A 568,546-nucleotide genomic window follows, 5' to 3' on the forward strand; every position below is an offset into this window, starting at 1 on the left:
TTCTCCGCTGTTGGTCTCCAAAGCGAGGGCAGGCCTTGGCTACACCTTCAGGGGCCACTGGCTCATCGTCTATCGGGGGTCTCAATCCCTGCCCATGCCCAGCTCACCCTCCTCTAAACCCCTTCAGGCTGTACTGAGTAAAGGGAACTTAAGGCGGGGGTGGGGTGGGGGTGAGGTGGGGAGTTCTCCCCACTTCTTCCAGTTTTAATCCCTTTTTTCCTAGTTATCCTGAACACACATTTTTCCATGGCTCCGATGAGAGAGACTTTGGCGCCACCTGCGGGTCCGTTTCTGAATCCCGCTTCACCGTTTTTAACCAAACATGGGAACTTTCTGTAGGTGCATTTATTTATTTATTTATTTATTTATTTATTTATTTATTTATTTATTTATTTATTTATTTATTTATTTATTTATTTATTTATTTATTTATGCATGCCGTCGAGTCAGTTTTTGACTCCTGGTGACTGCCTGGATAAGTTTCTGCAGTTTTCTGGGCATGTTTTTTTTTCTTTTTTTCCCCAGGAGTGGGCTGCCATTGCCTGCTTCCTAGGGCTGAGAGAGGGACTGCCCCTATATCTATATCTATATCTATATCTATATCTATATCTATACACACACACACACAGTGACTAATATAGGATTAAAACCCACAATAAACATCAAATGAACAGCAGAAAGTAATTTAAATATAAATTGGTCTTGGGGCCCATAGTCCATCTCCCACAAACACAAAAACTACATTAAATGGACTCCCCTAACATCCTGGGCTCACGCCTGGGGGAACATCCAGGTCTTTTAACCCTCTGCGGAAAGCAAGCGGGAACAGGATCATAGGAATTCTGGGGTGGGAGGGGAGGGTATGCTGTCCAGAGGGAGGGTGCTTTATATTGTCTCAGTGATGGTTAGAATAGATGATAGATCACTAACAGAGAAGTGACATGCAAGAGATGGGGACCCCTGACCCTCAGCCCAGCACCACCATGCCTTCTGTCTTGACCGCCCTGCATCTTCGTTAAAGGGGGAAGATGCCAGGCAGCCAAAATGACTAGAACGTATTTGCACATCTCTTAGCAAGGTGAGCAAGGAGATAAAGCTCGGCGGAGCAGCACTGAAATTTAGGTTTCAGGGTTAGATGGGCCAGTTAAGTGGGCAGGATGAGACCTGTGGGATGGAAGTACCCCACACCTGCTAGGGCCATCCCCCCCTTCTGCAGTGGGGAAAAACGCAGGACGGCTGATGGGTGAAACTACCAGGACCAGGTTGGCAGGGATAGTAACCCATCGTATCTGCAAGGTGCCCCACTGGAATGCGCTGCTTTGTAGAGACTGAGTTCTGACTTAACAGCTGAGTCACGTTGTTTGAAGATCAAGCTGGTAGTCTATAATTTAGATGTATAATCCAATTTTATGGTACACCCAGTTCAACTCTTGGAGCTGTTCAGTCCTTTTGTTAGCCTAAACCATTAGAGTCGTGGTTGTTGGGGAAATGGGGTCAAAAAAAGGAGGGGTAAGCTTTTTGTCCCATTTTATGACACAGAGGTGGAAGAAAAGAAGGCTGTAGCCAACAGAAATTGTCACAGGTGAGTGAGGGGCCTCAAGATTCCTGTTCCTGCCTCCCCGATTTAATTGTTGCAGTCTTCATCCCGTGTTTCATGGCCATGCTGTCTTAGTCCAATGCATCTGGAGGGCACCCAGGTTGGAAAAAAATGGACATACTGGGAGCTATTTAAAAATCATATCACTTCAAGTCTCCCTGACCTTATTTCTTTCTCTGCAGAGCGCATCCCTTGGGCCTCCTCTTTTGGCTTCGTGACAGAATCTGGACCGAGGTTTTGGGGATAGAGAGCTGACGCAGCGCTATTCATACATATGCCAAAAATGCACCCAAGTGAGTTCTCAGAAAATATGGGTCTTATGTTCTATAGCATATGAGCTGTGGTTGACCTGAGCAGAGGATCAGAAGTTCTTACTTTCACATGACATGTATCCAGGATGGGGGCTTGAGGATGGACCACAGCCAACCACTTGCAAGAGCTGGTTTGCATGCAGAAATCCAGACTTTCTCTGCCTGCGGGGCTGAAAATGACAAGCACAAGTGACCTCATCACGCCATTTGTGTTCCAGTATCTGCCACAACACCATCAGTCATGCATTTTTCATCATTTCAATGGGGTGGGAGATAGATTCTGGAATGAAAAAATAAACCCACTTTTAGTTGAGGGGAGGTGACATGCTCACATCACCATGCTATACCTGGGTTGCATCCTTACCTATAATGCTAAAATATACAGGGAGGTTTTAGGCCATTTTTAATGTTTGTTTGTATTTTAATTATTTATGGATTTTAGCCACTGTTGGAGGGATTGGGGTGTTTTTTTCTTTTTTTGTTATTGTGAGCTGCCCAGAGTCACCCGTTGGGGGAGATGGGCGGCGTACAAGTTTAATAATAAATAAAATAAAATAAAATAATGATTGTGACTTGTAGGAATTATTCTGTGAAACTTGGCACAGCTTTGCTTCTGTTAGAAACTTTGTCTTGAATCAGTTCCCTGGAAGCGTCTCTGAAAGGGAGGGGAACAGATTCCCCAGGCTCTGTAACTCACTCCTTCCATCTCCGGACACCCAGACTGGGCAGAACATGTAAAGGCCGCTTATGAAAAAACAGAAAATATAAACAACTAAAAAGGCTAAGAAGAGGACGGGGTGTCCGATGAATGACTACGCACTGTGTTTTGTTCATGTCTCTGTGTGGGGAAGTAGCAACAATCTGTGCAGCTGGATGGAGTCAACAGCTATTCTCACTTGGAGGAGTGAGTTTCAGTTCAGCTTTCCATTTCTCACTGGCTGGCCAGTCTTATGTGGGGAGTTTCTGACGATATGGAACAAGAATAAATACCTCTTTTTCTGCATCAAAGTGCCAGACAGATGGCTGACCCAAGAAGGTGAAGGAGTACTCTAAAGAGGTGGAAGGAAAGACATTGAGAACAGACTAGAGAAAAAGGTAAAAACTAAAAACTTGACACTCCAGAGGCAGGGAAATTTCATGATATAAAATGCTTGACTGAATATTAAGAGAATTGTTAGACAGAGGATACAGAAGCAGAGGAAAAGAAGGGGGACAGAAAGGAGGGAAGCTAAAGAGAAATACTTCACGTGCATGTTTTAATCCAAGGAAAACTTTGCTGACCCAGAGTTCTGGTTGAATGCGTTGAAGGTAAGAAAGATGGGTTGCTTATGTGCACCATTATGAATTTTGGGATTATCCAAACAAGCCCAGATGTGCCCTGGAATATCTCCTAAATCCTGCTTTTCTATCACTTTCTTTCTTTAGTGGAAAACAGGTCTAGACCACCTGCAATCCTCCTGTATTTTCATTTCTTTTGTCTTAGAAGGAGGGGAAGGAAGAGGAGGAGGGAAGAAAGGAAATCCATTAAAACAGAAAAGTTACAATAATTGCATTTTGGGTCCTTCCACATCAACAGCTCCTAGCACTACCAGCCCCAAAGCCCCGTGCAGTTCGTTCATCGTCCCCACTTTGCTATGCACTTACGTATTTGCTATTATTTGAAGTAAGGAAGAAAAAGGCAGTATAAAAGCAGAGAAGGTTTCTCTACAAGTGGAAGGTAGCACTCTTTGGGTCTAATGTAAAATTCAGCAAACTGGGCAGCTAAAAAACGGATTGTCTTTTCATTCGGCAATATTAGGACTTCCTCATAGGGAAAGACAGATTACAACAGTCCTCATTCCAAGTTTTCCTGCTCAACCTGGGAACCAACCTTCCCCTTTCCTAGAAAGCAACAGCCTCAGGAGGGTTATATCTGTTTTTGTCCCCCCACCCCTGGTGCTCTGTGAGAGGTCTTCAGTCCTGCAATCTGAGATGCAAAATGAGGGCATGTACCTCTGGACATGTGCTGATTGCATGTTCTCCTGCAAATATGCAGCAACGTTCGTGACAACAGACATTGCTCTCACTTGCAACATTGCTTTTCACAGGCACTGTTTAGACCCGTGTTTCTCAGCCTTAGTGACTTTAAGCTGTGTGGACTTCACAGCTGGCTGGCTGGGGAATTCTGGGAGTTGAAGTCCACGCATCTTAAAGCTGCCAAGCTTGAGAAAAGCTGCTTTATATAGAATTACTTCTGCCCTACACAAGAGCGTTCATTCATGTTAGCAAGATTCAAAGCTGTATCTTCGATGATGCCGACGGAGGGGAGCTCTCATAACATCCCTTATGCGGAACTTTCCAGCATCTATTCTGACTCCGCAGTTGAATCAGTGAGCCGTGTTTTATTTCATTGCCCCCTTGACTGCACTTGGCCTGCATTGCTCCTAAGCCCACCGGTTACCCATTGTGCGGGCTGGCCTGAAACCAAAGGGATTTGCTCTTTCGCTTACTAATTTCTCCACCGAAATGTCCAGGAATTCAGTGAAGCTTTGTTCAGTTGCTGTTGCTATCAGAAAGCTCTGCATTTGATTTTTATCCTGGTTGTTTTATATCCTCTCCTCACCCTTATACGATAAACCTGTTAGGATATGACCACTCATCTTCCTGTATAACCTGCTTCCTCCTGCACATTTTTCTTGTTTTGATTTCTAGCCATAAATTCATCGTTCACCTTTGCTAACTCCAGTTTCGCAAGGGGAGTTCTAATGCAAGGGAGGAATGAACCTTTGCAGAGATTTCAGTACTTTTATTTACGCATTTTACCATTAACCCTCCGTCACATAACTTCCTGTCACACCGCCTTTTAGATCTTTTTGGAAACTACCAGACAAATGCACCCAGGCACATGTTGTGAAAAATGTGGTGTTAAGGGAAGGACTAACCGTTTACGTATGTTATTTTCTTTTTTTGGAGAGAGGGAGTTGCGGGGGATTTGTTACTTCACATAAAGCGGTGGCTCACGATGGTGCAGTGGTTGGATAATGTTCTTTCTGCTCTCCTCTTGGTCAGTTGATGGGAAATAGGGGAACGTTATTGGCTCATGGTTGTCTTCCTGAATAGATTCAGAAACATGCAGGTATGACAGGGCTCAACAGAGAGAGGCAATTAGGAAAAGAATTACCAGTTGATTCCAAACTGCTCACCTGCGATTGGGAGGTGGAAACATTGGTTATGTGTTGTTAGAATGCAAACTTACCAGGTTCATCTCCGAGTCAGGAATAAACACGCAGGCGGTTGCTGAAGGAGAGAGAAGACTTTATTTCGGAGAGCCACATGCACAAGAGGATCAGCTGTCCAGGTGGCAGCTCGGGGCTTCCCAGGAATCCCTTTTATAGGGCAGATCCTTAAAAGGTGTAAAGGGAAACCCGCCCTCTAGGACAGTGTTGTCCAAACTTGGCCACTTTAAGATGAGTGGACTTCAATTCCCAGAATTTCCCAGCCAGCATGGCTGGCTGGGGAATTCTGGGAGTTGAAGTCCACTCATCTTAAAGTGGCCAAGTTTGGACAACACTAGTCTAAGTGGAATGTAGATCCCTTCGGGGAAGAAATCTTCTTATGATTCGATTACGGCTTCGAGGAATGTTGCTCCTTCCTGCTAGGTCTTTAGTTATTTAATTTTGGGTTGGGATGGAGGACTCTGGATTCTTCCTGCTCCCTCTTAATCTTTTTAGGTGAGCCCCTTCTTACTCTAATTTAGCCACATGCTTCGATTGCTGTTTAAGATAAGTGATGAAAGAATGAGACAAATGGGAAGCTTTGACTTCCTGCTAACATGGGGAGGGGCGGATTTGAATTCCTTCTCACAGTGTGAAAATGGCCATCTCTAGAGTGAAGAGAGTGAAGCCATCTGAGCAGAGAGTGAAGAGATCATAGCATTCGGTGTCCCACAGAGCCCTCTTTCACTCAAGATGAAGAATGGGATGTTGCCCTTACTAAGGTGCGAATCAGGATCGATGTTTAAGGAGGGAGGGAGGAAAGTGGCTGAAGCAAAACAAGAGACCAGGAGAAGCAACAGTGGTCATTCAAGCCTCTGCTTGTTCTTTAGTAGCTGCTGCTTCTCTCCCAGGATTTCTGTTCCTCGACTAACTGTATGAGGCACACATTCAACAAGTGGAGTTTTTCCAAAAATTTGGAGAAAATTCCATTAGCTGAATCCCAGTGAACTTCTTTTCATTGTGAAACTGAAGCGCAGGAGAGGCTCAGGAGGGAGGGAAGGGAGGAAGGGGGAAAGGAAGGAGAAATGGCCTTCTTAATGAGACTTATCTCTCCCTTATCCCTTCCCTTCTCTCCCTAGATGGTGGCTTTGATTACTGGTCTGGCCCGACTCTTCCAGCCAGCTATGATGCTCCCTGGAGAAAGACCTGATGGTCTGGGCCTAGCACCATGGTATTGTAATTGCTCTTGGGCCTACACTTGGTGGCCCTCCTCCTTGCCTATGAACCCTGGTCCTCTGCAAAGGCAGACCTAGCCTGTAACTGGACGAAGACAACAGTGGAGGAACATCTTCAGTCTTTTTGCAAAGCTCTCTGTTTCAACCAGCACTTCTCCTGTTTCTTTGGTGTGGGGGCTTGGTTTTTTGCTTGGCCTATTCCCAGTGGGGCTTATGGGGCTCGTAACAGTTGGATCCAAGCACCAGAAAAAAGCAGCAAAAGCAGCAGAGGAAAAGCAAACAAATCCTCACGGTGTCAGCCATGGCATGGTGGCTGGTTTCAGCATGGCTGCAGGATCACATCCATCTCCCAAAGAAGCCACCTTAGAAAGAATCGTAGCTCCATCAGATGCCAAGACATCTTCTCCTCCTACTTGGCCCTTAGTAGCCTTTGCTTTTTTGGTGATGCTTTTCCTGGTAACGGAGTTGGGCTTCCTCGGGATTGTAATTGCTCTGTAGATGCCACTGGTGCCTGAAACTACCTTTCTGTGCCTTTTAGGAGGACGAGCCTGCCCCCCAACCCTTGAGTGTGTCATGCTGGGCCAGGTGGATAAGCAGGTGGCCTTGTGGGGATTGATCTTCACGGCCATTGTCAATGCGATTGTTTGCCTGTCCTACCTTCTCTTAAGACTTAAGAAGGTTTCCCAGTGCCACCAGGGATAGGTGTAAACAGTGATAAGAAATCTTCCAGCTAGTTGCCCCAAAGAACTTGCCTTTTCAAGTTCTGCATTTTCAAGTACAGTATTCCTTATCCTTTCCTTGCCACTTTCCATCTTCCTTCATGAGCTCATTTTTTAAAAAAATTAATTGAGATTTTAAAAATATATATATATAAATGGCTAGATTTTTACTGGAAGTGTTAAATTTCATAACAGGTGCCAGTCATGGAACATATTCTGGATAAATAAACCTAATAAGGAAGAAAGGAAAGCATGTGAAGATTCTGAAATCTGTGTGTTTTTAAAAGGTGGAGAACCAGTATGGTTTAGTGGCTAAGATGTTGGACTGACACCAAGGAACCAGGTTCTAATTCCTCCTTGGTCACAATAGCTCACTGTGTGACCTTGGGCCAGTTTCCCTCTCTTTCTGTCTCTCTTTCAGCCCAACCTACCTCTCAGAGTTATTGTGGGGATATACTGGAAGAGGAATGCAGTGTACACCACCTTGAACTCCTATATTAAAAGCTAAACTTAGCAAACAAATAAAATAAATCTGAGACTTTCCAGATGAGTTGGATGATAATGTTAAAAAACAACAACACACCACTTTCCCCATCACTCTTCTTCCTAATACCTGATCCCTCCCTGTCATTTTTTTTTTTTTACTTCCCATTCTTCTTGTTCTTTATCACCTCTGTCACACCCCCATCTAGCTTGCTTTTTGTTTCTTTCCCTCCTCTTCTCCTTTTGGCCGAATCAAAAGTTCTTAATTCAGAATTCAGAATTTCAATTCAGCACTCGGCAGCAAAATAGAAATTCAGGCAGCATAAAAACCGACAGTGGAGAAGTTTAGTGATGGAGAAGATGAGGCAGTGACAAGAGCATTCCGGAAGTTTGGAGAAGATTATTCAGTAGTGATAAAATGGTAACAAGTATATACAGTGGTACCTCGGGTTACGAATGCCTCTACTAACGAACATTTCGGGTTATGACCAGGAAAAACATTTCGGCAGGAAAAATTTACCTCGGGATACGAACTCGCCTCAACTTACGAACCGGATCCGCGGCCATTTTCCCTGCTGCCACGCGGTTGCGGCTTCCTGTGGGCGAGGTCGCGGTAGCAAGGAGACATTCGGTGAGGCTTGTGGTGTGTTTTGCGGTGTTTTGCGAAGGTTTTTGGTGTGCGTGTTAGCATGGCTCCAAAGAAAATGCAGAGCAGGCTTGGCGGGAGTAAGACTCTGAAGAGAAAATTGCCTCGGGTTGCGACCAAATTCGGGCGGAGGGCGGCACGGATTAACCGGATTTACATTGAACCTATGGGGAAATTTGCCTCGGGTTGCGACCAAATTCGGAGGGCGGAACGGATTAACCGTATTTACATTGAACCTTATGGGAAACTTTACCTCGACTTGAGACCAACTTGAGTTGCAACCAGCGTCACAGAACGGATTAAGTTCGTATCCCGAGGTACCACTGTATGTATGTATGTATGTATGTATGTATGTGTGTGTGTGTGTGTGTGTGTGTATATATATATATATATATATATATATAATGTGGTTTTACTGCTACTGCCACCAGTGTTAAGAGTCGTCCATTGCTCCTACCTCTATTTTGCCATCTTCCCTACTTCCTTCTATACTCCTTGCTTTTCTTTGGTTTTTGAATGGTTCTAATGGTTTTTAAAAATATATATTTTTGAACTAAATTTTCCAGTATGACTCACTTGCTTTTTGCAACTCACTCTGTTAGCCACCCCAAACAGCCTTTTTGATGGAGGGGCTGGGTATGAATCAAGTAAATAAACAAATAAATAAATTTTAAGAGAAAGTGATAAGTTACTGAAATTGATTGTACTTGTTATGAAGAAGGGGGAAGTCATTCCTTTATATATTTCTTTTCTTTTCTTTTTCTTTATTCTTATTTTTTCTTTCTTTTCTATTTTTCTATTTTTTTCCTTTTCTGCACTTTCTATCTTTTCTTTTTACTCTTTTATTCTTTTTAGTTAGTTTTTTTTTTTTTATCCGCACTCAATCATTACCGATTCTACGGACGAGTCCCTGCAGTTTTCAAGGCAAGGTGTTTCGGGAGTGGTTTGCCATGGCCTTCTTCCTAGAGCAGAGCCCAGCTGGCGAGAGCAGGAGGTGGGGTTTCCGTTGCTTCGCGCCTTTTTCGGGCGTGCGCGGCTTCCGCGCTACCGGCAACTGCTCCCGTCTCCTTTTTGCAAGGCGCATTTTTCCTCCCACCGGAGTGAGAGTCCCCATTTATCTACTCACGTAAGTTTTCGAGCTGCTGGGTTGACAGGAGCTGGGGGAGGAAGCAGGAGCTCACTCTGCTGCGTGGAGCTGGGCTCGAACCGCTGAAGTGTCGACCATTTCTGGCCGGCAACTTTCAGCGTCATTAAGCCGCTGCGCCACCGCATCCCCTTTGTATTAGTTTTTATCTTAGTGTGATGGTTAATAAAATTATTATATAAAAAAACCTCAATCCACTTCTGTGTCAAAGTTTTCAAACTACCTATTGAAAAATAGGAATCTCATATCCTGAAGGTTTCTTGTATTTGCAGTTTTCCAGCAGCAGCATTTGACAGCTTTCTCATCTTCTGGGCTCCACAAAACCCAAGCCTATTGCTTTCCAGGGCAACTGTGATGATCCCAAACAATCTCTCTCTCTCTCTTTTTTTTGGAATTCCCAATTAAGACATGTATGAAACAGTCATATGTCCAGATGCTTATATTTTCTTTTTGGAAGTCTCCCATCATTCCCTATCACATCATTAATTATTTTTCTTTCCAGGAACAAAAACAACTGTTCAGGAGGAAAAGTTGGAATAACTACATTTGATTGTTAGCACTACGAGGTCATCCAGAAATACCTTTTAAAATTTTCCCATGGCTTATTACTTGTGTAGGCAAAACCAGCTGTCCATATTACATCACCTGTATCTTATTTGCTCCCTGAGGTCAGCGTTCATTTTATCTGATGGCTTTGAAGTAACGATAATAATGCAATTTTTTTAGAAAAAACTTACGGCGCACCACAAACATCCTTTTTAGTTGTTCTCTTCTAAACACTCTTTAGCTCTTTTCTTGGTAGAGATTGTTGGAAAAGAATGTTAATCAATGGATACCATGATTCGTATTGCTTCAGGATCCTGTGTTAAACGAGTGTCGTCTTCAACTCTAGAAGTTGAAATTGCAACATGAACCCAACTGAGACCATATCTAGAGAAATCAGTTGTATTGCTATTGAATAGATGGAGCGTATTAGAGTGCAGGCCTAACACCAAGGTTCTTGGCCTAGAATAAAAAAGATTGTGGCACGCAACACTAAAACAAGTAACAATCTGGCAACATCCCCTTTTACAATTAGGTCAACACAATTTTGATGGATGACAGGTTGCCTCTAAAATGGTTGGTGAAAGCCTTTCAATAACCTGTATGTTTCTACCTGCCTGATAAGATTGGGCCAAATGGGCATGCTTTGGGTCTCGACTATCAACCAGTGTGATCTTGTGTGACCCAGAAAGCATATCTTCTCAGTGGCAGCCCCTGCCTCTGAAATGACATCCCCCACAGATTTGTACTGCTCCCACCTCCATGACTTTCTGTAAACTGTAAAAAACTTGGTTGTTCTCCCAGGCCTTGGGATAGGATGGTGGTTCAGCCCTATGTTTTGTTTTAGGTATGGAGTTGATCTTCTGGTTGCCTGCTTTCTTCTTTGATATATGTTGTTTCCTTTTAATTGTAAGCCACCCAGAGTCATAGAGGCCTTGAAATTCTATAACGTAAATCTATTATCTATCTATCTATCTATCTATCTATCTATCTATCTATCTATCTATCTATCTATCTATCTATCATCTATCTATCTATCATCTATCTATCATTATCATTATCATTATCACTATCATTATCATTATATCAGTTTATATAGCTGCCCATCTCACCACAGGCAATTCTAGGTGGCATACAACAAAGCTAAAAACAGTAAAATACATTAAAATATATATAAAACAAAATAGATCATCTATCTATCTTTAGGAGTAAATATATTTTTAAAAGCATTCAATGCTGCATTGCTTCCTGTAGTTCTAATGCACTATATAGCCACATTTTTGAATTGCTAGCTAGCTGCAGGTTCTCCTCAGGAGATTTGATTTTTCTGGGTTGGAAAAAAAATCACTGAAATATAAGAATGAGAAGGAGGTCCAGCACAAGCAAACGTGCAAGACTCTGTTATTATAACTAATCTCAGTAAAAGTAGTTTTAGCCTTCCTGTGGTGTTGATTTCCTGGTCTGGTCTACCTAGCAGGGCTGAGAGTTGCATTCCATTTTCTTCTGTTTTGATTATCCGTAACCTTTGTGGCTTTTCAAAAGGCTCATCCTTTCCATTTTCTGCATTCTTTTTGTTTCCTTGGAAATGAGAGACACACATGACTTCTTTTCCAGCAATGTTATTAGGCAAGTAGCATCTGCCAGCTTGCAAAAACAAGACAAAACGATGTTAAGCAGAAGTGCGCACGTATCACGGCCTAAACCTTGCAATGCTGGAATAAAAATTCCATCAGTAGACTACAAAGAAGAGAACAGAAAACAGTAATCAGGCCAGGAGTGGTGACTAAATACTGAATCCATTCCTTACAAGCTATTCTCAAAACACCTTCTACATTTCTTCCATGAATGCATGTTAAACATGGAACAGCTTTTGTCCCCTTTGCCCATTTTTCATTTATTTATGCAAAAGAAGTCTCAGGAGCTGACCTCTAACAGAATACAGTAAACTCTCCAAGTCAACCACGTAACAAACCACGAAAGGTTAGGCCATTTGCCACGATGGTAGAGCGCTCAGTAATCAATCACACTAGTGCCAGTGTTGACATTGTTTAACATCGGCAATCTTTTGCGTCTTTTCTGATGATAATCATATAGAAAGAGAGCGAGATTGAGAGAGAGGGTGAAGAAAATACATATATGAGAATATAGAATCATGAAAGGGTGATGTAGCTTAACTGGAACCCAGAAGACTTGAGTTCGTGCCCATCATCTGCTTTGGAAGGTTGCTAAGTGGGCCAGCCATACTTTCTCAGCCCAGACTACCTCATATCACACTGTGGGCCAGGGAGGGAGACAGGCTCAAATCAAATAATAGGTGTCAAAAAAGCCCTTCACGTAACGCATTGAACAACATTCAAACACCTCAGTGATTCTTAGTGCTGTATGGTGAATTGGAGGACCCAACACCTGAAGTAGGTCCAGAGTTTGTGTGGTTGGGAAATGGAGGAGGGAATACCGCACTACATAAATAAACTTGAGTTCCTCAAGGAAGACAGGATATAACTCTAGCAAATAACAAACCGATGCATAAATAAACAAACAACTGGGAAAGAGTTCCAGCATGTAATCCATGTATTTCTGTAATGCATGAATATCTTGCACTCTTAACAAGAGTTTGAATTTGATTGATCTTCATTATGATACACCTTGGCGTTGCAGGAAATGAGGACATGCAGAGAGACATCTCTGAGAAGAAAATGAGCCTCCATATGATTCAGAGTTGTGTAATGATAGCAGAATTGGCAAGAATGAATCCACCTCTTGAGTGATACAAGTAAAAGGATTACCACTGGAAATAATTATTGCCTGAATGGCAAAGGCAAAGGTTGAATGTAGAAACAATTAAAGCCGTAGTCCTGTAAAACCTTAATCTGTGCTTCCACGCAGATTAACCCTGGAATAACAACGGCTGTTTGGATGTTTTGTCTAATTATTTTCTACATTTAACATGCCTTGTGTTTAACGCCCTTCTAAAACAAATGACTTTTGGGCTAGCATATTATAATCCTGATTTTCAAACCTGTTAGGATTTCATTCTTCAATAAAAAGTAATTATTAAGAATAGCAGAAGTTCTATGGCATTTCATATCTGAGCGTGAACACTGTGGTGATTTGCATTTCTGAAGACAACACGGGAAATAACACCTCAGTTTTATCCCTAAGATCCAAAATGCAAGTTATTTGTAAAAGGAGGTGAGATGGGGGCCTCATGAAAAGTGATGTTGAAAAATGTGATCGAGGATTATCAGCCCAATAGGACGGAAACACTGCACTCAGTCACGGTGGATAGAGAAATCTGCCCTTCTTGGATTTGGATGCAATGAAAGTAGGCTAAAGATAAATGTAGTTTTATAAATCTTATTATATAACTGTGCACATAGGGATCTTACTGCTCTTAGAAATCCTTGGCCAAGAGAAAGCGACGGTCTCTTTGTACCATCATCTTTGACTTGAGCCGTGCTGCAGTTTTGTCTCTCGCGCCAGAGGATGATTTCTTCAGCCAGATTAGCTGTTCTGCATCTTAATCGTTGCAAGCTTTTTTCAGAGAAGACCAAGAGAAGAAAAATCCATTTTCTCTACATTTTGTCAGTAACAGATCAACTGTCTCCAAGGGAGGAAACCCACACTCACACATTTCATTGTCGAGAAAGAAAAGGCATGCAGTGCGTATAATTTTCAGTTAGCACAGCAAGATGTAATTAATATTGCATGTTCGTCCATTAGCATTCTTGTTTCCAGTTGTGTGCATCCAGTGTGACTATTCCTGTTTGACACTGGGATGAAAGCTGTTAGGATTTTGCTCGAACTGATTTGTTACCAGCACTGGCAAGGCAGCCCACAGCACATAAATAGAGAGCAAATCCCATCCCATTTTAGCACTGAAGATGTTACCTAGCCCGGTAATGAAACGTTTGCAAGAAAGGAACCAAGCTCAGAGAACCCCAAGGACTCCACAGTTCAACCTTGACCTACACATATTCACCTCTATTGATAACAGTATACTGCTACATAACCCTAGCAGTTGGGCTATCTTATCCTGGATTTATGGTAAAGTCTACTGTACAAATCCTGTCTTTGTGCTAATACGTCATGTTCCAATAGAAGAAAACATCAGTAGCTCAGGGCTGAGCTGTGGAGTTGTTGGTGATCTCTGAGCTTGGTTGTTTGCTTGCAAACACTCCATTCCCCAACTAGGTAACATCATCACTGTGAGTGGCTATGGGGTTTGCTGCCTGTTTATATATAGTAGCTTGCCCTGCCAATTTTGGTGGGGGTGCGGTTTCCTCCTTGGTGGTTCCTTGATTAGAGTACTGTTTTCTGCCTGATTGTCTGATTGTGTTGATCCCTGGTTATCTGAGTGTTGGCTGCTGGAAGGAATGTGTTCTAGTCTTTTTGTTTCCTTCCTAGGTTTTTTATTGTGTCTTTTGAATATTGTGTAAATGTGGTTTAATTTTATTAAACTACATTTAATAAAATGTGCTTTAGTTTTATTAATTTTGTGTGTCTACTGATGGCTGATTTGTCTGAATGCCAAGCTTCCAGGAACTCCCTAGCATTTTTGGATTTGGCTTGGCCTAAGATGCTAATAGTTTCCCAGTTGAAACTGTGGTTGAGTTTGTCCATGTGTTGTGAGATTAAGGAGTTTTCATTGTGTCTTCTGACTCCTAGTTGGTGTTCATGGATGTGCACTGCTAGCCTTCTGCCTGTCTGTCCTACATAGTGGTGGCTGCAGTCCTTGCATTGTATGTTGTAGATGACCTGTCTTTTTTCTTCTTGGGCTACTGGGCCTTTTGCATATAAACAGGCAGCAAACCCCACACTCACTCACACTGATGATATTACCTAGCTGGGTAATGAAATGTGTGCAAGCAAACAACCAAGCTCAGAGAGCACCAAGGACTCCACAATATGTAATGTAATGTATCAGGAGTGTGCAACCTGTGGCCTGCTGGATCATGCCACAGGACTTCATCAACACATGTCAAATTTCAGTGGTGCAGCTTGTCTCAGCTCCTCCCTCTGCTTTCCTGAAAATGAAGGGTGAGAATGCTAATGGCAAACAGTTCCCATCCTGCTCTTAAAACCCCAAAAGATTTGGCCCCCAAAAATCTTTTCAGTGATGTGACCCATATTACTGGAAGGTCTCTCATGATTCTTCAGAAGGTTGAGATCAAAACTCCTCAAACATTGTCCATTGCTAATACAGACGAAGGGCATTAGGGTTAATTAGAGGCTATGCAAAATGTTTCAAATTCAGAGTTCAAACTGCCCTATTTCAGGTGCTAATGGTCCTTTGCCATCTTTCCTTTTCATCTTCACCAGGAGTCACTTTCGATGCCAGAAGCAGTTTAACATAGAACAAGTTTTCTTCTCTATAATGAACACCTTTTCATTTTCTTCCATGGCAAAGAAGGGGGCGCTGATGAATGTCATACATTGAAAGCTCTTGGAAAGACTTGGAGCTGGATGAGTGGGGGCTGTCATGTAGAAATAAGATTAAAGTGGTTGGTAAATGAATATGTTGTAAAATATAAGTCTGTTGATTGCAGTTTTCTGTAATTGGGAACCTTTCCTGAAGGTTTGGCTGGTGATTGAATCCAGACACTTCGCCACAGTTCCTCTTTCAGCTTCTTTCATTACTCAAGCATAACTTGCATATTTTCCCATTTATGAATTTAATGACACTGATGAAAACAAACACAGCATGCATGACAATCCCACTTACATTTTCATCATTATATTAAGCAAGACACAATTAGAATAGAAATGCCTTTAAAGTAAATATAGAAATATGAATGACAATAGCAAGAAACATTCGAATATTGACAAAGTCTTGTGCAGAGGAATGACTCATGTCAAAAAACTACACAGTCACTGGGTTTTGCCAGTTATGATACACAAGACAGGCTACAATAGCATCCCTCACCATCCTACTTTCTATTAAATTCTGCCATGGTTGTGGTTAGGACTGAGTAGGAATATAGATATCCCTTTATGGAGAAAATCTGTTCTTGTTGTTGCTATGAGTTAAAAATGATTTGATGGCACATAATCAATCAATCAATCGTAACCCTTTACCAACCATGAGGTTTCCATTCTTGAAAACTCTCACATTTGGATAATTCATAGTTGATAAACTTAAGGTCTTATGGGTCAAATAGAGTTAGGGGGACTAAGTTATGACTGAAGTCCCTTAATGACTTTTAAACTCTATAATACAGTAGAATACAGGTAGTCCTCGCTTAGCAACCGCAGTTGGGACTGGCAACTCCATCACTAAGCAATGGAGTCATTAAGCAAAATATCGTGTGACTGCAACAGACTGTAACATCACTTCCCATTCAGTTATTAAGCAAGTCACTGTGGGTCATTAAGTGAGATATCACATGACCCCGACTTGCAATTTTACTGCCAACTTCTCCATTGACACTGCTTGTTAGAAGCCAGCTGTGAAGCATGCAAATGGCAATCACATGACCATGTGATGCTGCAATGCCTGCTGGTTGCAAAGTGCCTGAATGTCGATCATGTGACTGCAGGGACACTGCGAAAGTCATGAATGCAAAGATTGGTTGTAAAATTACTTTTTCAGCACCACTGTAACTTTGAATGGTTGCTAAACAGAGTAGTTGTTAAGCGAGATCTACCTCTAATAGCATCAGAGTAAAACAATAAAGCAATATTGTAGCAAAGAATAGGAAAGAAAACTTGTAAAGGAAATTTCAGTGTATATTTTGTGTGTTTTTAGACAATGATTCCCTATGCTGCTGTAATGACAGATATACTGATGGGGATGAAAGTGATGAAGAAGATGATAAATATGATATGGAAGGAGCTTGACTAGTACAATTTCCTTTTCCAGAATGGAAGGGTCATGATATACACAGTAGTGACTTAGGAACGGCACTCAAAATAATCATTCATGTAGATTGGTTAACTGTAATCATAGGTACCTCATTAGACATCAGTATCAGAAAATAACCAGTATTCCAAGTCAATCATTGCCATGAGAAGGCAATTTAGTAGCAAAACTAATAGAATACAGTACATCTGCCACATGTTCAAGGTCAGATCTCTAATTCCAAACCTGGATGCTCTTGAGAATGATACATACTACAAAACTGAATGGAGAAACATGAATTTCTAGAAGATCCATAGGGACCTCTGCCTAAGTGCAACCTTGGAAGGGGCAATACAATTGGATTTAGGTAAATTGTGATCCTGTACAGTTATAAACAATAAGAGGGAAGGGGAGGGAGAGCTTAGAACCAGTGGTACCTGATGTCTTCATTACATTTGAGAGTAAATACGAATGTTTCCAAGTACAGTAACTGATTCTTCTTTCTCAAATATCCAAATGGAACCTGTAATGTTTCCTTGTGAATTCTTATTGCTTAAGAAACTAAGGTGTTAATGACTTCACAGAGATTATAATCTGAAGAAGTATACTAATATGTTCTCTGTAATATAGATGGAGCACTGATAAAGGGAAAGAAAGAGGATTGACTGGGTAACCCTTAATAGCCCTTTATCAGCTGAGTTGGCACTCTCTGCAGTTGTACTGGGCTGTGAGAATAACCTTGGGAGACAGGAGGAAGAGTGGCAGGCTAGGCAATGGGGGGCGTGGGAAGCACCTCAGAAAGCTATCCTACAGCATCCCTCACATTCCTACTTTCTATTAAATTCTGCCATGGTTGTAGTTAGGACTGAGTAGGAGTACAGATATCCCTTCATGGAGAAAATCTGTCATTGCTAGGAGTTGAAAACAATTTGATGATACATAATCAATCAATCAATCAATCAATCAATCGTAACCCTTCACCAACCATGAGGTTTCCATTCTTGAAAACTCTCATAACTGGATAATTCATGGCTGATAAATTTAAGGTCTTATGGGTCAAATTGTGTTAGGGGAACTAAATCCTGACTGAAATCCCTTAATGAGTTTTAAACCCTATAATACAGTAGATACATCCCTGGAAAGTAAGGGCGAGAGGAGAGAGCTGTGCTTTTAGACTTGCAAGATTCTGTTACTGTAACCTTACAATAAAGGTAGTGTTAGTACTCATGGTATTGGTTTCTTGTCTGGACTACCTCAAAGGGCTGACAGCAGTCTTCCTCTATTAGCACTCTGAATGGCTGGCCATGCGGAAGATTCAGCCTACTCATTGCTAAAATCAGTTCCTGAATTCCCCATAGCCATTGAGAACACAACGTTTGCTCTAGCCGTCGCCCCCTCCCATCACTCTCTCTCTCTCTCTGAGAGGGGTGGGGGTGATAGGAAGGGACAGCAGTACCTCTTAAGGGCCAGATTTGGCCTCCACTGCGTGATTCCTAACCTGGACTAAACTTTCATAACATTATAACAGCCAAGCTTATTTTACAAGCTATGGGTGGCTGCCAGTCTTCCATAGGAGGAAGTAACTAATTAATATTTTCCTCAATTTCTTGTCCTGATAAAGCATTAGTCATCTCTCTCTCTCTCCCCTGCACCCATCCTTCCTTAATTACTTCCGTTTTGTGCAATTCATTTCCACTGAAAGCAACATACCCATTCTTCTATTTATATAGTATATATATAGTTTGTTTGTTAATCTTTTCTTCTTCTTCTTCTTTTTGATTTCTTGTGTGTTTATGTTGTGCGCTGCCCAGAGTCACACTGCCTGAGCTGGGTGGCCTTATAAATTTTGAAATGATCATGATAATAACGATAATATACTGAACCACTGCGGATTGGCTATGCCTGCAGTGACCATAGGTTCTTGGAAAAAATAATGGACAAAGGGGGAAAATCTGAAAGAGATTCATAAGGATAAAAAAACCTAATTGTTTACGTTTATAACTCTGCTTTACAAAGGAAAATTTCAACAGCAAGTCCAAGGAAATAAATAATTAAATTAAATCAATCTAAAGGACAGCTTTCTGAAATAAAGGACTCTCCATTACGATAAAGGACGATAAAGATCACTGTAGCTATGCCATGAATGGGTGGCATAAAGATTTGATCATTCATTTCAGGAAGCAGCATCCTGAGTTTCTCTTCCTCTTCTGAATCCTCAGCTGGTCCCTTCTTCTTTTATTTTTAGTCATTTAATCAGTGACTGAATTCCTTTGATTTCCTGAAATACAGACTTGCTTCATTAAGTGAATGGCCATAATGATATCAGCCTGGGATGTTAGTGATTATGGGCCTCTAAATACTTCTTCTGAAGAATCAGACATTAGTAAAAAAAATCTATAGCTTAGATCAGTGTTGTCCAAACTTGGTCACTTTAAGATGAGTGGACTTCTGAAGTGTTTGAAGTCCACTCATCTTAAAGTGGCCAAGTTTGGACAACACTGGCTTAGATGTAGTTTTCAGATACGATGCTAACTGCTGTTAGTTTTAAATATGGCTGAACAGCATGAATCTTGCCTGCTTTAGGGTCTTTTATATATTGCTTTTGCCAGTTCCAGCTTATTCCAGCCAGTTCTACATTTTCCTCGTCACCCTTGCCGTCTTCAACTGTAGTATCATTTTTTAATTCTCTTTCACTTTGTCACTTTCTTCTGTTCATTCTGCCTCTCCACTGCCTTCCAGCTCATCATCTTTTCCCCCTTTATTACCTTAGCTTTTTCTTCAGTTTTATTTCAAGTGATTGTTGAAAAACTCCTGGGAGAATAATTGCACCTGGAGTTGAAGGTAATACTATTCTTGAAAGTCAAGGCTCTTTCCAATTTTTTCATCTCTTTAAAATCTATCTCCTTTTGTTCTACAACAATTTCAGTTTTCTTAACCACCACTGTGACTGGCTGGCTTTTCCTTGCTACCAAGATACAGCATTCTCCACTGATTCACCAAAAAACTGGTATGAAATTTGCTGCCCCATTGCCATTGTCTACACCAGTGTTTCTTAAAGTGTGGTCTGAGGACTTCTGGGGGTTCCCCAAGACCATCTCAGAGGTCCACAAAATCCAATTTATTTGCTAGATATTGACGATATTTGCAAAAATTTAAAACAATGTCACTCTCCTCATTATTATTTTTTATTTGTTAAAAAATAGGGTTTTTTCATGAAAAATATTTTATTTATGTCAATAACTAATGGGTTTAACATTGTTAGGCTTACATGATTCAATAAATAAATATTCTTTGAATGCGTCAACTTTAATTTTTAGTACAGTAACTATCGATAAATATAACCCATACAAACAAAAGCTCTTTTGGGCTCCTCCATAATTTTTAAAAGCGGGAACGGGTTCTGAGAGCAAAAAGTTTAAAAAACCCTACTCTATACTATCTTTGTTGCCCCTTATTCAAGTCCCTGCAGTCACAGAATGAGTGACAAAGTTTAATAGCTGTTACATACTGTGGCAGGGATTTATATATTTATTATTTCAATTTATATAGCCACCCATCTCAAATACATGACTCTGGGCAGCTGACAGCATACACACACACACACACACGCAAGAAACATATAAAAACTATATAAAAAACTATACAACAACACAATCAGTAGCCAAGGTATAGCAACAACTGCCAACAACAATCAGTGTAGCGACTGTACAGGCTGTACTGCACACTCAGATCCCCGAGACCAATGGCAAAACCAAGTCTTTAAGGGGGCTGACGTTGCAAAGGATGGGTGCCATGATAGAAAAGGCTCTTTTTCTGGGCCACGCCAGATGGCATTCCTTAACAGATGGGGCCTTGAGCATTATAGATGCACCTTTAGCATCATCCAGCCACAGTTGAGGCAAGGTGAAGAAGGCCCTTGTTATAGTTATTTTGAGACAATGATGGAAGAAACTATAGACCTGCTATGTCCCCATGCCTTCATCTCATCCCCAGTCCATGAGTGAAACAGGCTTAAGTGGTCCTTAGCTGTACTGAGGTTAAGGTAGTATTTTCTTCTTTATTCTGACATTGTCCAAGGGCAGCTTCAAGAAATATAACATATTTTAGGCTTGGAAGGAAATCAGGTTCACAGGCATATTTTTGAGGGGGAGGCAGGGGTTCACAAAAGCGAAGATTACCTGGTCAAGGCAGTGCAGTGACTAGGAACAAAGCCAGTAGAGGTAAGGTAAGAATTGGCAATCGGGAGAGCTAACTTCTTGCTGATATAGTTTTCTTCTGACTCAAGGCTGGGTGGAGAGCACTAATTTAGCAAGGAGGAAGGGCCCTCAAGCGGCTTTTCCCCAGCTACAACTCTTGCTTCTGAATATAGTCACCAATAGTGATTGACTGATTACATGCCATTAACTTGTTGCCAACTCTTAGTGTCCACATAGATAATTTTTCTCCATGATGATCTATCCCTAACCTGGTCTTTCAATCTTCCAACAATGCACTCATCCTCACGGTAACCGAGTCCATCCACCTTGCTGCTGATTTTCTTCTTATCTTTCCTACCATATTGCCCAGCATTAGAGCCTTCTCCAGAGAGCCAGGTCTTCACATAACGTGTCTGAAATAGGATAACTGGAGCCTGGTCATTTGTACCTCAAGTCAGAATTCTAGGTTTATTTGTTCTGTGATCCATTGATTTGTTTCCTTGGCTGTCCGCGGTATTCTCAAGAGTCTTCTCTAAGACCAAAGTTCAAAAGCAAACATGGATATAAGGATTCCTGATGCTCTTTCCTTTAATAAATGGTAAAAATTAATATTCTATTATATTGACTTCAAAGATTCTTTCTTCTTCACACCACCAATACTCCAGCAACAAGTACTTTAAAAGGACTTCTGATTTCTATCCCTTCTATCATTACATATTGGCTAGGGATAATACTTCCTATGCACTAGTACTGTTATTTCTGAAAGAATACCTTTTATTTTTGTATTTAACTCATGAGGGAGCCGAAAATAAAATTCTTCCATTCCTATTAAATTCTACCATTTCTTCAATGCTATCTACCTAGGACCCATCTAACAATTTCTTTAACAGTTGTACCAACTGTGTATCAAATGCCACAAAATACTTTTCTGGTTTTGGATACAAAGATCTAATTTTTTTCTTGGAAAAAAAAACAGATTCCATGTTAATTTTTTTATATTCAATTGTTTAAAGTTAGCGATGAAGCTGCTTTTTCTCCTGAAATATTGTAGAGTAACAGATCTCTGCTAGTTCTCCTTTAATCAAACTTGGGTTGACTTTCATGAAATCCTCACCTCTCTTGTTCCACCTTTCAGTAATTCTTTCATAAAACTGACAGAAAAGTGAGAGGATTTTCCCCAGGCAAATCTTAAAAGACACAATTTTGAATGTGAACTTTAAATTGCAACAATTTATTTTCATGTTGAACTTCCTTATCTCTGATATTTATGAGCTTTCATTTCTCTTTGCTGCTCTTTTTCTTTCATCCTCAGTTCCTCAGGCAGTTCTGTTTTCTTAAAATCTTTGAATATTCAGTGCTTGGTGAGTTTCATTTCTTTTGGTAGTTTCTTCTTTTAAGAGTTACTTTGTAGTAAGTAACAGTCTCATGTGTTCCACAGGGGTTTCCTCATATTGTAAATGTTGTTCCTTAAGTTCCTTTATTGAAGCTTTGCTCATTGTTGAGAATCTGGCCATGTCCCCAGTTCACCAAACCACAGCTGAAATAAGATTTGTTTTTTCTGTGTTCCATATTATTGCTTTCATCTCATCCACAGCCCAGCAGTGACATGGGCATAGATCATCCTTAGTTGTTCCAGTGTTAAAATAATATTTTTCATCTTATCCTGCCACTGTCCAAGGGCAGCCTCAAGTTGTGTCAGATCTTTGTCACCCATGCCTTTGAAGGGAATTCATGTGACTTGAAACAGGCAGGAAAAACTGTATGTTGGCCATGGAGACCAAACATTTCAGGCCAATAAATTTCTGCTAGTTTAGGAATGATCAAAGAGTACCATACTTAGAAAGGTCCTTTGGAAGTTATTACTGTTTATGTTGATTTTTTCCCCTTATTTCCCTGTGTAACTATCTTCTCTATATGTGTTTTTGGCCCCTTCTAAAACAAGTCTAAGACCCCCTTTAGATTTTCTTAATGCCTCTGATTCCTGTCCTCTTTTTCTTTATGCTTTTCAGTCAGAGACTCAGTCAAACTCTTCCTTCTGGATCCGTGCTATGGCCGGTAAGTTTCTGGTCTCTCTTACATGTTCTTTTCCTAATAGTGTAATATCAGAGGTGTAGAGAATTATTATATTGTAACTCTCATTTAATCAGATAAACATCTGACTCAATCTTTGGTTGGTATAAGTTAATCAACAAACTCCTCCATTTTGCTTAATTATAGAGTAATTGTTTTGAGGGCTACTGGCATTTCCCTTTTTTCTTGTTTTATATATATTGGTTTTGTTGCCTTTTCCACCCTCTGCCTCCTCTCCTAATGCACCTCTCAACCCTACTGCTGAAACGAAGCGTTCCCCATTTGCCTTTAAGTCAGCAGAAAGCTATACGAGCAGTGGAGTTGGCTCTGCTCTTATCCTGCTTCTCTCTATTGCTTGGGTTCTTGCCCAATAATTGCCAATTGCCCAGCTTCCCTCTAAAATAATGGGCCACAAAACCAAACCGACCTGATACATCTTGAGGCCATCAGAATTTGCCAGTATAGCTAAGGTCACCTTAAGCCTATCTCACTCAAGGGCTGGGAATGAGGTGAAAGGAATGGCATGGGGACACAGCAGAAAAAAGATATGGCCAGGTTGCTGTGATGGAGCACAAGTAGGAAAATCTGATCTCTTTCTCCAAGATCTCTTAGCTCTCTGGCTGTGTTCCTTGTAAAGAATTGGTCAACTAAGTCTTTACTTGCATTCTACCAAAGCAACAGTTCCATATTTAAGAATTTATGTAATTTGTAAAGGAGATTTTTCAAAACTTCTCTTTGCCACCCCAGGTTTTTCTAAAAATAATCTATTTACCTCTAATTGAAATGCTCTACAGCAGCCTTTTCCAACCTGGTCCTGGTTGAGCTGGGGGTGAGAATTATGGCAACTGTGGTCCAACATATCTGGAAGGCACCAAGGGGTAGAAAATGCACCCAAAGCAAATAGATGATGGAAAAGCATTACACGCATGCTGCTTTGCATGTCTGAGTAAGTAGTTCTGCAACTACAGTGATATTGCCTTCCTTTAAAAAAAAATGCTTTGAATGTACAGGCACAGTATCTAGACTGAAAAAGAAGACAGTCCCATGCAAAAATATACAGCCTGATAAAACAACATAAACAGCAAAAGAGATGAGAAAATAAACTCAGGCACTAAAACTTACTGGAACATTGTTTTGATCATGATCAGTTGGAATGGAGTACTAGCTGATCCTTCAGCTGAGCCAGCATTGGGCCTTGTCCTACCTCCCTTGCTGCCTTTGGGGTTTAATGGCTACTGAGAATTGACCACAGAGAGAAGAACGACGTCTATCAGCAGCTGGTCTTTCAGCCTAAGTGAAAGAGGGAGTTTTCTCGTACCACCTCTCCCACTTGCCCCACCAGTTGAATTATACAGCCAGTTTGACTTAATTTGAGTTTCGCAGATCAGCTGTGGCTTTAATTAATCAGGAGTCAAGCTACCTGCTTTACCTGCTTGAACCTGGGTAATTAAAAGAATTAGTATGAGTCATCTTTGGAGAAAAACATACATTACTGACACATGTGAAGCTACATCCCAAATGTTAGGATATTGGTAAAACAATGGAGGAGCAGTTAACGATAGTGGTGGTTACGGTTGCCAGCTTGGTTCATGGAAGTACGAGAGACTGGAAGGAAAGTCTGCACTTCTTAATGGTTTCATGGGTGGATGGGACAGGATGTGTGTTTGTGTGAGTTTCCTGGCAATAAGTTGGAAACTGGTTTTTATAGTTATAACTGGACTGCAAACAGGCTGGATATTGGGAAAAAAACTCTGATTAGCTGGCAAACTTCATAAAATCTATAATTTGAATCGTATCATTTTTTACTATAAAGTTTCTTTAGTTTAAAATGTGTTAATATCAGATATTTGTAGCGATTGTGACTTCTCTCATTGATTCTTGGCACTCATTTTAAGGTAGAGTAGCAGAGGCTAACTGTTCAGGTGACCAGCTGTTTTGACCATAGCAGATACATTCAAGCATCAGAATGCTTTGAGCGTGATTTTATGTCTACGTTTGTGAACTGCAGCTTGTAGAGAACTGCCAGCCAATCAGGGTTTTTCTTTTTCTGATCAAAAGTTGCTCAACCATCAATCAGTGTTCATATATCATCATTTTAAGCTGTCCAATACCAAGTGCCCTCTTCTACCCACTGAGATCCCACCAGGTTCAAGCCTAAACACACATTACTTCTCTCTTTCCCACACTCTGCATATTTCTCTACATGTATTTTTAAACATTTATCCATTGTTTTGCAAAAACTTCCAGGAGCACTTTGAAGTCAATTGTTAAACACGTAAACAAATGCATTGAAAAATTTCCCATTCAAAAGCGAAGCAAACACATTAGTTTCCAAACAACCGCAACATGTAATGCTCGCATACCAGGCATTCTGCATGCGAGCATACTGTATTTTCCCAATTGTGTGTCCATTGCTAGAGAAAGAAGCCAGGAATGAGAGGCAAGATAAGGGAAGAGCCCCAAGCAATGGAAACAGACTGCTTTTTGAAGCATGAGGCAGGATTATGTTGGGCCATTTCTAAAAAAGTCATTTTAGATCCCTTCACCTATACAACTCTATGATTCATGTACCTATACACATATACACATATATATGTACACATATACACAATAGGACCTATCAACAGGAAGCACCCAAGAGGTGGAATCCTAACAATTAAAGGCAGAAAAGCCTTGAGAAATCTCAGAAGTGCACTATTGGAATACACTGGATTGTTGCTGCAATTGTCTTTTAATGTGTGCACATTTATATTAGATCAGTTGAAGTGAAGTATGCAAAAACATGGCGGAATACCACATATACATAAACAAATATACATGCAACCCTAGATAGTCATCAGAATGCTTTGTAAATATGAGTAGGAAAGATGCATGTGCTGAAATAATGGCAGATCCAGAGTTAAACAACAGATTTCCATGAATTCAATAGAACTTAAGTTAACAACTCCCATTCATTTTAGCTAGGACTAAATATTGATCCAGCTTAGTATAATCACAGATATTTAATTATAAGTTCCATTGTGCAAATAAACTTTCTTTTTATTATTCATGCTACAGTATTTGCAGACCTGGAGCCAATTTTTTAAATACTGTGTATTAAATCACCCTCTGGGGGAGATGGGAGGCATACAAATTTAATAAACAAACAAACAAACAAATAAGCAAACCCAGGGAATTCTTTCTTGCCAAGAAGTGACTTAATACACAGGGATCCTTTTAAGTGGGCTTAAATGATGATTTCATTAAAATTTACAGTAAACTCCACTGAACATCGATTGTACAGGTAGTCCTCACTTAACGACCACTTGTTTAGTGACCAAGGTTACAACAGTACTGAATAAGTAGGACCAGTCCTTGAAGTTACAGCCGTCACAGTGCCCCTCTGGTTATGCGATTGAAATTTGGGTGCTTGGCAACTGGCCCACATTTACAATGGTCGCAGCATCCTGGAATCATGTGATCACCATTTCTGGCTTTCCCTGCTGGCTTCCGACAAATAAAGTCAACAGGGAAGCTGGCAGGAGGTTGCAAGTCACGGTAACATAACATCTCGCTTAATGACTGTGGGTGATTTGCTCTACAACGGCAACCGGGATTGCTGGAACTGTTGTCATAGTCGTTGTGGTCACATGATTTTCCGCTTTAAGATTGTGTCACTTAGCGACGGAGTTGCCGGTCCCAATTACTATTGTTAAGCAAGGACTACCTGTATTTTTTCCAGCTCAGTTTGTTTAGGATCAGTCATATTACAGGTACTGAAAATTTTTTCATCTGAGATTCTGTACAACCTTGGATCAAACATGGGGAACCTGAAGGTCTTTTTTTTTTTTTTACTACTTTTTAAGTAAGCTGCAGATTCCCCATACTTTGCATTAGCTGCATCACATCTCCTCCATTGATTTGACAGAACACTTACAAGATTGAAGCTTTCTTTCATGAGGTAAGAGTTGAGTTATAAATGCGCCAGAATGTGAAGAACAATCAACAGGTGTGTGTTTTTTCTAATATGAGGCATCCTATCTCATAATGGCAGGAATGACAAAAAATAATTGATCATGATCATTTCCTGTCCATTTTGAAACAGTCTAAAGTATGCCAGGCAAGAAAAGGAGGGTGGCATTTCCAATTGGAATGATGGAGCCAGCTTTCTTGATTTCTTTAAACCTGCCCAGCAGGTTTAGTTAGTTTTTTTTTTTTCCAACTGGGAAGTACTCAATAACTTATTAATTCTGAGAACATCTGTCTGGAGGTGTATGGGAGGTGTGCTGCTTTAGTACTGGGAGTTTTCTTGGAAAAAGGTTTCATATGGTTGCATTAAGTACCTCCTTGGACTGATCCGAAAGTGATAGAGTAGAGAGCGATTGCACTGGGAGGATCAGTAATTCAAAAGGAAGAGAGAGGAGAAGAAGTAAGGTGGACAAGAAGGACACTCTAAGAAAATAAGGTACTCCGAACATATCTAACAGTGTGGGAAGGGTACCCTGAGAAGGGTAAAATAGGAGTGGGGAAGACCCACACACACCAAGTGAGGAGGAGCTAGAGAAGTTGGGATAGGGAATTCTGGAGAGCAGGACTTGTCTTTGGAGGGTACACACAATGCAGTTAGAGAGTGGTGCATATTTTTTCAACAACAGTTTTCTCCAACCTATCACCCTCAGATATAGCAAACTACAGTGCCCATATTGTAGTACTGTAGCAAGCCCAGTTGCTGTGCTGGTTGAAGTCATGCGTGCTTTAGTTCAACACTTCTGAGGGACAGCAAGTTGCAGAAGATGGCTTTTTCCACAAGGAAAGTTTAAATGAAACTGGGATTCATGTAGAAAGAGTGGGAAGGGAACCATTAAGGGGAGATTAGAGCAAGGTTTGTAAAATATTAGATTGGGAAGATAAATTGGATAATACCAGAATCCAAAATCATGTGGCTGAAATTGATGGGTAGGAGAGTCGGGTCATGTTTATTTACTTCATACATCTTGAGGCTAAATTATGGGATTTACCACTAGGAGGTGATGATGGCATGCTATTGGCTGAGTTAGCTTTGTTAGCAGATAAGATAAGTCTGTGAAAGTTAGATAGATCAATCAGTTGCTATTTGTGAAGATCTAATAGATCTGTTAGTGGCTAATAGATTTATCAAAGGCTATGTGAGACCATGACATACGATGGCAGTAAATAGTTTTTGCTGGAAGAAAGGGTCACTGCCTCCCAATTCCATTTACGGACTTCCCAGAAGCATCCGGTTGTTAACTACTGTGTAAAACAGATTCTTGAGTAGATGGATTTTAAATCTGATCCTGTAGGATTGTTCTTATGTTGTTTGCAACATGCTCCCCATCCTCAGATTTTTATTATACTAATACAATCTTTCCCAACTTGGCCCCCTCCAGATGTGTTGGGACTAAAATTCCCAGATTCACAATTGTTGGCCATGTGTCATTAAGGGAGTTATACTCCCAAAGCATCTGGATGGTGCCAGTTGGGGGGGAAGTTTGTGTTACCAATTGCTGATAGTTTTAAGTAAACATAGTGCAGAAGCTAAGCTGGATACAAACAGCTCTGCCCTCTCCCACCAATGTGAACATACCCCTTCCTGTCTGTCCCATTGGAAAAGCAGAGAGGAAGTAAAACGATGCTAAAGATGTTTGCAGGCATATCTGTCGTCTAATATTCATTTATTGCAAATCTGTTCCATGATTGGGCCACACTCTGACTGCAGAAATGTCTACTGGGGATATTTTAACATTGAAACTAATGTGGTATTCTGGACTGAAAAATAAACCTGTCTTTTGCTCAGAAAATTCTGTGATGGAGATAGAAGGATAATTGAAATAGACATGCCATATATTTCATTATACTGGTGTAGGCTTTCACGGCTGGTGTCAATCAAACAGCGATAAGCTTTCAGGCTGAAAGGCTGTGATCTAGTTTTCTGGGGTCCTGATGTTTCCCCAGCAGCTGCGGCTGGCATCTTCAGAGGCAGGGTAAACCGCCTAAGATGCCAGCCACAACTGCTGGCGCAAAGCAGGCCCCAGAAAACTAGACCATGGCCATTCAGCCTGAAAGCTTCATATATTTCATTTTTCTCAACTTTTAAAATACTACATAGCATTATAATATGTTTTATTCATAGTGGCTTTTAATTATGCTGACTTGGAGTTCTGGGACTTGTAAGCTCAAAACATCTGGAAAGCACAACCAAGGGGAAGACTACTTCAGATTCATTCTGATCTTAATACATGAATTGAAATTGAAATTGTCTCAGGACCTGGGAAGCTTCAAGAATACCCTTACTATTTGCCTGCTCAATAAGATCTGGAAAAGAAGTCTCCCTCCAGCTCCTTTCTTTAAGGAGTGTTTTTAGCAGGGATCATGGAAGCTGCCCATGGAAGCTTCTGAAACAACACTCCCAAACATCAGACATCCGCACTCCTGCTAGGTTTTCAAAAAGTCATGAAGTTTGGGAGTTTTTTTAGAAGGCCTTTGGAGTTAAGATCACAGTTTATTCTCTCCTGCCATGAGCATTTCTGGTTCTTATTGCATGCTGTTCATTGTATTTTGATATAATTGTTATTATGTTGTTTTATTTTTAATCTTGTTATTGGATCAGGGAATATTAGTTATTCAGAACTGTGCATGTTTGGAGTGTCATATAAGCCCTAAAGCAAGGAGTGAGTAATAGCTCATAGAGTTTTCTACTGTAAAGTACAGACACTCATTTTTATATTTAATTCTTATATTTAATTTGTAATCTTGTAGCACACCCTTGCTTCATCTCCTCAAAACAACTTTATGAAATAGGCATATAAACATAACCATGTTCCTGTTGATCTATGGGTCAGAGGAAATGCAGAGTTAATAATATCTTTATTTGGCCTGATATGCACGCTTTTGAGTTCTCCAGAGCTCTTCCCTAGGCAAAATGAAAAAAAACCAAACAAACAGAGAAGTAACAGTAACAATAACAACAACCATAACATCTAGAGATTAGGCCAGCTGTTTCAGTTGGGCAGTCTGCAGTTCAAAGTCAGAGCTTTTCCTCATAGCTTTGCTGAAGTGTTTTCTGCCCCTCCTTGAATCAGCAGAAAGCAATACCCCTTTGCCAATCCTTACCCTGCTTCTATAGTCTCCCTTCCTAATGACTGCAATGATCTGACTTCTGGCTGGGGAATTCTGGGAACTGAAGTCCACACATCTTAAGTTGCCAAGGTTGAAAAACGCTGCTCTAAGGTAATGGGCGGCAAAGTCTAGCACATTTACCTACCCTGAATTTGTTTTATGATGCTGTTGGAATAAAGAGGAAAGTACACTGGAACAGCTAAGGACAATGTAAGACTGTAGACAAGGTGAAGGAGAGCCGGTTGCTCCTTCCCTCCCTCCTATCCCTCCCCCCCCGCCAGTTAGGCTTTTGTAAGGTACTCAAAGGCTGGCTCTCCTGCTGATTAATTGCTTGATTGGTTTTATTTCTGCTTTTTTGTCATAAATTGGGAATGATTCTTCTTGTTCTTGGATTTTGCTTGTGTGGATTACTAGTTGTACAGGTTTTTGCTGCTTGGTTTTACCTTCTTGTATGCTGCCCAGAGTCACTGCCATGACTGTGACCAGCCACATAAAAGGTTTTAAATAAATAAATAGGGATATGGGAGAAAAAATATTTTACCACGTGCCATGGTTGGGTATAAGTGAGGACCTGTCTCTCAGTCTCAAAACAGACACTGTAGGATGACAGCAGCAGCTAATGGTAGGTGTGTCTACACGTGTGTAGCATTTGGATCTGAAGATGCTCACAGTTGTCTCCATCTCCTTAAATAATTGGTTAGTTTCTTGGGCTTGCACAGTACAGTAGCTGGGCAATCCTAGGAAAATTTTTGTTTGAGTTAGGGAGGGACTCATAGCATACTGCTCCTTGCTCTGAGCTGTGCACTCTGGCAGCACCAATAAACTTTGAAGATTAGCCAACATCTGAAAGAGGGGTTTCCCCAGTCTTAAGCTAACTTTTTAATTATTATATCTCATTGGTTTTCTGTTTGCATTTCCTCTAATTTGAAAGGGATTATTAATGTGTACATCAAATATACCTAAAACATTTGTTTAAAAATCCATTGAATTGTGTCCAATTCTTGGAGGCTGCCTGGACAAGTCCCTGCAGTTTTCTTGGCAAGGTTTTTCAGAAGTGGTTTGCCCTTGCCTCCTTCCTAGGGCTGAGAGAAAGTGACTGGCTCAAGGTCACCCAGCTGGCTTTGTGACTAGGCAGGACTGGAACTCATGGTCTCCCGGTTTCTAGCCTGGTGCCTTAACACTACACTAAACTGCTAAAGCATAGATTTGCTTTAATTAAAATTCCATTCTCAGACAAATGCATTCTAAGATATAACAGACATACTTCAACAAACTGTTTACTCTTTCAAAGACCATTTTTAAGGCTCAAGCATAAAACATCAAATATATAAGAAAATAATGGGGAGAAAAGCTAAACTGAGGGGGAGAAAAAAGAGGTAATAGGAAACAGGGATAGGGCATAAAGGAAGAATCCAAGGACAGGAAGTTCAGCATTAAGAAAAATTACAACTGTTTATGCCTTTTGTTCAATCATAACATGCTCTGTTTGGTTTGGCTTTGGCATGCTGGATGAATCCTGATATTGTGGCTTGTACATCACAGCTTAATAAGCCATACCACCTAGCTAGTGGTGGCTTATTTGACAAAAAGTTAAGTTATACACAACTTAATGCAGTGTATAAATCTCATCACAGAGGAAGAAAAATGGAGAAAAACAGCATTAAAAAAGGGATCAGGCCTAAGCAGGATAGTCTTTTTTTAAAGCTGTTTTAATTTCTAATCACTTATCTTCCATATGTTTCCTTCTTCACTTTCTGCTGGTGCAGATGGCTACTGTGATTGGTGGCATTTCCCGGCTCTTTCAGCCGACAATTGGAATACTCGCAGCGGAGAAGATATGCCGGGGCACAAACCCATTTTACTTCCTTATTGGCCTTCGCATGGTGACTCTCTTTTTTGCTTATGGGCCTTGGGACAGCCTCAAGAATGACCTGATTTGCCGTTGGCCCTCCGACCTTGGGGACGCAAAGACGTTCTGTTCAGGCCTCTGCTATAACCAGCGCTTCCCTGTCCCCATTTCGGGCTTCTGGGTTTTCCACTTCATTGCCATCATATTCACCATAGCCCTCCTGAAGTTTGTTTATGTTACAAAGAAAAGCCCCACAGCCAAGGACCCCGAAGCTGCCACAGAATCCAAGCCCGCCACGGGGGCCAAAGTGGCCGAGGACGAGCCTCACTTTGGGGGCTGGAGATACGGCATCTACATGTTCTGCCTCGCCTTCGTTCTGGCAATAGACGTAGCCTTCATCTGGACACTTCTGGGCCTTCAGTTACCCATCATAAGCCTAGGGGTCACAACTTGCTACCCTAACAACCCAGCCTGTCCCTCCTCAGCCCAATGCGTCGTTACGGGCCTCAGAGACAAGCAGGCCATCCTCTGGGTGTTGGCCTTCTGCTCAGCAGCCAACGTCGCCGTCTCTATCGGCTACTTGTCCACACACTGCTGTCAGGCCTGTGGTTTTTGCACAGGCTCCGAGAAGGCAAGGCCAGGCTCTCAAGGCTATGGGGGCAGTGAGGCGGGGGAATATGGCTGCTGTTACCATGGCCCTGGGTGCCACGGCAACTGTGGCGGATGGACAGAGGTGCCCGGCGACCGTGGGAAAGCCCAGGCAGGGGCGGCAAGGTGTGGGTGCCAGCCAGAGGGAGTCAGCTGCTGCTGTCGCCAAGGCAACGATGGAAGCGGGGGTGTGGCCTGTGGTTGCCAGAACAACCGGCTTTGTCCCTGTTTCATCCAGGGAAGCAAAACCAGGCTGTCCTCCCTGACAAGCAGGGAGGATTCGGAGGGGACGCTCTTAAGAGGAGACACAGAAATACAGGGGGAAAGGAAAAAGTGGGGAGCGGCAGAGAAGTGGATCCAAATGAGGGAGTCCCTCAGGACTGAAGCCCAGAGGGGCCAAGGCAGCTCAAGAGGAGGCACGGCAGTAAAAAACACGGCCAAATATCACTCCTGGAAAAACCGGAGGGTGTAGCATGTAGAATCTGGGAGGGGCAGGAAGGTAGATTTTTAGATTTGCTGCCTGGAAAGTAGAGTCAGAATGTGCATATTTCCCTGATGGATTAAGAAGAGCATCATCTAGGCCAGTGTTTTGCAAACTTGGCAACTTAAGATGTGTGGGCTTCAACTCCCAGAATTCCCCAGCCAGTGATCTAGGCCCCATGGGATTGCAAGCTCAGGCTTTTGCAGGATGTAAATATTTTCATACATGCTTATAACAACATAGTTTTAAAAGAGGTGATAAAACTATTAATTTTTATAAATGTATATGAAAATATTTATCCAAATCCTGCAATATATATATTAGTAAAATAGGTCAGGTGCAAAGTGAGGCATTGAAATTATGCCACTCTGATGTGCTCTATGTTGTCTTCCTGCACACTTAAGTCACAGAAAGGGGAGGGGGAAAGTTAGAAGCAACTGTTAATTGAAGCCATCTTATATAATTTCATTAGCTAATCATTGTGATGAGGCTAAGCCATTAATTATTTTCTTGGAAAAAAACTTATTGATTTATTTATTTGCAGTGTAACATAAACTAGTTTTTCAGCGTAGGTATAAACAAGACAGAGAGAGAGAAATAAAATTAAATTACAATAGAAAGAAAGTTAAAATAACAAAATCAATTAAAAAAAACAAGTTAAATATGAGGCAAAATAACTATAAGCATATATTTTTTAAAAGGCCAATTAAAAATCTCAGTCTTTAAGAATATTAGACTAGACAGTGGATTTAGTTTCTCAATGCTTTAGTACAGATGTGAAGATATAAAAATCCATACTGTACCTCCATACTTCTAACTGCTTCCAGGTGTAAATATGATCTTATATTGATGTGCTTCTGATGCAATCGTACTTTTCCCAGTTTCTTGTAAAGGGATTGGCGCCAAATGATTTATACTAAAGGACATTCCTGAATTCCTCCAATTGATCATGGGCACATTGGCAAAGCTGAAGTAGTCTAATGAAGATCTGACCCAGAAGAAAAATGGGCAGAACATTGTCTCACAAACCCAAGTTATAACCCTACCAAGGTATTATATCTCACTTATAGTCAAATCTTCTTCCTTACACCAGCCACTGAGGCACACAGAACCAGCTTTGCGCACTTGCAATGTCCCATGCTCCAAATGCAGCCCTAGTCAGTGGTTTGGGTAGGGAACATATTCATATACCTTTCAGAGAGATGTCAACACTTTTGGAAACTTGTACAGGCAAGTGACTCACACTAAATGACACATAGCACACAAAAGAACCTTTGTTAATCTCCTGGCTTTATTAGTTATGATATGCGTACACCTTGCACTCTCACATAGTCACCAACCTCACCAGAGTAAAAGGTTAAGAAATCAGAGAGGAGTAAATAAATTAGATTGCAATCCCAATGGATATGTAGACATGGAGCGTCTTTCAACCTGCTCCTTGTCCAACCCTCCTTTTTTATAGCAGTCCTTTTTAGTCTCCACTTCAGTTGGGTTCTCATTAGTTGTTGTCACTGATGGGCTAGATAGGTTTTACTACCTGATGTGCAATTGTCACCAAGTGGCCAGCTTCTGATCTGGTCTAGTTTCAAGATGGGTCACTTGGTGGTCTCTGCATGTCCAAGGCCACATTCCTTGGACTGAAGACTGTATGTGCCCTGGTGGGCTGTGCTTGTTGGGACTTGGGTGAAAGAGTGTGTGTTTTCATTAACCTGGGATTTTACCTCTTCTTCTTTTTCTTTTTGTTATTGAATACATTAGGAAAACAATGGGTAAAGCATGTTCCTGTTGAACTGAATGAAACTAATGACTGTCATGGAAAACGTTTGGGTGGTCCTTAAGAAATTGTGTTCGGGAAAGTGTGTGAATTAATTGGTTGCAAGCTTGAAAAGTGGGGGGAGTCCTGTGCTCTGTTAAGATGTGTGGTTCATAAGTGGCTAGGTGATTGCTGTCTCTCCAAAGAGCTTCAGTTGTGAGTGCTCAGAAAGAGAAGAGATTTATTGCTGGCATCTGGCTTCGTGCTTCAGTCTTTTCCTGTTGCTTCTCCTGTTTGCCTCAGTTTCATCCAAGCTCAGTGTTTCTCAACCTTGGCAGCTTGAAGATGTGTGGACTTCAACTCCAGGATTCCCCAGCTAGCATGTTGGCTGGGGAATTCTGGGAGATGAAGTCCACACATCTTCAAGTTGCCAGGGTTGAGAAACACTGCCCAAGCTCAAGCACCCCCACCACACCCCTTCTGACTCTGCAAGATTTGCTCTTAAAACGCCTACATGACTGCCAGTCAGAACAAATGGGGGAGGAGGATGCATGACAGAAGGGGGATATGATGCTTCTACAGAAAACCTATGGGAGCTGAACCACCCACCCCCTTCAGGATTTTTGCAGTGCTTTATAACACCATGCTTTATAACTTCCTGAGATTTGCAACTTGCTTTGCAAAGTCTCATACTCCTCAAAGTCATTCCTTTGAGTCTGCACCAAGATTTCACTAAGTGCCTCTACGTGTAAAGAGTGCAAACCGCATGAGACTGAGATTGACTTATCCTTGCATTTTTGAGGCTGAAAAATTTATTCCTGTTGAATTACCATCATTTAGAAACTACAACTTTGTTCCCAGTGGCTACAGTTCTTTTCAGGCCACATTTGGGGGGCTGGGGGGGGCAGGAAAGGAAGACTACCGGAGCTGCTGCTTCTTTTCTGGTTGTACACCTAGGTCAGTGTTGTCCAAACTTGGCCCCTTTAAGATGAGTGGACTTCACTCATGGCTGGCTGGGGAATTCTGGGAGTTGAAGTCCACTCATCTTAAAGTGGCCAAGTTTGGACAACACTGACCTAGGGGAAACTGATTTTAAATTACAAGAATTAAAAATGGATTTGATGTTGAGGAAATCTGTGTATTAACAACAAACTATTGGTCCATTATATTTTAAAACATGCCTTTCTTTTACCTGACAAGTTTGTAAACTGGGAGCCACAATTAAATGTAGTCCATATGGGCTTATTTTGGATGTTCCCTTTGATAATTACCACAAAATAGCTTCTTCTTTTTTTTGCTATGACCGCTTCCAGCACAGCGCTTCCAGAAGACCTGCAAGCTTTGCCCTCAATTCTTTGGGGCTGGGATTCTACTGAGGTGGGCCTTTTGAAGTCTGCTGTTATAATCTATACTAAGTCTAGACTGCCTCCATGTCTACCTCAGTATGGTATTCCACAAGAGGCTCTAGCGCCAGTCCCAAAGCTCATCACAGCCTATCTTGCACAGGGGTTCTTCGCCCATATACTTGTAGTACTCCAATTTTTCCAGTGAAAAGCCTAAACTCAGTCTGTATATAGGTTTGTTCAAGATTTAAGGGTCATTAATAACTGTGTGATTCCATGACCTCCAGTAGTCTCTAATCCAGTGACTACTATTTCTACCATCCTCCATAGTGCTATGTGTTTTATAGGTATTCCTAGCTTAACAACCACAAATGGGACCAGAATTTAGATCGCTAAGTGATGCAGTCTTTAAGCAAATCATTACATGACTGGACCCAATTTTATGAACTTTTTTGTGGCAGTTGTTAAGTGAATCATGCAGTTTCCCCATTGATTTTGCTTGCTGAAAGCGGTTGGGAAGGTTGCAAATGGTGATCGTGTGACCCCGGGGTGCTGTAACCATCATAAGTGTGAGCTGGTTGCCAGGTGCCCGGATCACAATCATGTGACTGCGGGGGCACTGCAATGGTTGTAACTTTGGGCACTGGTTGTAAGTCACTTTTTTTAGCGCTGTCATAACTTTGGTCACTAAACAAACAGTTGTTAAGCAAGAACTACTTGTACAGTGATTGATTTCTGTACTGTTTTTTTTTTCCTATTCCTGTTGACCCTATGTCTCAGTATTTGTTTGCTTTTACTTGGAAAGGTCAGCAATACATGTGGACATGGCTGCCCCTAGGTTATACTGAATCCCCAACTTTGTTTTTGCAAATTTTGAAGGCAGATCTGGCTACCATACATCTTCCAGCACAATCTACCCTGATCCAGTAAGCCTCAGTATTTACAGGCTGCAGTTTCTTACCTGAGTTACATTATACACCCAGGCACAAGAGAACTTTCCCCCGCCAGAGTGGATGCTATTCTTCAATTGCCACTGCCTTTTACCAAGTACCAGGTGAGAGCCTTACTTGGAACTCTAGGTTTCTTTAAGCCTCGGATACCAGTGTTTGGCAAGCCAGCTAAACTTTTTGTGGCTCTGACTACTAAAGACATGCCTAACAAAACTGAGCCCACTAAGGCCCTGCACCAGCCTTTGACCCAAGTTAAGCACGCGCTTACCCAAGCACCAGCTTTGGGCTTCCCTAATTAGGAGTAACCTTTTGTTCTCTATGTTTATGAGCAGCAGGGAGTGGCTTCAGGAGTCCTTACCCAACCCTTTGGGGGAAAAACAGTGACTGGTAGCCCACTGTTCTGTACAGCTGGACCCTGTTGCTCATGGTGCTGTAGGATGCCCGAGAGCTTTGGCTGCTGCTGTCCTTCTTATTCAAATATTTCAAGACTTGGTTATGGGTTTTCCATTGACTGCTTTTGTTCCTCATGAGGTTGCTGCCATTCTCCTCAAATGTCAAACTCAAGCCTTTACACAACAGCATTTAGTAGAGCTCCTAGCTGCTCCAAACTTGATTTTGAAGTGATGTACTTCTTTGAATCCTGCAACTCTGCTTCCTGAGACTACAGATCAAGGAAGGTTCTTACATGACTATTTGCAGAACATAAACCTGGTAGGGAAACCCACTCAGATTTTACTAACGTGCCCCTACAAAATCCTGACTTTGAACTCTTTTTGGATGGGTCTTCCTTTGTGGGTGACGGAGTCCATTTAACAGAGGCTGCAATTGTTTTCTTTTTCTTTTTAATCTGCTGGGCTTCCCACCTTCATCGGGAGCCCAAGCAGCTGAACATATTGCCTTAACTTAAGCTTATCATATTGCCAGAGACACAACTGTTAATATCTATTCTAATTCTAAGTATGCTTTTGCCATGCCACAGGAGCCTTATGGAAGCAATGGGGGTTCACTGCTGCCAATGGCTCCTGTATTGCTCATGCTTCCTTGGAATTGGCTCTGCTGGGTGCAGTCCAACTTCTTTCCCTCTTAGCGGTTGGGTACTGCTTTGCACATCAACATGATGATTCCATGATGACCAAGGGGAACTCTTATGCTGATGCTGTTGCCACATGGCGGCCACTCCAGTCCCCTCCCTCTCTGTTGCAGCTCTCTTCTTCAATCACCCTTAAATTATGGTGATTTTGTTGAAGGGTGGGTGGGAAGAGTGGAAAACTAAATTTGAAGCAATCTTCTCTGACTAAATGTGGAGAGTACCTGATGACCAACCCATAGCTCCATGGAAATTGCTTATCCGTGTCATTGTGATACAGCTGCAGAAGTAGCCAGGCAATTGAAAATCTTATTAGGAAAGCTATGCCTTGAGACTCATTTAAAATGGCCCCAGGTATTACCTATTGCTTTGTTTCATTTATGTGTTAGACCAGAAAGGATTGTGGGCTATCACCATTTGAATTGTTGTTTGAAAGACTACCAGATATCACTAAGGGTCTTGACCTGGGTACCCTAGGGGGGGATTGTCATCCTTACATTTATGCTTTCTTCACAGGATCCTTAGACAGTTTTGGAGGAATAGTGCCCTCCTCACAGTCCATCCCTCTTGAAGAAAATTTGCATCCTTTTGAACCAGGTGATTGGGTGTGGATCCAGCACTTTACCAGAACTTCTCTCCAACCCAGATGGAAGGGTCCATTCCAGGTTCTTCTAACTACTACACACAGCTGTCAAGGTAGCTGAACAACTTGCCTGGATTCATCGTATCTACATCAAATCTGCAGTAATTGACTTCAGCCCAGCTGTAGATAACGCAGGTCAGATCCCACCTATATGTCTAAGATGCGACCCAGATCAGGACCAATGGAACATCACCTGCTTGTTTGAGTGATACCTGGAGAATTCATTCACTTGCATTGGACATAGTTTTTCTGAAGTCTCATTCTGTAATTTTATCCACCAGATGCCCAGAAAACTCCTCTGCATGGCCCTGTAGGTGGGTCACTTGGCCCACCTTTCCCAGAAGAGATCGAGTGATCTTAAACAGGGCCGTTGGGCAGCATTCTGTGGCTGCAATAAGAGCGGAGAAATATGTTATGTGTTATTACCAGTTACTGGTCTCATGAATGACTGTTGTGCTTATCTTGTAACATATTACTTTTACACTAATTATAGGTCTCACATTTCATAACCCCTTGAAACTTGAAACTCTTGAAATATATGTATACTCTACTGTTCTCTACAGAACAGAATGCATATACTATATGTACGTATATGTCAGGAACTACTGATGTCTGTAAGGGGCTCCCTCGTAGTCACTGAATTGTGCATGAAATTTCAGCGAAGAACTTTTCCAATACTTTCTGGACTGAATAGGCCTGCTAGATATTCCTGGGCAGAAACCAATGTTAACAACTTCCCATTTCAGTTCAGACATACAGTACTTGAACAGTTCTGCTAGGTCTTTACAATTGTTTGGAACTGTTTGACCCTGCCACTAGGTTAGCTCCTGATTTCTGACACACCTGATCTCTTTCGGTATCTGTGCATCTGGCAACCAACAGCTGATGCATCTGAAGAAGCGCTGAAAGCTCCAGATTCCAAAAACTTCTGCCTAAGCAACAATAGCATTCTTTTTTAATTTTGCTCTAAAAACAATTATTACAGCTATCCATGTAGAAATCCTCAGCTCCCCAAGGAAACAAGAAGGCTTTTGGCCAGAGGAAGGAATTCCACAATCAGTTTGTAATTGCCCCATTTATCCTCCTAGAAGTTAATCACAGGTTAGGACCAGAAGGTGAATTTGTCATAATTCAAGTGTTAGGCCACAGAAGTGTCTTGCAGATTGGTACTTTTCATTCTTCTTTTTCTCACATAGTTGTTCTTAGTAAACGATAATTTTAAAAAAATCTTGTACTTGATAAGAAGTTATTGCTAAATATTTGGGATTTATACTGGGCAGAATGTCAATGCTGGAAAGAGTCTGTTTCCACTTCGCTGGCCACCCATGGAAACTCCACGCTCTGGATCTCATATTTGGGAAGACAGGATGAGGGAAGATCGAAGGTGTAGCAGCAATGCGAAAGACCGTTATTTCGAGGAGTTTAGGTGACATAGTTTGATTTCTCCAGCACATATTAAGAAAACTCACTTTGAATCATAATAATGTTTAGCTGGCTTGTTTTTCACTTTTACTTAGAAGTGCAGGGGTTGGGGGATAAAATCCTCAGGATCGGTCACTCTCAAAGCCACTGACTCCAAAACAGAGTCATGGGGTTGCAGTGCCAGACTTTGATAAAAAGCCCTGGCTTTGCCCCTGGAATTTGGAGCTTCGACACAGACCCTGGTCCCAGGTGCTGTGTGAATTGGCTGCCTTGGGGTATCTTCCACTGGAAGGCCACTGGGGCTTCTGACAGCTGAAGGGAGATTGGATATCATCTTGCTTGGTACGTTATACTTTTATACTATGCTTATGTATTTCTGTTTAATTCTATCTGCTAATTCTTATATTCCTGTTTAAATCTGTTTGCTGGAGTTGACAATAAAGCTTAAAATCTCCTTACTTACGGGCATGTTCATTGTCTCCGGATCTAAAAGGACTAAAACAACCAATTGCCTGGGCACCTGATCACTGCCTTGACAACTGCCAATACAGAAGGGGGCAAGGAAAATCTACTGTAATTTGGTGTGGCCAAAACCTGGCTCATCTAAAGCAACCAAATCACTTTGAAGATACAACATAACTGTATTAGCATGCAAACAATAACACAGTATATACTGGGCTCCCAGCAAAGCATTGGCACTTTGCTGAGCAAAAGTAGAACCAGAACTTATATACTCTAGGCCAGTGTTGTCCAAACTTGGCCACTTTAAGATGAGTGGACTTCAACTCCCAGAATTCCCCAGCCAGCCATGCGATGCTGGCTGGGGAATTCTGGGAGTTGAAGTCCACTCATCTTAAAGTGGCCAAGTTTGGACAACACTGCTCTAGGCCTATTACATTGCAAAGACAAGATGAAGGGAAAAGGCAGACACAGTGTAAATTACAGCATGATATTGGAATGTTTTTGATAAACTCATCTTGATGTCCTTCTCATTATTGATCCCTTCTCACTAGATCAGCATGCTAGCCATACTATCTCTGAGATACAGTCAGTGAATATACACAATTTGGTTTACTGAGCCACAGGCTCCTGACTGGTTCTTTGCCCTGTCACCACTCAGGGTCACTTTAGCCTGCTGTAAATGTTTTCTTATAAGGGCCCTTTAAGCAGTTCGGGAGGGGGGGGGCATCTCATAGGGTTGGTAGTGAATGCAGTTTATATGTGTATGGGGGGTACCTTTTACCACTACAAATTGTTCCCTCTTACGAACATAGCAAATGCTCCTATACACAGTTTGCATCCAGTTATAAGTTCCTTATTCTGCAAGTTCTCGATTATTAGAGACATAATTTATTTTTATTTATCAAATTTATATAGCCACCCATCTCACAAAGAGTGACTCAACAATTTCTAAATTGTTTCTCCAATAATCTCCATAGGTGAATCAGCTGACAAAAGGCTGTTATGTTGAGTGCATGAGGATGTAGGGCCATATACAACCCCTGAAAACTTTGCAGAGTGATCTGCCCAGCCTTTCCAAGATGAACATCAAGTTGTTATTGTTTTTAATTTGACATAAAGGAATAATTATTTATGTGAAGGTTCTTTGCTTTCCAAGGACTGGACACACCACAGCATAGCAGATCTGTACACAATGCTTTATGGGAGCACACCCCTTCCCCAACCTCAGGCTACTGCTCTCAACCCTTCTAGGCTTTGCAAGATAACATTGCCAAGGAAATATGTCTTTAATACTCAGTCCTTTAATACTTAGCCCAAACAAAAGTCTCAGAGTCCGTGAAGTGGCATACAACCTTTGCCTTCTCCAAAAGTTCTTACATTAGCTGGAATGAGGTGCTGCCTCAATGTGGTTACTCCTTTTCTAGTTACCGTGGAGCTCCAGGCAGGAATCCCACCAGGTGATGCTGCTCACCGTAACTCACGATCCTGGCAGTTGACTGAGAGTCCTCTTGTCTGCCTGTAATAGCTGCCAATCTCCAGATGTCACCTCCACTTCCCCGCCTGCTTGTCATTTTCTTATCTCAGTTTCTCCCATGCACACCCCACTCTATCTTAGCATTTGGTTTTGTAAGCTAAGGGCTTGGCTGGAGTGAGGCTTCCTCTGTCCTTGAAAATGCCAGGGTGTGGCCCAGCAATTGCCTGCAGCTGGAACGCCAGTGTGGATGCTTGTGAGTAAAGTTGCGAGTGAGTGAATGAATGCACGAGGGAAGTGGGGTGAGAAGCCTTTCTGCCTGGCTGCAGCTGCTTTTCCCAAGTGCAGACAACAATCCCCTCTTCATTCCCTCACAATTTATTTAACTGGTATTAAATACACAGAGAGTAACCATTTAAACTGCTTTAATTTAAACGTAAATAAAATGTAAATGTAAATGAAATAAAAGTTACAGTTTTTCTTTTTTTAATATCTTGGAGTTGTCAGCTTTTTGGAATTTAGTCCCCCACCTCCCACTCTAGTTTAAATGCTCTCCACCTGTTCTTGAATCAGCAGAAAACTGATCAATGGGAATGATTGCCCCATTGCCAGCCCTTATTGCACTTCTATTGCCTTTCTTCTCAGTCACTGCAGTCCCCACTAAAGTTAAGGGTTACAGATTTTATCCATCTTAAAGCTGCCAATGTGTGTTATGGAAATAATACAACTTTGTCATTGCTGCAGCTAAGGTGACTAAAATAAAGACCAACTAATCTTGATGCATGAGAGGAAACTTAATAAAGAGGGGGAAAGGTGAAAAAGCACCACTTCCCTTCCATTCTCTCACCCCCCTGATTTCCCAGGTTGAGGGTATCTGGAGATCTGTTCTCGAGTAGTACAAATTGGCTGGTCAACTTGGAGAAGACTGTCCTGTAGATATCCTGGCCCATACCACAGCACTTTATAAGTAAAACCAGCATCTTGAACTGTACCCAGAAATGTACTGCAAGCCAGGGCAGCCCTCATATCATATCATATATCATATCATATCATATCATATCCTGCTCCTACCAGCCAGGATGTGACTGTTGGATTCTGCACTAATTTCAGTGTCTTGATAGTCTTTTAAGCAGCCCCAGGTGGAGCACATCACATTACCCCACACATTCTTCAGCTTTTCCCTAAGAATTAAGAGATGTCTAGAGCCAGCATCAGTTTTCCACAGCTGGCACCCATCTACTCTCAGTCTTACTAAAACAATTAAAATGGAAAAGATCTACCTGAAGAATGTTTCTGTCTGCATAGAAATTCTGGCAAAGCTCCCTTGACACCCCCAACACTCCCCTATACATGTACATACAGAATGCCCATGCATACACATCATGCTAAGCAATGATTTAGCTGTAGTTTATTAATCCTGATTTGTGGGGCTTGCCCATGTTAATTCATAAGCCCATGGTTTCCAAGACATGACTGCTGGAGTCATATAGCACACTAAGCCAAAATCATACAAACAACATTTTGGTTCAACTTGGAGGTGGTAGGCGGAAGGGGAGACTTATGATTTTCTTTTTAGTTTCAGTTGACCTTTTTGTAGTTTGCTAAAGGTCAAATGTAGGGTTAGGGTTAACGTAGACGTAATTGAGACAAAGAAGCAGGATGGGGAGGGAACAAAAATACTATTTGACGTAATTCATCCAATTTAAGTGAAAACGGTTATTATAATTGTTCCTATCTGACCTTGATGTAAAGCTATGCTGAGCTGGACCTGGTTAGTACTTGGATGAGTCTCAGGAAGTCTCAGGGTTATAAGCTGGACTATAGAAATCCACTGGAAGAAGGCTGTGGTGAACCACTTCCATACTATTGCCCATAAAAGAAAATCCTGGTGTTCATGAAGTCACCAGGAGAGTCTCCTTATTTTGAAAGGTCTCTGCAGAGTCTTTCAGCACCTTCTGCTTAATGCATTGCACGAAGCAGAATCCAAACCTTTGAGAAATAGAGTTGAGCTGTTGCCTCCACATAAATTCCTGCCTTCTGTCACTTATGCTTGTTACAAAGTTGTGCAAATTAGTTTGCCAAGTATCTAAGAAGCCTCCCATGTGTGCGATTGCACAGAAGCCAGGAATTGCTTGGATGCTGACTCAGCAAGCGCATTTGGCCAGTCAATTATCCTCTGATGGTTCCAGCCCCAAATTATCTGTCTATGAGTCACCTGAAACATAGAGGGCACAGATCACTTGTGCAGCTGTGAGAAGTAGATTAAGCCAGTGGGCTTGATAGGAAATTAGCTTGCAAGGATTTATTATTTTTTTTTGCAGCAAAGGAAAAAAATGGGGTGGCCCACCCACTAAGATTGGCTTCTGGAACTGGGCTGTGCAGGTGGGTGTCAGAGACTTGGGGTCAACCAAGCAAGCAGATCCAAGCTGTGGAGAGAACTGCAGCTGTTGGGTGGTTGAAACATTGACCTGAATGACTTTATGTACCCCATGTTAAACCACTATGATTTATGTAAAAGTTTTGTCAATGTTATATAACATGTACATTTATGTACATTTAACTCAATCCATGCAAAATGTTATGAAGTGGTTATGAAAAAAATACAGATTTAAGTAACTTATGTAAAATTTAGCTAAAATGTAGAAATGTTATCCAGGCTCATTGGCCCAAGAATGGCCATTGTTTTGGGGCAAAGCGGTCCTAATTCCAATTTTGTCAATTGTAAAATGGAGGCTTTCCTGTATATCTAAAGTGATTTTAGATTTTAGTCATGGCTTCAACATATTTCTGCAATATCTGTCAGTGGAGGATGAAGTTGCTTTTGAAGCTTCATTTAAAATTCTTTTCAGTGCCAAATTGGGGGAAAACACAATGATGCCATTTTTATATTTAGAACAGAAATGATATTTTTACAATAATGAGTGACTACTGTTCCCAAGCACCCTTACTTCTGGATAGTGCTATGGTATTGCAGAGAGTGAAGGGGTATCTGCAAGGCATGGTCAGAAATATCAAGATGGTTGCTATAATGATGTGATCACATGTGATGCATATAAAAAACAGAAGGAGCTTCAAGCACACGCGTGTGGCCACCACCTTGATGTTTTTGACCAAGCCCTGTGGACACCCTTCCAGAATGAGTTACCAGCAATAACAGCCAGAAGCAAACAAACAAAAAAAATAGGTCAGATTCAGAAGAGACAAAGTGCAGAGCTGGGAGAGTAAGCAGTATCCCATTGCTTAGTTTCTCAAACAGAAATAAAGTGATATTCATTTATTTAAGTGAGCAATGAGGAGCAGACCATTTGTGTGGAGAATGCTTGTCCACCTCAACCCTCCAGCTGCCTTTGAGCACAAGTATTCTGAAATGGACTGATTTCATATTAAAATGTTAATTGTATTAAATCTACGGCTGCAAGCAATTTCTTCATAAACTGCATGTTAAGACCACGTCTTCAAGAGAATGATTCCTTAAGACTTGGTGTTAATGTGCAGTTTATGAAAAAATTGTTTGCAGCTGTAGATTACATGTGGATGATTACAATGATTGATTGATTGATTATGTGCCATCATGTCAGTTTCTGCTCTTAATGAGCATCTAGCTAGATGTTCTTCAAGAGGATCTGTGCCCAACTTGGTCTTTCAGGTCTTCCAATGGCGCACCCATCATCATTGTAATCAAGATCACCTCCCTTGCTCCTGGCTGTTATTCTATTCTATTCTATTCTATTCTATTCTATTCTATTCTATTCTATTCTATTCTATTCTATTCTATTCTATTCTATTCTATTCTATTCCTGAAGCCTGACATTGCTGAAATTAAAGACAAAGGCTACAATTTTATACACAATAATTCACTGCGTGTAGCTTCTGAACAGTTTCATATTGCACTGGGACTTATTTCTGAGTAGATATTGAATTGCACTGTAAAATAATGATATCAATATAACTGATGAAGATAAAACCTGCAGGCAAGAGTTAAAACTATAAAACTAAATCAAGCTTGAGGTCTTGTCAAGAGCTGCTGAAGGAAACCAATAAGAGGTTTGCCAGCAGAAAACATAAGACAAGAGTGAAACAGGTTTCCTGGGATGCTACAATGATATTTGCAGAATATTTTCCCCAAATACATGGGCAGCAGATGATAACATGGAAGGACCTGGGAAGATTGAATTGAAATATTTTCCTGTTCTTGGGCAGGAGAGAGAAGTGGGAGTGCATTAAATATCACAAAGTGACACTGAGTTCTCCAGAATTCCTTTTTGAGACGGATATTGACAGAAAAGAGTCAAGCAGAAGGACAGGTACTTGGCCTGACGGCCATTTTGTTGTTGTTGTTCAGTCATTAAGTCATGTCCGACTCTTCGTGACCCCATGAACCATATTGCGCCAGGCCTTCCTGTCCTTCACTGCCTCCCGGAGTTTGCTCAGTTTCATGCTCATTGCTTCAGTGATGCTATCTAACCATCTCATCCTCGGCCGTCCCCTTCTCCTTTTGCCTTCAATCTTTCCCAGCATCAGGGTCTTCTCCAAAGAGTCCTCTCTTCGCATTAGGTGACCAAAGTATCTGAGCTTGAGCTTCGTGATCAATCCTTCCAATGAGCAGTCAGGGTTGATTTCCTTTAAGATTGACTGGTTTGACCTCCTAGCAGTCCAGGGGACTCTCAAGAGTCTTCTCCAGCACCACAGTTCAAAGGCATCAATTCTTCGGCGCTCGGCCTTCTTTATGGTCCAGCTCTCACAGCCATACATTGCTACTGGAAAAACCATAGCTTTGATTATGCGGATCTTTGTCGGCAAGGTGATGTCTCTGCTTTTTGATATGCTGTCTAGGTACGGTAAGAAGTCTCTCCCTTCTCCCAGCAGAGGGCAGCAAAGGATTAACAAAATGAAGCCATGTCAAACATGAAGAGGCTGACATTTTAAGGCACCATAAAATGAAGCACACAATATTCATGCACAGACTTTTTGCATGAAATATGCTTTAGCCCCTGACAGCTCACTTGACTCCCAACAGACCCTTCCTCTCGGATTATTCACTTACATCTCCCAGATGGGCTGCTGTGTTATTCTTCTGCAGCAAAGCCAGAGCCTTGTGGCACATTAAACCATAATACGTTTATTCTCATATAAATTTGCAGGCATGCCTTCAGTTTGTCAGAAGTACAGAGCATTATCCTGTGCAGAATAGATATGCACGTTTCAGGCACAGATCGTGTTAACTGACTCTATCTAGGATAATTTTAATTGTGAGCCGCCCAGAGTCACCCTCTGGGGGAGATGGGTGGCATATAAATTTAATTAATTAATTAATTAATTAATTAAATAACCACAACTCCAGATAATTGCTAGATGGTGGGGAAGTGGTGGTGTTTTTCCATCTCCTTGCTGTCATCTAGTGGCCACCTGGCACTTTGCAGCTTAGACATTGAAATCTTCACCTTACCACTCCCTCCCCTCCCTCCCCATAGAGGCCCAAGCAATCCGCATTAGAGAAGTACGTTAAAGAACTGTAGCATGACATCAATATCTAAGTTTAGTACAACTCAATTTTATTCAAGAAATTAGTAATAATCTCTAGTAAGGTTCACAGACAATCAATCATACTATAGACAGACAATCAGTCATACTCCTCTTAGCACATGGTGGATTTCTTCAGAGGTCAGAGCTTTGATCATGTCAGTCCTTTGAGACAGACCAGGTCAAGAAACAGACATATAAAATATAAGAAATATTAGAGCTCTATTTTATTGATACAGGCTCTATAATCAGAATCTTGAAAGCCTGATAGAGTTTCTCTTTCCTTCCCTTTTATACGCAAGAGAATCAAGGTGGGCCGATCTTGAGTTTCTTTCTCACCCTCTCCTGTCTTTCGGGGCTAAGCTGATGTTTTTGTAACAGCTGCTGCGTGCTTTCTTCAAAGCTATTTATTTTAGTTATTTATATATTAAATTTATACAGCCGCCCATCTCACAAGAAGTGACTCTGGGCGGCGTATGACAAAGATATAAAACAATAACGCATCTCAAAAAAAGATTGTTGTTAAAAAGTTTAAAAAGCATACAGCACACAAGAGATTAGATTAGCAAGAGATTAGATTAGCAATTAGATTAGCAAGCAAACCTTAAGATCTCACTGGTCCCCTGAGACCCCTAGGCCCGATGACAAAGCCAGGTCCTGAGGGACTTCCAGAAAGTAAGTACGGGTGCAACTGAACTCACTGCTACATACAGTACTCCCCTAAGCAGACTCTAAGACAGTATTTCTCAACCTTGGCAACTTTAAGACGTGTGGACTTCAACTCCCAGAATTCCCTAGCCAGCCTGGTTAGGGAATTCTGGGAATTGAAGTCCACACGTCTTAAAGTTGCCAAGGTTGGGAAACACTTCTCTAGAATCTCCCCTGATGTTGGAGGGCTAAGTAGACCTTGAGCTTCATTCCACTGCTGTTTATGTCAGATGCCTTTTATAACTTTCAGCATATTCTCTCTCCTTCTCCGTTTCTCTGCACACCAGAACCGGAGACAGCCTCGCTTGTCCCCAACATGTGCTCCTTGCCCGTCTGCCTTGCCAACTGCCCCCACCCCACCCCGGCCGTTTTTATTTATATATTTTATGCTTACACAATGAACACAACCATCTTGCCTCCTTAAAAAAAAATGTTTTAAAAACTAGAAAAGAAACAACCCCAGGCAAACTAAAAATACAAACTAAGGAGGAAAAAGAAAGAAGAGGGGGAAACCGTTAAAAAGATATTAATTTTTTTTCCTCCTCTTCTTTCTTTTTCCTTCTTAGGTTGCATGGGTAGTTTGTTGCAGGTTGTCTCTTTTCTGGTTTTTAAAACATTTTTAAGAGGCGAGATTGTTTTGCTCTTGTGTGACAGTTGTGTCATGTGTCCTAAGGTGATTCATTCAAAAAAAATCACCTTATGTTTTACACTTATCATCAGTTGCTGGATTACTAATGAATTCCCTACTTTCGTATGAACAGTGCATAATATTATTGTAAAATATTGCAAAATCTCGGCCATAGTAACACATATTGCTGTATCCTTAGATTCGTAGAAAATATTGTCTTTTCCAAAACAGACCACACATTTATCTCTTAGCCAGGCTGAAGGAAGACCGAGGATAAGATAGGAGGGGGGGAGGAGGGGCCTTTGGGGGCATAATCTTGGCCCACTTAGTTGCCACCCTCCCCAAGTCCCCAAACATTGGGAACTGTCACCAGTGAGGCATTGCAAGTGAGCATAGCTGCACCCTTCTGTCAGACCACCAAAAAATGGGCGAGGCCCTTCAAATTTTCTGCCAGCCCCTTAGGAGATCTTAGCCAACCATTTGAGACCCTCAGGTTCAGCTGATTGATCAGTGTTGCAGGATAAAACCCACTTCTGCTTAAACCAGAAGGTTCAGTGCTGCATTTCTTGAAATACTGTGGCCCTTCTTCGTATGACAGCCGGTCTTTAAGATGATGGTGCTTAAAGATGGATTCTGAAAGGTCAGCTATACTGTCCCAGAGAAATGAAGTGCTCGTTGTTTCTGGAAGGCTGCCGTTTTGGGGATCAGATTGGTTATTTTTAAAATAGGAATTGACCAGCTTGTCCAATGTCGTTGATAATGTACGTCATTTGGGAAGATAAACAGCTGCATTAGTCTCTGATATGAGTAGGAATGGGAGAATTATCCGTTTTTTATCTTTTTTCAGTCTTGCAAATCTGTTGGTTTATTTTTTTTAATCCCAGTAAACGTTGCATGACATTTGATGCATATTTCTCTGAACGTACACATTTTTGTTCACATTTTTCTTCACAATTTTACAGTTTCTGCAAACAGTTCTTCTCATAGAATACTTTTTCTTGTATTATTTTAGGAACATAAAAGTTTCCTGAGTATCCATTTTCTTTATTAAAAAATGGGGAAACTGCAAATTTGGGAAAGCACAAATTTCATATAGTTGTTTGTGTTCAGTTTGTGTATTGGTTTGAAAATGTGAAAATAGATATTTCACATTCACTGTGAAAGAAGCAAATGTCAGCATTGGTCACAATAGAGATGCATACATCTATTCCAAGCTTTATCAGAAATTCTAGGTTCGGTATTTTATAGCTGTATTGGGGTTATTTTTCCATGACTGTAAACACATCATGGTGTATTTTGATTTATTTGCTTTCATTTATTTTTGCTAGTTTTTCCTTGTTAATTTTGAGTTAATGGGATTGTGCATTAATTTTGAACAACAAAAGATAATTAAAACAGGATAGCTGTGCAGAAGTGTAATAAATATCGGAAACAGACTCAGGGCTTGATGCAAAGACAGTAGAAACATATAATTAATAGCTCTGCTTTTGGAAAGAGATATTAAAAGAATGAATACTAACGGTGTCACTTTGTGTTGAACAGTAGCTACTTTGTGATACGCTGCTCCAAATTTCAGAAACAGATTCTAACAACTGTGGTTAGGACTATCAGCTACTTTACTGTGTTTTGGTTTCGCCATGACAGTCTGACGTTTTGAACATGTCCTCTGTGTATCTTGCACACAAAATGTATATTCATTTTCTTCTTGCAGGACAAATAGCTCAGCTTCTAATGTAGCTGTCTTACAAAGGCAGCTTTATACCACGTAAAACTGAGGAGGTGGTGTGAAACCTAACGACAAAACTGATAATTGACAACTGCTAAAAACTGACAACTGGAAATGTAATTAAAGAGGAAATTAACACTGTCTGTAAATAACTCTGACACTAAGCGTTTGTGAATCAGATATTCCAGGAAACAACGGTATTTTCAAACATCAGGCACTACTGTGTGAACCCACCCAATACCGTAGGCAGAAGCGTCAGCAGGATGGCAGGTGTAACCCTTGAGCAAAGCACCACCCCTTTAATGTGTGTTGCGTTGTGCATAACAAAGGGCCAGCACTTTGATCCTGTGGTTGCAGCCTCCATCTTGACTTTTTGACCCCCTGCCCAGGGACATACCTATAGATATAAGAACTGAATTTTCAGCATCAGAGATTTCAGCAAGGTATCAAACCTGGGTCCATTCTCAATCCAAAATCTCACAAGATCTCATGTAACAACACTGAAATATAGCATGATCTTGCAAGATTTCCCGGGTTATGATGGATACCTTTACCCTTATCTTGCCCATGGTGAACAAACTACTTGCTGAACTTCAAACATGTTTCAAACAGCCGTGGTAAGTACAGGTGGAAAGACACAATAGATGTAGGTTAATTTTAATCATATTGTATTATATAAGAGAGATAAGGTATTTCTTCACTAGGGATTTGCAGCATTGTATAGCCTCACCCAACCATCATTGAGGTGACATCAAGCATGTCTTCATTCTTGATATATCAGCACACTGAAAATTGGATGACATTATAAGACACTAGCAGTCCTTGGTGAGGAAGTTATCAATGTCTAACTTAAAAAAAACTGTATTAATTTACAGCCAGACACCAAAAAAAAGGGGGGGGGCATGAGAAGAAGCAGAAGGAGATGAGCGATCTCTTCTAACAGCTCTACATAAACATGGAATAAAATAGAATAAAAAAATAAAGATACAGATGTTGATATAGGTATCTATTTATTGCCCTTCACTAGCATAAGAATCAAATGCAGAGCTTTCAGATAGCAAAAGCAATTGAGCAAACCTTCACTAAGTTCCTGGACATTTCAGTGGAGAAATTAGCAAGTAAAAGAGCAAATCACTTTGGTTTTAGGCCAGCCCGTACAATGAGTAACCAGCGGGCTTAGGAGCAATGCAGGCCAAGTGCAGTCAAGGGGGCAATGAAATAAAATACGGCTCACTGATTCAACTGCAGAGTCAGAATAGATGCTGGAAAGTTCTGCATAAGGGATGTTATGAGAGCTCCCCTCCGTCAGCATCGTCGAAGACACAGCTTTGAACCTTCCTAACATGAATGAATGCTCCTTTGTATGGGGCAGAAGTAATTCTATATAAAGCAGCATTTCTCAAAGTTGGCAGTTTTAAGATGCGTGGACTTCAACTCCCAGAATTCCCCAGCCAGCATGCTTTCTGGGAGTTGAAGTCCACGCATCTTAAAGCTGCCAAGCTTGAGAAACACTGATATAGAGTTTCCTCCCCATGATGGCTCCAAAGCTCCAGCAGGTTTATTCCCCTCAGTTCTTCAATCCTGTTTTTTTCATATCTAGTTTTACAATATAATTCCTAGTCTTTTATTTGTCTGAAAATTCTCACTCTCCTCTGTGTAACTCATTGTACCTTTCCTTATTCTTCGCTGCTACCTGCCATCATAGTTGAAAGTTACCAAGTACCAACAGAAATGAGAAAATGTATTCCCTCATGACTGCATTTCTGTTTTTTAGTCTGTTATTATTAAAAAGTGCCTCAACCTTCTAAGTCAAGTTTTATTTGAAAGCTTTAGCATAAATCTCTTGGCTGGTATAGTCTATGAAGTGTAAATTGTAAAGGAAATTCACAATAATTAGACCATGGGATAAGTAGTGGCTCTTGATGCTGAAGGAGTTGCTGAGCTAAATATGGATCTAAAATAGCAGCTTCGTTGGACTGAGAGATGTTCTGTCAGACAGTGTCCTTGGGGAACTTATTCTCTTTTGCCTCAGCTCCATGGAACATATTATATAAGTACATTTTGACCATTTCTGAAAAAGCTCTTCTTCAGCTTCAGGCAAAATGGACCTTGAAAGAAAAGCATGTCTCTTAAGAAGATTTAATTTCTTTACAGATGCTGGTGGGTCACACTATTTCATGAGATGGTCTGGACACTTCTATGGTGAAATCAGGGGCAGCTACAGCAAACCGAGGTGACCTGATGATGCAAATCCTGGCCTTATGTAACTGTCTCAATGTTCAGGCTAAGCACATACGTTGCAGTATTTGCATCAATTGCCCCCCTCCCACTTGTAGCCCCCTGTGGATGCAATCTTGCAAGCTGGTCAGATCTTGTGAGATTTGGGCAATCTTGTAAGTTTCACAAGATTTTAATGTTCTTCCCCAAAGTCTTACAAGAACTCATGCGACCATCAAAATTTTGCAGTTTCAGGTTTTGGGGGCTATTAAAATTTTTAAGATTTTGTAATTATTTGTTATTTCATGTGGCAAGTTCTTGGATTCCATCTAAAGATGCCCTGATGTCCTGGTTGTGGTTACCCTCTATTCATGAAGGATAGGTGGACCAATCATTGTAAACAATTTGAGTACTGTTGGTTTATCAAGATGGACAAACCTAGGCATCAGTTTATGAAACCATGATTTGTAGTTTAGCATTACCTGTGAATCTGGCTACTATGGCTAGTTGAGTATAAACCATGATTACAATATATAACGGCTTAGCACAGCAACTGAACCCAGCCACTCTTCCTAGAGGTCATAGCTTGATAGTAAATAGAAATGGCCTTGACTCAGTGGTGAAGCACGTTTCTCATGCCCAATTTTCAGTCCCTCCCCCAATCTCTAGTGCAAGTACAGGGATTCCAATTCAACAGGAACTGGGGTTCCAGAATTCCACCTGTGGAGAGACAGTTTAGTTCAGTTTTATAGTTTAGGAAGTATGAAGTATGAGATTGTAGTGAACAATCATCACAGGTACAGGTAGTCCTCACTTAACAATGGTAATTGGGACCAGCAAATCTGTTACTAAGTGATGCAGTTGTAAAGCGTGATGTCATGTGACCACACAGACATATGACAGCAGTCGTGGCAGTCCCAATTGCCGTTGTTAAACAAATCCCATGCGGTCATTAAGCACGATGTGATGTTATTGCCATTTGCAACCTCCTGCCAATTTTTCCACTGACTTTTCTTAATGGAAGCTGGCAGTGAAGGTCACAAATTGTGATCATGTGACCACAGGATCCTGCAACGGCCACCACTACAAGGACCTGTCATTAGTCCCCCTTGTTCAGCACTGTCGTAACTTCGAACAGTTGCTGAATTAGCAGTTGTTCAATGAGGACTACCAGTACTTTGTTCCAAAGTTCAGGCAGTTGCTTAGATGACCCCTTTTGCTTCTTGGTTCTTGTTTTCTAGACTGTTCTGTAGCTCTCAGAAACTTAAGGAGCTTGAACTGTTTTAAGAGGGTAGCTGGAATGAAAACAGGAACATTCCTTCCAAATGTTGAATGGGAAAAGAGCTGAAGATTATTTGAGTTGTTGTTTGGCATGAGGGGTGTCCACAGATGGGATTAAAAAGGTCAAGAAGGCAGCTGCAGTCGCACAAGCATCGCACATTAAAAAGGGGCGGGGTTTTGATTGTGCAGTTGTGGCCACCATATTGACTTTTTTGAACCTTCCTCTCTGCAGATGTCCCTGTCTGACACATCTGGAAACACCAGTTGGGATTTTGATTTAGAAGCCAGCAGATCAAGGAATGCCGATATACACACATGTTATATTTTTGCATACAATGTTTGCATACGGGAAGCCCAACTCTTCCTGAATGCATTTTAACATACTCCATTCAGTATTTTACTAACTGTTCTTTTCCATTTAAGGTGGTTCATTACACTCTGCGCAGGATAAAGATAGAAGGTGTGATCCCTTATAAGCTGTGACAGCCCAAAGAGCCTGAACTTTTTCTATTTGAAATGTCCAATCATTCTGTCACTTATATTCCCAAGTCTCATTTGATAAATTTCCTCTGGGAAGATTTCACAGAAAACTAGGCTGCACCTTTGCTGCTGGCACTGCATGGAAAAACAAAAACATTTTAGCTTTTTCCTAGCAAGCAAGTAAGCCAAAAGATTTAAGCCCAAAGGAAATCAATATATAAATGTAATAAATTTCATCCACACCTCCACCCCACGAGAGAAAACTAACGTTAGGCTTGATTTCAGCCAGGTACTCACAGTTGCCTGGCTGGCATCTGCACTCAGATTTCAAATTCCAGGCATTATTTTCCCCAATAATTTTTAAAATACATTCCTAATTAGGCAGGGGTATTGGTAAGTTTTTATTCTTGTGTCTTCTATGCGCTGCTTATTTATTTTTGTTGTGATTGTGGTAAATGCTTTAAACCACTTTATAATCTCCCCATACCCTTTCAGTTATTGGAAGAATGAGACAATGATCAAATAAATACAATGTTTTTTTATCAAATGATCAATGATCAATTTGATCAATGATCAAATAAGTAAGTGTTTTGTTAGATATGGATAGATGGGTCGATGTTTTCTCAAAGGGAACTAATGGATAACATATACCCCTGACTCTATTCCAGTGTTGGAATGTGAGGGAGTTGGCATAAGGGCTGTATATGAGTATGGGTGGGGGGAAAGGCAGCTGAAGTTTTGGGAGATACACAGGAAGGAAAAGGGAATGAGAAAACTTGGATGAAGTATTCTGTCTATTGCTACCCAAGAATACAGGGAGTTGTAATCCCAGCCTCCCTGGACTGAAAAGACATAAGACTGCTGAAAAGTTCCAGATATTTTGTGGAACAAGCCAATGAAAATAGGCTTAAATGAAGCCTGGAGTCCTCACAGCAACATTTTATGAAGAAGTTTAAAGGCTTTTCTATATGACTTGCTAACGGTGCGTAGACAATGCCTCAGTGAAGGACACACCCAACTTATTTATATCAACCAAGGTCTAATTAGTTTAACATAAGCCTTGCCTAAATGGCAAGGAAGTCTTTCACTTTTTGTTCAAGCCATAGAAGGTTATTGGTGGTTTCACAACATACAAGAGTTGAGAACATTGCCAGGAACCCACTGGGTGACCCAAGAAATAAGCAAGTTTCTTCCTCCTCCTCCTCCTCCTCTTCTTCTTTGTCCAGGATATATAGTGGTACTGTAATGAAACTGTCCTTTTCAGAAGTGTCTTGTTTTACTATTCTGAATAGTATTAAGAAATGGTTCTTGGCATAATTTGCCTGAGAAAGGGAATCTTCTAAGATTTACTGTAAATTTTCACAACATCAACAATTTATGACATTAGTCCCTCTGGGACTTCCTTTAAATCAATGTTTTTATTTGTTTTTTTGACAATTTCCTCTTTTTAAAATTGCCTTTAATTTCTTCCTATTTCTTTTCTGAGGCATGTTAAAAACTCAGCAGAACTCAAATTCCTCCTTCAGATTATCACTGCTATATAGTCTTAATGTTCTGAAACCCAACACTGTTTTATATTCTGTACAATCCATATAGAAATATATGTTAGGAAATGGCCAATGCAACTATAACGCATGCTGCAAATGATAAAACTAGTTTCTGTAAAAATAGAAGTTTGCATTAATTGGAGTTCTTTTTCTTAAATTTATTTGGAAAGGATTGCTGCCATCTGATCATGACATCTTGTTCGACCCAGTATATTAGCTTTGACTGTTAGTGAATAACAAATAAAAGTAGGAAGTATTTGCAAGGGAAGAAAGACATTAACTAAAAGTAGAAGAACAGTTTGTTTTCAGGTGATGTACAAACAATTACCATCTCCACCCTCCCATATTGCATATCATAGTTCCTTTCTTCCCATAAACAAACCTTTTTAATCAATAAATCCCAATACCAGCAGTTCATTTTTATCCATTTTCAGCAAAAAGTCTTTAAAGGGTTTCAGTCTTTTATAAAAGTCATTGTAGTTCCCTCCTTGATCAAACAAGTCAGTCTAGCCGTTTCTGCAAACTAGTTCTCCTTTCTGTCAATTTGATAACAATTTTAGAGATCCCTGGGAATTGCAACTAAGGTTTTGGGAGTTACATGCAGCCCTGGGGACTGAGGTTATGAACATCTGACCTACAACAATGGTTAGGGTGTTGAGTTGGGGCTGTTGAGTCGGGACTGGGGAAATCCATGTTTATGACCACCATCAGCCATGGAAGCACACTGGGGGAATCTGGGCCAGACCTTCCATCTCTGCTCAACCTACCTCCTAGCACATTGTTGTGGAGGAAAATGGGAAAGAGTGCTAAATGAGCTTGAGAAGGAGAAGGAGAAGGAGAAGGAGAAGGAGAAGGAAGAGTTGTTTAGCCCTCTTCTTTTGATGCTCCAAAGCTGCCAGAGACAAAATCTCCAAAGTGGCAACCAGGTTAACCTGTTGCAGCAAAAACAAAAACAGACATGGTGGCACCTTAATGATTAATAAAAGGATAGTGGCATAAACTTTTCATGGACTGCATCCACTCCGTGAAAACCTATGGTGTAATGTGTGTGTTAGTCTTCAAGGTGCCGCTTCATTTTAAAACCGAAGATGATAAACCAGAGTCCGAGATTATTTTTTTTAATTAACACTGGCACTATGACTTGGGAATAGGCTTCTGGTTTGGAAAAAACCTGCTTCTCATTTGTTTCTTCAGCAGGCTTTCTTTGCATGATGCAACTTTACATATATTCTTGGTAAGCAAATAGCTCATTGTCTCTCTGGAGAGATCGTCATAGCATTTTTCAATGAGTAAATAGGTTGATTTGTTTATTAGCAGTCCTGGCAATTACCATGTGGTAATGATAAGATATTTCTTAAGAGAACATTTAAGAGGTAATAATTTTCTAAGCAGTATTTAGAATGGTGTTTCTCAACCTTGTCAACTTTAAGAAGTGTGGACTTCAACTCCCAGAATTCCCCAGCCAGCATGCTGGGAGTTGAAGTCCACACATCTTAAAGTTGACAAGGTTGAGTAACACTGATTTAGAAAGTAAAATCAAGCTCCATGAAGTTGAGAGATGGAGACGGAGATTATGTTGGACACGTCAATTTGATTTTCTTGGCAACACTTTGACACTGCCAATATTTTGACATTATTGTATTTCAGGATTTTTTTTTCTAGTCTAGCCTACACTCCTGATCATTCCTGGTATCTCCCATCCATATACCAATCAGCCCCAACCCTGTTTAGCATGCTTGAGATCAGCCAAGATCAGCTCATTGCTACTAGCTCTTGTAACAAGCCATAGTACATGGGCCTAATGATGAAATAATGTATCATGTGTCTGCAACTGTGGGTTATTTGGCTCCTGATTCCTGGATAGTTTGTTCACCATGACATCAACATTCTTGGGTGAGCAGTTCACCTCCCTGGAGCTTTTAAGAAGCTGTTCAGCATCAAAGACTTTTGTTTCTTCAAAGTTTCTGATTTGACAGAGGTGGTTGTTGACAAGGTACGGGAAAGAAATCAGTTGGTCTGCATTGTAAAAGCTGAGCCAGTTGTGATAATCCTTGAGGCAATATTAGGTTTTGGGTGTGGGAAAGCTAGAGAACAGTTTTAATACTTGGAGTTGCATCAGTTTCTCCATTTTGACTCCACCCAGCATTGGAGCTGGGAAACCTCAGCTTAGAAGCATGAGATGAGTATAAATAAAGGGTGCAGAACCTTTTTTAGGCTCAAGGAAAGGGATGTGTTCCAAAAGCAAAGTGAAACAGAAGAAAGAGGTTGGTATTATTAAAAAATAATGCAAATAAAAATCCTCCTTCAGCCACATGAACATTTACTATTCAGTGACAATTTTTGCCGAGATTCTGAACGTCGTCAGACAGGTTTCAGAGGCTACACAAAACACGCAAGTGATGCACCTCTGAGACAAACGATCCACATTGACAGAGACCAAGACCAAAATGTTTTCTACAGGCCAAAGTTAATTACAGGTAGTCCTTGTTTAGCGACCACAATTGGGACTGGCAACTCGGTTGTTAAAAAAAGTGGTTGCTAAGTGAAACTGCTACTGTATTTACAATCTTACTTTAGCTTTCCTTTGTTTTACAGACCTTTGAAGGTTGTATGCAAACGGTCACTGTTTGAGGCAGTCACTAAACGAGGACTACCTGTAGCACAAAAAGTGGAGGCTAAGAAATTAAGTAACCCTAATCCCTAGGAATACACAGTTTGGAGAATTAACTGATTTCAAAAAGCTCATAAAGAGTAGCAGGACTTGTTTTAAACAAGTTGCTCTTCTGCAGCTGGTACTTGAAAGTCTGATGCCTCCAATCTGGACATAACCTAGAGGGCTTTTCAGCACTTCCCCAGTGTAAGGTCAGGCCAACTACTGTTTCAGGAGGGCATGAGTGGATGTCATCCTCAGCCCGTTCCTAAGCAGCTGGGAAGAGCACCTCCATCTGAGTTTTCATGCTCTCTAGTCTAATAGCTCTTGACAGACCTGGCCTCTATGAATGTATCCAGTCTCCTTTCAAAAGCTATCCAAGTTAGTGGCCATCATCCACCTTGTCATGAATTTCACAAGCTATTTACTGTAGAGGACAGAGGGAATGGCCTTGAAGGACAGGAGGAAGAGCTGCTATTTATTTATTTGGTTTGTTTGTTTATTTAAAATATTTATATGGCTGCCCATCTTAAGCAATGGTCAGATAAAAGGGGCTTGAGCTCAGGCCAAGAAACCAATTTGAGAAAACATCTCAGACAAGTCCCTCCCTAGTTCACACAAGTGTGGATGTGTGGGGTGGGGAGTGCATTCAGACTTGCAAGATACTGTTGCTATAGACAATAAAAGTAGTCCTGACCTATATGGTATTACCAATAAAAGAGAATGTATGTAACTCAGGGTTGAACTGTGGAGTCCTTGGGTTGTCTGAGCTTGGTTGTTTTCTTGCAGACATTTCATTACCTGACTAGGTAACATCTTCAGTGCTGGAAGGGAGTGGGGTTTGCTCTCTGTTTATATACAGTAGCTTACCTATCAGTGTTGGTGGGGGAGTTGTTTTTTTCTAGCTAATTCTTAGATTTACTGATCTAAGTTTACAAGTTTACTGCTTGATCATTTGTCTGAGTTGGTAGTTCCTTGATTAGGGTATTGTTTACTGCTTTTTTGTGTTTATTCTAAATCTCTTTCCAATCAGCTTCAGGGAATATTCCTGGTCCTAGAGTTTTTGGAGATAGAAATTTTTTTTCTCTCTCTCTCCACTTTTCCCATGCCATGCATGACTTTGGACACCTCGATTACATCCTCCTTCGGTTGTTTTTTTCTGAGCTGAAGAGTCACAACCATTCTAGCCCTTTCTGGTAGGGAAAGTGTTTGATCCATCTGGCCATTTACCTTGCCCTCTTGCCTGGCTCCTCCAGCTCTTTTATGTCCTTTTTCAAATGTGTTGACCACAACTGTACATAGTATTTCAGATGCAGGTTTACCACTGATTTATAAGGGCTATGCCATTGAGCTATAGTATATAAGCTTTTGGGGGTTTTCCTTTTTTTAAATTAAAAGATGCAATGGAACTGGAGTTCTGATATCTGATTACCCTGCTCAATTCAAATCTGAATTTTCATTATCTTCTGGACACATATGTATTTTGCATGCTTGAAAAGAAAAGAAGAAAGAAAAAAAGAAATAATATTAAATAATCTGATTTCATATTATCAGCATCTAAAATATCACGATTCATATATGGCTTTGAAAATAAATTAAATAATGACATTTGAATTTGCCCATAGTTTCTATGACACCTGTATGCCAAAGTTTATCTAGCTCAAAAATATTTATATAAATCCTTATTTACTAAATCTGAAATTAATAGACTGGAGCTACACTTATGCCTCCTTGATTTCAGAAGGTGCATACTCTGGCAAAGTATGACTGATCAATTCTGATCTATTGTATTTCTTTAGGAAGATCTTTATTTCTTTCAAGTCCTTTTACAATTTGGATCACTGGGGTGAAGAAGACTGTTTTGTTCTTTGTACATGAATTGATCATTTAATTCTTTTTTGCAACTTTCTCTCAACATTTCTCATGGTGAACATTTCTTCAAATAAAGAAACAGTGTACTTATTCAGTTATAATATTATTAATACTTAACTGATCTAACCTTTTTTGCTCATTGCTTTATTCATGATTTTTTTTTCCTTTTCCTTTTCCAAGTTACCTTTTCTAGGTTCACAAACCGGTTTTGTTTGGTTTCTCTGCTCTTACACAAATAAATCTAATCCATATCTGATGCTAGAGAAAACACCCTGGAAGAGGTGTCCACAGGATACAGTGAAAAAGGGCAAGATGGTGGCCGGAGTGATGCAACTGAAGCTCTGCCCATATTGGACTTTTTTGACCACACCTTGCGGACACCCTTAGACCCAGGTAATCATTTAGAGTACCAATAGATTTCTCCTTCAGCATGCTGAATGCCCTAACTTAACCCACTCATAGTTTTGTTCGCTGATCCATCTAATCCATTGATAAACCACTTTTAATAACACAGTCCTCAAATATATTTGACCTCTTATACCTTTTCAGCAAGCTGGGACTTGTTTTAAATAAGTTGATTGCAAGAATTTATGGAGAGAGATTTTATTTTTCTTCACCAATTCAAAAGGACTCCAGAATTTCACATCTTTGTTTACTACCCCCCCCCATTTAAAATTAAGGAGTTAAATTTAGCCAGACATGCAGATTTGGATAACCCCAACATCAGCAGATATACAAAGCATCTGTAGAAAGAAACATTCATGGCCATCACAGAACTGTTCAGCGAGGTGGGGTTGGGGCCCCCGGAAACAGATGGCTGACTGTCAGAGAGGCAATGGGAAGTTGGCAAGATCCAGGTACAATTCTCCATTCAGCCACAGGACTCACTGATAACTTTTGACCAGTTACTCCCTTTCAGCTCAGGTTACTCCTAAGATGGTTGTTTTAGGAATAACATTAAAGGAGACCCCATGAATGCTTATCTCAGAAAAAAGGCAAGGTCTACATGAGGCATCAAGAAAGAAATGGTAAACCAGATTTCCCTAATCTGGTTCCTTTTAAGTAGAATGTAGTGGCTGTGGGAGATCAAGGCTATCAGGAAGGAGGGGCAGCTTTCCAGCAGGGGAAAAGAGCCAAAAGGCAACACAGTCTGGAAATGGAGCGTGGGAAGCAAAAGAGGTTCAGGGTAGCCACTCCCTAGAATCTCACAGGCATATCCACTAGTTGTTGTAGTATAGATTTAGTCTGGCAAGATTCTGTCTATAAGGTGTAAGCAAATAAAGGAACTGTACTTGACTGGACTGTTTTATCGTTGTTCCTGGGCTGGGCCTGACAGTGGTGCAGTGGAATGGTATGTGGGAAAGACCTTGGGTGACTGGGCCAAGAGATGCTGCCTAGGGAACAGTCAGATAAGAGACAGCATAGCCCGCAGCTCCATAACGGGTAGGGCAAGAGACTCAGGAGGGAACTTCCCTAGTTTCTCGGGCTGTAAAGGAGACAGCGGGAGAATTGTACTTTCAGACTTTCAAGATTCCGTTAATATAGCTTTACAGGAAAGTAGAATTAGCTTATCTGGTCATGTTTCCTGTCTGGTCTACCTGGTAAGGCTGACACGCAGGCAGTGGTGGGAGCGGCGCATTATGCTCACGTGATTCTGCTGCTTTCTGGTTGCTGGTTGGCTGCTGGGTGTTATTCAAGGTACTATTATTACCTTTAAAGCCCTGATAGGGCCTGGCTATCTGAGGGACCGCTTATTTCCAATTGCTTCTGCCTGTCCTGTGTGACCAAGCAGGGTGGGTACGCTCTGGGCCCTGTCCATCAAACAGCGTCACTTTGCAGGACCCAAGAGGTGTGCCTTCTCGGTTGCAGCAGCACCTCCCCTCTGAAATAATAACCCCCCAAGGATTTGTGCAGCTACCACCGTACAACATTCCAGAAATTACTAAAAACCTGGTTGTTTTCCCAAGCCTTGAGATAGGGTGGTTGTGGAGCCCTTTTCATCAAGCTTAGTTTTATTCTCCTGGTTGACTGTGTTCTTTTTTATACGTATTGTTTCTTTTCTTACATCTGTGAGCTGCCCAAAGTTGGCAAGGATTCAGCTGGCCTCAAAGTTGGAACCAAATAAATAAATGAGTGTTCTTAAATATGGGTTCCAGATTTGCAAATTTGAAGCCCAGTGATTTATGCAGGTTAGGTTCATCCTGCATTATTAGTTTGACATAGAGTGCCTCAGTGGCCCAAAGGAAACCAAAAACTGAGCTGCTGAATGTTATTCAAGGTACTATTATTACCTTTAAAGCCCTCATAGGGCCTGGCTATCTGAGGGACCACTTATTTCCAAGTGCTTCTGCCTGTCTTGTGTGACCAAGCACAAATTTCTGAAGGGTCCCTTTAGGTAATCCAAAACCTTTTGCATGTAAAAAGGAGAACTAAATATATGTTACCTTTTTACAGGCCATACTTAAATGAGATTAGTCTTGTGTAAGGAGAAACTGTTGATTGGCAGTCATGCCACAACCCTTGATAGACCAGTCTTCCATGAAGTGATCCAATCCTCTTTTAAAGTCATTCGAGTTGGTAGCCATCATCTGATTTTGTAATGAATTTCACCGGTTAATTATGTGTGAAGTATTGTGTATTATCTGTTCTAAATCTCAATTTAGATTTCCAATCAGCTCCATGCCATAATACCTGGCCCTAGAGAGTGTCAGATAAACTTCATCTTCCACGCCATGAATGATTTAGTACACCTTGATCGTGTCCCACCTTAATAATTACTTTTCTAAGCTAAAGAGTCTCAAAAGTTCTTACCATTTCTCAGAGGGAAGGACTGATGGATTTAGGTTGTCCTTTTCTGTATTTTCCTCAAATTCTATTATGTCCTTTTTCAAGTGTTGATCAGAACTGTACTTAGTATTAAATTTGCTTAAGGCCATATCATTGTTACACAAGCTTTTAGGGTTTTCCCCTTTATTAATAAGATACAGTTGAACTGGAGCAATGTTAATTTTATTTGTTTGTTTGCTACATATATGTGTACGCACAGCTCTCAGATGTTGACAACATCTGATTACACTGCGGTATTCAAATCTGTTTTTTCATTTTCTGCTGGGGAGACACACCCACACCCACAGACACACACAAACACACGCATATATAGCATACCAAAAGTCAGGTCCCATAGGCCAATCACAATATGTTTAATGAATTAAATTGTTTTAGAGAAATTGTTACTGTACTTAGGAATGTTCAAAAGTCATGCGTCAAATGAGCAAGGAAGAGTCTAGAAGAAAATGGCCAGACATTCAAATATTTAATGTAATTTATATAATAAATTATTTATGGGGCCTGACTTTTGGTACACTGTGTATATATGTACAGTGGTACCTCTAGTTACGAACTTAATCCGTTCCGTGACTCTGGTTGCAACTCAAGTTGGTCGCAACTCGAGGTAAATTTTCCCATAAGGTTCAATGTAAATACAGTTAATCCGTTCCGCCCTCCGAATTTGGTCACACCATGAGCAAATTTCCCCATAAGGTTCAATGTAAATACATACGGTTAAACAGTTCTGAAACATATGCATTTTATTTTTAAACCACAAAAACATGAAAATAGTCGAGATGGTCGACTTTGCCATCTTGTACTCCAAGGCCAGATCAGTCACACGAATACCATGATCGTGCTTTTCTATAATGTCCTTCTTAAGTTCGATCGTCACTTTTTTCTTCAAAGCCTTATTCTTGCCAAGCCTGCTCTGCATTTTCTTTGGAGCCATGCTGACAAGCACACCAAACACCTTCCAAACACCACAAAACACACCACAAGCCTCACTGAACGTCTCCTTGCTACCGCAATCTCGCCCACAGGAAACTGCGACCACGTGGCAGCAGGGAAAATGGCCGCAGATCCGGTTCGTAACTCGAGGCGGAGTTCGCAAGTCGAGGTAAATTTTTGGGGCTGGAGCTGGTCGTATCTTGAAAAATTTGTAACGAGGGGCATTCGTAACTCGAGGTACCACTGTATTCTCTCTCTTTCTCTCTCTTCCACATCTGAAAAAGAAAGAGGGTTAATGATCTTATTTAATTTAATTAGCATCTAACATTATCAAAGGGGCCACCCATACCTGGTGTTTATAAGAAATTTAAATATGAAGATTGCTGGTTGTATTGATTTTCTTTTTTTGTTTTTTAACTGATACTGATTTTTGTCCCTTGTTTCTATGACTTCTATATGCTACAGTTTCTCTTGCTCAGAAATGTGTACAGGAATCCTCAGTTTCTAAATCTGAAATTAACTGATTTTAATGGCTGGCTAATCAAATCCAACTGATGGTATTTATTTAGGAAAGTCTTTACTTTTTTCAAGTCCTTTTACAACTCTGATTACTGAGATGAAAAAGGGTGTTTTGTTCTCTATAGATCAGTTGATCATTTAAATATTTGTCTTTTTTTGCCCAACATTACTAATTTCAAATAAAGAAATACTATACATATTCAGTTATTAAATTATTGTTCTAACCCTTTTTGTGCATTGTTTTATTTGTGATGCTTTTTCTGTTTTCTTTTTGTAGTTACCTTTTCCAGGTTCAGATATCTTTGCATGGTTTCTCTGCTTTTACCCATATAAATCTTAGCATTGTCTGATGCTAATAGAAAACACCCCCGTAATCATTTAGAGTACAAATAGATTTTGCTTCTAGCATAACAACTATGGTATGTGCTGATGTCCCAGTTTAATCCACTCATAATTTGGTTTGCTACTCCATCAGATAAATCACTTTTAATAATACAGTCATCAAAGAAATTTACCTTTGATGGATAACCTTCAACAAGTTGTACTGAATAAGAAGGCTGTAGAATAATTTGAGGAGCAATATCGTTTTATTTTTCTTGACCTAAATTAACCACAACAATTGTTAAAAGTTCAGCATTTCTCATCCATTTAAAATTGTATAGATCAGTGTGGTCCAAACTTGGCCACTTTAAGATGAGTGGACTTCAACTCCCATGCTGGCTGGGGAATTCTGGGAGCTGAAGTCCACTCATCTTAAAGTGGCCAAGTTCGGACAACACTGGTATAGATCAATAATACATTAATGATTTGGCCATAGATCCTTAAGGAGTCCAAATGCCATTCAAGCACTAGACTTAGGTAACCCCAAAATATATTGAGGAAGAAATATACCCCCGCAAAGAACTGTCCAGTGGGGGTAAGGGTAAGTAGGAATCCAGAAAACAGGTGGCTGACTATTGGAGCAGAAATAGAGAAGCTTCTTCCAGGCAGATAAAACAGGGTGTTATGGTTCTGTGATACAGGGTAAACCAAGATATTGGTTAAGTTCTGAGCCTGGGCCTACAAAAATCCAGGTTCAATGTACTATGGAACAGAGCTACTTGTGAAACAGAACTACCATTTCACTTTGACTACTTAACATCAGTGTTTTTCATTAACCAGAAGACCAAGCAGAGGGAGTCTTGTAGCAAGCTGGGGGGACAGGACCAGTTCTCCTCCTCAGCTGCCTCTTCCTCCCCTCTCTCAAACAGACTCTTCAGTCCAATCTTCCCTAGCCAAGTCTAACATCCCCACTGACCTTATCTGGGGTACCCTTTACTGCAACACGTCTTATGGCCCAGCCTGTGCTTCTGCATCATGCTCAGTGACCTGGCCATAGCATGCTCAACCCCTACAAAGTATTGTTACAGACTGCAGAAAATGATTTTGAGGACAGTGTATGGCTCACAGGCTATGAGTTTGAGACTTCTGCCTTAAACCATAATTCCAGAGGCTTAAATTCTTGTCAACCATGTGCCACTGCAAGTTGCTGCTATCAGAATAAGCCTGTGAGTCCTTAATTGTTTGTCTTGACCTAGGAGAGGTCCTCTGACTGTGCCACTGTCACTCATGTGATGGGCATCAGATTCTACCCACAGCAAAGCCTGTAATGGGAAAAGGAGAAAATGCTCCTCTAACTTTGGTGCAGCTAAGGATAACTTAAGGCTGCTTTAGATACAGGCTGGGGAATCAGATAAAGGCAACATTATGAGGACACAACCATCAAAAGATGTTGCCAGGACATGTTTATGTCTTGGTTAGCTGTAGGTGAGGAAAGACCCAGAAAAAAAGAATGCACTTTCCTTCCAACTGGTTGAGAGCAAGCCAAGAGTAGCAAGGCCTTATAGACATATCACCACTCTCTTATACCTCCCCTGCAAATGTCCTCAAGACACTGGACACCTCTTGCCTCTTAAGCTTCTAGAGAAGTGCAGCAGTTATGAAATTTCTCTGCAGGAATGCCCAGAACCTTGAGATCTTTACAAACACACCACAGGGGGACTGCACCAGTTCAAATGCAGCTTGGCACCTCTGTGATACCCCTGACTTTGACTGAGTTTTGGCAGCTGAGCTGATTTATTTCTGGCTCAGCTGTGATGAACCCCATCCCCAAAGGATTGGAACCAACTCTTATTAAGCAGCGCAGAGGGATCCAGTAGACATAAAGAAGAAGAGATGCTGACTGCTGAGTAGCTGAGAGTTATACTGGATTTCCAAACTGAGCAAGTTAGGTTGATGCATTACTGTGAAGGCAGAGGAGTGGGTGGGGAGGCAGGAAAGAGCTGCATAAAACTTTTCCTCCAAACGTCCAAGTGGAAATGTGGCAAAACCTAGAGACAATATGTTCCCGCTTCCTGGTCTTCATATCTTAGTCTGATACAGGTCCTCAACTTATGACAATTTGTTAACGACCGTTTGAAGTTACGATGGCACTGACACAAGTGACTTACGACTGGTCCTCACACTTATGATTGTTCCAGTGTCCCCACAGTCACGTGATCAAAATTCAGGCACTTGGCAACCAGCATGTATTTACAACAGTTGCAGAGAGTCCAGGGGTCACGTGATCGCCATTTGTGACCTTCCCAGGGGGCTTCTGATAAGCAAAGTCAATGGGGGAAGCCAGATTCACTTAACAACCACGGCAAAAAAGGTGGTAAAATCGGGCTCAATTCACTTAACGACCACATCACTTAGTGATGGAAGTTCCAGTCCCAATTGTGGTCATAAGTCAAGGACTACCTATATGTGACATCTTCAGCATTAGAATAGAAACATGCTAGAAACATGTTGATATCCTTGAAAAAGCTTCCTGAACACATTTTAGGATACCATAACAGGTAAGTTCAAGAAAAGGGAGAGGATGAAGCAAAGGAAATTATAAAAGGAATACTATTGGCTGTGGAAGATGCATATGGTTAGTTAAAGAATATTGATTTCAATCAAGATAGATCAACTGCCTATTTTACTTCTGAATTTTGACAGATGTTTCTTTTATTTATTTATTTAGCATATTTATATAGCCGCCCATGTCACAAACACATGACACTGAGAGGCATATAATGCAACAGCAGTTAAAAACTCCATAACAATCTAAAAACAATAAAAATAAAATAAGCATGTAAAATAAACAAGAAAGGGGGTGAACAAGCATCACTTAATCTCATACAGCCACCTTGTAGGCTGTCCCTGGGATCCCCAAGGCTGGTGAAAAAAACATGTTTTAAGGGCCTTCCGGAAGGCTAACAGAAATGGGGCTAACCTCACCTCAAGGGGAATGATGTCCCAGAGGGTGGGGGCCACAGCAGAAAAGGCACGCTGCCTGGGTCTCACCAGATGGAGCTCCTTTGGGGACGGGACCCACAGCATCCCCCTCCTGTCTGACCTGGTGGGATGGGTGGATGTAATCAGGAAGAGGTAGTCCCTCAGGTAACCTGGCCCCATGCCATGTAGGGCTTTAAAGGTCAAAACCAGCACCTTGAATTGCACCCAGAAGCAAACTGGCAACCAGTGCAGCTCACGGTGTAACGTGTACCCTCCTAAGGCACACATACTTGTCTGTGCAGCCACATTCTGCACCAGCTTCCAAATACTCTTCAAGGGCAGCCCCATGTAAGCGCGTTACAGTAATCCATTTTGGAGGTGACCAGGGCATGAGTGACTTTGAGTAGAGGCTCATGGGCCAGGAAGGGGTGCCACTGGCACACAACACGAAGCTGTGCAAAGGCCCTCCTAGCCGCAACTGCCACCTGCACCTCGAGCAGGAGTTGTGAGTCTAGAAGGACCCCCAAATTGTGCACAGGGTCTGTCTGGGGCAGTGGCACCCCACCCAGTACCAAAGACGGTAAAGTCGGAGAACCAGAAGGCCCCAAAACCCAGAGCCACTCAGTCTTGCCAGGGTTCAGCTGAAGCCTGTTGTTCCCCATCCAAACCCCTACAGCCTCCAGGCTCCGGGACAAGATGTCAACCGCATCACTTAGTTCACCAGAGGTGGAGATATACAACTGAGTATCATCAGCATACTGATGATACCTCACCCCATGGCAACAGATGATCTCACCCAGCGGCTTCATATAGATGTTAAATAGGAGTGGAGAGAGTACAGACATAATAAGGGTTGAGGGCAGGACCTCTCACTCCCAATTTACACCAGCTGGCACCGGACCTGCAGAAAGGAAGTAAACCAGCACAATACTGTGTCACCCACTCCCAGCCCACAGCGCCAATCCAGAAGGATACCATGGATGATGATATCGAAGGCCACTGCAAGGTCATGAAGAGCCAGGACAGATGCACTACCCCTGTCCTGCTCCCACCAGAGATCATCTAAAAGCATGACCAATGGTGCCTCTATCTCATGTCCAGGCCTGAGGGAGAGAGATTTGTAACCCTAGAATTTATTACTGGATTGGTATTGCAAATGTATTATTCTCTTCTTGTGCTATTGTTTTACTATCAGCCAGGCATAAAAGATTCATTTGTTCTTTCACAGAGAGGAATTCCATATGAATATTATCTCTAGTCATTATCTGCATATATGTGAAACACAGGAAGTTACTAGAATTAAGCTAACCATTAATATAGGAATACCTTTGGGTGTGCACACTATTTTTTTAAAAGAGTTATCATGCTTAAATTGTTTAATAGTCAGGACAAGTTGTTATCATTAACATCAGTCTTCCCCAGTTGGGACTAAAACTCAGCGTTCCCCAAACCTTTCAGCTCGTCTATCAGCAAAATGCAGAGGGCTCTCTGAGCACTTTGATTCTTTTTAAAGATGACAAAATGGGTTTCCTTTTACTTTTCTTGAAAACAAAGGAATTTTGAAGACATCCAGTTTGTAAAACTTTTGTAGTTTTGCACAATTGCAGCGACAAGCCCAACAAGTTTGGGCCACCAAACCTATGCTCTTAAGCTGCATAACTGTGGTACTAGGAGTTGCCTCCACATATTCCCCCAAAGGATGTACCACACTATCTGAGCTCCAAACCACATTTTCAGGAGGAGATCTCTGCCTATATTTCATTGTTCTTAGATGATACTGTGCCAAACATTTGTTCTGCATTTTTCCCCCTCATTTTCATTCCATTCGAGACCATGGAAATTGCCTTTGGTCCTTTTTTTGCCCTTAAGCATACTTTAGTGAAATTCTGAAGGGTGGAAGGCAGTGTTTTGCACTTCCTTTGCTCACTACCGGGGAAAAGGGTGTGCTTGAATGTGTTGTTTCCCAATCCTCTTTCTTCTTTTATCTTTCCCACACCCCCTACAGCGGATTACTGCACACTCAGGCAGAAATGTTTTCTGGCACTGCTTGGTGACTCTGGCATTCAGGAAGATGGCTCTGAGCTGCTGCTAATGCAGTTTTTCCAGTACCACAACTGGTTTGGGTTGTTTTCAAAAGGTATGCAAGAGTTCCTTGATGTTTTCACCTTCCTGCCCCTTATGACCTTTCGGACTTTTCATTTGAGTTGGCAATACAGGAGAGATTGCGGTGATCACTTTAAGTCTACCTTTGTCTAGACCGGTGTTTCCCAACCTCCACAACTTTAAGAGGTGTGGACTTCAACTCCCAGAATCCCCCTGCTGGCTGCTGAGCTTGGAAAACACAGGTCTATTGGAAAAAAATAAAATGATATATAAAAGAGAGAAATACTGGTCTAGATGATAGGCCGATCCACAGTTCTTGCTTGCCCCAGCATGAAGCTGGACTGCCTGTAATTTGGAGAAGACAGGAATTGGTGACATCCTCCACAGCCTGATTGTAGGCTGCTGGAAAGACAACCTCCATCTGACTTTTCTTGCTCTGCATCACAAATACTTTTTTTTTACCCCCCCCCCCCCCCACTGGTGCAAACAGGGTAGTTCCATCAACCTGCTATACTTCATTCCTTCTTACAAAAAAAACCTCCAGTCCACTCCAGAGCTGGGTTCTGCTCAAACAGGTATACTCCCCAGTCCCTGCTCTTTGCCTTCAATGCCCCAAGCTGGATCTCGGGGAATTTCTTTTCAGTAGAGGAACAATCACACGCCATCCCTTCTTTTGTTTTTATTCCAAAAGGTTCAGCAGAGGAAGATCCAATTATGGTGGTTACTTCCTGTTTTTAACACAGTGAACTTGACAAGAGTTCTGCCAAGTTTCCCTTGAAGCCCAAATGAGAGAAAGAATGTAGAAGTGTTAATTTTTTCCCACTTGTCCTTGAAAGACATGCCTGCTGAAGGGAAAGCAATTGGTGCTTGCTTTCCCGGTGTGGTTGTGAAGGGAAAAGAAGCTAGGGAATCCACCAGTTGGGTGCCCTGTGGACCATAGTCTGGACAGAACACCAGGCCATCAACTGTGGCCGAGGCAGAGGAAGGAATTGAAAACTGGAAAAAGATTTCTTATCTCAGCTTTGCTTCCAGCCAGTTAATGCAGGGGAGATCAGCAGCTGAAAACTGAGGTGTGGAAAAGCCATACAATTTGCCCTGAGCCTCTTGAAACAGCAGCATTTGCTGCCTTTTCTGGAGCCAGATTAACTCCTGAAAAAGTTCTTCAGATTGCAAAGGAAGAATTAAATACAGTACCAATTATCAGCTGAACTAGTTTTATATTTAGTGAATTGTCATGAAATCCTATCTACTGTCTTCTATACTGAATGTAATATTCTCTCAAAAAAAAATGCCTTAACATTTCCTGTCCTAATATTAAAATCTCTTCTCCTCCTTCTCCTTCTCCTTCTCCTTCTCCTTCTCCTTCTCCTTCTCCTTCTCCTTCTCCTTCTCCTTCTCCTTCTCCTTCTCCTTCTCCTTCTCCTTCTCCTTCTTTAAAGTTAGATTGTTTGCAGTATGTAACCCATAGGAATTTCACCCAGGCATCATTCACAATATAGGGCCATAAAACCTCCGGGTAGTAGGTAGGTAGGTAGGTAGATAGAAGATATCAGAAGGGGAATAATAGCTTTAATTACAATAGAGATGGGCAACTTATGGTCCTAAGCCCTTTCTGAACCATTTAAAACCGTTTAAACTGATTATTCGAAAAAGATAATGCCAAATTGCCTGCCTGTCTGTCTGTCTGTCTGTCTGTCTGTCTGTCTGTCTGTCTATCTATCTATCTATCTATCTATCTATCTATCTATCTATCTATCTATCTATCTATCATCTCCCCATGGAACATAGCTCCACCGATTCTGCCACCTCGACTACCAAAAAAAAAAAAAAATGAAGGATTCTCATCCCTGAATTAAAGACTCTGAATAAAAATAAAACCTCTTGTCCAGCAGTATTGTTGAAGAAAATATTTGTTTACATTACAATGACATTATTCTTCAGAATCCCTGGGCCTCCTTCCGTTTTTGATATGTTTTAAAAAAGACCTGTGAAGAGTGTTAGCCGTCTATCAAAGAGAAGGGCTGTTCAGGAACACGGCAATTCTTGCCGTGAACGGCATAAAGGCCAAAAGGTATATGTGAAATAGAGAGAGCTGTTGGGTCAATCTCTTGCAATCTTTATATCTTCTTTGAAGCTGTCACAGATTTGGAGATAGAATGAAATTGCTTGGAATTTGATCAAACCAGCAGTACGGAGGAAGGAGCAGTTGATCCAGAACACTTGTGGCTGTTTTAAACTAACAACTCTAAGACATCTTGAAGACTAATTGCTTTCTAAATGAAGATGCCCGTGTGCTGTGGCCTTCCTTGGAGATCCTGTTGTTCCAGTGAGTTATGGTGGGTAGCAGGGATTAGACTTCCAAAAGATGATAAACAAATTGGATTGTTTATAAAGCTCTGTGGCGTCAATTATAAAAGGAGGGCATTCTGGGCATTCTCTTCAGCCCACTCAACTCATTTCTTAAGCATGGCATGTTCAAATTATGTTGATTTAAATGCCACATGAAAGGAGGGGTCTCCTCCAGAGGAATATTGTTCAAGAGAATGACCATTTTCACCCCAAAGATACTCTTTCATGGGTTATCTTTGGAAGTTCTTCTCTGAATCTTTCAGTGGTATTTATTTATTTATTCATTTTATTTATTTATTGGATTTCTCCCCCGCCCATCTCCCCCACAATAGGGGACTCTGGGCAGCTTACAAAGACATTAAAACTATAAATATATATATAATACATAATATGTATAAAATTAAAACAATACTAAAAAAGGAAAAATCCAAGGAGATGGAAAATGGGGGCGGGGATAGCCGGCCACTATGGGGCTAGCCATCTCCCTGCTTGAGATATTCCCTCCCCACCCCAGGCCAAGTGGCAGAGCCAGGTCTTCAAGGTCTTCGGAAAGCCAGGAGTGTGGGGGCTAATTGCACCTCCAGGGGCGGGATGTTCCAAAGAGCAGGGGCTACCGCAGAGAAGGCCTGCCTTCTGGACCCCGCCAGTCGAAGTTCTTTCACTGAGGGGGTCCGAAGCATGCCCCCTCTGTGTGATCAGGTGGGACGGGTTGAAGTCATAGGGGAGAGGTGGTCCCTTAGATAACCTGGTCCCATGCCATGTAGGGCTTTAAAGGTAATAACCAACACCTTGAATTGGACCCGGAAGCAAACTGGTACCCAATGCAGCTCACGGAGCAATGGTGTTACATGGGCCCTTCTCGGGGCTCCAAAAATAGCCCACACGGCCACATTCTGGACCAGCTGTAGCTTCCGGATACTCTTCAAGGGTAGCCCCATGTAGAGCGCATTGCAGTAGTCTATCTGGGAGATAACAAGGGCGTGAGTGACTGTTCGAAGGGCATCCCAATCCAGGAAAGGATCCACAGGTTATGTTCAAGAAAGTCAAATGGAGGCTGCGATGGTGTGATTGAAGCTCTGCCTGTTTTTTAATGTGTGTTTTTGACCATATTCTGTGGATACATCTGAAATCTTTGAGAATTGGACAGATTTCTACCAGGGGATGAGTTCTTTCTTTCTCAGGTTGTCCCAGTTATGGGATTTCCCTAAGGGAGTTGTACGTAATGCCTGTTTCTTATCTTCTAGATGCCATTCTCACACCTTCCTGTTTATCAGGGTTCTTAAGAGCAAACAATACTATCTGAACACACTTGTTTTATCAGCATTTCAGTTTATACAACTGTTTATAAAACTTCTCTTTAATCCGTTTTTTTAAAGAGTGTTCTTGTTTGGGCTTGTCATCCTTATCTGATAATGTGAGAATTAATGACCTCAAAGGACTCAAAGATCAAAGGTGTAGAAAAATGCTTAAAAAGGGGACATATAAATATTTGGGCTCTGCCAACCCTGTCATTTCCTTCTGGAAAAATGGAACCTAAATGTGAGATTTGGCCATGATGGGAAAGGGGAAGGAAGGAAGTTCATTTAATTTAATCTTTTCGCATCTCCCCTGCCCTAGGGGTTACAGCAGCTGTCCTTTCATTAAAAGTTTAAGCTTCTCCCAGGCACATGGGAATTGTGGGCACCACTTGAAAAATCAGAGCCCATTGATCTTGTCCTCCTTTCTTGAGACCTGGAAGGTTGCCAAGTGCTATTTTTAAGAAGGGATCCAATGGAGAGCCAAGAGATTAATCATCTTCGCATCTCTTCTGATGAAAAGCATTATCACATGGGGCGAAGAACGAGTGTCCGTGAAGAAGACACAACATGGCTGCAAGGGTAAGTCCATTTCTTATGAAGATGATGGAGTTCCTCAAAGTTTTAATAAACATGAAAATAGGTAGGTTAAGGTTCTTCCCGTTGCTCCTTTTATTCCAATCATAGATTCAGTTACTCCCATTATATACCATTTTGAGTTGTTTTTTTAAATGACTGTATTTTGAAATGTATTTGCATTTTTGTGCAAATTCTCATATATTTTGTTTGATTTTTGTCTGATATTCACCTTTTGTTGTAAACATTTCCCATAAATATAATACATTTGAATATTATTTTCAGGAGCATATGCATTTTTGGGAGGGCATATTTCTAATATAGGTCTTTTTTTTAGTTGCAAATTTGCATTATAAAATTGAGAGAAATGTGATTTTTGAAGAAAAGCCAAGTTTATGTATTGGTTAGAATATGTGAGATTAGATAACTTCACTTTCAAAATATGAAGCAAGTAAAATTTCCCCCCATGTATATTGAGGTTAGATACAAATAATATAAATCCTGGCTTTGGATATTTGACACTGTTTCTGAATGAAGGAATTTGACAAAATTCCTCAACGAAGGTGTGGCAGGAAGGAACAAATGAATAATTCTCATAATTCAAGGACATAAAAAGTGGTGTCTTGCAAGGACCCGGTGCTTTTTAACTTGTTCACAAAGGACCAGGACTTTGTGGTGAGCAATGAGACAACCCAATTTGCATAGAAACACGATCCACATTTTCCATAACATTTAGTAACTGAGGGGAGCAAAAGAAACAGGATTGAGAAGTGATACAAAAATGTCTCTCCAAACTGGGTGAATGAGTGTTAAAACCATGACTGTCATTTAGTACAAGTGCAAAGTCTTGCACATTGTGGTGGGAAATTGTAACATACAAAGTGAGAGTGAATGTGTTGGTATTTGACATCACAGAAGTGAAAAAAAAAGAAAGAAATAATTGGAAAAGGGATTGAAAATATAACTGACAATATAAAAGAGCCTTTATACCTTGAATGGGTGAGCAACGTTATTTGATGATGGGACCAACATGCCTTTTTCATTTTGTAGGAGCTGAGTTGGTAGGTTAAAAACCCAACATACTTGCATCAAGCCCACCAGAGGCTTGCACATCTTTGTTTAACCTTGTTTAAGCTAAAACAATATTATCATGAATCACGAGCCCCTCTCCCATGTACATTGCTGCAGCCGTATTTGAATATTGCATACAGTGCTGGTGTTACATCTCAAAAAAATGATGGGAGTAAAACTGGTGGACAAAAATGCCAAAAGGGCAACTAAAATAATCAATAGAACAATTCCCCTGTGGGGAAAGGTTGCAAAGTTTGAAACTGTTTGAGTTTAGGAAATACAGTAATACCTCGGTTCACAAATGCTTCTGTTCACGAACAATTCGGTTCACGAACAGCACCGTTCGCAAAATTTTGCTTCCGTTCGCGAACTCTGCATCGGGTGACAACAGGATCCGTGGCCATTTTCCCTGCTGTGACACGTGGTCGTGGCTTCCTGTAGGGAGGGGGACACTCCCTCCAAACAATAACCGCCTCCCCACCCGTCTTCCTGTCCTCCACGCCAGAAGTTGCGTCAAGCAAGGTTAGTGTTCTCTCTCTTCATACTGTCCTGTCCTGTACTTTGTTTCATATTTTTGCGGTTTAAAAAAAAATACATATGGTTCAGAACGGATTAACCGTAATTACATTGAAGCTTATGGGAAAATTTGATTCGGTTCGCGACCAATTCGGTTCACGACCAGAGTCGTGGAACAAATTAAGTTTGTGAACCAAGGTTCCACTGTATGGGATAGAAGGCAAGACGTAACGGAAATATATGAAATTACAAACGGTGTAGAGAAAAGATAGGAGAAAATTTTACTTCCCCTCTCACAATTAGGGATTGTTCAGTGAAGATTGCTGGGAGATTCAGGATGGACGGAACCAAAATCTAACGTTCTTGGGTAGCTCCAATTCCATTGTGAAGTCCTCCAAGAGTTCATCACTAACAGCTTTCTGCATCTGTCATTTTAATTTCCTATCAGTGAAGTGCCACTCCAGAGCAAGGCAGGAAATAAGCAAGATTTTCATATGCGTGTGTGTGTATTATGTATGTATGTATAATTTTATTAAGGATTTTTTAAAAGAAAACAAAAACTAATACAAACTCATACAAAGTGAGAAAAAGGAAAGGAAAGGAAAGAAATCAAAGAGAAAGTTGAAAGGGCAAGAAAGGGAAAAAAAGTAAAAGAAAGATAGAAAAGAAAGAAAAAACATACCAAGAAGTAGCTTCCGATTTTCTTTACAGCAGTTATAAGTACAATTATAAGTTTACCTCTTACTCTATAGTTATAACATGCCTCTCTTCTTCGTATAATCATCAAAACCATAATCATAAGTTCATTTTTTTCTGTTTCATGCAAAAGTCAATAAGGGGTTTCCAGTCAACAATAAATGTAGGTATTGTCTTTTCTTTGATCAAAGATCAAATTTAGCCATCTCAACAGTTTCCACTGTCTTCACCAACCATTCTTCCACTGTGGTTAATCTTTCCATCTTTGTGCATACAATAATCTTGCTGCAGTTGTCATGTACAAAAACAAAGTTCCACAATTTTTTTCCAACTGTTTGTCCATCGATTCCAAAAGAAAAACCTCTGGTTACAATTGTATATTAATCTTTAAAATCCTCTGAATCAGTGTATGTATTTGAATCCAAAACTGTCCATCTTTTTTACATGTCTACCAAGCATGATAAAATGACCCTTCTTGTTGTTCAAATTTCCAACATAAATTTGAAGTACCTTTATACATTCTGGATAATTTTTCTGGTGTCATATACCAATGGTACCTCATTTTATACAAATTCTTTTTAAGATTATAATATAGTGTAAATTTCAATCCTTCCAACCACATATTTTCCCATTGTTCCATCTGTATATTGCAACCAAAATTTTTAGCCCACTTTATCATACATTCTTTCACTTGTTCTTCTGTTTCAAATTTCAGTAAAAGCTTATCCATTTTAGCAATTACATGTTCATCATTTGAATGAAGCACAGAAGCAGCATCTGGTTCTTCACTTCCACCAGCAAACGGGTTTTGACTAGCGGTGTGAAGCTGCGAATAACGTGGGCTTGGGGAAGACTTAAAAGAGGGGAGACATGAGCACTTGATGCTGTAGGAGAGGCTGATTTTTCCTTATCTTTCTGATTGTCAGCAGCTGCTGGATTTTCATCCTCATCGGTATAAGAGGTGTGAGGCAGAGCTGTTGTGGTTTGGTCTGTGTAGGCAAGACCCACTTTTGCAAAATCTCCTTGAATGTGTTTCCCTCCGTGAAGGAGAGCAAATCAGCCTGGCATTCAGGGCAAGCCTCAATTTTGCTGTAACACCCTGAGATGTCCCGTGGGCGGCTGAGGAATGCATTGGTAGGAGACATTAAGTTACCTGGATGGGGCAGGGATCTGCATGTGGGGCGTGACTCAGGGTATTGCCAGCTAGTATCATGCATCAGCCTTGTTCTCCTCTGCTCTTGTCTAGCTGGCAGGTTGTTTAGCAACCTCTAAACTGGAATATACATTCCACGATTCAGGATCTATTGGCAGGTGGGACCAGACTTCAAAAGAGGACGAATGAAAAAAGAGGGGGAAACCCAAGTAGCCAGGAACACAGGTATGGAGGAGTCATCTTTGATACATGCCTATTGGACAGAATTAAGGGATTAATTTGGGTGTACCAGTCTGTATCCTTTCTGAGAAATAGAGCAACTTGTGGCTGATTGCGGATTTAGCAGGATGATAAGCGCTCTCCTATGCTTTCTGAGATGCAGTATATACACAAATTTAATAAATAATAACAGTCAAAGGTAACTCTATGCAGCTTTCCATATATACAGGTAATCCTCATTTAGCAGCCACAATTGGGACTGGCAAGTCAGTTGTTAGGCGAAGTGGTTGCTAAGTGAAACTGCGAATGTGCTCAGCTTTCCTTTGCTTTACAGATTTGTGAAGGTCGTAAATGCGAGGATTGGTCACAAAGTTATTTTTTCATCACTGTCATAACTGCAAATGGTTGCTAAATGAGGCAGACGCTAAACAAGGACTACCTGTATAGCCACATCACTGCAATATATTATATTTTTAATATTTTATTTTCATTTTATTTTCATCCCTTTGCTGAATAAATTAGTTTTTTTTAGAGCTCTTCTCTGAAATTAGGTTTCCATGGGCATCTCCTCCATGACTCAAGATTTTTTTTAAAATGTTTTGCTTAGTTGGGTCAAGCTCAGTGAATTCCTCCCCTTGCCCTTAGCAACATGTGTCATGTTTGTGATTATTTTGAGGGAACCTATTTATTTAGGTGATGGTCAGGTTCATTTTTTTTTCATTCCCCAAAGTATATATCATTGTCTTAGTTATTTTTATTGAAATGATCTGATTTTCCTTTTCTCTTCACTCTGGAGAGATCCTCTGTAATCCAGTCACATTATCAGGATCCTCTATACTTGGATGTCACCCATTGACCTCTAAACCGCCAATATGCATTGCACAGTGTAGGCAATGAGGATTAGTCATGCTGGCTTTGATTTCCCTCCTAAAAAGGATGTTCAGGTTTTAAACTTAACAAAGCAGTTTTATTCTCATATTCTTTTATAATGTTCTGGCTAATAACAGCCTGAGAACAGGGAGTAACAGAAATAGAAGTAAATGAATGGAATATTCTCTTAGGAGCAGATTAGTTTATTGCTGGGCTTGGGATGATGATGTCAAGTCAGAAGAAAAGAAAAAGAAACAACACTGAGGGGGGGAGTGAAAATGTTTCACTGAAGCAATAAAATGCTGTTGGATTCCTTGGGATGGTGTCGTAAATGGAGTAGATGAGATGGAGGTAGGGAAAAACGTGCATGTGGTGTAAAGACTTGGAAAGCGTTGGCTTCGTTCCTTTTCACGTTACAAGAGATTCTGGACCAGCATGGAGAGTAAATCAGAACAAGAGGATGGGGGAAGGGGCTTTTCCCTCTTACATCTAACCATGGTACAAAAATTCCCTGGCAACAACTTTATCCTGCTGGGTCTTGTTGATGTTGTTTCATATTGCCCCCTTGTTCAAGGACGCCCAGTGTTAAAGTAGTGTTTTCTCCTTCTGTTGACCGCATCCAACAGCTGTTTCAAGGTCTGTAAAATTTGACACGCTTTGCTACCCATGCTGGAGGTGGTACAATCCAGGGAGCTACTGGCCGGTGGGGAGTGGGAACATCTTGACGCTTATGGGCCACTTTGGGCTCCTACAAACATGTTCTCTTTCTGCTTTTCCTTCCTGCTGAGAGAGCTGGACACGGCTGTAGGGCTGCTAGTCTATTGAGCAGATATATGGAGCTGTGACAGCCCATTAAACCCATGTTCTCTGGCAAGCGCAGTAAAACAGAGGCATGTGGGTTCATGCTTTCTCCCCACAGTCTGCCGATCACCATGGAAGCACCACACCAGCCAGTAAACAGATTGCCATCAAGATTGGTGAATCTTTTCCAGCCAACTGGCGATGTTTCCAGAGGGAAGGATGGAGGGCTGGAGAAACCCACCAATAACTTTCCTTAACATGCTCTGTGCTCAATAAATCAAGGCTCCTCTAACTGGAGGCAAACTAGAACAAAAACGATAGAGGCTGGAAAAGATCAGTAATGGGGGTAGCAAATATTATCCTGGTAGAGTTTTTCCTTAACTCCAGGAGAGGTGGATAGCAGAAGCATCCACTGGGACTTGTCAACAAAGTCAAGATGGCAACCAGAACCACATGATTTTTTTATAGAGAAAAGGAGCAGGGCTTTGATTTCACAGGTGCAGCCACCATCTTGACTTTTTGGACTTTTTAAACCTCCTCTAAAGGTACTCCTGACATAGTAATTTAACTCAGAAGGTAAGGAAAAACAAATGGAAGAAACAGGATGAGAAATAGAATAATATGTGAAAAGGAAGGAATGGCCTGTAGTTCAAGAGCAAAGGAAGGGAGCAAAGGAAGGAAAGGCCAATGTAGATCACATGTTGTCAAAGCCATGCTGTGCTTGAGTCTGTGTGGGAATACAAATCTTCTGGGGTCATTTAGAATTATTTTTTAAGGACTGATAAAATATCTTGTCTAAGCCATAAAATGGACTGTTGCTTCTCTTGATGTCAAGGCAAGATCTGGGATTGCTCAAGGGAAGTCTGTGAATGAGTTCACAGCAACAGATTAGCAGTAGCTTTCCCCAAGACAGTAGCCTTCAGATGAGTTAGGACTACAGCACCCAGAATTCTCAGCCACCACAAATTATGGAATTATGGTCCCAATCCATGTGGAGGGTGCTGGGTTGGGGCAGGCTGTTCAAGAATAGGCTTCATCCTCTACCTTCTTCAGCTTTATGTGGCTCACCTTGCTTCATGGTGGATGAATACGCTGACCAGGTTTAAGGAGTTTACTTTGGGTGAGATGGTTCCTTGGACAGCAAAGCCCTGAGCAGGGGCCTAGCTAAGCCAAACCGTTGTGCTGATCTAAGTAACCTGCTAGGTCAGTTCCTAAATTAAGAATAACTTCTCTGTTTGTGTTTTTCCTGTCCCTCACAGATGTCCATTATCCTTTCGGGTCTTATCCACTTCTTCCGGCCACTGCTATCATCCCTCTCTGGTGTACTCGAGTGCAAGGGTGTAGCACCATGGTACTTCCTCACAGGCCTCCGCATTGTGGCCATCTTCTTCTCCAATGGGCCCTGGGATTCGATGAAGCAGGACATGGCCTGCAATTGGATAGCCCCAATGGAAGAGAAGTCACGGGACTTCTGCGCAACCCTGTGCCAGAACCAATATTTCCCAGTCTCAGTTTCAGCCACCTGGGGGGTGGTGTTCCTTGCTGTGCTCCTCCTGGTGGGACTCATGAGGCTCACCAGCCCCAGGAAAAAGAAAAAGAAAGAGGATGAGAATGAGAATGGCAACAACAACAGCAACAGCAGTGGGAATAATAATGGCAGAGGCGTAGCTATGGTTGCCACTGTACCACATGGATCCAGTGCAGACATATCCACTGTCTATATGGTTGGACGTCGTGGTCTTCCAAGACACTATGGTCCCCGTGGTCCCCGATCCTACTATGCCCGACATTTTAACCACAATGTTTGGCATAATCGGAGTGATCAGGATGGCATACCTATGGCCCACATGTCTGGAGGACATGGTACCAATGTTGGTTTGGGACCATATGAAGCAGAACAATATGGTATGCCCTGTCACCCTGGATACATTGACACCTCTGAAATGCCTGACCACTGCTATGATATGTCTCAACAGACAATTAATCCATACCCAACAGATATGCAACATACCAAGATGAGCACCTATTGCCCTGAAACAGATCAATATGGAATGTCTCCCATTCAAAGTCCTAAAGAACAAACCAATGTTGCATCCTGTTTTAATGAAACACAGTACAACAATGCTCCTACCAACTATGTATCTGTTCCCATGAGCAGCTCTTCATATAAAGGTAAAATACCTCCTCGTTGGTCAGAGGACAAAAATCATGAGGGTCTTCAACAGAGATATAGAGGCCCTAAAGAATACGGTGACTCTACTGATTATGCATACACTATGGGTAGAACATACACTGGGAAAGGCAAGATGATCCCCAGATACTATGAAGAAACCAAATATAGCATGGCAACCAAATGTAAAACAATCCCAGAAAGCCACGTGGACCAGATGACTGTCCCTCCTAGGCTGGATGACATGAACATGGCCATCAAACATAGGCCAGTTCCAGGAAGTAAAATGAGAACCAAGCAGCAATTAACTTTTGATGCCCCTGCTAGGAGTGATGTGGGCTTTGGCAGCAAGATATACCCCCAACCACGGATGGCTGATGATTCCAACTGCAGACCCACTGACAAAAATAAAGTCATGACTGGGCTTGGCATGGTCACTGGACCGACTCTATCTTGCCATGGTGATGGTGCATGTACATGCCCTGAGAATAATCCATGCCACGTGGGCTCCTCATCCCCACCCCAGACAGACCCAGGCCACTGTGCTGAGTCCAGCTATTACAGAGAATCTATACCTGGACCACAGGATGATGCCAAGGTGATCATCGCAAACATCTGTGGCATACCTCTCTTTGACATCTGGGTGGGGCTTCTCCTAACTAGCGAGACCTGCTTTCTGTGTGCTATAATTCTCCTCCAAATGCCCAGGCTCATTGGGCGTTCCTGGATCTGCTCCCCGGGAGCTGTCAGTTGCCCTGAAGCTGTTGAATGTGCCCTGAAAGGCAGAGCCGAAAAACGGATGGCATTATGGGGGTTGGCTTTCACCTCCATTCTTTTCATAATAGCATGTTCTGGCTACTTTCACCTACGTTTCTGCTGGAGTAGAAGGTGCTGTCGCATGTGTGGGGAGAGTGAGGGAGGACGGCAAGGAGCATGTGCTGAGGGCACTGAACCTGAAGAGCACGTGTTTAGAGGGGATGTAGAAAGTGGCAATGATGAGAATAAGGAAGAAGGGTTATAAGAAGATGGAGGTAAATGGAAGGAAGAAATGATGAGCCAACCCGGTCTGGGCATTCCCGTTTCATATTTCTGATCAGATTTGCCCAGGGGCTTTACCTAAACCTGGCAACAGCCAGTTCCGATGATAATTTATTGTGTTAGCTCTTCAAAGTAATTCATAATAGCATGTGCTTACATGTCCAAAACCATAGTAAAACAAGGGTTTTCAAACTTTGCAGGGCCCTATCCTCCTAAAATTTCAAACAGGGTTGACTTTTTCCATCACCCTGATACCACAAATTCAGGAGTCCACTCGAAACAATAATAATTTAACTGAAGTTAAACTGCAGCCCTTGACAAATGCTGTGATTGGGACTGATGGAAAAAAAAATCAGTATAAAGAATTCCTTTTGAGCTGGATGGCATTTCTTGATTAAAAAGGGGAAGAAAAAGTTCTATTTGCTTTACTCAGAAAACTCAGAATATAAGAGGAAATAACTTTCTATCTCTCTTGAGACTCGGTGGTGAGGATATAAGGGCTTAGATAGGGTTTCCCCCCCTTTTATTTAATTCCTCCCTCCTTTTTAATGTTGCTGATATAATGCATAGACTATTTAAAGGTCTGACTTGTTAAGGGACATTGTGATCCAAAACTCACTGACCAGACTTCTGCTTAGAACTGGGTTGATGAAACATAATTTTGTGCCAGTTTACCCAGGCAGAATAGGAAAAAATGTGATTTTTTGGCTTAGTTCTGATGTGTACCACAATTTACCAGTTGGTTCACACAACCCAGACTGAACCAGCTTTTTCCAAATGAGTCCTCACATCACCAGTTATCATAGCCAAGAGTCACCCCTGAGAGGACTTCTATTCTAACAATATCATAAGCCCACAGTTGAGAAAGCCTGCAGAATTTCCTCTTCACTGAAACTAGGGTTTCAGTGGGAAAGGATTCAAACTGTACTTGGTCCCCTTGAAATGTTAATCTTCTCGCTTGTAGAATATTTTTTTTTATTAGTTTCTTAGTGGGGAGGAGCATTTGAATCTGCCACTTCATCTTAGCGGTATAGATGGCTCGTAAGTTTCCAGGCTTTGCCTTATTTCTTATTATGGGATCAGACTCAAGAACAGCAAATACCTTAATAACCTTCCTTCCTTTTAGTATTTCTTTTCATATTGAGAGTTAGATGTCAGAAAAGAGGCTAGTATGTCACTTTGCTTGCTGACATCTCAGTTGTTTATTTGCAGGGACTTTTTTTAAAATGCTGTGACCCTCCCTGAGCACACTTAAAGGGGGTGAGTGTCAGCACTTGGCGTCTTTGAGCCCCCTCCTAATGATCCTACCTCCACCTTTCTTATCAGTTATGATCAAGTGGCTCAACCTAGTTTAAATTCCCCACAGTGCATTTGACTTTTGCTCTTGAGCCTTGTGGCAAATTTTAAAGATGGTTAGATCTAATTGGTCAACAGCCAGGTAAGAGGGGGATGATAGTAAGCCAGAGAATGAAGGGTGCGTATGTGTGCAACTGAGTCTCCTAAGCCCTGTTCCAGTCATCTCTCTGTTTTTTTAATCTTCCAGAAAAACTGCCCACATAATAAACCACAGATAAAACTTTGATTTAAGAAAAGAAAAATGGTAAATTTCAGGCCAGCACCTCTATACTAGATCTTAGATCATATCTACTCCTAAATCTGGAAGTCTAGACAGATCTTGCTTGCACATTTTTAGCTGTTCCTGGTAAAAATATATTAATTCTACTTGATATTATTTTAAAAAATGTTAAAAAGCTATCATTTGGTGCAACATATTTAAATAGTTTCAGGTTCTTCAACCAGTGGGGAGTGCCCATTTAGTTGAAAGAGATCCTTAAGGTACATCAGGGAAGTTCTCCTAGATAGTTATTAAAAAGCACCACATAAATGTTAATCAGAGATCATTGTTCATAAAGCAAGAAGTCTCCTTAGTCATTTTTTTTCCAGGAAATTATCACAACGCCCTTATTTTTCCCCTGATGATCTGGAACCAAAAGTGCAGATGTATCCAGTATAACTTGGATCAAGTTGAGGAGAAACCACATAAATGAAGGTGCACAGGATGGAAAAGATAGATTTATATGTCATCATCTAATTAACTAGAGTATCTGTTATCATTTAATTAACCTAGAACCATTTTTGAGCAGAAGAATCCTTAGCAACCTTTTTCTTCAGTGGTCAGACTCCAAATTCCATCACACTTTTCTTAGCAGCAGTGAGAAGGCCTTTGTCATTCTCTTCTTTTGAGATATTTTTTTGACGTCCCAGTCTTCTGACTCCAAACAAAGTGAGCCAAGTGAGGGAACATGGTACAACCAGTACGATAGTTATGATAATTAGAAGATGGATGAATAATCTTTTTACAAGAGGCCAAACTTACAGGGTTTTTTTTTAAGGCAAAGCTGGGTGATCTAGCACCCTGTCATATTCAACAATGGGTTTAACAGAGTTCCAAAAATGAAAAACCCTTCTGAAAAAATTCCCCAAGCTCAGGAGAAAGTAGTTTTACCCAGTATGCACCATCATCCCACCCACTGTGATCATCAGGTTTCCAAAAATATTAAGATCAATTCCCAGCAGCCACAAGGTTGCCCACTTCTGTCCTTGGATGATGAGGATTGCAGTGAGCAGTGCACCATCATCTGACTTCTCCAGCTGTTCTGTTGGTACTTGTGTTTGATCAGCCTCAGGTGATTCCTGGTGGTGTCACCTGAGGCTGACATTCCACTGATTCAACTGGAGCAGTTTCTTCAGAGCCAGAGGCTGAGTCCTGGGCCATAGCAAGCAGGTTTGAGATATGTATGCATGGAGCTAAACCTGCCTTTTCATTCCTATGGATTTGGGCAGGAATCTTGTGTGTGGGGGTCCTCAAAATGGCAGGAAATTGTGCCCCTGAGATCTGGGAAAAAATGGGTTCTGAGGCTCTATGAAGTCCAAAAGTCTCAGGTGGCCTATACCTGGTTTAGAGTTCATAATCCAGATCTAAGCCTTTCCCCTCTAAAGCCATACACTTGGACAATGTTCCCCAAATGTGTTGGCTTTCAACATCCATTATTCGTACCCTGCATGTTGGCTGGGATTTATGGGACCTGAAATCCAGCACATATGGAGAGCTTCAACTCAGAAAAGGCTGCCTGCCTGTGACACAAGACTCCAGGAAGCTTATTCTCTGCAAAATAATCAGCATGGAGAGAGATTAGATCAAATACTGTAAATCTGGTGTCCTAAATGTCTTCTTAATTTTCTTGGAGATGGAAGCCTGTTATTAAAAAATGTTTGCAACTCCATCAGTGCCTAATGACAGAGAAGAATTTTGCCCATGTACTGTGCAGGCAGGCCTTACAGATCTACCTCCAAAATATTGGCAAAGGAAATAAAGGAAGAGGTTTGACAAGTAATTATGCCCAGGCAGGTGTGTGCTTTAATGTAACGCCAGAAAGACAATGCCCTCCAGTGGTCTTCTGGCTTCACCGAGGCATTTCATCAAAGCTCATCATCTTCTGAGGATATTTCAAAGTACTTGACTGATTATACAAAATACTGCCACCGTCCGCCCAGCAAGCCTGAGTCTTAGAATTTATATCCTAAATGTTGGCTTCTCAAATTGCTTTGAAACATAAGGACAGACAGGGCTTAAATTTGAGATCTCCTGTATGGTGTGTTTCCCAACAATTTCCAGATGGGTGAACTTCTACTCCCAGAATTCTCAGCAGTGGCCACACTGACTGGGGAATTCTGGGAAGTGAAGTCCATACATCTGGAGAGTACTTAGTTTGGGAAATTCTAATTAAAGGCTTGAGGATTGGCTAACAAGAGTTCCACCTGGTGAATACATTTGTGACAGCTCCTGGGGATTTGGAAAGGTATGATTTTTTTTAAAAATCAGTATAAGCCTCCTTTCAGGCTTACATTATACTTGGTGAACATTTCCCATCTCAAAATGCCAAGAAACTATGCAACTATGGTCAGAGATGACTTGCAGGGGGGAGGGGGGTCTACAAAAAATGTTCTGTACATTTACGAATAGAAGAAACATTATGAAAAGGTAGTTTCAAGTCAGAGATGGGAACCCCACAGCCTCAGACAGGATTCAAGGGTTAGGGTTTAAGGGATGAAAAACTCAGCCTTCTGGGCTGAAGCCACCCCTCCCCCTCATATATCATTAATTTTCTCCATGCAAGTCAAATTCTTTCTGGAACCCTTTCCCTGAGTTTATTTATAATACCATCTTATACCCTCTTTTTATATGAGTAGGAGTCCCACAGTACTTGAAAGATCAAGAGGTCTTCTCACTGGGCAGATTTGGGTCTGCTGATGCTCAGCTGCTCTTGTTCTTAAAAGACCATCACTCCACTTCAAAGGTGGGCCTACAGTTTCCACTATTCCCTGTCAGAATTATCTTTGGCCTTACTGGTTAGGAATTCTGAGAAGACTGGAGATTAACAATCTATTCTGGGGTTTCTCAACCTCAGCAACTTTAAGATGGGGTGGACTTCAACTCCCAGAAGTTCATGCAACTTAAAGTTGATAAGGTTGAGAAACTCTGATCTATTCAAACTTCTCCAAACAGCTGTCCTTCTGAAAGATTGAACTATGAGCCTCATTATCCTCAAGCTAGCACGGTCGTTATAATTTAGCACATCAGGAGGCAAAGTTTGGAAAAAGCTAGGGTAAAAATGTCAACCTTGTCTCCAAGACAGCATCCAAGTGGACTATAGACATTTCTCAGTCATTCTAGATCGCTGTTTCTCATCCTTGGCAACTTTAAGATGTCTGGACTTCAATTCCCAGAATTCCCCATGCTGGTTGGGGAATTCTGGGAGTTAAAGTCCAGACATCTTAAAGTTGCCAAGGTTGAGAAACACTGTTCTAAATGGAAGGAATGTTTCATATGTGCTTAGCAATGGTGTTTGGTGCCTATGCTAAGAGATACAATGGAGAACTGTTGGCCCTGGAGAGACAGGACTGGACTTACCGCTAAAGCTGTCTCTAGTCGATACTGGAAGTACAGCAGATCGGGAATTATGAAATAATTTCTACCCCTGAATGAAGAACATAAAAAAGCAGAAAGGATGGAACACATTGCAGAGGGCTCTTCTGAGCCACACCCATAGATAGAAAATTTGAGGGGAAGAAGAAAAATTGATGGCAAGGTGGTACAGAACATTTAGTGGCAGATTTCTTCCTTCCAAGATCAAAGCCCAATCTGTCCTCTACTTCCTTGGATAAATTCAAATAAATAATACATCTGGAAATGGTGTTGTCCCCTTAACCTTCTTCAAGTTGCTGTATGCAGGCACATTTGTTGTCTCTATGAATTTCTTACATATCCACAACTAAAATAATATTCATTCTTAAATCCAGGAAATGAGGTAGATCTGCCCTCCAGATTGTCAGGATCTATAACTCAGAATGCCCATCTGGAGGCCATCAAGTTAGCAAAGAAAGTTCTAAACCAGTATTTCCCAATATGGCTGCCTTCCAGATGTATCAGCTTCAACTTCCATAATTCCAGTCAGTGGGGCCGTTATTAAGAATTCTGGGGGTTGAACTCTGTACAGCTGGAAGGTAACAAGGTTGGTCTAGATCAATGTTTCTCAACCTTGGCAACTGTAAGATGTGTGGACTTCAAATCCCAAAATTCCTCAGCCAGCATGCTGAGACAGATGGCTGCCAGCCTCCATTTGAACATGTCCAGGAAAGGGGAGCCAAGGTCATTGGTTTCTCCATCCAACTGTTCATCCCCTTAGGAAGTTTTTTTCCTCTTATATTCCATCAGAATCTGTCTTCCCGTAAAGCACTGGTTCTCAGCCTTGACAACTTTAAGATGTCTGGACTTCAACTCCCAGAGTTCCCCAGCCAGCATGCTGGCTGGGGAATTCTGGGAGTTGAAGTCCAGACATCTTAGAGTTACCAAGGTTGAGAAACACTGGCCTAGATCATTTGTGATAGGTCTCAGGTCTCTCTCACATGCCCCTCTTTGGTATGGCTAAAACAGTGATGGCAAACCTTTTGGGCTCGATGTATCAAAAATTCAGAAAATGTCTAACTTGATGCTGCTGGCCTGTCACCCTCCCCCCAACAAAAGAGAATCAATTCTTTACATATTCATTTATTTAAAAAAAATACAGTCCAATCATGTGTGGAGTCATGTATTATATAAAGAAATGTCAAATAATTACAACAATCAAATACGAGTAAAACAAACTCAGTTTCTTTGGTAACTCAAACAGGGACAATGGTTGTTGCCGGGTGTTGATGAACGCTGGCGTGTCACCCAAAACATTGTGGCATGTCACCTTTGACACATGTGGCAGGTTCACCATCACTACGCTAGAATAAAAATGAAGCCAAGCTGATCGTAATAGCTGGTTTTGACTTCATCAGGAACCATGCTGCAAATATTTAAATGGAACTTGAAACTTTTTATTGGATAGACTTTAATGCAGCTCTACACACACTTATAAAGATACATCTCTGCAATAAATGAATAAAAAATATTGAACTATTACAGAAAATATAGAGACGTTCCAAAAAGAAGCTGAATGGAAGAGAAACGTCTGAAACCGACACCTGAGCTCTTACTTAGCTCGAAGAGGAGCTTTGATTCTTTGAATCTTCACAGATTCATTTCAGTGAGCTCTGTAGAAGAGGAATTCAGACTCATGGGGAATTAGGTCCTAGACCTAATATGCAAAAGTGAATGGAAATGAAAGAAAGAAAGAAAAAAACCTGTCAGGCACAGATCTCTGTAGGGGGATGTCAAAAAAGTCTGTGTGATTTTTAGGTGTGCACATAAAAACGGGTGGGATTTCAATCATGCAGTCGCAGCCACCATCTTGCCTTTTTTTTGACACCCCCCACTGGCAGACACCCTGCTGTCATATGTTCCCCTCTAAGGAATCTTAGAATCGGCCACTATCAAACAGTATCTTCTGCAACATCCTAGCTGTCCCCTCAGAAAGTTCTCCCTTAGAGAAAACATTGATATGAAATTTTGTTCCAGTACACAGCACAGGTGAGGAAGCTGAGGATTACTCATACTGTAGCTGCCTGGCCATCAGGAGCTGTAATTCAGCAACCTCTGGAAGATCATGGGTTCCCCACCTCTGATCATGGAATAAGAGAATCATATTAACTTCAGAACTTCGGAATTATTCAGATCTTCTGGCCCCCTCAACTGCTTGAAAACCTTCAGTGAAGTAATCATTCTCTTGCTACAGTTTATTTTTTGTATTTATTAGTTGGTTGATTTGCTAAAATATTTATCTTCTGCCTTTGTGTGGCTGGCCTGCTGTTCATTAGAAGCATCTAACAGTGTTTTCTAACAAATGCGACCAAAAGAACCCAACCATTTGAAAGATATTGACTGGCTTCATCGATCATGCCGAGATACAATACTGGATTATGGTGTAGCATATTGTCTAAATGCAGCAAATATGGCTTGTCAACCACGGGTTATGGTTTAGCATGTTGTATGAACTGAGACAATAGTGGGTTATTCAATAAATAGATTAAATAAGCCATAGCTTAGTATAATGTGGGAATCTAGCATAGAGGCAAAGTGAGATGTCACTGGACTGACTTTAAACTTGACGTTAGAATCCAAACCTGGATTGAGACAGCTGGTTTTAAAAAGCAGCTAAGAGGATCAATTCAACAAACCAAACAGGTGTCAGGGGCAAAAAAGGTCAGAAATTAAGCCAGCCTTCCCAAATATTATGCCCTCCCAGTGTCTTGCACTATATTTACCATCATCCTCAGCAATATTTATTAACAATGGTGGGAAAGGCTGTCTCAGATTCTATTTTACAAAGGAGTCAACAAACACTCCATACTTGGTTGTTTTTTTAAAAATTAGTGTGACATAAATACTACATATAATTTGAAGACTAAAGATCTGTTAGAGCAACTTTAGTTCCACAGAGTTTTAGCAGGTAATAATATACTTGGCCCAGTTTGTCTTGCCTCAGAAGCTAAACAAGGTTGGGCTGTTTAGTCCTGAGATGGGAGACCTCCAGGCAGGATCAGGGTTATAAGCTAGCCTGGGAAGAAGGCAATGGCAAATCATTACTGTATTGACTGGTGTGGGTCTTCCGGGCTGTGTGGCCGTGTTCTGGAAGTTTTGTTTCCTAACGTTTCGCCACCATCTGTGACCGGCATCTTCAGAGGGCAGGAGCAGTTCTCCCTGGGCACAGAGAGAATTGCTCCTGTCTTTGCTCGTGCCCTCTGAAGATGCCAGTAACACCAGTAACACAGTAGTCCAGTAACACAGAGATACTGGACACACCAACAGCCGCTATACCAGGCTACACCGGGAAGCCATTGAGATTCACAAACACCAGCACAGTTTCAATAAAAAAGAGGAAAGTCTAAAAATCAACAAAACCTGGCTACCAATCCTGAAAAATACAGCCTGCAAAAGGTCAACGAACTCAGCTCAACCACCAGGACGCGTGAACAGTTCACACAATGAACATGCTAATCACCCTCAGCAGCCACCCGTTAACAACTCAATAGAAAAAACCCTGCCTAAGCCCCATGAAGATACACACGTATTCTGACACCAAAACAGCAGCCAATCATTAACCCAACCCCCCCCCCACCACCACACACCCACCCTTCAGGCACCCTCGCTGATCTCTATAAATACCCATAACAGGGTCACATCATCCTGGGCACAGAGAGAACTGCTCCTGTCTGTGCTCCTGCCCTCTGAAGATGCCGGTCACAGATGCTGGCGAAATGTTAGGAAACAAAATTTCCAGAACACGGCTACACAGCCCGGAAGACCCACACCAGCCATCGTATTCCGGCCGTGAAAGCCTTTGACAATACATTACTGTATTGCTCCCAGGAAAATCATAGGAACACGTCCATGAAGTCACCAGAGTCCACCTCGACTTGAGGGAGGCTTAACCTAATTCCATAAGACCTGGGCTATTTATTAGTCTGTAAGGTGCTCCAAACTTGCTTCCTCCACCCCACCCCATCACAACCTACCTCTCTGAAAACAAATGGGAATACTTTTCTACCATTTTCAGGAAACACATGCTTTGCCTTCTAACTTTCTGGGTCACATGAACACAAAGGTGAATGAAGCATGGAAAAGGAGTGTGATCTGTTACAGTGGACTTTGCAAATGAACCTGGGTGCTTAACTGATCCAGAAATACTGTACAGTATATGTTAGCTCATCGGTCTGTCTTGCCTTATTCAATTTTTGGGGGGGAGGGGGAGCTATTTCTATTTGAATAGAACAGCATTTGCAATCTGTCCCACTTGCCATAACTCAAGACTTGGCTAATGAGAAAAGAGCTTGCCTTTTTCAGACAGCAATTTCATACACACTTAACCGGAGTAAGTCTCATTCAGTGGGACTTATTCCCAAGAGAACAGCCATAGAATGGCATTGCAATTTCTGCCATTGATTTATCTATTTATTAATTAGCCCATTGTTAACGAGTTCCTGTGATGAAAGTATAACATTATTCGGGATCAAAGGCTATTCCCCTAGGAAAAACTAAGTAAAAGTTGTGTAACAGGATGAACTAGTTTAACCTGCCAATCCACTGGATCTACTTCCAACAGAAACAGACCTTTAATATATGAGCAAGGACAAGCAAAGTATAATGGTATTCCTACTTAATATATGTTCATATAATTCAGAATATAAACACTTATATTTGTAAATAAATGTATGTTTTGTCTACTAGATATTTTTTGCTTTGCCTTTATATTAATCTAAAGGCTTTTAGAAAGGAAGAAATACCCTCTCCCCTGGCTGTTTTAAAATTTATACTTTTGAAGTGACGCAAAAGAAAAAACACTGCAGAATAATTGGAAAGGTCTCTGAATTAAATAAAAACATTTAAACCTACATACCTCTTACTGCCAGCTATATCAGCTCTTTGGGAATGCCCATATAAAGACATTTCTTTATTCACATTCCCAGAGAGATGATACAATGAAAAATCTGAGTTAATGAAAAATCTAGTTAGGCTATTCCTATACATATACATAAAAGCCACTCACACAGCACTTCTGAGAACGAATCCCCCAAGCAAATTGCAGCATCATAAAAGCAAACAGAACTTTTGTTAATATACTTTCTTTCTAGCAATGGTGATCAAGATTTTCTCCTACAATACAGGCTGAAAGCCTGATCAATGCTCATTCTTCAGCCACAACCCCTCACCTCTTCACAGCATTCTCCAGCACCACCACCTGGAAATTGGTCAGCCATCCAACCTTACGTCACCCCTTTTGTCCTCTAAAAGAAGAGGAAAAAAGAAAAAGAAAAAAGAACTTGGGGAATGTGGGCTGCGGTAGTGGCAGCTAAGAAACCAGGAGTTTTACTTTCTCTTTGTATTTGGTCCACCATACCTATGCCTTATAACAAAGTGGGAGGAAGGGAGATGCTCAGGACTTTCAGAAGACTTTCCATCTTCCACCCATCCCTCACATATGAACAAGGGACATTCTAACCTAATGGTCAGGATATACAAGATATAGGATATATCTATCCCAGCGTTTCTCAACCTTGGGAATTTGAAGATGTGTGGACTTCAACTCCCAGAATTCCCCAGCCAGCATGCCAAGGTTGAGAAACACTGATCTATCCTATCAGATATGAGATATACCTAAAGGTATGTTTATAAGTCATAAAAACAGTCTGCAATAGGAGGAGCCTAAGAGATGGGTGTGCCTTCTGTTCACTGTTTAGGAGAAACTTCCTCCTAAGATATTGGAGGCTGGGGATTCCTGGGAAGATGCCGTATGGGGGTCTGGTACTTTGCCATTTGCATCCCCAGACCCCCCGGGAGTGGGGCCTGTCCCAGCCTCTCCACCAAGCAGTTGTTCTGTTTCCTCTTTTCCTCCTTTCCCATTGATGTCTTCCATGGCTATTGAAGACACCCTAGACTGACGCTTACCAAAGAAAGTGACGAGAGTCCCACGTCTGGCTTCCCCTTCCCCTACAGCCCCCGCCTCGTGTTCAACATCCTTATCCAAGCCTGAATCATCTGGTAATGCCGCTTGTCCAGCCCATTCTGGGGAATTGAAGTTGGTAGAGCCAGAGCGATGGCGATGCCTACAGTACAGAAAAGTAAGGAGGCCTGCAAGCAGCAGAAGAGAGAAGACAACAGCCAGAATGATGGCAGTGTGATTCTTCTTTGAAGTGCTTGGATCAGAAGAGCCGATTTCTGGTGCTTTGCTAACAGATGTCATCGATGGGGTGGAAAGGTGAGGTGGATGGTAGCTGCCAGTCACAGGTGTTGGATTAAATTGTAAAATATCTGGACCTGACATTGTTATCTCTGTTTCTTCCTGCCTTGGTCCTGTGCTCTTTGATGGTGTTGGCTCAGGGGAGCTCTTTCCAAAATCCTTTGTTGGAGGGGATGCCTTCTGACCAACATTTGTATCAAAATCTGGTGTGACAGTCTTTTCGGAGGAAACATTCTTCGGGCCAAGACTTGTACTGGATTCTTGTACCACCACCGCTTCTACCTGATGGCTTTTTCCCATGGTAAAGGTGACATTACCTACGGTGGGGACGGCACTTTTATTCTGGGTTGATGTGTCTCCTGGGGTAGTCGTGTTTATTGCAGTGGGAGAATGTATGATTTTCTGTTTTGAAACTGGAAGTGTTGTCATGAGAGATGCTGTTTGATGCACTGTAGGTCTTATGCTAGGAGTGCTAGATGTGGTGGCTTCAGGAGGTGATTTAACAGATACTGTGGAAACATTTGAAAAAACGGTAGGATTCGGAAATACCAAAGTTGGGGAGCTTTCATAAAAATGGCTTGACATTTCTGTGCTGGCGATCACAATTTCTGTGCTAACAGGCTGGATTGCAGTTTGTCCATCTACAAGAATATCTGTGTTAAAAAGTAGGAAGAAGACAAAGAGCATCTTGTAGCCAATTATTTCCTGGAACAAAGATCTTGATTTTTCCATAGCAGAAGAATTCCGGAGCCTGGGGCTCTCTTGGTGCAGAATAGGTGAAGGCTAATAAGAACCTGGGAATAAAATGTGAGAAGTCGTAAGAGAAATTTCCAGAAAATGGTACGCTTAAGACAGAGAAGCAAAACTATAAAATTACTTGGAAGCTTCAGTCTGAGAAGGAGAAATGGCCCAACCTGGCAAAGGATTCTACCCAGGGATTCTCCAAATGCATAGAGTATATGGAGATGCATACCCAAAAATGTGCCTGCACCACAAAGAATTCCATATGCCTCTTACCTATGGTTGTTTGGAAAGAGATGAGGAATTGGAAGCATGATCTCACGATCTCTTGACTTTTTTGATGCCCCTCCCCCCGACGTGCCTGGTGGTCCAAGGGTATACTTCTCCCTCCCTAGCTCAATGTCATTTGTGAATACTGAACAAGAGACACCTTATCAGTGATACACAACCCACATTCCACCCTAAGAAAATGCATTCCAAAATTTCACAGCTAAAAATAGGCTTGTGAGCAAGGAATTAAACAGCTGAAGTGTAATCTTAAAGGAGGAGACAGGAGATCGTTTCTTAAGATGGTGTTAAGCCATATTTTATCACTGCAGAATAGCTATGATTCATCTGCTGGTCTGTGTGAATTCTCAGTTCTGCAGATAAACTCTGAATGTGGCAATGGTGCAGAACTCAGCTTTAGAGAGCCAGTACAACTGGTCACCAGTGATTACCTCTGTAAAATGGAACAATAGGTGGTGTTTAGTCTCTTTTCATGTCGCTCTCAATCTGATAGCCAACCTGCAGCCACGTGGCCAAAGGTCCAGAGATGGACCATGCCCTTTCCTAAAAGAATATATTGCCTTTTGATCACTAGGTGGCAATAGCAGACATGTTTTATATTAGCCCTATGTAAAGTGAGGAAATAGTGAAGTTTTGCAAGAACCTCATTCGCCACCCATGGGGTGACATCAGCTGGAAGCCAGGGCTAACGCACATGGTTAACAGGAAAAAATAAGTTTCTTTCTAAAAGATAGAGGGTTTTTTTAAAATCTTTTGTTCCTTTGCCTCAAGAGTGGGCAGAAGATGACTTCCTCTGCATTTTTCCAATTGAAAATTCCCTTGAAGAAGAATGTAAGTTTTCAGAACTATATATTTTATTATCTCAAACTAATTTACAGAAGAAAATGAATGCAGTGACTACTTATGATCCTCAATGAATGAACAAAGAGAACAGAACAACTTCAAAACGTTCCTTTGGTTTGAAATCTTTTTTTCCTGCTCCTTGGTCTGGAAAAAACCAAGACCTGCTCATTCAAGGGTTGACAAACAACACTAGGAAGCAATCCATTGTGGCAAATTGGGTGTAGAGGTCTCAGTCTATTGTGTAATCATTCTTTTAGCCAGTCCTCATATGGAGGTGGTTGGTGTTGTGATAGAACCATGGAAGGGAAGTCTAGCAGAGATGGTGAAGGTAGCTGAATGCAAGTGGCGAAGAGTCTCATAAACGGTCAAGTGACTGCCACCAACCTTCAGAGAGACAGGAAGTCCTACAAAACTTTCTTGGCGCTGCTTAGCTTCCATGAGACACAACACAGCATAAAACACGTGAGCTTTGCAACCACAAAGTCCTGTGTGTTGGTGACCGTGTGTAGCAACATCTCCTTCACCCTTCCGGCAAAGTCTCATGTTGGAGGCAAGGTTGAAGGAGAGAGAGAGGGAGGGAGAGAGAATGATACCACCTTGTGCTTGTCAGCCTGCAGGTTTCTTGCAGCCCTCCTTGCTGTCTCACAGTGTGGGAAATGCCCTATCAGCACCACACCCAGCAGAACTGCATGAGAATGCAGGGGCATGGAGGCATTTCTCCATGCACCAGGAGAGGAGAGGTTTATTACAAGAAAGTAGAAACCTGGGCAGAAATGTGGATTTTTTTATAGTTAAGAATTGAGATATGGAATATTTATTTGAATGGGATATCTTGCTATTTGGGGTGGTTTTCTTTGGAATGGTTGGCATTTGGAATGGAAAAACGTTGTGGGGTTTTATATAGGTTAATTCATGTTATTATTTTAGGGCTCTGTTTGGACTTTTTGCTGACACCTGGACTTGAGAAGACATCACTTATTGGATTTGTCTATAGTTAAGAGATGAGTTATGGGATGAAGAGTTTTATATCTGTTAAGTGAGAGGAGGTGAAGAGATTATGAAATAGTTTACACTTGTGATGAAGGTGGGACGTTGCTTTCTTAGGTTTTTTTTCCTTTGCTTTTTTGCACTTTTTTCTTCTTTTTTCTATAGTTTGAATTATCTTTTATTGCAATTAAAACTTTTAATCAACACACACACACACACACACACATACATATGTAAGAAAGTAGAAACCTGGGCAGAAAAAGAAGTCCCAAACCATTCACAGGAAACAGAGTCCTTCAAGTGTGGTTAAAAATTATGGTAGCACAAGCTTTCAAGGGCTCATACACTTAATGAAGTTGTTTGGCAAGATTGCAAGGAAACAGAAACTAAAAAGCAGCTTTCTAGGGTTGCAACGGTTTATCTTTCTCAGGACAGTTTCTCTGTGCTTCCTCCCAGTACATTGCAAATACATCTGTCTTTATTTCTCTTTGCTTAGGACGTGGGGTTTTTAAAAAAGTGTATATACATTTATTAATTAAATATAACATATTTAATATATTATATAATAAAATAATAATACAAAATTAATTAATTAATTAATTAAATACATATAATTAATAAATTTAAATATTATTTTTAAACTTAATTTTAAATACTAAACATTATATTTAAATATATGCTCACCATCAACTGGGAATCCCCCCTTTCCCTCCCTGGATTTCAGCCTGGATGACTATGGAGGCATTTTTTGTCCTTACAGACAACGTCCCTCGCCATGACCTTTATCAAGGTCATTAAAACTCCCATCATCGCACCTAGCAGTACACAGCTTGCTTTGTTGTGTACTGAAACAGTTTTGCTAATAGAAGATCATTAAAGTTAAAAATCCAGTTGTATTTAGACAATACAGGGTAATTAAAAGCTAGAATAGAACAACAACCCTCTACTGGAGCATTTAGAGAGTTTTGAAAATAAAATATTGCGTTCTAGAGAAGGAAGGCCTTTGATGACTCCTCTATACCACTCTAAACCCTACATGCCCAGCAGCTGCCTCACGGTTAGTACTTTTTCTTATAACCCCACTACTATTTCTTCTACCTTTGGTAACTCCATCCCCAGAAACCAGGAGCCAAACAAACTCCTATAGGAATGGTCACGTGCAGATATGCGCTGAGCCAGATGGAGCTGCTGACATGCAGTCTCTTCCACCAGCAAGAGAAATCTGCCCCATTTTGCCCTGGAGAACTCATTGCTTGGCTTCCTCCACACATCACTTACTGCTTTTGATGTCAGGTTTGAGATTTAGCCTGACTTGCTCAGCAGAAGGGGAGTCCTACGCGCAGCAAAAGGCAAAGGTCTGGCACTTCTGCAACCTGGATTTGGTGACAGTGCAACTAAGAAAAATAAAGCTAGGCCACCACAGCATGGCGGGGTTCTCAATGAACAGGGAAGATGCCAGGTGGCAGAGTCAAAGAAACCTGGGTTGCAGAGTAATCTGGATTTGAAGGTTGAAAAACAAGAGGCCTGGGAGGAGATGTGGGCGAGGGGCATTAGGGCCGGGTTTCTCAACCACAGCAACTTTAAAATGGGTGGACTTCAACTCCCAGAATTCCCCAGCCAGCATGGGATACATTAGGAAATTGAAAATCAGAGAGCCAGAGAGCCTCATTAAAATAACTCAGCTGCCAGAGCTTTTAAAGGAGGCCAAGCCGGCAGTTGAGAAATTCTTTCTATTTGATTCTTGTTCTGTTTTTCACGTTCAACAGGCTGAACTAAGTTCTTCGCTCTCTATGTTGGCAGGGACAGTCTGGTGGTGCTACTCTGGCATTGCTGGCTGGAAATGATTCAAGTAAAAATCCAGCCTAGCTGGAAGACTCGAGGTGAGGAAATTGGTATGAACGCTATTGAGGGATGACGCCTTCCGCCGGGCAGCTCTGCTCTCCGCTGCACGATAGTACCGTGAACCTAATTGCGACACCTAATTCACCGCATATCGCTTGAGTTATAGGGCAGATGCAAGATTGCAATGGATGAAGAAGAGTGATATCTGTCAGACAGACTGGGAGAGAATGCTTACCAATCTAAAATATTGGCTTCATGGAGTCAAATCCCATCTCCATTTCCACCTCCCCGCCATTCACCAGCTGCTTTTGCCAAGGTACTCGTTTAACCTTCCCTCCTAATGCAACCCGAAGCTAGCTCCTGGAAGGGTGGGAGAGAAGATCAGATGGTGGAGCCTACGTGCCAGCTTCCTTTTTAAATTCTTCTCACCCTACTAACATCTTCCTTTCCCAATATGACATAGGGGAGCTTTGTCCCCAAGTCAGTGCTCTCCAGACTGTGTCAATCTGATGGGACTCAGTCTGACCGACTGGAGAAGGCCCTGTTTTGGAGAAGACCTGCACCCTAACTTGATTGAGACTTGCCTTCCAAGTCCTCCACTCTGCCAGATCAGAACCCTAATTGACCTTGCAGGGTGGTTATGAATCTAAAATTGAGGCATAGATATCATACTGTATTTGGTGATCGAGCAAGATGAAAATCATTTGGTCGAAGTACAACAAAACCTGCATATCTCTCTAGTCCAGTGTTTCTCAATGTTGGCAACTTTAAGATGTGTGGACTTCAACTCCCAGAATTCCCCAGCCGGCCTTGGGAATTCTGGGAGTTGAAGTCCACACATCTTAAAGTTGCCAAGGTTGAGAAACACTGCTCTAATCATTACCTTATTTCCCTGCTACAATTTCCCACTGATATCCCTCTATTTCGTAGTGGTTGAAAAAGTAAAACAGACACCCCTGCCCACTCACCCACCCACCGTCTCTGCTGTACCTTTTCCTAGGTTTCTTCAAACAAGGCCAGGATGGGTCCCGGGGTTTTCAAGGGAAGGCTCTTGTCTGCTAAACATCAGCTGCCTCCTTCTCCCCTGTTCTTGCTTGACTGGGCAGGAAGGAGTGAATGAAACCAAGCAGGTGGTGCTTCTGGAAAATGCAGAAAAAGAAGAAGCAACCGTTATATTCACAGAGGAAGTGGCTTTGAGTGGTGGCAATAATGTTCCACCCATTCCACCCATTTTGGTAGCATCGGGCCTGTCGGACCAATCTGAGGCTGAAGACTTGGATAAAGTGCTCTGTTGAAAACTAGCTGCCCCTCTTCCCCCTTGTTTTACGCTCTCAGGATTGATTGCCAGGGTAGACAAAGGATTAAGGAGAACCTCTGAGCAGATACAAAGCACATTTTCCATAGTCAGAGGCACAAGAAGCAGCTGGGCCTCCCTTCTTCTGACCCAGAACAGAAAGACAGGCAACTCCATAAAAGTGACCCGAAAGACAACTCATTTTTCATTTCGGCAGACTTCCTGTCCTTCAGAGCCACATGGCAGGCTGAAATTCAAAAGGTGAGTCATACACAAGTACACCCAGACAAATACACACACTCATATGAAGAAAATAGGGAAGACATTGAGCAGAGGGACCAGAAATGAGCAAATGAAATTGCAGATGGAACTACACATTTTAGCAACAGCACCCAGGTCCCAAACTTGGGTTTTCAGGTGAGAGGAAAGCAGTCAGGGGAGCGAGGGGTCAGCAGGGGGAAGAGTTTTCCATCTTACCACGCAACAATTGTGATTGCTTGCCAAATAGCAGCTCTGCATCTGTACTTTGGAGCACATCGAAAAAAATAAGGACTATGTCTCAAAACTGTAAAGCTGTTATCACCTCTTGCACGTCTTCCTCTTATCATGGTTCAAGGGTGTGCCCTCGCCCTGGGTTCCTCTCAGCAAGGCAAGCAGCTTAGAGACGCTCTCCAGATGTCCTGGTGACCACAACTTTTTAGTGGTGGCTCCCCAAATATCAACACTCTGTGCCTGCTGAGGCCTGGCCAAAGAGGTGGAACCTCAGCACATTTCAGACCCATATCTATTGATGTACCAGGTGTCCCTTATGTTCATATCTGTCCTGTGAATGACCCACATTTGTTAATGAGCACCTGGAAGAGAGGCTGCTTAGACAAGCTAGCTCTTCCTATTTATTCTCAGGAACTGCGAGATAACAAACATTCCCTCTTAGATCATTATTTCTCTCTTTTGTTTTACCCAATATCTACTAAACCAGTGTTTCTCAACCTTGGCAACTTTCAGATGGGTGGACTTCAACTCCCAGAATTCCCCAGCCAGCAAGGGAATTCTGGGAGTTGAGGTCCACCCATCTGAAAGTTGCCAAGGTTGAGAAACCCTGTGCTAGACACTTAATCCTCACTAATATGTAATCTTCCCTTGCTGATGCCTAAACCAAGAAACTCCAGGGGTGGATGTTCAAGAGAGGCTGAAGGACTATAAAACTTGTTCAATGAAAGTAACCCCTCGGTGAATCGTATTCCATGGCTGATTAAGGAAGAGACCCCTGGGGCTGTAAGTATTTCCACACTGTAAACTTGTATGAGTGGAAATTTGTGGAAATTTGTGGAAATTTTTCACTTTCCATCCTACAAATTCTGAATTAGGTGTCAACACACAAACTGGAAACAACATCCTATGTCTGGAAGGGGTTCCATCTGATAGTTGTCCCACACCATGAGGACTAAAAAACTTCATTGGATGAATCCAGGACAGTGCTTCCCATGCTCCTGTGCTCATTGATCTAGTTAGATTTTGTTCAGTCTTCTTAACATATTTTTATAATTTCAAAGAAAAAAGGAAAAGAAATAATGCTAATACATAGTTTAAAAGAATATAGAAAATATAGGAAAAGTGGGGGGGGGGGGAGCCAGTAAACAATAACATACAGGTGAACAGCCACCAACTTTAAATAACTAGCAGATCTAAAATATCATATGCTTAATATATTCTAATGTGCCATTAACGACTTAGCATACTATAAGATTTCATACCCAATTTCTATCAAGACATGTCTCTATGGACCTGAAAAAATATTTGCTTAGCACAATTGAAATCAATAAAGGGGAAAAAAAAGCTATAAATAATAAAGAATAGATTGAAAGAGTACTGTAAATAAGGTGTAAACTATATATCAGATTAAAATATAAACTCTAGAACCCAAATTTGGGATGTGGCACAATTCCATAAATAGAATTGTAGTTCAGAAATGATTTCCAAATAAGACTGAATTGTACATCAGATTTACTTTTCAGATATGAAGTTAATCTAGACATCAAAGCATACTCCCATAATTTAATTAACCATTGTTCCATACAGGGGATCAAAGATCTTTTCCAATAAAAAGCATATAATCTTTGCAGCTGTTATCATATATTATGCCAGTTCAGTATATTTTTTAAAAATGGGTGATTTAACGGAGTTTAATAAAAAATATCTCAGGTTGAAATGTAATTATGACTTTCAAAATCTCTTCCATTCTACGATGAATTCATTTCCAATACTGTTGAGTTTTGCAACATTGCCACCACATATGGAAGAAAGATCCAACCTGTTGATTGCATTTCCAGCACTTGCAGAAAAGGAGTGACTCATTTTAGCAATCACGACTGGAGTAATACACCATCAATAAAACGTCTTATACTAGTTCTCCCTAAGTATATTTGTAGTAAACTTCTTTTTCCAGTAAAATTCCCACAGTTCCATCTCTATAACTGTACTCTAATTTTGCATCCATTTATACAATGTTGTGGAAAATTCTGAAGTGCAGAGCACAACGCTGAGAAGCAAGAACCATGTTTATTGCAACGTTGAGTGCCTGCTGTACAAGAAAGAGGGGCCTGTCACAATGACAAAGCAACGAATTTTACAGAAGTTGAGGGCCACAAGGTGGGAATGCTAGGGATCTGATTGGCTGGCAACTTTTTGGGAACCTGGGCCAGTCCTTGTCCAAGACTTTTTCTATAGTTAGGCAAAGCAGCCCTTTCAGAGGTCAACAGAGCTGGGGAAATGTTAAGGAGTGTTAAGCAGCTGGAATGTTGAGGATGATCAACAGCATGATCCTGATTGGGGATGGAAGGTTGGGGCTTCTCTAGATTGCAGTTTCCTTGTAAGGGTTGCCCTTGGCTGTGCTGTGAGCTGGTGAGGCGGCTTCTATTCTTTGGTCTAGATCAGTGTTGTCCAAACTTGGCCACTTTGAGTGGACTTCAACTCCCAGAATTCCCCAGCCAGCCATGCTGGCTGGGGAATTCTGGGAGTTGAAGTCCACTCAAAGTGGCCAAGTTTGGACAACACTGGTCTAGATGGGATGGTGGGGGGGGCTTATCTGGGGCAGGGAGGGTCAATTTGGATCTGATAGGATTAGGCAAATAGCGGAGCAGGGGTTGACCCTGGTCATGTCCAAAAGACAAGGAGGAAAAGGGTGCAGCCTCCATTTTATTTGTGACATTTATTTTCTCTACCACCACGCTATTTGACTTGTTCAGGTTCTGAGTTGCATTTCACTAATACATTATAAACTGTGCTTAATAAACGTTCAGTATAACGAGTTATGAGATTTTCAAATTCAGCCAAATTTCCCCCATGTTCCCCATAATTCTCTTGTGGCTGTGTTGCTTTTTTGAGAGCATTGGAATCAACTGAATGTGGAAGAGCACCACGTAGCAAAAGACTTGAAAGATCTTGATTTTGTCCTGTTAAACTCTTGGAATCTAAACAGTTTACAGATTATTGTCGCTTCGCTGAGCAAAAAATTTAGAGCTTTCTTCATCATAACAGAAGACCTTCAGTAAGGAAGCAACATGGGAAAGGTCTGGGCTTATCTTTTCCTATAATTATTTCAAACATTCAATAAGTTGTTTTTGTTTGTTTCTAATTGTTTTAATTTAGTATTCTCTTTTGTAAACTGCCCAGAGTCTACTGGATTTGAGGGCTATATTAAACCTAACGACAACATTAATAATGCATAGCCTATTGAAAATTGTTTATTTCTGTGTATGTCAACCACATTTATTTATATAGCCCCTGTGAAGGTTCTGCCTCTTCCATAGAGGTGATAGGACCATAAGGAAATAACATCCATTCTGATATCCAGGTTGGGTAACTGGCATGAGAGGACAATCTGAAATTTGGGGCCACTAAGCCATCTCAATCTTTTAAATTTTGCAAGTTCTTGAATTTAATCCTTGGCCTTTTGTTAGCTCATATATCATTATTTCTCTATGCCAGTTGTTTAATACCTTATTGTCAATAGAAACTGAAATATTTGGAATTTTTTGTGGAACCTTTCTTCCCATTTATTGCTGCATTACATTTTTACCTTCTTTCAGTCCATTGAGAGATTTACTTTCTTGAAACTAGTAGCAATCAAACGCAGTTTCTCAACAAATAACTACAATCTGGGTCAACTCTGTTGGGCAATCATGTCAACCAATTTCTTGCAGGCAGTAACTGAAAATGGGTTGGAAAGTGGGGAACTAAATGTGGACCTTGATGTAAGATTTTACTGAGCATTGATCCTAGCCTGGAGATGTTAGATAAGTACAGAACCTTTCCCAGCATTAGAGCCTTCTCCAGAGAGCTAGGTCTTTGCATAATGTGTCTGAAGTAGGATAATTCTCAAGAGACTTCTCCAACTACAACTTTTGACCAAAGATTAAAAGTATCAATATTCTTTCTATCCTGCTTTTTTGAAATCTATCAGAGTAGTATCATCAGCACAACTCAGATTACTGATGTTTCTTCCTCCAATTTTAAAATCATGCTCATCTTCCAAACCAGCTTCCCTCAATATATATTCTGCATATAAGATGCAGAAGGGGCAGCCCTGGATTAACCATTAAGCAAAAGAAGCATGTCTTTAGGGAACAGGGGCACCACAGAGTTATTCCCCCTAGCTATCATGCCCTTTAATCTTTCACTGCCACCCTCGACTTTAGTTTTCAGCACTTACTGAGTCTTAAGTCTTATCAGTTGAGCAAAGGAAGAGCCAAGGGGCACAATTGTTGGGCTGTGCTTAGGGCATCAGTTGCCCTTAATCTGGCCCTGATAAGGGGAGAGTATATGCCCTTGTCTCACTCCTTTGCCAACCTGGAGCTAGTCTGTTTTGTCATGTTCTGTCTGTACTATGGCTTCCTGATACTTACTTTTCTTCTGGTATTCTTTGACTTTTTCAATTATCCATCATGCATCAGTAATAATCTTTCATATTCCTTGGCCTTTTGTAAAGCCAGCTTGAACATCTGGGATCTCCCTTTCCATGTAGAGCTCTAATCTGCATTGGATGATCTTAAGCATTATTTTGCTAGCATGTGAAATTAACGATATTGTACTCCTTTCTTCGGTATTGATCTAAGGATTGACTCTTCTGTTGCTTGCCATAGTTCAGTAGATATTGCATCAATTTTGTAGCCTTCTGACTTAGTAGGGACCAAAGTGCTGATCGAACTTCATATTCTAGTACTAGAGGTTCTTGTAAGTAGGGAATATCTTCGAACACATCTTGAATGTTGACATTTCTACTGTACAGATTTCAGTATATTCCTTCCAGCTTTGATATTTTTTGAATTAATTACTATCTGTGCATTGGCATCCTTGAACATACCAATTTGAGGCTGGAACTTCCGAGTTCAGAGATCTTTTGGAAATAATGCCAGTTATAAATAAAAATAATGCCAATTCAATGTGGATCATTAATTCTTGGCTATGAGGACAGGAGGAAGGAAGAAAGTTAGATCACTGCATTAAACCTCTACAACACAACACAAAGGTTTCTGAAGGTTTAATCTCTGATCACTGATCAATTCTGTGAAATTTTTTTCCTACCTAGCATACTTCCTAATGGTATATTTAGTTTTCCTGATATAAAGACTATAATGCTGCTGCTGCTGCTGCTGCTGCTGCTGCTGCTCTCTTCTAGGCTGGGAAACTGTGATCCTCAGCCATAGCAAAAGACAGTTTGGGATGAATGGTCTTCATATTTTTAGAACCTATTTCTTTGTCCCTGGATGGAATCTGACTTCAGCTGTATTAACCTTTAACAAATGCATTTTGAGACTCGCTGAGCTGCAGACCTCAGACAAAATCACTGGCGGGGTCAAAAAGATGGTGGTTGCCACCATACAAAGCCCCACCCCCTTTTTTACATGCATTGAATGTGGGGGTGGGGCTTCAACCACCCACATGGCTGCCATCTTGATTTTTCTGACCCCGCTCCCCACATCACCTGGCTTAATTTTTGAGTGTTCTTTCTTCTTCCCCATTCTGTTTTTCTTCCTCCTCCCCCCCTCCATTCCCTCCTTTTTGTATTATCTTGCTTAATGAAGAGTTCTGGAGAACTCTTGTGTGCTCTTTTGTGTTTGTTTCATTGGATGAGTCAACTATGGATTGTGATTCTAGCACAATTATCTTTCCCCCTTCTGCTCTACCCAGCCACTTCAGAAATAAGTATAAGCTTCTTGTACCTTGTATTTCGGTTTCCACATTCCTCTTGGTTCCTCTTGACAATTCCAAACAGATGAGCATTTAAAAGCTTCCTCCCCGCCCCCACCTTCAGTCCCTGCCTATTTTAAAACTGGAGTTGAACCTAGCACCTTCTGTAAGTAAAGTTGGTGTCCTTCCTAACCATGGAGTTCTTGAAGATGAAGCCAACAGCCTTGCAGCCTGCTACTAAATGATATGATTACTGCAACTGCTGTGACCTTTCTGTGTCAAGGTATTTCTTTTGATGACAATTCCAAATGGATGCCCCTTCCAGAGTTGCTGATGATGAAGAGGCACTCTCTTCACAGCTAGGATTCTCCTTGTGTTCTTGAATTTGCTCAGAGCTTGTGGGAAAATGATATCCTTCCAGCAGGGTGTGGTTAGAGGTGTGTGGTTGGATACACACTTTTAGCTGAAGTTATTTAAAACTGCAGGGCAACCTGCAACAAAAACTAACATTTAACATTTTTCAGAAATTGTTTTGCACCCACCCCTGTCCTGCTGCAAGAAAGGAGACCAGCCAGTACGGTCCCTGATGTTTTCCACTGGCTCTGCTCCCTAATAAATGTTGAGAATGAGTAGCAATATTGTCAGGCATGAAGATGACAGGCCGGGGAAATGCTTCAATTTGTCACATTGGGGTGCCGTGACAGGTTGGGGGCCATGAACGAAAGGAAAGAAGCCGGAGAAACAAAACTAGCAAAGGAGCTTGTAAGAAACAGGAAGGAAAGCAATCTGGGAGGGCTTGATAACAGCCGTTGTGTAATGGCTGTTGGAAGATACTCAACAGTTAAAGACATAGCAAGATCAGGATTCAGTAAAGAAGCTGCAAAGGTTATGTGAGTTAATCCCATCTTTTTCCTTCATGTGTTCTTGGTGGCTAGCTAGCTAAATATATTTTAAGGTAGGAAGCAAGCAGCTGGGGTAATAGGCTAATCCAGAGGTTGTTGTCCCATCACTATAGCTTGAGTTGGAAATGTTCATTCTATCCTGTTGTTTCACAGAAGATTCTTGTGACAATTTCCTTTCCAGGCATCTTTTGAGGAGCTTCTGTAGGGAGAAGCGGAGGAATCATTCTACCTGTATTTTCATGCAAAAGATAAACCTATCAGGATCTTCAGTCAGAGATGGTTGATGAGTCCTGGGTCAAGTCTAACTGGGGCTTACCTGCAGCAGCTCAAGTACTTATAACTGCTCACTCATAAAACATCTCCACTTCACTTTGGCTCCAAGTGCAATTCAAAGTACTAGTTGCCACTTCTACAACCCACAGGACCTGGTAACTTCAGAACAGCCTACTTCCAATCCTCATTCTCCTCATTCAGTTAGATAAGGAAGAATGGGCTCCCTTGGGTTCTCTTTATTTAAGGAATGCCATCAGCAGGTACCTTAGAGATGGGCCGCTTCAGCTGCTGCCTCTCTCCCTTGGAAAAACATCAAACACTGAAATCTTCATGGGTCCAACCATGCTGGGTTTTAGAAAGGCTCTTAAAACCCAGTGTCAGTGTTGGAGAAAACTCCTGAGAATACCATGGACAGCCAAGAAAACAAACAAATGGATCATTGAATAAATCAACTCAGAGTTCTCACTGGAGACACAAATGATCGGGCTGAAATTATCCTACTTCAGACACATTATGCAAAGACCTCTCTTTCTGGAGAAGGCTCTAATGCTGGGAAAGGTAGAAGGAAAGAGAAGAAAAGGATGACCAGCAGCAAGGCGGATGGACTCAGGGACAGTGGCAAAGGATTAAAAGACCTTGAAGAACAGGTTAGAGATAGATCGTCATGGAGAAAATCTATCTATGTGGTTACTAAGAATGGACACTGACTTGATGGCACATAATGTCAATCTTAAAACTTGCCTGTTCCAGCAGGACTTGGGATATTGTGAATTTGCTCCCTCTTGTAAAGTTGGGTCTTGTTTTTATGGAGGTTTGTTTCCCTGATGGGAAACAAAATGGGATTTTTTATTATTGTTACTGTTTCCTTTTTGATGTTACCATTCACACTGACCACCTGGAGGCAGGTGCTGCGTGACCAGTTTCATCCTATATGGCACCTGTCAGATGTAGGTAGCCAGATATTATTCGATGGGGTTCGGTGGGAAATTGAACTCATGGACCTTGGCCCTTTAAGTAACTTGTATACAGTGTGTTAGTTTTAGGAGCTATCTAAGTCCTGGTGCTCTAAAGTGCCAAAATTCATGAGTTCAATTCCCAATAGAGGTTGGAACCCCATAGAATAACATCTGGCTACCTGTGTCTGATGAGTCCCATATAGGATGAAACCAGTCACATAGTGCCTGCCTCTTGAAACCACCACATAGGATATAACTATGTAAAAAATAGGGGCTTGGGGGGTAGAAGACATGTAAAACCCTGTACATGGAGGCATGACATGTAACATCTGCATCTCTTGCTTCTTCTCAAGAGGTGAACCGAATATACCATTCTGATAGTTTCTCATGTTACATATACTTTTAACCTTATGTATGGAGATTGGGTACTGTATGTAAGTTGCTCAGAGCTGACGATGATCAGGGGCACTGAAGCCCATTAAATAAGCAAACAAAGTATTTACAGGTGAATTTAACCAGTGAGAGCAGATGTGGCAAGATAAGAAACTGATGGCCTGAGTTAATGAAACGAAGTCCTTGCCACATTAAATATAGCTGGGATGAAGGCCTAGTTCCCTTTCAGACGCTGCTGATATACAACTCCCAGTGGAGCTGGGACTGTTGGGAGTTCTGCATCAGGAACCACTGGAGGGCCACAAGTTGCCCACTTGAGTTTGTAGTGTTTCCCTGCATTTGGGCAGCTGTTTGGGCAACAGCAGGCCTAATTCAGATAATGGAGGAAAGCAAGTACTAAGATGCAAGAAGCTTTTTAAAGGTTATTGGCTCAGATCTCCAAGTTAGTTTCACATTTCATAGCAGTCTCAAGATCAGGCAGTCTTTCCTATATGGTTTCCCTCTGCCCCACAGAGCCAGTCATGACTCAGACCACAAAAGAACATGAAGCCAGACTTTGTAGAGGTAGTTCTATCAGTTTATCAATGTCTTTATTACAGGCAACTGTCTTTATTCTTTTCTGTTACTGCAAGATGTTCAGAACAATGAATCATACTAACATTATTCTAATAGGAAAACACGAACCTATAAAAATAAACATGGTTAAAGCCTTGGCAGTGCAACCAATGGAATGATGCATTTGGCATTAAAGCATGCAGTCCGTCAAAGGACATCCTGGGGATGTTGCCATCTTCCATAAGCAGAGTGAGGGGAGATCTTCACACAAGTCTCTTCCCGCGTGGTGATGGACAAATCACACAAATCAACCATGGAGGCCAAAAGTAGAAACAGTTAGCAGAGATGGCTAGAGCAACTAAGGGCATACATCAGTTTTCCCCCAAATGGTGCCAGCCATTGCATACAACTGTTCCCAGTATCATGCATTTGGTTCATTTTTTTTTACAGGTTTTTTAAAATTGCTTTTGCCTTTTTGGACAGACATTTCCCTAATATTCATGCCTTTAAGGATTGCAGTTCAGTCCTTTGAACTAGAAAGGTCAAAGGGCTGGAAATTGAGAACATTAAGTTTGGGGCATTGCTCCAAAAATACAGAATTAGATAAATTAACATTCATACCCTCTGCCTTAGGAACAGGCAGTTCCATAATCTTCCCATTCCACCTTAGACCAGGAAAATATAAAAGTCTTAACTGGGTACCACAAAGGCCTTGGGGTTGGTCCAGACCAGCCACTGTGGAGAACGTTCTACAACCAAGGTGCTACAGGAGAAAACGCTCATTTCTTGGTTATCACCAGCCTTATTTTGAACAGCGGAAAATTCAACACTGCTTCCAGAGTGTACCTTAATGTTGGGGCAAGTTGATTAGCAGCAGTTAGGCCTTCATGGCTGTGCTGAATCAAAAAACACAAGGGCACAAGTGCCTTCCTCTTATGCCTGCTAACCCCTGAGTGGTGGATGATAGAAATACTAGCGAAATGTATCTGGAGGATACATTTTGTGATTGTTGAAGGGGTAGAAAAATAATGGAAGAGAGATGAATGGTACATAGAAGTTTGGAAAGCATTTTTTTTAAAGGATATTTGATACAAACAGTATGTTTCTCTGTTGTTTTTGTCTTTATGATTACCATCTTTTTCCAAGTATCACGCCTCTAGCCCCAAAAATCCAGTTTTGATCTCCTTTCATCTTAACCTTTAAATACTTGCCCCAGTCACCAGGATGACAATGATCTAGAATTTTTTCATGACCTATTTTCCATTCTCCTCCCTTGCTCCTAACTAGAGGTGTCTCATGGAGCAAAAGCTTGGGTTTTCTCACTCATACACATACACATATCAAAGCATTGTTCTGGTATATTTTGAAGTAGAAAATGTAGTTGATCAGCCATCAGTAAGCTACTCCAAGATCTTTGAACCATGGATTCAGAGAGGAGAACACAGGGCCTTCTGCCTTGGACATCTTCAATTAAACCAAGTGCTGAGTACTGTAGGTAACATGGCTACTATGTCGGAAAAAATTATCTAGGTCTGGCAGAGTTACGCGAGGCTGGATCCCCCATGATGGCTCGCTGTGGCTCCAGAGAGGGCCAGTGCTGCTGGGATTGTGTGTCTCTCTCTGGAGGTCCTCAGTGGAATCATAGCTTCCCAGTCCTGCAGGGTCCAGAAACCAGTCATTTGAACGCTGGATCCAAAGTGGAACTGTATCTGATGGCCTTGAGAGGACGTCTGGCTGTCTATTACTGTGTGTGGGCTCAATCCACAGTGTCCCACCTTGCCTCCACACTGTCGGCAAAGCTCCTGTTTCTTGAGGCAGGGACCCACGGAAAACCTGTTCACAGAGGACAGCTGATACCACCATGAACACAGCTGCGATGATAGCGAGGCTTACCATGATCAGCAAGCAGTTACCACAGTCACTTAACAGGGAGGCGGTGGAAGGGGGTGGCATCTCAATACTTGTTGGGGGCAAGTGGACAAGAACCAAGCCAGATTAAAGCTGCATCTGGAACCAATATTACTTTTGTTAGAAAGAAGCTGGATTGAGAAGAAAATGGGAGAAGACAGGTCAGAGAAAAGAGCTAGCAATCTTTGATATGAAGTGAGTGGAGTTGGGCAAACTCAGCCCAACAACTCAAAACAGCTCATATTTGGCAGCCCAACAACTCTCTACGTCTACATGCATTGGCTTATACCAGTATTAACTTGGTACTCTCCAGATGTGTAGGATGACAGTTCTCCAAATACTCAGCCATTACAGTTATCATTGGCTAGAAATTGTAGCCCAAAGACATTTGAAAGGCACATGACTGGGAAAGGCTGGACTAGAACAAGCTCTGCCTTGCAAATCCCAACCATTTTTACAGTCCTTCTAAGCCCTGATTGTATCTTCTCACTGGGCAGTTTGCTCCAGTTTGTACTATTTCAATACTAGGGCCATGCATTGCTTTGGACTTATATACCAAATGTAGTGCATGTGTGCAGCTCTTTAAAGCAGCCACATCTTTTCCTGGAACTTCATGACAGGTGCAGAGGGCAGTTGTGAGATCCCAGGAAAAGACATTGCTGCTTTAAAGAGTTGCAAACAGGCTCTACATTCATGCCCACACATACTCCAAAGCACTTTTTGGAATCGACTCCAAGTTGCTGTGCAGCTGTATTGTATACCAGGCATATACAGGCCAAAATATCTGGACAACACTAGGTTGAAGGAGGGCTGTTGTATCTTTTTCTATGTTGCTTTAGGCAATTTGCTGTGGTAGTATTAAAAAACTGAAGAGTGATTAGGAAGGCCCATCCTCAAATAGCCTCAGACAAAGTGATTATCCTGAACGTATCAAGCAAGGCTAAATGGAGAGTTTTTCAGAGGAAAGGTGGGATGTAAACCTAATTAATCACCATAAAAGTCCAAAACAACAACATTGAAGTAGGGTCTAAGCTAGCAATGAGCTTCTGTTTTCTTCTCTGTAGGGTTATGCTGCTTGCTCCAACCTGGCACCCTTCAGATAATAGCTGGGAAGATTGAAGTTATAATCCCAGCCAAACCAGAGGAAGCCAGCTGAGAAATGTGACGTTTGCTTTCTGCTCAGAGGCACCGAAGAAGCTACGGAGAAGAGGGGTTAGAAGAAGGGGAGGAAAAAAAATCTAACCTCAGATGTTGTAGATCGCGCTGGATTCAATGTTCAAGCGTAATGGCCTAGGAAGAGCTTCGTACCGTTGACTTGCCTTTACAACCGTGGAGAAAAGGATGTGGGATACATGGCGAGTCACATCACTTCCTGGGCACACCCATTCAAAGCTGTGGGCTGAGAGAAAAGCACTTCCTCCTATCAGACTTATCTTTCAACTCAGGTGACTGCTCATCCTCTGCTCAACAGCGAGAACTACTGTGCTACTTCCCGTTTGAAGGAAAAAGACAGAGACAAACAAAACCCACCACAGGAGAAAAATATACAGCATAAATTTAATTCAGCTACTATGGAGCACAATTAAATTAGGGGGGGGGGGATTATTACAGCCAAGACAGTTCAAGTTTCCAGGTTGTTGGTTCTGTGGTTTTTTTTTTTCCCCTCTCTCATGCCGTTTTTCAAAGACAAGGAAGAAATATATGCACACACTCAGGATTTAAACTAGTATAGAAACTGCTGTGATCATAAATTAATGCAGGTAACTGACAAAAAGAGATGAAACACCAGCAAAATAAAGAAACCATCAATCGCCAACAAAACAAAAATAAAAAATTAATAACACAAGTGTCCAAAACACATGCACACATGAAACCCACTGGGAGAAAAGAGGTAGATTTTTGAAGGGGTGTGAAATTAATGGAGGAATACATTTCATAAAGAAAGGAGGTTGATCTGGCTGCAGGCAGGAAAGGGGGGGGCGGAGCTTACAAGCATTCCAAATCCAGCATGAAGGCCAAACTCAATTTTTCAGGAAACTCCACATATTTGTAAAGAAAAGAAGCACTTTCTGAAAATATAGCAGAAATGTGTCAGCAGAGCTCAGGACCTCCATCCACTTCTTTTGACAGGAGTGTCACACCAGGAGAGGGGAAACCTGGAGAACAAGTGCTTTGGAGGGCCAAAAGCACACACCAAGGAAGTATTTGGCATCTTACCCCAAAATTCTAATTTCCCCTCTGTGTGTGTGTGTGTGTGTGTGTCTGCGTGCACGCACGTGAAACCACTGCTCTTTCTTTCAAGCAACGTTTACTTCAACTCAACATGCCCTTCTGTGGCCTCTTTAGGATAACGGAAGATTGAGTGGGAGGGGGGTATGATTATGGGTGTGACCTACTAGAACCTTCCTCAAAATTGTCCCCCTCCCCGCCCCCCCGGAGAGGTTTAAGGAAGCAAAATGAATGCCTAAAGTTGTACAGGTTTCCCAGAAGCTCCTGGAAACCAAAGATGACTACTCTACACGCAGCCCTTGGTTGCAAGACATATGTGCACCTCTGTTGTAGATTCAAAAAATTGAGCCTTACCGTTCATTTCTCCCACCCATCCCCCTTTGGGAAATCTTTTAAGGAGAAGATGATTTGGGGAGAAACACATCCATCCTTAGTCTAAGGCTTCGGGGTGGGGGGGACTCTTTGAAACAGAAAGAACAGACACACCTCATTTCAAGAAAACAACTGGCCATCCCTTTTCGGAGGTAGCCAGGTAAGACCCCACGTGTAAAGGAAGGGGGAAATACCGGTGCAGAGCTAGGGAGAAGGAAAGGAACTCAGTGCCCACAACCCAGAGTTTTCCAGTGCAGTATAGGAATGGGGGAAAGGGAAAGACATCCATCAGTGAAAAAAATCCCTTCCCAAATTTCCCCACTTCCAAATAATAATAATAATAGTAATAATAATAATAATATAATGACACAGACATTTCTCCCCCCCCTTCCCAAATGCCTGTCCATGAGTCAAAATATTCAAGAGTGCAGGATGAAGAGCAGCGTCTCCCTCTTCTTCTCATATCTCCCAGCGACAACGCCATCCCCTTCTGTGTTTCGTCCCTCTTCTCTTTCCCCTCATGACCGTCCAAGGGGCATCTTCATCTCTCTTCCTTTTTAGACACCTTGGAAGAGTGCCATGCTGTGGAGCTGCCAAGTGGGAGGAAAATAAAAGAATTACTTCCTCCTCTTCCTCAGACAGAGCCACAAGCTTGCTGGTAAGAGATTGGACTTCCAGGCAGGCCAGCAAGCCACCAACGTCTGAGACTCACCGGATGAAGGTTTTGAAGGCAGCTGACTGGGGGTTGATACAGAGCGGAACCCGTTTCCCATGCTGCTGTTCCAAGATAAACCTGTGCACCAGTTCTGAAAAGCAAAGAGTTCATTTCAATTTGCTCGCTATCAGGGCCACAAAAATCCGCTCCAATTTTTGCAGCCCAAATCTAATACAGTAGTTCTGTTGTTACATAATATACGTCCCGCTTTTCTTCCCCTCTGTCTTTCTGCCTATTTTCATTCTGCCTCCCTCAGCTCAGGCAAGCCAAGGACATCAGAGCAATTTGGGATGACAAAAGCAGTGAATCACAAGAGAATCCCAGATCCAGACAACTTGCCGTCCAAGTGTCTTGCCCCATATATCACTTATAACTTCACCTGCAGATTCGGATAAATCCCTACTAGTGCAGAATCTTTATCATCTGAAGATCCCGTTCCTCCAAAATACATAAAAAGCCATTGTTGCTGCATGGGTGTGCAGGGGAGTTGGGAGATTCAGCAGCCATATGTGATGCATTTGTTAGGACGAAATGACACAAGAGGATGTGTCAGCCTTTGAGTTCTCCAGAACTCATAATTACAGAAGACATTACGAAAAACACAGAGCATGGGGAAGCAGCGCAACAATCCAAAAATCAGACCAAAGGTTTAAATCACAAAGTCTGTCTCTGGTGCAATTTGTGGAACCATTACACACCATAATTTCCATCACCTGCTTAGGGTGGGAAGGTGGGATCAATATGAGCTCCTAAATCAGCAGCTACATCAAGAAAGGAGCCTTCTGAAGACCCCAAGATCTGCGAGGAGATTTGGACCCGATCAACTACCTTTGACCTGCCAGACCGAGGTGAGGTTCTTTTCATAAGAGCCGTCAAATTTGGGGTTGGCCCGGGGCTCAAAGTCATTGGTGTAAATGCGGCCCAAGGAGGCAGAAAAGCAGCAAGTGCACATACAGGTGTGGTATCTCAGTCGCCCCTCGTCTAAGTAAGGATGAGAAAGAGCATCCTTGGCAGAGATCCTCTTGGCCTGCAGAAGAAAGGAGGATGGTCAGCATCGCCCAAGAAGTCCCACTGGGAGAACTCTACGGTATACAACGTCAACCAGTTAAGAAATCTCAGTTCGATGCTTGGGTTTGCAGAGAAAGGCCTCTTTTTCACTGCGCCTTGTCAGTGATGGCAGCCAAAAACATCCAGATGGCTCCATCCATGGCTTGCTAGCATTATGCATAAAGAAGAGCTCTTGACTGATTCTCTTCAGTCACGGTGTCTTTTGGACTTCCAGCTTGCAGAGAAAGAGAGAAACACTGCGAAGATCACCAGTTGCTGCTGTCTCATTCAGTTAAAGTTCCCTTACAGCTATGCCAGTGTTATTCATTCCAGCATTTGCTGTTGTCAGGCACACAGAATGTGGTCATAAATGCATGCATTGGTCAGAAAATGAATTTTTTATTACCATGGTATTTGCGAATGGTCGCTAACTGAGGTAGTCGCTAAACGAGGAGTGGATGTATATGTTTCTGTCCTCTGGCATATCTGGGGGTTTACCTCTATCTGTTCAATTTATTCCCCTAACAAGCATAACAGCAATATTGAAGAGAGAGAGAGAGACAATGCGACTGGCTTCAAGTTTTCCTTGGACTACATTACCAACTTACTGGATCAAAGACCAACATCCGGCAGAGCAAATGGACAGCTTCGTGGGTTGCTTCTCCAGAGAGCATGTAAAGGACAGACAATGATGGCTAGAAAAAAGATGCAAAGTGGTTAACAGGCTTCCCTTGCTCCCACGGCCCTTACCTTCGCAGTCTGGGTAATACTCACTGGCTTGTGACTGCCACGCAGGATGTGGGCACGGGCCCCCTCACAGGCTGAACGCAGGGCAGCAACGGGAGGAGTCCCCAGGAGATCCGTAATCAGGTCCAACTGCCACCCGTAGACCAAAGGAAGGGGAGAAGACGAAGAAATGGAGAGAGAGAACGAAAAGAAGAAAGTGTTTTTTTAAGTTAGCTCTTCAGTGCCAAACATTGGACATTTTGTTGAGCTACAAGCATAAATATTCTTTCATGCTATCTGCAGCCACACACAAGCAACTCTTTCTCCAAAGGCTGTTTCTCCCACTAGAGATACCTGCTGAATTGGGCTCTGGGCCTGAAAGAGGATACGTCTGCCAAGGAGTTCAGCGAAAATGCAGCCCACAGACCAAATGTCAATGGGACGTCCATAATGCCTGCTGCCCATCAGGATCTCAGGGGCCCGGTAATATTGAGTAACGACCTCTTGAGTCATGTGCTGGGACTCGTCAGGCTCCTCTACCCGGGCCAAACCGAAATCACAGATCTGAAGGAAAGATGCAAATGTTTTGTCAACCTGGGGAAGCCTCTAGGAGGATAACACTTCCAGAGAACAGACCCACAGTTTTCTCTACTATCTGCTGCTCTCTGAGAATCAACATTCCTTCAATGCATTGAATGTTATTTCCGGTACATTCTAAAATGGGAGCTGGATGGGTGGCTCTAGGCCAGTGTTTCTCAACCTTGGGAACTTTAAGATGTGTGGACTTCAACTCCCAGAATTCTCCAGCCAGCATGGCTGGATGGGGAATTCTGGAAGTTGAAGTCCACACATCTTAAAGTTCTCAAGGTTGAGAAGCACTGCTCTAGGCTATCATGAAGCCACAGTCTGTGACCTGGAAGGAATTAATTCTCAGTCCTAGTTACTGGGAGGTTGGATTGTGCACTGCTCAAGACAAGCCATTCAGATGTGCCACAAGGTTACTACTGTTTTGTTCTTCTCTCAATGGGTTTCATGTCTGAACTTTGGCACTGTTTTTTGATGTCAAGATCAATGGGCTCTGGGTAAGAGTGTCCTGCAGTTTTGCACTAAAATGCAAGAAAGATCTTCCCCCTAAACGTTTTGGAGAAAAGCCATGCTCTTCTGAAATGAATGGCAACCTCTTTAATGTTGCATTACCCAAATTGTATTTATTTGGGGAATTTATATGGCTGCCCAAATACAAACCCTGGGTGGTGAACAATTCCAAAAAGTATGTAATAAAACTTTAAAACCCAGTCCCAACAAAGTTTTAAAAAATTGTAACACAATAACCAAGGCACCATCACAACCTCATAACACACCTCCTCCAATATTGGGGTCATCTAACATCCTGGCCCAGTGGTTTATTCTGCAACATTAATGTTTTTCTCCTCTGTCATAGTGAGAACAATCCTATGATTCAGATATGCATTTATGACATTTATGGTAATAAACAAAGGAATTAACCAACATTAAGGTAAAAAACTTGTCAAAAAGCCCAATGCATACAAGAAATTTAAACCGATGGAGCCAAGCAAATGAGTCAAAGTGAGACACTGAGAGAGTAACTCTTCCCTCTAAGCCAAGCCTTGTTTAGGACAAAAACTGCAATCAACTATCTTCTGCAAAGCTTTGGAGTGGGGGACAGCTGCCCTTAAAAATAAGAGAGGTCAAGAGAAGAGAAGTGGGTAGAGCCAGAACAAAAACTTAAATTCCACCAACCCTTCAACCCTAATTGATCGATAGAAGCATCCATTGGGGGTGGGCTGGTTTACCGTTGTTACTTTTAGTTTTCACTCTGTTGTAACCCACCCAGAATCCTTTAATTAGGATTCTGCAAATAAATACATAAACAAATGTGATTTTATATAACTGAAATTCATTTACACTATATGAAATTAACTAAATATAATCTGTTTGAACACTTCCTGCCTGATTAAAAATTTTCTTCTTTTGTCACCTCAGAAATAGCATTTTGGTGGCTGTGGCTACAGAGGCTGCAAGGCTAAGAGGAAGAATGACTGCAGATATACTGTACATGTGTCTAAATCTGAAGGACAGTGGGCACGGTGTCATGACTGAAGGCTTTGAGCATGACACCATACCCAACTTCTTATAGATCTGACACATCTACACACACATCTACACACCAGACCTCCGTGTTCTTAGCGTGGTATGAATTAACAATGACTGGGGTGGGGGGGTGGGGGAAAACATTTAATCTTTGGCCATAATAGCTGAGAATGCTGGAAGTGGTGGTTTCACTGGAGGTGGCCTGTATTGACTACAAGGATGAATTACCTTGAGGACACAGTTGCTGTTGACCAGCAAATTCCCAGGCTTGATGTCCCGATGGAGGACACCAGCAGAGTGCAAATATTTTAGCCCTGGAGAAATGAGGAGAGAAAAAAAATGCATGAAGGGTGTTCCCAAACTTAATTGAAGTCAACAGATGCAATAAAAACGCAGTGTGTATTTGCCCCCCCCCTCCATTATCAAGATAGCTTTTGAAATTAAGTTTTTGTATAAATTCTGTACTGCTGCCAAGTGCTGAGCCTAGAGTTTGACTCCAAATACATTTTTCTTAACATTAGACAACCAACACCATTTAAAAAGGGATGCTCCTTATCTCTTCTAAGAGAATGCCCTGCTAAATCACATGTATGCATGACTCTTAAATGCTGGAAAGAAGCTCCTTGCTTCAGAACTGTTGTTACCAATTCTGTAACAACAGTGAACTCAAATGAGTGGTCTTCTCAGATTTATTTTATGGAATTGCAGCTCTGCAAGGAACGTCAGAAAAGAAAGCAAAGGGGAGGAAAACGATTAAAATGAATGACCTGCAACAGGACATGGCTGGGAAGGGGAGCAAAGGAGCAAAAGAAAGGGGCAGGAGAAAAGGACAAAAGAAATATGGTAAAGCATGAGAGGACAAAATGGAAGACATATGGAAGAAACTTTTCAAGATGGAATTGAGACAACGGGAATACAACTTGTCTGGTCATCTCACTGAACCCCCTTGCTGGATCCCCCCAAAATACAACTGGTTTAGTCATCTCATCCACCCCCCAGAGCACTCCCCCCATCATGGCTTTCCATCCCGATTTAAAGAACTGCAGCAAGAAAGATCTCACCACTCCTCCAAGCACTTCATTTGGCCAATCACTCTACTGTCAAAGCATTTCTCCTATCACTCAACTGGCATCTTCTTTTTCTTCATGGGACTGAAGCCCCTTAGATTCAGTCTGCCCTTTGGGACAATATGGAACAGTCTTGCTCTCTTTTGTTCTTCATAGGACTTATCTTCCATACTCCTGATCAGCCTCACTCCTTGCTTCTCAGCCCCTTCAATTATTTCTAGTCTTGATTAAATTGTGGCATCCAGAACTTTATCATCAATGGAACTACAAAATCTTGTAACTTGTAACTGATGATTCTACAACTACAAGCTATGAAAAGCATCAGCCAACTCTGTGTAGACATTGCCCTACTTGTTCACATTCTTCTTCTAAATGATTACAATCCTTTTCATGTATATGGCTGCCAAGCCAGATAACTCCTCTCTTCTACATTTATATTTAATCTAAATGAAGAACTTTGCCCAAACAAAGAGAGCTCCCAATAAGGGAAATCTATGGCATTTCTGTGTCATACTTACCCCTGAGGATCTGATACAAAAAGACCTTGATATGATCAGCACTGAGTGGTTGTGGAGAAACTATGACTTTGTGAAGGTCACTTTGCATCAATTCAGTGATAACATAACTGATGGTCATTGTCAAGGAGGGTGATGGGGAATGGAGCAGAGAGTAGACGTTATCTGAATATTCAGCTCTTCCCATTGTAAGCAAAAAAGAAAAGAAAATACTTTTCCACCATTTTGTAAAACCAGCAGGCTCCAATAGAATTAGGAGGCACAAATATCGAAGGGCACGGAAGAGGTAATATAAAAGAAAACAAGAAAGTTTAGATGGACTGTTACGCAGATCAGTCATCCCTAACCTGACACTCCGTACATGGGTTGGGATGCCAATTCCCATCACATTTGGAGAACACAAGACTAAGGAAAGGCTGGCATAAACAAATAGGACTAAAGAACAGGAAAACAATACAATTAAGGTAATTGAGACAAGAAACACATTTCAGAATGGGCTAACCGTAACCACTGAGAATTTTTAAAAATCAGAATGGAAACTCTTCTCTCAGTTGCAAAGAAAATAAAAGAAGACAAAAGAGCAGATAAAGTAAGCATAAGCAATCTTTTCTGGTACTGGACACCACTGCATCATCTCAGGATGAGGCACTTCCTGCCCACAAATGCCACTCAAATTTTATGAAATTTTGACAATCTCACCACAGATTCTAATGGGCGATTGTGAGAAGATTAGAATATTTTTAATAATTAAGAAACAACAACAGAGCATAGAAATCTGATGCCCTGGCTTCTATGAGCATTGTGTTGTGTTTTTATTACTAAAAGTCATAACTTTTAGTAATAAAAAGCAAGCAAAGGAAAGAGGAGATGAAATTGGAAGGAAAAATAAATGCAAGATATGATAGCCTTATCTAGGTGCTGTAACATTTACACATGAGGAGATGAAGCAGGAACAATCAGCCCATTCTTGAGCCACCCATTCTCATCACCCTTCATATATAGAAGGCCGCTGTCACCAGCAAGGACCCTAACATCTCAATCTTCAGCATGGCCTCCACAGGCCCCAAAATGTTTTCTTGATGTCCACCAGATTCCATGTCCACCTTACTTTATTGTGTTAGATTCATGGAATTACTGTACAAAGAAGTTAAATGGGAAGCTAGAAGGCCAGAACAAAGTCCTACCACCATTTCTATTTCTAAGAAAGCCTCTGGGTCCTACCCAAGCCCCAAGAAACTCTTATAAGATAAAAATGGAGGGAGACTGCAATCTAATGCTTTATGGGAAGTGTGTTCAGTTGCCCAGAAACAAGAGAGGAACTTGGACCGATAGAGAACTTCTTGGGGGTTTTGAAGGAATGATGGAAAGCAGCTTCACCAGTTTGCCTTTGGGTAAATAAGGGACCATCTATGCTCTTCACTGTAGCCAGCTGTGAGAGTCTTAAAATAGCAAATGGGCCTATTGGTGTCCAAAGGCTGTGGATTCCTGGCCTAGCAGACTGAGCACCTGGACTTCCCAGGATTCTCAATCTCATAGAGAACCTACCTGCAGCGGCCTTCAAAACTCAAAGGTTACGACAAAACTAGAGGATCGTTTAATCATTTTCTAGCAACCAGACTTTGCATACAAATTGGGGTGGGAGGGAGGGGATTTCACACAAACTCTGATTGTTTGAAAATGGCTGAACTAGGTTGAGTGGGAGAAACTTGGCAAGGGATGGTGGCAGGAGAACCCCAAAGGAACAAGGAAACAACTGCATGAGAAGATAAGGGGGGAAAACCCAAAACAGTACTATAAATGAAGGAAAGAAAAAATATGTGGCAAGTAAAAGAGAAAAATCAAAGCAAATATAACACAAATATAGCGCAAAAAATCAAACCAGAGTTAAGAGAAGCAAGAACAATAAATACGTATTTCACTTCCTCTCCTCACAGGTAGCAAGTATAGGAAAATAAAAGCAACGAAAAGTAAAGATAGCGCCAAATGAAGCGGGGAAAACCAGTAGGGAAAACAATCATGAGAAAATAACTCAGCTACAGGTGGGACAAAGGATACATTTCCTCAAAACAGTCAATCTGTGGAGGTTGGAGGATGTCCAGTGCTGAGAGGACCTAAGAAGAAGAAGAAAACCAAAGCCAACCATTTCTGAAATGTGCCATCACAGGCAGAAGAAATGAAATACAAAACCAGCGATGGAACCCAAATACCCTGATGTTTTGGCATGTCAGGCCTAATGCGCCGCTCTCCCCCTCCTAGTAATAAAAATATGATAACAGCAACTAAAAATGTTGCTGCTTGGAAACAAGACCGAAACTTAGCTGGTAGAAGCAGCCTGCTCACTTTGTCTAATAATAGGGCCGGCCCTGCCACCCACACCGGCCAATGACTGCAAGGTACGCCCTTTCTATCTTCACGAACAACCATCCAAAGCTCCCTTCTGTCCTACACGTCATAGACTGGTCCCCATCTCCCCCAATCCCCCCACTTTGTCCCAGAGGTAAACCGCCCTTCCGCCCGCCTCTTCAGGCCGGAGAGCAAGGCCCTCCACTGACCCTTGCCTAGCACTCCCTCCAGGCTTATCAGAGGCCACCTCCTCCTTCCGCTGCTTCTCACTGAACTACATCACTATAATTCTTTTTTTCTTGTTCCTTTTGGTCCCTAAAAAAGCCTATGGGAAACCCAACATTCTGGAGTCACTCTTGGGATGTGATTTTAACCAAGTAGTTTCACTGCCTTGAATAAAAAGTATCAAGCCATCCGGTTATTCCAGCAGGGAACCCTATTTTGGAGGAGAGTCACTGCATGTGTGATCAACCGTCCTTGTTGCTGCCTCTCCTCTATAATCTGCCTGGAGCCACCGTTTTATACGCCTACAATGCCCCAAGAGCTGGCTGCGTCAGGCACATTTCCACAATGCACATTCCTAAGTCTGGGGAAACTTAAATGACAGCTTCCACCAGGAGAACCCAATGTACTGGGGAAGGGCCGCCTCACCCCAGGAGCGGCTTTGCACCCTGTTCCACACTCACATTGTCGTGCTTGAAATAACAGAGCATTCTCAATTCTCTGAAGACCCGTTTGCAAGAGACCAAGTTCTGGAAAACGTTGGGCATCTTTTTGAGTGCAACTCGCGACCCATCCCGAGGATCTGTCACAGACCTGCCGAAAAACAAAAATGCCTTTCCGATTATGATTTACTTTTTGATGATTAGAAAGAGTAAGCCATGGAAAGAAAGGAATTATGGTGTAATTTTAGAGAGAGAGGGCAAAATATAAATGCATGTATAACCGCTGTTAAGATCAGAAGCTACTTCTTTATAATCTTTTTTTTTTATTATTTTCTTTCTTCTTCCGATTTCCTTTCTTACCTATTCACTATTTTTCTCTTTCTGTTCTACAATTTGCATTGATTTTATCTTGTTAAAACTCTCTTTAATAAAAATTATTTTTAAAAAACCCAATTACAATTTACTTCCTACCTTTTCCCGCCTCCCTCTACCATACCACAGCAGGAAATAACTCCTCACTCACCATACCACACCAAAAGCACCATAACCGATAGGACGATCCGGCTCCGGTTCCACCATCATCGCATTGCCAAGTGTTGTCTGCTGCTGCTGAGGGGAACCTATCTGTACCCCATTATTGCCATAATATTTCTGCCCCCCACCTAGCCCGGCAGCCAAAGGTGGCTGGATTAACCCAGTCAATGCCCCAAAAACATTGCTGCAAAGCTGAGCTTGAAGAGGATGGTTGGGGTCCTGAAAAGCCATCAGACAGATTAGGGCAGATGTACGTGATTTTGGACAGGAAATTTGGGAGAGAAGCTGAACGGCACTCTGGAATTCAAACAAATTGTGGTTTGCAAAAAGGAGTTCTGGACCAGGGGAATATTCAGTGGAAAATAACTGGCTTATTAGGGCAAATCTCACAAGCAAAATAAACGCACGCAAAATGGTGTGCTCTGGCAAAGGAGTGTTTTTATATCAGTAGCTTTTTTTTCCCCTTTAAGGTTCTATTATCTTAGAAAGAAAAGAGGTATCTTGGCTTATTTTAAATTTGAAATGCTATATTATTACAACAGGGGGTAAATTAGATTTTGGGGCAGTTTGATGTTTTAGAGACTGGATACACTCTGGCTGAAAGTGGGGTGACTGAGCAGCTGTGAAATTAGTTCTCTAATCCAGTCTCTGATGGGGGGGACATGAGGGAAGTTTTCTAAGGTGTGTTTTCACCAGCATGCACAGAAAAGTTTAGAATACTGTACTTGCATTAAATAAAAAAAGAGGGATAATGACTAAGAAAATAGACTTGAAGCCTCAACAATCTATAGACAGAGAGCAGAAACATTGTATAACATCATTCTCTTAATAAGTGGGCTTGCGGAACCACAAGACTCTTAAACAGGATTTCTGGGATTAAGTTAATTAACACAAAATTTTAACAGAGAACAGAGCACTGAAATTTTATCTCACCATATAACCAAGATATGGAGGAAGTACTGCTGAAAATCCTGGGCTGTACTGAAATATCAAGAGGTCTAAAAAAAATTGGGGAATCCTATCCACACATGTTGGAAATACAAGCTACAATTAGAGGCCGCAACGCAAGGGAGGCACTCTAGAATCAGAGACGTGGAAGTAAGTTTGGGAAAGCACTTCACCGTATTGGAGAATGAGGTCTATTGCCTTTCTAGTGAGGTGTGAAAATCCAGGGGTGCTCCCCACAAATTATTAGAAATTATGTGGTTCTGTGACCTGAAACCCCAAAAGCTGTGAAAATAGCCACTTCCAAAGGGGTGGAAAACTTCAAATGAGGATGTGGTGGTAACTCCAAGAGAGCTGTGATCAGAACCACACCACTTTAACTCGCGGGTGCACTTTGGGAAGTTTCTCAACAGTCAAAAGGGGGATTTTCCCCCCTTTTATCGACAGAGCCAAAAGGTGGGAGTGGGGGGAGAGAGAAAGCAGCTATCTTGGCAATCAGCCCTGCTAGGATTTAGGAAGGTGTGATCAAATCTGGAGGTATCAAAGAACAGCCCCCCCCCCCCCCACACGCACACCCACAGCAAGAGGGGCAACAGAGCAGAGGAAGGATGACTTGATAGCTGCAGAGGTGAAGTTCAGATGCAGAGTTTGCGGGGGGGGGGGGGATAAACAGGGTGGAAAGGGAGGCCAAAAGGTGCTTTTCGACAGCAAGCAAGGCAAGGCAAATCTTGGGGTGCTCTCAACTTTTATTCCCAGCGAGGGAAAGAGAACCAGTGCTCAGCCCAGCGGCAAGACAGACCCTACCGACGGGCAAGCCCCTCTCCGGCAGCGGGGGGGAAGGTGGGGGCGCCCATCGTGCGGAAGGGGGTCCTTCCCCCACCCGCCCCCCCGGGTGGGCTTCGCCGCGTCTCAGCGAGGCATGGGGGCGGGGGGCTGCTGCTGCGGCCGGAGACAAAAGGGACTCCCCGGGACGCAGACGCGCGAGGACCCCACTCCCCCGGCAGACGAGCAAACCCCGGCGAGCAGGAGGAGGAGGAGCGGCGGCGGCCGAGGCGGCGGCGGCGAAGGCTGGGCGGGTGGGTGCCTGGCGGCGTCTTTGTTAGAGGCGCCGCGGGTCCATCTTTACGGGCTGGAGGAAGGAAGGAAGGCAGGCAGGCAGGCAGGCAGGAAGGCAGGAACGAGGCAGGAAGGAAAAGGCGAGCTGCGTGCGAGGAGCGCGCGCGGGCCAGCAGTGCCGGCGGACCCCATCTGCTGGCCGCGGGGAGAGAGGCAGCCAGGCAGGCGGCGGGATGCGGGGCGCAGGCGGGAGCAAGCGCGGCCGCAGCGCGCAGGCATGGAAAAGGCTCCGCGGGGAACGGCCGCGCTGCTGGCAGCGCCCACGTGGCCGAAGCAGTTCGGCGCGTTTCTAGGAGGCTGGAAACCCTTTGCGGTGGGGACTTTTGGCTGAGGATGCGGACAGGCGAAATGCGGCTTTCTGGACCTGACGACTGCAAAGGATTGAACGAGGGGCCGAAGGGATTTTTGCAACGCCTAGGCGGGAGGAGGGCCAAGGAGTTGGTTGGCAACGGTTGAAAAGAAGGTCGCTTATTTTTTTCCTGGTTCTTGTTTCTTTAATTATACCTTTCTTCTGTCTTCGGCCGTTTAGCTTTCTGCCCGTTCTCTTAGTTTTCTTTACATATTTTTATATTAGCCTTTTAACCGTGTAAACACGCTTAATCAAAATTACATAAAACGAAGGGCAAAATAAAACACCCGCGGCCTGGCAGGCGACGGAGGGGCGAGAAAGAGAAGGGAGGGAAAATGGGCGGCTTGAAAGGGTGTCGGGAGAAAAAGGAGAGATGTTTTAAGGGAGGAAAAAAGAGCAGGAAGCAGCCCCCGTGTTTTGGTTTGGCGCCGGTTTCGTTCCCGGCAGGGCTCTTGTTTGACGGCTCCGGGCACCAAGGGGGAAAAAGGGGGATTCACACAGATCCGGTACAAAAAAGAGGGCAGCTGGATGTGAAATTGTATGGGGGAACCTCTGAAATGGGCCTCTGGATTGTCACCCTGCGGCTGAGGTGTGTGTAACTGAGCCGCCATCCTCTCAGCCTGACTTTCCCCCTCTCTCCAGCAGTATTTCTCAGGCTCAGCTGCAATAAGATGTGTGGACTTCAACTCCCAGAATTCCACAGCCAGCCAGGCTGGCTGGGGAATTCTGGGAGTTGAAGTCCACACACCTTAAGTTGACATGTTTGAGAAACACTGGTCTATTTAGCATTTTTCTTTGGTTTGTGCTCATTACCCTAGCACAGTATAAGTGAACAGAATAAAATTCCAAGTCATAATGCTAGGCTAGGATTTAGACCACGGTTTGCCGAACAAATCACAGTGCATTGTCGAAGGCTTTCACGGCCGGAATACGATGGCTGGTGTGGGTCTTGCGGGCTGTGTGGCCGTGTTCTGGAAGTTTTGTTTCCTAACGTTTCGCCAGCATCTGTGACAGGCATCTTCCGAGTGCAGGAGCACAGACAGGAGCAGTTCTCTCTGTGCCCAGGGTGATGTGACCCTGTTGTGGGTATTTATAGAGATCAGCGAGGGTGCCTGAAGGGGGGGGGGTTGGGTTAATGATTGGCTGCAGTTTTGGTGTCAGAGTATGTGTGTATCTTCCTGGGGGTTAGGCAGGGTCTAACCCCCAGGAAGATACACACATATTCTGACACCAAAACAGCAGCCAATCATTAACCCAACCCCCCCCCCGCCCACACACACACACCCTTCAGGCACCCTCGCTGATCTCTATAAATACCCACAACAGGGTCACATCACCCTGGGCACAGAGAGAACTGCTCCTGTCTGTGCTCCTGCCCTCTGAAGATGCCGGTCACAGATGCTGGCGAAACGTTCAGGAAACAAAACTTCCAGAACTCGGCCACACTGCCCGCAAGACCCACACCAGCCATCAAATCACAGTGCCTCACTGGTTCAGAATGTTAAGTAGTAATGGTTGGGTGTCACAATATGTTCACAAATATTGCTCTGAGTTCTTCAAAATTTATTTATTTATTTATTTATTTATTTATTTATTAAATTTGTCCCCCGCCCGTCTCCCCCCAATGGGGACTCTGGGCGGCTCACAACATGTTAAAACAATCAATAAATATATGATTAAAATTCCTTTAAAATCAAAGGAAGAAGACGTTTAGTCTTGTAAAGTCTTCCCTTGAGAAGAAAGCTCCAATTTCTTCCTGAAAATGTCCAGGCCCACTCTTTTCCTTATGTGCAATTTCTCCTTGCAATGTTTAAAATAGGATAGATTTATTTCTCAGCCTTCCTCCATACAGCTCAGAGTAGTAGCAGTGATCATTCTTCTTTGCACGCTTCCCTACTCTCACAAAAATTCTCTCTTTTCACCCACACCCAATGTTTGCATCACATTGTGAGGTGGAGGCTGGACAAAGGTGATCCAGAGAGGGAGACTTAAATTCAGAGCTGAAATATCACTTGTGCATAAATCCAGCCCAAATATACCATGGTGGTATTTTTCTTCTGCTGTGTCCCCACAATGTTGCCGTATCTCATCCTCAGCCCACTAGCGTGCCGGGCTTAAATAGTTTTCAACTGTTTTGGTTTTAAAGTCATTTTTTCTCCCTTAGAGAGCCAGATCGGTGTAGTGGTTAAGGCACACGTGTCCAGGCAGTCGCCAGGAGTCAACGCTGGCTTGAAGGCATCAGTCATATTTCTCCCTTAAACCATTTCAGGATGTGGAAAAGCTGATGCATTTCCCTGGTCTGTCGTTGCAATCTGATGATTTGCAGAGGGTGGGAAAAGCTATTCCCCCCCCCCCCTTAGTAGAAAGAGCTGGGGACAGCTGGAGGTTGCTTCTATGCCTAAGAGAAACTAGATATTTGAAAGCGCTCTGAACCTGATATCAGACCAAACTGGCTTGAGCTGCGTGGTTAGGTGAGAGAGGCCATGCTGCCAGGTCCCACTTTATCGTGCAACTCCCTCAGCCCAATGATCAGCTATTTGGAGAGGCTGTCAGGATTTAGGGGACTTTAACTCTCTCTTTACCTGCAATCCTCCCAGTCTGATACATTTGCTCTCCTGTTGGATGGCTCAGTTGGACAGGCAGTGTGGCCATCTGTCAAAACTCACCGCTTGCCCAAGCTGTTCCCGCCCTGTCCCCCTCTCATTGTTCTGATTTGTAAATGGTTGGCTGTGGCTGGTGGCATCCACAAAGCAGGAGGGGAGCAAAGGCAACGTAGAATGCTTTTGCCCGTTGATTGATTGATTGGTTGATTAAGTGCCATCAAGTCATTGTCAACGCCTAGTGACCACATAGATGGATTTTCTCCATGACTTTTGCACATACCAAAGACGATAACGCCATTCAATAGCAAGTCAAAACAGAGGCAATACAGTAGATCAAAAGTAGGAATTGGAGATACAGACAGCAAATACTGTATTATACCTGCATAGTTTTCTACCAATTCAAGGGCAGGAGGTAAACTCAGAAGTGGGGAAAAGCCCCCAAATCTCTCTAGGCTGAGTGGACTAGTCCAACCCCTGCCTTATTATACAGAGTGGTGTATATAAACTATAACTTTCCCATTGTCTGTGATCAGAAATGGTATAGTCTGTTCTATCATAGCAGGCATTTAACATTTCATTTTGCTAAAATGAGAAGTCTACCCTCAATTTTATTGAACTCATCAGGGTTTATTTTGTGGTGAATATTTAGATGAAATTCACCTCCTGCATTATCTTCCATCTTCATCAGTTCTGTTTATCCATCCCCCAAAAGGAGGAAATCCATCACTAAAGAACGACAACAGAGGATGCTGATTTGCATTAACTTTGCATATATTCATCTATATGCACCAATGCAAATGTAGAAGTATAAATCATACAGAAATGCAGTACAAGTTCACCATAGTTTATATTAGAAGCAGCATTTTGATGTGATACATATTGAGGACTCCAGTGTACCATTTGATCTAATTGTATGGAGTAGTTTTCAAATTTTTGAATCCTGAAGACATGAACAAGATGCATAATAGCTGTAAGGTCCACCATGTGCTGTCTTAACATCTGCAAATCCTGTCTTATATGAGCTAGGCAAAAGAAATTGACTTAGTCACTTGGGGGGTGGGTAGTCAGTAGCTTTTTGCATGGTGGAATATTGCTGCTGGCCTTAAAGAAGCAATAGTCTACCCACTTTTAAAGAACTTTCCCTGGCTTCAGAGCTTTATTACCTCTCAATGACCATGCCCCATCTTGAGCAAAGTGCTTGAGAAGATGGTTTCTGTACAACCATAGGTGTTCTTGGAAGACATTTAAAGTCCAGTTAGATGAAATTCACCTCCTGCATTATCTTCCGTCTTCATCAGTTCTGTTTATCAAGGAGGGCAACCCTGGCTTTGGGACAGAATTAGCCAGGCTTGCCCTTCTTGATAATCTCCTACAGGACCAGAACAGAGTGTGACTCCATTGATTCTGTTTGATCTTTCAACAGCCTTTGGTGCCATCAGTAACACTATTCTCCTGAATTATCTCCATGAGTTGGAGGTTGGGCACTTAAGGTTATGTTCAGGGAGTATGGTTGAGTAACCATGCCTCTTCACCCTGACAGCTAGATTATGTGAGCCACAAGGTATTATTTTTTGTTCCCAGAGCTGTTTAGCATCTTTATGAAGCTACTGGGGCAGTCAGTCATCAGATGTTTTGGATCTACAGTATCCAGCATCAACATACTGATGACCCTCAGCTTTACTTTTCACGATCAGCTAAATCCGGAAAAGTATGTTCTGAACTAATGTCCGGTGACAGTGGTGGTATTGTTGAGGGGCAATAAACAGATTCAGTCCTGATAAAACAAAGACCATGCAGATGGATAGTTCCCAGGTACTGTCATGAGCCATGATTCAGTCTGACTCTGACTCTGACAATGTTGCTCCAGCTGAGCCTGTGGAATGTCAGCCTCAGGAATCATTAAGCCATGATGCATCTGAGGCTGATCAGCCACAGCCATCTCCTGATCAGCTGAAGCAGTCAGATGACAAGGTGTGACCCTCAACCCCCAGATCCAGGCGCAGGCAGAGGCAAGCAGAACAGCATCAATCGAGGAGACTCCTTGCAAGGCCTGAATAATTGCAGCCAGCTGCCAGCAGAAAGATTTATGTTGCTTGCTTTGCCTTCATTCTCTGTTGGAAAACCACCGTTTGAAAACCTAGCTTGTGGGTATCCTGAATTCCTGACTTCTGGACTGGCTGACTACCCGATTTGGCTTTGTGACTTTGGCACTGTAACTAGACTACTCTTTTGCTTCTCCCAACCGTACTTTACTTTGATAAGTCTTTGTTTCGCAACTTATCTGCTTCTGCTCCTTGGCAACTGTGTCTGCTACCTTGAAACAGAGCAGTTTGTTTTCCAACCCATTAACTCCTAACTGACTGAGAGTAAAAATTTGTTTTGTCTTTAAAATACGTTGTAAGAGCTCAGTATGGAAGAACTGGTGGTGGCAAATGCTCAGTTAACTCAGCAGGTTGCTTTACTTACTGCTCAACTGCAAGCAATGCTGACTCAGCCAGCACAGGCCGCGGCAGACCCTTCCCACGTAAATGTCCTGTTGCTTGCTTAGAAAAGCTTTATCTGAATTCCCTGTCTTCTGGGCTCAGTGTAATTTATATACGAGCTTGTGACTTGAAGACTTCCCAACCGATTGATTGAAAGTGAGGTTCATCATAAGTTTACTGCAGGGACCAGCTGCTAAGTGGGCAGTGTCTGCACAGCAGAGCACTTTATTGGATAACTTCATTGACTTTAGCCAGCATTTACAAGCCATGTATTCTGGTCCAATGAAAGCAAGAGTTGATGAGTTGGCAAGAACTGAGCGCCCAGATACATCGCAAGGACTTATACAGCTATGTCTCCAAAGAGATGGGCGGTTGCAGCAGAGAAAAGCTAAAAATCGTGGATACAAGTCTATTGCCAAGTTTGAGGATTGGTTGAAGGACTTGCAAGAACAATGGTGTAAGGATCTTTATGCTCAGGACTGCACACGGGAAATTTAGAATTTGCCCCAGAACCAACCTAGTAATTGGTCATTTGATCAGGGCCAATTGCAGTTCCAGGGGCGTTACTGTGTTCCTGCTGGACCCTTGTAGGGGAGAGTTCTTCTTTGCCGTGATACTCCAGCTGCTGGCCATTTTGGACAATATAAAACTCTACAACTTGTGTCCAGAGACTTGGTGGCCACAGGTTCGTGATGATGTCAATTGTTACACGGCTTCCTGTTCTATTTGCCGTCGAGCCAAGATGTTCCTGAACCCAGTTTAAAAGTGGGAGATCAAGTTTGGATTTCTACTCGACATTTACCCATGCCACGTCCATGCAGGAAATTGGATCACAAGTTTATTGATCCCTTCCCCATCGAAGCCGTCCTTAACTCAGTTGCATACCAAGTCAAGCTACCCGCCTCGATCAAAGTGCATCCTGTATTTCATCATTCTCTTCTGGTTCCTGATGCTCCAGCAAGCTCTCTTCATCCTTCCATTCCACCTCCGCCTCCCATTTCAGTCAATGGTGAGCCTGAATATGAAGTTGCTCGCATCCTAGACTCTCGGTTGCACCATGGGGCCTCCAGTACCTTATCGAGTGAAAAGGCTATGGACCTGAGGAATGTTCATGGGAAGATGCATCACACGTTCATACCCTATGTTTAGTCCAATGTTTCCATCAGTGATATCTTCAGAAACCTTGTTTTGTTGTTGGGGCGGAGTGGGGCCCTGAGTGAGGAGATAGTATTGTCTGCTGTTATCTGCTTCTGCTCTTTAGCAACTGTGTCTGCTACTTTGAAACAGAACAGGTACAAAAATTGGGAGCAGGACATCTAACTGTTCAAAATGGGGTTGCACTCTTTTAGAAAGAGCAAACACTTGAGCTGGAGAAGGTCATAACGTCATCATTGCCATTGGAGGCCAAGCGACTCCAGTGGCCAAGAGCACCTATTATCAGCTTCAACTAGTACGTCAGCTGTGACTTTTCCTGGAAATATACTGTTCGTGCATTGGTGACCTCATATTCAGAGTACCATAATTCAGAATGATATGCCCGGATTGTTCAGTATATGTATATGCACGGACTGCTAGTTAACTTCCAAACAAGATTCAAAAGTTTGCATATGACATACACAAATTTGGGATCAAGAGCCTGTCAATTCCCACCTTCACCATTACAGATTTGGACGATTGCTACAATTGCTACAACATGGGAAGTCCTGCTTCATGTGTGAAGATTGGCAGAGTGCATTTTTTGCACTCCCATGGAGGCTTTCTCTGAGGTGGCACCTGCACTGTAGAATATTCTCTTTTCTAAAATGTGTAAGGTACCTGTCATTTTATCTTTCTTCCGGGCCTTCCCTATATAAATACTGAATTAAACTGTTTAGTTTTGTTTTTATTTCTTACTCTTCATTTTTTTAAATACATGAGAGTTTTCAAAATATTGATGTATAGTGTAGGAAGCATTAAATAAAAATATCAAATACTAAAGAGGGCCTGTGGTACACCAGCTCAGCCAGCTGTTCAGGTAAACTGTGGGTCTTCTTAGGAAAGCTGTGGGCCTTCTCAATTTACTATTGATGGACAACTTCAAAGCATTGCTTCCTTCAAACCAGTTATAAGCCCTTCAGTTGGGAGACACCTTCAAAGAAATACCCATCCTCAGCAAAGTTAGCCACAAGGACATTGTTATCCTAGAATTCCCCCAAAGCCAAATTGGGGCCCCCACAGCAGGTAGCCAGGAAAGGGAGAGAGGGTTACTTGGGTGACTTCCAGGAAAATGCCAATCCAAGAAATCTCTAAGAAACTAATGATATTTACCCAGCGGGCCTGTTCCCAAGATAAGGTGATCCATATGGTCCCTTGGAAACAGTATAAAACAGGTTCCCTTCAGTTGATTTTGCAGAAGACAGCCACAAATCTCCAAAGCCAGGACTGTGTTGGCCACAATGTAAGTAAGAAATGGGACAAGGGTTTTTTTCATTTAATATAACAAAAGGGAATCAGCCATCTGTTCTTACCATTCACTAGGATGGGAAAAAGTGTCTCCCATCCAATGTAATGTCTATTTTAAAAGAAGAAATGTCTTGGAGGGTGATTTCTAGTAAGACTTGTATTCTCAAGTCTATGAGGTTCTGGTTCTATGAAGGTTTGGATTATCTTTTTTAGAGTCACGAGAAGATTCGATGCCTTTGAGATGGCAGGCTTTTAAAAACAGGTTGGAGGAGGTGGGAAATATCTATTTTTTAACTCAGTAAGGGAGTGGACCTCTCCCAAATTGTTATCCTTGATCTCCCCCCCCCCCCAATTAATTTGGAGCCTTAGATGTTAGATTGCAAAGAGCCAAGGTTCCAAAACTTAAATGCTACAGGGAGAGATTGATTGGTTTTGGAAACAGACAGCAATGGTAGTGTAGTTCTTACTTTCTAACACAGATTGCAGAAGTCCAACTTGGTACTGAAATCCAGCCACCTGTCTCCAAAGCTATTACCAGTTGGTTAGTGTTGAAACTAAGGCATATGTTCGTGCATGTTGCACTTCTATTACTGATTTCATGTAACAGAACTGAACAACTCAAGGCATTGAGAAAAAAATTCTAGGAATAAATCTAGGTGAAAAGGTTATACCCTGTCCCTGATCTAGTGTCCAAGGCAGTGTTTCTCAACCTCGGCAACTTTAAGACCTGTGGACTTCAACTCCCAGAATTCCTCAGCCAGCAAAGCTGGCTGGGGAATTCTGGGAGTTGAAGTCCACAGGTCTTAAAGTTGCCGAAGTTGAGAAACACTGGTCTAAGGATTGCTTCAGTGGTAGAGGGGTACGCATTCATAGGGGAGAAACTCCCTGCATCTTGAAAGCTGTGCTGATGCAGGTGAATCTTAAACTGCTATGCTTTTTATATCATTGTAGCTCTAGAGTTCTTTCCAGTAACAGCCATCTGGAGAAAGACAGTCAGTCTGGGATTTGTAGAATGATAGCATTTGACTTTCAGGCCCTGCCATTAAAGCCCTGTTCCTCTGCGAAAATCAGGGTGTGAGGAATATGAAGGCTTTTGCATCCAATATTTAACTGTGAGCCACCCCATGGGGATATTGCAAGAAATGCAATGAGAAGATTGGAAGCATGCCTGCTGTTGTGGAGAAGAAGGGTAGTATCACCATAATAAAAATAATGTAATTAATTGATTTTATGCAAAATTGTCTTTCCAGGAAGCCTTGTTTCACCTTGTTCTTTTTACTGTGCTGTGGCATCACCCTTCATGCAGGTAAATTGAGGCAAAGGCTGTTCCACAGTAAGTGGGGCTATTAGGACTGCCCTAGACAACTCAACCCCTTCTGTTTTTCCCCCTCTGGATCTTATTTCAGAGATTGCTCAGCCGTACACTTCTTCCTATTCTGGGGAGTACGGGAAGGCAGGAGGACAGCGCTTCTCTCATTCTGGAAACCAACTAGAAGGACCCATAACTGCCATAAGGATCCGGGTTAGCAGTTGGTACATTGTGGGGTAAGTACCTGAATGAATGGGAGGGCTGTGGTTCAGAATCCTGTATTTTGGGGAAGAAAAACCTGCTTGGGTTTATGGAAATTAAAAGAACCTGTGTCAATGCAATTTTCTGAGGTATAGGAATGCCCGAAAGCAGATCAGATTTACATCAGTCCATAAAGTGTGTATGTAGGGATATCCCAAGGAAGGGGTCAAAAAGCTTAAGATGGCAGTAATGACCATGTGATCCAAGGGCCACCCCTTTTTATGTGTGCCGCCTATATGCCACATATAGAAAGAGACAGGGTTTCAATTACATGGTTGCGTACAGGGTTCCTCAACCTTGGCAACTTTAAGACGGGTGGACTTCAACTCCCAGAATTCTGGGAGTTGAAGTCCACCCGTCTTAAAGTTGCCAAGGTTGAGGAACCCTAGCGTACAGGATGTATACATGAACAAGTGTAATCATAAGGTCACTTGCTCCCTCCCATCTCGGTCAGTGTGGAAGAGGGAAGGGTCTTTGGGTGGTTTTTGTTTCCTTTCAGTTTGATTTTAATTACCTTTCGGGTTTTAGAAATTGCCTGAATCAATTTTGTGGACAAATGTGAAAAATTATGTTTGCCGGAATTCCCGTTTTTGTACATCCATGTTAATAGCCCTGGAATCAGTCTTGGAAACAGCAGAGCAGTGATTAAACCTTACTTATAAAAATATTGCTTGTCAATTATTTAATTGATTTTAATTATGTGCCATCAACTTCAGGTCTTCCAATGGTACCTCCATCTCCATTGTAATTGAGTTGATCTACCTTGCTGCTGGTCATCCTTTTCTTCTGTTTCCTTCCACAGTTACTGTACTTAAATCTCTCTTTTTTTGCTTGTTGATCATTGGCGAGTCCAGAAAGATAACAGGCTATGTAATATTGAAACCTTGATTCAAGAGCCTTGTGCTGAATCTGGAAGTGAATTACTGTGCTTGTTATCAAGTTCAACTTTGTTTGAAATGGGATACTCAGGCTTATTATTATTCCCTATGTTAGATTTGATCCTTCACATGGCAGGGTAGCCATAGGATTGCTCAACTGCAATTTGATGCACGGTGGAGTGACTGCCAGATGAAATGAGTAACGTGTGATTTATTGTTTTATTGACTGATTGATTAATCATATGTATATAGACGCCCATCTCACAAAAGAATGACTTTGGGCGGTGTACAATACTCAGTTAAAAACCCATAAATACAGTGGAACCTCGGGTTACGAATGGTTCTGTTCACAAACTTTTCGGGTTACGACCAGCTCTGGCCGCAGAAATTTGCTTCGGTTTGCAAACTCCGCCTTGGGTTACGAACAGGATATGCGGCCATTTTCCCTGCTGACACGCAGTTGCGGCTTCCTGTGGGTGAGATCGCGGTAGCAAGGAGATGTTCGGTGAGGCTTGTGGTATGTTTCTTAGCGTTCTGTGAAGGTTTTTGGTGTACTTGTTAGCATGGCTCCAAAGAAAGCCAGAGCAGGCTTGGGGGAAAATTTGCTTCGGGTCGCGACCAGAGTCACGGAACGAATTAAGTTCGTAAACCGAGGTTCCACTGTACATAAAAAGTCATCATTAAAACTATAAAAGGTATAAAAAACACACAATGGAGGAGAGGATAATATTAACCATAGTAAAGGAGCCACTGCAAAATCTCCCCAGTCCCCTGATCACCTAACAAAGTCTTGAGGGACTTGTGGAATGTTAAGAGGAATGAGACTAACCTCACTTCCAGGAGGAGAAAATTCCACAAGGCGGGTGCCACGGCAGAGAAGGCCCACCTCCTAGGGCCCACAGAATGGAATTCCCTGGCAGGCAGGACTCGCAGCATGCCTTCTCTGCCAGACCTGATGGGACAGCCAGCTGTAATTGGGGAGAGGCAGTCCCTCAAATAACCTGGCCCCATGCCATGAATGACTTTAAAGGTCAAAACCAGCACTTTGAATTGGATCCGGAAACAAACTGGCAACCAAAGCAGCTCGCAGACCAGAGGTGTAATGTTTGCCCTTCTAGGGGCACACATAACTACCCACACCAGTGCATTTTCCACCAGCTGAAGCTTCCTGATACTCTTCAAGGGCAGTCTCATGTAGGGTACATTACAGAAGTCCAAACAGGAGGTGACTAGGGCATGAGTGACCATGAGCAGAGCCTCCCTGATCCAGGAACGGCCACGACTGGTGCACAACCCAAAGCTGTGCAAAGGCCCTTCTAGCTAGAACTGCCATCTGCTCTTTGAGCAGGAGTCATGAGTCCAGGAGGACCCCCAGATTGCACACCGGGTCTGTCTGGAGCAGTGCCACCATATCCAGCACCAAAGATGGCATAATCCTAGAACCGGAAGGCCCCAAAACCCACAGCTACTCAGTCTTGCCAGGGCTCAGCTGAAGCCTGTTGTTCCCTATCCAGGCCCTCACAGCATCCAGGACTGGGATAAGACATTCACGGCATCACTTAATTCACCAAGAGCAGAGATGTATAATTGGGTATCATCAGCATACTGATGATACCTCACCCCATGGTGATGGATGAGCTCACCCATGCAGTAGGGGCACCCCACACAGGAGGGGCCGAGGGAGGGATCTCTTCTCCCTAACCACCACCAACTGGAATTGGCCCTGAAGAAAGGAGGTGAACCAACACAATACCATGCCACCCACCCCCAATCCTCTGAGTCAATCCAGAAGAATACCATGGTCAATGGTATTGAAAACCCCAGAGAGGTCAAGTAGGGCAACCCTCATCCTGCCCTCACCAGAGATCATCCAGTAGCGCAACCAGTGTTGTTTCAGTCCTATACCCAGGCCTGAATCCTGACTGAAAGGGGATTATACAAGCAAACACTCTCAGGGAAAGGCTTCTAACAGTCCATGGATAATTTCTACATTCATTGGAAATACAGTGGGGCAAAAAAGTATTTAGTCAGCCACCAATTGTGCAAGTTCTCCCACTTAAAAAGATGAGAGAGGCCTGTAATTTTCATCATAGGTATACCTCAACTATGAGAGACAAAATGGGAAAGAAAATCCAGAAAATCACATTGTCTGATTTTTAAAGAATTTATTTGCAAATCATGGTGGAAAATAAGTATTTGGTCAATATCAAAAGTTCATCTCAATACTTTGTTATATATCCTTTGTTGGCAATGACAGAGGTCAAACATTTTCTGTAAGTCTTCACAAGGTTTTCACTGTTGCTGGTATTTTGGCCCATTCCTCCATGCAGATCTCCTCTAGAGCAGTGATGTTTTGGGGCTGTCGCTGGGCAACACGGACTTTCAACTCCCTCCAAAGGTTTTCCATGGGGTTGAGATCTGGAGACTGGCTAGGCCACTCCAGGACCTTGAAATGCTTCTTACGAAGCCACTCCTTCGTTGCCCGGGCGGTTTGTTTGGGATCATTGTCATGCTGAAAGACCCAGCCACGTTTCATCTTCAATGCCCTTGCTGATGGAAGGAGGTTTTCACTCAAAATCTCACGATACATGGCCCCATTCATTCTTTCCTTTACACAGATCAGTCATCCTGGTCCCTTTGCAGAAAAGCAGCCCCAAAGCATAATGTTTCCACCCCCATGCTTCACAGTAGGTATGGTGTTCTTTGGATGCAACTCGGCATTCTCTCTCCTCCAAACACGACGAGTTGAGTTTTGACCAAAACGTTCTACTTTGGTTTCATCTGACCATATGACATTCTCCCAGTCCTCTTCTGGATCATCCAAATGCTCTCTAGCAAACTTCAGACAGGCCCGGACATGTACTGGCTTAAGCAGGGGGACACGTCTGGCACTGCAGGATTTGAGTCCCTGGCGGCGTAGTGTGTTACTGATGGTAGCCTTTGTTACTGTGGTCCCAGCTCTCTGCAGGTCATTCACTAGGTCCCCCCGTGTGGTTCTGGGATTTTTGCTCACCGTTCTTGTGATCATTTTGACCCCACGGGGTGAGATCTTGCGTGGAGCCCCAGATCGAGGGAGATTATCAGTGGTCTTATATGTCTTCCATTTTCTAATTATTGCTCCCACAGTTGATTTCTTCACACCAAGCTGCTTGCCTATTGCAGATTCAGTCTTCCCAGCCTGGTGCAGGTCTACAATTTTGTTTCTGGTGTCCTTCGACAGCTCTTTGGTCTTGGCCATAGTAGAGTTTGGAGTGTGACTGTTTGAGGTTGTGGACAGGTGTCTTTTATACTGATAACAAGGTCAAATAGGTGCCATTACTACAGGTAATGAGTGGAGGACAGAGGAGCCTCTTAAAGAAGTAGTTACAGGTCTGTGAGAGCCAGACAACTTGCTTGTTTGTAGGTGACCAAATACTTATTTTCCACCATGATTTGCAAATAAATTCTTTAAAAATCAGACAATGTGATTTTCTGGATTTTCTTTCCCATTTTGTCTCTCATAGTTGAGGTATACCTATGATGAAAATTACAGGCCTCTCTCATCTTTTTAAGTGGGAGAACTTGCACAATTGGTGGCTGACTAAATACTTTTTTGCCCCACTGTAAAGACTGTTCCTGATGTAGGTTTAGTCGTCATTAAGCCATTTCACACCTTAATCAGTGTAATTCAATCCAGACAAGAGCTTTATTGTGTAGTTGTCCACATTATTCACAGAATTTTAAGAGGAGTTCATACAAAGGTGTCCTCAATTTCTAACTTCCCTGTCTTTCCTCACTGCTCATTCCACCACTGTTCTTCTCAAAGAAAATCTATCAAAGAAAAAGTGCCTTTTTATTGGTAGTAATATGATTCCTCTAATCTGGAAATAATTTTGCACAGATCAAAGGTGGTCCAAGAAAACCAAGGTCCCATTTATTTATTCTAGCTTGCAGGTCCGTTACGGACGGGAGTGGAGTAACTACGTCGGTGGCACTTCAGGAGATCTGGAGGAAATCTTCCTGTTCCCAGGGGAGTCCATCATCCAAGCATCTGGGAAATACGACAGTTATCTCCGCAAACTCGTCTTCGTCACTGACCAGGGGCGTGTCTTTCCTTTCGGCAAAGATAAAGGCACTAGTTTCAATGGGGCGCCCCTCTTCCCAAACACCGTCCTGCGTTATGTCAGTGGCCGCTCCAGTTCTGCCATTAACGCCATTGGCTTCCATTGGGATAAGTACCCTGGCAGTTGCAAAAGTTGTGGCAAGTGAGGGGACAGAAGAACAAGAGAGGACTTGACCAACAGGATGGAGAGAGAACAGCATAGCAGAAAGGCAACCATCTTTTCCTTGCCCGCTGTCAATGAGGTTAGGGCAGTGTTGTCCAAACTTGGCCACTTTAAGATGAGTGGACTTCAACTCCCAGAATGCTGGGAGAATGGCTGGCTGGGGAATTCTGGGAGTTGAAGTCCACTCATCTTAAAGTGCCCAAGTTTGGACAACACTGGGTTAGGGTAATAAATTTGTTCAGCCCCCTCAACATCCAAGGATACTCTTTCACCAGCCTGCCCGGTCCTGTTCCCAGCTGTCTGTCTCTCTACAGATGCATATTATACCTCCAGACCAGAGCAACATTGTTCTTCCAACATGTTTCCCACCCCTCTTTTATCATGAAAGGGAAGGGAAAGAAAAGCAACTACCATCTGCTTCAACTTTGCCCCATCGCTTTGGAGCTATTCTTCCCTCAAAGGACCAGCCGGCAATCAGTGTTGACCAATAAAAGGCAAACTGGAAACAAAGCACAGTGTTTTTATTTACCAATTGTCCATCCTTGAAGACAGTACCATCACTCTGCTGAAATAGTGTAGGAATTTCTTATAATCTATTTTTCAATATTTTAGGGACACTGACCTGCATAGCATACTGAGCTCACACAATAGGAGAAATGGGGCAATGGTTAAATGCAACAGCCATGAGCTCCTAATCTTAGCTCAACCATGGCTTTCCTGTTTGATCTTAGGTAAACTGCTACGTGGCTCCCTTAGACTTCCTGATATAAATATAAGGATTAGAATAATGCTGGTCTTCTAAGGCTACTGGGAAGATGAATGAGTTTGTGCATTGTACCCAAGCCAGAGTTTATTTTAACCATAATTTGTTGAGTAAGCAACAATGGTTGTGCGGACATACTGTGCTAAGCCAAAACCAAGGATGTGATGCATTAGTGTGATGTATGAACCCAGCCACACACTAGGAAAAACGCAATGATGCCACATGGGATGGAGGGTTGGGGGGGGGCTCAAAAAAGTCAAGATAGTGTCCATGACTTCTGGTTGAAGCCCTGCTCTTTTTTACATGCATCACGTGCATGGCACATGTGAAAAGGATGGGGTTTGCGCTGTCTCAGCAGCCGAGCATTAGTCTCAGTCACAAGGCAAGCAAGTGGTGCTGTCCCTGTTGTGATGTGGGGCAAGTTAAGGATAGCAAGTAGTGGATTCCCCAGGCTGCGATTCCCATCCCACAGCATCACCAGCCAGCAGGACCAATCACTCTTCTTAAAGTCTGGTGGAGCAGGTTCAATGAATGGAGGCAAATGCCTAGGATGGAGGCTTTAGCCACCTTTAAAGTTATCTGAATGGCAGGTTCCCGGCCTGGTCCTGCTCCATGCCAATGACATTTCACATGCGCAGTTTCTGAACGTGTCAATCAGTCTCCTGAAACAGCCCTAGACCCATATCTAAAAATAGCCAGGCTGACAGGATGCAGACACAGAGGAAGGGTGCAAAGTTAAACGGGTGAGCTTGCCCTCCTCCTCCATCCTACATCTGTCCACTACCCTGACAATCTGTGGGCTGAGCTATTTTGGAGCATAGGTTTACTTCCAGAAGTATCTTAAATCCACATGCAGAAAAAAATCAAGTGACAGTTGATTAATATACCAGAGGGGGTGCAGGTTGCCTCAGGGGCACTCCTTGTCACTTCACCCACACCCTTCAGCTGCTCCTATGACCTGTCACTTGGCTAAAAGGAGAAACAGGGAACTCTTGACGATTTCATCATATTTTATATATATCCCAAACTGATCACCACTGCCTGGGAATGGCAGTGCTGGCAGTGGCCACAGCACCAGGAGGTAGCCCATAGCGTAGACAAAACGGTCGTGTAGGCATCATGGTTTAATTTCCCCCTCCATCTCCACCCCCACAAGAATGAACCTAATAGAAAGTAGGCCATGTAAAACCCCTTGTGGCAGGAGACCACAATCCATTCGTTTGAAATAGAAAGAGTAACACACAACTGGCAGAACCCAGGTTTCTTTCCCAGATTAAATTGGCCTGTGCAACCTAGGACTGGTGCTTTGTCCAGAAAGATCTAGTCCTTTTTTTCAAAACAGGTTTAATGCTCTTCAAAACACTGCTAAGCACCTGTTTGTTTGTTTTAAAAAGGCTGAACCTAGAGTTCATCCAAAAGAGCGCTGCACCCATTTATAGAAGAAGCCTATGTAAATGCCCAAGTGGTATTTTGCAAAGGGCAGGTCAGGTATTATGAAGGAAGTTGGCCTTACAGAAGCCAGGTGTCTGGGCTCTTCAGCAGCCCAGACCAAAGTGGCTATGGAGGGCAGTGGCCAGCCACTGGAGGGGAAAGGACATATCTGCAATGATCTCAGTAGGAACTTGGCAAATCCACCCCCTGAACTTGTCATCCCCAATATCATCAATGAGGAGTTGCACATTGTCAGCAGCAGGCAGAAAACACTACTGTAACATAGGAGCAATAAAAAAACAAATTTAGGCCCCCTCTGTAGTTACCTGAGGATGAGATAAAGGCAACTGCATGAGAATACGGCCTTTAAAAATGGTTAGCGAAGCATTTTTGTGTCACAGCAAGAAATAAGATGAGCTCAAAGTTTCATCTGGAAGCTCCTGCAGAGTTGCTCAGAATCTCTTGCTCGGTTGCATTACCAATTCCAAGCATTGTAGGATATACTATACTATATTCCAATATAGGAAGGCCGAGTGAGCTATTTAAAGTAGAGCCAGCAATATTTTCAGTTGCCAGGCACCATTGTGTCGTTTGCTGCAGTGGTGTAGGCCTCCCAAACTTTTGGTGTTCTTGCCTGAAACCACATGGGAATGTTGCAATGTCATGCAGTACGGGCCACCGCATGAGATTTTGGCCATTTTCAAAATCAATAGTTTCAGTGTTTACTATTTGTCTTTAATGGCTGGATCCAGGAGGAACACCTGGTGATGGTCGACCCATCAGTGCTATGTCACTTGCATGGCCATGTTGTTGACCCCTAACTGCAATGAATACTAGACTACAATGCAGATCTTTATCTCTAGATCAGTGTTTCTCAACCTTGGCAACTTGAAGATGTGTGGACTTCAACTCCCAGAATTCCCCAGCCAGCTATGCTGGCTGGGGAATTCTGGGAATTGAAGTCCACACATCTTCAAGCTGCCAAGGTTGAAAAACACTGCTTTAGATGGAGATGTTTTGTTGCACAAACCCAAACCAGAACGTATATATTCACCTGTCACATTCTTCCCTTCCCTTTGCAGCTGCTGTACCTTCAGTAGACTAGTTTGTGCCTATAGCATCACTCCTTTTCCTATCAAAGTTGACAACCTTGATTTTGTTTTTCTTGTCTGAGCACTTAAGTATTTCTATACCTCCTCATCCCCAAGGAGTCCTCCGTATCATTTTAGCTCTTTTATTCTCAGAGCAATCCTGTGAGCTAAGCTAGGTGGAAAGAGAGCAGACAACCCAACCATTGGGTGAGTTCCAGGGCTTGATGTGAGTTCTCTGCTTGAAACTGCAGCCCTGGCAAGTAGCTGCATGAGACATTTGAAAACAGCATGAGAAGCAGAAAATCCTTCTTCCCATATGTATGTCTCAGCTCAGCAAAAAGAGAAAACAATGAGAAATGCTTTGATTTTATTATATACCATCAATTCAGTGCTGATTGTTAGAGACCACATAAATTTTCTCCAGGATGCTCTTTCCCCAGATCCTTCAGATCTTCCAACAGGGTAGTCATCACCGCTAGAATTGAGACCATCCAACGTACTGCTGGCTGCTGCCTTCTTCTCGTTTCATTCAACTTTCCCAGCATGATGGACTTCTCCAGAGAATTAGGTCATATGTGCAGAATACAATATGATAATTTGAGCCTGATCATTTGTGCCTCGAGTGAGAACTCTGGGTTGATTTGTTCAATGATCCATTTGTTCGTTTTCTTAACTATTCATGGCACTCTCAAGAATCTTCTCCAACACCACATTTCAAAAGCATCAATACTCTTTCTATCTTGCTTCTTCAAAGTCCAATTTTTGCTTCCATAGAGAGTCACAGGGAAAAGAATTGCCTGCATGATTCTGATCTTTCTAAACAGAGCCTAGGACCTGAATAGCTTTTTCCAAAGCTTTCATTGCTACACTAACCAAGTGCTAGTCTGTGGTGTATTTTTGGCTACTGGTTCCTTCACCATTGGTCGCTGATCCTAAAAGGCAGAAGCTATCCTGAATTTCTAATGGGAAACGAAGTCTGGTACTGCTATTCACTATCCATTCCATTTGGGCTATTCACCCCATCCTAAAAAACTAACCCAAGAAAAGCCAACAACTTTGGCTCCTCCCAAATGTACTCCAAGGGCCATAAAAGTTAGCCCTGGAAAATTTAAAGCTGATATTTGACTACTTTCCAATCTGTTCTTTATTGCCTAATATTGACTGATGGCCAACGTTTGATAGGAGAAACTCCTACCAGGGCCGGGTCTGTTTGTTTTTATTGCTTTTAAAATAACAGAAAAAGAAAAAAGGGAACAAAGAACAAAAATACATATATTACCAAATAAAAATAACTTATGAAGTGCTTAAAAAGTGAAAAATACAAAAATATATATATAAAGTATAATATGTCATTACAACAATAAACAGTCACAATTCTATATCTAATTTTCTAATACAAACATTATGCAAATATATATATATATTTATTTCTAATACATTTATATTACTATCATGCTTCTTTTTTTAACCTACTGCATTTTGCATAAATGAGTCCCATGTTTCATTATACTTATCCCTGCAAAGTCTACTATTGGCAATTCACTCATAGGTGGCACATATAATCAAGTCTTTGATCCATTGAGTAAATGGGGCAGGGTTAAGGTAGACGTTGTTTGCTTCAGTAGGTTAACCGGAGAGAGAAAATATGTATAATGCCATCCTTGGTACCCAATTTCCTGCCTTCCTGCTTTTTTAAATTGTTTCTTTTGATATCAACATCAATCAACACGTGGGGAGCTGTCATGGTGGAAAACAAGCGGCCCCCTCCAGCCCTTCTCTCTCTTTGCAAGAATGCCTCTGGGCCCCGCATGGGCCTCATACACGATCTTGAAAAATAAACCTGAGAGAGCTGCAACCCAGAGCTTTGTCCTGCAGAAAAGTGGGAAGCCTCCTGAGAGAGTGAATCCGATGGGGCGTCACCTCAACGGTGTTGGGTAATGAGATTAAGAGACAAGGAATATAAATTATCAACCTTTATATCTATTTAAATATCCAAAAGGAAAACTTAAACATAAAATATGTCTTCAACAATACAAAAGCAACAACAAAGAATATAAATAATATAGTATAAATATACCAGACCGCAGGGAATAAGCAGTGAGCCTAAAAAGGTGAAATCAGGAAAGCAGCAGAACAAGTAAGAGGAAAGATACTTCTCTTATACAGAGTTTGCCACCTGATTCTAATAGTTCACAGCCAAAAACAATCTCTTATTAACTCTATAGTTAATACTGTTAAAGATGTAGATCTTGCAAATGGCCAACAAACAGTATGTCTACTGTGAGTGGAGGTTTTGTGAATGGCTCCCCCCTTCATGGCAACAGCCATTTTGTGAATGGGCAAGCGTTGCTGTGGCAGCCATTTTATGAGAGTGGCCATTTCATGGCACTGCTCCCTCTGATGCCCTTTGTCTTCTCCTCCACAAAGAACAGTCAACTTTGCTTTAACAGACCAACTGGCAGGAAGGCGTGTCTGTTATTAACAAATGGCTGTTAAATTGAACAGTGCTTACCCACACCTTCCAGGCAGAGGGTTTTTAGCCCTAACAATCAAAACTGGCCCATGAAACTGGCGCCTCTCAGATTTTTTAAAAATTGAAACAATCAACATATATTTTTTTTTAAATCAACCATTTCAAAAGTACTTTTGAATATTACTGTGTTGAATATTGAGAAATATAAGAACGGCCTATGGAATTGGAAAGATTATTGCTTGTATCTATGTACTTTTAAAAATTAAAATATAAAATATATGATTTTGATTTTTAATTAATTCAGTCCACAGACATTAATAAATGGAAGCAAAATTGCCATCCATCTATCCCTTTCTTCTTCTTCTTCTTCTTCTTTGACTCTTATATCATCTGTTTAGTCTTCAGTGGTAGATTTCTGTTACGCTGCAGATATTTATCAAGATTTTGCAAGTCTTAATGGTTGTGATCTTAATGCAGTGTTGTCTAAACTTGGCCACTGGGGATGAGTGGACTTCAACTCCCAGAATTCCCCATGCTGGCTAACTTCCAAACTGCTACTAAGAAAACTACACAGAGAAGTTTATAAAACCACCAGATGTCAAGCCCCTCTCAAAGGAGACTTTAGTTTTTACTTTATTCTCTTTAGTGTTCTCTTTATAAGCCCATCCCGTTCCAAAGCAACCTTTAGAACAGTGTCTTTCAAACTTGGCAACTTTAAGAGGCGTGGACTTCAACTCCCAGAATTCTCCAGCCAGCCATACTGGCTGGGGAATTCTGGGAGTTGAAGTCCACTCCTCTTAAAGTTGCCAAGGTTGAGAAACACTGCTCTATTCTCTTCAGTGTTCTCTTTATAAGCCCATCCCGTTCCAAAGCAACCTTTAGAACAGTGTCTTTCAAACTTGGCAACTTTAAGAGGCGTGGACTTCAACTCCCAGAATTCCCCAGCTAGCATGTTGGCTAGGGAATTCTGGGAGTTGAAGTCCACACGTCTTAAAGTGACCAAGTTTGAAAAACACTGATTTAGAAGATCTTTCAGAATATTATAGCAACAAGACGTCACAGGAATCTGGAAGTCTTCTCCACATGAGAGCTCCATAAAACAGTTAACACAGATGTCTGCAATGACTGCTCTCTCCAGCTCATGCTGTTGAAAAAAGTGTCCCTCTTTTTTGCTCTATTTATGTAAAAAGTCCCATACGAACCCTGACTTATCAGTGTAGATAGGCTGATGCCAGTGTTTTGCAACTTCAGCTTCAAAAGGGAAACCTCCAAGTTTGCAGCAGATGTGGCGTAAGAGGTGGAGTAACTTTCTCTTAGTCACGTTCAGAAGAACCACAGAGAGAAACATGACAAAGAGGAAGTGATCCAGGAGGACACGTGGCAGGTAATGTATAGAATTCTTTCACTGCAATGCACAGGAGCAAATTGGCGGTTGTGTATGTATATGTTTGTGTGTGTGTGTGAGAGGGAAGAGAGAGCATGTTGTCATGGCATTTAGCAAACTGTATATGGTTTGCCACGGCCTGCCTTCTATGAGTTATTGCTTGGTGCAGTGTTTTTCAACGTTGGGAACTTTAAGATGTGTGGACTTCAACTCCCAGAATTCCGCAGCCAGCATGGCTGGCTGGGGAATTCTGGGAGTTGAAGTCCACACATCTTAAAGTTCCCAAGATTGAGAAACACCGGCCTAGTGGTTAAGGTGCTAAATTAGGGACAGAGAAACCTGAGTTCTAAGCCTGCTTAGACATGGAAGCCAACTGAGTGACCTTGGGCCAGTCACTTCCACTCAGCTCCAGAAAGAAGGCAATGGCAAACCCCTTCTGAAAATGCTGCCTAGAAAATTGCATGGATTTGTCCATGCAGTCACCAAGTTGTTGTTGCTTTTTTTACTTTAAGGCAAAAAAAAAAAAAAAAAAAGCATAATAATGGAAACCAAGTTCCAATATTTCCACCCCAAACCATCTACAGCAGGAGTAATAGATGTTGTGGTTTTCTTAAGTAACTTCCGCATAGCAACATTTTCAACCCCCAATTTGTCTGCAGCATTTTGAGGTCATCCCTTTAATTTGTTTTCACTCCTACCAATGAACAGACAGAGAACACCATGAGCCCATCTGTGTTCCTTCCAACCAACATTCGGAAAGTGCAAACATGGTCATTTAATCCATGATCTGCATCTTTAGCTACTGCAGTTTCTGGAATGACAGAAATCCCTTCTCTCCCTTGTTCCCACAGAAAGCAGAAAAATGAGTTGTTACTCACTACATTGCCAGCTCCATTTTCAATACAAGCCATATACATTTCTTACCATTTTGCTATGTCTGTCTTTCTTTCTTTCCTTCCTTCCTTCCTCTCTCTTTCACTTTCTCCCTCTCTCTCTCCCCCTCTCCCTCTCTCTTTTTCTGCCTGCCTGCCCACCCTACCCCTGCATCCGTGCACACATCCACCCATCTACCTGTTGGTAAGGAGGAAAAACTGCCTGGCCATCAAGATGTTAATCTCTCAGCAGCTAAACTCCCAATGAGAGAGCATGATGCTCACTGCACATATATGCAGGAAAAATGAAGGGGGGGGGAGATTTTACAAGAATTGTTTAACCTGCTGGCAACTAAATAGAATGACTTGTGATAAGGGATGGTTATATAACCTGGGAAAAATAAAATCTGTTACAGGGCTGACTAGAAGGATTGAGAAGAGTTTGTCGATAAAGCTGCAAGCAGTGAATCCAGGTAGGAGATGTGAGCCAGGAGCTTCTGCTAATAGGAAAATGGACTCTGTTCACCACCCACTGAGCTCCAGGATCTCAGGCAGAAAAAACACAGTCAGCTTGCCTTTTATATGGAACAATATCATGGGGCTGACCTAACAGTAAGTGTTAAATACTAGTAAATCAGTCTTCTCCAATCTTATACTTTCTTAGATGCTTAGCCAGTATAGTCCAACATATCCTGAGGGCTCCAGGCTGGGGAGGGCAGCAGTAAACTTTCCAAAAGTATTGAAGACACAAATTGGTCACAACTTGTGGAGACTTCAATTCACACCACAGAATCCATTTCTGCAGGTCAGAAGTGAATTGAGCCTTTTTTTAATTAATCAGCAGCAGTGACCCCAAACTGCTTGGTGTTCATTGTATAACAGGAGAGCAAGTTTACAAGAAACTTGATAGGACCAGGTTGTTGGTTAATTAATAGAAGGGCACAGAGTATGTTGAGTCACTTCTTGTGAGTGGGCGGCCATATAAATGTGATTAAATAAATTAATTAGTTTTTTAAAAAAAGCTCCTGGGTTTTTCAAGGCTTCGATTGCCAATAAAAAGACTGCTCTTTCATTGCTATCAGGCACTATGAAGGCATTCCGTTCACATATACGCTTTGAAATCTCTGAATCTTCCTGAACCTGGACTGTTTTTCGCTGCTCTGTGTGTGTGTGTATGTGTAAAAGTGTAGCATTGGATTACTGTATTTTGCACATTTTCTTATTGCTTTAATAGGCATTATCTTTTAATTTTAACGCCTGCTTCACCATTGTCTAGATTAGTACTTTTCAAACTTGGCAACTATAAGATGTGTGGACTTCAACTTCCAGAATTCCCCAGTCAGTAATATATCAGCCACGATGAGTTCAAGGTTGATCTCAAACGTAGATTGTAGACTAAAGTAGTAATTAGCATTAGCTGTTACCAGTGTCTATGTATATACTTCCCATTAAAATCAAGTTATATCTAGCCTTCTAGTATTCAAGGACTATGAACACAGTTGTTCTTCTCAGCTCTAAAAACACACAGACCGCTGGTCCTTATTCTATCTCTTGTCATTGAATCTGGCCTGATGGGAAGTAAGAATAACTAAATGTTATAATCTTTATAGCAACAAAGCAGAAGAGAAATTTTGACTGATGCACTAGGCATACAGTAAATGCTGCCTTGATGTTGTTGTGTTACTATTATTATCTTGTTATAGCTGCCCACTCTAGTAGATTCTAATGCCACATAAATTATGTGACATCATCTACTATACACTCTTTCTTCAGAGATTGCAATGTGTCCTGTGGTGGTGGGGGGAATCAAGAGAGTATGAGAAAATGGCCCCCAATATGTTTGTCCCAGGCAGCAGAAAAGGAACTTAGAATATTGAAATAATGGCATTCTTGCCACATACAGGTCCCTCTTTCCCCATCCCTAAACCCACTGGGCCGATCAAGACTGAATTATCCCCATTACCCTTTGAAAGAAAAATTAATAAGGAAATAAAAGTTAGACTAGGCAATCACAGACTCTAAATATAGTGCAAGGCGGCTGGCCAAGGACAAATTACCCCAAATTAGGTCAATCTCTGACAAACTGCCCTGCCATTCAACATCTCACACGGTCCAGGACTCTGGAGATGAATTTCCTAGAACAGCGATCTTAGCTTGGGTTCCACAGGCTGTTTGAAAAACCCTGGTCTGTATTACCTTAAGCATCATGAAAAGTTACCGTCCGATTGTAATTCTTAACATGACAAAACGGCAGATAATTAGTATTTCTCCTGGACTTGCCTCACAGCAAATATCAGGTCTGCTGTACTCCGTTCTGGCCGAAAGCCACACTGAGCCTCTGGGAGAGTCCTTTCCGCGACAGGGAGTCAATTGTACAGATTTAATTTAGTTTTAATTGTATTTCAGTTTAAACCAGAAGGAGATTTTGAGCTGGTTCTGTCCCCCACCCTATTTTTTTGTCTTGGCCACCTCTACCTTTCAGGGGGTGAGCCCCTCCCCCTAAGCCCCTTCAAGGCCAATGTGTTCCTCAGCATGAAGAAAAGAAGTGCCACCATGCTATAGATGGGAATCTTTTGTTCGTGAGCTTCCTTAAATTGATCTTTGTTAGGCACCAAAGACCTTTCAGATTATTTATACAATATATGGTAGTCCTTCAGGGTCGAAGAACACGCTCTTGCACAGTTCATCTGTGGACACGGAGGTGGCTCTGCAGTCCCAGTCTGCAAGTGCAGAGTCTAGCACAATAGGGGCTGTGGAAGTCCACTGTTGTAGTAACTGTGGGTGTTATTCTGTGATCCGCTCAGAGTTTTCTATCAGTTTTTGGCAGCGCCTGTCTTCAAAGCCAGTGGAGGCTTCATAGCACAGGGCTCGCCAGCGGGTTCTGTTAGCAGCCGCAGCTTCTAGTTCCCTTGGCTGGATGTCACAGTGGCATAGGGTTTCTTTCATGGTGTCTTTGTAGCACTTGCGTGGTCGACCTCGAAGTCTATTCCCAGACTCCAGTACACTATAGAGCAACTGACAAGGCATATGATGGTCATTCATTATGATGATGTGTCCCACCCACCGCATCTGGGCTCTGATAATCAGGGACTCAATGGTGGTGGACTCCATGCGATCCAAGACCTCCAGGCTGGAGACACGGTCTTGCCAACAAATGCCAAGGAAGGAATGGAGAGTCTGCGTGCGAAATTTCTCCAGTTGTTTGATGCGCCTTCAGTACAGAGTCCAGGACTCACATCCATATAGGAGAGAAGGGATAACCACAGCTCTGTAGATTTTCAGCTTTATGAAGATACAGATGTGTTGATTGAGCACTCTAGTACCCAGCCGCCCCAGTGTCTGGCTGGCCTCGCTGATGCTGGAGTCAATTTCTTGTCCAAAGACCCATCACTCAAAATGATGCTTCCCAAGTATTTGCATTTATCAGCTGGGTGTTGTCAACAGTGATTTTTGGTTCTATGGGGTTGGACTGAAGTAAAGTACTTCAGTCTTGTTCAGGCTGATAGTCAGGCCAAAGAGCATAGCAGTATCTGAGAATTTGTGCAGCATCAACTGTAGATCACTGTCTTTGTGCGCCAGGAGCGCACAATCATCAGCGAAGAGGGTTTCTTGGATGACTGTATGGAGGCACTTCATCCGTGCGTTCAAGCAGCAAAGGTCAAAGAGAGAGCCGTCCAATTGGTACCTGTTGTACACTCCCTCCTTCAGACCCTGGACAGCACATGACAACATACAAGCAAAGAATAGATTGAACAGGACTGGGGCTAGCACACAATCCTGTTTTACCCCACTGGAAATGGTAAATGTAGCTGATGTATCATCGTTGTAAAGAACCTGTCCTGTCATTCTGTCATGGAGTAGCTGAATCAACTTCATGAATTTCCTTGGGCATCCATAATATCTCAGGATGATCCAGAGAGCCTCCCTGTTTACAGTGTCAAATGCCTTTGTTAGGTCAATGAAGACAGAGTAAAGAGACTTGTTCTGCTCAATGCACTTCTCCTGGACTTGCCCCATAGCAAATATCATGTCTGCTGTACTCCATTCTGGCCAAAACCAACACTGTGCCACTCAGCAGGAATGCCATCCTGTTGCTTTATTTGAATTAATCTGCGAGATTACTTTCTTGATCTCATCAGTAGAGGGAGGCAGGTCTAGGGCATCTAAGATTGGCAGCTGAGGAATCTGTTGTAAGACATCATGATCAACTGTGGATGGCCTACTGAGTAGGTTGGAAAAGTGTTCAGCCCAGCGGTTTTTCAGTCCTTCCTGGTCTTTGATCAGGCTTGATACATCAGATGACAGCAGGGAGGAGCATCCTGATTTAGAAGGACCATAAACTGACTTAAGAACTCTCTGGCAGCATGCATTTCTGCATAGCATTCCACCTGCTCAGCTTTTCTCTGCCACCACTCGTCCTGCATTTCTCGTAGTTCTGACTATACTTTGGACTGCAGGTGCTTAAACTTGTCTTTCTTTGAAACAGATGATGGATCATTCTGCCAGTCTACATAGGCCTTTTTCTTGGCCTGGAGGGCTGCTGAAATGGTCTCATGGTTTTCATCAAACCAGTCTTGATGCACCTGGGTTTTCAGTTCGAGTACAGTTGTTGCAGTCTGCATGATGACATCTTTAAACTGCATCCACTTTTCAGAACAGGTTCCTACAAGCGGTAAATTGCTGGAGAGTTTTTCATTAAGTACATCTTGGAAACGTTGGACTTGGCCTGTTCTTGCAATCTGATGATGTTGAATGACTTTCTGACAGTCTTTGGTTGCTTACAATGTAAAGGGCCCATGTGCAGGTTGAGGACCAACCAGACCAGCCTGTGATCCATCCAGCATTCAGCACTTTGCATGGCTTGGATGATGGTGATGTCTTTAAGGTTGTGCTGACGTACTATGACATAGTCAAGGAGGTGCCACTGTTTGGACCTGGGATGCATCCAGGTAGTTTTGCACTTATTTGCAAGTCTGAACATCATGTTACTGATGCACAGGTTGTGCTTGCCACATTTGCTCAGAAGCAGCAGACCATTGCTATTTAATTTTCCCACCCCATGTCTCCCAAGGACTTAGTCCCAGTTGTCGCTGTCTGTCCCCACCCTAGTGTTGAAGTCACCCAGAATGACGAGTTTGTCACTGGCAGGGGTTGTTCGAATAATCTGATCCAGGTCCTCATAGAAACCTTCCTTGTCTTTGTCTGAACTCATGAGAGTTGATGCATAGGCATTGACAATGGTGATATACTGGGACTTGCTGAGAGGAAAGCAGAACTTCATGCATTCATTTATTCCAGCAGATAGAGTAGAGATGTTCTTCGGCAGAGCAGTTTTGATTGCAAAACCTACTCTGTGAGTCCTGTTGTCAGTCTGTGGTTTCCCTTTCCAAAAGAACATATATCTACTCGCTGCTTCCTGTAACAAACCCTCGTCTGCCAGCCTGGTCTCACTGAGTGCAGCAATATCAATGCTATAATGGCGAAGTTCGGCTGCTGTGAGTGCTGTTTATCTTTCAGGCCTTGTCACCTTGTCTCTATCCAAAAAGGGGAGGACGTTCCAGGCTCTCAAAATGAGTTTTCTTTGATTCATTTTTCTTGATGCTCAACCACTAAGGAGATGATCTGCTAGCCGCGGTTAGCTAGCCAGATGTTGTGGAGCAGGCAATGTTTAGGGTACCTTTTCTAACCCCCTCTCTCATGCGAGGGTGGGCAGTGCTATCCTAGAAGGGCTGCCCAGTTGCCCTGGATGCCGCCGGACATCTCTGCTGCCCGGGTACTGAGATGAATGACCACTGGTCCAAGGACCGCCCACGTGCAGGTTTGTGACTTCAACTGCCAGTGGTCATCTCCACCGGTTGCTTCACACACACCCCATCGCTGCAGGGCTCAATGAATTAGGTTTGGACTGAGATGATTTGCAGATGACCTGTAGGTGAAAATGAATTGCACAACAGAAATCTGCGCATGATGAAGTTTTAAGTGGAACAGCCATTGCACAGGGGCAGTCCCACTCTCGGCATAAGAGGCCTTAATCCAGTGGCATGGAGAACCATTACGGCTGGTGACCTGTCCTGCTGCAGTAGATGACCAGGACACCTAAGTGTCTTGTCCTCTTAGTGCTCCACGATGCCTGCTGGGCTTGCCTTCTTGACCGTTGGACTGTTGATCAGTCTCCTCCACTCAATTGGCCAGGGCCGGACTTCATATGCTGAGATAGACAAGTCCCCTGTCTCACCGAGAGTTGATCTGAGAGAGGGTATGGGGTGTGCAGGGAGGAGTAGCACCTCTGGTAGAGGGGCCTGCATTGCCCTTTCTAGGGCTGCTTGTTCACCTTTGATCCCCACCTGGCACTCAGCTCTCACCTGTGCCTCGAAGTAGCTGTAACATGCGCAGCGCCCACACCCCGCTAAACCACCTTGGCAGACAGGTCAAACCAGGTGAAGGTTGTAGAAAGGGCTTCGGCTCTTGGTAAGATAGGGAATTTATACAATATATTTGAATGATTTCAACAGGTCCTTCCATTTCCTAATAGTTAAACATTGCCATTCTTTGTCCTTACTATAGGATCAGCCCAAATATTTACTGTAAAACAGATTATGCCTTCTTTTCCCATTTTAGAGGAAAAAGAAAAATAGTCTCAGATTATTTACAATGCGAGTTTCCTTGTCTTGTTTTATTTGTTGTCCTGTTTGAATGATAAACAATCAAGCAGAAAACAATACTCTAATCAAGGAACTACCAAGGAGACAGGCAAGACAACTACCAAGGGCAGACAAACAATCAAGCACAGAACAATACCCTAATCAAGGAACTACCAAGGAGAAAACCACACCCCCATCAACCCTGGCAGGGGAAGCTACTGTATATAAACAGGAAGCAAACCCCACACTCATCAGCACTGATGATGTTACCTAGTTGGGTAATGAAATGTCTGCAATCAAACGACCAGGCTCAGGGAGCACCAAGGACTCCATCTAGTGAGCTGGATAACACTTTGCTTCTTTTCTCTTGTTTTCATCTAGATCTGAGAAGGATTTTGAGAAATTAACATGCTGGGCATGAATAGCTATATTGGCTTAATGCTACTACCAGACCTGGGCTGCAAAAATTCAGAAAACCAATAGATGACAGCAAAAAAATCAGAGTTTTTAATATTTTTGGCTGCCATCTGGAGGCCATCTAGATTGTTGCAACCCAGATCTGGTAGGTCTATGCTGGATGCCAAAATTCTCTCTTGGTTAAAAAAAATAAAGACACATTAACATAGTTTGTTGTATTCTCCTCAAGAAAATAAATGAATGAAAATAAATATATAAATATAAAAACAATTTATATTCTCAGAGTTTTTTTTTTCTTTTCATATACATTGTAACGGCATTTGTGGATTCTTTTTTTTTTCATTCTTTTTTGTTCTTTGAAAACAATCAGTGTTTCAAGGGTCTTAAATTTATTATTTGCAAAACAATCAGGGTCTTACTTCCCCCCACCCTGCAGTTTTGCAAATAATAATTTCAAAAATGTGTTCAGCTACATTTAGGGCCTTGGAGAACATTTCCAAATTCATGATCAGCATGGCCAATGCCTGGAAATTATGGAATTGGGGTACCAGGTTAGAGAAGATTGGCTTCTCCTGAAGAGCTTATAGTGCATGGTCTTGCCATTCTCATCTCCTATATTCTTCTTGCACAACTCGTTCCTCCTTAATCTGTCCTGCTTCTTTTAATTTCTTTGCCTTTTGTTATTTTGCTCCTCCTTGTGGTTATTGGCATTCATTAAGAGTTGACACTTAACTTGATGGCACATAATCAAAGTCATGCTATATGGCCCCTGCTATAAAACCACTGGACTCCACATTAGATGATGGTGCAGAACCTGGAGAGAAACTAGCCATATCTCAGTTAAGGCTGCAAAAGAAGTTGGAGATGCATTGGATCTTTTCCACACAGAAACAATGGGTATCTTTCCCTTTAAAGAAGAATGTGGGAGTTTTTTCCAGCCCAGTTTTTATTTTTATTTCATGCCCATCTCCACAGACCTATTTTTCATTTCTGAGAGAATGTGTTTCTGTAGTTTTGGAGGTGTCCCTTAAGCAGAAGTGGGATTGAATTGCCATTTGTTTGGGGAGTGCTAAAGGTCTAGGTATCTTCAACTGGGTTGTCTAATGTAAGTATTCTGAAGAGGTGAGATGGCCCCACAGGTCAACCCTTAATAGAGAAAATACTACAATTGTAAGTTATTTAGGATAGAACTCATTGAGAGGCATGGAGATAACCATGAAGAAGGCATGCAACGGTGGATACGTAAACATCAGCTTAGCCCTGAAAAAGAGGATGAAGTGAGAAAGATGCTCAAGATTGCCCCACCTTGATTCTCTTTGGTATAAGGGGGCAGGGGGGAGGAGAAACTCTGTTAGGCTTTCAAGGCTCTGTTATTATACACTGCAACAATAGAGTTTCAGTAGCCCTAGTGAAGTCTGTTTCATGACCTAGTCCACCTTGAAGGACTGACATTGGGTAAACATCAGTGCTGGGCAAAGCTTTGGTTTCAATTCCCCCAGAGGCCGTTCAGAGTACGCCAGAGTATCAATGCAGCATCTGTTGATAAAAGCAGCTGTCTCTCTTTCTAGGACCGTGGGATAATCACATGACATGTACACAGCCCCAATAAGCCAGTTTTCTAGTCATCCCAAAGAGTCCAGATTTTTAAGCAACAATGTCTTAGAGCAGGGTTCCTCAACCTTGGCGACTTGAAGATGTGTGGACTTGAACTCCCAGAATTCTGGGAGTTGAAGTCCACACATCTTCAAGTCGCCAAGGTTGAGGAACCCTGTCTTAGAGCATTTGTTCCCAAGAACTAGTTTCTTGCTTTACTCTCTAGCAGCCTCACCAGCAATGTAGGTAAATTCCAGCAGGGGCCGCTGTGCCCCAGGAAGGAAACATGAAATTCATCATTTCTTCCCTCCTTCCTGTAACTATTCAGCTACTTCAGAATCCTGCCTATTGAGGTGAGTATGGCACAAGAGGAGGAAAATATGTTTCACAAACAGCAGGGAAAGAAGGAGGGATCTCTAGTGATCATAAAGGTTCCGTGTGAAAAGGAATCACACTGCAAAGGTAGTACAAGCCACGTAGATACGATGCCGTTGCCTATCATGATGTCACTGGCATCACGATGCCATTGTGTATTATGATGCCATTGCGCAAATGACTGAAGTCACAGGAGTTGCACAATAACACCACGAGGTTACTTCCCTCTGCCTTGCCCTTCATCAGATCCCTATCCAACATTAAAAAACGATTTATACATTACAGTGGTACCTCAATTCACGAACTTAATTCGTTCCACGATTCTGGTCGCAAGCTGAATTGGTCGCGAGCCGAATCAAATTTCCCCATAAGGTTCAATGTAAATAAGGTTAATCCGTTCTGACCCCTATGAATGTGGTTGCCAACTGAATCAAATTTTCCCATAAGGTTCAATGTAAATAAGGTTAATCCATTCTGAACCATATGTATTTTTTTTTTAACCACAAAAATATGAAACAAAGTACAGTACAGTACAGTACAGTATGAAGAGAGAGAACAGTAACCTTGCTTGAGGCGACACCAAAAAGCTTCACAGCAAGTGTCTGTCTGCAACCATGATCTCGCCTAAAGGAAGCCACAACCACGTGTCAGAGCAGGGAAGATGGCTGCGGGTCGTGGTCGTCACCCGATGTGGAGTTCGCGAACAGAAGCAAAATTTTGCGAACGCTGCTATTCGCGAACCGAATTGTTTGTGAACAGAAGCAATCGTGAACCAAGGTGTTACTGTACTGTCGTTTGTCCAATCTGAGCAAGCAATTTGACATTGTACCACTTTCAGGCTCAGAGACTCCTGGCATCTTAAACCTATAGCAAATGTACTTTAAAGAAGAAAAAAATACGAATGTGTCCTTTTACAGAAATATAGAAGTATTACAAGTTAAAATAAATCAGTTCATGATCATAATTATACGGCATGCACAAAAACCAATATAATGACATAGTCATTTTGTGAAGACACGTTCCCAAAGAGAGTTTGCTATTATCCATTTCTAAGGAAACAAGAATTGGATACATAAAAATTCCATTATCCAAATTGACTGGCTTGCTTTGGAGTGATGAAGTCTACTAGCCTCTTTTTATTTCTAATACATGACTCAGGACATCTGTACATCTGTTTCATTCATCCCTGCTCTTTTAATTAATTAGACTGGTTTTATTTCCTTGACCGTCATCACAATGTGGATAAACATCTAAAGATGCCTAGCTGCGTCACTCTTCGTCCTTCACTATTTTTTGGTGATGTACTGTATGTTGAATAGATGCTCTGCACTCCTTTCTAGAAAGTTAATGTCTTTGTGCTTTTGTGTACATTTTCTACCAGAAAATCCAGGTTTTCTCTGCTTTACTTTTACATTTTTTGGCTCTAGGATATCATATCTTAGGGCTACCCTGTGGCTACAGGGCACTCTTGATGGAAAGCCATACATGTGTTTCCACAATGTCCTGCTCTTTTTCACTAGCTTCTAGGTCCATTTTTGCTGTGAGTGGAACAACTACGCCAGGAACACAAATGGGGATCTGGAGAAAAACATTTTCCACATTCCTTCATTCCTGATATCATCAAGTCATGAGGAACCATTACCCCTACACCACCAGACTTCAGTTCCTCACCAACCAAGGGCACATATTTACCTTTGCAGCAGGCACAGGCTATACATTCCATAGCCCCACTTTTCCAAAGCTTAGTCTTCTAATATTTGAGTTCACATGCCACCTATTACATCCATGCACATTCATTTTCTTTGGCATCAGTAAATGCCCTACTGGTTCTGACAACTGAATAGAGAAGATGAGAAACTGAGAGAGAGAGATGTCATCTGCCAGGAAGAAGACAATCAAAGGCAAGAATTAGCTACTGTTCATGGAGAAGCCCAGCCCTGCCTTCTCTCACCTGGTGCATGGACCAGGATAACTGGGAGTTCTGGGAGGTGTAGCTCTACCACATCTATTCTGATGTCATGAGAATGTAGACCTGGAATCTCACTACACACCAGGAACTCATATTATTCCATTATGTTTTCTTATAGTCCAACATACATTTATTATTCATAGCAAATTCAGCCAGAAGTCTTCCAACTTACAGCTATATTGGAAATGCAAATAAAGGTCCCACCACTTGTAGCAGAGATGAGCTGATGAAATGATGGGTAGATTGCAAGAAAATACACAGAATAAAGAGGACAAAAAGGGTTGTTGTCACTTAGCTGACATAGACGGTTGTTGATCCAGTGGTGACAAGTCAATAATGGAGGATCCCCAGGAAGTCTGGAACCAGCAGAGCAGTCTCATAAGGTCAAGTTGTTTCAAGGCCTGGCCAATGGCTAGAGGATTTAGAGTCTAAGAGACTCTGATGTAGATTGGTCACAGTCATACTATACATGGGGTGATCAATGCTAGGTAGGATACAGCAACATTCATGGATGTGTGTAGATGGTTCATGTTCATGGGCAGATGGTGGCTGGAGCATCACAATGGAAGGCATGTCCTTACAAAAGGTTGGGACTTCTATCACAATGTTGTGCCCCCCTCCTTACAGATTTTAATTCCCTGCAGATGCCCAGGTCAAGACAAATGAAAAGGCCCAAGTGACATGCAGTAGGGACACCTCAAATGTATCTGGTTGAGTAAGGCTAGCCTTTCTAGCAATCTTGATATCCAAACATATTTCTTTTGCTGTTTAGGTATTTCCAGTGGATCTCCTCCTGTTGAGCCATCTCTGTCCCTTCCTCTATCCACACACATTTCAATCACCCACTCAGTCATCTATCCAGCTCCAACTTGTTCTTCCAGTTCATTTACTTTTTTATCCCTTCTGTTGTTAATCAGACCAAGCGCTGCCTGAATCCTGACTCTTTTTTTCAGCACTTACTTGCCTGTAAGATGATGGGAATTGCTGGCAATTTGTACCCCTCCAGTAAAAGCAGATTTAAAATAAGATAGTATCGGGGATTACTTTATTAAAAGTTGTTGAAAGTTCATCTTGCAGAAAGACAACATGATGTGAGCAGAGGACCAAACCAAAGGCCCCAGTCTTGGATGTCAATGTCTAGAGAATATCCGTGCCTTAATCTTTTGAGGGGGATTGACCATGCCAACTGTGGTGTAAGATCCAGAACTGGCTTTGGTAGGAGCTGGCTGATTCCAGACAGATTTCTACAAAAGCCATTAAAAGGCATTGTGCAGTATCTTTTTGTTCTTTGTAGGTGTTTGTTGTGGGAGAATAAAGTAGAAGAAAACAGAAAAGCTGGTTGTGCAGTGATTAAGGTACTGGGCTGAGGCCCATCCTTAGCCACCAGAGTTAGGTAGGTGGACATTGTGCTAGTAACTGTCAGCCCACTTTACCTCTGATCAACTTTCTACACAATGGACAAGCCAGCATTAATATGGAAATAAAGCAAGCAGAAACTTCATTAAAATGAGGAAATATTTAACTGAACCCCCCAAGTCAAATTCAGAGAGCCCCATGAGTAACAGAATAAGGGAATGGGGGGGGGCAGTTCTTTCTTCTATAGGGCCTTTAACCACCAGGATAGATCTGCAACTGTAAGATAGCTTGAAATGGAACTCTTGACAATTTAACCAAAATCCCCTCATTTTTTAAAAGTTCATTAGATTTTGGAGTGCTAGGATCAGCAACATTTGATAAAGGAGCCAGTAGGGCTACCTTGATAGATTGCAGCTTCATGTGGTTTCTTAACACCATCAGGTTCCAAGGAAATCCATGAGCCATACTTGCTTCCCTTTGAGATACCCTGCATAACCTCAGAAGCTCTGATGTGGATGCTTGACCATACTTCCACATTGCTTTTTAGATATGGGATCCATTTCCTTGCTTAGAACCATTGCTTAACTCCCCCCGCAACACCCCTCTATGTCCTGCTATGTTGTCTCATCATGTGGTAGTGGTGGGCATTCTGGGAAGGGAAGAGCGAAGAATGCTGGGAATGTACACCAAGAATATTTACTCCCAGCAGGGTTACACAGGTACCTAAATAAAGCAGACAAACATCTATATTGGGCAGTAGCAAGATAGGAAGATCAAGGAGGCGGATAATAACCGTAGGGAGAGTACAAAGACATCATTTGCATGGGAGAAGGCAGTGATAAATCTATATTTTACCAATAAAAACGGATCGACAATATAAAATGATTGACGATATTGTGCTAGATGATGGGCTCCTTGGGTCGGATGGCACTCAACATGTACAGAAGAAGAGCTGGGGATCCTTTGGAGTAGTCACGGTGTTTATGACACAGCTAGATTAAAGCATCTGGGATGTCTAGTTGCTGATGTTGCTGTGTAGGAAAAGAAAATCCAAAGTTGCAAGGACAAAGCTACAGTGAGAACGTGGAACATGAGAAGCGTGAGCGTGGGAAAACTCAACACAGTGAAAGGTTAAATGAGTCATCTATACTTGGACATGTTGGTTGTTAGTGAATTTAGATGGATTGGAGTTGGACACTTTCAGTCAGAAGGTCATACTATTTACTACTTAGAACATGAAAAATAAAGAAGGAACAGCATTACTTTCAGAGTCAGGAAGGATATAGCAAAGACAGTACTTTGCAGTACAATGCAGTTAATGACCAATACTATCAATTAAACTTTGCAGACAGTCCTTTAATATGACAACTATCCACATTTATGCTCCAACAACTGATGCAGAAGGAAGATGACAAATGTTATGGTGAAGTTCAATCTGGAATCACAGAACAGGCAAGCAAGATGTACAGTGTATGGTTGGAGCCAACCAAAATAATGCCTATATACATGGACATCTCCAGACACGGCACACAGAAATCAAATGACCTATATTATCAGTACAAGTTATAACAGCAAAGATGGGGTTGGGGCTGACTGAGGAACAGATCACGAATTGCTCATGTCAAGTTCCACAGGAAGCTAAAGTGGAAAAACAAAGCCAATCACTTTCTATGATATGACCTTGAGCATATGCCCACCATTTTCAAGGAGAACATCAGGAGTCACTTTGAAGTCCCAAAACTCACTCATAGGGAACCAAAGAAACTGTGGAATGAAGTCAAAGTTGTTGTTGTTGCAGATGAATGTGAAAACGGATCGCTAAAGACCAAGAAACAAGAAAGCAAACTGTAGAAATAGCCAAGAAGAGAAGAGAAATGGTAGAAATTGTGAAAAGGATAAGAGAAGCCAAACGAAGAAAGACAAAGAACTCAGGAAAGAACAAAGAATTTCAGAGGACTATTAGAAAACACAAGAAGCAGTAGTACAATGATATCAGTAAAGACATTGAAAAGAGAAAATAGACAAGAAAAAAACAAGGAAAATCTTCCAGAATATCTCTAAACTCAGAAGCAGGTTCCAGTCTCTCAGTGGTATGCTGAAGGATTCCAATGGACAGATAAAAACTGATTCAAAGAAGATCAAATAGAAATAGGAGGTGTATACTGAAATTCTGTACAGTAGGGACATCAACATCCAAGATACCTTAGAAAATATTTCCTATTTACAAGAGTTTCTAGAAGTACATGAAGTCAGCACTCCAGTCATTATCAAGTCAAAAGGCTATAGGAATTGATGGAATATTTACAGAAATATGGCAAGCAACAGAAGAGCAATCAGTGAAGGTTCTAAGTAAACTATGCTAGCAAATCTGGAGAACAACATGGTGGCCAATAGATTGGAAGACTCTGGTCTACATAACAATACCAAAGAAAGGAGACTTAATAGAGTGTAAATTATCACATAATATCCTTAATTTCCAATACTGGCAGGATAATGTTTAGGATCATCCAATGGAGACTAGGGATAAGGGAAATGCCAGATGCTTAAGTTGGTTTTAGAAAAGGCCAGTGAACAAGAGTTATTACTGCTGATGCATAGCGGATAATTGAGAAGGCCAAAGAATACCAAGAAGAAGTCAATGTGTGCTTCCTTGACTATAGAAAAACCTTTGGTTGTGTTGACCATAACAAGCTGTGAAAAATTCTTAGGAAAATGGGAATCTCAGAATATCTCATTGTCCTCACACAAAATGTACCCAGGACAGGAAGACCCAGTCTGGATGAAACATGGAGAAACAAATTGATCCTCGGTAGAGAAAGGAGCGAGACCAGGCTGTATACCCCATCTTATGTATTTAAGTCATATACTGCATATATATCAAGGAAGGCTGGTTGGGAGAAGATGAGTATGGGTTTGCAAATGGAAGAAGTGAAGGAAGAAGTAACAATAATCTGTGCTATGCTGATGACACTACTTTAATAGCTGAGAATGCAAATGCAGATGATCTGCAAGCTCTAGTAATGAAGGTCAAGAAAAAACATGAAAAGGGGGACTACAATTACATATAAAGAAGATCAAGCTAATGACAACAGGTACAGCTACCAGCCTTAGAACTGACAATGAAGACACTGAAGTAGTAGATAGTTTCTACCTTTTAGAATCAACTATCAACAGGAAAGGAACCTGCAGTCAAGAAATATACCACAGACTAGTACGTGGTAGGGGAGCAACAAAGGCCTTGGAAAAGATAGTCAGATGCTGGGGTGTATCTGTACTTACAAAGATCAGAATCATTGGGCAGTTGTTTTCCTTGTGCTATTTTATTGAAGAGAAATTTGGACTCTGAAGAAAAAGACTAGAACAAGTATTGCCACTTTTGAACTTCAGCACTGGAGAAGACTCTGGAGAATACCATGGATAGCAAGAAAACAAACAAATGGATCATGGAACAAATCAATCCATAGTTCTCTCTTGAGGCATAAATGACCAAGCTCAAATTACTGTATTTTGGACACATTAGGCAAAGATGCAGCCCTTTTGAGAAGTCCATAATGCTGGGAAAGGCAGAAAGAAAGAGAAGAAGATGGCCCTCAGTGAGGCGGACAGACTCAATTACAGCAGCGTTGGGTGCATCACTGAGAGCCCTGAAGGACCAAGATGAGGCCAGATCATCTTGGAGAAGGGCCATCTGTGTGGTTGCTAAGAGTCAATACTGACGTGATGTCACATAATCAATCAAGCTATAGTTAGCGTCAAAAGCTGAAAGAAGCCACCAAACACATGTGATCCTTTTCAGATACTGGGAATAGCCAGAGGTCTGCAAAAGCTCTCCAAAGAGAGCTGTCTTTTCTCAGCTTTGGGAACATCAGCAAAAAGGGTATAGAGCAGACTTCTCTAAGAATGTAATTCCAGTGCTTTGCTATAAAAGGCCTGCCCAGCTATATGCTCTTGATAGTGAGAGAAGCAAGGGAATGGTCTCAGAAGAAAACCTTAGAACATCAGTCAGGTTGTATGTGAAAAAGTGGCTTTAGGGGGGCTTCTTCATGTTTATTCTTTGGCTGAGCAACTGTTCTGACTTGCATCCTTGATTATGCATATTGCAATGGACTATCTGATCTATTTTAAGAAGCTGGCATTGAAGATGAAGTGAAGAAAAAGAAAAAACCTAGGGCCTTTCTTCCTTTGCAATTTTCAGCAGCACAGAACAACTAGTTAATCCCAGTTTCACACCATACTGTTAGTTGTTACTCCTATTTTATCACCAGACTGTGGTTTAAATGGTCTTATCTGATTGTTTTGCATTCCTTAAAACAAATAGGTTTTCCATCTTAGGCTGCCAGAACCATGGTGTGTAAGTTTCATTGTGCTTCCCGCCATCTCTTCCCAGCCTTGACAGATGTTGGGAGATTTTTGTGCCCAGGAGACATTGGCATAGGGGCAGTGCCAGTATCTTCGCTCAACCTTCATTTACCAAGAAATTCTAAAGATGGAAAGAGGCACTGATGCCACTGATTCCCATTCCTTGAACAGTGCAGGAATCCAATTTACAGTATCCCTGGGAGAGATGGTTGTCCAGCCATTGCTTGACATGATATCCGATAAGGGGAGCCCACCAACTCTTTGGGTCAATGATCCAGCTGTTGAGCTGCTCTTGGGAAGTGATTCCTAATATTCACCAAGACATTTCATTCTTCTGTGTCTACTTAGGAATGAGACAGAACTGGCCTTGGCTACCTTTGGTGTGACATTCATTTGAGTTGCTAGAATGCTATCATATTTGTCCTCCCACGTCTAGTTTTCTCTTCCTGAGTCTAAGCATACCCAATTTTCTCAGTCTTTTTTCATAGCAATATCCAAGTAGAAATCCTGGCTGATCTTTCTCCAATTATCTTCTCTGCAATGAACCCTGGAGATGTTCTGAACCTGTCTAATCCCAAGCAGATAATAAGTAAGTCCTTTCACTGAGCAGACTGGCTTGATTTTCTTTGGAATTCGGGGGGGGGGGTTAGCTTCCCATATTTCTCTGTATCTTCCTCCTTTCTCAGACCAGTCCTTTCCATATCTAGCAATTTGGGTTCACTGCTTTAATAAAGAAATTCTTCAAAATTTTCCTACTTGCAAAACTACAAAAGAGATGCCTTGTGTTTTCTGGATGTTTGCTTTTGTGAAAAAAAGTTCTTCATTTCTGGCCTTCATTTCTGGCAGTAAGATTTAAACCCTTTCTGTTTTTCTAAGGGCTGGGCTGGAGAAAGAAATTCTTGGTAGGAGGGCTAAGACTCAACAAGCAAAATGTGATTTGGAACAAGCATAGGTGCACACGTAGCACCTGTCGAGAACCTATTAAAGCAGCTGTATCTTTTCCTAGATTTGTGTTGCTGTGCAATAATAGGAAAAAAACATTCTTTGTTGAAGGTGCTTAACAAAACTGGTGCTGTTGTGCAATCAGCACGCTCTTGGTCCCATTTTGCCCAAATCTGGATCCCCATACAGCTGTACCAAGAGTCCCCATGTTGGGCAGACTAGGGTTGTCAGAAGATTTTGCTGACTGGGGGAAGCCAATTTTTATTGGGCAACCCTTGAAAGAAGCGGTCTGCCAAAGAAGTTTTAAATTATACCCCCTGTCAATATATAATAGATTGCAGAAGTGGATACTGCATTCAAAGTGGGATTTGAGCAATGCACAATAGAATGGAACTACTGTATTACTTCCCATCATTTAGAAACAATGATGCAGCCAAAAACTCCATTTTCCTTTCCTTTCCTTTCTTTTTTTTTTTGTACAACCACACTGCTGACTCATGATTCATGTGCAATTTGTGACCACCTAAAATTCTGAGACTGGTTAAAAAATAATGCAAAATAAGCCTCCAATGACTTTCTTTCAAAGGCAACCAAATTGAGATGAGCAATGCAGCTCTGAAACTCTTCTTTGCCTGCAGAAATGAAAGGTGAGCAACATCATTTAGGGGGTGAAAAGATATTCCTCCCCCACCCCCCCAATCAGGTTAGGGAAGTCTCTTTGGCTCCTACAGCATCCTGTCTACGGCAAAGAGATGGATGGGGAACATAGACAAGATGCTATAGGAGCTGAAGAGACTTCCCTATCTTGATAGGGGAAGAAACATATCTTTCCACCACCCAGATGATGTTGTTCATGCTTCATTTCTGCAGACAAGGAGGAACTGCAGAACTGCATTGCTCCTCCGGATCCGGCTGCCTTTGAAAGATCCTAGGAAGCTCATTCTGCACTGTTTTAAACTGGTTTTGGAACTTCAGCCAGTCACAGTTGCTCTTTCCTCTTTCCTCTCTCCCACCTTTCTTGGCACCACTTTATGGCAATCTCCCACTCTTTCTCTCCTTTTTTAAGATTTAACACTTCAGCATAATATTAGCTGAAACTGACAAAATGTTTAAATAGTTCCGAAGGAATTTCACATTGTGCTGGCAGGGAGATGACATTTCCTACAGGAGATTTAGGCCCTTCCACCTGCATGGATCCTGCCAATCTGAGACTGATGCACACACACACATACACACATATCCCCATTGTGTCATGGGCCTCCTCAGGGGCTTGAAAAACACAGCTCATTAACTTTCAGCTCCTGATCCACAGAAACCTTACAAAAACAGGATTGCAGCCTTTCTTGGAAGTGTGGGAGGATTAGTTTCCCACTGATGGAAACTCCTGTTGCCTACCATCTCCAGGCTGCTGAGGTCCCCACCACCAGTAAGAAGTAAGCCACCACTAGGCCTTATCATCATTACCCTGTTCTCCACAGTCCCACTGAGGAGTGGCCCTGACACTCTTTTTCATAATGGCCAGTCACAAGGGAAGAACTGGTTGCCCAGATTTTTTGGGTTCTTCTGATTGGCTAATTGGAAGGGAACACTGTTTTGCAAGCAGGGATACCCGGGGGGGGGGGGGGTCCAAAAGATCAAGATAGCAGCCACAGCCATGTGATTGAGGCTGCCACCTTGACTTCCTTGACCTGCTTCTGCAACTGGCATCATGGTAAGACAACCCAACCCATCCTTGCCCTGCGGCTGCAGGGGTGCAAGATCCCTAATATAGTTCCTTTCTAAAAACCCTGTTGCACTAAAGCAGTGTTGTCCAAACTTGGCCACTTTAAGATGAGTGGACTTCAACTCCCAGAATTCCCCAGCCAGCTAAAGGGACACGCGAAGGGGGTGGGGGGTTGGCAGCAGCAGCTGCTGTTGGGGAAAAGAGAGAAATGTGTGTGTGCGCGTGTGCATGGATTTTTCTAATTTTGCATTTTCTAACCAACGCACCAACGGAAAATCAGCTGGCCTTCCAAATTTGCATTTCTTCAAATTTTGCGGTACACTTTGTCTGATTTTTTTTCCCAGAAAGAAGTATTTTAAGGAAAGTCTGTTCAAAAAATGCTCTTTGTTCATGAACATAATTTTCCAAAAGGTGTCCTGTTACAAACCAGTGTGTGTTCCAGGAAAGAGGGGCCCTAACACAGAGCAGCATTGTAAGGACATCTTTAAAAACATGTAGAAATTAGATGGAGCAAATTTACAAATGAGAAAACAGAAAACAAAATGGACAGAGAAACTGGAATTGACAACTTCAGCCAATCACAGCTACCACATGCTCAGACACCGTCTCTTTTCTCCGCACTAGCTGCCCTGACCAGCAATGGTTCTGGCAGATAGCCACCTCACTCAACAGTCCTACAAGGTTTCTTCTAAGTTAGACACCCAATCCAGTCTCCGGATCTGTCCTGGTCTTAAGTGGAATAAGTTCATAGACAGCCAGAAATCCTCCTGCATCTGTCCAAATGAGTCCATCATCCAAGCCAGTAGGAAGCACTTCATCTCCATTGAGGAACTTGTATTTGTCACTGATCATGTAGACCAGTGTTTCTCAACTTTGGCAACCTGAGGATGTGTGGACTTCAACTCCCAGAATTCACCAGCCAGTAATTCTGGGAGCTGAAGTCCACACATCTTCAAGCTGCCAAGGCTTTTCCTTCAGCTCCAACCCAGATTTCAAATTGGATGCAATGTCACTCTATGAAGGGACATCCCTGCATTGTTTCAATGGATGCTATGTGCATTTTGCCATCTGATTCATCAATTTCCTATGGGTTGACTCCCCCAAGAAGGAAGCCATAGGAGACAAGCTGTCAAATAGCAATGGAGGAACCAACTCTCTGCATCCACTTTTCTGGAGTCCTTCATGAGATAGGTCAGTCTTCTCCAACCCTGCACTCTCCAAGAGCAGATGAAAGCCACAGTCAGGAGCACCTTTGCCCATCTTCAGTTCTATCCTGGTTGCAGCTTTATCTGGCATAAATGTGCTGACGTCACATTGCCCTAGTCGTCTCTCAATTGAACTATTGTAATTTGCTTATGTGGAGCCAATCTTGAAGACCACTTGAAAACAACAGCTAGTACAAGACAGCTGTATGCTAATGATACAGCCATGTCATAGTGCCGTTATCGGAGCCAAATTGTTTCTGAGTGCAGTTCACAATGCTGGTCACTACCTTTAAAATGCCATAGGGCTCAAGACCTGGGAATGTAAGAGATACTGGGCAACAGAGAACATCTGCTGAAGATCCCCTCTTATTGAAGATGCAGCATGAGAAGAGACTACACCAGACCTCCCTCCAGTGGAACAGCTTGCTTCCCCACAACCCCTGAAGCAAGGCTGGCTCACACGATCTTGATCTTCCAAAAGCTGGTTTAAACCTGGCTGTTCTAGAAGATCTTTTGTGAACAATGTGAAGCCATTAGCATGCCTCTTAATGTTGAATTTGTATTATTATGTTTACTGAGTGTCCTTAATATGGTCATATTTTAAAATGTTACATTTTTGAATTTTAACATCAATATGGAGATTGGATTGAGATGGCAGAAGACTGATGGATAAATAAATGTATGCTGGATTACAGTGTCCCATAATTCCAGTTCCTATAGCCAAGGACTGTGTGCATTGGGAATTATTCAGGTTGAATTTCAGCACATCTAGAGGCAACAACAGGTTTCAAAAGTCTAGGATAAGTAGTTTTTTTTCCACCTCAGTAACCAAGAAAAAACAAAATAAATTGTGTTGGTTATAACAAAAAAAATCCAGAAACTATACTGAAATATTACGTGTATTAAGTCCTCTGAGGATTTATAACATGACACCTGTTTAGGCAATTCCAGTGCACCTATTCCTTATCACCAGCTCTGTCTTCTGTTCTGTTCCTTCATTCATACTTTCTCTTATTTAGCCATCTGACCCTCACTTTGGCTCCCATCAGTTCTTCCAATATTGTATATTGGTTTTTAACCCTTCTCCTCTTCTCAGCCCATTAAACTGAGGAACTTCTAATCTGCTTCAGCCCTGCTCTATTTGCTCAGAAGATTAATCCTAACACGAATACCCCTGACAGTCATTATCAAGTAATAAAATGTGCAGTTGAATCAGATCTCTCTCTTTATTCATCACTGACTTTGAAAAAAAAGCACCATGGGGCAAATGAAGATCCAACCAGTATCCCTGATCTGGGACTTGCATACGTAGTGGATAAAATCTGGGGCATTGACTGCATGCCAAGAGCTGCTTGGTCAAAATGTCTATACAATCATTGTTAAAAGTATAAACCAGGGAAATATTCCTTCAATTTTTTTCTCAGCCACAAACTGACAACATGCCTTAGGTAAGCTGCCCCCTCCTAGGAACTGTCCTCATTTGCACCTAAGCGCATGGCACAAAAATGCTCTACCAAGATCTTTTTTCTGTTGTATCCCCAAGATGCGACCTTCATCTTGTCTCCACCACACAAGTCAGACAGGCTTACGGAAATGGTCTTTAGCTGTAATGGCATTATTTCTGTCCTGCTTTTTCTCTAGGAGCTCAAGACAACTTGTGGGATTTCTCTCCATTTACTCCTACCTGGTGAGTTTCCATGGCTAAAGGGTGATTTGAACTTGGGTCTCCCAAGGCCCAGTCAAACACTTTAACCATTGCGTGACCCAAGGGCAGCCTCAAGATATGTAACAGTAAGAGAAAAGCCCATCTTCTCCCTAACTTCAGCAAGGAGATAATACTGCGAATCTACATTGCAAGACTGAACTATCGATTATTTGAGTAATATAGTGAAAACAGCACCAATCTTAAGCACTGGAAAACAACATATTTTTGTTTAGAAAAAGCTCTGTTAGGATTTTTATGGCCTAAAGCACAGATTGGAGATGTTTTTAAAAGATCATCGGTTGAGATAGTTTTCTTTTTTTATATGCCTATCATGACAACATGACAAGGGTTTCCCAAATCCCAATTTCTTACAAAATAGCATGCAAAATACAGGCAGTCCCCGTTTAGCAACCATAAGTGGGACCGACAACTTGGTCATTAAGTGAAGCAGTCACTAAGTGAAACCATGACTATGCTTATGATCTTACTTCAACTTTTCTTTGCTTTACAGACCTGCGAAGATCATAAATGTGAGGATTGGTCACAGAGATACTTTTTCATCACTGTCATAACTGTGAAGAAACGCAGTTGCTAAACAAGGTCTACCTGCAGAATGCTTTTCCAGGCAAGACAGGAACCACAGGAAAAAAAATAGATGGGAGGGGAGTGCTTATGACCAAGCCACAAGACTGCATTTAGGTTTTCATGGAATGTGGGAATAGGTTAGATTTATCCAATTTAGACCCCATCCTGTGCTGAGATGGTTCTACGGTGCACATGTCCAGGTTTCTCCCAAGGATGAGTGGAATAAAGACACACAGAAATTAAAAAACCGCGGTGCCACAAAGCTGGGACAAACCCCTCACAAATGGGCATTAAAAAGTGACAATGATAGCAGTTTTGCCACATCAGCCTCCTGTCTACCCATCATGAATGTAGGCCTTGAAACAAATTTCCCAAAATATGTTCTATCCCTTTTGGAAGTTTAGGGATGATTGATGCTGGGTTTTTCTTTTTCTCTTTTTTCCTTTTTTTGCACAGTTTGAGCCTTTGGATGAAGTTATTTGGCTGCAAGAAACAAATTGCACTGCAGGGGAATCAATAATTCATACGAATCTATTTTTTAAAAAGGGGGAGGCAAAATCGGGTGGGATTTGAGAGTCCCCAGTAATCTAAAGGTTACTAATGATGAAATATTTTGGACGGGAAGAGTGCCGAGGCAGGATCCCTGGCATTTTAGGAGAATGATACAATTTGTCTGCCTTTGCCACCATTGCTTTTATGACGATAATGCTGTTTTGCTGTTCTATTGGCTTGGGCATGCTTTTAATCATGCTCCTGTGGACTGCCCTGATATCTCCAGGGATGAAGGATGAATTTAAAATATGTTAATCCCTGAATAAATACATACAAAAAGGAGACAAATATCTATAGCTCCTGGATTTAGTGGGAAACTCCCAGGCCTGGAGGAATGGGTAAACAGATCTTTAGGGCAGGATAGGTCAAGTGGGCAATATTGCAGCTCACCCACATTCCATCTATGGCTTCCAGAGCCTCCTAGAGAAGAATGGGTGGGACAGAAATATGGATCTATTCTTTGATTAGTGGGGGAGTATAAAATGAGTGCCCACCACATCTTGTAAAACCCCCTCAGGATGAAAAAGAAGCTCAACATTTCAGCTCTGTCCACTCCTGTGAGATCACATCACTGGCCACAAGTCTGCAGCCTCCAGTCGCATTTGAGAACAACAAGGCACGCGTGTACCAGCTGAAACAAGGTTGCAGACCCCAGCTTCAGGGCGTCCAAACTGAAAGCCTCATCTACTGACTGGAGAAGAGGAGCGAACTGTGATTTCACACACCCCTCTCTCAGAGGATTTGTATTGCTTTTAAACGTGTTTATACATTATTTGGAGGTAGGTATGAGCAGTAAGGTGGCCAGATTTCCACCAGATTTGCGAGTGGCTCTGTCTTGTTTATGGTGACAAACCAGAAAGTGACAGTTAAAAGCTTCTGTGCGATCTCCTGGAACTAGGGACATGGACGTTCAAATAGCAAATGCAATTGAATGGAAACAAATCTGAAGTAACTCACCCCAGGGAGACAAATCCTCAATTCACATATCCATCAATGTAGTCTCAGTTGGCAGTGACAACTGGTTAGGAAAAGGATCTTGCAGAAGTAGTGAAAATGTCCCACCAGGTTATAAGTGTAGGGAAGAAGATTCATCAGGAAAAAAGAGCAGGAACTGCCAAGAGCGTAAGGTCACTAGAGAACTCTAGGATGTAAATCTGATCATTACCCTTCAAAAAAGACACTGAACAACTAGAAAAGGTGCAGCTGATTGCCATCCCAGTGCATCATTCCCTCTTTTTTTAAAAAAAGTTTATTTCTGGGAGATTAGACAGATGGTTGGAGAGCTGTCCACCACACTATCTTCCCACTTGCCCCTAACAAGCATACCCTGGCAACATATTTTTTCTGCTGCGTCCTCATGACATTGCCTCTATCTTGTCCATGAGTGAAACAGACGTAAGTTGTCCTCAACCATATCTGTGCCAAAGCAGTCTTTTCCCCCTTTTTCTGACACTATCCAAGGGCAACCTCAAGAGTGTAAAATCTCTTAGGCTTTTTCACTCAACGCTTATTAAACATTACAATTAAAAAGGTATAAACTAATACAAACTAAAAGAAAAAAATAGAAAGTGCAGAAAAGAAGAACAATAGAAAAGAAAGAAAAATAAGAATATAGTAAAGAAAAGGAAAAGAAATATATAAAGGAATTATTTCCCCCTTCATCATAACAAGTATAAACAATTTTAGTAACTTATCACCTTCTCTTAAAATACAACCAATGACCTCTTCTTCCCATATCCCATCTCTTATCTATAAACAAATCCTTAAAGCCTTGTTGTTCAGTCCAGATCAGCAAAAGTCCATTAAGGCTCACCAGAGATAATAACATATCTATTTTAATCTTGATCAAATAAATCAACTTTATATTCATTGTATTGTCGAAGGCTTTCACGGCCGGCATACGATGGCTGATGTGGGTCTTCCGGGCTGTGTGGCCGTGTTCTGGAAGTTTTGTTTCCTAACGTTTCGCCAGCACCTGTGACCGGCATCTTCAGAAGTGGACGGCCAACTTCCATTTCTAGACACATTGGTCATACGCAAACCAGACCTCAAATTAGGACACAAAGTCTACAGAAAACCCACCCACACAGACCGGTACCTACACAAAAACTCCAACCACCACCCACGTCAGAAAAGAGGCATTATCAAAACCCTCATGGATCGTGCCAATTGGATCTGCGAAACCCAATTCCTAAACTCTGAACTTAACCACCTAAATTGGGTCCTACAAGTGAATGGCTACTCCAAGAATGAAATAAAAAGAGCCATCAAACCAAGAAAACAACATGCGACTGAAGAAGAAAAACAGCCACCCACCAACAAAGTATTTCTGCCCTATATCAAAGGGGTCACAGACCGCATGGGAAAACTGATGGAAAAGCACAATTTCCAAACAATCTTCAGACCCACCAGAAAAGTACAAGAAGTGCTAAAATCAGCAAAAGACAAAAGGGATCCCCTCACCGCCGCAGGAGTATACCGCATACCATGCAGTTGCGGGCAAGTATACATCGGGACCACAAAACGCAGCATCCATACCAGGATAAAAGAACACGAAAGGCACTGCAGACTACAGCAGCCAGAAAAATCTGCAGTAGCTGAACATGCTCTCAAGCACACTGGACACAAAATCCTTTTTGAAAACACAGAGATACTGGATAACACCAACAGCCACTATACCAGGCTATACCGGGAAGCCATTGAGATTCACAAACACCAGCACAGTTTCAATAAAAAAGAGGAGAGTCTAAAAATCAACAAAACCTGGCTACCAATCCTGAAAAATACAGCCTGCAAAAGGTCAACGAACTCAGCTCAACCACCAGGACGTGTGAACAGTTCACACAATGAACTTGCTAATCACCCCCAGCAGCCCCTTGTTAGCAGTTCAATAGAAGAAAAAACCCTGCCTAATCCCCAGGAAGATACACACAGATTCTGACACCAAAACAAGCAGCCACTCAGTAACCCAAGCCCCCCCAAGTCCCCCCGTTCCCTCCCCCAGATCTCTATAAATACCCACAAAAGGGCCACATCACCCTGGGCACAGAGAGAACTGCTCCTGTCTGTGCTCCTGCACTCTGAAGATGCCGGTCACAGGTGCTGGCGAAACGTTAGGAAACAAAACTTCCAGAACATGGCCACACAGCCCGGAAGACCCACACCAGCCGTTTATATTCATTCCTTTTTAACAGTCTTGATCTGTAATTCCTTCAAATAACATCCTAGAACTTGATTTCTTTTCGTTTATTCTTTGTCCCATCTCACAAAATTCTTCGAAGCTTTAATAATAGTAAACCCAATATAGGAAAGTTATCCAGGTCACTGTTTTGGTTTGTAATTTATATATCCTTTTTAATTATTAAGACATCAGCCAGTTTCATTTGCATATCTAGTGTAGCATCTTTTTGCATATCATTCTTGTAGCCTATCATTTTTAAATCCACTTTCAGATCAGTCTCAGTCTTGTCCAGTAGAACTTGTTCTTCTATAACATCTTTTAAACACAGTCTATCTATAATGGTTGACACTCTTAAAGTTAACTTCTGGGTCCATTGTTGACAAATATCCTTCAATACATTCAGTAAGTATTTTGCTCCATTCGGTATTAGTAAGTGAAATTTAAATATTCTTGTCCTTTAATTACAATCTTTAGTTCCTTCTGGTTTTCTCTAGCGTCCAACCTTCAAAGTCCCATCCTATCTTTTTTTTTTTAAGAATTCAAAACAAAAGCATTTTCCCACAGGAAGGATTCCTATAATTAATTCCAAACTCTTATTTCAAATCCATCTGGACCCTTAGTCCATTTGTAACTTTCCAAAATCAAAGTTCTAATAACCCTTTTGCTGTTTATTCAAACATTTTTTTAAGTTCTTAATCTTATATTTAAAACTTCTTTCACTAAGGATTGAAGGAAACTCACCCAGTGCTGTAAAATGTGTCATTATAAAGGTTCCTAATCCAAAAAGCAGTTAACAAGTAATTTCCAAAAGTGATTAGAAGAGGAAATATGCAAACCCACTGTCCCTAAAGGCACCAACCATGGTTTGAGTGAAAATAGCTATTCCCTCATCTCCCAGAGCTCTAAACCCATCAGAGACCACTGTCTTGTGGTCTCCTCACAAGGAGCAGCTGTCTGGAGCACTTGTGAGTAATCCAGAGAAGAATTACAAAGAGCCAGCCTACTTGCCAGCTCTTCATTCTGCTGCAGTCATCAGCTGCACTTTTAGCAGAGCTGTCTTCAGTTCACCATTTCTTCCCCGGAAATCCCACAAAGTGACCCCCATTGTCTCTTGTTTTAATCTGCCAAATGATTTTTTTCCCAATAAATCATAGATACACAAACTAAGTCTTAACATGATGAGTGAACTGAGTTTCTGACATCTAAAACCTGAGATTTACATACTGTAGAACATTAGCTGTTTTGTAAGTGAAAATTTATGAACAGCAAAATTTGGAGGCTCAGTGTGGCATTCACCCTCTCAAGATCGAGGACAGCAGCCTCCAAAACAGATGTGCTTTCAATCAGTCATGATTTAAAGGATACAACAAATTTCCCAGTGGGCCAGACAGGACTTATTATACACAAACAAGCAGCCATGATGCGGGGGACACAGAAAAGATTATCCAATGGAGATAGGCCCTCCAGGGAAAGAGAAAACTGTGCCAAACTACGGATTGTTATCCCTGAAGATGTTATGCAAACAATAAGAGATTCAAATAGAATGCAGATAAGAGGGGGAAACTATCCACAGGGGACTTGGATGGTGTAAATACCATCCTCAGATTGTTGGCAGATCTCGAAAAATAAGGTTCTGGGAGCCTGTATTTCAAAACTTTTATTTATAAGCACTGTTTGTTACAGATTTTTGGTACAGAAATTTGGGGTGGTATGCAATCAATGCATGCCAGAGCAGATTGTCTGGATTAATCAATGATGGACCCTGAAATAAGCAAGGATGGCTTTCTACGCAGCATGGTCTACTGTGAAATTCCAAGCCAGTTATGAAGCTGCAGACTGGGATTGAGAACTGAAATTAATTTAACCTGGATCATGTCCAAAGCTGGAAGACAATTTGGAAGAGCCATGTCTTGCACGTAATGTGGGCCAACAGAAGTAATGAAAGGGCAGATCAGTTCTAGGTCAATATCCTGTTAAATCCAGCTAATTAGGCGTAGAACCCTGGGCAGAGCTGATCTGAGATTCAGTTAATTCCAAGGAGAACTATGTGCCAGCTCCTGGGTGTAATTAATATTTCATAACTCTCTCACCACCTCCTAAAAATTGGAAAGTGGGAAGTTGAAGTGAGAAGAATGGAGACCTAACCTCAACACTTAGAGGCCTTATGGCAGCCTTTCTTGACTGGATGCTCTCCAGAAATGAGCAATAGTTTCTAATGCTCATTAACCCCTTGTGTCCTGCTTAGGATTGGAGCAGTATTTCTCATCTTGGCAACTTGAAGATGTGTGGACTTCAACTCCCAGAATTCCCCAGCCAGCATGCTGGCTGGGGACTTCTGGGAGTTGAAGTCCACACATCTTCAAGTTGCCAAGGTTGAGAAAACACTGGATTAGAGGGATGTTCTGGGTAGAAGTGTTAGAACAAACTGCTTCAAACTGATGCTCTTCTGATACACAGGAGCTGCAACTCCCAGCATTCTATCATGCTGGCTAAGAATTCTGGGAATTGCTGTTCTGGAATTACTTGGGGCTGATGGAAGATGTAATGCCCCAGTTTAGGTTGCATTTTGATCACCCTTTTGAGGGTAGTAAAATCTGCAAAAAAACCCTGGTCAAAATAGAGCCAGTTTTTCAGTTCCCGCAAGCCCTCCTCTATAAATCCCTCCACAGGCATCCGTCATCTTAAGGAAAGAAATAAGAAGGAAAAACTTCCCCAAAACATGTTAGGGAATAAAAGAAACCAAAGTCTAAGTGAGCTGCAGAATTAAAAACACAATCACGAAGATAAAGAAAAGCAGCAAGAAGAAGAAAAATCCCCTAAGGTTGTGTGTGCATGTAAGAACTGATATAATTTAAAAAGACAAAAACAACCTGGAAAACTCTTTGGATGCTCTGCTGTTACCGTAACCTAGATTTTGCTTTCAGCTTCTTAGCTGAAATAAAATATGCATGTTTTGAAACAAAATAAAATATGCATGTTTTGAAAGGAGAAAGGGAACTTTTGATTTGGAGAAACTGAAGATTGAGGGTTAGGCTCTTCCTTGCAATCATTCCATGACTGGCCCAGAAGCCAATGAAAAATGGGAGTCATCAAACTCCCACTGTTATCTAGTGTTAGTGACAGTTATTGCTACCCCATGGCATACAGCGATAGCTGGAAGGTAGGTCAGCATCAGAGATCATGAAACTTAGTTTGGTGACTCCCATTTTTCACTGGCTTCTGGTTGGGGAATTCTGGGAGTTGAAGTCCACCCATCTTAAAGGTACCAAGGTTGAGAAACACTGCTGTACAGCAAGCAGATGCAACTTTCTTGCTGCCAGAGGGGCCAACCTTGTCATTATAATGTCGATTATCTCTAAGGACCACGGGGAGGGGGGGGTATCTCAGAGTGGAAAAGCCAAAAGTTTCAGTCTTGTTTTAGTAGAGAGAGGGAATGAAGTCGGTGCCATAAACCAAACTGAGTACTTTGCCCATCCACAAAAGGAAAGCTTAGGCCCATTTTGGGAGGACCTCTAAGGGATGAAAAGCACTGTAGAGGCAGAGGCAGAGGCATCCAGAAGATCGAAGGTTTTCAGCAAAATGACAAAAGCGGCGTCATGCCATTGCCCCACAAGCTCTGCCCCTTTGCTAGCGCAAGTGATGTCAGGATGCATATACAAAAGTGATGTCATGATGCAGTGGGGCAATGCTTCACTCCACCACGTGGAGGCTCCTGGGCATAAGAAATCCATTTGCCCCTGTTTTCCCCATCTCCTGAAAAAGTCCACTCAGGAGGGCTCCCTGATTTGTTCCTCTATGTTGCACAGGCTGTGAATATAAACCATATCCTGATCGCCTTGAGACAACTCAACTTTGAACAACAACAAAAAAACTGTTTCGCCTGACACTGAATGTACCAGGTAGCCTGGCACCTTCTAAAATAGACAAGGTTGCTTCAACTCATGGCTCATTTTCCTGATTCCCTTCCACACCTGAGTCTAAGCAGGGCATTTTTTTCCCTCCCATTTCCTCAGAATTGCCTTCGTTTGAGACAGCTTAAAGTTCACCTTTAAAGCAGTGCTTTTCTTCTTCACTCAACACAATTTTTGCCATGGATGATCTGACACATTTGGCAATGTGGTTGCTGACATGGTCAGGGTTGAGATCTGCCCAACCAAGGGTGTCTGCAGTAGGGAGAGGTAAAAAAAGTCAAGATAGTGGTTGCCACTGCATGATCAAAGCTCTGCCAAGGCTTTAACCACATAGCTCTGCCCACCATTCATACTTTCTGAGCTCCCCCTACTGATGCCTCTGTGCTTTAATTTCTACTGTCTCCTTCTACACTTTGTAATGGCATGTGGGAATGACTTTGGGAGACAGGAGGAAGAGCCACAGACTAGACAATGGTCAGATAAGCGGCAGCTGAGCCCACAGAAGGAATGGGGATGTGGCAAACATCTCAGAAGGGACCCCCCCTCCCTAGTTTCTTGGACCGTAAAGGCAAGGGGGGAGAGATGACTTTCAGACTTGCAAGATTCTGTTAATGTAACCTTACAATAAAGTTAGAGCTAGGACTTCTGGGTGTGCTTCTTGTGTGGACTACCTCACAAGGCTGACACACCTGTAAGCATGTTGCTTTTGGACTGGAAACTGCCCTCCATAGCCATGTTGGCTTAAGCCACAGGACAGGCTGCACGCTGGCTTCCTTCTAGGGATCTACCCTTGTAATGCTTGTCCAGTCTTACAGAGATTCCTTATAAATGCAGATTTAGGAATCTTTTGAAAAAAAGCACTATGCCTATGTTTAAAACGAGACTAGAGCTCATGTAATGATATGTTCAGAGAGAGGTTCATATCCTGGCCATCGGGACAGCCCTCTCTTATCAGTTAATCCAACAGCCTTCTTGTCAGTTTACGCCTAGTAAAAGTCTCTGCCTTAACTAGCTAGAAGATAAATTGGATTCTAAAAGTGAAAGTTGCCGAGATTTCTGTAACTTTGTCCTATTCACTTCAATAAATCTTGTTAAAAGAAACCTAGGGAGAGTCTCACTTCGGCGGAGGTAGGCTGCCAAGAATTTGATGGTTCTCCTGAGAGAACAGTAGTCCTGTGCTGCATAGAAGGTTGTTTCAGTGAAGGAAAGAGAGCCACGTCCTGCTAGTTCTGTCACCTTGGTGCACATGACAGGTTTTCTGCTGCTAATTCTAACAAGGTGTTTTGTGCAGGCATATTTTTTTTTACTGTTTGTTTGTTTGTTTTATTTTTGAGGAGTTTTACCCAGATGCTGTAATGGTCACCCTCACTGAGCAACACTCCTGGAACCATAACATGAAGTTGCCACCTCCATGCTTGTTTGCAAAAGGCAGCACAGTTACTTATGTCACTGGGGTAGTAGTGCCACTTTGCCTACTCCATTCTGGCTTTGGGAGCATGAAGTGTCACCATGATCACTGCTGTTACTCCATGCAGACCAATCACAATTGTGTTTTGTCCACGGATGTCCACCAGATGCTCCCTGATGCTGTCAGTCATGAGATGAGAATGGGCTCTTGGTTTGCTTACTTTAGCACTGATATTTCCTTCCAGCACTAGTTGAGAACATAGCTTGTTCATGCTGATCGCTCCCTTCTGCTTCACCCCACACTGCTCCTCCACGTGACCTGTCAGAATGACTCTATTCAAACATGGGCTTCGCACACAAAAGTGCCAGACCCATATTCAGAAAAAGGCTGGCTGACAGGTCACAGGCTCAGAAGAGGGGCTGTGCTGAGAAGGAAGATCGGGAGAGCTCCCTCTTCCTTCACACTCTCCCTTAGCATCTGCCACCTGTTAGCTGGAGAAGTTGCCAAACCTGCAATTGCAAGAACTCATCTACAGTTGCCCAACCCAGTCCACATTAAAGTGACAACAGATTTCCGTAGGTGGATCTTTGAGCGCCTGCAGTTTCCGCATATAGACTTTTTGTATGAGCCTCTCTTCAGCCTCCTTCCTGTCTGGTGGGTCCACCAGTGGATAAGTGAGTAGGAAAAAACACTTCACCGTTGTACTCTTCTTCCTGTTTCTTGCGCTGCGATGGAAAACTGCCAAAATCCTTGTGGAAGGAAGGAAGGAAGGAAGGAAGGAAGGAAGGAAGGAAGGAAGGAAGGAAGGAAGGAAGGAAGGAAGGAAGGAAGGAAGGAAGGCAGGCAGGCAGGCAGGCAGGCGAAGAAAGGGGGGGAGGAGGGGGGAGGGGAGAAGGGAAGGAGGGAGTAAGTTCACTTTCACAAATTCACTAGTGAACCTGAAAAAAAAAGTCCAGTGTTTCACCAGTTCGTTGCTGAACCTGTGAATGAAAAGAAAGATCCACTATTTTACTGGACTACTGGTGGTGGGCAAAACGTCCAGTGATTCACAGGTCCTTTCTAACCAGCTACGGCTTGCCCTAATCACTGATTCACTGGTTGCATGTACATACAGCAACTGGCGAACTGGTGCTCCAGAGCACCACTTATTAGAGAAGGGCTCCATGCCAAACCATGAGACCTGCTTCACGCAGCACAGTAAGATTCAACCTTTACATAACATTCTTCTCTTCAGATGCAGAAAATGGCCATGGAAGGCAACGATTGGTGTCCAGAAGGGAGAGAGCATGCCAGCAGCTCTGTCCAGGAACTGAAAGAAGCACAGATTTTGCCTAGTTTGAATTAAAGTGCAGCAGAGAAATGGCACAGCCACTCTTGTACTGGCACAATTAAGAAAGGGGAGCACTTTTGAAGGGGACCAACAGAAGAGCCACTTGTGCAGGCTGCTTCTGCACCCCAGCTGGGAAAAAATGAGGGTCACGTTGGCTGTTCCAACACTCATAATACAATTGCTGCAGCCTTGCAGGAGAAACTTCAATAAGCAAGAACAGCGCCCTTTGCTGCCCTCACTTCCTATGGCAAAATAGGGATCAGCACCACAGTTAATGCTTCCATGTTCCTCTGCTGGCTCAAGGACTGGTGGATAGTCTTTTAATGTGGCTGTCGAGAAAAGCTGGCAAGTTGACAAATAAAGCCAATATTTTCTTCTGTAGGATAAGAAGAGATCAGACTCGGATTCTAACCTTGGAACATTCAGGGCAAGAAGGATAAATTGTGAGTTCCCCACCATCACGTGCATGTCCACTGTATACAGCAAAACAACACATTTCTTGGTTACAATCCCCTTGAAAACTATAAACATGCATTCTTTGGAGTCATATTTTTTTTTAATGAACAAAATTACCTAATGTTGCCACTTAAAATGCATTATGCAGCAATTCTGCCTTCATAACTGTTCTTTTTCTTTGTTTATGGAAAGAAAAACAGATGGAAGAAGTAGTGAAAAAACAGGCACGTGTTACACATGGAACACAGCAGCATCTGGATGTCCCGTTAACATCTATGAATGAGACGGACCAGTTGCCAAAGCGCCAAAGCTTATCAACCTCTGTCTCGGTAACCTGTTGGGACAAGAAAACAGATTGCAGCAAGGGGAACCTGAAGGGAATGCCAGTGGGCTGAAGAATGGAGAAGTGGAACTTCCACAGGTAAGGTCATCTGGCTTCAGTTCAGGATGTGAGGTGGGAGGAAGCACCATCTGGTGAGAAACTGGGTCCTGGATCAGTTCAAGCCCTATTTGAGTTTCCAACAGCAGCTATTTTGAATCTCCTGGACCCCATCCTAGGCCATTCTGGAGTGTAGGTCTTGGCTCTATGGTGGTTCCCCTTAGCTATTTAACTTTCACCGCCAATAAACAAGCCTCCTATAACCTGAAACCTTTCAAATAGCTGGCTACAACCCTCATCAGCCCCAGCTAGTGTCTATTAGCATTGTTGGGCAAAGCTGAAATAGCCCTTTTTGTTGCCCTCCAGATAGAGCAGCAATGCCATTTGATTTAGGTTGATTTACGGCGCTTATTTTCATAGAATCCCAGAGTTGGGAGGGACAATATAGGCTATTAAAGCTACTCTCGGCTCAGGGCAGGATCCCACATTAAAGCCTCCCCAGTAGATAGCCGTCCAGCCTCTATTTGACCATATCCAGGTAATTAGTTCCACCATCAGTTTTTCACCTAGAATCTGCTTTTCTATTATTTAAGCTCATTATTCTGTCTCCTACACAGAATAGGTCATGGTCACTTCTGTATAACATCCCTTCAAGTACGTGAAGAATGATATTATATTCCACACTCAGCTTTCTGATCTCAAAACTAATCATGCCCAGCTTCTTAAATTCTCTGATCATCCTGCTTGCTCTTCTTTAAAGCTGTTGCAGGTTGTCTGAACCCTTTTTAAAATCCTGGGGCCCAGAACTGGGCATAATAATTGAAATGGAGTCTAATTAATGAATAATATACCAGAATTCTTCCTTCCTGTGATTCAAATCCTAGTCATGGTAAATAAAAATTCCACTCTGTTCTGTATTTTTTCTATTTTTTATGTTGACTGATTTAGTAGATTTATATTTTTTAAACTTATAGATGTCATAGGAGGTTCTCTTTCATGGCTTCAGGTCATAGGGCTGCTCTGATGCTTATAATGAAGCCAAAAGTCACTTGGCTACTGCATATATAAAACTTCTAATCCTGCCTGCATACACCCCCTACCCAAAAAAGCTGTTAGTCTATTCCCCACATAGAACATTTTGTGTCTTATCAGAAATCTTTACGTTCAAGGAAATATTCAGAAATATGATGCCGCTTAACATCCTTTGGCTTTTCAAGCTTCCCCACCATTTCAAAAATACCACAAAGAATAAGGGTTTGATCAGGAGCATCTGTTCGGTTTCTTAAATGCCAGTCTGGATCTTTGGATTTTAAAAAAATGATAATGAATCAGATACTGTAACACTATTCCATTCTACTTTCTGCTTTTTGTTTTATAAACCTAATTTACAAAAATAAAGTTGTTCTCTCTTTTTTTGGCAAAGTGTGCTAATGGTGCTATTACCTGACTAATTTGCTGAAGTATTAGAGTCATACTGATGGAGCTGGCAGCCTAGGGAGATGTCTATGCCTGGAACCCCAGCAGTTAGATAGAGAGCATTAGGTTAGAGGGGCCATTATGCATTATCAGCATAAGACAATTTCATTTAATCATGAACTCACAAATACGCTGTAGAATGTTAAACAATCAAACAGGGCCTATAACTCAGCCTGTCCCTCAGCTATGCCATCGCATCATGACCATGGCCTTTGCAACTCTTGCATTTCCTTTTTTAAAAGTTGCCCTCCAGCTGCAAATAAATTGGGTATCTACTAAAACTCTTGGGTCTGTAACCTTCAACTGGGCAAAACGGTGGGTCATAGGACAACAGTTTTTGAACCAGGATACCTGAAATGGGCTAACTTATAGAATGTGTCCAAAATCTGGGACCCATTACTCCTGTGGGATTGAAATTTGGGAAATTTGTGGCTGCTTCAGTGCTGCTGCGCTGCCACAGTCAACTCAGGTCACGGGATCGTATGGGCATATCCCTGACCTCTTTCCCACCTCCCTCTGTCTCCTGCACTCAATTGGCTGGCAGCAAGGCCCAATGGGCGAGCATTGATTGGCTGCTTTGGAAACAAGGCAGAAATTTGACATCTCTTAATGGCGGTGGGCATTGAGGGAAGGACGAGGGAGTGACCCGGATGCCTGCTGGCAATGTAGGGCTGGCTGAGGGGTGCCAGAGGTCAATGGGTGAGCCCTCTTCCTCCCTTGAGGGAGAGGGCCCTTGGGGACATGCTGAAATGGGGAGCAGGGGTGCAGTTTTCTTCATGGTCTGCGGCTCCCTTTGTTCCACGCCCCCCCCCCCAGCAAAGTGGCAGGCAGTTCCGCAGGTCAACTGAGGAGGAGGAGACTTCACCGGGGCTCTCCTGAGGGTTGTGAAGAGAGAGCAAATGGCACAAGTCTATATTATATGTGGGAAGGAAGGAAGGAAGGAAGGAAGGAAGGAAGGAAGGAAGGAAGGAAGGAAGGAAGGAAGGAAGGAAGGAAGGAAGGAAGGAAGGAAGGAAGGAAGATTTCTGATGCTTCCTGCCAGCTTCCCACAAGCAAAGTCAACGGGGAAGCTGGCTGCAAGTCATCACTCACACTGCTTTTTTGCCCTTGGCCATTCTGTTTCTCTGTTTAGGTAAGGAAATATCTCTGAAACGATGACCCAGCAGGTCACAGGTTGTTCAGTTAGAAATAAACCTTGGTATTTTCAGATATATTTCTGTAGTTCCTTAGGGATAGCGTGCAATACTATTTAAAATGCACTTCAGAAAATATAATGAAAATCTATCATTGCAGCAATTGAAATAAACAATGTTGACTTTGGGGGTCAACCTAAAACTCTGCTGGTCTCTCACTTCTCTAAAGGAAATTGACTCAAGAAAGACTAATTATGATACCAGCTAGATAGATGAGGAAACCTTTTCAAGTTACACCAACAGTATCTCTGCAACTTTCCAAAGGTCATTCTCTGCCCAAGTCTTCTCCAACCTGATTATTATAACTCCCATCATCCCCACACATCTGGAGAATATCAGGCTGGGGAATCCTGCTCCGTGCTTCCAACATTCACTCAAGAAACAAGTCACCCCTTGCTTCATCCACCAAACCCTCCAAAGCACTTTTGGGCCATTCTGCAAATGGCCCTGATGTTGCCGTCCTGCTCACTCCTCTCTGTGAGCCAACCAGTCCTCCCTTCCACTGAATAGTGGGGGTGTCCAAAATTGGCAACTAGCCTGCCCCATCCTTGCTGTATATTTGGTTTTGCAGTGAGAAAAGAAAGCTTTTCTTACTCTCAGTTTAAGAAGCTCGATGAAATGGTGGCCAGGTGATGCTATGGCTCTTGACTTCAGCAGGGAATGGAAGGAACTGACAGCCAGGAGGAAGGACAAGGCAAGAGATACTCCCGCTTCATAGGTCCAGTATGAATACAACAAAACTAATTGTTCACTATTAAGAGGAAAACTGAGCAGGAAACCAGTTGGATCAGTTGCAGAAGAGGTCCCATAATAACCCCATGGGGTCATACCAATAGCACTGTGGGAAATGTAAGTTGTGACAGACTCTACAGATTTAGGAACTGGAATTACATGACCCTTTAGAAAGAGTTTGGTTGTGACCTCATGTTTTATAGAATTCAATCCCATTCTGCATAAATCATTTAATTTGCCAGATGTCACGAGTCTCTCTCTCTCTCTCCCCCCCCCCCCCCTTGGGCAAAGCTGGCTAACAAGGTTAAACCTCTAGAATGTGTCTAAAATTGAACATATTCCTTAAAATGAGGCTGCCCAAAATGAGGGGCCTTGGATGTTAAATTTTAATTACTTCCTCCCCCTTTGTAGTTTTGTTTCCATGACTTCATTTGATCTGGGGACTAATTCCAGAATTCATTTTGCATGTGACAGGTCTCAGATCAGAGAAATGTTAAGTAAATAGGAAAGTAGAAAGTCCCCTAGATCTTATGCAGAAGATGTTTTTTCAACAGCCCTGACTTACCAAACCCTGTCTGCCTCTACATTTATTTGTTTTTTCAATTATAACCCATCTTCCCTCCAGCAGCATAAGGTAGCATACCTAGCATTCCCTCCTCCATGTTTTTCCCAAAACAGCAACCATGTGAAGTAAGTTGGAATGAAAGAAAATAACTGGCCCCAAGCAATGCACTGAATTTTCGTAGCTGAATATGGACTTGAAACTGGATTTCCCTACTTCTAGTCCAACAATTTAACCACTACCCCACATTACCTCTTTTGGTATTTCTCTCTTGTCCCTGCCGACTTCAGCAGATCCATATCCCAATGATTTATAACAATTTAATCAATATACTGGATTTTTAAAATCTATTGGCACTGATGGCTTTTTAAAATTTGGATGTGGTCCTTTGGGAGCCAAACAGCACAGCCAAAATTTTTAAAATAATACAAAATAAATAAGCTTTTTTCCCCTGGCCACTTCCAAATAATTTTAATATGCATCCTGTCCTTCAAACACACTAAGCCCTTTTCCTCTGCCAACAGCTGAGGGAACTTACCTGTCAGACTTGCGCCTTGGAACAACTCGTTACATATTTCAGTCTGTGTGCCTGGAAGCTCTCATCCATTGAAGAGAGAAAGATTCCTGTGTGGACAACTCTGGTTTTGGCAGCTCCTGACATTATTCTTTTGCTTCAAAATAACTTTACCCAACTGTTTATGCAAGTGGAAACCACACTGGAAGGTAAAAACTGTTTTGAATTCCACTGGACTTAAGATGACCACTTGGACAGATTCATGGGGGGGGGTGCAGGTTGACTACATATGGAAGTGGTTTGCCACATCCTTCTTTGGGCAAGTTTTAACTTCCCAGTTTAGCCTGCAGCCCTGGGGTTTCCCGATGGACCTGTGTCCAAGTATTGATTGGGCCTGACCATGCTTAGCTTTTCAAGATCAGGAAGGTCATCTGGGTGCACAATATCAGGTGGGATAGAATGGAAAGCCAGCTGGGCGGATGAACAGATGGATATTCTGTATCACCAGAATTCCTAATGCAATTTTTATTTTTATTTACTTATTTATTTATATATCAAATTTGTCACCACCCATCTCGTTGAAACAAATTTATTGCTGAAAGATGTTCTCCAAGCAATTTGGGACCAGCCACTGGTCTTCCCCCCTCCCCTTTACCCTCCCCAACGTGATGAAACCAAGGGAAAGAGCAGTATAGCTTAGATCTCCCCTGCATACAAAAAAGGTGTTAATATCACACACATTCAAAAAGCCACCGCACAGCACACACATCAATCAAAACAATAGAGAGGCTCCATCAAAAAACAGTGCAGCCTTGCAGATTAATGGAACACTCCAAGACACAACCCTGGAAGTTGTCCCCTGTTCAGTTTTTTTGTGATTCCTGACTGATGAGAGGAAAACAATCTGTGTATTCCCTGATGTATTGTTCTCGTGTTTATTAAACATACACCCATGGCAATGAAAGTGAGTCCAAGGGATGCCCTGGAATTAAATGTTAGAACATGAGTTTGAATGGTAGTGCTGGCCCATAGGTAGGCAGGCAGAGAATAGCTTTCCTAAAGGGGGTGCCCCCTCCCCACATCTCCTGATGTGTTGGGTTAGAACCAGTAACATCCCCAGACATTGTAATCCTTGGAAATACTGGTTATAGAAGAACATCTAAAGAAGATTGGCTTCAGAAGGCTGATGTAGGGCAGATCACTGGGGGTTTAACTTGAATTTTCTAACCTGCAAAATGGGAGAAATAGCACCTTTCAGACCTCACACTGCACATTTGAAAAGCACTACACTATAATAAAACTGATAAAGAGTAATAAAACTCAACTGAGCCTTAGTTAAATCCAAGTACACATCTTTTATTGCTATACACAAAGAGAATTCCTCAAGTCCTCTACTGCGGGGAAGTTATTTCCGAGCATGGAAAAGTAATTACAGTCTTGGCAGGTAGGCTATGAAACCATCCTTGTACAAAGAAGTGCATTAACGTCGCAAATGCATTATTCGTTATCCACACAAAAAAGATGTTGCCGTTACCGTTTGCACTTCTCAAAGCAGGATATCTTGGTGTGGTGCACACACAGGGTGTGGATCATTACACCATCTTCCTCCCTTTCTCCAATATGTACATCATGCCTTGTACAACACAGACCACAAAAAGCACATTGCATCTGACATCTAATAGCTCACACAAACCTTCTAAAAAATATCATCAAAGGTATTGGCAACAATCAGGGGCACACAGATTAAAACCTTGCTATGCATAAAAGACTAATTAAAAGGAAGTATGCACGCAGGTGAGCAAGGGCGAGGGCAGAGGGAGGGGGGATTATGTAACATGGAGCAATCCCCACGCACCCTTCCCTCTCCTTCTTTCTCTCTCTCTGTCTTCACACACACACTGACAATAACTACAACTGGCTTTGAAAGCAGGCCTCACAAAAGCAAAACATCGTTATACAAAGGGCACACAATAGGGATATGTATAGAAAAGAAGGATTACCCCTAAACAATATTATGAACAGTCAGAAATAGCAGCCCATAAACTTCACCTACTCAGGTACCCTCACAAATACTGTATATATAGGATACAGAAAGAGATGTGTGTGGGAAAGGGAAAAAGAAGATGGATGGATGGATGGATGGATGGATGGATGGATGGATGGATGGATGGATGATAGAAGACAGACAGCACTAACAAGCTAAAAGATTTCACCACAGTTTCACTTTCCCTGAAAACTGCAGGGAAGACTCACAACAATGACTTATCATTAAAATGGGAGAATAAAAGACATCTCTGCAGCGGGGAGACAAAGAGTGGGAAAAGGTTAGAGATGGAAGTGCCTGCCGTTTTGGGCTGGCAAAGGGATACTTTCACAAAGCCTCCCTCGGCTCCCAGATGTGGCAATGGGGGAGCACTAAGGCCACCAGTGACACACACACACACACACACACACCAGCACACCTTGTTCATCGCTGCACTTAATTTTCAGATGTGGAATCCTGCCACAGACAGCCAACCTGAGCAAAAAGCCTCCCAGGCTGTGGGCTGGGAGGGTGAGGGGACAAGAGTCATCTTTCTCTAGAACTATTGCCCATTTCAGAGACTTGTTAGCCCCAATAGGACATCTCTATGGGGAAAGTGGCCTGTCCAGGACAGGGCTGCATTTGCGTTTGGAGTGGCTTGGCTGAGTCACACTCCAGGAAGTTGTAGGTAAGCCAGGGTGAAAATTAAATCTGAGAGTTTAACAGAGTCCAATTCAGAGCCGGTTGGAGAAACTAAATTTGAGTGAAGACTTCTCTCTCATTCTAGAGTCCTCAGCAAAAAATAATGAATTCCCCTTACAGCAGTGTTTCTCAGCCTTAGCAACTTTAAGATGTCTGGGCTTCAGCTCCCAGAATTCCCCAGCCAGCATGCTGGCTGGGGAATTCTGGGAGCTGAAGCCCAGACATCTTAAAGTTGTCAAGGTTGAGAACCAGTGCCTTAGAGGAAGATAGATTCTGATTGAATACAAGGGGAAAGAAACTTCCTAAGGGGATGAACAGTTGGATGGAGAAACCAATGACCTTGGCTCCCCTTTCCTGGAGATGTTCAGATGGAGGCTGGACAGCCATCTGTCTGGGACACTTAAATTTGGATTTGGACTGAGCAGGGAGTTAAACTCACTGGCCTAAATGGCTTTTTCCAACTCTAGGATTCGACTTGAAATGTTTCCTTTACATTTAATTAACGTTAAATATACTGTATAGGCATGTATCAAATCTTCTTTTCTTTCTATTTAAAAATTACAATGTGCTGAACACTTTCTGGAGGCTTCTGAGGTTTTTCAGTGGGGCTAAGCTGGCACTTCAGATGATACCCCAGTGTCCCATACTATACCATGGGGGAGAAAAATAGTTTTTAACGAAGGCAAAAAAAGGGCGCGGACTTCATGGACTCACAGCACTCCTCATTAGTCAAAATGGAATCAATTCTCTACCTATCCGTGTTTTAGATGAAGGATGGGGTTTCTTGATACAATGGGATCCCTGTGCCTACTGTAACAAAGCAAAAGCTTTTATTGGCAGGCTGGCAAGCATTACAAGAAAGTGTTTTAGGAATCCAGAGGTTTAGACCAAGCTGTCATTGATCGAAGAACAGATCAAGACGGTGAAGGAAATGAAAAGCAACAGGACAGAGAAGTAGAGAAAGAAAGACTAATTGGGCCAGCATGAAACCTGAAAACAAGGCTATGGCTTTAAAGATTCTCTAATCTCCCGAACGCCTAATAAAATTCCCCTACTGCCTGTCAAATGCCCTCCTTCCCCCGCCTCCCCATAATTAAGAAGATGGGGCACAGCTAGTGAGGTGAGACAAAAGTGACAAGTGTCACTCTGAAGCCCCAGAGGCTTCCAAAAAGAAGAAAGGGACCAAGCAAACGAGGGCATTAGGCAGTGGGTGTTTGTGGGGAGAAATGTGCAGGAACAAGCTTTTCTACTTTTCCAGAAGGGCCCTGACACCAGCCCAGAAGAGGTTGGTGGTGGCCTGGGTGGGTGACAGGTGGGGACAAAGAAAATATGTCAGCCTCCAAGAAGGAGGGAGGGTTAACAAGGAGATGTTTTAGGATCTCATTAGCACAGTGTGACTTGCTGTCTCACCACGGAACCCGCTATTTAATTAGGTCTCCGCTGGGACAGAGACAACCAGATGCGTCACTCATTACTTCTGGGTCTCTGCTTTATGACAAGGATCCTGGGTTTGGGAGGAGGACAATCAGGCCTTAATGGGGCACACCCCCAAAGGCAGAGGGACTCAGATTTCTTTTTAGAAAAGTAGGGGAGTGATCACTTAGGAGCAGATGGCACCAGGAGTTAGGGAATTGTTCGAAGGGAGTAAAAAATCCAGGGAACAGAGTACACACACGCCCATCTAAAAGAGTTGCCACCAACTCACCAGATTGCCTTTCATCAAGTTCCCACAGCTTGACTTCAGTCCTTTCCCTTCGTAAAATAAGTCTTTGGTATCCTCTGTCTTACAGAGTTGTCCTGAGAATGAGTCTTGGAGATAGTTCTTTCTACGAAAAGGAGAGAGAGAAAAAGACACCGAGGACTTAAGAAAGAAAGGAGGGCAGAAAACTTGGAGGGCGGAGTGGCGGGGGGGAGGGAAGAGCCAAACGTGTTTTGAAGGCAATTCTTCCTCAGGACATATTTAACCAATTTTTGTTCTAGTCACTCTGTGTTGTTGTAAAATAATTGGAAGTAGAGTAGGCTGCAATTGTGTGCAGAGTACTGTAGCACCCCTGAGGAAGAGTTGCAAAACACTAAGCTCAATACAGATATACTGTATAGATATAGATGATAGATGATAGATGATAAAGATTAGATATAGATATAGATATAGATATAGATATAGATATAGATATAGATATAGATATAGATATAGATATAGATATAGATATAGATATAGATATAGATATAGATACACACACACTTGGGAACTCTCTGTATATCCATCCCTTCCTACCTAGAGCAATTTTTCTATCAGACAACTAACCGTCCACCTGTTAGACAACTCATAGCAGCAACTGGATGTTTCCAGTAGATCCCACATCAAACCAGATTCTACCCACCCGCTACTACAACACACTTCATCTCAGCTGCATTCCAATTTTCAAAACAGAGTTTTCCCCTGGTGTTGGCTATCCTCCCATCTCCTGCAGCTAATATTGTCTCAGGGATGTCAGGCATGTCGCAGCAACAGCAAGTCTGCATTTTTTACCCTGCAAGAAGGAAAGGAGTTTGCTTTTTCTACTACCAACTGACACGTCCACCCTTCCGGTAATAACTCGTCTTGCCATAAAAGCAGGCCTGTCTCCTTATAAATCAATGCCTGAATCTGAACCTATCTGTTGGAAAGCCGGTGAAGCTCATTTCAGAGATGACAGCGGTCACAAATTATATTCTGGGGACCTGCTTTACCTGTGGTCTATAAATTGCATTTGATCTTCTGCCAATTTTCCCACTTTTTGGCTAAGCTGGACAGATGAAAACAGACATCCACATGGATGCAGAAACACACGTTCCTCAGGTCCTCTCCTGCTACTTACACATTCCACATCATAAGGGATGAAATGCAGTTCTGCAAACCCACTACAGAGGTTTCACATGGATAGGGTCTGATTAAAGAAAATTAAGGTAGCAGGGCTGCAGCAGACTCTGGAAGCCACAGCTAATCACAGGTGGCAGACAGTGGCTAGACAGCTCATGGGCCTGATTCGCAATCAGATCTTTCTCTTCCAGTTTCCTTCAGCAAGTCCATTAGCACAGGACTGTTAAGAGGAAACAGCAGAGGACCATTTGAAGTTCCACCACATGCAGCACAGATTCCTTGCTCAGCCACGTAACTTCCTGGATTGGCAGGTTAATGCCCCCAGAGGCTGTATCATATAGTCCCAGAGTCCCTAAGCAAAAGGTCCTTTCATAAGGGACTTTGGAGAAGCCCATCAGAGGAATGGTACCAGTGACCATCTAACTAGATTCCCCACTCCCCTCCCATTTCTTGTAAATACACTGCAAAGCCCTTTCTGGATGAGGTTTCTAGAAGTTGGCCAAAGAAACTCCATTCATTCCTCAGCATGGGGCTCTTCCAACCCAGTGATCAGTAAGCCCTTTGCCTACAATCAAGTCAAGATTCCCAGTGACCCCCAGACCTATTTACATGTCAGTGCAACATGAGTTATCTCCAACCTGGATCTTCACTGGAAATTCTCAGAGATCTACACAGCCTCAAAGGTTCTTCATGACATTTTCATCCTGTTCTTCTTCCCAGATCCTTAGGATACTCCTCCCTTTCCTCCTTATAATACCCTCACGAGATAGTTTACACTGAAAAATATGGAATTCACAGCCAAACACAGATTTGAACCCAAATCTTGTTGGCAAACCTAATCCTCTAACTACCCCAATTAGGCAGAGTGAGCAGGCCATTTTGAAAAACAGAGGGTAGAAGTGGATTGATAATAAGATCTCTGGTATGTTTGTAACTTAGCCTGCCTTGCCTTGTCTGAAGCAATCTAATATCCCGGCACCATTTTTGAGGTGACCAACCTGGTTGATTTCTATACACTGAATGTCTCTTCCTGTAGCCCCCATACAATGGCTGAAATTAAACATTGCACCCCAGCTGATTAGAGCAGGGAAACCCCAAGGTGTTTTGGAGGGGATAAGTTTGGGAAGACCCAGCTAATGGCAGCGTGAGGCTGACCTCAGCTGATCTTAGAAAAATCTAAGCAGGATCAGACCTGGTTAATACATGGAGGGAGATCACCAGAAAATCTCAGGTGGTATGCTAGATGGGAAGTTGAAAAAACATTCTGGAGAATGCAGTGGTAAATCCGTTCCAGGAAAATGAATGGATGTCAAGCTGAAGTGGAGGAAATCTTTACCTTATATTGGGGCAGTTTAAGTGTACAAAGGGAACAAGTGTGGCAAATCAGAATAGGAGGCTACAGGACAAGATGCTGGTGGAGATTTCACCCTTCAGACACTCGCCTTTGCTCAGTTCCCTCAACGCCTCCAGAAACAGGTGTCAGCACCCAGATCCTCGAACCAAAATATCACACTCGCACATAGGCACGTACACAAACACACATGAGCTTCTGTGCAAGATGCTTCCCACCAAAACCAACCCTGCTCCTCCTTCCCCACAATAAACAGCCCTGGAGGCGGGTGTGAAAATGCTTCCAGGAATAGCAGCCAAAGACAGAAATGTGCCATGGAAATTTCAAATATGGACAGTCTGTGCGTGGATGATCAGGGACTCAGAAAGAGGGAAGGCCAGAAGGGGTTTGCAAAGTTGGACATGAAATCAGACGTTTTGAGAGGTTCCCTATTGCTCCCTCCCCATCACCCTGCCATACTTCCAAATGCCAGGTATGTCGTGTAGAGCGGCTGGGACGGGAACAAAATGTCACTTGCCACTTAAGCCACAGCTGCATTTTAATCAGGCAACTAATAATAAGAAAGAGAGATCTCAAGATTATCATTCCTTCCCACTTCCGCCTGCCATCTGCAGCAGGACTTTGGGGTCTCAGGTGAGGAGCGGATAAGAAGTTGGGGTTCAGGACCATTGGCACAAAGAGACCCCATTCCCCCTCCCTTTGACTGCTCATCTGCTTAATTAAACTCACTGCGTTTCAGTCCCTCATCCCCCTCTTCCTTCAGAACTTGACAGATAGCGGAGAAAATTAATGGCTGGAGAGGGAATTAAATTGATCCTCCTTCTCACTGCGGCTGGGTGAAAAATCAACCCATGGATTCCAGAGCTGTCTGTCTGCGATGTTAAGACCACTGCAGCCACCGCCAGACAAGGCGGCTGGGAGTGAAATGATCCAGTGCCCCCTAGAGGGGAAGACCCCCAAAACCTAGTTTGACACCGCTTTTTCACCCATGACCAATGCCCCTTTTCGTCTGAGTGCCAGGGTGAATGTAGTTAATGCTAGCTTCTAACTGAACAAAAGTGGGGGGCAAGGTACAGACGAGCCAAGCAATGTTTTTCATTCACTTTTTTTGAAACTCAGCAACTATAATTTTTGAAATGTACCATAGTGAAGATACCAGCCTTACTGGGTGGATCAAAAGCATTTGTTCTTGGGGGCAGTGGGGGTCAACCAGATGTCTTTGGGAAGCTCGCAAGCAAGACATGCAATTAATAGCATGCGCATTGCACACACACACACACACACACACACACACACAGAAGATATAGTAAAAAGTAGCTATCACAACTATGAGCCATAGTTATGCTCTATAAATGTTTCGAACTCCTTTGTCCAAGTGGACAGCCGTAACTCAGCCTTGTAGAAGAAAGTGCCACCATTTGAGTATGTGTTGTGTGAAGTAACTCTTTTATCATTTTTGTAGGGCTTACTTTAAAAAAAATGCCCAACTATATAAAAATAGCAGGCTCCTTTCTCTGAGAGAAGGACTTTCAGCCAAGCAATTGTTTAACTCCTGTTGATTCAGTTTGCTGAAGGAACAGTTGATCTGGCTGCAGAAACAAATATGCATGTACGGACTTGTTCCAGAAGCAAGTTAAAGAATCTTTCTAGAGGATTTAATGATGCAAAGAGTTCTATCATTAAACTCGCACATATATATACAAAACAGTTGCTGGCTTCCACGCCCCAAAAAGACCTCAATTTCCAAGGTTTGTTTATTCAGCTCTTAGTGCCCTGAGATGATCTCCATGCCAGTCACTCTCAACAGCAGGTCCTATGATTGTCTTAGCTGGGGATTATGGGTGTCCCAGTCCAGCCATATGCTGCCCAAGGAGTTGACTGATTTACACAGATTAATTTATACAGATGCTTTCTTAAAAAAGCGATAAAAAGCTCCAGTTCATTAATGGCTCTGGTTAATTGTTTAAAGAGAGCACCCTTAGCCAAAACAAAATATTATGAGGGGCCCCAATATTTATCAATACATAAAACAGATCTGCATATCCTAGAACAGTGTTTCTCAACCTTGGTAACTTGAAGATGGGTGGACTTCAACTCCCAGAATTCCCCAGCCCAGCCAGCCATGGGACTCTATTGTCCTTTGCTCAACTATTGCAAACTTTTTGGGGTTTGGGGCCTGTAGCCCAACAGAAAAATGTCAGTTATCCCAGAACCCAGGCCTAAGAGCAAATTCAGATCTTGGGCTCTGATTAAGCCATACTTATCCACAAACTTGAGGGGGTGGATTCCAGTCCACCCTGCCAGGTCCAAGCCAGGTTTATATGTTTGACTAACACTTGAAATGTCATTCAATAGCGTATGCAGCATCACAAACATTTCCTGGTTTGGAGCAGGTCCAGGACAGTGTTGCCATAGTAACAGAAGGAGGGAGGGGGGCCGAGTGGAAAAAACTTCAATGCCCCACACTCGAGGGAAGTGATGTTACTGTGCAGCTTCAAATGTTTTTGTTTTGATTCTGGAAATGCTCCTTAACAGGGAATGGAAGAAATTGTGGCCAGGAGGGAGCAATTATGACCTTTTATGAGTGGGGAATCCTAGCTTGAGCACTGTGTACTGACTTGTAGACCATCATCTATCAGCCGTACCAAAGGCACGGAGTGGATACCAACTCTTGAAAATCTACATATTGGAGTAGAAAAAGGCTTCTTTGGGCTCCATGATGTTCTTCTGTCCATATTCAAACCTGGCACCTCTTTGAAAAATGCTGTGCTCTAAAATCCCAGTTAACTACAGACTGCCAAACATGTTGGAAGCAGGAAGGACTTGTACCCACAGAGTAGCATTTCTAGATAAACTTGAGCTCCAGCAGAAGTAAAAATAACCATTTCCTTTTGTAAGAAACCAAGCTATTTACTTTTGATCGATTTCTGCCCAAGTCCTCCTTCTTCTTTATCTTCCCTTAAAACTCTTCTCTGGCTATATCAATCTTTCTCTATCTATTTTAGCATCTCCACATTTTCAAACACATTTTCTCCCTTTTTTCCCCCCTATAGACCACTTTGGGAATATTCCCTCCCCCCCACCCCCCCACACCTATAGCACATTCCCTTCTCTTTTTCCTCCCATCTCAAAACCCCCTTGTTAACAATATCACATTATATAATCTGTATAATACAACTGTTATATTATGTAACTTCATAATCATAGAAATGCATATTCTATTCTATTCTATTCTATTCTATTCTATTCTATTCTATTCTATTCTATTCTATTCTACAATCTTGTTCTCACTTGCATTATTCCTCGCTACGCATTCAACCATGTTTTGAGTGTACCTTCTCACTTTTTCTGTTTTGCATTAAAGAAATGCACCCACCTTAAGCCCAAGGGATATGGCAGGAGTATTTAATAATTCATCATCCTTTATACTCTTGTCTTTCTCCTCCTCTAGAGAGAATGAGCAGAGCTTAAAATATTCACATCTCTCTATCCAATTAAAACTGCAGAGAAGAATTTTTTTATTATTATTTCCCCAAACCCGGCACACACGCGCACACGCACACACACACACCTATTTTATCTCGCCTCAATCTTAGTAGTTGATTTACCCATGCCAGCCTCTGCTCACTTCTCCCTCTCTCTCTCTCTCTCTCTTTTTTCCTGTATGGCTGAGTATATGCCCAAAGTCTAATAGTTCCGCCTTTTATCCTCTAATCTAATCTATGTATTCCATATCAGATCTCTGCACTGTTCCCCTCCCATTCTCAATAGAGACAATAGTCTCCACCTCTCCGACTGCAACCCCCCTTCCCTTGTGCGCTCTCTCTCTTTCTCTCTCACTCGCTCTCTCGAAGTCCGTGGGATCCCCAATCGATCCCCTCCGTTCATTCCGTGTATCACCTTCTCCTCACTGGAACCTGTTGACAGGAGCTGCACCCAGGTAAGATGGAGCGGGGGAGGGAGTCCCGTGGGGCCGAGTGGGAGACGGGGGGAGGGTGCAGCACTTTGAGGAGATGGGGGTTCATGAAGACAGTTGCGGAGTGCAACTTGGGGAGAGAGACAGAAATGTGGGGTCACAATCTGGCAGAGTTTCCAAAGAAGACAGAGACTTGGGAGAGTTGTTTGGAAGGTGATATAAGGGAGAGAAGGCTGGGACAAGTTGGGGGAGGCTGCTATGGGGCAGAAAAGGTAGCTTGGGGGGCCAGTGGCTGGAATGTGGGGGGATGAGGGGAGTGAAGATCGGAGATATCAAGGTAGAAAGCAACTCTAATGTGCTTCTTCAAAGAATAAGATGCATTTGTGGTGTATTCAGGAAAACAAGGGGAAATCAGTTGCCCAGAGGTGGGATATTCAGGGGAAAAGTTGGGGTGTGCAGAGAAAGCAGGTGTCAAGAATCAGAGAAAGCTGTCTAAATTGATTCCTATGAGCAGAATAGATGCTGAGAGCGATTCTGGGAAGGGATGAAACTGATTGAGAACTGATGGACGGAAGGAACATTGGTTTAAGAAAATACCTTTACGCAGACCTCTCTCTCCCTCCACCCTTTCCCAAAAAAGACAATTCAATTTAGCAAATTCATTCTGTTACCATTGTTTAACAATACAAACATTAATTCATGTAAAATAAGCCTCTGATGAATGCTAATTTCAAATTTATGCTGCTGTGTTAAAATATCATTAAGTGTCCAACAGAGAGAAATTCCTAATTCACTTATTATCTTACCATCACTAAAAATTGGGGGGGGGGGGGGGAATCAGTGCAGCAAAAGATGCTCTAATTGGAGTTTGGAATTTTGCTTGTTGACATTCCATTCCCATGTTGCATTGATCTAGTACCCCTTAATTTAATGCCTCATTTACACTCTTTTTCTTCTTGTTGTTTTTATTTAAATGCAATTTTGTATACTCAGAAATAAACCTTAGCTCACTGAATTCAGTAGAACTTGTTTCCTGGTAAGTGGCTAGGATACTGCAGTCTTGTAGCACGTCAAGCTGCTTCAAACAGTACAGTTTGGATGTTTAGAATAAAAAAGATCTGTCATCAATTTTGCTCATTGCACCAACATCCCAACTTTTAACCTGCTTGCCACAAAGGAACGGACACCATGATTTTAAAAAAGATGGACAGGCATTTACTTTAACAGTATTTTAACAACAATATCTGTTGAAATGTCTTCTGCTGGGAGAAAGAGATCAAGAGGAAATCTCCTTGTAAAATCATCCCATTTCATTTTCATTCAGCCTAAGAGGGAAAGTTTCTGCAAATTTGGAAACAGTCAGAAAATGGTCCCCAGCCCAAATCTTTGGGAAGTGAGGAAGTGACTCAGAGTGGATCATGAGAAACTGAGGTGTCTCAAGGGGAGAAATGGGACTGTGAACAAACCCTGGAGTTTGGCTCAGAGAAATATAACCAAAAAAGTGAAGGGGTTGCTTCTTCCCTACAAGAAGAGGCAAACGGGTGTAGTAATGTTATGTAAATCATAAAAAGGTAAGGGGAGATGGAATCACTAGGATAATCTCCTTTATTCAATTTTTTATGTAACATTTCCTACATGCATTGATGTATTAGCTTTTTCCTGTAAACAAAGGTCTACAGATTTTAGGTTTACATCTGTGATAGAGAAAGTGGAAAGTGTCTTATTTTCCTGAATTCACTGAGATTTAGTCATTATTCAGAAGAGAAAAAAGAAGATACTTTCTCAATGCAACTTGTTACATGTAATTAATTGATGGAATTTACTAATACAGAATGTCGTGGCGGCTTTGAACTTATACAGGAATAAGGCAATGTTGTGGAAATGACACACTTATTGTGAGAACCATAGATCTATTCTTTAGTAGTGAATTTAAGTGATGAGTTCTGAGAGGACTCAAGCTAAAATAAGTCACTAAGGACCAAATGGGATCGGTTAGCAGGCTTGGAGAAATCCTAAAATGCAGAAACGCAAAGCGAACAAACGCAACCGTGCTTAAAAGCATCACAATGAAGGCTGAACATATTCCATAGCTCTAGAACATTGAGCATCAGTTAGAAAAGGACATATTCGGATGTATATGCAGAATGGACTATCTTGGACAACTGCATGGGGTGACTGGAACCCTGAACAGAAGCACCTCTAACCAGGAAGAAGAGTTATTCTGCAAGTCTTTATTGAAGGCCCCACTTCTTGGTGCCTCAGTAGACCTTCCATACTCTGAGAATGTGTGCCACCCAAAAGGACTTGCTCTGAGTCAGGCTGGATATGACATCTCTTGCCTGCATTTCTTGCTGCGGGGCTGCCTAATGGCTGGCCAGAGGCAAGATTGGATGGGCATATAACCTACATACTTTCACATAAAGAGTTCTCCCAACTGAAGTACGAATCCTTTAGCAACAAAAGAAGCATAAAGTACAGGTAGGAAACCTGCGGCTTCTACAGTTCTTAGCCGCTTTAGCGGGCAGGCCGACTGAGAGGGGTGCTAGAAGTTAGAGGAGGCCCACAGTTCTCCTAAAACAAGAAGTGAATTCTCAGTCCCCTCATCATGTCTTACCAGCCATTTTATGCACATCTGTTTCTGAATGCAAGTGGTTATCATCAAGCATAATCAACATAAATAGCCTTTCCCATGCCTTAGCCCATAACATCAAGATCACTGTGACCAAGAGAGGTATATTTCTTATCTAGAAAATATCTATTTTTTTCTGCCAGAGTTCCTTCCTGAAATCTACCTAAGATACTCTATAAAGAAAATAATGAAATGTTCAGCTCAAAGCTGAAACATTGCTTATTTCTCTGTGCGACACAAACTGTAATAGATATTTTTACCTAATATAAATTATAGTTCACCATCACAAACAGAAATACTTGCTTACACAAAAGGATTATTATTATTATTATTATTTTGGTTTCATTTAAAAATAATGCCTAGCCAAATTTCTCAATTCTTCTGACAGCAAAGAAATGTTTGCCCTGTTCCTCCCCCCGCCCCCCACAGCTCCTGGTCATTACAGCTTAGACCAGTGTTTCTCAATCATGGCTGCTTTAAGCTGTGTGGACTTCAACTCCCAGAATTTCCAAGCAGCATGTTGGCTGGGGAATTCTGGGAGTTGAAGTCCACACAGCTAAAAGCAGGCAAAGTTGAGAAACACTGGCTTAGAGGGAGAATCTTCAAAAGTTTATACACAGTAGCCAAAACATCAGGCTACATCTTAAAGTTCTCCCATTTCTGGAGGAAAAGAAGTTGGATGCCACCTACTAAGATCATACCTAGACACATGTTTCCTTGAAAATCAAGCCCAATGGGTTTTATTCAAGTAAATTTGCCTAAGGCAGTTTTGCACACCAACCTACAACTGAACATAGAAATAATGGATCAAAATTAATGAGTGGATTTTTCTTCCTTTTCAGCACAGTTGACTGCTCGTCCAATGACCGTCCGCCGAGGAGATCGTGCTTCAGTCCCTATCCGAGAGCACATGGCCATTGATGTGTCCCCAGGACCAATACGACCCATTGCCCAAATCTCAGCTTATTTTCCACACCCTGGGCTGGAAGGGGTGCTGACAACACAAGATAGGATGAGGAGTGAAGGAACAACAACTGTGTCTCCAGGAACCGGAGAAGGAGAATCCACTGACGGATATGATTCTGATGAGAACAGTAAGTATAATTCCCTAGCCTGTGCATGTAGAGAAGTCGCAAACTTTGATCAAACTATCTCTTAATCCAAGAGAAGAGAGCTGGCCTACATCACACATTCCATTAAGACTCTCCGACGTTGACTGTCACCTCGCATATCAACTTCTTCTTGTCAGACATTTTAAGTCAGAGCCTATTTCATAAAGTATACAAATCCTGCATATAGATGCCTGACAACTGGTGGCTGGAATTGTACATTGTACTATGCCTTACAATGAGTTTGTTTGATTTTGACTTAGTGGAATGTGTGAATCCAGCCACTGTGGTTTGTCAGCCATGGTTTATGACTTAGCAAGATGTATGAACTAAGTCACTATGGTTTGTTCAATAATTCAAACAAGCCAAAGCTTAAAATGATGTGCTAATATAACTAGCAGGTCTGCCTCATATACATACATCTCCTCATTCATATGTGCATGAATGCACTTGAATATTTTTTTCCCCACACACCTAATATGCCCATTAAAGTTTTGTGAATGGCCATCTGGAGCCTCATCTTGCAACCTTTGTTCACCCTTCACTTTGATGTCAACTTATATCCACACTCACATCCATATTCCCTCAAACGTTGTCTTACCCAAACAATATGTTTGTCTTAAACAAATCTGTCTTACAAAACAGTTCTCAGAAATACAGACAACTGAATCTTCACTGCTTGATTAGGTGCCACCTACTCAGCATCAATTCCTATTATCACAGGAAGAAATGTTCATTCTCTCAACCTGTCTCCAACAGAAACTCATAACTCTTCTAGGGAAATTCTTGTAATCCCCTTCGATCCCCTCCACCCACCATATCCATTGTTTTCCCCTTCTTCTATGTCTCTCAATCTTACCTGGAATAATTTATGTAATCCATCATCCACTCACATGACACGCCCAAAGTATGTGAGATCCCCCGATCTTATAGAGGGGTAAATGCCCCAGTTCCACCTCATTCAAAACATTCATCCACATATATTGTTCACTTAAAAGTGGTGTTTGTGTGAGCCCTTGTCACATGTATAGCCAATGTGCTGAGGAGAGTCTTGTGAACAGGTTTGCCATCATCACACACAGGCTCTCACCGTCATGTTTTTCTGGATCTTACTCATCCTTTGTCATATATGCTACAGAATGTCCTTCCTTCTTTCCATCTCTGCATCTCCTATCTCCTCTCATTTGCACACTGATGTGGAAATAAAGTCCAGTGTATCTCCTGAGATTTTAGGCTGAGTGAATGCAGGCAAGAACTAGAGAACATAATCCTGTCACTGTACAATAAAATAATACATACACATTGTACATTTATAAATACAAAATAAATCTAAAAGGTCTGCAAAAAATGAGTTCATCATTTCTCTTCTCTAAAGCACAACTAGAATGGTGAAAGTTGCACTCCTGAGTGAACTTACTTGGAAGAAGTTCTTATGGGGAAAAAAAATAGGACGTTTTTCCAAGTCAGCCAGTTTAGGATTTAAGAGACTCGGGTAACTGGGTTCACACATGGAGGGACACATGAAAGCAACTTCTCTCAACCATCTGGGCTCTTTTTGGACACACAAATTTGAAACAGCCATGTGCACAAATTCACGCTTATCCCTCTCATAAGCAATTCTTGTGCCATACCAGGCCAGGTTCTTCAATATTTGCTTCAGTACTTGCAATCTACCCCTGCTTGCCCAACCTCTAGGTACCCATCACAGTAGAGCTGAATTTCGGCTACAGCTGACTAGGCCCTGGCCTAGAGTGCCAAAGCTTAGGGGGTGCCAATGCCCCCCCTTCCTCCAAAACATTCTAAAAATGCACGTCTTTGAATCAGCTGGCACTGCATCACAGCCTTTGTCAACACAGAGACCGCAAACCTACACACTGATAGACACCCAAGAACCCCAGTCACCCAAGCACAGACCAGTATAGCTGGGACTTCATGAGCCTTTCCAGATTTTGAAAGATGTTCCTTATAAATCCAGCTGTGGATTTTGGAGTTGGCTTGGTTAGTCAAAATGGCTGAGTGGAATCTCCAAAGCTTCATGGTATTAACATTTGCTGCTTGGGGGGCGAACATGGGGAAGGCTACTTGGACTGCCTGTGCCTTTTCCAGAGACCTACGGTTGGCAAGCAGATTCTAGCCTAGAATACAGCTAGCAAATCTGGGCTGCAAACATCTGCCTAACCACTAAGGGGCAGTAACAAGACATAGAAATCCTCAACTCTCTGCTGGCATCTAGTGATCATCTGAATCCATGCAGCCTGGGTCTGATAACTATAGCTTTCACCCGCATACTGTATAGTTCTTCTCATGGGCTGACTTGCCATGCAATAGGGTGAAGTGACCTGCTACAGCAAACATCCTAGCGGGAGAGGAATAGATAAAAGCAAGAATTGGTTCCTGCACAAGTGTGTTTTTAGGCCTAGGAGGAACACTGGAACACTGGACATTGAATAACCGAATCTTTTGGAACCATGCCCTGTTCTCATCTTTTGCGCTTCAGGTTTTGGTAAATGATCATGGTAAAGCCTGTGCAGATTTATTTGTCTCAGCATGTGCACAACACATACTGTTCATGTGCACAGAATCACATTACATGAACCACAATATCAGCAGTCCTCAAAAATGCAGTGGCACTGAGAATTCAGGACGTCACTTTTCCCTGATGGCCCTACATCAGAAGAGTTGAAGCGCACCTACTTTCTGGGACAAACCCCCACATACAAATGCTCACTCAGGCAACTCCTCTAATGAAAACAAACTCACAACCTCCCATCTCTACTGAAAACACAACCTGGCATAACAGAGACATTACATTTATATGCTGTCCAACAGGTGCAGGCATGCATGCACGCACGCATACGCACACACACCAACCCCCATAAGACAGGAGGGAGGGAGGGAGGGAGGGAAGGAAGGAAGGAAGGAAGGAAGGAAGGAAGGAAGGAAGGAAGGAAGGAAGGAAGGAAGGAAGGAAGGAAGAAGGGGAGGGAGGGAGGGAGGGAGGGAGGGAGGGAGGAAAGCAGAGAAATAGCTTTAATGAATGGTGGGCACAAAGGGGAGAGAAGCGAGGGAAGGCGACAGAAAGGAAGCCAAGTGGAGGCATAGGAGTGGATACTATAGATGAATGGATGGAGAGAGAAAGACAGTGGGATAAATCTCCACGCTACTGGACGGAGGGATGCATCAGGACAGAAATCCATCCAGAAACTCTTACAAATAAATGTATTCTGACACAAAGAGGTACAGACTGGTCGCACATGTGTAGGGAGGCTGACATGTAAGCCCTTTTCATGTGGGCTTTGAAATTGTGCAGACTTAGCTGAAGGCCTGGGGCGAGGCAGTGGGGAGAAAGAAAGAATGCATCATGGTTTTTGCTCCTGATCTTCATGCATCATTCATCAGCCGTTTGTGCATGCGGTCTTCCTCTCCGTGCGCTCTGTGATCCTGCTTTTCTGTTATCTAAAGGCAGCCTAGCCACTGACCACTACTGCACACTCAGCAAGTAGGGAATGGATGAGCCCCAGGAGTGAGGAAAGGAAGCCCACCCCCTTTCTTCTCTTCAGGTTGAGTCTTAACGAGGAAGGACTAACTAGAGTCACATCACTAACTAAGCCATGGTTTACTGAAGAAAGCGCCATTGGTAGGGTGCACACGACCTGCTGAACCATCCAGTGCCATAGACAAGACGCAGGGACTGTGCTTACACAATGCAGCAAGCCAGAAAAAATTATGACTTAGCACATTAGGTGAACGAGCCCTATTTGTGAAATGGGGCAACAATGATAGGCCAAAGGCTAAGCAGGTGGACGTTAACCTTCCTGCCAATGTTGATAAAATGCAGTCAATGACCCAGGCCAAGAAACCTTTTTACTGTGGCAGACTATTGATCCATACAATTTATAGATCAATCACAATGTCTTGGAACACATAAAGGATAGAATGCCCTGTTCTCGCTGCTGAGGAACTACAAATAGATCCCACATGGCTCAGGTTAACGCTTCTAGCATTAAAGGATGGGACTTCTAGTGACTGTTGGCTTGGATTGATTTATTTGTTCATAAATGTCACCCCAAATGCATAAATACTTTTATAAAGACCTGAGTTGACAGGAATCGGGGGCAGGGGGGGCTCTAATTCACAAAGGCCACCGAGCTCTCCAGTCCTAGAGAAAAACAGAAGCACGAGTAAACAGTCAGTCCCGGGGTATGAACAGAAAATCAAGATGGCAGACACAATGATGTGATCGTAGCTCTGGCTGTCTTTTAGGTGTGTCACACGTGCAACACACATAAAAAACAACAGAGCTTCAATCGCACTGTCACAGATGCCCTCTTGACTTTTTTTTGACATGCCTTGCAGACACCCCTGTGAGTCCTGAATAATGAACAACTGGGCAACTGTCCCAGAGAGAAAATGTAGTATCCTGGGAACTTTAATTTGCGGGGGGGGGGAGGAAGTAATAAAGAAAACAGCCCATTTTTAACACTTATGTTTGTGGTGTCCTTGTGCTCTCTGAGCTTGGTTGTTTGCAGACGTTTCATTACCCAACTAGGTAACATCTTCAGTGCTGGAAGGGAGTGAGCTTTGCTCCCTGTTTATATACAGTAGCTTGCCCTGCCCATTTTGGGTGGGGTGTGGTTTTTCTCCTTGGTCGTTCCTTGATTAGGATATTGTTTTCAGCTTGATTGTTTGCCTGATGTTAATCCCTGCTTCCCTCTTTTTGTCTCCCTCTTAGTTCTTTTATTGTATCTTATGAATGATGTATAAATATGATTTATTTCTATGTGTGTATTGATGGCTGATTCAGGAACTACCAAGGAGAAAACCACACTCCCACCAACACTGGCAGGGCAAGCTACTGTATATAAAAAGGGAGCAAACCCCATACTCCCTAGCACTGATGATGTTACTTAGTTGGGTAATGAAATGTCTGCAATCAAACAACCGAGCTCAGAGAGCACCAAGGACTCCACAGGTCAACCCTGAGCTACTGATATACTCTTCTATTGGGACTTATGTTTATAAATCAAACATGGAAACAAATAGGGGATAAAATCACCAACATGTGGAAAGGAGTTCAAAGCTCAGAATACACATCAGTAATCAGCCACTTGGTACCATCCAATATGCTAGGATGAAGATCCAATACATCTGACAGGGACCAGGCTGGGGAAGATCCTCTTAGTGCCATGGTTCTTTGCTTTGTCGCATGGAAAACAGATGCCCAACCATTTTGCATCTTTAAACACGTCTACTTTATTTGTACAATTAATTCAGGACATCACATTCAGTTTTCCTGGTGTCTAAATTAGATTATCAAAGGGAAAGGAGGGGGGGCTGCAGTCATTCAGGATCAAAGCGTACAATCCTATGCATAGCTCATAGGATTGGAAAGCTGATGGACAAAGAACATTTACATAGAAATGGACAGAATTTGGAGTAGAGGGTTATTCTGACAGACAGTGTTGGCCAGCCATCACCATCCTAGCACCTTCCAGTATTGATTGAACTCATAGCGAATCTCCATGCAATTGTACACAAGTGTGCAAATATAAAGATAGAAACCAGTTCAGAGATGGCTACGCTGGCCAAGCCTGATGGGAGTTCTAGTAAATCCATCTGGAGCAGGGTTGGTTGGGAAAGGTTAATCTGGACAGATGGATGGAGCTGAATTTGCAGATTGTGAGTGGGATTGGAAAGACAGCCTGAAGGAAAATACTGATAAAACTGATCCCTTTTTACAATGTATTTTCCTTAATTTTTCTAGCATCGCTTGGGACTCTTGAATTTGACATTCTCTATGATCCAGAAAGCTGCACCCTTGACTGCACCATCCTACGAGCCAAGGTAATCTTGTTCTTTTACTGGCCCTCAAAAACATCTTCTAAACCAGCTTTTCCTAATTGGTGGGATTTGGACAAGTCGTGTAATTTCTTGCCAACAGAGCCACAGCCTGTGCTCGTGGGGAATTATGAGGGTTGCTGCCCAACTAACTTGGAGGATAGTAGGCTGGGGAAGGCTGCTGAAAACAAGCACACTCTTTCGGTTTCTTAGCACTCTTGATGCCTTTGGATTCAACCTTTCTGCATCACATGTTGCGTTTTCACAATAAAGGGCCATGATTTAATAAAAGAGGCCACACCGGGATGGGAAATCTCATTATGGAACTAGCAATGTTCATTTTAGCCTCCCTCTCTTTTTTCCTGCCACATGCAGCCCAGTCTCCCCACCCCATCTACCGAGCCTGTAGAAGTCAAGCAAGCTCCCTCCAAGTGTCACACCAAACCTCCAGGATCTTCAGTCAGCTGCTTTTCTGCAACTCTGGCCCTCAACACACACACCAGCCATACACAAGCCCCCCTCCCTTTCTTCCTTCCCAGCTGGTGGGCTTGCAGCATCTTCAAGCACCTCGGCGACGCGCCAGGCAACCGGGTATCCGCAGGCATCTGGGGTTGCTGTGGCAACAGAAGAGGGCAGGGGGGAAGCATGGGAAACAATGCGGCAGTTCAGAACCACAGCAAAAACTAGCCCACAGCCCGCCACTTCAGGCTCCCTCTTGGAGAAGAGTAGATGAGCCTTATTCCCAACTTGCAGATTTCTGTTTCCTTGTCGTCACCCTCTGCATCTCTAGGGGTTATGCATAAACTATTTAGAGTGTATGTTTACCTGAGTGAGGTTTTAAAAATATTTTTATGACTGGTATATCGTTTTCCCGGTGGCCATTCTCCAATAAAGGCAATTTTGCTGGAATTTCAGCAAGGGTTCTGCACAGTATTAAAATGCACGGCACAGATAGTTCTGGGATTTGAAGCAGCGTCTATCGGCCACCAAAGGCATAAAGGTCGCGTCCCTATCCAGGAAGGTAAACCAGGGCTTCTCTAATGGGGTTTCGAGAAGCTACCAGTCCAACCATGATTTAGATACAAACTCCCCACATCTGCAGTGAAACTTAATCAGGCTATCAGTGCTCTGTTCCTTATGCCACAGATCTCACAGTGACTGTAATTCTGAAATAATCCACCAGATTAATTGCTGGATGGAGTTGCAATCGAGAAACGCCTGGAAAGTTCCACTGGTCAGAATGTGGAGTTCCAGCTCTTATCTAAGAAGATACTTTGCAGATGTCGAGGAGCGGATTTTGCAGGCTCTCAATTCAGCTCCAAACCCATTCCAGAGTGACAGCCTTAATCTTTCAGAGTCCAAAGCAGGACTATGCAATTTTTGTTTTTGCCTACCAAGCCAGAGCTGATGCAAGTAGGAGGTTGATCCTCAGGCCCAACTAGGTGCAGACACCAACTTCCTCTCCGTCTCTTTTTACCTAAGACCCCGTTTTTTCTTTTCTCATTCTCTTTTCCTTTCTCATATTCCCTTCCTCTCCCTCCTAAACTGCAGATTATCTCCTTAAAAAAATGAACAGCAAGGGCAATCAATCTCTCCAACCCAGCTGCCTGTGGAGAAAAGACAAAGATACCCTTTACCAGAAATCTGAACCAATCTCTTGCAGAAGAATTTTCATAAATAAATACTGTTTCCCCCCACTTAACCAGCAAGTATTTGCAAGGCTGACTTCACCACTTACAACATTCACTGCTGGATTGGAATTAGCACAGAATGTTGCACCCATAATACAGAATAGGCACACAAATGTCTACTTCTGAGTGGGAATTTTGTAATCCTTAGAAGGGCAGAGACATTTCTACAGGCCTTTGACGGTGTGGAGGTGCAAAAAGAACCACAAAGGATTAATATTGTATTCAGGCTACTGTGGAATTTAAGCCCCATCTTCTTTTTTCTCAGGGACTGAAGCCAATGGATTTTAATGGCTTGGCTGACCCTTATGTCAAACTGCACCTCCTTCCAGGCGCTTGTAAGGTAAGCACTGAGGGGGGTCTGCAGGGAGAGGGTTAAAAAGGTCAAGATGGTGGCCAGAAGCATGTGATTGAAGCCCTGCCCCGTTTATATCCAGCATGACATAAAAGGGGTCGCCATTTTGACTTTTTTGACACCCCCCCCCGCATGGACACTTTTGGTAAGCACAGTCTTAGCAAGAGAATTAAAAAGTCCCTGCCTTAGTGCACTTAGAGAGGAAATGGGAACTGAAGTGAAAGTATTCAGTGGTCAAGATCTCTGTAATCTAATCCATTTTTCTTTCCCGTCAATCCAATTCTCTGTTGCTAAGACCTCAGCACCGGTCTAGTTTAGAGCTCGGCAGAGGTATCTGCAGGAGGGTCAGAAAAGTCAAGATGGCAACCGTGCAACTGAAGCTCCACCCCTTTTTCACATGTGTCACAAAGATTTTAAAAGGGCAGAACTTCAACTGCGTGGTTGTGACCCTCCTGGACCCTTGTGATCTCCTCACATTCTCCCATCTAGGAACTGACCTGATCTCATCCTGCTTAGGTTTTCAAAATCAACTAAGGTGTACTAGATGTTGCTATCTAGCAGCATGCATGTACACATGAGTGGTACATTTGGCACAGAAGCAGGCTGGGATAAGCTTCATCTCGCATGTTAAACATTCTGAAAGAGAAGTAATGTATACTGTATACACTCACAGATCAGCCCATCTACGGATAAGCCGACCCTTGAATTTTTAACCAAAATATTGTGAAAAATGTGCCATCTGCAGATAAGCCGACGTTCAAAATGTCTGTACGTTTTAATTTTCACAATTGGCTTATCTGTGGGTAATCCACGGATTATCCGTTTTGCATGGCATTTTGGTTAAAATTTCAAGGATGGGTTTATCTGCAAGCATATGGGTACTTTTAAAAAGTATGACTGTATATTCTCGCAGATAAGCCCATCCACGGATAAGCCAAACCCAATTTTGGCACCTAAAATTCTCAGCTCATTTGCGAGTGTATACAGCAGTGTTTCTCAACCTTAGGAACTTTAAGATGTGTGGACTTCAATTCCCAGAATTCCCTAGCCAGCATGCTGGCTGGGGAATTCTGGGAGTTGGAGTCCAGACATCTTAAGGAAGACAGATTCTGATTGAATATAAGGGGGGAAAACTTCTTAAGGGGACAAACAGTTGGATGGAGAAACAATGACCTTGGCTCCCCTTTCCTGGAGATATTCAAATGAATGCTTAAGCTATTCACATTACTGCTCTCATTATACTGTATTTTTGAAAGAATTGAAACAGAAATTAATCTTTGGGTAGGCCTAAATTTAATCGCTACTAATAATAACAATAACAATACCACTAACAGAATATGAAAAATGTCTTCTTTCAAACCATCACAGGACTGGTACTAATGAGAGGGCTGGGGACGTCACCTTCATGTTCTCTGTGGCTTCCTACCAAGACTTTTCTCTTATGCAGAAGTTTAGGGCGTGCACAACTTTGCATAACTTATTAGATAATAAGAGGCTTCTAAACCAGCCGTAATTGGATGCTTGGAATAGAAACCCTTGATTGCCTAGGTTACATTATCTCAGGGCCAAAAAAGATGTGGCATGGGAATATGTGGCCAGATCTTCCAAATTAATATTTATGATTATTTACGTATGCTCAAAAAATAGCAGCGTAGGCCTGATTGTATTAGAGCAGCTGTGAGAAGCAGGTGCTGAAACTTTTCCCCCTGTGCTGTTTTCCCTGTCTAAATCCACCCACTCATCCTGAAGCAGTTATTAGCCGTGCTGGGGAAAACGGAGAGATGGTCTAGGCATTTGCGATCCTCTTCCCTCCATGAGTCTAACACCAGCTTCAGGATAGAAATCTTGGTGCGCGCTTTTCTGTCTCCGGCGGGCCAAAGGAAATCCACACCTTTCTAGGAAATCAAGGCCGAAATGAAATCCACACCCATACCACAGCCCTAATCAAAACTCTTGGGAGTAGCTGCCACAAACCTGGATGGGGCTGTCAGATTGGAGAAGAAATCTTAACCAGAGAAGGGTGCAAAGGTCCCCAGGACAGAAGGGGCAACGGGCAGTTGACTGGGGAAGGGGAAAGAGATATGGAAGGTATGAAGCCGAAACAGGATTCCTGGTAGCACGTGCAGAGGAGCAAGGGAGGAAAATAACAGATGCACCACTGTACCAAGACACCATAAGCACCTCTTTTATACAGGCATCCTGATGTTGCACGTGCGGATGAAAGGTGCAGAGCTTGCATTACAACTGTGCAAGGCTACTTTAGTCATTTGAATTAAAACAGCGGATCCTGGAGATGCTCTGATCCCCAGTAACAGGGTTCAGATCGTTCAGAGCCATGGCTGAACAAGGAACAGTAGGCTAGGTTTAGCTAATACACTGAGCCAGTGTTTCTCAACCTCAGCCACTTGAAGTTGTGTGGACTTCAACTCCCAGAATTCCCCAGCCAGCCATGCTGGCTGGGGAATTCTGGGAATTGAAGTCCACACATCTTCATGTGGCTGAGGTTGAGAAACACAGCACTAAGCCATAGACCATAACTTTCCAAAGTGCCAGTTTTGGTTTCACGTAACCAGAAAATGCCAAAATCAGACAAGCAATTTAGGGTTTAGTGTGTTGGGTGAATCAGACCAATTTTGGGCAGCGGACTAAGTCATCATTACACATAGAACTTGCTGCCACAAAATAGAGAGGGGACTAGCAAGGATCACTTTATGAATGGATTGGACAGATCCACAGAGAGGTTTAGCAACCCAACCTGATAACTAGATAAATCTGTCATTTGCAAAGAAATCATACATTTTGCACATCAGGTGCTGGGGCAGAGGCTTCCACAAGGGAGGGACAAGTGACAAAAGCAGTACCACACAACAGGGCAATGTAAATGCCACCCCTACCGTATGGGCTTCGTGACATTGCATGCATGTATGAAGAGGCAGAGCCTGTGTCACCACAGCACAAAAGCCTGCAGTCCTGCAGAAATCTCTGCACTGGGGCACCCATAGGCCCTGGAATGGGTGCCACTGCCTTCATAGCCTGCCCAAGCCCCTCTGACTGGCCATCGACCAGGGCCCAATGGTAAACACTTTGGCCCGATTCGGCCACCAAGACGCCGGTGAAATTATTCTGTTCGCTGTGCACAGAAGACCTCATACCCTTAAAGGGGCTGCAGATATAAACTACTGTAAATAAGCAAGAGTGTGCAGGGGCTAGGCTGATTTGGCCCTACCATTAGCAAGGCTGAGAAATGATCAGAGTTTAGCCCAGTGTTTTTCAAACGTGGCCACTTTAAGATGGGTGGACTTCAACTCCCAGAATTCCCTGGGGAAGCATGCTGGCTGGGGAATTCTGGGAGTTGAAATCCACCCATCTTACAGTGGCCACGTTTGAAAAACAGTGGTTTAGCAGGATGAAAGAGGAAAAGCAGCGCAAATCCATGACACTGTTTCCCAGTACTCAGCCCAGGGAACAGAATCGGCCGCAGGCTTTGCTGAAGCACTTCTCGATTATTCTGTTCTTCCATTCCAATTCCTTTCTCTCTTCAGGCAAACAAACTGAAAACACGCACCCAGCACAACACTCTCAATCCTGTGTGGAATGAGGCCCTTGTCTACAATGGGATAACTGCAGAGGACATGGCCCGGAAAACGCTGCGGTGAGATAACACCCAACCCTTGCTTAAAATCTCAGGCCGCAGCTGCATTCCTCTCCCGTGCTCTCCTTCCTCAACGCCATTCTCCATTCTTCCTTTCTGTTTCTGCCTCCCAGAATCTCTGTCTGTGATGAGGATAAATTGACCCACAACGAGTTCATTGGAGAGACTCGGGTGCCTTTGAGACGCCTGCGTCCTGGCCAGAAAAGACATTTCAACTTGTGCTTAGAACGGCAGCAACCGGTGAGAGCTAAGTCAAAGAAGGTTGTATAACCTGAGATGACTCTGTGATTATCTGCATTTGATTCATTAGTAAGGATTTTAAGTTTTAGCTACTTCTTTGCCAGTCACCTTGGCTGCCTGTCACCATCCCTGTTAAGAGTCCTGCCCTTCTCTAGAACTTGTGTGAGATTTCCCCTGCACCCTCCCCGCCAACCCAAATCTTCTGCTTTTATCTGCATTTCACAACTGGTTCTTCCTTTTCACCAGTTGGAGTGACTGAATATTCCTAGTGGAAGAATGCAGAGGCGAGAAGAGGCTCACAGACAACAGTCTAGTAGCATATTTATTCCGCAAATGAATAGCTGTGCCTGGTCCAAACTCAGAAAACTGTGGGTGAGAGAGAGGATAAATCAGGATTTTACTCTTTGGGGGGCAAATCTCCTCAACCCTTGCCAATGACTAAAGCAAAGTATGCGAGCCACCCCAAACGTGTACCGTTCCCTCTCATAGCCAGATGTATTGGCCTGCAAAACAACATCCCACCAAATCAGAGTAGGAAATCTGCATTATCGACTCAGTGCCACTCACCGAATTCAGCTTTCCCAGGGCAAATTAATATAGGTTAACTTTTCCACCACCACTGAGAGCCACGTACACAAAATACACATTGATTCTAATGGGCCTGCCATATTTCTTGACCAATTTGTCCCCTTTTCTCTCATTCCTCCCACGGGGCCTTTACACCCCTTGACTTCCTCCGAGTTTGCTGGGGCCCTCGTTTAAAAGTTCGCTAAATTCTCTCCTATCACAACAGCTGGCATCCCCTTCTTCCATGACTGCAGCCCTGCGTGGAATCTCCTGCTATCTGAGAGAGGTGAGAGTTTTTCTCCCATCCTACTCGGCACCAAAGAAAGCACCTGAAATTCCTCAGCAGAAGGTTAGATTGAGATGGACCACCTATTCCCTGCCAATGCTGTAGTCCCATCGGGGGAACTCATCCAATGAGTCACAGGGCTGGACCAGAACCCAAACAGAGCCACACCCTCTAGTTCTTCCCCAATCCCTCTCCCCATTGTGAACTCGCAACAAAACAGCTCATTCTTGCTAGAGATCTGAGCTTGTCACTTGCTCAAGAGTTCCCCCCATGCCCTCCAGTCACCCGAGTACTCACTGTGATGCCCCTGCCCCATTTTCCCCTCCCAAACCCCCTTCTCTAGCAGACCCTTCCCCAACATGAAATTAGGTTGAGGACTGGAGGTGGCTGTCCCTGACAAGGCAAGAGGCTAGTGAGATGTTAGGAAGAGACTGTCTTTGTAGCAGGAGTTGGCAAAAGAAACCCCACTGTTGAGATGAAAAGGACTCATCGCAGGTCCAGCTTTCCAAATCTGATGCCCTCCAGCTGTGGGGGACTACAGCTCCCAGCTAGCACAACTGTTGGCTATGCTGGTTGGAATATTTATTAGATGTGTATCCCACCTGTTTTCATTCAGGAATTCAAGGGGTGTACATAGCATGCCCTTGTCCAGTTCTCCCCCACAATAAATCTTTGGGGTAGCTTGGGATGAGGAGCGACTGGCCCAAAGTCACCCACCGAGCTTCCATGGCTGAGAAGGAGCTAGAACCTGGGCCTCCCTGCTCTTAGTCCAAGAACTTAACCACTATACCACCCTGGCATGTGGTTCAGAGCAGCTGGAGGGCACTTAGTTGGGGAAGGCTGCTCTGGGCTCAAGGAGTTCAAAAGCCCAAGGCTGAATGCAAGGCCTTCTAAACGTTTCACCTGGGTCTCAAAATGTCCAAGGCCTAACTAAGGCCTGGTTCGCATAACCAGCTAAGCCAGGGGTCAGCAATTTTTTCAAGCAGTAGACACCATCTTGTGACCTTGCACAGGCACCGAAATTATTTTTTAAAAATGAAAAGAACCACAATTTAAATTGATTTGTTGGTTGAACTGACATTTTACCATGCTACTCATCTTGGATGTCATGGTGTCTGTGTCTGTGAACCCCTGCGCTAATCCATACAATGGTTTACTTGGTTTGTGAACGCAACTGTTGTGCTTCATAAACCATGGATTGCGACCTAGCATTTTATGGAAATCTAGGCAATTGTGGCTTATTCAACAAGGCATGGTTAAAAAATGATGCGTGAACCCAGTTGCAAAAGTTTGTTTGGGAAGGCCGGTGGGTGGGCATTTGACACAAAAGCATTCAATAGCCTTTCCTTTCCCCTACTGCATAGTTGGAACCCCCAGCTGGCTGGGCCCTGGAAGAAAGGGGTCGCATCCTGCTCGCCCTCACATACATCTCCGAACGTCATGGATTACTGGTGTCTATTCTCCGCTGCGCCCACTTAGCTGCCATGGATGTGTGCGGCTACTCGGACCCTTATGTAAAAACGTGAGAAATGCGCACATACAAAGGGAAAGAGAGGGGTTAAGATCAACCACGCTTAAGGATGGTTGGGGGAGTGGGGAAAAGACCAGAGGTTTGGGGAGGGAAGAAAGAGATGTAACTTAGCCTCCCCCACGTCTGCTCGGATGTGAAAGCCCTAGAGAGGCTCTTTTCTTTAGCCTCCAGTCGATCAAGAGACCATGTGTAATGTTCCTATTTAGGAAAGCTTTTAGAGACTAGCTTTAATAACCCTGGAATTAATGTTCGGAAGATGTCCAATTTGCTGTAGTCATTTCACATTTTCTCTCAGTGCTTTGGATTTATGACATCTTGTTGAGTTTTTTATGGTGGCGCTTTAGCGCTTGCACACGTTGGTTGTTTTCTGGGAAGGAGGATAACTATCTTTACATACAGCTTAATCTCCTATTCTCCCTTTCCCTCTTTTCTCTTTTCCGGCAGCTACCTGAAGCCAGATGAAGAGAAGAAATCGAAGCATAAAACAACCGTGAAAAAGAAAACACTAAACCCGGAGTACAATGAGGTAAATGAAGGAGAGCAAGGGAAGGAACTGTGTGGTTGGGGAGTGAGAGGGGCGAGCATTCCTAACTTTTAATACTTTTCTGCACCATTACAGGACTTTTTCTATGAGATTGAACAGTCAGATCTTGGACACAAATCCTTGGAAATAACCGTTTGGGATTACGACATTGGGAAATCAAATGACTTCATTGGTGAGAAGATGGGAGAAGATCATCTAGTTTCAGGGAATGGTTGTGTAGTCTAGGAGGCACTGGGTGAATTTACATTATGGAACTTAATCTGGATTAAAAGCCAGGGGTCTAATTCCACAAGGACAGCCAGGAGTCTCTCGCACATTCAGAGAGTTCCCAGCAAATTATTCTTCCCAAGATATCAAAGGGGAAGCCATAACACTTATATTGATAGTAAGTAAATAGGAGGGTGGATTTTCTCATGTCACAGAAAAGATGTCTTACTGTGGAGTTCTTGGTGCCCCCTGAACTTGGTTGTTTGCTTGCAAACATTTCATTACCCAACTAGTAACATCACCAGATGATGTTACCTAGTTGGGTAAAACATATCATCTGATGATGTTACCTAGTTGGGTGATGAAACGTCTGCAAGCAAACAACCAAGCTCAGAGGGCACCAAGAACTCCACAGCTCAACCTTGAGCTACAGATATTCCTTTCCATTGGATGTCTTGCTGCCAACAGCAGGGGAGCCCACGGTTAACCCGAGACTGCATTTGCAAGCTCACAAAATGGAGCATTTAAAAAAAGAATACCCGGAATCTCCCAAGAGAACTTGAGGGTGAGATTACCAAACTTCACAGCCTCCTCCATTCTATAAAAACAGCTTTAATGTATTGCATGAGGTGGGGGACGGCGGTGTCCATGAGATCCTGCCTGATGGCGTTACTGCATGACAGGGAAGAAGGCAACTCCATAACCAGCCGCTTGGAAACTGCAAGAACCTCTTGTTTCATTGCAGGTGGGGTGACCCTGGGATTGGGGGCCAGTGGGGAGTGCCGGCAACACTGGCTCTCGTGCCTCCAGACCTCTGACTGCCGCCTGGAACATTGGCACACCCTCACCAACGAGCTCCCAGAATCCTCCACTTTTGGCCCTTGAGGCCCCCGTGACTCCCCGTAGAACTGCACCCTTCGACCTTGCCTGCCTGCCAAAAACCAACTGGAGGGGCCCAGCACCCAGAGGCCCCTCCTTTGCACGAGGACGTTTGCACGTTTCAAAACTACTTGTCGTGGGGGACCATTTATGCTATGCTCTAGGGAGGCACATAGATGGGAGGCGTTCCTCTTCCGGTACATTAAGGCCACGTGGTGGGGGACTGGGGGCAGATGCAGAAGGGTTGGAGGCCCAGGAAGAGGAGGAAGGATCCGACGGGCAACAATTGGAATTGCTATGTGTACCGAGCGAGCATCAAATCAGTGAAGTCAAAAATACTCCCTCTGTCCTCCCAGCCTTTCTCTTCTCCCTGCTCTTCTTTCTCCCCTTGTCAACTAAGAGTTGTTGTGAAACGCTTTTACTTTTATACAAGATCTTTGCTGGCTGCAGAACATATATTTTTTAACCTTTCAAAAGTAACAAACAAGTCAAAAGGATCAAGCAATTTCATTTCAAAGTCCCAAATACTATCTTTTTCTTATTTTCCACACGGGCGCCTTTCCTTGCTCCTTTTAACTTAGAAATGTCAGAAGCAATTAGTATTTCTGAACCATAAGAAAAAATCAGCTTCTGCATGGATTTTCCATATGGCTTAGTTCTTCTAATTAAACTGCTGGGTTCCGAAGCATGCTGGCTTAAGCTATGCATCCCTTTGATTTCTATGTAAAGCAATCCCCCCTGATCCCCTTGCAGAGAGTTTTCCCCATCCACCCTATTGTTTCTAAAACAAAGGGTCAGAGAAAATAATATTGTGCTCTTTATTTGCTTCATGTTTATTTGCTTAACATTCAGTGCTCTGTTTTTTCCTTCACATTGCAACATATTCAAATCTAAAAAGATTCTGGGGCAAACTGACAGTTGGGGAGGGGGGACCAAAAATGTCAAGCCTGAAAGGGTGGCATAGAGCTTCTAGATAGGACACAGATGAATGCAGAATAAAGAACAGCAATTTGGGGAGAAGTATAAATCTACTAACACAATCAAAAATCATACGATCTTTTCTTGCACTCCCATTACGGTGCTGCCTCAGGCTTAACTGGTGATTGATTAGATATTTCCCACTTTTATCTGTACCATGAATCTCCTTCCTATAAATCTACTTTTTGTTTTAGTCTTAGAGCAAATAATTTTCACTTGTCTCTTTTGAATTTCATTGTGTTAGTTTCAGGGTAGTTTTCCATTGAATTCTAATCCTATCATCCAGGAACATTAACTCTCCTTCCCAGTTCTATACCACCTGCCGGATGGATAAGGACTTTTATCTCTTTACCTTTGCCATTAATAAACATGGTTAGAACCAGCAGCATCAAACCTCATGTCTGTGCCGTACAGTACATCTTTTAACAGAGTTTCCTAGCCCTGAATGTACTAAACAGTATGTGTTCACCCACACTGAACAAGTTTGCCAATCCAAACAGGATTGGGGACCAATCACAGAATTCCCAAATGCCATTAAGCTGGTAACCTGGAAAGAAAATATAAGATTAGCCTGGATCGGTCATGAATAAACTTGACACGCTCGTTTCAATGTGCCACTGCATCATTATCCGGAGGCATGCAGCATCTTTTATACTCTGTTTTAGGGCGTTCTTGATATTCCCCAGGCAGACTGGTCTCGTTTTCCTTTTCTTTTCACCAATCCATCCATACACCTTAAAGGGCAACTCTTCCAGCCCCAAATGTGCGAGCTCACAGAATTAAGCTAGGAATGTTCTAATCTTCAGTATCAGTCTTGAATAGGAATCATGCTGTTTAAAGCAAAGTTTGCTGTAACTTTGCTTCAAAGAAACAAGGATTGGGCAGGTGTTTTTTTAACTGATTAAGTGGCAGGCTTACCATCTCCTTCTCCTTCCCCTAATACAATCTCTACGATTCACTTGTATTTCTGGACAATCTACCGTTCTTGGAGCCTCGTTGCGCTTTCTGTGTGAGTTTTCTCTTCCTAAAATGTTCAGCAACTTCCTAAATGTTATTTTCTGTGCAACTACCTGGTTTTCTAAATATCTGTCACTTTTCTCTCTCCAGAATTGCTTGTAATTGTGCCTTTACACGTTCCTACTTAAGAATGTAAACACGGCTGGACCTTTTGGCCATCATATGTTTACAGAACAGGTTCAGGCCAGCCCTAACCTGAGTTAGGGGAAGAGGTTTGTTGAAATTAGCAAGAGTGATGGGTCTGACACATGCACAGAGCAGATTCTGCCTTCTTCTTAGCCTAACCGAAGAGGTCTGTTGCAGGCAACCAAGCTAGTGATTAAAGGTGGAAATTAACATTAAAGGCAGAAATTACTGTTTAGCTTATTCTTATTTTATCACTATGTGAGAATGAGGATGGGGGAGAAGTAACCATTTGAATTTTCTTCCTGAGGTACCAAAATATCTTGGACCACCTCAGTTAAAAACACTCACTTCCTCTCTGAACAGTATAGCTATTCACCAAGAGACACGCAGTACCCGAGTGACAAATCTGTTTGCTTTGTAAGATGTGAATCAACGCTGAAAGAGAGGTAGTGTCTTCCATCTGTGTTTATACACAATTGTTTTTCAGCCAAGTAAAATGAGCTCTTTTGTTTCTCTTAAAGCTGATCTACCCGTACCTGAAAAATATTCTCTTCTTTCAACTGATAAAAGATCTTTTTTTTTCCTTACAGTTTTTACTACAGGACAGTTTCTTATGTATTCCCACCAGCACTAAAAAATATCTGTAGCAAAAATAATAAAGCACTGCAGTGAGTAGCAACATTTGGAGAAACCATCTTGCAAAATAAACTAAAATGCAGTTACAATACAGGGAATGTTTTTGGCTCGGGTAGAACCGTTGCAAGCATTTTGAAGATTAAACTGCACTTAACCTGGGCAAGGGGAAGGGATAGATGTCAAATGTTTACACATGCAGTGGAAAAACTCCTGGTTATTAATAAGGTTTGTTCTCTCTTCCAACCCTGACTAGGAGATTTCGAGCACTTTTTTTTTTAAAGAGTCCCCTGACTTCTAAGGAACTTTATTTTCTTTTGTTTGCAACAAAAGAGAGCTTTTGCTCTACCTCGTAAACAGATGTACTAGTTCAAGCAGACTTTTCTTTACCAATGTGTAAATGATGGCACATCATACAACAGGGTCAGGAAATGTCTGACCTCATCGGGAGACGTGTTTTTAAAAGCCCAGGGGTTTCAGGAGACAAAAGGAACATAACATGTAGAAATTGCAACTGGATGCTTTTAATACAAAAACAAAATCCCATTTATTGACTGTTTTGCATGTTTTTCCCCCTGAGTCTGTAAACAAAGAAATAATAATAAAATAAAATGATGGGGCACCATCCCCCTCGCACACAACCAAGAGACTTCTGTCCTTTCAAAACGACGCCACCGTCACTCCGGAATGTCGATTACCAGTTCATCATCACCATCCAGGGGGTCTTCGCCACTGCCCTCCCCGGTGTCACTGAACATCTGATGGGGCACTGTGCTGAGGATGGTGGGTGGTGGCAGCTTGGGAGTCCCTCGGGGCGAAGGGAAGGGTAAGCCCACCACGACGGATGAACAGTCCGAGTGGGAGGCTGGGGGCAGGGGAAGCTGCAGGTGGGAAGAAAAAGAAGAAACCTGAGAGGGATGTTGGGTCCCGTGACTTCTTTCTTTCTCCTCCTGCCCATTTTCTTCCATGGTCACACATGCAGGTCTGGCTTTTCACATCATCCTGACCCATAACCATGCTTTGGTTCATTGTACAAATCCAACCACAAGGGTCTGTCAACTGTGGTTTATGGCTTAAACATAGGGTTGAGCCATTAGCATCCCACAAGCCACATGGGGTCCACCACCATGCCCCAGAGCACCCCAAGAATGAGCAGAGCCAACAATTCTCCTACCATTTTTAGACGGCTACAGGTTTAAGAGGTAAATGAGTGCCTGAGGACCACGTGGCCCTGAAATCATCCCCAAGAAGCAGAACGGTTGTGCTCCCACCAATCTGAGTGAGCATGTCACCACTAGCGACGCCCCTATAGCTCCTGGCTGCACATTGAGCATCCTGCCTTATTGTACTCTATGAATCAACTAATACTGGTTTAATTAATATGCCATATTACACAAACTTATCATGGTATGTGAACATAGTCACAAAGATGTAAGGCACGGTGAAATTCCATAAATCAGCAAGGTTCTTTTCTCACAATGTAATGCTGAACTTATTATAAATCCCTCAAACCCACAACAGCTCCATTTTCATCTAGAACGTCTACGGCTGCAGCCAAAAGCATGAGAATCAAAAGCAAGTCTGGATGAGTGAATATCTGCCGTAGGCGTGCAATATTATTCACAAAATGTTTCATAGAAGCCTCAAGCCATGACAGCACAAGGGTTCAAAGTTAATTTGAAGTCTGCAGCACAGATGCATCACTTTTATCATAGCTTATTCATTCAACTAAATCAGTGCAACTTCCATAAGAACAGAAAGTATCTTAATATTTATTTATAAGCTGAAACATACCCTACCCTGCACATTCATTTTGCCCCACCCAAGTATGAATGTGTTTGTGAATTTAATCCAGCACTATATATTCCAAGTTCAACATGTCCCTAAAGCGGGACTGCATATTCTGAAATACAGACAGCCCTCATCTCCATCCACCCACCCACCCACCCACCTTCCTTGAGGTACCTTGAGCGTGTGGGGCCTTGCCGGCCGCCGGGCAGAGCGAGTAGCGTTGCTGTCAGGCTGGGGGGGAACAGGTTCGGGCCCCAGTGCCAAGTAGTCAGAGGGGAAGGGAACATAAGTGGGTGAATTCAGCTGGGTGGGAAAGGGATGGCGAGAGGGAAGAGATGGAATAAAAAATCAAAATATGAAAGATGAGCAGGTGATTCTTCCCAATTGGGAAGGGTTGAATTAAAACTGTGGTCTGAACACATCTGGAGGACATCAAGCTAGGGAAGGCTTCTTCACACCAGCCCTGCTAGTTCAGAGCAGTGAGTCAATCCAACCTGAACCCCTTCAGATGCTTAACATTCTCATTACATTCAGCCAACAGGGACGCTGGTGGGGGTGATGAGCACTGTAACATTTGGATGGGGCCAGGTGGGAAAAATCTGACGTAACCCAGTTTTCTCTTTCCCCCACAGACCAACTGGATCCTTCCAAGGAATCCACAGTCCTCCCAATCTTCCACAGTAGCCCTGAATCTGGAACCCTATTACTCTTCCATGGCACACAGCCTCTAAAAGGAACAGGCTGATCTATGAAGGAACGGTTTCTTTCAAAGCCATCTACCTTAGCAGCCATCATATATTTTAGCAGAAAATACCATAATACATGAATTACAGAAAAAGGACTATCTGATCTATCCTGAATCTATTGACACTTGTACTAGGCAAGGAAACCACCCCCCTCCTAGGAAAAAATGTAGTCCCTCAGAACCATGTATAATTTGATAAACCTCAAATCTGGCTCCTTAATTATTTTTCCCTCTACAGTACAATGCCTAAAATGGAAACCCTTCCCAGTGCTTTGACTGCTAGATCCCTTTGGCTGCCCCTTTTCAACCATTTATGGAAATAGTTCTGCAGTCATCTTTTCTTCTGAGACGTTAGGCATCCACAAATATATCTCGCAAGCCAGATTAATACCAGCATCTTGGTCAGACTCTAATTGTCTACATGCGCACATCCAATTTATACTACATGGGCCACCCATGGCTTCCAGAGCCCATGCCAAGTTGATGAAGAAGAAAATCTTTATCTCAGTCAATGACCAATACATAATAAAATTCAGTAATGTAAAACAGGCTACATGAATATGGGTAAGTGCAGATCATAAAATTAACTGGATGTATCGGTCAGTTAGCTGAGCATTTTACATATGACATAACAAAACTTAGCTACACTTAACCTAACAGAATTACATGGATCTGAAAGTAAAAAATGTAAATAGAACCAGTCAGAATGACCAGGAATTTTTTTGAGATGTGGGGTTATCAATTCTGAACACGTGCCAGCATAAAATAGGCAATATAAGACATATTTTATGGCTTCAAAAACCCCTTTGCCGCATGGGCAAACCTTCAATCCAAAAGGGATGTCCTTGTATTTCTCTTTTGACCACTTAGGGAGAATGCCCTTCTACATTTAAGGATTGTGATTTGGTTAAGGAAAGTGAAGGAGCTAATCAGAAATGGAAGAGATGCCAGGCCTAACTGAATATCAACCTCCTAAATCATTGCTTCAAAGCTGCTATAAGTAGTCCTCACTTAATGACCACAATAGGGACTGGAAATTGGTTGTTAAGCAGGATGGTTGTTAAGCAAGTCACACGACCAGACTACACCAAACATTGGTGTAAAAGAATTATTGCAGTGCTGCAACACATCTTGGGGCTTTTTGTGTTTGTCTTCCACATAAGGCTGTGTCATGAAAGACTATGCATAGATAATTTAAAGGATTTTACCTGCTCAATGGAATTATTATTTAGCATCCAAATTGCCTTTTCGGCAAAGACCACCTTCTTGGTCTTGTGTCATTCATTTCCAAAGCACCTGAGGCACAGTAATTGGCCAGAGCTCACACAGCCTTACTTAGCCAATCAGGAACTGGGAAAGTAAATGTCCACTAGAAGCGACATCAGTTTCTCTACTAATTTCAGGAAGGTGAAAGGAGAGGTCATTCATCACAGCAACCAGGGCACTGCTGAGTCTTTCTCCCACATGCTATCACCGCAATTGTGCTGGAGATGAGGGGACACAAAGGGCAATCCCAAAGTGCAGTCCACCCCTCAAACATCTGTTAGAAATTCATTTTATTTGGGGAAAACAGCATATGAGAAAAATCATCACTATGTCATTCCCCCCATTTAAGCTAGCTGTCTCCCTGCAGCCATCCAGATGATCTGGGACAGCAGAAACATGAAATGGTGCAAAATTTAAATCTTCCAAAGATTGGGGTGGGGGAACCATGTAGGCAGAAACAAGTTACAGTTCTTCATTTAGGTATCATTTTTTTAAAAAAGCAGTTTATATCCCAACATATTGGAATCATATGCTGTGTTCTTCTAGGCATCCAATTACCACTGACTAAGATAGATGGAGCCCTAATTTTTATGCCTATATTCAGTGCTAAGCACTTGGAAATAATGAGGTGAAATGGAAGCGACATGGAAATCAAGCTAAAGAGGAGAAGATGGGATGAAGCCAAAGCCTTGTGACATAAATATCAGCTGGGTTAGCAGGACAGGTGGAACTAGATCAGTTAAAGTCCCAGCACCCACAGTTGTAAAACATGCTAAGCTTGTATAGGTTTAATCTTGGTTTTGGGAAGTGAGCTTCTGGCTTAGAGTGTTATGTGTGAACCCAACCCATCTGGTGCTTTTCCAGTTCAATGATTTGTGCAAATCAAAACATACATTAATTAAATAACTAAGTGAAGCACACTGGGCAAACCCAGGCATTCAGTAAATCTGCTCTTGAGATTAGGGCCCCCATTTGGGGAATATTTTATGGAGCAGAACTACCAGCTGTGTAGTGTTGGGGTTTGGGGAGTTAGCAACGGTCAGCAGTCCCACTCAAATACCAACACAACCATGCTGAGCATTGGACAAAAGAAAAACCTTTATTCCAAATTTGGTCTAGGAAAACTGAGGAAAGTCATCAACAACGGCTGAGAATTCTCCTGGCCATCTGATTCCTGGCTGCGCTGTCTTATTCCCAAGGTAATCTGGTTAAACGTTTGCCTAAACTCACTGAAAATCAAGCTTTTCTGAATTAGTTCCTAGGGATAGATTACAGCTTGCATCATCCCAAACCAGCAGAGCCAAATGCTGTGTTGGTCTGAAGCAAGGAGAGATCTGACCCAACACCCCTGAAGGAAACCAGGCTGGGGAATGGTCAGTCTCTGCAAAGTCTTTTCCCAGCTTCAGGGTCTGCTTTGGATCTACTCTGCCCTGTGACCCAGAGGGAGACAGAATTACTCACAGAGGCTAAGTAGGGGGATGATGTCCCTGAAGCTGGAAGCCCAAAACCAGATGTTGGCTGGAGAGAAAGACCTGAGGACGATGGTGAGGAGGCACTGCCAAGCTGGGGGCTTTGTTTTCTGCGAGCAGAAAGAGATGTCATGGATGAAAAATTGTCAAAATGTGCTCCATGGAAACAGCATATCCTTGATACATGGGAACTACCCCTCGTGCTAAAATCATTCTGAGGTATTGTTACAATAAGGTACAACAGGCAAAGAAGGCCCCTTGACTTCCAGAATAGATCAACTCATGACTGTGTTAAGCCATACACCTAGTATGGGGAATCTGTAGCCCAGTGTTTCTCAACCTTGGCAGCTTGAAGAGGTGTGGACTTCAACTCCCAGAATTCCCCAGCCAGCCTTGCTAGCTGGGGAATTCTGGGAGTTGAAGTCCACACCTCTTCAAGCTGCCAAGGTTGAGAAACACTGCTCTAGTCTGTGGCCTAGTCTGGCCTCCCAAAACAGACCACAAGACCACCTCCCTCACCCACCACAAGAACATTGGCATAATGAAAAGTAGCACAGGAAAATCACTATGGAAGTGTGCTGAAAATGCCCCAGCATTCTACCCCTTTTGTCTGCTAAAGAGAACAGCCCTTTTAGCCTCGAGTAGTTAGCTGTCATCTTGGACATTGGCATTTTTTCTCCATCCTGAAGGCCGTCACATACTCACCTCTTGAGGGACTGAGGCTCCGTCCCTTTTGGCATCTCTCCATCACTGTTGTCTGATGAGGCTGTTGCCTCTGAATCTGAGTCAAGAAAAATAATATCAGTCAAAGTCATTCAGCCTCCTTCTGCCAGAGAGCCGTGGACTTCATATAAAGATGTCGTGTTAGTCTGCATTATTCCCTGGGGAGGTTGGTGAGGTGACCTGGTCCAGGTTGCTCTTCCCAACAATTTTCAAGGCTGAGAGGGAATCCAAACTCAAGTCTTCTGGGTTCAAGGTCAAAATACTGCACTGACTCCCTCTTCCAACACTGAGTATATCTTTGCACAGAAATCCACCACCCCTCAGCTTTGTTCTGCAAGCCATCCTGCGCATCAAACACTTCTATACACCCATGTTTACTGAACTGTACACCCTCCTAAGAAAACTGTGATGCTGCCTGAATACTTGGACACCAAGATCTGCATTTAGTTACACTTCTAGACTGCATCATTCTGAACAAAGTGTGCTTTGGAGCAAGTTGCTCATCCAATGTATTTACATCTCACTTTTGACCAGCAGCTTGCACTCTTAACTGAGGCTATCAGAGATACAGCAACAGACATCTGCAACAAAATGAAGACGTCTCCAAAACAACTTCAACATTCGATTTCTAACCATTCATCTTTACAAAAACAGCTTTCAAATAAAAAAATGTCATGGATCATTTATCCAATCTAGTCAAAATCACCAATGGGACTGAGCAGCAAGAAAAATGCAGATAAATTAGGATAACAGGGAAGTTGGACTGGGTAGCTAAAAGCTTCCCCGGCAACTGGATATTAAAACAAGAAGCCAATGTCAGCCAAATATAAAATGTAATAGAGAGACAAAAGTGCTTAAGAATAACACTTCCTTGAGGAATCAAATATTAACAATCAGCAGCTGGTTCCTCAAGGGGACCAAATGCAGAATACAGCAATCGGATTTTGATTTTTACAAGGACCAATATAAAAACATGGTACACGCAGAGGACCTGGGAAAGAGGGAGCATTCACACCAACTCAAAGTGGGGGAAAACAAGCAAAAAAGATTAACAGCACAATGGTTCATGTGTCTGTGCAGAAATAAATTCCATGGGATTTCCTCCTGCAGAAGAGGATATAGCGGCTTTCTTCAACCTACTCTCCTAGACTGGACTATAGATTTCCCTAGTTATCAGGGCTGGGAATTCTGGAAGTTATAGTCCATACATTAGGGAAGGGACCAGGTTAAGGAAAGCTGATATAGAGGATTAAACCTCTAATGTGGATAACTATTTGCATGCTTGTTTATATTTAATGACCATTCGTTCAGCAACCCTTTGAACATATAATGGCACTCAACAAGTGGTAGTTATGACTGGTCCTCATACTTACAGCCGTTGCAGCATCCCTGCGGTCGTGTGATTGTGATCCAGGCACTTGGCGCCCAGCTCACAATTACAATGTCACGGCGTCCTGCAGTCACATGACTGTGATTTGTGACCTTACCTGCCAGCTTCCCACAAGCAAAGTCAATGGGGAAGCCAGCAGGAGGTCGGAAGCCACAATCATGTGAGGTCACTTAATGACCCGCGTGGCCCTCGCTTAATGACAGTGACCGGGACTGCTGGAACTGCCATCGTTAAGCAGCATGGTCACGTGATTTATCGACTTATGATGTCACTTAATGACAGAATTTCCAATCCCAATTAGCGTTGTTAAGTGAGGACTACCAGTATACACATGCACAATTACTAAAAGCACAACTGATTGCTGAACCAACCATTCTAGTCCACCTTGAGACCATTTTTACACACCAAGCAGACATATAGCTATATTCAAGGATGTTTTCTGCATTATTTAACTGCTAACCAATCCCATCTTAAACCAGAATCAATAAATCCACCACTGGGGACTTGCAATGGTCTTGATTCCACAATATCTATTACCAAGTAAAAGGTACCAGTGACTTTTGATACCTTATGAGGAATATGGGCCACTTCTATTTTTAAAGTGAAACAATAAATGGTTATGAGGATGTCACATTCTATTAAGATTTATTTATTTACTTGACATGAAACCCTTGATCCTGCCCTGTCATTGTTTTATTCTCTTCCTGCCTGAATAGGTGATGTGGTGTCCACGTCAGTATTATTATTATTATTATTATTATTCCCATAAAAATAGATCCTGCCCTTTCTCCCAGTGCCATCAAACAGAGGTTGTGAGCCTCAGTTTACCTGATGAGTCTTCATCCACATTCTCATACTGGAGCAGGCGATCAAGCAGGAAACTAGAAAGCGGAAACAGAGAGGAAGCAGCAGTGATTCAGATCTGATGCTTAATTTTTAGAAAGAGACTGAGGCCACAAGCTGACTCCAAAGATTTGCCACTTTCCTGGGGCATCCTGAATTCCAGGGCAGGCAGGAATCGAGCTGCAATGACTCCTTGGCAAGAGAAAGGCCCTCTGCACATACTCTGAGGCACTTCGTATCTAGAACTCAGCCCTGATACTGAAGACAGACTGAAGGGCCAAGGACTGGATAATTCTGAAAATGCTGTATGAAGTAAAATCTTCCCAAGTCAGGCTCAATTCCTGGTGACTTTGTGGCACAGCCACGGAGTTTTCTTAGCAGCTATGAAAGTGGCTTGTCACTGCCTTTGTTCAGGATGTTTTTTGACTTCCTAGCCTATTCTATCAGCCCGGTATTCCCTGGCAGTCTTGGGTCAAATCTGGAACTAGGTGGCTCATAGGCTGAGATTCACAGACACAGCTCTTGATGAGAGAGGATATTGACAGATACCAAAGAAGCCATTCATATGGAGAAAACAAGCAACTGCAAACTGTAAGCTTCAAGCTGTACCCTCTATAGGGCAGATCCAAGGTTCAAATCCAACGTCTTTTACTCCCAACCCAGCCACTGCAACAGACTGAGGGCCATTCACTTCTCAACAGAGGAAGCACCTGATTCCTGTCCACTGTTACTGTAATGGACCAGCCTGGCCTCAGGCCCTTTGCTTCTGTCCCTTGCTATTAAGGCCTTACAGTCTCCATTGCAAATATGAACAGATCTGATCTTGCTTTGTTTCCAAAGAGATATATATCTCAAAGAGATTTTGTCCCTTCAACTGGGGTTTGTTTTTGTTTTGGTGCCTTCAAGCCTGTCTTGATTCTGGGTGACTACTTGGACCAGTCGCTGCAGTTTTATTGGCAGCATTTTTCAGAAGCGGTTGGCCACTGCCATCTTCTTCCCAGAGCTGAGAGAGAGGGACTGGCCCAAGGTCACCCCGCTGGCTTCGTGCCTAAAGCAGGACTAGAAATCATAGTCTGGTTACAGGCCTGGTGCCTGTAACCACTACACCAAATTAGCTCTCTTCTACCTCTGACTCAAATTATTCAACTGCCGGTTTTAAGGGCAAACATTCAAAAAGTGTTTGGATAAAATAAAATGACCAATTAGACTTTTGCCTGCCACCCAGCCATCAAAGACTCCAGATTCAACTGAAAAAAAGGTGTCAGTTTTGCCTTTTCACCTCCACATTCTGATATTATGATCCCTTGGCAATTTGCTTTGCCTCGTTTCACACACCCCTCCATCCTTCCTCATCAGATCAGCTCACCTTTTATCTCGTGAAACTTTCAAGAGTTTTCTTTGTGCTTTTCTCAGCTCTTCTTGGAAGCACTCTTGTTCCTGAGAATTGATTTAAAAAGACTAAGTGTAAGTAGGTAAATCGTTTATGGAATAAATCTCCAGACCATTTCAAGTATACTAGGAGTAACAACGATACATACGTATTTTAAAATGAGACATTGTTATTAAAATCTGAAACTAATACATTACAGGCGTTAACATTTAAATCTAAAACCTAAACAATACTATTAATTTGTCAATACTGTTGATTTTTATGTAATTTTTATGATAATTCTCAGCTTCCTATATGTATAATTTGTAATTGTTTTAATTATTGAAATTGTTCGCCGCCTAAAGTCACCTGGATTGAGATGGGCAGCTACACAAATGCCATAAATAAATAAATTAAAATCTTTTAACCCTGATAACATAATACTTTAAAATGGTTAAGAAAATAGAGTAGGGACACACCTTGTCAGACTCCTAGGAAATATAAGCACGACATAATTAGTCATGTCAGACAGAATCTACTATCCCGTCCTGCTTAGCCTTGCTGTCTTAACTGCAAAGATAGCAACTCACTGTGTCACAAAGTGGTTGATACCTTATAGGAGGAAATTCAATTTACTTTCAACACTCCAGTTCCTCATGTCATCAAGGAACGGGGATCAATAATGTTTAACATACAACCGGCATTCCAATATAGAACGTGACAGATCCTCTATTTCACCTGGCCCCACACAGAGTCACTAGGATCCAAAAAGGCTAAAATGGGTGCCAGCTATCACCCCAGACAGTTGCCACCCCAGTTCATTTTTCCTCCTTGGGGGCTGATCCTTCCCCTCCATACAAAGCATGCAAAAGGCAAAGCAAAATAGCAGCTTTTCTCAGCCATCAAGTAGCAGCAAATTGCTGGTTGTTTAAGTTTCAGTTCTTGGCCAGATGGAAGAGGGAACAATTTTGTATTTCTGCCTGAGTAGGCTCCCTTGTTCATCATCATCAATATAGTACAATTATTCATGCTAGTCTTTTACAGCGTTATTCTGCAAATTATTCCCCTATTTGTACAACTGCTGTTTTAAGAAAATAGCTCTTTAGAGTGATAATACTAACTGGCTGTATTAAATACATATGAAATTATCCCCATACTTTTTGGGGCTCGGGAGATATTCCCAGCAACCCTGCAAGGTAGATTATCATCCCATTTATGCTACTGAAAATTTGAGAGACGGGGCACATATTACACTAAGTTGTTTTGTGGTTTCTTCATTTCGCCTTAGCATGTCATGTGAATTTGTGGTTTGGAAACCAGGGTCTCGGACCCAGATGGGCACCCTGTGGGGCCAACCCCCTTTCTTGCAGTCTCCCCAAATTCTGCAACCTGTTAGCTCAGTGTTCCTCAACCTCAGCAACTTTAAGATGTAAATAAAACACAATTGCTGGGTTCACCTAACACATGATGCCAAACAAATAGTAATAGTTTACTAGGATGGTCTGGTTCCAGCAAAGCAGTCAGTCACAAATTGTAGACGAGCATGTTGTACACTGACCCATAAAAACTAAACTTGGTTGGGTGTGACTAATTGTTGAACGGGTGACCACTAAGGCTGTACGGAGACAGACAACTCCAAAACACATCCCAGAATAAGGAAGGGCAAATCATTTCTGAACTGCTCCCAAGAAAACATAGGTCAGTTAGGACCTGAGCTTCTGGAGCAGTGTTTCTCAGCCTTAGCATCTTTAAGATATGTGGACTTCCTCCCAGAATTCCCCAGCCAGCATGCTGGCTGGGGAATTCTGGGAGTTAAAGTCCACATATCTTAAAGTTGCCAAGGTTGAGAAACACTGTGCTGGAAGGTTGTTGCAAACTCAACCATATATTCACTGTTGAACATGTCCGTGCACAATTGCGTTCTTATATTCCACATGGGCAAAGTAATAATCCTTTCATAACATCCTCGTGGAAGGTGTTGTCTCTCTAATCACCCTCATCTCCTGTGTCATCACACCTAGCGTGCTAAACGTCCACAGGGGCTGCATATCCTCCCCAAAAGTCAGGATCTCTTCAGATGTTTGGGATGCATGGGGCCAATATCATTTTTTACCATTTATTCTGTCTTGCAAAACTCCCCTTATTATTCTCACCTGGATAGTTTAGCTTCCCCCACATGTCCACATCTTCCTAACATTTTATTTGCTCCTCCAGCCCCGTCCTTTCTGCCTGCCTCAGTTTCCCTCCTCCCCCGAAATTCCCTGCCACTTACATAGATCAGGAATTTGAGCCTCCGTTTCAAGGCTCTATAACGCCTCTTGTAGCCCCCACCGCCCGGATCCGGCTCTCCCGCTCCGTTCATGCCCAGCTGGGGAAGTAACGTGGGACAGGAACCGCGATACAAAGCTGGAGCGGGAAAACTACATCTCCCGGCATGCCTCGGAAAGTGGACGCGTGGAGAGCTCAGAACTACGCCTCTCAGCATGGATCGTGAGGGAAGGAAAAAACGGGTCGTGGTGAAACTTTTCTTCGTGTTCAGCGTTCCTGGCGTGATTTTCAATCCTACCCATGTTTGTTAAAATAGTAGGACTCGAGCTTAGCCTGGTAAAACCTCTTTCCCGTCTCGCTCTGAGTACGGGTAAATGGATCGCATGCACTATTCTGCCCTGTTTCTTCGCTTCCCCTGTTATTTTCAGTAATTTACTGTAATCTTTGGGTAAAGTTTAGGAATGTTATTCGCCAACCATGCATTCATATGAATGGAAATTTGGAGATATACATAATGAGAGTAATACAAAGCCGGCCTAGAAGAAAGCTACAAAACATTTCACCCACTAAGCTGACTTTTGCCTGCTGGCCGGGAAGAGCTATCCTCAAAAGTTGTACTAGGGTCCCAACCCAAAGACAGTTGATGTCCACTTTGTTTGCTATGGGACCATTTATTTATTTTACATTTTTGCAGCTTGACCAAATCAAAAAACTGGGCAGGTACAGTAAAATACAAATACAACGATAATACTGTAATAAATCACATTATTTTAAAAAAACCCAGTGCTAACAAATCAGCTTGTAACAATCAAGTAATAAACCACACCTGGCTGAAATAACAAATAAATGAAAGTTGAGCTGTAACCTCTTTCTTTTCTTTAACTTCCAACTTTTATTCCCACAAGCTGTTGCACCAAGGTGCGAGCTTTCGAAGGACACAGCAAGGAACCAGATAGCTCTGTTTAAGGTGAGCAGGAGGCTAAAACCTTTTTATCCTTACTTGCAGATGCTTCTCACTCCGATGGTAGTGATGATGATGATGTCTTCCTGGGGTCCTTCAGATAGGTTGGATAGGAACTCTCAATATTCCAACCCAATATTTTTCAACCTTGGCACCTTTAAGATGGGTGGACTTCAACTCCCAGAATTCCCCAGCCAGCCATGCTGGCTGGGGAATTCTGGGAGTTGAGGTCCACCCATCTCAAAGATGCCGAGGTTGAAGAACACTGTTCCAACCCAACATAAGGAATGACTGGGACTAATAAGAGTTGTCGTCTGACAGATCTAGAGGGCATCCGATTGGGGCAGACTGCTACGAGGCTGCACGTCCAAGAAAAAAAAAACAAACCTCCCTGAATCAACCTATAAGCGTCCGTAATGCCCTCTCCTTGCTAAAAAGCCGTCAGGAGGACGCTGCAGCGTTGTCCCGAGGAAAAAAACTACATTTCCCAAGAAGCCCGCAAGCCAGGCCCTCCGCCCTCATTGGCTCGTAGACTTTTATCTCCCATGAGGCCGTGGGGTAAAGAATGGGATTGCGCGTCCTGTTTTGTTACCGTTCGCCGGCCACGCCTCTTCACCGCGCAGTTTGGACTACAACTCCTATGAGACTTTGCAGAGGGAAGGGCTACGCTGGCTTGGAGGAGTCATTTGGCGGGAAAGGATGGCGGGAGCCGCTGGTGGGCGGCAACAAGAGATGCGGGACTTTGTCGCCAGTCTTTTCCGGGGAAGCCCTGATCTCAGGTGCGGCTCAGGCTGCGGGTCGCCCTTCAGGGCAAGGGGGGCGGAAGCGCTCTTAGCCGAGATTGATGGCTACTTTGCAGAATGTAATGCCTCCAGAGCCGCTTGCCCCAACGTGCTAGACGGCGATCCCATCATTCCCCGACCGTGCCTTGCAGGCTGAGAATTATGGGTGGAGTGGTGTCCCGTATGCCTGGAGGGCGCCGAGTTGCAGAAGTAGTGGTTGGTGCGGAGGGCGATTATTCAGGTCTTGACCCCGCAACCCTTTTACAACAAGTGATGAAGATGAGTATGACCCTGAGCATGAGGAAAAAGTAAAAACCCACCAGCGGGATGGTAGTAAAAGTCTTAGATTGGAAGATGTTGACTGAGAGTAGCCTACTGGGCGGAAATTGAGATCCCTGGATGACAACATATTTATTTATTTGTTTGTTTGTTTGTTTGTTTGTTTGACTTGTTCCTGGGTAATTTGCAAAGGGAAAACCAAAGAATTACATCTCTGAAAAATAAGCCTAAATAGGAGAGCAGATGTGGCAGACTATGATTTAAAAAATCCTGGGATTACTTTAGATGACAAATTTGGGTGGGACCTTGTGGCCTATAGATATCCTGAACTACATCTCCCCCCAACCCCAGCCAACCTAGCCAACATTCTGGGCAGCTGGAAAAAGCAACATCTGGAGGATCACAAATTCCCCATATTGTGTGGTTGCTTAGCAGATGCTGCCTGACTTTTATCATGGTCTCTTGCAGCATCCTCACTCATGCCATTGTTCGGAAGAAATATCTTGACCATGTTGGGCAGAAGAATCTATCTAAAGAGGAGAAGGAGCAACTCAAACAACTGATGGAGGAAGAGCTGGTCCAGATGAAGGTGCTGAGGATGGGAGAGGCAGTTTTTCTGTGGGGATACCAACTGGGGGATTTTAGGGGAGGAGAAAACAAACATGTCATGCCTTGGGAAACAATGAAATTGATCCACATGGTTATAACTTTTTTTTTTTAATGTAATGCATCACAGGTTGATGAACCCCCAGACAATGTAGAATTAAGGACTGAAGTCCAGGATTCTTTCAAATCTGGAGACCGCAAGAGACCCCGTTGTATCTCAGATACTTCGGATGAAGAGATCAAAAATGAACAGGAGCAGAAGAGGCAAAGGATTGGAAAGAAGTTAGGTAATGGTATTTCTGATGTAATAGTACTTAGCACATGTTATCTGCTATACCAATGTTTTTTGAGCTGGTACAGGCTAAATAAATAAAAATCCTATCCATCAAGATGATAAATAATAAAATAATCAGTGTAAACCATTTCCTAATACAAAATAATAAACGATTTGAACAATTCCTAACACTCCCACAACTTTAGTATAAATCTACAGTGAATAATGAGAGGCAAGATGTTTCTGGCTTCATAAAGGTCCTGTGAAAAATGTTGTAAGAAACTTTTCAGACTTCTAGAGATCAGACTCCATGTGTAATTGGTGGAGTGGATTTCAGAGAGTAGGAGCTAAATAGGGGAAAGCCCTAAACGATGAGGTGTTGATTCTGAAATAAGGAAATACTAATCAACCTTGATTGCCTTGTTTAGTTGGGCACACAAGAGTGTGAATTCTAAAGAAGGTTTTCAAATAATTGGGTGTCCCTGAATACAGAGAATACTAGAAGATCAGCACTGGCAGTTGAAACTGATAATGCCCCCAAAGACCCAACCAATGTACAGATTCACAAAGAAAGAAGTCTAAGATCGCTAGCCCTAAAAAGACCAGATCAGAAAAGGGGCGTCGCAAGAAATGCTGGAACTGTACTTTATTGTTGTAGGGCAGTATTTCTCAACCTCAGTGACTAAGATGTATGGACTTCAACTCCCAGAATTCCCCAGCCAGCATGAATCTTGAAAACCTGTCAGAGTTTGCCTCTGCCCCTCTTATACCATACAGAATCGAGGTGGGGTTATTTTGAGTGCCTTTCTCATGTTCCCTCCGTTCCCAGGGCTGAGATGTCATTTACTGTCTTTTATCTGCCAAGAATTCTTGCATACTTTCACCAACTTTATCTCTATTTTCTTTTACAACGTTAAAGCCAACAGACAATGTTCACCATAAAGGTTACTTTTGCAAGCAATTGCTCATGACATAAATCTATCACTACCCATTCAAGCTTGATTCAGAATTTCAGGAGAGTTTCACACAAAGTGTTTGTATGCATCCTTTAGAATACATGTTTAAAAGTACCAGGATATGAAAAAGCTCCTGCCTTGGCTTATAGAATCCACTTCACCAGGTAAGTGGAAACTTATGGTTTCATTAGCACAACATGTTGCCTTTGCTTAGTTTTAACCTTGTTTGGCTTTCTTACAGCATAACATTGTGTGTTAATCCAGCCCTTTGATTATGGGTCAGTGTACTATGTAAACCCAGACAGCAGGGTGAATCAGTGAGTGAGTTAAGCATGTACATCAGAAACCCTTCACCTCTGCCCATGAGAAGCTAGGAGGTTAAAGGGATCTGGTTTTTGTTTTGTTATTTATTTATGCAATGTATTCCTGCCTTAATCCAGAGGGACTGCAGGTGAACTAATCTTCATTTGGCAACGCTGATCTTCTGTGATGGAATGTATCTACGAGGAGGAGAGTGACGTGGGAGATCAAGGCTACCAGGAGGGAGGGGGTGCATTCCAGCGGGGGGGAGGAGGCAAAAGACAATGCAGTCCTCAAGGGGAGTATGGGAAGCGAAAGAGGTCCAGGATAGCCACTCCCTAGAATCAGTATAAATTTAGTTTGGCAAGATTCTGTCTATAAGGTGTAAGCAATAAAGGAACTATACTTGACTGGACTGTTTCACCATTCACCATTGGGCTGGGCCTGACATCTATGTCAGTGCTGTGAAGTTTTGATACAAGCCATCCTCGTTTGCATCCTGAATCAATATAGTACTATCTGCTTGCTGTTTATCATCTTTCTCATTCTGCTAGTGAGCTCCATCCTGACTTCAATTCAGCAAATCTTAGAATGCATTGAACCCGGGGATAGGCCACCTGTTGTGCTCCAAGTGTTTTGGACTAACAATCCTATAACCCTTGAACTTTGATTATGCTTTCTGGAATTTAAAGATCTGGAGGGGACTAGATATCTTACCTCTGCTGGCTGAGCATTGCATTCTGGGAGCTTTCTTCAATATATCCCAAAGCACTTGATTCGGAAAGGCTGGTGATTGGATGGTGCCAGATCAAAGCCATTGCATTTGTCTACCCTTTTCATAAATGATTGTCTCCTCCTTTCTGTTATTCTTGCTATTATTCTTGTATTGATTCCACTGAACTCTTTTTTTTAATCTCCTGCTTTTCCGTTCCCCTTTTGTTCTTAGAAGTTCTTTATATGTGCTTTTGAAATTTAAAAGTGAAATAAAAATAATTTGGAAAAAAAAAAGAAAGGGAAAAACAGACAGCCTAATGAAAACTAGGCTACAGTGGTTAGATAGTGAAGTAAGTGATGCCGTGGCCACCCTTTCGTGGTGCCTGGAGGCTGTAAGGGTCTGGATGGGGAACAACAGGCTTCGGCTGAACCCTGGTAAGACGGAGCGGCTGTGGGTTAATGGCTCCTCTGTATCCGGGATTTTGTCATCTTTGGTGCTGGATGGGGTGGCACTACCCCAGATAGACCCAGTGCATAATCTGGGGGTCCTCCTAGACTCACGGCTCCTGCTTGAAGAGCAGGTGGCAGCCGTGGCAAGGAAGGCCTTTGCACAACTTTGGGTTGTGCATCAGTTACAGCCTTTCCTGGATCGGGATGCCCTTCAAACAATCACTCACGCCCTTGTTATCTCCCAGATAGACTACTGCAACGCACTCTACATGGGGCTACCCTTGAAGAGTATCCGGAAGCTACAGCTGGTCCAGAATGCAGCTGCGCGGGCTATTGTTGGAGCCCCAAGGAGGGCCCATGTAACGCCTCTGCTCCGCGAGCTGCATTGGGTGCCAGTTTGCTTCCGGGTCCAATTCAAGGTGTTGGTTATCACCTTTAAAGCCCTACATGGCATGGGACCAGGTTATCTAAGGGACCACCTCTCCCCTATGACTTCAACCCATCCCACCCAATCACACAGAGGGGGCATGCTTCGGACCCCCTCAGTGAAAGAACTTTGACTGGCAGGGTCCAGAAGGCAGGCCTTCTCTGCAGTAGCCCCTCCCCCTGGAGGTGCGATTGGCTCCCTCGCTCCTGGCCTTTCGTAAGGCTTTGAAGACCTGGTTCTGCCACCTGGCCTAGGGTGGGGTGGGGTGGGAATACCTCAAGCATGGGGATGGCTAGCCCCATAGAGGCCTTCTGCCTCCAGCCTCAGATTTTTCATCCTCTTGGTCTTTCCTTCTTCTTTTTAGTAATGTTTTTAATTAAGGTTTTATGTATTTATATATTTTATGTTTTTAATGTTTGTTGTGAATCGCCCAGAGTTCCCCCATTGGGGGGAGATGGGTGGTTGAAAAATTTAGAAAGAAAGAAAGATAGATAGATAGATAGATAGATAGATAGATAGATAGATAGATAGATAGATAGGCAAATAAGTGACCAATCCTAATGATAGGCTGTTAGAAAGCAATGCTATGCAGGCCACATATTTTACTTGGATCTGGTCTTGCAGAGTTGGAGACCTTTGCCTGCCTACCAACAACTGGATTATTTGCCACAAGTAACCAGACAGATACATAGGGATGTGTAACCTTTTTCAGCCTTTGACTGGAATTCCAGAGACTGAACTCCAGAAGTAGGCAGAGCTAGGATAAAAAGGGGAGAGGGGAATTGAGGCAAAAAGTAAGTTATTCCCCAAGTCCTAAATATCCACATTAAAGTGGCAATTTTGGAGGATCTCCAGGTGCTGCATCCAAGGCTTTGGGATCTCTTGGAGACTCAGGACTTCTGATTGGGCTCTCCTACTTTAGAGTAACAGTTGCCTTTCCCCAATGTGATTGTGTTTCTCCCTTTTTGTTTTGTCTTCCAGAAGTCAGTTCTGATGAAAAGGATTCTGGGATTGATTCCAAGAAGCAGCCACTCCATGGTGGTCCAAAACTTCTAAGGAAGTTCTTGGATTCTTCTGACCAAGGAGACTCCGGAGCTGAAGATCACACTGCTGAGTCTGGAAGTGATGAGGAAAGTACAAAGAGCAAAGGAAAAGAACCACTTCAGGAGGCAAGAAGGGAGAGACAAAGAGGCAGCAAATCAGCCAAGAGGCAGTGGAACAGGGGCCTCCAGGAGAAGGCGGGGAGTGAGTCTGAGGAGGCCACTGACACGGGACAGAGTGACCTTGAAGAAGAGGTTGAAGAACACAGGAAGGTCACAAAAGGGAACAGTTTGCAGCAAAAAGACTTGAAACTTAGGGAAAAGGTGGACAAAGAACTGAAGGTCACTGATCCCAAAGGAAAAGAAAAAAACAGGAAAATGAATGAGCAAAGAGGAGGAAAAAACAAATCAGAAGGGGGAAATGATCTGTCTGAGATGGAGAAAATCTTGGAAAAGAAGAGAATAGAGTGGAGTGAGAGTGAAGAGGAGAAGTCACTCAGTGATAAAGCACAGGGCAGGGTAGGGCAAGGAACTCAGAAGGGCTCGAAGGGGAACGAGAGTGAGGATGCATCAGGGAGCGATTCTGATAAAAAATGTAGTCTGCAGAAGAAAATGGCAAACAGTCGATGCAGAAGGAAGAGTAGGAGTATTGAGGATTTGAGTAGCAGTTCGGAGGACTCTGCAGGTCAAAGTCCAATGAGGAAAGAGGGAGGAAGGAGGGCAAGTGGAGCAAGATGGAGCCGACAGGCCAGAAATTATTCCAAGCCCAAAAGGCAACCTAAAGAGAGAGGGAGGAAGAAGATGCAGAGGGAGGACTTGAGCAAGAAGAAGCTGGCGCAAAGGATTCAGGAGTCCAGGAGAAGCACCAGTGAAGAGTCAGAAAGTGAGGCAGATGAGCATAAGAGCTTGAAAGAGAAGAAGAAGAAGGGGGTGCAGGATTCCACTAGCAGTAATGGGGAATCACAAAGTGAGGAGACTGAGAAAAACCAAGGCCAGCCTAGAAAGGTGGCTCTAAGAAGTCACCCATCAGAAAGTGAGTCAGATGAAAGCAAGGATGGGGATCAAAGGAAAAACAGGATGCTGAAAAAGAGGGACAAGCGAACCTCTGGGAGCAACTCAAGCCAAGAGGAGGATAAGTTGAAGAACAGAGGGGCCCAAAAGTCACAGAGAAAGAGCGGTGGTGAAGAAGAATCAGTGCTTGATTCTGAGGATTCTGGAAGTGAGTTTGGGGGAAAGAAAAAAAGCCAAAGCCAGCAGAAGAGAAGAACAGAAAAGCTCAGAAGGAGAAGCACCAGCAAGGAGAAACACGGGGAAGAATCCAACGAGGAGGAGGGCTCCGGCTCAGAAGAGGGCGAGCCCACTTCTTCTAACCAGCACCACCTTGGAAGGGTAAGTGACATCATGGTGACTCCAAAAATAGGTGTTTTCTTACAGTGAACCATTTGCCTTCCATGCATACGCTCCAAGCATACTCACACACTCACATCAACATTTTTCCACAATTTGCTCAAACTTTTATATTTCAGGTTGCAGTCTGAATGCTAAAGCCACCTTCTCCCAGCTGGGTGCCCTGCAGATGTGCTGCGACTGCAGTTCCCAGAATTCCCTACCAGGAAACAGGCATTCAACAAACTTCCTTAGAATTCTGGAAGTTGACATCTGACACATCTGAAAGGGACCAGGTTCAGGAGGGCTGTGCTAATGTCCAGTTTGGTATGGGAATCTTCTCCCCCCCGCCCCCCCCAGGAACAAGGACCAGTTTGTGTAACTTCGTTAAGGGCATATCAAAATGTGTGTGAATTGCTTGAAGAGAAATGGCCTAGCTAGCATGACCTCTGGTGCAAACAGATTGCCCATTTTTTTTGGACCCTGAGGTGTGTTGCAGAGCAAAATCAAGCAGAACTGAGTGGGGGGAGCAGAGAATGAGTAAGTGGTGGGAAACCTCAGCAAATAATTCAGGCCTTCAAGGTCTCAGCAGCCAAGCCAACTTGACTCAGCAGTGTGGACTGTGATGTCTGAGCTGTGTGGATTTGTCACACAGTACAAATTGTGTCACCACAAACCTTGCAGTACAGGTTTAAAAAATAAAGGATGCTTTTTTGAAAATGTGATCTGTTCAAGATTGTTCATGGAAAGCACATTGTGGGAAGTTCTCCAGTTGTTAACCCATCTCCTCATCTGCTGTAGGGTAAGAAGCATCATTCTGGAAAGAACGAGGACCACCCTTCCATCCAGCGCCTGAAACGCTACATCCGGGAATGTGGCGTGTGGCGGAATTACAAAAAACTCCTGGCAGGTTGCCGTTCCCGCAGAGCTCAGATAGAAGTTCTCAGAGAAGAGCTGGGAAGTCTCGGCATGAAGGGTTAGTCAATGGCAGTTGATGTAACTCAACTGATCTTGGGCTAAGCTATGGGAATCTCTTTCTGGGGAGCTGCATAAGAAAGGATACTAGATTCACATATTGCTAAGCCATTGTTTCTTTTAATCTTGGCTTGTTGAACAAGCCACAGGTAGCTGAGTTGCCATGGCGCACTAAGCCGTAAACGTATAAATGCAAACCATACTGGCTGGCTTCCAAAATAGACTGAGTCATTATCAAAGAAATTATATTTGTGCCAAGGCAATCTTTGTTGAATCCAAGATGTAAATTCTTCAAACAACATGGAAGTGCGCCCAGCCAATTTTCAGTAGTTATGTTTAATCAATAAATTAACTGCTAATATTAGGGACAATTTTAGGAAAGCACTATGACCTCAGCTCCAGGAAAGCCACGTCTGCATCCGTAGCTCACTGATTTCACCAGGTATTTCCTGAATCCACAATCTTAAAACAGGGATATTTAGTTCTTAAATATTTGGAAGGGGAATCCAGAATTCCTCTGTACGTTTTTTTTATCTAAAATAAGAACACCAGCAGTTCTTGTTGAATGCTGAGTCCCTTTTCAGGTGCAATGGCTGGCCAGTATTTCAGATAGGAGTCTTTCTCCCTACCTGGAAATGCTGGGAATTGAACCCAGGACCCTCTGAATGCAGACCTTGTATTCCACTTCTGAGCTGTGCCTCCTTCTTCATAAAGGAGCCATTATGTAACCTCTATAAGGCAGGGTGTAGAGAATCAGGAGATTATCTTGAGGCTTGCAAGATTGATGCCAGCCCATCAGGGTAGACCAGATCAGGAAACAGACTCCACAGAAAGACTAGAATTATACTTTATTGAGATAGGCTGTAATAGCAGAATCTTGCAAGCCTGATTGGGCTTTACCTCCCCTCCCTCTTATAACTCAGTGAATCAGGAAGGAGCCTGCCTAATAGTATCTTGTTTCCCAGGACTTTAGGAACCTTTCAGGCCTCTTTACTTATATAATTTGTGTGTACGTGCCTTTGAGCCAGCGTTGACTCCTGGCAACTGCCTGCGGTTTTCTTGGCAAGATTTTCAGAAGTGGTTTGCCCTTGCCTGGTTCTTCCTAGGGCTGAGAGGGAGGGACTGGCCCAAGGTCACCCAGCTGGGTTAGTGCCTAAAGCAGGACTAGACATCACAGTCTCCTGGTGCCTTTAACCGCTACATCAAACTGGTTGTCCTTTGCTTATATAATAGCTCTTGCCTATTTCCCTCAAAGTCATCTCTCTGTCTATGCAAGGCTGGGGTTCCCCCATTTACTGGGAGAGGGGGTGTTTGTGACTGGGCCATCTTGTAATCTGCTTTTCTTACTGCTCCATGCCAGTGATCAACTGTCCCTGTTGAATTTTTGCCTGCTAAGCAGTCTCTAAAAGCCTTGGACTTCTGTTAGCAGCACTCCTGTTTCAGAGGACATCCAATTCTGGGTCCCAGAATGGCAGCCACTACAGAATATTGCTCCACACGTCTCCCTTTTTTGCCTGTATTTTCTTTCTCATTTCCTCAGGAGCTCCATCTCTAGCCAAGTGCAGAGCCCTAAAGCAGAAGCGGGAAGAAGCGGCCGAAGTGGCTTCGCTTGATATCAACAACATTATTGCTACAGAAGGTAAAATGGATGTGGAAGGGAGGAGCTGAAGGGTTGTGGCTGATAGAAAAGTCCAGGTGTGTCATTAGGATCCTGGAAACTTTCTGAAACAAATTTTGGGAGCCCAGAGAAATGGTGGATAGTACAATTCCACTCATGATCCAAATACATTGATTTGGTTCTCTTATTTTTATGTAAATATCAGGGTAGGTCTGTTCCTGTTTTTTAAATTTCTGAATGCCAGAGGTGTAAATCATCATAATTAAGCTAATGTTCTTGATATCCTGCTCTGTTTCTAAAAGGTCTCCTTTTTTAAAACATCTGTCAGAGGAAGTTGGAGAGGAGTTCAAAAGAATGAGAAGCTAAGGGTAGTCTTTTAGAGGGAAATATGTAGGGTGGAGAAAGGGGGGCAAGGTGGAGGGGGGCTGGAGGGTGTAAGTAAAATAGAAGAGCTGAAGCAGGTGTGTGCTAATGTAAGCAGTGGGAATGCAGAGTGTTTGGGATGGTCCAAAAATGTTCCTGCTCAAATAAAGAACAAGGTTGTGCCACTCCCATTTCTTGGACAAGGGCTGACTGGACCGACAGTTGAGTTTTTCTTTAACGCTGTGATACAACAGCATCTTCCATTACCTCAGAAAGCAGCAGACAAGCTTAAAGGACACATGACCTGCAGCTGTTTTCCTTCAGTGTCTTGTTACTATCCCTCAGGCTCTCCTCCCCCCCCCCCAGCAACAGCTTTGTTCTGTTACATGAGAGGGTGATTCTGCCTGGGTGCAAAGAGTGGGTAGACTTTGAAGGGAAGCTCTTCAAATTTGGAGAGTAAGCGAGCTTAGTCCAGAGATGCCCGCCAGTCTCCATGCAATGGAGGCACCATTCTAGCACATCTGGAAAACATTCCCCCTCTCTTCCCTCCCTGCAGGCCGTCCAAAGCGTCGTAATGTCTGGAGCCTTTACAGTAAGCCCCAGGAGTCACCTAGTTCACCAGAGGAGCTGCCCCTTCGCCATCGCCCTACAGACTGGTCCCAGCTTCGAGGAGTCATCAGTTCAGACGGGGAAAGCAGTTGACTCTGAGGTGGAGGGAGGCCAACATTCATTCACTTTATTGCCCTACTTTGGAGAGGAAATATGGGTTTAACTCATCGAACAGCCAGGAGGGGATCTCTTTTTATTTCCCCCTCTTCTCAAAATGCAAAGAAAACCATTTTCTGATAAGCTGTGCTTTTTTATTATTGTGTTTCCCATGGGCAAGGGAAGGGGAAAACACAAGTACTTCTGTTGAGAGCAAAAGTCTTCCTACTTTCTGAAGATGGACACAGAAGGGAATCCATTGCTTCTTTAAAATCCCCAAGTTTTGCCACTGTTGCCATTACATCATTTTTAAATTATCTACTCTATGACCCCTTTCCCCAAGCATAGACATTCTTCAGCAGGAGTATGAATATCTGTGTTTTGGGTTGGGACAAATTTTATTTTCATTCCATGTAAATATGGAGACCGATACTTCCTTTCCATATTTATGAGCCATTCCTCCCTCTTTGGGGTGGGGAGTTTTCTGAAGAAGATTGACTCTTGTTCTGGGCCAGATTTCGCTTGCCCTCGGTTATATGATATATGAATCACTATCTGTCTACATGTCACATTTTTGAGATTTTATGATTGAAAACAAAAAAAAAGTTTTATATTTGTTAAATAAAATACATTTTGGACTTTAACTCAGGAGAGCTTTCAGGTCAGGTCTAATCAATAGCTACTCCCCACCTATACCCTTCTGCATGTACGAACCTCAAGTTATTTTTTTACAAAAGTGCTTGCTGATTAATTCTGCAACATCTCCTGTATGACAAAGAATCTGGCTCTCTGGAATGTCTTGCTGTAGTTTATTTAAAAGATTAAGTTGCTAGGTTTCATGAAACAGGCTGTCTAACCTGGGAAATGGAACTTACATAGTCTTCTCAGTAGCAGCCATTTTCTTATTACATGATTCCACAATAGTCCATTTTCCTACTTGAAGATGGGTGGACTTCATCTCCCAGAATTCTCCAGCCAGCCAACTTCCCAAGGTTGAGAAATACTGCATTATAGTGTCTATAGACATGATGAGAGGGAACTGTGTGGAGGTCTCCTATCTATTGGGTAGTGTGGGATTAGCATGCTGGCTGGGGAATTCTGGGAGTTGAAGTCCACCCATCTTAATGTTGCCAAGTTTGAAAAACACTGGTCTACAGGAAGGTGGCTCCCACTGTGTTAGGTGTTTCCATGCATGTTACTCTACAGGGATCTGGTTGGAGCTATTCAGAGTCTTGCTAGTTCAAATTCCAGTAGGTCCAAGAGGAAGGATGTGGCAATTCCTGCCCAGTTTCAGTTAGGTCTGAAAGGTAGAGTGTATCCATGAAAAGCTCACACGGGGTGAGAAGTTGGACTTCCTTAAAACAAGAAGTGCCTGGTACAGTATGCTGAGCTGTTTTACACAAAATCGGTATCAGTCTGTTAAATCCAGACCTGATGATTCCGACATCACTTCCCTTAAGATCCCTTTCTATTCTTCATTCAAAGACTACTGGTGGTCCTGTGTGGTAAATGTATCTGGCTACCCAGAGTCACAGAAAGAGATAACTGAAGATACCGAGGATTAAATCTGGAACCTTCTGTATAAAAAGCTTATCTGTCTCTGAGCTGTGCCCATCTCTCCATACCTGTCCATACTGTTGTATCATATCCACCCACCATAATTTCATGAAGCCATGAAACTGGCAGCAATGCTGCAAGCAGCTGCTGCTTCACTTTGTTTTTATTTTTATGAAGATCTCTTTCACTGGACTAAGTCATAAGAAATCAGAACTTTTATATAGGCATACCTCTTTTCTAACCCTAACCCTAAGAGAGCCAGTTTAGTGTAGTGGTTAAGGCGTCAGGCTAGAAACTGGGAGACAGTGAGTTCCAGTCCTGCCTAGGCACAAACCCAGCTGGGTAACCTTGGGCCAGTCGCTTTCTCTCAGCCCTAGGAAGCAGGCAAGGGCAAACCACTTCTGAAAAACCTTGCCAAGAAAACTGCGGGGACTTGTCAGACGGTTTCCAAGAATAGGACGAGATTGAATGGATTTTTTTAAAAAACCTCTTTTCTATGTACGATGTATACAAAGCAGCAGAGACCTTAGATGTTTATTTATATACACATATATACCATTTGAAAGGAAGACCAGCTTGTGTGCTAAGCCCTGGAACAAATTCCTCCTTGGTGTCCCTTGAAGTTCTGCTTGTGGATCCAACTCAAAAGTTACTTTGCAAGGAAGATGTGCTCTGAACATCTGCACAATTCTTAGATTCACCAGTGCTACATTCAGTCTTAAAAGGATTTTTGTAATTAATTACCCATGCAGATATGAGCAGTTCTGGGAGATAAAAAAAGTAGCATCTCTTTCAAGTTGAGCTTGTCTTCTGGTGACTTCCTGGACATGTCTAGAACATGCTTGATGGTTTCTACCCAAATATTAACAAGATCTGATGCTATTTAGTTTCTAAGCCCTGGCAAAATGAAGTAGATACTGCTGTCCACTGAGAGATTAATTTGGAGAAATTTATTCTAATTTTGTCTAATTCTGATATGTATGCTGATGGATCACTTCTAGACATGGCTCTCAGTCCCAAATCCTTCTGTTAATGCCACCGCTTGAACAACTGAAAAATATTCATGGGAAAAATGAGAATCTTAGATTTATCCAAAACTGTGCTTTTGTATACAATTGTCCTTCACTAGACAAATTTAGAGGCACTAATAATTCTGATGCAGGAAGTGCTGGAACAGTCTACAAAAGAAAACTTAAAATAATCCATCTGAGTTTTCTTCCATAAAAAAAAAAAGGCATCACTGTATTTTCATAACATTGTCACTAAGTAAGATGCCAAAATATGAGTTATTTTTGATGACAGATATCCTAGCTGCTACGTTAAAAAATAAGATCTGTAAAGAAGATAACTTTGCTCCCTCAAGATGTACTGTCCGTTCAGTTTCTTTGCTGTAAATGTGGGAAATGGCCACTTTCTATCTACATAAATGAATATTTCTGAATTGCTTGGTTTGATGGCCTATATCAGTGTTTCTCATTCGCTGTTAAAGTGTGAATTTCCCAAATTCTGGGAGTTGAAGTCCACACATTACTGAAATTGAGAAACACTGGCCAATACCTTAGCTCTGTATTCTTCTGGAAATGTCTAAAGATTCTCCAATTAAGTTTTTCTACAAGAACAGAAAGGTTACAGAATTCACCCACCCACCTAATTTATACCGTAAAAGAGGAATTTGCCAGTAAATTACCTTTTCCCCAGATACCATACTAATCTACCAGCTGCATACATGGATATAAAAACTTCTTAGGTTACTGTTTTGTGAAAAGCCAAATTGTATTATCAGTTGCACTGAAAAGACAATACAATCAATCCAAGGTGGGAATGAACTATATTCTTCATTCTGGAGAGACAAGCACAGTTATGAAATCTGCTAAGCCATTCCTTTTGTAAGCATAAACCCCTTGCTGGTTATAGATTGACCATGCTTGTGTGATGTTTATGCAAAAACACATGTGGGCTTGGTGCATGCTGATAATCTGAGCCCCTTCCACCTGGACTGGCGTTTTACAGCAGAAGTTGTCTCTAGCAGAGTTCTTCTAAAACAGCTTTCCTTAAATGTAGTTCCCCCTCTGGTTATGCTGGAACTACAACTCCTGATCAAGGCCATGCTGGCTAAAAATGTTGGGAGTGAGAGTTTCAACACAACCAAAGAATATCTGATTCATCTTTCTCCATTTTTAATAAATCGTCCTATAATTATTATGGACGTACTATGGACCTGTTCCAATAACTCATTTAAAGCACTCTGAAATGCTACCCAGTTTGGATTACCCCACCTCCTGTTTGATGTCCTCTACTACACCAGTGTTTCTCAACTTTGGCAAGTTTAAGATGTGTGGACTTCAACTCCGAGAATTCCCCAGCCAGCATGCTGGCTGGGGAATTCTGGGAATTGAAGTCTACACATCCTAAACTTGCCAAAGTTAAGAAATGCTACAGCCTCACTTAATATTTGCTCAACTCTGGATACATATTCCAATTCCATATCTCTATTATCAGAAAAGCTTCACTAGGGAACCCTCTTTGATTATAAAATACTACCCCTCACCTAACAGAATCAAAACTACAGGACTGGTTGCTCACACCAAATTGTGGCTCCACTTCTTGTTCCCTGTGTAGCTTTAACTATTTTTAAAGTAGTACTTTTCCCCTGGCTGTAGTGATAGCTTTCAAGATGTTCTCTTGTTCTCCCTCTTTTTCAAGGTGTAATGCGTTGAGAAAGCTTCCCTTATACAGACTGCTGAATCCTAACGAGAGGTACAAAGATAAGAAGGCTTGATTGTCATAGAAAGATTTATATTTTAACCCCTTTCCGATTACTCATCTACCCTGTTTGCTACCAGCTTAACCGACCTGAGCTAATATTCAAAAATTCCTCCATCTTCCCCACAAGAGTTTAGATAGTCCTCAATTGAAGCAGCATCCTAAAATAGTGGTATGCATAACACCATGGCCAGGTTGCAACCTGCTTAGTGAATGTGACTATATTAATGTCTTCCTGGTAGGATTGATGTCTTTCACCTACTGTTAACAGTTCTCCCATCTTTAGTTTCTCGGCTTCTGCCTGTTTAGGGATGTGCATTCCTCAAAACACTGTATCTTTGGACAGATGATAGCTTTAATTCCCATCACCTCAGGGTTTAAGCTTAACTCTCCAGAAAGGAATGTGTATTGTGCTTATTCAAATAAAAAAAACCCAAGACAGGAATTCTGAAACTCTTGAAGCAGAAAGGGAAGGGAGAGGAAAAGATCTTTCTCCTTACTATGCAAAGATTAATTTATAAAGACCTTGGAGTCTCTGTATTAGATAGCAATCTTTACTGCCTATACTTTTGTGTTTAACCATCTTCTCATCTCAGACTATGAGCAAAATACAGGTTCCTAGCAATGTTTGACAGGATGGTACCAAGCAGCAAAGTCTATCACACTGAAAAGTTCAAGCAACTTAAGTCTTTTCCATGATCTACTGTACTCATATTGCAAGGTCTTATAAAAAGACTACCGTTAACAGAATTTCTTATCAAGGTCCACCACACTGGACAGTCTTGTTAAAGGTCCTAACATGGTGGAACTTTTTCATTTTAAGTCAAAATGGCCCACAGCCCATCTCAGTGGTAGTCTTTATCTTAAGTTCCACAAGGGGACCAGCCCACGGGTCTCCTTTTCATAAACATCTGGGACCAACCCAATGGGTGAAGGCACCATCTTGACAGTGTTCTTGCCAAACAGCTTGCGTTCATATTCAATGAGTTGTCTCCAGAAGCCTACGTTGGGCCTTACAACAGGTCGCCTGCTCTTCACCCACTCATGAGCATCCAAGAGGCTCAATCGATGATATTTCATTAGATAAGCAATACAGAGGGAAGCAGACCGACTGACACCTGCCACACAGTGGACTAGGGTTCTTCCATTCTTCTTCCCTGTCTGGTGTATCCTATCAGCCACGGAGTCAAAGTACAAGGACAGTGGAGCATGGGGGAGGTCCGGAACAGGCACCTTCACATAGTCAATGTCTGGCCAGTTGGCATTGGGGATTTCCATGGTGGCATTTACTACACAGGTCACCGCTCGGGAGTACACCATGTGTCTGTTGGATGCAGCATTGCCAGAGCAGAGATAGAGACAGGGAGAGATTTGAGCAATGCCTCCCAAGACTGACAATGTGTTCCCAGCAGCAGGAGACGGCTTGGCCACCGAAGGGGGTGGAGAACGGCGAAAGAACCCATGGTTCCGGAAATTCATGGTGGATGGTTCAGCATACATAACAGCTATGGGGGGAGGGAGGAGAGAGAGTGAGAGAAAAGAAGCAAAGTCTTAAGAACTGATGCACTTTTAACAGTTAAAGATTAGTATTTTGCCCCACAAATGAAAAACCTTAACTCTCTTCTTTATTTTAATAAATTGTTTTGTTTTGTTTTTTAAGAGTGGAGTATGGGACCTACAGAGTTTTGGTGTGTTTTTTTAAGAGGTAAGTATGGGACCTACAGAGATACGGAATGAAGTAGTTAGAAATAGATTTTGGAGCCAACAAAATTAATGGATGGATCAGCTGCAGTCTGCAAATGATACGGTGAAGCAGAATAAGACTGGTGGCAGAATAGAAGGAATGGAGGGAGGAGGAACAGGCATGAATAAGTACATGGAGGCCTGAAAGAGGGGTGGCAAACCAAAACATCAGCAAGTTCTACTTCTCCACAAAGCCAAATAGTTCTCAATATCCTACCTCAGTCATTCCCCTGGAGCTCTCTAGAAGCTGCTGTCATCCAGAGGGGACCCCTGCTTCTTAGGCTAGACGGGGGGGGGGGAGGGAAGGAGCTAGAAACTATGATGCTGCAGGAATAATGCGCAGGAGGGGGGGAGGGGGGGGAAGATGGAGACGATGGGAAAATGGAGGAATGGGGGAGGGAGAAGACAGCCTCTTAAAGGGGCAGTGGACTCTTCTACTAACCCTAGGATTTTCCCCAGCCTGGACTGCTAACGCGCATTCCTCAGTCACTTCTCTCACCCCACCCACTTTCACCACCACAGCTATGGGTTCAAAAATCAGGGTGGGGAAAGTTCCGATGCTAAATTTTGACTCATGCTCCCCCAAGATTGGTGCAAAGGGAGAAAGGCAGTTTTGGCACCAGAGGTTCTCCTTACCTTTTACCAGGAGAAGAAAAGCCCAGTTTGCATTCATTGTTCCCTGTAGGTTTGCTCTCCTGTCCCAATTGTTGACTACAAGATCTAAAGTAAAAAATCCTTCCTATCAGCACATCGTAGTCCTCAATGGAAGATTGGGATTTCTACTGCAATCTGGTGTGCTGGTAGCATATAAATGATGCCCCTGAATGTCCCAAGGTCTTTTAGGATATGAGTGTAGGTTTAAGAATGTGATGCTATTAGAGTTCTTTGTTTAGGAATAGGATTCAATGCAGCATCAATTTGGCTGAGCCACTCAGCAAAAGTGTAATTTGTTCCTCTTGTTTACCTTGAAACTTGTACCTTGTACCCTAACCCTGGATTTTGAAAAGATGGTTCCCCCTTTTCATCCTATGTATGCTTACATCTTGGGTAGAATAAAGGTGATCTAATAAATATGCTGCTTCTGAAATGTCCACTTCCAATTCCAAGTTGTCTTGCCTACCTAGCTTTGCCTCCTAATTTGATCTATTAAAAGTCCAGCCCGCAGGGGCTCTCTAGGAATCCTGATTCCAGCTGCCACCTACTTTATTCCTTCATCTTCCATTCCCTTCAAAAGCTCCCAGTTTCAAACTTTCTTCACCACAGATACATCTATGATGCTGAATCATCCAGTTTTCAAACTTTAAAATATGCAGCCATGCAGACCATTCTCATTTGTATATACATACTTGCTCCTGACTCCGTTATTATGCATGATTTGCCCTATATATATAGCTATCCCTGCATTTCTTTTTTCACCTGATGCTGGGCAAACGATAAATATTATAAGAAATAAATAAAACTGAAATAAACTTAAACTTTCCCAATGTCAATTGTCCATCTCTTTCAGCCCCATGCTCTATAAGTCAGTCTGAGAACACAACCTCACCTCCTCAACAGAGGCTTGCCAAATACATCTTTTTTTTACCACAACTTTTTGAGCAGTCATCCCAACTCCATTTTGACTTTTGCCCAGGCACAGCTCCGCTTTTCTTCCATTTCTCTCAAAGGGCACCAACCTTTATATCTGATTTCAGTTCTGAGCTCTCTTTAGCTGCCCTGAAATAATGCTTCATCTCCAATTCTCCTTCCTTTAGAACTCATCTACTCCAGATTTAATTGAGCTGCGCTACTGTCATGGTACTTAACAGCAACCAAGCAATTCTCTGGTCATATTTTGCACATATGGGGTCACAAGTCTTGTAACGGCATAATAATTACCGTAGTTGGGCCACAGCTTTAAAACAAGTTGATCTACCTCCCAGCCAGTCATGACATAGGATTCCATACACCCCTCTTCTCAGCCCCTCTCCCCATTTGGGGGCAACTCTCCCCCCAGATTACTTCATTGGGTTTTCTTCAGTCTTAAAGGCCATCCAACTCCCAAATATTCAATTCCTCAACCCTGGTATCCCCTTCCCCCCCAGGCCCCACCTTAGAAATAATTACTTTTGAATTTACAAAAGCAGCAATGCCAATTCCAGTTATTTCTTGATGCCCAGCTTTGGGGGAGAAACATGAAAAACATTACCAGTCAGTGCTGTTTTTCAACGGAGGCTTTGAGGATAGTTCCCAAAACTCTTCTCTGCCAAGAAATCTGCTTTATCCCTTGGGGAAGAAGGCTGAGGATTTCTCCGTTTCCAGTTCCAGACGGTTTGCCTTTTCTTCCTCGTCTCCTCCTTCCAAATAGCCCGCTCTTTATAAGTGTATATACAATTTAGATTAATAAATATAATAAATCTCTTTTCTTCTGACCTCCTCCAGCTCCTCTCCTTCCCGCAGGACTTCTCCAGTCTTTCTCTTTTCTGGGTGGGGAACTGGAGTTTCCTTCCCCGACTCCCCCCCACCCGAGCCTTGCCTATATACCACCCCTGCTACCCCCCTCCTCGGCTGGACCACTCGAGCGTTGGAGGTAACAAAAAGGTTGCCATGGCGACAGGATGCGGAGGAGGATGCTGTCGTCAGCGCCCGTGACACAAGCGAGAGCTCGCGGAGGAGGCGGCGCGGGCGGAGGCGGCGCAGGCGGGACTGAAAAAACCCACGGATTTTCCCCTCCCTCCTCAGCTTCCGGCACAGATATTCCGCCTCCCCCGGCTGCAAAAAAGGACCGTGAGCCGGAGACCCGACTGCTGCAAAACCCGGAAAAGAACCCAGCGTTTTAACCAGGGGCATCAGAAAATGTCCGAAAGGTTAGAGGAAGGGCAGGAAAATTCCCGCCTAACCCGCAGCAATGTATTCTCTGTTGAGGGAGAATATGTCCGAAATAGGGTAGCCTAGCCCGGATAGGGGCTTTCCCCACACCGCAGTTCTGCTGCAGCCCTCCTGCGCAAGCACCCGCTGGCCGGGTGGACACACCTACTGATCCATGCCTTTGCAGCGCCAACCACGTTTTAGGCCAGCACGTTGTGCGAATCCCCAGAAATTGGAAACTGAGGAGATCACGGCTCTGTACACCACGAGGAAGCAGGCTATCGTCTGAACGCAGTCTCTGTGGGCTCTGCTTGGGGCCCCTGGCCCCCCGAGGGAGTTTCTCTTTTGTTCCCCTGCCGTGGCGGGGGTCACCCGCCCAGCCCTTTGGCCTTGATCCCACTTTTCTCACTCTTTCTAGGAAGGTGCAAGGAACAGTTATGAGTCAACCTAAACATGCCGGATTGCAGCCCTGGAGCAGTGTTGTTCAACCCTGGCAGCTTTAAGATGTGTGGACTTTAACTCCCAGAATTCCTGGCTGGGGAATTCTGGGAGTTGAAGTCCACACACCTTAAAGTTGCCAAGGTTAAGCAACACTGCCTTGGAGGATGGTTAACCAATACAACACTATCCAAAACACCCTTCCCAACCCAACGCCTTCCAGCTCAGTTGAATTTCAGCTCCCATAATTCCCAACCAGTGTGCAATGGGAGTAGAAGGCTAACAGGTCTAGATGCAGGACAAGAAAAACAAACGGAAGCTGGGTAAAAGTGGACATTATTTCTAAATAATAATAACTAGTACTTGGATGGGAGATCACAGGGAAATCACAGGGTTGTAGGCTACAACGGGAAGTAAAATATTAATGATGATGATTATGGGAAAAAGCAATCACAAACCACTCCTATACTTCTATAATTGCAAGGATATGTCTATGTAATTATCCTGGAGAGCATTTTTTAATTAGCATTTATATCTGGATTATGGTTTAGGTGGAAGTTCTTTAATTTTATCTTCACCCCCACTGTGAGATAGGTTGGACTGTGCCCAAAGCCAGCTGATGAGCTCCCAGTTAGGTCATAACACCTTAACCATCACACTAGAAATAAGTTTATAAGTTACAATCTAGAGGAATCATATGGTAAGAATTGGCCATTTTTAAAAACACACTGAATTATATATACAGAGTTTAAGGCACCAAAGGCTGAGGAGGGGCATCCAGTAGTTCTAGCCCTAAAGTTTATCTTGTCACATGCCATAAATTCTTCTTTTTTTTTTTTTGGAAGAAAAAGCTGACAGTTCAATGGAACCTCCATGTTTAGAAGCAGCATATCAGATAGCATACTGTTCCATTTGTACCTTGCTCAAGGGCTTGGAGGAGGCAAATGTCCGGCAGTCTTTACAGGAAATGGGATGCTGAACCTCAGTTTGTGAACTAGTCCTGTGAAGATTCCTTGTTTAAGTTCTGCTAGGTTTCTGTCTCTAAGCTCTACCTTCTCTGAGCATCCTTTTAACTACTGTGTAAATTGCCTTAACCCAAAAAGCAGCTGCAGTTGAGCACATTCCTATTCTCAGCTCTATCAGTAGATAGAAATACTGTATGGTATAACTGCAATCAGAATGGCCTACCTGCCTTTTTCTTTTCCATTCAAAAATCCTAAAATTTGCCTGGTGAGTTTTCATGAGTACCAAGTCATATATACTCATAGGTTGGTAATTAAGATGCGTTTTTATCTTGCTTATTACGGTAAGCATGACTCAGCACATCACCTCTTTCCTCCCACCTTTTACATGGAGAAAATTTTACCGTATTATACAGATCATAGGTCCCCTCCCCTTAAAATACTAGAGAGCACTACTGTATTTGTTGGGATGAACTGTGCCTTTTTGCAAATAATATGTAAAATGCTGCCGTGAGAAGGGTTCAAAATGTTGCTGGGATACAACAGAGTAAATTGATTCCCTGCAGGGACAAAGACATTACCATAATTGTTTAATGCAATAAGTGATATGGAGTACCAGTATTTTAAAGAACTAAACTGCAGTTCGGGAAAAGGTATTAAAATGAAGACTCATGAGGGTAGGATAATCAAAAACTGAGAGGAGAAGGCTGACTTGCTGAGACAATGCTGGAAGAGAATATATCTGGATAACGTGAATTTTGGTTTAGTCAATAAAACACATTTGGACAGATTTACACAAGAGGCTCAACCACAACCAACAAGACACATAATGGTGTACTGCCATGTGTGAATACAGCCAGACAACCTTGTAATGTGATGTTTCAGGGTTGTATCCACAGGGATGAAGAACAGTGGGGAATCTCCCTTTTAAAAAAAACAAAAAAAAAATAACATGAAGTTAGCTTTTTAAAACTTATTTTTAACAACATCTTGCTTGATGAAAAGATCTAGGGGGCTCAAAATGTGTACCATTAAGGTCTTCCCATAATAAGCCTCTGGAGATTTTTCTTATGACCTAGAAAAACATGCACTTTTAAATGTTGTATAAGTGATGTAATTTCTGCAAAAAGCGTGGGTTTTCTCACTTCCTCATGAGAAACTGGACTTGTTGCTAAGAAGTGTAATTTTTTGATTTTGCACATCTGTTAGGATACAAACACAGTATACTGATTAGGTTCATACATCATGCTAAGCCATGTTTTATTTTAACATTGGTAAATCATGGTATGCTATGATGCAGAAACCAAAATGAGGGTGTATTCTTTTAACTATTGCATCTTTCTCCTCTGCAGTGAATCCCAGATGGGCGTGTCCTGCTAGAGAATGGGTTTTTTATCATATGGATATGAAGCCAATTAATTCATAAGATACACAGGGACTTATCCTCTCTAGTGACTCTTGGCCATGGCCTCCATAATATGAAATATGCAAAAGCTTCATTCGCTATGTTTTTTATCTCAGTATTGGAGTTCAGCCTACAACAGATCCATGAATAATACGAAGTTGAACATGGGCTGTTTTTTCAGTGGTACCCCATTGTCATAAGCCCCACTAATTTAGTCTCAGGCAATTAACAGAGGACTGCAACTTAAATTTGTACAGCTCCTTTGCATATGAGTGGGAACAGGAGCAGAATTTCCAGATTGAAGAAGAGACTTGAACCCTGAGCTTCTTTAAAAACTCAGCACTATTTTAGTGTTCATATCCCCAGGGTGTGACTAGATTTAATTGTCATTACAGCGAGAATTCTGATCTTCCAGTGGCTATTTCCTGCTGAGGTGGACAACAAAGCACATTCCATGTACAGAAACTAACTGGAATTTTAGTTGATCATGTCAGCATTCTCAGTAGTTGAGCACGTTCCATATTTTGAGAGCATGGTATGGGAAAGTCCTGAAAATATTCCGTTTTCCCGGTCACAGAATGGCTGTCCAAGCAGCTATTTTTATATTTAGACTTATAAAAACACCAATTTATAGAGTGCTACCAGAGGATGAGATGGTTAGAGAGCATCGCTGAAGCAATGAGCATGAAACTGAGCAAACTCAGGGAGGCAGTGAAGGACAGGAAGGCCTGGCGCAATATGGTTCATGGGGTCACGAAGAGTCGGACACGACTTAACGACTGAACAACACCACCATCTGCCAGGCCTTCTAAACAACTTCTGTACATACAAGATGGTCTCTACAGGCCATCTCACTTCTCTTTTCAGGGTGGCCCTGGAGGCCAGTCACCCATCATTTCACTTTTTAAGAGAGCATTCTTGGAAACTGTTCTTTTTAAGAGGCGTTTTTGAAATTAAAGCTCATGCTGCAGACCAGACTTTGCAGAATGCCAGCTTCCCATTTTAATTATTTTTCATCTGCATGTGTTTGTGTCAGGTGGGACATGGAAGCTGGTGGGTGGCAAAGAAGATGAAAAGATATTTAGAACAAGTGAAAGAATCTGTACTTCTTCACACAGTGCAAAACGTGAAGTTCATGAAAAGTTGGGGGTGGGGGAGAGATGCTAACTTGGATGACTTTAAAGAGGATGGGATAAATTCATGGAGGACTGGTTTGTCAAGGGCTATTTAGTCTTCTTGAAGACCTAATGTTACTTCCTGGCTAGAAGGGCAGCATGTCTCCAAAGATCAGGTCCAGGGCAACAAGATATTATATCTCCATGTCTTCCTCGTGAGCACCCTAGAGGCATTGGGTTGGCCACTGGAGAAAGAAAATGATGCATTAAGATGGGCCTTGCCCAGTCCAGCAAGACTACAGTATTCTTATTCTACAAGCAGATGTTTAATGGAACAAAGCTCTGTTTGATATGGGCTTGTGGTTTCAATAGACAGGGACCTTCTCTAGGCTGAGAAACCAGCCCTCAGGTTTGGTTACAGTTTGGCTGGAAGACCCCCCCAGGGAACACGACAGCTGAAGGCTGAAGTGGGAAATTGCAAAAACAGAACTATTTTGCAAAAAGGCAGTAGCAACCACTTATATCTTTATCAAGAGAACTATGTAGTCTTGTCCATGACATCACTAGGATCTGACCTCAACAAAGGTGGCTTTATTTTATCTTAATGGAGGGCAACTTCCCTGCTAAAGCATTTGCTTTTTAAATCTAATTGAAAGTGCTTGTGAAGGGAGTTAAAAACACATTGTCTTCTAATAATGATGCCAGAGTTTGGCACTAGATTGTTCAGTTATTTTCTAGAACATGGACTGTGATGGTCTGATAAGCTAACAGATCATGCAAATAGAAGAGAACATCAGTAGCTCAGGGTTGAACTGTGGAGTCCTTTGTGCTCTCTAAGCTTGGTTGTTTGCAGATGTTTCATTAGGTAACATCATCAGTGCTAGGGAGTGTATAAACGGAGCAAGCCCCACACTCACCAGCACTGATGATGTTACCTAGTTGGGTAATGAAACATCTACAAGCAAACAACCAAGCTCAGAAAGCACCAAGGACTCCACTGATCTGGCACAATTAAAAATTATGTGGAAATGAAGGTCCAGAAGATAGGGTGTAGGAGCCAGAAATAGACAAATGGCACTATGGATTGTAGAACCCCCATGTCAGGTATGTGTTGCTAACATTTCAAATAGAGCACCTGTCCTTTTCTCCTCATTTTTATCCACAACCATTAGAAGCTGATTAGGTCCATTTTCATAAATGGCTGCTAGCTCAGTGCACCTTGAATTCTGTTAAAGGGACAGGCTGCTTTTAAAATTTATTTATTTTTGCCTATTGGTTGCTTAATGTGATTACTAGTTTATTTTATTTATTTATTTATTTATCAATCAAATTTGTATAGCTGCTCATCTCACAGAAAAGCGACTCTGGGCAGCTTACAACAATCCAATAAAAACAATGCATACATGAACAATCAGTATATAAAAACAGAAATACCATAAAAAATATACAAACCCTAGGCGAGAAAGAATAAGGATAGCTGACTCAGCAAGGGAGCCATCTAAGCACGTCTCCGGTTCCCTGGGAGCCCCAGGCCTGCTGACATAACCAGGTCTTGAGGGACTTCGGAAGGTCAAAAGGGATGGAGCTAATCTAATATCAGGGGGAAGAATGTTCCACAAGACGGATGCCACAGCAGAGAAGGCCCGACGCCTGGGACTCAACAAATGTATGTCCCTAGCTGATGGTACCCTCAACACACCTTCTCTGCTAGATGTGATGGGGCAGGCTGATGTAATCAAGGAGATGAGGTCCCTCAGATAACTTAGTTGACTGAGTTAACCAGAATGTTAATGTTAAGTACAAAAAGTACTGAGAAACCATTGGGTTTCTGTGTTAATGTACTTTGGCTTATGAACCTTGTCCAATGCTCATTTCCCTAGGTGGCCACTGACCTCTCCCCTCAACCCCTTTTGAAAACACAAAGCACGTATGTCCCAAAACAAGTGTGAAACTACCATTTCATATGTGCCTCTAAACAGTTATTTGCTAGGCTGGATGACCAAACTTACCCATTTCCATTCATAGATTCCACCCATCTCCTGTTGCGCTCTAACAGAAGTACAGACACTGCAGCTTTTACAAATGGTGCGCTTTATTTATTGCTCCAAAATAAAAGCAAATGAGAGGGAGTGGGGAAAGTAACTGAAGGCCAAAAAAATAGAATTGTGAATGGTAAGGATGCAAAGGAGAACATTCCCCAGAAATTGCATTGTCATTTGCGGGGGAATGCGTCACTACTGTTCTCCCAGCATGATAAAAGAACTACGAAGAGAAGGCTAGGTTATCTACAAAAATTGGAGTAAATAATGCTTTTCACCTTCTTCCAAAATGCAAGACTGGCCACTGGGGAAGGGTTGATGTAACAAACCAGTTTCATCATTTGGGGAAGGAGAAGGGTTGGGAGATAACTGTTTTTATATCCAGCTCCATATTGGAAGTAGGTGAGCGGCTTTAGTTACAATATTCTCATCTCCTATAGACCCTATAGCAATGTTTCTCAACCTCAGCAGCTTTAAGAAGTGTGGACTTCAGCTCCCAGAGTTCCCCAGCCAGCATGCTAGCTGGGGAATTCTGGGAGCTGAAGTCCACATATCTTAAAGTTGCTGAGGCTGAGAAATACTGTCCTATAGTGTGGGATATAGATCCTGTAATTCCATCCTGATGCTCTCATGTCCTAAAAGAGGGTGTCTTGAAGAGATGAGGTCTTTTTAACAGCTTTAAAAGTTTATTTTCATACATTTTGGCACTAAGGATCTTTCTTGTTGTAATACTTAAAAAAAAAGAGCCACACAAAACTTCTGTTCAGTGTCCTGAAGAAACAAGGCAGCAAGTGGCTTTCTGTTGTGTTCATTCAAGAGAGGCTGTCAATAAACCCTTCTTTTTGTTTACACCCTAAAATATTTTTAATCCTTAAAGCAATTCTTTAATACTAAGTGGGCATGTCATTTTCTTGTTAGGATACAGTGAAATCCCCTTTAAAAGAAAATTTATCTTTTCCAGACATAATTATATTACTATTTTTTATCATTCAAAGGATACTGTAATGAATCAGAGGCTGCAAAGCCTCCTGTTATTTTATCATTTGTGTCAGTATATTAGACAAATGGGAAAAATATACACTTTTTTTCTTTAAAAGGGCTGCAAAGTAAAATTTAAAAGTAATAAATATTGTAAGCATATGTAAAATTAGTAACTTTCAATGATTATCTTTGAAAGCAACACAAAATTATTGGCCTACACTTTTATCTTTTAAAAGTTACATGGGTCCTAATCATAATGGACCAATGCTTTATTATTAAAGGGCCTTGCTCCATAACTAATCAGCCATATGAATTTCATTGGAAATAGCTTCAGCGGAATTCAGATCAAAAGTGTTTACAAATTATTCCCCAAATGTTTGGGGACTATTAAAATTAATTTTTAGCAGTCTCAACAACTAAGCAGATGTACTACCTATCCTAGGATGTCTTCTAGTTTTGTGTAGAGGTAGAGACAACCCTTAATATGTTTGTGTCTCAAATATAAAATTGAAGTGATTCCCCACAGCCATTCTGTACTGCTAAAAAATAAGGTAAATAAAGGGCCAGTGTGGTCTAATGGTAAAAGTGTTGGACGAGGATCATAGAGACCAGATTCAGTCAAGTCCATCTGCAGCCATGGAAGTTCACTGGGTGACTTTGGGCCAGTCCCTTTCTTCCCAGCCCAACGAACCTCATAAGAGTTGTTCTAGGGAAAAACTGGAGGAGGAAGTGCTAGAGAACCTGCTCCGGGAGGAAAGGCAGGGATAAACTGCCTAACAAATAAATAAATAATGAATTTATTGACCATGGGTTGTCTATGTCTACTAGCAAAAAGACCAAGCTTGCTTATAGAAGTTCTACCAAGCCTCTCTTTACAAGACCTGCATTATATTAGTTTTATTTTATTCTACTTTTTTTGCTTTCAGAGATATGGGAGAAGTATTAGATTAGAGGAGGAACAACTAAAGTATAAGTAGAAAGCCCTTCATAGGCAGCACCCCTGCGTGTGTTTATCTGGGAGTCAACCCACTCCCGGGGTTGTATGTATGTACATACATACATACATACATACCCATCACACTGCTCTGTTTTGGGGTAAGCCACGTTATGCAAAGCATAGAACAGGAGTAAGTAGTAAGCCAAAGAAATTAATGGTACGAAAAAGAAAATACAGCTAAATCTAGTAAAACTATTACAGTGTTTTGTCTTTGTAGGTTCTTTCAACAGCCCCAGGCTATGACACCTGGCAATCTATTCCTGGAGGCATTAGTGTTCTGTAATAAGGAGGAGAGAGTGTATCTGTTACATCCCCACAAATCTCCTGAAATTGCAGCCTGGTTTCTTTCTGATAGGGCAGTTTAGTTGCAGCACATAGACCTTGCAAAACTCAGAACGTGTATAATATGATCAGCTAAAGTCAATGGTTCTGTGATCCTGCTTATATTTCCATGGCGTATCTAATGTATTCCCAATTTCATGAAGGTAAATTCTCCAGAACAAAATGGGACTTGCTTCCATGTTAAGAATCAGGGATCAATATCTGGCTTTTAAGAATCAGGGATAGACATCTAACCTTTTCTAATGCCTCTCAGCTTCTTCTGTTGTCCTTATCTATTTGCCATTGATTTTTAGGATTAAATATATCTCCTCATGGTAAACCACATATACTGGGTTTTAGTGATGTTACTATTCAGCCTTGTTTACAGAGATACTTTATTTTTATTTTTAATGGCAGCACCATTTAGAACTCATACCCACTTCCTCAAAAACAGAGTGGGAGATAAAGTATGGAAGAAGGGATGAGGGGCACCCCTCTCCTCCTTTTTCAACCACTAAGGGAATGATAAGTAAACTAAAGGAAGAGGAAAGTGAGCTTAATAAATAAATAGAGAAATAAATAAAATTAACAGATAAAGCAGAAAATCTCTGTGAGTGTGTGTGTGTGTGTGTGTGAGGAACACATTTGGCACATTGAAGAGGGTATTTACAAGGGATAAGGGAGTGGTCCAAAGCTGAGAGTGGACAGTGAGGCAGCAACATGGAGAAGAAGAGATAAAGCTGAATTTGTGGGGTAGAAAGGATAAACTCCCCCTCTCCCCTCCATTTCCCCTTAGCCCCCTCCCAAAAACCACCTTCCACTATTCCCTCCAAATCAGGAATCATTCTCAGTCGCTGCTTCTCAGACCCAGTTGGGTTTGGGAGAAGAATGGCAGATCCTCTAACGTCTTCTAAATGGAAACTTCGTATTCTCTGGTGTCCTGTTAGCAGAAAGGGGGAAAAACACCTTATTCCAAGGACAGAATCTTGCCAGCACTTTTTCTTCACTAGTTGTCTTTGAACTACCCAAATATCAGAAGATCAGCTTCATGCAACATGACACAGTTGGTTGATTTATGGTTCTATGTGTTGTGTAAACCCACCGAAGAGAATAAATTCAGTAAACCATGGTTAAGTCAATAAAAACAGAATTCCTCTTAGCATGAATTCCTTTTTTTCTCAACTCTGTAGGGGGCCTTTAATCTCTGGGGATGGTACCTTCCCCAAGAGTAAGTAGGCAGGGACCTAAACTCATTATTGTCTTACCAGGAGAAGAAGCCATCCATTCTCCTAGATTGGATGGAGACCACTAGAGAGTCCTTCAACCCCCATCTCCATCTCAGTAGATCTAAATACTTGTGTCAACAATTGTTTCTGCTGGAAAAAAGGTAGTAGAATTAGCCAAAAGCAACAAACAGTACCTGGCAGAATAAAGAAAAAGCACTCTGGGAAGATTTTCAGCACCAGCTACCACACATGTGATTGTCAAAATCCTTCAAAAAAAGTGCTAATACTGAAGGGAACTTCTCAGCCTCATACTGCTTCCAAAAAGAGTGAGAAAAACCTCAGGCAGCAGTTCCACAAATGTTGTCCAGAGGAACATTGCCATTAAATATCCTGTGAACTGAATGTGCTGAGAAAAGAGTACAATACTCTTCACAACCTACAACATGAGATGGTTAGGGTATTAATTTAATCCTGACTATTAAAAATAAATTTGATTATATGCCTGATGATCTCAGATTTTGCCACATCAATGAGATACTAAGTCGTCTGGAGAAACTAAGTGTTTCATTCTGTTTCTGGAGCAAGGAATGGACCAAGACTTGTCCCTTGGACAATGGACAAACTCTAAAGCATAACCCTAAGAAAATTCATCCCTGTCCCCTTGATCTGTATTAGCCACGAATCAGAAAACTTCAGCTTCCTTGTTCTAATGAGACTGTGGAGGATGTTTTCTCCCAGTGTTCACAAACCTATTGCCAGATGGGAAAAGGGAAGCAGAAGAGTAATTAGCTCTTTTATACCCAGCTTTGTAGCTGCAGGCCCATCAGGGTCAAAATCCACTGGAAGAATATTTGTGGCAAGCTTTAATTAAAATGAAGGGAAAGGAAATAGAAGGCTTATACCTGCCTTCCTCTTTCTTACCCAAAAACAAAGGTTTCTTCTTGTCCTTGGTCTCCACTGAGTCCAGCCTATCCCAAACAAATAGCTCCTCTCAAGGTAATAGAGGCTAACATAGCCTGAGATTCTGGGTCCCCATGTCAACTATATAACCAAATAGCATGTCTGGCTATTGAGTTCGTGATGGTTCTTGTTCCAAAGTGTATTGAGCTCTGGAAATAAATTTGCATATACTTGCATCACAAGCTGGTCAACCTACTGTAGGTCTCTGAGGAGACCAAAGAGTAGGGATGTGGAGTGGGAGGAAAGGGTGGAAAGAAGAGAACAAGGAAAAACTCCTAGGCAGGGAGAGTCTGAGGGGGGCAGGATGATTCCTTTCCTTGGGAAGACAATAAGGAGAGAGGACCCTGCCTACTTGTTTCAGGAAAAGGCACCATCCTTGGTGTTGAATAGAACTCATGGGTCAGAATGCAATACAGGCAGCAAAAGCTACTGCTATTCTGTTTGCAAAATACATTGAGTAAATGTGATAGTCAGAGGCATGCTGCTTAAAAAGTGGTACTATCAAAGCTGGGTTTACATGATAGTCTGAACCACAAATTAACCAATCACATTTTAGCCTAGTATATCATGTGAACCCAGTGATGTAATTAGTTAATAGTCAAATGTGTCATGTAAATTCAGGCAAATGGGTTAATTTAATAAAGCATGGTTAAATTAACCATGGGTAAGCATGTCACAACAACATAGCATACCTAATGGAGTGGGGGATATACTTACCAGGAGCAAAGCAAGTATGGAGGAAAAATTTAACCCTCCCCACCCACCCCACTCCTGACACAGCTCTTTCCTTTGTAGCTGGTATTTGAATTGGGAAAAATCCCCAGCTAGCACTATATGCATTTTGAAAACTTGCACATTAAAATAAATATACGTCTAAATGGACAGCTGGCCTGTAGTGACTACAGCTGGCAGCACATGGAGGTATTTGATGAAGTACTCAGAATGGTGTTGAAATAGGCAAAATTGTGCACCCTCCCCCAAACCAGTAGAAATATGGCCAAGAGAAACCCGTGTTGGAAGAAACAGCAGAACATCTATAATGAACTCATCTGGGAGAAAACCAGATATCCAGGCTGCAAAATGCCAGATGACCACTTGATGGCAGTATGGGTGGGAGGGGTTCTATCTCTTCACAGAGATCTAGTGGCTGTCGATAAAATCGCAGTAGGATTGCAACACGCTGAAAAGAGCAGTGAGAGAGGGGGAAAGCTGAACTGGAATAAGTCAACCCTCTTCAATTGGAGCCTTTAAAAAAAAATATTGTAGGACAATGGATTGACTGGGGGTCTGCAGCTCACCCCAGCCTCATAGAGAGGGTTGTTGAAATCAGATTCCACAGTGATGGGGCTGTAGCTGTGGGAACTGGAAAAGGAGAAGCCAAAGAGAGTTTTTCCTTGGAATCTGCAGGAAGGTAAAAGAAGAGAATGGATCAAAATAATCAGCCTACAGGTTTGGAAAATCAGACACATTTCCTCTCATACATTCTAATGACATAACTCCTATGTAGGTTATAGAAGTAATCCAGTGAGGGTGATTACTTCTTTGCATTTTGATGGTTCAGATTTGGTCACCAGCATCTTCAGATGCAAAGACCTTCTCTGAAGATGAAAAGTAGGAGTCAATCAGTGTTGACTCTACAGAATTAAATCAACCAGTTGATTTGCTATCAAGCAACTTCTTATGCTGGCTGGGGAATTCTGGGAGTTGAGGTCCACTCATCTTAAAGTCACCAAGGTTGAGAAACATTGGTGTAGAGTTTTTCAGGTTAAACTTGTAACTTCCAAGCAGAGCTAAATCCCTATCCCCTCTATTTGCCTTAACAACAACCTCTGTCCTCAAAAGACAACTTAACTGGAACCAATACAACCAATAGAGTCTAACCACACTTAGATACACATTGAGCAAAGCAAACATAACTCACTGAGTTAGATATCACTCACTTAGTGTAGTAGATATAGATGCCTCCAATCAGTAGGATGACAAGAATGATGGGGAGGAAGATTGCCAGGGCAATGTTGCCACCTTCCATCTGGTGGGAAGGATCTGTGGTTTGGGTGACTACAAGAGAAAAAAGAAGTGGAATGTATGAGCTCTCAAATACTCCACCCTGAAGTTTTATTTTATTTTATTTTTCAGTATTTATAGTCCACTCCAATCCCAACTGAACAACAAGAAAACCAAAAGCATAATTAATAAGTAAATGAGAACATTGTCAAAGCCCCTAAATAGTCACAAAAAGCAAAGATAACTGCGAAATAAAATCCAAGATAGGTGTCTGCAGTTAGCTGGGACCGAAAGCTCATTAAAATAAAATAGTTTTAACTTGTTTCCAGAACTGTAGCAAAGTGGAAGCTGCATGTATTTCCTGGGGTAGAGTATTCCATAAGGTGGGAGCTTTTACAGAGAGAACCAGATGTCTCATCCATGGTCCTTGGTCCTCGTGAGGGGAGGGTCTGTAGGCCCTCTCTGGATGACCCGACAAGATGGGCGGGTTGAGTTCCGGCAAGGCATTGCCTGAAGTATCCTAGTGCTGCGCCATTTAAAGCTTTAAATGCAATGACCAGCATTTTGAATTGGACCTGGAAGTCTGTTGGGAACCAATGTAGCAACTTTACTATAGGTATAATTCTATGTTGGTGGGGTTGTCTTGCCAAAAATCTTGCTGCTGCATTTTGTACCAGCTGCAGCTTCTGGGTTGTCTCCAAAGGCAGCCCCACTTAGAGCACGGGAGGGAGAGAGGGAAGGAAGGAGGAAAAGGGAGGGAGGAAGGAAGGAAAGGGAGGGAAGGAGGAAAAGGGAGGGAGGGAGGAGGGAGGAGGGAGGAGGGAGGGAGAGAGGGAAGGAAGAAAGGAAAAGGGAGGGAGGGAGGAAGGAAGGAAGGAAGGAAACGGGAGGGAAGGAAGAAGGAAAGGAGGAAGGGAGGGAGGGAGGAAGGAAAAGGGAGGGAGGGAGGGAGGAACAAAACAAAGGAGGGAGGGAGGGAAGGAAGGAAGGAGGAAAAGGGAGGCAGGAAGGAAGGAAAAGGGAGGGAGGGAGGGAGGGAGGGAGGGAGGGAGGAGAGAGATAATGTTTGCCATCCTCCCAGAATCCCTTCCCAAGCTTTTTCCCATCTGACCTTCCAGTTTCCGGTCATCCAATAACTCCTCGTAGGCCACTGGTGGGGAGAAAGAGACCAAGGGACTATTGTAAAACATGACAGGCAAACAGAGCAGAGGGTCACAGAATGGTGAGTGAAAGCCGCATATGATGAGGGAAGGGACACCATACCTTTGCAGAGCGGTGGTTGGCTGGTCCATTGGGATGGGTGCCCTGGTATGCAGGTGATTGTCACTTCCCCTATAAGCTCAAAGCCCTCATAGCAGAAGAAGCGCAGAGATTCTCCTGCTTGGTAGTGATGCTTGTAAAGAGTTTGGTACCCATTCTCTGGAACACCAGGGTTCAGACAAGGCTCATATTTCACTGAAAAAAGAAAATGGGGTAACAAAAAGTTTGTGGGCACATTTGGCTCTGAGACCACAAGTTGCCTACCACTGATAGAAGAGACAGTGTAAGTAAAAGTATCTGGAAGATAATGAGCTCCATTCACTTAGAAAAGATGCCAAGACAATCAGCAGAGGATTCTTATTGTTCTTTTGAATCGCTCAGTAGGTAAAGTACTGCCCTGACCTCATATCCAAGACTAAGGCCAATATAACAAAATCCCTTTTACTGTGAATTAGGATGTTCAGCCATCCTTAAGAACATCCATCTTAATATCCAGAACCTCAAGAACCTTTTTAACTTGGTCTGATTGTGGTAGGATTATAGAAAGGTTAATTAGGCATAAATGACATCAGTGTATTGATATTTGTTTAAGTAGGTGTGCAATACAGGAGCTTAAAAGTGCATTTATGGGGCTCAGCGTCTTTGCAAGCTTGTTCTACTGTATCAGTGACGTATTTCCTGCTGCTGATGTACTTAGAGAAATGGGCATAGTTTCTCTTCCTATTTAAACACATAAAATATACTGGACTCAAGTGAGTGAGCCATGCTCTATATTAATTAGAGAGGATCACACAAAGAAAAGCGGCAAATCCAATAGTCAATCAGACCAGCTGAGCTCTCGTCAAAGTGTACGCTCCGGTTCTTTGCTGCTTTAAAGACCCCCACAGTTCTAGCTCCCTCCCTTCCACTTGCCTTTTCCTTCACCCACTTTTACTTACACACACACTTGGGTACTCGGTCACTCCATTTAGGGGTGCCTGTATCCCGGTTGTAGCAGGTCAGTGTGCTGCTCCCTTCTACTACGTAGCCTTCATGACAGAAGTACTGGACATGGGAGCCGATGGAGAAATGTCGGTCTGAGACACTCCGTTTGCCGTTGCTAATCTCTCCAGGATCAGCACAATTTATAACTTGGGGAGAGGGAAGATGAAGTAAAGTTTGAGAAGAGTCCTCTGTGTATTTCCCTCTGGTTCCCAATACAGGAATCATATCTGACTATGTGGGTATTCTAGAGTATGATTCTACTCCCAGAATGTTTCAACTTTCCTTCTAAAGTGACACAAAGACTCTAGGACTGCAAATTATAGACCAAAAGCTGTTCTATTAGAAAGTCTAAAACAGCGCACCAAAGCTTTCAATGGTCCATGCAGATGTTCCCAACCCAGGACACATTATCCTAGTTTTTATGTCTAAAATGTTCTTCCTTCAACAGAATTTTGTCTACCCCACATAGCTGGCCCCACATAGCTGATGTGCTTTGCCAGATTTGGGAAAGGCATCTTTAATGCTAGTGGGGGTAAAAACATAACCTTGAAAAATGTAAAAGTACGTTCCCAGTCAGTTACAGCAAGATACAGTCATTGTGAATATTCTCTTCCCACAGCTCCCACCTCTGGGCTGTGTGTCTCTTCTCACACCCACTAAACTCCTCCTCCTCCCCCAACTGCCTTCCATTGTCTCTCACATTTCCTTCTTCACACCTACACAAATCTTAGTGCTTGCCTGGAATATCCATACCACCTATTTTAGCATCAGAAAAACTTACTCTTCTGGCAAGTAGGTGGGCTGTTGCTCCATGACAGATCCCACTGGCAGGTGAGGATGTCGGAGCCCACAATGTCATAGCCTGGCTCGCATTGGTAAGTTACGACTGTCCCACGGATGATAGCGGTATGAGAAGCTGTGCGCCAGCCAAACTCCACCTCCGGCAGCTCAGGACAAGTGTCATTTTGTGGAACTTCTGTAACGAGAAGAGAAGAGGAGGAGGAGGAGGAGAAGTAAGGACTGCCTTCCCTCAGGCACTGTCCTATCCCTCGTCACCAAATTTCACTTTGTTTTTCCACTTGTCTCCATCGGTCAGGAGTTCGTCTCTCCAAGCAGCTCATAGAATCATGCAGTTGGAAAGGACTCACTGTCCCACTCAGAAATCCAAATTAAAGGATCCCCAACTAACATCCATCTCTGTTTAAAGTCTTAAATTGAAGGGGACTCCACAATTCCCCCATTCTTGATTCCCCTATCAACTTGCTTTTCAATTAGTGTTAAGATATTTTCCCTAGCATTCAACCAGAATTTTGCCTTCCTTGCACAAAAAAAGACACACAGGAACCTATTAGGGTCTGAAATCCAAAGCATAAATCTATTTATCGCTGAAAGTTGGGGTTCTCTCATTTACAGTCACCACTCGGTTCTGTCTCTCTAATTCCATATTTTGAGCTTTCCTATCCAATCATGGTTGGAGCATATATTTTGTGGCATAGAAGCACTATAGGTACTGCGCTGACCACAGCACCATGTTATCAACTTCTACACTCAGTTTAATGCCATTTAACTCCATTGATTTAAAGATTCCAGAATAACAAACGGAAGGCTCAAATCTGGGAATCCACAGTTCTATAGAAGGAAAAAAGTGCCCCCTGGTTGACTTACGATAGGCAGCAAGGGTAAGCCCCAAGATGGAGCCCTTCCAATTTCTTGTTCCCGTGAGCATTAGTTGGGGATCCTTTAATTTGGATTTCTGAGCAGGGCAGTTGGTCTTTTCCAGCTGCATGATTGCAAAAATATTGCTATAACACTGGTGAAGAACATACAATGTATTTAAACTTTGTATTGTCCTCCAGAATGGCATTTAAGCAAAACTATTGTCCCTTTTCTTCTTCAATCTTCAATCAAGCTGCTAAAATTACAACTAGATGTAATTTTGATTTTATTAACCTGGACTCCAGCTCTCTCCTTTCCCTTCCTGCATTTCTCATCTGAAACAAATATGTCATACAACAGTCCTATCCACTCTCAGCTTCTAGAAGCCTTCTGCTTTGGGGGTTTAGCCTCTTAAACCATCTTCACAGGATGAGCCAGTAGGCATCAATTTACATCAAGTTCTTTTTCTCTCTCCCAGTTTACCATGAAGCATACCAGAGCCTTTTCTCATACCCTTATACCGCACCAGGAACCCCTGGGCGAGACCGAAAAGGGGGTCTCCGGGATCTGACTGGAACTGCAGGGTGACCGCTGGGCCTGAAGAGTAAATGCTGAAGCGAGGATGGGGACCCAGGTACTGGCCGAGGATCCGAGCAGTTAAATCCCCTCCATCAAAAACAGTCAGCACATCAGACTTGCGGATGTTGAGGCTAGCAGGAGAGTTGAGGAGAAGGAAAAGGAAAAGGAAAGAGAAAGGATTCTTGAAAGAGGAAAAGGAAAGCAAAGGTGTCAACAGCCGATTTCTACTGTGCAGAGATTTCTTGCATCCAGACTGAAGGGCAAGTGAGTGCAGAGACACACAAATGGATGGGAAGACAAGCATGGTTTTTCTTCAGACAGTACATAAAATTGGATCCCTTAAGGGAAAGAAAGCTTTAATATAGAAATTAAGCTCTTTCAAGTTAACTCTGAATTAGTGCTTTGGATCTAGAGCAGTGTTTCTCAACCTTAGCAACTTTAAGATGAGTGGACTTCAATTCGTAGAATTCTGGGAGTTGAAGTCCACACATCTTAAACACTGATCTAGAGGGATCCCCGGAGGGGGGGGACAGATGTAAATAATATCAAAAGGGAATGTGTGACTGGCTGGTCAAAGCTCCCCTCCCCTCCCTGCCTCTTTACATGCATGTGATACACTTTAAAAAGGAGTTTCAATTGCCTGGTTACATCCTCCATTTTCTCTCTCACACACACACATGCTCACCATCATGGATGCCCCCTATTTCGACCTCACATGAATATGCAACCACCTTTTCAGGCTTCAAGATTCCCTGCTTGAAAAGCTGCCTTAACTTTAATAAGTGCATTCCTTAAAGCAGCAGCAGCAGCATCTTTTTTTTTCAGGCTCATACAGAAGAATCATTCTGCATGAATCATTTTCAGGGCATAGATAGCGTTAATAAAATAAAGTTCAATGCAACTTGTAAGAGCGTTTTCATTATCCATATCTTTGGAAGTGCATTTTCATAAGATATAATCTTACTTTATTGGGAACATGATGGGGAATCATGCCCAGAGCATCTGAGAGGAAGTGGATCATCTGGATCCTTTCCAGTCAGGATTCAGGCCCAATCATTGGACAGAAACAGCACTGGTCACACTGGTGAATGATCTCCGCCTGGATGGCGGAGTGCCCCTCCTATGTCCTATTAGACTTCTCAGTGATATTAGGTACCATCAGCCATGGTATCCTTCTCAACCACCTGGAAGGGTTGGGGGTTAGGGCGCTGTTTTGTTGTGGTTTTCCTCCAACCTGAGTAGATGAATTATCTACTCAGGTTGGAGGAAAACCACAGCAAAACAGCACCCTAGCCCCCAACCCTTAGTTAGTAGTTATGTGGGAAGAGCCATTAAGCCTGTAGTTGTTCCATTGCAGAGTACCACGGGATTTTGTCATCTCTCCAATGTTATTCTACATCTATATAAAAACACTGGGAAAAGTCATCTGTCAGTTTGGGGTAAGGTGTCATTGGTATACTGATAATACTCTCTGGTCCATTGTCACCACAGGCTGGGCCAGTGATACTGCAGAAATCTGAATCAGCGTTTGCAGGCCACACTGGACTGGATGGGGAGAAACAAGCTCAGACTAAACCCTAGCAAGACAGAGGTGCTCTTCACGTGTAAACATGTTGGCTTGGAAACATCGGTTCCAGTGGTTGCTCTAGATAGGACTGCACTCCCTCCTGAAGAAGGGACCCTCCTGGATTCATAGCTCTGCTTGAACATCCTCAGCTGGTGTACCTTGTCCAAGTAGTTATGCCCTACTTGGACAAGGAAACCTTGGCCGAAAAAACCTCCTGCCTCATGACTGGGTTACTATAATGGAGGAATGCTTTTGGAGACAACTCAGAAGCTGCACCTGGTACAGAATGCACCAATGCACTAGACTCCTAGTGTGGGAAACCCATCACAGCAGAGTTACACTGATGCTATGGTTGCTGCAATTTCAGGCCCAATTCAAAGTGTGGGTAATTACCTATAAAGTAATATATGACTTGGTGCTGATTTCCATCAGAGACTCCTCACTAAACATGACTTTGTTTGTCCAGTTGTCAAGAGCCAGCTTGTGGAAGGCTCCATTCTCATGTCAATTAAAAGGGTGAGAATCAAAAGGCAGGCCTTTTCTATAGCTGCCCCTGCGTTGTAGAACACATTGCACCCACACACATGGCCCATACCCTTCTGAGATTTCAGAAGGAACTTAAGAGCATTCTTTTACAGCAAGACTTTGGCCTGAAACAAAGATTACAAATGGCCATATAGGTTTTTTTTTAATTCTTATGTTCTTGTACTAATTTACCTCAATTGCCTGGCATACTACCTAGATTCTGAAGACTGTTGAAAAATAACAAATAAATAAATTATATCTAGTGCCTAGCCACATGTAAATGTCTAAACTGTTCAGGATTTTAAAAAAAATATCACTACACTGATGTTGTTGTGATTTGTGGAGAACTTTCAAGCTATTTGGTGTACATCTCTTAATGGCTCTCCAGAATGATTCTATTATTATGTGGCTGCAGACATATGAATTCAGATTGTTGCTTTGGACAAACTTTCTCAGGTCTCTAGATTTTTAAAACCATTGAGGGGGAAAACCTGTACTTATATAATCCCCCCTCCATGTTCCATTGACTTCAAGCCATGTCCACTATTTTCATTGTAGCCTTATCTTTGAAAGCTCTATGCAACAGAAATGAATTAGATCTAGCAGCATAAATATTACATTAAACATGTCCCTCTCTTTCTTGCACTGATGATTTAAAATGTTTCACCATCTAGACATTTCCTTCCACAAATATAAAGAACTTGCTGTATCATCTGGTTGATGACCTCTAGGTAGCAATCCTATTTGTCACAGCAGATTACCTGCAAAGTGCATCCAGATCTCTCCATAACTGAGTGGATGATATGAATGATTTCAACAATCAATTTAATGATGGATGATGGTTTCAGGGACCATGAGGACACAGTGCTTTGGTTGAGTTAGGAGGCCTTCCTCAACAAAATGGGATGGTATTGATGGTGGCAGTAGCAGAAGTACCTACATCTCAATGACTAGCAGCACCCTCTTCTCCTCCTGCACCCGGATGCCCCACACACAGTCTTGACCTTTTCCATAAGACTGGGGCCAGTCAGGAGAAAGTACAACACCTGTTGACTCAGAGAGCTCCCCACCACACAATGCTGGAGAGAAAAGATGGATAATCAGGAGAAGACTATATGTTGAATAAAGCAGTGCAGCTACTCAACCAGCTTAAGCCAGTTTTAAACCAATTTCTTTTGGATTATGAAAAAAGCAATAGGGAAAAAAACTGAACAGCCCCTATACCTCCTGACCCTCCCCCAGACACACAGCATGCCCTGCCCTAGGATTCAAGAGAGGTAAAATGTGCTTCCCAGCAAAGATAGTGACAGCCATCTTTCATCATCTCTGCATTGCAACACTTTCTGCTTCTCCTCTTTCCTCACTCTTGACTCTGTGCCTTTATCAAAATGACCTAATAATCAAATATGAGAAATTGGATTCTAGGTCATGACACCAACCAGCTGTGAAAAGGTTTACTGCAAGAGTAGGGAAGAGAACATTGGACTTACCATGAAAGTTTCTTTTCTACGGGGATAGAGAATATCTTGAAAACTGGATGGTTCCTTCAACTTGCTCCAAGAAGCAGAACTAAAAGACTTTAATAATCCATACAGCAATAAAGCTCCCCCACCCTTCCACTTAAGGGAGTGAATAGGATCTCCAAAGAAAATTCCAGAGATAACATAGACAAAATAAGAAAGACCAGGGAGGGACGGGTATCCTCACAGTAGAAAAGGGACTCTTGTAGTATTCAATGTTTCATTTTCATTCACTGGAAGAAAATATCCTGAAAACTGGAACATAACAAATAAGTCCCTAGGGGGGGTTGGGGATGTAATTCTGCAAGAACTTGTGGGATTCTTTTGACAACAAAGGAAGAAAGAAATCCATGTAGCAGGTCTACATAGATCATCAAAAGATGTCACAACATGAAGACCTGAAAACTAAATCTAGTCACCTGGTCCACAGAACAGAAATATATACCATTTTGAACATAAGGGACTATCTCTACCCTTATCCCCAGACTTTCCTATGAAAAATGAGAATCAACTAAGCTAATTTAAGAGATAAAATACTACAACATTTATATGTATTTCCTGCTAAATACCATATCAGTCACTGGGATTCTTCCAAGTTCATAACTAGTTCAGTTAAGACTGGGTAGAACATCAAATATGCTGATCAGGAAAAGGAATGCCAAACAATATATAATGCATTTCCCTGGCAACTCAGGCTAACTCTTCTGAGTTCCTGATATGGAAAACAGTATTTAAAAGTTTTGAGAATGAAGACAGTGGAGGGGAAATGATGTTTTCTGAACATGAGGTTCAGAAGGTTGTATCACTCTCTCCTCCCAATCAAATCTGATGTAGTGACTGGATATTGGGAGGACCTCCCTTTCCTTCCACTACACTGAGGAAGGCTCATGTAGACTCTGGCAACTGGAACTGGATCCTCCATTTTCTCACCCTCATAATAGCAGAAGTCAAGGTGCTAGGGTGAAGCATAGTGGCACCACATGGAATGGGCATCACATGGAAGGGCCTTGGACAATGGATATCAAAACCCAGCTATGGTTCCTGCTGTGTCCAAATCCACTGAAGTGCCCTCAAGGATGGGTGATGAGGAGAATCAGTTGCCTACTCGTGCCAGGTTCTGCCTAATCCATTGCCCTAGCTCTTCAATTTCCTGAAGGAGAGGATGTGGACCTACCTGGGGCTCCAGATGCACATGGCTCACAGCTGGTAACTCTACTGCCATGGTTGGAGCTGATAGTTCTGGGAGGGAGGAAGGAAGATCTTCCCACCTGGAGAGTCACACCTTCTAACCCTACCAGTGTCCATATGCTCCCCAGCCATTAAGGAAAAGAGCAGAAATACAGTAAAGGACCTGAACTGGAGTTAGCAGGAAGGTACCTTGGAAAGACAAACAGTGTTCTTTCTCACTCTAGGAATTTTTAGAAATCTTTTAGTCCCACCTACTGGAGCAAGTGGAAGGTGCAACCCAGTTTTTAAACTATCTGAGAAAACCTGTAGTTCTTGTGGATGCTAAAAATCTCCACGGCACATTTGGCCATTCTTGCTGGCACTGCTGGGGTTCAGCGTTATCTGAAGCATCACAGACTCCCTACCTCTGCTGTATTGGGTAGAATTACAGTCCTTTCCTCACCAAACCAAAAGTTGTTTGTTTGTAAGCAATTCTAATTCCTTTCAAAAGATCACAAATGAGTGCATAGGATGGAAATTGAAGATTCTGGCCATACTGCCTTAGACATAAAGTATTTTATATTTTTGAATTAAAGTAATAGTGGCCCCACAACGTGTAGGGGAAGGATGTTACTATGTTGTGAGAACACCAAAAAGGAGTCAACTGACCTAGTCAACTAACCCCTAGGGGGTTAAATTTAGTCCTAAACAGAGCCAGGCACTCACAGAGTTAAACTAACTCCACCAGTCAATTGTGTTGTGAGAACACTTAAGTCCAGTCAACTGACCTGTTTTGCATCTCTAGTCCTCCAAGAAAAAGAACTACAGAGCGACAGTAACTCCCTTATCTCCCTCTGCCAAGGCCTGAAATCATGGAATACACTTTCCAAACACTGTAGTGACTAAGCCACACCTCCTTCTGATCAATGAGGAAGAGGATAGTGAGATCATTTAGCCTTGTCAGTACTTTCCTGATACATGGGCTCATGGGATATCAGGCCCTGCCTGAAGAAAGTAAGTGGGGATCTAGTAACTCTGAAACCAGTGATCTTCAATCTGTTAATGTGACTGTCTGCTTCCAGAACAATTCTGCCCTATCCAAATAGCTTTCTGGATCATGAGGTTCCAAATTCTCTGTTCTTGTTTGTACAGTAAAGTGGCATTTTTAGAACCTGCAACTGTCCCATTTTAATTTCCAGACTTTGTAGAGATCATGGCAAATCCACACTCTGCCACAACTCTAATCTCTTTCCAATCATGTTGGCATTCCCCTGTCCCAGTTTGCTCAGCTGTGCAAATGTGTGCCTGAATTCGTAAAACATAGCATCTTAATTTGCTCATGCCTGTTGTGCCTCATCAGTGAGCACTATTACACTTTCATGCAGCAGGGCAGAAATACAAAAGAACAATCAAGAAGAAAGTAGTTTTGCATCAGGCTCCACAAGAAAATTGAACTGATAATTTGAAATGAAGAATGCTTACCTTTGCAGGTGGGCTCGCTTTCATTCCAGCGGGGGTCTCTTGAATCAATGCATTCAATGGCAGAAGGACCCTGCTCAAGCATGTATCCTGCACTGCAAGCAAACTCTACAATGGTCCCTGTACGATACAGAGGGTCTGATGTGCTGAAATTTCCATGTGCCAGGAACGGTTCATAACATCGATCTTCATCAAAAGCTGCCACCAGGGGGAGCAGGAAAATCAGAAAAGCTACCCCAGATGAAGGTTATAGCTTCTGACCTCTCCCATTGCAGTATAGTACTACAGCAATACCTCCTTGAAGATGGGATCATCTTGGTATATAGATTCAACCACAACATTACTGTATCTTGGTTCCGTTTGCCAAATCATAAGGAGGCAATAACAGTCAAGTCAAGTCAAACTGGACCTACTTCCTTGTCCAATAGCTTCGTATCTATTCAGCAACCTTCTGTGCCTGATCACTTCTTTCCTGCCAATATCCCCAGCTTTCTCAATAGTTTTTGGATCATCTTCCTTACAGCTTCCCTTTAGGTACCCAAACACAGCTATGTCTCCCCTCAGTCTTCTTTTCTGCACACTGATCTTCCCAATTCCTCCAGCCTATCCTCATAGGACATGTTCTCAACTCCTGGATCAATTTTACTTAAAACTCATTTCTCCCTCAACCTACAGCCAGCCCCTCTCTCTGATGAACTCTTTCTTGCCTCAGTTCCCTGCCTCCTACCCTCTGCTAAAGTTCCTGTCTTTCCCACTCTCCACTCTTCCTCTTGTATCCTTCCTTGTGGACTCTTTTCTTACTAGCTTCCATACATCTCTCCTTTATCCCACTTTTTTCATCCTAACCACACCAAAGACTTCCTTTTTCTTTACAGAATCTGGAAAGGAACCAGTGAGTTCCCAGAACTATTGAACATTCTGTACCAATGCAATGGTTTAGCCTATCAGTGGAATGTGGCCTCATCACTGCACCTTAGTAATTGATCCAACCCCAAATGACAAAGCAGAATTTTGTTGACTGTACTAAAATAAGTTTCCAATACTTAGCTCACTACTGCATATCATCATGCTTGTTCGATCTGATGACTTCCCAAAGTTACAAATAGCAATTTTCAGAATCTACTGCCAAGAGAGAAGGCAACCTCACTGTTTTCCTGCCTCTACTATTTTTGAGCTGGTAAAACGGGGGGAAATAATATTACATACTTACCTTCATAGCGCAGGCTAAGGATGAGGGGTGTAGCAGGGCCTTCATTGGTCAACTCAACAATAAGAGACTGAGCATCACTTAGCAATCCCCGTTCTGGGACATCATCCATGTCAGAATCATAAATTATAGGGGAAAAAGTGCTACTCCCACTGCGGATCATCAGCCTGGGGAGGGGAAAAGATTTGGGTAAGTAGATCTCCCCAACTCAGAGAACGTGTCATGCTGCATGTAAATGAATTTAGAGATAACCTTGAGGAAGATATGAGTAAGCCAATAAGGGATTCAGATAAGAGATTACACAGTGCAAGATTCTGGTATTATACCCTATAACAATAAAATAGCATTCCTGGAATCCCTGCGGTGTCATTGTCTTAACTTGGGCTACCTTGAAAAGCTGACATCAAACTTGAAAGCCTGTCCAAGTTTCTCTCCGTCCCGTTTGGTTTAGCCAAAGCAAAGCAAAGCTATTTTGAGCTTTTTTCTCATGCTTCCTTCTATCTTTGGACTGTGTGATCTCTTGTCCAACTCCCTCCTTAACAGCTTACCCATGTCTTCTCCAAGATCAGCTCTAAATTCCTTTACACTGTACTTCAGGTGTTTCACGGGAGCCCCATCATACTTTGGTGGGCAGCAACACATTTCTTCCTCCTGTTCCTTCTATGTCTTACAGACTGACTGTTGCTCTCATCCCTCTTCCCTGCATCAAGCAAGGTTCTTGACATTTTCTGAAATCTACCTCAACCATTCCTGCTTGTCTTCAGCTGATGCCTCCCCATCTTCTCCCTTCTCTGCTCCCTTCTCCACTCCCACCACAACAGCATGCTTGATTGCCTGTCAATTTCCCATCTTCCCATCCCCACATCCCCATTTTCCCATTTTCTCACCTGTCATTATCCTCATCCAGAGCCACTCTTTCAAAGTGTAGATGTAGCCTCTGGCCTTCAGGTGCTTCCACCAACCAACGGCAGGTCAGGTTCCGACCGCGTGGTCCCCCTGGGGCCTCTGGAGCTACAATGCGTCCACGAGTAGCGTTGTGGACTGTTCCTCCACAGGAAGCTAGTGGGGAGGAAGGCTAGATGTTCTTTACAAATCCTTTTCTCCCCTAGCATTCTTAGAATCCAGAATCTTGCTCAACATTTCATTCATCCTCAGAAAGGTCATTCAGATCTCATTTTGAGAGGAGAAACTAAGTTTTACCCAAGGTAACATCCTGAATCCCTGGATGTAAGCAGATACCTGATGTTTCCTAGGCCTTTGTTCAACACTGCCTTTTGGAGCTCAGAGCCACTTTGCAAACGATTTCACCAAATATCAGTAAAGTTCACCCAGGATTGTCCTCATTCTCTGCAAATACATTTTGGCTACAACTTTTATCATCCCTAGCCAAGACACATTTTCATGTGATTGGTGAGGAATATAAAAGTCATCATTTAACCTTATCATGGATGTCAGTTTGGACAGCCTAGGATTTCATAGCTGTTCTGGGAAATCGTTAAACTTCAACCCCAAGGATCCTGGATCTATAGTTTGGACTTTCTTTGCAGCATTTATGATTGTTCAAGGAGCCCAAACTTACAGGAAAAATTGAGCATTATTGGAAGACCTATCTTGCCCAGCTCTCTTCTTCAAACTGAGGCCAGTTAGATACTCTTAGAAAATCACTAGGATATTACTGTATAAAACCTTGGGTGTTTGCCCAGAATGTCTGGCAATCAGAGGGATAATACCTCTGAATAGAAAGCTTCCATTCTAATGACAAAATAGCTATTGAGGCTTTATCCACTGTTAATTTGTCTGATTTTATTTCTTTCTAAAGCTGTTGAGTTACTATCATCCCCGCACCTTGTGACAATGAATTATGCATTATGCAAAGAAACATTTTCATTCTGAACATATTGGCAATCCATTCACTGCATAACTGCCTGGTTTTAACATTTAGAGAAAAAAGTGTTATTTGTCTTGTTCTTGCATCATTCATAACTGTATAAATCTTTACTCTTTAACTCTGCAGTATGGAGGAACCAAAATTCATCTGTCAGTGTTATAAATGGCAAAAAAAAGAAAGAAAATTAGTCTCTCTTCCTCCACAGAAAACTCTTAAACCCATCCCCTGCTGGGCCAAAAGATTCCTAGTCAGAACTCCAGCCTCCAAATGATAATTCAGTATTTGAGACGATTAGCCAGACACATAATTTTGATTAATGGAAAGCTCATCCATTAAAAAATATAATCCCAATAATTATTATATTATTTTGGATTTCCACTCATACTCCCATTAGCTGGGCCATTGATCAGTGAACAAAAAACAGTGCAAAAAAAATTACACTGTCATACAATGAAGAAAGGATTCTCAAAAGAATGTTCTGCCCCTGGGTCTCAAGAACCTTTAAAATGCTCTGCCTTTGTCCATTACCACTCCAATCTTTTGTCAAGATTGCATTTTCCAGTTCATTTTATTCTTTCACTCACCCACACATGCAGGGCTGGTGCCACTCCACCGAGGGCGGCTGACATTGAGGCAGATGAGTGTCTCTTCACCTCGCAGCTGGAAGCCTGACTCACATTTGAAAGTGGCAGAGCCCCCTGGATGGAGGTCAGTTACCATGACATCCCCATTTTCTGGTCTACTTGGGAAGCCACAACTGAGTAGAAAAGCTGGGGTCGGGAAATAGGAAGGTTACAGTCAGGGGAATATAGTATGTAATTATGCTTGCATAGTGCCCTCAACAAGTGACATATATTCATAAAGGAATATGCTCTATTCTGCCAGTACTTGATAAATATTTTTCAACCTAGACAACAGTTAATAGGTTTTTGTTCATTTTCAGTCTGCTTGCTGTCAGAAAAAGTCTTTTTATAACGTAAAATAAGCACTGAATTTGTATCATAGATGTGGTATACCTGAAAAAATTCTCATCTATTCTGAATCTCATTGGGTCCATATATTCCTTATTTGTAACTGGGTTTATTGGCTTTTTTTTTTTCAGTCAGGTGTGGTTCCCTCTGGTTTGGATTTACAGTATTGGTTTTCTTTCACTCTTATGTAAATTAGTCAAGTGGTAAGGCAGATAAATCCTTGTTAAACCCACTACCACCATCTTCAGGATTCTTCCAGTACTTCTGGTATTAGAACACACCTAAGGAAAAGAGCTTCTGGAAGACATATCACACGCCCCGTTTGCTCTTCAGATGGGATCTCCCGCCCCATTTCATGCAGAAATACAGCAGGTCTGAATTTAGAGAAATGTACATGTAATTGGGATAGGCCTACACTGAGACAAACCAATCTATTCCAATAATACATGAAATATATAAATTATCACTATGTCATGATGTCTAGTTTTGTTCTGAAGGAGCCCAATGAGAATCAACTCTTGCCAGGTCTGGCTTTCTGACTCAGGTGCCAGAATAGCCCCAAACTTCAGCCGAACCCTGAAAAAAAATTAGAACCCTCTGTCTCCTTGCTTTCTTGGTCTTCAGGTATTGGAGAAATTTGCCACTGCTCCAAGGGGTGAGAAATTACTCCTCACCTTATTTCAGATATTGAACTATGCTTCCCATAATGTGTAGTCTAGGCACTCAAAATCAGCACAGAAAGTTTTGAGCAGGAATCCAATCTATCTGAGGGGGACTAAGCAGAGAGAGGTCATTTAAAGGAACGTGGGATAAGGAGATATTCATGCCTTACCCTGGTAGTGGAATCTGAAGACACCAGGGGTAGTGGTGTGGTAGCTCTGAAAATGAATCAGGACCTGATTGGTTGGGCTGCGGATCACTTGCCCCTCAACCATCAATGACTCATTGGCCAAGACAACTGGCTTTTCCCCTCCCAGTCCTTCAACCGTCAGTGAATCCTCCTTGGACAAGTTCAGAGTCTGCACCTGACAATGGAAGTTGACAAAGTCAGGGAGAAGAATAAGAAGATGGCCACACCTGCTTATGCTTCACGTATTTTTAATATTGTTCAAGAATCCAAAGTTAAGAGCAAATATTATTGGGAAGCCTATCAGGGGGAGTGGGCAAGTGGAAACCTGTCTGGAAAACAGACTTTGAGACAAATATTCATCTAATGGACAAAAAACATGCATTAAAAATGATTCTCATGCAAGCACATTGCTTTGCCATTTCTTAAAGCAGCCTGGCTTTTCTCAGCCTGCGGTGCAAGCCTGAAAAAAAGACGATGATGCTTTTAAAGAATCCATTCACTAAAATTAATGCGACTCTTAAAGCAGCACCACCTTTTTTTATAGCCTGGCACAGAAGCCTGAAACAGACAGGTTTCCCAAAGAGCAGGGAAGTGCCGTACTCCTGCTTTCAGAGCATGCCAAATGCCACCAAGCATAATGTGGTCCACTATTGCTGTTTCCTTGTAAACTTCTGGCCACTTTTTAAAAGAATGATTTTTTTTTCCCAACTTCATGTCATAGTTTTAACTTCTTTGGTCTTCACCAGTTCATATCAGTTTACCTGTACTTCTATCCCGTAGCCCATATATACAGAAATTGTGTAAGTACAATCCAGGCCTCCATAAAAGGTAGTACCAGCGTAATCTGGAGATTCAACATAGCCTTCTACGTCAGTGATGTTGTTGTTGCAAAGCACTTGGGGAGGGAGCAGGAAAGAAGGAGACAAAGAAAACTGAAGTTTAGTCCAGGATGGTCCATATTTTTTCAACCAAGTTCAGCCTACCACAACTTGGTGACATCACAGGCCTCATCTTTTGGCTGGGGAATGATAGGGGGCATTGAAGTCACAGAGAGGATCATCTTGAGGAAGGCTTCCTTACCCCCACTTAGAAATCTTTGCATCTCACTCTTATCACTTACCAGGTGTGTGAACTGTCGTGATAGTCGTCGTAGTAATCAGGGTGGTGGTTGTCTCCTCATCACCTTCTGGGATGAAGGCTGTGGTGGTGGCTGAGATGGGGTGGTTGGCAGAACCGGCCTCGTCCGGTGGAGGGGGCAACCGGGGGGGAGCAGCTGCTGTTGAAGCTGGAGGGGTTGTGAGTAGGAAGCCAGTGGGAGGGGCAGCGGTGGTCAACGGGGAGGGGCCAGTGGCTGTGGCTTCAGAGGACTCAAGGACCATCCCACCATCTAGATGCTGGATGGATGGATGGAATGGGGGCAAAGTAGAAGGATGTCCTCCTAGGGTCGAGGGGGAGACAGTTAAAAAAAAGGGGGTGCAGGGAAGTCAGAACACAGGAAGGAAAAACACTGCAAATCTCTCATACCCGCCCCCCCCCAAAACCCTTCCCTGAAATTTCTGCCACGGGACCATTTTTCTGGTAGAAAAACCAAAGTGCAATTACAGAAATATTCATTACCCCTATTTTTAAAGTGCAATGCCTATCTTTCTGATTCACAATTGCAGGCCCTTTATAACAGGCCCCCACCCTACCACCAAGAGTCACACCTGCCCGTCCATTTTTATTCAACCCAAGCCACTCTTTCCTCTGCGTCTGGTCCCATCCCAGACCTTCTCTTCCCCTTCCCCAAATTCTCTGCTTTTTCTCACCAGGAATAGGTTCTTCCGCCAACTCTCCCCTGAGAAACTCCTTCTTCAGCAGCGTCCCCTGCAGCAATTCGGAGAGGCCTTCGGGATTGGGGGGAGAGGACCCCCTCACCTCTGCTGAGACCCCCACTTCCTCCTCCTTAGGTCCCCCCATGGCCTCTGACGAGAGGGCCTCCAACAGCGGGGAGGGGGTGGCATCATCATTTTCCCAGAGAGGCAGGCCTATGGGGGACAAAGGGTTAACAGCGGCCTGTCCTCCACCTTCCTCTCCCTGCTGCCTCGTAAGGAGGCAGAGAAGAAAATGCATTGCACTTCATTTGTTAAATTTAAAAAGGTCCCACCTTCCCTCCAGGAGCATCGTGGATAGCATTCCCTCCTCCCATTTTTCCTGGGACCATCCTTTCTGGGCTGCACGATGCCAGACAACCCCAGATGACAGCAGAGAGTGACAGAAGGCTAACAACGTGTCGCCTTCTAGGTTTTTGCAGCCCAGATATGCCAGTCCTAATTTTTCCACACAACAACCAGCTCTGTGAGGTAGGTTGGACGCTCAGACAGAGAGAGACTGGCCCAAATCACTCAAGGAGTTTCTATAGCAACCGACAGGCATGCAAATCGTCCCCAGTCTACATCTTGGGTGGCTTATTTATGCTCTACAGCCTACTGTCCATCCAGGCCTGTAATCTTGGTCCCCCTTCCTTAGGCATTGATCCTACCTTGCACAACTACACTGAGTGCTCTTCTCTGTCCATGGGGCCCTTTGTTCCCCTTCCTTGGAAGGCACATTGATATAAAAATGAGAAGCCTTCCATAAAAGAGCGGCCACCGTCCTAAGGTTTAGCCTAGCCACTTATAAAGCTGTGCGGTGCTTGTGTACTGATCCTGCTAGGTCTTGCAACAGCACCTAGGCCTCCTCTCGGTTTCCTTGTCTTATTTTTATAATTTCCTAAAATGACATTACATAGGTAAGCTCTCCAGTGCTTGTATACTGGTCATGCTAAATCCAACTGCGCTCGGGCCTTATCTTTTGCACCATGAACACTTTAACTGTTCTTATTAGAGTGTGAGGTCCTTTCGAGATAGAGTTTATAAACTGCATTGAGGGCACTCCATCCATTGTAACTGGGTCACTGGGCCTCATACATTGTCCCAAATAGATATAATCTGTTTTCCCAGGCATATAGCCAACACAGAAGTAGGAATTAGAAATATGATTCTACAAACCTTTGTTTCAAATCCTAAGCATTTGATACTAGTACCTAAAAAATGTGGGATATGTCTTCACCATCATCACCCCAACTTCTTTTCCCTGTTTCTCTTGTCAAATTAATTGAAGTAAAAAGTAACCATTACAAACTTAGGTGCAATTCAAAAATGTTGACTTCCCAAACACGGTACAGGACTTTGAATTGCTGTCTTAACCACATTTTTGTTAGCAATCATAGTTGGGGATAATAAAAAAGATACATATAATTTCACACATACATACCCATTGGGGTATATCCTCATAATCTAAACTGATCTGTATGTTCTCTTCAGGAAGTAACCTGAGCTGTTCACATAATCATAAAAAAGACAAATCCATTTGCTAACCCTTTATTTAGAGAGAGAGAAATTCTTCTTTATCCATGTCAGCTAAACATGCCAATTAGGCAGTTAAACAGTATGAAGTAGAAGCAGTTCGTTAAGACTCAGGTGATCTAACAAAACTGGTGATTAAAGTGAATTAAGGTGGAATGATTTGTCTAAATTATGTGATCTTGTCAGCAAACTGGATAGCTCCATTGTGAAAAGAGGCAAATAATTTGTAGCTATCATGTCTTGTGGGTTAATCAGGTAGCTATGATACCCATTGGAGACCTACGTGTGTAAAAGTGATCTTGTGAATGCCTGCCTCCCTTCTCTTTTGCTGCAGAAGGCTGCGTCATTTAGCTCCATATTTACACATTAAACTTTGCTTCATGCTGACTAAACAGAGGGGAATGAGGAGGTTAGCAAAAAGTCTACGGCTAGGATACAGGCTTTTGATCAAAAGGTGATAGCAGACTTGAAGAGGCCATTCCAGGTTGGAAGAGCAGAGAAGTCTGCAGATCAGATGAGGGAACTAAAGGGCCTTGAATGATGAGTGCTGCACATAACTCGGGTTGCCTTGATATGACAAGTTTGGCACTGACAGCCGTGGCCGCTGCAGGCAACTGCCAGCATGTGGGATCTGGGCAGTTTCTGACAAACCATTAATTGCTCTGAGCTCTCTCTATTAAGAAGGCCAGCTGCCTCACAGGCTTGGGTGCCCAGTGCATCCCTGCCATCCCTCAGTCAAATGGCTGGTGCTCTGAAGAGCGGAAAGGCCTGTCTTCCTTGTCCTGCGCAAAGATGGTCCCCCACCTTTATTTGCTCAACCAGTCAAAAATCCAGTGCTGGTGCCTCTGGTGAGGGGCAAAGCTACTAACAGAATTTTCTGTGAGATGACATCTTATTGAGATTTCATTTCCCACATTCAGCACCTTCTGGGTGCTATATCTCAACCTCTCCCATCCCAGATCAACAAGGGTGGTGGTGGAGAAGAATACACTCTTAACTGGAGCCCAGAAAAACCTCCTGTTCTCACATCCAAGGGGAAAATCTATGCATCTAGCTCTTTCCTGCATCAGAAATGACACCCCTATCCCTCCTTCTTGGATTCCTAGGCCTGGCTTCCTCCTCCTCCTCCTCCTCCTCCTCCTCCTCCTCCTCCTCCACCACCACCACCACCACCACCACCTCTTCCTCTTCCATCCTTCCATCATTGTGCCCACAACGATTCTGGTTCTTGAGACCTAGCTTCCCTACCACCATCATTCTTAATGGCTTTTGCCATGTAGACTCCCTGTTGCATCAGTGTTCACCCTAACCTATCCAGCAAATTTGAACTTCTCCTAAACAGAATTTGCAGCGCTGCAGGGATGCCAACCCCCTATTTAGGAAATGCATTGCCTAGCAGCTCACCCTTTTGCATGATTTCATAATGCCTCCCAAAGCTCTTTAGGTCTTTGCCATCATGCTTGCTATCCTTTTGAGTGATCCTTTATTGGGGCAACCCCGTTTTGATCTGGACTGTGCTTCAGTTTAGCAATGCATGAATATTGAATTTGTTTTCCTCGGCAGCATTACATGCAAAAACCCTGTTTTTTTTTTCTTTTGTGGGGCAAGATTATTCTTTGCCTAGTTCTATTTATTCACATCTTCACACCACTCCATTTCTTGGACCCCTGTGTTCCACAATTCAGCTCAGCTTTCATACCTAACTATCAGATCTTCAGTCATATCTGTAACCTCCCGTCAAGGGTCAGCCTCAAATTTCTGCTTCACTTGCAACATTCTGCGACAACCTGGCAACCCTCCCTTTATAAATAATCAGTTCCCTTAAAATCACTGCCAGTCTTTATAATGCTTCAAAGATATAGTATAAGGCAAAGTGAAGATGACTCCAGATCTCTAACAGATTTTATAGCTTCCCCTCCATTTTCCAAAGAGCACCCCGAATTACAACCTCTTTGCTACTGACCATGCTCCTCATCAGATTTCTGCATTCTGCTTACTACAACCCAGAGAACAACCCCCCTTTTTTACACATTTTTACACTTTGGATATCACAGACTATCAATTCAAATACTGATACCCTTCTTTTATCCTCTTGTAACCATCATTTTCCCAAAGCTGTTTAAAAATGTGTGTGTCCCCATGCAATGAAGAAAAATCCATCTTTTCTTTTTTTTCCCCCATGTAAAGGTGTATCTGAAAATATGCTTCCCGTGCCTACAACACCATCTTTACAACGTGCCCACCTGCCATTTGCGCTGGGGGAGGGGGGGCTGCTGGTGATGAAGATGAATTTTCATCCCCCCTTTTCTTTAGTACAAAACATGGTTAAACTGAAATAAGCCCATTCCATTTTGGTAACCTGCTGCCCCTCTCCCCAGCCCTTGTCCTCTTACCTTGTAGAAGAGACAGAGAGCAAAGCAGCAGAAGAAAAGGCATGTTGGGTCCTGCTTTTTCCAAACAGCGCATTTTGGATTTCTTCAGACCTGCAGAATACCTAGTCTGGCTATTTCCTTCTCCTGCCAGGCAAGGGAGCCGTGGAGCCAGGAGCCTGCTTAGCAAATGAAAATGCAGTAGCTTCTCTTGCAAGGACTAGTTCTGTATGATTTTTCTCTTTTGCCTTTCAAAAGCAACCTAGGCTTTCTCTATTTGTGTTTTGGAAATGTGCCTTTTCTGCAGTCTGCTTCTGCTTGCTGCATAACTGATTAACCGTGTTATCTGGAAATCCTCTCACTCTTCGCTTATTGAAAGAGAAATGCAGTGGACTCCTTCCTTTCGATGAAATTATTTTTGAGATGAGGCATGATGTCAGGCCTCTTTAGCCAAGAACCGCTCTTTTTCTCTCATGTCTTACAGTCACCTTTTGCCAAAACAACAGAGTGCCTACTGAAACTCAGTTTGACGAAGAAACACAGGAGGCAGAGATGGATTTCTCTGTGTAAGAAAAGGCATTGGTTCCTTGTTCCTTGGCCACCTACATACCCCTGTCTGGACAGTCACCTATGGACACTGCCATCAGCATGTGGTTTCTCTTCCCTGCTCCATTCTTGCAGTAGATTCTGTTACCAAACCAGGAAAAAATTAAATAAAAATGAAAGGATATTGTGAATGGTTCTTTTAAAAAATGTAAAACCTTCACAGTGGTTTGGCAAAGCAAGTGTCTCTCTTTCTCACTCTCTCCCCCCCTCTGTCCTTGACAATGAAACGCAATGGATGACAGGCTGGGTATTTGCAGAAGGAACTCGGTGGGGATCTAGAAATTATTCTGAATAGAGTATGGAATATAAATTTCCACCTCTATCCTAGCAGATGTCCATAAGGATATGCTGAAAGCACAATATGGAAAATAAATGATATTATTTAATTTTTTTTAAATGAAGAATACAGTGTATGTAACATTCCATTCCTATAAAAAAATACAGTTTCTTGATTTACCAAGCTAATATATAAGTGGATCCTCTTTTGTAGAGGATAAAGGAAAATTGTTCAAGGCCTGTTCTCTGACAGAAAATAAACCCATTGAGGAGGAAAACAGATGCAAACTCTGTTAGTGATGTTACATATCTTACCTATTGATTTTTAACCTCACCTTCCACAAGAATTTTGAAAATAAGTTATCCATTTTATTACAAAAATGCATGATTAATACCAATAACATTTTGGTCACTTCTTGTAAGGGACAGATGGCAAGAGTTCAAAACACAACAGGCTCCTTAGGTTGCTCATCATTTTTTCCAAAAGAGGTTCTGCAAGAAGCCTATCAAATATTTATGTTGCCATTTTGGGAAATTCAGGGCAGGCATCTAGGCAGAATCTCTGTATGACTCCATTTGGGCCTATGCATTTCTCTGTGCGGGTGGGTGGGTGGATGGTTTGCGAACTTCCATATCTTCCTAGTTTACTATACTTTTTGAAAACCACCAGCCCCAGGAATTTTAAGGGAATATTTAGCATCTCACAGAAATGTTAATTATTAAAGATGCTCCTGTATTGTGCAACATTCTTTTATTTTTTTCTTTCCTTCCTCAAAATCCAGATTTTGAGAGCTTAGAACTGCTGTTCTTTCTTCCTCTCTTGGCACAAACATTAATTGTGACTTTGTCCAACCTCCAACTACCCACCTCCCATCTGGGCTCCTTCGTCCCTCACAACTCAAAGTGTTTGCCTCCCAATTGTAACACTCCTATAAAATGTCCACCACCACCTCCACCACCACCCCTCCCATCCTGGGCCTTTTTGTCAGAGGCTGCAGAAGCTGGGCACAGAATCAAGATGAAAATACATTCTTGAAGTAATTGGGGAAGGGAAGATATAGAGGTTGCAGGGGTGGGGATGTGACCGCTCTTCAGGGGTGGGGGTAGCAGAAAAAGGAATCTCCTCTCTTTGGCTGCTTCAACTTAATCTCCCCTCACAATGGTTGCTATGAAAGCTGCTATGGGAGGATGGTTGCTAAGGAGGCACTGTGGTCGTCAGGCAGTTGCTAGGATATAGGTACCAGGAGCTGGTAAGGAAGATGCTAAGGTTGCTATTAGCAGTGACCATTGGTGTGCAGCTAAAAGACTTCTTTGAGAAATATAACTGATGCAGCAATCAGCTGGCGGACTGAAATACACAGCCCCAGGGGAAAGATGGCTGCGCTGCAGGCAGGGGTTGGTCGATGGAAAGAGTAGAGCTGATGGCTGAGCCTATACTGCAGTTAGGGGAGGAGGGGCACTGGTCTAAAGCAGGCCTAGCTGGTAGCTTACCTCTTACAGCACTAAAAAAAATCATCATTAAATCCAGCACCCCCCACCCTGGAAATGAGATGTGATTCCTTGCTGATGAGATCCATCGCTCGGGGTGGCCATATGCCCATTTGGGGGTGGTTGATACGGGGGATCCTTGGCCACGGTTGGGATGCAGCAACCATCGCAGGCGTGCATGTGTGTGGTGGGGGGTGGCTGTTTATGCAGCGAAGCCTCGGCTTGTGCTGATACGAGGAAGGAGAGAAAGACGTCAAAGGGAGGGATGGCAGATGAGAGCGGCGGGGGGGAGGGGGGAGCTCTAATCTTTTCCGGATGCCTCTGGTAGCCTATGTGCATGGAAAGAAATTACTGTAGACAATTGGCAACGGAGGAGTTCAGCCAGGAGGAGATAGAAAAAGAATCACACAGGAAAGAGAGTGATAAAGGAATTTGGGGGAGAGACAGAGAAGGCAAGAATATTAGAAGATGGAATGACTGGGAAATGGACAAATGAACAGGTAGAGATTAAAAAAAAGGGTAGGGAGAAGGTGGGGGGAGAACACATCTGTATGGGGAAGGTATAATCTGTATTGCAATAAATGGAGGAAAGAGACCAGCAGAGAAGGTGACTAGCGAGGACGGAGGAAAAACAGACAGGGGAAACTACAGCAATGGAGGCAGATAAGAGGAGATGTAATTGATAAGGCAAAATGAGAACCAGTTTAGAAGAAGAGGGTATAGCAATAGAGGGAGAGAACATTGTGATGGTGTGGGGGACAGAAGTGGTGAAAATGACTGACTGAAGCCTCAAAAACTAAGCATCTGTTTAAAGGACAGATCCATGCAGCGGCTGAACAAAATATTGAATGACCAGAAAGAAATAGAAAGCAAGGGTTGAAAGGGCACCCTATGAATAGAGTTGGCCCAGGCAATTCAGAATGGCTAGGGAGACCAGCAGATTTGCATAAGACGCTCTAACTTTACCTGAAGATGCCCAGTATCATGGCTGATTGGGGTCTCCGTGGCCTTCTCTCCCCCCTCCTCCCTGACCCCTCTACTTGGCACTCTCGGCCAGAGCCGGCCATAGCTGTGCTGAGTTCTCTAGCCTTGTTGTTCATCTGGTATTGCTATCGTGTGGGGACAGGGCAGGTAGCCCCTGTGTCTCATCAGCATGGTGTGCCAACAGAAGAAGGATGCCCTCGGCGTACCCTCAGGGGTGATGCTATCAATCAGCGCCTGTATCGCAGCCTGCGAGATTACGCCAAGCGCTATTCGTGGTCAGGTATGAACCGGCTGCACAAGGGTATCCGGGACCAGGCCCATTATCAGCTGGGCGAACGGCTAGCAATTCAGAAGCCCAGCGCTTTCTACCTCCCTGACTTGCCTTCGGCCCCATATTTCCCCCGTGAGTCTCAGCGTCATGATGTGGAGATTCTTGAACTCAGCTTCCCAGCCATCCTGCAGGAATTTGAGGGTATTGCATGGGACTTTGAACCCGGAGCCCCAATGCCACGGGGATGGATGGTCAACGCCAACCCTGGCTGGCACAGTTATTACCTCTACCGACAGGGGGAATGCATAGCACAGAATTGTCGCAGCTGCCCATGGACATACCGGGCACTCAGCGCACTACGCACCTTTATCAACGCCAATTGCTTTGGAAACGCCTGCTTTAATGTCTTGCAGCCTGGAACTGTACTACCTGGCACCTATGGGCCAACGAACACCAGGGTACGGTGCCACCTAGGTGAGCAAATGCTGGAGGAGCAATGAATGGGGCAGATCACAGCATCCACTTGGTGGGGAAGGGGCACCAGTATCTGAAAACCTGTATTGCCGGCATCTTCTTTCGATATAATACATGCTGCCCAGTTATTGAACTCTTCTGTTTCCTAAATAGGAGCTGTTTATAAGCTTTGTTTATTATTATTGTTGTTATTAGATTTTTTATTAACTATGCTGTTTATAATTAGTAGCAGACAGACACATTTGGGATAACTGTTCTGAACTACAGCACTGCTTCAGATGAATTTGCTCAGCAAACTATAAACAAATCTTATTTTTTAATAGAAGTGTTTAGAAAATCTGCAGGTGACAAGTCGCATTTCAGAAGAGGCATTCTTTGTAGGATGCCTCTTCAGTGAAGATGCTATAAGAAATATGCATCATTGGCAAAGAAAACTTTGATTCACAGTGTAAGTATGATAGGTGGGTGGGTGGGTATGTAGCACAAAGAGTATCAGTAAACTCTTTTTACCTTTTTCAATAGCTCACAATAAAATCTCAAGCATTTGACCTCAGGTGAAGACATGAGGATATCTACAAAGAGTTTTTCAGAAAACATTTTTTTAATGTTGTGCAGACCTTCCTTTCCTGGTCTCCAATTATCTTCTGTAATTTCTATATTTCTGCCATGACTGTCATTTGCAGGATAAATTAAGACAGACGGCCTACTTTCTGCTGAACAAAAAAGGGGGTCCCCAGGTTGTGGTCCACAATTCTGGATGGGGTGATAAAAACTCTGTATCCAAGTGCATTCTTGGTTTTGCAAATTACAGCTTCTCTTTCTCCCAGCGTGGGAAGTTGTTTCCATAATTAGTGCTTTAAATCAGCATGTTTCTCATCTCTCTCTTGTATGGGGGGTGGGATACAAAGCATCATTCAAAGCACCTCCCTCTCACAGCTTCTTCTTCATTCCACTTTTAGGGCTAAAAGTGCCACCTGGTTGTGAGTTGGTGGTGGGTGGCGAGCCACAGTGCTGGTCTGAAGGATACTGCCTTCTGGTGGATGATTCCTTCTTGCATACCACAGCCCATAATGGTAAGAGTGCACCGAAAGCAGGCCTTGCGGACTAAGGCGCGAGGGCTGAAGTGAGTTGACTTCAAAAATCCTTCTTCCCGAAAAGCGATTGGGAGTCTAGGACTTCCTTGAAACCTGTTCCCCATTGTATAAAATTGTATAAGGGTGCTCATCAGGAATGTTACACTAGGGTTGGCTGTTTATCTCCTATCCCACTCACCCAAATGTTCTGTTCAGAGACATGGCCTCTTTATTGCGCAAAGAGGAAAGGGTTCTGAGCATGATGCTATCCTATTAAACTCATGACCATCTGGTCACCTCTAGACAATTTTCTTTCCTGCCACCCTCTTTGTGCAGGATTTTGTGAAGCTTTCGCAAGAGAATGTGTTTTGCACCATTTGAGGACTCTACCTAACAGAGGGTTGGGCAATTTTTATTTTTTGGTGAAAGTTTCTCTTTCTTGCAGGTATTCATTGTTATTCAGCTATTCAGGGCTGCATCATGGAACAATGAATTGAGTGAAAGGTGGGGCCCAAAGCTCAAAATAGGTAGCGCCAAACTCCTCCCACCTATTTCCTGGTATTCCATTCTCTCAGTGATTGCTTGACAACACATTAGCCCAGGGTTAACTGAACCAGATTTTGCTGAATTATCTGGGCACACACAGTGGATTTAACTATAAACTAAACCATTGGGTATGGCATAAAATGAGTTTTCTGGATTTGCCCAATATGCTGGTCTAAAATATGGTTGACTAGACCACAGTAGACTATGTCACACTAAACCACAAACTAGCCAACCCATTTATATCTCATGTGTTTGCAACACCCGACTCCTCTTTCTGACATAATTATTTTTTCTTTCTTTTCACCTGGCAAGCTGTGTGTTTCTTTTCACCTGGCAAGCTGTGTGTTTGTTTTGGTCAAGAGATTTGATCTGATTATTGCAAAAGGTTGAAACTAAACTGAGGGCTGTACATAGCATTGGGACCATAGGCTACCCACTTGTGAGATGATAATTTCAACCATCTGTGTTACAGGTTCCCCCAGTGATGGACCCCAGGTGATTTTTATTGCTGATCTCTGGCACCCCAACGTAGCAGGACCTGAGCGACAGGCATTAGATTATATCTTTGCCCCTGGTCGATAAGATGCCTGACCTAACAGGTATGGGGGGAACAAACACAATCTCACAAACGTTTGCTGCTTCCCCAAACATTAACCACTTCCTACATTATTGTCTTGGTCTGGATACAGTATTCTTATTTTCATTATTTTGCAGACTGAGTTAGATGCTGGGGTGTAGTGCAAAAGCTACACAGAGATCTGTGATGGATGAAGCCATGGAAATGTCTTTTCTTCAAGGTGACTCTGTGCCCTCTTATAAGACTCATCCTACAGATTTTGTGACCCAGGACATCTTGGTTTCCTTTCTTGCACTGTATGGTTCCTTGTGGTTTTTTCTCTTATGGCACTACTTGTTCAGGGTTGTGCAGGTGGGAATGTTGGTGACTACACTATAGTACTAGATGCCCTCAAATTCAGTGAAGTATATGAAACCCACATTCTGTATTAGTAGCATAGATTTCTCCAGGGTTGCTTTGGGAAGGAAAGGAGGGTAAGAAATTAACCAAAGTAAAATACTATTTTCACCTGTCTATGATAATTTGTTGTTCTTATACTACATCTGTATCTCAACATTTGTGTCAAGGGATTTAATTTTGAAAAATCCTAGCCAGTTGTATTCCAATAAAATCCTTAGAGACTCATATTTCTTTGTCCAGATACCTCTTTCTTGCAGGAGAAACAAATCAAAACTTACTAATGTGATGTGCTTTACAAGATAAAAGACACTAGCCATGATTATACTCTTGAACATCAGCCCAGTTTTTTTTTTTAAGTGCATTAAACTATGATGTCAGGAAGTATAACCAAACACAGTCTAGGGCAGAGTTTCTCAACCTTGGCAACTTTTAAGATGTGTGGACTTCAACTCCCAGAATTCCCCAGCCAGCATGCCATGGATATGAGAAATGTGTGAGTTGAAGTCCACACATCTTAAAGTTGCCAAGGTTGAGAAACTGGTCTACAGAAAATCACATTGGATGAAGGAGATCGAAAACTACAGGGAGATCTCCAAAAAGGTTATTGAAATCACTGATGAAATGGTACTAGTATATGAGAAGAGCATGACTAATGCACGCTTGTCCAGAATATCACTACCCAAAGGCAAACAAGCTCTTTTTCATCCATGTTTCTTGTACACTTTTTAAAAATATTTTAATTAGAATTTTACAGTACAATAAAAGTATAAAAATGAAAAGAAAAATAAGTTTAGAAAAAAGATAGGAAATAAGAAATGAAAAAGAAAGAACACACAGAATTTTGCCATCTTACTCCCATCTTATTCTTTCCCCTCCCTCTTTAACCCTTTCTAATCCCCCAACCCATAACACATCAGTTCAGTCTTTTCTTCTTTCAGCAAAAAGTCCATACAAGGCTTCTAGTCTTTTAAAAAAAGTCTTTTTTCATTTTTTCCCTGACCAGTTTCCTGTACACTTTTTGTTTTACTGGCTTCCCCACAGAGGAAACCTTGACACACACTGTGTGATTCACTGTTGTGCACCTCTTACACTTGTTCTTAGATTTCCAAACCAGCTCTGATAGTTTTTTTTTTAACTTTGGCAGAGGAATCTTATTATCCTTTAGAGAATAATTAAAAAATATACTAGGATAGTCTGCTAAAAGCACAAAGTGCACACACACACACAAAAAGCATCCCAAATTTTTGAAGTTGAATCTGCTAAGTTTATTTGCCAGATTTGTTTTTATTTGTCCAAGTCTGATTATGCCCAGCAGGAATGCTAAATACAGTTTTCTGTTTTTCTGCACATCACGTTCCCAAGAGCAGAAGAAAAGACTCACTGTGTCCTCTCCTTTACCTAGTACAGGAGACGAGAGCAACAATTTCCATCTATGCATGTAAATGTAAACATACAGTCTTGGATTTTTGGATAGAGTGCATAACATTTTGATCAAATGTGGATCAAACATTTAAGATTTCTGATATCAAGGCCTGCCAACTCTAGGTAGGGTAGTTACACTTTTCATTCACACAAGGTGAGGAACAATGCCCTGCTCTTTTTGCCACTTGCACGTTTGGGGTTGGCAAGAGATCATTCCAGTGGTTGCACTGCCCTTTCAAAGCACAGGATGTTTGTGACAAGGAACCCCATCCCTTCATCAACTCCACAATCACAAAAAGGTTGGGGGTTAGCAGACAAAATAGGATGCTTGGCATGGCATATATGGCAAGTGAAATTGTAGGTCCTCAACAACTGCTCCTCTCCTCCTAATTTGCAACTCTTTCCGTTAGTTTAATAATAGTTCACAGAAATCAAATTAAAAGCAAACTCAGAGAGTTCTGTTACACCCAGAAACTTGAAAGCAAGTACCTTCTGCAGCCCATGCAGGACCAGAGTCAAAGCCCAAGGTACTGACAGACCCGGTGAGTTCGTGCAGGAGTTCCTTCCCTTTGTATTTGAGCCCAAGGTCCCACGGGTCCACTCCACCCTCTTCTCTGGGATTATCTTCTTCATTATCATTAGTATTTGCGCTGACGAAGGAAGAGACCAGATGGTCGTTTTGGAGTGGGTACATCATCTGAATCGAGGTCAAACAGGTCACAGCCAGTCTTCATAATCTGCTCCTCCAGCACTTTATGGCGCTTCATGTCTGACAGTACCTTGTCCAGACGGGCTTCCCTTTTCTGACTCTTAGCTAATGTCCCTGGAAATTAACCACAAGTCAGGACTGGAAGACTAAGTTCATATGTTTCACTAGCTTTAGGCACAGAAGGTGTAACTATAGTGCAATTCTTGATGTTCCTACATAAAATAGCAGAATAATTACTTAAAAATCACGAAAAAACAGGTGGGAAAAAGTGTCTACCCACAGCATTTATTTGTTAGGTCAAGAAATTGACACCTTTGCTACCTATTAATAAATAATCTCAATAACATCTTATACATATATAAATTTGATTAAATAAATAAATACTTTGTGCTACTTCTCAGCAATGGGGTACTTCAAGAAGAGGAAGCTACAACATAAGAGGTGATTTAAACAATTTTTCCATCTAGGATCTTCTTTCTAAAAATCTACTATTTGCAATAAACCCTAATGGGAAATATGGATGAAGGACATGACAGACTCTGAAAATGTAACCGTTATATATACAGAGAGTTGATTTTCCTAATCAACAAACAAAATGACGTTTGTGGACTTCTTCCTTTGATTTCTGCAAAATTCTAATTCGGGATCCACCTTAGCAAATATTCTTTTACAGTTTTTCCTAGGTTGGCTTTAAAAATAACTTAGTCTAATAGGCAACAAGGAACTAGTCAAACAGACCAAAGGAAAGAAGAGAAAATGCATGCTGCAGAGGAGCATTATGTGCTGGGGTTTCCATGAAAAATAAGGTGTTGCAGAGTTGGGAAAGGGCAACTAAAAAGATCAGGTAGGGTGGAACTCTCCTGTAGGGCAGGGTTCCTCAACCTCAGCATGGATGGCTGGGGAATTCTGGGAGCTGAAGTCCACCCATCTTAAAGTTGCTGAGGTTGAGGAACCCTGCTGTAGGGAACAGTTACAATTTTTTGTGTGTGCGCCTTCAAGTCAGTGTTGATTCCTGGCGACTGCTTGGACAAGTCCCTGCAGTTTTCTTGGCAATGTTTTTTGAAAGTGGTTTGCCAAGGCCTCCTTCCTAGGGGTGAGAGAGAGGAACTGGCCCAAGGCCACCCAGCTAAGGCAGGATTAGAACTCACAGTCTCCCAGTTTCTAGCCTGGTGCCTTAACCACTACATCGAACTGGCTCTCTGTGGTGTTTTCAGCTTCAACAAAAAATGATTAAATGGGTATGATAGATATATAAAAGTTGTTCAAGGTAGGAAGAGTTTTTCCCCTTCTCTCTTGCATAAGCTAGAAGCTGGAGTCATCTAATGAAGCCAAATGGTGGGAGATTCAGAACAGCCAAGAGGACGTACTTCTTCAATCAGCACACTGTTAAACTGTGGAACTTACTATCACGAGGAGTGATGACTATCAATTTTGCTTTATAAGGGGATGAGACCAAGTCATGGAGAATGATTATATGACCAATAGCTGCTAGTCATGATGACTGAGCAATATACGTGTATCTGAATATCATTTGCTTAGGAAAATAAGAGGGAAGGTCCTATTGCACTCACACCCAGTTTGTGGGCTTCCCATAAGCGACTGGTAGATCAGCCTGGGTGCAGAATGCTCAATTACATAACTCATTGGCCTGGCAATGCTCTTCTGCCTTCTTATGGAAGCTCAGATTGCCTTCTTTACATACCAGGAGTTCTCCGTCGATCAATCAAAGAGCTTTTGGGTGAAGCAGGCTCATCATCGAAGTCAAACTCAGTAGGCACATGAGGCCTGGAGCAAACAGAGAAAATAAGAATCAAACTGTCAGTAACACAGCCTAATGATCCTCTCCTTAACATAACCTCAGATATTAGATCTCTCCCTCCCCCTCCTTCAACCCAAATATAAAACCCCATTTCTCACTTCTCCTCCTCCTCTTCTTCCTGATGTTCAGATTGTCCTTCAGACTTATCCTCATCTTCACTGTCAGGCTCTGGAGTCGGGTTGCGCCGAGGGAGGATTTCAGCCTGAATTTCCAGAGTCCCTTGTGTGGCAATGAGCTCATATAAACGGCGGATCTCCTTGGGTGCAGGCATCCAGTCATCTGGGGAATCCAGCTCCTCATCACTGCAGGGGACACACCAATCCTCTTCGGCAGATTCATCACCCTTCCCTGATAATTCTCCCTCTGTTTCTCTGGGAGTGTCATCTTGTTCCTCAGTGGCAGAAGCTAAATCTGGAGCAGGCCCATCTTCCACTGCCAAGGACTGCATTCCTGAGGTCACTTCCCCTTCTTCCACAGTGCTGGCTTCCTCCATGGCTGTAATAAAGAGAATAAGAGACCACAGGATAAGAACAGGTATGACAAACCCTGCAGTATCAAGATCCTAAGATGACTAGCTAAAAATTACCAGGTATAATACTGTAGCTATTCTGGAGGATATCCCAAAATGAAGAAAAGCATGAAATAATGTTGGACTATTGAAAGCTGGGTTCAAAATATCCTGTTGAGACACAAATCAAGCTGGGATCACTCCCTATTATTCAACCAATTTATTTCACAAGATTGCTAGGAGAAAAAATTGGGCACCAGGGCACACAAGTTCCCCAAAGAAAAGATACAATACAAATGTCATAACTGATTATTTAAAACCATATTAAAATACCTAGAAGCAAAGCCTAAAGAAGCCTTTTCCAACCTAGTGGCATTCAACTTATCCTTTCTCAATTATTTGGAGGGTACTAGTGTTGACCTGATTGTAATTTGAACTCTGTGATTGCTATGATTGTCAACATACCTACCATTAAATAAACATCTTCTGTTTAGATGATATTATGGGCGCAATAGTTCTGGTTCAAAATAGCAGAATTTTTATCACCTACCAATCCCTCATAGATTTATGCCACTAATAGATCAACTATCAAAATAGCAAAAGAAAAGGGATTCTGGGGTAGAATCCCAGAACTGAAGACAACTCTGCAAAAGCGGAGCTAATGACCATGGCAAAGACCAAGGAACTGGTGAGTAGATCGGTTCCTTGGAACCTCTCTGGATAAGGAGAGGATAGGAGATCATCCATGTGTGCTCCTGACAGCTGCTCCTCATGAAGAGACTGCAGGACAGCAGTCTCCTGTGGGTTTGAGTGCCAGGAGATGAAGGGATTAGCCATCTTGCTTGCAATCACTTTTAAAGGACACTAAGTTTGCAAACCTCACTTTCTAATCACTTTTGGAAATTGCCTACTAACTATTCTAAAGCTATTAGAGACCTTTAGAATGATAGATTTGAAAAGTCTTCATCGTATGAATTTATCTTCAACTCTGAACAAAAGAAAAATTAATCACAAGCTTAAGAACTTAAAAATTTGAAATAAACAGCAAAAAGCTAAATAACATTTTGATCTAAAAAAGTTATAAATGCATTAAGAGTCCAGATAAATTTGGAATATTGACTTTTAGTATAAGATGTTGGAATTAGCTATAAAAAATAAACAACTTCTCGTGGGAAACAGATTTATTTTGATTACCCTGGCATGTGCAAGTCATAATAAAAGATAAGTGATGATTTTAGAAACTGGACATTAGAGGGAACTAAAGATTTTAAGCAGAAGAAAAAAAAAATACAAGCCTGATGTCAATTAATAATGGGACTTACAAAATGATAGAAAACATTATAACATCAGAAATTTTAAAGGAGAATGGAATTGAATTGAAGAATGAAGTCAGAAGTTAGTAACTACAATATCAACACTGTCAGTAATAATGTCTGCTTCTATGGATAGATTATGTCTGAAAGATATTAATGAAGGAATGATAATTGTGGAACAAATTTTATCTGATAAGATAGAGAAAGTACAGAATGTGGAACTACAAATGACAGGCCAAGAGAATGATTTAAAAAAGGACGCTTTACTGGATATACAAAAGGAATTGGCTGAAGTTTTAAAAAATTGAAAGGGAAATACAAATGAAAACCAAGAGAATGACATGGAAAATGAGACAGGAAGAAGTCTCAGCTGAAGCCCAGACAGAAATAACAAGGCCCATCTAATAGCATGATATATCCATTTTGTAGCTTTACTCAGAAAAAGTAATCTTGTCATTAGGAGCAAAATCTACAAAAATGAAAGTATTGGTGAAATCACCCTTATGCCAGCTTTTGGTTTCTAGTAATTTTCAGAAGGTTCTCTTGCTATTCAGCATTGGTCCTCTGACTTTTGATCATTTCACTCAGCATCCCTAAACAACTTCTCTGTAGCTCAGTTTTTTGGCTATCAAGCCTGGGATTCAAAACAAATCTTGCTATACCATCAAGAATTACTAAGTTACTAAGAATAATAATGGTTTCATAGTCTCCAAACACTCCTCCAAGAACGTCTCTCCAAAATTTGGTGGCATGCCACCATCAACCAGTATAACAAAACATCAACATTTGACAAGCCACCAAAATGAACAGCATGCTTTCCTTACAAAAGGAGACATACATTTATCAAAACGCGCCTGGCCACTCAACCTACTACAACACAACCTATGAAAAGGATCACACCGCCATATATCAGAAACGTCTCAGAAACTACCAACAGACTATTACAACCACATGGCATCTCTGTAGCACACAAACCAACAAAATCACTCCAAAATATCTTAAGTAAACCAAAAGGCCCAGTAGCACAAGAAGAAAAAACAGGAGTCATCTACAACATACAGTGTAAGGACTGTAACAAACACTATGTAGGACAGACAGGCAGAAGGCTGGCAGAGCGCATCCACGAGCACCAACTAGCAGTCAGAAGAAATGATGAGAACTCCTTAATCTCACAACACATGGACAGACTTAACCATAGTTTTAACTGGGAAACTGTCAGCATTTTAGACCAAGCTAAATCCAAAAATGCAAGAGAATTCTTGGAAGCTTGGTATTCAGACAAGGCAGCAATTAACAGACACATAGAGATAAACAGCATCTACATACTAATCAAAAGAGACAAAAGACCAGAAGATCCACTCACCAGCAATCATCACCCAGATAAGCAAAGGTTACCATCAGGCACACAATCAAGCAGTAAACATATGCTAATCAAGGAACTGCCAGAGGAGCAAAACAAAACTCCCACCCCCACCAGCACTGGCAAGGCATGCCACAGTATATAAATAGAGAGCAAACCCCATCCCATTTTAGCATTGAAGATGTTACCTAGCCAGGTAATGAAACGTTTGCAAGAAAAGAACCAAGCTCAAAGAACCCCAAGGACTCCACAGACATACATTAGGCAGACTTAATACATCTAACTTAATTTCTTTAGAAACCCCAATTCTAAAAAAGAAGCAAGAGCAAAATATTCCAACACCACTCCCTCTAATTATATCACTTTGTCACTATCATATTCAGTTAGTTCTTGGGAACTGGAAAAACACAAGGGAAAAAGTGACCCCTGGTTGCAGAAAGATTGCCTGCCTCTCATTCAGAAGTCAGACTCCTTCCTTTGGGCTATTTCTCTGCATTCCTGGGTATATGATGGAAAGGAGCTTCATGCACAGCACAACCCACAGCTGTGAAAAAGAGTCTGGTTATTGTGGTAGCCCAATTGATCCCCAAATCTCACTTTTCATAATACCTTTTATTATGCCTCCAAGGTATTGCAAGAATGGGCAGGAAGGTTTTTTAAAAGGCCTTTCCACCAGGGGAATTAAAAGCAAAACACAAAGTTGGTTTTAATTCCTGTGATTTCCCAGAGAGGAAAGTCTTCATGAAAGCCTACAGTAATTTAGAAAGAAAAATATATATTATCACAAAAAGAATTTAAAAGAGTTACAAATGCAGATGAAATTAGTCTCGGCACTCATTGAGTTGCTAAAGAGTTGGTATAATGGCGGGAGACAAACATCACAATCCTGCAGAAATCTAAACAGGTCTAAATATCTTTACATTCAGGTGCATTTCCTCCAAATTAATATATAGAGTCTGATTATTCTTAATTAATCACTTGTCCTAAGTTTGGAGAAGGCAGAATAGAACTATAATAAAATAATTGAAACATGAGTTCACTGGGTCTCAAACTATGTTCTCTTCACTTCAGGCCTCTTACTTGTAATCATGGGCAATACTAAGATAACAACACACTAGAGTTGTAACAATAACAGCTAGAAAACATATGCAAAATATATTGCCCACTTGAAAGCTCTGTACAAATGTTTCATCACTGTTATAATTTAATGGAAGTGAACAAATAATCAGTAGCCACAATGAAACAGGGTTTTACATCAGTGTCATACTAAACCACATTCATATCTTCCTTAAAAAAAAAAAAGTATCTGGAGCCATGATTTTCTGAAGACCTACCCCAAACTTCCAAATGTTAACCATGAGAGTGAGTCAAACGAAGTTAAGGATTTCGGTACAGAAGTTAAGCGCAGTCTTAAAGCCAGTCCTGCGCACAAGTCCCTGGCTGCAATTAAGCCACTCACGGAACCAAGGTACTTAACTGCCTTGCAAAAACCAGGCGCCTCGGATTCAGACCTTACGCCTCTCTCCCAATGGAAGAGCGGCGCACTTCACCAAGCTAAAGACACGGGTTGTCTTTTTCAAAAAGGGCATTCGACGTATGCTCAGAGACACTGCATCTCCAGTTCCAAGGGGCGGCGCTAAGCCCCAAGGAGAGAAATGATTCGGCGACTCCCCCGCCCCATCCACGCATCGGAGCTCGCGAGTGCTTTCTTCCCCTTTCCCCTCCAGCGAGCCCACAAAAGTGGAGCCCGGCACAATCGATCGCTCCTTTGGGCGATGAATCCAATTCCGCCCCGTGAGCGTTCGAAAAAGGCACAAGCGCGCGAGTCGCTTTGGCCGTGCGGGGCGCATGCGCTGTCCCCCTTTCTCCTCTTCCTTTTTACCGGACTGTGCCTAGCCTCCTAAAACCATTTTTTTTTGTGTATTTCAAATGTTATTTGTTTTGCCTCTGTTTTCATACATCCCTAGAGATAAAAACTGTTTTACGAATGACAAAAAAGACCTGGACATCTAAGAAAAAATATGGGAAGGGGCAGAAGCTCTAGCCCTTGAGCATTTATGTGGTAAAAATTATGTTCCAATAGAAGAGAGATTCGTTCTCTAATGTATCTAATCGAAATACATAAAAAGTATGTACAATGTCAGATCGAAAGTGTTAATAAGAATGGGGGGGTCTTCTTATGTGACACCCCTCCCACGTCCCTTTGTACGGCTTTTGTTTCAAATTCACCATATTTTACTGCGCATGCGTGTCTTCTCCCAACGCCCTTTCGTTCCAATGCGCTTGCGCATATCTGTTCTCTTACCCTTCGCACTGTGCAGGGGCACGCCACACTTGCGGAGGCCGATGCGCACGCGCAGAGGCAAACCCTTGTTTCCTTTCCTTTTCCCCCATTGGTCTGCTTCCCGTTCCGGGGCGGGCTTAGCGCCAAATACAAACGGAGGTTGGAATCCGACTTTGTGGGGGGTGAAGCGGATTGGACTTGGGAAGGGTGAGTGTAATGGATGGATGAGACACTAATTTTGTTTTTGAAACTGGTACTTGGAAAGGAAACCACTTTTAGATGTTTAGAAAGAAATGCAAGTCCCATCAAAAGCCTCCTTGTAAAAGAGGACTCCGACCCGACATCAGAGGAGTTTATGCGTCCAAAATGAAGGCAGTTCCCGTTAAGCAGCTTGATGCAAGATTGATTGCCCATCCGTTTTTTCCCTGAATTTACGTTTCCTTTTCCTTGGGCACTGTTTATAATACCCCCTGCCGTAGCAGGGGTCTGTAGAAATGTATGATTGTAAGTTTAGGAACGATTCCAATTATTTCAAAAACTCGTGTTTTTCGATCAAACTTAATCAAACTTTAATAAAGCATTACTTAGGCTATTGATATTAAATTCTGAATAAGTTAATATCCTGTGAATAACAGAATTTTATTTCTGCTTTTACTTCAAAGATGCCCAAAATAGTGGGTGGAGGGGCAATAAAACCAAGTGTGTTTAAAAGCAAGAGTTTTTTTTTTTTTTTTTAAAGAGAAACAAATAATAGGTAAGTGTAAAGGCAGTCTGGTTTCGGTATAGTTGTCCCATAAATGTCTGAATAAGAATAGCCTCAGTTGTTTCCTGAAGTCAAGTATGGGCCATTCTTTTCTCAGCAGATATTTCCATAATTAAGCCCCTGATATTCTTGGTTATTATCTAATATACCCGTGGGGGGCGTAGCTAGGACCTCTCTTAACTTTTTAAAGCTGTTTAGGGATTTAAAAAATTGCCATTGCCTTATGTTGGTCCTCCATAAGATATTATAGTATATACATTAACTAATAAACTTTTTTAAATATATTTTTTTATCCTGCCTTTACTATTTTTATAAATAATTCAGGGTGGTAAACATACCTAATGCTCTTTCCTCTGCCTATTTTCCCCACAACAACCCTGTGAGGTGAGTTGGGCTGAGAGAGAGTGACTGGCCCAAAATCACCCAGCCACATTTGTTCAATCCTGTACTTTTTCTCCATAGGTATTCATGACAACTCATCAGCGATTAAGCCGGGCTGATTTCCGGCGCCCTGCTAATGCCCCTGAGCAAGTACGGGTTTGTGTACGACTGCGCCCAGGCGTGGGAACTGGACAAGGTCAGAATTCTCCATGTGTACGAGGTGTGGATTCCCACTCCCTGGAAATTCTCAACTGGAGGAATGAGTTGGAGACTATGAAATACAAGTGAGTTGGGTAGGGGATTCAGAAGATCTGAATGACTCTTAGTGTACCTTATTTTCCACAGGGAGCTAATTTTGAATTGTGCAATGACAGGCTTTTTCTTGTGGGTCATGCTACTCTTTATGATTTGCCTCTTCACATGCACATGCTGTGGAAATGAGCTGCTTGGATGCGTTATGTAGACATGCCAACAGTCTGTTGTGGTTCAAAGCTGCAGGAGAAAAGAGTCCAAGAACCTTGTTGCTGTCTTAGCTTAAAATAAAATGGCTGAGATGCATAAGAATATATACATGGCATTGGGATTTTTTTTTTTTTTTGATATCAGAGGATATATGAAGATAGGTAACTTGATGCCTTTCTATAAGCTTCAGCAAGCATGTCTAATTGCAAAGGAGTATGGGAGTTGTAGACAGGTTATATACTTTTGTATTAATGAGAAACTTTTTATATCTGGATTTGCTGCTCATTTCCCAAGACTGCTAAAGAAAAACTACTAGATTTTCAGAGAAGCCAGTAGGCCTGTGTCCCACATTCCTTTTATATTCACACACACTCTTCGCCAGGTTTGATGCGTTTTATGGTGAGGCAGCCACCCAACATGATGTCTACATGGGGTCAGTTCAGCCTATCTTACACCATCTGCTGGAGGGGCAGAATGCCAGCATATTGGCTTATGGACCAACTGGAGCAGGTGAATATAAGGCAGTACTACAAAGAAACCAAATGAATCCAAGGAGTTGGGGTCATCTGGGGGAAAGAACTGGACTGAGAGGAGATGATGGTGTTATGCTGTTCTCATTTTGTCTCCTGCCAAATGGTAGGCAAGACGCACACCATGTTGGGAAGTCCAGATCAGCCAGGAGTGATCCCTCGAGCTGTTCGAGATGTCCTGAAAATGACACGGGATGCTACAGGAGATAAATGCAAATACTCAGTCTCTATGTCCTATCTGGAAATCTATCAAGAAAAGGTAAAAATGGGTGGTTTACACAATTGTGCAAAGGGGAAATTGAGCCCAATAGGTTTAATGACTCAGAACTATGGAGTTTTTCTGGGAAGAAGGGGACTTAAAACATAATGGGAGTAAAAAGCTAGACATGTTGGAAAGAGCATGGCCAACTGATCGTAGTAAATGATTCTGTTGAGGGATGCGCGTGTGGGCTTTCATTTCCTTTTCATGCTGCATTTAGCATTTATCACTGCTTTTAATCATGGAAAATGTGTCTGAATGTAATCCTCTTGTTTACTGATAGGTATAGGAAGCACTGGATAATCTGTTTTCTACTTTCATTCAAGGAGAACTTGTTTGAACACATGGTGGGGAGGACTGAAGCAAGGGGCAGGTCGAGTCAGAGCCCAAACTGAGTAGGGATAGGCATTAGACACAATTTTCTCTTTCTGATATTCCTCACATTTTCATTCTTTTCTGATAACTGCCTGTCCCTCTCTCCCCCAATTAGTAAACTGTGAATTAGGGATAGATATTTCTTATGGAAGAGAATAAGTATAGCTCAAGGTTGAACAATATATTGACAATGCTAACTAGACTTGTAAAAAAAATGTCTGCAGGAAAACTGTCAAGCTCAGAACACTAAGAACCTAACAGATATCTCTTATCAAAAATCTCAACTGATCTCTTGAAGGGAGATTTTGAAGTTAGGCTAAGAACCTAATTAAAATAGACTATGAAGCCTCTGCAGCCTTAAGACTACAAGTTACCCACCCTAGCCTAGGAGATTGGCAGGTTGATCGGTGGGGCAACATTTGTCTCTCACCTCATTCTGCTGTTCCATGGCTCCCCCAGAGAGGCCTCAATGTTCTAATGCCCCCCACTGTTCTATGTGGAATTGATGAGGAACTGTGATGATGACTTGTGTGGAGGAGCAGATGGCAACGGAGCACTTGCAAAGGAGAAAGAAAAAAGAGAACGAAAGCTTAAGGGTTGGAGGAAGGCAGAAGAGAATTAATGGCTACAGAGAGAGTGGAAGAGGGAAAAGGATAAGAACAAAAGAGGCCATGTGAAGAAAAGACAGTGGAGAGAGGAAGGTGTGGGAACTTACAGTTCTCAAGATTTTGTTGGGTTCCAGCTATCATTAGCCCCAGCTCTGATGGCCAGTGTTGGAGGATTACAGTTCTCATGGCAACAACAGAAATCTAAAAGCGAGTGCTAAGGAGAAAAAAGCCTCTTGTCTCTGAAGCAGAATAGGCAGGGAAAAGTCTTATCTGAGCGAGAACTGAAGTTACTGTCTTGAGAGGAAGGCAAGAAACCGCTCTAGAATTGATTCAGGATCATGTCACTTGAGAAACAAGATTCTTAAGTCGTTTTTAAAAAGACTGAAAAATCAGTGCCCAGATTACTCACCTTTGAAAAAATGTTCTTGCTGGGATGCATCACCTTCTCTGGGGGAAAGATAAACAAGGAGTCAGAAGTGGGGGTTGAAGTTCCATGTCCACCATCTAAACTAGGGTTTTTTCTCCATTCCTAAGGTTTTGGACCTTCTTCAGCCCTCCCCCCGAGACTTGCCTATCCGGGAGGATCGTAACCACAACATCCTGGTGCCAGGCTTGACACAGAAAGAGATCACTGACTTTGCAGACTTTGAAAGCCATTTTCTGCCTGCGAGCAGCAACCGAACTGTGGCATCAACTCAGCTGAACCAGCGCTCAAGCCGTAGTCATGCTGTATTGCTGGTTCGGGTGAACCAGATCCAGGGCTGGCCAACATATGCTTCCCAGGCTGCAAAGCTGTGCCTGATCGACTTAGCTGGCTCAGAGGACAATAGACGAACAGGCAACAAAGGCCTACGCCTGAAAGAGAGTGGAGCCATCAACAACTCCCTCTTTGTACTCAGCAAGGTGGTGGATGCCCTTAATCAGGGTTTGCCTCGAGTTCCCTACAGAGACAGCAAGCTGACCCGTCTGCTACAGGTAGTTGGGATTTTTTTTTTCTGGAAGGGCAAAGGATTTGGCGTCAAGGGCTGATCTTCTCCCCTGAATCTCTCTTTCTTCTAGGACTCTCTGGGAGGTAGTGCCCACAGCTTGATTATTGCAAACATTGCTCCAGAGAAGAAGTACTACTTTGACACTCTCACCAGCCTCAACTTTGCTGCAAAGTCTAAGCAAGTTGTGAATAAACCCTTCACCCAGAAAGCCCTGCCAGAAACTGGTAAGTCAGGGGGGCAAGATCTGGGCTTCTGGGGAACGTGTTGGGAATTCTGGAAGTCTGACAGTTTGGAAGGCATCAAGTTGCAGAAGGCTGCACTATAACCTTCAGCACTCGAACCTTCCATGATTAAATTAAATGAGAAAATGTTGATATTAATTGCTCTACCCACAAAGGCTAGGCGGAGGTGGTAGTGTAGGACCAGACCTCTTCATCATGGTGCCTACATTCTAGAACACTTTCCCAAGGTCTATACCATCTCTTAATGGATGTAGTAAAGGAGAAAAAGATGTTCCAAAAGGTTCAGGTACAAAAAAGTTAATCCCATCTAAACCTGCCAATATAGGTAGTATGAGACCAGCAAAGCCTGAGGAAACTGAAACTCTAAGCAACCAATCAGGAGCAGGAAGGCTTCCTTCTCTCTCAGGTGAGCTCATGAAAGGGGAAGAGGGGTGGCTTCATTTTACCTTTCATTATGGGGAGGTGGGATCTTTTTTCAGTCTGCTTCCCTTCTGGTGAGAAACTTTTAGCCATCTGGAGCAGCATTTCTCAACTGGGGTTGAGAGGTCACTAGGGATTCTGTGAGAGATTGTAATTGAAAAAAAATATTTTTTTGGATTTCACAAGCAATGCAGTGCTAGCACTCACCGCAATTCAGCTGCTGGCCTACTGATTTGCTGCTGTTGTAAATGTTGTAAAACGTGGATTGTGTAGATTAGAAGTGAATTGCATTGTTGAGTTCATATTTTTTTGTGATTTGTATACAGAGGTTCCCTGAGATCTGAAAATTATTTCAAAGATTCCTCCTGAGTAAAAAGGTTGAGAAATGCTGATTTAGAGAAATGTAGAGCTAGATGCAAGTTCCAATAGATTTGTCAGAGCTGTCTTTCTATCCTTAGTTCTATTTTGTTCAGTTCATATTATATAAATTCCTACCTGAAAGATTGGGTGTAAATTAAAGACTGTGGGATCCATGATTTTTTTTTCCTCCCCTTGTCTTAATTTCTCAAGTAGCACCCTAATCTTAATCTGCATAATAAATGTGTATCTTTTTCTGAACATTCTGACAGAGAGCTCACCCCACCATATATCACAGCCACTTTGCTAGCTATAGAAAGGCAAGAAAGCAGAAGTTCCCCTTGCCTCCTCCTGAGTAAAGAGTGGAATTTTCACTATAAAGCAGTGTTTCTCAACCTTAGCAACTCTAAGATGTGTGGATTTCAATTCCCAGAATTGAGCTATCCCCTTCTTCCGCAGATGGCAAGAGGCCTTGTCTAGGCTTCACTGATGCAGGCCCTGAGGCCAAGAGAACTTGCCTACAAGAAGAGAAGCCACTCAGGTGAGTCACCAGGTATTTTGCAGATATTGGTGCAGTCCAGTTCTTCCATGCCACAGGGCCAAGCCACCCTCCAAATGCTGAATTAAGGAGGGATTGTTGCTCTGTGGCTGGTTTGTTGGAAGAATGTGATGGAATCTGACATGTCCTAGTCTTTTTCTATACCAGTTCTTTGCTGCCTCTGGAGAACCTTGAGCCCGCTTTGGCTGAACGACTGCTACGATTAGAGGCTTTAGAGAAAGAGCAGGCTGGGAGCCATGCGTTGCCTCTCCTTAACACACCACGCAGGGAGCGCTTGAATGTTCTGAAACTACTGGATGAGACACGCCGTGAGCTAAAGGTCTTTTTTTGTGTTTCTATTGTTCTACTTTGATGAAATGTGTATAACGAATAGGAATGTAATATTTAGATGGATGCTCTGATTAATTGGTTAAAAAGGGTTTTGATTGATTAAAAAACTGGCCCTCATTCACCAGACAGATTTTTAGAAGCATGCTGGGTTTTGTCTATTTTTTTTTTAAAATAGTAGAATTCACCCATACTGAAGATTGAGCAGAGTTCAACATAGCCTTTAAACAGAGGTACTTATTTTCTCTTTCACATAGGAAGGAATATTTCTGCCTAGCTGAAGCTTTTTAAAATAAATGTGTTGTCTTCAAAGCCAGTATGTGAGTTACAAATGGATTCATTTGACTGAAAAACATGAGCTCCTAAACATTTCCTCTCATCTGATAATTGCTCTTTTCTCTTTTGCCATTCTCACTTCTTTTTGCCAACTATTAAGGAAGCTAGCTACAAAGATTTTCCTCTGTGAAAGGTAGAACTTAAATCTCTTGACCCCAACAGGAATATATAATGGTGTCTTCCTCACCCATCCTGCCAGCTGTATCTTGTTGGCCTTAAAAATGAGAAATCTGTGTCTCTCTAGACATTGCTGGACTGGATCTTCCATTAGCTTTGTCCAGTGGACTATTCCTTGAAGAATAGGATTTTGTAGATATTTACTCTGGTTCTGATCCTGAAGAAGTATTTCAGTGTCTGTCCCATTATGATGGAAGTTCTTCTTTCTTGGAAGCTTATGAGAGCCAGAGTACCTTCCAGAATTGTAGGAATGGTAGATGTTAAACTTCAAAGTGGTAAAATTTTTTAACACATATTCTGATTTTTCTGCTGTGTTAATTCTGTCCTGTTCACACATTCAGAAAAAGTAATCATATGGTATTATTCATGTACACAATAAGTGAGTAAGAGAGGAGAGAAGCACTCAGAAGCAAAATATTGATAGAGGGGAGACTTGGAGGAAGAGAAAGATGGAGGCCAAAGAAACAGATGCATGGGCCCAGTTTCATTTGAATGGAAAGGTGGAGAGAGAGATTAAACAAAAAGGGAGGGATTTGGATAGAGCAGGTAATCCCAAGTAGATACCATGACAGATGCTATTGATATAAATGAAATTCTATGCCTCTTGTGTGTTGAAGGGAGAGAGGTTTGTACAAACAGAGGTGATGACTGACTGCTGTAAGATCATGGTTGAACTATTAGTCCAATTAGTCCAAACTATTAGTCTTTCCTTTTCCACAAAGACATCATGGAAGCTTCTTCTCTCTCCCCACCTGCATCTTAAATTGGCTCTTATTTTGCTCTTCTCCCACTTCTTCTAGAGCGTTAAGGAAAAGCAGCTAGAGATGGAAGCCCAGGCTCTGAAGCGGAAAGACTCTGTACTTTTCCCCCGAGCTGCAAAACCCCGAAAACAGGCCACAGTACTGCCCCTCCAGCAAGGTGAGAAGATTCAGAAAGTTTTTGAAGTCGGACCTCCCTTTTTCTCCTATATTACAAGGTCCCAACTTGCTTTTATTTTCTATCTAGTGCAGACACCTGTCAAGAGTGAGGAAGAGGAGGAAGGTGTTGTTATCCTGAAACAGAAGAGAGGCCGAAAGAGGAAGGTGAGTAAATAGATTTTGGCTCCATTTTGGTGAAGGATGGAAGAACTTTCTTGGCCAATTTGATATACTGCATCACAGGTTTTTAAGGCAGCTTACAAATAGAGGTATCTCCTGGGAAGGGGCAACTTCAACCTGTCAATTGAGGTTGGGAGCCTATGCTTCCCAGATGTTCTGTTAGCTGCTGGCATCCTAAGCCATGCTGACTGCAGCTAATAGGAACTAGGAGTGGAACCATTTTTGGAGGTCCCATTCTTGGGGAAAGCTGGGATAGGGTACCATATTGGTTCATGCAGGTTACTACGTAGGCTTGAGGAGCCTTCCCATCTCCCTGTACAAATGGGGGATTGAACTTTGGAATTCAGGCAACCAATGGTAGCTCCAAGTATGGGGATCTTGGCTATGATGCCTCGGTGCAAGAGGTCTTTGTGTTCTCCTTTGAGGTCTGAACACACAATTGTCTAAAGAGAAGGAAATATTATAAAACCAGTGGTACATACTAATAATTTCCTTGCTTTTAATTAACAGAGATGTACCCTGCAATCCAAGAACCTGTAGAATAATAAGTTATTATATCTACTAAGTTCTGGTTTCTTGAATAATAGTTTGTTGACTATGCCACAGTTGGCTGGGCTCATAAACACAATGAGCAAAAACCTATGGTTTATAGATTACACAAAACCAGAAGGAGATATTCCAAACAATGGATTAGACAGTGTAGTGACCCAACCTGTAAGGAAGAGGCAACTGAACCAATCAGATGCTGCCATTTAGATTTGTGGTCACTGGAGTCACCAGATTAGAAATCTTGCTGTCTCACCATTCCAATTTCTTCACTGGCTATGTGTCCCCAAAACATCTGATTGGTTCTACTGCCTGCTAATCACACTCAGGGGAGTGCTTCTGTCTGAAATTGTCTGACAGTTTCAACAGCACAGGAGGGCTAGCATGCGGATGAGGTAGCTGTGCTGAAGTTTCGGCATTAGAGATGTGGACTTCCTGGGAAATTTGGCCAATGAGTATGATGCAATTAGCATATCTGTCTCACTAGTCATTGTCTGCACAGGTATTAGAGCGACATTGTTTGAGATGGGGAAAAATAAAATCTAGCCTCTTTTATGAAGTCTGAGAATTACATTTACAGAAACTAAAAGCACTGATACTTGAATAAAAATTATTTTTATTGAAATTTTGAAAAGAGCATTGGGCAATAGGTAATAAAATAATATGTAGCAGCAGTGTACTTTTAGCTTCTCAGTTTTTTTAATACAATCCCCTGCAAAACACATCTCATTCAATTTCGAATTCGCCAAACATTCCTGAGGTAAAATATTTTCCACAGGAAAAAAATCACCCTACATCTTTAGTTTTGTTATTACTGTCACTAAATAAAAGCAGGTCAATGGTGGGGTAGTTTGGGCAATGGGGGAGCAGCCCCCAGAAATAACTATCCAGAGACTTCTCAAGCCTGATAGTGCCTCTGGGTCTTATCACTGCTTCAGTGTACAGGGAACTGAGGAACATCCAGACTGTTGGTCAGTAACCCTCCAATCATTGAGGGTCAACAGATGCCTAACAGTGTATTCTGATGTAGGCAAATTGGTTTTGCTAATGGATAATCAGTCTTTTGGGGGAAAGCTCTGAGCAGATCTCATAGCTTAGACAATCATGTCTTTACCATGATTCTTGTTGGTATTAATAAGAGGTGGGAGTTGATAAATGGCTATATAAAAAAGGGAGGTGGCTTAAAAAGGCTGTTGCAACCACTGGTCACTCTCTCTTTCCATGTTTCAGACTTCAGCCTTTGACTCTGAAAACAAGGCTCCCCCCGAGTGGGAGGTGGAGGTCCGTCCAGATCTACTGGCGCGTAGCAAGACTAATATCCTGTCCCTCCTGAACTCAGGTTCTGTGAAGGATCTTATGGCCCTACATCGCATTGGCAAGAAAAAGGCGCAGCTCATCGTGAGCTGGAGAGACCTTTATGGGTCTTTTGAGAAGGTTAGTGGATTCAGAGGGCAGAGCTTGCCGTTTATTGGGGACATATTGCTGACCCCTAATTTTTCACCCGAGACAAGCCACTTTTTATCATTGAGCCCCACACTTTTTTAATCATCATCATCATCCAATTCCAGTAATCATGTGTTGCAGCCATTGTACACCAGCTTTCTTTATGTTTTGGGCTTGGAAATCATAAAGGTAACAGCTACTTAAGTATGTGATGCCCAACATTGCTCTTGTTTAGAGTTAGGCTGTTGTAAATTGTTCCAAATTTAGACAGTCCAGATTCTAAGTCCTCATGGTATTGCACTTGGCATCCTAATAATAATAGTACCACTGTTGATTTCTTCCAAATGTTTGCAATTTTTATTTGCAAACCTGAGTGAATTTGTAATCCTTTCCAGTTCCTCCTCCTCCTCCTCGACTTTGAGGGCCATAAGGGGCATGGAAGTGCTGTAGTGGAATTTTTGCCCTTTCCCCCTGAAAATGGATGTTAGATATGTTAAGCCTCTAGTACAGTGTTTCTCAACCTTGGCAACTTTCAGATGGGTGGACTTCACCTCCCAGAATTCCTCAGCCAGCATGGCTGGCTGAGGAATTCTGGGAGGTGAAGTCCACCCATCTGAAAGTTGCCAAGGTTGAGAAACACTGCTCTAGTATAATTCATATCCTTTTGTTGACATTGCACTGCAACAAAGACAATTTTGCTATCACAACTTGGCCATTTTGGTGGCACTATTTTCGAGCGGGCTCTGAGGATCATAAAAATGAGGCTGTGGATTGCCCACTGCTGTTCTAAATGATGGGCTGCACCTTATTGTTATTATTATTATTATTATTATTATTATTATTATTATTATCTTCCTTTCTTTTTCTCTTTTTACCAGGTACAGGACCTTGAGAAAATTCATGGTATTACAGCTAAGCAAATAGACTCTTTTATGAAGGTATGCATTCAGTTAAGTTTGTACTCAGGACAGAGAAGGATTATCTACAGATTACCTAATATAGTTGGATCAGAATTCCAATTAGCAGTGTGGCCAGTGGACAGGAATGATAGAAGTTGTCACTCAACATCTGGAAAGTCACTGCTTTCCCATCTTTGTGTGTGGGTTTAAAAAAAAAAGGCGGATATAACATGAATGCTCTATTTAATCATAGAATCCCAATTTATTCCGGCATCAACCTTAAAGTATTAGCACAAAGAAAAATAATGGTAAACAGTGGAACCAAATGGCTACAAAGAAGTATATAGTTTCTTATTCAAGGCCAGAAAAGTTACTAGCTTCATAATTTGCTAACAAAAATAACAATTCTGCCTTTTAATGAGAAGTGATCTAGCACATCAGAGGTTGATTGCTCTGGAAAGACTTCCCCTGTGTTTCTTTTCTACTATAAAGCAGAGTTTGCCTCTCTTACCAGCAGCAAAGGAGAGATTGAGTGATTTATTCTTACTCCAGCAGCCCTATTCACTTTCCTAGATAGAATTCCTTGCCACCTATAGCAATTAGGTTAGTAATTAAACTTAGTTAAGGCATAGTTTGTAACTGCTCTGTTAATGGCTTGATACTACAATGGCTAGTTTGCATGTTCTAGTAAGGCACGATTCCCAATTTAGCAGTGGCATTTGATGGATTATGAAACCGTTATGTCCATGAGCTATAGAAGACAATTTGGTTGCTTGATCAAGTTAGCAAGCCAGGAAACTAAATTAAGAATAGCTTTCCATTATATTTCAACATAAGACTATGGTTAACTCCAGGAGAAATTAGATGCTAGAGTAAAACCAGGCCTTAATTGACATACAAATCCTGAGTTACTTAGGATTGTCCTGGATTTGAAAGCAATGGAGGCTATGTTTCATGCAGAAGCTTTATTTAACTTGGAAGGTTAAATAAAGGTTCTTGGAAACCTTCAGTAACTGGACTGGCACTGTGAAACTGCTTTCCCTGTACCAGGCTTATTTTTTTTTTAATTAACATTGCTTGTACAGTATGTTCATTTTTATTTAACTAATAGGTTAAAAAAAATTTTTTTAAAGCACAGGGCACAAAAAGAGAGACAGCTGTGTACCTAGAATTGGTCGTGCTTAGAGCAGACCTGAAATTAATTAAACCTTCGATTGTCATCACTAACTTGATCCGCTGTAATTGATGGATCTATTCTCAGTTTGGATGCATCTGGATCCAGACTACAGCAGGGGAAGCTTCCATGCTAAACAAGACTGGTTTCTTCAAGATAGGTTAATGGAGATTGGGTTCTTATATCTGTCCTGAGTGACCCAGTTGGACAAATTACAAAGGAGGCTTCAATCATACAGACAGTCGGGCAATGCCTGTTGATGGAACAGTTCAGTCAGTGGCTGCATTTGAGTATCTCTGGTCAATATAGGCTTAATATTGCTCTTTTCCAATTATCCAGGCAAATATCTTCAACTTTCTTGGAAACCTTCAGTAACTGGACTGGCACTGTGAAACTGCTTTCCCTGTACCAGGCTTTTTTTTTTTTTATTAACATTGCTTGTACAGTATGTTCATTTTTATTTAACTAATACAGGTATTTAGCTATATTACATGTGTAAATTTCAGCACAATATTTTTAATTTGCTCATTGCTCACATTTGGCTAATCTTCACTGGAAACAGTCCAGAATTCACAACTATCAAAACATCGACATTCTACATAAAGAAGAGGGGAGTAACTTCAGTGGAGGAATAAGGAAAAACGATGGATTTTAAGTTTTAGACAATGCTTTTTCAGACTATTTCCTCTCTTTTCAGTTTCCTTGTCCTTTGTCAAAAATTCTGATCTTAAGCTAGTTATGAGTATTATTCCAAAGGTTTGTGTACATTTTCCATCCTATATTAAAAATTTGGGTGCAACCAACCTACAACAATGTTTATTTTGTATTGAAAAAAGCACTGGCCCAACTAACCAAGCTTTGTAGATGGAAAATTTGGAATATGTCCCCTCATTGCTAATGGTCAAGGATAACAGTTGCTCATGGGTTCCTTAGTTTTATTCTAGAGCACAGTTGCTACTCTGCTAGGGGTTGTATGCTTTGGATTCACACAAATCAGTACAAATTTTCTTCAAACTATTTGACTACGAACTCCCACAAAACCAATTCTTTCTAAATACTAATACATTCTTGACTCAAATGATACTTCCTGTTTAAGCTCTGCAGAGCAAACAATCTTGAAAAACCAAGTGAGGTTTTATTAAAACTGCTCTGAAAGAAACTTGGCAAAGGAAATATGGGTAATATATGAAAACAGGGGCAAAACAATTGTATTCTCACCTGAGAAGGGAAATATTTGGCATCTTAAAATGCACAAACAGTCGTGTGAAAAAGAAAGTACACCCTCTTTGAGTTCTATGATTTACGTATCAGGACATAATAAAAATCATCTGGTCCTTAGGAGTTCTCAAAAGTAGGTAAAGACAACCTCAGATGAACAACAACACATGACATATTACACCATGTCACCGTTTATTTTACAAAAATAAAGCTAAAATGGAGAAGCCATGTGTGAAAAACTAAGTACACCCTTACTGCTTCCATAGGTATGAAGAGGCTAAGTAGCAGCCAGGTGCTGCTAATCAAATGCCCTTGATCAACTGATCATCAGCAAGTGTGACTACCTCTATTAAAGCCAAAGTTTTAGGAGTTTGCTGGTCTTGAGCACTGAGATGTGTGTTAACACAATGCCAAAGAGTAAAGACATCAGCAATGATCTTAGAGAAGCAATTGTTGCTGCCCATCAATCTGGGAAGGCTTATAAGGCCATTTCCAAACAATTTAAAGTCTCATTCTACAGTGAGGAAGATTATTCACAAGTGGAAAACATTCAAGACAGTTGCCAATCTTCCCACGAGTGGACATCCCAGGAAATTCACCCCAAGGTCAGACCGTGCAATGCTCAGAGAAATTGCAAAAAATCCAAGAGTTACATCTCAGACTACAGGTCTCAGCATGTTAAATTTATTTATTTATTAAAATTTTTCAACTGCCCATCTCCCCCCAATGGGGGAACTCTGGGCGATTCACAACAAACATTAAAAACATAAAATATATAAATACATAAAACCTTAATTAAAAACAAGTTTATGACAGTACAATTAGAAAAAGACTGAACAAGTATGGTTTGTTTGGAGGGGTTGCCAGGAGAAAGCTGCTTCTCTCTAAAAAGAACATGGCAGCATGGCTTAGGTTTGCAAAGTTGCATCTGAACAAATCACAAGACTTCTGGAACACTGTCCTTTGGACAGACAAGACCAAAGTGGAGATGTTTGGCCATAATGCACAGCGCCATGTTTGGTGAAAACCAAACACAGCATATCAGCACAAACATCTCATACCAACTGTCAAGCAGAGTGGTGGAGGAGTGATGATTTGGGCTTGTTTTGCAGCCACAGGACCTGGGTACCTTGCAGTCATTGAGTCGACTGTGAACTTTATATACCAAAGTATTCTAGAGTCAAATGTGAGGCCATCTGTCTGACAGCTAAAGCTTGGCCAACACTGGGTCATGCAACAGGACAATGATCCCAAGCACACCAGCAAATCTACAACAGAAGGCTGAAAAAGAAAAGAATCAAGGTGTTGCAATGGCCTAGTCAAAGTCCAGACCTCAACCCAATTGAAATGCTGTGGCGGGACCTCAAGAGAGCTGTGCATAAACAAATGCCCGCAAACCTCAATGAACTGAAGCAATGTTGTAAAGAAGAGTGGGCCAAAATTCCTCTACAATGATGTGAGAGAGTGATAAAGTCATACAGAAAATGATTACTTCAAGTTATTGCTGGTAAAGGTGGTTCTACAAGCTATTGAATCATAAGATGTACTTAGTTTTTCACACATGGCTTATCCATTTTGTGTTTCTTTTGGTAAAATGAATGATGACATGGTGTAATATGTCATGTGTTGTTGTTCATCTGAGGTTGTATTTACCTACCTCTGAGAACTGCTAAGGACCAGATGATTTTATTATGTCCTGATACGTAAAACCATAGAACTCAAAGAGGGTATACTTTCTTTTTCAAATGACTGTATAGCATTTATTGACTTGCTAAAGCAAAAGAATACCAGACTGTCTCAGTGGATTATACACTCCTAATTCTTGTTTACCATATTTCTAATAGCCACCCTTCCAAGTTCAGCTAAACATGGCTAGCAAGATTGTAATGAAGTAGGATGGGATACATGTTTCTGAGATTTGAGTTATAGTGGTTCTTAGTGTTTCTGCTCCAAATATGGTGCTATCCGGGGGGAAATATGTGCATATTATTATTCTTGATATAGAGCATACCTCTATGATCCAGTGAGATGCTGCTGTAGACTTGAAACTTGGTGTCCATGTGGCAATTTGGTACCAGACGTGTCCCAGCCCACTACTTTCTCTCTTGTCATCAGTTTCTTTAAAGTGATATTCTCCAGCCAAATTCTCTTTGTTTCTTCCCAATCAAGGCTCTTACACTTATGACCTCATTCCACTAAACTAAAACATCAGCCAGCTGGAAAATAAAGAGAAAAGTATGCTAGAGAAGCAGGAATCATTAATTTATAATGACAGCTACAAATGTTCCTAACAGAGGCAGTAGATCAGCTGTCAGGGAACTCAAAGGGAAGCCTGTTATTGCTCCTGACCTGCTTTGAGCTTCTCAAAAGCATTTTCTTGTTTGTTGCAGGAATTATATTGGCCTTTGACCTAATCCAGTAGGGTTGATGTTCTTACGTGAGTGTTCCTCCAGCATATTACTCATCTTTAAATTCAGGAACAAGGAAACATTTTTCTGTCCAGAGTATATATTTTTACTTATAATCTACTGAGGGCAGGACCAGAAGTGGCAGAGGGAGAACACATAATTTTTTTATTTCTTTCTGCCACCCCATTTCTCCTTACATCCTACATCTTGGTTTCTAAAAAATCTGGTCTATAACCCCCAAAACCCATTCCTTCAATTTTATGGATTACTGTAATCACTTCCCAATATCTTGCCCTGCTATTTCCAACCAAAGTAAAGGCTGACCCTCCTATGACCTTTACTATATGCCATACTTCAAGTTAACAGACATCCTGTGCATAAATTACTATCCAACTATGATTACAATCATTTTCCAACCTTCCTGAAAATAAAGATGTTATCTTACTTATTTGTGCATATGTGCATGCCTTCAAGTCACTCTTGACTGCTGGCGACTACCTGGCCTAGTCCCTGCAGTTTTCTTGGCAAGATTTTCAGAAGTGGTTTGCCCTTGCTTGCTTCCTAGGGCTGAGAGAGAGTGACTGGCCCAAGTTCTCCCAGCTGGCTTCGTGCCTAAGGTGGGACTAGATCAGTCTCCTGGTTTCTAGCCTGGTGCTTTAACCACAACACCAAACTGACTGTCTTAGCTTACCAATGCACACTGAAAATAGTGCCATAAAAATAACTTAAATAATTTAAATTTAATATTTAAAAATATTTAAATTATTTCCTCCTGTACTGGTGGATAGCTCCAACTGTCCTTAATGGAAATAAGTGATTGTGTTTATACAAGATGTTTAACCTCAGTATATTTAATCCTGGTACAGTAAGCTTAATCAGGATTTGCTAAACCTGAATTTTCTAGATTTGTGCAACATGCACATAACTATGTAGTAGTGGTTTATAATACCATGGCAAGCCCCAAAAAACAAAGGTTAAAAACATGGGAAACCCCCTGTTTGAACCTGACTCCTGCTGACTACATCTATAGTTTTCTTGGTAGTTTTACAAGCACATTTACTGTACCATGTTGTACAATCAAGTCTCGTGGCATCTTAAAAAAGATACACAAATGTTTGTTTCTCAGGATAATTCACACATCAAGTGGACTGTAAATCAACAAAAGTTCTTTAAAATGTCACAATAGTTTTCTCTGTTTGTAGCCCTGAATAACGAGCTCTGGGAACTGCTTCCAAGGAATATTTTCTTGACTGGAACATCCCATGTTCATGTTGTACAGCAATCTCTTATGCTCAGCCTAAATGACTGGCTTTACACAACATGTTAACTCTGTATTAACCAAGAAAATGTGTTCATACAACATACTGTACTTAAAAGCTTCCGTGGTCTGGATCACACAACATGCAGACAAGAGTTAGGCATCTCAAAATGTAATGACCCCACAGATTACTAAACTCATTCTGTGTGACCCCAGCCATAATCTAGCAAAGCCAGCAAGCGAAACCAGAAGCTGTGTACAAATAACAATTTGTACTCATATGTTGACCTTTAGCTTCACAAAACACATAAAGCCAGGCTTGGGTCAGAGTTAGGCACCCTCTCCCATGTTGCCTCGTGGTCGGTCCTGGTCCTTCACAAATCTGAAAAGGCACAAGGCCGTTTGGGCGGAGGACAGACCTCAATGGACACGGGCCCTTCCTCCCGCAAACGGAGGAGCGAAGGCCACCGTCTGGATGCGCAGAGGAGGTGCCTGAGGCCTCCTCACCCCGCTCATCACGACCCTACTACGTGCACCTCACGGCCGCGGCGAGCGCATGCGCCCCCCAGCAGCCTCGATTGACTTAGTCTTCCTTCACTCCCTTTCTTTGACCCTTCACTGCGGACGCGATTTCACTTTCTGCGCAGGCGCAGCTTGATAGCCACCCGCGGCAGCGAGAAGTAGAGAAAGTCAATCCGCCTCTGCCTCGTTTAAGTGCGCGGGTACCCGGATGTACAGACTAACTGTTCCATCGGTCGAGGCCGCGACGGGGCGCTTGGGAGCATGCGCACTGTCACCCTCCGTTCCTCTTTCTCTTGGGTTGAGGTATCCTGGGGAGCTGCTGCCCCAGAGTCCAGGGGGGGCTGAAGGGGAGGGGCCTGGCTTGAGCCCACCCTGCTCCCCTGGGGGAGGTGAGTGGATGTGATGATGGGTGGGCGAGGTCGGAGGGCGGCGGGCATAGGATGCCGGAGCTGGACTGCAGAAACCAGAACTACCACTAGATGGCAGCAAAGGGGCATAGAACACCCCGAGTGATTGCTGCCATCCACTGGTGGCCCGGGGACTTGCACCCAGATCTATCGCCCTGAGTGGGAAGGAAGCCGCCGCGGGAGAGACAAGCTGTTGTGGGGCGAAAATGCAGGGAAAGGGGGTGGTAGAAGGGAGACCCTCGCGCTCAGAAGGCCCGGGGCTTCAAATAGGGGTGTGGGAAGAGACTTGGAAAGGTGACTTGTTCATAGATGATGCTGTCACTTCCGTTATATATTAATATTCTGCCTTTCTCACATGCATGCACACTCCAAGATCCCAGAGCAGTTAGCAAACGTAATTAATAATAATAATAATAATAATAATAATAATATAATAATAATGCAAGAGGGAATAGACAGTCTGGAAGGTGGGCAGGCAGGAAAATAAAGAAATACAGTAACATCTAGAGAGGCACAAGGGATGGGCTGGGGCAGCAGGGTGGAGCCGGGCTGTAGGAGGAAATGATCCCACTGGGCAGGAGTGTTTATTGGAGCAAAGACCAGCCAGCACAAAGGTGAAGGCAAACACATTGCTTCCTATTAGCAGTGCCAGGTGTGCTGGGTGTTACACTGAAGTAGAAGGCAGAAGGTAGGTTGGGATGTGTTAGGAGATCTCTGGGTACACCCCATCTTCTAACCTCCCCCCAAGTTGGTACTATCCAGACGTCTTGGACTTCAACTCCTGTAATGTCTGACAACCAGTATAGCTGGGTGGACTGTGGCCATTCAGTGCCAGCACCTCTGGAGAGCAACAGCTTCGGTGGGAAGGTGGTCCAAACACCCTTGAAACTTAAAGGCATTTCCTTTCAGTTAGGTTGCTGGGGAGAAAGCTTGGGGGGAGAGCCAGACTGGGGTTTATGTGTGAAAGGATTGATGGGTTGGGTTCTGGTATTGATCATAAATTCCTCGTTTGAACATATGTTCAGGGAAATTCTGGGTAAGTACATTTCTGCTTTGCCTTGGGTTGTTTGAATGTGGCGACTAAGCATCACTTGGTTGGGTTTACCCAGGATCAAACAAACAAGCCACTATATGGCTTAGTATTCTGTGTCACCCCAGTGTTCTGTTTATGAACTCTTGGCAATTGTTCTTGTGCTAAAGTGATTACTTCATATCTGGCTTCACTTAGTAAAGTACAAAACAGATCCCATGAGCTTGAAGGGTATCCACTCCTGCGCCACTATTCATTCTGTGTTATGGAATGAATCTAGCTTTTCTTCCTAGAGGATTCATATTAAAAGGGGGGCGGGGGTGGAATAATAATGAATAGCAGAGTTGCAGGGGGATGTTTGGGCCAAATAGTATTGAAAATAAAGTTGTTTGGAGGATTTCCAAGGCTGCATCATGCTTCTAAAAAAAAAAGATCATGACTGCCTTTTAGAGAAAGAACAGTCCAGAGGCTCCAGATGCTTTAACTAATGCCCAGTGCAGGAAATCTGCTGTTGGAAGGTATCCTTGCTCAGTTTCTCTTTTCTGTAGGTGGCTATGTCAGCTGAGGCCACAACAGATCAAGTCCCATCCCTGGAGAATTGCGCTCCGCTGGTCCCAACCCAGCACCGACGGGATGGCAGGGGTGGGGTAACCGAGGTGACTTTGGACCTCAAGCCCCTGAACCCCAGCAGCAAGTATGTCAAGCTGAATGTGGGCGGGTCTCTGCATTATACCACCGTGCAGACCCTGACGAAGCAAGATACCATGCTCAAGGCAATGTTCAGTGGCCGAATGGAAGTGCTCACAGACAGTGAAGGTATGAGCTCCAGCTTGCCACATCCGTTCCACAGCCAGGTGGATATGAGATTTTCTGCATGAAGGAAATAGCACTGGTGACCCATCCAATATGGTTCCCAGGGAGCCCTTCAACACTTTCAGGATGACTTGCTTTAGAGTGACAAGAGAAGTTTCTCGTCCCTACAGATATAAAAGGAAGGTTGGACCAGTCAAAGCAGTGTATTTGCCCCACAGACTGCTCTGTGTTTGACAGTTTTGGCTTTTATCCCAGGCTCTGAGAAGCTTCTGTGGATATTTTCAGTTTTATATTTGGAAAATGCTGTCTTTAGATCTTCATAGGATGCCCCTTTTTTGGTTCCTTTGACTAAGGTCTATGAAGATAGAATAAAGCCTTCTTTGTTGTAGGGGTTCAGTCGAGTCTTTTCTCAAGGGAAACCTACTTAAGTCATGACACTGCAGGCCCTTACAGTAAGATTCAAATCTTTCTTCCTTTAGCTAACACTAGAGTTAGATGTAGGAACAGGGTTTAAGTGGGCAATCTTATTTCATTGGACCTGTTTGATGTTCCTACATTGTTCTAGGGAAATCCATAATGAAAAGACAGCAAATTTAAAATGTCTAGAAGAGGACACCAAAATATTTCTGTTTTTCTGAACATAAATAGCTTCAAAATAATTTGTTATCTTTTCAGCAGTGATTTTGAGAGCAGCTGGCTGCCTCCAGAGGGAGTCTCTTGATCTTATTAGCAACTGGTATGAGATGACAGATGGTTATCAAGAGGGAAAGAGAGCTGATCTCCGTTATCCAATTTCTATCCAGCTTCCCCAAGCTGGCGTCCTTCAGATGTGCTAAACCACAGCTCCCAGAATCCCTGGCTAGCATAATCATTGGCAAAAAAACAACAGTCTTCTAGCAATATTATTGTTCCAGTGAAAGGCCATTACTGTTGACTGAACTTATTTAAGTAAGACTGCGTGTGGTGCTTTCATTAGATTGCTGAACTGGCTGAGGAGAGTCAAATCCGTCCCCATTTGACCATGAAGCTCATCAGGTTCAGCTGAAGTGTGTCAGGATTTTGTATTTGTTTTATTATCTGAATGTTGCCTCTAAGATCATTAAATAAATAAAATATTAATTCCAGCATGGGGGGGGGAGGGAGGGAGGTTTGCTGCTTTCCTTCCTCAATCACAGCAACGTCTTTAAAAATATAGTCTCAAGTTGAGCCCAAGTCCTGGGGACTTCATGACATATCTATAGTTTTCTGGAAGTGGTTTACCACTGCATTCCTCTAGGACATTTTTTTTTTCTTTCAAGATTAGCCCACCAGCTTGATACTTCCTGGAGGTGTCCCATCCAAATACTAACCAGGCCAGACTCCCAGTCAGGGTCAACTAAATACTGCCACCTGCCAAGGCATAACATCTAGTGGACTAATAAAAAAGATTCTGTTAGGACTAGAGTATTTACATTTTCTTTTTTGAGATAAAGTACATTATAAGCCCAAAACTAATTTAAATAAGAACTTATTCTTCTAGCATCAAAACAATCTTGTATCAGTGCAAATAATAACTGGATCTTCTCCTCTAAGCAATTTTAATTTGGGGGGTGGGGAGATTGCTTAAATAGGCCCTTCACTGTGCAGCATCTTTATCTCAGGGACTAAAATTAACTCTGCATTTCCAGGTTGGATTTTGATTGACCGAAGTGGCCGCCATTTTGGAACTATTCTGAATTATTTGCGAGATGGCTCAGTATCCCTTCCAGAGTCCCAGCGAGAGCTGGAGGAAGTGTTGTCTGAAGCCCGATATTATCTGATCCAAGGTTTGGTTGAGGACTGTCAGCTTGCAATACAGGTGAGGGTGGCTGTGCTAAGAAAGTAGGGGGCCTGATGACTTCATGGCTTAGCATGATGTATGAATCTGTTTAGTAAATCTGTAAATAATGAACAATAGAAAGTTTAGAGAAGTATTTCTCTCTCTCTCTCTCTCTCCTTCCTAGCAAAAGAGTGAAGCCTATGACCCACTCTGCCATATCCCCATGGTGACATCTCCCAAGGAGGAGCAGCAGATCATCTCAAGATGTTCCAAGGTAAAGAGGCTGAGAAGTCACACAGTTTACCTCAAAAAGTCATAGCAGCCAGGCAAGCTTAAGTGGCTTGGATGTGTGACCTCTTGTATATCAAGGCAAGTGAGGCTGTTCTTATAAATGCAGTCCTTCCATCCCCCATCGTGAAGGAAAGTCTAGTTTGCTTTGCTGTAATATATCTCTTGCCCTAAGAGCAAGAGCGAGGTTGGAACTTCAGCCTCCTGAGCTGCATGACTAAAACCTTAGCAGAAAATAGATGTCATACCAGAAATAATCATCCCTCATTTAATAGGTAACTGTGTCCCACTTTCTATTCTCAGTTCTCGCCTCAAATTGCATTGTGCATGAGATTTTTCACCAGTTTACCTAACCTGGCACTAACCTCACACTGTGAGCAGTTGTACTGATTTTTCCTATTCTGTGGCACAGACCATGGTGCAGGGATCAGCTGCCTCCCTATGGCTTTCTCTGTGCAGAGGTGAAATGTTTTGCAAATGGGGTGGGGCGGGGACAGACTTCACAAATATTGCTGCATTGTAGGCTGCTCCACATGAATAGCTTGCCTTGTGGTAAAGCTGCCACATCAAAGCTATTTCAAATATCCGTATGTTGAGCCCAATCTGCAAAAGGATACTGATATTTGTGAATATTCCACCACACAAGCAGCAACAACTGATTGTAGATGACAACAATTTGTTTAAGGGTATGGCAGTGATAAGGGAAAACAATTCTTTTAATGTTTTCACACTATCTCATTCATTCAAATCTTTCTACTTTCTTTTAGCCTGTGGTGAAGTTACTGCATAACAGAAGTAATAACAAGTATTCCTATACAAGGTAAGCTGTGGTCCTACTGTCAGAATAGAATGACCTTGGGATCATTGCTATATCCCAGGTAATCCATTACTTCCACTTCTTTGGTAGTATCTACACCACTATTTTTTCTTTCTTCCCCTTCCCCCCGCCCTCCCGAAGTAACTCTGATGACAACTTACTGAAGAATATTGAATTGTTTGACAAACTAGCTCTGAGGTTCAACGGACGGGTGCTTTTCATCAAAGATGTTCTTGGAGATGAGATCTGCTGCTGGTCATTCTATGGGCAGGGCCGCAAGATTGCTGAGGTTTGCTGCACTTCCATTGTCTATGCCACCGAAAAGAAGCAGACCAAGGTAAGGCATGGACAGTCCTCAGGCCTCCATATATGAAGCTTCAGTTTTCTAATATGTTTTGATGTCCTCATATGGAATTGTAAGCCATGATCTGGAAAGCCCAGTTGAGTGGGAACAGAATGCACATTAGTGCATGCTGCCATTTCACTCTCATTTGGCTTCTGCTGGTGTGAGCAGTAAAATAAGTTGCAGCGTGGTTTGTTTGCTTTATAAGTGAGGATTGTAACCTCAGTTTTGTTCACAAATGCTGGCTTTTGGGGGAGCAAAGAGCCACAATTTTAGGTGACCCGCTAAGCAAATTATTTTGAGGTTGTTAGTTGTTTCGGGTAGTGGGAGGAACAGAGTTGGAGTAAATGGGGTTTATGTAGAAGTACACATCTCATTCAGTTGAGCCAAGATTCACCAAAATCTTGAATTACTATTTTTGCAAATGCAGTTTATACATTGTGTGTGTTCTTGATACATCCGTTGGGGCAGTTCCACTGCTGCCTGGGGAATTCTGGGAGTTGAAGTTCACACATCTTAGAGTTGTGAAGGTTGGGAAACATTGCACTGGGGCATCATCTTACCTTTTCTGACTGCCAACTGAAATACTTTATTCCTTGTTACGTGTATTTCTCTTTCTTGCCTTGCTCTCTCATTCCATTCTAGTTACTGAATATACATACTTTATAGAAGAAAATATCTCCTTCTGCTTTTAAATTTTTTAATGAACTTATAGTCTTGCTCTTTAGCCAAAATGACTTCCAGAGTGGAATAAATGCATGCAAAAGTGCTACAGGTAGTCCTCAACCATTCATTCAGTGACCGTTCGAAGTCACGGCAGTGCTGAACAAAGGGACTTACGACTGATGCCTGAAGTTACAGCCACATGATCAAAATTTGGGTGCTTGACAGTCCACCCGCACTTATGACTGCAGGGGTGCTTCAACTCCATCCATCCACCTATCTCCTTCCCATCTATGCCCTTTTGGCCCCCTGCACTCTGTGGCCCCTGCTGCCCTTTGCCGTCTTCTTGCTCCCACTGCTGACCAAGCATGCCCAGCCTGACCCTTCACAAGGCAACTGCTGGCCACAAGGCTTTCTTCCCAAGGTTGCGCATGGTGGTTTCCTCACAAGACCTGGGGAAGATGGCCTCATGTGGTGAGCAGCTGCCTCACGAAGGGCCAGGGCAGGCACACCCCAGCAGCGGGAGCAAGAAGATGCCGAAGGTCAACCTGGGCAGCGGAGGGCAGGGGGCTCAGTGCAGGGTAGTGAGGGTAGCTGGGACTGAGCTAGGGCAGCTGAGCTTCCCAGGGCATGGCGGCTTTGCATCGTGCTGCTGGGCTGGAGCTGGGCTTCACACAGCGCAAAGAGTGGCTTCCTGCTGCAGCAAAGCCCAGCCCCAGCCCAGCAGTGTGGCACAAAGGGGCTTTCTGGTGCGCCACAGCTCTGGGGCTGCAAAAAGCTCCAGAGCTGCACCAGGAAGCCACTCTTTGTGCTGCGTGAAGCCCAGCTCCAGCCCAGCAGCACGAGGCAAAGCCGCCATGCATTGCCAAGCGATGCAGTCACATGACATTGCACTTTACAACCACATCACTTAGCGATGGAAATTCCAGTCCCAGTTGTCGTCGTAAGTTGAGGACTATCTGTATTATTGATGTGGAAAGTGTCCAATGTTTTCCTGTTCAGATGGAGGACACAAGATGTTACAAAAGGACATTGTGGCAGAGTGATAGTATAGAAGTGACTAGCAGGATATGGTTAGCAGTTTCAGTGTTTCAGAAAACCGCCTGATCTCCCAATTTTCTATTCCTTCCACTGATTACTATCTGCTTTCTAATCTAGTTTCATGGCAGTCCTTGGATCTGGTTAAGGTGCCTTTCCCACTTTCCAATAATTGTCTGATTAACCCATCATGCGAAGCCTAGAACAAACCACATTACTAATTAATAATCTGTGTGAATCAGCAAGATTGTGGTTAGTTAGGTTTTTTTTGGCTTCTTGTACAAACCCACCCATTTCCATAATGCACCAACCAGGCCAAATAAAGCATAGCTTTGTGGATGAATATAGACACCTAGAAACTACTTGTACTCTCTTATTAATAGGAAACAATTAATTAGAAATATTAATAATTAACAGGATAAACTGTTATATTTAAAAGGTCACTATCATTAGCATTTCTTATGTAAGGGTTTTGAACCTGAACAGAAGTGTTTTCCAAGCCCCCATTTAAAGAAAATGGTATGTAGGTTTCCCTTTCCTAAATCCAAGTAAACATTTAAGAAGACTAGAGACCTGTCTAGTCTAGAATTCTGTTCCTGCAGTAGCTAACAGGATGCTTAAACCCACAGGGAGGACATGAGGCAGTAGTTACCTCTAATTTGTATTCTTCAGCAACTGGTGTGAGCATTACTGGAGGTATTAACATCACTTCCAGTTTGAACCCGGGATTCCACACTGACGCTAACACTCGCTTCATCTTGGCTCTCTCTCTGGCTCCCCTTATGGTCCTGCTTTCCCTGGATGTACAGGTTGAGTTTCCCGAGGCCCGGATCTTTGAAGAAACACTGAATATCCTGATCTATGAGACGCCACGGGTGCCAGACAAGGCCCTCCTGGAGGCCACTGGGGGAGTTGCAGGTGGAGGCGGAGGCCCCCTCCGTGCTGGTGATGATGAAGATGGCCGGGAGCACCGCGTCCGACGCATTCATGTCCGCAGACACATCATGCACGACGAACGCCCTCATGGCCACCAGGCTGTTTTCAAAGACTGATCCAGCCTTGTTCCAGGGTCCTCATTGCTCCAACTCTTCAGTGCCAAAGGAGGACCTGCTTTTTTCTTTTGATATTTCATCCCAAGGTCTCCTCTATAGTGTTCATGTCCCTTCTAACCCTAACCCTTTTTTTTTTTTTTAATTTTTGCTGTTTCTTTATAACTAATTTGAGCCCTACTTCCCATCTACTTTTGTTGTGACAATAAAAGGCCTTGGTCTGCCCTGTAATTTACTGGTATGTTCTAATTATTGATTTTCCTTAATATTGGAGTCTTAATACCTGGCCTTCTCTGGCCAGCCCAATCTCTCTGCCTCATAATCCTCAAGTTACACACAAATTGAAATTGTGGTCCTCTCTTCACAACTTCTTTGATCTGAATGCCTCCCTTTCAGAATGGAGACTCCCAGGTAGCTATATTCGAACCTTCTCTAGCCTGATGGCTTTTCGGTTCCCAAAAGGCTGCTATAACCTTTAGGATCCGAGGAACATCTTTAATACCAAAATAGTTATATGTGGGTCAAATGTATGAATTAAAATAGCTATTTTTCCATCTCAATTTAACTTTGGACTTGTACTTTTAATGACCACCATTTTGGAACCCAGCCAATCTATTTTTCAATTTCCTTCTCAGCTATCTAAGGCAGGGTGCTATCTACATGAGGATAACATTAACTCTAATTCTCCAGTCTAGATTTTAGTGGATTCTTTCTTTGTCCTTCCCTTTCTGTCATACAACCTGAATCCTGATTTCAACTGAAGTCTCTCCACCCACCCACAATATAAGGTATAATCTTTTAAATGCTTTCCACCCAAAGTTTAGTAGGCATATATATTGTATTCTCAGCTTGCTGTGGGCTTCTGGCCACAACTGAATGCAAGGTTTGATGGAAAGTTCTCAATTTATTTGGAACACCACAAATACTTTATCCTGTACCACCCTTGTCCGACCTCCCACAATATTTGAACTCCCATTCTGTTTTCTATGGGGAATGGTACACTGTTTCACATTAGATGTAGCAAACTGTACTACAGGGCATTCCAGCAGCCCCTTAATCCAGTGATTTGATGGAATACATTTGGATATTCCTAATAACGGCAGTAGACAGAAAGTTGAGATTGTAATGAACCAGTGCGTTTTCTCAAATGTTTCTGCCCCCCCCAATCCTCTTTCTTTTTCAGTATATCCTCCCCTCCCTGGAGGAGGTCATCTTGAATTAATTATTGTAATTTTGTATTTGCATAATTTATTTTAAATTGTGGGGGTTTTTTTCTATTAAATTATTATAATAAAGTTTCCTGCTTTAAAAATAAATTTGTCGTCTATTATTTCTCTCTTTTCCAGGGGATGGGGAGATTCCTCAAGCAGCTACTCTATCCAAGAGTATTTAGTACAGATTTCACTTAGAGCATCCTTCTAAGCCAGGGGGTTTGTTTTTTTGTTAATTTCAGATGCTAAAATGGAAGTTCCTAGGTACAGTTAGTGAGGCATGAATCTAATCCCACATTTACCTGTTCTCTGGGTAGCCTCTCTTAGAAAGGGGAAACTGAACACGTGGATGTGTTTCTCATTCAGTTCTGGATCTTTCAGAATCTACATTTGAAAAGGTGATTAGCTGTTAGTATATCTTCTGCATGAATTGTATAAATCCATCCAATGTATAAGAATTGAAAGGTTACTGTACAGGGTTACATATGAGTAGCTTCTTTCATTTTTCAAAAATGTACTTTGATGGCTTTATACCTTGTTTCTGTAATTTGTAGACTTCATGAGTCTGTACACAAAAGACTTGATCTGAGGTATACAGTACTGTGCAAAAGTTTTAGGCAGGTGTGAAAAAATGCTGTAAAGTAAGAATGCTTTCAAAAATATTGTGTTTATATTTATCAATTTACAAAATGCAAAGTGAGCAAACAGAAGAGAAATCTAAATCAAATCAATATTTGGTGTGACTACCCTTTGGCTTCAAACCAGCATCAATTCTTACACTTGCACACTTTGTACACTTGCACAAAGTCAGGGATCTTGTAGGATTAGAGTCAGGTGTATGATTAACCAATTATATCAAGCAGGTGCTAATGATCATCAATTTCATATGTAGGTTAAAGCACAGTCATTAACTGAAACAGAAACAGCTGTGTAGGAGGCTTAAAACTGGGTGAGGAACAGCCAAACTGCTGCTACTAGGCTGAGGTTGTGGAAGAGAGTTTCATGTCACAGATCATACACCACGGCAAGACTGAGCACAGCAACAAGACACAAGGTAGTTACACTATATCAGCAAGGTCTCTCCCAAGCAAAAATTTCAAAGCAGACTGGGGTTTCAAGATGTGCTGTTCAAGCTCTTTTGAAGAAGCACAAAGAAATGGGCAACATTGACGACCGTAGACGCAGTGGTTGGCCAAGGAAACTTAATGCAGCAGATGGAAGACACATCAGGCTTACTTCCCTTCCACATTGGAAACAAGACTAAGCGACTCAACTATGCACAAAAACATAGGAACTGGGGTGTGGAAAAATGGCAGCAGGTGCTCTGGACTGATAAGTCAAAATTTGAAATATTTGGCTGTAGCAGGAGGCAGTTGTTCGCCGAAGGGCTGGAGAGTGGTACAAGAATGAGTGTCTGCAGGCAACAGTGAAGCATGGTGGAGGTTCCTTGCAAATTTGGGCCTGCATTTCTGCAAATGGAGTTGGAGATTTGGTCAGGATCAATGGTGTCCTCAATGCTGAAAAATACAGGCAGACACTTATCCATCATGCCATACCATCAGAGAGGCATGCAATTGGCCCAAACTTATTCTGCAGCAGGACAAGAACCCCAAACATACAGCCAATGTCATTCAGAACTATCTTCAGCATAAGAAAGAACAAGGAGTCCTGGAAGTGATGGTTTGGCCCCCACAGAGCCCTGATCTCAACATCATCGATTCTGTCTGGGATTACATGAAGAGAAAGAAGGATGTGAGGCAGCCTACATCCACAGGAGATCTGTGGTTAGTTCTCCAAGATGTTTGGAACAACCTACCTGCCGAGTTCCTTCAAAAACTGTGCGCAAGTGTACCTATAAGAATTGATGCTGTTTTGAAGCCAAAGGGTGGTCACACCAAGTACTGATTTGGATTTGTCTTCTGTTTGCTCACTTTCCATTTTGTAAATTGATAAACAATTACAATATATATTTTTGAAAGCATTCTTACTTTACAGCATTTTTTCACACCTGCCTAAAACTTTTGCACAGTACTGTATATTGGAGCCTTTCCTCAATCTGTTGTCAAGATGTTTTGTATTGCCACTCCCATGAATCCTAGCTTCTGTAGCCAATTGCCATAAAAACCTGAGAACTGGATATCAAGCCCAGATTGACAGCCTCTTATATCAAGGTTGGATACAGCATTCCAGACAGCCAGGGTACAATCTGGGCACATATTTGCAGAAACATTTATGCAAGGAATGTTCCAAACTGCTGTTTTAACAACGGGACGTATGGGTAGCAGTGGCAGAGTGATAAAGATGCAGTCACCTAGGTTTGAAGGACACTATCTCATCTCTTTTTCTTCTTTTCCTTTTCTTTGTGCCTTTAAGTTAGCCTTGACTCCTGACAACTGTCTGGACAAGTCCCTGCAGTTTTCTTGGCAATATTTTCAAAAGTGAGTTCCCACTGCCCTCTTCCTATGGCTGAGAGAGACTGGCCCCAGTTACTCAGCTGGCTTTCCCTATGGTGAGACTCTCTTTGCTCTCTAGGTTTCTAGCCTGGACCATTAGCCACCACACCAAACTGACTCTCATACAGTGATACTTGCATTTAAAAGTATGTATCTCTAACTACAACAGGAACACTTGGCTTGCCTTTGAACAGAACTGATTTTTTAAAATTCCACCAGATTCTGTTGTTGCACAGGTGAATGATAAAGAGTTTTTTTCCTGTTTAGGTATCTTCCTTCCTCATTTAATTGCTACTCCAAATTTAAGCAGCTACAGTTACAAGCTCCTCATAAACCAAGCAGCGATAGGTAAATATGCACTGAGGAACTAAAATTAACGAAGTAGGCTGGAACGATTATTTCTGCCCAAAGTAGTTTGGCTGGTCCTTAGTGTTGTAATTAATCTGAAGTTTGCAAGATGACTGATCAGCACTGTTGCATATATTTCATAAATTTATAATTTATGACAATAATTTGCTCTACAAACCTGTTGGACGAGGAAAAATGTTTATGCTTGGCAAGGATGAGGGAGGGAAAAAACTGATAACAAAGATAGATGGGATCAAAGAGACTACAGGAATGTTCTTGGGAGAGCTATAGATTATAATTGTAGGCAAGTCAGGATGGCAAGGATTGGTCCATACAGTCAGGAGTTTAATCTGACCCCATGGCACCTAATCAATCAAACAACCTGTTCTGTGTATATTTACTCAAAAGTAAGTCCCCTGAGTGTCCTTCCCAAATAAACATATGTGCAGTTAAACGAAAGAGGCAACCCACTGAAATCAATGTGTAGAGAGCCAAAGAGGTGGCCTTGAAGCAAATATTCAGAAACTCTTACATAAGCATAAAAAAAACCAGCATTTCTTAAATCCTGGGAAGACACGCACAGTATTAAGAAGAGACTCAGGTCGGATGCTCCCTGACTCACTGGAGTGTAAGAGGGAGAGGAAGAAAAGCACAGGCCTGCAAGATTCTGTTATTGTAACCTACCAATAAGGTATAGTTCCAATCTTCCTGAGGAGTTGATTTTCGGGTCTGGTCCACCTGGTGGGACTGACGCAACACGGCTGGGAACTATTCAGAGCCATAGCTCAGGTGTTGGAATAACAATGGAGAGACCCAGGTTCTGTCCCCCCCAGCCATGGAAGCTCACCAGGCGACTCTGGGCCAGCCACTATCTCAGCCCATCCTAGTTCACAGACCACTGTTGCGGGGATAAAAAGAACGAGGGAGCACTATGAACAAAAGCTCCTGTAAAAAAAAAAAAAAAAGCTAGATAGAAATTTAATATAATTTGAACCTGGTCTACACATAACCTTCACAAAGAAAATGTTTGAAAGAAAACACACCAGTTAGTTACCGACTGAAAACGCCATTAGCACGACCTGGAGAGCCGCGCCCTCCTGCGGTCATATGATACCAGGAAAGCCACGTGACAAGGATGGGCCACGTGCTATAGGACCCTCCCCGGAAGTCACTCTGCGATGGAGGTCACATGATCAGAGGAGGCCAAAGGGGGAAACCGGTCACGTGGCGGGGGCTGGCTGGCTGAATGTGCCGGGCGGGCTTGGGGGAATCGCCTGGGCCTGAGGAAAGTGACGGGCGGGAGCGGAGAGCCTAGAACGCAGCGGGGCCCGGTGTAGATCGGGGTGGGGCAGCGGGGGCCTGGGAGCAAAGCTAGGGCGCTGCTTCGGTTCGGGGCTTTTCTCGAGGGGAGCTTTTTAGTTTTTAGGTCGAGGTTCCTGGTAGCCTTTCGGGGAGCCGGCGGTCGGGCTGGGGGAGTTATCTGGGCCTCCCATTGACGGAATTGGAGCGAGAGACACCCGAAGGACTGGACAGACTGTAAGGGAAATCCGCCAGCACTCCGAAAAAGCGGGGAGGAGGCTTGGATCGGGCTTTCAAGAGCTGCTCTAGAGGGCAGCAGAGCTCTGGGCAGAGGAAGGTGGAAGTCGCATTGGGTGTGGGGCGCAAGGGAAATCCTCAGAGAGGGAAGAGGCATTTTTTCAGGCGGCTAGAAGCTTTTGTTACGGTTGTGGAGAGGTAGATTCCGGGGGTGATCGCAGGCTGGTGCTGAGTAACGCCGGAAGGACGAGAAATAAGTTATTGAGGCAACTGAGCTGAGAGTACGGAATCAACTCCATATGTGTTTTAAGCTTTGTACAAGACTTTGTATGAGGTCATTTACCTGGGTAAAAGTTTAGAGTATTAAAGCAAAAGGCGCGGCAAAGAATAACGAGCGTAGGTACCGATACTAGAAAAGCCATTTTGTTCTCTAATCTGTGGAAGCATTGTAAATTGGGGGAGCAGTTGCAGGAAATCTGAGGGGATTTCACTGGAGAAGTTTCTAGTTTGGCTGGCTTTTTGTGGTTCCCAACAAGTGGCACAGTTCCCAATCTTGTTAGTTTGAGAACTATTTAATAGTGTAGAAAGAGTCATCACCAGGAAGCTTGTACTTTCTTAAAAAAGGGGTTGGAGCTGGACTTCAGTCAGGTCCCTGGTGTTAAACATCTTTCGCCTCCTTGTTGACCTACATCCAAGCCCAGGCAGAGGCCATGCAGAAAGAAGAACTGGGCATGGATGAGAATCGCAACCCAGAAGAAGAGCTGCGTCTCCTGGGAGGAAAGAAGGAGAAATGTCATAACCTCAGTAACCGCATCCGAACAGGTAACTTAGCTACTGGCCTTTCATCCAATATTTTATGTTCTAAGTTGTTTGAATCTGTTACAAGGCTGGCAAAAACCCAGATGTTTAGGCATCCAGGTCTTAGCAATTTGGTTTGGGTATTAAAACTGTTGAAAGGTTTCTCAGTTATACTCCCAAAGGATCTTGACTTCACTACCATTCACCAGATTTTTGCATCAGTCCTCTAACCCATAAGCCCAAGGCATTACTCTAAGTGGCTTTGCTCATATTTCAGTTGCTGCTGTTGCCTTAACAATTAACTCCTGTCAGAGTGGAATCCCTCTGAGCAAGGTATTTGCATTCCTGTTTTTAACAGATAATCAATATTACACAGTTTTACCCCAAGTGCCCCAACTTTCCACAGAAATGTGGGGTTCTCTCATTGCTGTAGTAATTCTGAACTTCCTAAGTCACCTCTTCTCCCATAATTTCTTAATAGTTCAGTGGCTTCAGTTAGAGTAATTGCCTTAAAAACTGACTGTAAAGGTTCCCTACCCTTGATGCCTGCAACCTGAAAAAGTAAAGGCTTCTTTCTCTCATTCAGGAGGTAGATCACTCTGTGTTTTGTTGTACTGAACACAGGTGTTCCCCCCTTTCCTTTCTTATGATATCTCTGTGTGTTTTTGTTCCAGAGTTGGCTTTACTGCAGTGGTCATGAAAATACTTCAAAAAAATTCAGTGTGTATTAGATGCATCCTTTCTTGTCTATTGCAAAAGGTGCAGTTATCTGCTACTCTAGCTTATCAATATACTGATTTGGCATATGAAGTATGGTTTAAATCACCCTTTTCTCTCACCATACTAATAGGAAAAAGTGGTTTGTTTAGAATAAAACGTTTAGATCCTCTGGACAGTTGGTTTTATTTTGTGGTTTCTCAGTTTGCTGGAGAAGGGGTTGAGGATTGTGAGGTGAAGACATTTTTATCCCTTGATGGGGATTCAGAGGTTTGAGCTTACATCTTGAGCTTTGACCTTAAAGTCTTGTGTTCAGCAACTTGTCCAGTTACCATTAGTGTTTAGGAAAAGCATCAAGTGAATGACCTGACAGAGGAATCACTCCAATCCTCCCATGTTTCTGTCTTGTTTCTGTACTTTGTGTGAAGGAAGGAAAAATAGTCCCTTTCTTCCCAATTCCCTTTCTTTTGCAAGAGCAACACTATTACTCTTCTTGGAAATTGTCATGTTACTTGCAGATTTAGCTGCTTCAAGGATAGCTTTTTTAATCAATGACCGTTCTAGCCATTGGGCATTCTCCTACTCCAGCTTGAGAAGTAACTATAATTGCAATAGAAATTTAAGCCTCAGCATCCTATTTATTCATAAAACCGAAGAGATGTTGCACAGTCTAGAAACAAAATGCATTATACAAATACATGGATGCTAGCATGAAATGACTTAGCACCTGCTATTATTGAACCTTCAAATGCTAATCCAGCAGTCTAGAGGGAAGGAGGCTACAGGGGGAAAGTGGGCAAGGTTTTTTTTTTCTCAAAGATCTTCAGTGAAATGCTTTAGAGGAAAAAAAACATTTTTATTCTGTAGTTCATGACAAAGATCTCACACTTGCTCTCCTTCCTCTTCAGGATCGTGGGAGTCAAATGGATATACTGCAAGTTCTGAGATAGCTGATGAGCCCAGTGTTCCCCTGAGTCCTTCCAACAGCCTTAACATCCGCAATCTCCAGCTGTCTGAGCGAGACCCTCCCCAGCATACCCGCCGTTATCCTCCTAATTTCCATCATGGCCGGCCCTTCCGTGCTGCCTACCGCAAAACTTACCGAGGCAGCCCCTCAGACCGCAAGGAATGGGGACCTAGCACTAATGGCCACCACTGTGCTCCGGAGGGGCTTTCCAATGGGCGATGGCAGCATCGACGCCGTGGCTATTCTGACTCACCCTCCCCATTGTCTTCCCCCGAATTGGAACGAGTCAGCACTATCAAAGCCAGTGAGAAGCCCACTGTTACATCTAATGCCTCCAGTGTAACCACTGAGGAATCTGAGAAGGAAACATGGTCGCTCTTTCGGCCCCTTCCTGCTTTCCCAGTTGATAGCAGCAGTGCCAGGATCATTCCCAAGATCTCTTATGCCAGCAAGCTGAAAGAGAACTTGGATCAACCAGGCAAAGCCTGTCATGTTCCAGCCTCAGCTGTCCGCACCACTAATAGCCTCCCCAACTGTGTCTTGGCGCCACCCCCCAGCAGTCCCCCGCCAACCGACAGCAGTCGGCGGCAGCACCTGGGAGCCATCTTCCAAAATGAGTGGGGCCTCTCCTTTATCAATGAGCCAGGAGCCGGGCATGGAGGGGGTGGTGGAACGGCACCAGTCAAGGAGATAGAAGATGCAAATGCTGAAGCATGTTGGGAAAACATGGAAGCCAACGACTGGCAGGCTGCAAGAAATTATCATTTGGAAGGTAAGATAGCCACAAGAGTACAGTACTGCACAGGGAGGGGAATGTCTGCATATTTTGAAGCTGTTATTCTATAACTAGCAGAATATACTGAGGAACTTTCATTGGAAAATTATGAGAGGGCAGTCATATTTCAGGTGCACTGAGACCAGCTGTTGCAATTAGTGGAAGCAGGAGGCACGGATAATATTATCTATTGCCCTCAAAGAAACAGAGAAGGGTAGTGAGTAGAGAAAATCAACTTAGTATTTCCTAAACTTCACCTCATGTTTATCCGGGAAGGGTATGATGCCCCTCTGGACCAGTTTTGAATTAACTGGGTTTCAAAAGAAGCCTATCCCTTCCCTTTAACAGCTTTCTTGACAGGGAGAAGCTTTTGTGTTTCATTAAGGGCCATTCACCTTTTACTTCCAATTATTTGAGTATTACCACAAACTGCAGCATTTAATTTTAGCTGAGTCAGAGTTTGAAGATTTTTTTGTTAAATAATGCAGAGGGGTGGGTATGTGGTTGCTGCACATCTGGAGTAGTTTTTCTCAGTGTAGTTAAAGTTTAGAAACTTCTTGTTGGACTTAAGGACAATCAGAGAGGCACAGGGTATTCTTTAGAAGCCAAGTACTATTGCATTTTATTTCTAATCTTTTTTTCCTCTCTCCCGATACAGAGTGGAGCCATATATGGGAGCTACACAGTCAAGGTAAGCAATGAAAGATCTCTCCTTTAGAATTCTAGGTCAAATGAACTTACATTGTGAGATAGTGGTGCACCTAAGCTAGTAGTGCCTACTCTAGTTACATAGGCAGCTATTTTTAGCTTGAATGGGGATTACATGGGGGCTGTGTTTTCATACTCCTGAAGGTAGTTGTAGTTGAAGTTAAGGATTGTATTTTGGGAATAGTCCCTCTAGTGGTTAAAGGTTTGCAGGAGGGTACAATTACATGAAATAAAGGTTTGCAGGTGGGAAGTAAATTGGAGGAGTGTTGAGGAATCCTAGGAGAAGGATGCTGCTCCAAGGATTGTGGGAGTGTGATTTTTAGCAAAAACAGCCTTCCGCCATTGGATGGCCTTTTATATACTGGAATGACCATGGCCATGCTGGCTGGGATTCTGGGAGTCCTAATTTTGGAGAGCACCAAGTTGGGCAGAGCTGATTGTGAACATCATTTGAGGCAAGCTTAAATTTCCCAGTAAGTGTGTCTATTCCACAACAACCTCATAGCCATCTCAGAATAATAGTACTGTATATCGGTTTGCCAAAGTGGTGTAAATTGCACATTTAAAAGGATATCTCCCTTTGGCGGTTTTTAAAACATGTTGCCTCAGTTGTGCACGAGCACATATATTCTATTCTTTGAAGCCATAATTGCAAGTTGGTGCTGATTTCATTCTAGGTGTCTATCAGATTGAAGCACTGAATCATGCCTATAAAATGCTTCCAACCCCCCGTTCATGGCGTGGAGAATTTGGTGAAAGTTAACATTTGACATGCTACTTAACAGTAGTCATTAGTCATTACTCTCTTAGATTCAAAAGTTAGCCCAATGCATTCTCTCTGTGCAGGAGCAAATAAAGGGAATACAGACCTGAAGGACACTGTCTGGGAAACAAGGTTTATTTCTGTTTGCATGAGGCTGGGGGCTCTTGTTCCTTTTTTGCCTGCTACAATGTCCAAAACGTTTTTGCCCAATGGCAGATAAATTCACACAGGCACAAAAAGGAACAACAGTGAAATTATGTCTCATCATCAGGTAAGAACAACAGAGTAATGCTCTTCTAATTTTGTACCTGAGACTCTACTTTTATGGATAATTGTATACATTGCAGCAAATATGTACTAAGGATACCTTTTAAGCATCCATTTATTTTGGAAAGAGAGTATATCTTGCAGACAGCATAGACCTGGGAGTTTGTGTGCTATTCATGGAGCATCTGTCTTTAAAGATATACTTTTCACCACATTCTCCATTTTTATCTTTTGTTCTAGCTCCTAGCAGAGTGATGGTCTACTCGGAAACCTTGGATGGGAAGGGTTAATTCCAAGAACATCCAGGGGAAGCACCGCTAAGATATGGGGGATGTATGGGGAGAGGCAAGGCAACCCACCCTACCCCCTTGAAGATTGGAGCAGTCCAGGCATCTTGAAAGGGGAAGCTATGCCACCTGCCTACCTCCCTTCCCTTGCTGTTTTAGCCTAAATTGTCCTGGGTGAGGCTCATGCCTCACCCATTCCCCACCATCTCTCTCTATCTCTGACTCAATGCTCTGGTTTTTAATTTCTTCACATGGTTTTTAATTTCTCTGGATTCCCCTGAAAATAAAGGCAAAAAAAGAATTTATTTAAATTCATTTCTCTTGCCATATCGGTGTCTTACTTCTTAGCACAGGGAGAGCTTTCACATTCTGTCACCTGCATGAGGAAATGGTGGTGAGACTGGCTGTGCTAAAGGGGACATGAACAAGGGTATTTTGGAAGAAGGGATGAAAACTTTTCATGAGTTCTTGAAACCACACAGATACTATCTTGGGAGTTTTATTAGATGAGAAATGCTCAGCTAAGAAATCATCCAATTGTAATTTCTTAATTTGGCTTCAATAATACTCAAACTAGTACAGTTCAAATAGCATTTAACTGTCATGGAAGTTATGTGAGTCCCTTCCTGGCTTTTTCCTTAGGATTCTAATATGTTTAGTAAGTTGTAGGGCTCACTTTAGTTCTGAGGAGGGAAAATTTAAAATAGCAGTTTGGGGGATATATGAAAGGAATCCCTTGCTGTTGCTTGCCTTCGTTTATTTGGCCAGAATAAAGCAGCCTGCTAGTGCAGCAGAGGTTGGTGCCTTTTTAGACTTCTCCACAGAAAGACAACCATTTGGCCCTATTGTTCGAGGTAATACCATATAATCTAATCAGCTACAGGATCTGGAACATCTTAATGTAAACTGGAGCCTTGCTTCTTTTAAGTGTTACTATTATGCTTATTATTAAAATAGTGGTCTTGATCTCACTTAAAAATGAAAACAGTTGACTCTCCCAAGTAACCAAGAGAAGTGATTGAATAAAAAGAAGTAAATCCTATTTCCCAGCCTAGGAGGAAAGGGCTGTAGGCTACTCGAAATGACTGGTTGTTCGAGAAAAATAACGGAGGATGCACGGGTAAAACGAACGACTTCTAACAGTTACCTCAAACTATTTTTTTCACGGTGGAGCCTGGAATCCCTTAAATGAGCGCGGTAGCCCTCAGTCAAAATGGCTCTCAAAAAGTACAGTACTCCAGTAATGGGGGAGGAGGAAGATCTCCGCGTCTCGGAAGATACGATGCTCCCGAGAACCTGTTCCGGAGAGGGGCGTGAGCATCCGCGAATCCACGTATCTGGGAGAGGGGGCAGCGTTTCCAAGGAGAGAGAATCGTCTGCGCGGGGCGCGTGCGTACTTCATAACATGTTTGCGAATGCAGCTACGTCACCTCAAAGCGACCTTCACTGACGACCAGGAGCTACGGCGGCGCGCGGGAAAGTGTCGTTTTCACATGTGCGCTAAAGTATCTAATAGGATTGCCGCGCAAAATCAATCAGCGGCGCAGTTTCCTCTTAAAGGGACAGTAGTGTCCTCGATCGCAGGCGGCCTCCATTAAGCGGGAAGGTGCCTCAGCTGCGGTTTGGAGGGTAGGAGAGAAGGAAAGGGGACGGAGGTAAGACGAGGCTATTGCTTTGATGCTGTAGGCCATCCTTCTCTTTCTTCTCTCCTCCCGCCAGCTGTTCCTTTTCTCATTGCAACCCTTCCAGAATATGCCTTTTGTTCAGATTCATTGGTTCTTAAGCACTAATTACAAATTCTTTAGCTGCCGTAGACAGCCCATTGTTGATTTGAGTACAGTAGCTGAAAGCTGGCAGAGGCATTCGAGCGGCGGTATCAGGACAAGCTTTGAGGCGTAAGTTCAAGGCCCTTTTCCGAAAAATGAACCGGTGGGCTCCAACTACAGGAGTTTACCAGTAGTGCCTAAATCTTGTGATATGGTTAGATGAGAGTGCTGGGAAGATTCAGAATCCCTGTGAATTAACTGGAGAGCTTTAGGTCGGGCATTATTTCTCAGCTAGGTCTACCTCAGAGTCTTATTGGGAAAATAAAAGAATTACATGTCCTTCGCTGGGCCCCAATGAGGAAAACTTAGATATAATGCATGCGTAAGAAAAAAAAAGTCTGATCACATGTAAAGTTAAGAAACTATAGCCAGCCTGGCACATAGAGAACCAAGCAACAATACAAACTTTTAACATAAGCTCTTTCTGCATCCATACTATGGTTGTATCCCATGCATGAGTCATGACAAAAAAACCTTTGTATTTCATTTCCCCCCCAATTTTTAGAATTTAGAACATGCTCGTCTCTATTGCCCCTTCCCATTACTGTATACCCACTCATAATTAAAACATTCTCCTAATGGACAAAAGTGCTGCAAATCTGATATAAACAGGGCTTGGGAGGGGGAGCTTTTTCCCAGCAAAATAATGACCTATTCCCCTTTTCTCTTACATGCACCATTTCCCTTGCAGGTTATACCCAGTATAATCTCTGCATTTTTTGCTGAATATAGGCCATCTCCCACTACTATACTAGCTTTCTACCTCTGGGATCGATGTCCTTGATTATCATGATACATTATTCCTCACAGCAGCTGTTCTTCACTCCATCCCATGCATGAAGAGTGTAGATATCTCAGGAGATATAAAACACACACGCACACACTAGTTTAACTATGCAATCTCACGCTCACTCCTTGTCCTAGAGAAAGACCTGGCTTTAGTTTTTAATAGCCTTTCTGAATGGTTCCGGCAAGTTATACAAGACTGGTAGATGTAAGGAAATAAATGGCCATAAATAATCCTTAAAAGACAAGTACCGTGTATTTTTTTGTCCAAGACTATTGGTTTACAGTTCTTCAAATTTTCAGGCTGAGATAGAGGGGAAGTGGTGGGGAAAAGTACACTTTGTTAGGATGCAGCAATCTGCCTCAGACTATTGTTCTATTAACATGGGGAACAATAAGCTAATTGTAGCTCATGACTGTATAAGGAAATATATTTTCTGTTTTCTATATGCCTGTTTTTCAGATCTAATTTTTCTTGATCTCAACAAAGAAATGGTGTTAAACCAGGACAAAACACATGGAACAGTTAATTACTGACCCTTATAGCATCTGCATACATGCCATATCATGGCATTTAATATACAGAAATGTGAAGTAGAATGCTATAGATATAGCAGGTTTACACTGGACCCCCCTCCCCACTCCCACGCCCTGGACAACTGGGCCATGTTAGTAGATGAACTGTAATATTCTTATCCTACAATTTGGGGATCTGTGCTTGCATCTGGAGTTAGGGGACATAATGGCCTGGTGAAATACAAAGTTTCTGAGCAAATGACATCACTTTCAACAGTTCATATGCATGCTTATAAACAGCCCCATTTTCATAACAGCGATTACTTTATGAACCATATCTTTTCCACAATATTTTCGCTTGGTTTTGGTATTAAAACATTTATATACTGCCTTTACGGAACATTTAAACCAAGCACAGTTGACTTCATCTCTTTATCATCAAAACATTTTTTAAATCTTTCTTGCATGCTTCAACTTTATACAACATCTTGCTTTAATCAGATTTGGCAAGAAAGATGGGATAAAATAAATAACACTCCCAAAAGCTTATAAATTTGTTGTGATCTGTGTCTTGGTTAGTTAAAATATGGCCTGACATTTTAAAATGTAGAGAAGCTACAAAAATACTATAAACATAATCCCCAATCCTAATCCATGTAACAGCATTTCTGCAAACCTAATAGAATTGTTTCCTTTTCTTTCCTTTCTAGTTAGAAAGCACCAGAGTGGGGGTCTCAAACTCAAATGAATAGGGTCACATTATATAAAATGTGCTAATTAATAGGCCTCATTCATACACGTGCAAAAATGCAACAAGTATTAAATATTAAAATGTATTAATCAATTATAACACTTTAATAATTAAAATGGTTAATAAAAACAAAAATATGTTGCCTACTGTAAAACAGTAAAATATTGTATTGCCATGACTGCAATCTCCAACCTGTTTGCTGTCCTACACCTCGGTGCTGTTGTTTCTGTGCACCTCCCTGGTGCCAACCAGCACAATTGACAACATCACTGGCAGTGTTCGTTCTGCACACCTGTATGGTCATCACATGCCAGCACAGTGAGCACACACAAGACAAGGGAGCAGGGCAGGACAGCAGCAGTGGACAGCAACAGCCTGCAGAGCTGCTTGGCAGGATTTGGGCTCTGGCAGCAACTTAAATTTTTGAGCTGTTGTGGATCACACATGATAGTGCAGCACTCGAGCTTGAGACAAGACAGCAAGGCAGGATAGGCTCTGGCAACGCCTTGTAGTTTTGAGCTATAACAGGCCACAGGAAAAAAAATTCAGTGGGCCCCATGTTTGAGAACCTGCACCAATTATAGGGTAATTATTGTAAAAGCTGTATTTCTGCCATCTAAACTTGCTACAAAAGTGGCACAGTTGATAAAACCTCCTAGCTGCATGCTAACATTAATATCCTCAGTAAATAGCTAATACCCTGACTTAATAGTTCCCCTAGTTATTTTTTAACAAAGTAATATAGCAAGAGAATTAGTGTAGGGTATTTCTTAAGAGACCAAACTATAAATCAGGTTCCTGGTTTGATTATGCCTGTACTGTTGATTTACTAGATTTTTTTTTTTTTTTTTGCAAGCTATTTGTTCTCAGCCTCAGTATCTTCACTAATTAGCTCACAGTTGTAACTATTAAAGCTGTTTGTTTGCCTGAAAGAACTATCCAAGTAGGTACGTGAAGTTCAGTTTCTGCACCTTGGATGTTACAATGTTCATGATGGGCATTTATATACAACAAAGATAACAATATGCTAACAAGTCACATAACTGAATTAGGCATTTAAAAAAGGTAAAAGGAGGGACTCCGTAACTTTTTGTCAGGGATTGATTAGAAAACAGGCTGTCCCTGAGAAATACAATTGGAATAATAACATATAGAAAAATATCTAGTACGTCCTTAGCATTTAAACCAGGGCTGACAGCCTTTTTTCCAAAGCTGCATTTCTTTAAGGGCTGCAATTTAGTGAAAGATGGGGCATTCCTTTTCCACCCTGCCAAGTGGGCTGCCAGTGAAATGTTATGTTTTGTTTTAAGAGATCTTTGAAGATTATATTGCATCTGGCCCTAGAACCATAAGTTGCTTACCGTATTGTTGATTTAAACTACTTGATCTGTCCCCATGCTTTCTACCCTTCCATTCTAGGATATACTATTTTTGCCTATCTCCATTTTCCCTATTGTGCTTTCACATTCTCAAGATTGTCTTTTAGTGATTAGGGAATGATTATGAGATTAAATGGCGATCAGATCAGGGTTCTTTGTCATCCCCACAAGCATGCAGAAGATCTTTGCCTTTATTTAAACTGGTATCCGATATTAATAAGGTCCCAAAATTACGACTTTGTAACTGGATTCATACTGCTCTAAGCCATGCTTTGGTTTTTGAATAATTTGCAACTGGTTTAGTTCATCATAGTCAAGTAAGCCATAAACCATGGTTTACCAACCACAGTAGCTAGTTTCAAACATGGTAAGCTATATTCAAACAATACAGAGCCTACCAGATCTGTATTTTTATCCAGCCCAGTATTACTCAGCAGTGAATACCAGGGATTCTTTATCAAGTACAGTTATATAGCCATAATGTATTAAGAAAACATGGAAAATTGTGATATGTAAAGAAAGGAAGTATATTTATGGGCTGCATATGTGCCTCTAGCCAGTAACATTCAGTCAATTCCAAATGCTATTCTCTTTTTTATTATTAAGGACAAAGGAACGATGCAAATGAACTCAGTTGTTTGATCAGTAGGTCTCTAAAATTACTTTAATTCCATGGATGCTAGCTACTAAGAATACATATGTATATTGCTTATTTCACAGAAAAGAGGATATTTTTTTTTTATTCAGCTGTAGCCATGGCTCGTATTTAATGCTTTTGGGCGGAATAACAGATATATAATGGATAGAGCTTCTGAAAATGGTAAGAATTTAAATTGAGCTAGTTTGCCAATATTTATCTGGAATGTGTTTACATTAATCTGCATCAACAATGAGTGTCTGAGCATGTGTAGAGTATCTTCTTATTACCAGGGCTTGGCAGACCTAGAACTTGCAGAGAGGCTGTACTATTGCAGCTGTTTCTTAGATGTCATGGATTCAGTCATGCTAGCTCAGTCATGGCTGGTGTGGAGAATATTGTATGTTTGACTGAGTATGACTGAGAGTTGGCCAGCTGAAAGAATATTTGTAGAAAAGGGAAATGTTTGTGGAAAAGCCATATATGAATCTCTGAAAGTTTAAAATATGTTTAAATGGAGAATATGTAATGGCTGAACTTGGTGAAACCACTTTTCTGCTCAGTTTATTTTAAACAAAAACCTTCACAATTGGATTATAAATATGACTTTTTTAGTGAACAAGGCCCAGTTACAATGTGTTACCCTTAAATTCAACAGTGCCTATCCAAACGAAGTGCATGGACTGCTTATGAGTGATCCCTGATTGGTGATGTCATCTCTGCCTTGACCAGGGGGAAAGATTTTCTATCACAGCACACTAACATCATTTCCTCCTGAACCTGCTGTTACTGTTAAAACTGGCTGGATAAATGGAGCAAGAGTGCTTGGCTCTTGTTGCTGCCTGTGTTCAAACTTCTCAATTGCTAGTGCAACAATGGATGCTGAACAGGCGTACTGTGATATTTGCAATAGCAAGGATTCTTCAGCGGAGGCACTTTCGCCGATCAGCTGCAGTGCTGAGGCGCATCCTCTCAGCTAGCGTTCGTCGTAAGAGAGCCTTGCTACGGCTTCATCGCAATGCTATAGTCTCTGTGGTTACTATGGTATACTCATCTTCACCTGCACTGCACTATGAGCATGAACTGATGGCCCTGTCTGAACGATCACACTGGATGCTTCCAAGATGCAGTGAATGGTGGGAGCGAATGATTTCTTCAGAACAGGATGATAAGTGTTGGATTTCTTTATTCAGAATGTCACGTTCTACACTGATGTATATTGCTGAGGAACTGCGTCCTGCACTACAGCGTCGAGACACCGGCATGAGGTCACACATTCCTGTTGAAAAAAGGGTAGCCATGACCATTTGGAAACTTGCACATCATGACAGTTACAAGACTGTCTCAGAGCTCTTTGGGGTGGGAATTTCATCAGCATGCTCCATATTTGAAGAGGTCTGTGAGGAAATAAATAGTAGGCTCCTGGCCCAAACAATTTTGCTGGGAGATCCACAAGATATTATGGAAGGCTTCAAGGATATGGGCTTTCCCAACTGCCTTGGTGCAATTGATGCAATACATATCTCCATTCTCTGCCCCCCCTTCTCTGCTGACTCCTACATTAATTGCAAAGGCTTCTATTCAATGGTGTTGCAGGCTTTGGTGGATAGTAAATCTCGTTTTACTGATATTTATGTTGGATTTCCAGAGAGATCTCATGATTCCCGCATCTTGCATAATTCTCCTTTTTTCAACAGCATGGATGAAGGCACATTTGGCCCACAAACTCCAACAGTACTAGAAGGGGTTTCAATGACTCCTGTTGTCATTGGAGATCATGCATACCCACTTCGCCCCTGGCTAATGAAACCATATCCAGCACCAAAAACTGGGGCCCAAGAAAAGTTCAATGATAGGCTTGCCAAATGCCGAACATGTGTGGAGAGAGCTTTTGGGGTCTTGAGAGCTCGCTGGAGATGTTTGCAAATGAGACTAGATGTGAGAGAGAAGCTCATTCCTGTGGTCATAGCTACATGCTGCATCCTACATAATATTTGTGAGATCAAAGGTGATGAGTTGCTAGAACCATTAGAGAGTCCTATAGCTGCTGATACCCAGAATGCTTCAGCCAGGCCAAGGGTGCCACTGTCAGAAGCTGGACTTACCAAGAGAGCTTGCCAGATCAGGGCAGCATATTGCTCCTATTTTGAAAAGAACCATCTCTAGAAGAACAGACACTTTTGCCCATGTAATTTCAATGTGAGTGGCTTGATTATATAATGATACAATACTATCACACAACAATGTATATTACATGGTACTTTTTTACATCAAAATAAAAAGTTATGAGTATGAATAATCTATTGCCTTATTACGTAAGATACCTGTTCACGGTCACTTATTCCTTAGTCACTTTCCAACTGGATTATTGCAACACACTCTACACTGAGCTACCTTTGAATACTTGGAAGCTTCAACTGGCACAGAATGCAGTGGCATACACAATTCTGGTGCTCCAAAGTTTGCTTGTGTAACACCATTACAGTGCAAGCTGCATTGGCTTCTAGTATGCTTCCAAGTGCAATTCAAAGTGCTGGTTATCGCCTTTAAAGCCCTGCATGGCATGGGGCCAGGTTACTTGTGGGACGGTAGTTTTGTGCTTGGTAGAATTTGGAATGGACTTTGGACATAAAGTAGGGATCTGGTCTTAGCATCACTTTTATCATAATGAAATATACAGAGATTTAAAACTGAAAAGACCTTTAGTTCCTGACCCTTCTAGTGAAGTCAGTCCTATCAAAGAAATTAATAAGGAACTGTAGTATGCTAATAGGGAACTGCCTAATGAATTCAAAGTGAGCAGCCATTAGAGTCTGAAGATTCAGTGCCAAGTCCCATGAAGAGACTGGGGTGAGAAGAGGCTGTGGCTTTGAGGAAACAGTGCACATGAAAATTGTCAGATAAAGATGGCCCTCATCTATCTAGGAGGATTGAGTCCAAAACCATTATCTATGTAATCTATTAGTTGCTAGAACTCTAACCAAGCCCACTTAAAGGAATCTCAATAGTTGCAGATCTTTTGTTGGTGGTGCCACAAGTATCTTTTTTTCACACATTCAAAGGCACCCCAAATCAGATGATAGATCAGTGGTGGTTGGGCTCTGAAAGGCCAAGCGGATTTCTACTTCCAGGCCTAGTAGGGCAGAACTCAGATGTTCCCATTCAATTTCCCAGTCTCAAAGTTGCAGCTTAGAGGACCAGAACTCAAAAAAGGTCCCTGTTCAAGTTCCCAGTCTCAAAGTTGTAACCTGTCTGGCTCCAGTAAAGAATTTTGCCTTTATTGATGTTTGGCCATTTCAGGAGATGCCACAGGGTCCTCACTCATCTTTACAGGGCAGAGAGCCATGGTCTGCTAGGACAGAATGGAGGGATTAAAATCACCAATACTTTGAATATCTTCACTTTGTTTACTGTTCTGGATAGCACTGGTGTCAAAGGGAATGTATAAAGCCAACTATGGTGCTACTAGGGCATCATTCCCCTCTGCTCTGTGGTCTTGAAAAAAATCACCTCGGTGGTTTTCTGCTATTGCAGATAGGTTGATCAAAGGGAACCCATCTTTTTGCAATCTTGTGAACAATCTGTAGCTATAACCATTCATCCTGAGACAAGTGCTAATCATTTTGCTATTAACTATGATATTCAGTGATCCTTTTATCTACTCTGTTGATATGAATAAGCATTTATTCACATGTCACCAGTTCTTTGGCTTTTTGTAAAGATCCCTTGATCTGGTTCTCTCCAGATTGTTTATACAAACTCTGTTCGTTATATTATGTATTCGCACCAATAGGTGCCACCCACTAACCTGATGTAAAAGGGCTTTCAGAGCCAGTCATATTACCCTTAACTCCAGCTGTCAAAAAGCAGTGTCAGTTTATGATGGGACTACAATTCCTGGACCATGTTTGACAGGCTGACTGGTATTCCTTGCACCAGATTGGCTGGGGTTAGCCACTAATACAACAATTGATCTTTAGTTGGCATCTTATGAAGTAGGAGCCACCAGAGTGGTTTGAGATAGAAACAAGCCCATAGTACTGAATCCAGAGCTGCAACAATCATCTATTATATCTTGCCAGTATCATGAGGGTTGGGTTCCTGGATGTTAAGGTCTTCCTCACAAGGTGTACACGAGAGAGGAATACTTTCCCTTCCCCTATGTTGATGGTAATTCCCTGATGAGGAATATATTCTAAGGGTATGAGTGTGCTCTTGGTGAATTTAATAATGAAACTCCATTCCTGGAGGCATCAGAATGAGGCTGTTCACTGATCTCTCCATGTAAGGAGGTCTGATGAGATTGCCCAGATGAATAAATGTAAACAACCTGAATCCTGAGGTGTTGCACAAAGAACTTTGATAAATACTCTGAGTCTGAAAGCAAGTCCAAAAGCGAAGATTTTAAATTAGAACTGGTGCCTCATGCATGTAAATTTGAAGAACTTCCAATAGGAAGACCTGATTAGGATGTGTGAGTAGGCCTCTGATGGGTCCATTGAAGCTAGAAAATTATATGTTGACTTCAGCCAATGTCTCAATTCCAAAAGATTGGGGCGTGTTCAGCAATCTAAGATTCCAGATGGCTTTCTATGTCTTCTTTTTCTTTGGCTCTGTAAACAGAATGAAAAACGTGCTGGAAAAATTCTCATGTACAGGGACATGCTCTATGAAACTAATGTCCAGTAAGGGAGTTATTAGTTTCTTCATTCTGAGCTGCTTCTTTTTGTTTTTGGAGATGGAGGATGGCAGGAACCTGTCTTTTTATTTTCTTGTGAATTCTAGCATATATTCCAACTGAATAGTCTGTAAAACCCATCTGTCCTTGTATGTGGTTTCCAGATATGCCAACATTTTTTCAGTCTCCCCTCCCCCAGTAAGGTAGTGTTATCAATTTGAGGGGCATTTTCCTTGGTTCTTGCCTTTCTGCCTTGCCCATTAGTTATGTATCTGTGTTGGCAGGCCTGAGAACTCTAGTAGTTATTTTCCTATCTGCTTCCTGACTCACAAAAAGATTGGAGTGTAGTCTGTGGACCAAAAGAATGAATATTATTTTCTTTTGTACCTTCTCACCTCCTTCTCTGGAAGTAACACAATCTCATTTTAACCTTGTTTTCTACAAGGACTGAGTCAGCATGGTTCCCCCAAATCCCTTAACTGCAAAGTAGGTTTATAATTAGTAGTCCATTTCTTAATTCTTGAACCACAAGTACTTCTGTGCTAGCACTCCATAAACCATGGATCTGTCTGCAAACTGTAAGGAGTCCTTAGATATGCCTATTTATAAATTCTGCTGTTCTGGCTAATTGGTTCATGCCTTTCTTAGGGATATGGCTTCTGTTAGCACTCATGGGAGGAAGTCATGTGTCCATATCACCAAAGCCCAGGTAATGATGGAACAGACAGCTGCCTTGATTTCCAGTGCAGCTGCTTTGTATACTCATTTCAGGTGGTCCCCAGGTTAAGAATGCCTGGTTTACAGACAACCCATAATTAAGAATGGAGCGTACTGTAGCAAAATTCTAGTTAAATATACAATGATTCGAGTTAAATACACAATGATTTGAGTTAATTACACAATACTATATACAGTATTATACAATAATACTGTTCTGGCTTACATACAAATTCGACTTAAGGACAGACCTTGAGAATGGAACTTGTTCTTAAACTGGGAACTACCTGTACTATGTCTGTTCTACAATCTGTTGGATTTGTGAGCGCTCCTCCCTGCTTTTTTTTCCCCATCGATTCAATCATGTCCAATTTTCAGAGTCTGCCTAGACAACTCCCTGCAGTTTTCTTGGCAAGGTTTTTCAGAAGTAGTTTGCCATTGCCTCTTTCCTAGGGCTGAGAAAAAGTGTCTGTCCCAAGGTCACCCAGCCGGCTTTGTGCCTAAGGCAGAACTAGAACTCAGTCTCCTGGTTTCTCCGATCCCTTAACCACTATACCAAACTAGCTCAAACTGAGAGACCTTGGGAATGGAACTCATTCTTAAACTGGGAACTACCAGTATTGCATTTGTTCTACAGTCTCTTGGATCTGTGAGCACTTCTCCCTGCTACTGGTTCATTAATAATACTAGGTGTTAATTAGTTACTCCATGATATCCTTGAGAGGGAAGTACAACTTCCTTCCCAATGTGGAGGATACATTAGGTTTGGCTGTTCATCAAAAATGGCATTCTAAAATCTGTAGGTCCTGTAGATCCTGTAAAATAGCAGGATCTTGTGATCCCTTACAGTCAGTGATAGCACAGCTGTCCAGTCCTACCTTCAGACTGAGCATCTTAGCTGATCTCTTAGCTGCCTGGAAATAAGTCAGTATTAAACAGCCTCTAATATGAAAGTGTGGATTACATAAAATCATCATCTGAAAGTTCATCTGAATCTGAATCCCATGAAGAATAGGCCTCAGATGTCTCACATACTTTCTTGCAGGAGATTATAATTCCTAATTATCTGTATTTTTTTAATGCAATAAACTTAGTAAAAAAAAAAAAAAACTTTAATATGCTGAATGCTGAAAAGCCCAAAGGTAAGGTGCTTTTACATTTCAGTCTGTCTTTGTTTCTGACATACAGTGAATTCAGAAAGTATTCAGACCCGCTTCACTTTTTTTCAATTTTGTTATGTTGCAGCCTGATACAATCGTTCAAATTCATTTTTTTTCTCATTAATCTACACTCAGCACCCCATAATGACAAAGTGAAAACAGAATTTTAGAAATGTCTGTAAATTTATTAAAAAGGAAAAACTGAAATATCACATTGGCATAAGTATTCAGACGTTTTACTTAGTACTTTGTTGAAGCACCTTTGGCAGCAATTACAGCCTCAAGTCTTTTTTGGTATGACGCAACAAGCTTTGCACACCTGGATTGGGGGATTTTCTGCCATTCTTCTTTGCAAATCCTCTCAAGCTCAATCAGGTTGGATGGGGACTGTCGGTGGACAGCCATTTTCAGGTCTCTCCAATAGGGTTCAAGTTAGGGCTCTGGTTGGGCCACTCTAGGACATTCACAGAGTTGTCCCTAAGCCATTCCTGTGTAGTCTTGGCTGTATGCTTAGGATCGTTGTCATGTTGGAAGGTGAACCTTCAGCCCAGTCTGAGGTCCTGAGCGCTGTGGAACAGATTTTCATTGAGGATATTTCTGTACTTTGCTCCATTCAGCTTTCCCTCAACCCTGACCAGTTTCCCAGTCCCTGCTGCTGAAAAACACTGCCACAGCATGATGCTGCCACCACCATGCTTCACTGTTGGGATAGCATTGGGCAGATGATGAGCGGTGCCTGGTTTCCTCCAGACATAACATTTAGAACTGAGGCCAAACAGTTCAATCTTGGTTTTATCAGACCAGAGAATCTTGTTCCTCACAGTCTGAGAGTCCTTCAGGTGCTTTTTTGCAGACTCCAAGCAGGCTTTCATGTGTTTTGCACTGAGGAGAGGCTTCCGTCTAGCCACTCCGCCAGAAAGCCCAGGTTGGTGGAGGGCGGCAGTGATGGTTGTCCTTCTGGAACTCTGTCCCATCTCCACACAGGATCTCTGGAGTTCAGTCAGAGTGACCATCGGGTTCTTGGTCACCTCTCTAAGGCTTTTCTCCCCCAATTGCTCAGTTTGGCTGGGCAACCAGCTCTTGGAAGAGTCCTGGTTGTGCCAAACTTCTTCCATTTGAGAATTATGGAGGCCACTGTGCTCTTGGGAACCTTCAGTGCAGAAGAATTATTTTTGTAGCCTTCCCCAGATCTGTGCCTTGCAATAATCCTGTCTCTGAGCTCTCCAGACAAGTCCCTTTGACCTCATGGCTTTTGCTCTGATACAGTATGCGTTGTCAGCTGTGAGGCCTTCTATAGAGAGGTGTGTGCCTTTCCAAATCATGTCCAATCAATTTAATTTACCACAGGTGGACTCCAAGGTGTAGAAACAGCTCAGCAACAATCAAGAGGCACCTGAGCTAAATTTCAAGTGTTGTTGCAAAGGGTCTAAATACTTATGCCAATGTGATATTTCAGTTTTTCCTTTTTAATAAATTTACAGACATTTCTAAAATTCTGTTTTCATTTTGCCATTATGGGGTACTGAGTGTAGATTAATGAGAAAAAAAAATGAATTTGAACGATTGTAGTATCAGGCTGCAACATAACAAAATTGAAAAAAGTGAAGGGGGTCTGAATACTTTCCAAATGCACTGTATACCGTGTCTATTTGCTTTCTGCATCTCTTTTGCTCGTGTCTTTTAAGGTGTCTTGTTTTTTTTTTCTTTTTTCATTTTCACATAGGCACAAAAAGGATTTTGAGTAAGCGGAAGTTGGAGAAGAGTAGGATTTGCTAAATGAGCTTCTGGGGGTAAGGATGACTGGTCTTCTCTCTTCCCACTTGCTCTGGAATGGCTTCTTTTCCCCTGAGCTGATTCAGTATTTCATATAATTCAGCTCTGGGGACTTCCACTTAAGGTTGAGCAGGGCTTGAGCTCCCATATTCTGTATGGGTAGACTGGACCCAGCAGGAGCCTATTTTTCCTCGGGATCCTAAGCTACCATTGCTGGGCCTGCCCAGGCCAGCTCATGGCTACATCCTCCAACATATACATGTTAAGCTCCTTAGAGCAGTTCACAGCCAAGAAAGCAAGATTCTCACCAACTCAGAGTATGCAGCTTTATTACAAAAAAAAAAAAGGAAATTATGTTACAGCATCTAAGAAAGTAGATATGTATACCTTAACCCTCATTTATCATTGAGTATGTTATAGTGGAGCCTTCCTATTGCCATCAATCTTCTTTCTGAGTCTTGGTTTAATGGGGATGATGTTAATTGTTTATTTAATACCACAATGTTCATTTGTTTTTGTTCTGCAATATTTTGGAAGTATCCATTTTGGTTCCCATGCTCAGAAAATTCCACCAGTCTAGTTTGGTGCTCCCAGTTCTGTTAACATTCTAACAATGGAGAGAAGGGGAATCTCTAAGGCCTGCTCCTTGCTGTAGCCTGAAGGGCTTGAATGTTGTGCAGAAGATTTTTTTAGCCTCTGTAACATTCCTGGTCATCGGAAGGTTGCCATTGTTGGTGCTACCTAGTGCTGGCTTAGCTACTGGAGGGACAGTGCTATCGGCATCACCTGGTGTTTGTTCAGACTACTGGAAGGTTGCTGCAGCTGACATCACCTGGAGCCTAGTCCATCAGAACAGAGAGGCTGCCAGAGGACCAACAAGAAGAGCTTTGGCTGCATTGTAAAAGGCTCAGTGCCAGCCCTGCCATTTGCCTCCTCTACTCTGATCCAGTGCTTCTGGAAGCTGTTATTCCCCATTTCTACTTGAGGGGGCTGGTGGTCTCCAATCCTAAGCTGTCAAGTAGTCTCTCAGCTATGGCCTGTTTTCTGTGCAGTGATCCTTTACTTGTTTGCTAGCAGCCCATAAAATGGAGCCAAGATAAAAGACATTGCTTCTTCTAACAGGCAGAGCTAAAGATTGAAATGAGAGGTTTCCTCCTCAGGACAAGAAGTCGTAAGGCCTGCTTCCTAGGTAGAAGATGTGAAGTTAACCCTTTCCTGTCTGTTTACTGCTAACCCTATGATAGATGACTGAGAAGATGATGCTTAATTTCCTATGCTATGTGCTACTACCAGTCTTGTAAAACATTTCTTGTGGTGAATGTTCAGATATGAGGTTTTGCATCCTCGTGTTCTAAGACAGGACACGGCTTTGATGAAATTATAGTATCAGATAGAATATCCAGTTCTCTACCTCCACAATTCCAGCTGTTTCTTTCCAATTCTGTGGTGTTGTAATCTGCTAACTTCAAATACAACATAAGATAATCAAACACTGTCTTTAATATGAAAGTATCACAAAATTATGTCAAGTTAAATTACAAATTCTGTTACAAGCAGATTTATTTAGCCAGTTGGCATGGTGAAGAAGCTGGCTATTTTTAACTTAAGTAGACATGTCTTCAAATAGAGAGAATTAGACATAATTTAAAAATCAGTGGGCAGTAATGTACAACCTTTTTCTTTGATTATATAATTCCAGAATACAGATTAGGAATCTTTTTTTTAAGCATACCCATATCTGAATGCACAGACAAAAAAATCAGCTTCCTATTTCATGGCAATCACAATGGAAGTATGATCTTAAACAAGTAGCCTCCCTTTGCATTCTTTGAGTATATAGTCCCATGAAAGATTTTCACCAGTTTAAATTATCTAAGCAATAATGAGATTAAATGAATATATTTATTATTTCCATTCACATTTTTCTTTGATTCTTTAAATTAGAAAAGCTGAAATACGGTACCATACAAAAAGGGTTCACGTTACCAGTCTTTTTTCCATTTTTTTCTGGCTGCTTTAGTAGTCTCTCCAGGAAATGTTTTAGTTTCTTCTAGAGCTAGGATGATACTACATCCTTCTTACCCTCACCCCTAGGGCTTACCATGGTCATCTGCTCTCTACTGGCCTCCCTGCGTATCTGCCTGGAACGACATCCACCTCTGGTCTCCTTCTTCTTCTGCCTCCTTTCGTTGGCTGTTGCCTTTGTTGGTTTTGCTGCCTACATCCAGTCACATGATATTCATAATCCTGATGTCAAAGAGGTGAGCTAGAGATTAGAATTTTAAGTAAAAATTTAGGCCAGCGCATGGGATGAAATTGGATTTCAATTGTTAAGAGAAAAAAGCAGGAGAAATCTTTAAGAGGCATGAAGGAAAATGCAGTATGGATACATTATTTTTCCCTTGCTGTTTTCCAGATGTTTAGGTTGATTCTCTCTAATGGACGGGTCATTGTACTGATGTATTCAGGCTGATTGGCCACAGTTCTATTTTCCTATAATTGTCTTCTAACTTATACATAAGTTACAATTAAAAAAAATTAAAATAGTTTTTTTTCAAAGGAAGGTGTCCTTGAAAATATAATGCTGAATGTTCTAGCACTTGGAGCAGAGAAAGAAAAAAATTAATTCAATAATGCTATTTAATTTTTGCTTTGATTTTTGAAATTAGAAAAGCTGAAATATAGTACCATACAAAACTCAAAGGGTTCATGTTACCAGTCTCTTTTCCATTTTCTTCTGGCTGTTCTAGTAGTTTCTCCAGGAAATGTTTGTTTCTTCTAGAGCTAAGATGATACTACATCCTTCTTACCCTCACCCTTAGGGCTTAGGTTTTGCTATGTTATCTCCAATTCAGAAATCCAGAAACTCCCTCATTGTATTGTGTACTGTTTGTGGCCTCTGTTCTGAATAACAATTAACGAATAGGATTTTAAAGGTGAGGCCATATGGAGTTGGATAGATATTTTAAAGGAAGAAGCAAAAAATGGGAATAGAAGCAATTCTCATTCCTTTTTCCCTTATATCTAAGGACTGGGACTCTCTGCTGAAGTCTCTGGCACATTTAAAGTTCTGTATCCCAAATAAGACTCAGGAAAATGTCACATCACCTCCTTCCATGACAACTGCTGAATCCCCGACATCAGTATCTATCATGGTTGGCTTGACTTTTGATCTCCACAATGGCACAGATCTTCCCAATGGTACACATTTAGGTCTGACCATCAGTGGGACAAAATTGGGTCTCAGAGGTGAGTGATTTTCCCCCCACCAAATCTATTTCAATATTCTCTCAAATATCTCAAGAATTTTGATTCCTTGCTCATCTTCTCTTGACATTTCCTTCCACTAACTCCATCCACAGGTCCAGATGCCCAGAAATCAATTCATCTCTTGGCTGTTATCACAAATTCATTATCCCGTGAGAACTGCCTTAACATCATTGCACCTTCATCCCTTCTCCCCAAGACCAGGTGAGCTAATAGGAAGGGGCACTGTTGCAAACATTTCTTAACTCATTAATGTAATATTCCATTTTGTTCCCAGAAAGCCACCAAAATGTGTAACAGGGAAACAGCGCATGAATTTGGAAATGTCAGGGATTTGCTATCAATCACGTTATCAAACTAATCCTGCCCTATCCAGCATGCTAGATCAGGTAAGATAGGTGTGGGCAGTGGTGGTATGGGCAGTATCTGGGTATTGAGACCAGTTTGCTCCACAATGGATGATCACAAGGGAAAAATTATTCACTATCATTACTTCTACTCTCAGGCGGATCGTACCCTCTGCAGCCAGCGCCTCCTCATGACCAGTGCTTTCCTTCTCTGCCTCTGTGCCATGCTGTGTTGTGCAGCTGGCCTATATTATCGTCTCCCCAGAGACAAATGGGGGCAAATCTAAGTGGATCAAGCCAGTGCTATTCATTCTACATTCCAGAATACTCAGGTGTCCCAGCTGTGTGTCCTCCCTTCTCTATACAGCTATACTATGTAAAATTCACCATTTTGTAGACTGGAAGCTAGACAGTAGAATGGTTGGTATATGAATAAAGTTGAACTGCTATTTTGGTTCATAGGAGAGATGATAAAATAATTTATTAAATACAAAAGACTGAGACTTATTTGTATTTTAAGTGGCTATTCAACTGATAAAAATTGTATAATATATTTCTTATATATTACTGGAATTATGTTATATATCATTGAATAGTGTATATTAACCTAATGAATGATCAGACATTGTTACTAAAAATTCCACTATTAGGAATAATTATATAAATATAATTTACTAATTCCAGATCCAAACTCATGATTAAATAATATAAATAGCGTCAAGCAATGTGCCAACAAGAAACCCTCATATTCCTTCAAGGCCTGCTTGTTTTCAGTAAAATACTATATGTTTAGTATCTAGAAGAAAGCCTCAGTTAATTAAATTGGACTGGTGTGTATAGATAGAACAGCAACCTGGACTTTTGTTTATTTAAATTATGTTCATATTATTTATATTCCAGTTTTAAAGTAAAACACACAGCCCCCAGCAGCAATGTTAACATATGTAATAAATAAAATATAAGCAGACAATTTGAAATTAGTATAAAAATTAAAATGAGAGAGCAATAACTGGGAGACTGAAAACTTTAAACTTTTTCAGCAACTTCTTGAAAGTGGAAATTAGCTTGGTATATTTCCACAAGGAGGAAACACCAGCTGTGGTACTGCACCAGGAAAGATCTACAGGTAGTCCTTGAGTTACAACCATTTGTTCAGCAATTGTTCAAAGTTATGATGCCGCTGAATGAATAGTACTTATGTGCGGTCCCCAAAGTTACAGCTGTTGCAGTCACATGATCAAAATTTGGCAGCCCACCCACACTTATGACTGCAGGGGTGCTTCAACTCGCCCCACCTACCTATCTCCCCCATCTCTGACCCTTTTGGCCACTCTGCACAGCAGCACTCCTCAGTGTCAGCACTGGGGCTGAAGTAGAGGCTCAGGGCCTTCAGCAGTCTCAGCCAGCTGCCATTGCCCTCAGGCCTCTACTTCAGCCCCAGCACCACTGAGGAGTCCCACCTCAAGCCCCAGGCCATGGCCAGCCACCACAGTCCAAACCCCTGCTGCCCTGCGCTCCACAGGCCCTGCTGCGCCTAGCTGACCTTAGCCATCTTCCTCCTGCTGCTGACAAGGCACGCCTGGCCTGGCCCTATGGAGGAAGCTGCTGGCCATGCCAGGCCTTCTTCCCAAGGCTGCTTGCATCATTCTCCAAATAGCGTGCCCTGTTCTTGTGATGCTTTGGAAGGCCTCAGAAGCCTTCTGAAGCATCGTGAGAATAGGGTGCGCTATTTGGAGAATGGCAGGCACACTATTCTTGCAATGCTTTGGAAAGCCTCAGACGCTTTCCTCAGGAAGAAGGCCTGGCATGGCCAGCAGCTGCCTCATATACTTGAGGCCTGGGGGCGGTGGCAGCCAGGTGAGACTCCTGAAGGCCCCAGACCTCCCCTTCATCCCTAGCACCATCGCTGAGGAGTGCCACTGCAGAGTGACCAAAAGGGCAGAGATGGGGGAGGAGATAGGTGGGGGGAGTTCAAGAGGAGGCAGAGGCAGTCCCTTACCTTACTGAGGCTCAGGGCTAGGAGACACCAAGCTGGGAATGGCTTGGATCAGGTGGGTCCTCACCTAATGACTAGAGGGATTCGGTTAACGATGGCAACGGGGAGTGCTGGGATTGCCATCACTAAGCAATGCTGTCATGTGATGTTTTGTCTAATGACCGCATTGCTTAGCAACAAAAATTCCTGTCCCAATTACCGTCATAACTCAAGGACTACCTGTATCTCAACTACTGCCAGCTTAACCTTACTCAAGAGCAGTACCTAAAGGAGACTGTCAGACACAAATAAAATGTAAATATTTCTATGCTACCCTCTCCATCTCTCAATACGCTTTTTCCAGAAAGCACATAGATTTCCAGTTTTAGTGCATCTTCAAGGGATAGGTAGAATAATCCTCAGTGTAAATGTTTGACATACCTGAATAACCTCTTGCTTTAAGTAAGATCAACAGATGCTAATTTCTACATATGATAATACTTGTATTACTAATTCATATATGAGGATCAGTTTGTACATCTGAGTAACCCAACCCAGCTCATACATAATCCAATGATGTGCTTGGCAGAATTAAGAACCTGCAGCCAAAAAACTGGCTAGTCATTTCAAATTAATATGCCAAATCCAGCTACAACTGCACATCGTGTTTACCGCTGCCCTGTGAACAATGCTGCAATAACAGCAAAAATTGCAATAGGTAAAATACACCTATCTAACCTATTAACATTGTGTCTTAATTTTCCAAACTAGCTTGTTTTCCATCTATGTACCCAGCTATATATTTCTCAGCTGTTATGTCTCTAGTGTTTCCCAGGCCCCAGTTTCGTCTCATATGTCCTTGCCATCTCTCTGTTATTCTGCCTAGTACTCCTCCTTCAAGCTGCAACATACCTCCCTAATCTTTTTAAGCAATATAATTATTTTATCAAAGCTCTAATTTGCTCTCCCCGCTAATCTGTTTTTTCAGCTCATGTCTGAACCTGCAGCCACTCTTGGCCGTCTTTCTGGACTCCCTGTTCCTTCGCCTCTCTCCCTCCAAAGGCCACGTGTAAAGTCTCAGACACCCCCTCGACATGCCCCAAGTTCAACCTAACCGACGAACTCCCTTTTCCTCACGGAAGGCGGGCTGCACACGAAACCCTCGCAGTAGCTCAGCCAATCCGGGTCAACGACGTCACTGGGATAAACAATCCCAGGTCGGCTGCTGCAGTCGCATCGGTGGAGTTAGCCAGGCCAATTCATGTGATCGGGGGCGGGAGGGGGGAAGGGTGACGCGCTTATTTCAAAACTGGTGGGTTCTGTCATCTAACCCAACGCACGCTTGGAAGTGTTCTCTATTGTCCTTTCGTCCGCTATTTGGAATTTGATACTTACGCCTAAAACAGCGAGTGATCTAACTTCACCTCGCTCATTTTGACAAAAGAGGAAGGAGCCCGTCCGGCACGGGCCTGAATCACGCCGGTGTCAAGGTGTTACGAGCTGCACATGAGGTGAGGGGAAGGGCGCGCTGAGAAGACTAGAAGAAACTGGAACGCTGGGACGGGAGGCTTGAGCTCCGCCCTCCACTGGAGGGCGCGCATGCACCCAAGCCCCTGCAGTGACAGTTTAACTGTCGCTCAGCGCGCCCTTTATTTCCCCTCTTTGAACAACTGTCATTGCTCCCCCTCGTCCCCACTTCTCTGCGCGCGCGCGCCACATCTTTCTAAATCTTGCCCCAGTAACAGCTGAGCGATAGGAACTCCGCCCCTAACCCCTTCGGCCTACCAATCAAACCCCACGCTCTCACATATTGCCCCAATCAAAGCACACCTGAGGGCATGTTGGCGTCCCAATCTGACTTCTTTCATTGAAGCGCCGTTATTTTTTTCCCAGCCAACCAAGACGTCGATTTTGTTTGCACTTGCCCTCCCCCATGTTTTTCGTCCAATCCCATTCTTAGGCAAATTTTAGGGTCCCACCCCTCACTTTACATATTGTCAGGGTAAGCGTATCCCGCCCATCACCTCTACAACAACCCAATGAAGGCGGGCCTTGTTCCTTCCCTCTTTTTACTGCGCGTGCGTTGTGTTCCATTCAGTAATGCCATCCTACAATTGCTTACGGCACGTTCCTAGCTCCTCAGTTCGCGCTACTCACCTTTTTCTCAAGAATGACCCTAGCAAGGACGCATGCGCACAGTTCCCCTCCGAAGCGTTTTACGCACCAGGCTAGTTAAGTTCGGGACAATGTTCATCGCTTATCCCGACTGTGGCGCATGCGAGTTTTCACTGGCTCCCGCCCCTGACGCATCGCGCGTGCGCGCTCTTCTTCGGCGCCCCCTTCCCTCTACGCATGCGCTTGACGTTTTCTCTGCCTTGGTTCCGGTCTTGCTCCTGCCTTGGGCGCCATCTTGGATTTGGGGACAACTGGAGTGAGTGAGAGGGAGGGAGCAGACGGAGGAACCCGAAGGCAAGAGAGAGGGGAGGGGGGGCCGCATAGAGTCAGGCCCCCCACCCCCACAGCACCCTCCCCTATAGAGATTCCCTCCCTTTTCCCATTCTTTCTCCCCCCCAATTCCCTGGATCTGAAAGGATTTCTTTGGCTTCTATAGGGACCACTCCACCCCCGCCCACCTGACCTCTCATTCCTTTTTGTTCCCCCTCCCCCCCTGCCGGTTTCCGTTAAGGACCTCTGTAAATCTCGTTTGCAGAGCCTTGTAATTCTGCTCCTCACCCGTTATCTGTAGGTCCCTTATACCTCATCTATAAACATCTGTAGGCAGTCGCTAACAGCTGGAAGGGACTGCAGCATCCTATTAAGTCCATGCCTTCTTTCCCTCAGAGCTCATCCCTTGGTCTCTTGCAAAGCTTCTTGGCTGATATAGATTGTCTTCTCCCCACTTCTAATTTGGGGTTTTCCCTCCCCCTCCAAACCCCTGAATAGAGCTATTACAGAAGGGCCCGAGACTCCTGCTACATCCTTTTACAGGGCTACCTCCATCGCATTCCCGGTTACCAAGCCACTTGCATGCCTTCACTTCTGCAGGACATTTTTTTTCCTATCCAAACAAGAGGGAGAGAGGGAGAGGCTTGAAGTGGGGCTGTAGATACCCTATGTCTCCTATCCAGAGGCCTTCCTTATCCAGGGGAACCACTGACAGTTCCCTCTAAACCCTCTTCCTTGATTGGAGGAGTAGGGAAAGAGGAGGTAGTTGGGGGTATTCTCCCCACCCCCAATATCTTGGAGCTGGAGCCGCAAGGGGAAGAATATCTAGGCAGCTGCGGAGACTCACAGGTGAGACCCAAGCACGCAGATAAGGGAGAGGGGGGAGAAGGGTATTTTTGTGGGATGGGAAAGCTGGGCAATGGGAAGAGAAGGTAAATGTTTAGATAACAAAAGAGATTGTATTGCACCAATTAAGAAAAAAATCTGATTTTCTTTCTGTCTGCTCTCTCCTATAATTGTCCTTCCAAATAAGTCAGAAATTGTATTGCCTTGGTTGGGAAACAAATTCTGTCTCCTCTACATGCTTTTCCCTCTTTGAAAGCTTTGCCAGGTAAGAGACCAGGAGTTCTGTTTTCCAGAGCTTGGGGTCTGGGCCTAATACCTTCCTGCAGGGGGAAAAAGGATCCTAGTCTTTCATCCCAGTCCTTCATCTATATTCATCTCTTAAAATTAGGAAAGACTTCCATTAGGGTTCCTCACCCTCTTAGTTTTGTCAGCTTTAGACTTTCTTTCCTTTGGAACCTGGGAATCAGGGAACCTGGGAATCATATCCCTGGTCTGTTAGACTTTTTCCTCCTTGGACTAGTCGGAGGCCTTAGCTCCTATTCTGCTTTTAATGTATCTTTCAGTGCTATTTTATGCCCTTATATATTCCTATAATGACAGGATTTGGGATGTTAGTATCAGTGAGGTATGTAAAAATGGGGGGGAAAGCCTATTATTGGGTTCTTTTAGAATCATTCAATTTTGTTCTTTATTGTAAGTATATGTTGATCACATTCATACTGCTGAATAAAGAAGCTAACATAATTATGAAGAAAGGTTGGATGTATTGTCTTGAAAATATCATAATTTTAACTATCTCTCATTTACAATTCCCAATCCCAAATTATTTAGCAGTGCTAGGACAACAAAGATAGAAGTGCATTAATAATAATATTATATGTATAAAAGAAAATCAGTTCCATGGGCAAAGAAATCCAACTTCACATTCAGTGCATATACTGATTATTCAGATAGTTAACTTTCATTAGTTTCCATTTTAATGTTTAATTCTGACTTCCATATGTGAAGCATTAGAGTGGTAAAAATGCTGTTTAGAGACAGTGTTTGTGAGGAACAGGATATAGCAGGATAGGAAAAAGCAGTTACTTTCTCCAGAATGGAAATGGATTGGTCTCTTCTCCTCTGTCCCAGAAATATGAGTGCTGGTATCTTATACTAGTTGAAACAGGACTTCTTCAGTTATCTAGGCTTCTTGTATAATTGTGTACATACTGTATCCTTAAACATGAATAGCCAGTGTTTATCAAGAACTATTGGTGAAAAGCATTAGGTTTTAGGGCTTCCATTTTTATGGATATTTTTTGACCCTGAAGAGATCTAGAGTGTTTTCTGCTCAAGAGGGTCGTATGGTGTTGGGACATACCTGCTCACATTAGAAATTAGAAAGAAAGCCAGTTATAACAGTTATGTCTCATGAGGTACACCCAATAAAATTAATTTCAATTTAAATGTCTTATTTTAGGGATGATTTTGTGTATCATATTCTTGTCAAAATGAGTAACTTTTTGCAAGCTATGTAGGCTTGTGCAAGTGTTGCTTACACCTATTCTAATGACAGTATTGGTTTTATTGTCTAAAAAGAAACATACAATTTATAAGTCTACTGGTTGCTGGAGTCTTTTCAGATTTCTTGCCCACTAGCCTCTAACTTATAATTAGTAATTCTTTCTGTTTTGAGTTTTGTGCATCTTTGAAAATAAATGCCCCAAAGTTACTAACCTACCTTTGCTTTTTAATATAATTTCTATTATATCAGCAGCCCATAAACATTGTTTCCCTGGAGATGATTCTTACCACACACTGCTTGGGCAGAGTCCCCTTAAGAATTCTGGCATATTGGGATCAAATAAGCATGTTGGTGCACAATGCCCAAGCTAATGATTGGTTCATCATGCTAATAGGAATTGCTAAATAACAGGAAACTGGTCATATTTTAATTAGTGTTATATCTGTATCAGAATTTCTGGATTGTTGGTCCCTTGACAAGCTAAAGTTTTAAGTGAGGACTTGTTGTTGTCTTAAGATTCTAGCTTGTTAAAAGAATTTCAAATCAAGGATTTTGGTTTCAAAGAAACAGTAAACTAACCACTAATACTGGTTTCCTGGTTTGTTTAGCTCCACCCACTGGCAGGCAGATCCAAATAGAAGCAGCTGGACAACACATACTACCAGAGTATAAATTAGCCCATAATTATAATTTTTCTATGGATACTAATTCATGAAAAAAATCCTTAGGTACTAAATCCTTAGTTTTTTGTAGATACCTTGTGGCAGAGAGTTTCCTCTGGATTTCCACATTAAGAAAAACAAGATGTAGGAAATTCTTGTTCTGAACCAAATGATAGCCTTGTGCCCAACCGAGAAGAAAGCTAATGTATACTTCTGTCTAGCACAGATGAAATTTCAAAGAGGAGACTCAGTCGGTATATTGTGACTGTGTTCGCCTCAGTTTTGTACAGCTTACCATAGTGTGCTATAAGCTGGCAAATGCTAAACTTCTTTAATAAGATGGATTTCTTTATTTACTCATTGCAAATTTTAGAATCATATTTGACACATGGATAAATTATGTGCTTTGTAATATCTGAAAGGACACTTATGAAAACTTCACATATTGACAGAACTTTTAGATCTCCCCCCCTCCATTATAACTTCCCTTTCAGGTATAAGTGAAAAGTGGAAGTGCTTTCCAGAACATCCAAAACTTCTCTTTATTTTTACCCTTTAATTCCTGTTTTGGCGAGGTTGTATATTATATCCTTCTCATGACTGCAGCACATTTTCCCTTTCCAGTTTCCCACAGTGATGCACTTAACAAATGGAACAGTTTAGGCAAAAATCTAGTTTCCTTGCTGGTCAAATAAAACATTGGTTAGGGCATTAATTAAAATTGGAAGGAACTCACCTATCCTTTCTTAAGATAGTTTTCTTATGGTTGCAGCAAAATCTCTGAAAATGACTGCAGTGTGTTCCCAAAGCATTATTTTATCACATGCTGTTGTAGTAGAATACAACCCCTAGGGGTTGCTCCTGAGTTACCCACAGGTGCCTCAGTAAGCACTTTCTTCTTTCAACTCAGAAGGTCTTGAAGTGAAAAAAGAAGATCTTTGGTATAAAAGCTTCTTAGAACCTTTGACAGGAAAAAACAGCCAGTGCAGGGTAATTCAGGATATTTGAGTAGGGACACCTAGGCTACAATCTTGTGCTGCTATTGAACCTCTTGGGAATTGCATTTGACTAAATATGTATAGAATAATGCTGTAGGGGGAGGAGAAGACAGAAACAGTAGTAAAGTCTAAAACATGGCTCATTGGATTCTCTGTCCCAAGGCACAATCTCAAGCACGTGACGCAGCAGCCATCCTGTTTCTAAAACAAGTCTGAATCTTAGAAGCCCCTGATGGCTCATTGCCTAAGAACTCTATATATACTACCTTGAATTCCATAGTAGCAGAAAGGTAGAGTTTGTACCTGAGAGCTATAAATAAAAATGCCTTTTTAAAAATGAGTGAAAGCAAGACATTTTTAGCTTTTGTGATTCTAGTGGAAATTTGCAGGAGAGTACCAAAACATGAAAGCAATGAATGGGCAGCCCTACTGAAGTTCAGCTGCTGTCCTGCTTTATCAAGAGTATTTACAAATCTCATGCATGAATATTTAAGTTTGAAAAGGTATGAAGGGGTGTGTGTAAATATGCCAGTATTTCCCTTAGTTGATTCAACATCCTAGGCCAGGGTACCACATTATAATCAATGGTAGGTGGTATCTATTAAAGACCTGTACAATACCATTACATGGGTTCTAAGATGATTACAGCCCAGGTTTTTTTAATCTGTGTTTTTTTTAAACCATCACATTTGTTTGGTTACCAGTATGCAAATAGCAGTAGATAATTTTTGAAGACTAGGAGCAAAAACAGTTGCTGGTGATCTTTTAGAACTAAAGAAGATTTCAAATGTACTGCTGCTGTAGTATAGTTCCATTTCAGAAACCAGAGTCAAGCTACAGATATTGGTGAGTCTGCCTCTTCTTTCTGTGATTGAGATGGATCTTCTTTCATTTTTCCATCTCTGACATTGTCAGCTCTAGCTTTTGCACAACAAAAGCTAGAACTTATTTTCTACTCAATTTCTCCTAAGATTTCCATCAAATCTTCCATTTTATCCTGCTTTAATGGCCAAAGAATAACTTTATCAGAGTGAGCAAAATAAACCTAGAACAATCAACATGTCTTTATGCATATTGTAGACCACTGAGAGACCACTGGTATTTTTCATCTCCCAAATTATATTACCTAGAAACAAACTCTGCTTCTTGTGGAATGGGAAAGATATGGAGCCATCACAATTATAGATTAGTGTACAGTACAGTTTGTTTCTTTGTCTTGCACAAATGGGTTTACATCTTTATCCTACTCATCATGCATGTCACAATTCCCAGCCACAAATGTTCAGATCCTCTTTATCATCCAGGCACTTAAGGAGTGTTTGCTTCAGAAACTTCAAATAACTCCCTATTTGTTGTCCCAAATGTTTCAATTCCTACAGTCTGCCATTCTTTAAGTCTCTGGGGTTGGAAAGGCTCAAAGGTTCAGTTCCTTGCCTAAGGACTAATTTCTCACAGTCCATCTACTCTGTGAGAATCTTCCCCAGCCGCTTATTTATTTAGTCATCAGATTTCTATTCTACTGCAATCATAAAAAGACTATCAGTGGCTTACAATAATAAACACAAGAAGCTAAACAAAAATCTGTAAATCTTCAAACAATACAAAATCTGGCCTCAAAAGCCCTCCAGAAAAGTTCTGTTTTTGACTTTTTCCAGAAAGCAGGTAATGTTGGACATAAATACATCTCCAGCAGGAGGCCATTCCCGAGGGCCAACTTCATCACAGAAAAACAGTGCTTTCAAGCTTCGGTCCTCCTAACTTTCCAAAAATGAGGGACAACCAGATGCTTCTCCTGGCACAAAGTGGTCAGGGGTGACTAGTGGGGAGATGTGGTCCTGCAGGTGACCTGGCACAAAGCCATAAAGAGATTTATAGATTAAAACCAGCAGTTTAAATTGCACCTGGAATGTAGAATACATTGCAGTAGTCTAACCAGGTGATGATGACAGGGTGAGCCACTGTAGTCAGGTCCTCCCATCCCAAGTAAGGTTACATTCCTCACCACATCTTCCACCTGCTGATCCAGCAGAAGCCATGAGTCCAGGAGGGCCCCCAAGTCACAAACCAGCTCCTTCAGAGGCAGTAAAACCTCATCCAGAGACAAAACAAGGGGCATAGAGGAACCCCAATGTACAAACAGTAGCTCTGTCTTGCTAGAGTTCAGTTTAAGCCTATTCTGTCCCATCTAGACCCTCAAAGCCTCCAAGACACTGGGACAAGACTTTGACAGTATCTCCAGCCCGGGGTCACAATATATAGTTGGGTATCATCAGAATATTGATGATACCAGACCCTGAATCACCAGATGAGCTCTCACAGCAGTTTCATGTAGATGTTAAATAACCCATGTCTTTCTCACTATAGGTGCCTAATTCACTGAAGGCTTTGTTTTTATTGCTCACTATAAATAGATGAAACATGTGAGCTAAAATAATGTACTTTAAAAACAGTGTGCGTGGCTTTGTCAGTAACTTTGTCCTAAAGAGAAATTCCTTCTTCTGGTCAATGTGGTTTTTAGTTCCACTCTATATTTGAAGTAAAAATAAATAAGACTCCTGAGGGAGGATTTTTTTTCCCTTCAGAAGTTTTTTAGTTTAGTTCTAGTTCATATTGTGCTTTTTAAATGTAAATTTTTTTCAGGTTAAGTATACTCATTTATTCAATCACTGTGAATTCTTGGAAAAGTGGTATCCCAACATAGTTAATAAAATAATTCAATTCAAGTTCAGAGTGGGTTTTAAAAAACGGAATTTTTAGGATTCATGACTTACATAGAAACTACCTTTTGAGTCTCCATTTAAAATGAATGGATGAAATGCTCTCTACTTTTGTTGCTTGCCAGAAAGCAAATTCATGTTGGTTAAGAGATTGATCAATTCTTGCACTCCTTTCGTGTGACACATATTGTTTCTGAAATTGCTGTTCTCTTTAAAGGTTAACCCCAGATGTTTCCCTCTTACATGCCTCCATACCCTTATTTCTAATTTGGAACACTGAAACTAAGCTCCAGGGCCTGCCTTAAGTTCTGGCCACCTTGGTGCAGCGAGGCAGCAACCACTGCAGCAGGAATCCTTCCAGATGCTTTCCCACCAGTAGTATCACTGCCAAGGCTAGCCTTATGCTTTGCCTTTTTTCTTTGTTGTTCCCAGGGAAGCAACTGAACAATGCAAGGATTTCCTCTGACTGACATAACCCGCCTGCAAACTGTTGATTTCCTTATTTTTCATTTCAGCCCTCTGGAGTCATTCCAGCGACCACTGCCCATCCCAGAGGGTGAACAAGAGGGACTCTGTGTAGTTTTTTCAAATTTTAGAGTTACAGCAAGGCTGTGGATCTTATTTTACGGTGGTTCTTTTGAGCTAACCTCAATTGCTGGCCCATCAAGGGACAGACTTGGTGTGAGAAACTTCTTATCTAGGTGGCTCTGCTTTCCTGGGATAAATTATTTCTACAGGCCAGATGTGTCGAGCATTTTATCTGCATTGATACCATGATGCTTCATGCATTTGATAGTCATAACATCAGTGTGGGGATAGGTAGCCTGTAGACATTTTATTCTGATAATGAAAAGAGGCTGTTTTTACCCACAAAATTTCTTGAGTATTCCTGTTCTGGTGTTGCACTGTACAGTGAAGAGTGCAGCAAGCTGGCTTCTGGGAAACTTTGGATCCTCAAAACTTGTGCTGCAAACTAACTTTCCTGGATTTTCTGGGGAGCAAATAAGGAAAATGCTGAATTTCTGAAATACAATAACTAGAGAGGAGGAGGCATCTACCCGAGCTTATTCGTGGATTAAGATATTGAATCCTGAATTGTGAGTGGACCCTTCCTAAGGAAAAAAAAGGCAGTTAAAGATACTCATGAGGGTATTTTGGATGAGCCAGAGATGAGAGATACCAATTCTGTGACATCCAAGGCTGCAGTGCCAACTCTTGTTATTAATATCAGCTGCTGGCAAGCAAGTTTTCTTGCTCATGAATCTCTGCCAGGCTTCTTCTTTTGGGCATTTTGAGAATCTAAGTTCTTCGCCATTGGAATGAGAACAAAAGTAGGGGTAGGAGTCTGTTTGGTAGGAGACCCTTTGACCTCTTGCTTTCTGGAGTCAGGCTCACTGTCTACTCACATTAAGAAATATAGTTATCTTGTGGTTGGACTAAATATTCCTGTATGTTTAATATTTATTCCATCTTATTTCAGAGGCTTGGAGTATCAGTTTTTAAATGTATGTCTTTAACCTTTAAAGGGTTCACTTTAGCAATATTGCATAAATAGCTTTTACTTAGCATGTGCCTACCAGAGGGATTAATCTACAAACTTCTAGAATTCCAAACTAGTTATTGGCCATGTTGGATGGAAATTGTAGTCCAGTGCATCTGGAGGGAGCCATATTGGAGAAATTTGCTATAGATATAGCAGACTGGGAGATGGAGAAAAAAATACATAAAAAATAACTTCTAAAAAAATACTCATATACAGAGAATAAATAATTATATTGTGGGGGGGGTGTCATCTGATGTGGTTGTTCCCTTCCCACTTGGTCCAGGAATAGTTACATGCCTTTTTTTTCTGACTCATGACTTTCTTGGTATCTGCTTAATAGTATGTCACTGTTTCATGTACATTCATGTGATGTTTATAAAAGTTAAGATTTAGGGTGGCATTGTGCAATAAGGAAGAGATTGATATATCTGTATGAGGATTGCACATGAATAAGCAACCTCCATACTCATGCATTCTTTGTACAGGACTGCTTATCCTGCTAACAAATACCAAGCCCAGTAAAATCTTGTTCAAGGATCTAGAAATCCATTGGCCTATGTTCCTCTAATTCCTTTTAATCCCTCCTAGCCAACTTCTTCATTTTATACAAGAAGGAATTGCTTAAGAGCAGGAGAGTAGTTATCCACTGTAGTAGACAGAAAGCCATGAAAGCATTGAGCTAGACTCAGTTAACATGCTTATTAAAAATAAAACTGAAAATATTTAGGGAACCCTCCAAAGCCTTGTATTTTTCTTTAAAAGAGAATCATATCATTTTAACTCTCTTTTCAGTAAGGATAGCACAGAAATTAATTCAAATAACAAATCTGAATTAGTGAGAACCTTACTACTTGAATGGAAGTCTGCTCATTACAGTATAAAGGTGGGACCTGCAGATACAAAGACTGAAACATGAGTCACTTTACAAGAGAGAAAAATTATAACAATTGACCTCCTGTCATTGACTTCAGTGGAGTCAATGGAGATTATTTTAGTGGTGAAACATTAGGGGCAAATCTGCTCTGACTTTTATGTCTATGGAAAGTAGGTATAGCTTTATCAAGACTCCTGAATTTTCGTAGAAAGAATAAAGCATGAACATGTTTGAGCTAGAGCTAGAAAAGTGGGGAATATAGAGATAAGAAAAGCCAATATTACCATTTCAGTATCCAAACAGTTACTCGTTGAATGCTATCACATATATAGCAGAAGCCCAGCTTGAACAGAAGTCTGTTCTACCTTCTGTATCTCTGTGAGATCTGTCTCCATTTGGCATTGATGGCCTTCCCGTTACAAACATCTCTCATTGGTTATCCTGTTACAGACCTCTTATTTCTGTAAATAGGAATATCTGTGTACAGATTCCTTTTGAAGAGGCTTTCTGAGCTTTGTCAGGATTGCATGTGGCTATGAAACCCCTCCTCCAAATGGGACTATAATTTTGGTATATTTATACCCTTTCTTTCTTCTAGCAAGGAACCCAGGATTTGCTTTGCTTCAGCAAGATGGCAGCATCAGATATCCTTGAATCATTTATTAATATCCAGCTTGTCTAGTTTGTTAATATTTGTTTTCCACTTTAGGAGACCAGCAACAGTGAAGCCCAGCCTCATCCACGGCCGCCATGCCGTCTAATGCCAGGGCTGGTAGTTTGAAGGACCCTGAGGTGGCTGAGCTGTTCTTCAAGGATGACCCTGAGAAGCTCTTTGTTGACCTGCGGGAGATTGGTCATGGCAGCTTTGGAGCTGTCTACTTTGTGAGTGCCAAAGGAATGTTAATGCTCATGCTCAAGCCTTGCCAATATCATTTAAAACAACTTTTTCCAATTGGCCTTGCTTACAGTTGAATCAGTTTTGCTTCTTGGTCCCATACCATAGGGAGGCCCTGCCACTGAATATTAGATGTTGAAGAGCAACAGTGGGAGGGACTTTCCGCATGTCTTGCTTGTAGCTTTCTCTGGGGAATCTGATTGGCCATCATTAGAAGCAGGAAGATGAACTAATGAAACTTTTGGTCTGGTTTAGCTGGGGTGTTCTAACGTTAAATGGATATTGGGTACCTACCATTCCCACATATCTCTGGCCTCATGGGTAGCTCTGCTCTAAGAATGCCTGATTTGCTATGAGATGTAAAATTTACTCCTTTTGGTCTCTATTGTTTTTTCCAGGCACAGAAACAAAGTGCTGCTCTGAATTTGACTGTCTGCGGGTGCTGACAGTTATTTTCAGCATCCTTCTTCCTTGGCTTACTCTCTTTATCTTCCCCAGGCCCGAGACATACGCAACAACGAAGTGGTGGCTATTAAGAAGATGTCCTACAGTGGGAAGCAGTCTAACGAGGTTGGTCCTTTTTTTTTTTTTTTTTTTTTTTAACTACACTGCAGTTGTGTTGATCATTAACTTCCAGCCTCCCCTGGCCTAGGTAGCCCAGTTCTCCTGATTTCCAAATCTCCTAAGGACCACTTTCTCTAGGCTTCCAGTAGTATTCCCTCCTTCACTTGAAATACAGGACTCTGCAAGCTCAGGCTCCCTTTTATGTTTTCCAGAAATGGCAGGACATTATCAAGGAGGTGAAATTTTTGCAAAAACTACGACACCCAAACACAATTGAATACAAGGGCTGCTACTTACGGGAACATACAGCATGGGTAAGAGGAAAATGAAACAGGTCATTCTAAGCCACTGCAATATATTACAGAAAGCCTTTTAAAGAATTTAAGAAGTGCGGTAAAAATGTAGATGAACCGGGCTTTGGATGAAGGGAAGTCTTCCAAAGGGCTTGAGTGATGGCTGGGTTTCTTGCTTCCCTGCCTGAAAGCCTAGTGCAATTTAAGGGAATTAATTGCAATGCAATAGGGTGGTGGCTCCTCTTCTTGAAAATCATGGGGGAAAAATCTTCCATGATTGGTGGTATTATATATATACACATACACATACCTTTGCGCCCTGCTTCATGGGCTTTTTGGAGGTGTCTAGATGGCAGTGGTGGGAGAATGATGGGCTTTTGGTCTGATTTAGTGGGGGCTGTTCTTATATTCTCAGTGAATCAGAAGTACCAGGTACATAATGGTCTTGGCATACTGGGCTTCAAGAGAACTGATTGGACAGGATGATTGAAATTCAAAGGAATTATGTGCCCTATGCTAACATCTCTTCTTAATTCACTAGCTGGTGATGGAATACTGCCTAGGCTCAGCTTCAGATTTGCTGGAAGGTGAGTCCAAGACCAAGTGAGGAGAGCTGTTTTCCCATAATCCTTTTCTGAGACCTTTAAGTAATGCTCTTTCCTTCCTCCCCTCTTTCCTAGTGCACAAGAAACCACTACAGGAAGTAGAGATTGCAGCCATAACGCATGGTGCTCTGCAGGGACTTGCATACCTGCATTCACACAATATGATCCACAGGTAAGCTCAGTATTGTGTGACTGCACTCACAAGGGTCTAAACATGGTCTTAGAAACCCTGCTTATAACATCCATCTAGTGTAGGACAGGGTGGTCTAGTTGTTGCTGCAGTATGAAATCTGTACCAGAATCTGTTAATTTGTTTTTCAGTCAACTCCATGCATCTCTGTTACCCAACTCTGTTTCTTACTGCATTTTACTGCTTATTCTCTCTAGATGATTTGCAGGCAGAATGACAAAATTACCCAGTCAAATTCACGTTTCAGTCAAATGTTGCAGTTCAGGCAGTCCAGTTTAACTATCAGAACTGGGCAGTCTTCAAGCTTCTCAAATCTGCTTTGTATTTTAATAACTCCATAATCTCCCAAACAGAGCTTAATGAAAAGATGTATACTTAAAACATGCTGCTTTTTATCGCATTTTGCAGTTAATACAGGTAGCCCTCATTTAGCAACTGCCTCATTTAGCGACTGTTTGCAGTTACAGCGGTGATGAAAAAGTAACTTTACTACCAATTCTGGCATTTACAACCTTCACAGGTCTGTAAAGCAAAGGAAAGCTGAAGTAAGATCACAAGCACAGTCGCAGTTTCACTTAGCAACTGCTTTACTTAATGACCAAGTTGCCAGTCCCAATTGTGGTTGCAAAACAAGGACTGCCTGTATGTTTTCAACTCAAGAACTGCATTAAACACACTCTTCTTCTATTAAAAGCATTCCTAGTTACCTCAGAGTTCCTTCATTTCTAATTTAAATAGAGTAGAAATATTTTAGTTGTTGCTATCAAGCAATTAAGAGTCAGAAACCATTGCCAATGTAGAGGTTTACTAATACAGCCTGATCTCTCTTCTGTTTTTCCTTGTCTTCGCCCATATAAATGTTGCTGCAACCTCTGTCCTCCTGCTTTCTCCTGCCTCTCACACTGTTTTCCATCTTGGCTACCCATATTCCTCCACCATATTATCTGTTTCTCTGTGCAGTTTTTAATAACTGTGCCTGCCTTTTCAGGGATGTGAAAGCTGGGAATATCCTTCTGACTGAACCAGGACAAGTGAAGCTGGGGGACTTTGGCTCGGCTTCCATCATTGCTCCTGCTAACTCCTTTGTTGGCACCCCATACTGGTAGGCTGGCAGAATGAGATTTCTATGTAATCTGAAACAGAGCAGGAATACCTTTATTGACCGTATCCCTATATCCTAGCCACTAGGAGGAGTTAAAATGTGGCTGGAGAGACAGTGAGGGAATGGATGTGGATTTGAGACTCCCTGATTCTTTGAACAACAAGAAGAAATTAGAGGATTTGATAATTAGAGAGGTGGGTTCCCTGGGTTTTGCAAAGAGTAGCAGTGTAGTTTAACAACAGTGATTCTCAAAAGAAGTATGAAGTCTTGTCCTTTTGTAGGTCAAGGACTGGAGGGTGTAATTCAGGAGTGCACCAGTCTTGGGGGGTGAGAGCCATATGTGAACTTTGAATGGCATGTTTGGGAGCCTCATTTCAAGAAATGGGTGGGGCCTGAGAAAATGAAAAGTATTAATTTCATATGATTCTTCATGTATTTAATAATTTACCCCCTTTGATAAACTGCAAAATGTACAATTTGGCAGTATGTTTTGGAGGGCTTTGTGGGCTATGTCCAGGGTTTTCATAGCCATAGTCATCTTTGGTGTGGCATCTTCTAGGCTCTAAGTAACAATGTGTGTCATTGCTAAGTCACAATGTATGATTGCTTTATATTGGTCTCTCTTTCTAGGATGGCTCCTGAGGTGATCTTAGCCATGGATGAGGGGCAGTATGATGGCAAGGTGGATGTCTGGTCACTTGGCATCACTTGCATTGAACTTGGTATGGAATGAACTAAGTTGGGGTATACTTGAAAAATTTCCTTGCCTTGCAAGGTTGGAGCTATTTGGGAAATGATGTGGAGAAGGACTCTCTGCAGAAAGGTGAATGTCTGTGCTAACATTAGTGTCTGTTTATCCCTAGCGGAGCGCAAACCACCCCTCTTTAACATGAATGCTATGAGTGCCTTATACCACATCGCCCAGAATGATTCACCTCTGCTGCAATCTAGTCACTGGTAAGGAAAGCTTCAGGTGCTAAAGAAACCACTTTAAGCTTCCGAGAGAGAGAGGTTCATAAACTCAAAAGGATCCCTGACTTCCTTTCTTGTTTTCTCCAGGTCTGAATATTTCCGGAATTTTGTGGATTCATGCCTGCAGAAGATCCCCCAGGACCGTCCAACCTCCGATGTGCTGCTTAAGGTACCTTCCACCTGTTTGCACTCCTGAAATGTGACTTTTTTTCCCCATCCCCAGTCCACTATGCCTATAGCTGTGGAAGTTGCAATCATTTTATCCTACCTGGGATAAAAACAAGAAGTTAAAGTAAAGATGAGAACGCTGGATTTTTAAATTAGAAGAGTGTGTTGAGGAACAACCTAGCATCAGGAATTGGTAATACATGAAAAATGTTGACACACGTGTTTCTGTAGGAACACCCTAATGAATAACACTCTTCATCATTTCTTCCCCACAGACCCATAATAAATACTGAATTCACATTGGATTCATAGAATCATAGAATTGTGGAGTTGGAAGTGACCACAAGGATCATCTGGTCCAACCTTCTCTTGTTCCCCTGGCATCAATTTTGTTTGATTTTTTTAAAGTTGTTGATAAGTAGTGAGTTATTCTGTCTTCAAAAGTATTTGAGTTTCTCTCATTTTCTGCTCCTAAGTGAACTTGAATAACCATTACATGTTAAATCTAGGTTTACTCAAGTTTAATTGAGAGTAATTATGCATTGTGGTTAAAATGATATAGTTATTAGGTCCAGCTAAATCTCAGTGGTTGTTATCCGGCCCTATGAGTGTAATTAATAGTGGAAAAGGATTGGTCAGATCACAAATTCTAAGAGACCGGTGGATAATTTTGGAGACCTTTTCCAGACCTACTTCCTTGATTTCATGCTAACGCTTCCTGTGACTCCACAGCATCGCTTTCTTTTGAGGGAGCGACCCCAGACAGTTATCATGGACCTGATTCAGAGGACCAAGGATGCAGTGAGGGAGCTTGACAATCTGCAGTACCGCAAGATGAAGAAAATCCTCTTCCAGGAGGCTCAGAATGGTCCAAATGCAGAGGCACCAGAAGAGGAAGAGGTTAAGATTTCTTTTTTTGGATTTTTTTTTTTTTTGGTTAGACTTTACCCCACTTTTCCTAATGCAGCGCTCCCTGGCTTTGTTGGACTTCAGTTCATATAATTCTCCAACTGTTGTGAGAGTACCAGAGGGCACAAGGCCCCCTTACTCCAAAGCTATCTCCTACACACACAGAATCCACCCCACCTCTCCTAGAGGCAGTTGCTTGTGGTGTCATCTTCTTTCTCATTCTCATTCAATCTCTCTTTGCAATTCCAGGAAGTAGAGCAGTTTCTTCACCGAACAGGGACCATCAATAGCATGGAGAGCAGCCACTCGGTACCCAGTATGTCTATTAGTGCCAGCAGTCAGAGCAGCAGCGTCAACAGCCTAGCCGATGCCTCAGATGATGATGACGGGGCTGAGATTGCCATGATGCAGGAAGGCGAGCACACCGTCACCTCCAATAGCTCCGTCATCCATCGTCTGCCGGTACAGAGCTTAATATGCTTCTGCAAGAGCAATCAAATGTCAATTGCAGAATAAAGGAAAGGTTGGGAAACACTGCAATATTTTCTAGTATATAAGTGATGGAAAATGTAAGCCTTCCTGCAAATCTGCCATAAAGTTATGGGAATCCTAAGATAATAAAGGGAAAAGCTCAATTCTGAATTTGGATTATCCTTCACCCTCTCTATAACAAAACAAAAAACAAAACCAGAGATGGTAGAGAAATTGGGAGTCCAGAAGAGGGGTGAAGAGAAGAGAGAAGCATGCTGATGCTCAAAGGAAAGAATTGAAATCCAGTGGATCATCATGTCCTACTTGCTCCCTTAAGTTGAGTAGGCTTAGGTTTGGCTAGGGAAACACTCCCCCCTTTTGTTGGGAAAAAATGAATCAATTCTTTTCTAGACTAGTCTTCCCCAACCTGAAACCATTCACATTTCTTGAGATTGCAGCTACATTTTGACATTGGAGACAGCAGTTGGGAGGAAACTGAACTAGACTAAAAATGCCTAGCATGTTCATCTTTAATCGTTTCTATCCATATGATCTTGCTTTGTGCTTAAGACTGAAAACATTAGTGAAGTTGAAGCCTTAGCCTAGCTTTCCTCAACTTGCCACAGATGTTCATCTGCTGGCCATTTGATACACCCTCCAAGTTGCTTAGAATTCTAGGAGTTGCAGCCCCAACACATCTGGATGGCATCAAGTTTGGAAGATTGCCTTAGGCACCATATTACTTCAAACTTCTGAAATCTTGGAATTCATATTCCTTCTTTAGTACTCTCTAAGACAGCTTGTGGTCCTGCTCCACCATACCTTCACACCTCCATTTCCTAGAACAGGGTAACCCCAGGTTCCACATGGAAGTGCTCTGTATTCTGTAGGTGCCTTTTAAAGGAAGATTTGCAGAGGTGATGTTAGAAGCTAAGGTAGCTTCTCATGTGTGTTTTGATGCTTCTCAGGGCCATGACAATCTGTATGATGATCCCTACCAGCCAGAAATGGAGCCCCAGAGCTCATCGTCAGCTGCCCGGCGTCGTGCCTACTGCCGTAACCGAGACCACTTTGCCACCATTCGTACAGCTTCTTTGGTGAGTAGAGAAACTTACTTATTTTTTATTGTATTTTATTATTAGATTTATATCCTGCCTTTATTTTGCACAGCTCAAGGCAGTGCACAGAATGCTCTCACCTTCTGTTTTTCCCACAACAGCAACCCTGTGAGATGGGTTGGCTGAGTAAGAATAACTAATCCAAAGTCACCCAGCTGCCCTTTATGCCTAAAGGAGGACTAGAACTCATGGTTTCCTGGTTTCTAGTCCAGCACCTTAACCTCTACACCAAAGTTGTTCTCAGTCCTTTCATTGTTCTTTTGCCAGCCTTGCTCCTGTGCTGGTGGCTTCATAAATTGCTGGTGGTGCTGCCTACTAAATCTTCCACTTCTTTTCTTTAATGTATTAGCCAGTGAAGTTTCAGTGTTTGTGGCATCTGGAGCCCTCTGTAGGAATTTGCTGCAGTGCAGTTGTTAAGCAAGAAGCAGAGAAAATTAGGACAGAAAGAAATATGAGCTACCTGAAATGCATTTGTTTTGCCCATTAAACAAAATATTGGACATATTCATGGTGAGAAAGATGGCTATAGCACCTATTATAGCAAAATAGTTAAAGCTTCCTTTGGTAAGACCAGAGAAGAGGAACAGTGGATAAGTGCCAGACATAGAGATCTACATCTTTTGTATTCCACTGTATTGGGGACATTTTTTTTCAACAATTTTCTAAGAGAGGTTAACCATATTACTTGAAATGTGAATGCTCCTGTTTCTTAATAAGGCAGCTGCTTCACTAAATCCTGTGCAATTAAAGAAATTCTGAATTATTAATAATTTGATTATTTAAGATATTATTTAATTTAGAACAAGACTTATTTGGGGTGGCAAACTTTCAAAGCCTGGATACCATATTTAACTTTTGGATGATGATAGCAGTAAGGATTGCAGAAGGAAGGGCAAGGACTTAAAGTGAATAGAACCATACCACATGTTGACAAAGATGGGACTTAATGAGGGCGTGTTTGGGAGATTTGGATGTTTTTCTTCGTTTTTAGCTGTGCTAAATCGTTTTAGAGCTGAATTTGGTTTTCACGTAGTTTCTACATCAAAAGAGCAAAACCAGAATTCCAGTTTTCCACAATTATTATGCCAAAATAACAGTAATGGATGCCGTAGAAGAGTGTTCCTCTTCTGAATGTATTTCATGTTTTACTCATGGACATCAAAGCTGAATCAACTTGAATGAAATTCTGTTAAGTTTTTCTGGGTAAATGCTTTACCATCAAAGGAAGTTCGGTGCACTAGAGGTGTGCTCTGTTTGGATCTGAAGTGGACAAGGGTGCATAGGTTCCAGTGTGAGCACTCTGTTTCCACCTTTTGGAGGCTCCTTAAAGAAGCTGTGCCTTTTCTTGGGCTTGCACAGTAACTGTGCAGACTCAGGAAAGGATGCATTTCAGTTAAAGAGGCAGCCATAGAGGGCAACTGCTTGCTGCTGCTCGATCTCTATCACCCTAATCTCTCCTTGACTGAAATGTAATTTTTCCTGAGCCCCCTCAGGTACCATGCAAATCCAAGAAAAGGTAAGATTCTTTAAGGTTCAGCCAACAGGGAGTGAGAAGATGCCAATAGTGGATCAGAGGATCCTCGTCTGCTTCAGATCTGAATGGCGCACCACACTTCAATGTGCTGTTCCTCTGACCCCACAGCAGGATTAGATTCAGTAATAAACGCATGAATGGTGTGGTTACGTGTCATAAATTAGGATTAAATTGGACTTTCCTGCTCCTCACTTCCTCCTCTATTCCACTCCTTCCTTCCTTCCTTCCTTCCTTCCTTCCTTCCAGGTGACTCGCCAAATCCAGGAGCACGAGCAAGATTCAGCCCTGCGGGATCAGATGAGTGGCTACAAGCGGATGCGCCGTCAACATCAGAAACAGCTGCTGGCTTTGGAGAACAAACTGCGGGCCGAACTGGATGAGCACCAGCTGCGGCTCGACAAGGAGCTTGAGGCCCACCGCAACAACTTCTCGGCTGAAGCTGAAAAACTGGCCAAGAAACATCAGGCTATTTTTGAGAAAGAGGTGAGGGCAGGAGATTTGGACAGGAAAGTGGGGATAGCTTGGCCAAAGGGGATGGAAACTACAAATGAATTCCTATGGAAGTGGGAAAGTGGGAAACTTTGGCCTCCAACACAAGTTGCAGTGGGAACCTGATGTCAGGCTAATGCAAAAACTAACCACCTTTTAAGATAGCAAGCACCAAAACAGCTTCTATTTAAAGAAAGAAATTGTCAACACTGCACATGCTAATTCCAAAATTTTGTGACATTTCAGCATTCTGAAATGTCATTTCATGGGAGAAGACTGAAATCTTGCAGTGGGTGGTGATTTCGTGAGATTTCAGTATTTTTACCATCCATTCTTATTTAGCTAGACACCACCATCAGGGGTGTCACAGAAGTTACAACACAACTGTTGTAGGTGGTCCATTTTCAATCCTTGTATTAACATGTATGAAGAAAAGTGAAAGACTATCTCAGAATTAAAATAATCATTTCCCTACTTTCTTTTCATTATTCCCTTTCATACAAATTTACACACAACTCTTGTGAGATCTGGTCACTTTGGATAGATCTGTATTAACTTGCTATGGAAGGCTGGGAGATCATTGATTCTCCTCATCCTGAACAAAAATAGGTTTGATCATAATTGTCCCATATGTACTTGGACCTGACCTATTCTTTAAAACAAAAAAACCCCAAAGAATTGAATAATTTAGACAAGTGTGTTTACGTAGTTCTGCTGGTTGTCAAGAAATAAGTAATGCCCTGTACAAATTGTACAGCTTTTTTTATAGTAATTTTATTAAAAATTACAATTACAAAGATAAAAACTAATTCAAACCAAAAAAAGAATAAAAAGAAAAAATAGTGCAGAAAGGAAAAAAATAGAAAAATAGAAAAGAAAGAAAAAAATAAGAATATAGTAAAGAAATAGAAAAGAAATATATAAATAAATTACTTCCCCCTTCAGCACAACAAATGTAAACTATTTTAGTAACTTATCACCTTCTCTTAAAATACAGCCAATGATCTCGTCTTCCCATATCCCATCTCTTATCTATAAACAAATCCTTAAAGCCTCATTGATTCAAGTCCATTAAGGGTTACCAGAGATAAGGGTTATCTATTTTAACCTTGATCAGATAAACCATCTTTATATTTCTTCCTTTTACTTTTAACAATCTTGATCTTTAGTTCCTTCAAATAATGTCCTCTAACTTTATTTCTTTTTTTCTTTGTCCTGTCTCACAAAATTCTTCAAATCTTTAACAAGCCTCTTTTGTAAATCCAAGATGGGAAAATTATCCAGGTCACTCTCTTGGTTTGTTATTTGTATATCCCTTTTCATTATTAAGATATCAGCCAGTTTCTTTTGTATGTCCCATGTAACATCTTTTTCCATATCATTCTTGTAGCCTGTCATTTTTTAAATCTACTTTCAGATCAGTCTCAATATTGTCAGGTAAAACTTGTTGCTCTTTCATAACTTCTTTTAAACACAGTCTATTTATAGAGGCAGACACTCTTAAAATTAACTTCTGGGTCCACTGTTCAAAAATAACCTTCAGTATGTCCAGTGTTAAAATATTTTGCTTCATTCTGTATTAGTAAATCAAATCTAAGTGTTTTTCTCCTTTAATTGTAATCTTCTGGTTCCCTCTAGTGTCCAACCTTCAAAGTCTCATCCTATCATGTTTTTTTTAAGAGTATTCAAAACAAATGCATTTTCTCACAGGAAGGATTCTTATAATTAATTCCAAAATCTTATTTCAAATCCATTTGACTCTTAGTCCATTTGTAACTTTCCAAAATCAAAGTTCTGATCACCCCTTTGCTATTTATTCCACAAGAAAAAAAAATTCTTTAAACTTGTATTTAAAAAACTTCTTTCGCTAAGGATTGAAGGAAACTCACCCAGTGCTGTAAAACCTTGTTGATCCAAAGGTTCCTAATAGCTGAAAAGCAGTTAACAAGCAATTTACAAAAGTGATTAGAAAAGGAAGTATGTGAACTCAATGTCTTTAAAGGTGCTGACTGTGGTATGAGCAAGATGGCTATTCTCTCATCTCCCAGAGCTCTAAACCCGCTGGAGGCTGCTGTCTTGAGGTTTCCTCGCGAGGAGCAACTGTCTGGAGCACTTGTGGGCAGTCTCAAGTCCTCTCCTTGTCTACTCACCAGCTCTTCATTCTGCCATGGTTGTCACCTCCACTTTTAGCGGAGCCGTCTTCAGTTCACCATTTCTTCCCCAGAAGTCAAACTGCAGAGCTTCCTGTACTGAGAATCTCATTCATTTCCAAAGGATGGGTTAACATTATTACTCACATGTGCAGTAATGACTACTTTTTTCCCCTTTAAATGATGTTCTGACTGTGTACACAATTGCAGCACGTATGTAAGCCTAGGCTTAGCTAAGTTATCTTTCTGTTCCCCTCCCATCATTGGTGACCCTGACCACTCCTCCCACTTATACAGGCAAAAGCTGCCCTGGCTGAAGAGAAGAAATTTCAGCAACATATCTTGGGTCAGCAGAAGAAGGAATTGGGCAACTTGCTGGAATCACAGAAGCGCCAATATAAGTTACGGAAGGAGCAGCTAAAAGAGGTATCCTGATTTGAAGGGTGGCAGAACATAGCAGCATGAAGTCAAAAGTTCATTATCACATACTAGTTTGGCAACTGACTTTCCAAAGTTCCATTTGTCACCCTGTGGTGGTGATGAGTTAAATTTATATGCCCCCCCAATTCCCAGCAACTCTTGCCACAACTTGTTCTCTTCTTATTTTGATTTGTTTTATTCTGTGTATAATGCTGCAAATTCCTTCCTTAGGGGCAAATAAAATATTTACCTGGTCTTTAGAAATATGTATAAAATATTGATTAAAAACATGTCCTAAAAGGCCAGGAAAGACCAGCTGAGATTTATGCTGTCATGCTGACAATTCCTATAATGACTTGCAGCCTATATCTTTGAAGAGAAAGATAGGAGTATCATAGAGTTGTTCCACTGAGAGTGATAGAGTAAGGATTCGTTGTATACTGAGCAAACGTATACTGTGGCAAACATGTAGAAACACTGCTGAAAGTCAGGGTTTTATGTCCTCCATGTTTCTTGTTGCTCTGGGAAAAAGCAGAATAAAGGTATATTAAAAAGGAAATGAAAATTTGGCTACAGGCACATTTTATAGGTGTTCTTTTGGAATTCTGCATCTCTTATCTTTCTAGCCATGAGTTGTTTGCCAAATCTTAGATAGCTTTCTCCCATATATGTACTGTTATGTGAGCTAGAGACAATGAGACCTGTATTCCAAAACACCTGGACCAATCAAGTTTGGAGGAATCTCCCTACAGCCTTTTCCAGTCTTGGGCACAAATCTAGGAGAGGAGATTACTGTACTTCACCATATCTAGATTTGCACATCAAGTTAGCCATAATGGGGTATATTGAACTGTGTGTTAGCGGGTTGGATGAACTCAGTCATTGCAATTTATTACTGTAGCTTGTTCAACAACCAAAGCTTAGCACAATGTGTAAATAAATGAGTGTTTACTTTTTCATGTTATCTCTTTTGCAGGAACTGCAGGAGAACCAGAGCACACCCAAGCGGGAAAAGCAGGAATGGTTGCTGAGACAAAAAGAGAACATGCAACATTATCAGGCCGAGGAAGAGGCCAACCTTTTGCGGCGCCAGCGGCAGTACTTTGAGCTACAGTGCCGCCAGTACAAACGCAAGATGCTGCTGGCACGCCATAACTTGGACCAAGACTTGCTGCGGGAGGTGGGGACCAGTAATTGGAGCCTGGTGGGAGCAGAAAGGGGGTGTCTGGCAATGCTTGAAAAGCAAAACTGCAGGAGGTATACTCTGGGGGGGTGGGTATGTTGGGCAGGCTAAATTGTATGCCCATTTCCCCACCCATATCTCTTTGGAAGAGCTGGCATTGTGAATGGCTACTTGAATGCCTGCCTTTGCAAGCTGTTTGTGGCTGAGTTCATGCGGTTTGTTTATTTATTAATTAAATGTCCACTAATTAAATGGAGTTAGGCCAGCCAACTCCATTGCAACTTTCGGCAGGGTACAATATTAAACAAATTAATATAATGCAATACAAAACCATATACAAAATGTTCAGAGAAAAATAGCACAGCAAACTAGTCAAAAGGAGTCTGCCATCCACTCTAGTCCAAGGCCTGGGAGAACAGCCAGGTTTGAAGAACTTGTTTAAATTATGCCAGGGTGGGGCAGTATGAATCCCTGGGAGAATGTCTTCCAGAAGACAGGCTTTACAAGTAGTCCTCCACTACGACCACAATAGGGACTGGAAAATTCATCGTTAAGCAGTGCGGTTAAATGAGGCACCGCGTGACCACACCCAATTTTATGGCATTTTTGCAATGGTCATTAAGTGAATCACCGCAGTTGTTAATTGAACCTCGCAGTTCCCCATTGATTTTGCTTATTGGAAGGTGGCTGGGAAGGTCACAAATGGCAATCACATGACCCCAGGACACTGAGACTGTCATAAATACATGCCAGTTGCCAAGTGCCCAAATTTTGATCACATGACCGCGGGGATGCTGCGATGGTTGTAAGTCCAAGGACTGGTTTTAAGTCACGTTTTTCAGCGCCATCGTAACTTTGAACAGTCACTAAGCAAATGGATTAGTGGTAAGTTGAGGACTACCTGTACAGCAGAAAAGGCCCACTTTCTTGGTCCCATCGAGTGACACTGTTTAAATAATGGGACCTAGAACATGGGACAAGCAAACCATCCACCATCAGACTCTATGCCATGAAGGGTTTTATAGGTAATTAGCAGTACCTTGTATTGTACCTGGAAGTCTACTGATAACCAGTGTAGCTTACTAAGCAGGAGTGTTGACCATTCTGGATCAGCTGCAGTTTCTATGTAGTTTTCAAGGGCAACCCAATGTAGAGCACATTGCGGTCCAGGCATGAGGTGATCAAAAGTATGAAGAACTATCCTAAGGGCCTCCCAGTTGGCTTAGTAGATGAATTTAGCAAAGGCCTTCCTGGCCACAGCTGCCACCTGCTGTTTGAGCAGGAGCTGTGAGTCTATGGAGACCCTCAAATTGGGCACCAGTCCTAAGGGGGAAGTATGACTCCCTTCAGATGGAACATCTCTAGACCTGGGTAGACCAAATACTCATAGCCACTTAGTCTTGTCAGGGTTGAGTCTGAATCTGTTCCTACCCATCCAGATCCACACAGCCTCAAGAATTGGGGCAAGACCTTGAGATGATCACTTGGTCAGCCCAGAGTCAGACATACAACTGGATATCATCAGTGTACTCATGATACCTGATCCCAAATCGATGGATGATCTCATCCAGCAGTCTCATGTAGTTGTTACATCGGGAGGGAGATGAGGAGCATTGACATCTGATGCACCCCATATGTCAGGGGTCTCAGGACCAACTGAAAACCACAGAGAAGGGAGGAGAACCACTCCCAATCCCAATAGGTGGTCCAGAAGGATATAATGGTTGGTGATATCAAAAGCCACTGAGAGATCAAGGAGAGTTAGAATGACTGTCCTTCCCCATTCTGCCTCCTCTAGTGGTCATCAACAAGCACAGGCAATGCTGTCTCAATACTGTGAAACTTGACTGGAAGGTATCTAGATAATCTTTTCTCCAGGGCCCTATGAAGTTGTAGCCTGACCACCTTATCAAAAAGGGGAGGTTGGAAACTCCAAAAAAAAAAACTACCCAGGACCGTTGGATCCAGCAACATTGGATCCAGCCACCTCTCTCCCCAACTATAGAGCACATTCAATCACCCTTACCCCCTTAGGAACTTGGCAGCCTGGGAGTTTAAAACACTGCTGTGGTTCCCCAGCCATCCACATCCCTCCACTAAACTATAAAGAGGTTTATTTGCTGCTTTTGTGTAAGAGTGAACCAGGTGAGTGGCTAGGAATGATGAAATGCTTTGTGAGAAAATTATAAGAAGCTGATTAATTCAGTTTGGACAGCCTGTCCCGTTCTCAAAAGGTTAAAAATCCTGTTCTCATGCCAGCATCCTTCCAATTTTGGGTGATTACCATTTTCTGAAATCTTTCACAAACCAGAAGGACTAGAAACTACTATGAGGCTGAGTTTTACAGGGTACTGCTTCTAGTTTTAATCTCAAATTGTTCAGTTATTCAGATAGGATACTAGGTCAAAGGATAATGAAAAAGAGTTGCTGTTGTCAGGCCATTAGAGAAGAGGGCAATCATTGGAAGTATTTGGATAAAAGGAAGAAAGATGCTGAGTATTTTGTATATATTGAAACCATGGATAAAAACTATAGAAAATGATGTTCTGACCCTGCTCCCTTTCTCCCCCCCACAGGAGCTGAACAAGAAACAAACACAGAAGGATCTAGAGTGTGCCATGTTGCTGCGCCAGCATGAGTCCACCCAGGAGTTGGAATTCCGTCACCTGCATACTGTCCAGCGCACCCGCACAGAGCTCACCCGTCTGCAGCACCAAACGGAGCTGTCAAACCAGCTGGAATACAATAAACGTCGCGAACAGGAACTGCGCCAGAAGCATGCCATGGAGGTCCGGCAGCAGCCTAAGAGCCTCAAAGTAGGTGCTACCTACACTCCGCCTTGCTGCCAGTTGTGCCCGGAAGGGCAGGTTGTGGGAATTCTGGAGTCAGGGCAGGGGCACCCAGGGGTGACAGAAATGGACAGATATGAGGCTGAAAGTCTAGACTCTGGACAGGACCTTTTGGGTGGGCGTGGTCCTTGTGACTGTGTGGTGGGGGATCAGGAACATCTGGCGGATTTGGAATATGCGCACACTGAGCATCTAGATTCAAAAGGATGTGAATTGAATGTTCTGGAGTCAGACTGTGTTTGTGATGATCCAGGTGATTGCAAACATACTGGAGAGATTCTGGAGTCAATTCAGGGTGATGCTGATGTAGTAAATTTGGGAATAAAATGTCCAGACCTTTTAGGGAAGTGCACACATACAGAGAAAATTTTGAAGCCTGAGCTAGACAGTCATGCACATATGGTCCAGGAATGTAATCCAGAGGAGGAAACTCTAAAGCTGGAAGCAGTATGTGTTGGGTCTCATGTCCAAGGCTGGTCGCAAATGGGGGTTCTAGGCTTGGGGGATCAGGGCTTAGAGTCTTTGATGTCAAAACTGAGAGGCTGTGGAGAGGTGAGGCCAGATTGGCAATACCTGACAGATATAATTCCAGATGGGCAGGAAGCAGCAATTTTGGAGCAAAGACAGGAGTGTCTGGGGCTTGATGGGGAGGACCATGATGTTTTAGTTTCAAACAGCAAAGAATGGATTTTAGACTATTCTGTGGCGAGCCTAAAACAACAAGAACTGTATGATGAGGGAGCTGCAGATGTAGGACTAAACCAAAAGTTCCTTGGAGAACTGGATCACTGCAGAGATGCTTCTGAGACTCTGCTACCAATTTGGGGGCGACCAGGTGTTCCAGAGCCTGATGGACAAGAAGCGGATGAGCTAGAACCATTTAGATGCGAGGAGAATTTGTACACTCAGTCTCTACCCACTATCATAGAAGAGGGGGCCTTGAGAGGTTCAGGTGATGGCTGTCCAGCCAGTGATGATCCATATAGTCAACAGGGTGGTGGCAAATCCCATCCTGGCTCTCCTCCAGTGGCAACCATTTTGCCTCATGTTCTCTGCGTGGCTTTGGCATTGTTGGTCTCTGCGTATCCTTGTGCCCCAACTCTCCTGCTTCTGCTAGCTGCTCTCTGGGCCCAGGGTGGTAGTTTTCAAGATATCCTCCTGGCGCTTGAAGGATTCCTAGTGGGCCTGGGGGTTACATACACTCTATTGCACTCTGTCTTTCTTCTCTCTGGATCCTCCTTTCTACTCCTTACCAAGTTGGTGGGGGCAGTGGGTGTGGTGGGTCTGAGTGCAAATAGGGGGCGCCTGTATGTTCCAGTCATTCTCTTGGCCTCTTACCTCTTAGCTTCTCCTTGGGTTTTCCTGCCCCTTTATCTCTTGGGGGCACTGGCAAGGCACAGCCTAAGGGGATTCCCCCGCCATGCCCGTCGTTTTTTGCTCTTGGCCCTCTTGCATCTCCCACGCCCAGTTTTCCGCATCCTGCAGCGCCTAGGGCTGGTTAGTGAACAGGGGCTCTTCCGCCTCTTCCCCAAAACAAACAAAGGCAACTTCCGGAGTCGTATCCCAGTATTATCACGCCAGCGGCAGCCACCCCTCCCCTGGCACCACAGGATCCTTGCTTTCCTTGCCAAACCAATCTGTACCCTCAACAGGATCCTCACCAAGGTGATCTGTGCTCAGCTGCCCCCTTCAGTGCTCCATTGTCTCAAGGGCCTGTATGTCTTGCGGGAGGAAAGGCCCAGCCGTATCCCCTGCCTGATGGCACGTGCTGCAAGGCCCAGAGGCCGTTCTGCAGGGTCAGTGAGACGGTTGAACAGAAGTAGTCGTGTGCGTGTGTCCCCACCTGTCAGGAAGCCCTGGAGATAATTGGTCCTGTCTGAGCCCCAAAAGGAGTTTCAGTATCTTGGGCTTCTACACCTTGTCTTAACATTGTGAAATAAGCCATTCCAGTTGAACTTCCACATCCTGTCTCTTGCATACAAAACTCTGTGCAGTTGGCCAGCTTCTAGAATTCTGGGAAATCAGACAGAAGTACTTTTACAGTATTTACTCTCAAAGTCATTTTTCTCCCTCCAAGGTTTGCTGTTGTTTTGATGTCTTATTACCAGGAGGCTCTGGGCAGGTGAAAGAAGTTTTAATATGGGCAGAGTGGAGAATCGAACATTTGTGCAAGCTCCCTAATTGTTTACATATTGGGGGGGGGGTTGTTTTGTGTTCGTTATGTTAACGAGGAAAGAATCACCTGATGCTCTTTTGAGCCAGCTATTTGGGAGGGCAGAATATTTTCTGTTTCCATCATCTGGGATAAGGTGGTGAGCCAAGTCCCTGAAACAGAGAGGCAAGGAACTTAAGTGCTAGTTGGTACTGACACAAATCCTTAGTCAGTGGATTCCAGCAAAAAAATAGGTTGACACAGAAGCAGGAGCTCCCGGTTTGCAAAAAGAAATGTTCCATTCTTACAAATTCTTTCCAGTAACCCCTTTTTAAAAGTTCCAGTTATGGCTGCTTTTTCCATCTTCAGCATCTCTTGCACAGTCAGGAGATAGATTTGTGCTTTCATTTCAAGACCATTTTTGCCATCTGAAAAGTTTTGAGTTCCAAATCCTGCTAAAATATACTAGTTCTTCATTTCCCACAGAGAAAGACACACACACCCCTTTATAAACAATATGGAAACTTAAGAAATTAAACATGTTTTGAAAAACCGGATTCTTCAGCTCCTGAGTGTTTACCTATTTTAAGTGATTCTTTCGCCGTTCATATATACTTCCACTATTTGTATGTGTGCGTGTGCATGTTTACACACACATACATATATTTATCATTTTTCACCGTATTTGTAACAATCCCCTTTTTAAAAGTTTTGAACTTGAATGTATATATTTGTATATGTTTGTGGGTAGGTTGGTAAGTTTTATATAATTTTTTTGTGGGGGGAGGGAAGGGGAGCTAATAAAATTTTTAAACAATACAATTTGACTGAAAATGGGAGAAATTCATAAAATGATAGCTTATTGCTGTAGATTTTTCACTTGAAACAATAATGGGCCATCCAGTAGCTTTTTTTCCTTCTTTCTTTAAATGAGAAACCACACGCTGGCATTTGAAATGAATGGCTTGGCTTTGAGGTGGTTTGCTTTAGTGTAGGCAGTTGCATTTTGGTCAAAGAGAAGAAAAATTACTAAATATGAAAGTTATGTTTCTGTATGAATGTCTCCTGGCACCAGGGTATAGGCAACCTTTTTAAGTTACATAAAAAACAAAGTTAGTTTGCCTTTTAATGCCTCCCCCAGTGTGGTTTGGGGCCTTACAGGTAGGAGACAAGCCCTTTTTGTTTTTTTACAAAACTGGAAATCTAGACCATCTCTAAAGTACAGGGACAGATCTCAGAACTGTGATGCTCCAACTTTCTTCTCTTTCCCAGGGAGCAGCTGTGCCTCCTTATCTTCCATGGAATTGGATGCCCCATTTGGGGGGACTCCCTCATGTCATCACAGTCCCCTTTTTCTTCATCTTTTATACTTCTTTTACAACTCTGCTACCATACCAGGAGCCATTTTCTTAGGCTTTGGGGTAAAGGTGTTAACCCACACCTATCTGGCTAGTTTGACATCCTTGTCCCCAATCACCTGCAGCTTGAGCTGAAACAGCACTTGCTTCTTGGTGGCTCTGTCACACTGGGATGAGAAGCCTCCTTTTATCGTCCAATTAATAGCCAGGCTAGAGAGTTCTGGAAAACCCAAATGCTTGTGCTGCTTTCCTGAATGTAGTTGTGTGGGTCCAACTGAGTATCTTTCCTTTTTTAACTCTGAGCAGGTAAGCACTAAACTCGATCACAGCCTGCCCTACTCTTCAACCAAATATCCTCTAGATATTTATCCTCTAACTCCATCATCTTGATCCAGCTTAATTGTGATATTCTGAAATCCCCTGCATTAGGATGGCTTTGGCAAGAGCAGGAAAATCTTATAGAATCTCAGTTCAGTTTGTATTACTTTGTTGTTAACAAGCTTTCATAAAAGTTTTATTTAATTGTAGGGAATAAAATCAAAAGTCAGTGAATTCTATATAAACGTATATAATCACAGAATCAATGTTTTTTAAATCCAGTCAGGATTTTTATGTGACTGACAACAAACAGAGTGATCCTGAGCACACCAACTTTAAGAATTGTTAAAGTTAGTGTTTGTTTGTTTAGTGGTTAATTAAGGAGATTGGCTTAGCCATAGCTAAGATTTTTGTCATTCTTAATTCTTCATTATGTGAGGGCAAAAGTGTTTTATAGAGTTAAATCACTTTGGAACAGTCTTCACTTCTATTTATTTTGGTAGCATATTCTTAAAATCATTACCTCTGTGCATTTCTGTGTATTTTCTCAGTTTCTTGTTAGCCATTCATGTTGTAGCTAGTCCCAGTTCCCTCCTCCCAATTTCCAACCCACCCATCAATACATTTCAGATTATCCTAACTTTGATATAATTCCATATTCATTGAGTCTGGCTTTTGGTCCCAGTTTTGCATAAAGCACATACCTTGTATTTCTCCCTTTTTTGGTTCACCTGTGATTTTTTAATTTATTCCAGTTTTGCATCATCTGTGGATTTGTGTATTTTTTTTTTTTTAGCATTCCTCTTAACCCTTTTTTTTTCCGGCCAAGTTTGTTTTAATTAATCTAGATTCTATTTTGTCCATTTTAATAATGTATTTTGTATTCCCATTTTTTTGTGTGTTTGAACTATGTTTTTTCTCTATCCTCACATTTTTTAAAAAACTATGTTAAATATTTTTAATTTATTTCTCCCATTTTGTGTGGGGGGACGTATTCTTCTGTGGTTTATTTATTTCTCCCTTCCCTGTTGTGGATGCATGTGAAATTTTGAAGGAAAAAAAATAAAAATTCTGCACCACAATTCACCACCTCTGTATTGTGAGTTTTGAGTTTGATGTGATTTGATTTTTAAGAAAATAAGGCACTTAAGCTTAGGAACTGGGCTACAAATCTATTTTCATGCACTCTGTGCCATAAAACACCCTCATATTATGTACTTTTAGATTTCAAAAAGTAAAATTGTTTGGGGGGCCTAAACTGGAGATTTGCTCTCCCACATCCCACTGTTACTTTAATTCCTAGTAGCTCATTTCTTTCTCTGTGAGCTCTCAAGTTTATGAGGTGTTCATGAAATTGATTAAAATAATATACACAGATGAAAATGTGTGATCCGGACAGTTTTTTTTCACCCCATTTGTGGTTTGGGGTCATTTTAGATGTCCAAAGAGTGATAAAAGATTATAGTCATGAAAAGATTACCACTGTTGAGGCCAGAAGCCTCAAGCAGTTAGGTGTAGGGTACAGTTAAAAGTGATTGAGTGGGAGTTGGTTTCGATATGAGGGATGTCATCTGAAATGCAAGGAAATGAACACTTTGCTCATCGGTATGAGCTTTGGGGTGAATTAGACTCAGTTTAAATGCAAAGAGAATAGCATGTTCCCTGGCAGCCAAAAAGTTCACTTTTGCATGCCCAAGGCCCACACCATAATTGGAAACACAGCTTGTAAAGGAAAAAAAAAACATGCTCTGAACTAAACCCCACCCAGTATCAAGGTTTGTGATAATCAGGTGGATTCCTAATGGGCCATCTTCTGCTCAACACCTTCCCTACCTTCATGCTCTCCAGATGGCCACTTTGGCATGGATAATGGGAGCTGTAGTCCACCTAACTGGAGAGCACCAAATTGGGAAGGCTGGTGTAAACATTCTTCATGAATTATTTTAAACCATGCTCTAGTAGGTGGATTCTGTTCTGTACAATGTTTTAATCATTTGTTTGGTGTGACTGTTTATCCTGGCTGACAGAACCATAAATCCCTTGGTCTAGCTGAGGAACTGAACCTTTCTGAGGTATAAGAATCGCTTGTCACCTTTCTCCTTTATAACTGCAAGTCCATTTTTGTTCAATACGTGAAGTTTGTGTCCATCATAACATTTTGTACAACAAAGGACTCTTCTTTTCAAAATCAACCTACGGCTGAGTCTATAGACGACAGAAAAATAGAGAATGTTTTTGGTTTTGCTAGGCAAAATGTGATCTCAGTTTGCATTTGAAATCTTAATGTTGAAACCTGCACACACATCCTTCCTTCTACTTCTCCGACATGTACTTTGAAAGGAACCTGAATAGTGTTTAGATTAGAAGAGAGGATCCAAAAGAAAACTTTTAAAGTAGGTACAGATGGATTGGGAGTTTCCCTCACAGAGCTAACTATGGATACGGCATAAGTATTCAGAAGGTATCCTGTGGAAACTTTCAGACATGGAGCATGAAAATGAAGAATGTTTTCTTTTGCAGAGCAGGATATAGAACGAAAAGCCATCAGATCATTGGGGAATGGGTGCTGAGAATATCACACACAATCTATTTTTAGACCATGATGTGGAACTGCAGTGATGTAATTTTTTTAATGCAGATTGTGGTAATTTGCACTGATTTTTTTTTTCCTGAAAATTTTCCACTTTAGCATTTTTGGAAAAACCAACACACAGTTTTTAACACACTGAAAAGTGTACATTTAAAGTTTCTGACCTAGCTCACTTAATCTGGCAAATCATTCATTTGTGCCTTTTATTTTCAGGAACTGATCACTGATAGCCCAGCAAGAAACAAACAGGCAAACATTTGCAAAGTGTATGTCCAAGATTTAAGCATCTTGAGTGAGCAGACCCCTCATAAAATTTCTCTCCCTAAGCATATTTGGCTGTCACCTGGTCATGAGCCAAACACATACAACTGGGAAATCAAATCAAGGGCACTGGAGAGGACCAGCTAGAACATTCATCTAAAGCACCCTCCAGTTGTTTCTCAGTTCATAACACAGCCCTGTTTAACAGGGAATTTCTACCAGGGCTATTTTCTTGTTCCCATTGTTCTGGTTGTTCCACATGTAGCTATCCTTCCATAGTGGCATATATGACGCTTCTTTATATTGAGTCACTCCATTGGTTTATCCATCCAGCTTTGCATCATTTATCTTCACAGGGTCTTAGGCAGAAAGAGGGCCCTCCTGGTCCTATTACTTGAAGTTACCTCACGGGCAATGTCAGCAATTGCATATCATTCTTTCAGGAGGCAAACCCTATACTTTTCATCAAGCTGTGATCAAGGAGGCATCCTTTCACTACATTAAAGCTATTTGGTTGGGCTGAAGCTGTTTCATATTTATATTGCTTTGATTTAAGTGGGAACGGTAGAATGGTTAAACGAGTTTTAGGTTTTTCCCACCAAAACCCCACTGGTGGGAGTTGTTTGTCTAACACGTGCTCCTGTCTCTCTCTCTCTCTCTCTCTCTCTCTCTTTCTCTCTTTCTCTCTCTCTCTCTCTCTCTCTTTCTTTCTTTTGCATTCATTCTTTATTTGCCATTCTCTTCTCCCTCTTCTGGTCACTTGCACTGTTCTGTTTTTGTTTGCTTGTTTTCCTCCTTTTTCTTCTCCTCCTCTTGCTACCCTAGTCCAAAGAACTGCAAATTAAAAAGCAGTTTCAGGACACCTGTAAGATCCAGACGCGGCAATACAAGGCCCTTCGCAACCATCTCTTGGAGACCACCCCAAAGAGCGAGCACAAGGGGATCCTCAAGCGTCTGAAGGATGAGCAGACCCGCAAGCTGGCCATTCTAGCTGAGCAGTACGACCACAGCATCAATGAAATGCTCTCCACCCAGGCCGTAGGTACCCCGCACTGCCCTCCCCCTGGGAGGGAGGGAGAAATTGGCCATCCTTCAACCCATGGAGAAGAGCATTTTCCAACTATGCTTTGAAGCCTAGGCCCCAATCCCATTGGATATGGGCTGACTACTTGAGGCAGAATTTATATACCTTAAATAAAGAAAAGCACGAGAGGTTGATTTATCCTTAAAAGGTTGCTTTGGTTTTATACCAGTTTAACTGTCTTGCTTTTTCCCAAAAGAACAGTGGAAAAGAAGATGCTGAGAATAACACGTTTTAGAGAGCCATAATTGCTTGCTCTCAAACTGTAGTCCCCAAGGCTTCCTTGGAAAAGAGGCTGGCTGCTAAACCACACTGTCCGTTGTGCAATGGTGCCCTCGTTCACAGGGCTCTGAAGGATGCTTGTCCATGTAGCATCTCCTTCACTCCCAAAGAAACCCTTCTGAGGTGGGTGACTAGTTTTAATTTTCTGGGACTAATGGAGATCCCTTTGCCACAACTGCTTAACGAGTATCAATTTTGATCTCCATAAGCATAGTGAACATGCCAGCAGTTGTTTGGTACTAAAATGGACTCTCCCCCCTGCCCCTGCCCTTGTACTGGGGACAGGTATTAGGTGCTTTCCATACAGAATAGGCAGAAATCCAAGAGGTGTCCTTTCTCCTTCGCTGAGAGGGAGATGCTCAGCTAGTTGAATTTCTAGCTATTCTTAAACGGGGAGCCCTACCACAAAGAGGCCTTTTGAAATATAATCATCTTGAGGTAGTGAGCCCTCCAGCAATAGCTTTGCAAAGCAAACAGACCAAATGGGGTCCTTTTTGTAATGGTTTGAGGCCAATGCCCATTCCAGAAGCATAGGAAACATTAATTATGGAGACCTTGAGGGAAAGCTAGTGTCTCTCTTTTAAGAGCCATCCTGCCCTAAGGGTTGGTTCCGTGGTGCACAACTTTACGTTGTCTTTTTCCTCCCTTCCTAGCTGCGTTTGGATGAAACTCAGGAGGCAGAATACCAAGTCCTAAGGATGCAGCTGCAGCAGGAGCTCGAGCTGCTGAACGCTTATCAGAGCAAAATCAAGATCCACACTGAGGCGCAGCATGAACGTGAGATCAAGGAGCTTGAGCAGCGGGTATCTATCCGCAGGGCGCTCCTAGAGCAAAGGGTAAGTATCTCCTACTCTCCCTGCCTCTTCAGGAAATTCCATGAAGCTTGGGGTCCAAAGATACTGCAGTATCCACTCAGACCCACAGCCCCATCTTCAGTCCTGCTCAAAGGCCAAAAACATGAATTGTTCTCCTCCATGCAAATCTGAGCTCTTGATTCTCATAATATTAAACTAAAGGCAAACAACCTTTTTCTGCTGAGTGCTGCAGTCCCTTGAGGAATCTATTGGGGACCATATATCAAATGTGAGTGGGGCTTCTGGAGGCTTTGGGGTGGAGCCTGAACCACAAGGGGCTTTCTGATAACCCCCTTTTTCCCCTCACACTGACATTCCTGTTTTTACAACAGTACTGAAATGCATTTTGAACCACAACAGCACTGAAATGCATTTTCAGAAAGCACTAGATTGTTTTTTTTAAACACAGAAAAATAGCTGGGAATAAGCTTTATTCAGTGCATTCCAATTACACACACCTGGAGTAAGCTCTATTTAACATAGGACTTACATCCGTGTAAAAATGCGCACATGGGATCAGACTGTAATGCACCTGGGGCTCTAGCATAACAAAAGCAATCATTTCACTTTAATACAGCCTTGCATCCCTAAGAATCTTGCAAAAACTGTTACAGACGTGGTTGCTTTGTTCTAAAATGTTTGTTTATTAATCTGAGTTAAAAGTCCTATCTCCCTTATCTTTTATGGGTCTTTAGTTTCAACTATGAGGTTGCAGATATCTAATTGAAATGCTGAGGATCTGAGTACAGATGATGAGCCATCATCTGGCTGTACATCACCATATGCCTCTTTTGGTGTGTTGGGGAGTGCCAGGTATTCCTGTTACATCCAATTTAGCACAGATATGTTAAGTGCTAGGTCTCCCTTCCTTATTAAGCAATCTGTCCATCTTCATGCATGTCTTAAAAGTGGTGTAATTGAATCCAGTCAGTAGTAATCTTAGTAACCAGCCTGACCTTGTTATCCTTATTGGCTCACTTGCTGTTACAAGTGAGACAAAAGGGATGCTTGTCACCCCTGCCATGATGTCTGAGCAACTGTGGTTTGTGGATTCTTGCTTCTGAGGTCTCTGTGTATCTCTTCTTTCCTTTTGTCCTTCTCCAGATTGAGGAGGAGATGTTGGCCTTGCAGAATGAGCGTTCTGACCGCATCCGCAGCCTCTTGGAGCGCCAGGCCCGGGAGATTGAAGCCTTCGACTCTGAAAGTATGCGTCTGGGATTCAGCAATATGGCACTCACAGGCATTCCAGCCGAAGCCTTCAACCAAGGCTACACGGCCCCTCCTCAGCCCTGGCCCTCCCGCCCGGTTCCCCGCAGCGGCTCCCATTGGAGCCATGGAGTTCAGAATACAGCTGGTGCTCCTCATGCGTGGAGGCAGCCTCCCATGCTTGCCCCGCCCCCTTCAGCTTGGCTTCATCCCCCTTCCTCGTCTCCCTCCTCATCCTCATCCTCCTCCTCGGCTCCTAGTGGCCGCTCCAATGTGGTCATGCTGAGAAACAGCCCCCAACCACTGCGGCGCACAGCTTCTGGCGGCCAGTCGGACCAGGGCATCAGCCGCTCAGCCAGCGTCACTTCTCACATCCTCAACGGGTCACATTTTTCCTACTCGTGAAGTGATTGGTAGAGAACAGGGAGACTTGGCTGGAGGCAAAGGGGGGGTTGGCTGGTGAAAAAGGGAGGGAGGCGGGGCATGTTATCGGGGGTCGATAAGTTAAAAAACAAAAATGGGAGATGCTGTGAAACTGGACCACAGTGGAAGGCTCTCGGTCATCATCAGTAGCCTTTGAGTTGCCAGTCACCATAAGAAGGTTGGACTGTGAGATGGAAGGTTGAATTCTCGTCCTCTGGAGCATAGCTGGTGCCTCCTCAGATTGTGGTTTCCTATCCCCCGCCAAATGGATAGAGACATCGAAGCTGCAAACATGATGTTGGCAGTCTGTTCTTGTGTCCCTGATGGTTGTCGGTTGCTCCCCCAGCGTTGCCACAATCTGTAGATGAAGACAGGCCAAGAATAGTGCTCCAGCAATGGAGATAAAGTTATCTCTTCAGGGTGTGGCTGAATAGTCTCAATAGTCTCTTCTCTTGAGAAGAGAGGAAAGAAAAATACTCCCACAATACAACAAATCCAGAATTCTTTATTGTGCACTGTAGCTTGTTTGTGGGTGTAATCAGAGCTGCTGCAGCCAGAAACCCTGCTTTTTCCCCTCCTATGCCAGGGTTCCTTTAAGTCAGCTTGGCTAGCGGGAGGAATGAACAGGCATAGAATTGGAGAGAATCCTGGATTTGCATTGGTGGTGGGGCTAATCTGCATGCTTAGAAATTTTCAGAGTGACAGTGAAGAACTTTGCATCTTGGGCATAGACACTGGCTTTTGATCCTGCCCAAATTCACAGACAGGAGAAGATGACAGAATTTAATCTGCTTCTGTGTACCTTGCTCCACTTCTAGAACCTTTCTCAGCTTACTATAGCCCGAGGATGGGAGAGGGAAATGTATATGCAGACAGGCTATTCTGGGGTCTGAATCTGCATTGCCTTCTCTTTCTCAGTCAGAGGCCTCCTCCAGCTCTAGAGGCTGTCTTGGCATCATACTGGTCCCACATGATGGGGAGAACTAATGGGTTTTCAACCCTTTTTATCCCTGTTATGATCCGAATGTAGATACTGATCAGTGCCCTCCATCCACAACCCCCAATGTCTGTTTTGAGATATGGACCTAACCCCATGCTAGCCCAGGGGTCATCTGTTGACGATCAACTCATAAACATATACATTGTCTTTCTTCCCTCTCTTATGGAAGAAACATCCAACAGTTAACAATTCTTGTAACAAGGGGCTTTGGACTGGAGCTCTCCCCAAACACGCACACATAGCACATTTAGTTCCCTGATCACAATCTAAATCTCTGGAAGAGATTTGGCTTGGTGCTTATGCAACTAACGTTTATATGAAATTACCTCCTCTAAATTGTTTTTGATGCAGTGTGCCCACCTTACAATTTCCAGGCCTTTTTGTCTTCTCCATATTTGTCACCTATCACAACCCTGGCACCTTTCCTGCTCATTTTAGCCTCTTCCAATCTGCAGTTCTGCAGCCCTGAATTCATATTTGCACATAAGAGATTGGTTGCAGAGTTCAGGTGCCCAGCTGAGTTGAGTACTTTACGTAGTTCAGATTGTACACAGTGCCATTGTCATCTCATTTCTTCCCTTGTTCCTACATATTCTTCTCAAGCCATACATCCATCCTGTAAATTACAGAATAACCCAGTATGATCAAACCTCAAGGCTGTCTACCCAGGGTTTGAGATCGGGGACCACTTGACATAATTAAATGATGTTGAAGGCCAATAATCTACACTCCAGACTTAAAAATTGAGCCTTTCTTTCTGTTGAAAGGCAGGCAAATTAGCTAACCTCAGAGCAATCAGGATGAGACTGAAGTGGTCCCATCAGCCGATAGAAAGGTTTTCAGAATCACATATCTTTCTTATTTTGTGGATTTGCCTGAACTTCATTGGTGCTCCATCCAAAAGAAAGTGAGGCTGAAATTAGGATCCTGAAAAGGGTGTGCATTTTACAGTGATTAGAAAACTAAAAACCAGTTTCTACCATGAGGGAAAGTAAATGTGGAAATGAAGGTCATTTACAATTCATTCTCTTCCTCCCCCTTCCCCACTAAAACTACAAACCATAACAGCCTTCATCAACCTGATGTTCTCTAGATGTGTTGGACTGCAGCCTACATCACCTCTAGCCAGCATGGCTAAGGGAAGTTGTAGCTCAGCCTCTCTAGAGGGCATCAGGATTGGCAAGACTGTTGTAGGAAGAAGACAGTCGTTCTTGCAAAATGGAGCATGAATTCATGTTCGTTCAGAGCACTAGAGTGCACAGACTTTAAATAATAGCATACGGTGGGAAATACTGATGACTGTCGCAGGAGAATTTTCTTTTCCTCTAGCAGTTAATCCAGACAGAGATTTTCATCAGAGAATACTGCCAAGTTCATATCCAATAAGAGCAGGTATGATGGGAAAGCTGCTGGTGAACTCCCCTGTTTTAAATGGCAAGAGGGAGAATTCTGTGACTGAACTATATTAAATGCCCATTGGAAGACTGGATATCAGATGGCCCCTGATTTAAGTTTCTGATACACTAGTTTTGTATGTATTACAATTATTTTCCCTGTTGGGATACACTTAACTAGGTTGACTCTGACCTGTTATTAAAATGAGCAAAAGGCAGGATTCCACCAGCTCCGTCTGCTGTTTACGTAAATAAGGCTCAGATTAGCTAGATACAGGAGGACAAAATCTGCCCACTGCACAAAGAGAGCCCCATTTTTTTCAGAGAAGTTCAAGTGTCTCAGCCATTTGAAATGGGAGTGGAGGAGAAATAATGCTGGCACCCTAAAAAGAGACATCTGTCCTAATAAACAGGGAAGATGTTCTTTGCCTCATTCAAACATGAGCTCCTAAAAATCATTCAGAGCAACTGGAGGTGTGGGGTGATAGCTACAAGACATCTCATGTGCAAAGCAAGGAGAGCCAAAATCTGATGGAAAAACAGAAGGTTCCTTCTCAGGAAGGGGCAAGCGATTGATCCTCTTCCTCCTCCTTTTAAAAGCATTCAAACTCATGAAGTTTTGCTGTTCTTGCACAAGAAGCTGAAACATTTTCCCCCAGTGCAAGGCAGCTGAAGCACATCTCCCCTCTACCCTAACCAAACAAAATAACCAATTCGCCAATCCCTTTTTTCCAATATTCACAGTGATCCTTCCCCCAACACAATCCTTGGGCCCAAAGTTTGCCTCCACTGTCAACTTGTCTGGTTGATTTTTCCCAGAACCCTCTCCCAGATTTTGCGAGTCAATTTTCTACTTGAATCAGGCCCCCTGTTTTAAACAAGAGGGGAGGGTGGGAGGGAGAAGAAGAAGAAGAAGAAGAAGAAGGGGATCTTTGATGACTTCAAGATGTTCAGTTAGTGGTTTCTTTCTCCTGCCTGCCTGGGATTGAGAAATGGGGTTACAGGGAGGGATAGGGCTGGAGGGGCTTGATGTATTATAATAATCCTTTTGTTTCTAAAAAAATAATAATCTTTTTTCTGTTTTTGGTGCCATAACTTTCCCCATGTACAGTTTTCCTCTTCCTGTTTTTTGTTTGTGCTGCCCTCCCCTCGCCCGCCCCCATTTCTTTTCCTGTCTCCCTCTGTGTGGGTGATTAAAAACTAATGTGAGTGTGTGTATGTATGTCTTTTTTTATATATGAAGAAAAATGTTGCGGGGAAACTTAGACATATGTGTCCTATGGAATGTATTAGAAAATAAAACACTTTTTAAAAAGAGAACAGGGAGGGGTGGGGAAGCTTGAATCTTACTTGGGAGAGCAAACGTGGAAAGAGAACGCAAAGGTGGAATTGGTTGCTCTCTAGAAGGCTACCAATGGGAGAGGCTTTGGGTGGGGTGAGAAATCTTTTAATAAAAATGTTGAATATTTAAAAAAAGAGTGTGTCATCTTTTGGGGTGTGAAGAGCTCTTGGGTTAAAGCAAGTTTTCTCGGGACAAGATGCTAAAATGCATAATTCAGAAGTCTACTTACAGCACATTTCAACTGCCCTTTCTTATACAGCTCCCAGCCCTAAAAGGTGTCTGCCCCAGCTTGAAAGCTTGAGCGCATTCATTTCCTTCCTAAAGTACATTTTCTAACTCACAGCCAGCATCCTAGAACTGCTCTGTCTCTGCAGATCTGTCCTGTTTGGCAGTTTGCAAAAGTTCGGTCCTCTTGCATTATAAGGAATCCCGTCACCTAGCAACTGGATTCTGGAAGCATTCCCATGGTAACAGCATCCCGGCAGTTGGCAAGCAAGAGGAGACGCAGCTTGGTTTCATTCCACCTCCCACAGCAGGGCACCTGATGAGGAAAGGGGTGATGGTTTGTATCTGAGTGAGCAAAAGGTCTTGTCTACAACCGAGATAGGTGACTTCACACATTTCCCAATGCACATTCTCATTGCTCCCTTGACAACCAACCAACTTGGCATTGCCAAAATCCTGACTTTCGGTTCAACTCCACTTTAATGTTGGACCCTTGAGAAAATACCAGACGGTTGAACTGCTGTATCTTATGTCATAATACGTATTGCAGAACTGCGGATCTGACTCATGCCTGTAATCAGCCTCTGAGTCTAAATTCTAGGTGTGGCGTGCTGATCCTGTGTGTGCATGGTTCTATTCCTCCTGTCACTTTAGGAGAAAGGGGAGGACTCACGTTAAGCTTGAGGGTGGAAAGTGTGTAGTGGACGAGGTGGCTGTAGCATCTACATTCCCCTCCTGGACAGCAGAAGACCACCTTTCTCCAGCTAATCTCAGAGCCCAGGATCCAAGCTGCAAGTTTTCCAGAAGGTAGCCAACAAAGCATGGAATAAAGTTTGGTTTTGCCTCTTCTGCGGCAATGGTTCAAAGACCTTTGCATAGCAGCCAGGGGTGTCTACAGGGTCAAAGTGTGCAATGCACATAAAAAACAGGTGGAGCTTTGGAGACACCATCATGGCTGTCCTCTTGACTTGGTTTTTTACTATATTTTCCAGACACCGCGGGAGGCATTTCATCCTCACCAGTTTCCCCCATTCATCCAGCCCCCCCACTAAAAGCACCAATGAAGCAGGCAGCCAATTTAAAATATAATACTTCTTACACAATCTGTAAGTAATTACTCTCTTCCTCCATGTAACAAATAGCTGTCCAAAGGAGGGTGCAAGTGATACATTTTAATTAATTTTAAGTAAACAATTTTGAGCTTTCTCACCCCAATTTCAATGCTTTCTATAGGCTCGCTTTTCCATTTGTTTGTTTCAAGAATTTCTATGGCCACCCATCTCAACAAAATGACTCTGGGTGGGCTAACAATACAGAAATCATAAAATAGAACAAAGTAGATCGAAAACAATACAGTAGAACAGAATACAGTGTGATCAAGGCTCCAAGATAAAATTCTCACATACTGTAATAACAAAACATGTATACCAGACTCCACTAACATCCTGGCCCCGTTGTCTGGGCATGTCAAAGTTCTCTGGTGTCCTGAGGAACTAGGAACTTGCTTTAGAAGTAGAACCAGAAGATTCAGCAAACTCATTTTCACCTCTTTCTGGACAAGGACAGTGCTGGGAACAATGCGATGGCTCATCTATTTCTCTTCTGAGTGAAAAATAGCAGGCAATATTTTAAAAAACAGGAGGGAGGGTGGGGGGATGAAAAACAACACATAAGATTATCAATCAGCAAGGAATGGAAACATTTAAAAATGATTAGATTGCTACATTTTAAAAGCTCTGCAATGCCTGGTTTAAAAAAATGTTTTAATCATTTTTACTTGGTGCCAAAAAGTTGACAAAAACAGAAACAGTATTGGGTTTAGCACCATGCTAAAAAGTGTGTCCCTGGTGGCCTCAGGACAGTACCCAGCACTTGGCAGAATTCATCCTTATTCCTTCCACAGGATGAGCTGGCCAGGATCTGCTCTGTCCATCCGCCACTAAGAGCTGGGATGGATGCAAACCTACTTTTGGAAGCAGCTCACAGATCAGAGACCACTTGGTATATGCTCAGAAGCCCCATCAGCTCCGTTCAGCCCAAAGGTGCAACGTCAAATGATTCCTGCTGATGCTTTTGCTGGATGACGCAGTTTCCATGGCCAAATAGCTGCTTCTGAAATGCTGGCTATAAGCTAATGCAGGAGAGCACAGGAACCCTGATGGTGGTTCTTTGCAGGAGATCTCTTTTGTTGTTCAGTCGTTAAATCGTGTCCGACTCTTCGTGACCCCATGAACCATATTGCGCCAGGCCTTCCTGTCCTTCACTGCCTCCCGGAGTTTGCTCAGTTTCATGCTCATTGCTTCAGTGATGCTATCTAACCATCTCATCCTCTGCCGTCCTCTTCTCCTTTTGCCTTCAACCTTTCCCAGCATCAGGGTCTTCTCCAAAGAGATCTCTCTTCGCATTAGGTGACCAAAGTATCTGAGCTTGAGCTTCGTGATCAATCCTTCCAATGAGCAGTCAGGGTTGGTTTCCTTTAGGATTGACTGGTTTGACCTCCTGGCAGTCCAGGGGACTCTTAAGAGTCTTCTCCAGGACCACAGTTCAAAGGAATCAGTTCTTCGCCGCTCAGCCTTCTTTATGGTCCAGCTCTCACAGCCATACATTACTACTGGAAAAACCATAGCTTTGACTTGGAGGCCTCTAACCACAGTTAAACCTAGTTGAGGTGTTTTTAGACTCAAGACTAAATGGTGTTATGGAAGAAAAGAGGCTCTTTCAAAGGCAATACCTCAAAAGTACAAGACTTTGGGAATGGCTTGTTCATTCATTCTGCCACATAGAGGCCTTGTCTTCTTCCCCAAAGTTCTCCTTTGGCAGCACTGGTGAAGAAACATTCTGCCTTTCAACCTGCAGCATCTCCATTAAACTTTCATTCATTCAAGATCCATCTCTTTCTTTCTCGTCCCCCCATCCCATCCCAACCCCCCTTTTTTTAGATCCTAAATGGAAAAGGACTCTGAATTGGACATGAACAGTCCTCCTCAGGCTGACAAGAGCCTCCCAGGAGGTTTTGCACCCAGAATCTCAGAAGCCATGGCTGAGCTCCTCGTGAACACTGTTGCTGGCACTGCCAAAATGGTCCAGGTGTCTGTGGAAGCCCAGAAATCTGCTCAGGTACTTCCTGTTGACTTTCCAGCCCAACTCTAAAGAAGGGAGGCCTTTGGAGTCCATGAAAGCGAGAGATTCTCTCACTCAAAATCAGAAAGTATTCAAATCTTTTTTTAGTCATTGTCCAGCATAAAGCAACTTTAGAACCATCATGGTTTACAACCATTCCAACATCACCCATCCAGCCTAGAAGCTGTGCAAAAGGACTCCAAGTCATTACTCATAACCCAAAGCTATCCAATCATTCTATCCCTGAACTCTCGTCATAAAAAGGTTAATTAATAGTGAAACGAGAAAAGAATACCGTGCAGCATAAGATACTGTGGTATAAATATCCATATGTGAAAAGTGGTATCAGTGAAAGTGAAAAGGTGAAAGAATCAACAATAATACAATTACACGGGAAGGGTCTTCCATAGGAAGAGGTTCACATGGTTCTCAAAGCCTATCTGTCTCCCCACTTCTTTTCAGCTGGCCTGTTTCCATGCAGAGCACGCGCTGACCCAAGCCCGCCTGAGCTACATGGCAGCACGGGGGCTGGCGGAGCGACTTTTGGGATTCTTGAGTCCCCCTGACTTCCAGGGACTCTTCCAGCTACTCTCACAGCCCCCCATGCCATATTCTGAATTTTGCACTATCATCCGACGGACAGAAAATGGTAAGGAGCTGCCCCCACTCATTGTCAAGGAACTCTTGGCACACCCAGTCCTTAATGCACCCCTCCTTCTTGCCACCCAGCCCTCCTACACCCTGTTCTCAAGTGCAAGCCAGGATTCCCAGTGCGACGGGAACCCAGCCCAGGCTCTGAATGCAGCTGCCGGTAAGTGACCTTGTGGGAGGAGCTGGGCAACAGGGAAGCTTGAAGGGACAAATCTCTGGCCTCCATTTCCAACCCACTTCAATCTGCTCCTTTTCCCAGACCAGACATTGCAGATGATGGCCTTCAGGGGGGGCTTTCTGATCTCCAGTTCTTTAGGCCCCTTTGTGTCAGTGAAATGGTGAGTAAAACACACCCACATGGACTTGAAAACCTTCTGCAAGGGCCCAGTTCTGTATCCGAAGAGTAGGATTTGGTTGCAGGTGGAACCAGTAGGATTTCTGTAGAAAGGGCCAGTTAGATCTGAGGTGGAGAGTGACACCCCATCTCCGTGGGTGAACCATCCACTTCTGAGGGCATTAGATGCATGTTCAGGAAAGGCATTGTACATTTTGTAACACAGTGTTTCTCAACCTTAGCAACTTGAAGATGGTGGACTTCAACTTTTGTCATAATATCATTGAAAAAATAATTGTCTAGATAAGATCTCTTGAATGGGCTGCCTATTCTAACAGGGAGATGTCATCCTGAATAAAGTGCAGGACTCTATGGTTGGGATCTTTTCAGAAATAGATCAACTGAACCCTAATAAAAGTTGATTCAGGAGAGGCTCAGATCTAAGGAAACAGAGTAGGACCAAAAGGTCGTATCTGTGCTCCTCATCCCAACGTTTCCTTTTTTTCTTATCACAGGATGAGGATGGGACAGATGAAGAGGAGAATCAGTCAATGCTGATACGAGGCCGAAACCCCTCCTGCCGCAAGCAAGTAGGACTCCATTTTCATTTAATTTCTTAAATTACAAAATGCTAAAACAATAGCCTGAAGGTTTCTTTTCCCTGCATTTGGGAGGCTGTCTGTGGAACAAAGAAACTTATGCATCATAAAGCCTAAAGATTTCTTACAACACAAGCTTGTGAAAACTAGAATCTGCTTTCCCAAATACTGTATATTAAATGTATCTCTAGTAGCAGGGTCATACTTCTTGTATTTCATTGCTTTTTGATCACATTATTAACAGGAGTCTCTGTTTACTGTTTCTCTATAACCTGAATATATCTTTCGGTCCTCTTTGTAATTAACTTTTACATTACCTGTAAAAACAACCCCACTACAAATCAGATACTGTGTACAGTGCTGCCAAAATCTTAGCTGTTTTTCCTACATCATTAACACATCTTCATTTTAAAACTGGCTACTACTAGTAGATTTATGGGAAGGCTGGCTTGAGAACTATACTTATATTTTTCAACAGACAGTACTCCTAGAAGATCAGAGGGGAGGCACATACGTGACTCAGTGTCGGCATTCATCCCGGAGGTCCCCCTCCGCTGGTGTGGAAAGGCTTTCTCCACTAGTATCTGAGCAAGACCTCAACAGCATCCAGGTATCCCCCATCAGGCCCAATGCATTATAGGAGGCTGGGTGGGAGAAGAGAAAAAATGGCAAGCGCAGCGGAAGCAGGATTGCCCACAGTTAATAGGCATAACTTGATCGGTACTGCTTTTCCTGATGGGAGGGCAATGATGTCCTCATCGATTTCTGCCCCTGTGAACAGACCATGAGAACAAGTGAGGAAGGAGGGAAAGGTGGGAACAAAAACAAAAAAAGAAAAGAATGAAGGAGGAAAGAATAACCAAGCTGGATCAGATTAAAGGCTTATCTCAAGTTTACCCAACCCAGTGCTCCAAAGATATTGCAGAATAAGACTGTGAAGAGTTATAATCCAACACATTCAAAGAGGAAGGATGGGCTAACTCAGCATCTATTCCCGCAATAGCCAGGTGGATGCTTTTAGGAAGCCAATAAACCGGACTTGAGGTTCACAATATTCTCCTATTCATGGTCCCCAAGATCCAGTACTGAGAAGCATTTTGCTGTGATGCTGCAATCTCTTAGGCAAAGCCCATGCATAGTGACATTTTGAAAACCCAGGCAGAAAAAGATCCAGCGCTACTGGATCCAGCTTTTGTAATAAACAGCAGCAGCACGATAAAGACATCTTTTAGACATTAACCAATCCAAGCCATTCTTCTTGATTACTACAGACCTGAAAGCTCAACTACAACGAGTTGCATTTCTTGCTGTAGATGTTCTTAGGTGCTGAAGTCTTCTCCCAGAGAGTACTGGAGTGAGATGTTAAGGATTTAGCTATTGCTACATGTCTTTATTTGTGATTATTGCTTATATATTGTGCCCTTATTCCATGAAGCTTGGGGCACTGAGTATAGGGCAGACAGGCCAGACTTATGGGCCCATAACTTAATTCCCAACAGGAAATCTCGATTCAGAACTCCAGAATTCCCATACTCCTTTTATATAACCACATTGGCACTGTATTTCATCATTATAGAGAAGCTGTCAAAGATTTAGCATGGCATCTTTCCTTAATTTCTCCTTCTAGCCTACTAATGAGGGATACAGAAGTCCTGTCCCATCCTCCTCCTTACAAAGAATGTGTTAGTTTGGGCTCTGCAGTACTTTGGATTCCCTCTCCAAGGAGCTTCAGAGCACCTAGAGAGGACCTGAGCATGGCCGGCTGGGGAATTCTGGGAGTTGAAGTCCAGACATCTTAAAGTGGCCAAGTTTGAAAAACCCTGATTTAAAGCAATCAAGGCATGTCAAAGGGCAATGGACCTTTCTTTCACCAAGTCCCAGTGTCTCTGGGAGAGGTGGCAACCCTAACACCCTATTTCTGTCCAGTCTGATCCACCCTAGATCTCCTGGTTTTCCCCACGTTGCTTGTTATCAGGGCAATAAGATTGTCTGCCAAGAAGGAAATAAAGGGGGAGGGGGCACTTGAGACTGTATACTGCTTCTCACTTCCTCCCCTCCCTACCCTGCAGCCCCTGATCTGTTGCCCCTCCCGCCAGGGTGGGTCGGGCAAGTTCCTGAGCAAAGTGACCCGGCGCAACGATACGTCCCAGCAGGAGAATTCGGAGAGCGACACCAGCGAGCAGTCAGAGACCACAGCTAAGGATACTGGATAAGCCTGGCTGAGCCCTGCTATATGTCTAGGAACAATCCAACACAGTCAGCTTGAACCCCACTTCCTTCCTTCCCCCAAGACCTGAAAGGGAAGGCAAGGAAACAACTTTTTGTTATTAGTTGTCCAGCATTATTACTGCACGGGCTGGGCTGGACAGAACTGCGATAAGGCATGGGTGTTACCTGCCTAAGAGCCATTCTTGGTAAACTTTGACCCAATCTAAGAAGGGAGTAGAAGAACCCCTCAAGGTTGCCACCTCTTCCCCTGCCAAACAAGTAAATAAATATAAATGAAACAAACCAAACCAAATTCTAGCCTTTGCTCTTTTACATGTAGCCAGAATATTTATTTGTAACTGTTTCAGTGATCAGGAGGAGTGTGGGAGCGTGAACGTTTATACCTTTTAATAAAAATTGTTAGTCTGAAAAGGTGCTACCAAACTCTGTTTGATTTTTGGATAGCATAGACCCGTGTTTCTCAACCTTGGTGACTTGAAGATGGGTGGACTTCAACTCCCAGAATTCCCCAGCCAGCCTTGCTGGCTGGGGAATTCTGGGAGTTGAAGTCCACCCATCTGAAAGCTGCCAAGGTTGAGAAACCTGGCATAGATTAACACAGTTCTTCCCCTACAATGTCAACTGTTCAGTAGGTAACTGTAACAGCCACATGAACCTGCAGCATTCACTACCAGCAGCAGGCTGGATGGCTAAATTGAATGACTGGGTTCAGTGTGTGATGTGAAGTCACCCAAATGTGGTTTATTCAGATAACCATAATGAAGCAAACCTTGGCTTAGTATTATGAGCAAACCCAGCCACTCTGTTTCCTTCCCACCTGTTTCCTTAATATAGTTTATTATTTATTGATTCTGCAGCATTATACAAGGTATCCAGATCTAGATTTTTAGAAGAGTTCTCTAGTCATCTCCTGTTCCTCTATCAGAGCATCTTTTGACAAGAAAAGTCACATTTGGTGAAATTCTCCTTGTCGAATTGTAAAATTACTGCTCAGCATATGACACTGGTTTGAAAGTAAAAGCTTTGTAAAAAATAAAGAGGAATTTTGGAATCAACCTTTTCCCTTATCAGTCTCTTGAACATCTTTTACAACCGCTAGGTCCCTTTTCCAACAGTTTTCAAGTTAAATGTCCATTTTGTAAGTCAGGAATTCTGATAAAAAAAAAGAAGAAGAAGCATTCAAATCGTAAAATTTTCAAACTTGATGCTCCATTAATAGGTGATTTTTCATTTTGATAAAAGTGCTAGATTTATTTATTTATTTATTTATTTATATTTATATTTCAAATTTGTCACCGCCCATCTTACTGCAGAGTGACTCTGGGCGGTTTACAGTAAAAAGAACGTATAAAGCAGCAAAATGTGGTGAGCGCTAAAGATTATCATCTTGTAATTAATTCCCAGAATTGAACAAATGATACTCAAAGCCAGTGTTTGTCAAAGTTGGCCACTTTAAGATGTGTGGACTTCAACTCCCAGGATTCCCCAGCCAGCATGGCTGGCTGGGGAATTCTGGGAGTTGAAGTCCACACATCTCCAAGTCACAGAAGTTGAGCAATACTGCCTTGGATTTTTCCCAGGCGTTACAAGAACCGTCATAGACCCTTCATTTGATGCTCCTTCGCTTTGCTTTCATGGCTTCAGTTGGGCTAGAAAACAGGATCCACTAAGGGAGCCATTAAAAATCTATAGTGACCGTGATCTAGGGGTCCACTTCCAGGGTCTAGGAAGAGGGCCTTTTCTGCTGTGCCCCCTGCCCTGTGGAACAGTTTGCCAGCTGAGGTGTGGGCTGCCCCCACTCTCCTGGCCTTCCAAAAAGGTGTAAAAACATGGTTTGTTTGTTTGTTTGTTTGTTTATTTATTTATTTATTTATTAGATTTGTCCCCCACCCATCTCCTCCCAGTGGGGGACTCTGGGCGACTCACAACACATTAAAACAAATAAATATACAATTAAAACCTATAACAACACAGATTCACAAAAATAAAAGAAATTTATGCCCAATGGCCTGGGGTCCTGAAGGGGGCTCGCATTGCTGGAGCTGGCTCGTGGGATGATTGATACTGCTTCACCCATTTCATAGATTTATTTGGGTTTTAATGGGGGGGGTGTATTTCTATTTTTATTGTTTTATTGTCTTGGTTTTAATTGCAAGCCGCCCAGTCACCCTCTGGGGGAGACGGGCGGCATAAAAATTTAATAATAAATAAATAATAGATAGTGACCACGAAAAGCGCAATTCTTCCTTTAAAAGCTCCTTTCGATCTCTTCCAATTTGCTAAAGAAGGCTTTCCAAGCTTCAGTCCTCCGAGCGATCTTCCCGCGGACTAACTCCAACTCAGGGGGGAAAGGTAGATTCCCTCTCCAGCCCTTTCGGGAGTCGGACTGAACCAATCCGAACTCCCGGGGGACCGCGAGCACATTTACTCCCGGAAATGCCCCACGGGGAGGGGCAGAAAGGAAAGAAAGGGGGCCAAAGACAGCTCCCCTGAAGCTGAAAGACGAGAGACGCGACTTATGGAAGGAGGCCTCATCCCATCACCGCGCCATGACGCCTCGCAATATAACGGCTCCCCTCTCCCCATTTACAAATGGCGCTTCCCGCTTCGGAGACTGGAAGACTTCAGGAAGCGGCAGTGCATCGTCCGCGCGTCGGCGGGGAGGCTGCTCTTTCGCTCTTCTCCCGCGGGCGAGAGCGGCTGGGGCCGGGGGGACGCCTGGGTGCCCTGGGAGGAGCGCGATGGGTGCCGCCTGATCTCAGCCTCGCCTTGGACCCGGGGCCGGGCCGGCTTTGCAGGGCGCCTCCGATCGCGCCGGCGGCGAGATGAAGCCAGAGAATATCTTCCTCTTCGTTCCCAACCTCATCGGTACGTGCGGGGAAGCGGCGAGGGCGGGGGCGAGGCAGGGAAGAGATGGGCGCTGGGCCCCTAAACTCCGGGCGCGGGGGACTCCCGAGGGCGGAGAGCGGATTGCTTTTCTGGGCCATCTCGAAAGCGCCTCCGCTTTGAAAAGATGCTGGACGAGATGGCCGTTGGCGGGGCTGCGCGTACCGTTTTGCCATCCAGCTCCGGCCTTTTCCCCCTTTGCCTGGCCTTATTATTTAGTTCCGTGTTTCTCAACCTTGGGAACTTTAGGATGTGTGGCCTTCAACTCCCAGAATTCCCCAGCCAGTATGGCTGGCTGGGGAATTCTGGGAGTTGAAGGCCACACATCCTAAAGTTCCCAAGGTTGAGAAACACTGTTTTAGTCCATTTCCATTTCATTGCTCTTGCAACGGTAACCCTGCCCCTAAAGGAAACCACGGCTTACTAAAAACACAAACAAGCAAGCCACCCCCCCATGGTTAAACAGGTTGTCCTCCCCCCCAGAAAAATCTCTAAAATGTCTTTCGTTTGCCCGTGTTCCTTGTCTATGTGATGGAAGTGTCGCAGGCCAGGAATTCAAGAGATTTGGGGAATCTTGCCTCGAAAACGGGGAAGAGGAGTATGGATTACTGTAGGGTGGATTTAGCTGAAATTTGGGGTGGGTGAGACTGTAGTCTCTGGGCGGGGTGCCCAGTTGAAGGACAGTGGCTTACGTTCCTTGCTTTTCCTTTGCAGGTTATGCTCGTATAATCTTCGCTTTCATTGCGTTTTATTTTATGCCAACCTCTCCCTCGATTGCATCTTCTTTCTACCTACTTAGTGGCTTCCTCGATGCCTTTGATGGCCACGCTGCCCGGGCTCTTAACCAAGGTAGGACAGAAGGAAGGAATCATCCATATATGAAACGATACAATACTAAACATATAAACTCTGGCTGTCAAGCTCTGTGTTCCTTGCTTTACCTCGGAGAACAGCACCAGCTCTCCAACAGACGAGGTTCCTGTTAATTGGGACGTGATCCTTTTTCGCTGAAGTTGGCCCTGGGACTTTCATCTTTAAAATACGGGATCCATCATTAAGTCCTTGTCCCTTTCCCACTAGAGAACTGGTGTATTGTTGAGGGGGCCATTTTTATTCTCCCTTCCCCTATGATCTGGATGTTTGATTTTTATGGTATTAATGTGTTTTTTAATATTTTTTCTGTTGTTTTTATATTTGTGTTTTTATCTGATTGTTGTATGCCACCCAGATTTGCTTCAGTGAGATGGGCGGCTCTATAAATTTGTTTAATCAATAAATAAAGTGTATTGTCATGGTTGGTTACAACAGTGAGCCAATCTCAGTAGTTTGAGTTCACTAGATTGTCATTCACCCCTGCCCTCTTCCCAAATCTGTAAATTAGTGATGAAGATCCTGACCTACTTCACAGTGTTGTTTGATTGCTTTGGAAAAGATTCGAATTCTTCTGTATAATGAGGGAGTAGCATTCCATATTTAGAAACATTTAATTCATACACATTTAAATCAAGACAGTGCAACCCTTACCTCTGGAAATGTGGGGTGAAGATTCTGCATCTAGTTTTTATATCAAAATCTGAATGCTAGATCTTGTCAGCTTTTATTTTTTCTTTTCACTCAGAATAAGTTATGTTTCTATAGGTAATAGTTTGATTGATTGTTTGATTTAAACAAGGATTTGTTATAACACCTACCCATTAGCATCTATGGGATTTACTGAAAGAATCAGAGCATATAAATCAAGAACTCTTGCACAGTGAATAAGAACTCCAATAAAACAGGATCTATAAAATAAATTGTAGACGTGAATGTGAAAGACAAACTCCCTGTAATACACTATAATATATGAAAAGAAGAGGGGTTGCTTTTAAAACTGCTTGGCAGGGTTCCTTTCCTAAGGCTTCTCTTTGCCTTACCCTTAATTAAGTAACCAAGTAATAAATTAATGAAATAATTAAGCTTACTTAAGTCATGCTTCCTTTCGTACCTTTGGATTTGTCATGCTGGTCTCTCTAAAAATTTTCAGCTCCCCTCTTGAAAAAAGCAAATTAACAGCTTTCCACAAAACAAATCACGTTTACATTTCTTCTCAAGATCTAACTAATCCCAGCAGCTCTTGCGGTTTTCTTACTGAGACCCTGGAAAGGCATGTTGATCCACCAAGTCAAAAGCAACTCAACAGCCATTTGAAGAGAGCAAGCTGGCTAGGGAGTTGTGGCCCCAAGACCTCAGGGACTACAGTGCCAGGTTGAGGAAGGGTGAGATGATCTTTGATCTAATCATATGAATACTTTATGTTCTTATTTATGGCAACTAATTTATGGCCAAGTCTAAAGAAACGAGCTGTTTTGGTCACCAACTGGCTGCTACAAAACATTGCCAAATTCTTAACCGTCCATAGTAAATGGCTAATGAGTTGAATTTGATGCAGACAGGCCACACATTTTGCAGGGTCTGCAGGATCCTGTATGCATATTTACCCCATTAATGTCTTTTTCTAATGTACTCAAAGTATTGTTCCTCTCATATAAAAATATTTAAGTAGCAGTGGTTGGGGGGAAAAGAAAGGAAGAAAAAGGAGAAGAACAAAAGGGGCGGGGGCTGCTTGAAAGTCTTTTCTTATAGAGCCAAATATTTTTTCTGTTTCTTTTAATTAAATTAAATTAAATTTTCATTTTTCTTTTTCTTTTTTTATTAAAGATTTTCACAAAAGTAAAAAAACCCCATGAAATAATTATAGAGTAAGATTAAATGAAAGAAAAAAGATATAAAAGTGTGAAAAGAGATACAAATAGAAAAAAGAAAAAATATGTAAAGAAGCAACTTCCGATCAAACAAACTTATTCTTGCTCCTCCCTCATTAAAATTACATCACAATTCCCTTCTTCCCATATTCCACCCTTTTTAATCAGCAAATCCATAAATCACAAATTCATTTTTTTCCATTTTCAGCAAAAACCCGTAAGATGTTTCCAGTCTTTAAGTACTTGTCTTATCTCTGATCAAGCAGGTCAATTTTGCCATTTCCACAATTTTTTTTCTAGATTTTTTTTTTAATCCCGCCTTTATTGCTTTTATAAATAACTCAAGGCAGTGAACATACCTGATACTCCTTCGTCCTCCTGTTTTCCCCACAACAGCAACACTGTGAGGTGATTCTCTCAGCCCAACCAAATTCCATCATCTTCACACTCCATTGTAGGTATTTCAGTATTTTTCTTTGTCATATAATAATCTTGCTGCAGTTACCGTATAATCTTCCATGAGTCTTTTCTAATTGGCTATTCATAAATCCCAGTAAGAAAAGTTCTGAATATCAGTCTTTAAGACTCTTTGTATCATTGTATCCTCTTTTTTTTTTTTTTTTTTTGCTTTTTTGCAAATCCACCATGCGTGGTAAAAATAACCCTTCATGTTTTCCACATTTCCAACACTTATTAGAAGTACCTTTATACATCTTAGATAATTTCTCTAAAGTCATATACCAGTGGTACATCATTTTGTAAAAAATCTCTTTTAAATTGTAACACAATGTGAATTTCAGTCCTTTTAACCATATTCTGTCCCATTGGTCCATCTGTATATTATAACCAAAATACTTAGCTCATTTTATCAAGCACTCTTTAACTTGTTTTTCTACCATTTCAAATCTCAGCAGAGGTTTATACATTCTAACAATCACATGTTCATAATTTGTACAATTTCAAATTCCATTTTCTGTTTTTCAATTCCAATTACTTTTTTATCCTTATTAATTCTTTTTCTTAGATGTGCATATGAAAACCATTGAAAACTAAATCCCTCTGCAGTTAGTTGTTCTCTTGACTTCATTTTAAGTTCCCTGTGTTCCTGTAGCAAATATTGATATGTTACCATTTCTCTTTGAAGTATATATAGATTTCACCCATTTAATACATTTTTCTCCAAAGTCCATATCTTCCAGGATTTTAAACAAAAAAGTCCAGTTCAAATGATCAAATGCTTTTTCTGCGTCAAGGAAAACCATTGCAGCTTGTTTTTCATTATGTTGCTCCAAATATTCTAATATATTGTATTAGGATATTTGTAATATTGTCTCTTAATTGTCTTTTAGGTAAAAAGCCACACTGATCTTCATGAATAAAGTCTTGCAAGACACTTTTCATTCCAGGATCTTCGTAAATATCTTACAATCAATATTCAATAAGATATTGCTTGATAATTTTTTGGTAAAATCAGGTCTTGACCTTCTTTAAGAATTAATACTATATTTGCACCCGTCCAGGTGTCTGGTATTCTTCCATTGTCTAAAATAGAATTCTTCATTTTTTGAAAAGATTGTAACAGTTCATCCTCAAAGTATTTATAATAGGAAGCTGGCAGTCCATCTGGCTCAGGCATCTTCCTTATTTTAGTCTTTTTTATAGCCTCACAAACTTCCCTTATTGTTATAGGTCCATTCATCATCGGCTTTTGTTTATCTGTTATCTTTGGTAAATTTTGTTTCTTTAAATATTCATCCACTTTTGCCAGGAAAATTTCTTCTTCTTTATATAATTTTGTATAATATTGATGGCATATTCTTTGCATACTTGCATTATCTGTTACTGTAGTTTTCCCATTTTGTAATTTTAATACCATTTTCTTCTCACTTTCTTTTCATAATTTATATCCCAACCATTTCCCTGGCTTATTTGCTAACTCAAAATTGTTCTGTTTTACGAAATTCATTTTTCCGTTTCTCTTATCGTTAACACAGAAAGCTGGCATTGTGTAAGTTTAATTTGCTGAATGACATTTTTCCTTCCTGGAGATCTCCTTAATTCTTCCTCTTTCAACTTTATCCCCATTAAAATCTTTTGCATCTTCTCCTGTCTTTGTCTTTTCAGTTTACTATTTTGCTGTATAAATTGCCCTTTCATAAAGGCTTTATTAACATCCCATATTGCCATTATATTTGTGCCTTTATTAAGATTATTCTCAAAAAATTCTTTCAATTTCTTTTTACAGTCTTCCATTATTGATTCGTTTTGTAGCAAAGTCTCACTTAGTCTCCATCTATAAGTTTTAAACTCTCCTCTTGTATGCTAAAGTCACTGGGTTATGATCTGAAAAAGTCTTCGGCAATATCTCCATTTTGTTAACACATGTAGCAAGATTTTGGATGTAGATATCCAAAATATGTCTATTCTTGAGAAAGATCTGCGTCTTTCAGAGAAATAGGTGTATTGTTTAGAATCGCCATTTTTATGTCACCATACGTCTATAAGATCAAAGTTGTCCATCATTTCAAAGAATATTTTCAGTAATTTACCTTGCATTGTTTTAATTCCTTTCACAGTTCTATCTTTTTGTGGCCAGACTACTCCATTCCAATCTCCCAGTAGACACCAATTTTCATTAGACTCCCAGTAGACACCAATTTTCAGTTAGACTCTTATGGACAAATGTATTAATTTGTCCATAAGTCCTTTATATAACATGGCTTTATTTTCAATTGGGGCATATATTCCCAGTATCATGATCTTGGTTTCATTCAAATTAATTTCAACCCCCACATATCTACCATGGTCATCCGTCAATATCAATTTTGGTTGCAATTGTGAGTTTATATACAAAATAACTCCACTTTTCTTACTTATCCCCACTGAAATAAATTCTTGACCCAAATTTTTATAAATCAAATACTTTTTTGTCCTTCTTTCTTATATGTGTTTCCTTTAAACAAATGACATCTTTTCAACTTTTTCAAATAATGAAATGGCTTTTTTCTTTTGGGGGGAGCATTTGCCCCATTTATATTCTGTTTATATTTCATTTTTCTTAATCACAGTATTGGATATGCAGTATCTTTTGAGTTCTCGTTTCAGCCCTCACCACAGTGTGGGGCTTGTGCAACAGCAATAATAATATTAATTTTTTTTTAAAAAAGGATCAATAATGACAATCAAAAATGACTTAGGGGTTATGTTGCTACGTATGTGATTGCATGTATACTATTCCTTCACCTCTTTTTCTATGTTTTTTTCTTGTTGCTTTTTACTTAATAAAAATAAAAATTAGATTAAAAACACCAACAAACAAAACACCCTCAAGCATTGTTCCGCTCCTAACATGTGGCCTTCCTCCTAGGCACCCGCTTTGGGGCCATGCTGGACATGCTGACTGACCGCTGTGCTACCATGTGTCTGCTGGTGAACCTGGCCATGCTCTATCCGGAGTCTGCCCTCTTGTTCCAACTGAGCATGAGTCTCGATGTGGCCTCCCATTGGCTGCATCTGCACAGGTATCAGCTGGGGAAACCACAGAGCTTAACGGTCTTTGGGAGTAGAGAAAGGCCAGGTTATCTGACCACCTAACCTGGGGTTTATATGCTTGAGGCCTCCTGGCTCATGGTCTTCCGCAAGAATTCAGAGTGGCCCCGGCCGTAACTTTTAATGTGACAAAAGAAAGACATTATGAAATATGTGGGAAGGAATCCTATTAATTATTCAATAATGTTAATGCAGTTTCAGGGTAATGATTTTGATTTTTCTCCAGGCTTTGCTTACCTTCTGAAGTGTGGCTCCTGACATGCCGTGCACATCCCCCAAAGTTGTGCACCTCTTATCTAACTCCATATTGTATATCGTGACTGACAATAGCTGCCAGGAAGATTTTTTTCCCCCATCTCCTGCCATCTAATCTTTTTTAACTGGGGTGTTTACGGGTTGAGCTACAGGCCTTATACATGCAGGGAGGATGTTCTATCTGTCCTCTATTATCCCTCTGTGAGGAGACAGTGAAAAGGAGTGCCATTAATTTTGTTGTTGTTGTTGTCAAGAGATTGTCCCACCAGGCCTGAAACAAAGTTTTATGGAACTGAGTGGTCCTCCTTCTAAATCAGTGTTTTTCAACCTTCTCAAATTTAAGATGTATGGACTACAGCTCCCAGAATTCCCCAGCCACCATGCTGGCTGGGGAATTCTGGAAGTTGAAGTCCACACATCTTAAAGTTGCCAAGTTTGAAAAACACTGTTCTAAATAGTGATGGGTAGAATGGCTCTCCTCAGTTCCAAGGAGTCATTGACCCTGATCATCTTGGTGTATCCCTGTTCTTCAACTGTAATCTAGTTTAGTCTGCCGTCGAAAAAGGATGTAGACAGTTCTCTTCAGATTTATCATCACTTTGATCTTCAGGTTGGAGGACTATATGTTTGTATTGCCTCCACATTTTTTTTAACCCTTTCAGTTTGTAGAGGCAAAAGCTATAATCCTGTACATTTTTCCTGGGATAAAGCTCTATTGAAGTCAAGTGGCCATTCTGCTGGGTCACGGGTACAAGTGTAGGATTGTATTCTAAATTGAGCTAGAAACTGAGCTGCCTGTGCCAAAAAATTCACTAGGTGGCCTTTGGTGATGGTCTCCAAGTCTCATAATGTCCATCAGTATTATGGAGAGAATAATGCATTGCTTTAATCTCTTGTAAGGTGCCTTGAGAAAACTTGGTTCTAAAGGACAACATACAGAGTTTAAAAATTAATCAAATTAATACCATTTGCAGAGTTGGAAGAGATATAACACACATGAAGGACAGGCTTCTTAAGAAAACTAGGGTGAAGAGAGTAACATTGCAGTTTTGAGACTGTTTTTTTTTTTTTAAAGCATACACTACCCAGAGAAGCATGATGTGAAAATTAGAACATGCTTCCTGTGGAGCAGAGAGAGTCTTTCTGGGAAGATTTAATATGGAAAAGTTATACAGCAATGTGAGAGAAAGAAACAAGGGGAGGGGAGTCAAGGTGGAGCTGAATACTCTTAATTCTTAATTCCCACTTTAATTTTCTTCCCCTGCCTCCATTAGCACTGTGGTGAAAGGTGGTGAAAGCCATAAGAGCATTGACTTAACAGGAAACCGGATCTTGAGAGTGTATTACAACTCCCGGGTGAGTGATACTTGCACAAGAGCTGTCTCTTTGGAGTCTTCACATCACTGCATTCCTAACTCTGTCCTAATCTTAGATAGCGCCTCTTTCTGTTTTCTCAAAAACAAAATCTTATTCCAGCCATTTTCTCACCAATTTGATTATGAAGTCCTCTTTCACTTAGTTTCCCCCTTTTAATTCCAAATGCTTTGGAGAGAAGGCACCATTGGGGTGATTTTTCATTTTTAATGAAGAATAATACAGTCGTGTTCAGTAAATGTTGTTTTCCCGGTCCCATTGGCCCCTACAGGTAGAGCTGTCTTCATGGACATCCACAGTAAACTCAGATTTCGCCAGAATGACAAAATGCGCATTGTGACATCACAATGCAAGCTCCAACTGTTATATAATTGCAAGTGACATGATACAAGTACAGAATGGGTAGAGTTTGCAATGTGACACATTTTGCCATTGGGCCTACCCCACCCCATTCCCCCCAATGCCCAAGGCTGGCTGTGGGAAGAGGCATTTTCAGCCATGTCAGTGCCTGTTCTAGCATGTCTATTTTCATGAAGCATTTCCTTCAAATTGGAGGAAAAATGGCAACTTAGTAGGCTTCTAGTTAGGCTAATTTAAAGTGTTGACTTTGACTATCAAAGTTCTAAAGAGTCAAGGTGGCTTAAAACCCATATAAACCTTTCTGTAAAGATCATTCTTGGATGATGCCTCCTCCCCATTTGAAATGAGGCCAGACCTTTGTTTGGGAAGGCGCCAGTGTTGTAGGATCCCTTACTGATCCATTTGCTTCTCTTCTTCCATGTTGATCAGATGGCAGCCCAAGCTGTCTCTTTCTTGAGAGGGTTATCTGACTTGCCCTTTTTGTGAATTTTGTTACACTCTTGTATATTATTTTTATCAGTCACATGCAATAAATTATGTTTTTTTTTAAATATAGATTTTTATATAGAAAGATGTTTCCATCAAATCACCATGATTTGTCATACAATCGCAGTTGATGCCCTTATAAATAACTGTCTGATTTAAACTTGCTTCTGTTGGCTGCCATTTCTTGCCTTGTCTGGTCTGATGTAGTTTCTTCTTCCTCTTTCTTCAGCCTGTTCTCTTCATTATGTGTGCTGGTAATGAGCTCTTCTACTGCATGTTGTACTTGCTGTGTTTTGGTGAAGGACCAGAAAGTGAGTACAGACAGCTAAGGGGGTTGAGGGGAGGGAAGGCTTTGGGACTGAAGAGCATGTTGGATTTTTCCACCCCACTCATTTTTGTTCTTTTACTTTCCAGTCCTGTCAGGGTACGTCGGACTCTACCGCCTAATTCTGTGGGTTTCTACCCCCATTGCCATCACCAAGAGTTTCATCAGCTTAATTCACTTGGTCTCTGCCTCGTGTAATATGGCTGCCTTGGATGCTGCTGAACGGGCAAAGAGGAAGTAGGATTTCAAGGTTGTGGGAAGGAACTCCCCTCAGTCTTCCAGAGGGATCAGCTCCCAACCTTCATGATGAAGGGATCAGGGCTTTGCCTCAGATTAGTCACTTCAGTTGAGCATATCTTCTTTGATGTGACCACTTCACCTTCCCATTATGCTTTTGTGATATCTGTGTGGGATGATAGGATAACTCCTGCTCCCCCGGCTCCTCCCTGTTTTACTCCCATAATAATTTGAACTGTTGAGGGGAAAAAATGGCTGTTGAGGAGGATCCTGTTCCACGATTTTGAGGGGCAGCTGAACAGCTTGTCGTTTTGGGATTGACAGTTTTGTACCTCACACTTTTGGGGTATCTTTGGGGAGGATGAAATATAGGACAGCACAAAGCTTGTCTTGATACAATGAACCAAACTAGGATATTGTTACCATGTATCCTCAACTAAAAATCAAGAAGATTACATCTAAACACCTTTTGAAATCTGAACTTGGGTTTTGTTTTCCAAAACTGTATAGGAGCGGATCTCAGAGAGAGAGAGAGCACATTAATCCCCTGTATTCTGCAAATATATCTAGTAACACATGGACCAACCATTTGGAAGTCATTTACTTTGGACAATATTAATACAGAATTTTTAAAAAGCTATTGGCAGTCTACTTGACACTGGGGGGGGGGCGGTCTTATGGTCATATCTTGTATTATTTCCTTGGAATTATCTCTGAACGTTCAGTTTAACTTTTGTACTTCTACTTTAGCTTGTGGCCCAGATTATCCTGCTCTGCTCTCTTGTAAATGTTTTATTCGAAATACTTGACCAGAGGTGGCAAATTGGGATGCGTGCTTCTCTCCTCAGTATTTTGCTTTCAGAGTGTCTGTATTTTCTTCCACCATCCTCTGTATGCTCCAGAGGAGAAGATGTGGAAAAGGCATTTTGGGATATTGATCATTGTTCAACTTTTTTCCCCCACTACTTTCCCCATATTTTCTCAAGCAATTCAGATTGACTGTAGCTGAAGGCTGTAGTTTCCTTTTCTTCAATCATGTCACTGTGCTGTGAAATATTGACATGAACTAAATAATTACAATCTTCAGCATCAGTTTTGCCCTTCCTGAATCCTGTCTGTCTTCACCACGATTCTGAAATTTACTGGTGGGCAGAGATGTATTTGCCTATTTATTTTCTCCAAGATTTTGAACTTTTAGTACTTTCCTGAGGTAATTGTTAATTCAGTCTTATACACAATCATTTATCTTCTCTTTCCTCACTCATTTCTGCATTAGCACATTAGCAAGCTCTCCTAGTGTGATTTTCAGCAAGAATAGCTAAGGTTACGTTAGCATGGTAGCCACCTTACCCGTTAAAGGTCCCCTTCTCCCTTTCCCAGAAAAGCTGGCTTTTCATTTGTATTAGAACCCAAAACTGAAGTCAAGAGAGATAGAGGATGGAGATGGTGGAGACAGAGTTTTTGGCCATAATGCAAGAGAGATATCCAATCCCTAGGTATAACTTAAACCTAGTGGTTGTATTGAAGGAACCAAAGTTAAAGGTTATCATAGACCCTTGTCTTCATCCAGCAAGCCAAATTAGAATGCCATTACCATGTAGCTTCTTTTGCTAAACAGCAAGAAGACATCTGAAATTGAAATGGTTATTTTTGGTCCTTCTCAGGAATGTTTTCACACTGTCTTCTGCAAGCAGGGGCTGAGTGTGATTCTTGCAGCTCTCTCCTCAGTTCACAGTGGCATTGCCGCACTCTTCAAATCTGACTGTCTGTATATTATATATAAATTTTTAAAGTATAAAATGTTTGTCCAATAAAAAGCCTCTTTCTCACTCAACAAAGTAGATGTTGCTGTAATAAATATCTATCTGATCATCTGATTGAGTATCTTGATTTAGTTGTCTGAGTTATTATTTACGTAAGGATCTTGATGAATAGCCAAGATAAATATGGCAAATATTCCTATCTCAGTATTTAACTGTCTTCTGGAGATTGAGAAGACTTACCACCTGGTCAAGGGGAAAGAACAAATGTACTCAATACAGGGGAAGCCAACATTCATGAATCAGAGGAGCCATAAAAATAGGCTTGCAGATTAAGCCTCTTTGTCAACAAGGCCTAAGGGAGGAAGTGAAATGAAGATGAAAGACATGGTCTCTTATCCCTGCCAAGATCCAAATCTTGCCAAGGCACCTCTTCCATTCCCAAGAGGTTATGGAAATGAAAGTCAAATTGTTACATGGCACTTTGTTTTCCTATCCTTAAAGGGCCTAAAAGAACAGCATTCTGAGAGAGAGAGAGAGGCCTTGTTAGCTCAGTTGCTAACTTCTACAGCATATTTGGAACACTTTTTAGCACTGATTAGCAACTTTTTTCCTTGCCATCACATAATGTCACAGTGCCCCAAAATACAAAGGAAATGACTAAAATCTCTTGAGATTATTTTTTTTAATAATAATTTTGAGGATCTATGAACTTTAAAGCTGACTCACTGATACACAGAGAAGCTGCACAACGCCTGCATTAAAGGTTTAACTCCTCTCTTACAGGATAATGTTTCATAATCTAGGCATTATACTGTATTGAGATGAACTCAAAGTCCACTAAAGCACCCTATAAACTAAGATGTTTATACCAACTCATTGCATTTGTGCATAATGCTGAGCTAGGGTTGGGTAATGTGGCGTTGGTGGGCAACAGAATTTCTAGATTCCTCATTTGAGATCCACCAAGCTCCTTGCCCCATTCAACTTCTTGGAAGGCTCTTTTAATAAAAAGATTAAATAGGAAGCTGGCATGCTGTAAAACAAAGCATCAAACTTTAATATATTTATTTGCAGTCTTGCCTTTGAACCTTGCCAATATCCCCCCCAGATGATTGACTGCTTTGTAGGAAATAGGGTTAATTTGTCCTCTGGTAAATTAGTGGTCTGTGACCAGGTAGTCCTTTACTTACAACCATTTATTTAACAACCAAAGTTATGACCGCTGAAAAAAATGACAACTGGTCCTTGCACTTATGACCATCACAGTGTCCCTACAGCCACGTGATCAAAATTTGGGCACTTGGCAACCAGCAGTTTACAACAGTTGCAAAATCCCAGGTCATGTGATTGCCATTTGTGACCTTCCCAGGGGGCTTCCAACAAGCAAAGTCAATGGGGGAAGCCAGATTCGCTTAAGAGCCACAGCAAAAAAAAAAAAAGTAAAATCAGGCACAACTCACTTAACTCTATTGCTTAGCAACTGAAGTTCCAGTCTCAACTGTGGTCGTAAGTTGAGGACTACCTGTACTATGTCCATTATTTTGTAATGTGTCTGACATTGTTTCCAATTTCCAAGATTTCTATGCCAGGCTTTATTTTTGTGATTAGGTTTCATATGTTGTATTACTTTATTCCCTGAATTTATTTGCACTGAGAGATTGGCTCATGAGGACAAGTTTTCCAATTCTTGGCTACATCTATTGGTTGCCTTATAATTGCTGAGGGCAGCTCACTTCTCTTGGGGTCTTATTTAAAGTTTCTGCTCCAGTAGCTCCAGCCATCCATTTGAAAATTTTTGGGTGATGTAAAAGCCAAAATTGTCAGTACCTAAGGCTATATAATTGCTTGCTATGACTAATAGAAACAGAACAATGTGAGAAATAAACACGTCTGTTTTAACAAGAGTGTTCATTTTTGGTTTTCTTTGTGGGTTTTAAAAGGCTGTGAATTTACACAGGCTGATGAGGGCACATGGGTTGAACTTCCCCCAGTTTTCTCAGAATAATCACTTGACACAACTTCATGCATCTGAGTTTATTTACTCGATTCATGCGTTGATACAAAAGTCTGTAGCCGTTTATAATGTCCATTCTCCCACCCACCCCCCTCCCACCCACTATACCTTTATACAAACTAATACTGAGATTTATAATATTTTGTGAACTCACCCAACCCGCAAAAGGAACAGGATTCTCAATCTCACTAAGGGGGTTGATTGGTCCCAGATTCAGAACCAATCTACCCCTTTCCTGTTTTGATTGGAATCCTTTAAATGATGAGAACAAATCATGTAAAAAGAACCAAGTAGGAAATGTAAGGAAATAAACAGTAACACATACATTACAAAATAAGAAAATATTGTGATTAAACCTGTTGGTCAGTTTTAACAGTTTTATGAACCGCTTAGAACTAGCCTTCCCTCACTTGGTGACTTCCAAATGTGTTGGACTACAATTCTCATGACTGTTGCCCTGGGTTGATGAAAGTTGTAGTTTAGCACCTCTATGGAAGATACCAGTTTGGGAAGAATGAATTTAGATAACAAACTCTGCTTTGTTTTAGAAGAATGGCATGATTTGATTCTCACAGAAACAAAATTCATTACTCACACATACCCAGGAAGAGAGAAGACTAAATGGATCGGAAGTATGACATTCTGCTTTGGCCCCTCAACCTTGTGCCGTCAGAAGCACAAATAATGCTCCACAAAGCAGGAAATTAATCTACATCTCACACATTGGTGGGTGAAGGAAGAAATAAAAAAGTCTTCCCTCTTCTTTCACCAATTAAAAAAAAAACTAAATTTTCCTCCCAAAATTGTATATTAAAGCAAACTTTTATTCTTTAACATCCAAAATGTTGCCCACCCCCAGTATGAAAACATCTATCAAGCAGCAGGTCAAAGATATAGGTTATGTGGTTTTCATTCAATAACTGCTATGTGTAAACATAAAACCCCTAACAAACCAGTCTTCCCTTCAGTCTAGACCTTTCTTATCTTCCATCCCTTCCCGTGGTACTCTAAGCATATCTTTCTTCACCTCTTTACCCAAATTCTACTTTTAACACACTTCAGTAATCCACATTCTCTCTCCACCCACTCTGTCTCTGTTGCTGTTTAAAGTACATTTATGTGGATACAATCAAGGGCCACTTTTTTTTTTTTTTTTTTTTAGGGAGTGGGCGAAAAGGTAATTAGCAACCCAGATCTCCCTTCTTCTAAATTGCATCTTGGCCTTATATCTTAAGATTCAGATTCCCATTTAAGTCAGCTAGCAGGTCACCTTGAGTAAGAGATCTAGGATTATGGGACCGACTTTCTCCTCAAGATGAGGCATTGGTTATTCCATTCCCCTTCTTGGCAATTGAATTAGAATTGAAATTATTTCTCTTTGGCTCACAGGATTTGGCCCAGCAAGCCCACTTTACTGACCATTATTGGTTCTTTAGTAGACGAACTTCAGATTCTTCCATTGAGGTTGGTCTACTATGAACTCCAAACTGTCCTTTATCTATGAAATTTAGATCTATGTCTGTGTGAAATCTAAATTTCTTGAACTCAGCTGATCTTTTCCCTACCACCATCACTACTGGTACCCCACCGCCCCCCCATCCCCATCAGGCAAACCCATTTCCATTCTGAGTGACTCCAAGTCACCACCAGCTTCATCAGTTATCTGTTCCCCAAATTGATCCATTGAACCCTATGATCTTGTCTTAAATCTCACCCCCTAACATCTTATCTCTTTCCCCTTCCAAGATCCTGATTTCCCTCCCTGCCCCAAATATAAGCATATAAAAACATGCAGACAGAATACTTGCATTTCAACATCAAAATACAGCAACCCTCCCCCTGACCTGCCAGCCATCCCCTTCTGCCTCATGGAGATTAACTGTCTGCAGGACTGAGGAGAAGAATAAATCAGCCAAAACTGCCCTTCCACCTGCATCATGCATCCATCAAGGAAATGGTCATTTTGGTTTTATTTTATTTTTTTAATTTGGCAGGATGGTTGGCAGAGGGCCAGAGGCTTGTAAGTCGTGCAGATGGGATTAATAGTGGAAGGAGTTTCAGGCCCTCCTCCCCCCTAAATAATGCCCCATGCTCTCTCCCAAGTATAAATTATAAAGGAGGCTGCCATGAATCAAACCTCCTGTGTTCCCACCCACCCCACCCCACCCCACCCCATTGTGTAACAGTCTGCAGGAAAAAAAAAAAAATAAAGCCATTGAGGTTGGTCTACTACAACCTGCAAAATAAAACTCACATTGTGCCGGGTGTAACTTTAGTGTCCGCTACACACTATTTCTTTGCTGGTGCCCTTCCCTCACCCTGTCCCCACCCCGCCACCCACCCCACACTTGATTCTGTCCAATAACATACGTGGTGGTCTGTCTGACCCTTTTAAAGATGTCTTCCTGGTTTGCATGGAGCAGATGCCCTCTCAGGAATACGTCTCTCAGTGAAGCATCATTCAGCCCTTCTCTCCCCGTGCCGCGTCACATCTGGTGATCCCGCTGGGCAGATGTGCTTTCCTCTCTGGCTGGTGTGATCTTCTTTCCATCCAAGAAGGTGTTTGTATTATCCCAGCTTCTGTTCCTTCTTGAAGAATAGCCTGCTGCTTCCCCCCACCCCCACCCCACCCCACCCCGGTTTTTAACTGAATCTTGTGCAAGCTTCCATCTGTCCCATTCTTTTCTTTTTTCCACCTCAGAGAATGTCTTGTTTCTTTGCTTGTAAATACTAGCTGGTATTATCCACTCCTTTTAGGCTTGGCTGTTACACTGTGGATGATGTTGGCTAGGATCTGGACACTTCCAGTAACAGTGGTGTCCTGCTTTGTTTTTATACCATAGTTCTGAGCACCCAGATTAGAGTTATAAGCTTCCTCTGTGCATCGGAGAGGAACTGACGTAACACATACGTGGTGGAAACCCATATTCCTCCATATCACACCTTCACTTCTGTATATACTTGTACATACACATTCATGCTTCACTGTATGGTTCTCACACAGCTTCTTGGTCCCTGCTTCAATTCTGATACTCAATGTTGAGGGTTTTCACTCTTCATAGTGAGGGTGGGGGTGTTCTATCCAGTAGCTCTTCTATTGTGTGTGTGAAAGAGAGTGTGCATATGTGTGCATGGTGCCTTCCTCTCCCTGCCTTTTCTGCCTTCCGGAGCAACTGAGCAAAGAAGTTCACAATCTCTTATTGCTGACCCAAAGAAAAGGATTGAATGGGAAGAGATGTGGAGCTTCAGTAGTGGCTTTCCTCAACTGGACTCCTCCAGATATTTTTGACTACAACTCCCATAATTCCCAGTCAGTAGGGACAATGCCCTGTCTGGCTGGGAACTGTAGTTTGCCTGGACTTACATACCTGAAAGGTATCCTCTTAGCAACACCCACACTAAAGACTATCAGCTTAACAACCTTTATGACACAACTGCCTTTGAGGATGTAAGGGGGCGGCAATTACTGTCTATGCTGGACAACCAAACCATGAATGCTGTGCAGCCGGTCCTGTACTCTTTACTTTTCCCTCCTCAAGTACAATGGGACACTTAAACCGGTTTTTGCACATAAAGGAATATTTTATCCTTTGTTTCAGGTAGCAAAATATCTTGGAACAGGCTTTCCCCACACTTTTTGGTGTGTTCCCCAGGTTGCTCTACAGCCACCCTGAATTCCTTCCACATTCCTGCCCCAGCTGTCTCTCATGTCTGCCAAATATGTTGGGTTTCTCTTAGTAGTGTTTGGCCAAGGTTTGTCTCCTCCCACAGCCATACTTTTCTGCTAATACATCGGTTCACCAACTGAAAGACACGGCACTACCCAAGCTTTGCAATCCTGTTTTTCTGGCTGCAGCTGGTCCTTTAAAAAAGGGGGGACCTTGTTGCTTTATGTCCCTTTCATGCTTTCAAATTCTGACCCCACCCCACTCCACCCCCTTCATTTTTACTACAACCTCCATTTCATTCATTCTAACATTCTCATTTTAAGCACTTTCTTCTTTATTATTCTCAAGACTGGTATTTTGTTTTCTCCACCAGCTCTTTTGCAATGCTTCCTGCTGTCATTTCATCCTCGTTTGCCGGACCTGTTCCTTTTAACAGGAGTAATTTTTCCTCCATAAAGTCCATTCTGTCAATCACCTCCTTCTTTTGCATGTGGCCTCTGCGTTCCCCCCCCCCCCATCTTCTACATCTTCACTTTCACACTTTGATTTCCACCATTACATTTCTTATCTTCTTGCGCTTGAAGCTGTTGACTCTCAGTGTTGATTTAATTCCTTCCTTCAGCCAATTTTATCCATTCCATTGTCATTTCTTTTCCTGTTGATTGGCGGGATGGTGGGTTTAGTTGTACAAGCCGTTCTGATGTCTTGTAGGTGTGCAACTACACCTTTCTGAGTTATACTCCACCTTGATGGCACATCTTCTGAGTCATGGTAACTTGCTTTAAGTTTGCTCTATCATATCCAGTTTCTAAACCAATCCATGGCTCTGGGCCCACTTCTTCTCATCCCTGTTTGTTGTCTTTTGTAAACACCACAGAGGAGAGATCAGAGTTTCCTCTTTCCCATGCTGGTTCTTTTCATTTGTTTCTAGCAAAACATGTAAACATGCTCCCCCACTATCTTCATATGGGATGGGGGGAAAAGATCTTTTCTCCAGCAGGTTCTTGTAAACATTGAAAGAGTTTTATTTGCTGTTGAAATTTGGCAGTAGATGGAAGATGGGCAGACAGGTCATTGGTTGAATAGATGACTGGATGGATGAAAAGAAAATGAGAGAGAAAGAGAGAGAGAAATAAGTCGTGTGGGAGAGAACATGGGAAAACGTGCTCCTCCTTTTTCCTTCCTTCTCCATCTGAAGGGGGGTTTTTTTGGTTCCAGTTTCTTTGGGGGACTGAAATCCCTACAGCAATAGAGGAGATATTTAACCATAATGCAAGCTGTTTCTTCTGTTTTCTTTCATTTGTGTTCCTTTGTCTTCTCTCTCTCTCTTTCTCTCTTTCTACTGTTTCCATCCTTGTGCTCTTGCTTTGTATGGTCCTGGGATGGAGAGGGGCAGGTGGGATGAGAAGAGACGGGTGCACTGTAGTCATGCTGGCTCCCTGCTCCAAAGATGGAAATTTTGGTGCTAGGGGTGCAGTGGCAGCCAAGGGCCACCTTCACTGAAACACTGGGAAGGAGAAAGATTTGGGGGAGAGGGGAATAAGAACACCGGAAAAGGGAACAAAACAAGGGACATTTTTACTGTTTGTCAAGAAACACATGAGGAAATAACATCTCATACGTGCCTAGTTCAACCTCCCCACACCTGGTGTGCACTGGAGCCTGAAGCATGCAGGAGCAGATCATTAGGAAAAGCAATATGGAGATTAATGAAGTAATATCAGGGGAAGGTCTGAGGTCATGCTCTCTTCAGGGGTGTCCAAGAGTCAACAAAGCCAAGATGGCAGTTGTGACCATATGATCAAAGCCCCTCCCCTTTTTACATGCATTGCACCGGTGATACATGAAAAGGGGGTGGGGCTTTGAAGCCATGGCTGCAATATTGACTTTTTTACCACCAGCAGCGGTCAAAACCTTAGGCTGGGGGTTCACCTATTATAAACAATATTGATAGTTATATCTTCTCTGGTTACCCCAAAGTCCCACAATGCTCTCGTCTGCTCATAGGCCTCTCCCCAAAAGAGACTGACCCCAAAGAAGCTGCTTTGGAGCAGCTGGAGGTCTTAATAAGAATGTCAATTTCCATGGGCCAGACTTTGTAGATGTGGGCTGCCTGTTGATAAGTGATTTTTTTTGGTCATAATTCTAGGATAACTTGCTGCCACAACAGACACTGACTCTTAAATGTATTATGATGATGATGATTATAGCAGTTTATTTCTCTGGGGGAGCACTAGCAGCCATTGATGGTTGCAGCACAGAGGTCACAAGACCTCCTTTGGCTTTGTCCTCCCCAGTAGATTCTACTCTGAAAAGCATCCATATAGACACCATTTTAAGGAAGGGAAGTCTCTATTCTGAAATCATCTTCTGAAGTAGTCTAGAACAGTGTTTCTCAACCAAGAAGTGCGGACTGCAACTCCCAGAATTCCCCAGCCAGCATGCTGGCTGGGGAATTCTGGGAGTTGCAGTCCACACATTTTAAAATTGCCAAGGCTGAGAACCCCTGGTCTAGAATACTAAGCATCACAACTCTCCAGAGAGATCATCATCAGATCCGGTGTTGATTTCTTTGATACTCACCTCCAAAATTGATGGCACAAGAGGCCACAATTATGAGCAACCCCCCGACCAGGGCAACGACACTCAGCAGTTTTGCCACTCGTCCCAACCGCCGAGCCCCATCGATGTCTCCCTGCTGAAAGCTGTTACGGGACTGACGAGGGAGTAAAAAGAAACATGATTTTTAAAATGATTCTACATTCTTAAGAGCTCACCTGAGCATAGAAATCGCATCTCTCAACTATTTCCACTGCTTAAATCCAAACACACTTTCCCCCCTCTCGTTGTGGGGGTTAGTGGGCACTCTGAACACTGCACCGGCAACCCTGGCTGAAACTCTCCAACATTGCCAGAGGAAAATTGATCAAGCCAGCTGCAAGACTGGATTTAGCGTGTTCTTCAAAGGACGAGAACTGAAGCAACAGATCTGCCTGAGATATTGGAGCACTGTGGCACCCAAAGGAAATAAAACTCCACTAGTGATCTTGCCTCCCAAGAGGGAGCTTTGTTGATATGGCTGGAAAACCTAATATTGGAGTTGGCAGTGGTGGCCCATACTCTGTTCCTGCCCCATCTGATTATTTTGATTAAAAAATTAAATTGGAAATGGGTACACTGAAAAGCAAAATGCGAACAGTCCCTTTTCTCAAGCATTGTTTGAAAGACTGCCCAGATCATGTTTGGCTTAGAGACCCATAAGAAGGAGAAGCTGAGATATTAACAGCTAGACAGCTTCTCAATCAGGCATATAAATCATCCACCCATCCTCACTACCAGGGGGGTTCCAAAAAGTAAAGATGGCAGCCGCAACCATCAACCAAACCATGTGACCAAACCTGCCCCCTTTTTATGTGCATTAATTGCATGGTTGTGGCACCATCTTGACCTTTTGGGCCCCCTCCCTGCACACACCCTTGCCCACTAAGCTGAACATGTATTATTTGTATGATAGATTTATTTTTTCCATATGTGCATACACACATATATACATTAGCACATGCAAATTTTATGCAAGCCACAACTTTGTATTGTCCTTCTTCTTGACAAAGCAGATACGAGCTCCCTCTCCACTGACAAGAGTGGCCAAAAATTCCAATAGAAGAGAATGTATGTGGCTCAGAGCTGAGCTGTGGAGTTCTTGGTGCTCTCTGAGCTGGGTTGTTTGCTTGCAGACATTTCATTACCCAGCTAGGTAACACCATCAGTGCTGGTGAGTGCAGGGTTTGCTCTCTGTTTATATACAGTAGCTTTCATTGGGTAATGAAACGTCTGTAAGCAAACAACCAAGCTCAGAGAGCACCAAGAACTCCACATGGCCAAAAATTGTATGGGTTTTCCCACCCCCCAAAAAAGTGTGGCTTAAAGGAAACTTGCTGGTAAAGTGTGTGTTTATGAGGAGGCACCAGCCTGCTTTTTCATGTGGATTGACCTCCTTTCTCAGAAACATCCTAGTCTGAGCAATCTATTCCATTTCCATTCCAGAACGTATATTGTTCTCCTTGTGTCTGTGCAGCAGTAGGTAGGCTGGATAGAAAGGGTGTATGTGAAGCAGCATTAAACCATGCCAGGGAAAGCATTTTACAGGGTCAACATAGCAGGTGGCTCTTTTAATTGTCCAAACCCACCCTGGCACTTACCATAACTGAGTACACAAAGGCAACAATGTTGATCGGCCAGATGGGGCAAAAGCAGGAGAGAGCAGCAATGAATATGTAGTCTCTGGGTTTCTCCCCAGCCTCCCCAGCTGCCGATCCAGTTGCTGAGGCTTGCCGACTCAGACTGGCCCGCGGAGATCCTGCTTTTCCCGCGAGATGCACCTGAGACCCAGACAAGCTACTCCTCACGACAGCCCGTGGGCCACCATTGATGCTGTTCTGGGGCTTCAGGTCATTCAACGATGCCGACTTGGACCGCGCTGGGGGGCTAGTAGGAGGGGCTGGGGTGGTCCCTAATTCCTCAGCTGAGCCGGCCCTCAGGCCCAGGGGATCCCCATTCAGTTGTGGGCCCCCCACAGTCTCCTCTTCAATTGTCACAGTCACCAGCATGGATGATGCAGGGACCTCTGGTGCTGGGGGGCTATGTGGCGGGGAGTCTAGCTGTGGCTGCTGCTCTGGCTGTGGCTGTGGCTCTGGCTGTGGCTGTGGCTCTGGCTGTGGCTCCAGCTCTGCTTTTGGCTCTGCTTCTTGCTCCTCTTTTCCATCTTGTTTTTGCTCCGGCTCTGGAGGAGCCTCGTTCTTCTCAACATCATCTGACATGACAGGCAAAGATCTGGTTTGGGGAGAATTAGAGGAGGCTTGAGTTCAGTAATGTTGAACAAGGTGGTACCTTGGATTGCATCAACCCCAGAGCATGCTCTCTATGTCTGAATTCCCATGAGGAAAATAGGAAATAATAGAGATACTCTTCCCATGTTTTTCAACCTGAGGCCACAAGATCTTCAAGGAGCCTTTAGAATTCCTTAAGTGATACTTGGATAATAAGAAGTTGGATATGGAAATGGTTATTAGCTGAGCAGTGTTTGCAATCACTTTGATCCCTTCATACTGCAAGAAAAGAGCATTGCCTCCTCTGTATGTGGCTGGTTTTCTAGGGTAGGAATGAAGGTACATTCAGTCCTAGCGATAGAACTCAACATGATTTCAAGGAAGAGGTTTGACTTCCAATTGTTTTTCAGCAATAATAACAGGAAGATGTTTATACCACTAAAATATGCTGCTGAAATGAAGAAAGGGGGGTGATTGGACTGATGTGAGGTTTATTCAGTTCCAGCAGTCAGAACAACTTTCGTGGCTTCCAAATTCCAAACTAGTGCCAGTTGGTGAATCTTGGGATTTTTCATTCATAAATATATAATTACAGAAGGTGCAATTTCCACCCCTGCTCTATTTCCTGGAGAATAATTTGATTAAGCTTTCATATCAGATACATCTTGGGCAGAAGTTTGCATTTTGGAAATGATGGTTTTTATTATGTTTAGAATAATAAATCCAAAACTGGTGTTAGACCTTAGTTGCTTTTTTAAAATTGTCTTTAATTGTTCCATAGTACTTGGAAAAACTTCATCACATAGAGCAGATACTGGCACACTGACATTCTGTGTATGCATATTAAATATAAATTCATTTGGATTTCTATAATAAATACACACATGGTAAATAAATAATAAATGTTTAGTAATGCATAGATTGTATACATATTCCTCTGAACTTGTGCAGAATGCCCTTCCTCTGCACAGGGCTTTCTCCCAGCTTGGGCTGATCTTTTAAATAACAGCTAAAAATGTTAACATATAGATGAAGCATGGGGATCCAGCCCAAGGACTCTTTCCTACCAACGTAGCCTCATATTCCCATCCACCATCTTTCACATCATTCTCAGTGGCATATGGGTTTCTGGAATGACTGTCAGAAGGACAGCTGAGTTCCAGACATCAAGTGAACCCTGACTGTTTGCCCCACTGTGATCTCCAAGACCATCTGAAAAAAGATCAGCACTGAGATTTAAGTGTAGTACTAATCTGAAACTAGACAAAATTTCAAATTGTCAGCTTAACTTTTAAGGCATGGAAGTTGACTTTGAGGGGTTCTTGAGGGGGCTTACGCCGGGTAATGTCATTGAAGGTAAGTATGCCAACATTAAGCCATTTCAGAGTTGAATAGTGGATGAGAGGAAGGGAAGCAAAGAGCAATTCCATGCTTGGAAGACAAGATTTAATGAAAAGACTCCCTCACATTGAGATGGACACGTGGTGACTTCATGAACGCCTCTACCTTTGTTCTAGGCAAATCTATGGAAGTGGGTTCTGTTGTTTTTCTCCCAGATGCTTTTTTACCTACTCATCTACTTTGCAGCCCTGAGATTTCTTAGTGATCCCCCATCCAAATATTAACCAGGTTGTGCTTGCTTTTCAAGATCAGCAGGACTTCATAATACATAAATGGCAACATTGGAATGCATTGAAAATTAATACTTTAAGATAAGCAAACATAAAACCCTCTACCCTTACATTATGTTTAGGCATATACAAAGTAAAGGACAACTGTTAAGAAATAGTATACTAAGATTTTTTTTAAAAAGTCAATTTTTAAAACTTACAGCATTCCTCCCCAACTGACATCCTGATATTTTGGCTTATAACTTCTAACATTGTCAGTAAACATGAGCTCTGGCAACACCAGGCTGGGGAAGGAACTATTAATTCATAGTTCACAAGAACTGTTGCGGTTGCACTGCTATTCACCAAGGATCAATAGTCACACAATCCACACACACCCCCACCTTCATTTTCATTTTTGAGTGCATTTTTGAGACCTAACAGAATCTCTTGCATTAAGGGTATAAAATGCTGAGGGTATAAAACTATCAGGTGGGCACTCATGGAGAGGAGGGTGCCCCTGCTGTGTTAAACTCTAAATGCCTCCAATTCCTCTTGTTACCTTTCCAGGTTCAGTACTTCTGTACCCCCTTCCTGTCCACAAATGAAGAGGGAGCTGAGGTGGAACTTCCCATCACGTTCACACTTGCCAGGGACATCTCCAGACCCAACTCCCTGCTCAGTGGCCATTCTTGATACCTATTTAAAAACAGGTTTGAGGCATTCACGGGTGCCCTTCTCAGGAGTACATTGAATATGTGATTTGTTTCTTAAAATGTGTTTCTAAAACTCTCACATGTGAGCTGGCCTTGCATTATGACTCGCCTTGCTCAGTGTGAGCAATTTGGCTTCTATTCATCTGCAGACCACTGTAATTCAGGCACTGGTGTCTTCCAGATTCGACTGTTGTAATGCACTTTTTATGATGCTGCTGCTAAAGGCAGTTCAGGAACTTCATCTAGGCTAAAGTGTGGCAGGCTAATGGAAGCAATTTAATGGTCTCACCCATCATCCATTTGAGAAGTCTGCATAAATTGCTGATTAGTTTCTCAGCTCAGTTCAATACTGGATCCTCCCTCTCAGCTCCCTAATTGCTAGAATTCAAATTGTCCCTGGAAACCATTCCTTCTATAAGAAAATAATTCCCCCTCCACCCCAGCCTTGCTCTTCAGATCCTACAAAGTGGTTTGATTCACTTCCAGTAGAAGTAAATGCTTTTCATTGGAAGGCCAGATTTACCGGAAACTCTTTAGATAGCACAACTAGCTTCTTCCCAAATGTCTTTTCAAAAGTGAGTTAAGACTTTGCAGAAAGTGATCATCATTATGCCTTCTTCACTCTTGTTAGCCCTACTCCAGATACATTATTGCCAATTTTCTACCTTTAAAGTTTATTTGTTATTTCATTATTGGCACATACATTTTGTTTTTAAAATGGTAAAACGCTGTGTAATTTTATGAACCCTTTTATGTGGCTATTGTTAAATAAAAGAAATATAAGCAAGTTATAATTAGCATATCTGTTGGGGTATTCCCCACAAGAACTGCCAGACATCTAGTTTATAGCCCCAAAATTGACTCTCATCATACATAAAATAGTTAATTGTAAATCAAGATTAGGAGCTGTGACTCAGATGAATATGTGGAAGTACAACAGTACATATTATTAATTGCATGTAAATAGTGTCTTCCTTCAGTAATTCAAACTAATATTCATCCAGCCTCTTAGTCTAAGGGAGAAATGAGAAATCAGTTCACCTTTCAATGCAAATTTACTTTCAAACCAAAATGCAAAGCAAAACTCAGTTGTTCATAAAAAATCGCCATTGTTCAATTTTAAAAATACATGTCAAAATGTATAAATAAAAGGGAAGAGTTAATAAAATAGTATTGATTAAATTTATATAGATAAATATTATACAAGAGAAAAATTCCTTGAAAAAGTATGCCTAAGGCAAAATCATGCTCAAAAAAGTGCACATTAGAAAAAAAGACTGTCTCTTCAAGTTTTACTCATCTCAAAGTGGTGTGGAAATGGGACATAAAAAAACAAATGACGGAAAATGAGTAGCAAATCAAAATGGATGGATTTCTCCACCCCTGCCCAGAGGTACTTAGCTCCAGTACTGTATAGTTACTGCCTTGTATATCTGTTATAGAACATATTAATTCAGATGGGACGAAATCACTGAGTCAAATGACCAAGAACACAAAAAATCTGGAATCTGGTCGCACCTTTTCCAATTAACAACTTGTATTAAAAGGCATAAGCTTTATCAGAAACTTATGCCTTTTAATACAATTTGTTCACCGGAAAAGGTGCGACCAGATTCCAGATTTTTTGCCACCACAGCTCCTCCTACAATGCCCATAATAGGCAGTGTAACAAAGAGTGATTCAGATAATAAGGAATTATAACAAGGGCCGTTTACATCTGATCAAAACAGAGAGGGGAGAGGGAAAGCACCAGGTTACAGAATCACAGCTGGGCAAAGGATGGGCAGTACAAAAGCAGACATTGATCCAATATGGAATACATGAACTGTGAGTTAATAATGAATTGTGGAGTAGGCACAGGGGTGAGGCTATTTCAGGCAGCTGTTGAAGTCATCTTTAAGTAATTTTAAACTCAGAATCTATTTTTTATATTGTACTTAGCTAGGTTTAGTTAACCATGGCTTATTAAATAAACTGTCTAGGTTTGCACAACACACTAAGTCATAAGTAATGGCTTGCAAACCACAATTACTCATTAACAAAATACATTCCACAACATAAAGCATGTTATGGGTTAATGCAACATGTGAACCAAATGAAGAGTTTAAGCTAACATGGTAGAGTTTCAACCCACCCTGTTCAATCCATCCCCATACCGAAAGAATTCTGCCTGGGAATTCTGAATGTGGCAACCCAAACACGTCTAGAGGATGCCAAGATGGGGAACGTGCTGTATACACACCTGCCTGGAAATAAATCCTATTGAACTCAGTGAGCTTCCTTCTGAGTACACATTCATAGAGGATCACTCCATATGAATTCAACATTAGAAAAATAATCTTTTCAAAGATACCAGATACAAGACCGTATTGGTGCTCCTATACCTACAACTTGGTGCTTCATGCTTCATCTCCTTACACATGCATGCACCACTTTGTAAATCTCAGGGAGGCAAAACAAACAAAAAACAAACAGAAAAAAGCCCACGATTGCTACAACAATTAATGATATAGTGCATGTCTCCAGCCGCCATACTCCAGCTTTTTCCTGACACACTATATAATTAACATACAAACACCAGTTTTGTGATGCTGGAACATGAATACCATAACTGATTCTCTGACTGGCACAATTCTCCAAATTCATTCGAACCCTCAGACAGGGAAAACCTCTGTGCATAACAAGTCATACCGACTTACTGATTGTCTTACAAGCAGCGTCACCAGCACACACAAGCAACTGCTACCCCGTTATTTATTTTGTATTAATTGGCTGGCACACTGACAAGAAGAGTGACACATGGCACGGTGGTACAAATGTCTCTTTCCATTATTTAGTTAAACATGCTCATATAAAAGAAACACCTGACTTGTTCCTCTAAACATTTTGACTGCTCATCAAACAGAGAGAGAATAATGCCTCCATCTTTGTCTGACTTCTCCAATTACGCCCGACCAATTTATGTCTGTCATCACCAACATTTGCAGCCCGTTGCTCTTCCTGAGAACCTACAGTTTGGTTCAGCTTGATGGCCTGGCCTGGTTTCCTGTCTGTTGAATGCACACGCTGCTGATGTCACCGGCAGATGCAATGGTCCCAGCGCTAATTCTCTTGGTCTTTTAAACCCCTGATGCCATTACATCACATCTTGAGCAGTGTTATTATTGTTCCCATAAACTAGAGGATAAAAGTCATGCCCAGACCCAGTACTTCAATCATCTTGCCCTCCTTTAATCTGAGGCAGTTCCTCAGAATAATGCCTCCATCTTTGTCTGACTTCTCCAATTATACCTGACCAATTTATGGTCAGGTATACATACCTGACCTGAATAGATACCAATTATGTATTTTTCACTCACCTGTTTAATCCTCTGAGGCAACTATAATTCATGCTTGGAAAGAGATTCCTAACAATAAAGCCACATTACTTCATAGAAAAAACTGATGACATTTCAACAGGTCTCTCTTACAAAAGGAACAGGACGTGTTTGATTATTAAGTTATGCAAGTTTTCTAAAACCAGATTAATTTTTATCATCTGTGGATGGGGAACAGGTGACAGAGTCACTGGTCACAGAAAAAGCACTTGATTCTATATTGGAACAGCTTCTTCTTATTAGAGAAACCACCTGACACAAAGGTGGGGACCTGTGGTCCTCAATATAGTCTCCTCCACTCCCATTATCCCTTTTCTTGGGTTGGTTGGGGTTTGTGTGAGTCCAACCTCTGTGCATGTTTTCCATCCTAAGATAGATGCTTTTCTCTACCCCTCCAGTGGCTCAAATCTTTCCTGTCTAAATCCCACACTGAATGGGTCTTATTGATTCCCTTCTCTTTATGCATACCTTTCCATAGCCACGTCAATTTTCTCTTTCCTCTATCTGTCTTCTCTACCAGCCAGCCCCATAACCATTGCCTGGGCATAGTACATATCTCAGATCACTCAGCGCCATCCAAGCACCAAAACCTCTTGAGTTGGCTGTTCCCCAACTCCTGGGGTTGAATTCACTCCCACAAACCCTTTGCTTTCACGCATTTCTTCTCCCACTTCCACCCCTCTCCCAGATCTACTTTCTACCATGGACAGCTCCTTAGGAGCCTCACTTACTTTCAGCTGCCACCCCCCACCGCCCCCCAGTCTTCCAGATCTACCTCATGGCTACTCACTGTCTCCACCAAGTTGATCCCCCACTCCCTCTTCCACTCTATGGGCCATTCGCCGCCCTCCCCACTTTCCTGCCTTCAGCAACGCCCGGTGCCACCCTGCGCCTCTCTGCTCTACACACGCGACTAAGTGTGCATTGGACCTTGCCTTTACTCGGTGTCCCCGCCTTCGCGTTTTCCCTTTTCAGAGTAGAGCAGAGTAGAGTAGGGTAGGGTTCTCTGGAAGACCCACAACTCCGTCAAAAGCCCTCATTCCCAAGCCCTCCCTCTCTCCGTTTTCAACTTCCCTCACACACCCTCTTCCCGCATCCCCAGTTCACACCCATGTTGGAGCAAAGAAGGCCAGTCCCTGGCTTTCCCCTCCAGCCATTTCGCCGGGCGGGAGGCGCGCGCACGCAGACATGCAGCGGAATATACTCTCATCGCCCATGTCTCCTCGCATCCACCAACCCGCCACTTTCCTCTTTCAGCTCCTTCCTCCCACGCACTCCCCCCGCCCTTTTACCTGCTGCTTAGTCTTCCCAGTCTCCAGAGGAAACCTCAGCCAAGGATGGGATCCACGCCCACCCAGCATTCCTGACTGCCCCCGCCCTCACTTCACATCCCGACACATTCCCACAGCCAGACGCCCCCGGGAGTCAGGACACCCCTCCATCTACCACAGAGCGCCGCACCACCGCGCGCGACTCCTCTCACCCACACCCAGCTCACTTCGGTCTTTTTGGTCTCCCCCGCCCGCTTGCCGCAGCAACCGATCTCCTGTTAGACTGAGAGATAAGAGAGGTTTGGGGCTGGGGCGGGGGGGGGGGAAAGACTGGACCCAAGCAAGGTCTCCCGTTCTCCTACCTGCGCTTCTGGCTATGTCCAGTTGGCAGAAGGTGTTGGGGTAGGGTGGGGTGAGAGCTGGAAGGATTGATGCCCCCCTTACTCATACATCAACCCCCTCCCTCTTTCTGCTGTAACCCTCCTTTCTCCCCTTCCATGAACAAGAGGAATACTGTAGATGGAAAAATGCAGCCTCCGCCCCCCTTCCCTCCCTCCCCCCACACACCCACTCCTCTTACTTGCTCACTCGGCAGCTTTGTCTGCAAGGACGCCCCTTCCCCTCCCTTTGCACTGGTGCGCGTCAAATGGTCTCATCGACCCTGCTTCTTCAATGCAAGCTGTGGGGGGAGTAGTTGTGGTTTGAGTTTTATGAAGAATCAGCTGATCTGGCAGGGGCAAGAGATTAGCAGAGATGGTGCTGGTGCTGGAAAGTCCCATATAGTCTCTTATTTCCTTCCACCCAGTCTTTTCTTGCCAATGATAAAAACTTCACATTGGCAAGCCACAAGTGCAGTGAGTATCAAAGAACTAGAGTCCCAGCACAACTGCCACGATTTCCTCTGGGACCGCCCAAGGACTAAATGTGCAAAACAAAACCTGGCCAAATTAGAAGGGATTGGAAGATGATTAAAGCCCCATCAAGGGTGCAGAACTGAGACACCAGTCTAGGTAAGCTGGGAGAAAACAGACTCATGATGCTTTGGATCCAAATGAGCTCAGCAAGCTGATGCAGGAGTTTGATGCAGAAAATGTTTTCGGGGAATCCTACTTCCTCAGGAGAAAATTATATAAAATCTCTCGCTTCCAGTTCTTCATCAATTATTTATAAGCTGCCCAGGCTGCTGCAGGAGGGAGGACGAAAAGAGCCCACAAATTAACTCTAACCACAGCAGAGCTCCAGTGCAGCATTTAATGTCTTGCCAAGGCACAGCAACTGCATCACACCATGATTACTGGCTCCAAAACATTCAGAATTTGCTCCTTCTCCTATAAAGAAGGCTATGCCCGCTAAGCCATGATCCAGAAAGCATTCCCATGGGTAATTGAAAGAAACAAGAAAGTGGCTTGGGAAACTCACTTAGAATGGAGATATGCAACCGGGTGTTAGATCCATTACATATTTTAACTAGATATGAAAGGTCCCAAGATAATATGATGATAAAAGGAGGTGCAAGAGAAGGCAGAAAGCAGGATACTTTTTTTTCACACTCAGTGATATAGAAATAATCTGACAATAAATAGACACAAATGTGGATTTTTCCCTTCAATTGTTTTACTAAAATCTTTTGCTGCTGAGACACAGATCCAGAAAGGGTGCACAGAAGAGGAAAAGATATGGGGGGGAGGGGCTTACGAGAGAAGGAACAGGGAGAGCGGATATAGATGGACACGGCTTCATTACATTTGTGTTAACAAAAAAAAAAAAAAACACAAAGGAGGGTTATTTTAAATGTCAGGGGATTTTTTTTTTTAATATATATAATACAAAAAAGCGAGACTCTAACCCCAAACTGTGGGGGTTGCATGCAACAAAGGAGGTGTTCAGCAGGTGGGGCATCAATGCTTGGTGCGAAGGGCTGATGCACTTGGAACACGAATCACAAGAGAAGCTGAGGAAATGGAGCATTAAACAGACACCATGGAAGAATGAGGCGCTAGGGCAAGGCGGGGAATTCAGAGCAGATTCTCAGCACGGAAATGGAGAACACTCCACACTGAAGCCATGGAGAAATACAGCCCTTCTCCATCTCATCTCACTGCAGCCCCCGCAACCCCAACCATGAGCACCAGGCACCCATGATGCCCCTGAATCCTAACCTGCACCCCCTTCTAACTTCTCTGTAGTTCCCCAAGTTTTGTCAACCCCTCAACCAACAACCCATTATTCCTAACTCTGTACTCCCTCTCCTGCAATGTTGCTTATACTATGTCCCACAACTATCCAGTCTTCAATCCCCCTTGGTCTGTGGGCTGAGCTTACTAAGTCATTCTGTCTCATTGTCTCACTCCTTTTGTGTAGTTGATCTGGGGGCAATAGGGGGCACTGCTGGAATAAGCAAGAGATCTATTGTGGTAAAGATTATCGCTATTTGGCTTAGACCATGGACTACAGAAATGAGTGTATTTCCAGGACTGTTCTGAGGGCCACAAGTTAATAATAACAGAGTGAGGGAGTCAATAAAATGAGGGTGCTCTTGAAATGCACACAGTCCTTTCATGGCCCTCTGAACTAGAGCTGCCTCATTGGCTGAGCAGATGCTTTCCCAGCTCCACTATTTTATGAGCACAGGCAGGGGGAGAGAATGAATGAAACTGCCATTACATTAGAAACCCATATATGGCCACTGAATATCCATCTGGGCTTGAAGGCTCCAGCTGCCAGTGAGGGAGAGGGACGGGACTGGGAGGGTTGGCTTCTGTCTCCCCACTCCCAGAAATCACCAGGGCTGTGTGGGGAGGGCTTGGCTCACAACCGAAGCTCCCTCCATGGGCAGCACCGTGACGGCGGCAGGAGGTGGAGCCGAAACGGCTGCAGCGAGGGGGCAGACCTCACCCGTACCTGTGGAGAAAGAGAAGTAGAAAGTCAGAATGTTCACTTGCAAAACTCTTATTGTTAGCACAAGCTTTCAGCTTGCTTCCTACATCCTCTTATCACCTTAAACTAATTCTGGTTTAATCATCTGGTTTAATGAGGTAAAGAAGAGATGCAGCTGTCCCTTCTCCAAAATGCCCTATTTATCCACAGCCTGGCAAAATTTCTCCTCTCTAAAAAGCTGAACAGATTAAGTGTCTTAAGTCTGCATATACTAATTAAATAAGGTCAGGCTGGCACTAACTGTTAAGCTTCCTCCTGAAGACATTACAGAAACTGGGTTTATCACTTAAATGCCTGGATTATGAAAGTGTACAGTGCAATATAGAATAAAATGGATCTGTCCAGGATACATGATGCAAGCAACCATCTGTAAAGGCAAAAAGAAGCCAAAACACTTACCAGTGGATTTGTATCTGCTGGTAACATAAAGGTATTTATTGATATCCCCAACCCTCCTGTTTTTGTTTTAACATTAAAAACACACGAAAATCCCCTAGAAAAATATTCAAATAAATACAACATTCAGTGGATTGTATGTCTTTTTAAAAATTAAAGCTCACATCCTGGTTCTGTCCTTTTAAGATAAACCTGCAGGAAGATCAGTCAAATCACACTAGTCAGATACTGCTATATGCAGCACTTTAAACTGGCAAAGAGATTCTAAGTTAGGATGCAGCTGCCCCAGGGAGCTGGGATTCTCCCTTCTCTCACTGAAAATATAAGGACGCATGAATACCCTAGGGGACAGATGGGCCTCCCCTCCCCCTTCCCAGGACAGAAGGAAGCGGCTCTTGCCTGGTGGCCCGGCCAGTGTTTCACCGCAGCGGTTGGCCCTCAGTGGCCGCGGCCCCTTCTCCTGCGTGCGTCTGCAGATGCCCGTTGAGCTGAGCTGGGGTCTTGCAGTGCACGCCACACAGCTTGCAAAGGAAACGCTCCAGCCGCGGGGCGGCTAGTCCATGGTCCTTGACCGCGTGGACCCTGAGGTAGGCCGCTGTGGTGAACCCTACGGGAGGGGGAGAAGGACAAAAACCAGCCAGGTCAGTGTCCGGCCTAGTGAAAGCGTTAACCCGGTGTCCTGCAGTGCTTGGCTGTGCTTCATCCTAGAGGCGGCTGCGTCTTGAAATCTAGTGAAGGATCTACTGCAACAAGCTTCCCTAATTTTGGAGACAGCTTCTCCATCCCAAAGACAGCTGTTTCTTGCCACCAAGCAAGCTATCACTGTACAAACAGCACATCCCACCCTAGGGGCAGCTGCATCTTGGTACTAAGGAAATAACCTAACCCTCTTAACATAAAAACATCAGAACCTACAACAGAGACATTTTGATAAGAGAAAGTCAGTGGAATCCCCCATCCCCCCCAAGAGATTTATAACATGGTATTTAATTCACTATAAGCTTCAGAGCAAAAATGGAACCAAAAATAGTAAACTGCTACTTTATATTTCTGAGATTCCAGATATATCCGCATATATATTATTAATATATGGATAATGCACATTAACAAAAAATGTAATCCAGGAATACATTAAAAGCACAGTTAAACTTTTAAAAATCCCACTGTATATTTTTACCGATTTTAGCTACTTGCACATCATCCAATAATTTTGGTATTAAGGCTATTACGTTTTCTGTCAAGACTAAGCGGGATACTGATATTTCAGATGGATAAGGTTGGAACAGACACATCCACTGCAGACATTAGGGAATCCCCTTGTAATCATTCTTAAAATTATTTCTTGTACATTTCTATCAATTCATTGGATTATATCCATACAAAAGATAAGCATAATCTTTCACTTATACTGCATACTATAAGTCACTTCAATGTCCTGCAAAATGAAACTAAGGAAATGCTTTGACATATAAATGGGAGAATGAAATATTAGGAGCCATTTGCTAATCAAAAGATAAAATGGGGAGCTCGATCAACCCTTGTATACCAAAAGAAAAAAAAAAAGCTTTAATTTCAGTTATCCACACTGTATTTCCAAAGCATATTATAGACAACTGTATCAGGCCTCACCTGCATTTTTAAACAATTGCTCATGGAGAGCAAATTTTGTTCCATATTTAAAAGATTTTAGTTTTATTTAAATTAAGCTTTTTTTCAACACAGGATTTACCAAGAAAACTCTCCCCCTCCATAAGGCCTCAGGAAGTCACTATACAAAGCTGTTTAACTGTATTCACGTTGGTGGGAACTACATAGCTTATTTGAACGTTTTTGGAAAATTAGTAATATCCAGACAGGCCAGAAACCAAGAGACCATGAGTTCTAGTCCCACATTAGGCATGAAGCCAGCTGGCTGACCTCGGGCTGGTCACTCTCCCTCTGCTCTAGGAAGAAGGCAATGGCAAGCCACTAATGGCAATGGCTTGTTCATGCAGTTGCCAGCAATCAACATTGACTTGAAGGCACCCCGCAAAAAAAAGTGCATTATCCAGAACAGAGATTAAAATGGGGGCAGGTAGCACATAGAAACTAAGTTCGACTCAAATTTACCTTTGAACAGATTAGTGAAGAATGAGAGATTAATGACTGAGATGCTCCTCAGGGAAAGATTGTAAGAGAAAAATTTAAGAAAGTAAATTAATTTACCTGGGATTAAGTTCCAATGATACTGAATGGAACCTAATTCTAAAAAAACTTGCAGAGATTCATATACAGGGCCTGCTGGCAAACTTCAAAAGCAAGACTAATATTTATATCTATAGTTACATTCAAATGTTATTCCATCTGAGCCCTGTCCTCTTACCTTTGTTGCACAGTTCACAGACGTGATTCGGCCCTTGGCTGTGTACTTTCATGTGGTCCGTGATATAGGCAGCACTCAGCATTTTTCCACACACATGACATGGCACCTTTTCCTCATGACGGACTGTGTGAGCACGTAGTCGATCCTTAGTGGCAAAAGCTGCTTCACAAGTCTGCAAAAATAGGAGCAAAGGAATCATATGAATGAATATTGTATCCATTGGTCCATCACCTAAGGCATGTAACAGATAAAGACTAAAGTGCGCATCAGGTTTCCTTAATGTACAGGTTATCTCAATTTTGTTCCCTCTTGCATCAGGAAGACTGCCATGAACACTTGAGCATAAATCAGTACAGCAATGTTATCAATGGGAAAAAATACCTCACATTTGAAGGGTCTCTCTGTTGAGTGGACTTGTCGTACGTGGCTGTTCAAATGATCTGGCCTGTGGGAGGAAAGGAAATAAGAAAGATGAAGTGTGATTCACTTATTCTCTAAATGGGGTTGGGCTGATTTTACTTATCCCCTAAAACAAAACTGTGTTGAGGAATCTGATAGTTTGTGATTGAAAGAAGTCTGGAGTAACAGTGTAGTAGATCTTTCTAGAACTAGGACACTTTTTTTTTTTTAAACTGGGAAGGATCACCTACACTTAATAGCTGCAAAAGCAGCAGACATACAATAGGAATAGCCTTCAGAACTTTGGTTCCACTTCTGAATATCTTTAAAAGATGTAAGAACACAACTCTAATTCTCATATGCACAATACTTCAAACTACTACTAATACAGAATACGTTTGGCAATTTAAAGAATTAACTAATGAGAATTTAGATGATTACCTGCTGAACAATTCCTAAGGAATTAATCCACTAAATACCTGATTAATCAATAATAGTTGCAAGTGGATACTAAATAAGTCTCGATGACAGAACAGAGCAGAATAAACCTATTGGACTTATGGAGAACCCATATGGAACAAGGAGTCTGGAAACTATAATCTTAGAACTGAGGGACGTTATAGTTTTTGTGTGTCCAAAAGTTTACTATTAAAAAATGAGAATGATTAAATACACCTAGTTTACCTTGAACTAATTTCTGTAAGGAGTAGGGATTTTGTCTGTTTCCATATGTTTCTAGCATTCATAGTGATGAGAACAATTGTAACTAGATTCAAGTGGTGCCTACTGTAAGTGTTAAATAGAAATGTGCAGAACGGATTCTCTGTAGACAGCTGTAGGTCCTCTATGTCTTATGCAATTCCTTTTGCTTCAGACTATACTCATATTTTGAATACAGGTGGTTCTTGTTTAATGACTGTCTCATTTAGCAACCATTTGCAGTTATGATGGCGATGAAAAAGTAATTTTTACGACCAGTCCTCGCATTTATGACCTTCGTAGGTCTGTAAAGCAAAGGAAAACTGAAGTAAGATTATAGGCACAGCTGCGGTTTCAATTAACGACCGCTTCCCTTAACCAAGTTGCCGCTCCCAATTGTGGTTGCTAAACAAGGACTACCTGTAACTGATTTAACAAACCATTCTAAACCAAAGGTACCAGACTGCATTTTTAATGAAGGTTTTTAATTGATTATTGTTGTAAATTAGAAGTTTGAAAACAGTAAAGATCTCTTATATTTTTGAATCCAAAAGAACTGATTTTTATAAAACAAACTACAGGTTATCTCAATTGTTCTCATTTTATAAGGAGCTTTCCCTAGGAACTTTCAAAGTAAAATGTAATAATTGGCCAACTTGGCAATTTATTTGGCATTCAAAATTATGACTGCTTAGCATTTGCAGAACATGAATATATATGTCTTAAGACATTATTAAAATGTCTTATAGTTAAAAAGCTAGCATACAGCCCCCAGTTTGGGGGAGGTGAAGTGAGGGCAGGTATAATAAACATTCAGAAACCAAGGGAGATTCTTGACCACGAGCAACCTTTTTGATTACTATTATCCCATGTTTCCCTTGCCTTCCATGTAACAAGGTGCAACTTTTATTCAGAATTGTCTTCTTCCCAAAACAGCCACAGAAATTTAATATCCATACTAGTGTGCATGTAAAAACAACATAACTGTAGCTTTGCTCACTAAGATTATATCAGTTGGAATAATTTTTCCTGCGTGAGTATATTTTAATTAAACATTTATGGGAATGTCTGAAAATCAGCAACACAGTAGATTTCTGCATTTCTAAAGCAAAATGCAAATCTCTATCCTTTGGAACTTGCCTTTAGGGCAAGTATGGAAAAAGTGCAGTTCATGAACCATATGCATCTCATCAGCACGTTTTGTGGCCTCCAGAGTACACAGGACCAAAACTTGACTTCTTAGGTATGTCTTGAAGTGATATTTTGGGGGCAAAATCTTAAGCCTCTTAAAAATGTTAAATTTCCCCTTCCCTGCTTGGGTCCATTTTGAATCCTGGTCTTCCCTGCTTTTGTAGTACCACCTTTGAACTGAAGGAAGTTATGCATTGTGAATCTAGGGCTAGCTACTACTCCAGATTTATTTTCCACTTCTTCTCATGTCAGTGTTATGTGGTTTCTTTCTTTTATAATCTGTTTCCTAAATTAAGCAGTTTCACTATTTTAGTCCAAGGGATTCCAGACTCTTGATTGGTTCTCTTATTTCTTCTGGGCAGGTATTTGTTGAAATATCCTGGAGTGCCGAAAGTATTTTGCAGTAATCAAAACTTTTAACCACAGTACATTGACAAATATTTATAAGCTGGTTGCCATTACAGTACCACAATATCATTACTTGATACTTCTGCAAGGTTTTAGTTCTGAAAATGTGGTATTTCCTTTCCCCACAAGCTGACCTCATTGTTGCTTGATCCAAGAATATTTCCTAATATGTAAAAATCACAGAGCCCAGGATCTTCTCAGACTGTACCATTTTGAGCTAAATGTGAGGCATTCCATGCTAACATGCAATTAAGAGTTAAAAACAAAGGTTTCCCAAACGTAGTATGCCAGTAATTACAAGTTTTAAATTGTTCTTCCCCTCCACATGACTTTGTCTTAGCATAGGCTACTTCTTTATATGCAGAAATGCTAAAACTTAGAAAATCTCACCTACTACCTAAAGGGCATCTTTTTAGAAAAACTAAGACTTAAGTTGTTTCAAACTGTGTAAGACTGCTGAGGTAACTTCATAGATAATATGAAAATGAGTGTGCATTGGAATGACTTTAAATTGCTTCTCCCAATTTTTTTTTCTTTTAATTCACTAGATCTTTTATATTTCCTGAGGTTCCAAACTTAATTCTTATAGCTTGCCAAGATATCTCAATTCACCTTTGGTATCGGGTGCACATAATCAGAAAACTGCCTCACAGGTTCTTTGACATCAGGATCCAACAGAACTATGGCAAGAATTAGGAAGCTTTTAAGTTGGGGTTATATACTGTCACTTGATAGCCACACCAAGGAGAAATATGTGCTTTCACCTGTTCTCTCTCTCTCTCAGCTGGAATCTATGCAGAAGAAATGAGGAAGTTGTTGCTAAGATTAAGATTAATGATGAAAGGACAGGGCATATTTCCTAAGGATTTGATTATTATGGAGACCTTTTATAGAACTATGGTCTACGTGTCCCTTAGAATATTATGTCAAAGTAACTGAGAGAAATCTGCGGAAGTTACAAAAGGAGGAGGGCCCAATCTGGCTCAGAGACTTCCCTAGATATGATTTGGTAACTTGCACACTTATATTATGCTTTCCTAACTCAAACTAGTTTGGTATGTTGTATGTGTATCTTAGTCTTTACCAAAAAGGGGAAATATTTTGCTCAAACATCAAAGTCCTCATGTAAGCCCTTCAACAATTCCCATATGAACTGCATCCTCCCTGAACCCTCAACTCCCTCATACCGAGAGAAACTCTTCCCACAGTGGCTGCAGATGTACGGCTTGTGCACAGCACCATCATGTGAACGGACATGATAGCTCATGCGGTCCTTCCGCTTGAACCGTTGCTGGCAGACAGGACATTGGTAGGGCTTCTCATCTGAATGCGACAACTTATGCCGATTGAGATGGTAGACATCCCGGAAGGCTTTCCCACACATCTCACAAGCATGGTTCTTCCGGATACGTTTGCCTGATGCTGTAGTGGTCACTAGGCCTGCACCTGACCCTGCTGTGTTTCCAGCACCCTCAGCAGGGGCAGGTGTTGCTGGGGCTGTACCACCGATGGCAGAAACACTAAGCAAGCTGAGGGGAACCATAGTGGGCATCTTCATGGTTGTGGGTCCAGCGCGAGAAGCTTTTGCTCCTGTGTGTATAGCTTCATGGCGCCGCAGATTGTAGCCATTCTTGAATTCTTTAGCACACAGGGAGCAGATGTAGGGCCCTTTACTCTTCGGTTTCTTCTGGGCCTCAGCTGCCTGTGGGGTGGCAGGAGCTGCCTGTGGGGTAGGGGCTTGCGTGGTTTGAGTGGGTGGTACTACCTGCCCACTCCCACCTTCAGAGGCAGAAGGTTGCTGCTGTTTCAAGGCAGCTGTATCTACTGTGGAAGCAGCTGGTGCAGAAGCAGTGGCAGCAGCAACCACAGCAGCAGCAGCTGCTGTTTCCTGTGCTGCAGCCAAAACAGGCAGGAGGTCCACTTGGAGGGACTCAGCAGGGGTAGCTGTCTGTTGGGGAGGAGCAGTTGTGGTGGCAGTCTGAAGAAAAAGAGATTGTATAATTAACATAGTGATGAACAATCAAGCCTAATACCCTATAGAAATCTAGCAACTTAAATACAAAGATTAGTAAAATTCTTACTTCAAAAGCAAGCATAGTTTTTCCTAGCAAAAACCCCCAGAGCTGGATTAATCAATATGCAGCATATGCTACAAAACAGAATATAAACAAATTCTCAGCTTTTAATATAATACTTGACGGTTCCTCTATGTGGAGAATTTCCCTTTTCTGCTCCCAGCATGTCTTACAATGCCTCACTACTGAGACTAAAATGGTTTTTTTACTGCACAATAGATACACATGGTATGTGTATTTAAAACTGGTGGTTTATGATTATAAGAAACAAAATCAACGTGTGCAATATCCATGGAAGAGTAATAGAAAAATATCTGGCTTTTGCCTATGGCAGTGCAAAAGAGGGAGTAATTCCATAGACAAGAGGAATGATATTGTAGTATGTTGAGGACTATCCCATTTCTGTTTTCTAGAGAATGTCTTTCTCCACACAAAACTGCAGTGATCAGTTTCAGTGTGTGCACGAACAGGAAATAAATAGGAAAATCCTCTCTGCATTGTTGATTCTGCTTGAGGTTCAACTAGAAAAATAATCCATATTGTGGCACAAGCCCTCTACTGTGATCTAGACTCAAGGGTATGTATCTATGCACATGTCTGAGTGATGCATTATATACTTTAATACCTGGAAGGCAGAACCATGTTGTTTTCCCTATGGTTTTCTCCATCAGGAGAAGATATCCAGTACTATTAGAGATTAAGCTCATGTAGTAGTATTGTCTAGAAACTTTCATGCTTTTGACTAGGATTCAAGTTGAACTTATCAATATTACTCTTACCAAATAGTTGGGAATTTCTATGTACTGTACTGCAAAGTGAAAATTTAGGTATCCTTGAGTTATAAAAAAAAAAAAATCTGTAGCAGTTTATTTTTATATTCAAGTAATGCATACCACTAGCCTTAGGGTCCTAGAGGAATCACTTTAATTCCACCTTAATGTTCTAAATGCTGCAGAACTGATTATTCACACTGATAGAGAGCTTATTTTCAGTTTTCTAAGACAGACCTGCTTATAATTTATCCTGAAGAATGTATTACAGTAATATTGAATTTAAATATTTTAAATGATACTCAACAGAAAGTTATCTCCTCTCTTATAGCACATGATATAGTTTTCTTAGTGTAAAACTATAATTATGCTCTCAAGTCTATGCTGCTGTTAAATAGGTTTCTGAGTCAGTTTCCAAAAATATTTTAAAATTATACTGATCTTGAAAATGCTTCCATAAAAATGACTACCCTTTTGCTCAAACATGCTTGCTTTCATTATTTCAGGCACATTTCATAGGCAAAATGAGTAAGGAAAGGCCAACCCTCTTCCTCAGAGCACTAGATGATCAGCTGTTACAAGGTAGATCTATAGAACCCACCAAGGAAAAATTTAGCTGCATTTTAAAAGGTATGGTTATCCTGAACCATGCATTTCTATATGTCTACCAAATTTCTCCCTAGTTGCCCAGTAAAGGTTGATTGCTAGGTTTCAGAAATCAAATATTTCAAACAATTAATTTGAAACAATTTAGAAATTAATTCTAACAAAAACTTGTAAACTGTTAATGTGGTCATATTTAGGCATTTTATTTTGCCTTTCATACTTACAAAAGAAGTGCATCTTCACTCCACAAGGTATAAACTAGAACTAATTATGTTCTGCATATTATCTATACTGCTGATTTAAATGAAGGGCAGAAGTAGGCTCCTGGCAACACAAGGTATGGTATAAGTGATAGTGATACTGCCATACCTATCTGAAAGACAGGTCCTCAGTATTGTAGTGATTGCTCCAACCACTCAACAGAAAGCATGGAACAGGAACTACCATATAATTTTAACTTCTCTAAGACAAATATAGAGGGATTGTACATATAACCTTGTGAAAAAATAGAGAAAAATGCTGTTTGTTAAATAATGGAGATTTAGATACAAATTTTTGCTCAGTGATATAATAATCAATGTAAATGTCCAGATCAGACATTTGTTCATAACTTTGAACATACCCTATTAATTTTACTTGGGAATAAATCCCAGTAAGTTCAGCAGGATATAGTCAAGATGAAACATGCAAAGAATTGCAGCTATTATTTGTCATTAAAATGATATAAGTAACATACTTTACATGAAAAAAAATGGCTATAAAATACTACATAATCTTTGACTCAGAATTATTAACAAGCAGGTTTTAGTGCTTTTTAATGAAAAATTATATTTACATATACTCTTTAAAAAGCAACAAAGCAATTTCTTGACTAGTATCTGCCAATCTCACTTGGCTCTCTGCCCATGACAAGAGGTTGGCAAAACTCCGGTGAGATAAACAATCCTAAGTCTTCCTCTCAAGACTATAGCTGTAACAAGGGAAAAATAATTCCCTCCACAGTCCCCAACATGGGTGAAAACTGCTATTTGTTCTTGCTGGGTGCAAACAAAATTCCAAAGCAATCAAGTCTCAAACTGAAGAGCGAAGGTACACAGACTTGACTTGCCCCTAACAAAATTTGGCACCTCAACTGCAGAGTCAGAGACAGCAACCTGTTTTTGATGTTTACTCTAAGCAGAAGAGGCATGGATGTTTATCTTCATGCCTGCTTGGCAACTGAAACTCTAATTGACTGATAGCCTTGCATGATGCAGCTATTCCAGATGTGTCGTGTTTTTGGACACATCCCAAGCCAAGTTTGGATAGTAAGAATATATAGGCATTTTTTTCTAGGGCTGAGCAACACTCCTTCCTCTGTCAGACATTTGTCAGCATCAAGCTTTTTGCACCTTCCAGAAATACAGTAATGTTTTTGTTCAGATTGGCTTTTTTCGTTAGTAATCATGGGGAAATCTCAGGGTGCAGTTCTACTGGGAGTTAAGCCCCACTGAAAATTTCAGTCTTCACTTTAAAAAACAGAACTGGTCCAAAACCATGCTACAAACTTTAGTAGTCTTGGCCAATTCATTATCTCAGAGCCAATACTATAAAAATGAAAGTAACTTCAAATAATGACTACATTACTGTAAAACTCATTTATAGCAATAGCAACAACTTTTAATAAAAGTCTTGCAAAGGGTGCAATTACTTTTGATATACAAAAAAAAATCTAATCTACAGCAGTGAGACAGTTGCTTCTAGCAATTGTTTTCAAAAGAAGCACTAGATCTTCATTTATTGCCTAAATAGCTCACCTGGAAGGGACTTTGACTACAGCCCTGAGCAGCAAAAAACCTTGACTGGATTTCAGTCCCAACCTGCAGAGGATTCTGAGTATGACTCTGCTAAAGAAACAAAAGAAAGGAGATCAGGGAACTTTAGTAGAGAAAGGATTCTTAACAACCCTAAAAAACCTGTGACAACACCAAGGCAAGTGCAAGGGTTAAATTCAAAAACCAATACAGAAATAGTTTAGTGATTCCACAGGAAGTGAAAGCTGATTTAAACTGAGAGGTTCATTACAGAAAATAGAATACATTAAACTAGATAGCAGCACTACTCTTAAAGAGAAAGGATAAAATATAAATGCATTTATAACTGCTGTAAAGAAGACTGGAAGCCACTTCTTTATATCTTTTTTTCTTTTTCTTTCCTTGTCTTTTTTCTTTCATTTCTTTTCTATTATTACTTTTATTTTTCTTTCATTTTTCTTTATATTTGTATTGTTTTTACCTTGTAAAAACGTCTTTAATAAAAATTAATTTAAAAAACAGCAGCATTGAATTTTTGGATGGAGAAGAAGCTCAAACTTTTCTCCATCTGAACTACATAATTTTAAACACTGTATGCCAGTTTGGGCAATTTATGAGTACATTGGGCAATTGAGTTAGAAATGAAAAAATAGCAGAAAAGAAAAAGAATTTATAACAGCACTTTTATTGAAGTACAGCAGTTAGCATTCAAAACCAAACTACATGAAACAGCATGATATCCAAGCAGATACTTGACTATGTTGGTGGCCAAAATGAATTGTGATTCTATGGACAATAATACAAGACAGAAAGAAAAGGTACTATGAAAATTTTCTGTAAGGAGAGCGAGCAGAAAACATCACAAGTAGCAACAGATAAAGGCAGTTGCTGTGCGAAATGTGTCATATGTTTCTGGAAAGTAGAATAAGGCTATGATTAGGGAGCTGGGGGGGTAAAGAAAAAGCTGCAAATGAAGTTAAGAGTGTAGTATCTGAAACTTAACAAGATAGATAATTTAAAGGAGGATCATTTAGAGGTGGTTTGAAAAATGAAAGGTGGCCTATCTGAAAAAAAGAAGGCCTAGGTTGTCTTCTGCAAAGAGAAATTCCTGATCAGAAAGAGCAAGCACTGTAGAGAAATATAGCACTCATACTCAGTGAAAGATTAAGGGCAGCAAACAACAGGAAGGGGCTAGTCTTTGGATAAACACTCAAAACAGCTGGAGGATAAGACTGCAGGTTCAAAGAGAGTTAAAAATGGGAGCAGATTAAGACAAATGGTTAAATGGGGTGGGGAAATGACAACATGCTGAAGCAAACACAAGCAACTAACATGGGGCAGGACTTAGCCACACACACATTCCCCCCCCCAATGTTGGAAAGTAAATGAATGGAGGTGATGCGCCTCTTATTAGGTACATCTACAGCTGTTTATATAATCTTAACTATTTGTTGGCAAGGTAGAAATAATCTGGGATTAACATATATGTTTGAAATGAAACAGGTGGAGAATGGATTGCAGATTTAAATAATTAAAAGGGGAAGCAAATTAAGACAAGTAACTCAATGGGGTGGGGAAAGGACAGCATGTTGAAGCAAGTACAAGGCAACTCACATGGGGTGGGGTTTGGCCACACACACCAATTCACCAAAAATGTTGGAAAGTAACTAAATGGAGTCAATATGCCTGTTACTAGTTGTGTCTACAGCTGTCTATTATTTGTAGGTCAGATGGAAGGATTTGGCATTTTTCTGCATTATCCTATGGCAGGAGACCACCTATCTCTAAGAGTTCATACAAAACAGATAGAGAGGAAACAGGTGGAAAATTCACACTACACCTGTTGGCACCAGAAGGTAGTCCATAGCCACCTCCTACTGTAAGTGCATGCGCTTGAGGGTAAGCAAATACGGGGGACCGGAAAATAAGAAGGAAGCACCTTTTGAGCATGGGTGGCCAAGTTCAAACTGGTGCGGGGTGGAAACCCCTGGGATACCGGCCTGAGGAGCAGGGAGCCAATATGGATAAGGGGCATTATATTGGCCAGGGGTGGTGGAGGTGTAGAGGTAACAGGAAAGGGGAGGATTATGTGCGTGTGAGAAAAATAGGGCGAGGCGGCTGGGGCGTGCGTATCTTGGGGGGCATTATGGAAGGAAGACTCCCTAGGAGTGGGGCTGAGGAGGCACCGAGGTAGCAACTGGCAGAGAAAAAGGTGGGGGAGCAGCGCGAGGGGCTGGGCAGAGCAAGCGCGAGAGGGAGGTGACCGTTGGCGGGGGGAGAGAAGCGCGAGGGGCTGGGCACAGCGAGCGTAGAGAACGAGGGGGTAGAGGGAGCGCAAGGCAACGCTGGGCGGAGGGAGGTGACCGTTGGGGCAGCGCGAGGCGGACGGTGGGGGGGAGCGCGTGCCGAGTGCGCCCTGCTGGCCCGCGCGCGCAAGGGCCCCCGCCCGCTGGGATTCCCGAGGGGAGGGGCGGGGCAGGGAGGGTGTGAGCAGGGAGCCTAGAGCTCCAGCTTGCGCTCTCTTGTCCTTCCCTGCTCGCGCTCCCCCCCTTTTTTTTTTGCGGAGAAGGGAGGGGGAAGGTGGAGGAAACGGGGGGGGTTACCTGGAAGATGAAGCTGCTCCAGTTGCTCGGGTCCATGGCGGCGGCAACGAGCGGGGGAGGGGGTTCAGCTCGGCGAGAGGGGGGTCGGGAAGGGAGGGGGGAGCGAGTGGGGAGCAGCAGCAACGTCGCGCGGGCGGGGGGAGTGAGGTGGGAGGGGGGATAGAGCGAGGAGGCAGCGGCGCGAGGATTCCTCGGCGCGCACGCTGATTGGCCCCTTCTGCGCGCGCGCGCGCCCCCCCGGCACCAGAGCCTCTCTGAGCGGGAGGGGGAAAAGGGGGGTGTGTGGAGGAGGCGGCAGGTAGTGATTGGGTGGGGCTGTAGTCCTCGCTCCCGACGTGCGCGGGACCGTACAAGGGACCCCACGTGTGGTGCCTGCTGATTGGGCGGAGTGGCGAGCGCTGTGACCGTAGGGCTCATTCTTTTAAAGACGAATGTTGATTGGCCAATGCCAAGGCGGCCACGCGCGAGTAACGGTTGTCTCTTTCTCCCCCCGTTAGTTTTTTTTTAAACTGAGTGACACGGACCCGTCTCACAAAATGGCCGCCAGCCTTGATCTTTTCACCTTCTAATATGGTTACATTTTTGCTTCCAGCCGTGTGTATTAGTTAAATTCTACCTTACATTAATGTAATCTTTACTGTTAAAAAAAATGTAGGGAGGACTAACGAAGTTCATAATACATTGGCCTGTTAAGTTTTAACTACTGTATTGACGAGAAAAGAGTTCCGTTGCAGGGGACAAATGAAGTCCCTTGTAAAGGGACTTTACTTTTACTTTACTTTTGCTTGTATCCGTGAAAAGATGTAACGGAAGTTTTTTTTTCATTCCAGCAAAACTATTCAGGAAGCTTGATATCTTCCTTCCTCTTGTTATTTAGGCAGTATACAAAAGAATAAATAAAAGCATTATCAATGTTTAAATATTATATAAATTAGTTTAAATTTCTTTGGGGAAAAAAGAACAAGTAATCTAAAAAGCAGTCTTGATTCTGGTGTAGTTACCCTATAAATGCCTGGGTGAAGTGGCATCTCTTAATTGTGTTTGCAAAGATGGCTTTAGGCCACCCAATCACTTCAAAGAGATAAGATTCCACTGCTGGATAACCATTGCACCACAATCAAAGTGAGACTGTATTTCTAAATAAATTTTGTTTTAACTATTTTATTCTGCTTTCTGGATAGAAAAGCAGGATATAAATCAAATAATATAAAAAAATAAAAGCAACACATTGATTCAATGATTTTTACTGATTTTTGTTCTTTTTACATATTACTAGGGGCTCCAAGAAAAAGGGAATATAAATTTGTATTAAGTATTAAATATTAATAAACAATAGTAGACATGCTACTGCAGAGCTGTGAGAACTGCACAAAAAATTGGGCAATTCAGATTTTTCCTTTATTTTTTTTTCTTCTTTCTTCCAAGGAAATCCAGTAATATACAATCCCCAAATTCATACCCTCCATGCTGGCTAGGAATTATGGAGGCTGAAATTCAACATACCATGCTGGGAAGATTGTGTATATATATGCTTACTGATCAATACAACCAAAGGGCCCAAATATGATGACTTGGCATGATGTGCAAACTCAGTCAATTGTAATTTATAGTTAAATCATGATTTAGCTTCACCTGAACCCTGTTTTTTTTTTTTTTTTTTTGCTGTTGTTAAGTCGTGTCCGACTCTTCGTGACCCCATGAACCATATTGTGCCAGGCCTTCCTGTCCTTCACTGCCTCCCTGAGTTTGCTCAGTTTCATGCTCATTGCTTCAGTGATGCTATCTAACCATCTCATTCTCTGCCGTCCTCTTCTCCTTTTGCCTTCAATCTTTCCTAGCATCAGGGTCTTTTCCAAGGAGTCCTCTCTTCGCATTAGGTGACCAAAGTATCTGAGCTTGAGCTTCATTATCAATCCTTCCAATGAGCAATCAGGGTTGATTTCCTTTAAGATTGACTCACCCTAACACTGCTAACATTTTGTATTTACAGTGGGGCAAGAAAGTATTTAGTCAACCACCAATTGTGCAAGTTCTCCCACTTAAAAAGATGAGAGAGGCCTGTAATTTTCATCATAGGTATACCTCAACTATGAGAGACAAAATGGGGGAAAAAATCCAGAAAATCACATTGTCTGATTTTTAAAGAATTTATTTGCAAATCATGGTGGAAAATAAGTATTTGGTCACCTACAAACAAGGAAGATGTCTGGCTCTCACAGACCTGTAACTACTTCTTTAAGAGGCTCCTCTGTCCTCCACTCGTTACCTGTAGTAATGGCACCTGTTTGACCTTGTTATCAGTATAAAAGACCCCTGTCCACAACCTCAAACAGTCACACTCCAAACTCCACTATGGCCAAGACCAAAGAGCTGTCGAAGGACACCAGAAACAAAATTGTAGACCTGCACCAGGCTGGGAAGACTGAATCTGCAATAGGCAAGCAGCTTGGTGTGAAGAAATCAACTGTGGGAGCAATAATTAGAAAATGGAAGACATACAAGACCACTGATAATCTCCCTCGATCTGGGGCTCCACACAAGATCTCACCCCGTGGGGTCAAAATGATCACAAGAATGGTGAGCAAAAATCCCAGAACCACACGGGGGACCTAGTGAATGACCTGCAGAGAGCTGGGACCAAAGTAACAAAGGCTACCATCAGTAACACACTATGCCGCTAGGGACTCAAATCCTGCAGTGCCCAATGTGTCCCCCTGCTTAAGCCAGTACATGTCCGGGCCCGTATGAAGTTTGCTAGAGAGCATTTGGATGATCCAGAAGAGGACTGGGAGAATGTCATATGGTCAGATGAAACCAAAGTAGAACGTTTTGGTCTAAACTCAACTCGTTGTGTTTGGAGGAGAGAGAGTGCTGAGTTGCATCCAAAGAACACCATACCTACTGTGAAGGATGGGGGTGGAAACATCATGCTTTGGGGCTGTTTTTCTGCAAATGGACCAGGATGACTGATCCATGTAAAGGAAAGAATGAATGGGGCCATGTATTGTGAGATTTTGAGTGAACACCTCCTTCCATCAGCAAGGGCATTGAAGATGAAACGTGGCTGGGTCTTTCAGCATGACAATGATCCCAAACACACCGCCCGGGCAACGAAGGAGTGGCTTCGTAAGAAGCATTTCAAGGTCCTGGAGTGGCCTAGCCAGTCTCCAGATCTCAACCCCATGGAAAACCTTTGGAGGGAGTTGAAAGTCCGTGTTGCCCAGCGACAGCCCCAAAACATCACTGCTCTAGAGGAGATCTGCATGGAGGAATGGGCCAAAATACCAGCAACAGTGTGTGCAAACCTTGTGAAGACTTACAGAAAACGTTTGACCTCTGTCATTGCCAACAAAGGATATATAACAAAGTATTGAGATGAACTTTTGATATTGACCAAATACTTATTTTCCACCATGATTTGCAAATAAATTCTTTAAAAATCAGACAATGTGATTTTCTGGATTTTTTTCCCCATTTTGTCTCTCATAGTTGAGGTATACCTATGATGAAAATTACAGGTCTCTCTCATCTTTTTAAGTGGGAGAACTTGCACAATTGGTGGCTGACTAAATACTTTTTTGCCCCACTGTATTAGTTTGAATTGCATACTAAGTATTTGATGAAGTCTTCAAAATCCAGTTTACCGTGCTCCAGATAAGCTGTGTTCACACAGCATCTTGGATCACAAATTAGCCAACTGCTTTTGTTAATTTATGGTTCAATATGTTGATCAACTTCAGAAAGTTGTACCAAATAAAATCATAAGAGCCATGTCCTGCAAATCCAAACCTGCTTTCCTTGGATATCTGCAAGGGAGGCAGATAACATGTGCATGATATCATGCAAATGCCCAGCTACATAAATTGTCAGCTGTCAGGATGCAAGAGGTAATGATGGCATTTGTGTGACCCTGTTGTCATGCACATATCATTTTGGTGCCACTGTGGTTTGCTGCAAATGCCACAGACACCATCCATTTTTGATAAATTATTTTCTGTGGATTGATCTGTCATTGTATCTTTTCCAGTTGTTGCAGAAACATTCTTAGGTGCCAGGTTTTCACACTGCCCTGATGGCTTCTAAGAATCTTGTTTTAAAAACACATCAAAATACAAGATCAGCATTTATTTGTACCTATATAATACTGGCCTGGGCAAAGTAGGAGGTGTCTTTTTAGTGGCTACAATTGACCTTCTACATATCTTACCAGGTTATCAGGTGACAGTAATGAATCAATTTTCAAAATTGACAGTAGAAAGGAAGGCAAAATCCAAATGATTATGTATTGTAAAGCAGTAGGATAGTTTATTCAAATGATGTAACAAAATGCCATGACCAGGAATCTAAAACATGACTCTGAAACCCTACTCAAAGTATTAGCCAGAACTCAACTCTGCTACCACAGTAAAAGTACACTGAATTGCAGCTGTGCAATCCAGGTGCATGCCTATTTATTCAATTACATTTACAACCAAATGTAACAAATTGATGCAGTGTGGTGTAATCCTAAACATACAAAAATAAATTTAGTTCAGTAGAGCTAAGAGGTAAAAGTGCTTAAAATCGCAGCTATAGCACTTACTGCAGATAAACATGCCTAGCATTGTATGCAGCAGGTTTATCATAGGAGCAAGATTACATTTGGTGCCTAAATAGAGAAATGGAGAAGTCAAAGAAAATGGCTGATTGATAGCAAAAAGATTACAGCTAGAAGTGAGACACACTCTTCCCGGTTTTGTCTATCCCATCCTTTCAACTGGCTGTACCTTGTTTTTTGTGGAGGCTGACGTGAACATGAGTCACTTAAAAATATAGATACATAATAACAAATTACATATCTGTAGTTCCAGAAGCTAATTTTCTCTAAGCACGTGCGGACTACGTATGCCAATTCAGCGCTCGTAGATCAGAAAGGAACGCATGCGCTTGAGGAAGGAACGGAACCGTGCACGGAGAGATGCGGAGGCACTGCGAAAACAATATGCTCGTGCTCGGCAACCCTGGGCGCTGTGTCGCGCGCGCTGAACGCAATAGAAGTTGTAAATAAACCAGGGCGCATGCGCCTCAAGGGTCTTGTGGTTCCAGATTTACGCCGCGTCCGCAGCGAGGTGCCAGAAGTTCAGTTCACGCATGCGCTTTTCCACAAATGTGTGAATGTGGGATAATATACCGCATGCGTAATAAGAACGGCTAGTAATTTAAACTTCCGGCTGATTACTGGAGGTGGGATCGCTGTTTTATTGGATTCTTGGACAAGACCGGAGAAAGTTTGAATGGCCGTTTAAATAATCGCATTTAGGTTTGTGTTCCGAAAGGATTCATTGACAAGGCTTAAAAGGTGAAAAGATGCAGTTTTGGATTTTGCTCCCCGCGCCCTCCTGGGAATCCGAATTGACATGCAGAAGTTAATTTTGCTACCTTTGCAAAAAACAGGGGGCGCTTTTGTTTTAAGTATCCAGGTAGCCAATCCCACTACACTATAATGCAAGGTTCTTTCTGAAATCTTCACTCCGACCTTCCTGAAAGAGGACATTCCAAAAATGCCATGTTCTTCTTTTATTTCTGCAGTAAACAGTACCCATTCCTCCTCAATTAAAATTGAGAGGAAAGAAACTGCAGGCGGAGAGCTTAATAAAGCATATGCAGAGTATTTTCTCTGAACTTCTCCAACATTATATACTAAGCACTTTTTTTAAAAAAAAACTGTGACAACACACTAAGTTATAAACATTTAAGGTTTATTTATAAAACCATATGCTGTCATATGCAACCACACACATTCAGACAGCAACCATTCAGTTAATGGTGAATATTATAGTACTGCCTGAAGCTTCAGGGATAATCAGTACTGACAATACAGTAAAATTCAACCATTCTGACACAAAGGCAAAAGGTTTACATTTTATAACTCTATAACTTCTCAACCTATTATGAATGACACCCTTTGCTGCAGGAACTTCCCAGGTGTCAGCTCTACCACATGTAAAATACAAACTGTTACACTGTAGAGCAACAAAATGAATACATTTGTTCAGAAAAATACTCCAAAATAAATAAATACAGTATGCATTGGATTCCAAGGAGTAATCAGATTTCTTTGCAGTAGATCAGCTGAATACAATTTAAAAGATGCAGTATAAATTATAAAACAGGCATAAGATGATGACATAAATTATCAGTTAAATCTAAAGACTTATGTATGCAGGGAGATAGAATAAGGCCTAGATGCATCAGACCAACTCTAGTCCCTATGTTTATCCTGCCATACCTTTATTAGATTTAATGCTAAAACCCTATATTAAGGGGAAAAAACCCAAAGAAAGCAAGCACAGATAAATATAGACAAAAATTCTGTACAATGCCCAGCTTCCCTACTAAGGGACTGCCAATTCCAGCTAAAAACAAACTTGGAGATTCCATACACGCACACACACACCCATACGTCCATGTTCAAATGTGTGTATGCCTATCTGAATGTGAGCATATATATCTGTCAGAAGCCATACTCTTAGGACCAGAATATAAACACATATTTAACTGAATTTATAATGAATTAAAACAGATGCATACAGTGTTATTTATATTATTTTACATAGATGGGCTTTTGTAAATGCTACTGTATTTGATTTTACTTATTACATATCTGCCTTGAGTCATCAAAAGTTAGAGCAGTATAAAAATCTTGTAATACACAACCAGATAAATAAAATCAACTGTCTGTAAAATAAGTTCGTCTATTTACCTAAGTAATTGATCCACTTGCATATTGACCATTTTCTCATACACAAACTACTCTCACCCAATAAAACCTACACATACATATAAGCCCTCTGTTCTTCCAGCAGAAACAGGGAAGGAGGAGAAAAACCAGTAGGCTAGAGATTTCACTTATTTATGTTTTTATTTATTTGATTCATATAGCCATAGGTTATAGCACTAGGGTAGAAATGAGCTAAGAGAAGGGGTAGTTACACTGAGAAGGAAAGAAAAGAGGTGAGAACAAAACTGGATAAAAATGAGGCAAGGAGAAAAGGTAACGAGAGAGAGAGGGAGAAAGAAATATGGGAGAAGTCTTGTTTAGGTCTTTCAAAAGAGTTAAATTCACCAACCAAGCAGCAGCTATTCTTCAGGCTTTTTTTCAAAGGCACCCATGTTTTGCAGTGATAATGTCTCCAACTATTTAATATTCCTGCTGGGTAAATACCATTGTGTCCACTGCAATATTCAGGGTTCACATACATGCTCATCTTCCGATGTGAATATATTATCATCTGTCAGCAATGCCCCATGGGTTGTGCCTAGGATAAATAGGACACTCTCTCTACATAAAACAATATATAGACATATAGGTGGCATCAGAAAGGGCAATGTAAAAACGAGGCAAAGAAAGCATGCATAGCATGGTGTGTGGAATTCTTTGCAACTCCTTTACGAGCAGTGCCCATGTTTGTGCGTGTGTTTCCCTTGGGAGGCCTGGGGTTGCTTCATATGCTCCTTTCTGGGCTGCATGACTTGTGGGGGAGGCTCGAATGGAGCTCTAACCAGCATTCCAAGCCACTGCCCAACTACTTTTCCCATAGGGGATTTTAAGGCTTTTTCTCTGCAGCCCTAATCTTGCCTGGCCCATTTTTCAAATTTTTCCCCTCAGCTTTCCCTTCCCCCAAATTTGACCCATTCTATTATTTTTTCAGGGTTATCCCGCTGACAAAGAGGCAGAGTTATCCTGCTGACAAACTCCTAACCTTCCTTTATATAGTTTCTTTCCAACATTTTGTTGGAAAGAATAAATAAAGTAGGGAAATCCCAAACAGCCTGGCTCCTGGAATTCTTTCCAGTCTTCTAACCACAAATGATCATGACTGGTGTCTCTGTTTTCTTCCTTGTAATGAAGTAACATGTTATGCATGTGGACTTTCCCAGCAGGGATTAATTAGGGATTACATATTTATATTGCCTCTGTTTATGATAAGGGTAGATGCATAACCATTGTCTCTGAGTTTCTGCTCTTCCCTTGTGTTATATTTGCCTATCTATGTATGATAATCCTTGACTTACGACCATTCGTTTAGCAACCATTTGAAGTTATGATGATGCTGAAACAAGTGACTTATGACAGGTCCTCACACTTACAATCATTGCAGCGTCCCCACAGTCACGTGATCCAAATTTGGGTGCTTAGCAACCAGCACATATTTATGATGGTTGCAGGGTCATGTGATCACCATTTGCAACCTTCCCAGCTGGCTTCCGACAAGCAAAATCAATGGCGAACCACATGATTCACTGAACAACTGTGAGATTTGCTTAACGGCCACATGATTCACTTGGTGATTCATTTAACGATCACAGCAAAAAAGGTTGTAAAATTGGGTGCGGTCATGTAATGCCTTGCTTAACGACTGCACTGCTTAATGACAAATTTTCCAGTCCCTATTGTGGTTGTAAATTGAGAACTACCTGTACATGAGAAGCACAGGACAGACTGCATATACTCTTTTCACCAGAAGGATGGCTTAGACTGGAGCAGTGCTACTGCCTAATTGCCTTTCCCATAGGAGAGAGATAATTTTCAGGATTTCTATTTTTCTCTGTCCCCAGCCAGATCTCACCCTTCCTTTAATGTAATCCTTTGTCTCCTCCTGTCTTCTCACTAAATTCTTGTCCAGTTCTGTTTTCAGAGAGTTATCCTGCTGCCCAATAAAGTCACCAGCCTCTTTACATAATTCCTTTTACTATTCTTTTAGTTGGCTTTTAAACAATAGTAAAAAACACATTTTTTTCTTGTTTTTCTTTCTGTATTTTGGTCTATAAATTGAATGGATGAATGAAAGCATAATTTATTTCCAACAGCCTGTTGAATTGAAAATAATAAAAAGTAAACCAATTTCTCAGGTTCTTGGAGTTCTTTGCACCTGGATTCACGAAATATGCTAAATTAAAATGTGGCGCATTAGTTTATGGTTTAGTATGTTATGTGAACTCAGCCAACTGGGTTAATTCAGTAAACCATGGATAAATAAACTACAGTTTGGTGTATTGTTTGAACAGAATTCCTAACTCACCTTAAGAGTGTCCATTCTTAAAGACAGAAATTTCAAAGTTGCGGTGCCAAGCTTCCGAAATTCCAGAAACTTGAATTTATTCCATCAAGCACATCTTCTTTCAGATTAACGAACAGAATTTTTTTTCCTACTGAAATCTTGCTGTCACAAGTCAGAATCAGCATACTTAATACTCTTTGTATGTTGGATATTGGGAGAATTATTATTATTTCAGGGCTATAGGAATCTGGGAAGTCAAGACTATCTCACAGAAGAAGATAATGCTAAGCTATTTCTATAGTATTGCTAACAGAACTGATAATACTAACTCCTCAGATAACAAACATTTATAATCTAATCCTATTAACTGACTTGGCATGCATTCCATGTATCTGTGTTATCCCCAAGAACAGCTTTTGAATACTGTGTCATTAATACTGAGCAATCTCTCTCAGCAGTTTATGATCTTCTCGCATCATGAATTAAAATAGAACATGGTTTGAAAAAAGATCTTCACACTTCAAATAAGCAAAAGGTGTTTTAAAAGTCATTTTTAACTTTAAGAGGTGGATTCCTTAAAGCAGCAGCCAACAAAGTCTGGAAAAGCACACAGCTTTAATGAACAGCAGAGAGGTGCTCAGGTCACGGGAAGTCTGAATCACTTCTTTCAAATTATTTCCAAAGTAGGCTTACCCTATATTCAAAGTCATTCACCTGTCCAACAAATAACTTGGGACAGCACTTGATCCATAAAATGTAATGGGTTGCAGTCCACAACTTTATTTGGGGTTTTTATGTATAATAATCCAAACAACCTACAGATGATACCAGAGGGGTACAGAAAATTTTAATTATGTTTTTCAGTTGACCTATTATAGGCTTAGCAAATATACAGTCCTTTAAGTACTATTGTTCTCCCCTACACACATCCACACACATCCACCCAAAATTCCTAGGCGTGATGTTTTAGGGATGATGTTTTGGACCCTCAATCCCATGTGATCCCATGATTCCTTAGGCTGCAAAACAGAACAGCTGAGCCACTTTGCAGTGGGTATATGGCTTAAAATGTTGGAATGGGAGATGATACAACTTTGGTTGGCATGCCATGATGGAACTGCAAAGGTCTTGAGAGTCAGTAGATGGCAGCAAAGAGATTGACATGTGGCTGTCCCTAGAGATATGTTTGAATAGCTGTCCCTACCAGGTAGTTAGTTAGGAATACCAGCAAGATACTTAAATCATATAACCACCTTGAAATTTGGAAGAGCATTAACCATAGCACATTGTAGTGTGCTCACAATGGCTGTTCTTCAAGGGAAATTCAGAAAAACCTCTTACACTGTATATATGAAGGCTCTGCCTTTATGGCAAAGGGGCGATTCAAAATAAGGCTCACGTTTTTGCTCTACTGTTCATTTTACTCCCTTTTTAACTAAGTTTTCAGACCATTCAGAACTATTTTATGTACAGCTGTATTAGCTGATCCTTAGGCCTGTTTGTGGCCAAATTCTGTTTTACTGTTGGTAGAGTTTGCTGTGAGCTAATCACATCGACCATATAGCTATTTCTGCTTTAATTGTTCATTTTCCATTGTAGGTTTCAAATACTGTATTTTGCTCTTTAGCAGAAGTCTCTACAGAAGTCGGTACTGAGATTCAGAAAACAAACTTTTCCTATCCTTTCATATTTGTCTGAATTTTTGCAGCCCAGATACTGTATGACTGTGTTTGGTGATCTGCTATACAGGTAGTCCTCAACTTACAGCCATTCGTTTAATGACCATTCAAAGTTACAACGGCAGTGAAAAAAGTTAACTACAACCGCCCCTCACACTTACAACTATCGCAGCATCCCTGCAGTCACATGATCAAAATTTGCGTGCTTGGCAGCTGGCATGCATTTACAATGGTTGCAGAGTCCTAGGGTCATGTGATCGCCATTTGCAACCTTCCCAGTGGGTTTCTGATAAGCAAAATCAATGGGTAAAGCCAGATTTGCTTAATGACTGCAGCAAAAAGGTCATAAAATTGGGCACGACTCACTTAATGACCACATCACTTAGCAATGGATGTTTCAGTCCCAATTGTGGTCATAGGTCAAGGACTACCTATAGGTATTTCTGAGGTTGCAACAGTTCAGGAGGCAGACTATTTGTTGAGCATACAGTATCCATATTAAAAAAAAGAGAGAGGGGGGGGATATGATAGGTGTCTTCAAATATCTGAAGGGCTGTCACATTGTAGAGCACTTGGACTTATTCTCACTTGCTCCAGAGGGTAAGACTACAACTAATGGGATGAAACTTCAAGGGTGTAGAGATACGGATTAGATATGAGGAAGAACTTCTTGACAGTGAGAGCTGTCAATCAGTGGAATAGGTTACTTGGTTTCTTCCTCTTTGCTGGAGGTTTTCAGATGGAGGCTGGATGGTCATCTATTGGGTATGTTGTAGCAAATCCTGCAGTGTGCAGGGGGTTGGGCTTGATGACTTCTTAGGTCTTTTCCAACACTATGATTCTAGGACAATACCATCTTCAGTCTTCTTCCACAAAGCAGTATTCTTTAATGTGAATAGTAATCAACTTACACAACTGAATATAGGTTAGTGTGGGACAGTGTTTTTCAACCTCAGCAACTTTAAGATGTGTAGACTTCAACTCCCAGAATTCACCAGCCAGCAGTTGCCAAGGTTGAGAAACACTGGCATAGGGAGCCATGGAGATGACCTTGGAGAAGCCATCCAGAAGTTGTTAAGACAACAGGTGCAAAAGAAGTGTGCATTAAGGGGGGAAGTGGGAAAGTATGAGAAGGAATCTCAGACTGGCTCCCCTCAGATTCCTGGGTATAAGAGGAAGGAAGGGAAAACAGAGGCAGATGTATAAGATTCTGTTACTGTAGCCCAGAGCTTCTCAACCTTGGCAACTTTAGGATGTGTAGACTTCAACTCCCAGAGCTAGGCTGGCTGGGGAATTCTGGGAGTTGAAGCCCACACATCTTAAAGTTGCCAAGGTTGAGAAACACTGCTGTAGCCTATATCAATAAAGTAGAGTTCTAGTCTTCCTGTAGAGTCAGTTTCCTGATCTGGTCTACCTTGGCAGTAGAGTAGTTAACTGTTTTCCTGATATGTTTATAACAGCTGGGCCAAATTCTTCCTGCATGGAAACTGATGATGGAAAAAAGGATCAGCTGTCTCATTTTCTTTTTTCATACAGCAGCTAAAATGGAGTTTTGACATGCCCAAGGAAGGGAAGCTTGTTAACAACATGTTTGTTTTGAGCAGGATTTGGATACCTTTCAGAATCCATAACCAGGCAGAATTTTAACACAGCTTTCACAAGCTTCAGGCCCACTTATATCCAGAATATTCTGGATATTTGCTATCACTTTCTGAAGTTTCAACTTTTTTTCTCTCAACTGTATTAAATGACACCTTTCAATCAACTAAGCTAATTATTGAAACTGGAGTTTCTAAGTGTGCAGAGGATATATTCTATTCCTGAGACATAGGCTGGATTCATACATCATGCCAAGCCTTGGTTTACTTAACTATAATTTACTGAATTAACTAGAGTAATTGCTTGGAATCATCTAGCCCAAAGCCATACAGCACAGGTGTGTGATGTGCAATCTTTCAGCTGTTGCGGAACTCAATTCCCAGGATCCCTTACTCTCGGCTGTGCTGGCTGGCGATGTTGGATGGTGTACAAATCATTGTGGTCTACAGACCACAGTGGGGGGGGTCATGGCATATGCTAAACCAAAGCACCACCACATTATGGCTCACTATATCATAGAAATCTAGCCATAGATTGAATTAAACCAATGTTTTTCAACTATGGCAACTTTAAGATGTGTGGACTTCACCTCCCAGAATTCCCCAGCCAGCATGTCCACCAAAGTTGCCAAGGTTGAGAAACACTGATCTATATGTAATGCAGAAGTCTGTTTCCTGGTCAGCTAGCAGTTTCTAACAACTTTTAAAAATAGAGCCTGTGTGTTGTAATGGCTGAGGGGTTGGACTGACTGAAGAACCCCAGATTCAAGTCCACCCTCAACCATGGAGGCTCACTGGGTGACTTAGTGCCACTAACTCTGTCAGGGTAGGATCAAAGTGTTTCTATCTGCCAGGACACTCCGCAGCAGACCTCAAAGTGCCTGTTTTGGAAAAGGAGGAGTTTGACAGCATCATTGAGTGAGAAACTGGTTTCAGGCAATCTCAGAAGGTCTCTTATGAGACAATGGGTTTTTAACACATTAAAATAGTTAATTAATAGGGTCCTTTAATCTCTCTCTCATGTAACCTGCATAACCAACCTGTCTTCCTCTCCCTTTCCCCCCACCTTATCCCAATTTAAATTCTGTATTAGTCTAGCCACTCTATGCACCTTAGGAAGCGAGTTGCAGCTCACAAAAGCTTATACTTTGCTAGTTGGAAAGGGCGCTACCAGACTTATTATCCCAATTTTTAGCTTGGCTGTAGACAGTCTGTCAATTATTCTGAATAATCCCATAAATAATTTCCTTCCTCCTGCTCAGGAAAGGTCCCCAGAGCAATGCTCTCCTTTGCTTTCTCCATCATACATTACTGTAAAGGATCTTCCCAATCCCCATTCTTTATGATCGATTTTCCTGGTTCAGCCTGCTATGCGTAACTCAGCAGAGTCATGAGTTAGATGGCCATGTTATTTTCACTCCATTCTATCTGATACTTGTGAAATCTCCCAAAAAGTGTAGGGGGGAAAGCATCTTATTGCCCCTCACCAAGCTTGTGGAGAAGTCTCTTGTGTTCTCAAGCATTCTCCCGATCCTATGAGAACCCTCCTTGAACCTATATAGCCTACAGTACTTTGGCAGGGCTATTATATTTGGCTGCAAAACTCTGAATGACTACTACATCTGAAATCTGCTTCTCCTTTAACATTTTTCTGACCCGCTTCAGTTTGCTCCTCCTCTAAACCAGGAAATAAATGTATTAGAGAAAGTCCCAGTCTACTGTCACCGAAGCTCCAGAAAGCAACTCCGCCTGGTAAGTTTAGCTCATCGGCTTTACCCTTGTCTCCCCAGTATGCACTGTTCCACGTCGGCGTGGGCCATGCATTTGATAGCCCCCCTTCCCTCTGTCACTATAAAAACTTTCCTTTGCAATACTTTTTTTTTTAACCGATCCATCTTTGAGCTAAGAAGTTTCCCAAAGTGCAGCATTATGCGCTGACACGTACAATCGTTAATTCTAAATGAGTGAGTGAAATCGACTTTCCCACCAAGGCTCAGCCTTTGAGGAACGAGGGTGTTAGTGTGGATCTCTCTCGGCCAGCACGTGCAAAACCTCGAATGTTTGTGTGGGTTTCTCTTTCACCCAGCAAAGCAAATCTTGACAGCCAGATTCGGCGACGGTCGTTGCACGCCGAGCTAGGCTTCTCCGCAATTGCCAGGGGAACATGATTTTACGGAGCGGGTGTGTCGCTTCACCGTAAGGGTGTGGGTTGCTGAGTTAAAAGCCAAGCTGCGTTCTTGAAGGATTAAGCGCCCTGACGGGCTGGCGGATGTGAGAGAGATTGCAGGCTTCTCTAAAGGCCTCCCTGGGTAAAGCAAAGAGGGGGATGACTCAGCGGGCAGCCCTGCCGTGATATTTTCTGGCATTTTTCTAAAATACGATTGCTCTTCCTTTGCACCGCTGCTTGGCAGACAACATGGCGAATGAGTCAATTATCCGGATCCCTCCCTACCACTACATCCATGTCTTGGATCAGAACTCCAACGTCACCCGCGTGGAAACGGGGCCCAAGACCTACATCCGCCAGGATAATGAGAGGTGAGTCACGTCAGAAAGAGGACCGTAACCAGGAAAACACGGTAACCGCCGGGCGAAGTTTCGCGTCTCTCGCTTCCCTGGCGGAATGGTCGCCTGGCTGGGGCCTGGAAGACCGCTCCGATTGGCCCAGAGTTTTGCAACAAAATAGAAAGACATTTTCTGTTTGCATAAGGAGAACCAGCTCCTTTTGCTTTTCTCCCAAGCTTCCCCCACGGGAGCGGCCGCTCAGTCTTCCTGCTGAGCCCAGGCGTTAACCTGCAGGAGGAGGAAGCAGGGGCCCACGTCTTCCCTGCTTTCTTCAGGGCTGGGGTGAAGAAACTCTGCTCTTTGCATACTCTGAGTACAGTATTTGTTACGAGGCCTTTGAACCAGTAACAGGAGGTGCTTCCTTGGGTGAGCCCCAAGCTAAGTTTTGGATGGGGATCGCTTGCGTGGCTGCTTTGAGGGAGTGTTTCTTTACCTTTCTCTTTTCTCCTCCCTCAAATGCTCACCTTTGTGCTTTGATTGGATCCCTTGACTTTCTTCTGGTTTTCTGCCACCCTTGTGGCACTTTCTGTACAGTCACATTGGCGGTTTGAATAACACCTGTAACCTTTGCCCAGGATGAGCAAAGAGCAGCTTCAGGACTTTCTGAACCTTTGAAAGCTATTTTTGCAAGTTCTGAAGTCTCCTCTAATGACAGAGTTGAATTTTGGTTTCCCACTGTTTTGAGATGAGAAACAGACAAATAGTGAAGTATAAATCTAAAGCAGGCTTCAAGTAGATAAAGGAATTAAGAAGAATCACCATGTCTTCCCAGAAAATTGGAATAGATCCTTCTCTGCCTCATGCACATTGCATGGCTGCATCCACCATGCCCCTCCAAAAGCATTAACTGCCCCCCAAAAGTAGCCCACTCCAAGTCCTAGCCTGAACTTAGCAAACATCTCTCAAGAGTGTCACTCTGCAATGTTTTGCAAAACTTAGGTCAAATAAGAAGCATGCCTGAACTTGAGGAAGTCACGCTGAAGGTCATCTCTAACCAGGAGCCTAGAAGCCCAAGATCTTATTTCTCCTTTTGCATTTCCACCACCATCACCACACTTCTTTCCTACTTCAGGATCATATTAGCCCCAAAGAAGATGGTGATGGTTTCGCCACGACATTACTGTATCATCCTCAATCCAGTGGTTCATGGAACAGATGGGGCAGTCCAACTTGATGCTTTGGGGCAGGTCCGGCTTGCACATGCTGACTTGGAGATCAGAATGGCTCAGGACCCTTTCCCTTTATATCCAGGAGAGGAACTAAAACAGGTAGGAGGTGTATTAATTTCTCCTCTCCTCAAATGGCCCACAATGAGTAATCAGTTGGAGACCTCTTGTAGCAAGGGTGGGAGAATGTATGAATCCCATGCTGTAATTTTCTACATGTGATGGAATGCCTAAGGGAACGTGAGAACACAGAGGAGGTAAAATGACAGGTAAGGGAGGAGACAGAGACATTTCAGAAGTGATTCTTGAGTTCAGGGGAGGAGGGAAGTATGAGAAAGAGACTCAGGGTAATCTCACCTTAATTATACTAGGTATAAGTTGTGCTGGAGAATTACTTTGGTAAGTTTTCAAGATTCTATATTTGTTTATTCAATTCAATTTTATTCAATTTTTTGGATGTATTCAATTTACTTTACTACTAATAAAGATCTTTCCAGAAATCCAAATGGTTCCTGTTTCCTGAGTTTGCCAGCCTCGCAAGACTTGACACTACAGAATAGTCCCTGGCATTGCTTTTGTTACCATAGCCCCTTTGTTCATCTGTTTCTCTAGGATGTTACACCTTTACAAATTGTCTTGGCTAACACCGCCCTCCATCTGAAAGCCCTGTTGGACTTTGAGGATGACCAGGGGGGCAAATATGTTGCTGGAGATGAATGGTTGTTTGAAGGACCTGGTAAGTGACAATTGTCAAGGAAGGAAACTTTGCTTTCAGCAGAGAGGGGAGATGTGTGGTCCTCCAGATGTGGCTGAAGTACAGTTCCCAATGGCCCCAACCAGCAGACCCAATGGTGAGAAAGCCTGAGTGCACTACTTCAGCCAAATGTGGAGGGCCATAGGTTCCACATTCCTGGAGGGCACATGCAGATCTATGTAGAAGATTATGGCTTCGCTCCTGATATCCTCAGTTGAAACAAACAGATATTAGGAAATGTGAGGAATCCTGAGATTCCACTAATCTGTTGCCAGTCAAGTAGGCAAAAATGAGTCAGACCCAATTGTTTTTCAGGACTCCTAGGGCCAAAATATTCCTTTAAACTCTCCCCTTTTTTCTCATGGCATCCCATATGAATGTAATTTTTTTCTCTATTTTTTATCTCCATTGAAATTATTGGCTCAGGAAATGCTAATGGTAAAAATTAAAACATTGATAAAGCTCTTAGGAATATGTTTTAAGTAAATAATTGTACTGGTTAAAATGAAAATAGGATCCATTTGATTTTTTCCCCTAAATACCTTACCATATTTTACAAGGACCTCCCTTCTATGCATGGAACCAGGAACAATAGCTTCCATCTCCTTTCTTCCTAGGCATTGTCTTGACTTGGCCAAGTCAGAAGCAGACCACTCTTTCCCCGCCCCTATCATATATGGGTTGGGGCCTAGCTAGCTCGTGTAATAAACCATTGTCCTTTCCAGGCACCTACATCCCACAAAAAGAGGTTGAAGTTGTGGAGACTATCCTGGCCACCACCATTCGTCCCAACCAAGCCATAAGACTTCAGGCACGGAAGGAATGCAGGGACAGAGAAGGAAACAAACGTGTGACAGGTATCTTTTTGGGTTCCTGCCCATGATCCTATGAGAGGGCAGCTTTCCTACAAACACACCCCCCCACACCCCCCCACACACACACACGGTATGTACATATCTATGTATGTATTTATGTATATCTTGAGTTTCCCATTTTTTCCCCACAGGTGAAGAATGGCTGGTGAAGAAGGTTGGGGCTTACTTGCCGGGTGTATTTGAGGAAGTCATTGACATTGTTGATGCTATCATTCTGACTGAGAAAGTAAGTGACAGGTTTGCAACTTCTAGCAGTAGGTGATGGTTATGGGAAAGAGAGGCTATTGATGTCACTTGCCATTGCTTTGGTGCTTGAAGTCTTTGCTGCAAAGCACAGGGCAAACTCTCCTTTGATTCTGAAGCTCCTCCACCTATGGTAGGATGTCCAATGTATAGGCATCTTATGAATGTTCCTTGGCTAACAAATACAAAAAAAAGCTCCTTTTTATAGCTAATTGGATTGAATAGATATATGGAAGCATTTTTACTGGCCCAACCTTATAGCTTGTGTGAGCTGCTATAAAAGATAGTAACCTAGAGTGGTTAGACAAGGAAAAGAAGCCCCAGGTTCTAATACCTGCTGAGTAACAACATTCTCTCAGTGACTTCGGGGGCCTTATGTTGTAGGAGAAATTCCCTAGGAGTTTGTTTGAACCGGAGACCAGGACACATTGCATTGAACCACAAGTAGATTTATTGATGGTGCTGGAGGCAAAGACAGGCCTAAAGAGGGGTGGGGGTTTCGTCCCATTTTATAGGCTTAGAAAATATGTATGATTGGATACAGCATCAGGGTATTTGGTTGAGTATAGACAACAGCAAGTATTTGATCAGATAAAACACATTATGTGTTTAGGGAAAGCAATGAGGCAGTTGGCGGAACTATGGGGCAATGGTGCAGGACTACAAACACAATGGGGTTTTGAAAGAACAAAGAGGCGGTATTTCATGAACACAATTTCTTCCTAAGGAGTTATTTTCTTTTGCTTTCCCAGAGCTGTGCTGGCCTTCCAGTAATCCTTTTCTAAATTACCAGCATTCCTTGGCCTTCTGAATGTTTTAGGGCTGAGCTGACAGTTTTAGTTTCCCTGGGAAAGTGTGTTTGGGTTAGGGGCTTTTAGCTTAACCCCCCAATTTTCCTTCAATATCTTAATAAAAATTTAAAAGCCATTAACCTCTGGTTACATGGAGATAACATCCTCCCAAGACCTTGTATTATTATTATTATTAGATTTTTATCCTACCTTTATATACACATGGTGGCTGGGGAATTCTGGGAGTTGAAGTCCACACATCTTAAAGTTGCCAAGGTTGAAAAGCACTGTACTACACCAAATTGGCTCTCTTTTATGGATGCCCATGGCCTCTCCCTGCTTTGGTAGATCTCTTTTCCTTGAGCGAGCAAGCAGAAGAGGGCTGTATTAAAAACCAGTGCTTGTTGCCAGATGCTGATAGATTTAAATTTCTGTTAGTCCCATACCACCAGTGATCAGGGATGAGAATTTGTAGACCAATATCTTATGAAGGGCTGCATGTTAACCATCTCTGCCTAAAATTTGCTACTGCCACGCATTCTAGTCTGCTTCGAAGTGTAAGGGGATATAATCAGAATGAACATTTTGGGGTGTGGCTTGAACCCTATACATGTCACTTGTATGAATAGTCAGTTCAGTAACAAAAACTGTTAAATCATAAAAAGGGTCCTTTGCACTAATATATTTCTGCCTCTTTTGTTCTTTGAAGAAAGCCCTGCATCTCCGGGCCACTAAAACATTTCAGGACTTTCAAAGTATCCTGAGGAAAACTGGAGAAGAATGGTTGGTCACCATGGCAGACACTGAAGCCCACATCCCTGATGTTTACGAGGAAGTCCTGGGCATTATCAACATCACCACTTTGAATAGTTGTCAGTACTGTGTGATTTGTGACCCAGTAGGTTTAATAGATGGTAAACCTCAACTTGGGCAGAAGAAGGTCATGAAGGTATGTATCTTTATCTCAGTAGTGTGAAGGACTCCATTGATATACTGTTACTGTTCAGTGTGTCAACCCTAGTGATTACAACAGAACTCCTTAAAGCAGCCTGTCCTTGAAGAGCAGCTTGACTGTGTCTCCAATTGGGGGGCAGATTAGAAAGGTAGCCTTGTAGAATAATTTTTTTAGATCCTATATAGCATGGCTGGCTGAGGAATTCTGGGAGTTGAAGTCCACATAGCTTAAAGTTGCTAAGGTTGAGAAACACTGCTCTAAACAGCAGGAAAGAGATCGCAGAGAAGCAGATTTGGGCTAAACATTAAGATTAACTTGCCAGGAGTCACAGTTCTGACAGCGTGCAGCAAATGCCTTGAGAGGTGGATTGATGGTCCTTCTTGGCCAAAAGCATCAAACTGTGTGTTTCTGTATTTTTTGTTAGGGATGCTTTAAATTGGCTGGCAACTTTTGGCCCACATGCAGCCCTGAAATTCAGCCATGTTGCAGTAAAATTTCAGTAATGGGATTTTGGCTTGGCGTGGGTTGATGTGGCATGGCGTGGCGAATTTGAAGGATGGGAGAGTAGTGATTTGCCTCCTGTTCCTTTTCTCTCTTTTAAACTGTCTCCAAGGTGTTAAACATGGGCTGAAAAGAAATGACTACACTTTTTCTGATTAGGTCACCATGTCACTGGTCAGTGTTCTGCAGCCTTCCAGAAGAACAGGCATCTGAGTTATTCTTCCCCAACTTTTCAAATCTGCCCATCTGTGTTCTAGCACATAAATTGTAATTATCACTTAGTATAACTGATACGAAATATAGGCTTGTATTCTTTATATAATAGCTTTACCTATATGCATTCTTACATCTTTTTATTCTGTGCTTTCTGCGTGCATCCCTCTGTTCAGTCTACCCAAAGTAGCCTAGAGGGGGAGATGACAGGAGTTGAGAATAGACAATGGAGACATAGTTTTTAAATGCTAAGATTTCCCCATGAAGCACTCCCAACTCCCTTACATCTCTATCTCTTTCTCTCTACTTCTTTTTGAGTAGATATAGTATGTGCATGTGAATGAGTCTGTATTTTGAATACGCTCTAACGAAGTAGTTAAAAATGATCAGTTGTGTTCCTGATTTGTTTGGTGGGACTTTAAGATCCTATATATAAGATCCTATATATTTTATAACACTGGTCCCATTTTTGCATCCAGTAGTGCTCCCCCTAGCCATTTGCACAGGCAAGCTTCAGTTTAGAAAAATAATACACTGCTGCCCTTAGACAATATCAGTTGTTCACCTATGTCCTGATTAATGAGTGTATTATACTAGGTGGCAACATCTGCCCAACCTTGCCTGTGCTCAGAAGCTAAACAGGGTTGAATTATAATTCTGGGAGTCCTACTAGGGAATCTCAGAGTTGTATGCTAGACTTGGATATCAAAACAATTTCCCAGAAAAAGGCAGTGACAAACTAGTTGTGTATTGCTGCCAAGAAAGCTACAGGGACAGTCACTAAAAGTCAGACTAGTGAAGGAGATGTTATACTTCACCTTTTCTAGACTGTAGGATCTAGGCTAGGGCAGATCTTAACTTTCCCATTAGTATGTGTCTACATGCGTTTACCCTACAGCAGTGTTTCTCAACCTCAGCAACTTGAAGATGCGTGGACTTCATCTCCCAGAATTCCCCTCCCACTGGGAGTTGAAGTCCACACCTCTTCAAGTTGCTGAGGTTGAGAAACACTGCACTACAGTTTCTGTTTCCAGGCTCATAACGGCAGGCAACTTACCAATGATTTTTGGTGATAGTGATTAGAATAGCTTGGAACCAGAGGATACCACTCCTGTAGTAAGCCAAAATCAAACTGACCACATTACAGTACAGTTTAATAAGTAAAGTTAAGCTCCCCCTTTTTTTAAGCCAATGGCTAAAGATCATTCTTGAGTTTTCCCCAACTCTTGTTCCTCCTTCTGCAGGGCGAGATATCATTCTTCCTACAGCCTGGAGAATGGTTGGAAGATGGGATCCAGGACATTTATGTCTTGTCTGAAGAAGATGGTCTCTTATTACGTGCACTTCGTCCCTTGGAAGACAAAAGTGAGGTAGGAGATCCAGAGTCTCTGTTGGCCAGGGTGGATGGGTGGATCGATGTAGCTGGATACGCCACTTCGTCTCTTCTCCTTACTTTGCCTCATACCTAGGACAACAAGGACATTCTGCGCAAGCCAGGTGACCGCTGGCTGATTCGAGGCCCTCTGGAGTACGTACCACCTGCGGAGGTAGAAGTGATGGAGCAACGGCATGCTATTCCTCTGGCTGAAAATGAAGGCATTTATGTCCGGGATATTAAGACGGGAAAGGTGAGTGAAATAGATACAGCAGTGGTTACTGGAGAAGCTTCTACGATGTGGCCTAAAACACGTCAGTCCTTGGGGATGCAGACTTTTAGAGGTCAATGTTAGCAAAAGGACTGCAGTTCTCTAATGTGGCTCATTATTTATTAACTGCTCTTCAGACAAAGCTCTTAAAGTGGGCTTGCAAAAGGAAATCACAGTGGTGGTGAAAAGGATATCTTTCTACTTCAACTTTGGTTATTTTTTTCAGTCCTTTTCCAAAATAAACCAATTTGCAAGGATTTGGTCCCGTCCCCCAGCATCGTCTTCCTCTGGGCATTGGCCAGTATCGCAAGGACGGAGATGGGTATAGGATAGTATAAATACGAAGTCAGTAGGAGAACTTCAGTGACCTTAGCTTGTCATGTAAGATCTAGTAGACTTCTACGTTTTAAAGGGCAGGCTAGCTACCAAATTTGTAAAATAAAGAATAATGGAAAGGAGGGAGATTGCTTTTGTGGTTCTCACTTTTGGTAGCAGTAACCCATTGGCTGCTGTTAGCAACTTAGAATACTAGCTTAGATAGATGACATTAAAATTATCAAGGTAGTTCTTGGCATATGACTTCTCTTTGAGTTCCTTGGGGATGTTGCTCTGTACTCCATAATCTTCATTTCCTTCTCCACCATCTGGCATTTGTGGCATATTGTAGACAGGGTAGGGTCCTAAGAGTTCTGTAGCTTAGATGAATATGAGTTACTTCTACTCATTAGTTCTTTCATACATTCACTTTTTATTCTGTTTATGGCAGTGGTCCTCAACCTCAGCAGCTTTAAGATGTATGGACTTCAACTCCCAGAATTCTCCAGCCAGCATAGTTGAGAAACACTGGTTATAGAGGAGGAGGAATTGGAGTTCACAAATTTGGTCAGTTTGTGAGTAGCACCAGAGTCTGCGCAGCATGTTCATTCTCCCCCCAGAGGTGCGGCAGGCCCCTGTCCTACTGGCCTTCCAATAAAAATGGAAGACCTGGCTCTGCCAGCTTGCGTGGGGGTATAACAACTCTACCCACTCCTGGGGGTGGTTAGCGCCTCGATGATGCTCCCTGAGCGATTGCCAATTATTTTGGATCTTTTTATTTTTTATTTATTATTGTAATTTTGTAATTTTAATTGATTTTAATTGTTTTGTAAACCTCCCAGAGTCATTTAGCGAGATGGGTGGTGACAAATTCGATAAATAAAAATTTTAAAAAAAGGTTGGGGCCTACATGGGGCCAGGACCCATTTTAGGGATAGGATTGAGGTATAAAGAGTAGTGTTGTGCCCCTTATCCCCCCAAAACTCCCAAAAATGCACACACAAAAGCCTGAAAAATGTATGAGCTATTGAGGTGTTAAAAGGCTGATGTGTCATTAATAAATGCCATCATGGTTTCTATTTCAGCACATTTGAAAGATTGTAAATTTGTTTCTGCGTATCCCTATACGGGCAAAGGATGGGTGGGCTCTAGTTACTTTTTCAAAATAATGTAATAGCACTTATCTTCTCCTTCTCCTCCTTAAAAAAAAAAAAAAAAAGCCAGAAAGCAAATAATGCCTCTGCCTACTTCTGATTTGCAGAAAAAATAATTCAGCATTAATCTCCATTAGGCTTGAAATGCAAGTAATAAGGGTCCAGCGCCTGCAAAGAGGAATCTTCCACATAAGATTAGAAACGAATCTTCCGCATAATTACTTGAAAATAAGCATTGTAAAAGAGTCTTGACAATGGGGAAAGGCAGTGCTGGGTAGCATTATCTTAAGCGCTATGCAAAATCTCATTTGTAATCTCACTTGTTAATTGAAGAAAAGCTACTGCTTTATGGTTTCTATATCACCTTGATAGAGTCAGTGCTAACAGAGACAATCTTATTCTTTCAGAACTATAAAGAGACTTCCTTTTTGTAATGTTTTTTGCAATGCTCCTGAAATAAAGAAGATTGCCCAGGAAATTCTACTAAATTTGGGGTGATGCTACATATTCATATATTTGCAACCATTTCTCATTCTCTTCCAGATTAGAGCTGTCATTGGCCATTCTTACATGCTGTCTCAGGATGAGGAACTGTGGGAGAAACACCTGCCTCCCCACGTGGAGGATTTGTTGACCACAGACAGGGATCCTCTTCTTGATCGTTCCAAAGATAGCTCTGAAAAGGGTATTGGGTTGCCCCGTGATAAGACACGCGCTGTGTCTTATCGTGTCCCCCACAATGCAGCTGTACAAGTTTACGACTACAAGGAGCGTAAATCCAGGTGAGAAAATTGGTCTACTCCCTTCTGTGCCAGACTCTTGAGGATGGCACATTCTTCAGGATCAGCTTTCTTGGTCCCTTCTTGATGACTCTACTCTGCTGCCCAAACTTGTTGGAAGACTGCTGACACTCACAGTTGGCTCAGGAAATGGTCTTTGCACGTTTCAAAGCCTCATGACAAATAGGTTTGATTGCTGTTGAGAAGCTGATCCAGTTTCTTGCCTGCAATTTTGCAGCCCCAGATTTGGTAATCTGGTCATTCTTTGTCTTTGAAGTGGAGTCCAGGGAGGGGACTTTGAATTCCCTCTGGAATAAGCAATATGCATGCCCGTTCCAGAAATGAGACTTCAGGGAAAGTAGGTTGTTTGGTTGACTTTTAGAATTGCTGCTCTCTCATTTGCTGATACTGTATTTTTCATTTATTTTCCATCTTTTGTCCCCTCTGGCCTGCTTACACACACACACACACACACACACACACACACACATTTTTATTTTGTGATGGACTAGCCTAGATCACCCAGTTAATTTCACTCAGTATTAATAGCCGCATTACTACATTTCACTGCAAGTCCTTTGGGGGCGGGGGTTTCCCTCAGACTTGATTATTGGCAGTATTTTTCAATAAGATACCATTTGTCCCACCAGCTTTGTAACTTTAATAGGCAAAATTAAAGGAATGGCAGTCCTTTGAAAAGGCTTAATAAAGGACTGCCATATCTTTAATGAAATATTTTCTCTTCACAAGTCCACCCTTTTGTGTTTCTTCCTGTTCAGTGTGGCTGAGAAGTGGATATGTTTTAATTAGTAGGCCTCTGATCTCTCCCTTTTCCCCCTACATTATACTAAATTAGCACTATCCTTCTCTAAAAGAATTAATGCTGCTATGAAGTTAATATAAATATTAACTAAAATGAGAACGGATTCCTGAGAATAGTCCCCATGAATCAGAAACAATCCAATTTAATCTACTGGTGAGAAGGAAACTTGATATTCACAGAGAATGAGTCCTTTAATAAATGAGACATAAAACATGAAAATAAGCATTGCAAAAGAATCTCGGCCTTCAAGAAGGGTGCCACTGGTTCATGCCACGTTATATCCAGTGCTCTTTGGAACCTCCATGATTTAATTTGATCTTCTTCTCCTTCCCCCAGGGTGGTTTTTGGACCAGAACTTGTGCTTCTGGGTCCAGATGAGCAATTCACGGTCCTGAGTCTCTCAGGGGGCCGACCCAAGCGCCCCCACATGCGTCGTTCTCTGTGCCTCCTCCTGGGGCCAGACTTCTGCACTGACATCATCACTATTGAAACAGCTGATCATGCTCGTCTGCAGCTCCAACTGGCCTATAACTGGTGAGTGAAGGAAAACTGATGGGTTGAAAGCCAAGAGATTCATCATTGGGATGGGAAAAAGCTGGGGATCCAAATCGTATTTGAAAGGCTGGGAGCTGGAGCCACCGTCTTCAGGGCCATCCAGATGCACTGGATGCACAGCCAGATGTATAGCACAGCAAATTTTGAGGAGTTCTAGATTGGGAGAAATCTTGTCATATTCACAAATGGATTAAAATATACCTTAAAAAAAGGCCCTTTTTAAAAATTCCAATCCCAACTGTCTTTGCCTTTGATTGAGAGAAACTGCAATAAAAGGTTATCTTTCATTTCACCTTCCGTTTTGCTCTGAACTCTTAACTCCAGCTGCCTTCTGTGAAGGCAAGTTGGCTTTACAGCGCTTTACTTTCAAACAGCGTATTTCTTTTCTTTTTCCCTTGTTTAGCAATATTGCCTAATCTATAAGTAGGTTTGTCTTGGTTCTCTTGACTGCTTCTTTGAAAGAGGACCTGGTTGTCTGAGAACTGCTTGTTCCCTGTAGGTTCTTCCTGTCCCACACAGTCTGACTGAGTTGGTGTGCTCTGGGTTCCATCAATTTAAACCAGTGTTTTTCAAACTTGGCAACTTTAAGATGTGTGGACTTCACCTCCCAGGATTCCTCAGCCAGCATGCTGGCTGGGGAATTCTGGGAGTTGAAGTCCATACATCTTAAAATTGCCAAGTTTGAAAAATACTGATTTGAACAATGTCACTTGATGGGACTCGGGAAGTGGTCCTTCTCTGACATGGCACCTCCCCTCTGGAGCACCATCCTCCCAAAATTTGCATGGCCCCACCCTGGTCCTATTTAAACAAATCCTTAAGACCTGGCTCTGGGCCCAGGCCTTGGTTAAAATGAAGGGATGGACCCTTTGTATGGTGTTATGGTCTTTTAATAATTATTGGGTTTTTTCCAGATTTTTTGATGGTTTTGTGTGTTTCTGTAGTATTTTTATCATTGTATTTTGTAAGTTGCCCAGAGTCATAACAGATTGGGGCAGCTAATACATTCCATAAATAAATTTTTTTTTTTTTTTTTTGTCTGCGCTCAGTCATTGCTGACCCTGCAGTGACTGCTTGGACGAGTCCTTGCAGTTTTCAAGGCAATTGTTTTTCGGAAGTGGTTTGCCAGAGCCTCCTTCCTAGAGCAGAGCTCAGCTGGCGAGCACAGGAGGCGGGGTTTCCGTTGCTTCGCGCCCTTTTCGGGCGCGCATGGTTTTTCGCGCTTACCGGCAACTGCTCCCAACTCCTTTTTGCAAGGCGCCGCCAGCGTTTTTCCTCCCACCAGAGTGAGAGTACCCATTTATCTACTCACGTGAGTTTTCGACCTGTTGGGTTGACAGGAACTGGGGAGGAAACAGGAGCTCACCCTGTTTAATGCGAAGGCTGGACTCGAACCGCTGAAGCGTCGACCATTTCTGGCCGGCAACTTTCAGCGTCATTAAGCCGCTGTGCCACCGCGTCCCCCATAAATAAATATATAAGTCAGCAAACTAATAGTCAACAAACAGTAACAACAGTACTAATTTTATTTAGGTTTCCTTCTATCTGTGTTGTGCTCACTATTCGTTGCACTATTTTTGCACTTTGCATAATATTCCTTACCTTGAAACAGAAGAAAATGCTAAGTATGTATATTAAAAGAAAAAAAAACTTGTAACGTGACTTAGTCTTCAAACAGTTCTACCAAGGGATATAAAATCTGTTGTTCCCACCTAGCAATATCTGTACAATAGTTACAAACCTTCGGTGACTTTAAAAATACACACTTGAGTCAGAAGCTTAATTTTCAACTGAAAGTCATAAGAGGCCATCTAGCTATTTTAATTATCCCTAATATATTTCAACTAGATCTTAAAGTTCCTTTCATTATTAAACATGATCTAATCCTCAGTATGCCATATGATATGGCTGCTTTATCAAATATATTTAATTGCCTTAATTCTCCATTCTGATTTTCTTAATCAGCTATTTAAACCTCTACTTTGAGAATATTTAAATATCGTCTGGACGGATACATCACACTAAGTTATGTTTGATTTTAATTGTGGTTTGTAAAGTCATAATGGTCTGGTTCATGTCATGCTAACTGTTAAGCAAAGTATGGTTTCCTTAATCCAAGTTTAAGAGGCTGCAAGATGTTTGTGACCCACTACACTTGGAAGATAATGCTTCCAAGATACGAGGTAGGCAGAGCTCTGAAGGTTTGACTTAAAATCACTGTCATGTTTTCAGGTTTTCTTGGCAACTGTGTATGGATCTGTTTTCCCATCAGGCACTTTGAGATTCCTTCAGTGGCTGAAGCAACCCGCCTATTCTGTGTCCCAGATTTTATAGGTGATGCCTGTAAGACATTGGCCTCACGCATTCGGGGAGCTGTGGCTGCTGTCACCTTTGATGATTTCCATAAGGTGAGCTTAACTTTACCTTCCCCTCCATGACTATTCTCCCACCAGCTCTTCTGCCATTTACTCCTCAACCTCCTGTGATTTGGTGACTCCCCTTATGTGTAGACCTCGATTTAATTTTAAACTCTGTTATACTGCCCTTCAAAACCAAGTGTTAAAAATACTGTTTCCCTTCCTTGATATTTATCCATGACCGCAGATTGGGATATGTGAGAGCTGTGACCAGCGAGATGCTCCACATTTTCAGTGTTAAGTAAACTTTTCTTGAGACATTGTAGTGAAGTCCAATTTCTACGCAAAAATCCATGCAACTACAGAAAAGTCAGTCTAACTTGGCTGGAGTTTTGCAGCCCAGATATGGTAATCCCAACAGAGAAAGACTCCCAGGTGGGAATGTGGTGAGAGCGTTGGAGGAGAAAGAGTACTTTAGGTTAGTGTTTCTCAATCTCAGCAACTTTAAGATGTGTGGACTTCAACTCCCAGAATTCCCCAGCCAGCATGGCTGGCTGGGGAATTCTGGGAGTTGAAGTCCACACATCTTAAAGTTGGCAAGGTTGAGAAACACTGCTTTAGATGACTGTGAGGGAAGTCACTGTGAGGTGAAATGAGGGAAGACCTTTGGGGGTTTCCATATTTCTCTTCTTGAATTTTCCTATTTAAATTGGTGTTCCAAGAACTCGAATCGTCTGATCTGTGCTGCTGTCTTTGGGTTCGATGGAGAAGGGGCCCTGCGCAACCTCTTGCGCTTTGCCCCAAACGGCCTTGTCATCAGCAGCGTTGACATCCAGAGCGTGGAGCCAGTGGACCAACGGACACGAGACGCCCTCCAGCGCAGCGTCCAGCTCGCCATCGAGATCACCACCAACTCTCAGGAAGCTGCTGCTCGGTACGGAGCAACTGTGGTGGGAAGCAGCCGGGTCCCCCCTCTTCGTTTTATATAATTATCAGTACCTGTAACTTGACCCAGAATCTCTGAACAATAATGGAATAATAACTAATAATAAACATATAAATAAAATAATAAATAATAACTGAAGAATGAAAGCAGGTCTAGTCAAGACATTGGCTGTGGTGAACCTGATTCCTGAAACAAAATGTTTTCTAGATCTGCACAGTACTTTGAACCCTAAACCAAGAGATAGGCAGTGTTTGGATAACACATTAAGCTACTGAGAGGTTATGGTGGCGTGGTTGAGGGGATGGATTGGCAACAGGGAGTTCCAGGTTCAGTTCTCAGCGATGGAAACTCCCTGGTTGACTTTGGCCTAATCACGCTCTGAGCTCAATCTGGAGTTTTGGGGGAGGAAGAAACACAATATATGCTGCCTTGAGCTTCTGAACGAAAGGTGGGATATAAATCTAACAAATAAGTAACAAATCATGGTTAATACTAACCAAGCTTAGCATGCTATGCCAATGCAGCTGCTCAATCTTTATCTGATCTGATCTGATTCAGCGTGTTTTGTGAAGTCAGTCGCTGAGAAGCCCAGGGGGCAGAATGTTCATTTGAATCTGAGCCACCATACATTTTTCTGATTCCATCCTATCCTATGTAATATTTTTTCTTTTTTAATCTCCACTGAAATCAATAGCCTTGCAAATAGGAATGGGTTGGGAAATCTAAAATACTGAAACAACTCTTGGGATTATTTTAATGGATTCAGTTTACTGTTTTAAATTAAAAGTATTGATCCAAGTCATCATTTCCGATATTTGAACCATTCTTTGGCTGAGGCCTCTTTACCTGAGGCCCCCCCTCCCCAAAGATTTTGCATAAAGCTCATAAAAAGAAGTCAGTAGGTTCAGATTGGTCACTGCCCTCTGTAAACTTCCTTGGAACAGCAGTCTTTCTGGAACTCCTGACTCAGAATATTGTAAAGAGTCCAAAAGTGTTTGAGATGTCCTTGAAATCTTTGTGCTGTGATGTTTGTTTGACTATCAAAATATTAATGGCAAGAAGCAGCTAGGTTTAATAGCCTTTAGAAATGATGCAGTATACTAAGACTGAAATCTCATTTTGCAGTCAAGATTGGCCCAAGAAAACAACAATTAAAGTTCACTCAGAGGTATATTAAAATTAAGGATGTTTTTTCCAAGGAGGGGCTAACAAGAGTGGGTGATCTCTTCAGATTGCAGCAGAAGGTGTCAGAAGAACCTGCAGATGAATGGGCCAATTTTAAAATATGCTATCACCACATTCATTTATTTTTTTGTTTTTGTGTTTACAGGCTCTTAGCAGTTAGTGAGCACAGACTAGATTTCTACCTCTAGGCAGAGAAATGAAAGGGATCAGAGAGAGTTTTAGGAGCTGCCAGATAGAAAGGTATCATGATAACAGATGGCACCCGCTCCTTTTGAATAAACAAAGCAACACTACGGCAAAGTTCTTAGTTTTGTCATTGCTCTACTTCTCTTGGCTTGAGAAAGGGCCAGATACGAACATGTGGAACACCCTGACTGTGGCTTCTGAAATGTCTGATGTTGCTGATCTACTTCAGCTATAGCTCTGCCCTCATAAGGACTGTTTGAGACTTCTGAGCTCTTTTTCTGTGGCCATTCATATTTCCAAGTCTGTTGCTTTCAAAACATCAAGCAACCTATGAAGTTCTCATTGTTCACTTATTCTTCTCCAGCTTCTTTTTTTCTCCAAAGATAGACAGACAGACAGACAGACAGACAGAGAGAAGCCCTCCCTCCCTGCCAAACTCTCTTCTAATTAACACCTGGGGAATCCCATTGAACTTTTCCTGAAATAAAGAGATGGCTCTTATGTAAGTTTATGCCTCTTTTTGGCGTTCCTTTCCCTCCTTCCCTGATTCACCTGCATCATCTCCATTGCCAGACATGAGGCAGAGAGGCTGGAGCAAGAGGCACGAGGTCGTCTTGAACGGCAGAAAATCCTGGATCAGGCTGAGGCAGAACGGGCCCGGAAGGAGCTGCTGGAGCTGGAAGCACTGAGGTGAGCATATGGGATCAAGGGCTTAAGGAAGAACCATGGACGTTTCTTCCTCACTTAGTGTTCTCCAGGAACCTTGGCATCCCAGCTCTCTGAGGTCCCAGGCAGTGTTAGCTAACAATCGTGAGAGTTGGAGTCGTCTACAAATCTGGAGGCTGCAAGTTTGGGAAGGCTTGCAGAGTCTTCAAGCCTTGGATTGCATAGTTAGATGCAGTTCCTAAAGGGCTCTCCTTCCGTTTTCCTATTTTTCCAGCACCGCGGTTGAGAGCACAGGGGCGGCCAAGGCAGAGGCTCAGTCTCGGGCAGAGGCGGCCCGAATTGAAGGAGAAGGAGCTGTTCTTCAGGCCAAGCTGAAGGGTCAAGCTACCGCCATAGAGACTGTGAGTCCTGCTGGCCCTCCGAGAACCCTTTGCTAGGCTAACTACCTTCTTGATGGTGGCTGCTAGGACTACTCTTTCCTCTTATGCTGAACATTATGGGGTAGAACAAAATATTGTATCTAAACAGTGTTTCTCAACCATAGCAACTTTAAGTGGAGTGGACTTCAGCTCCCAGAATTCCCCAGTCAATTAAATGGAGCAATCCATGGACAGAGTGGAGTCCCAGTAGCAAGACTGCGCTGTTGAAATTCAGTGGGTTGGGGTTCAGGTTAGCCAGGTGGCACTTTTCTGTTGTTTTGTTTTTTCTTCAAAATTAAGGAGGAGAATGGGAGCAGGAGGCCTCTTGTAACCAATTCTCATCCTTACATGGCTTGAAAGTTCCCTTTTTCAGGCCAGTTTGTGCCTTTCCAAAACGGGGGGGGGGGGGGGGGCTTTTTTGTCAGACCACTCCTGTCCTCCTTAACATGCTGAAAACTACCTAAAATTGGCCTAGAAAAAATACGGCAATTTCAGGCCAGTTTTGGGTGGGAATGGGACTGATTTGGCGCCCGGAATCCTCCCGCTCATCAAATATCAAAAAAGTGCTGAGAAACACTGGCCCTGCCCCTTAAAGAAAATTAGGAGGCCATGTTGTAGCCCCTGGGTTGTCTGATCTCACCTGTTCTAGCTTGATAGGAAGAGGTCTTACAGTCCGTCCTTCCTTGGTTTTTAGCCACAGAATTTTAAGCTTTAATGTAGCTTTAATCCAGTTGAAGCAGGATTTAATGTTTTTAATTTTCAGAACAAAGCATGTGTTGGATATTGCTTTTCTCTCTCAGAATACTAGGCATAATATATCTGAAATATGTGACGCATCTTCTGGTGACTGATGCTCTCACTCTCCAGCTTTATCCAGCCTCCAGTTTGTTGCCAGCTTTAAACTACAGCCATAGGCTACAATTTCTGGTCTTGTTCTTTCAACATTTCTGCTCTTTTCCATCCCTGCTCTTTGTACCCCCATGCTTGATGAAGAGTTCTGGAGAAATCAGAAGTTTGCATTTTGGTGGGTGGCATTTGGTTGGTCCTAGCAAAAGCATTGCATAAATATGGATTATGTGTTTGATTTTTCTCATGGACCAACCAGGCTATCTCTGATCATATACATAATGAAGAAGAGAGTGAGGTGTAAGGGTCAGTTTCAGTCTGTGATGTTGTGCAATCCTGGCACAACAGCTTCTTCAATGAGCCATTGATCCCAGCAGATGCCTGCACTTTCTTGTGATAGATGCTTGTCAGGCTAAGAAGCACATGTTGAATTTTAAAGTCTTTAGACTACATCCATTGTTCTATATGCAGATATCTTCTGCTCATAGAATGGGTATCTTAGTATACTTTGTGTTAGGACTTTAGGTGGGAAAAGTGAAGGCAAACTAGAGAATACCCATCAACTTGTATAGCTTCTCTAGTGGGAAGTAAGAGAAAAAATTGGAATGCAATAGTGTTGAATGAATTGTTGCCAAAGTATTTAAGAAACCACACTGGTAGCTACTTTTCGTTCACTCTGATGTTTGGATCCAGCCTATGTTCAGGATACAGCCTGCCCACCTCCCTTTCTCCCTTCCTTATTCTCTTCTCTAAACTTTTCCAGGAATCAGAACTGCAGCGTCTTAAACAAGCCCGGGAACAAGAGCTTCATTTCTCCAAAGAACAAGCCGACTTGGATGTGGCTCGAGCAGAAGCTCTTGCTGCTGTTGAAGTCAAGAAATTTGAAGCTGTGATCAAGGCCCTCGGGGCCAACACTATCCGAGACATTGCGGTGGCTGGGCCAGAGATGCAGGTGAGAACCAGAGAAAAGAAGAGAGAGGAGGAAAGCATTATCCTTCCAAATAATGTGTGCTTAAATTCAAAGTTTACTCATTTTGAGTTAGAATGCAACAGGTACGAAGTGATGAGGACTGTGGCTTCTAGTCTAAAGAACCACTGGCAATAAGAATAGATCAGCCTTCCCCAATGTGGCTTCCTCCAGTTCTGGTTGGGGAATTCTGGAAGTGTCAGTCCTACCATATCTGGAGGACACCAGGCTGGACCAAATGGCATGAGGACACAACTGAAGGCACGAGTCAACATTCTTATAGATCTAAGAAAAGTGTGGGGCACAGTAGACCACAAGAGCAGGAGCAGCCACACATTTCAGATGCCACAACTTGATAGCAAATCAGATTGTTTGATAGAAATGTTCATCAGAGATTTTGAAACCTTGATGAATGGCTTCTCGCATTCTATTCCTTGCAGGTGAAACTGCTCCAGGGTCTGGGAATCCAGTCCACCCTTATTACAGATGGTTCTTCTCCTATTAACCTCTTCACAGCTGCTGGAGGACTGCTGGGAATTCTGCCCAAGCCTTCTGAGACATGAAATAGGGGAAAAACACACACCACCACAAATATACCAAATTAATACTCTCTATCAAGTTTTTAATGAGTGCCTTACGAGAACATGGCAGGGGACCATGTTGCTGTAATACTGTGCTTCCCCAGAATTTGTGAGCTTTTTGGTGGGGGCATAGCATAAAATAAAAGTTATTCTGTTCCGTACCATCTTCTGCTTTGCTAGTAATATTTTTGGAATGATTGTTCCCAGGAGCAATGATAGAACCTGGAGGGGTGGGGAATGTATCTTGGCTGTTGTGGAGGAGAAGGCGTCTGGAATGTAGGGAGAGAAGCATGCATTGTGAGGTCATAAAGTGTGTGTGTTTGGATGTGAAAGAGACTGAGCAATTATGCTGAGCCAAGGGCAATATTTGTTTCTCTACATCTTATGCAATTTTGCAAATCTCTCCAAGGAAAAATGGATTGACCAACTAATGAAAGGTGAGCCCAGGCCTTCCTGCCCAACTTTCTCCACTCATTTAAAATACTTCCATCTTAATTCTACAGTTACACGTACTGTAGCAAAAGTAACTCTAGCTTGGTGTACTTGACTCAAGTGCAACAGATTGCAGGTTAAATTCCTGCATCTCCTGTTAAAACAGAGCTGCCATATGTGGGCAGATCTGCTACCATCTAGTGGTCATCCATATTTTTGCAGCCAAGCTATGGTAACTCTAATTAAAAGGAAACCTCAACCTTAGCTTGGGATTACATGGAACACTAAGCCATGGTTTGTTCAACTATGGTCTGGAAAAATAACACAATCTCATCCAACACATCAAACTAGAACCAAATAATCCATATTACATCTTAGTACTGTATAAGGAGTGAATCCAGGCTCTGAAAAGCTGAAGTCGATATACTCGCTGAGTTTTTATTTTATTTTTAATGAATCCACTAATTAAGTTCTCTGGGTAGATTTCAGACAGATTCTTAGAACTTGTTTTGTGTGCATCTGAAAAAATCTGCTTACAATATAATCCCATAATTCTCTTCATGGATATGACTTTTATCTCAGAATTGTGTTTAGGTAGAGTCTCCAGCATAGAAATGTATAAAGACTAGCATCAGCGCAAGGCTGAAGTTGATCCAAGCTCTGAACTAAATTAACCCTATTTAAAAGTGATTTATGCCTTCTTTTTTAAAACTACAAGAGATGTTGTTGAAATGACATAGATACTTATAGAACTGCTTACTACCGTGGTGGCATCCATATACAGTCATACTGGAAATATTTTGATTAAATCCAGCATATTTTTCATTTGTTCCTGGGCTTATGCATTGCAGTCAAAAAGTTTGTTCCTTTTTATTTTCTCATCTAAACAAAGGCCTGGGAGACAGTTGAGTGACAGCACAACTGATGGGGATTGAATGCTTAGAAGAGGCCTTCCGTAAAATGTTAAAGGGGGGGTGGATAGAAAAATTATGACAATGTAATCTAAGGGTGGCTACTGCTGTTGGAAAAATGAAGTGACTGGCCCACCGTCTCTGAAAACAGAAATAAAAGGTGGGGAAGATACATGATCAATAATAATATGAACCAATTAAGAAGTGTAACTTCCCACTGACAACAGGAATGCTTTTCTGTGCTCTCTGACGGGCGTGTTTCTTGCTCCTTCGGCCCACAGCACCTGCGGAAGAACTAGATGCCAACAAGACAATGGATTCCTTGTCACATGAGACGCTTTGGTTTGACTACCCTGACTCTGATAAAAAGAAGATCTTTGCTGTCTATAAGTTTATTGGAGAAAAGCCCGAATTTATTGCCCCAAGTGAGATCAGTCTGAATTCCCTCTAGGGATTGCAGGAATCCCCTCTCTGAAGGCTGAAATCAAGCAACAGGAAACACATGAAAACTCTAGTGTAGGACCTAAAAACAGCATAAGCTGCCCACATATGTGATGTACTCCCCTCATTTTACAGCCCTCACCCCCCATGTGGAAGTATGTACCAGAAGTATGTTGCCCCCCACCATTTGGGGGGGCTTCCAAACCTACCTATTAAAAATAGAAATCCAAGGGAGGACCACTTACTGGAATGGTAGCACATAGGTTATGCATCCAAGTCCTTGCCCTGGCTTTTTTTTACAGGTTTACCCCTTGTTAGATCCTAAGCCAGAAAGCAGAGCCCTGTGTAGGCCCTTCCAGCTTGTTTCTGAGCAGTGGGCTTCCTCGGTCTCTGCTAGTGTTGTGGTGGCCCATGGGAAGCCTTCTTTCTCTGTCTCTTACAGGCACCTTCCCTCAGCTACTGCGCTACATCCTGGTGGGATCCATCCTGGTAATCCTGCTGTTCTTTGTTTATCAGATTGTCCAAGGGTGAGTGTTGCACCAAGCCCACATTCGTTGTGCCTTGGCTGGAACCCCTTCCCTTGGTGCTCTTGGGAGCTGTGCTTTGCTCCCACACACTTCCCCCAGGATCTGATTTCTCATCCTTCCTCATTTCAGGCTTTTACGGAAACAACACTACTAGAGAAGGCTACTAGAGTTCCTGAGCCAACTGGCTTTTCCTCTGCTTCATTCCACCATCGCTCCTGATGATTTGGCCTTGGAATTTGTTTGTATTTGCGAGAAATTCATTGATGAAGAAACAGAAGAAGATTAAAGGGAGAGTCCTGGAGGCAGTTATGTGGCCCTCAAAGATTTTAGGAACAGACTGATCTAAATATGGGGCTCGGCAATGCACATGAGGCTGGGAGGGGGAGCGATTAATAAACGACACATGCGGCCCCTCTGCTGACAGTAGATAAAGGCTCCTTTAATACTTGGCAGACCTTGGGTTATAAATACATCCCACCCTGCTCTCTATTTACAGCTGAATCCCTGCCCTATGAAGTGAGGAGGGGTCTAAGAGTGAGCAGTGAAGGAATTCTGTACTGAACAGAGGAGAAGGTGTCAAGAGGAGAGGGAATGTGTTTCCCTTGTTTGGTTATTGCTAGGCAGGGGGGCATATGTTCTTTAAGCAGCACCCCTCTGATCATCTTGCTACAGAGGATATAGTGTGTGTGTGTGCGCGCGCGTGCACACACGCACACGCATCTGTGTGTGTGTGTTCACACACACACACACACACACACACACATATGAATGAATGAAATATCCTGGGTAGGTGACATTCCAGTAATACTGACAACCACATATTTTACTAGCATCCAAAAAATGATAAGAGCGTTTCCTTATTGGTTATTCTACAAATGTAACTAATTCTGCTGATAGATCCCTGATTGCCACATGGGGTGAGGGCAGTCCAAACCCAATATTATTTCTCCATCGTGTTTAAATATGATGGAGATCCTGCAACTCTAAAGAAAATAGTATTGGGGGAATTTTACTTATTCTTCCTATCCAACACTACAGTACTGCTTTCAGGTAATATGAACCACATGGGCTTTCTCCTTGGCTGGCTCAGATAATCTTGGGTCATCTAATCATAATCTAGCAAGAAATAGCCAATATGCATTCTCTGGTTTGACAGAGCCCTGATGCCCTAGTGATCTTGTTTTGCTTCACAGCCCCACGTCCAGTTTATTCTTGTTCTTCTGGTACCCAACTGGCCTGAATATCTCCCCAACATAGATATCCTCAGTATTCCCTTTGGCTTAGGACTACACTCTGGTTCAACCCCAACACAACTCATAGACATTTCAAAATACTGACAGCATTGCAAATTTAGAGGGTTTCCTTTGGCAAAGGATTTTCACATACCAAACCAAGGAATACTTTGGTTTTGTGCCCTCTGAACACTTCATTTGAGACCCTCCCCCCTTCCCAGACCCTCCCGTATCCCTTTTGGCCTAGGAGCCAGCTTCCCCAATAAATCCAGTCCCTCCCATCACCCCAATAAATAAGTTATAGGGGAAAAAGGTGGTCTGTCCGTTTGCAGCTGAGGGAGGGGGCAAGAGAGGCATTAGTCCAGGGCCTGTGTATCCAGCCTGTGCCCATTTCGCAATACTTGTTCTTTGGTGGTACCCCGGCCACGGAAGACACGGAACGCTCCACGGCAGATGAGGCCAAACCAGTATATCTGGGGAGCCATGAGGATGGCCGATCCCAAGTTGTACTCGGCGGGGATGGAGAAGGGTACACGGTAAAAGGGCAAGCCAGCATATTGCCCATATACCCAGTACATATATGGAAAGAGCAGGATTCGGCAGCAGAAGAATGTGATTAGCATGGCCATGCCATTCACCTTGTGGAGAAGAGTGTGCTGCTGCTTGTACTGTGGAGAGAGGAACAAAGAGTTGAAAGGCTAACTTAGGTGGGTTTGGCTAATTGTTCTGTTTCTCAGCTCTCTGTAGCACTGAGTGAACTTGTTCTGCCTTCCTCTTATTTATTTATTTAGATTTTTATGTTCTCCTACCTTACCCTAGCAACTCTGGGCAGCTAACAACAGATAAAAACACCATACAAAATGTCAACAAACAAGCAAAACAACCAATATACAAAACCTGTAATGTACCCCAAGGTAAAAACCAATCTGGACTTCTCTCTTCCCCCCTCCCCCAAGAGAAGCTCAATAGCAGGTCATACTCACCAAGATGAGGACCTTGCCAAGGCAGACAAAAGGGGTGCTGAGTTCAGCCATCAACATACAACCCAGAAAGAAGTCACCTTTGCCCTGGCGCCACAGCTGAAGGGGGGGAAATGGAGAAACATGATAGAACTATGGGGGGGGGGTAGCACCTTCTAAAGCACAGCATCCTTCTTTTACAATTTCTGCTGCATGGATCAATAGCCCTTCCCTTCCCTTCCCTTCCCTTCCCTTCCCTTCCCTTCCCTTCCCTTCCCTTCCCTTCCCTTCCCTTCCCTTCCCTTCCCTTCCCTTCCTCATCTGTGCACGTAAGTTCCCCTGGTCCCACTCACCACAGACACAGGGAAGCAAACCAACACCATGAAAAGATGGTGAATCACCATCAGTAATTCCTTGTGCAAGTAGGCACGAATGGCAGTGTGCAGCGTCTGCGTCCCAACACATCTTGACTCATGCCCTTTGACCTGGTACCTGTGCCAATGGCACAAGAACATAGCGTAGATATCGTAGATGAAGTAGGGGACAGCAAACTGGGTGTAGGTGGAAGTCAGCCAGTGCCTGCAAAAGGTGAAAAAGGGTAAGATAATATAAGCAGCTAACAGCCACAGTAGTCCCTGCAGAGAACTTGAGCCATGAGCAAAGGGGGTAGAAGAGGAGGATACTCCCCACGCCTCTGGAACAGGCTCAAGGCCACAATCAATGAGTAATTGATGACATGCTGATGTGCTTCATTCCCAAGGACAATGATAGCATAGATTCTGCTTTGCTCACATCATCCTGTCTCTCCCTACCACTCCTTGATCCTGATCACAATACTCTGCTACTGGACCAAATGTGGTCCCTCCAGTTTCACTTGCTTACACCTCATTTCTAAGATACTTCACCCACCACTGCACCTAGGACATGAACACTTGATAAGTTCCTCCTTACTTATCAGATCCTACCATACTACTGCCTTTATTAACAGGATGTTTTGACTTTCTACCATCAGGCTAGGAACCATGCTTTCAAGTTTGCTTAGAAACCCACCAACTCTATAAAAAGGCACTGGGATTAATGTAAATTCAAGAAGCTGGGCTTAGTCTCATTCCACTTAAAGCGGTTATCAGGAGAATACTGATGTTTAAAGAAGTTCCTGGTCTGGACAAATTTTTGAAATTGCTAAATAGCAGCTGAAATGGAGATAAATGAAGCAGTGTTTATTTACAGATGGGACCTGACTTCTTAACTGTCATATCCCTTGCTCAGCTAGCTCTCTTTGCTATCTCTCTCACTCTCCCAAGCATTTCTGCTGACAATACTTTCTGCTCCATGCAAGGTGATTAGGCCAAATGCCAAAGCAGCAGTGCAGTGCAGGATGCTGGGCTCAAAAGTCCTTGTGTGGAGCCCAGACCTAAGAAAAAGTAGGAAATGTTGGTCTGAAGCACATTTAGGAGGAATAGGGTATATGCTTTGAGAATGGGTAGAGCAGTATTTGATTTCCATGCTGAAGGATCCTACATAAATCAGAGGAAGTCTAGGCACCAGGGTCAATTAAGAGGACATTTCAAAAGTGTTGAAATGTTGCCAAGGAAACCTCATTTTACTTTCCAGAAAGAGATTTGCTGTGTAAGGGGCACAGTGATATTTTTGTGAGAATAAAAATGCTGAGACAGTTTTCACATCCTTAACAGAAGTCTTATCTCATAGCTCCCTCCCTCTGTGCATATCCAATCAGAGCTCATGGCAGAGGACCCAACAATCCAAGTTCCCTCTGATTTAACCTCCTCCTCCCCAAGAGCCCTGGAATTCCTCATCACTGGCTGCCCAATGAAACTTAATTACACATACACAGAATGCAAATCAGCAAAGAAACAGCTGTTCCTTTGGTCTAATTCCCTCTGCTGCTCCCACGTGCCTATCTAGCGTCACCCAGGGAGGGAATTAATCCCAACTAAATTCATTAGTGAGAAACAAAACTATCCTTGTGAAAAAAGCAAGAGAGGACATGATTGAAATGGATCCAACCACACCCCCTGCCATATCTTGCAGCCACCATCCACCCCCATCTCTATCCTGCTGTGTCCTCAGAATTCCCCTGTGTGGGACTTGTGCTGTGTTTCCAGTCCTACTTGTCCTGCAGAACTGCCCTACTGCCAAATTGGATTCTGCAGAGACTGAGGTCTGGCAGCTCTCCCAGAAGCCAGTGGGACTGACAATTCTTATCCTGGAGCTTGTTTCCTGCACAAATTCTGGAAATCAGCTGTCCCATATATTGTATGAGGATTTAGGAGTACAGTAGTTTGAGTGGGGCTGTCCATGGTGCTGGAAAAGGAAGGTACCAACGCAGAGGCCCGTTTTTCCAGCACCATGGACAGCGCTCTATCGAGCAATTTCAGAAAGGCTTGGGTTTTGCCCTCCTTACTTTTGCCCTGCTTACTCTAACACCCCTACTGGTTTTGTGGAATGTGTATGCAGTCTTCATATGCAAAGCATCTCCTCCCCCTTGTCCCCATTATACCAAAACACCTATTTTGGGGACAGCATCCAGAACACACTCTCTCCATTTCCACAACCCAATGCTTCACCCTACACTGCCTTCTACCACAGCACTTCCTGTTGGTAGCCCCAAACTCTGTGCCCTGCTTCCAGCTTCCTGAGCCAGCTTACTCATTGCGGTACATCTGCTTGGAACATGTCACTGTCATCCTGTTCTAAATTTGGTCCCACTCCTGGCGCAGGTGTCAAGTTTCTCACTAGCGTGACCTTGCCAAGAAGCTGGCTGGGATGCATGCAGAAAGTAAGGTAGGGATGGGGTTAGGGTAGGAATGAGATTACTGCACCACAGTGCTGCCCTGGCATGCACACCATAAATACTGACTTACTGGTCATCGATAATGTGCTTGCAGGATGAGGAGACGATGTAGCCAACTGTGGAAGCCATAATGGCCTGCACTGAGGAGACAAGTCTGTGGTAGGAAATGGTAAATGGTAAGAAGTTTAAGTAATTGTGGTTTCTCCCTCCTCTTCTCTTGGACTCTAGAACCCTATTGCCATTGTAAGTCCGGTTATGAGGCCAAAACAGTAGTTCTCAGTCCCAATCAAATACTCTGGGAGCCAGCCTAGACTAATATCTCCAGAACTTTGCCAGCCTTGACCAACAGCTTTAATTCCAACCCACACTCCTTTTGCCATCCCATAACAGCTGCCATCGGCTGAATATATTTGGAGGTAAGTAGTAATAGCTAAATGGTTCGGCTGTCCATTGACCCTGGCATGCTGTATTATCATGTGATTTCAGTCCATAGAGGAGTGGTTTTCATGCTTCAGAGAAAACCTCCTAAGTGATGAGGGGAACTGGGTGTCCCCCACCCCCATCTCAGAAGACATCCCTGGGGCTTTTACTACATGCCATTTTTCAAACATCCCTTACTACATGTCAACAAAACACCTAACCTCCTATTTTCAAAGAATTTCAATTTTGGAGTGCAGGCTGTGGGTACTTTAACTTACAGCTTAACAAACTTACAATGACCCCAATAACCAGCTTGGTGACACCTCTGTCCTATGCTCAAAACACCATGCTAAGAGGAAACCTTGACTTTCATGAGTTATCACTACTGTTGGGTTATCAAGAGGGGGTAGTGACACCCTTTCAGCTCTTGCTGTGTTCTTTGCTTTTGCTTCATCAGTCCCGCTCCCCCTGTGGGGACCTAGGAATACTGACTGGCTCACAGCCCCAATACAATGCTTCTTCCAGAAAATCCTGGACACCTTTCTATTTATTGAGATCCCTACAGGGCCAAGATAGTTTGAAACTCAATGCACCCTCCTCTGTTCCCAGTGAGTCCCAGAATTGGCTTCCAGCTTTAACCTCTCCTTTTGAAGCCACCAGGAAAGCTTGCTAGTGAGTCCTAATACCACTCCCCCTCCAAAAGTCTCCCTTCCCATATCCATCTCGCCAGGACCCACAGTTTCCCCCTTTCTCCTTAAAACCACCCACACCAAACTAACAAACCAACAAAAATCCAGGTGCCCAGCAGCTCATCCTTGAGGCCTGCTGCCTGCCTACCTGCCTTCCTGCCCACCCTCTGGACTACTAGATCCTGCTTGCATCTCTTTCTGCATCCCTGGTTACCTGGCTGAGACGATGACCGCGTCAGCCTCCTCCCATCGCAGGCCCGGTAGCCACTTGAGGCCATTCTTGGACAACAGGAAGAGCCCAGGAAAGACAATGCTCCCTGCTACCAAGGCGTGAAACATCTCGCTCAGGCTGCAGGGTTGGGGTGATGGGGGGAGGAGGAGGAGGAAGGAGGGCAGAGCGGAGGATGGGGAGGGTCAGTGGGGCTGGGCTCCCTCCGGGTGTCCACGAGGAAGGCTCATGGTCCCCCAGGGGGCGAGGGGGGATGGAGAGGGAAGGGGGGGATGGCGGTGGGAGGGTTGGTCCCTAGCAGAGCTGCTGTGACAGACACAGAGAGAGACACAGTCGGGGGAGGGAGGGAGGGAGGGAGGGAGGGGGAGCAGCTGTCAGCACAGTGCGGGAGCAACTTAAAGAGACAGTGGACTGCGCTGTGCAGATGGACCGGCAGAAAGAGCAGGGCAGCACAGCTCAGTGTGAAATAATCACCGCTAAGGAAGCTCAGGGCCCAGTTTGCAAGGCATGGTGGGAGACGGAGGATGAGGTCTGTGTATAGGTGGATCGTGGGGAACCTGCAGGTTGGGGGGCAGAGCTGGGTGGGATGGATCTGACTCAGGATTGGAGGTCTGAGCTGGAGGTTTGGGGCATCTCAGAGGGATGGGGCTGGAGACAGAGATAGCTGTGTCCTTAACATCTCATTACAGGGTCCCCAGAGTTAACCCGTTGCTTCTTTCAATCTGGAAGCCGGTTGAATGTTGCTCCCCCTTTTCCACAGCAGCTAATCAGGCATCATAATTTAACCCCCAGGACACCAAAGCATAACTTCCCTGAGCTCTGCCTCTCCCCTTCTCTGGCAGGATCACTGGACACTTGGCTAAGCCTATAATCTCAGCTCAGTTTGTGGAGGGGGAAGGAGACTGTGGGGTGGCTAACCTGTTCCCCTCCTAAAGCATTAAGGGATAATCTTCCACCTGCTGAGAGGTGACCCTGATACAACCTTTGATAGGTAAAAGGGAAATTGGCTGCCAGGAGGAAGTAACTAAATCAGCAGTGACACCTTATGGCTGACTGTGGGCATTGTAGCATGCTGGTTTTGTAAAACAGGGATGGGCAGAAGGTGTGGGGCTGGGTGGGTGGGTGCTCACGGAAGAGCTCTGAGTGATTCTCTCCCCTAGTCCTTTAGCATGTGCTCCTTCTAGAGTCCAGGTTTCCAGGGAGCCTCCCACCTGGCAGATACATAGACTGCGTAGAAGATTTCCATTTGCCCGAAGTGAAGCAGGATCCAACGCAGGATGTAGTAGAAACTGGGGTAAGCAGCTAAACCCAGAAGGAAGACGTAGGAGAACTGCCAGAGCAAAGGACAGGATTCAGAGGTTAAGGCAACCAACTTTTGTCTAAATAAACCTGGCCCTATTGCCCTTCTTCCTGAACCCACAAAGAAACTTTGAGCATCAGTTCCATACAGTGGGTTTAATTGGTTTATTAATAAGGCACCCTCAATATCCCACTTTTTCAGGACACAACTACTCCATTGGCTACTCAAGCTTTTTTTTAGACATAAATGCAGAGAGACCCAATTTATCAGGAGCTATTAGTCAGTTAGCTGAAGAGCACTTGAGTTCCACCACTGGAAATGATAGACCTCTGATAGGTTAAGAAAAGCCTCAAACAGATTAGTACCATTTTGCTCTGCTTATGAATTAGTTAAGGGATTTTACTGATTACAGGCTACTAACCATAAACTGTCCTTTCTACAGTTCCAGCCAGACAGGTGGCTTCTGGGGTTCTTAAATAACCAGTTCATTATAAACAAAGCAAGACTGTGATGGCATTGATTAAAGATATTAAAATATATTTAATAAAAATGTTTTGCTTATAAAAGACTGGTTGATTAAATACGTAATTGGGATTGTCTTGCTAGATCAGGTCAGAGGCCTACCAAGAATTGTGGAATTTGCTATTATACTTTGAGACAGTGTAGTGCCTGAAGGAGGTATGAAAAGTGATGCCTAAATACTAAAAGAAAAATATGAAGGGATTTGTGCACATTTAGCTTGGAGAAATAGGATAACCATCTTAAAATATCTGGAGAACTGTCTCATAAATAACAGAACAAATGATTTTTTGGTTGCTCCAAACTCAGGACCCAAACATGGGTTCATTGAAAATGGGGTTTGATGAAATATTACAACCTTCCTGTTGGTACAAACATTTAATAGCGGAGCAGACCATCTGCTCAGTTGGTGGACTCTCTATTGGCATTAAGCAGAGGCTAGATAACCAACTATCTGGGAGAGGATCTCTTCTTCCTTTCCCCTTCTACTGTTGATCAAAACTGGAATCTCCATTGCTTCAGTTAAGAGACCAATCTGGTTCACATTATGTATTACTAATCCACAATGTTTGGTTCTGTTTACTTTGTTGGACATTGTGGTTTCTAAGACACGGTTAATGGTTCGGCATGTTAGTAAACCCATCCAATTGTGGCTTATTTAACAAAGTGAAGTTAGGCAAGCCATGGCATACCTTATGTAAACCCAGCCAGCTTCTCCCCCCTTCACTGCTTCTGAAATCAACTGTGAATGAATGTATACATGCTAGATCTCAGCTGATTGACTCACCAGTTCCTCTGCCATCCTAGTGAACCCAGCAAAGGTGAGAAATGACATCCATGCTATTCCATATGTCCCCCTCTATGGAGGGTACTTCATGTTGTCAAGATGCTTCCCTAAGGGGCTAATTAAGATACAATTGAAATCTCACAATGTAGAAGGGTTTTACTTTTATAATAATGAAGCAATCAAGTCTGAACATTTGGTTAATTAATTCAATGGAAGAAATGACTTGTGACAGTAAAAGAATGTATTGCCTAACAATTGTCAGAATGGCACAAACTAATTAGATGGTAGTTCAAATCCCTACACTGTGATGAGGATTACTTGGGCAAACCCTTGCTCAGCCTACCTCACAGGGTTATTGTGGTTCTAAATGGGGGGTGGATGGCACCCCCCCCCCAAGGATGGGCTCCTTGAAGGAAGAATGTGATAACAATGTAATAAAATAAGTATTTGTGCATGGAATGAACTCTGTAGAAAGAAGAAGTAAATAAATAGCAGTTTTTATTGTAACAGAATATAAAATAGTGAAAACTGCTAATCTATAAATCTCATTAATTTCAACAAGTTATAAGCCATCTGGCTAAGCATGTTTGGCATATATGAACTTATTCTAGATGTGTCTATATAGAATTGCATCCAAAATCGCTTGTTCTGAAAATAATGGAACTGGCATAGGTTCATTTTGGGCAGGACCAGAGATGCAGCCAGATAAATCATGGGTGGGACACCACAAGCTATGTTCACCATATTTCCTGAATATACTCCCTATTCTTTTATCCATATGCTATATAGATATATTCATTTTTAACTTTAACTTAAGACTTTGCATTTGATTTCGGATGCTTTGTGTTGACAGCAGGAAACTCTTTTCCTGACACTATCACTTGTTCTTGTTGACCTAAGCTGAAATGAAGCTTGCTGCCTCAGACTGGAAAAAAGACAAGGGATAAGAATGACAGTGGGTAGGAAACATTATAGCAATTTAAACCACAGATTTTATATAGTGACCTGGTTCATACAGCCATAATATGATTAACTTGGCTTTGGCTTTATGTGTTGTGTGAACCCAGCCAATGGTGGCCTATTGTTTAGTGTATTAGGCAGCCAGCTGTAGTTTATTCAACTAACCATGACTTGCAAGTGGCTTAGTGTATTGTGTGAATCCAGTTAGCATTAAAAGTAGGATTGCAACTCTGGGTTACGAAGTAGCAGTCTTATTTCAGAACAACATGCAATCGACTTAGTGCCCTGATTTAGATAAGTTTTGAATACAGTCCACAGCAAGGCAGAAAGGGCCAATTTTCCAAGATCTAGTTGTGTCCATGGGATTTGAATAAAATACCTTCCTTGATTATGCCTTTAAGATATTAATTCAACAATTCACTGAAATATAAACATTAAGTATGTATTTATGTTATCCATTTCTGTCTGCATTTCAACTCAAGCAGTTGTAAGAGTTACAGAAAGCAAAAAGAAACATGGAGAAGTCATAGACACAAAAAAACAGTCAGCTGGATAATTAATTAGCATTATACATATTGACACATTTCACATATTTAGTAAGCCTTACCAACAATTCACTGGTAAAGATTACATTTCTTTAAGAGATCTAACAATTCAGTAATGAAGCAATGATCTATGCTTTTAATTCTCTTGTATGTTAATGAATTTTAAGGACGGGAAAATTTGTTACTAGTAATGTGTGTATGTGCCTTTGGGTCAGTTTTTGACTCCTGGCGACTGCCTGGACAAGTCCCTGCAGTTTTCTTGGCAAAGTATTTTGGAAGTGGTTTGCCACTGCCTGCTTCCTAGAGCTGAGAGAAAGTGACTGGTCAAGGTCGCCCAATTGGTTTCGTGCCTAACGTGGGACTGGACTAGAACTCACGGTCTCCCGTTTTCTAGCCTGATGCCTTAACCATGATACCAACTGACTCTCTACTAATAATGAACTAATAACTATTTTGATAAAGCATGACACAGAACTAGCTGAAAATGCAAAGGATCTGCAAGCTCTAGTAATAAAAGTCAAGGAACACAATGAAAAAATGGGACTAAAATAAATGTAACGAAGACCAAACGAATGACAACAGGTACAACAACCAGCCTTAGAACTGATGATAATGAAGATATTGAAGTGACAGGTAACTTTTTAGGATCAACTATCAACAGTAAAGGAACAAGCAGAACAAGCAGTCAAGAAATACGCCACAGACTAGCACTGGTGAAGCAGCCATGAAGGCCTTGAAAAAGATATTCAAATGCTGTGAGGTGTCTATACCTACAAAGATCAGAATCACAGAAGCAATGGTGTTCCCTATGGCATTCTATGGAAGCGAAAGTTGGATTTTGAAGAAGCAGGATAGGAAGAGTATTGATGCTTTTGAATTTTGGTGTTGGAGAAAACTCCTGAGAATACTGGAGACAGCCAAGAAAACAAACAAATGGATCATTGAACAAATCAACCCAGTGCCCTCACTTGAGGCACAAATGACCAGGCTCAAATTATCCTGTTCTGGAAACACGTGAAGATCTAGCTCTCTAGAGAAGGCTCTAATGCTTGGAAAGGTGGAAGGAAAGAGAAGAGGATGGCCATGGGTACAACGTTGGAAGACCTGAAAGACAAGGTTAAGGACAGATCATCATCGAGAAAATCTATGTGGACACTAAGAGTCACCAATGACTTGATGGCACATAATCTATGAAGCAACTATTCAAATATTTTATTCTTAACAGCAAATTAAACATTAAGTCTAGCAAATAAATTCTATAATCCAACATGCTTCAGCCAGTGCTTCCAGATATATTGGATTGCAACTCCCAGAATTCCCAGCTTGAAGGGAACGATATTGATGGAGCCTGTTAGAATTTGAATCTTTGTGGGAAAGGGGATGGGAGATATGCCATGATTTCTAGGTGTTGCCCCAACATACCTTTAATAGTTGGAATGTACCTGTCATAGTGTACCTTCTCCTGTATCATAGAGCCTAGACTTCAACCTGTTGGCTGCCCTAGGACAATCATGTCTGTGCTGCAAATCTCTGGATGACTACTAGATGGCAGCAAAGGGTTGTGATTATCTTTGCTGCCCTCTTGTGGCCGCCCAAAGTAATGCAGCTCATTATTGGTAGCACTAGGTTGTCAAATGCATTATTTATACTACTCTTTCATCTCCACTAAGATGGCAGTGGGAATTGTGGGAAGGTTTATTCAACACAAATAGGGAGCATAGCAATTTGGGAAGTCTGGCATTGCCTCCCACCAGTGCAAGGGATGTATTGCATTGCCCAGAGACAGAGAAGGTTTCCTGCCAACTTCCTCTGAGCTGAGAAGCTAAGCACAGGGTCAGGCCTGTTTGGTATCTGCTGTGCTGACTGGTTGAAAACATTCCAGAAGGCCACAGCATCCATTCCTGTTCCCTCCCAAGAAACCTACAGGGACTTCATGAAGTCACCAGGAGTCAAACTTGACTCAGAGGAGACTTTATTTTTTGTCCTAAGAGCCAGGGTGCAATCTAGCATTTGCCTCCGTGGGAATAAGACTCAGTTGATCATGGGGCTATATCTGTTTGAAACGGGCTTTGCATTTTACATAAAATCATGATTCAATCCAACTATGGGGAGGGGTTGCCCCCTGTTCAGCAGCCAGTTACACCGAAGATGAATATTTACGGATAAAAACCCCTTTGAAGCTTTTAAGCTGTCACACTGTCTGAGTTGGGCGGCCTTATACATCATGAAATAAATAAATAAACGCAACAGAAATTGTTAATACATTAGTCTAGCACTCTAAGCAGAAAAAAACAAAAGTATAGAAAAGCTGAACAGCGTTTTGAATGGAGAAATGCATTTTTTGCCAAACTCGGAATCAGGCTTCTGGGAATGCAACCTTTCAGAAAATTAATACAACGAGCTAAACACTTTCCTTCAGTGACGTCATTGGCAGATGTGCTGGTGCTTAATGGCTTTTAAGGACCGGGCGATCATCCCTTCTCCCTTCCGATTGAATGAACTTGCAAAGTGAGTCCCGCCTCCTCCCCGCTTCCGCCAGTTAGGGGGCTAATTAACGAGTGATGATTGGCATATTTGAATTCCTGCGGAGCATCCTCAGGCGCCCCTTAATCATGCTGGCCAATGAAAAGCCCGATCCTTTCGCCCCTCCCGCCCGCCTGCCACGAGCTCCTCTCGAGTCCCTGGAATACCCTGTGGCCGCCACCGCGAAGGTTTGCCGTTCCCATAGCAACGACAAAGGCGCCGCAACGAGGGCAGGAGGCGGGAAGGCGCTTTTTGCGCATGTGCAACAGGGCAGCCGCTCTTTAAGGTAGAGACAGAAAAAGGAAGAGTTAAAGTCTCAATGGACGAGGTGTCTAAGTGAAGTAGAGGCGCTGTCCTATTTATTTATTTATTTTTGCTTCTTCTTCTGGGGCACAGAGGATAACCTAAGAGGCCCTCTGGAAGCTAAACAGGCTTTTCCATTAAAACTGTATAGAAGAGTTGATGATGATGATGATGATGATGATGATGATGATGATGATAACAACAGCAACAGCTTACATCCTGCGACTATACCTTTAACACCATCAAACAACAACATCTGCCTATCCCAGGTCCTTGGGAAGGACTCGATAGGTGGATAAAAATACCAAATCCTGTCTAAACATCTGGCGGACTGTGCGACCAACAATAATAATAATAATAGATTAAACTTGTATGCTGCCCGACTGAGGGCGGCTCACAACAATAAAATAAATTTCAATAAAATAAATAAAACAAATAATCAAATATAATAGTATTTATTATCATTTAATAATCTATTTAATATAATACTGATAATTATTTAATAAAATGTAAATATTAAATACTGTTTAATAATAAACATAAAATAAACATTCAAAATGGACTGAAAAGATTGTTGATTTATAGCCATTTCAAGAGTGTCCTTCTGAATGGCCATTAGATGGCAGCAGAGAGATACAAACACTCTTGCAGACTTAGATATGGTGCTCCCGATGCGACAGCTCTGCAAGGTAGCCCATCATTTCTATAGTGGCTGGAGGCAGTTTGGAGCTTTTAGCAGCAAATGTCAATCTTTGCAACCTTCAAGATGCAGTAACCTCGCCCAGGATAACATTTTCACCTTAAAACCAGCGTTCACATATATATAAAAGCCTCGAAAAGGGTGTCCATGTTTGTCTTGTGCCCTACAGATACAGTCTCGGTTATAGGTAGTAAAAATGAAAATGATTTCAGGAAAATTATATGCGATAATAGACTGCTTAACCATAAGACTGATGAAAAAGGCAGGCTTGCACAGCGCGTATCGATTACGTGAGTAAACCTACAAAAATGGGAAGGGTTGAAAATATCAGAAATAAATCCGAAAGTGGCCTCCCTCTGCACACCTGAACGGTATAAGTCTGTGGTCTACCACCACTGAACGCTTGCGCAGTGCTGTGGAGTACTTTCGAGCGAAGCAAACGCGCAGGTGCGAGCATGCGGGGGAACGGCCGCCGGAGACTGCTACGAACTTCCAATTGGAACACTTCTGTTATCTTTCCCACCCTTTCCCTCCATTCTTGGATTATGATTGGTTGCCGTAATGATCCAATGGCCCGCCACAGAGCAGACTCGTTGCTGGGTAGACTTGTTTGGACGAGACCAGTATGAGAAATTAGTCCGTAATTGATGCTGCCGACGAATAGGAAAGACTTTGATTCCACAGAAACATTGGAATATCCCCCCCGCTTTATTATATCGATGGAAAAATCCTCCTTGTGCCGCTCCCCGATGACGTCACTTCGGGGGCAGTCGCCGTATATCTGCCAGAACGTGGAGGAAGGGGCTTCTTCTTCAGATGCGGGATGACCCAGAAGTGATACGAAAAGCATTTTCGATGACGTCACTTGTTCTCTTGAACTCTTATGCGAGCCGACAAGACCTGAGGAATTTTGGATGCGATGGGAGCCCGTAGGGGCTAGCCATAACGCTGGAGCGGAGCTTGTTTCCTTGGCGACGGAGGAACGCGACATTGATTTAGATCTCGCTTTTCTGCTTTATGTTTTACTCCGTCCTTTTCTTCGCAACAACCCTGTGAGGTTAGGCCGAGAGAGGGAGCGACCCAGATAAATTCGGGAAGGCATTTGGTCTAAAGTAGATCTGGCGGGAGGAGAATCTGAGAACTGTGAAAATAGGAATTGGTTGCCTTCATAGGAGGGTGGAGCCCTTGCGGGTTGTTGGTTGGCTCTCGGAAGCGCATAATCTCGTCGCTTATAAATATTAACTAAGCAGCTTGGTGGAAGATGGGCAACTTCCTTAGGGTGAATATTAATGGAAAAGAATTTAACATGTTATGGAGGTTGAGAGAGGAAGCTCGGTTTAGGGATGCTTTCTTACTTTCTAGGGCAGTGTTTTTCAAACTTGGCAACTTTAAGATAAGTGGACTTCAACTCCCACTGGGGAATTCTGGGAATTGAAGTCCACACATCCTAAAGTTGCCAAGTTTGAAAAACACCGTTCTAGGATGAGAAACTTTTATTTAATATTCACAACCAGGAAAGCAACTTGGGTTGGGAAGTTGTGCAGACAGCCCAATAAAGACAACTATTGACTTCAGTTCCTGCAATCTTAATAGAGCTGAAAAATGGTTTTTACCTTCATTACAAATTCATTAGCTAATTGTCCTTAGTTAATCTGAAAGTCTGAGGTGCATATAGAAGTTACAAAAAAGATGATAGCCTAAGATCTTTGGAACTTTGCTCTTGAACAGGTCTTGGATTTCTTTAAATTTATACTGCTTGAAAAGAATGTGTGTGAAAATAGGAGCTTAGCTGCTTTGCTTTATAAGTCCTGACTGCTTTTTGTGCTTATGTAGTGCAATTTATTGACAGTATTCTTCTCTTAAGGCTCTTTCACATCTATGGAGCCTTCAGACTCCTTTCCCAGCTGAGGAATGGCAGTAAGTATATCATCTATTTTAGATCTCTATTCAAGCTGTTCAGTGATTCCCCTCTCCTGGCTCTCCATAGGAATGGAATTGGGTTTGATAAATGTACTTACAGATCAGTTATCTTAGAAGCCCAGAGTTCAAACCCAAGCATTTTGAATTTGGAATATCAATGGTTGTGAAAAAATCTCAGTTTTAAGCATTTGACAACTATCTCATATATTTAACATATAGCACAAAATGCACTAAACATATGGTAGTATTTGCCATATGCTATTTGATTGTATTTGCTATATGGCTGGTGCATTAAGTTAAAAGGTCACCTGACTCCCAACCTTGTAAGGATTAGAGGAGCTATGCCTTTGGTATAAAGACTTCCAGTCAGAGCTTCCTGATTTGTTAATATTTAGTTGAGGCTTAGCAAAGTCAGATACTGGACTTCAGTGGTCTTGCATGCAACTCCATTTATGCCCCTTTACTCCTCACCACTCCTGCTGTCAACCTGCCTTTGACTTTTTCCATCTTACAGACTCCATCGCTGAATCCTCCACCAGATCTCCCTTTTGCTGCCACCTTGTTCCTGCCCCTCCCTGCCATCGTTTTCTTGGTTGTTGGTTCCTACCTGCTACTCCTCATTCTGGTCCTGGTCCTCAGACAGTGCCTACTGGTAACTGGGAGAAGGGATAGAGACAGTCAGCAGTTGGGGATTTGGAGATGAAAGAATAAATAAGATTTGAACGAGTTTCCATATTAACACTGCTATTATTTCAGCAGTGTATTACAGTTTGTTCCCTTTAGGAAACAAACAAAAACAGTGAATTTAATCACTAATCTTGTGAAATACAGACTGGATCGTTATTAACACAGATTGCCTATATTATTCCATATCGTTAGATCTGTTTTCCACTGTTACTTTACTTTGTCTTACCTTAGCTTTCCTTTTACATGTATTGATGCTGCTTAGACACTTATGGATTGCTTGCAATATTAAATCGAAGAAGTAAATTATAGGAGCTTTGACCAGTGAGAAACAATAGCGATGGAATTGCTTCTCCACTTAGCTCTTTGGTGATTAAGCTATATCTTGTTTTGTTTTTTAATACTGTTTCTCAGGCCAGAGGCTTTTGTGCCAATTGCTGTTCCTGCGAAAAGCGGTCTTGGCCAAGTGTGTGTGAATGCTGTATGGCTTGTGCCGAGTCATGTGACTGCGCCCTTCCCTCTCCAGCCCGTTGTTTAGATCACTGCTGTTCTTGTGCTAATGTGAGTTTTCTCAACTTCCTTTTTTCTCTAGAGTAATATAGTAGCTGGTTTAGATAAACAATTGTTAGGGCTGTGTTGAATGCCAACCTTTAGCAAATACTAGGGGTGTCCATGGTCCAACCTGAAACAACACATTGTGTCTTTGAAGTTTTGCAAAACTGTTCCAGGTGTGCTGTGGGTCAGTAGAACTGAAACCTTGAACATTTTGTTTTTTCTGGGTTTTGGCCAAGACAATATCTGAAGGGTAAGGCTGCTGTTAGATTTAGACTGGGAAGCAGCTTTATTTGGCCATACAGATAGTCCTCGTTGAACGACCACTCATTCAACAACTGTTCAAAGTTACAATGGCACTGCACAAGAGGGACTTATGATAGGTCCTCATAGTTGCAGCATCTCTGCGGTCATGTGATCATCATTTGCAACCTTTGCTGACAGCTTCTGACAAGCAAAGTCAATGGGGAAGCCGGCAGGAGGTTGTAAATGGCGGTTATGTCACCACGGGATGCTGCAACTGCACAGGATTTGCCTAACGACAGCAACTGGGACTGCCGCAACTGCTGTTGTAAGTTGGCATGGTCATATGATGTCACACTTTACGACTGTTGCTTAGCGATGGAGTTGCCAGTCCCAATTACCATTGTTAAGCGAGGACTACCTGTATTGCTGGGTGGCCCTCATTTTATTATAGAACCAGACTATCCAAGAATACACAGTCATACTGCAAATATGCCCCTAGATTTCTGACTAGAGAAGACAGAAGCCTCCTAGATAAGGGAGTTTTATCACCAACATTTAATCAGGTTTATATTACAGTTATACCAAAAGCAGGTAAAGATCATACTCAGTGTGCTAATTATCATCCAATCTCATTGATTAATGTCGACACAGAGATTTTAACAGCAGTGTTAGCAAATAGATTACAGCAAGTGACATTGTTTGTTATTAAGAATGATCAAGCATGGTTTATAAAAACTAGGCAAGCAGCAGACAGCATTAGGTTAGTTATAGGCTTGAATAAATGCAAATATCAATTTGTAATTTTATCATTAGATGCTGAAAAAACCTTTGACAAAATACATAAAGAGTATATGTTTGCCATATTAAATAGATTTGGATTTCCTTTGGAGTTTACAGAATGGATTAAGATATTATATGAGTCACCCACATCCAAAATAAAGGTTAATGGTGTGTTTTCCCCTACTTTTCCACTATTTAGAGGAACTAGACAAGGATATCCACTTTCACCCTTTCTTTTTAACGTTTGTGTGGAACCCTTGGCTTGGGCTAGTAGACAACACAGGGAGATCTATAGAGTAGCACACAACTCAGTTGAACATGAATTGGTTTTATTTGCATACATTCTTTTGTTTACTTCTAATCCTCACACTACTATTCCAGTGTTGATGCTGTGAGATTTGCCCCGTTCGACAGAGAAACTCTCGTGACACGTGTGGTTCACAAAGAAGGTTTACTCATGCGTAACGTAGTAGTCACAAGCAAAGCCAGGACTGGCTTGGTACAATTGCATCACTTGTTATATTCCCCCCTTCCCGCGCTTTTTCCCGCCTCGTGATCGCGTTGCGGCTGTGGGCTATTAGGCCCCCCAAAGTCCCCCCTGATCGTTCATGATGGCAGGGTCGGTCAGAGTCCATTGTCCTTGATTGCCAGTCCCCCTCCGGCTGGGTTGGTCCCTCCCCGTTACGTGCAAGCCCGAGGGTTCTGTGCTGCGCGCGATCTTGTTTCGCTGCCTGCGGCCCCGTTCATTGTTGGCTCGCGCCGTTATCAGTTTATAGTTAAACGCTTCCGCTGCGGTTTTCCTGTTTGGCTGGGCGCAGGTGGCCCGTTAATTAGCGGCGCTTTCAGTTCCTCTTTTCCTCGCTAGCTGCCGCCGGTGGAGTTCGCTGGCTACGAGCTTCCCCGAAGCCCCGTGCTGACCGAACCTGACAGATGCAAGGATAGATGCCTTTAGTAAAATAGCAGAATGCTCTGTTAAGTAGTCCAAATCGGAATTGATGCCAGTACAGGTAGTCCTCACTTAACTACCACAATAGGGACCAGAAAATTGGTTGTTAAGTGGGACAGTCATTAAGTCATCATGTGACTGGACCTGATTTTACAACCATTTTTACAATGGTCATTAAGTGAATCACCACAGTTGTTAAGTGAACCACGTGGTCGTTAAGCTAATCCAACTTCCCTAATGGACTTTTTTGCTGGAATTCGCTTAACGACCACGTGATTCACTTAATAACTACAGTGATTCACTTAACAGCTGTCGTAAAAAAGGTCGCAAATTGCGATCACATGACTGCAGGGGTGGTGTGATGGCTTGCACCAGTCATAAGTGCGAGTACAGGTTGTAAAGCACTTTTTCTGAGGCTGTTGTAACTTTAAACTGTCATTAAACGAACAGTCATTAAGTGAGGATTACCTGTAGGTGAAAATTAAACCTTGCCCTTTGAGGAAAGGTGAACGCTCTCAAAATGAACATTATTCCCAGATTAATTTATATTCTGAGAGGAATTCCAGGTTTTATATCTGGAAAATATTTTCAGAAAATAAATAATTTGTTTAGAACATTTCTATGGGGTTCTTCAATTCCCGAGAATATCTTTACAGAAAATGAAATTATCAATTAATGAGGGAGGATTCGGTCTTCTGAATCTGGAGCTATAGCATCATGCTTACGTACTGTCAAGTATTAAATACTGGAAGCCAACAAGTGGTGTTAATTTTCCGATTTGGGCAACTTTGGAATATACATACTGTATATAACACCTTTGGTCGGATGGACAGTATTAGGATCTAAATATACTAAAACTCTCTGGAAACAATTTCATAGCTTCCTAACTAATGAAATAGTGTCTTATAAAAAAGATTTGACTCTTTTTAATTTGACTTTATGGGGAAACCCAACTTTAAAAACTGGGAAACAGATGGTTATACAGAAAAATTGGATGGAAGCAGGGATATTGACTTTGGACCAATTGATAGATGATGAAGATGAATTTTTAACATACTCTGTCTTGAGAGATAAATATCATCTATCAGATGTAACCCAATGACAATATTTACAGCTACAACGTTTGTTAACAACATTGTTTGAACCAACAGCATTTTCAGCTTCTGAGACACCTCAGATATTAGAACAACTTGTTAAATCCTTTAAAACTAAAAAACCTAAACCACGACTTACATAACAAAAAATAATACTTAGAAATTAGTGGACTCCACTATGTTTGTATAGAAAAGGATTGTCAAAAACAGCATTTTGTTGGAGATGTAATAAGGACAATGCCTCTTTAAAGCATATGTTTCTACAATGTCCTATACTTACCAAGTTTTGGGAGAAAGTAGTGGACTATATAAATATGATTGTTTGACAAAAGCTAAAATTTTCAGAGGATAATATTATTTTGAACTATATACCTAGTACATGGAATTTGACATCTGGACAACGTTAAATGGATTTTCCATGCCCTTTCTATGGCCAAAAGACTGATATTGGAGCACTGGAAAGATGAATGTATGGCCCCATTCACTCAATGGATTGAAGACCTGGTTGCACTTGCCACTTATGAGTGGATTGCCTATAGACCTAGACTTTGTATGGACAAGTATAATGAAATATGGGACTCATTTATACAAAATACAGTAGGTTAAAAAAAACCATGATAGTCATATAAATCTATTAAAATATATATATGTACTTGAATAATATTTATATTAGATGTATATATAGAATTAAAATTGTTTATTGTTACAATGATATATTAACACTTTTTTTTCTCTTTCTTGTATTTTTTTCATTTTTTTGTTAAACCACTTTTATGTATTTTTTTTCTTCTTTAAAAAAAAACATGATTTTTCCCATCCCAACAGGGCTTGGAACCAGGAAGTTGCTCCTTTCCACGCCTGTGCCCACTCTGTGATTGTGCCTGTACATACCAGCCCCCAGACTGCCAAAATATCAACTGTATTTGTTTTGAGATCAAATTGCGTTAAGGGATGTTACCTCTCTAAATGAAAGGGAATTGTATCTGAGTGTGCGGAAAAATATAGGAGACTGCAAGTGATGGATAATGAAATAAACTGTTTCTCACATTGGCAAAATTAACTTTTCTGATGCCAAGAGACTTGATACTTGGCATTTCTTTTTAATGGTTGATTTTTATAATTGCTCTTGATTTTTATAATGCTTGTTTGATACCATATTTTATATGAACTGTTGCATTTTATAATAAACTCAGTTGTCTATCCTCTAATTGTCTAATGTATGTATATACATTAAGTTGTCTAATGTATTAGCTAAGTTGTCTAATTAGCTGGGTTGTCTCATGTATGTATATGCATTAGAAGACCAGTAAAGCGATGTAGATATAAATGTATATGAATGCAAACAGCAGTGAGGAGTTTGGGTGCCAGTTTTATGGAAATGTTTAGTTATTCATATGCACTTTGCCAGTCAAATTTGTATTTGAAGGGCTAAAAGAAGATAAGCAGATGTGATTATTCAGTTTTACTCAACTGTTATTCAGCCATTGTTCAGCCAATGCATTCTTCCCTGTTCTCTTGGTCACAAACGTTTTCCTTGCCTAAATGATCTTATTAGTTGCAATCTGGAAGCCTGAGTGAGTATTGTTTGTGGTATAAATAAGCAGTCAGCAATTTTGAAACGACTGATTCTTGCGGATGTGCAGCTGAACCCCTATCTTGGAAGTCAAGGCAGCAGATATACATATAAGGAAATAACTGGAAGTGTTTGTGCACTCCCACACAAGTGAGTAAACGTTGGCTGAATCTTCACATTATGAAGCCATGGCTTTACAGGATATGTGAACTAGTTCATTTTTTAACAAGTTTAAAGAGGAAATTTATCAATAGAGGTGAATATGTGTAGCTCAGGGTTGAACTGTGGAGTCCTTGGGGTTCTCTGAGCTTGGTTGTCTTCTTGCAAATGTTACCTAGCCGGGTAATGAAACATTTACAAGAAAAGAACCAAGCTCAGAGAACCCCAAGGACTCCACAGAGGAAATTTATATTTTATCCCATCTTTCCCTGCCAGGGAACTTAAGAGTTGCATTTAAAGAGGAAGGATGGGTTGAAAGGGATGTGCCTAAGGTTCACCCAGTCAGCTTCATACCCGAGCAGCAATTCCAAGCTCTATCCCCTCCCCTTGCCCCTGCCTGCTACTCTGTATCACACCAGCTATTAAAAGTTGTCTTGATCTGTCTTTTATTGTACTGTGAAAGATAGTGAGGTTCCTTTTTTATGTAGCACCTGGGCCAAGTTCTCTTTGAAGCCTCATGCTATTATACCAAGCTGCCTAGGGCTATTTATCTATTTGTGCAAGGGTCCAGAAAACCCAGCTCACATATCTATAACTGCATAATACTGTCCCTCATGTAGGTAAACAAATTAAGGAGAGTGCTATCTTGATCACAATCTTTGTACAGTAGTATAGTCAGAATTCTTTGACCAGTTCAAACGTTGCTCTCCAAAACTACGATTCTTGACTCAAAATATCAGTACACAGCATCAAATGAGCTGCTATATACATATGTGCACACACATGCGCACACACACGCACATTCTTAAGATCAGTACAGAAGTATCAACAAGGAAAATACCGTCATCTCTTCAGCACGTTTATTTATGCGCACATACATATGGAATTAAGGGAAAATGCATGCTTATCTGAGTGGGGATGATCTGCAAATGACTCGAGGGCAAAACAATCTGTGGGGCAATGGGCAAAATCAGTGCAAATATGTAATGAATTGGGGATTAAGGTTTGAGGGCCTTTGGTCTTAACGGATTTAAAAGATTGCTGCTATAATGTGCCTCCCACAGACTGACATAATTAAGCCTAAACATTTGTGCTTAGATGATCTTATACACAAGGCTTTTAAAAAGCCCATTGAATTGTGATGGTGGCCCTTTTTATTATGGCAGGAAAGATAAGCGATTATAAGGAAACAAACTGATGTGGTTGTGTTCATACCACAGGTAAGCTTCACTACAGTTTCTTGAATAAACAAAACTATGAAGACAAAAATCACGGTAGTACCAAACTGAAATTGTTAACCTTGTTCAAAATTATGAAAGTGGATGAGAACTGTAACTATGGAACCCCCTTCTCCTTAAGATCCGGCAGGCTCCCCACCCTCTTAACCTTTTGGAAAGCTGTTAAGATCTGGCTTTTCCCCCAGGCGCTGGAATAGCAAGGTTGGAGCCCGGGGACCTGTATAGCTGGATGGAGGTAGTTGTTGGATCAGGCATCTGGTTTTTCTGGTTCATTGTATTGTTTTATTGTTGTGTTTTTTATTACTTTTAGCTCCCCAGAGTTGTGTTTCCCAAGATGGGCAGCCATATAAATCTTTTAAATAAAATAAATAATAGTAAAGTAATACTTGGCGCCTTTACACAGAAAAAGGTTTCTTTCAGAACTAAATCATACCATTAGCCAGCTAGACTGAGCAAGAATATAAATACTGTAATGGTGTGCATGAAAGAGAGAGAGAAGATTTAGCTAGAGGGTTGAGCCCGTGGGGTGATGATTAGAAATCTTAATCCTCTACTCCTAAAAGCCAACTAGTTCTATATACTCTGGCCCTGCCATCTTGACTTGGTGCAGCCACTTGGTAATTACAGCTGCCACCACCCTTTTAACCCTCACCTGTGAGATAGATGGGGGTCCCAGAGCCTGTAAACCTTATTGGCAAATTAACAGGAAAATCAAGCTGGTAAAAATGACATAAATTATACAACACCTTGTTCTGATTCTGTAGTGTGCAAGGTGAAACTAGGGAAATCTGTCCCCCTTTCCTCCTTTGGGAGACATATACATTTCACAAGGTTTACACAAATTTCACTTTCTTTTTTAAAAAAGTGAACAAGGTAAAAAAAATTTCTAATTTTAAGTATTCACATGCTAAACATCAAGGGTGGAGATAAAAATAGAGAAATGTGAAAATTACAAACAGCATCTCAAGAGAATCTCCAGTGGGAAAAAATAGACAAGAAAAGTTAAAACCCTGAGCAGACCATAAGATGGTCATGGTCTCTCCCCTAAGATACACAATCACTGACCTTGCAAAGGAGACCTGAGAGACAGTATAGATCAGAGACTATAAAGCTCAAATAGCTATAACCATTATGGAGGGAGGGAGGGAAGGAAGGAAGATACTTCTAGCTCAAAATTGTTTTTTTAGGAATAAATGGATCACAGTAGAAAATATTCCCTGCTAGATTTTTCAGATCCTCAGTTCCAGCTTTTGAACAGTGGACCTCTGAGAGACAAACTTCAGACATCCAGCCGTTCACTCTATGGATTCAGCCACAGGATTAAAGCCTTTAGTTCAGAAAATAAAGATACTTTTAAATCAAGTTCTACTTCTGGTGGCAACATAGTTATGACTTCCTTTTCTCAGCAACAGAATTAGTTTGCCTTCTTCTGACTTCTCCCTTAGTTTAGGCTACATCCTGGAGGTCATTCCTGGAGGTCTCTCATCCAAGTCCTGACTAGGCCCGACCTTTCTCAGGATATTAGCTTAGATAAGGTCGGCCATCTGAAAGTGAATTATAAAACTTGCAACTGGCATTTGTTTCTAGTGCTCTGGGCCTCTGGAGAAGTTAGAACATCAAGGAGCACTGAGGTATCCTAAAGAACCTCTTTGCACCTTTCCATACGATAGTCAACAACAGGGGCATCAGTGGGAGGAGTCAAAAAAAGTCAAGATGGTGGTCACAACAATGTGATCACAACCCTGTTCTTTTAATGTATTTGGCACTAAAAAGGGGCAAGGCTTTGTATAGCCATAGCCACTATTTTGAGTTTTTTTACCCATCCTGTGGACACCACTGCACAATAAAGTTAATCTTAACTGTTGCCTTTTGATGAGCAAATCATGGCTGAGTTGACTGTTTTGTTAATATTTACAGGTTTAAAAAACGATGTATTTTCATTTATCTATGAAACTTTCCAACAATTTAGTACAACGCTCAGGCCTTGGGTTCAGAATTGTGTCCCTGCCTATTGGAAACATCTCTTCATAATTATACCTCTATTTCTAGCTATCTCACTGATTACTCCCACCTAGCAAAGATTAAGACGAATTAATAGCAAAAAGCGGGAGCCAGGTTGCTGAGAGAGCCCGCACAAAAGAAGTCTAACACACACACACACACAACCCCATCCTTGCAGCCACAAACCCCTCCCAGCTCGACAGCAGCCTCCACCTCGGAGTGGAAGGACATTCCCACAGCCAAGATGGTGGCAGCCTCTTCCCTGAGGCTCCCCAGGCCACTTTGCCAACCCTCAAGATGGCTGCCCCACCCCCGGTTGAAAGGGGGAGGCGGAGGGTGCGTCACTTTCCCATCAGCCTTTCGGCAGCTGCAATCCGGATTGCGGGCAGCGCTCTCAGGCAGGGGCGGGGCGGCTGCCAGCCAGGACTCCCGGGCTTTCCGAGGGCAGGGCCAGAGCGATGGGCGCGAGGCCGCGGGGGGGCTCCGGGGAGGGAGGGGGGTGCTGAACGGGGGTGCAGCGGGCGAGCTGGCGACCGGCCCTGCCGCGTCACCCGGCCGGAGAGGAGGGAAAGCGGGGAGATGTGCAGCCGAGGGCGACGGGGCTTTATTGTGGAGTTCTGGCGGGGGAGCCTTTGCAGGGCGCTCCGCTGATTCGGAGGATGTCCTGGGAGAAAGAGGCTCTCACGGGTTGCATCGGAGAGTTACGGGGCTGCGATGCCGGGGTAGAGGAGTCGCCGGGCGGGTGCAGATAAAATGGGGAATTCGGGGTCTCTTTGCCTGGCGGAGCTACGGGCGGAGGGGTAGCGCGACCGGGTTCGGAGGGAGAGCTAGATGGCATCATGTGGGATGCTCCCCATTTAGGGAGGTGGGCGACTCGGGGGCGAGGGTTTATTTTCCCCCTGCTGCAGTGGGGCTTGTGGGGGAGAGAAGGCGGGCCAATTTCTGATGTGCAAGAGGCCTTGGGGAAATATTTTTAATTAGCTCAGAAGAAGCAGCTGTTAATTGGGGTGCGGTAGTGGTCTCCAGAGGACGACCTGGTAATAGAAGGATGGAGGGCGGAGGACTAAGTGGATCTGTGGCGGATCCCTTTGAAGGCTTTTGTGGGTTAAAGGCTACATGGGCATAGAAATTCTTTCCTATGATGGGTTTATGATTCTGTAGAAGATAATCCTTTTCATTTAGGTGCCTGTGAACCATGCCAGCTTTGTCTGTGAAAAATTAGGACTTTGAAAAGAGAGATTCCTCCAAATTTGACTTTAAAATGGGAGCACCCTGTTATATTTTTTTGAGCTGCTGATATCTCATATAATGCTTCATGTTAATTTAAATGGAGTGGAGGTTTTGTAGGTTATTCAATTTATTCTCTTAATTTTATCTGGATATCAAAGACACTATATTGATTCCTATGTAAATATACTACTTATATGATTGTATTGTATGTTGATGTTTTTTGATAGAAGTTACCTTTGAGTAGCTGGTTAACTTTTAGTCAGGTTGATTGTAAGCATAAAGTGATTTATTATTGTTGAAATTGTACCCCTCCTATTCCATTATATTCAATCTGGGAAAGATATAGAGACTTCATAACTCTTCGCTTCCCATTAATTATAAGAATTTGATTGCAGAAACTTTATTTACAGTCCTGAGACATTGCTTTTCTTGTTCCGGGAAAATATTGCTGTTGTGTGGAAGTGTGTGGGAAAGAAGCTGTGGATACTCTCAGGAGATACCAAGTTTGAATAATAGATCTTAGGCTGTAAGATTTTGGGGTGGAACTATATAAAGAGAAATCCTGTTCACTTGCAGGATTACGCATCTGATTATTTAAAAGTCCTACTAAACTACTGAAAGAAGCAATACTCCAATGTCAACATTCAACAGGGTAACTTCCTTTCAAACGGTGTTGTTAAGTACTGGAGCAAATCTTATCAGGTTTTTTTAGGAATAACATTCAGAAAGAGAGTGGTGGGTTTTTCCACCCTTCAATGTTCCCCCAAGCCATGTCTGCTTTTGGGGATGCCCATGAATGGTATATGGGAGCTCTGAGTCGGCAGGAAGCAGCTGCATGTCTCCAGGGACACCGTCATGGAACCTTTCTGGTACGGGACAGTACTACATGCCCTGGTGACTACGTGCTCTCCGTCAGTGAAAACTCCAAGGTGATTTCTCTATAATCCTATTATCTGGTGGAGAAAAAGGAATGTGGAGGTGGAAAAGGCTCTGTTGGAGAGTTAACAGGGAGTTCCTGATGCATTGAGGAGTATGACTTTTAGATGTGTGAACTTTAGTGTCCAGAATACTTAGCACTGGGGCATCTGGGATTTGAAGTTCACGCATCTAGAGGACATCCCAGTTGGGGAAGGTTGATTGTTCTTTCCTATGAATCTGATGAAGGTTTGGGATAGCAAGCTTATGCTTCTTTGCCATTCTGTCTCTTTCAGGTGTCACACTACATCATAAACAGTCTCCCTGGGCGTCTACGGATTGGGGAGCATGAGTTTGATGGTTTTCCAGCTCTTTTAGACTTCTACCGCCTGCATTACCTGGACACTACTACCCTGGTAGCCCCCATGGGACGGGTTGTAGCCCCTTCCTCTGCCCAGCCACCTCCTGCTGGCGAGTGGGTCCGTGCCCTCTATGACTTTGTTGGCCGTGACCAGGAAGACCTTCCCTTCACCAAAGGGGAGCCTTTGCGAGTTTTGGCCAAGCCAGAAGAGCAGTGGTGGACAGCTCAGCGTGCCGATGGGCGTGTGGGTATGATACCTGTGCCATATGTCCAGCCTTGTCCATATGCTCATCCCAGCAGCCATGGCGCCCCCCGACATGCTCCTGTAATAGCCAGAGCAGTGCAGCGAAGGGTGCCTGGTGCCAGTGACAAAACAGCATTGGCCTTTGAGGCAAGTCACCAAAACAATAGAAATAAATGCTTTAAATACTGACCAGATAATCTTGATTATGGACGGTGGTGGGGTGAACAAATATCTGGTTATTGTGTGCATATGTGAATGGATGAGTTGGGGATTTATGACCAGTAGCAGTGATGCTGTAGATTAATGCTGAATATTGAGCAATGTTTCTTTTGTTGCCAGGAGGCATGGGATAATGGCCTGCCTCCTCTTTACCTCTAGAAGTTATAATAATGTTGTCAGAAAAAAAATGCAAAATATGCTGATGGGAGGATTATTCAGCAAAATGTTGGATAGTTGTAGAGCAACTTTGGTGGTGGAAGAAAAAGGCAACATTAGGGGTATGAAAAGAGAAGGTGGGAGGGCTGTGCAGGATACAGACTTCTATCCATGCTCTTACTGAGTCCATTGCAATTCTCAAGCTATTTCATGGGACCAGGGGGATGTGCAGGGAGGGGAGCTTAAAAATCATAATAAACTGAAAATGCTTGGATTCTGTCATACCTAGCAATCCAGTTCCTTCATCCTAGTATTTCTGCAAATTGGTAATGTGGTAGCCTTGAACCTATTCCTCATTTGAGATGACAGCTAAAGGAAGGTAAAAAACTTCATCTGTCAGGTGTTGGGGAAAATAGGTCATTCTTCACCAGCTTGATGCCCAACAGTTGACACGACTGTTGTGGGAGTTGTTTGGCTGTGTGTTCCACGAGTTATAGTTCCAGCACAGAAGTTGGAAAAGGTTGAGATACTGAGAAAGGTGGGTGGTCTTCTGATCTTGGTTTTGTGTCTTGTGATACTCCACAGGTGGGTGATCTGATTGCAGTCACCAAGATGAATGTCAACGGCCAATGGGAGGGAGAGCTGAATGGGCGCCGTGGGCACTTCCCCTTCACCCATGTCAAAGTCCTAGACTCTGAGGAAGCCAGTTGAACACCCAATGGATCACTTGAACTGCTGCTGTCCCTGACAGGATCATAATGCTCTGAATTCTGACCCATCTCTTTGGACTTCATGAACCTTTTGACATGAACTTTGAATTTTGACCTCCTCAATAGGCTCTTTTGATGATCCAGCTCAGTTCCTTGGATATGGGCTCTTTGACCTCCTCAACTTAGGAAGACTGCTCCTTGATAACATTATTCTTAAATGCTATTGTAGTTGATTTGATATACTTTGACTTTTCTGGGCTTGTTCATTTTTGCTTCCTAAGAACTCTACTGCTTTGGCCTTGTGATTTTCAATTATATGCCCTTGAATTTGCTTAGTTTGCATACTATGACCTATGAAACAAGAAGCTCTGAGCTTTGATGAGCAAACCCTTGCCCTCTTGTTTTCCTTGGGCCTTGCTTGGCTTTGACCAGAAAAACAGAACTCTGCCACTTCTTATAAGAACCCTGCTCGACTTGTTGTCTGTTCCAAAACTGCCTTGTTAATTAAAGTTTCCTGCTGATTATTTCTCAGCTGCTATGGACTCTTTCTGGGGAGGGGCTGGAGGATGAATCTGGGAAAAGAGTAGCAGTGCTGCCATGGTAACTAACATCACAACCCAGGCCTTGCAGGTTGCCATGGTGAGCTGGATCATAGCCTATTGCTGCAGATAAGCTGAAGATTGCAGCAATAAGCATCACAGGTGTGGTTTGGGGCCTCTTGATCTCCACCTGGTGTTCCAGCAAGCCTGCCTTTCCATGCATAGGAATAGTTCCTCCTCCTCATTGGTGCAGTATTTTTCCTTACTAAATTATAAGCAAATGTACTGGAGCTCATGACCCTCTGCTTAGTTCTTTTTTTCCCTAAACCACTATTTCTCAACCTTGGCAACTTTAAGGTGTGTGGACGTCAACTCCCTGCTCCCTGCTGGCTGGGGAATTCTGGGAGTGGAAGTCCACGCATCTTAAAGTTGCCAAGTTTGAAAAACACTGCCCTAGAGTCTCAGCTTCCTTATTTTGATGCATTCTGTGACAACATACATGGTATATTCAAAATTCACAGTGTCCTACAACAACCTTCCCCAACTTGGTGCCTTCCAGGTACCGGACCACAATTCCCAGAATGACTGCAGTGATCACTCCAATTCACCTGGCTGGGGAAAGCTGTGTCATGCACACCTTAGTATTTAGAAACTAGATTGATCTGATGCATTGTGATAGATTTATGAGTTCTTTGATATAAAACAAATACATGCAAAGGTGTGTTAGAGGACAGTGGCAATTTAATCATGTGGTTAGGATTTTTTCTAAATTCCTCTAGGTATCTAAAAATGTAAGTTGGTGGCAGGCATTTTCTGGGGATTGAGATATGCTTTTAACATTTTAAAAGGGGCCCAAGGGCCCACAGCGGACTTATACTTAATTCTCCTGGGGTATCTGGCTCAATATGATAGAAAACCTAATTCCAAGAGTCATAGAAAAGCGCTTGGGCTGTATGTAATCCTGAGACCTCAAGTTACCCACCTCTAATATATATACTGTATATTAGAATCACTGAAGCACAGCATTCTTCATCAAAGTTTTTAAACCACTCAGTTCCTAATTTGCGATTTCTCCTAGTGCCAACATTTGTATCTTAGTAATTTCTATCCTTTGTCCATAGTTTCTAAACAAATGGGAATGAATCAGATCCTATCACCGTCATGACAACCCTATCGATATTTGATGACTACTCTTGGATCTCTCCTTAATAATATTTCCACTTAAGACTGTACATTTTGGCCTGTTAAATCTCTATACCAGTGTTTCTCAACCTTGGCGACTTGAAGATGTGTGGACTTCCACTCCCAGAATTCCCCAGCCAGGAGCAGGGAGTTGAAGTCCACACATCTTCAAGTCACCAAGGTTGAGAAACATTGCTCTATATAATACTCAAAGACAAATCATTGCAGACTTGCTATTATCAAAGATTGGGTTCACCCATCATACTATTCCATTGGTCAACTATAGTTTCTTAAATAAACCATTGGGGTTGTGTTAATACACAGTGCTAAGCCATTCACCATGGTTTATAAATTGCAATGACTTGCATATAGCACTAAACCATACTGTGATTTGTTTGCTTTAGGATTATGGTTCAGTAAGTTGTGTAAAAAATACCTGTGACAATTTAAAATATTACCAAATTATCACAGAAGCTTCTATAGGTCGTGATCCACTCATCCAACAGATCCATGAGGTGAAAACTTTATAGATATAATATGCTAGTCTTTAAAATCTCTCAAGACTATACAATCTTTTTGTGGCTAAATTGACTGCCCACAAGGAAATATCTTGCTCATGTTTACACTTGCCTCACCCAGAGGCATGCTTATGCAATGTAAAATGAGAGTACTTATTTTTCCTTCTGGCAAACATTGCAGGATGCGTTTCTGTCCACCTCATGCTAATGAAATGGTTGCTAAAAACCATTCATCTGCTTTATAACTACTGTAGTGCAGCCATTTCCTTCTGTCTTAATAATTCTGGGGTGGGGGGAGAGTGTGTGTGATTCCTAGTCCTTATTAATAGCTGGGATCTTGCAAAGCCATGGTTTGTTTTAATAAAAGCTTGTTGGATAACCACAACAGATTCAGATACAATCCTAGTCTAGCACACATGGCTGATAAATTACAAGGGCTGGATTCATACGATGTCCTATGCTGAAAACAAATTATTCACCTAGTGGCTTAGTCTAAGTGATAAACCCTGACAAAATTAGTTTGTGATTTGTACTACAGAGCATTCTGTGTTCTAATTGCACAATAGTTTTATCAGAATCCTACACAAGACTCTGCAAATTTATCCGTTCTCTGGAACCGTTCCCCAGGAGAAACTGATGCAAACTCATGGGATGAGAGGAGAAATTGATGCACTCGAGATGAGCAAGGAGCAGCAAAGTCCAAAAATAAGGCCAAGTGATGCGTGCTGCTTAGTATGTCTCAGAAGCAGCCTTAGTTACTAGAAGGGACTACAGGTCTCAAATTGCACCTAAATGTCTGGCAACCCTTATCCCCAGTTCTGAAACTGAAAACTGAAATCTCTGATCTATTTCCTGTCCACCGGTGATGGTTTGTCTTCACCCCTTGGGCCTACAGTGAAAAAACTCTTCTCGGATTCTTCTGTGCCTGGCCTTCTTGTTGCGTTGTGGTTGGCAGTCTTGACCCGTTTAACCCTGGTTAAAAAATGGTGGTTTAAAAAATGCTGTTTCTCCCAGGGGACAGTAGGTGGCATTGAGCACCTTGGCTTCCCGGCCCGGGGGCAGAAACCGAAATCCAGCAGACATCGAAGGGAGAAGGCGACTTGGTTAAGAGAGGGTGGCGCCGCCGTTGAAGCCTTTTCCGGATTGCAGGGAGAGGGACGAAGAACTCGGGACAGTTGGCTCTGCTAAACAAGCATCTCTGCGCGGCTGGGCTTAGAGGGGGCCAAGTGGGAAGGGGGCCCAGAAGCGGAAAGTGTGTTGCGACTGCGACTTCGTAGCGGCGCCCCCGTGGCGGGGGAAGGCTGGCCCTCGGCTCTCTCACCCCCTCGCCCCGTGACCCGCTCGCCGTTCCTTGCTCTCCGGCGAATGTCAAGAGCCTCGTGTTTCACCTGCTAAGGTCCCCGAGCCTATATTTAGCCTGCCCTGCAAAAGGTCAGGGGTTGGGGAGAAGGTTAGGCCGGCCCCGCCCAGTCACTGCTCCCTCTTTTATAGCCCTCGTCCCGTCGTTGCCTCTTGCCAGTCAGCGAGCGCCCTCCGGAGCTGCCGTGTCTCGCCAGAGTCCCCTGCTGTACCCACGGTACGGGGGAGAAGATGGAGGAAAGGAGAAAGCCAGGGCTTTCAGAAAGAGTTTAGTTTGAGGTGGGGGCGAGGTGGGGGCGAGGAGAGGCTGGCAAGAGAGAATTCGGCTTTGTGCCGGCTTTTCTCTCCGTAGGAATGAGCCGGAGGGGAGGGGAAGGGGAGGGGAGGGGAGGGAAGGGAGGGGGGAGAGCGAAGTTGCACCGGCCGCTCCGGTTTCCATGGGGGAGGGAGGTTGCATGGCTGTGGTGGGAAAATGGTAGCGTCATTGAGTGGGTTAGCGGATGCATTGTGTGACTAAGTTCTTCCCAGCTCAAAACTATCCGTACTCTTATTCTGATTATCTTTTTAAACAGATGCCCCAAAATGGAGAGTGAATTTCTATTTTCTGTTACGTTTTGAAAGCCAGATCTCTTTCAATTTTCTGAGCCATTCATCCATCCATCCCCTCAAGGCCTTTAGATACTGTAATTGTGTGTGGGAGTGGGTGTGCACGCCTTATTCCTTTGCTGTCTATTTGAGAAGACTTAAATTCCAATCCTGTTTGCTATCAGGTTTCTGAGCCTGATGTTTGTTGTTGGCTCATGGTACCATGTATTATCTAAGACAGTTGTTTCTTCCTTTTGACTGCTATGACTTGCAAAAAGTGCACGGTTTGCTGCTGGTCTGAAGAAACACTGCCCACACAATTTCCTGCTCGATCATGAAAGTGTGTGTCTGTGTTTTCTCTTTATTCATGTGAGGTATCTAATCTTTTTCTCTCCAAATGTGTGTCACTTTGCAACATAAGTCAACAAATCTGTAGCCGTGCTATTTTGCACTTTCTCTTTTTTTCATGGCTCCTAACTATCTTACTGTTTTACCTGTGTAGGATGGTTTTCATGAGCGATCTTTCAAATTGCTCTTTGTAGAGCATCTGTAACAGTTGCAAAAAATCTCTGTTGGGCTGAACATATACCATTGAAATAGATAAGGACAATTGATTTCACAGTCTAAGCATGTCCATGCCTGGATTCAACCTATTAAATGTAACGTATAATTTAATTTTAAAAATATGCACGTGACTTTCTATTCTGCATTAAAAATCTATTAATGTTCCAGATTAAATATATATTTTATATCACTTGTGAAAATGATTCATAAAAATGTGAGAAAGCCTTTGTCTTGGCTTGCTAGACCACTATGCTAAATGCTTTGCAACAGATTCTTGGGAATGATCTGTGTGGCTTTTATAGGCTTTGCTATAGCAGGACAATCGGGAATAGTTTTGCATAAGAAGTTGGGCAGGCTAACTCCATTCTCTGGTTATCCTTGTGTTCCTGTCACGGTCTTGGAGTAAAACTCTGTACCGTAGTTTGTTGCACACAATCTTAGGACAACTTAAAAACTTTATTGTGTTACATGTTTTTGGTGCCAGAGTCCATTTCATTCAGATGATGAAACTGCTTCTATTTAATGAAACGTTAGCAGAATATGTCTGCCACAAGACTCTTTGCTAAGGAGAATGGTGAAGAACTTGATGTTCTTACCAGTCTCCATAGAAGCTCTTTTTAACCTGGAGATGAATGCATTGAATAAAATACAGAGAAAATGTTTTCCCCCATTGCTCTTACTTTGGAACCCCCCCCCCTTTTAAGCACTGGAGAACTCAGCTGTTCACACTCTTGCTTAAGCCAAGCTATGGGAGGAACTTTGGGGGATGGGAGCAGTGAGTCAAGTTACTAGGTTTCATAAATCCTGAACCATTGTAGAAAATATTACAACATTGTAGGTTGGCCTACCAGCTGACCTCTCTTTTCTGCATCTATTAACATGTCTGATCTACAGCAATCCAAAAAATGAGAAGAATGGTGGGAAAAGCATTCAATACCATTATCTGTCCTTCAGATGTTAAAGGCAGAAGAACCGTTGTAGGGCAAAGATATGGCAGATTCCACAGCAGCTGTCTCCAAGAGTTGCATCTGTTCAAGAATTATCCTTCAGTTTTGACAGGGCTACAGAAAGAGCCATACAGTGGCAGGGGGAAAAAGGAGGGGGCTTCCCACTCTATCCCCTATCGCTTGCTACGTGAGATCCTGCACAAAGCCAGAGGCTCAGCAGTTACCGTAATCATCCCCAAAGAAGCCCACTGTGTATTCAGTCTGGCTTAGGCTACCATGGAAGTTGTAGGTAGGGTTTAGGAAATTCAGGCAAGACGAGTGAGATGTTGTTACACAGGGGCCTAGTCTTTGCTCTCCTGTCATAAATCAAACAGTGGTGCCTCTCACCTCCTAGGCCAGTGTTGTCCAAACTTGGCCACTTTAAGATGAGTGGACTTCAACTCCCAGAATTCCTGAGCCAGCCATGCTGGTTGGGGAATTCTGGGAGTTGAAGTCCACTCATCTTAAAGTGGCCAAGTTTGGACAACACTGGCCTAGGCACTGGGACATTAGATAACTCACTAGGAGTGCTGCTTTCCGCTAGGGTGGATGCATTGTTACATTATTTCTGCTCCATTTGCTGTTTCCTTTAACAACTGAGCTCACTCCAGAATAATAGCCAGCACTCTGTTGCAAGACTAGTCAGCAGTTGTCCCTTGAATATTCTGCCTGGAAACCTCTAGGGATATATACATTTATGTATGGTCCTTACTCTGGAGTAATTAGTAGGTTGTGCTACTGAATTACTACATATATTCAGTAAGCAAATTGGGAAAATGCATTAGAGTCATTACAGTAGTATGATTGTGTTCGTATAATTAATGGATGGGTTGCACTTAAGGCTTCTTTAGGTACAATTGAAATCTCCTCCCCTACAGGACACACCTGGCTCCTAAAATGTGTGGTTTAATCTCAAATAAATGTGTTTTTGCTTTTGAGTAAGAAAGTCTTTTGCCAGCCGCTTGCTGTATTTCTTCAAACAGTACAAACCAACATAGGTTCTGTGAAGAAACTCTGGTTCAAGTTAAGCTACTGTTGAGATTCAAATGTGTTCCTTTTTAAAATATTTAAAACTCAATAGATTGGGTGACAAAGTTTTGGTTGTGTTAATCTGTCACTGACCCATGATCAAGTAACCATGTTTTGAGGAATTAACATAATACTGTATTTTAGCTTCACACAACACACTAATAATTAATTACAGGAGCTGAGTTGGCACAACACAGAAGGCCAGTTGATGGTTCATTGTGTTGTGGGAACGTAGCCTGGGAATAAATATACTTCTGCCCTTCTGCTTGCCAGTGTTAGGTTCTTGGAATTAGCGCTGCTAGATTGGTATAGAACTTATCACTTGAGCTTATCTTATTTAAAAAAAAATCCTAACACTCTGTGGTTTCATCCTGCTGAGCCACTGTTTCCTTGCATTAACTAAATGCTGAAACTTTCCTACTGTTCAGAACCCCTCCATATGATCTTGCCTCTAATTATCTATAGCGCTGATCCTGAAGATAAAAAGATCCATGGAGGACTGAGCCAAAGGCTTGTCTAATTCAGCATCCTATTCCCATTACGGCTCATCCGTACCAGAGGGAGGTTCACAAATAGGACTGGAGGGCAACCTCATCTCCCGCCCATCTTCCCTAGCCACTGGCACTGGGGATTTCCAGATTGGCAGCCATTGCCAAATCTTGTGCCAGGAAGTTCCACCACTGAATGAGGTGGAAAGGGTTTGAAGTGGTTCATCTGGTGATTCCAAACTGAGCTGCCTCTGCTGAAGTGTTTCAGCTTGCAAGGCTTTGGCAGATGTGGTGGTCATCCAATTTTCTGGGATTTTTTCACCCAGTCTGTACATTTAGGGCCTTGTTTCTTCATGTTCCTGCTTCCATCTTATCACTTCCATTGCACTTTGCTATCCATATATGCCCAGGGCATTCTTTTTGGTAGCTAAGCTCCAGCGCTCATGGGGGGGAGCAGGGGGCAAGTTCCAGAAATAGTAATGTGTCCTTCAGAAAAGGACAGAAGAGCTGAAGGAAGAGATATCAGATTTCCCCTTGAAAGGTCAGTACTGAAACTGAAGTTGGAGAGGATGTTAAAGGGGGAAAAAAAACCAGGCACCACTAAGTTGATGTATTCCACTTTCTGTTTAGAGTATAGTATGCACCTGCTCTCTCCGGAGCAAGAAGGGTGCAGCGGTTACGTCTGATTCCTTCACGCTCTTTAACTGCCCACCATACTATTAAGCAAGATAACTGAAGAGGGGATTGCTCTATCTCTTCATTGCCAATACCGTGCATGGAGATTCCAGTCCAGGCTTCCCTTGCGATTAGGAAACCAGATCTTATTGACTCTGTGATGTTTACTGCTGAGATTATGCAGCAGTAGCCTTTTTGCACAATCACGGCGAAGCCATGGGAATTATACCCTGCTCCCCTTTCCATGCGAGACTCAGCAGAACAATTCACCTACATTACGCTTCGTTTCCTTGTATTTTTAAAAAAAACAAAAAAACTGCTCTGATTCGGGGAAAGAACTCGGGCCCTTTAAGTCTCCTCCCTCCCCCCAACCCTAATGAGTCAACTTCTCACCCTTTTCCGCCTAAGTTACGTGACGTTCGATTTTGGAACGGTGGGGTTGTGTGCGTTCCATTCGAGCTCTTCACTTGGGTTTCGGGCGTTCCAGCCATCTGTAGCCGCTGCTACTGCTTCCCCGCGCGCACGCGTTAGTCTTTTCCGAAGGAAGAGAGCGGTGAGCCATCTTGATTTGGGAGAGGGGGAGGGGAACAACGAGCAATGCTGCAGGGTCTGACTGGGGAGCAGTTCTAATTTCTCTCCCTATTTCCAAAACGAGATTCTTGCATTTTTTAAAAATGAGAACTAAAATATGCTGAAGTGGGGGCGGGGGAGAGAGAAAGCACGGGGGGAGCAGGAGCAGGAGATGAAGTCACGTGGCAAAGTTTAATCTGTAACTGTTGCGCTGGAGAATTAAGGGATGAGGGCTTTTTCGTTTCCTCCCGCTTGAAAAAGTTTACAGTATAATTCCCAACTTTAAGAGTTCAAATTCTGCGCCCCCATCCCCAATCCCGTTTTCCAAACTCATATTTTGGAGGTTTTTTTCTTTTTAAAAAATTCTACAATAGTTTGAAGACGGAAAGATGAAACTAGATGGAAGATTACAGGCTATCCCAGAAAATTGGGGTTGGGGAAGCTGAGAATGGGAATAAAAGAATAATTTCCTCTGTCCTTGAATTGTCCTTGACTCTGGGTTAATCTTACCCTCTATAGGAGAACTTCTCTTAATGTTCTTGTTTTTAATTGGGGGATCCCTTTCACCTAGATGGAAGTCCTCTGATCTCTATGGTAACCCGTTCTCTGTCTCTGTAGAAACATTTGGTTGTTCATCAGGGACAGATGGATGGCTGTGTTGCAGTGGGAAGGAACAAGGAGACCTCGTCATAAATGGCCAGTTATGTAAACCATTACAGTAGTTGGAGCAGATATAGTCGCTCAGGATGAATGAATATATTCTAGGTGTTCCTTCCCTAGCAAGGAAACCCTCCAGAGATGTTGCACTACCATTTTTATCATCCTGTGCTTATGCTGGGTAGCAATGATAGGGTTGCAGTCCAACCTACCTGTAGATTTCTAGCAAAAATCGATAAAGCACAGAAAATCTTCGTCTTTTCCTCAAATGTATTTTGAGTTATCATTTGGGACTTTAAATTGTTGCTACTGCTATGCTTTTGGGAATTCAGAAAGGCGTGCAGGTCTCCCTGCTGATTATCCTTGAGCTACAGGACCTTGTTACCAAGCCATTAACACTTCCTTGCCTCCTCTAGTTTAGTCATTCAAGATGCCTCACCAATACCCAGCCTTGACCCCAGAGCAGAAGAAGGAGCTGTCAGAGATTGCTCTCCGCATTGTGGCAACTGGCAAAGGCATCCTAGCAGCTGATGAATCTACTGGTAAGAGCTGAAGGTGCAGATTGAGAGGTGTTGGGTTGGTGTTGAGAAGGCAGTGAAAAAAGAATGAAGGGCAGGACTTGGAAAGGCCTGCAGGTCCCAAATTGAGCATTTGACACAAATATCTGCTTTGTCTTTTGCCTCTTAGGCAGTATTGCCAAACGCCTGCAGTCCATTGGCACCGAAAACACAGAAGAAAACCGCCGCTTCTACAGGCAACTGCTGTTCACTGCAGATGATCGTGTCAACCCTTGCATTGGTGGTGTGATCCTCTTCCATGAGACCATGTACCAAAAAGCTGATGATGGACGTCTCTTCACCAAGGTCATTAAGGACAAAGGTGCCGTTGTTGGCATCAAGGTAAGCATCTTGGTATCTGTCTGCTGCGTGTTAATTAGAGGTTTGCAAAACCTAACATTCTGGAAATGGAACCTTCTGAACAACTCTGGAATATAGTCCAGAGAACAAAACATTAGATTTTACACACACCTAATTTTCTTGACTAAATTTGCATAAGAAAAATAATGGTGATGGGTGCTAATATTCATTTGTTCCCATTGAATTCTTTGGATGGAGATGAGTGGAGTTGTAGTCCAAGATATAGGAGGCCACTGGATTGGAGAAAGTGGATTTAGATAGTCTCTCTCATAACATGTCTAGATACTGCCTCTGAAGAAGCGTTCTATGTACGAAGGCAGAATACTTCATCTAACATGTCCTCTGCCATCTGCAACTTTTATAATTAACTGTATTGAACATAATTCACTTTTTTCCTTTTCACTTTTTTAACGATAGACAGGAAGTTTTTTTGATACACTGACTGGAATCTTTTTTAACATGCTTAATGGGAAACCAACAAAGGAGGCGAGAAATGGTGGCTACAAAGTTGTTTGCTATTGGAACAGGAGATTGACAACACTGTAACAAATATTCAGGGTAGCCCCTGTATAATCTTTTCATTTGGATCAGTTATTGTTTCCTATTTCTAAATTCAGTTAATTTGATAGATTATAGAATTCCAAGTACTTACATACTTTCTGAAAGCATATAAGTATTTGGAATTTTTTTCCTATATTTTATATTACATTACATTACATTTATTACAATATTTCTTAAAAACACGGCATATACTGTAATCCATGGAAGGAACCTGTGCAAACTGGATGAATTTTAACATTATAGAAGCAGAAAATACACAGCTGATTTTATATATATATATGTTTATATTTCTGCACTAATCACTATTGGAAACTAGGAGTGTATCGATGAAAATGGAGTGATCAGTCATTGGTTGGACAAATTTTTCTCCCTTTCTTCCCTCTGTGCAGGTTGACAAAGGTGTTGTCCCTCTTGCAGGGACTAATGGAGAGACCACCACCCAGGGTGAGTAAATATGCATGTGCAGATTATGAGAGGTAGCCAACATAATGGAGTAAATCTGGATTCGGGTAGCAGTTGGAGGTGCAAGTTGAGGCATTCAAAGAAGTTTATTCTTACAATCGTTTTCTAACTATGTAGGTCTGGATGGCTTGTCTGAACGCTGCGCCCAGTACAAGAAGGATGGTGCTGACTTTGCCAAGTGGCGCTGTGTCTTGAAGATCACTCCAACCACCCCTTCCGGACTGGCCATAATAGAGAATGCCAATGTGCTTGCTCGTTACGCCAGCATCTGCCAGCAGGTTGGGTGCCCAGTATTATTAGGAGAGAGATACTGGCTCTCATTGGACAGGAGGCCACTTTCTCTGCTGTAATGATGACCTATGTACCCACTGATGCCATTTAATGGAGGGAAAGCATTATGATGTGGCAAATGCAATTCATGGAACAGAGCCCAAGTTTGATCTTTCATTAAAAATTCTTGGCCGGCTGGGTTGGTAGACAGGCTGGGCTTCAGTTAGCTTGATATAGCTCTGTTGGGCAGAGCTCCTTAAATTAATGTCACCGTTTAGCTGCCAAGTGTGTCTCAGGAGGGTAGTGTTGAAATAGCTCTTTTGTATTCTTCTGTCACCAAAAATGTTCTGGGCAATTTTGCAAGGACATTCAATGTCCTTTTGCTGGTGGACTTAGATATGTGACTGCAGATTTTCCCTAGGATGTACTTCAGCAAACATCCCCAAACATATTATGCTTCATCACCTACAATTTCACAGCCAGTATGGCAAGATTGGAGAAGGATAAGAGTTTGGGTTTATTCTCCTGAAAAACAGATGGGTATTTAAGACAGGGGTTGTAATCTGTAAACCCCCATGTTTCAGATTTTTTCCAAAAGTTGCTATCTATCTGTAATTTTTAATAGGAGGAGGAGAAAATGTAATACATGGGGAACAATCATATTTCCTTTATTTATTAAATTTATATTCTACCTTTTTGCTTGGGTAATTAAAAACAACACAGCTAATTTGAAAATCAATGTATTATTTAAAGTGATTTTCTAAAGAGAGTGAGCGGGGTGGGGGAGGGCCCAACAAGTTTCTCAAGAGCAAAGTAGCTCTTGTCTCTCCAGCACAGCACACAACAGAAGGAAGGCATGCAGTTCTTAATGGCCAATAGATTTGCAAGAAGAGGGGGACTGTACTTCAGGCAGTCAAGCCCTCAGCCATTTAGGGATTAATACCAGCAGCTTAAAAAGTGCCTAGGAAGTGACTGGCAGCTGGGGTAGTGCTGCACACTATTCCAAAACTGAATACAGCCCATGGCCTGAAAAGGGTTGCACGTTCCTGGTTTCTGAAATGTGTGTTTTTTGGGGGGTATTTTCTGCATTATCAATTTGGGGTTCTAGCCATTGACTGCTCTTCTTTCCCTGAACTGCAGAATGGAATTGTTCCTATTGTGGAACCAGAGATCCTTCCCGATGGTGACCATGATCTTAAACGCTGCCAGTATGTGACAGAGACGGTGAGGATGGGGAGGGGCTCCTTAATGGATCCAGGTGGGGTGCAGCAGGTGTGGGTGGAAAGGTCTTTTGCATACCTCGTGACTGGAAATGTAGGCTCCTAATGCAACTAAGAATTGTTTTGACAATGGAAGTCAGAAATTATTTATTTCTTGACTTGTGCTGTGGACAGGTTCTGGCTGCTGTATACAAGGCCTTAAGTGATCATCATGTCTACCTGGAGGGGACCCTGCTCAAACCAAACATGGTGACACCTGGACATGCCTGTACCACCAAATACGCCGCTGAAGAAATTGCTTTTGCCACCGTTACTGCCCTGCGCCGCAACGTCCCTCCAGCAGTGCCTGGTAAGAAAAAGCAAGCTTCTAACCCCCCAATTTTATGCCTGTCTCTTTATCTTGTAGGTGAGTCTTGTAGATACATGCACAACCATGGAAAATTACTTGTGTGTGTTTTGGGCTTCTCTGTTGCATTTGATAATAATAAAAATTATTAGTATGTTAGTCTTCTCCAATTTGCTGTTCTTCAGTTGTGTTGGGATGGTGGTTCTGGAATTCTGGGAATTGCAGATGCCACACATCCAGGTGGAGAAGACTGCCCTGAGAGATTATTGATGGTACTTTATATCATGCAAAGAGTGGAAGTGGTTTGTTCGCTACTGTGTTCCTACGGTAATGCATTGGACTTGGGAAACTGCTACCCCAGCCTTGTTTACCCTGGGGGTCTTTTCAGTCTGGGGGGCTTCTTCACTTTGTAAGTGTAGACAAACTGCACTCTGTCCATGGAACTGGAATCTTTTTCTTGAAGGGTGAGGGAACATGGTGGGAAGAGAGCAAGAATCCTTAAATTTCTCTTCCTGGATTTCTCAATGTTGAATTTCCCCATGAAAGCAATTCCTCTTCTTCTTAAACCCATTTTTCACAGACCTTAAATCCATGTTTGGCCTTTGCCTGGGCTACTCACATTCTTCTTGTGGTCACAGGCATCACCTTCCTGTCTGGAGGTCAAAGTGAGGAAGAGGCTTCCATCAATTTGAATGCCATCAACAAGTGCCCTCTGCACAAGCCATGGGCCTTGACCTTCTCTTATGGTCGTGCACTGCAAGCTTCTGCCCTCAAGGCCTGGAGTGGTAAGAAAGAAAACCTCAAGAATGCCCAGGAGGAATACATCAAGCGTGCTTTGGTATGTTTGACCTAACAGGTTTAGCAGTTCAAGGCAAAGGGCTGGGATCTGCTGGGTGTTTGTGTTTGTCTTCAGTTGTTTAAGAGTTCAAGAGTAAACCATGGGGGTGAGAGTAAAAAAGATTCAGTTTCCCAAAAAGTTAAGCACAGAGTTTTAGACATATTTTTTAATTAATATGAGGACAAGAACTTTGGCTAAGTGAAAAAGCAGAATGTGAAACAACTTTAGTGGGAATGATCTCTTATTTTTTGTTGTTGCATATCATGCTGGCAGTCACACTTTTCCAGAAGCCTTTTGGGGAAAAGAGATGGAAAGTGGGAGGAGAGGTCTTGTATTTGCCAGTGATTTGTGCCACAAAAGATGGAAAGCTAGATTCCTTGTTATTCTTTGTCTCCTCTCAGCAAGAGAAAGTTCACTTTGACAGCTGCTCTGTTTCTGCTGTGGCTGTCTGGGAGCCCAATAAGCTAGGGAAAGCGAAGCATGCCGTTTCTGTTTTTGACCTGGGACCAATCCTACTCCTGTTACAATGACTTTTTTCCCCTTACAGGCCAACAGCCTTGCCTGTCAAGGTAAATACGTTGCATCTGGCCAAACGGGAGCAGCTGCCAGCGAATCTCTCTTTGTTTCCAACCATGCTTATTAAAAATCAGGGGCTTGGCTACATTGTCTGCTCTCTCTTGTTGCTATATTGTGCCTGAGCTACTGTGGTGTCTGCTGTCTGTTTTTCACCTGTCCCCTCTTTTCCCCACCCTCACTTTTCTTTTTTGCCGACTTCTCGTGTAAGAGAAAGATGTAAATCTTGTCTTGCCATGAAAAACCTAGAGGTCCTGGCTTATTCCTTTCTCTAACACATCCCCACCACCATCTTCGTATGTGAAATCCAGCTTCTTCTGGTGAATGACACTCCTGGTTTGTGGCCAAACATCAAAATGTCTCTGGAGCAGGGACGTCGCAGACCTCTTGAAATAAAAGTCTATTTAAACATTCCAAGTGCCTCTTTTCTGTCCCTCTGCAAAATTTATGTAAAGTGACTGCTTTCTCTATTACTCCAGTTAGGAGCTGTCTTTTTCCAGTTGTGTTCCATTAACCCACAACTAGTCCTGTCATTAGGCAGAAGGAAATAGGCTCTTTGGTTCTCCATTTCTTCCTTCAATCGTTTGTAGTTATGTTTTCTGTACACCCCACTCTTTTGTTTGGGTCCTAAGGCACACAACGTTCTGAAGAGGCTACCACCCTCTATTTCATTACTCCAATGAACCCCCTTAAGTGCACATAGAATGGCCCCTGCCAGGGTGAGTGATGGGAGGTGCTGTAGGCACAAGATAACATGGAAGGGAATGGCAGATTCTGCTTCAGTGATGGGTCATTTTGGCCATCGGCTCATAAAGCAGCTTTTTCTAGCTTAGTAAACCAAGACACCCTGAATTTGAACTTCTAGACTTCTCAACCAGCATTCTGGGAATTTATACTCCTGACATACCGAGAAGGCATTAAATTAGGGAAGGCTAATCCTAAACTCTGCCAGTTTAGAGCTCATCAAGCCCATTATGATCCAAGATCTAGGTGTTTTTTTTCCCTGTTGTGTGAACGTTTCCAAGAGATGTTTTGGTATTAACATCTCAGAGGTCGTTCAAATACGATTATAGGAAACACCTATTTCATAGTATGTGGGGGGAAAAGACTATTCCTTTAAACCTACAATTTTCTTCTGCTCTAGCAAAAAACCCAGTTGAACAGAAAGGGAAGTCAATTTCTTCAAATTTCATTTTTGATCACTTTTTTCCACAAATGGGAAGGTTGCCAGCAAAAGCTGCCCTGCTGGCTTTCCAAAGTCCTCGTGAGATCATGCCGCTGCTCAGTTTGCAGTAGTTTCCCCTTCCCTCCTTTCATTTTGTGTGGAAAAGTTCTGACCTCTGTCCCATCATTTCCTGCCCAGATGGGGCCAGTCAACATTCTGACAAAAAAGGGTGGAGCAGATAGAGACTAGAACTCTTGGGACATTAAAGAACTTACTGAGGTTTTTTCCCCCCTCATGAGAAACATTTACATTTCATTCACTAACTAGTTGGAGCTTGTTTTGCAGATGCTCTGGCCCTAAAATACCTGTCTAGATTTTATTGACCTCTTGGAAATGTCCACAATTGAAAAAGTAATAGTTACAAGTCTGTCCCAAAATCTTTTGGAAGCATGCTGATAATTATGCTCTAGAAATAATCTATTTCAAACAAGCCTGTTGTATTAGCCTGATAAATACATCATAACAAGAATTCCATAGAAGCCAATTGTATCATTACTTCTCCCATTCTGCCAAAAGGTACAAGTATAGGTTTGTAAGAAGGAGGTACCAAATGCAGTAAGAATTGTATGATACAGAACAGTAACTCCAGTTGGATTCATAATTAGGTAGAAGCGAATCTCATAAAAGAAGCAGTCTTTCTACCCCCACAATTAGACAAACTGGGCACAGGATTGAAATACTGTAAGCAAATAGTGGGTGGTTACCAACCCTTTTTTTCTGAAGAGAGGGCAATTTTAGGATTGGAAGCAATCTGACTCGACCTTCCTGTCTTAACTTGGGAAGACTTTCCATTCCTGTTCCAGTTACTCTGGGTTGTACACAGGTTAACATTTCAAAGCAGATGAGTGGGAAGAGCCAAAACACAATCTACTAGCCATATGTTTTCAATAGCATATATGGACAAGAGGGAAAGCAATCTGGTATAGTAAATTAAATGCTTAATAGCCAACACTACCACTCAGAATTTACACAGGGATCAACTGGAGAGTTACAACATCAGTGGAAGGTCAGGCACAGCACACTGATCAGTTTGGTAGGCCTGTGTCAAGGTATACAAGTTATTTAAGCATAGTGGTAAGTAACAAATGAGAAAGTATTAGTATTTATTGTAGATGGCTAGAATGGGAGGCTACGCTGATTTACACTTCCTGTTCACCAATTGGAATTGGAGTAGGTCTACAGGAAGAATCAATTTTTCACCTTTCTGAGGCTACAGATGAAATACAAAAACCTCTTATCACATTTTAGACTAGGAGATTGGATGTAGGAATGTGTTAATTACACCAGAGAGGATTTGGGCTATGTTTAGCTACATCAAAGGATTTCTTCTCTGGCAGCTGAGAAACTATGAGCTACGTGAAGTATGCTTGATAATAAGCTGTTTAGTGATCTGCAGTTTTTAAAGAATTAACCCTGGAGAATTGCTGTCTCACTTCTCAGTTCAGTTTTGAAAAAGATCATGAGTAATGTTGTCAAACTAGTCCAAATCATACTGGTCTGTTGAGTTGTAATCATCTTAGTCCTACATCAAGATTTTGAAAGGAATTGTATACGGAACAGAAACATAAAGAACAGGGGTGTTCATAAAAACTGAATACAATTCTCACTCATTTAGAATAGTTTGCCCAGTTTAAGCTCTGCACTAGGAGACAGGGTGTTCTTATTTTCCAAAGCATGGAAAAGTGATTTTTGGTGGCAGCAAAGAGTAGGATGCAATTTTCTATTCACATTGGAAATCACCATGAGTGTTTAAATGGGCCAGTAAACTTCTGTGAATTCAGTCAGAATAAAAATTAGCTTGTGCATAATAAATTAGTTTGCATTCATAAGAAAAAAGGAACACTTAGCTCAGTAATGCACATATATTAACACTGACCTACGGTTGTTTTTCATTTTGCTATATTTTACATGCAAATTCCTGTTTTGTACTTTTCTCCTCTACAGGGCCAGTTACTGCATTTCTATGCTAACCCACACCATAAAAAATGAGAACATGAAATAGAAATTATTAAAAATCCAGCATTTCAAATGCCACTAATGTGCATACTGCCAACTGTTTTGAAGACTCATTCCTCTTAGTCAATAGGAGACTTTTCATCTGCAATTTCCATTGTAATATCATGATGTATTGGACTGCAATTTCCATAATTCCCAGTCATTCTCAGCCAGATTTGGGAATTGATATCTCACATGTCTAGAGTGCATCAATCTGAGAAGGTAACTGCTCTTCAGCTAAATCACACTAGGGCTCTTTTGGAGTCACTGGCTTCTTTTCCCCAAACCTTTCGACATATTTTCAAACCATCCCTACAACTCAGTGCTCCCTCCCTCCAGCTGGCCAGTAGGGTAGCATTAACAAGAGCTTATTTTTGGTGAAATGGGGGCAGGGGCTATGGTGCCCTGATTTCAGTGGGAATGGGAAAATGCAGAGAGGCCGGGGAGGGGAGAGTCGCTGAATTCTCCCCAGTGGGAAAGTGCCAGACCAACAGCTTCAGGACTGACCCAGCAGAATGGGTCCAGCACTATTTCCTACAACCAAGTTGTGAGACCTACAGGCACAGCCCAGAACTTGGCATGGCACATTATCATCATATGCCAACCTCCTCCTCCATCTTGTTAAAAATCTCCAGTTCTCTCTTCATGTTTCTCCATGTTTCTCTTCAATAATAATGAGCATCAGGGCTCCCATATATGGCTTGCAAAACTCCAGATGACCTCAGAAAAGCAACAGAAAACTCTAACTTTTAAACGGGATGACCTCTGGGGGGCAACAAAGAACAGGTTTTCGGTATCTCCTTCTTGCTGCCGCCTGCGGTCGTCTGGAGTTTTGCGGAACGGAAATGGTTGGCCTGAGATCATTCAACATTCTTGACCTAGTTAACCATGTAATACAGTAGATTGAAGTCAAAGAAATATTTCCATAATGTTGCCAAGAAAACTACATGAGCATATCAACCAAGAGTCAAACTGAATATTTTTTTTACGGTATAATACCTTGCCGGATTATATAACGAAGTTGGGAAAAAAGGATGAGGAACGGGAAGTGCATAACAAAAAAGCACCCGGAAACTTTTTATGTTACATACAATTAAAAAAAAAAAACTCTTAAAAACTGTCCGCGTCGCTCTTTCGTTCCTTCCGTTTCCTCATTTCCGGCACTGTGTCCTCTTCTTTTAAAATCCTTCCTGGTAGGAAGACATCTTCTTTTTCATATTTCTATGTTTCATTACAATATTACACTACTCTCTATAAATAAATATATAAATATAAATATATATGTATGCAATTTCCTCTCAGGCAACATCCTCCGCTTTAAAGAGCCAAGGTTGCTCCGCCTCCCCTATTTGCGTCTAAGAAGGAAGCGGAAGTGACGTCCTGTGCACTGTAGTTGGTGGAGTGCCGGAAAGAGGGAGGGTTAAGGCTCGGGCCCGGGAGCCGGAGGGAGCCGCAGAGCAGCTGCTACTGTCTCCGCCGTAGCTGCCCGGACCCTCCAGGTACGCGGTGGGTTTTTATCGTGCGCATGCGCGGGAAGCCCTCTTCTCTATCCTTCTTCGCCCCTCGTGACGGGGGCGCCGGGGAAAGTTGGTTGCCATAGAGACAGGAATTCGGTGGGGGAGCGGGAGAGCCGGCAGCGCCGGCGAGGAAGGAAGGACCGCGGCCGTTCCCCGGCGGGGAAGCAATGCCTCGTTGGGGAAGCAGAGGAGGGTGTGAGGCGCCGTGGCTGGCCTTCCAACAGGGATGCCATGTCGAAGAGGGGCAAGCTTCCCCACGAGTGCGAGGGAAGGGCGGCGTTTGTCTCAGCGGGGCTGCTTTTCAGAAGCGCGGCTTTGCGGGCTTGGGTGAGGAGCGTGGCCCTTCTCGAGGGGGCAGAAGAAGCCGGGGCTGGCGCTGGTTCTCGTGGGGTTCAGGGGATGGGGGTCCATTTCATTGCTCAGAGGCAGGACGGCGGCGGTGGGGAGGTTCCTCTGATGAGTAGCGCCTCGGGAAGTCGGAGGGGGGAATGGCTGTTGGGGGGTTGTTATGGTAAAGGAGGGAGGGTCGCACCCCTGCTGCTTCCTTTCCCCCCACGCCCCCTCCATTTGTTCTGTTAAAATCCTGAAGAAGCAACACCCTGGCATTTGGGGTGGGAAGATTGGGTTGAGGCTACCTCTGATGACTTGGGATTGATCTGCCCGCCTCACTGGTGGTGGGGAAAAAGGTCTTGGGATATCGCAGCCAGCGTGCACTTTCTCTTTTCTTCCCCTCCTTTTGATAACGCACTTAAAAGCTGATGTGCCTTTCTTTACTGAGAATTTATTAATTTTGCAGCAAGGCTTGCTTTCTCCTCTCCAATTTCTGGTGCTGTCTAGGTATGTTGAACTGCTGTTTTGTTTGTGCCAGGTGGAATGATGGAAGTTGTATTCCAACACATCTTGAGAGCACCAGGTTTAGGAAGGCTGTGAACTGAAGGGGATTGGATAAAGCAGTATCACACAAAGGGCAAAATGAAGAGGTGGTGCAGTTTGCAGGAACTTGTGGAATATTCTATTTAGCTGCTTCTACTTTGGTACAGTAGTTCATATCCCACATATTGCTTATTTTGGCTCTACATGTTGTATTTCCACCTCTTTCCCCAATAGTGTAAATTTTCAGTAGTCCATGGGGGAGATTTGAAGAAATAATCTGTTTTGCATTTTTATCACTTTTTTATATGGGATACTTGAGTGGGTTTGGTTGTAGTGTGAAAATATCTGCCTAGGTATGCTTCGACACAGTTTGATTCTGCCTGTGTTGGTGTTTCTCTTTTGTTAACTTCTAATGATCAGGCTGTAGGTGAAAAGAAACCCATAATTGGGGCTATTCCTATAGTTTCTTAGGGGTTGTTTTTGAAGTGGGGAATTTCTTTAGCTTCCCCTTGCTTTCATTGATATTACAATCTTTGCTTAACTGTGGTTTGCTCTGTTCTGGAATCCTTTTGAAGAAGAGTCTGTGTACTCATAGAAAGTCTTTTTACACATGTGTACCTATGTATTTATACACACATGTATACACACATTTCCTATTTTTACAGGGGGGGAGAGATGGCTGAAATCAGTGACCTTGACCGTCAGATTGAACAACTGCGGCGCTGTGAACTCATCAAGGAAAGTGAGGTTAAAGCCCTCTGTGCAAAGGCCAGGCAAGTGTTTGCAGACTTCTGAGGAGTAGCTGCTTCTGTACTGCAGCATGCAGCCAATTATGGTGAAAGGCAATTCCAGATGACACATCTCCCTTTTTCTTCCAACAGAGAGATCTTGGTGGAAGAAAGTAATGTCCAGAGAGTAGATTCCCCAGTAACAGTAAGTAAGGGTTTTTGGGAATGCTTAATAATATCTTAGGCTGGTATGGTGACACCAGCAGTCGTGCAAACTCTTTTATTTTTTTCCAATCCATGATGCATTTTTTCCAGGTTTGTGGAGATATCCATGGCCAGTTCTATGACCTTAAAGAGCTATTCAGGGTGAGTGCTGCCACCCACTAGTTCCATGCTGCTGCCTTCTGTAGCTTTTTTTTTTTTTTTTTCTGTAGCTTCCTTAATCTTGCGGGTAACCTTTTAATGTGTTCTCTGTCTTCATGTGTCAGGTGGGTGGTGATGTACCTGAGACCAACTATCTTTTCATGGGAGACTTTGTTGACCGAGGCTTCTACAGTGTTGAAACATTCTTGCTACTGCTGGCACTCAAGGTAAGAAAAGCCCTGATAAGTAAACATTACATTTTTCTTCCTTATTTAAAGTCAGCATGTCTTGGCAGAGATGCAAGTTCTGGCTAATACCTTTTTGGGTCTGTAGGCTAAATTAGACTGATCCATTTCTTTTTACAGGTTCGCTACCCTGACAGGATCACCCTTATCCGTGGCAATCACGAAAGCAGGCAAATCACCCAGGTATATGGGTTTTACGATGAGTGTTTGAGAAAATATGGTTCTGTCACTGTGTGGCGCTACTGCACTGAGATCTTTGACTACCTCAGCCTCTCTGCCATTATTGATGGCAAGGTGAGTATGCAAGTATAATTCTTGAATCATGATGAATTATGAAGCTGAAGGGGACTCTGATTGAAGGACTTATGTCTGAAAAATAGGGAAAAAACTGCATATTTTCTGGAATGGGAATTGATTTCAGTGGATGGCATAAAATGTGCAGGGCAATACTAAAGGATTTAGTGTAATGCAGAAGTGTCAACTTTTTATGGCCCAGGGTTGCTTCTTTGTATTAGTTCAGCTGCCAAGAGAAGTAGTTGTGGGATAATCATCTTTTTCCTCTTTGGGGAAGTTATTGTTTTAGGTCTTAACATATGGTCAGGCTCCCCAAGGAAGGTGTGAACTTGGCTGAAGTTTCCAGAGCCTTAAACAACATAGTTAGAAACTAAATCTTTATTAAATGCAATAATGTAACAGCAACCATTACATTTCACAGTCACTGAGTGGCATGGGGCTGATTCAGAATGAATATCTTAATTCAAATCCAGCACTGGGGTTTTTTTAATTGAATGCATAACTGAATATCACAGACTGTAAAGGGGCGGGGGGCACATAGAGGTTGTGGATTGCCTGTCTCTGGAGTAAGATGATCAGAGGGGAAGAGCAACAATTTAAAGATGCAGGGAAGTCCATGATGTATATAAGTGTGTCTTTTTTGTTCAGATTTTCTGTGTCCATGGTGGCTTATCCCCATCCATCCAGACGCTGGACCAGATCCGAACGATAGATCGCAAACAGGAGGTCCCTCATGATGGCCCCATGTGTGATCTTCTGTGGTCTGACCCTGAAGGTACAGCTAAGAGAGGAATAGTCCCTCTCTCTGTGAATAATATCTGGATAGTAGATACTGTAATGGCTGAAGTTGAGTACGGGTTTGGTGCAATCTGATTAGGAATACAACATGCCAAAAGTAATGTAGAAGAGTGTTGTGCCTATAATTTTTACTCAGAATTATACTAGAACTGAAAGAGCTAATTACTGTTACATGCATAACCTCCTGAGACTGTAATACCTCTTCTTTACAAGGTGTTGAAGAGAGAACACAGTAGATTATATTAAATTCTAAGCATATTGTGGCAGACATTTAATAAATCTTGCATGGATTTTCATTCATCAACAAATCAAACAGTAAAACTCTTAAGTCTTCCAATAAAGGTAGTCAGATGTTTTTGTATCTCTACCTCCATTTCCCTCCCACTCCCAGAGTTACTGTTTTAAAAGATTTTTAAGAGGGAGAAGGAACCGCCTCGTATGGTGGAATATGGCTGATGGTAGTGAGGTGTTCTGTAATGTCTCCATGCCAACTGATCGGCTTTCTTCTATTAGTTTGCAAGCCCAGATGCTTCCTTTTCCTAGCTTGTGCCTGCCATTTGGTTTTCTTTGTGTCAATATCCTGTTCCTTTGCTGTTCTAGACACTACAGGCTGGGGTGTGAGTCCTCGAGGTGCTGGCTATTTATTTGGCAGTGATGTGGTGGCGCAGTTCAATGCAGCAAACGATATCGACATGATTTGCCGGGCACATCAGCTGGTCATGGAGGGATACAAATGGCATTTCAATGAGACAGTTCTTACTGTGTGGTCAGCCCCCAACTATTGCTACCGGTGAGAAAGTCCAAGGGAATTATGGACATTATAGTTTTGGTGTGGCTGGGAATAGGAAGAACTGTGGGGTGGGGAGAGGGTGATAGACATCAGCTGAGTGTATTTCCTGGGGACATGTGGCATTGATGAAACCTGAAGCACCCAAATATGATTCCTTTCCTCTCTTCCAACCACAGCTGTGGGAATGTTGCAGCTATCTTGGAACTGGATGAACATCTTCAGAAGGAATTTATCATCTTTGAAGCAGCCCCTCAAGAAACCCGAGGCATCCCATCTAAGAAGCCTGTTGCGGACTACTTCCTGTGAATGCTTCTCCTCCCTCTTCCCCCTTGTGCGGCTTCTGTTTCCTATTCTGGATGGAGTGGTCAGCTTCTCTTTCAGCCTTTGGCAGGGGTTCAATTCTCTTCTTTCCTTCTCTCCCTTACCCTGGCCCTTGCCCAATAAATTCTCAGTTCTGGACCCCTTAGACTGAATTAGCCATCTTTTCCCAACATTGCTGATTCCTGGGCAATCCCTAGGATTGCCATAATTGATACTTCCCCCCTAAAAACACTTCTTAGGATTTCTGCCTGTTGGAAAAACCTGGAACTTTGTCAGCTCTTTCCATGAAAAGAAGTATCAGCCCAGGAAAGAAGAAAAGCTGTAGCTCTTTAAATATCTCTAGTTTTGTAGAGAAGTCACTGACCAATTTCTTGAGCAACTCTTGGTAGGGCTTTTCTACTCACTGAAGCAGCATTGTCCAAGCTGGTACCCTCCAAATGTGTTGGCCTAAGACTCCCATCATCCTAGCCAACATGGCTGTTCTGAATTAGATGATGGAAATTGTAGCATAATTAATCTGGAGGACACCAATTTGAAGAAGGTTATTCTAGAAGAACTGGAAGTTATTGCTAGAGAATATATATGTTATAAAGAACTGGATTCAGAAATAAGGAGAAGCCAAATTGATCAAAGAATATCTGATCTTGTTAGGGGAGCTGCTTATCTGGACTAATTCCTCCCCCTACCATCCTGCCATGTCACTTAGGTGCTTCCTGGTTTTTTCTTTTTCCCCTTGTCAGCTGACGTTGGAACTCCATGGTTTTGGTGCCACTCTAAGATTTAAGCAAAGAACAGGAAGTGCTTCAAACTTTGCTGTTTTGGGTTGCTGGAAGACCTACAGTGCTGAGGGTTTTTGGCACTTCAATCTGTAATTTGCTTCAATTCCATAGAATAGATTGAGCTAAAATAGGAAGTTTGCGTGCCATCACTCCTGATTCCCACTTTGCTCCTTAAACACTATATGGCCAGTGGAAGATAAGACTGTCCCCAGCATACTATACCAAAAAATCCTGAACTTGCAAAAAGATTTTTTGGGGTCACTGGAGGATCCAAATGCTCTATGGAATCCATTCAGCTTTGGTGATGGATTTATTAAATCTTTTATTGGCAGATCTGGTTCTCCTACTTTTTCTCCTTCTCCCTGAGTATGGAGATTGGGACCACATCATGCTAATGAATTTGACCAATGGGACATGTTTTCTCTTTTCTCTCTCTGATCTTCTGCCCCTGTGGGGATGAGGTAGCCAAACCTATAATCCCTAGGCTCACATTTTCCCCTTCCCTTCTTTACCTTTATTCCTGTGAAGGAATGTGCAGTCCAGGTATCTATTTAGAGTTAGAAGGGGGAATTTCCTGCCATCTCCCATGATCTGTCTCTTGCTCTAATTTTATTTTGTTTCCATTTTGTTTTTCCTATTTACAACTTTTAGATAAAAAATTATAATAAAATTAAGAAAAATTGAGCATCTTGTACATTGTGTATTTCTATTGCCATATCATTTATCAATTGAATAAGTGCTACAGAAATATCTAATCTGCGAATATATATTTTTCTTATGATAGTTAATTTCCTAATTCATTTGATTCTGGCAGAGAAAGGAAGAGGATTTTAATACGTTCACTGTAGTTGCAGATAAAAATAAGAGAATCTTTGTGTCCTCTCATCATGCCAAATGGTCTCTGGCAGCTGTGGGACTTGGTATTTAACATATTATCTGATAAAAATACATTTTTTTAATAAGCAAGTTTCTAGTTCCTGTGGTGCTGCTACTGCCACATGTACCAGTCCAGCATCAATGCTAAAATGACATGCTGTGCAGACATAAGTAAAAATACCTGCCTGTAGGTCAGCTTGTCTTTGTGAGATGCTTTAAAAGGAATGGCTGAAGCAGAACCAGCACTAGGCGGGATATTGAATAGAAATTTTCTGCTGAGGAAGTAATTGAAACAGAATGCTTGAATGTGTATTGCAGCTTCCTTATACTCACTGTGGAAGAAAAGTCAAAATGTACAGTCTGTTGCAACCTCTGTGGGATTTAATTATAAAGTATGCAGATATAAACAGACGCTGCTTCCCTAAATGGGAGAGGAAGACACCACGAAACTTCGCAAGCAGAAGCAAATAAAATGTAGGCATCCAGGTGATGTAGAGGTTAAAGCATAGACGGCTGCGAGCCAGAGAAGCCAGAGGGAGGTCCGTAGACGCGAGGTGGAGGCGGGTAGGGTGCGAGACTGAATTTGAAAGGAGAGAAAGAGGGAGCTTCTGGTGGTTCTGCGCCTCCAAGGAAAGGAATCATATCCAGGCCGGGCCAGCTTGGTGGGAGCATTGCTCTGAAATCCGGTTGCTCAGGAGGTGACTTGGTGGGGGGAGAAGGTGGAGGAGCTGTTATTTCTTGGCTTGGGCTGTGGAAAAGCATGGAATAAGTCAGTCCCTGAAAAGACAGAACATTTATGTCACTGGCTGAACCCTCCTAACCTCCCATTTTTGCGTTCACCCAACTGTGCTTTTCCCTAGGCAGCTCACGGGTTCTTCATTCCGATTTCCCCATATAAGGTACTCCAAAACTTCCTTGCTCCTTTTTCATTCCACTGAAAACGTTCCTTTTTCTTCTTATGCTATCCTACACGATGTAAAGGACACACAGTGAATTTTGACTTTGCTATGGGATTGCCTTGGAAGGATAGCTGCAAGCCTGCCAGACACTCTTGCTCTTTTTAGAGTTCCGCTTTGGCTTGCAGGCATGGATGGGATGCAGGGTGACGGGTAATTGCCTCTGGTGAAACAGCTGACATTAAAAGAGAGAAGTTTGGGGGAAATCTTGTAGATAATTGGAACAGCTGCTATTAGAAATGCTGGCTTGACTCATGGCTGATCATGTGATCAGTTTAAATGAAAAGTTGTTTAGCCACTTTTAGGGGAGATCTGAAGAATCTAGGACCTATAAAACAGACCGTAGTTCATTACTGAGTGACTGCAATTTCACAACTTGCTTTACTGTTTTATCTTTTCAGTACATTAATTTCTGGATTAGATGATACTCCTCTTCTTGCCTTTCACATTAGGTGGCTTGGTTTTCAAAATTACTTTAAATGAGATCTCCCTTGTCTCCTCCAAAAGTGATAGCTATCATAAATGCTACCCAATAGCAAAAACAAAACAAAACCCAGCCTATAAAGCAAAGCAAACTATTAACCTATTGAAAATATTTGTAGAAGAGCTCTACCTCTCTCGTCACACCTATTATATTGTTTCATATATAAAATGTAGTCTTTGCCAGAAAAAGCCAAGAGCAATTTTCAGAACAGGATTTGGACAATGATCACTCTTGCATAATACAATTTAACATAGCTGCAAGTAAATCCATTATGTATAGCTACATCTAAAACATTTGTTAGGCATCAGTTATATTTTGAGTTACTTTTTCTGGTATATATCATTAGACTCCAAAGTATTAAGTCTGACAAATAATGGAGCACATACACAAATAAAACAGTTTTCTATAGCACTTCATGTGTGGGGAGGGGGAAGGCTTGTTTATTACTGTGGTTAATTTTTCATACCCTCTTTTCCAGACTCAAAAATGCATGGCTCTCCAAAGTGGAAACATAGAACAGGCTGTGAAAAAATAACCAGAGCAGTATATTTCTTTTACATATAATGAGGATATTTTCAGGTGAGCTCTGCCACCCTAGAGAAAAATGTATGTGGCCCTTTATTGAATAACAACCAAAAGAAGTAATCTGAACATCTGAAGCTAGCTAAATCTCTTACAAAGGTTGCAACCCATTTCATAAACACAGAAGTCTTCCAATCATTAAAGTTGCTGGCTGGTAATTAGCTCATTTTGATATGAAACCGCCGGGTGAAGTCATCTGCCAATTCAGGGCCTGGCATCATCAGTACTGATGATCTGTACATCTCAGCCCCAGGCTGCACAGGTGGAGTTGTCAGCATCTGGAGGCTGTTCAGGCCTAGATGGGGAAGAAAGACTCAAGCCCAATCCTGACAAGACTTGAGTGGCTGTGGCTGTTTGGGGCCCCTGGCTCTGGGATGTTTCCACCTCTGGCCCTGGATGGGGTGCACTTCCCCATTTGAGACTAGTGTGCAACTTGGGGGTTCTCCTGGACTCGCAGCTGTTGCTCACAGAGCAAGTGGCAGTTCTGGACAGGAGGGCCTTTGCACAGCTTCATCTTGTACACCAGCTGTGCTCTTTCCTCAACTGGGAGGCCCTTAGATAGTCCCTTGTTTTCTAGTCACCTCACAACTGGATTGTTGCAATGTGTTGTCCATGGGGCACATCTGAAGACCATCCAGAAGCTACAGCTGATTCAAAAAACAGCAGTGCAGACAGTAATGGGCAGTTAGTTCTCTCACACATCATTGCTGCTTCACGAGTTGCATCAGTTACCATTCAGCTTCTGGTGAAATTCAAGGTGCTGGTTTTTACTTATAAAGCCGTTCATGGCATATGGCTTGGTTATCTGAAGGAGTGCCTGTCTCCAATTGTTTCTGCATATTTGGTACAATTGGGCAGAGTGGTTACACTCCCAGTTAAATGTTACCATCTTTTAGGGTCAAGGAAGTGTGTGTTCTGTGTGTGGTGCCTGTCCTCTGGAACAGCATCTGCCCCCCACCTTGGAGATTCATATGATTCCCACCCTTCAAAATATTCTGTAAGTCTCTGAAGACCCGGCTCTGTTTCAAATGATATTGAAATTACAAGAGGGAGATACTGCATGAATGGACAATGTGGCAATACAAAAAACATTTCATCAGTATTACTCTAATTTATATAAAGCACATGATATTCCATTGGAGAAAATAGATGAATATCTTAGAAAACAAAATTCACCAAGAATTACAGAAGAACAAAGACAAATTATGAATAGACCTATAACAATAAGGGAAGTTTTGGAAAATATTAAAGAGAGCAAACCAGGAAAGGTTGCTGGACCTGATGGATTAACAAGTTTGTATTGTAAGTGCTTTGAGGACAAACTTTTACAACCTTTACAAAATACAGTGTATTATATTCTACAGGGAAGAAAAATGCCAGAGACTTGCAAAGAAGCTAATATAGCATTAATACCTAAAGAAAGACAAGATTTGACTTTGACAAGAAATTACAGACCAATATCATTATTGAACAATTATGTTTAAAATGATTGTAGCTGAAAGACTGAAAATAATTTTGCAAGAATTTATTCATGGGGATCAATGTGGGTTTTTACCTAAAAGACAGTTGAAGGATAATGTTAGAAATGCGTTGGACATTTTGGAATATTTGGAACAACACAATGAAAAAACAATCGATCTTTTTAAGATGCAGAGAAGGCTTTTGACAACTTGAACTGGACTTTTCTGTTTAAAGTTTTGGAAGATAGGGATTTTGGAGAGAATTTTATAAAATGGGTGAAATTGATTTATACTTCACAGACAGCACAAATAATTGTTAATGGAGATTTAACTAAACTATGTGATACAAAAAGGAACAAGACAAGGCTGCCCATTGTCCTCTCTCTTGTTTATTTTAGTTCTTGAAAAATTGAATAGAGATATAAGACAAGATGAGATGATTGTGGGTGTAAAGATTAAAAAATAGACTTATAAGAACTTTTGCAGATGATTTGGTGTTGGCTTTGAAAGATCCTTTAAAGGGAATTGAATTATTAATGGGTAAATTAAAAGAATTTGGTTTATTAGCAGGTTTTAAAATTAAAAAACAGAAGACAAGACATTAACAAAAAATATAAAAATACAAGATCAAACAGAACTGATGAATAAAATGGGTTTCAAGATTGAGAAGAACTTGAATATTTACTATGACAAATATTGACTATGACAAATATGAACTGTATGTTATTTCAGAATAATTATGTTAAGACATGGAATGAAGTTAAAAAAGATATGTTAAGATGGGACAAAGTGCAACTGTCACTGTTGGGGAGAATTTCTGTGATTAAGACAAATGTTTTACCTAGAATGTTATTTTTATTTCAGACAATACCTGTTTTGACAACTGATGTACCATTTAAACAATGGCAGAAGGATATATCTAAATTTGTATGGCAGGGGAAAAAAACACAAGTTAAATATAAGGTACTACAAGATGCAAAGGAAAGAGGAGGATTGGGTTTACCTGATTTGAAATTATACTTTGCTCCTTGTTGTTTAGTTTGGATGAAAGAGTGGGTGTTGCTGAGAAATAGAAGGCTATTGGAGTTAGAAGAACATGATCTGAGATTTGGGTGGCATGGATATTTGTGCTACGACAAAGCTAAGGTTAATGTAGATTTTAAAAATCATTATGTTAGATGTGCCATTCTGAGAATATGGAATAAATACAAATTTAGGTTGTGCCTGAAAACACCTTTGAGGCTCTCAGCACAAGAAGCATTTTATAGATGAGAAATGATACATAAGCATAAATGGTTAACTTATCGTGATATGTTCAAAATTTTTCAAGGGGAATGTAAAATAAAATCAAGAGAAGATCTGATAACAAAAGCATTTACTTGCCAGTGGTTTTCTTATGTACAATTATCAGAAAGGTTTCAAGTAGTTAAAAGATTTTATGGTTTTGAACAATATAAGACTGAATTTGAAACAGAATTATGTACAAGTAATGAACATGTGATTGCTAAAATGTATAAACTTTTGTTGAAATTCCAGGCAGAAGAAGAACAAGTGAAAGAATGTATGATAAAATGGGCTAAAAGTTTTGGTCACAATATACTAATGGAACAATGGGAAAATATGTGGTTGAAAGGATTGAAATTTACATGACGTTCTAGTCTTAAAGATAATTTTTATTAAATGATGTACCGCTGGTATATGTCACCAGAGAAGCAACATATACCAAAGTTCTTTTTAAAACTTTTAATACATTTTTCTCTCTCTCAAAAGACCTGGCTCTGTTCCCAGGCTTAGAATTAGAGTGTTTGTTGACTCCCTTGCATTTTTTTGATGTTATCCATGTGATTTTGCCTGGATGGTCATGTTCCTTTTCTTTTAATTATGTGTTATTTTAAACATTGCAAGACACCTGGCAACTTTTTGGAGTTGGGCAGCCTCAAAACCAACCAACCAAATAAATAAATAAATATCCTGCTTACCTGCCGTAAGGTGATGATGGCCCCCGCAAACCATGAAAGGCAGCTGGGTGTTGTACATAAGCCTCAGCCCCATTGAGATTTGTTACTGTGGGAGGGTAGAAGGAACAGGATGGCTGTGGAAGTGCAGGGGGGGGCTGTTGTTCCAGAGGCACCTCTTCTGTCAGGGTGGAGTCGCAGGGGCCTTTCTTGCTCTCTACATGAAGGGATGTGCAGAGAAGACAAAGTTATCAGTAGGGATAGAACAAATGCATGAGGGGAGCATATTTGTCAGAGAAGTAGGGCTCTTTATGAAACAGATGACACAGGGAGGGGGAATGACTCCCTGGGACTGTACACATAATTAAGAAAAAATCCAAATAACAATTTGTCCAGCATATTGTTTGAAATCCAGTGAGGAGATTCCATTAACTGATCCTCAGAGTTGGTTCTGATTAGAGTTAGCTATAAGCCCTGTAAACAGACCAGCAAAGCTAGTCTGTGAGGTTCATAAAGAAGGGTCTTCTAGGAAGCTTATTCCATTTGAAATTAATAGGAGTGCAATCAAGGAGAAAGGAGGGGATAATTGCACACGAAAGAGAAAAAAATGGAGAGAGTGGCTTTGGGAAGAATTATGAGATTATGGAGGGGTAACCAGGAAAGCAAGCAAGAAGGAATTAATGAATGTGCATGTAAGATGAGTGATGAATACTTAGGAAAGAGATGGTGATGTAGGCATGTAGTCAGCTATCAAGAATCATGCTTATGAGTGATCCAGGGGCATCTGCAAGTGGGGGGTGAGGGGGATCAGAGTGATGAAAGCCGCACCATGGCGACACCATGCAAACTCCACCCATTTTCTACATTCATTGCAACAATGCGCATATGCCCAAAGGGGTAAAGGTCATCATTCTGACAAATGTAGTGAGATCCTAAGGATGCCACTGGGATTATCTCATTTAATGTCGACTGATCATAGAAGTTCAGCAGGTCAGCCTTCCTACTGGACGAGGAATCTCATAAGAATTACATGCAATGCATACAAAGAACAGGTGGAGGTGTCATTGCACCACCACAACTGCCATCTTGATTTTTTGGACCATCCTCTGCAGACACCCCTCCACGGAAGGAGAGACTGAAACTAGAAGAAGGGATTTAGGGGGTTATAGACAGAATAAGATAGCTCTGCTGTCCTCACCACTTTCACCCAGGTTTGCTTCGCATTCATTGGTCTTCATCTTCCTTTTGATTCGGGCCTCACGCTCCCTATATTTTGTAATGGACCATAATAAGATCTGATAAAACAGCAGTAAAGGCTCAAACAGCTTTCAGTATCATGCAACTGCAGACTGTTGGCCTAGCGGGGTCCACCCCACCTGCTTTCTGGACTCAGCATTTTGTTTCTGGCAATTCTGCTAGATAGCCAGCTTGCTGGAATGAAATCTCTGATGCCAGATAATGTGGAGGCAAGAACCTATGTAGCCATCCATGGAGGGATTACAATGCCTTCAGCCTCAGCCATCTAGATGGACAGCCTTTGCAGTAGGAAACATCAGGAGAGCTATACCAATGTTGTGGTTTTGATTCCTTCCTTTGTCCTTCCTGCTCACCTTTTGCTGTTCATACCATTTTCTCGGAAGCCTTTTGCAAAAGGATTGCTTTCTATCTTCATCTGAGTGATCTGAAGGGTGGGGAGGAGTAAGATAAATAGCAAATATATACTTTAGAAACAAAGGGATATAATTTATTATACATATTTATAGTAATAAATCCCTGGCCTTCTATATTCTGCTCTTTTTCCCCAGTTCTGGATTATTTCTGAAATAAGTGTAAATTTATACAGACAGTCCTCTCCTTATGAACAGGTTACGTTCCAAGAGGCTGTTTGTAAGTCCATTTTGTTTGTAAGTCCAACCATGGCCCACCACATACATATGCCTGGAAGTTTACAGCGCGCCACATACGTATGCATGCATGCTGTAAACTTCCAGGTGTACATATACAGTGCACCACACACTTTCAGGTGTACGTACACATGTGCACCATAAACGTCTGGGACCTTCCTTCGGGGACCTTCATTGTTGGAGTTGTTGGAGGTTTGTTTGTATCAGTGAAAGTTCGTAACTTGAAAGTTCATAAGTAGAGGACTGTCTGTATTGAAATTACATACAGTCTATTTGGGTAGTGGGATTTTAGGTTTTGTTTCTGTGTGCACAATTCATATAAGTATGTATGCCTGGAGGCCAGTTATGGCATAATGAAGGAGAAGGTGACAAAAATATGATTTGGGAGGTATTCTAGCTAAGATGAACATGAGAGGGACAAGAAAGAATAACGCTTATTTAGAGTACCAGCCTGTACAAACTATAATGCTGACATTGGCCTTTGTCCACAATAATTTAGGTACCAATCAGTGGTCTGGGGAGGTGATTTCCTAGGCAGAGGTATAGATGTAGCTGTAGTATCTTTCTCCAGTCTTCTAACTAAGGTCTTGATCATCTTCCCACCCTTTTAACAACATCTGTTCTGGTTCTAGGTAGCAGCAGCCAACTAGGTCACAAAGGAAGGGAATTCTTCAGGTGGAAATAAAACAAATGCTGTTCTCTTTAAAATACAGGGATGGTTTATCTGAACTCTTCCTTTTGAGCACTTCGCTTTCCAACCTCATGTTAATGGTTGATGCTGAGGTAAACAGTCATGTTACAGAGACATTTTCTGTGTTTCTCTTTGGGTGAATTAAGTTTCTGAAGTGGGTTTGCACATTAAGATGAGAGTGGTTACTTCTGGGCCTCTCCCTGTCCCCCCCCCCCCCCGAGTTAGCTCTAGCAACCAATTTTCAGCACCTCTTGGGGATTTATCTTTCTGTTAAAACCTTTCTGTAGCAGATTGCAGTCCTCATAATTCCTCTAACCCTTAGAATTCTTTTAATGTCCAGTTCATGATTTGCAAGTGAGAGATGTCCTTCTAGTAATGATGGAAGGAGACAATGAGGGACAAGCAATTGTCTGGGCATGCTCTGGACTCTACAGATGAGAATGAGTCTGTAAAAAAACCCTCTTTTTTGAAACCCTGCTCTTGCTCTCACCTGTGGGTTCTGGTAGGCCGTGACTGTCAGAAACTGGGTCTCAGGAAAGGTGAACGAAGCACAGCCACCCCCTGCTCCGCGGCGCCCTCCAGCTCCCACCACGTGTACTCGGGGCTGGTAACGATGCATGGAGTGAACGATCAGCTAAGAAAAAGAGAAGAACCAAAAGTGGGTAATATTTTACCTGTCCATCTTATTTTCCTCCATTTTCCAAACATTTAGTTCTATGCAAAACCAAAGTGTATATACATGCTGTCATTCAGGGCAAAGCACAAATCGTGATCCTAATCGCATGATTCATTATCCTGAAAAATGACTTCATTCTGCATTTAAAAAGAAGATTAAGAATCTAGTCATGACAGCCTGCAAAAAATAACCCCCAGTCATTTCAGTAGAGGGATCTCAGTGAGCTATGTTGTTTCTTGCTTCCTCCTGAATGAAGTGAATATTTTTTTATAATGATCCAACCCGTGTCGGTGGGCTAAGTTTAAATAATGTATGGCTGCTGTACATTTTTTTCCTTTGAATTTCAGAATGCGATGTTCCCTTGGGAAAGGTTTTGCTTTGTTTCTGGCACAGGATTCACAAAATCCTGGAGCTTGGCTGTTTTCTTTCTATAACCCCTCATAGCTAGCAGCCTAAAAGATCCTCCCGTATATCTCCCAACATCATCCCTTCTATAAATAATTTTACTCTGGGCTCCAAGTGTGACAGTTATGGCCCCTGGCTATATATCCCACTCTTCCCCATCTGTCTTTTCCCCGGTCCCAGGTCCCAACCATACATGTCCGTGAGGATCCAGAGTATTGTTGGTAAGCTTGAGCCGATGGAAGGATACAGGTTGGCGCATCCAGTGGGCACCTGATGCAGGTGAGTCAGGATGGATGTAAACCCGGTCTGGGGGTGGTAATTCTGCCTTGCCACTGGCTTCCCACTGTTTGCCATGCCACTTGTAGCGGGAGCCTCCTACGGGTACGACGTCCACCAGCAGTAGGTACTTCGCTTCAGGATCCAGTCCTGTTACTGAAACTTTTAGCTGTGGAAACATCCGCCTGGAAGGTGATTAAAACATGGATCAGAAAATTCAAATTGTGGAGGAATGGCCTGCGACACAGAAGAAAACATGATTATTCTCAACCCAAGCTTGGTTGCAACTAATTCGAATCACACTGCCACCCTGGTATAGCTGATGCTATCAGTTTCAGAAAGCTAATAGCACAGGATGAGTGAACAATGTCCAAGTCATATCACTTGGCTCCACTTATCAAAAAAGGAAAAGAAAGAACAAACTGACTTTCCTTCATTTGGCCCTCGAAATGTCAACTCTCGCTTGCTTGAAGTAATGGAAGAAAGTTAGGATCCTGTGCATGATGCGTGTCCTTTGAAAGTTGAAAGTATGTAAAACACTCTCATTCAATTCCTAGGGCAGTAGATACTCCTTTCCAGTTTTCTGGGATGATATCTTTCTAGTTCTTTTCTCATTTCACTTATCTATATAGGTTTCATACAATTACTATAAATTCCTAAATGTTGTTTGACTCCAGATCCGATCATCCCTGCCCTGCAATGATTTAAAATGGTCCCACAACTGGAGACCCAAGGCTGAGAAACATTTTGACATTAGGAATTAAAGACAGAAGTGGAAGAGGATTTTCACGGTGCTTGTTTCAATTAACTCTTCATGGAGGGTGCATCTCTTCTGTTCCTCCAAATATTGTTTTTACTATACTAACTCAGGAAAGATTAAATAGGAACAGAGACAGATTTATCTCTCTTAATGTATTAAGAGCCTTACTAGATTAGATTAACAATCTAATCAAGCAAATTATTTTCCATGGGTGATCTAAATGGAAATTTACAAAGCGAGCATGATACAGATATACTGCCTTTGAACATGGAGGCGTCATTTAAGATAATAGAAATGGGGAGTTGGAAAGGACAATTCAGGCCTCTAAGTCTATCCCTCTGTTCAGCAACTGTTAGGGCAGGTAGTGTCAGACTGCTTATCCTCTGTGAGTCTGTCAAATCCTGTTTGCAAGCACTTTAAACTATTGTTCAACAACATATGCTATGGCCATGGATCCCTTAACTAGTTGTGAATTATATTAAGTTTTTTTTTCATTCTCCTGCTTTAAATATGCTCTCATTTGATTTTTTTTCTTTTTTTTGGCATTATGGCCCTCCTCCCTGCCAACTCTAGTGAGAAGAAAAAAAAAATACCATTGAGCATGTGCAAAGCTACTGTGCTAAGAATAGTTTAGGATGCAGTCATAGTCCTATGCAAGGCCCCCTTGACCGTCATAGGGCTTCCTTCAGAGTAGGGAAGGATAAGATTACAGTATCAATCTATTGGGGAGATGTTTTAATTTTAGGACAGCAAAAAAGTCATCTGAAGCACTGATTTCCACGTTCCGAGCTGATCGCGGCCACTGCCGGGAGGGAGAGGATGGTCCAGGATCTCACCTGCCTGCTTTGGTGATGATCATCTCGGTGCCAATGCCACTGAACCGTTTCCAGAGCTCGCTGTTCTCCAAGCTCATCCGTACTCCAGGGGGTAGCCGAGCAGTTGTTGGGGGGCCTGATGGGAGTGCCTGAGATGTTCCATAAGGGAGGCCAGGAGTGGGGGGCAGGAGGCGCCCAGGGGGTTCCAGGCCTGGGAAGAAACCATCCAATTTGGGGGCAGCTTCCAGCTCTGATGGCAGGGAAGAGGAGAAAAGAGATCTGAGAGGAGGGTTAATAGAGCTGAGGGGCATCGGCTGAGCTGCGTGGAGTAAGGGGAAGGAGGGGGTTGCAGGCATCACTGAGGGGCATCATCAAGGAATTTGTCACCCTCCTGCTGGTTTCCGCCTGTTTTCTTCTCTTCCCCCCTCTCCACCTCTTCCCTGACCAGTTGGTCTTGGGTGCTAAATATCCAGCTGATGGGGGTGGTGGGTCACAACAATTTATGTGAATTCTGTATCTCTCAGCTCCCCTTCTGCTCTCCCAGCCCCGACCTCCCACTGGCCTGCCTAAATCACAAGCTGCTACCCTTTCCTCTGGGGAGCCATCCTAATTTTGGTGGGTCCCCAGTGGACTTGCCTTGCTTTTTTTTTTTTTTTAAATGTAGGTCCCACTTTTCCCACATATATATAATAGCCTAACCTTCTAATTCTCATTGTCTTTTTCCAGCTCGCCAATTTTGGTTTTCAGTCCTATTCCACTTCATTGTATTTGCATCCTGGAATCAGCCTGCTAACCCTCTTATCTTAAGCACCCCGGGTACCATCTCTTCTCCTGAAGAACCCCAAAGACATTACTATTTTTATTTCAGTTTCTTATATGAGAAAAAAGATGCTTCATGCCAGATTTCTGCTTCTTAACCTTCTCTGATTCTTCTGTTTAGGATTCTTAATTCCCATCTTCTTCCTTAAACATTTGTCACAGATCCACCGTATCCATCACAAGAGGCACACGTGGTTTTTCTTCCATCCCACTTCCTTTCACACAACAACCTTGTGAGGCAGATAGGCTGAATAATGGTGCCTGGTTCTGGATCAGGCCACCATTGGGCTTAATGGCTAAATGAAGATGTTCTTCAGCCCAGTCCTCAATGAAAATAACCAGCATTTTTGGCTCCCTTCCATCCATGCCTTTACCATGGCCCAATTTTTTCTCTTTTCTCCTCCCACCACTATGCCACATCATATCCCAATTTCTCACCTGGGTATCTGAAGGCTTCATACTGGGGTGCCTGACTCTGGGGATAGGCAGCTCCAGGCGGGGGTGGTGGTCGCAGAGGATAGGAGCCCCCATACTGGGGGAACATCTCTGGTGGGTGGTACATGAAGTGTGGACAGAAGCCTGGAGGCCAGGACTGGCTTCTCTGGGAAGGGAGTGGGGATCTTGTGGATGGGAGCAGGTGAGGCTGGAAGCCAGGGCTTCTGCCTTGGGGGGTGGGGTAGAGGAGAAGGTCTAGAAGCTGGAAGGTTGGTTTGGGGAGCAAAGTTGGAGGTGATTTGGGGAGAGAAGCAAGGAGGGGAGGGAGGGAGGGGAGACTGTAGGATAAGAGCTGTTTGAGGGGCTGGGAGCCAGGTCTCCTTGGCTTGGTCTCTTGAAGCAAGTCTGGGATGTGTCCACCTCCAAATCCTTTCTCTCCCTGAAGCGCCCCTGGCTGGGGCTTGTATTTATGATTCCGCCAAGGCTCTTTGAAGTGAGACCCCAAATGGCACATTCACACCTCGAGAGGGGAGGGGTTTGGGGCTGATGGCAGGGGAGCTGCAGGAAAGAAGTAGTAGGGACATGTAGTCTCAGTCTTAGGATGTCCCATCCTTACACACCTTCCAGCTATTTCTGTCAGGACCTCTCTACTTCCCAAGGCCTGTCTTCTCCTTCTGCCTAGCCTGTTCTTTCAGCAATGTGCCCTCCTATGAAAAGTTGTTCCTAGTCTTGGCTGCCCTCCCCAATCTCTGCCTAATCCTCATTCAGAACTAGAGCTGACCAGCCAAATCTAAGTCTTCTCCCACTTATGCCCAGCTTCCCAACTCCATCTCAGACTTCATTAAGAGTGGTGGCTGAATCCCTTTCTGTGCCCACCCCTTGAATCCTCCTAATTGCCTAATTAACACCCTGACTCCAAAGTTTCCTGATTGATCCTGACCTATGGGATCCTTGGTTTACAAGTGAGTGTAGTGGGGAGTTGCCAGAGTCATTTATCATCCAGATGTTTTCACAGCTGGGCAGGACAGCTGCAAAGGACTGCCAGATCCTGGGAGAGGAAAGTGAGATCTTCTCAGCTATAGCTATGGTGACAGAACCCAGAGCGTCTTCAGTTTCTTGAAGGTTCATCTAGTGACAGTTGTAGAAAATGTAGTTCTAATGGGTCATGAGGACTGCTTTCAAGGGAGTCATTTTAAAGAGATCACAAAACTTTATACCAATCTTCTGCAGCCCCCTGCATTCAAAGTATGTTGAGAATAAGCTTCCAGAATCCACATCCAGATTGAAGTAGGCTGCCTTAAACTTCTTTGTTGCAGGAAAACAACAGAATCTTCCAGTACCTTAAGACTAAGACATTTATTACAATATATGTGTGTGTGTGTTTCTGGGTATATAGAGAGGAGGAAGGGAGGTAATTAAAGGAGAGATCAGAGATGGATGAAATGTAAGAAGTGAAGACAGTCATAATAAGCTGTAAGTCATGGAAGTACCCGGGTGGCCTCGACTGATCTCAAAAAATGAAGCAGGATTGAATCTGGTTAGAGTAGACTAGACTGAGAAGTTGAAAAAAAATACCACTTATGGTTGCCACAAAAACTGCAATGTTATGTCCATTGCAGGAGCTGAGTTTGACTGGAAATACACCTTACCTTTAGTGCTGTGCACAAAACGGTTGTTGGGTGTGAGACAGAAAGTTTGGCATTAGGGAAGTGATCAATACATGTTGTCTGATCAAAACCTTAGTTTCTGTTGGGTCCATAAAGATGTTGCCAAATCCCCCTGTTTAAAAAATGGTGGATGAGCACTGCGGAGTCAGTGATAATAGTGGATGACCACCATGAGATCAGGGCTGAGCAACCTGGGGAAGGGAGGGGGAGGCTGAAGTGGTTTCTCATTTCTCCACTGGTTTTTTTGACATTGTTAATTCTGATATTAGATTTGTGCCCATTTATTATTTCCTGCATTGACTGACTCGCCTGACCTTTGTGGAAGGCAATGGGACATTTCTGATGAAAGATGGCTTTGGAAAACGAGCCCTTGACAGTGTGGGTGACGTTATTAGGACTTGCAATACAGTAGTGTTGTCAAAACAAATATGGGGACAGAAGGTATCTGGGTCTGCTGTGGAGTTTGGCTCCTGTCTTTGCATCATTAAGACACAGTGATTAACCTTTTAGGCTGATTGGCTCTTTGTAAGCAAACCAAGGCCTATCATTAAGGCCCATGAGAGCAAACTGTCATTATTCAAAATGAGCTGTAGATCACTGACTCCTTACAGCAGTGTTTCTCACCTTGGCAACTTTAAGATGTCTGGACTTCAACTCCCAGAATTCCCCAGCCAGCATGGGAATTGAAGTCCAGACATCTTAAAGTTGCCAAGGTTGAGAAACGCTGCCTTAGAGGAATTGTAACAGATAACAAGCAGTGCTCTTCTGGTTCTGTTCAAAAGTGGACTATTCTTAGGTATCAGCCTGGCCTCCTTTATCTGATATTTTTCCTCCCACTTTGTTTAGGTGGGTATTGTAGTTTGAGAAAGATCTGATTTAAATCTCTTAGCTGTTTGTTTCTAAGTCTGAGCAGTTATAACTGCACTGTAAGACTTAGCAGTAAACAATGGATTTTGCAATGTGTTCTAGATGGAAGCATGCAAGAAGTATATTAGTGGGTTTCATATCTCCTTTGTAATATCCTGGAAGTGAACTTGCATGGACAAGTTGGGAATTAATGCTAGAGTGAAAGTTACCAAAACCACAGGAAACCTTGCCAGGGCATTCTTCCACCAATCCAGGTAATAAAATAAGTGGAAAAGAAGGTTTGGAGAGTGGAAGAGATGTTTTAAATCGATCCTGAAGATGTTACTCTGCTGTACAGCATGGTCACCAGGAGTCAAGCTCCTTCGAAGGAGGGTTTACAGCCATTTGTTAATCTTTAAAGTGCCACAAAACTCCGTTTTCTCAATTAAGAGGACCATGATACTTAGAATTTCAAACTAAATCTAAATAAAGTATTTATTTCTCTGTATTTTCATCCAGCTATTCCTTCAAATATCTTAGGGCATGAATGTTTTCCTCTACATAATCCTTCTCGTAGTAACGTGAGATACAATAACTGGTCTAAGGGCTCTAGGTCACCGCTGTGCTGCTCCCTTGCAGCTTGTTGGTACTTGATCCTGTTCCTGATTTCTGGCAGAAGAATGAACATTTGTTGCATTGGCTATGATTTTAGATTCTTGGAGGGTGGGGATGGGGGGTATATGGATCTGAGGTTTATAAATAACACTGAAATATTTCAGTGCCCTTTTCTAGAGATCGGCCCCAGCTGAGTTTCTACTCTGTTTAGTACTGATTTCTAATGAACATATTTTTTACTTATGTTTCCAAGAACTGAACGTCAAAGAGTCATTCAAGAGTCAATTTGCAATGGATGAAAACAGGCGTGGTCACCACCCCAACTTACATTAGATAGATATAAGAAAACAGTGATTTTCTTGGTTCCTGTAGGAAGGAAGTACAATCTAGAGCCATTAATCAGAATTTCTAGGTTCTGAGGGAAGTAGGAATTGAAAATGCTTTCCGGCCATCTTTGCATATTAGGTGGGTGCAGGTCACTTTTGTTACAGAAGCAAAATTTAATAAGAGGTGACTATAGGAATTAAGTGGCACATGGCAGATCAAATTAATTTCATCCGTTTAGTAACATTTTCCTTCCTCTGACTTTAAGAAGAGTTGGTTGCTATGCAACTGAATGAACATTGCATTCTCTCCAAAAAATGTGAGTTAAGTAAAAATAGTGTGCCCCACCTCTCTAGCAGATGAAAACAAGACAACACAACACAACAGCAGTTGCTCCCTATGGTGTCTTGGTGTAGGGTTTGAGTGCCCTCTTATGTTGTATTAAGGACGTGCAGGGAATTTGGAATCAACATTTGGAGCCGCCAGGTCCACCCAATCCTATTCATATCTGATGGCACCAGAATTTGGGACTAGAAATTAAAGGCATGTCAGAATAGGGTGCAGATCTCTTTCCCCACTGATTTGAAACTTAGGAAAAATGCGGAGGATGTTCTTGCATCTGCAGAAATGTCCCTTGGTGTCCTTGGGAACTACGGCTTGCAAATGTCCCAACCAGCACAACCAACACATTTGGATGGGCACGCCTGGTTTTATAATGTATACAAAGTTCATATATAGCTGAGGTAGATACAATGGAAGAAAGTTAAGGAGCTTGTCTTCGTTCAGTTCCTATGGTGGACTTGTCCCCAAGTTTCCTCCTTTTGGCTGGAAATTGTTTCAGAGATGAGTAAGATGACAACACAGAAAATAAGGTTGTGTCCAAAATTAGCTCTGTGATTTTTATTTATTTATTTATTTATTTATATTTATTTATTTATTTATTTATTTGTTAAATTTATATGCCGCCCATCTCCCCCAGAGGGTGACTCTGGGTGACTCACAATTAAAATCCAAATGTTAAAAACAGTAAAAATATAAATATCCATATTAAATTAGCTTAAAAAATAATACTATATAATTGACTTAGAATTAAATCAGGATTTAATAACTGCTGTTAGAATGTCTATGGCCAAATATTGGAAAAATAAAATTATGATCCTCAGTAGTTGGTGCTGGTATATTTGGGTTATGGCCATAGTGGAAAATCTAACCTGTAGAGGAGTATGAACGAATCAGGACAGACAAAAGGACGAATGTGTTTACGCAACACATAATTAAATTTTGGAATTTGCTGCCATGAGATGTGGTGCTAGCAACCAGCCTGGCTGGCTTCAAAAAGGGTTGGATCAATTCATACAAGTCCCGGGGATCAATGGCTACTAGCCTTGAGGACAGTGGGGCTGCCTTTGAAGGCCATCTGCTGGGAGACTGCTGGGCTTCCTTGTTCTCCCTGTGAGAACAAACTGCTGGACTACATAGTCCAGGAGTCTGATCCAGCTTATGCTCTTATGAGATGGCCTTGAAGAAGGAATTTGTTAGGTAAACACCAGCTTAGCCCTGAAAGAGAGAAAAAGGTGAGAAAGAAACTCATGATTGCTCTGCCTTGACTCTCTTTGGTACACAAGGGGGAAGACAGAATCTCTGTCAGGCTTTCATTCTGTTATTCTACCCTTAACAGTAAAGGAGAACTCCAGAAGTTCTCATGGTATCTGTTTCCTGACATGGCTTCCCTTGTCAAGCTGATACTAACTCATATTATTCAGCTACAATACAGCCAAGCTTAAACGCCATACTTTTTTTAATCAGGTGGCATGATTTTATTTTCTACAGTATATAAATCAAGGAAGTTTCAGCTGGTTCCTCCTGATAACTATTTACACACTTGGTAAAAGATGAAGGAGGTCTTTAAGGGAAATGTTTTTTATTGATATGCTGTACAGTAGACTATTTCTTTGTTTCTATTTAACAGCAAAGTTAAAGATCCACATATGGTTACCGTTTAAGAATTTCTTTATGCTCATGGTGATATTTTTATCTGGATTTAAATCTAGGTTTAGTAGGTAAAATGTTAAGTTTTAATCAACTCCATTCAATTAAAAAAAAAAAAAAGATAGGGGCCCTTTGCTCAAGGCATTTGCAGCCACTGAGGATATCTGTTGTCCCTTCAGTGAAAGAAAACAGGCTGCGAGTATAGGCATCTGGTAGAAGTCACAGTGATGTCATGTGTGATGATATCATGATGCATGTAACATCACCTGTGTCAGCCCTAGACCAGACTCAAATGCCAAAGTCATGAATACTAAAACTACTTTGTTATAGGGTTACAGAGCTGTAACAGAATCTTGCAACTCTGAATGTGCCTCCCCCCCACCCTGCCTTTATCCTAAAGCAGTGTTGTCCAAACTTGGCCACTCATCTTAAAGTGGCCAAGTTTGGACAACACTGTCCTAAAGGGAACTAGGGAAGATCAAGTCTGAGACACTTTCTCAAATTACATTCCTGCTTTGGAGTCAGATTTCTCTTATCTGACCCTTGTCTTGGCTATGGCTATTCTTCAGGGTTATTCACTACAACTTGCCATCAAGACCTTCTCCATCCACTCTCATTGGTCATTTCCTTATGCTCAGGTGGAACAGGTGAGAAATGGGCAGTGACCAGCAGAATGGATTAGGAATGCTGTCTGAATGCCCAAACCCTTAAAAGGGGGAATTGATACTCCCACTTTCCTCTTAAGTAGTTGCAGGAGACTTATCCTTATTAATTCAGAGTTAGTAAAGCCCTGTTGATTTGCATCTGATTCAGATAGTCATGGTTTTCTGGATTGCTGTGAAATCAAGCGCATGGTAGAGTAACTTACTCTTCATGGGGAGAGAAGTACGTTTTTATAAACATACATGTCTCCAACTCATCCCCTTCAAAATTGTTATCTGTTGCCGTGTTGTGTGTGTATTTCTTTCTCTGGGTTAGGACAGTACTTGCATCTATTCTAAATCAAAGCTAGATATATCCTGGAGCATGAATAGAGCCACCATTGAGAACATAATTCAGGAGAACGTCCATATTCTACACCAACATCTTGATGACAAGATGTTCAGAAGATAGAGTATGATATTATGCCTGCAGCTGTTGAGAGAGAGAATATTGGGCTATAGAGATCTAATGAAGTCGTTCTACAATGAGAGATATTTTAATAGTTCTTTTTGTTGTGTGATGTGATAGTGTAATTGTAGGAAGTGGTCCAACGGGATTTACAAAGTACAAATGTGGGTTAATCTTTAACTAGAGCAATGTTATTCTTGGCCAGCAGAGGGAGAAGTTGAGAAGTAAAGGTTGGAGGGAAGAGCGGTAGGTGGCTGAAGGAGGTCATCAGGCCCTTTTGTGGTGTCTGTTGGGTGTGATGGAAACAAATCCTTCTACTGAGCACACAGGCAAGGGGTAGAAAGCTGCTTACGTACCTCCCTCCTCCCAATTTCTCTCCCCCATTTCTCCACCTATATTGTACAGCTGTTTAATGTTCGGGGGCTGGAAGTGCTGCATCCTTTGAAGGTTTGATTGGTGTTAAAGTTGGGATGAAAGCTACCTAGTACCAATAAAATTCTAGAACATGCATAGAGAAACCTGGGTATGCTGAGCTTGGTTCCAGGTAAATTTGGTAGGAGTATGGATTGAGGGCAACCTCCCTTGTGGATGAAGAATTGCAGCCACAAGCCAGTGCAGTGAATCTGCTGTCCCTCCTGATCTTTTTGGCCTTCAGCTTCCATTATTCCTCACTGTTAGCCATGCTGTCCAGGACTGAAAGGAAATGTGCTCCAACCACAGAGAACACCCTTTAAAATATGGGAGAGCTGCCCACAGGGCATGGAAATAAACTCTCTCTTATTATTCAAACCTGCACTCTCAGCAGTTAGCAGCAAAGAGTCAAGGATAAAGCTTGGACGAGTAAATTAATTCAATGAAGATGCTGAAGAAGCTCTAAAAACAATGATCAGCTATTGCAGGATCTAGGAATAAAGCCATACTGAGAGCAGGGTTGAAACTGTATGCCCTTTTTTCCTGCCCTTAGTTGGTTTCTCAGCCTGGGTTATGGAAGGGATGTGCACTGTGTTTTGATAATGGTCCATTCTGGTCCTGGATTCTTTGCTTCCACCTGTGCCAGCTTCAGCCCTCTCCAAAGGGACCCTGGGCAAGGTTAATCCATCATCTTCTCCATCAGCAATTGCTTTCTGCTTTCAGAGAACTACTTACTTCATTTGGGCTTCTGAGCTGTATTCAGAATCTCCTTATCCATCCCACGACTGGGAAACAGACCCTGGTAAGTATGGAAATCTGCCTTCTAACGATCTGGAGGAAGGGGGCTACGTGATGGGTTGTGGCTCAGTCCCTCCCGAGGTTTAGAGCCAATTATTCCCTTTCACTAGGAATTGTGAACATAATGTTATCGATAACATAACATATTATCGATGTATGGCTAACGAGATAGTTGTTGCAACTCCTGTTCAGTACACTCATTTTGCTGCTGGTTCAGCCTCGCTGCTTGCAGAACACCTTGAATGTTTTAGAAAGATTGGGGAGAAATAAAACAAGCCAACTGAGCTCAAGCCTTTGCTTTAATTAGCTAGGCTGGGAGCAGCCAGAAGAATTTATATTGTCTCCCTTGCTCCAATCTACCAACTACCCTGCTGTAGAAGGAAGGAAGAAAGAAAAAAAACTCCATCACTTCAATATTTTTATTTATATAATACATACACACACTCACAAGTACTGTACACGCCTAACTTTTCCCTTCCCCCTCGCACTGTACATTTCCCCTCATTTCTCTTGATTCAGGCTCTCTCTGGACAACAGAGCCAGCCGTAGTCCTCCCCCCACCCCAGTCCCTGCTTGCACACTGTCCCTGGCCTAACGGTGTCCTGGGGCTGCCACTTTTCGCCACAGGAAGGTAACATGTCTGAGCTGTGGGTATGTGTCCCTTGGCAGAAGCACCACCTCCTCCTTCACAACTCAGGTGCCCCTGGAGGTAACTGGGATGGCAATCCAATGGTTGAGAAGGCAGAGGCAGGTTTCGTGGAAATTTGACATTTCTTATGCTCCACCCCTACATACAGTTGTCCAAAGATGATGGTTGGCTTTCAATCCCAGCCATTGTCCTTAATCATGTGGTTCAGTTCAATTATGTATTTGCCCTCCTTGTATTTCTGGCTAGTCTCAAAGGCCTGTTCCTATAGAAAAAGAGAAAGGGACAATATTGGTGGAAGCCCCGTATTAGTGGTGCAATTGTTCTAGGGAGGGAGAGGGAGGGAAGGGTACGAAGCAGGAGACTCACATATTTCCATCCAAGCGTGGTTTTGCAATTTTCACAGTATATATCAGCTACAGCATGCAGGCCTGTCAGCAGAACGCGTTCTTCTGCTGGGCCACATCCGACATTCACTCTGTACAGAGCCAAAAGAAAGCACAGTGTCATCTGGTTTTGATAGGGCCCGTCAGTCCTGATCTAGAGCCCCTCGCTTGTTTTCCTAGCATGAGTTCTATTTTGCCTTGAAATCACCAGTAGGCCTTACATGGATGTTCTTTGGGGCCGGTGCTTGACACATTGCTGCCATAACAATGGTTCTATTCCCTTTTGGGGTGCTTGACAAAACCCAGGGTTTGTTTGGTCTTCAACTGGAGAAAAGGGTGGGGTATGATTTCCCCCTTCCCCAGTTCTGCTAGGTTGCTTTGGAAGCACAACAGGACAGGAGCAAGTCCAACCCTTTCTCAGAAACCGGAGATGAGGCTGGAGACTATTCCAGCACTTGGCCCGTGTCCAGCTTCAGAGGCACTCAGTGGGCTTCAGAAGCACAACACAATGAGGGAGGTCAGCCCAGCCACCCGCATGTGGAAAGGAGAGCCAGAGCTCCTCTGTTTTGCACCATGTTTTGGGGTGTTCCAAGGCCTTCTGAAGCACAGTGCCATAGAGACTGGCTGGAGCTTGGGGCGGGGAGGGGGAGGGAACCAAAGATTGTATCTCGCCTTATGGTGAATGTCAACTGTGCAATACACAGTCACAAACAAGAGCCTGCATATTAGGGAAGGAACTGGTTAACCTCCAGGTTTCAGTTCTGCTATCAAAATAGTAAAACCTTGTGAATCCCTACTCATTCCTGCAACTCCATTCTGGTTGCAGAATTCACTCAACCCCATGAGATTGCTGGGAAGTAACACTCCCAGATTCAGTGAGAGTTTCAGTTTGGAACGATGTGCCAGTCAGTACTAGTGCTAAAGTATTTTAGGTTTGCTTTGAAGGCCTCTCATTTCTTTGAATTGTATCTGAATACCCCACACTCCTGCTGTTTTGGAAAAGACGAATAGCCTATTAGGTCATCTTTTACTGAAATCTATTTCCCTCTTTCTCTCACTCTACTATCTTAATGGGTTAATTGCTTATGTCTTCTTCTATTTCTGCTATGATCCAATGATCTCTTCTGCTGGCCCTTCAGGCTACAGATGGCCCAAAGGAACAAGTGCTACATGAAGGACTTCAGTGTGAAGACTACGTGAGATCTTTTCTTTCAGGCACCTAGATTTTTCTCAGTAGAGGACTCTTTAGTTGGAGGAACCCCTCTCTGCAGTGGGTGCAAGTACTGACTAAATACAGAGTTTCTACCTCAATGAGCTTTCAGTCACAGAATTAGGATACAGCAGGACCCTACTGCCCTTCTGATGGTAAGCTAGAACTCCCATCTTGGCTGTCCTGGCCTCAGATGATGCCAGTTGCAGTCCAATGGTAGGGAAAACCTGAACACTTGATTTTTTTCCCCCCGGAAT

The 568,546-nt window shown here is 42.4% G+C and overlaps 29 protein-coding genes and 3 long non-coding RNA genes across 54 annotated transcripts in view; 19 read left to right on the forward strand and 13 right to left on the reverse strand.

The window, feature by feature from the left end:
• Window positions 1-2,623: 2,623 nt before the first annotated feature.
• Window positions 2,624-40,720, forward strand: LOC112542703 (uncharacterized). Of its 5 annotated transcripts, XR_015796496.1 has the most exons (3): window positions 2,624-3,003; window positions 22,919-22,964; window positions 38,723-40,720. XR_015796496.1 is itself a non-coding variant. In XM_088142608.1 (2 exons), the coding sequence occupies exon 2, from the start codon at window positions 31,862-31,864 to the stop codon at window positions 33,062-33,064; it is 1,203 nt and encodes a 400-aa protein (XP_087998734.1). In that variant the 5' UTR covers window positions 2,624-3,003; the 3' UTR covers window positions 33,065-35,830. The 5 variants fall into 5 exon arrangements, 1 of the variants encoding a protein (XP_087998734.1); XR_015796495.1 differs by lacking the exon at window positions 22,919-22,964; XR_015796497.1 differs by lacking the exons at window positions 22,919-22,964; window positions 38,723-40,720 and adding an exon at window positions 6,242-8,783.
• A 36,226-nt stretch (window positions 40,721-76,946) lies between these two features.
• Window positions 76,947-85,094, forward strand: LOC103063470 (uncharacterized). The gene has a single exon (XM_025176877.2). It carries the CDS (start codon window positions 81,341-81,343, stop codon window positions 83,270-83,272), a length of 1,932 nt encoding a protein of 643 aa, XP_025032645.1. The 5' UTR covers window positions 76,947-81,340; the 3' UTR covers window positions 83,273-85,094.
• A 7,410-nt stretch (window positions 85,095-92,504) lies between these two features.
• Window positions 92,505-101,124, reverse strand: SPN (sialophorin). Of its 2 annotated transcripts, XM_088142610.1 has the most exons (4): window positions 100,984-101,124; window positions 100,203-100,351; window positions 94,220-95,305; window positions 92,505-93,558 (listed from the first exon to the last, which is right to left on the reverse strand). In XM_088142610.1, the coding sequence occupies exons 3-4, from the start codon at window positions 95,241-95,243 to the stop codon at window positions 93,524-93,526; spliced, it is 1,059 nt and encodes a 352-aa protein (XP_087998736.1). In that variant the 5' UTR covers window positions 95,244-95,305; window positions 100,203-100,351; window positions 100,984-101,124; the 3' UTR covers window positions 92,505-93,523. The 2 variants fall into 2 exon arrangements, with proteins under 2 accessions (XP_087998736.1, XP_087998735.1); XM_088142609.1 differs by having other exon boundaries at window positions 92,505-95,305.
• Window positions 101,125-113,229: 12,105 nt separating this feature from the next.
• On the reverse strand, window positions 113,230-126,186 carry LOC103067037 (serine/threonine-protein kinase NLK2-like). Its single transcript, XM_007439077.4, has 11 exons — window positions 123,997-126,186; window positions 123,495-123,624; window positions 122,521-122,576; window positions 120,469-120,575; window positions 119,112-119,197; window positions 117,126-117,335; window positions 116,820-116,921; window positions 116,654-116,740; window positions 115,827-116,025; window positions 114,996-115,089; window positions 113,230-114,873 (listed from the first exon to the last, which is right to left on the reverse strand). Exons 1-11 carry the CDS (start codon window positions 124,236-124,238, stop codon window positions 114,825-114,827), a joined length of 1,362 nt encoding a protein of 453 aa, XP_007439139.1. The 5' UTR covers window positions 124,239-126,186; the 3' UTR covers window positions 113,230-114,824.
• A 7,627-nt stretch (window positions 126,187-133,813) lies between these two features.
• On the forward strand, window positions 133,814-141,168 carry ZG16 (zymogen granule protein 16). Its single transcript, XM_025173710.2, has 4 exons — window positions 133,814-133,940; window positions 135,196-135,251; window positions 135,352-135,490; window positions 140,320-141,168. Coding segments are annotated over exons 1-4 (519 nt in total). The 5' UTR covers window positions 133,814-133,938; the 3' UTR covers window positions 140,642-141,168.
• Window positions 141,169-148,979: 7,811 nt separating this feature from the next.
• LOC112542016 (uncharacterized) lies at window positions 148,980-172,670 on the forward strand. The gene is made up of 4 exons (XR_003085918.2): window positions 148,980-149,284; window positions 165,858-165,971; window positions 170,894-170,939; window positions 171,469-172,670. It is a non-coding gene; the product is annotated as an uncharacterized LOC112542016 (long non-coding RNA).
• Window positions 172,671-197,930: 25,260 nt separating this feature from the next.
• Window positions 197,931-218,579, forward strand: DOC2A (double C2 domain alpha). The gene is made up of 11 exons (XM_025164167.2): window positions 197,931-198,112; window positions 201,560-201,811; window positions 207,591-207,670; window positions 209,621-209,695; window positions 213,250-213,359; window positions 213,473-213,599; window positions 214,393-214,452; window positions 215,817-215,974; window positions 216,428-216,509; window positions 216,603-216,699; window positions 217,480-218,579. Exons 2-11 carry the CDS (start codon window positions 201,580-201,582, stop codon window positions 217,617-217,619), a joined length of 1,161 nt encoding a protein of 386 aa, XP_025019935.1. The 5' UTR covers window positions 197,931-198,112; window positions 201,560-201,579; the 3' UTR covers window positions 217,620-218,579.
• A 2,265-nt stretch (window positions 218,580-220,844) lies between these two features.
• On the reverse strand, window positions 220,845-232,373 carry INO80E (INO80 complex subunit E). Its single transcript, XM_007424342.4, has 7 exons — window positions 232,236-232,373; window positions 229,961-230,031; window positions 228,580-228,632; window positions 226,344-226,419; window positions 225,631-225,748; window positions 222,333-222,461; window positions 220,845-221,248 (listed from the first exon to the last, which is right to left on the reverse strand). The coding sequence occupies exons 1-7, from the start codon at window positions 232,323-232,325 to the stop codon at window positions 221,045-221,047; spliced, it is 741 nt and encodes a 246-aa protein (XP_007424404.1). The 5' UTR covers window positions 232,326-232,373; the 3' UTR covers window positions 220,845-221,044.
• A 1,377-nt stretch (window positions 232,374-233,750) lies between these two features.
• Window positions 233,751-244,700, forward strand: HIRIP3 (HIRA interacting protein 3). Of its 2 annotated transcripts, XM_007424340.4 has the most exons (7): window positions 233,751-233,971; window positions 234,722-234,842; window positions 234,990-235,146; window positions 238,962-240,409; window positions 241,208-241,382; window positions 242,922-243,020; window positions 243,919-244,700. In XM_007424340.4, exons 1-7 carry the CDS (start codon window positions 233,892-233,894, stop codon window positions 244,062-244,064), a joined length of 2,226 nt encoding a protein of 741 aa, XP_007424402.1. In that variant the 5' UTR covers window positions 233,751-233,891; the 3' UTR covers window positions 244,065-244,700. The 2 variants fall into 2 exon arrangements, with proteins under 2 accessions (XP_007424402.1, XP_015742904.1); XM_015887418.3 differs by lacking the exons at window positions 242,922-243,020; window positions 243,919-244,700 and having other exon boundaries at window positions 240,547-241,350.
• Window positions 244,701-245,095: 395 nt separating this feature from the next.
• On the reverse strand, window positions 245,096-252,840 carry LOC103064677 (dual specificity protein phosphatase 14-like). 2 transcript variants are annotated; one of them, XM_007424338.4, is made up of 2 exons: window positions 252,319-252,840; window positions 245,096-249,892 (listed from the first exon to the last, which is right to left on the reverse strand). In XM_007424338.4, exon 2 carries the CDS (start codon window positions 249,885-249,887, stop codon window positions 249,246-249,248), a length of 642 nt encoding a protein of 213 aa, XP_007424400.1. In that variant the 5' UTR covers window positions 249,888-249,892; window positions 252,319-252,840; the 3' UTR covers window positions 245,096-249,245. The 2 variants fall into 2 exon arrangements, with proteins under 2 accessions (XP_007424400.1, XP_007424401.1); XM_007424339.3 differs by lacking the exon at window positions 252,319-252,840 and adding an exon at window positions 250,348-250,441.
• Window positions 252,841-262,049: 9,209 nt separating this feature from the next.
• On the reverse strand, window positions 262,050-286,930 carry SEZ6L2 (seizure related 6 homolog like 2). The gene is made up of 18 exons (XM_025164169.2): window positions 286,858-286,930; window positions 282,887-283,105; window positions 282,199-282,516; window positions 281,840-281,973; window positions 281,061-281,253; window positions 279,842-280,027; window positions 278,257-278,428; window positions 277,373-277,536; window positions 276,166-276,360; window positions 272,937-273,075; window positions 269,839-270,035; window positions 268,451-268,645; window positions 267,624-267,815; window positions 266,689-266,880; window positions 266,537-266,575; window positions 265,362-265,479; window positions 264,720-264,822; window positions 262,050-262,175 (listed from the first exon to the last, which is right to left on the reverse strand). Exons 1-18 carry the CDS (start codon window positions 286,928-286,930, stop codon window positions 262,146-262,148), a joined length of 2,859 nt encoding a protein of 952 aa, XP_025019937.1. The 3' UTR covers window positions 262,050-262,145.
• Window positions 286,931-289,554: 2,624 nt separating this feature from the next.
• Window positions 289,555-293,746, forward strand: ASPHD1 (aspartate beta-hydroxylase domain containing 1). Its single transcript, XM_025164170.2, has 4 exons — window positions 289,555-290,932; window positions 291,892-292,005; window positions 293,024-293,150; window positions 293,266-293,746. Exons 1-3 carry the CDS (start codon window positions 290,176-290,178, stop codon window positions 293,131-293,133), a joined length of 981 nt encoding a protein of 326 aa, XP_025019938.1. The 5' UTR covers window positions 289,555-290,175; the 3' UTR covers window positions 293,134-293,150; window positions 293,266-293,746.
• A 585-nt stretch (window positions 293,747-294,331) lies between these two features.
• PAGR1 (PAXIP1 associated glutamate rich protein 1) lies at window positions 294,332-302,376 on the reverse strand. 3 transcript variants are annotated; one of them, XM_007424336.4, is made up of 5 exons: window positions 301,993-302,376; window positions 301,268-301,407; window positions 297,576-297,972; window positions 297,361-297,443; window positions 294,332-295,772 (listed from the first exon to the last, which is right to left on the reverse strand). In XM_007424336.4, exons 3-5 carry the CDS (start codon window positions 297,968-297,970, stop codon window positions 295,588-295,590), a joined length of 663 nt encoding a protein of 220 aa, XP_007424398.1. In that variant the 5' UTR covers window positions 297,971-297,972; window positions 301,268-301,407; window positions 301,993-302,376; the 3' UTR covers window positions 294,332-295,587. The 3 variants fall into 3 exon arrangements, with proteins under 3 accessions (XP_007424398.1, XP_025019934.1, XP_007424399.1); XM_025164166.2 differs by lacking the exon at window positions 301,268-301,407 and having other exon boundaries at window positions 302,136-302,376; XM_007424337.4 differs by lacking the exon at window positions 301,268-301,407 and having other exon boundaries at window positions 294,335-295,772; window positions 301,993-302,375.
• A 692-nt stretch (window positions 302,377-303,068) lies between these two features.
• On the forward strand, window positions 303,069-315,915 carry KIF22 (kinesin family member 22). Its single transcript, XM_007424335.3, has 14 exons — window positions 303,069-303,149; window positions 304,168-304,370; window positions 304,931-305,058; window positions 305,189-305,337; window positions 306,855-307,295; window positions 307,380-307,533; window positions 307,877-307,957; window positions 308,788-308,869; window positions 309,035-309,206; window positions 310,528-310,645; window positions 310,733-310,809; window positions 312,601-312,804; window positions 313,692-313,751; window positions 315,226-315,915. The coding sequence occupies exons 2-14, from the start codon at window positions 304,174-304,176 to the stop codon at window positions 315,259-315,261; spliced, it is 1,899 nt and encodes a 632-aa protein (XP_007424397.1). The 5' UTR covers window positions 303,069-303,149; window positions 304,168-304,173; the 3' UTR covers window positions 315,262-315,915.
• On the reverse strand, window positions 313,735-320,359 carry LOC112540211 (uncharacterized). The gene is made up of 3 exons (XR_003084273.2): window positions 320,190-320,359; window positions 318,116-318,320; window positions 313,735-315,139 (listed from the first exon to the last, which is right to left on the reverse strand). It is a non-coding gene; the product is annotated as an uncharacterized LOC112540211 (long non-coding RNA).
• Window positions 320,360-320,500: 141 nt separating this feature from the next.
• KCTD13 (potassium channel tetramerization domain containing 13) lies at window positions 320,501-329,854 on the forward strand. Of its 2 annotated transcripts, none has more exons than XM_007424334.4 (7): window positions 320,501-320,681; window positions 322,278-322,545; window positions 324,210-324,379; window positions 324,525-324,614; window positions 325,396-325,448; window positions 325,587-325,782; window positions 328,299-329,854. In XM_007424334.4, exons 2-7 carry the CDS (start codon window positions 322,284-322,286, stop codon window positions 328,539-328,541), a joined length of 1,014 nt encoding a protein of 337 aa, XP_007424396.2. In that variant the 5' UTR covers window positions 320,501-320,681; window positions 322,278-322,283; the 3' UTR covers window positions 328,542-329,854. The 2 variants fall into 2 exon arrangements, with proteins under 2 accessions (XP_007424396.2, XP_015742903.2); XM_015887417.3 differs by lacking the exon at window positions 320,501-320,681 and adding an exon at window positions 320,724-321,387.
• Window positions 329,855-333,883: 4,029 nt separating this feature from the next.
• LOC103063570 (uncharacterized) lies at window positions 333,884-339,687 on the forward strand. Its single transcript, XM_007424333.4, has 4 exons — window positions 333,884-334,908; window positions 336,510-337,340; window positions 338,002-338,034; window positions 339,322-339,687. Exons 1-4 carry the CDS (start codon window positions 334,797-334,799, stop codon window positions 339,369-339,371), a joined length of 1,026 nt encoding a protein of 341 aa, XP_007424395.1. The 5' UTR covers window positions 333,884-334,796; the 3' UTR covers window positions 339,372-339,687.
• A 6,721-nt stretch (window positions 339,688-346,408) lies between these two features.
• Window positions 346,409-361,491, reverse strand: LOC148215699 (uncharacterized). The gene is made up of 3 exons (XR_015796500.1): window positions 361,338-361,491; window positions 355,693-355,857; window positions 346,409-346,542 (listed from the first exon to the last, which is right to left on the reverse strand). It is a non-coding gene; the product is annotated as an uncharacterized LOC148215699 (long non-coding RNA).
• Window positions 355,694-360,475, forward strand: TMEM219 (transmembrane protein 219). 2 transcript variants are annotated; one of them, XM_007424332.4, is made up of 5 exons: window positions 355,694-355,852; window positions 356,621-356,840; window positions 356,954-357,062; window positions 357,136-357,247; window positions 357,364-358,253. In XM_007424332.4, exons 1-5 carry the CDS (start codon window positions 355,694-355,696, stop codon window positions 357,490-357,492), a joined length of 729 nt encoding a protein of 242 aa, XP_007424394.1. In that variant the 3' UTR covers window positions 357,493-358,253. The 2 variants fall into 2 exon arrangements, with proteins under 2 accessions (XP_007424394.1, XP_087998738.1); XM_088142612.1 differs by lacking the exons at window positions 357,136-357,247; window positions 357,364-358,253 and adding an exon at window positions 360,169-360,475.
• A 182-nt stretch (window positions 361,492-361,673) lies between the features above and the next one.
• On the forward strand, window positions 361,674-400,918 carry TAOK2 (TAO kinase 2). Of its 2 annotated transcripts, XM_007424330.4 has the most exons (20): window positions 361,706-362,474; window positions 371,482-371,654; window positions 372,166-372,237; window positions 372,444-372,545; window positions 373,066-373,111; window positions 373,205-373,301; window positions 374,308-374,421; window positions 375,052-375,143; window positions 375,285-375,378; window positions 375,481-375,562; window positions 376,294-376,461; window positions 376,720-376,932; window positions 377,910-378,038; window positions 379,840-380,076; window positions 382,530-382,658; window positions 383,629-383,832; window positions 386,412-386,651; window positions 394,189-394,401; window positions 395,380-395,562; window positions 396,685-400,918. In XM_007424330.4, the coding sequence occupies exons 2-20, from the start codon at window positions 371,523-371,525 to the stop codon at window positions 397,189-397,191; spliced, it is 3,054 nt and encodes a 1,017-aa protein (XP_007424392.1). In that variant the 5' UTR covers window positions 361,706-362,474; window positions 371,482-371,522; the 3' UTR covers window positions 397,192-400,918. The 2 variants fall into 2 exon arrangements, with proteins under 2 accessions (XP_025019930.1, XP_007424392.1); XM_025164162.2 differs by lacking the exons at window positions 394,189-394,401; window positions 395,380-395,562; window positions 396,685-400,918 and having other exon boundaries at window positions 361,674-362,474; window positions 386,412-391,598.
• A 3,101-nt stretch (window positions 400,919-404,019) lies between these two features.
• On the forward strand, window positions 404,020-408,562 carry LOC112540209 (uncharacterized). Its single transcript, XM_088142537.1, has 7 exons — window positions 404,020-404,287; window positions 404,753-404,939; window positions 405,020-405,101; window positions 405,201-405,279; window positions 405,791-405,869; window positions 406,351-406,484; window positions 407,944-408,562. The coding sequence occupies exons 1-7, from the start codon at window positions 404,117-404,119 to the stop codon at window positions 408,085-408,087; spliced, it is 876 nt and encodes a 291-aa protein (XP_087998663.1). The 5' UTR covers window positions 404,020-404,116; the 3' UTR covers window positions 408,088-408,562.
• A 2,167-nt stretch (window positions 408,563-410,729) lies between these two features.
• CDIPT (CDP-diacylglycerol--inositol 3-phosphatidyltransferase) lies at window positions 410,730-422,186 on the forward strand. The gene is made up of 6 exons (XM_007424328.4): window positions 410,730-410,971; window positions 411,704-411,838; window positions 417,098-417,251; window positions 418,809-418,890; window positions 419,984-420,065; window positions 420,169-422,186. The coding sequence occupies exons 1-6, from the start codon at window positions 410,929-410,931 to the stop codon at window positions 420,318-420,320; spliced, it is 648 nt and encodes a 215-aa protein (XP_007424390.1). The 5' UTR covers window positions 410,730-410,928; the 3' UTR covers window positions 420,321-422,186.
• A 7,071-nt stretch (window positions 422,187-429,257) lies between these two features.
• PRRT2 (proline rich transmembrane protein 2) lies at window positions 429,258-432,578 on the reverse strand. The gene is made up of 3 exons (XM_025164151.2): window positions 431,961-432,578; window positions 430,345-430,477; window positions 429,258-429,268 (listed from the first exon to the last, which is right to left on the reverse strand). The coding sequence occupies exons 1-3, from the start codon at window positions 432,576-432,578 to the stop codon at window positions 429,258-429,260; spliced, it is 762 nt and encodes a 253-aa protein (XP_025019919.2).
• An 8,575-nt stretch (window positions 432,579-441,153) lies between these two features.
• On the reverse strand, window positions 441,154-456,100 carry MAZ (MYC associated zinc finger protein). 6 transcript variants are annotated; one of them, XM_088142617.1, is made up of 7 exons: window positions 455,801-456,100; window positions 453,201-453,287; window positions 449,141-449,931; window positions 445,638-445,701; window positions 445,257-445,428; window positions 443,294-443,501; window positions 441,154-442,462 (listed from the first exon to the last, which is right to left on the reverse strand). In XM_088142617.1, exons 1-6 carry the CDS (start codon window positions 455,834-455,836, stop codon window positions 443,314-443,316), a joined length of 1,338 nt encoding a protein of 445 aa, XP_087998743.1. In that variant the 5' UTR covers window positions 455,837-456,100; the 3' UTR covers window positions 441,154-442,462; window positions 443,294-443,313. The 6 variants fall into 6 exon arrangements, with proteins under 6 accessions (XP_087998743.1, XP_087998742.1, XP_087998739.1 ...); XM_088142616.1 differs by having other exon boundaries at window positions 453,201-453,290; window positions 455,801-456,099; XM_088142613.1 differs by lacking the exon at window positions 455,801-456,100 and adding an exon at window positions 455,038-455,549.
• A 13,666-nt stretch (window positions 456,101-469,766) lies between these two features.
• MVP (major vault protein) lies at window positions 469,767-489,770 on the forward strand. Its single transcript, XM_007424327.4, has 17 exons — window positions 469,767-469,870; window positions 470,530-470,656; window positions 471,756-471,951; window positions 472,462-472,585; window positions 473,329-473,460; window positions 473,610-473,704; window positions 475,222-475,461; window positions 477,426-477,551; window positions 477,651-477,809; window positions 479,840-480,078; window positions 481,235-481,432; window positions 483,726-483,861; window positions 484,533-484,744; window positions 486,701-486,817; window positions 487,068-487,194; window positions 488,822-489,010; window positions 489,466-489,770. Exons 2-17 carry the CDS (start codon window positions 470,535-470,537, stop codon window positions 489,586-489,588), a joined length of 2,535 nt encoding a protein of 844 aa, XP_007424389.1. The 5' UTR covers window positions 469,767-469,870; window positions 470,530-470,534; the 3' UTR covers window positions 489,589-489,770.
• A 3,735-nt stretch (window positions 489,771-493,505) lies between these two features.
• On the reverse strand, window positions 493,506-501,047 carry TLCD3B (TLC domain containing 3B). Its single transcript, XM_025164172.2, has 6 exons — window positions 500,868-501,047; window positions 499,473-499,591; window positions 496,994-497,077; window positions 494,462-494,687; window positions 494,133-494,228; window positions 493,506-493,817 (listed from the first exon to the last, which is right to left on the reverse strand). The coding sequence occupies exons 1-6, from the start codon at window positions 500,913-500,915 to the stop codon at window positions 493,506-493,508; spliced, it is 885 nt and encodes a 294-aa protein (XP_025019940.2). The 5' UTR covers window positions 500,916-501,047.
• Window positions 501,048-506,465: 5,418 nt separating this feature from the next.
• Window positions 506,466-513,757, forward strand: LOC148215700 (uncharacterized). Of its 2 annotated transcripts, none has more exons than XM_088142620.1 (5): window positions 506,466-507,177; window positions 507,763-507,815; window positions 508,333-508,470; window positions 508,917-509,063; window positions 512,946-513,757. In XM_088142620.1, exons 2-5 carry the CDS (start codon window positions 507,810-507,812, stop codon window positions 513,066-513,068), a joined length of 414 nt encoding a protein of 137 aa, XP_087998746.1. In that variant the 5' UTR covers window positions 506,466-507,177; window positions 507,763-507,809; the 3' UTR covers window positions 513,069-513,757. The 2 variants fall into 2 exon arrangements, with proteins under 2 accessions (XP_087998746.1, XP_087998745.1); XM_088142619.1 differs by having other exon boundaries at window positions 506,467-506,955; window positions 512,946-513,755.
• Window positions 513,758-517,593: 3,836 nt separating this feature from the next.
• On the forward strand, window positions 517,594-521,457 carry LOC103061256 (crk-like protein). The gene is made up of 3 exons (XM_007424322.3): window positions 517,594-519,250; window positions 519,533-519,988; window positions 520,802-521,457. The coding sequence occupies exons 1-3, from the start codon at window positions 519,077-519,079 to the stop codon at window positions 520,925-520,927; spliced, it is 756 nt and encodes a 251-aa protein (XP_007424384.1). The 5' UTR covers window positions 517,594-519,076; the 3' UTR covers window positions 520,928-521,457.
• A 2,945-nt stretch (window positions 521,458-524,402) lies between these two features.
• ALDOA (aldolase, fructose-bisphosphate A) lies at window positions 524,403-535,678 on the forward strand. 4 transcript variants are annotated; one of them, XM_007424320.4, is made up of 9 exons: window positions 524,403-524,741; window positions 530,495-530,620; window positions 530,766-530,977; window positions 531,946-532,000; window positions 532,136-532,296; window positions 533,429-533,512; window positions 533,683-533,857; window positions 534,493-534,692; window positions 535,240-535,678. In XM_007424320.4, the coding sequence occupies exons 2-9, from the start codon at window positions 530,509-530,511 to the stop codon at window positions 535,333-535,335; spliced, it is 1,095 nt and encodes a 364-aa protein (XP_007424382.1). In that variant the 5' UTR covers window positions 524,403-524,741; window positions 530,495-530,508; the 3' UTR covers window positions 535,336-535,678. The 4 variants fall into 4 exon arrangements, with proteins under 4 accessions (XP_007424382.1, XP_087998747.1, XP_087998749.1 ...); XM_088142621.1 differs by having other exon boundaries at window positions 524,653-524,803; XM_088142623.1 differs by lacking the exon at window positions 524,403-524,741 and adding an exon at window positions 528,698-528,717.
• Window positions 535,679-539,834: 4,156 nt separating this feature from the next.
• Window positions 539,835-545,877, forward strand: PPP4C (protein phosphatase 4 catalytic subunit). Of its 2 annotated transcripts, XM_088142625.1 has the most exons (9): window positions 539,835-539,984; window positions 541,541-541,652; window positions 541,761-541,808; window positions 541,919-541,969; window positions 542,092-542,193; window positions 542,332-542,505; window positions 543,154-543,280; window positions 543,904-544,093; window positions 544,270-545,877. In XM_088142625.1, the coding sequence occupies exons 2-9, from the start codon at window positions 541,551-541,553 to the stop codon at window positions 544,397-544,399; spliced, it is 924 nt and encodes a 307-aa protein (XP_087998751.1). In that variant the 5' UTR covers window positions 539,835-539,984; window positions 541,541-541,550; the 3' UTR covers window positions 544,400-545,877. The 2 variants fall into 2 exon arrangements, with proteins under 2 accessions (XP_087998751.1, XP_087998750.1); XM_088142624.1 differs by lacking the exons at window positions 539,835-539,984; window positions 541,541-541,652 and having other exon boundaries at window positions 541,687-541,808.
• Window positions 545,878-546,520: 643 nt separating this feature from the next.
• On the reverse strand, window positions 546,521-557,131 carry TBX6 (T-box transcription factor 6). The gene is made up of 7 exons (XM_007424316.3): window positions 557,055-557,131; window positions 555,376-555,643; window positions 554,592-554,735; window positions 553,117-553,187; window positions 552,705-552,772; window positions 551,531-551,723; window positions 546,521-546,817 (listed from the first exon to the last, which is right to left on the reverse strand). The coding sequence occupies exons 1-7, from the start codon at window positions 557,129-557,131 to the stop codon at window positions 546,568-546,570; spliced, it is 1,071 nt and encodes a 356-aa protein (XP_007424378.3). The 3' UTR covers window positions 546,521-546,567.
• Window positions 557,132-566,454: 9,323 nt separating this feature from the next.
• YPEL3 (yippee like 3) overlaps window positions 566,455-568,546 on the reverse strand; it is a 7,126-nt gene continuing 5,034 nt past the window's right edge. The window contains exons 4-5 of the mRNA XM_007424314.4: window positions 567,063-567,171; window positions 566,455-566,958 (exon numbers count right to left, since the gene is read on the reverse strand). Of these exons, the coding sequence (XP_007424376.1) occupies window positions 566,869-566,958; window positions 567,063-567,171 (199 nt within the window). The 3' untranslated portion in view covers window positions 566,455-566,868. The remainder of the gene's footprint in view (window positions 566,959-567,062; window positions 567,172-568,546) is intronic.

The sequence above is a fragment of the Python bivittatus genome, unplaced genomic scaffold (genome assembly GCF_059951505.1).
Source record: "Python bivittatus isolate LINGU-HERP-01145 unplaced genomic scaffold, Pbiv_v1 ctg000440_np1212, whole genome shotgun sequence".
Lineage (NCBI taxonomy): Eukaryota > Metazoa > Chordata > Lepidosauria > Squamata > Pythonidae > Python > Python bivittatus.

Excerpts from the sequence above, each read along its gene's own strand:
- SPN (XM_088142609.1), bottom strand. The coding sequence starts at position 95,243 with ATGGAAAAATCAAGATCTTTGTTCCAGGAAATAATTGGCTACAAGATG.
- TLCD3B (XM_025164172.2), bottom strand. The coding sequence starts at position 500,915 with ATGTCATTTCTCACCTTTGCTGGGTTCACTAGGATGGCAGAGGAACTG. Across the intron at positions 497,078-499,472 it reads GCAGTCTATGTATCTGCCAG|ACTTGTCTCCTCAGTGCAGG; the intron begins GTGGGAGGCTCC and ends TTCCTACCACAG. Across the intron at positions 494,229-494,461 it reads TTTGCTTCCCTGTGTCTGTG|CTGTGGCGCCAGGGCAAAGG; the intron begins GTGAGTGGGACC and ends CCCCCCCTTCAG.
- PPP4C (XM_088142625.1), top strand. The coding sequence starts at position 541,551 with ATGGCTGAAATCAGTGACCTTGACCGTCAGATTGAACAACTGCGGCGC. Across the intron at positions 541,809-541,918 it reads GAGTAGATTCCCCAGTAACA|GTTTGTGGAGATATCCATGG; the intron begins GTAAGTAAGGGT and ends CATTTTTTCCAG. Across the intron at positions 542,194-542,331 it reads TGCTACTGCTGGCACTCAAG|GTTCGCTACCCTGACAGGAT; the intron begins GTAAGAAAAGCC and ends TTCTTTTTACAG.
- TMEM219 (XM_007424332.4), top strand. The coding sequence starts at position 355,694 with ATGGTCATCTGCTCTCTACTGGCCTCCCTGCGTATCTGCCTGGAACGA. Across the intron at positions 355,853-356,620 it reads ATAATCCTGATGTCAAAGAG|GACTGGGACTCTCTGCTGAA; the intron begins GTGAGCTAGAGA and ends CTTATATCTAAG. Across the intron at positions 356,841-356,953 it reads GACAAAATTGGGTCTCAGAG|GTCCAGATGCCCAGAAATCA; the intron begins GTGAGTGATTTT and ends CTCCATCCACAG.
- MAZ (XM_088142613.1), bottom strand. The coding sequence starts at position 455,232 with ATGCCCCTTATCCATATTGGCTCCCTGCTCCTCAGGCCGGTATCCCAG. Across the intron at positions 453,288-455,037 it reads CTACCTTCTGGTGCCAACAG|AGTCATACTCAGAATCCTCT; the intron begins GTGTAGTGTGAA and ends TTTCTTTAGCAG. Across the intron at positions 445,429-445,637 it reads AGAGACCCTTCAAATGTGAG|ACTTGTGAAGCAGCTTTTGC; the intron begins GTATTTTTTCCC and ends CTATTTTTGCAG.
- TAOK2 (XM_025164162.2), top strand. The coding sequence starts at position 371,523 with ATGCCGTCTAATGCCAGGGCTGGTAGTTTGAAGGACCCTGAGGTGGCT. Across the intron at positions 372,238-372,443 it reads GTGGGAAGCAGTCTAACGAG|AAATGGCAGGACATTATCAA; the intron begins GTTGGTCCTTTT and ends TATGTTTTCCAG. Across the intron at positions 380,077-382,529 it reads AGGCTATTTTTGAGAAAGAG|GCAAAAGCTGCCCTGGCTGA; the intron begins GTGAGGGCAGGA and ends CCACTTATACAG.
- LOC103064677 (XM_007424338.4), bottom strand. The coding sequence starts at position 249,887 with ATGTATGCTGAACCATCCACCATGAATTTCCGGAACCATGGGTTCTTT.
- HIRIP3 (XM_007424340.4), top strand. The coding sequence starts at position 233,892 with ATGGCGGGAGCCGCTGGTGGGCGGCAACAAGAGATGCGGGACTTTGTC. Across the intron at positions 234,843-234,989 it reads AAGAGCTGGTCCAGATGAAG|GTTGATGAACCCCCAGACAA; the intron begins GTGCTGAGGATG and ends AATGCATCACAG. Across the intron at positions 235,147-238,961 it reads AAGGATTGGAAAGAAGTTAG|AAGTCAGTTCTGATGAAAAG; the intron begins GTAATGGTATTT and ends TTTGTCTTCCAG.
- MVP (XM_007424327.4), top strand. The coding sequence starts at position 470,535 with ATGGCGAATGAGTCAATTATCCGGATCCCTCCCTACCACTACATCCAT. Across the intron at positions 473,461-473,609 it reads AGGAAACAAACGTGTGACAG|GTGAAGAATGGCTGGTGAAG; the intron begins GTATCTTTTTGG and ends TTTTCCCCACAG. Across the intron at positions 487,195-488,821 it reads AAGCTACCGCCATAGAGACT|GAATCAGAACTGCAGCGTCT; the intron begins GTGAGTCCTGCT and ends AAACTTTTCCAG.
- SEZ6L2 (XM_025164169.2), bottom strand. The coding sequence starts at position 286,930 with ATGCGCTGTTTGGAAAAAGCAGGACCCAACATGCCTTTTCTTCTGCTG. Across the intron at positions 268,646-269,838 it reads GTTCCTGGTGCGGTATAAGG|AAGTTCCACAAAATGACACT; the intron begins GTATGAGAAAAG and ends TTCTCGTTACAG. Across the intron at positions 265,480-266,536 it reads GGATGACCGGAAACTGGAAG|TCACCCAAACCACAGATCCT; the intron begins GTCAGATGGGAA and ends TTTCTCTTGTAG.
- ZG16 (XM_025173710.2), top strand. Across the intron at positions 135,252-135,351 it reads TGGCATCACCCTTCATGCAG|AGATTGCTCAGCCGTACACT; the intron begins GTAAATTGAGGC and ends ATCTTATTTCAG. Across the intron at positions 135,491-140,319 it reads AGCAGTTGGTACATTGTGGG|CTTGCAGGTCCGTTACGGAC; the intron begins GTAAGTACCTGA and ends TATTTATTCTAG.
- KIF22 (XM_007424335.3), top strand. The coding sequence starts at position 304,174 with ATGACAACTCATCAGCGATTAAGCCGGGCTGATTTCCGGCGCCCTGCT. Across the intron at positions 309,207-310,527 it reads AGACACGCCGTGAGCTAAAG|AGCGTTAAGGAAAAGCAGCT; the intron begins GTCTTTTTTTGT and ends CACTTCTTCTAG. Across the intron at positions 312,805-313,691 it reads TTTATGGGTCTTTTGAGAAG|GTACAGGACCTTGAGAAAAT; the intron begins GTTAGTGGATTC and ends TCTTTTTACCAG.
- LOC103067037 (XM_007439077.4), bottom strand. The coding sequence starts at position 124,238 with ATGGCTTTTCAGGACCCCAACCATCCTCTTCAAGCTCAGCTTTGCAGC. Across the intron at positions 122,577-123,494 it reads GTTATTTCAAGCACGACAAT|GTCCTCTCAGCACTGGACAT; the intron begins GTGAGTGTGGAA and ends TCTTCTTCTTAG. Across the intron at positions 114,874-114,995 it reads GCCTTCAAAACCTTCATCCG|CTCCACAGCATGGCACTCTT; the intron begins GTGAGTCTCAGA and ends CCCACTTGGCAG.
- LOC103061256 (XM_007424322.3), top strand. The coding sequence starts at position 519,077 with ATGTTCCCCCAAGCCATGTCTGCTTTTGGGGATGCCCATGAATGGTAT. Across the intron at positions 519,251-519,532 it reads CCGTCAGTGAAAACTCCAAG|GTGTCACACTACATCATAAA; the intron begins GTGATTTCTCTA and ends TGTCTCTTTCAG. Across the intron at positions 519,989-520,801 it reads AAACAGCATTGGCCTTTGAG|GTGGGTGATCTGATTGCAGT; the intron begins GCAAGTCACCAA and ends GATACTCCACAG.
- ASPHD1 (XM_025164170.2), top strand. The coding sequence starts at position 290,176 with ATGCCCAGTATCATGGCTGATTGGGGTCTCCGTGGCCTTCTCTCCCCC. Across the intron at positions 290,933-291,891 it reads CAGGGTACGGTGCCACCTAG|GGCTAAAAGTGCCACCTGGT; the intron begins GTGAGCAAATGC and ends TTCCACTTTTAG. Across the intron at positions 292,006-293,023 it reads GCATACCACAGCCCATAATG|GTTCCCCCAGTGATGGACCC; the intron begins GTAAGAGTGCAC and ends TCTGTGTTACAG.
- KCTD13 (XM_007424334.4), top strand. The coding sequence starts at position 322,284 with ATGTCAGCTGAGGCCACAACAGATCAAGTCCCATCCCTGGAGAATTGC. Across the intron at positions 322,546-324,209 it reads AGTGCTCACAGACAGTGAAG|GTTGGATTTTGATTGACCGA; the intron begins GTATGAGCTCCA and ends CTGCATTTCCAG. Across the intron at positions 324,615-325,395 it reads TCATCTCAAGATGTTCCAAG|CCTGTGGTGAAGTTACTGCA; the intron begins GTAAAGAGGCTG and ends ACTTTCTTTTAG.
- PRRT2 (XM_025164151.2), bottom strand. The coding sequence starts at position 432,578 with ATGTCAGATGATGTTGAGAAGAACGAGGCTCCTCCAGAGCCGGAGCAA. Across the intron at positions 430,478-431,960 it reads CCTTTGTGTACTCAGTTATG|TCCCGTAACAGCTTTCAGCA; the intron begins GTAAGTGCCAGG and ends CTCCCTCGTCAG.
- PAGR1 (XM_025164166.2), bottom strand. The coding sequence starts at position 297,970 with ATGGAGGAAGCCAGCACTGTGGAAGAAGGGGAAGTGACCTCAGGAATG. Across the intron at positions 297,444-297,575 it reads GAAGAAGAGGAGGAGGAGAA|GCCTCATGTGCCTACTGAGT; the intron begins GTGAGAAATGGG and ends TGTTTGCTCCAG. Across the intron at positions 295,773-297,360 it reads TGATCGACGGAGAACTCCTG|GGACATTAGCTAAGAGTCAG; the intron begins GTATGTAAAGAA and ends GTTAATTTCCAG.
- INO80E (XM_007424342.4), bottom strand. The coding sequence starts at position 232,325 with ATGAACGGAGCGGGAGAGCCGGATCCGGGCGGTGGGGGCTACAAGAGG. Across the intron at positions 228,633-229,960 it reads AAAGTTTCACGAGATAAAAG|TTTCCTGCTTGATCGCCTGC; the intron begins GTGAGCTGATCT and ends TCCGCTTTCTAG. Across the intron at positions 225,749-226,343 it reads GAGCCTCAGTCCCTCAAGAG|AAAACAAAGCCCCCAGCTTG; the intron begins GTGAGTATGTGA and ends TTCTGCTCGCAG.
- DOC2A (XM_025164167.2), top strand. The coding sequence starts at position 201,580 with ATGACCGTCCGCCGAGGAGATCGTGCTTCAGTCCCTATCCGAGAGCAC. Across the intron at positions 201,812-207,590 it reads ATATGATTCTGATGAGAACA|CATCGCTTGGGACTCTTGAA; the intron begins GTAAGTATAATT and ends TAATTTTTCTAG. Across the intron at positions 207,671-209,620 it reads GCACCATCCTACGAGCCAAG|GGACTGAAGCCAATGGATTT; the intron begins GTAATCTTGTTC and ends CTTTTTTCTCAG.
- ALDOA (XM_007424320.4), top strand. The coding sequence starts at position 530,509 with ATGCCTCACCAATACCCAGCCTTGACCCCAGAGCAGAAGAAGGAGCTG. Across the intron at positions 532,297-533,428 it reads ACGCCAGCATCTGCCAGCAG|AATGGAATTGTTCCTATTGT; the intron begins GTTGGGTGCCCA and ends CCTGAACTGCAG. Across the intron at positions 533,858-534,492 it reads CGTCCCTCCAGCAGTGCCTG|GCATCACCTTCCTGTCTGGA; the intron begins GTAAGAAAAAGC and ends TTGTGGTCACAG.
- LOC103063570 (XM_007424333.4), top strand. The coding sequence starts at position 334,797 with ATGCAGAAAGAAGAACTGGGCATGGATGAGAATCGCAACCCAGAAGAA. Across the intron at positions 334,909-336,509 it reads CAGTAACCGCATCCGAACAG|GATCGTGGGAGTCAAATGGA; the intron begins GTAACTTAGCTA and ends CTTCCTCTTCAG. Across the intron at positions 338,035-339,321 it reads ATGGGAGCTACACAGTCAAG|CTCCTAGCAGAGTGATGGTC; the intron begins GTAAGCAATGAA and ends CTTTTGTTCTAG.
- LOC148215700 (XM_088142620.1), top strand. Across the intron at positions 508,471-508,916 it reads TCCTCAGACAGTGCCTACTG|GCCAGAGGCTTTTGTGCCAA; the intron begins GTAACTGGGAGA and ends ACTGTTTCTCAG. Across the intron at positions 509,064-512,945 it reads ACTGCTGTTCTTGTGCTAAT|GGCTTGGAACCAGGAAGTTG; the intron begins GTGAGTTTTCTC and ends CCATCCCAACAG.
- LOC112540209 (XM_088142537.1), top strand. The coding sequence starts at position 404,117 with ATGGAAAAGGACTCTGAATTGGACATGAACAGTCCTCCTCAGGCTGAC. Across the intron at positions 404,940-405,019 it reads CATCCGACGGACAGAAAATG|CCCTCCTACACCCTGTTCTC; the intron begins GTAAGGAGCTGC and ends CTTGCCACCCAG. Across the intron at positions 405,102-405,200 it reads GGCTCTGAATGCAGCTGCCG|ACCAGACATTGCAGATGATG; the intron begins GTAAGTGACCTT and ends TCCTTTTCCCAG.
- LOC112542703 (XM_088142608.1), top strand. The coding sequence starts at position 31,862 with ATGGCTACTGTGATTGGTGGCATTTCCCGGCTCTTTCAGCCGACAATT.
- CDIPT (XM_007424328.4), top strand. The coding sequence starts at position 410,929 with ATGAAGCCAGAGAATATCTTCCTCTTCGTTCCCAACCTCATCG. Across the intron at positions 411,839-417,097 it reads TGCCCGGGCTCTTAACCAAG|GCACCCGCTTTGGGGCCATG; the intron begins GTAGGACAGAAG and ends CCTTCCTCCTAG. Across the intron at positions 417,252-418,808 it reads CATTGGCTGCATCTGCACAG|CACTGTGGTGAAAGGTGGTG; the intron begins GTATCAGCTGGG and ends TGCCTCCATTAG.
- TBX6 (XM_007424316.3), bottom strand. The coding sequence starts at position 557,131 with ATGAGCTTGGAGAACAGCGAGCTCTGGAAACGGTTCAGTGGCATTGGC. Across the intron at positions 555,644-557,054 it reads ATCATCACCAAAGCAGGCAG|GCGGATGTTTCCACAGCTAA; the intron begins GTGAGATCCTGG and ends ATCACCTTCCAG. Across the intron at positions 551,724-552,704 it reads AGCAAACCTGGGTGAAAGTG|AGAGCAAGAAAGGCCCCTGC; the intron begins GTGAGGACAGCA and ends CCCTTCATGTAG.
- LOC103063470 (XM_025176877.2), top strand. The coding sequence starts at position 81,341 with ATGTCCATTATCCTTTCGGGTCTTATCCACTTCTTCCGGCCACTGCTA.